We start from the raw sequence: 576,716 nt of genomic DNA, 5'->3' as shown, positions 1-576,716 counted from the left end.
TATATCGTTGCTTAATTTCAAAATAAGTGTTCATATTTACAGATGAATTTTTATTACTGGCTTCCTCTAATTGATGGTTCTTAATATTATGATTAGGGGAAATGGTTATTTTATTCTGTTTCCACACATTTTTTTAAGTGGCAAAGTTGCATATGTTGATTTGTGTTGTTTTTTTCCCCAGGACGGAACTTCTTATTGTTGTTATTCATAAACATTGTTGGTTTCCAGAATGGTTTAGAAGTCAAAATATAGTTCCATACTGTATCTTGCAATATTCTTTATTAAATAAAGCCTTGATTATTTCTTTTATCATAGCTTCTAATGAAATACATCCACTTCCTTCTGGAACCAGAATCTTTGATGCTCCAAAAAGTCCATTGACAGAACTTGGTAATTATTTTGTTTGTAATTTGAGCAAACTTCTGTGTAAAATTATCTGAGTTTATTATTTTTTTTTAACACTTCAACTGCAATAATATTTTGTATGTAAATCATTGCAGCCATTAGTTTTTTTCCCAAAAATTGCAGGTCACATCCTTCATTCTCAGTCTATTTTTGTTATAGTGATAGGTTGCTCTGGATTCATGATTCTTAAAGAGTAAAAGGATATATGAGCTACCTTTTGTAACTTTTATTTATGGTATGAGGATGGCAAATTATGCCTCGTTGAAGTATAAATCAACGACTGAACAAATAAGTACATCATAGTACTGCCCAAAGATAATAAAAAGAAAAAATATATATATGTGGTCACCTAGTCAATTGGAGAAGCTGTCACAGCTTAACAAAATTAAAGTAAACCTGTAGGCAGGTAAGGGAGAGTTTGGGTAGAGCCAACCTGACCGGTCTTAGTCCTGAACTCCATATAAAGCTTATGGCCTGCTGCTAACAATGGCAGTACCATATTACAGGGCTGAACAGTTACACACGTGCCATTACAGATTGTGGTCTTTTCATTAGTTGACTGGAGTGACCTAGAGTCAGTATAAACTATTATTTCACTAAGCCCTGCATGAGAATTTATCATGTAATAGTGCTGATGTAAATAGACAATGTACATAGTGCACTGCCAAATTCTACAGTCGTTTCCAGGAAGAGCTCTTAATTTCTGGAAGTGCTTATTTGAACCAAACAGTACAATTTGAATGATCTTGAGAATTTGCTGTTGATTTGTTACAGTATTTGACAGCTCTTTTCCAAATGTGCTTGAGGGGATAGAGATTCATATTTATTTTCACTGTATAGAAGTAAGTTTGGCTAAATGTAGTCAGAGGTAGCATTAAAATTAAAAAGTCCTTTAACATTTTACAAACAAGTTCAACAGAATTGTAGTTGTTTAAAGCCTGAAAATTATAGCAGATAGTATTTTTGCTTACTAGAGAATAATCTAATCCTATCTTTGTATCAGTAGTTAAGGTAAAATTATAACAGTTGAGCCAAAATACATGTTAAATTTAAGTGTATATTCTGGTCTTGTTTTCATGTCTTCCATTTCTGCCACGTAGCAAAACCTGAGATTTAGTTAGGAGAGGTTGGATCCTGGCATTAGATCATGTGGAGCATCTGTGCTCCCAGTGAAGTCAGTGCTGAATTCTGAGATACTTTGTGAGAGCGACTGCAGGAGTCATATGTGGGAAGTTTCTCTGCACTGTGCCTCAGCATGTTGTGATCACCTCAGGTCATGAAATCAGTGGAAAAAAAAAAAAGAAAAGAAAATTTAGTTATTGAAGCTGAAGTGCATGACCTGTATTCTGTTGTAGTTCCTCAGAAGACGTTTTCCTTTATTTTTCTATCAAGATTGTACCAGAGGGAGATATCTCCCACTATTTTATAAAAATTCTGTGTGGTCAGTGTATTTTGAATTCAAACATTTCTGAAAAGATAGCTTTGTTAACACAGCTCCACTCTTCTGATGCCTCTGGGAGATCTCTCATAGCTCTTACTATATGTAAAAGAATCAAAGGAAGCTTTTGTTGACCAAAAGCTGTGAGTCATAAGGCTTGTTTGTATTGTTTTCTGCTCTATTGAAATCAGTACATAGTAACCAGAAATAATATTTATTAATATGATGTGTTGGTTAAAGGTAAATGAAAAAGCAGATTCAATATATGAAACAGAAGTCTATTCTTTTTTTTGTCATATATTCATATTGTCTGCATTCAGACTGAGCCCTACAACTTTTTATTTGAATACTTTTCTCAATCTCAGAAATTAGCTTTAAAATTCTTGTGTAACTACTTAAGAAAAAAAATCGTACTGATAAGGAGCAATTAAAAATGCAGATAGAATTTTTCTCTTTATACCTAAGTAGACATAAGAGGCAACTGCAAAAAAAATTTATTTTATTTTATTTTTTAATGGGAAGGAAGTGTTATTAAGGGCCTGTACACATGGTTTTATAGGATCTGTTTCTTATTTTTACCGTAAAACTCACACCTGATGTAAACTCACTCACGTCTGCCTTTAGGTAAGAATACCCAATTCCAGCTTGATTCCTTCTTTTCATTGAAGCACGCAGGCTTTCTTGAAACCACCTATATTTCTAAGTGAAATAACTTTAAGGTCTTGTAATACTATTCATTACATCACAACAAATTAAAGATCCTGTTTTCTCACTTTCATTGTTATTTCACTGACTTCATCTTACTTCTTACATCATTTCCAATTGCATCTTTCTTTTAAAATTATTCAGTGTAATATACTAGGAATCAGTTGATACATGCTTCCAAATGCTGCCTCAGGTGTGTTTGTTTGGATTATAGCTTCTTGGTAGTGTATAAGAATCTGATTAGATTTATGCTAAAGTTTGCATATGGTAAAAAAACAATTGTGAGAATGGAAGTTCAAACTAAATAAAACCTTAGTAGTTACAGCTAAAATTAAATTTCATGCTGCTTAGAAGGAGACTGTCTGCCTGGATATCTTAACTTTTTTCATGTTTGCTCTTAGCTACTCAGAGTCCAACCTTGAAATCTGTATCTCTACCTTCAGCAGATAACAGAGAGATGGAGATAGGTAATCTGTGGATTATTTCCATATTTTTCCATTATCTTTGTATCAATTAGATCTGCAAATGGTAATTTTAAGATCTGCTTTTGAATCTTGGCTACCAACGCTCACATCAAGCTGCTTTTGTCTGTGTAATCATCTGAAAAACACATTTGTGACCACATAAAGACGACGTTGTCATATCTTATTCTTTTCTCACTTCTTATTGTAAAGTTGCATCTGTCATCCACCCAAGTTTAATAATTTAAAATTTCATTCTTTTTGGCATGTGAAACTTGAATTGCAAGGCCTGATGAATGTATTGTGAGCCATCATCTCCTGTTGTCATTACACAGTTGTCTTGTGCCTCACTTTTTGTCCATAATGCTTTGCATTAGCATCATCTGGTATTTCACAGCCTTCACAAAGCTGCCTTATGCTAACACATTAAGTCACAGGTCTCTGCAGTTTAAGCTCAGATTCTTTTTTCAGCTTTTGATGAAATGCAGCCTATTTCGTCAAGATCCAAACCATCTGGTACCACAGAAGTGCAACCCACAAAATCTGGTAATGATTTCTCATCAGATTAATTCTCTTGACAGTCAGGAATTTTCAGAAAAGACATATTGTCTCTCATTAAACAGTTTGTTCAGTTTGACATGATGAAGAATAACTGCAGATATGGAAGTGCTACATCAAATTATAGGTTTCCTTATGACATTTTATATGAAATTATAACTGAAATACTGTTTCACAGATGAGTATTGTTCTTTATTTGGTTGGTTTGAAAGCATTGGCCTTCTTTTAGCCTTCATATATGAATATAGACATGCCAACACCCAGATCTCAAGACTGGAACTATAAAAACATGTTACTGAAGACATTCATTCAATTATAGAATGCCTTGGGTTGGAAGGGACCATAAAGATTGTCTAGCTCCAAGCCCCTGCACCTGGGCAGGGCTGCCACCCACCAGCTTAGGCTGCCCAGGGCCCCATCCAGCCTGGCTTTGAACAGTTCCAGGGATGGGGCATCCACAACTTCTCTGAGCAGCCTGTGCCAGGATCTCACCACACTCTTGAGTAGATTGGCTACTTGATGTATAGAAAATATCTCCAAATATACTACTCCTATTTTAAAGATGAGGAAATTTGGGTGTAAGAATAGGGTTTTTGTTTGTTTGTTTGTTTTGTTTTTTTTGTTTGTTTGTTTTATTTTGTATTGTTTTTTTATGTGGGGCCACTGCCAGTTATCCAAAAGAAACAAAGGTATAAAGAGCCAGCTGGAAAGATTTCATTTCACTAACGTGCCAACAGTGTAATGCCAGATGCATATGTTTTGGGGGGAAATCCATTACTAAAGGGAAGATCAACTGGAAATGTCAGCCATTCGCCTTGCCTGACAAAAGGCAGTTCCTATGGTTCATGCTTGCTCTGTAATCTTTTCTTTTTCCTTCTCCAGTTTCAGCACCGGGACATCCTCCTGCTTGATCCTTGAAATTCTAGACAAAGCTTCTATGCTGTACCAATCTTCTAATTTTTATTCATAATTTGTTCTCTTTCTTCTTTGAGCTGTTCTTCTCCATATAAACTCAGAAATTCTTGACTGATTCTGATGACAAAGTGATCATCAGTAGCATTATACATCTGTGCATTAATGATAATAATTTTGGAAATAAATGCAATTGCTTGGTAAGTCATAGTTGATTGTAGTACATTTGAGTCTACCTTTTTGGAAGACATAATGTGTCAAATACTAACAAAAAGTTTCTTCAGCTCATTAAAGATGGCGCTGCTGCAGATAGTTTTTATTATTTTAAAATAATGCGACGTGATTTGTGTTCTTATTTTCCAGCTTCAAATGGCTTTCTTCATGTTACTTCTACCCCTCAAACTTTTACAGCTTCAGAAGTGACAGACTCTGGTAAATGACACTAATATTATTTTAGAAGCATAATCTTTTTTGTGTATTTTTTTGTGCTGAAAGTTATTAGTGATTTTAGATAGTTATTCTATACTACCTGCGTTGGATGTTGCAGTATGTGTTAATTATTCAAATCGTATAACAGTGTCTTAATTTCTGGGACCAAGCACAACCCAGATGAAAAGCAAGACTGCAACTAGCACTCAGCTGAATAGAGCAGTATTGATCTAATAAATTCATCAAAAGATATAAATTTTGTAAGGTGGAAGATTGTTACTGTCAACTAAGATATATTTTCCAATGATAAACCTGTTTTCTTTCTCACTTTCTGTCTGTACATTTTACTGTACACATTTTGCTGTGTTTACTCCTGCATGTAAACACATTTCAGTCCAGACCTCTCTAATTACCTATACTGTGGACTACAGCTGTAGGGGTGGTTTGTTTTACCTCCCTGGAGCTTTTGGTATGTGATGACACTCAGTATTTTTAGGCTTTGTTTGAACATGAGCATATATATGCATGAGAAGTAAAGCAATGAGTAACAGATAGAAGGAGGTGAGGGGAAAAGAAGCAATTCATTGCTGCAGACTTAAAGTAATAAAGTTGTAGTTTAAGTTCTTTGCTGTATAATGAACTGGATTCTGGCACCCCAATACAGTTTTGGGGAGTTCAGATTTGTTTCAAAATATTATAAAGCCTCCTAGTCCCAGGTAATGATTTTAAATCAAATTAGTTAATTCTTTTATAAGGAGCACGTGGGGGCAAGTTGAATTGAACAGAAATTGAGAAACCTTATAGAGATAAGTGCCTTAATGAAGTGGAGTTAACTCCTGAACCTACAGTTTTTTTCCTAGAGTTTATGAAGATTTCTTACCTTTGTAGAAAGATATAGTATAAATTGTGGGCCCATCCATTTTTTTAAGTTTTTTTTTCAGATGCTGTTTAAGGCATATATATGTATATATAATTTTATATAGATAGATAGATTTTTCATCTCCTTAGAAGATATTCTCACAGACAGGAAAATATGAAAATGCCTTCAGCCATGTAGTTAGTTAAGGTATACTTAGACAAAAACAAGGTTCATTAAAAACAAACAGACAAAAACATTTTGACTCCTAGACAGCGGTGAAAGTTGAAATGTCTCTTTTCCTTAGTTCTACCCCCATAATTTATTTACATGCAGCTGTTTCTCAGATGTATTTGCATTTATTTTTTTTTTTTCTGCAGCTGAATTTACTGATGATTTGGAGATAACCGTGCCTGTAATTACCACAGAACCCTATTTGTTAGAAACAGCACTAGGTAAAATTAATAAGTTGACTTGCTTTAGCTTTAATGACTTTCCATTTTTATCCTTACTGCTGTTTTTGGAACATTTCCCTTGCTTTAGTTGTCACCGTCCCAGTAATTCATATCATTTATTGTTGTAGTTAACCAGATTCTCATCTGCACTTGTCAATTGTCTTTACAGATGGGGGTTAGTCTTTGAGATGGGTTTTAGTTGGATGGTTTTGGTTTTCTCATTATTGAGGTTGCCAGCTGCAGGCCTACCTTTCTCAGTGTTTTTCTGTTCTTTTTTTCCTATGCTAAGAGCACTTAACTGTGGAAGGTAATGAGTGGCTTAACATACATTTCTGTGTAATATTTCTGTGAAAAGGTTGTTATGACTGGCTTTATATTAGCTGGCACACTGTCTGCCTTCTGGATCAAAAGGTGTTATCTTACTACCTGCAAATCTTAATACATGTTTTAAGATTCTTAAACAATAATAAGAATTATTGCTAAAATGAATAAAGTGATATTTTTTCTATGCTGTCACACTCACTAACCAACAGTTCATAAGACATTGTCATTCCTGACTAGCTTGCAAGCAAATTTCTTTCTACTTCCATTTTAGCAAGATTTTATAACCAGAACTCCTATTTTGAATGGTTGAATGCATCCTAGAAGGTCAAATCTATTCCTTTTAACATGCATATATTGAAAACTCTGTTCTGGCACTGCTTTGAAGAAAATTGTTCGTCTCTAGAATCTGAAGGCAGTTCTCTGGTTTGATCTTAGCTACTCAGAGGCCAAAGGTGAAACCTATTTACTTCCATAAGACGGAAGCCAAAAGAAGAAGTGAGGTAATGAAAAGTTTTTTCTCTTTTTTGATCTTTCTTTTCCCCCCTTCCATCAATCAACAATCAATTTTGACCTGTCTTGATGCAAGCGCCAATGGTTGTCTTTTTCTGGTTTAAACAGACCTCTTTATTCATTCGAATGGTTGAACCGTACATTGCGCTGTTAGCATTGTGCAAATCCCTAACTTCTCGTTTTCTTATTGAGGGCCCAGTTCCTTCTTTTGCATTATGCAACATTCCCTTGTCCCACCCCTGTTCAGCGTGAAAAAAAGATGCATATAGATAACATCTTAACTATCCCACAAAAGTTTTAAACTCGATCGGTGCTCATATATGTTCTAAATTAGCGGAATTTTTTCAGCTGATTTAGTTAATGTCGGGCCCCCCTTTGTCTGCTGTTACGGTTTAGCTGATTACGGGCCACAAAAGCTGAACATTTTTCCCTAAGAAGGCTTTAATGCATTAAGGAACCTGAAACGCCAACAGAATTATTTGGTTCAATCTAAAAACCGTAGGAATGTCTAAAATTCCAGAGAAATCGCTATTATCAAGCAATTTATTCAGGTTTTCTGCAGAAGCTTTAGGAAAGCGTTTCAATAACAGTCTTTCAGTGACTTATACATGTCTAAATAAGGCCTCCCACAATATATGCAACAGAGGTGCAATACACAGAGGAGAAGATATTTCGTCTATCACTCGTTTAATTACGTTAGAGATTTGATGGTCTTATGTGGTTTTTCTGTGCAAAATTAGAATGAAGTTATAGTACAAGATATCCACTTTAAGTCAGATTATCCTTCAGTGCGAGGCTAGGTTCCTGTCAGGTGCACTATATGAGGTATTGTGTTACCAGTTATGAGGGGGAATGAATCTCCTATGAACAGTCCCTGGTATATGCAGTTCTTCGTGGTGTTTTTGAATCTTAGCTACTCAGAAAGGCCAGATTGGTGACAACCCCCTATTCTCTCATAATGCAACGCGACAGCCAAAAGAAGAGATGGAGTGGTAAAATGCAAGGTTTTTCTTTGGAATTTTGTCTTTTGGTTCTCACTTCCATTGTCTTAACACATAGATTAATTCATCTGCTTTGAGCAAGCCGAGCCAATGGTTATAATATTGGGGCTTCCAACGTTGTTTCTCTTGCAGAATTTTATACACACGTCTCGGTGTCACGACTTAGTCTGAGCGGCATGGCATTTACTGTATTGTCCCTACAAACCCATCGCTTTTGACACATACACCTGAAGACCATTATTTACTGAGCTGGCAGCGACTGTGGCCATAAAAGAATCCATCACGCTCATGCTTTGCCTTCTCTGTGATGTGCTCTCCCCATGCTTTTTGGTCTGTCATACTCATTTGCTCTGACAACCTTTCCTAGAAATGAAATACTACGCAATAGTCTCTGCGTCTTGAACTATGTTTGGATAGGTGTCCCAGAACTTCCTTACAGGAACAATCAGTCGCATTCTGTTTACGGCGCTGTCGTTTTGTTATACACTTGTATGTTGACATCCTCTAGGTTAGTACTCAGTAGGCGTTGAACCTCATGGGGCTTAAGGGAGGCAAATCCAGAAGGAACTAACTGGCGATTATTCAGGTGTAAATAGGGGAATGGTGAGGCTTTCTGTTGTGAAATTGTTTTTGGGGAAGATGAATTGTGGACCGTAGTTGTAGTGATCTGAAAGATCATGTCCCTGTCTGATCATAGTGACACAGAGATGGGGCCTGGACCTCCACCTCAACTACTTCACCCGATAAGCCACACGAGGACTAGGAAGCGGTAAATAACCTCTGCATTCCCTTCCTGCTTCTGCATCAACTTGTGCAATTGCTCTTTTATTCTGCAGAAGATGGAGCCCTGTTCACGAATGCTTACTGTCCTGAACATAGTGTAGGCCTGTGATCCCAACTAGGTCTCCTTATGCTCCTGCCCTTAGACATTGCTGCCCATTTTCCTAATCTTCTGATCCTTCTGCGGAGCTTGCCTTCCGGCCCTCTAGTGCCCTCATGCATTCTTAGGCAGTTTACACTATCTCAAACAACTTCGGCGTAGTGGACCCACTTCAGAAAGAGATGGGGTCCTGTAATGTACGAGGGGAAAGGATCGCATGTGACAAATGTGCATCCTACCTCACGCCCTGCTTGGTATCCCAAGGAGGTATGGCTGCAATTCTTGATATCATTCCGAACATGACGACGTCCCTGGTGCTGAGGACCTGAAGGTGGGTTTCTCTGGTTGTGATGCGTCTAAGAGCTGAGCACCCGGTAACTACCTGAGTGCGCCTCTTTAAAAAGCACAATCCACCTCCTCCTCCTCGCTGACTCGTGACCCAAGCAAACTGTGACTGGTAAAACTAGCAAACATCCTCACTTTATCACCAGTGTTCATTTCCTCACTGTCTTCTCTCGCTCACCCATTTACAGCGCCAATGGCCAAACACACCTCAACAGGTATTCCATCTTCTCATTTCAATGCTACTTCTTGGAGCAGTCTGAAGATTAGCTGCGGATAGTGAGGCCAAACAAGGTCTTTGCAGATGATACGAGCGCAACACACACTTGATTTAGCGAGCAGTTGCACCGTTTGATCTCATGCTTTAATCCATTGCTTGCAAGCGCCATCTGTGGCAAACCGAATGACAAGCTTGCTTTAGAGGATGCATTACTGTACCTTGCTTTCAATACCATTTCACTGCTCCCTTTCATCAAGGAAACAACCTTCCCTAATGAGCTGCACTCAAATGATACATCGCTGCTCAGAAACCACTTCCTTCTGTAGCAGTCCAGGCCAGTGCAGTACAGCAGCACTGCAGTTCTGCTGCCTCTTGAGGTTTCCCTTTCCAAGGGTGCAGCTGGCAGGTTCTTCACCACTGACTTTCCAGGTGGTTTGCTGTCAGCTGTGCATGCAAAGATGTTGTTACCACGTGCAAAGGAATGCTCTGCTGTTCTGCCCAGGTTGAGTTCACTGTAGGACTTGAGGCATGTTGCCTCTTCTCACCTTTTGGACAAGCACTGCATATGGCTTCAGGCTTAGCGAGACTTGGTGGAGATGTTGGCCTTGTCTGGTCATGGTTCTTGCCAGTCTGTTAGTGGTGCAAAATGGATTTTTTTTCCCCAAAAGATGTTGTGCTTTTCAGGGGAACTTATTTTTCTTGAGCCTACTTTTTGTGATGCATCCATGCAGAGCTGTAACTGCCATATGTGTAAATCAGTGTTTGCTTAAGGGCTTGGCTGTGTCATTTGGTGATTGTGTGGGTGTAGCTCATGGAGGCAGCTTCTCTAATATTGTAATGTGTCAAGGGCTGGCCATGTGCCCTGACAGTCTTTTGACCCATGGGGTAATTAAGCATATTTTAGGCAGTATGAATGCTAGAAATTTGACATTGATTTTAGGGTAAATAAATTTGAAATTGTAAAATGTATTTGTTTTCCTCTGCTGACTGTATTTGTTTCTATACATTTTTTACTCACTATTGTTTTTTATGTTATTCTGCTTGTTTTGTAGACTATTTTTTTGTTTGTTTGTTTTTTTAATGTTTCCTCGGTTCCTTTATTCTCGGACATTATACCACCATGTCCACATGATGCCATGCTGTGATGGCTCATGTCGTTTGAATAATATGACTCACTTTTTTTTTTTTTTTCTCCCTGCCTCACTTGGCTTTTAAAGAGGCAATTTTTAAAGAGATTTGGTGGCTGAACACTGGTTTCCTCTAGATTTTTTTTTATAACTTTTAAAAGTAGTGTCTTGACAAAGTGCTATTTGGAAGACTGCTGTAGTACAGTTCTTTGGTATTAAAAGTATCTTTATGGTGGTTTCTTCTATTAATTTTTCTCTGTTTTTTTTTAAAGGATCTTATTCTATAGGCAGAATTGCGTACTTCTGTAGATTGCTCTAAAAGCAATTTCTCCAGAGCACAGTAGCATTATTTGGTTGAACAAATTCTCATTTACAAAACATCATTTTTCAACATTGCCTTGACAGCTTGTCTTCCTTTACCAGATTCCTCACAATAGTCTTTGGAGAAGACTGTTTCCTTTGGACATGTTAGAACATTCTTAAGCCCAGATTTTTATTTCATCTTTTGATGAAATACAGCCTTTTCTTGACATTCAAGAATTCAGTACATTTAAAATGCCTGAGCTTCCAGAAATGCCATCTAGTAAGCGTTTAAATTTTATTTTCTTAGAAGTTGTGGGGTTGATTAGGCCTAGTTTATTCAACTTAGTATGAAACAGTTGAAGAACTGCAGAGAATAAAACTTTGAGTTGATGAGAATGCTCTTCATGAAGGTTTCAGGGTTTCATTTAGAATAATTTTGTGGTATGTTGAGTTTTTCATATCTTCTTGATATGTTTATAAGAGTATGCTCAATTATTTTAAGGGCAATTGCATTAACCCTACTGAATGCATTTTTTAATGTACTCTCTAATCCTTGTATGTCAAAGATATGCATCTTATGACCTGATTGAAATACACTTGTTTACAGATATGTTGAAAACATAAGTCATGGAGCAACCTATGTATTTGTGAGGGGCAATGTGATCTAAAATCCTAAGAAAATGACATATTTCTCTCTTACAGTAACTGTTCAAGCACCCTTTGTATCTGACAAGTGGAACTGAGTGAATGATCATTAGTATATATATTTTTTTCATCTTAGGGTTAGCTTATTGCTACATACATATGGTACTCAGGTTTTCTCTAGTCTTTGTTAAACTTCAATCAGTGTTCTTTTAGTTTCTTGACATCAGTAAATTTGGAAAAGCCTTCACTTCTGTGTGTTACAAAACTCATACTGAACACAAACATGATGCAGCTGTGTTAATAATACACCATGGGTGGTACTGACGGTTTTCCTGCCTCTGCATTAATGCAATGTTTTTGTTTCCTTTTCAAGTTGAGAACTGTATTCTATCCAAGGTCATTTCAGTCACATCAAGCTATCTTCATTAGATGGAAAAATTTCAGCATCTAGTCAGGTGTGGCTTTTTTGCTCTATGTGGTGTGTTTTGTCAGAACTACCACAGCATTATCCCTCAGTGTAAAGAATCAGACCGTTTAGGTCTCTTATTTTGTGTCATTTACCTTGAAGAGGTCGTGAGTGTTCCTAGCAACAAGCATCTACTTTTCAGTTTTTTATATACCGCTATCCATAGGAGTAGTCCGACCATCCATGTTTCTTTCATGCTGACTGCATATTTCCTACAAAAACTCAGATTAGAATCTGATTTTTTTTTTTATTTGTTTTTTCATTAAAATGCAGTCACAACAACTTAAATATGTTTTTAAGCCATTTTCCACCAAAGAATTATCTTTTTATATTAAATTAACTTTATGGCAACTGGGTGAAAATACCGTACCTGGTTTGGTTATGAATTTAACCATCAGCAAGATGGCAATCGTACTTTTGATACCTTATCTTCCAGAAACAACCTGCGTCAGTGTCTTTTCTCATTTGATGTTAGCTATCCAGAAACCAACTACAGAATTTATTCTTTTGTCTTTCATGACAAGGACAAGAACAATGCTGGCTTAATATAATAGATTCAATAATTATTTACATCACTTTGGCATCAGGCAGAGACTTACTTAAGTATACTGGCTGCCAAATGTCTGCAGCAAGCTTTTTATTAAACCTTTTATATCAACTTCTGTATAACTTCCTATACCATTGTTACAAACATATACAGTCATATATTTGCCAACAATTTCTGTAATTTCTTAAGCTACTGTTCTGATTGTAAAGATTTTAGAGGTGAGAAGAGAAACTGTAGGATAACATTTTTAATCACATGACAACTGCATAGTTGTGTGGGACCCAAGTCCTTTTATTAAAAAAATGTGTCATACTTTAGCTATTCTGAAGATAATATGCTGTCTAGCCTGCCTCATCATGAACTGCACACTGCTAGTAAGGCAGTGTAAACCATCTAGATTTATGAGCTTATGTGACTCCATGCCTATATTCTCTTTTCAGTTTTTGATTAAAGTGGATTTCATAGGAAAAGACCTAAGCCCAGTATTAGTCAATTATTTTCTCAGTGTACCAGCTGATAAAATGAAATCAGTGGTTGTTTGGCTGGTAAATGACAACAAGCTTGGAGGCATGGGAGGGTAGAATATGCTTCCTCAAGGACAATGCTTTGCCATATGCAGGACTAATCAATTGTATAACTGCATGATGAAAAACCACAATTATTCAGGAAAGGATCTTTTCATTTTAGTGAATCAAAAGTGTGGATGTGCAAAAAAATCTTTACTGATGATGATGTGTACCCACTATAGTGGTACGGAGGATTCCAGCAAGAGTAAATGAAAGTCCAGAGGATGCAGCAAATAAGAGAAGATAGAGTGAATTCTGGTTGCTTAGTTTGCTTGAATGAAAAAGGCATCAACATGCAGGTGTATATCAGATTTATTCATGTTTTTGCTGTACAGCTGTTAATAGTGTTGAATTGGAAATATTTGTTCCTCCAAAGTTCATACTATCGCATTTGTTGCAAATAACAGTTGGTAATGATTATATAGTCCCTTCTTTAATTGCTATTTGATTTGTACAAATTTTTGTTTACAAAATCTGAAATACTGCATTCCCCTACTGCCCCAAGTTACACTGGGTGTTTTTGATTCTGTGATAGAGTTTTAGGTTGATATTTCATGCTCGTACTGGGCAGTGAAGCTGGAATGATTTAAAAATGCAGGCTAACAGGATTTAATGTGCATTCCATATTGTGTCTGCTTTGGTGTACAAACAAAAATAATGCTTCCTGTATTTACTCTACCTCTTCGTCTAGGGGATATTTACAGGTTTTTCATTGGGCCAATTGTATAGGATTTCCAACTTGTGTGCTTGAAATGATGTTTTTAGGAGGAGTTTAGCCATGATTCATCATTTTATGCCTAATTCCTAATGTGAAGGCATGCTATATGAAATTTTACAATCATATGCAAACAGCTAGCTTTGCAGTAAATACATCAAAATTAGACTCACTGTATCATATATATATATATATATATATATATATATATATACACACACAAAGGACAGAGTAGGTTATCACAAAATATTGCATAGTACTGAGTATGCAAGATACCTAAAGTAAATACAAACTTCTGGCTTTGCTGATATGAGGACAAAGACTTCTTCATTTAAAGACTAACCTCATTTAAGTTTTCAGGATTGTTTTCATATTTGATCTTAGCTGCCCAGGGACCAGTCCTGAAACTCATCTCTCTTCTCTCCATGGAAACCAGAAAGCACACGATGTGTAAATACCATATAATTCTGTTAACTTCTCTATCCCTTGCCGTCTCACGGACAGTGCTAAGACTCAAACACATTGCTTTGAAGGCTACTTGATGTGATGCTTTTTTTTCTTCCCAACTAAGCCATTTCATTGTAATCAATTTTATTTCAGAGAATACTTACTCAAGTCCATTGAGAAGTATTCTGCCAAGCATGAGATGCTGAACTGACACTACTTTATTTCACGCTAGCTTCAGTACTTATGTAGCACTTTATTTCACAGATATCTTTAAGGCTGCTGGTACCTTGCTTGATCACATCAGCATTTAGAGCTGCTCCACAACTGCTCTGAAGTCTGTTTTATTTTTAACTCTAGATTTTTTTTCAGCATTTTATGACAAGCGGCCTATTGCTCCAATATATGAAACATCTACCATCCAAGAAATGCTGTCATCTGTACCTGGTAATACTTGAAAATATGATTTTAAAATGTCTAACTAGAAATTATGACAGATACTTTATCATACTTCTGATATATTATTAGTTAAAATGAATTAGAATAACTACAGTACTGTAGTATTTAATGTGTTCTGTCTTAGCTACCAGGCTAACTTAGGAAATTTTGTGTGATGCTTCAAAATAATAAATATTTTGCTTTGGTCTGCATTTGTACTGTATTGTACTATATTTGTACAAGATTGTATTGTTGTGCTTGATGATTATAGGCTTTGGCATTCTTATAACATACAGTAGTATTCTCTTTTTCATGTGCAATACTTCAGGTGTGTTATAGTGTAAGTTAATATAAATTATGTCAAAATCCATTATCAAAACTGTTATAATGGTTGAAATGATTGATTAAGTCCTGTTGAAATAATAGGATCAATAGCAAGCTGACAATGATTTGAGTGACGTAGCATCATGAATATTGTCAGACTAATGTAAACTTTTTGCATTGTTAGTAAGTTTTGGCCAATGTGACTAATTACCTTAATACAGCAGTCTTTGTTTGACAGAAGTGTTACTAAATCTGCAACATATTTATAGTACAACACAAAATGAAGCAAAGGAATATTTACTGATGATGATGCTGATCTGAAAAGATAAGAACAAGTACCCTAAATAAGATTGTGTGATTATCCAGTTCACATGGAGATGAGTAAATGTGAAGAATTTCATACACTGGAGAATGGATCCTTAAATCCTTTCGTTTGAATATTTTCAAAGTACTGATTTAAGCTAGACATTTTGTTTTGCTGCTAGTAAGTGAGACAGCATAAGCCTGAAGCTAATACAAGTTAAAATACTTAACATAGCATAGCTTGAGTACAACTTTTTAAACAACTGCATAGCACTGTAATTTAAAAAACAAACAAAAATAAACAAAAAACCAACGGTGTAACAAATTGATCTCAGGCTGATGCTTCTGTGCTGGATATGGTGTTATAAACCACTCTTAAAAGTCTGTTACACCACACTCCAGTAAGATTAGACTGATTAAGTAACTTACTTTCATTAATTCACAATAATTGATCTAAGTACGCGTAGTTTTCCTGTTCTTCCTTGCCGGCACTTATTCCATAGAATTCCTTTTCTCCCATGTTCAGAAAGTAAATAAAAGCTTATGAACGACACTGTTGTATCAGGGCTTGGGGTACTGCTGGTTTTAGTGTGTCTGTATGAAGAAATTTTCATTTCCTTTCAGTAATGACAGTCCCTTCCAAAGTCCATTCCACGCTGTTGCCAGAATTTTCTTGCATTAAGATGTGGACTAAATGTGCATTTTTTAGGAACCTTTTAGGAGTTGTTCAATTGCCTATAATTACAACCTAATAGCAAACCTAGTAGATTTGAACTGAAAATTCTTAAAATTATGAATTGGAGATCACTTAAGTTTTATGCACTTATTCTTCAAAGATATTAATTAGTATTTATTACTTAATATGACTTTCATACTGAGCAGTAACTTATGCTATAGTACTTAAACAGAGAGGTTAAGCAGTTATTTTCTATATATTGACAGAGTAACAGAGCCAAATTCAGCTCTTTTATTTTGTATGTTAGTCTATAAAGAAAATTACACTGTATTTTTTTTATAAACCAGATGGCAGATAGATTTTCAGCACTTAAAGTGTCTAGGAAAGTGGGTAAAATCATGTCTGGTCTAGTCTGATGTTCATCATTTTAATGAAACATGAATATTTCTGTGAAAAGTCCCTGATTTCAAGGAGAGTTGAAAATGTGATTAAGTATGATAGTAAAGATTGATTAACTTATAGTTCGTGATTACAATAATTAGTATATGCAGTTGTTTGTATTTGAAGTAACCTCACTAAGACCTAAATAACCTATTTTTTTTATTTCTTTTATATTCCCAGGCATGCAGTTCATTAGACAAAATGTCGAGATTTGTAAGGGTGATTGGGAATATAGAAGTCTAATTAATTGCTGTAGAGATTAAACAAACAGTGGTCACATACAAAACATGACAGTATATTTGAAGAGGGCAGAAATTAGAAATTCTTGCTATGTATTTATTGATGACATCTTTATTTATAGTTTTACTACATATTTGATAGTAGAAAAATAAATTTTAAGAAAAAAAAAATAAATTAAATGCTGTTTTCTTTGGTTGTGATTAAAATGATGTATTCCTATGTGCAAAAGGGATGCTTTAGCATTACAAGACAATTTCCATTTCTGACCTTAGCTCTCCCAAGCTCAGAACTGGATTCAACCTCTATTCCATCTCTGGAAACCACAAGAACTGTGATGGGTAAATAGAGATTCCATAAAAATATTTATCATTTTAGAAAAATATAAATATGAAGAGGATAATTTTAACTTTCTGCAAAACTTCTCCTCCTTAATGTATATTGCAGTACTGATTGTGTCATTGCTTTGGCCAGTCATTTGCTTATAATAAAAAGTAGACTAACATACTGTTAAGCTTCTCAGTTCCTCCATGTCTGTTCTCAGCTAGATATGCCTAGTTCACTAGAATGCTAACTGTTCATATTCTGCATTAACTCAGTTGGGCTACGCTAATTTAGAAGGGGAATAATACTGTAATGAGTGCATCAATTAATATAAAATAGCAGAACGTAATATGCCCTGCGTATATTGAAAACTCTGATCTGGCACTGCTTTGAAGAAAATTGTTCGTCTCTAGAATCTGAAGGCAGTTCTCTGGTTTGATCTTAGCTACTCAGAGGCCAAAGGTGAAACCTATTTCTCCATATGACGGAAGCCAAAGAAGAGTGGAGGGTAAATGCAGTTTTTTCTTTTTGATTTTCTTTTCCCCTTCCATCATCACATCATTTTGACCTGCTTTGAGCAACGCCAAGGTTTTTTTCTGGTTTTAAACAGACCTCTTATTTTGAATGGTTGAATACATCCTAGAATGTCAAATCTACTCCTTTTGTATATTGCATATGCAACATTCTTGTCCATCAGTGGAAAAAGCATTAGATACTCTTAATATCCCACAAAGTTTTAAACCATGGGAAAAAAACAATTACTGATTTGGTTAGTGGCTCACTGAACATTTCTAGAAGTTTATGCAGAAGGGACCTGAACTCAAACTTTCAATTCCTAAAGCCTAGGAATGTCTAAAATTCACAGAGAAATCGCTATTATCAGCAATTTATTCAGGTTTCTGCAAGCTTGGGAGCTTTCCATAACAGTCTTATGTGTCTTATAGATGTCTAATAAGGCCCACAACATAGCAAAGAGGTGCAATACACAGAGAGTAGATATTCCACTGGTTAACGTATGTTTATGTGTTTTTTCTGTGCAAAATTAGAATGAGAGTTACAGTACAAGGAATTCACTTAAGTCAGATTATCTTCAGTGGGCTGTCAGGTGACATATCGTACCAGTAGAGGGGAATGAATCTCTAGAATCTGAATGCAGTTCTCTGGTTTGATCTTAGCTACTCAGAGGCCAAAGGTGAAACCTATTTCTCCATATGACGGAAGCCAAAGAAGAGTGGAGGGTAAATGCAGTTTTTTCTTTTGGATTTTCTTTTTCCCTTCCATCGCTTCACATCATTTTCATCTGCTTTGAGCAACGCCAAGGTTTAATATTGTGCCCATTCTTGCAGAAACACTTGTCACGCTAGCTACATGATTCTGTTGTCTAAACCCATGCTTTTGCCATCACCTGGAAACCATTTTTCTGTGGGGACATTTGGCAAAAAGAATCCATCACGTCATGCCTTCCTTCTCTGTGTGTCTCTCCATGCTTTTTTTCTGTTAATTTGCTCAGAAACTTTCTAGAATGAAATATCCCAAGATGGTCTTGCTAATGTTATGGGATAGGTGTCCCAGAACTTCCTTACAGGACATCAGTCATTCTGTTTACCTTGTTTGTTTCAGTTGTTTGAATCCTCAGGTTGTATGAGTAGGCGTATCATTGGCTTAGGGAGGAATCCAAAGGATGAACTGGGATTTTCAAGGTGTAATAGGGGAATGGTGAGGCTTTCTGTGTGAATTGTTTGGGGAAGATTGTGAAGGTATCTGAAGATCATGTCCCTGTCTGATCATAGTGACACAGAGATGGGGCCTGGACTCCACCTCAACTACTTCACCGAAAGCCACGAGGACTATGAAGGGTAAATAACCTCTGATTCCCTTCCTGCTCTGCATAACTGTGCAATGCTTTTTATTTCTGCAGAGATGAGCCTGTTCAGATGCTTACCATCCTGAATAGGAGGCCTGTGATGCCACTGGTCTCTTATGGCTCATGCTTAGACATTGCTCCATTTCTAATCTTTCTGATCCCTTCTGGGAGCTTGCCTTCCCTGCAGGCCTCATGCATTCTTAGGTTTACTCTATTCTCTTGGGCGTATGTGTACCACTTGAAAGATGGGGTCATGTAATGTAGGGGGAAGGAACACTGTGAAATGGCATCCTGCCTCACGCCCTGCTTGGTATCCTTGTGTATGGCTGCATGTTGATATCATTCCTGTGACGACGTCTGGTGTGAGGACCTGAAGGTGGTTTCTCTGTTTGATCTTAGCTACCCGGAGACCGAGGCTGAAATCCACCACTCCTTCCTCCCTGACGACCCAGCAAACTGTGACTGGTAACTAGCAAACATCCTCCTTTTTCTGTTTTCTCCTGCTTCTCTCGCTCCCATTTACACTCCATGGCCCAAAACACCCAGCTTCATTCTCATCTTCTTGGACAGTCTGAAGATTTGCTGGTGAGACCTGGCTTGCAGAAACACCAGCCACACTTGTTACGCAGTTGCACTGTTTGATCTCATGCTTTATCCATTGCTTGCCAGCGCCATCTGTGGCAACCGAATGACAGCTTCTTTAGAGGATGCATTACTGTACCTTGCTTTCAATACCATTTCACTGCTCCCTTTCATCAAGGAAATAACCTTCCCTAATGAGCTGCACTCAAATGATACATCACTGCTCAGAAACCACTTCCTTCTGTAGCAGTCCAGGCCAGTGCAGTACAGCAGCACTGCTGTTCTGCTGTCTCTTGAGGTTTCTCTTTCCAAGGGTGCAGCTGGCAGGTTCTTCACCACTGACTTTCCAGATGGTTTGCTGTCAGCTGTGCATGCAAAGATGTTGTTACCACGTGCAAAGGAATGCTCTGCTGTTCTGCCCAGGTTGAGGTCACAGTAGGACTTGAGGCACGTTGTCTCTTCTCACCTTTTGGACAAGCACTGCATGTGCCTTAAGGTTTAGATACTTGGTGGTGATTCTGGCCTTGTCTGGTCATGGTTCTTGCCAGTCTGTTAGTGGTGCAAAATGGATATTTTTTTTTTTCCCAGTTGTTGTTTTGCTTTTTAGGGAACTTGTTTTTCTTGAGCCTACTTTTTGTGATGCATCCATGCTGAGGTGAAACTGCCATACTTGAAAAACGATGTTTAGTTTAAGGCTTGGCTGTGATGTTTGGTGACAGTGTGGGAGTTGCTCATGGTGGCAGCTTCTTTAATATTGTCAGGCACGGGTTATGCAGTATCCAGACCGATGGTCTGATGTATCATGCAAAGAGTGTGAAGTCTTCCAATTTATGGATGTGTACAGTATGAAAGGGTATGGAACATTAAACTTTCTAGACCTGTATGATGCATGTTTATAGGTTTCTAGATATTCTGTCTGTTTTTATTATCTAGCTCTTAATGGTTAGAAGTTAATCCTGAAATGGTGGGCGGTTATTTGGCAGCAGAGAAGTCTTTTTTTAATGTCTACTACGAAGAAACTTGGCTTGCAGTTGAGAATCTTGCCTGTCTTGTTCCTGGTCTTTCTTTTTCCTCTACTAAATGCTATTAAGAGCTTTTAGATGGATTTGCTTAAAATAGTCGTGACTAATAAACAAATAATTAAAAATACCTAAAGTTTAATAAAAATATTTATATTACATTTTTCTTTCAAGCTTAGTGGATATCTTAGAGCTTAATTATTATACTCTCAGGTAGATGCATATACATATCTTCTCCACTATTTTATTTATTTATTTATTTATTTATTTCTGCTTTTATATGAAGTCTCTTTCTTATAGTTTGGTTATTTTTTCAAATTTATTTTGTGCATTTTTCTCAGTGCCTGTGTCTGTATACAGAGTATGTACAAATGTTATACAGAATTAAAATTCACTGAGAGAATCTTGATAGAAAACAAAGCACTCAAAAGAATTAAGTCCTATTTAATTTTTATTGTTTTATGTTTATCCTGTGTGTGTGTGTGCTTTGTTCTGACAGCTCATTTACTAGAGAAAGTAAAATAAATATGCTTTCTGAATTGTATTCAGTTATGTGGACAAAACTGTATAGGATAATATAGCTTTGGTTGGCTGCCACCTTAGTCTCCATTCTCACTTTATCTACTAACTCCAGTTCCCACTTTAAATTAACACTGCTCCATTTTCAAGGTAAGGAATGCTTGTTGTGGGTGGACATCTGCGTTGCAGACTAGGTAAAAGAGAAAAATCTATGTATAGAAACAACAGTTATACATAAAATTATCTTGTTTGTTTGCCTTAATAGCTTTCTATGATATTCAGCCTGTACTTTCAAGCCCTGTGACACCTAGTAAGCCTGAAATAGCAGATACTGGACCAGGTACAACAATCAATGCCTAATTCTTATTAATCAGTAGCTCAGGCCATGATCTAGAACTCACTGAGATGACTGTACTGGTAATCCTTGTTTGGATTAGACCCTAACTCTTGAAATTTTAGTTTAGATTGCTGTTATTGTTGACATTGTTGCTTTCTCACACTTATATGTGGCAATTCATAGTCACTCGATATGCCTTTAGTATTTTGAAAAACATGCTGCAAGCATAGCTGAGAAAATAGGTTTTGTTGAGCAATGCAGTTGATGTAAATACTGGGATTTATGCTGTGCACTGTCTTCTGCTGCTGACATCTTGCTGAGAATATTAAGGAGAGTGTCTTTTTAGTGACATGAAATTGGGTAACAGTCATGGACACTTAGTGCTTTTGGACTGAAACCATAGTTGGATCACTTGTCAGCTCTGAAATCCAATTTTGTATAGTTCAGTTGTCTTGACTGATTGATAATTCAGTGTGTCCTCTTTGTTAAATTCCTGCATTTTACATCATACCATCTTCCTTACACATTGGACCAAACTCAAAATCCACAAATGCTCAACTTCAAAATCTTACTTGACAGTGATTAAGACCCGTATCAGTTGCAATAAAGGCTGGAAGAAAGGAACGTCCAGAATTTCTGCATGTCACAAATACAATGATTTATAGTCACTGAAGCTCTGTGCAGTTCAAAAGACTGTATTTTCCTCTAATACGTACTGAACTGATAATCTGAAAAATGTCCAAGCATTAGTGAAATGTTTATATCACTCTTATATAAACAAACTTGTTTTTGCTTATGAAGCAAGAGTTTCTTCCATTAGCTCTTTATTGTCTTATGACTGTCATCATTTCTTCCAACAGCAACAAGTGAATCCATTCTGGAATCTTTCACACCTAAACCTTCTCGTCCTTTTCAATGGCCAAGGGTAACATTAGGTAATGTTGTTATTTTCATCCACTGAAAAACTTTCAAGCCCATCCATCACATATGAATGCATTTCTTCCAGCATATCATTTCACATGCATAACCATTATTGTTTTTCATGGTTATCGTCTTGTTCTGCCATTGTCATTAGACTCTGCTTTCTCTTGATATTATATTTCTGTATGGGGACATAGTTCAGAACAGTTTTACTGTTGTCAGAGCAGTAAAAGTTGCCTCTCAGTAACTTGCATGAAAAATTCCAACATCCTTTTATCAGTAAGTTTTTTTCCATCTTTTTTCCATCCCATCACACATACGCATGTTCTGTCTTTCTCTCTGACGTGTAGAGCTTTCATTGAGAAATTCCAGTGGATTTGGAGACATACATTTCTGGTCAATGCACAGCATTTCTCTATCATCTCCATTCTGCACTTCAAACTCACATTTCATCAGATGGCTTTGATGTTCCATGCTGAGTTATCCATTTTTCAATATAAATTTGTGGCATGTGCTGTTTGTTGTGACAAACTCTTGTTAAACTGCAATTGCAAACTGAGCTCTTTCTTTCAGCTCCTAAAGAAATGCCACTTACTCCTTCTAAACTGAAACCGTCTGCTATCCCAGAAGTACAGCATGTGGTAACTGGTAACTGTGCACACCATTCTTATAAATCAGTATACAGAAGCATGTTAGCTAAAAATATTTCAGCCAGACTTCCTAAAATGGACAGGAAATATGCAGTTCATGAACATCTTGAGTAACTTCCATTCTGAAATTAATCATTTGATTTTGCGTAACAAAAGGAATGAGGGTTAAGTTCATCAGTTCGTTACACAGTTGGGTCCAATGACAGAAATTTAAATATGGCCTCTGGTTTTGTAATGTAGTTTAAATGAATGGTGGGGAAAAAAGTTCTATTATTCTGTTGACTCTCTTGCCAGTTTCTGTATCACACTTCCATGTAGACATGGCAAAGATGACATCTTTGCTAATCACAACAGTTGTTGATTTGGAATAATGTAGTTCTCATATGATTGGTAAGACCTCCCTCAAGGAACTCACTGAAAAGAATTGTGACTTCAGGGGAAGTAGGAAAGCTACCTCAAAATAGAAGGGAAAACTTCCGTATATGTGTGAGAAGATCAACCTTTGGCCATAGGGGCATTATAAGAGTGTGTTATCCCTTTCCCTTTTCTGCTTTTTGATTAAAATATATTTATATATATCCTTGTAGTCATTTTCTTCTGATTTGCGATTAAGGGATATGGGCTTTCCTTCTTGAGTAGTTTGGGTACAGGACCAATGAATACTATGGTGTGCATTGCTAGAGCTTTACATTGTTTCTGTTCTTTTATATAAACATGCAAAACACTAAAAGGCAAGAGTTGCCTTTGATGTCTTATGTATGTCTTGACTTCTAGTTCTGACTTAAGACTTTCAGCAAGATTTTGGCATTTTGAAGTTGCTTCTTCAATATAGATTTTCTGGTATTTTTTATGGAACAAGATCTTTTCTTTAGTCACAGCCTTAATCTGTTAATCTGTTCTTCCTACTTTTCTCCTATAACTTTTAAAGAAATATGTTTGGGCTTTTTTTTTTTTTTTTTTTTTTTTTTTTATTCAAGCAAGCAATGAGTTAAAAATACCCTGATAGCACAAATATGGGAAAGGAGCCTCAGAAGCAGATTCTTACACAAAACAGTGAGCGTACGGTGTGTAGTTTCATAGGAAACAGAACTACAGGGAGTGTAAGATCTTATACCTAAGATCAGGACTCACAAGTGCTTATCAGGTCTATTAAAATAAGAGAAAAAATTCAGCTATTGGGATTGAAACATTTTTGGTCTGTTCAATTTCACTTGATTTTTTTGTTTTCTAGCTCCAAAACACCCACTTTCGGAGACTAAAACTTCTAAGACTGTTGAACGACAAAAAGCAACCTTAGGTAATACATACTTGTGCAGCTGTTGGTCAGTCTTCTCTGCAGCCCAAGTCACAGCTTGAACTCATCTCATAGCTTGAACTTCATCTCATAGCTTGAACTTCATCTCATAGCTTCTTTCATTTGGAATCCATTTCTTTTAGAGAAGAAAAAAGTTGGGAAATAATCATTCTGAAATGCATCTTTTGAAACTTAAGAGAAAAAGTTACTTGAGGTTTTTTGTGACCTTACTAGTTCTATAGTACAGTAACATTTTTGGAGAGCAGAATAACTTCCATTTTGTTGGGAGTGTTGCTATTAGAGCAGCAATGTATTTTACCTTCAGAAAATCGTTAGAAATTCCTTAGAATCATTACTGAGAGGCTAAGTGTAAGGTCAGCATTATGACTGTTAATCCTAGAAATCTCAATGTATGATTTCAATGGCACTATGTAGATACGTTAATTCTACTTCTCTTTTATCAGTCCTTCATGAATGTTAGTTTGGCTTCAGAAATGCTTCTCAGTCACTTCACATTTCTTACTCTAGTCTGTTCGTTCTGTAATATATGCTTTTCTAGTGTGTCTACTACCCTGAAGCATTTGGAAACTTCTTTGAAAGGAATCCCATTGCACTCCTTTATGAAAATGAATTTATACATTACTATACTACCTGATACCCCCCTTAAGCTTTATTTGATGTCCGATTAATGGTCATTAGCTGATTATGCCTTCAGCTCACATAAGTTCAGGGAAAAGAATAATTCCAGATTTCTGTTTTTTATTTTTATTTTTTTATTTTTACATTTAGATGAAATTATTTCTATTTTATTAACAGAATGCAATGAATGCAGTTGTGGAGCAACTTCCTTTTATATCACTATTATATCACTATAACACTATTATATAGTGTTGAAAATTGAGACTATTTTTGCAGATTTTGTTTAGGTTTGTGCTTTGATGGTTTGAAATTGACCAAGAGGGTGAATTATTTTTTCTGCTACCTATCTGACAGAAATGAATTTGCTGTTTTAATGAGGGAAACATTTTGATGTAATTATAAGCTATAATTGCATCCTTTCAATTTAGATACTGACTTTTGCAGTGATGAACAAGGAGGTTTTAGGGGAAGATTTTGAGGAGCCTTTTTAGCAAATTAGATTTTGCCATTTGCTTTTGTTCCAGGTGACATTTATTCCTTCATTTCTGGCTTGGAAAATGTGATTCTTATGTGACATAGTAGAAAGAATAATCTTATAATCCAGTATATTTCTTTCAGCTCCCAAAGAAGCAAAACTCACACCTTCTGCATCTAAACCTAGACCACCTGGCAGACCCAAAAAGCCACAAACAAAACCTGGTAACTAGCTTCCATACAAAACATTTATTGTACCCTATCACTTAAATAGTTTTATATACTTTAGTTTAAATTCATTCTGTGTGAAGTGCAGCACTATAGATTTAGAAAAAATAGGCAGTGAGGGAAGCTGTGCTCTTTGAGGAGTACTGTTTTTGTATTTAATAACAGCAAAAAAAGATTGAAGCAAAGTCAAGAGACTTAGCTATAAACTTATATATCAAGTCACCAAGCTTCATGGCCTCCTGGAAACAAATTGTTTTGCTGTTTTTCATTTCAAAATGAAATGTTTTCTGAATTGGTTCGACACCAGATCTAGAAGATGCGCATTCTCTTTTGTTGTTGATGGATGTAGCATTTTATCTAGAACCATAGGATTTGTATTGATTCAATGATCATTAATTCATACATAGACCTGTCTGAAACTGTGGAAATAGGAGTGAAATGCTGTTCTGGAACTCAGTGAAGGCATATTTTATGGTGACAAATGAAACCAAAAGGTACATAATTCAAAGGCTGAAGAATAAGTGAATAGTTTTGGATGGTTTATGCTGAAGTTCAAAAAGTGTGTTGTGAGAATATGTTACATAATCATGGAAGATCTTAGTCAGCATTATATTTTTCCAGGTTCCAAGTAAATTAATCCCTCTTACTTTTGCTCATAAGAAGAATTGCTCTCTTCAGACCTAACAATTCCTTGTGAAACTTATTAAATGATACTTATGTCTTGGAAGTTTCTCAAATTAATACACCTACTTATTTTTTCATTGTGATTACATCTCCTACAACGTTTATAGTGGAGAAATTCAGTATTGTAATACTAGAATCATTAATTTCATGTCTGCCATAGATATCTATGCATATCTGAACATAGACATCTTTTCTTGAAATGACAAATAACTCCTTTGGAAACTGTTGAATAAAACTGTTTTACACCTTTGGGCCACCAACATAAACCTGGTATATTGATGTTTCTACATCAGTGGTTGATGTAGCTCTGAGCTAACGTGCCACTACAGAGAAGGCAGCATGTTTCTGTATTTGTACATATGCCTCTTGCCTGTCATTTCTTTGTTAGTGATCAAATTGTTCAATCCAGACAGAATCCTTAGAAACACTACTCTTTATTCACTTGTTTATTTTGGATGCTAAGGGTAGACCTCTACTCTCTACAGCTATCTGAAAGAAAATTGTAACAGGGAAAGCATCAGTCCATTTCCTCAGGTGATGAGAAATAGGATCAGAGGAAATTGCATCGGGAGAGGCTTAGATTGGATATCAGGAAGAATGTCTTCATGGAAAGGATGGCCAAGATTTGGAAGGGGCAGCCCAGAGATGCATGGTGAATTCCCCATGCCTAGAGGTGTTTAAGAGACAAGTGGACATGGCACTAAGGGACACTGATCAGTGATGCAATTTGGTAGGTCAGATTGATGGCTGGACATGATCTTGGAGGTTTTTTACAACCTAAATGATTCTATGGTTCTATTATCATAATTAAGCTTGTGTCTATCCTTCTGGGAGACAGTATTTGTTACTGTGGCAATTGATGATATTCAGAAATGATTATTTGAGGCATAAAATATGTAATGCATGGAGATTACGTGGTTTTTTTTTAGGTGACTTCCAACATTTAGTCATACCAGAGAACTAAGCCTTCTCTGGCTATGAAATTTTTCTGAAAACTTGGTGCATGTCTGCCATATTATTTTCTATCCCTCTAAGTTTCAGGTTACTTGGTTGCTCACTGCTTACAACCCAATAACCTGGTAAACAGTTTAATAATATTGAGGGTAACATGCCAAAGTCCTATTTCACTGCCTGTGAGTTTTCTTTAGATGTTCTGCTTTCAGAAAGGTCAGAGAAAATTAAGAGCATTAAATTTTCTTCAGTCTTATTCCCCCTTTCATCCTCCTGAGAAAAATCATCTCCCAACTCCGCCTTTTCTTTTTACCTAGTAAAATTTACATCAGATGTGAATTGTGTATCTAATATTGACTTTTTAAAAACTGCTGTAGAAGAGCGTCCAACTCTTTGTTTATCTCTTTTGTCAAGGGATAAATCCTGTGCTTGTTTTACCTATATCCAGTAATATCTCATATTAAACCCACTACTCCAATTTTCTCTGCTTATTCATTTAAATGACTGATGGTTATTTTCTAAACTTCATTTCTTCATTGATGAATGTGTATCTTTTATGGGATACCATTTACTTTCAGCTAAAATACTGATTTTTACAAACCTGTTTTTTTGTCTCCCAGTATCTGAAACCATGATCCAGTGCTTTAATAGGGTTTCCTGATTTCTATTGCATTCTTTCTATGCTTGTCATCAATTTTGTGCACTATTTCTTAATTGATCCTGTGTTATTAAAAAGCTTAATTGACCATAGTTGAAAAAATGTTGATTTGAAGATAGGCATTACTGTGGTGTCGTATCAGCAGCTGCTTTTACACTTATCAGTGGAGTAATTTTACATTTTTTGCAGTACATTCCACACTAAACTTGTCACAATATTTCTGTTTCAGTGGTGGAATCTTTTACACTTAGAGTTGAACCACCAGGGTCAACGATAGGTAATGGTACTTCTTTGGCAAGCTGTAGCTTTTGCTTTTTTCGTCACAGAAAGTGGGAACAAAGTTAATCATCTTATGCTTTAGGTTTGATTCATTAAACTTTATTTTTCTTCTAGGTATTTCTCATTTGGTATCCATGTCAGTTGGGCATATCACTTGGAATGCCTACTTTTTGAGTAAACGAGGCTTGCAGCTTTGAATGACTTTTGTCTTAATTATGTTTGTCTGTGTCAGTCTCAGCTTATTTTATTTAAAAAAACAAAAAGCTGGGCTTTTGTAATGTCCAAAATTTCTCTTTCTTGCTTATGCTGTTGTAAACACATGGGTATTATTATCAGACTTTCTTTGCTGTATCCTATTAAGAGAGTTCTCTGTTGCAGGTGTGAGCATTTTGTGTTTGCATGTTCAACTCGATATCAGATGCTGATCACTCTGTGTATTAACCAATGCATTACCCACCTTTTTTCTTCCAGCTCCAAAGGAGATTCCTCGTATTCCTTCTAAAACTAAACCTTCACCCAAACCTCATATTCCACAGCCTGAAGATGGTAAACTGCTTTGTGTGATTATTTCTAACACAGTGTATATTAGATTGAAATGTGTTTCTGTGCAGCTGCTTATTTATTTGAACAAGTTAAAACATAATCAGGTTCTGTTGTGCTGTCTATTCAATGGTGTGTTTGCAAATTTTAGGAATAGTAACAGATTTTTATTTCTAAATTCATACCATAGAGCTAAAGTGTGTGATAGCACAATACACAGTAATGCTTTTTAACAGCATCCAGAAAGCAAATGAGCGTTCTCCAATTCCAGTTTTGTGTATAAACAGCACTTGAAATACCACACAAAGTGGAGAATTTTCTATCCTTAAAAAGCCATTTTCTTGATAAGTTAATGACAGATATTTGGATATCTCACTACAACCAATTGGAGAACTAAGTTCACACTCCTCTTTCACTGCTTATTTTCTCAGTGACCTCATTTAATATAACAGCTTTTGTATGAGGCAGTGCATTACAGTAGAAACAATACTAACTGTAATAGAGTTAGTCTCTTAAATTTTCAGAACAGCTTTTATGTCTTGCTTTTCTTAATACAGCCCTGGAACCTGTAACATTTAGAACTGATCAACCAAAACCAACAATAGGTAACAATTCTACCTAAAGTGATCACCACATTTAGAATACATACTGTGGCTACTTGAGTACAGTACTCACCCACACTGCTTTGCATGGTTAGAACAAATGCTCAGTAGATGTCTAGCATCGCAGGTACATCTTCACTGTATTTCATCATCATAATTTTTACTGTTAAACTTCATCCTTCTGTAAGGTGATTTTTGTGTTTTTCTGTGATTTTACACTAACAATTCATATTCAGCTTGTTTGGTTTTCATCACACAAGTATGTTCTATAAAGGGGATGGCAGCACCACAATCTTGCTTTGACTGTGTTTCATTATATTCAGTTTGTGTTACTTTCTTCAACTTTTCTGCTAGTTTCAAAGCCAGACATCCATCCTGGCCTTGCTTCTCTTGATTCTGTTACAGAGATTCCCCACCAGCAGTATTTATTTGTGTACCAGGCATTCATACTTCTTCATTGCTTGTACAAGGCATGTGTTCAGGGTTTCCTTTGGTTTTGTGAGCTGTCAGTTTCTTGTTTGTTTGTTTGAAACATTCTGCCTTCTGACAGTCTTCTGTCAGGAAGATATTAATAGTTGTATTTGTTTTATTCCAGTTCCAAAAGAATCACATCGTATTCCTTCCAGACCTAGGATATCACCAAGCTCAGAGGTGCCACAGACCAAGCCTGGTTAGTACATTGTTTCTTTACTTTATCCTGGTGCATGTATCTTACAAATTCTACTGTGATCAGTGGAGTTTCAGATCCGTGTTTATCCCTTGGGTGTGTATGTCCGTGCATTCCTTGAAGGATAAAATCCAGTGTTGCACATCATAAGAAGTAGAACCTGTAAGCAACCTTGTAAGTTTAAGTTTTTTATCTTCAATTCTTTCTTACATTTTAAGTCACTGCAACATTGGGCATTTTCTTTACAGTCTTCAGTGAAAATAGCTTTTCTCTGTTTGAATTTGGAATGGTTTGGGGAAAGATGAAAAAGAAAGTGTCATTGCAAAGAGGAAGTGTTTTTTTTCTGTATTTCTCAAATTGTGTACATGTATTTTCTTTCTTAGGCACAGTCATTCTTTTATTCTTTTAAGTTAGTTTTGCAGAAGCTTTATTTTGTTTGCACTTTTAAGGATGCACAATACTTTCCATAATGGTGTTTACATAGTTTCATATAGAGTAATATATGACCATGGCCTAATTAAGGGTGGAAGAAGAAAGTTAAACAACTCAAGCTAGCAATTGCAGGAAGTACTGTGGTTAGTTGACCTTCCTCATTAGCTAAGTATCCACTAGTTTGCTCACCACTCTGACCCCCTGCAGGTTTGAGGAGAGAGCCAGAAAAAAAAAAAAAAAAAAAAAAAAAAAAGCAGTGATTCAACAAAAAATGTAAAAAATGAGGGGAAAAAAACAAAAACAGAAAAACAAGAGATGCAAACACACTTGGTCACAAACTGAGTGCCAGCCAATCAACAGCTAGCAAGTTCACAAGTGGCTCCTGTGGAAAGACTGCCCACCAATTTTATTGCTGACTGTGACATTATATGACATGACACAGTCCTTTGGTCAATTTGCCTAAAGTATCACAGCTGTGTCCCCTCCCAGCCTGTTGCCTAACCTCAGCCTATTTGTGTCGGGACTGTGTGAGAAACAGAGAAGTCTTTGACACTGTAGGAGTTATTTTTCAGGATCTGCTAAAATGTTGATTTGTTACTAACACTGGTTTGGTCACAAATTTAAAACAGAGCACCTCGGGGAATGCTATGAAGAAAATAAACTCCTTTCCAGCCAGACCTAGTACAAATATCCAAGGTATTCACAGCATTAGGTGGTGCAGTTGGGAAAATGGGCAGATGGATGAGGACTAAGATTCCTTTCTGCCCTGTTAAGTCTACACTTATTGTTTGAATTAAAATTAAAAGTAAGCAAGAAAAGTGCAAAGTTGAAGATGGAACTCCACCCACAATTTCTTTGTGATTATTACAGAATTTACAGTTTTATATTCAGAGCTCAGATCTGTATTAGAGTTATCACCCTGAAGGCAATTTTTGAGCTGCATGATACTGTTGTGTATTGAGTTTCAAGGAGAGTCCATCTCTCCCTAGCTGTAGGAGGAATGACATGATCTTTATGGAGTTGCTGACTGCAATGTTTTGATTGTTCTAAGAGGTTTTTTTGTTTGTTTGTTTTTGTCACACTAATGCAGCTCAGGAACCAATTACGTTTAGAACTGAAAAACCAAAGTCAACGTCAGGTAACAATACATTCTTATTTGTGTAGTCACATTGTTTTTCCTCTTCAACACAGATTGTTAAAAGTATACCTGCAAATAACTTTAATAAATTAATAGTAGATTAGATATTAGATTTAATAATTGAACAGTCAAGATTCTCTGTCTCAATTCATTTTTTCTTCAAAGCGTTTAAGAAGGATCCTTGTGCCTATCAAGTTTTTAAGCATATAGGATAGGATAATTTCCTTTGGAATTTAAAAGGGCTGAGGACAGATCAGGTCAGGATCCTAAATTACACAGTAATGCTGTAAAGGTGACACTGTTCTAGTAAGTCACATGAACTGAATAAGCAAAGATACATACTGTCAGTTTTCGTTCCTTGCTCTCCATCCCCTCCCCTTCTTATGAGTTCAGTCATTCACAGAATTCTAAAATATAATTCTGTTTCTCTTAATTAATAATTCCACTGTCAAAACAAAATCACTTCAGTAATCTTTGGGATATATGAGGCAGATCCACTTGACATTTTTATTTGCTTAAATATGATATTGAGAATTATTCTGGTACAATCCCATTGCAGTAAAGTGGTGTCTTTGTATTTCAAACTTCTTTTATTCAGTAAGTTTCCATTCTAAATAGAAATAAAAATTCTGTCATATGATTTCTTAATGGTATGTCGCTAAGAAGTATATTCCCTACAGCATGATTTTGTTCCAAAAAAAGCCTTCACTTCTTTTACGTTGTTTCCATACAAGTATCATCTGTTCAAATTTTTGCTGCATTTTTATTGGTTGCAATGGGTTGCAGTGAGCAATGTTGCTTTTGAAAACGTTAACATGGTTTAACCCAGTTTCTTTCAGTTCCCAGAGAGACACGTTATGGGCCTTCCAAACCTAAAACGTCACCCAGTGCACGTGTTCCTCCAACCAGAGCAAGTAAGCTACTCAGTATTTTGCATTTCAGTATATGAATGTTTTTGCAATTTGAAAATTATCAAAATAGATGAATTTTTATGAAAATACAAAAATCTTTATTGGATAGGTTGTGTTTTACTGTTGTGAAGTGTTGCTGTAAATCTGTCATAAAACAAGACAAATATCTGTGTGTCAGTAATTTGCAAGATGATTGGGGTGTGGGGATTAAGCACACTAATGTAAAGCCCCTGGAAGCTGGAAAACTTGGGTCTCAATTTCCTTAAGATATGAAAAAAGTACTTGTATTTTCTCATTTACAAGAACAAAATCACAGTACTTTCTTGTTCCCCAATCTTCCCTTTGAGGATAACTCCGCCCATTTGAAAGCTAGTGGTAATTTTTCATGTTTCTTCTGCTTTGACTACTTGATGTTTTTTAATGTAAGACTGATTTAAGCAAGCAACGGGTTTTTGGAAACACTTGAAGTGCAGCTAGGAAAACTGTTAGAATTGCAACAGTTTACTCTGTGGAACAATCTGTTTAAGATAACTGGGATGAGAGAAGGGTAAATCCAACAGTGCACTGTAAAAGTCACTTTGTCTGTAGTCTCAGCACTAATATTTCCTTCGCTGGTAGGTGGTTTCTGTGGTTACTTGCAAGTGGAAAAAGCACTTCCTAAAAAAATTTCTTTGCAGAAAATTAATGTCCTGTAAGGAATATCAAAAAGACTTATGATTAGTCATTATCTTCATTACTGTGTTTAAAAGTTTGCTATATTCACAGGTCCAAAGGATAGTCGACGAGCCACTTCCAAGCCCAGAACATCACCAAGTCCAGATTTACCACACACAAAACCTGGTAAATAGATAAATGTTTTATTGTACTTAAATATTTAGATTTTTTTTGGGTTGTCTTTTCTCAATTTTATCAAGTGTTGTTGCAAACATATAGATTTTCTAATGAGCACTAAATACGTGTTTAAGGAAAGAGAGAGCTGATTTACATATTTAATTGCTCAGTTTTGATGAGTTGTATATGCTTTTCAATCACATGACAGTTGTCATCAATGAATCATTTTCATAGAAGGTTAAGCAACATATAACCATTTTAAGAGTGTTCTTGGTGGAAATCTTCCCGATCTTCTTTTCTGATCAGATGTGCCCTGGTAATGGAATTAGATCCTTAAAAATATAACTAGTAGGGATTTATATGTCAGTGAACTGCCAAATCTCTTTAACATATAATGATTCTGAAGGTATCAGTTGAAACTTTATAGGGAATATATATTCACTATTATTTGTTTCAATTTAAAAATAATTTGGTTAGGAGAGTATTTTTACCCTTTTACTGGTATTTTCTGCTAACTTTGTGCACATTCTTGTTTTAATGAAGTACTGGCACATATTACACTTACAGCTGAGTAACCAAAGACAAACAGGCAACCTTGGGCTGTTCACTATTACATTTTTTCATTCCCTGCTGTTCATTGACCAAAGGTTACAAATTATTATTGTGTTTTTTTGCATTACTTGTTTGCAGTTTTGATTTGTTTACTTGTTGAACATAATACTATTCTATTCCAGGTATTTGAAGATTCCTAGCTGTGCTGTTGTCTTCACAAAACTATTCTCTCACTCTTCCACACGTTGCAGTTTCATGCTTGGCTATCGCAGTTGTCAGCTTTGTAATACAAATGGAAACACCTCACCTATAGTTGTCTCTGTTCTTTGTTCCTTGGGCTCCAGATGAGATTTTTCTTACTTTTTCACTTTTTCATGCTTATTTTCATTCGTTGTTGTCTCTTTAAGTTTCAGAATGTCTTATCTGTCAATTTTTCAGTTGCTCATGCAAAGACCTTGTTTTTCCTTGCAGGTATTGATTTCTAAAGAGCATACACCCTTAAAAGTGGTCTTTTCTTTCAGCTCCTAGAGGAACCCAACAACCTTTTTTTAAACCTAAACCAGCTCCCATTCCAGGTGCTTCACAACGCCAGCAGGGTAAATCATCTTCCCTTTTATCAAGCTATGGTCAATAACTGAACGCTGTCTTTTGGGTAGGGTGCTGGTGCTTAGCAGTACGTTTGCTGTTACCTTTGTACCATTCTAGGTTAAGAAACTTCTGCAGTACTGTGGTTAACTTATACCATTAATGGAAACAACAGCAGTTCCAGGGTTGAATTTTTTCATTGGTATTACATGGATATTACCAGAAGATATAGTAATGATCCATATATTGCAAAGATTGATACTAAGTTATTAACAGCTCGCATCTCAGCAACATTTCTGTTGTTTGTAGCATGTATTTTAAGCGCTTATGACATAAGCCTTTTGGGGCTGTTGCTTTCCCTTTAAATATTTAAGTGTTTTCATCCAGATGAGGCTAAGACTTCCCATCTGTTTTATTCCATTTAGGACATTCTCCATCATAAATCTGGCTAACTTGTGTAAGATAATCACTAATTTCACTAAAGGGTTGCAAAACAAAAACAAAAGTGGAATGCTTCATAACCAAAAATCTCTGAGAGAATGTCAGTTACATTGTAAAATGTTCCTTTCCTGCTGTATATAGCACAATACTGAAAGTTGTTTTTAAGGAGGTAGAGGGGGGAAGGGAAAGTATCTTCATTATTCTGAGCATTTATCCAAATTTTTTTCCAACAGAAATCATTCCATCCTTCCGTGAACCATATACTACTATGATTCCCCAAATGCCTGAAAGAATAAAACCAACACTGGGTAATTGTGTATTTCATAAATAATTACTCTATTTTCCATTTTTGCTGGATAAATGGTTGTGCTTTGTTATTGATAGTGGCAGTAGCACATGAACTAATTTTAAATTTACTTTTGAAGGTTCTTTTCCTCGTCTTCTAGCCATTCCAATCCAGAGGACATAATTCCTTCACTTGTTACATATTCTCCTGTAAAAGGGGAAATTATTTAATGAACAGATAGCGATTCCTGATTTTTTTGCATCTGAGGTACGATGCTGTTATCCTAAAATACTGCTCTGCTTTACTCCTCATTATCTACTTTTACAGAGAAAATTGCAAGAAAGTTTTAAGTGTCTACTACGGCATAACCTGTGCCAAAATGTACCAGCTACGTGACCCTCCAAGTCAGACACCAGTTCTTAAAACCATCTTCCCTTTTTACCTTCTAGTCATCCCTGTTGGAAAAACTTTCTTAAATATGTTTAATATGTATATTTAATATATTAATACATTTGTCTCATAATTATTTTTCTGTACTTGATAGATGTGAACCAAATAAGGGTGAATTAATCAAAGCAGGATTGGGCAGTAGGAGTACTGCTTCAGTAATCTTTTCTAATAATGAGTTCTCTGTCCCCACTTTCAGAGGAGATGTTGACCAAGATTTTCTGAGAATGCATCATTATTGAAGTACTAACAGCCATTCAATAATCTTTGAAGTTTTCCTCTTTGATGATAAGGAATTTAAAAATTCTTTTTGTCATGTTCAAATTTTAATATATATTCCCTATACACATTGATACTTGGATTAGTGTTCATTTGATATCTTTACATATTTTTATAAAGTTTATGCGCTTTTTTATACACACCTGGGGACACGTGATGCAGTCTTTATATGCAGAACACATGTGAAGAATGGAAAGGGTAAGGTAGATTTTTCTGAGGACTTCTCACATTGCTGTGGACCATAGACTTTCAAGTGTTTCCTGTAAGTGCTAAAATACTTTTTGCATTAAATGATTCTTGCACGACAAGAATTACTAGAATAGAGAAGTTCCTATTGGAAAGAAGCTATACAGGTTATTGATTCTAACTCCCTGATTGCTTCAGGGCTAACAAAAAGTTAGAGCACATATTATTAAGGGTATTTTATACAAATGCCTATTAAACATGGACAGACAGGATGCATCAATCACCCCCCTCCAAGAAGCTTCTTCTAGTGTCTGACTACCTTCTCAGCAAGGGCATTTTCCTGACATCTGATCTGAACTCCTCTCATGCTGTTTTGAACCATTCCCACATTGGATACTAAAGACAAAAGATGCCTCCATCTCCACTTCCCCTCCTTGGGAAGCTGTAGAGAGCAATCAGGTGAAAACAAGGAAGTTAACTTACAAATCATGCTTGACATAAAGAGCCAATGAAAAAGGGGTACTATCCTCAAGTACTCCTGTACATTATACATGGAAGAAGTAGGCTACCATTGTGTGTTTTCATCCTATTACTCTACTGTATGGTGATATGACCATATTCTTCACTGACACACACAAACTTACAAATACATATTTAATTACTGGGAAATCTGCTTGTATGAGTGGCTGTTTCCTTTCTTTTCTTTTCTTTGCAGAAATTCAAGCTGATAGATTTTCAGCTTTACACTTACTGTTTTCTATGATGTTCACTGTAAAAACAGTGGGGTTTTTTGTTTTGTTTCATGGTAGGGTTTTTTTGTTTGTTTGTTAGTTTTAAGAATATTTGATTTATTGTTTGGGGCGTTTCTTGTTTTTATTTTAATTTCAGCTGCAACTGAAAAACAATTCATTCCAACCAAACCAAAAACATCTGAAAAGCCAAGAGTGCCATACACCAGACCTGGTAATGGACTCATTCTTGTAATATTTCGTTGTTGTTGTTGTTTGTATTTAATCATTTTTTCCACTAGACTGAGTTTGTGTGCTTTTTTTAACAAAAATATTCATACATGTTTTTGTGCTTAATCAAATGGATTGCCTTTAAGTAAGTCACTTCAAAATGTCAAAACAACAAGTCAAGTCCAAGCTACACTGAAAACAATACTAGTATCTGTAGTCTAGCATTGGAAACATTTTTCCTGCTTTCTCTTATAATTATCTTATAATTAGAGAGGTTCTTTGTAGGCACATTTTGCTCCTTTGAAATGTGCCTATACATTCAGCAAGTGACAGGTTATACTAAAACAAAGTACTCACAAAATACCTGAGGTAGCCTTTGTCTCTTCCTGTTTTTGTTATGAAATCAATGTACAGGGGATCTTGATAGAAAAATACTGAGATCAGATGGATTTTAAGATATTCTGTTATTCTTTAGATTGGGATGTTTTTCGAGTTTTACAGATAGAGAAAATGCTAATTTATTTCTATTACAGTTTAATATTTTAAGCATCTTCACATTTTCTCCCTTAACAGCAGTGCATCAAACAACCCCACAACCAATTATCACAAAAACTTCCACTACCACTGGGCAGTCAAGGGCAACAATGGGTAAATAAATTTTCTTACACTTAAGATATTTATAATTTTTGAATTGAGAAATTTCTATAGAATGTGCTGTAGTGTGCTATTTTCTGTAACATCATGCCACTGTCCTTTATTCTGCTTACACATACACATTTCTTGATACAGATGAGTCTCACTTCTGTCCTAGTCAGAAGCCTTTATCAATTGCTCAATTAAATTCCATGGTCTAATTTATTTACTCTTTTTAGGGCAAGAATTTTAGCCATTGGCTCATCACGTCCTACAGCTCAAATCTAGAATTTTTCTGGGTTTTGGATAGCCATCTTGTTTCAGGTTCCAGGAACCCATGGAATTGTTATTGTCTCTTTTTCAGGCATTTGAGGCATGTACTTTTGGTGGGCAAAATATGGTACTGAATTGTGACTCCTAAAGAATACAATAATAATATTTTTCCTTTCTTTCAGCTCCAAAAGAAACAATGCTCATTCCTTCCAAAACTAAAACATCTGTTGAGACAGAAGTACCACAGACTAAACCTGGTAATTAAAAGTTTTTAACTTAGGAAGTGATACTGTTGTGCTGTCTTAGTTATAATTTTTGCTGCAATTCCTTGCTGCAGTGATATGACATGCACGATATTTAGAGAGAAATTGGTATCATTGTTCTCCTCGAAGTACATCAACGGATTACATCAAAAATAATGTCCCAAAATTGCATGATATACTTGGGAAGCACAAGTAAAGATGTATTTTCTAAAAGTTTCTTTTTTTTTTTGGATGATAGAAGCCATTTAAAATATGAGGAACTTGGTTAATTTGAGTGAGAGTATACTACTGTATGTGGCTTCACTGAGGTTTTTGGGGAGCTTATTATGGAAAATTAATGTGCTCTATTTTTGCAAATACTTTTGGTACTCAGGCTACAGAATCTTAGTCGAAGATAGTTAGTTAAGAGTATAAGTACTGTCTTCTGATCAGTGCAGTAATTACTATAAATTTAGAGATCCAGAGTTATAATGAACCATATATGGTATATCATCATCACCCTTTGTGAGAACCATTTCCATAAAATAACTTGGTAGAACAGTTGTAACAAAGAGAGAAAATAAGAGAAGGAGTGACAGCACGATCATAAATCTTAATTTTTCTTAATCCATAATTCTCAATCATCTCCAACTGGTAACACTTTTTTTTAGGTAAGTAAGTTAATGAACAGTTTTATCATTCCCCCTTTTTTCCCCTCTAAGTTCTTTTGTAGCTAGAAACATTTTAAGCAGATACCCCATTCATTAAAGAACAATACGTGTATTTTGTTGTGAAAATCAAATTGAACAGTCCAGCAAAAAGACTTATTTTCCAAAGGATTATTTTGAAAGACTCTCTGTGATTCTAAGTTTCAATTGAAACTGAGCTATCTCCAATCATGTAATATTTAACACGTATCACATTTTGGCACCACTGCAGTTTCATAAAAAAAAAAAATAAAAAAATAAAAAAAAAAAAATTTAGAAAACACAGCTTAAGGGTTTTTTTTTCTTCTAAAATTTAGATCACTTTAATGATCTTTATGCAAAATAAACTCTACTGTTATCATGAAAGCTGTTTAAAAAAAAAAAAAGGCACTATTTGGTCATCACTCTATAAGTATCACTAATAAGTAGGTTATTTTGCTGCTTCTGCATTTTAAGGTTATTTCTGAAAGAAGCAGAAACTCATAAGGGGTGTTTCTGCTTTCAGGTCTCTCCTTTTCAACCAATATTGCTGACAAAATTTTGTCATATCTGAATCAGAATCATAGAATCATATCATAGAGTCATAGAATGGCCTGGGTTGAAATGGACCACAACGTTCATCTAGTTTCAACCCCCTGCTATGTGCAGGATTGCCAGCCAGCAGACCAGGCTGCCCAGAGTGACATCCAGCCTGGCCTTGAATGCCTCCAGGGATGGGGCATCCACAGCCTCCTTGGGCAACCTGTTCCAGTGTACCACCTGCTTTTCACCATAAAAGAATGCCCTAAAGATATATATGTTAGGAAAGTGCAAGTTAGTGTCCTCCATTAGTGTATCTGTTCTGAACCTGATGAAGTCACAACAGAGTACTTGCAGCGTCTGGCTGTCAGCATGAAAATAGCTCCAGGCTAATCAGAGCACATGCCTGATTCCTGTCATTAAAAACAGTCTTAGCTGATGTGTACATAGACTTTCATGAAACACATGGATGCTTAAGTAAATCCAACATCGTTGATTTCATATCTCACAGAACAATGTTTTATTTCTCATAGCTCCAAAGACAACACACCTGGGATCAATTAACCTTATAACAGTCCATGTTGGTGATGGGTCCAAAATGACTTTGGGTAATGAAAATATTACATCAGATTATTATTTTTTTTAACTTTCCTTTCTCTGCTTTTCTATATGACGAATCTTACACTTTAATCAACAGAAATATCTTAAATATATCTTTGCCTTGTTCATTTGTTAATTTTACTCCACTGCATGTACAAAATGTAGATGTTTTTAGTTTTCCAGGAACTTCCCTAACACTTAGTTGATATTCCTTATAAAAATTAATGCTTCTCAAACATGAGGAGTCATATAAAAAGACATTAGCTGCTCATCTTTTCTTTTTCTACTGTCTTTTGACTTACTAATTGTTTATATCTTCCCAGTCTATAAGTCTTTGTACGAAACCCTGATTATCGGCCAGGTTTCTACCACTGACTTCTTTGCTTATGGTCTGCACTCAGTTTAAATTTCTCTTCTACCTCTGGTGATTTGATGTTTAAAGAAATCATTTGCATTTGATAAACAATAAAATCTCCTATTTCAGTTCCCAATGAAACATATCAGATTTCACCCAAACCCAAAACCGCTATCACAACTGAAATTCCATGGTTGTATACAGGTAATTCTTATTATTTTCTATGTCACACTTAAGTGCCTGTAGCTCTTAAGTAAAATTGATATGATTTAGGGTTCAGTGGCTTGTTCTAATTACCCTTAAAACCTCTTAGGTACTGTTAGTGTTTTGTCTCTAATCCTCCATTCAATTCTTTTGCAAACACAAATGTAACTGATCTTCACATTTTTCTTTTCCAAAATACTGGATCTAAATTTTTGAAAGATTTCCCAACAATTGTCAAAAATGAGTAATATGTTCCTTCCGCAATAAACGTTCTCTCAGATACTTCAAAGAAGTTAGAGTAAGTGATATTGATCAAATGTTTTTTAGACTCAAATATCAAATAGCTAGCTGTATTTATGTAAAAGACATTTACCTCAGAGTTACTCAGTCCATTATTTGGCATGAAATAAGAACTGCTTACATTTTTAGCTTTCAGTGAGATTCTCATACGTGCTGTAATAACTGAAGTGTCAAAACTATCGGACAAGTGAAATGTGGCAGTAGGAAAAGGCTGAAGACTTGTAATTTTAACCTTGATGATGATGCTATGTTTCTATAGCTCTGTATAGTGCCTGCATCAAATGCTTTCATTTGTCTTCACAGGAGTATTTTAATGTTTCTTGTCTTGATCTGAATATTTGATTTGGGGAGATTCAGTTTGGTGTTTTATTTTGAGGTTTTTTGTTTGTTTGTTTTTTACAGAACCTAATTAATGTCTTAAGGCCATGGATACCTTGCAGAGCTAACTCTGTATCCATATACAGTTGGGTAACTGGCTGTAAATATTTTATATCTTTTCCTAAACCTAAACATGAATGTAACTGGTCAGTCTGCATGACGGAGTAATCTGACCACTAAAGAAACTAGCATTTTCAGCGTGCATTTTGGATCGGAACTCATAGAATTCTCATTTGTCCATTCTGCTATATCACATTGGTGCATGGACCATTTTTTTTTCGTGGCAAATTACACTGCATTATTGATGTTGGTTTTATACACAGTGTCTAAACTGAGTCTTATTTCTTTTAGGAGGACATAAAACACGTCTTACTTCTTTAAGACCAAGGCCATCTGATAAATCACAGGCCAGACCTGGTAATAATCATTTATTTATCCATTCTTATGGGAATGAGGGAAAAAAAATAAAAAATAAAAAAGATTAATATTCACCTGTTCTAGAGGAATTTTACATATTGCTGGGAAAAAAAATACATGTTTTTCTTTCAGTTAATGAGTTTGCAGGTAAAGCTTTTCCAATGTTGGAAAATAAATTGTACATAGCATCACAGCAACTTATTCTTCTCTAATATGGAATTGTTGCCATCACAATAAGTCTGTTTGATTTTCTTATGGTTTTTTTTTTTTCTTTTTTCCTTCTTTTTCTTACTATGTTTTGTTTTTAATGTGTTTTTTTTTTTCAAACTTATTCTCAGCTCTGAGTAGAACTACAGTCGCACCAGCTAGAACAAGAGCGCCTGTCTTGCCCAAGTGGTTCATGCCAACAACAGGTAGAGCTATTTGTTGTTTTTTGTTGTTGTTGTTGTTAACATATTAGGAATGTTAATGAAATAATCTTGAACCCTGCAAAATATTTCATTACACTTGATTTGATGTTAATTCCTTAGAGTACAGTAGAGTATAATTGCTGGTGTTAAGAATTCTGTACTGTTCTTGCGTGTCACTGTGAGATTATATTGCAAATTATAGGAGTAGACTTACAGATTATTACATGCCTAGTTTGTCCAGAATAATTACTGGAAAATGTTGTGTCAAACAGTTAGCAGATTATTTAAGTCAGAAGAGCGGTTAAGAAAGCCTTGAACCCATCATCTTATTTGTTTTGCAAGTGATGTGATTGTGTGTTCAGCATTTTAATACTTCCAACACCAAGGAATCTCTGAGTTGATGAGTGCTAGAAGAGACTGAGACTATCTCATTGTTACACACACATATAGTTAGCATCCATCATTCATCACAAAGTCTTATTAAAAATAACGTTTTAGTAAGGGGAGAAAATATTTTCAAATTTTAATTTTACTTGATTTTTCCATTCAATCAAAATGACATCGTCAGTATTAATTCATACTAGTGATGGTACCTCAGCTCTTTTTTTTAGTTTTGCCAAGCATTAATTTGTTATGCCATTGGTTTTTACCACAGACATTTATTAATTAATTACAGATTTTGGTGATTCTTCATCAATTACACAGGGTTAAAGTAATAAATAATATAAGTTAAAGGAAAAATACATAAACATTAAACATATTCCATGCAAACTTTTGGCTGTTCATCCGCTACCACCTGTACCGTTGCCCCATAATATTATTCTGTTATTTACATATTTACAATTTACATATTCTAGCTATGTTAGGATAACCTGAGTAACATACTGTCTACTTTACCTTACATACCTTTACATACTTTACCTTACATACCTTACATACTTTACCTTTACATACCTTTTTTGTCTTTGTAATTTTTCTCTGCACTTATATTTCCAAAGAATCTTTGGGAACTTATTACTTGGTTTTGGCCTTAGAATGTCATGGGCCAGCCATTCTTGTAGAGTATTTTGAGAAGCAAACCATATTCTTACTCAGAAGATCTGGTCTTCTATTTAAATTGTATTTATGATAGCTTGAACATGCTATACCCCTTTCTATTAAATATAGAGTAGATGTCTTCATTGGAGGTATGCGTTCTTTGACCTTCTATATTCCTTCTGGGAAAGAAAAAGAAAATTATTTGGAGGTCTTTTCCAACCTTAATTATTCTATGATTGCATGTGTTCTAATTTTTTATATCAGTGGCACCTTTTCAACTTCCTTCCCTAAAATGTTGAACCCTTATAATGGCATTCCTGCTTTTCAAGATGTATTGGTTGGTTTCAAGGTGTTTCAGACCCATTGCATACTTTAAAAAATATATATTGTAACTTAAAGAAACATGGACACACATTCATCTAACAAAACTATTCTCATTTCTATTACAAGTTTGGATGACTGTGGTAGTTGAAACACTTATACTTTACCAGCTAACGTAGCTTGCTTAATGCAGATACTATGATAAACACAGAAAGCTGTATGACAGTGCAGATACTTTGTGTGGAAACAGACAAACTTAAGTGATTTTGAAAAGCATAAAAAAACACTCAAAGTGGAATTTTTGTCAAAAGGAGTGTGTTCTGATCAGCTAATAGCTTGATCAGCTATTTCCTTTCACTTATTTTTCACTACAGTTTTACAAACTTAATGGTAGTGCACGTTTCTGAACAAAATGTTTCTTCAGACATTTGGAATGTTTACAATACTTTTTTTTGTTGTTGCTGCTAGCTGATACAACTCAGAACTGATTGTGATTCTCAATTATATAGTAAAGAATAGAAGCAGGATTTCTGTAGACACAAGTGCAGAAGTAAGTTACACTTATAGTAGATAGTTGGGTTCTTGGGTGATTTTGTGAGATAAGGAAATGTGATGATATAGTTTGTTGAAGTATTTGTTGTGGGAAGAAGTTAAGAAGCCAACATACTTGCCTATGCTGTATAAGATTTCTTTTTCTTTTTAAAGCTAACACTGATGTTCTCATACTCCTTCCTCAAATGCCATTTACATGAAACATCAATTAGCGCTCTGGTGCTTTGTATACCTGAGGACCTAATTAACCACTACATGAAGGCAAAGTGCAATTACATCAAAATCACACAATGCATTTAGGATTTTCAGTCACAGGCACCAGGAGGCCCACATGCTGATACAAATTACTTCAAGTCTCATTATTTTAAGCTTTAATGAATCATTTCACATTTCCATACTACTAATTTACTCTGTGAGGAAAACTGAGACTCAGTCATACTTTTAGAGTGCACACTTTCCATCCGATTTTATTTTTACTGTGGATTTCTAAGATATACTTGATATGAATAGTGAAACAGTGAAATAAATATAAAAACTAGGTTCTTCATATGTTGAAATACTAGTGTAGTCCAGTAATGAGCTGAATACTGGATTATAAAACTCTAAACCTCTGTTGAAATGTTTAGGTTATATGGAAATAGGCTCTCCAATTTGATCATTAATCTCTTATTTATTTTCCTTTTGAATTTCAAGGTTTTCTCTCATGTCATGAGAAAGGGTAAATTTTTCACAAATGTGATGACCACGTCTTCTCGGTCTACCATATTAAGAGATTTTTATGAAATAAATAGGGAAGGTTATCCCATGAGTGTTAGCATGTGAAACAGTTGTTCTGTATTAGGAGTAGTCGTGTTGGTCTTTTTAATGTCTTTTACTTTATTTTTTTTTAAGCTTAATATTACTTTTAAGTAGGACATTCTTCTGTATACAAACTGAATTTTATAGTCACTTTGCCTTCAGTACACCAAATACAAATTATGGTTTTTTTCTGAATTCCTCTAGTTGTTCAATATAGACAACAACTAAGGACATTATTTTTTGAGGAGAAGAAGAATTTCTCCATTTACAAGAATCAACAGACATTTTATTTTGTGTGCTGAAAATTTGAAACATTCCTTATTCTCATCTTTCCACATATAATTTTGGTTTACATCATCAGTTTTCCTTTAGTCTTATTCTCTGTGTCTAAATATACCTTCATCAATGAATACTTAAAATTGTAAGCGTAGACTCTCTAGATCAAGACTATTTTCTACTTGCCTAAATGGGAATACAAAATAGATATAACGAAGTTATCACTAAAAATACTTTTTGTGTGTGTGTGTGTGTGTGTGTGTGTGTGTGTGTGTGTGCTTCATGTTTTCTAGAGTTTGAAAATATGCAATGTAGAACTGTTGCATAAGTCAGTGCTACCCTGTGGAACATTAATTCATTCCCTTTCCCTTCACAGATGACATATATACACCTGAGGATATTGCCAGACATATTGACATGGGTGTAAAAAAACCTTTGGAATATATTGACACCTGGGAGAAGCCATTCTCTGGTATGATTAACTAACAAAACATGATATGGAGATTTCTAATATCTATGATAAATCAAGACATTGTATTTCAGACACAGAGATTTTTTCATTTTTCTGCATTAAAGTAGTATAGGAAAACGTATCTCTGATAATCGTTCACTTTTTGCTACATCTTACACTCCAGTCTGAGGAATGGGTTTTATCAGTTAGAAAGTACAGAAGTACTTTCTAGAAGTCATGAATTTTGTGAGTAGGGTACTGAAGAAGTTTCCAGTTACATTCAGATGTTGTTTTCTGTGGGAAGTAGTATCCCATCGGCTGCCACAAAAAGAACGGTTGGCAGAAATGAGACCAACTACATATAAAATGAATCTTCAAAGCATTTGTACAAAATCCCAGAGGAGGTTAATTTTATCATTGTAAGCTTGATGTAAGATTTCATAACATACACTTTCCAAAGAACTCAAGGCTGAAAATACAACTGTATTTATTTTCTTGTTTCATCTCTTTGCTTTTGATACTAAATCAAACATACCAAACATGAAACAGAATTTCAAATGTCACAATATGACTTCTAGTGCATTTTTTTATTTTATTGAGTTGGAGGTTAAATAATTAATGACAATGTCCTGTAACGTCATTCAGCAACTCCATCACCTAGACCTCAGCACCCTCCTATACCTCATGTCAGGCCTACACCAATGCGAAGAAAGCCTCTGCCGCCAAACACTGTGACGGGTAAACCAGGAATTCCAGGTATCTCAACCTTTTCTGCATGAATATTTTATGTGTTACTTAACTGACACTGTATACAGAAGAATTTTATAGTGTCAGTTCTTTCTTAAATTAAATGTGATATCTATAAAAACCAGTTTTCTTGGAGACCATTGGGTGTTTTGTCTGAATATACTTCAAGGTTAAATATTTCTATATAGATATATTTAACCTTATTATGTAACTCATTCACAGTAAGGGAGATGAGAGCAAACCCGCATCAAATTAGTATAATACAAGTCATCCTTTAAATAGATCAACCATTAAAAAATTTCATGTCTACTAATAGCATTTGCAGTTATTTAATGTATGTATCAGATGGGAGATACCAGATATTATGCTTCAATACATACCCACAGCTGATAATTCATAAAAAATTCTGTCCTGTTTATCTGGCACATGCATTAACTGCTGCATATGCTAATAGGCTAATAGGCAGCCAAAACTAACTTAACTGGGAGGTATAGGAATACACGTAGTCACGTGTATGTGTTTAGCTTCATTTCTGTTTAACATTATTCTTGCTTCTCAGTATCGTTGTTAGAGCATGTGGAATCTTTTACATTTCCTATTTTACTTTAGTTTTATCGTGAAGCTAATACTCAGTATCGTTCCATATGTTCTCTCTCTGGATTTGTAATTAGAATCCAAAGGTGAATGTTAATTCATCTCATTCTGCCTAGCATCATGAGTAATACTCTCCTCTTCACATTACTCCCTTTACTTCATTGGAAATATGAAGGTCTCAGTTCTGCTTTATTAATCATTACAGTTTGTTTGTTTTTTATTTCATTTCGGGGATACGTGTGCTACTAAGACAAGAAAATTGTGCATTTTTTTCTCCATTATCTTGAAAGCAAAGACCATCTTTCTGTTTGGGTCTGTCAAGGAAGACTCTTGTCTTCTACATCCTTTGCTCATCTACAGAAACAAAGTTGATCCACTTCTGCTGACTTCGCTGTGAGAAAGCTTACCCCAGTGGCAGATGGTCATACTGGCAGATCTTCATGGTGGCAGGACTAAATAAATCGTTGATATTTTGTGCAGCAATTTAGAAGTGAAAAAAATCTCAAAGATGGTTGAAACAAGCTGTGTGTCTGCTCAACAGCAGAGCCAAGAAATGTTGTGTCTACAGTTCCTGTTGATTGGTGGTGTTTCCTTAGTAATAGCTAAAACAGAACATGTCAGTCAGTCTGAACATGTAGAAAAAAACAACAACAATTTGCCTTGGTGCATTTTCATTTGCTTGTAATGGGATCTATTCTTATTTTCTCCACTAAATTTCTAATTCATCTAACAGTATTTTGGAATTCCACCTTTTTTTCCATACACTAGAGGCCAGGTTATGTAGTAGTCAGCTGTTGTCATGTCTTCCTAGACATTCAAGGCAGAATAAATTGGTTAGTTGACCTGGACCTTCTTTGTGAGGCCAGTGGTAGATTTTCCTTTTTCTTTGTTTCATAGTGTTTATTCAGCTTAGTTTTAAACATCATATAAGTTTATTTCAGTTCCTTAGAGAGGTTGTTCCGCTTCATTAACAGGAAAATTTTGTTTCAATGTTCCTCTGGGATTTTCCCTGTCATAATTTTGTTCTGTTTCTCCTTATTAATGCTGTGATTAATTCCTGCTTGTGTCTTTCTTACTCATCCACTAGATGAATGTTATGAGAAACTCTATAAGCAGACATTAAACGTCTCTTAAATGTAAAAAAAAAAAAAAAGAAAAGAAAAGAAAAAAAAAGAAAAAGAAAAAAAAGTTCCAAAGCATTTGTGGAACTGCACTGAAGCGAGAAGTGAGAATCTGAAATTTTCATTTTTATCTTACCTTCCATTTTTTGAACTTAATTCATCAATATTCAGCCATCAGTCAACATGTTGTATGTTTTACTGTCAGTGAAGGTGACTACATTATGTAGTTTGTGGATTTTTGGAGCTGATATTTCCAAGTCATGATTGTGTGGGAGGATTCTGGATATCAGTTACTGACTTAGCTCTTTTGTCTTGTAAAGAAACATGCTCTTTTATTCAAGAAACAGAATGTTAATGTTGGTTATTTTACGAATTTTACCTGTCTGTGCTTTATAGCCCAGGTAGTGTTCTAGCTAACTGAAATTCTCAAAGACAGTCTCCAAATAGCAATGAATTTTATTACTATATTTCAAGGATAAGTTATATTGGCAATATGGACAACTCAGAATTTTCTTAAATCCAACTGAAAGCTATTGAGTAAGTTTTGAGGGGAATAGTTTTAGCGAAAGTATATACCCACGTTTCATGAAGTAGTCAACAGAAACTGGAATTCTGTTAAGAGAGTGAAATAGCTTTTTGATTTTCTAAATAGTAAAGGCCTTTTTGCCATAAGCTCCTCCTTCTGTCACTATAGCTAAACCAGCTGGACCAACAATGCCTGTGAAGACAGGAGTGCCATATAAGACTCCAACAGCTTATGCAACTCCAGAGTATTATGGTGAGTATAACACAGTTCTGGACACTTCTTTTCCTTTTCTTTTTCCTTTTCCTTTTCCTTTTCATTTCCTTTTCCTTTCCTTTTTTTCTAAAATGCACATAAATGTTTCCTTTTTTCCTTTTTTCTTTTTCTTTTTCTTTTTTTTTCTTTTTCTTGTTTCCTTTTCTTGAATTACACTGATCCATGATATATTTAATATAAGAAGTACTCTATCTGGGATGATTCTGAATTCAGTTTTGCCACTTTGACTTCTGTAACTTGGCTGAATTCATATGGGTGTCTTCTAATATACATCACTGTAAATGAGAACATGAACCCTTCTATACTGGTAGAAATCAATACATGCTAAGCAGGATTTCAGTACTATTCAGCATCTACTTTTAGTCTGTGAAATCGAATAGACAAGATGCTGCTTTTACTGGATATTTCATTTTGTATAGGATGTAAATTAACATTGTTACTTGACAGTGGCAAATAGCGCTCAACATGATTGTATCGTCCTACTACCTATGATTAATATGTTACTATCTAGATCAGGAAAATAAAAATAAAAATAATGCAATAGGATAAGCATAATAATATGTTGTGAATTAATATTTTATAAAGTTAGGAGGAACACTTCCAGGAATGTTTTAAAATGTCGGAACTGTGAGATTTGAGTTCTAACACTGAAACTTTGTATTTATTGCAAACTGAGTCATAAATGTGTCTCTTACAGTTGATGCAACTGTCTTCAGTTCAAGCCCTACATCAGAAACAGATTCTTCAGGCAAACCAAGGTACCTAGGTAGGATTTTAAAAGCTATGTCATTTCAATTTGGGGGAATATATGGAAACTGTCTTTAATCAAAATTGTCTTCTTTGATTATTTGAGGGCCAGAACCTCATTTGATTCTTTTCCACTTCAGTCAGATGAAAGGGCTCTATGGAAAGACAGGTTCACCAGCATATCCTTGGATACATTTTACACCTATTCTGCTTTCTTCCCTACTACAGCCTCCTACTTTGCAGAATAGCAAATTTGAATTTTAGAGATAATGTGTTTATAATTGTAAATTTCAGTAATTTTATTTTCCAAATTTTCATGCAGAATGCAAGATATTTGCCCAGGTTTGCTCCAAGGTTTAATCCTGTACTGCTGAAACTGTTTGAGATTTTGGCATTTTCTAGAATCTGCGAGTCAATGACTGAGTTACTCTCTACTAAACATTACTCTTGCTCATGGACTAATGGGCATTACGTCTGTATTATCATAGCACTCGAAATTTGCAAATGGAATTGTGGTGTCACTTTGCTGTAGAAAGAGCACAACCATTTGTACTCTTCAGAGAAGAATTTAATTACTTCAAATTGTTTAACAATGTGTATTACTCACTAGTGCCTGCAAAGTAACTTTTCATCAGTGGTGACTGTAGGAAGAGAGTGAAGAGAGTGCAGATTCCATACCTAAAACAACCAAATATGAAAATTTTAAAAATAAATGAATAAATAAATTGGAGCAGCTTAGAGGGAGTATTGAATATATAGTTTTAATTCTTAAACTTTTTGTGGTTGATTTTGACTTGTGCATATTTTTTTGCTATATTCCCTGAACTGGAAGTTGTATACTGGGTGAAACTGCACTGATATTTATTAAAATATCAGTGTTTGTACTCTGTACTGAATAATTCTATCTTATTGCTTTTAGCACCCCACGTCAAGTATATGAAGAAAGACGATGATGTGCCTTGCTCTATCACAAGCTCTCTTGAACATTTCCCTCAAGAAGAGGCTGGCATCAAAGAAGAACCTACTCGTCCTCCGCAAAATCCTCCAACCAACCTCACAGTTGTGACTGTTGAGGGCTGTCCAACATTCGTCATATTGGACTGGGAGAAACCAGACAATGATACTGTTACTGGTTGGTTTGATTTTTCACCTATTTTATCAGATTACAGTATTTCCAGCTTATTTTCACTTTGACAGAGGTTTTATGTAATTTAAGAAAATGCTTTTATCCAAGGGGATCTTTTGTTTCATGCTACTGTCTGTCAAGTACGTGTAAGAAAATGCTAATAGATTAGAACAAGATTTTCTCAACTGTATCACTGGAGTCTGTGATGACACAGTAAGAAATTAAGAAATAGGACTTAATTAATAGTCTTAATTAAAAGACTTAATAGACTTGATCATTAGCCATTCGCTTTAGAATATAAGTGAGATGTTTTCAGATGATGCTCTATATGCCTATCATGAGAGATTTCAGTGCAGAGATATCATGATGACTGTCATAATCTCTCGTTCCCAAATTAATCTTTCTTGTTCCTCTAGAAATGATTATTACGTTCAGCCTCCATTCTTTCTCGCTTTTTCCTCAGTTTAGGGAAATAATAAATGCAAATTGAATGGGACACACAAAACAAAAATTAGCCTTCATCTTCTCTTCAGAGAAACAGGAAAAAAGTTGCCTCTCCTGCTGAATGAAAAGGGGAAAAAATGCCTATAGGTTAATATAAAGTGTTAACAAGAGATAGGAATGGTTACCAAACTTGCTGTGTTGTGCTGGAAAAAAGGTGTGAACCTATTTGTAGCCTAAGCACAAGGCTGAGGTGAGGCTCTGTGAACAGTCCCCATTCTAAGTAGTACTGCAATGCCTCTTTTTGTTTTGCTTTGTTGTTTTTGTTGACATTCGGAGGCCTTCTCTACATACCTGACCTTAGTTTGTTCGGACCAGATATTCGCTTAGTCTTCATGTTTTCTTGGAAGCAGACCTGCTGTTTTTCTTGAACATGTCATACCCACTGCAGCACAACCAGTTCAATCACAGAAATATAAAAATATTTACATAATAGCTGGGAAAAATGTCAACATGCATCATGTTGTGATGAAAGCAAAGCTCGGTTACCATTTAAATACAGTCTTATTTCCTTTACTTTTCACATTTGTTGTGAAAACAGAGCAAGCAAGTCTTTGGGTAGAAGTGCTTTCTGTAATCAGTGCTTGCAAAAGTCAACTTTCTATGCGATTCTTATGGAAGACTATTCTCTGAGGCACCTGGCATCCCTCTCTGTTCTGAGAAGGAGACTAAAACTTTCTGCAGAACGTGTGAATAGTATTCATTTTGTTTCACTGAGATAAGCTTTAGTTCTCATTCTAGATAGATAGCCTAATTTGTAGAAGTAAAAACATTCCCATTAATACAATTTTGATTCTTTTAAAATTTAGTTTGTGTAGTACATAATGTTTGAATTCTGTGGTCTACAAAGACTCCCACTGAGACTGTCTCTTTCATTTTAACTTCAAAATAATAACTCCATTATTGACTCATCCAAGGACATTTTCTGTATTCAAGAGAAGGCAACGAATCCCATTTTCTCAAGAAGGTGATTATTTCATGTTGGCACAAAGATGATCTCACTTGTTCAGACAAACAAATCAAATTTTCTGTCATCTCTTTTTATTTTTGCATTTTTATACATGCTGTTTCAATTTGAGCATCAGATTTTACTTTTTTATTTTTTTATTTTTCCTTTTCAGATAGAGCTGTGGAAACAGTGGTGTAATTTTTTAAGCCTTTTTAAAGAAAGAATTGCTGCGGTTGACCTTTAGCTAAATAGCGTATTGCATGAGGATTTTCATCATTTTGGTTATTACTAAAAACAAAATTGTTCTTCAGTAATGGAAAGGTCTGACAAATACCAAAACAGTGACCAAGCTTACCTTGTTGTTTTCATAAAGGCTGCAAATGTCAGACTGCTCTGCCAGTCTGCTTGTGTTGCCTTAGTGACGTAGTGCAGCGTATTTTCTAATCCAGTGAGGTTCATTGTTAGTATATAGTAACAACCAGGTGCTGGATGCACTCCAGTAGTTCTTTGTATGTGTGCGTGCAGGCACATGCCTATGCAAACATTGTTTTATGTTTTATTTTCCAACTTGAATGTGTTAAAAGTTCAAACCACATAGTTTTTTGCATCTGAGCTATCCATTTCTGCAGGTCTCTGATTTTGTTTTTAACACGTACTGGTCTTTTGCTCTTCATGGGTATCTTTTAGGGGAGCACTTTTGGGCACGGAAAGTTTGAAGTCTTCAATATCAGCAGTAATTCTTTGTGCAGATATTCTAACATACTCTTAAACCTATTTTAAAGTTTAATTTTGCTCCACATATGCTCCAAAGAATTGAGACTATTTTAAGATACAATATACAAAGACCCTTCTGAAAATATTATGACAAGTGATCTAAAATCCACATGTGCATCACAGTCTTGGACTTAGCTATGGTTTGCTGAAGGGTTATCTTCTTCCCAAATACCTGGTGTTACTTCCCTACTCAGAGCATGACTTGCTCTTGGTGGTAAATAGCAGTGACAGAAAAAGAAAGTAATATGCCTCTGTAGGTAATATAAATACAGAAGTAAATTTAAATAAAATTATTTAATTCTAAAATGACATATTCCCTAAATGCACAACTAAAAGTAGTTTCCTGTGGAAATCTTAAGAACTTAGTTTTGTCAAGGTTTAAGCATTTAGAAACTATAATGTCATTTTTGATTCTTCTTTATTCAAATGAAAGAATATTTAAACTTCTTTGTGTTCAGAATTCTGTTAGTAGTGAACCTTTGGACAGAGGTAAGATGTTGAATATCCTCTGTCCTTTAACTGTATTATGAGGGGCTGGATACTCATCCATGTATAATTGGAACTCTTCAAGAGTTTTTCCTGCTGTTTTAGAATAGCGATCCCCAGACTTGTTCACATGAGAGATCCATGCAGTGGAAGATGAGAAAAAGATTAGAAAAGAGGGAGTGACAAAGAAACATGAGCTAGAGCTTTTATTTAAGTAAATTTCACTTTACTGTAATTTTTCAGAGTATGAGGTTGTGTCAACTGAAAATGGAGCAACTGATGGTGAAAAGGAGAAGTCGATTATCACTACAAATCAAACCCATTCTACTGTGGAAAACCTAAAACCTGATACAAGGTAATTAAATAAAACTATTTTCGAAGTTAATTCAACTAATTTAAACTGTCAACTATCTGCTCCTTCAAATGAAAATGTATTATATGTATAAACGAAAGAATAGTTACTTCAGATTATATATCCATATATATGCAATGTACAAGAGCAAATTTGTTTTAGTCGTGCTCTGATAGTAAAAGGTATATTTATATTTTGCTTTCTTTTAACAGATAAGACAGTTCTGAGGAATGTTTAGGAAATTTCCAATAAATTGGTCTGGAGAGAGGAGGAAAAAAATCAGTGTCCTGTACTTCTGTTGTTCATTTATTGCCTTGCAAAGTTAGTGGTTTCTCCTGTAACACTGTTTGACTATGGTAATCGTATTTTTCCATCACAAATAGACACCCCTTTTCTATTACTATCATTAAATCTGTAATGTAGCACAAAATTCTGTGCAGAACCAGCAATGAGACTTAACTTTGAGGTGACGGGCAATTAATCTGGCACAGTTTTATCTCACCTGCTTGTGACTAGCAGCTTCTAGAAGGAAGAGTAAGGAATTGTTGCAGAAAGTGGAGAAGAAAGGAAGTGGAAAAGAAACCCATCTAAAGATGGGTTAGAATGCCAGTAATAACAATTATCTCTGTTATTTCCAGAAGGAAATTATTCTGCTATGTCCTAAAGGCACATTGCTTGTGGAAGAGTGAATTGCCTATATGTTGTTCTGTCAGTTGTTATATGTTAGCAATACAACTGATGCTGGAGACCAAGCCTTAGTTTCCTCCATTTCATCAAGTGAGGAGGCTGAGATGAGACAGCAAAGCAAAAGATCTCTGGACTAGCAGCTGAAGAAAGACAGTGAGCACTGGTGTTTGTACTTTCACTTCTATTTTAAGCTCTACTTTGGAATAATGCAGTTCCATTGCATTATGGAAGACCATCTTTAGACAAATGTTGTTTTTTTTTTTTCAGAAAGGAAGCAAGGTGTAGGCAGGCAGAACTAGTTAGAACTCTTGGAAAGGTCATAAGGAGGACAGGAGCTGTGGGAAATAGATAAGCTGGTTTATTTAACTTTAATTTGTAACAATTCTGTCAGTACCTACGAGAAGACTTGGGGTTTGGGCACCAAGAGCAGACTGGAGACCATGGACACAAGCTGCCTTGTGTAGTGTGGATTTCATTGAAACAAGCTTGATATGAGATTAGCACCAACTGGCAGATGATGTTTTAGGATATAAAGGGGTACCTTCACCCTGATGAGGTGACAGCTATAATCCCCACTGTCCCACTCTCAGAAGGGAAAGGCAGTGAGTATTTCTGGGTTCACAAAGCCATCATCTGAGACTGAAAATATTTTACATGAATTGCAGTGTTGTACGTCCCTTCAGTCCCATAGGATTTCAAGGAGGTGAAGTCCTCAGTGCAGCTCTGATTAAATTCCAGTTTCAAAATGTGTGTTCCTTAATTTTGAAGACTCAGAAGGACAAGAAGTTATTACTGTTGCTGTTTGAATCCAAGCTTGTTGGCACACTGAGTTCAGGAAAAGTAAGAAAGTCATTGAAGACAACTGGCGTCATGTAGGCAGTGTCAGTGTTGCAAAGAAAAACACATGTCCACAACATAGGTTTCCTATCTGTCAGGAGCTGATTGCTCATTGATTATGTAAATGGTCTGGTGGGTAGAGGTGAATGAAAATAGAAGAGAAAGAAAGACACAGTGAAACACAGCTGAATAAATTAATTAACAGAGTCCCTGAAATGTCTGCAATTTCATCAAGTAATACATTAAATCCAGGAAGGAGATTTTTCCATAACTAGCCTCGAAAGAAAGAGCTGTAGAAGAGGTGGAATTGGAAAAGAAACTTGGAGGAGAAAAAGAAATCCGTCTTGCAAAGGACCAACATTTACAAAACTACCAGCAAGTATATGGAAAGAGATGCTCAGTAGCAGAAAGTGAATTAGCTAGGAAAGAACCTCTTGGCCCTGAAACACTTTGGAGAAGCTGACGAGCTGAATTTGAGATTCTAGTTTTTCCAACTTTCCTGAAGCCATCAGTGATGCTGTGTGAATCCCATATGCTGCTCTGAAGATTCAGTGCCTCCAGAGCTGAGGAAAGTTCAAGATTGATCCAGTCTGGGCAGATCTTAATGGTGGGTTTCCAAAAGGAATGACTGTGAATGTTGAATCTCAGTCTCAGTGAGTAAATTTTAAACAGAAACTTCCTATGGCAGCAGAATTACAGTTCAAGCCTGTAATTCTCCAGATGTTTAGTTTTGAGAAGCATTACATGACAAAGATGGTTTGCAGCCCCCCTTGTCCTGTTGAGGTAAATCAGATAGGATACGTTAATGCCTGGCCTGAAGCTAAAAAATTAATTGCCCACATCCAGGAGGAGTGAAGCAATGTGAACAAATCATCAGTGCAAAGGGGCAAAGCAGGCAGCTGTGAAAAACTGAGTGTATCTATGCCTGACAGATTATCCTGTTCCTTTTCTCTGTTGCATTCTTCTTTCAAATAGATCATACTGCTACACCTCTGGAAAGCTCTGCAGTAAGCCAGGCACCCCTCTTGAGAAAGACAGCTTTTGCAGATGAGTAGATAATGGCCAGACTTGGAGTATGTAAGAAATTTGGACTGTGTTAGGAAGACAGTTGCAATGAGAGACTGTCAGAGTCTCTCTTGAAGAATTGCTTGTGTGGTTGCAGCTGTCAGTAACTATAAACATGGAGGATAAGCAGGATACAAATTTCTTTGAGGATTATTATAATGGCTGTTTACCTGAAAGGTGGCTAGATCCAGAAAAAAATAGTTTTATCAAAAGAGAAACGGAGTTCTGGTTAGCTGTATAGTTATCAGCTACTTGTGTTTCAGACATTCATTCCATCTTAATATGAAAATGCAAATGAATCTTCAAGGACGTACAGCAACTTATGAGGGCTACCTTTAAAGAAATGAAGTTTCTGGCAGTTTTTCATATATCCTGTTTGTCTTGTTGTTACAAAACAACTTTATTCCTTCTTGGTGACTTGATGTCAACACATCTGGACTTGAGAGTAGAAGTTAAAAATCTGCCTGAATGTGAGGACATATACCCTCTAAATAAATCTGAGGCACATTCATTTGCTTCCTGCACAAGTGCTTATTAAAAAAAAGACTTCTACAAACTCCTCTACAGTTTGATTTCCTTGGAGCATTAAGATTCCTGCACCTTTTTTCCAGAAAAAAGGGGGTATTATGTCTATTCTGTTCTGATTAGTGAGGCATGCCTGGCCGAAGCATTTATTTAAAGAAGTTTTCCTTATAGTACAAGTATGTCTTTCTCACCTGGAGGTTTCCCAAACACAGTGCTTGAGGTATTTCACTATTGCATCTTAGAAAGCTGCTGTTAGTGTTAGCAACCTGGGAAGTATTCATTGTTGTATACATAATGTGGTTGGTCAGAGTTTTTGATATTGCTGCACCTCCTGGCACTAAGCTGTTCTCTGGCTCCAGATGCTCTGGATCTAGATTTCTGTTTAGTTTCATCAAATATTGTGCTTTTACCTGTAATATCTCAAAACATGCTGTATAGCTATATTATGCAAGACAAAGAACTATAGATAATTCTTACATAGAGAGTTATCATGGAATCATAAAATCATAGAATGGCTTGGGTTGGAAGGGACCTTTAAGATCATCTAGTTCCAACCCTCCTGCTATAGAATTAGAGGACACCTCCCTCTAGACCAGGTTGCTCAAAGTCCCATCCAGCCTGGCCTTGAATGCTTCCAGGGAAGGGGAATTCATAACCTCACTAAGCAACCTGTTTCAGGGCATCACCACCCTCACAATAAATAATTTCTTCCTAATATCTAGCCTAAATCTGCCCTCTTGCAGTTTAAAATCACTTCCCCTTGTCATGTCACTACCTGCTGTTATCAGAAGTCCCTCCCCAGCTTTCCTGCAGGCCCCCTTCATCTAAATGTGCTCAAAGGGGAATCTTTCTCTTGTTTTACGAATGTCTTCTGCTTAAGAATTCCTGTTACAGATGTGCTTCTGTGAGCTAATAATCGCATATACAACTTTTTACTGAAGTTAGCTTTTATTATCTTTCACACTATTATCATGAATTTCAGAGTAGATTCGGGTCACATTTCAGCCAGTCCTCTGTTCCTTGTCACTCATACCACACCAAATTTTCTGTAGCTTTTACTATCTTTATCCTTCAATTAGTCATTTTCGTTAAGCAAAGTGAAACAGCTCAACACCATTTATCCTCCTTTCTTCAATTTCATTCAAGCAGTGAGTATCTGTGAGCTTGTTTGTGAGTCTCTGAGCAACCTCATGTAGCTTTTATGTTGGCCCTGTAATGAAAAGAGGCCTGGATCAGATAGACCTTCTGACCTCCCTTGCAACCTGAATTATTGTATGATTTTTTTTCTCATGTGAGTAGTTTCTGATCTTGTTAATCTCAACTTTGCTCATATTCTTTGATGCAGGCTGAGATATTTTTTGTATGTTAAGGCAAATATCATTTATTTCTTAGCAACGAAAAAAGGGAAAATAATGTTCTAGTACGAACTACGTTGTCAGCTTAATATTTGCCCTCTGACTGTAAAATTCACAGTTTTTATGCTGAGAGCAGGTTTTTGAGAAGTGCACCATCTACTCTACTTGGAAAACGTCCAAAGCCAAACCACAAGATTAATCATTTTGGTCAAAACAATTACAGTCTATTTTCCTAGCAGTCACTTGAGGAGACCTGTAACATTCCATCTAACTTGTCATACAGATCTCATATACTTGAGTTTGTTTACAGGACTGCCTCCTCTAGAACTCTTATTTTCCCTGGCGTACCCAGAATCCCATTCTTCATGCTTTTTGTCTTTTCTTAGTTTTATACTGCCCTTAGACAAAGAAAGTACTGCAGTAATTTCTCCTATGATAATAGTCGAGCAAGGTCTGCCATGTGAGCATCTAGCAAAGTAAGCTAATTATCCAGTTTTTTCAGCATTTCCTTAATTGAGACACTTACTTGTAATAAGCCCAGAGAGTGGGCTTAATATGATTTTTGACTCCTTCATTTTGTCTCATGAGTAATAATGATGATGTTCTTCTCCATCCTCTTCATCACTAAAATCAGCTTCACTGTCCTGCAACTTTTTAATGGATCTTTCTTAAACTAAAATATTAAAAACAGATGTTGGGATTTTTGTTTGGGTTTTGGTTTGTTTGGGGATTTTTTTTCTTTCTTTTCTTTTGCTTCCAGATCTACTTTCCCATTTCCAAAGGAATTTTGACATTTTTTTTAATTAGTTTTCTAACTGTAAAATTGATCTAATTTTTCTAAGTCTCTCAGTCATCTAATCTGGTATCATTTTTATTTTGCTATTTCTGCTGGTTCTCCTGCCAAAATATGTTGGTTTTGTTTATATTTGCCCTATCTTAATATATATATATAATATATATATAATATATTTTTTTTAACTAAGGGTATGTTTTCTCTTCCATTCTGGTGGTTTGTTTAAGGGCAGCTAGGTTCATAGAATATGTCACTAGTGTCCAGGAAACTTTGCAGTGCTAATTACTATACAAGCTTCCAAAAAAGAGTCTGAATATTGTTGAAAACAAGTTCTCATGCATGTTTGGGTTGGCAGTAATTGGAAGGTAATAAAGGAAAATATGAAAACTGCAGTTCTGCTGTGTTAGTCAGAGATGTGCCAAAATAGCCCTAGGGAAATTCAGATAGTCATTAAAATAGGGGGTGTGTCCCCTCAGTCTACTGGTGGAAGCTTCTATTCCAAAACCAAAAAATATTATTAAAAAACAAAAAGGCTGTGATGCTTGCATTCCACAGGGAAAGTTTCTGATCTTTTACCTGGTTAAGTAGTTTGATAATTTCAAATACACTTTTCTCCTTTTTAAGTACGTTTGGAGGGGTCTTTTTGGACTTTTGGTTTAGATTGTATCCCTAGGAAAAGTAAAGTATGTTTCCAACCATAAGGTTTCTTGAGGAATATAAATAGCAGGAAATGTAAATGCAGAAAAAATCTAATAAAAATAAATGCACGTAAAAACACCAAAAAAAAAAAGAGAAATGAGAGAGAGAAAAAACTAAAATCTTAAAGTAAAGATAAAATGGGTAAGATATATATAGGATATACTGTTGGTTTGGGGTTTGTTTGTTTTGCTTTTTTCATGTTTAAAGGTATAAAACAAAAAAGAGTTTGTCATAATTTACTCAAAGGCCTTGCCAAGTATATATTCATACCTCTACTGGATAAGAGTCATAGAATGCTGTAGGTTATAAGGAATCCTAAAGACCATCTGGCTCCAGCCTCCCTGCTCTGAGCAGAGACATCTCCCACTGAACCAGGTTGCCCAAAGCCCCATCCAACCAGGTCTTGATCACTTCCAGGGATGACCCTTCTCTGAGCAACGTGATTCAGTCCTGCACCATTCTTCTTAATGTTAATCTCCATCTAGATAATGAATTTAAATCATAACCCTTTGTCCTGTCACTACGCTGTCTCACAACAATTCTTCCCCATGTTTTTCCCCCTTTAAATATTGGAAAGCCTCCTCATTGTAAGGTCTCCGTTATAATATTGAAAGACCTCCACTGTAAGAGAGGAGCTTTATCTTCTCTACACTAAGTAATCCCAACTGGAAGCCAGAACCTTTTTGAAAGTTTATAGTATTAATCCATACTCACCTGCTCATGTCATTATCATTATCTAGGTGGTGTTGCACTTAGCAAAAATGTGCTATCCGCATAGAAGAGAAAAATTTCCTGATGCATATAGATAAGATTTTGTTAACAGCAAGGGTCAAAAGATGAGAACTACACTGTAACCTTTTCTCTCAGCCCTTCTTGTAGCCTGATTAAAAGGGAGACTTCCCAAACAAGCTAAGCATAATTTGCTTAAGGAAATGTTTCCTTCTGTTAAACCTTGTTTTGTTTTCTATGTGTGGTGACACAGCAATTCAGGCACATTCTCCAGAGACAGAAAAGCTCAGTACGTTGAGACAGTCTTGCATGATTGTTATTTAACCACAGGCATCTCACAATCTGCTGACCTTATATCCCAGGACTGTACTCAACTCCTCCAGTCCTCAGCATTATGATGGAAACCTTTCTTCAGATATTTTCTGTTCTGCAGTCTTCCACCTTCTTCTTTTGCATGATTTGAAAAATGCAGGAACAGTTACATCTGCCAAGGTTCCATGTGGAATAGTGATTTCCTATGGTGGAAAAATGTGCTCTGCACAGTAATTACTGTTGAGTCAAGTCCATTTAATCTGTACAATGACTTTTATTGTCTTATGTAGTTTGGAAGGATTTGGGAGGCCTAGTCCTCTCCCAAGTGTGTAAGACATCAGTCTTAAAGTGGTTAGAGGCGCTAGATTGCTGCATATATTGGGTAGCAGAATATTTGGCATGACGGGTGCACAGATATAAAGATGAAATAAAGGCTGCAGTTTCTCATGACTATCAAATCTAGCTATGATGTAGGTATGGTATAATCATTATACAGCTTTCCTATTCCCCTTTCTTAACTTTGCCCTACATGCTTTCTTGAACCTCTAAGCAATTCTCCCCACACTTGTAGCTTGTGCTGAAATGCATAATATTGCAGCAAGTAAGCACTCATATTTTTACACATTTTTATATTCATAGAATCTTAGAATAGCTTAGTTTGGAAGGGACATTAAAAATTGTCTAGTTCCGATCCCTCTGCCATGGGCAGGGATGTCTCCCAGTAGACTGGATAGACAAGAGCCCCATTCAGCCTGGCCTTGAGCACCTCCAGGAATGAGGCATCCACAACTTCTCTGGGCAGTCAGTTCCAGTGCCACACCACCCTCTGAGTTAATAATTTCTTCCTGATATCTAATCTGGCTCTACCCTCTTTTTAGTTTAAACCATTACCCCTTTTCCTATCAGTTCATCCCTGATAACGAGTTCCTCTCTAACTTTTCAGATCTTCCACCTTATACACAAAAAGGGAGATTTCATTTGGTTTTCTATGAAGAGAGCCACACCGTAACTTTAAACTTACAGTCAGATCTGTGAACTCTATCACACCATAAGCTCAGTCCCAATTCTGGGATTCCTATTGTGTTGTGTGTTTAGTCTATTAGGGCTATTAGTCTATTAGGCTCACTGTGTCCCATGCATCTCTCTAGCTGATGAAGAAAATGTTATATATTAAAAGAAATTCACTATGCAAGCACCCAGAGCATATGAAAAATATTTGTAACTGACATGCACAGGGCAGATTACTACTTCTAACTGAAGGGGAGGCACGAGGAGGGTGTTGTTGGCTGATGTAGACACACATAGATCACAGTTCTTTGGCACAGAGCTCCTAGATGCAAGCACAGGCAGTGGGTGAGAAAGTGAGCTGCTGCTGAGCAGTGAGAAATCCCCTGGTGCTGCCAGCCTGCAGAGTGGTAAGATCGTAGCCATGACCAGTCTCCACGCTTGTAACCCTCTTTTCTGCCTCATCTGGCTGGTGTGTTCTGTGCATCGTTTTTAGGCTTGTAGCTAACTTTGAATTACTGTTTACCCACAGCATCTCACTGAATGTCAGCTGAATTGCTGAGTTAGCATTTGGTTAGTTCCCAGCGGAGCTATGTGGAAGACAAATCATGAGATATCTGCAGTATAGACTGGTGTTTCAAGATGGTACTATGAAAAGATAAGGTGGCGTTGCACAATATGTTCCTATTATTTCCTCTATTTGCTGTTGACACGTATTTAAGTGACTGGATCTTCACCTTGCATTTCAACAATGGCCTCATCTGTTGGTGGTGGTGAGACTGTGAGATACGACATTGGATTTGTGTTCTTAGAAATTAAAAATGTGCAAATATAGAGCAGCATGCTTTACTCAATATCTCCTTATCAGATTGTTTCTGACCTCACCTAAACTGCTCCTTTTGCCAGAACTGAAACTGCACACGCAAGAGGAGACTTTAACCAGTGGTGCATTAAATCAAACATTAATAATATTTGTGTAAAGAATTATGGAAAGGGTTGGTAAAATATGTGTTCAAAGTGGCTTTGAACAGTTAGGGCAAAGAGCATCTCAATGTTTTCAAAGCAAGAAACAACACCCATGGGTTCGTCTCTAAGAGTGAGAAGCACCAAGGTGTGTGTTGGCAGTTTGCATGGTCCAGACTCTGAGAAAATGGTTGGTTTGCAAAATTTTCATTCAGATGTTTTTTTTATTCTCCAGTTATGAATTCCACGTGAAACCCAGAAACCCCCTTGGTGAAGGTCCAAGTAGCAATGTTGTGGCTTTCAGTACTGAATCAGGTAAGTGCTTCCAAAGGTTTGACTGTAATTTGTTTATCCATGTTTGTGAACCAACTTTTATCCATTTGTTTAAGATATATGAAAGGTTCTCTTACTTCACTTTGTGGATTTGATCTTGCTCTTTCTGATCTCCAAATTGGCTTTTTACTACTCAGTATTAGTAGTGGCTGGAAGGTGAGGGCATAAGATGGTCATACTGAAGAGAAAAAGGCAGGGACACAGAGATCTCCTGTTGTTTCCTTTGGAGAAACGAACTTTAAAGAATCTTCAGTCTTTTAAGATCAATGTTCCTGGTATTTTTATACCTATCAAACTCATTAGTATGTTCTGATTGGGGGACATAAAGTTTCTCTTTGGGCTACTGTGTTTATACACAACTTGCTGCCTGCTTAAAATGCTGCTGTGTAATGAATAGTGATATCTTAAGGATGAAAAGGGGATCAAGCAATAGTAGTTGGAACAATTGGTGTCCTAGTATGTCTTCTTCCATCCTGTTTACTCTCTTGTGAAAATATTGAAGAAGTATATACAAGTCTATTTTGAACACTGGCTCGTTTACAAGCTTAACGCCTGTCTGACTCAAAGGTGAGAATCAGAGATAGCCTTACTCCCACTGAGGCTAACTCCAGTAGACAGTAAGTAACTGTACAAACTAGGTGTTGTCGTTTGTGTAGAAGTAGTTTTTGTTTGATAGTACTTAAGGACCATATAAATAAAAAGATGGGTTTAAGCTCTTTGAAAGGACTTTCTTAATCATTATTTTAAACCAGGTGTAACAGTATAATAGTCCTGATCTAATGCTCACTGATGGATGAGAGTTTCAGTTGAACAAGGGATTAGGCAGGGAGGAGCCCAGACTAAGCCACATGTATTTAAAACCATGAATGCACTCCTTGTAGTCCTAAATTGTCAAAACTGAATTAATGTTTATGCCAGGTGCAGTTTTCACAAATGACAAGGCTTATATTCTGTCTCCTATTGAGCTTGGCCAAATGAAGCATGACATTTTATTTTGTCTTAATTGCACGCATCCATTTCTCACTTTTGGGGTGATAATAGACAAGTCTTGAGTGGCAAGTGCAACAGGAGTGTTCTTTTTCTTTTATTTAAGTATAGGGACTGATAATAAAAATAATAATAATAATAATAATAATAATAATAATAATAATAATAATAATAATAATAAAGAAAGATAGGAAGAAAGAAACAAAGGAAAAGAAAAAAAGAAGCAGAGTAGAATTGAGTTTTCAGTAGAACCTGGTTTGAACGCAGAGTCCTGTGAGTAAAATGTTTAAAAGCACACTGATGCTGTAGTTTCACACAGTGACATTACTTTCTTTAAATTTAAAGTGTGATTAATTTGGATTAATTAATTTAATTTTTCTATTTCACAATATGCAGCCTGCATCAACTGTAGAAAATGACTTGACAATGCTTTTCCATTGGAATAATGGGAATCTTAATTTTACAGTGTCTGATTGACTGTTTGTTTTATTTCCACAGCGGACCCAAGAGTGAGTGAGCCTATTTCAAGTAAGCCTTGTATAAATTATTGTGTCTTCTGATCAGGCATTTTTTCAGAAATAGTGTAATTTTAAGGGGGATGGTGGTGGCAGCAGTCTGCACTGCACCAGTTAAGTGAGCTATGGAATCAAATAGCTGTTGTTCATGAATTAATTCTTTCCACCCGTATTCCTTGTCAGGAATATGTGCCAGGCTACTTGTTTACCTGAGCAGAATGCAATCAGTGTGATGTGATGCTCCCATGGCAGCTGGGATGGCTTCAAACCAATGTACGCAGATGAGCCAAAAGACAGACTCATATTTTCTCAGTTTTGTCATTAAATCAAAGGAAAGACTCTTCAAAATGAATCAGCTATTTCACACTTTTTAAGTGACTTAACAGAACACAACTTGGAGGATACTATTTATCTGCCGTTATGTTTTTTAAAAAGAAATATCTGCTTCTAAAGTACTCCACCTCTGCTTTACGACACTTGTGAGACTTGCTGTCTTCAGCAGGAGGTAGACTGAGCTTTGGAAGAACAGCAGAAAGACATTCACACAAATTGAGCACTCTTTGCATTTGTAATGGACAACACTTTGACAAAAACTGACACCATTTATTTCTGCGTGATTTGTGACACTTTTATGTGTTTTTAATCACACACGTTTTGCTGCAAGTTGACCTTCCTGTCTTGATTCCGCATAGAAACAATGACTGCATCACATACATTGTAAATGAACGTTTTGGCAACACATAGACATTGTTCCCCTAACAAGTGAGAGCTCCCAGCTTAGACAGCAGAAGCAGTTCACTGCATCGATCATAGCTGAGCCCTCAGTCCTTCCCCGAAATAGCTTTTATGCTCAAAATGCAGGTGACAGGTGCTACTAGTATATTTCAAAGCACATTCTGCTCCTTCAAGGTTTCTAATTCTATTTAGTAGAATATATTTGCTATACACAGTTTTATACAAACTGCCTTACCTTAGTGTCTTTCTTCCTCTCATGCAGTGGGAAAGGATGCTATCTGGACTGAAATCCCATTCAATTCTGACACTTACTCAGAATGCAAAGGGAAACAATACGTGAAAAGGACCTGGTATAAGAAGTTTGTAGGTGTGCAGCTGTGTAATTCTTTAAGATACAAGATATACCTCAGCGATTCACTTACAGGTAAGAGATACTCAAGTCAGTGTTGTTCACATCATACACTCTTCAAAAATATGAATACCTAAGAGGCTTAACAAGATGGGCACTGTTGAAGTGTAATTAAGAGCGATTAATGTAGTCCCTAGACAGATTAATCATAAATAATAGTCTGCTTGTGCTCAGTAGTCATTGTTTGATACTGAGTTTTCAGACTGCAGTGTTATTTCTCCACAATCATCGTCGGATTTACAGCACCTGTTGGTATCCTGGGGATCTTAGAGAAAACTGATAAATAACAGATGTCTGACAGTCAGTAGTTTATGCTATAATGGCACCAAATCTGTATTTGAATGGTAGCCTGGAACAGTTCTTAGTAGAGCATCAGGGCCTAATTTTAGGTCAAGTTTAGAGAGCAGTCATTCCCATTCAGTTTCCTAAACTTGTTATATTACTGTGGGTCTTAGAAATACATTCCTTCAACTCTAGTGGGCAATTTTTTCTCACCTCCTTTGACATTTTTGTTTTCACATTGCTCATTTTTGTTCTTTATCTCGTGCTGTCATCTTTCTTTTTCTTATGTTATGCTTTATTATTAATAACAGCAGTTACTTGTCCTTAGTTTCTCAGGATCTGTTCAGCATCCTGCAATCATTAGCAAATGAGGTAGTTAAGACCTGAATCAAGTGACATGTCCTGTGTCTGAGCTGGGGAAGAAGTCTGTAGAAGTGTTGGTTTTTGGTTAATTGATAGTTAAGCAGAACTTTGAATCTCATATAGATTGTAAAATGTATATCTGGAGATGTTTTAACTTATAATCCTTTCAGAGTTCCTGATTTCCTTCTGTATGAAGTCTTTTCTTGACATCTCCATTATGATGGCTTTAGTATAGCATTCAGAGCACAAAGAATGTAAAAAAAACAAACCATGTATGGGTAATGTCTTAGGGTGTAAGTTAGACAGTATGTATGTCCATCACACTGGATTGAGTTAACTAAGAGAGACTGAAAGAATCATCTTCCATAACCCAACACTGCCCCACTTCTGAGCTCAGCAACTCACAACAGCAGGGCTCAGAGGTCTCTGTGTGTGGTAACAGGGAGTGAAAAGGGAAACAGGGACCATAGGACAGCCTGTGCCAAAGTAACATTAAGCTGCCATCACTGTTCCCCCGTGTGCAGACAAGGAAGGAAAGTCCAGTCATTAATAGTAAGTACAATACCTCATGCGTAAGTAATACCTTGGCAATTATGTGAATAAAATGATGGTTTTGAACAGAGGTATCATTCATTCAGCTGTGACTGCACTAACCAGCTGTGATCAAATGACTGAAGCTGGCAATGAGGCGTAGCGTATCACACAACCAGCCAGTAGAGGAAATGGCAGTGCTAATTTAGCAGGACTACGCTGTAGCTCTAAATCAAGTGAATTAACACTGCAATGAAAGCTACTTCAATCTTAGAATAAAAGTGTAATATGTCAGAAGCCCAATTTCCTATTTTTGTTAGATTGGTTTTGTTCTTGCTGGAAGGGTGGTGATTTAACTTGGCTGGGGAAAGATCATGACAGCTGCATTGTATTCGTTATGCTTGCTGAAGTTGGTTCTTACACTTGAATTCTTACAAACAGTGCTGGCCACTTGTTGCAATATTTGAAGGAACTGAAATGTTTATGTAAGAGGAAAGCTGTTCTGTGATTTTTTCCCCACCTATCATCTCCTAAGTGAGGCTGTGATGACATGGGCCTCTGTATTACAGAGGGATAATTTCCAATTTGAAGCCAAACTCTGTTCTCCTGCATTTTACTGTCATACCTTGTCCTGTTGTGTTCCCTAGCCCAGTAGAGTTTTATTTGCTAGCACTGCCAGCTGTGCAGTGTGCCAGGAGCAAAAGGTCTTTATTTAACATTATGCTGAAAGTATCTCCCAAAGCTTTGCTGCTGAAGCAGCAAAATGATCTTGAAATCTGGTTGCATTGTGGACCTTGCTTGTTTTTAGCATGAATTTGTTCTTCTGTTTTTGCAGAAATCACGGTGTGTAAAGTAAAAATAGTATTTAATTTTCTTAAGAGCATCCATTAAAAAACTTTACCTTATGCCAGAATTACTATCCCCAGAAGAGGATGATAAATTCTGCGTGTGATGTTCAACAGCCATGGAAAGAAAAGGCAAAACAAGAAAAAGAACCATACAGTTTTAGGCAGCCTGAATGTTCTCAACTTCAGATCAAAAATATACCAAGAGGAACTCCCACTGACCAATTCCTGCATGGAAAAGAAATACGTTTGCAGCCAAAGCTAGACAGTAATAAATTATTTTCTAAACCTAGACTGTCAAGCGGAGGTGAGAATTTTTGGCAAAGTATTGATCAGACCGCAGAAACATGAGAAAGAGTGAATGTATTGGTAGGCTGCTATTTTATTAATTGAACTTTAGGGAGTAGTGTGAACTACCTCACCAGCTGTCACACAGCCAGGTGGGCACAGATTCAGGGCCACAGGAGACCCAGCATCTAATGAGAAACTGAACTTCATGCTTAGCTTATACCCAAGCACTGAGCCTTAGTTGTCACCTTTCCTTTCAAAGGCACAGCCTTGAGGTTGGATGTGTCAAGAAATGCTGTGAAAGGTCAGATAAAATGCTGATTTTATCTGGCAGTGTTTCCTGTCTAGGACTTGGAAGTGAAGATGACGCATTTTCTTCCATCTTTTTAACAGAATTGTGCTAATTTTCTTCTTGCAAATCATATCAATAAGTAAAAACCTCTGCAAAAACTCCTTCACTGGGAGTCCTCAACAGGTTAGGGACAGCCGGTAATGTCAGCACACACTGTTTGCTACTTGTGATGTTATTTTCTGCTCACAGTCAAGGGTCCCATTAAAGAGACCTACAAGGAACCGTATGGGCCCATTTCATGCTCTGGATAAGCAGTTAGTACACCAAGGTCATATATTAGTTAAAGGATATCACTTGCACATGCAAGCTGTAAAAATAAAATTTTTAGAACAGGGTTTGCGTTATGAGGTGGGCTATAAAGACTTCTTCAAATATTCTCAGGACTTCCCAACAGGGAACCAGGCCCACCTTCTATTAACATCGGTAGCAAAACTTACCTCATTTTTTTATACAATCAGAATGAGGTTGTAGGTAATAACAGGATTTTGCTTACTGTATGAAAGTTAAGGAGGGGAAAAAAACATCCAGGCATGGATTTTGGCAGAGTGGGGTGCTGCTGTCAGCAGCCATGAGCACTGTGCTTGCACTGTGCACTTAACACGCTAATTACAGCTGCAGATCCTGAGAGGTAAAGAATGGTTGCATTCACTTTAGCTTTCCCACAGAGCTAAGAGTATCGATCTCTGGTGGGTGGCTTCAGCCTTCACTAAATGGGATGTGGATTTTCAACTTTGCTTATTTCCTTTCAGGACAATTCTATAACATAGGAGACCAGAGGGGCCATGGAGAAGATCATTGCCAATTTGTAGACTCATTCTTAGATGGAAGGACAGGACAGCAAGACGATCTACCAGTCAAAGACGGTAATTCCTCAAGAATGTCACTGCAGCAGTCCTTGGCAATTCCTTTGTTTGTCTGTTTCTTTTCCCTGCCAGTGAATTGCGGGCCCACTGCCAGGGTGGGCAATGAACAAGGGCTGCCGGCTCTGCAGAAGGGAGAGATGAGAAATTGCTTAAGATGAAAATCATAGTTAAAAAACTTAACATGAGCCAGCAGCGTGCTCTTGCAGCCTCACAGTTGGCCTTAACTGTATCCTGGGCTGCATCAGAAAAGGGGTGACCAGCATGGTGAGGAAGGAGATTGTTCCTCACTCCTCTGTCCTCATGAGGCCCCAGCTGGAGTACTGCATCCAGGTCTGGGGCTCCAGGCACAAGAAAGATATGGAGCGTGTCCTGAGCTGGACCTCAAAGATGATCAGAAGGCTGTAGCACCTCTCCTGCAAAGACAGGCTGAGAGCTTGGCTTGTTCAGTCTGGGGAAAAGAATGCTTTGGGGAGACCTCATTGTGACCTCTCAGTACATAAAAGGAGCTTATCAGCAGGAGGTTAATCAACTTTTTACCTGGGTAGGACACAGGGGTATAGTTTTAAACTAAAATAGCAGAGATACAGATGTCATGGTGAAATATTTCATTGGGAGTGTGGTGAGGCCGTGGCACAGGCTGCCCTGAGAAGCTGTGGCTGCTCCATCCCTGGAGGCATTCAAGGCCTGGCTGAGCTGGTGGGTGGCAGCCCTGCCTACAGCAGGGAGGTTGGAACCGTGTGGGCTTTAAGGTCACTTCCAACCCAAGTTGTTCTGTGATTGTATGATTCTAAGATGAGCCATGTCTTACTTAATAAATACCATCGTAGCTCAGGTTCCGCGAGGTAGTAAACAGCCTCCCTCCTGTTTAAAACATTCCAACAGGTTATTCACATTTGGTATTGCATATTTAAATCCAACTGCAATTTTCAGTTTGCATAGCGGCATGAAGTGTTATGCTGAAACTAGCAAGGTTAATGTTGAGTGCCGTAAATCATCACTTGGGCATCAAACAGCTCCGTTTAGTGCTAACGAGAAACTAAGAAGTTATTACTGGAAAATATAGTTCATGCTGCAGTAATTCTGAACACAGGGATTCAAGGTGGGTGCCCAAAATGCTGGTCTGGTCTAAGGGGATGGGGTGTGGATGTCCTACAGGCGACCGTGACCGCCCTGCCTATTTTTTCACATATTCCCCAGGCTCAAGTGAAAGCGGGTTCTGTCAGCTGAGCCTCCGCCTTGCTTGTTTGCAGCATTACCGCTACAGTGCGTTCCACCCTCTTGTAAGAACATCGCCTGTATTGATACAGGTGTGAGTGCCGAATGAGTAATGGAGTATTTTGATGAGAAAAAAAGGCAGAATAGTTTTCAATATGTTGACCAAACCTTTGTGTATGCAGTGCTTTGTTTGTAAAAACGTCTCGCCAAAGTGCATGAATGCACTGTGGTAGGTGTGGGTTAGGGTTAGCTTTAGGCTTTACTTCTTCCCCAGTCACTGTTCCACGCTTGTAAAGGAGTTTTTTTGTATAAGGAATTGCCTGAATCCTGCTCAGCATTGCCAGGACATCTGCCCTCTCAATTGTATCAGATCCACTTATTCAAGGTTTTATGAATCTGAAATAATCTAATATAAATCTGCCTATCTTGTAAGCTTGTGAGAAATGTAAAGCCAATTTGTTTCCAGCTGCTGGATTTAGCTGGCTGGATTCACAAGCTGCATTCATTTTTAGTTTGAAAACCTAAACAATCCACCAACAAAAAAAAAGAAAGCAAAAGACCAACCTGCTGCTCCTATTTGTTGTACATGGCAGGAACAGGGGAAAGAGCTGGCATACGTCGCTGCTCTGTTCCTCCCTGGTTGTGGTGTGGCAATTCAAAACAAGAGTTAATGGTACGAATGTTTGACCTGAAACGCAGGGAGGGAATGACGGCGTGTGGCATATTGTTAGCCATTAATGGGACCATACATACGCAAGCTCCATAGGGAACTCAAAGGTACTCTCCAATGGCTTCCTGCAAATAAACCCCCGTTCTCTGTTCTAGGATTTTTCAGGGCAGTTCGTCAGGAACCTGTCAAGTTTGGAAAAATAGGTGGGGAGACTCAGATCAACTATGTGCGCTGGTACGAGTGCGGAACATCAATTCCTGGGAAATGGTAGATGTGATGGGGACCTGGTGAAGAGACCCAACACCAAGCACCCTTGCGACTGCTCTGAGCAAGCTCCAAGATGGGAATGTATGGTATGCCTGTCACTTACACAAGTTTGCTGGCGTGTAAGGTTTATGCAAGTCTAATGCCAATACTGCATTAATTGTGTAATAGCGTAGGCTGCTTACTGTAGTTATCCAGTTTTACAGGTTTGTCTTTAGATTAAAGAAAAAACAACAACACAGGCTAGGGACACGGTGTAGGATAATGTATAGGGAAGCTGGCTCCCTATTCTTGAGGTATGGTTTCTAAGGTATTTTAAGAGATACGGTGTGTATATTATTTATCACAATGTTGTAATAAATGTTTAAGGCACGGTTATGGTAAAAGTTGGTCATGGAATGCAGTATGCGTTAGTTTTTAAATAGTCACTGGTCTTGTAAGTGCCATAAGCTGTCTGCCCAGGTAAATCTGCCCTGTTTTCCCTATTGTAAATTATAGAAAAGTCCCCACAGGTTTTAATGTCCTGCAACCAGGAAACTTGAAGTGCTTTCCCCCCACACGTGCCAACAGCCCATACTCCTGCCCAAACACTGAGTTTTATCATGTGTGGATCTTTGAATGATCGCGTTCGTGGTTGTTTTTTTCTGTATTTCTTTCCAAATGCAAGTTTCTCCTCCAGCAAAAACCTCCAGTATGGTCAGCCCGTGCCTATGGAGTTAAATTAGAAGTGCTGCCTGTTAGCAAGGCAATGGGTTTGTGTTCCTCTAATGAAAGCAGGCAGGTACGCACATACATGGAGAAGCAATGAAACTGGACTCTGTTGCTGTGGCCTTCAATAAAGGTGTCATTTTCAGAGACTGAGACTTGGTGGTTCAGAAATGAGATGTGTGTACATTGCAGGAGGGTTTGGGACTATAAGTGAGATCAGCGGTTGTAATGGCGTCATCAGTCAGGTTTGGTTTATTAAGAAAGAAGGAATGGTGTAAAACGTTGCTCATTGGGGAAAAAAAGGGGGAAATAGCGATAAATGAACTTTTAAAACTGCTTTACAGCAATTAAAACCTCTCCCAAAGCTACTTGTTGTACTGCTTGAACATTTATGAACTAAATAAAGAGATGTAGGTTTTTCTTTTTCTAGGAAAAAAAAAATAAAAAAGGTGTTATTCATTGCATTACTGATGTATTGAAAAATACGAACAGGACGCCCAGATATATATATAGTAGAAATAGTCATTTATAGAAAATGCCTTATAAAGTACATTGCAGGTACACTGTACTCCGAATAAAATATTTTTTAATCAAGCGTTTTCTCCTATCGTTTTACATGCCAACAAGTGCCAGTTCCTGTGCCAAGGGCTGCAGCACAAGGGGGTCCTCTGGAAGGAGGCCCCTTTCGAGTAGTTGTGTAACCAGCTGATGTTTTAGGGCTGAGGAGCAAGCAGCAGCAGTGACATTCCACAGCTTCCTGCTTGATGTATGGGTGCCTGATTAGGAGAGCAGTGACACTTAGGGATGTGGAAAGTAGGGATTTTTTCAGCTCCTGCTTTAATTCCTGCTCTATGCTGATGAGAGTTCAAGCAGCGTGCTGCTCCGTTTCATGACTTAATTCCCTCCTCTCAGTTTTATGTATTCCTAGAATCCATAAGACGGAAAATATTAACTGAAAGAGCATGTATTGCCCTTTGCTGTTTATATGGTTTATTGAATGCTTTTACAGATCTCAATCTGCTTTTTCTTGGCTCAGCATTGAGTCACTGGGATCACGCTCCCAGATTTTTCAGGGTGGCAAAGGACCTGTGTTATGTTGCTCCTCCTTAACAGTTCTTTATTAAAATACAGATTTGGCTTCATCTTTTAAGTAATGAACCCATTCTCCCCCTCCCCTTGTTCAAGCGTTTAATTCAAAGATGCTACATATTAGCTATAGCTATATTTAGGAGAAGTAACCTGACAATTAACAACAGCAGACAGTGCAAAACCACCTGTTGCTGTTTGGTGGCTCCAAGAGCTTTACACTGAGTTTGAAAGGGTAGGGAGAGATAACAAGGAGTGGGGAAGCACAGCCGAGTTAGAGGGATGAGGTGCTAGTGGGGGCCCTAACCCTTCTGCACACTTGAAACCTTATGAGCAGCCTTTCATTATCTAAAAGAGGGGCTTGTAAGAAAGGAGACATTCTTTATCATAGTCTGCTGTAATAGAACAAGAGGAAATGGTTTCAAATTAAAGGAAGGAAGATTTGGAATGGATATAAGGAAGACTTTTTTTTTTTAACAATAAGGATAGTGAGGCTCTGGCATAGGTTGCCTAGAGCTGCAGTGGACGTCCTGTCCCTGGAGATTTCAAAACAAAGCTGAACAGGGTTCCGCACAACCTGACCCAGCTGTAGGTATCCCTGTTCATTGCATGGGAGTTGGACCAGATGACCTTGAAATGTCCCTTCCAACTCAAATGAGGTTGTGATTCTATGTCTTGGGAACAGTTCTCCATTTAAACACATAGCTTTTTGCTTATGTAGTTTTCTTGTTCCATACTACCTACACTTTAAATTAAAGACCAGGCACATAATGGATTCAGGGCTTTTTTATTAGCTTTCCATGTGAGCATTACAATTTATAATACATCATATCTAGTTTTTACTTCCAAATTAATCTAATTTAGTAAATCATGTATGTTATTAGTGGGCTAAACTTCCAGCTAGCATTTTAATATCCTTCAAACGAGGCAAGCTAGGATGTCAATCGATCACTTGACAGACACATAGGTAGTGATCCCAAACCACCCCAGCCCCAAATTAAACTAGGAAGCGGATACAATTCAAAGCATGAACAGCTCAGTCGCTCCTTCCCTCCCCCCACAGAACTAATGAACACTTACGGTGACTCTTCTGCCTCGGGACAGCTCCGGATCTTGGTAGGGATGGCTGTCAGGCTGCAGCAGCCAGCACCGGGCACTCAACCCTTACCGGTATCCAGGCCCGGGCTGCGCGTAGCCCTGGGGCCCAAAAGGTGGCCGAGTGCGGGCATACGGGTTGGGCCCACTGGGTGGTGGCGTCATGGTGCTGCCGGGTGGTGGGGTGAAGCCAGGCCGTGGCTGGAATGTGCCGGGTGCTGCCTGGGCACCGGGTGGGCCGCTGTAGGGGGCTGGCTGCGAGGCCTGCGTGGTGTAGGGCTGCGGGGGGAAGCTGCCCGCCGGGTACTGCTGTGGCTGCTGCGCTGGCAGCTGCTGGGCCTGGCCCTGCCCTGGGAAAGCGGCTGCTGGGGCCGGTTGCTGGCTGTAGGCTGGGAACTGCTGCGCCGGCTGCGAGGCGGCCTGCTGTGGGCTGTAGCCGGCTGTGGGAGAAGAGATGTGGGGTAAGGCATGGCATGGCACCAAGTCGCACACAGAGTGACAGCGGTGACAGCAGAAGTAGAGCGGTAAGCACAGACAAGCAAACATAAGGAACTGCGAGTTTTCCTGCTGTCACATGTAAGCACGCAGCCTGGTATTCCCACAGCCAAGAAGAAATTTAAGACAGACAAACAGCATTTTACCATCACAACACATTAAAAGTAAGAAAAAAAAAATCTTCCTCCACAAACAAGGCAAAAAAGTAGCCTTTTCCCCCCAAAAAAATCAAGATCAAACTGTCATGGAAACACTGTTAGTGCTCAGTACTCTTAAGTCATTGTGCGAGTTAAATCGTAGATATTTTCAGTTCTTTAAAAGCAGAGTTAAGTAAGTTCAACAGAAATTGTGCAGAGCAGCATACTTGAGTACAAAACTCCCATTGAAACACGCCCCAACTTGGTGGTTCTACATAAAACCAGCTTCCAAAAGGATTTTTTCTTGTTGAATACTTTAAAATAGCGTTAATTCCCTTTATGAAGAAATAAATAGCTACTTTTATCCAGCACGAAACACACCTGCAGCTACTTGCAATGAAACCTCTCCATTGACTGGAATCCTGTCAGCATTAAACACCAGACACACAAGTTATTAAAAGTGCACAGCCCTGAATAGAGAGTAAGGATCGAAGAATGCACTGAAGTATATTTTGAACTCACCTTAAAACTGGGATCAAAATTTATGAGACAAACCTTAGTAGGCTGCATGTTCACTACCATGAGGAAATCTTCTTGTCTAGCAGAGCTACTGGGCAGAGTGGGGATGGATCACACTCTGGGGGATAGGGGTTCTGGAGGTAATCCTCGTGGGCACAACAGCAACAAGCAGATGAATAACTACTTCCAAGTAAAGCTCTTCAATGGCAGCTGTCAAAAGGCCCTCACAGTGAGACTGCTTGTGACAGATCTGATTACTCAGGAAATGGGTTTGGGGAAACACAAGGAGCTCCAGATCATTTCTGGTGATAACAGTGTCTTCTTGGAGACATTCTAAGAATTGGGGATGCAGAACTCATGTTGCGCTACAGATACTGCAGGAACTTCCGCAGTAAAAAAAACAGTTTAAGGCCATGGTGGAAAATGATTAGTACATAGATGGAAACTCCTTTTTTTCCTGCATTAGTTCCTTAAATCTACACAGAAAGACAGACAGACCGTTCTACTTCTTTAAGCCTAACTTCAGCAGAAGGAACTGGACTGGTGGCAGTCTGTCACAGATATCTACCTATACAGAGCACAGGAACAAGGGATAAGGCACAAACCCTCTATGTTCCAAGTGTTCTGCAATTCTTACCCAAGCCACACAACTATTCTCATCTATATCAAATCTGATGCACTTCCACTGTATACATTGTGGGGGGAAAGAAAGCAGTGGTACAGGCTGTTTTCTGAGGCACTTACCAGTATGGACGTCTTTGTTTGTTTTAAACGATCTAAACTGCAACATGACAAATGCTTTCTATCTTCCTCTAAAAACAATAAGCAATTGGAGATATACATCCATCCTTGTACTGTAACATAGCCTGCTTCTGCTGAAGTAAATAACTGGAAATTCTGAACTCGAGTTTATTTTGGAGACACACAAAACCCAGAGTTTCGTATTTGCAGACACACCACTAATGCACTAACATGGTCTCCTGTGAAAAGCAGTAGCTCCTTTAGTTGAAGCACCAGTAACTTTGCTAGAATGCCGTGATGCAGACCTCAACCCTGAAGACTGCTCATGCTTTATTTTACCTACTGTTTTTTTTTTTACCAGTGCATTCTTCTGACAGATGGGTAGAAACGAGATACCAGAAGTCCAACTTTAGTAGCAACAAACACTGAAAGCATCTGCTAACTGGTCATTTTTGAATTGTGCCCATTTCCCTCAGAAGCGCAGGTGTTTGAGATGCTCAGCACCCTGAGCTGCCCCACGCATTCAGGATCCACAGCTCAGAGGGCTGGGCACCAATGGAGACATCCCCTAGCTACACCACAGTTTGCAGGAGCCGCTTACCTGGGTACTGCACGCCATACTGCTGCTGGGGCTGTGCCTGTGGCTGCTGGGCAGGGTAACCTGGCTGCTGGTACTGCTGGTACATCTGGCCTGGGGACAGAGAAATCAGTTGGCTGGGAGACAATACCTGACCTATATCAAAAAGATCAGACGCACAACATCCTAGTGGTTTGAGTTGCAGAAATAACACGTACAAGTTACAAGATTTTAGTCTCTGAACCATGCCATTCTGAAGACAGATCACACAGTCCTAATCTGACGGAGGGCCCACTATTCCAGTGGATGCCAAGAGCCATATACCTTACCTAGCACTACACTGGTGTGTAACAGAGCAGAAATCTTTACATGGCTTGCTAACTTCTCCAGAACTTACTGTAAATCAAAGTACTTCAGAAGTTAAATATGTCCTCAGATCGTCTGTTTATAATAGCTTTTAAGACTATTTCTGTACAAAGTACTGTAGCGGTGGTACATTATTTATTCTGACCACACTTTCTCAGCAAGTCCTCCATCTCTTAACATCTGACTTGCTGTAAGCCAGGTTTTCTTAAAGAGACCCAGGGGTACAGCCCCTAAAACTGAAATAAAACTGTACATTCTTAAGGTTGGGTGTTCAAATTCAGTGCTGATTTTTCCTGAATTTACTTTGTTCATTTTCTTGGCAAGCAGAGGCAGAATATTTGTTTTGACTTAACCGATGGGCCCTGCTTAGGATTTCTGCTTCTGCTGTTTCTCGTTTGAATAACACACACAAAGAACAAAACTATCTATCTGCCAAACCGAAGCTTAGCTGAACTGGAGCAGACTTGGAGACTTCACTACTATAAAGTGTTACTGTACGATCAGTCATTCTGCAAAGATCAACAGGCTGTATAAATAGAACTACAAATCGTATCATCTGAATTGCGCTAAGACAGTAAAGCGAGCTCTACTCCAAGTCCTCCCACGTCCCCGTACGTGCTGCTTCAGCAGGACGCTCCCTTTCCTTTTAACTCTGGTGTTAATTACAGCTCATAGCAAAGGTGTTTGACATTCCCACTAACCTTTCAAAACTTTATTTGGTATGTAACTCTTATGACACAAAAAAAGAGTGCTGAGCAGAAGGGCTGAATGGAATGCAAAGCACACAGGCACTTTGTTGTGCTGATTAAATTCTAACTGGTGAATGCCTGAAACTTTTGATCGGGGGCAGTCAAGCCATTCAGAAGTATCTGCAAAGAGGTCTAATGACCTTGCATTCACAAAGAAAAATAACTAATAACCAATAATAATATCATACCTAATGCCATTTTTTAACAATCCTGGGTTTTAAGAAGATCTTTTTAGATAAATCAGACACTGAATCGTTATTATAGCTTTAAGCCAGAAAGATGAGTCTTCTTTCCCATTTATATCCCTTTAATAGTATAAGAGAAATAAGCAAAAAAGACTGAAAGCAGCAAAAACAAGCATTTTCATAATGCTCCACTTCAACCAACAGCTTTCATGCACAGATCTAACTGCAGGTTGCTTAAATACTCTGCTCAGTCACAGCACTACTGCTAACCACCAGGAAGGGATTTCAATTGACTTTGGACACTGTGGTCACTGTCACCAATGTCTCTTATGCCTGTCTGTTAGATCAGTAAAGAAAGTAGCAGAGAGTTTTAACAGTTTTCTGCATCAAAATACAGGAACGTCTTAATAACATACTTGGTATGGAGGTACAATCAGCAGAGCGAGTCATACCACAGCTGTGTCTAGAACTATGCGGGTCTGAAGGCTCAGTGCTTTTGGAAAACACAACAAAACACTGAAACTCCCCAAGTTACATCGCTACCCTTTTAAATGGAGCTACTGCTCCACCTGCCGATCGCATGTTGAATGACACATGGGAAAAAAACATTCTGCCTGGTGGGACAGATGAATTTAGAGCTGTGTATTGGCTTTGGGCCTGCTACTTACAAGCCAAAGGTACAGAGCACACAGATTCAGGCAGCAGCACTCATGCCCAACAGCACAGAACAGTTTCTCACCTTCTACTTGCTGACCTGTCTGCGGCTGTGCTCCCGGGTACGGTGCCTGCTGGGGCTGCACACCAGGGGGGTGGGCTGCAGAAGAGGAAGAAGCGATGCTGTCTGGTGTTCCTGATCGTTCTTCTGCGGGGGCACTCGGTGGGCCTAAAGGAGAGAGAACAAAATGCGCTGAACAAAATGAAGAGGGAGTTTAAATAACAAGTCCACTCCCATGCAGAGTTTTTAATACTTCTTCCAGTTTTCTGTAGGTTTGCCTTCGGAAGTATGTATTTGCACATCTCAAGTCTATCTTAAAAATCTATGAGGGGGAGGGGGGGAAATTTCCCACCTGTCTCAGGTCAAATTCACTCAAATTTCATGTCCTTCTGCTCTGTGGATAAAGCCTTTCATAACAACACTGTTTCTGCAGCTTCAGGCACTCACCCTGCACACATGCTCCAAAAGTGCACTGCTGCATTTGGAGAGAACATACACCTAACACACCTCCTTGTTCTTCTGCACCCAGAACAAAGGTGCAAAACTGCAGGAATTTATTCAAATACTGTCATGTTTTACTGTGGCTCATACGAGCACAGGCAGTGAAGTGTTTTGCCAACAGACACACTGCATGTGAACAGAAAACCTCTAAGGGATGTCTTAGATTAGCAGACCAACACAGGGTATGGCACATGTCAGTCTGAAAGCAATTGTTTGAGAATTGTGAAAGTATCCCAGCTACTGAGCAGCACCCAAAGAAAGCATGGGAGACAGAGAATTCAGTTTTTATTTAAGTTAATGAGAAGGTGTGCAATAGGCATGTGAAGAGGTATGGCATGCTACAGTTAAAGTCAAAACACTTTGTTAGAAACAATGGAACTTAAACCCAAACCTTTCCAGCTCTTAGGTTTATGAGTACAACGTATGATAAACTACTTTCAAACACATGCATAGAGTTAAGCAGGATTACTGGACTTTCTGCAAATTCTCTACTGTAAGATAATTGTATTTACACAAGCAACAAGCATATAATTGCATTTTCACATTACCCTTAATAGGGGGAAAGTGAATCAAAGCTGCCCACTTCTGATTTTGGCTTTAAAGCTATAATCCTGCAGTTACACATATAGGAATGTGATATCTCATATCCTGCTTAAATGGTCGTTTATGAAGTCCTTTGTGCATTCAAAGCATAGTCAAGTCAGTTCACTCTATCAAAGGAATTATGGAGATAGTATCACTGATGCTATGATGAAAGCATTAACTGACAGTGAAGCTTTGTACCCAAAGAGCAAACCATTCCTGTAAAAATTAGCTCAAATTTTCAACCAGTTGTACTTCACAGCCTAAGGTAACAGCTGATCACTGAGAAGTAGTTCACTGCAAGTTTTCAAGTACCAAGTGTGTGAAATAGCCATGCTGTGACATACCCAAAACACTACATGCAGGAAGAGATTGATCAAGACCATGTGAAATCATATGAAGACCACATTGGTCTAAAGTGAACATGGCAAATCCTGTTAATAGCAGGTTTTCAGGGAACAATGTTATATTAAATTTTGTCAGATTCAAGAAAACCCAGTGTAAAGTCATTTCTCTATATTCTGCATCACATTGCCCATTCAGCTATCTTGTCTAAAGCTGACAGTATTCAGTTTAGTGTAAACTGCATTTAAACGTTTCGCATTCTCCTACTTGTCATACTAGTACTAATACCCATGCAGTTCTGCAAGAACAATTATCATTCTGACAAGTAGGCAACTCCTTTCTACTGAGATTAAAAAACGTTGTCACTGTTTATTTTTGATATGCAGAACAGAAAATATGGGGTTATACAAATGTTCTGACTGACCCAAGGAGCAGAACACAAGCTGAGAACCTAAGCTGAACTGCAAGATAATCCTTAAGGCCAAACAGGGCGTCCTGTCCTTCCATAACTGTCAGTTATAACTAATGTACAGTAACTTAATTATTTTAGTACTAGCTTTAATTAGTTGAAACAAAAATAACGAACTATTTTGACTCCAAGCTAAAACATCAAGCTACAACCAACAGCAACATTTTGGCACTTTGTACACAGAACTTAACAAGTCCATTTACAATACCTTGATGTGTCGCATATTTTAGAGTTCTGAAAAGGAATAGTCAATACAAAATGCCGCTTAATACATCTAAAAAACAAATGCTCTGTTGCAAATCAAGCTTTAGGTAATCATTTATTAACAGGTTTTGCTTTCTTTTTTGTAAGACATATGCTTACCTGACACCTGATCATCTGTCAAGCCAAATGCTGACATGACATTCTTGCTGATCTCATCCTGGTTCTTTAGTGGATCGAACGCAGACATGCTTGCTGCTATAACTTGAGTGGATGGCTTAACATTAGAGTCAGCAGCAGCAGGCTTTTCTTCCCTACCATCCACAGCATCTACAAAACAAAATGCCTTGGTTTTAATTCTCAAAATCTCAAAAAAACAACCTGCTGAAATGCTTATTTTAGAACAATGTGATTAATCAATGCAGTATCTGAAAATGTGATGAAGTGCAAAGCTGAGGTCTCATTGCATAGTTAAGGATACACTGACACTGCAGCATCAGAGCTCTTCAGTTCAAAGGTTCAACAAGTTGTTTTGGCATGATTTCCCAACTGAGAATTCTAAATTAAGAACACTTATAGGACAGCTTCCAATTTATTATATTGTTTCCTAAACTGGAGTTCTTGTTCTGTTCCATCCCCACCTCCCCTCCCCATGCTGATGGATGAAGCTCATCTCCCTGCAGAACTGGTTCTATCTGAAGCCCCTTGTCTTCCATGGGGCTCCATTTTCACTGAGAAACAAACAAGTGCAGGTAGAGTTTAAAGCAGCCGTTTGTACTCTATGACCATCATTGCTAACTTCCTTCCAAACAGCTTACAGCCCAAATTCCCATTATTCCACCAAAACTAGCCACTGCTTATATTGTAGAACAGAGACTGGATTTTTGAAGGTTTTCCTGTTAAAGCAACAATAGCAATATTTCTTAGAAGAAAGGCTGGAGCTGCTAGTTCACCTCTTTACTTGGAACACTGTATTTCATTATTCTTCTGTGCTAGGAGATCACTGTCTCAAAACTGGGAGAATGAGTTCCTCCCCCACTTCACCCCCTCCCCCATAATCCTTTCCCACCCCTATTCTGCACCCTTGTTCTGCTTACCCTGAGACAGCTCTGATGCTGGTCTGAGCTCAAAATGTCTGGATTCAATTTCCTAACCTGGCAAAAGAAGTGAATATAATTTTTGCTGAATTAGCCTTTTACTGTTCTAGTGACTCAAACCTGCTTAGCAACAAGACAAGATAAGCACCAGAGCTAGCCCAAAGTAAGCAGTGGGAATGCTCAGCTGGGAGCAAGACCTTCTCTCTTCAGCAATAACATACTATTAATTTAGCTGAAAGCCCTGTCAAAAAGCTGTCCCAACTCACAAGCATTAGTTACAGCGTTTACATACGTGACAACAAAAGTCATACTTGGAGGTGTTATTTCTAAGTTAACTTACTGCTTTACTTCAAATAACCTGACGCAGATTCTACCTCTGAAATAACTGAAGCATTACAAACTGAGCAACGATCAAGAATGATCACAACCAGTACTCAAGACCTCATCTTTCACTCTGTTAAACAGCACACAACCATGCAAACCAAACCCCAAAGTCTTTGCCAGGCTGCCTACCACTTTCAGGCAGGTTGGTGGACACCCCTGGTTCAGCAGGTGGCTCTAAGCAGTCCAGTAAGCGATTAACTTTATTGCGAAGTTCTATCAGCTCTCGACGCAGGTATTTCACCTGATTGGATTCTAGGGGTCTCGGCTGTCCGTTAACTGCAAAACAATAATTACATACATTTATGATTGTAATAATGTGCTGATATTCAGTTTAAAACTGAAAGAAAATCAACCCAGTGTTTCCAACTCCAGAAGCATCCTACTTTGTGATGACTGGAGTGACACACAGTGAGTAAACTCACTCTAGAGTTTACTGTTCCTTTACATCATCTCATTTTAGCCTGACACTACTAAGAACCAGAACTGCAGAGTAAATCTTGCTGCAAGTTTCTGCACTGTTAACTCAATTTCCATGACCATACCCTGAACAATACAAACACCATATTTGGTTGTGAAAATCTGTCCCATTAGACTGTGCCTTTAGAACTAAGGCAGCATATGCAGCTCTTACACCTCAAGAAAAAGGTGAGACTCCTGGTTAAAATCTGCCTGTTGTTCTGTGGAACTATGCAAAATTACCAAGAGCAACCTGAAAATAAAGAATTATTTTATCTAAAGCAGAAGGATAAACATTAAAATCTCTTATACTAGAAGCATTTGATGTTATTTTTAATAGTGTCCAAGTGACAATGCAAGTTTATCATTAAATTAAATTTTCTCACATGCCTGTGAAGAAAACCCCCCTACACTGAGGCTAGAGTGGAAAATAACATGGAAAATAATATTGCAGTGTAACAACTGACCCTATTTTTGTATGGCAGTTAATGTAAGCCACCTTATAAAAACTGAGACAGTTTCTGTTTCTTCAAATTCAGATATCATGTGAAAGCGCAAGAGAGAAAAAACAGATGTCACATATTATTCTACTGTTTGTAATCTACTACTTTCATTCTTCCAATGTGATATAAACCAAAAATCATAGAATTACAGAATGGCCTGGGTTGAAAAGGACCACAATGGTCACATAGTTCCAGCCCCCCATCTATATGGAGGGTCACCAACCACCAGCCCAGGCTGCCCAGAGCCACATCCAGCCTGGCCTCAAATGCCTCCAGAGATGGGGCATCCACAGCCTCCTTGGGCAACCTGTTCCAGTGCATCACCACCCTCTGTGTGAAAAATTTCCTCCTAATATCTAACCTGAACCTCCCCTGTCTCAGTTTAAAAATACTCTGCCTGAATTTTAATAAACGTTATTTTAAAAAGGTATGAAACATCTTATACACTTACCAAACAACGTCAGCTTGAGTATCCTGCTGCACTGAATTGCAAAGGAAAGATCTGAGCTATCAAAAATTGTTATAAGATCTCCATCTGAAAAGAATATTTCAAAAGTTACATTAAAGCGAGGCCTATTCACTACCAAACTCCATATGAGGGCAGAAGTGTTACTTTATTTCTAAATACTGACATTCCCTATTTGATTCCAAAGCTACCAGAAGAGAGGTTACCAATTAACATTATCACTCACCACATCCCATTATGTGTACGGGGGGAAAACTGAAGACACAGAAGCAAAAAACAAAGGTTTTGCTCTGTGGTTACTAAGCAAGACTTAGCTCTGTGTTTCCCTGAGCTACAACCAATAAGAAACACTTTCTGTTGATTCAAAAGGCATCTGCAGTAAGTTGGGTAGAAACATCTGTGTGTGTGTGTGTGTGTGTGTATATACATACATATATATGTATACATGTATATACACACACACACATTCCAATCCATTTCATGACTGAAGCAGACTTAAACAACGACCTTAGCCTAGCTGAAACAAAGGGAAGAATACCATTGACCTCACACAGCAACCAAACTGTACCCCATTCTACTAACTTTTCCCTTAAACGTTGCTCATTAAAACGTATAGCTTTTAGTGGTGACTATGTCAAAACATAGTGTTTTGTAGCTGAGATCAGCATCAGCAAAAGAATCAACTTTCAGATCGCTGATATTCCAGAAATACTGGCAGAAATACTATGGTCAGACAGCATAACCACAAAAGACAGATTCTACTGATTGAATAAAATCCTTTAAAGAGAAATCATCCACATTTGCCAAGTTATTTTGGACAGCTTTGTAAAAGTGAGTTGTACAGTTTCTGTTCTGTGTAATTTCTGAATAAATGGTATCAGAGCAACAGTATTAATTACTGCTGTTGCAGTTTAATTACACCTTACCTTCATCTTTATATTTTATTGTGACTTCATCGTTGCTCAGAAGTTTCCCTCTAAAAACTCTTTGCATCATTAACACTAACTCATCATAGGTGATATCCTCATTATGGATAGGAATTCTCCTAATGTCTTCACCAAGCTGAGCTTTTATAATCAGCTTCCCACTTAAGTCCAGCTGCCCATTCATGGTGGATTCCTTGTCACCTCCAGGCCTGTTAACAAGAAAAATATTAAAAACATACCTTAAAGAACTGAATTGCTAACAGCTTAAATGTGACTGACAGCAGTTCAGATGCTTTCCATACTCTAAATAAGAAAACCTCTAGTACCACCTAAAAGTTTTCTCAAACACATCCTACAGTGCACCAGTTGCCCAAACAGTGAAGAAGATCATACACTTTCTAAGCAGGCAGGCCAGCTGATCCAACATGGCCAAAGGGATGTATGTCCCACACTACATGGCACTGTACTCAGGAAAGGGGTATGTTTGGAGGGAAGGAATTTGTCTTCCCAAGAAACCTTTACATGGGACAAGCCCAGCTCTCCTACAATTAGGTAAGCTTAGCCATTAGGTTATTTGAACGCTGACCTGCCTGCTGACGGGAGGTAAGAAATTAATTCGTTGTTTGCTTTGCTCACAACTTATGAGGTTTCACACTTTCACCTTTCTGATTCTCTCCCCCTACCCACTTGGGGAGGATAAGCAAGTGGCTATGTGGTACTTAGCTGCCTCTCATGAGTCTTCTTGAGACCCAGCCTGGGTAACAAAGGGTTCCACAACAGATGAGTGTGATGAGTGTATTAGACTAAATTTCTAGATATTACAGCTATTTAGCTGCTAAGTGACAGGCTCCCGTGCTTTTCATAGGGCTAACTGTATTTCAGAGTCCAGCACTTCTTAATGGTTGCTTTTGCTTCTGACATCTGGTGTACTCCTTATCTTTCTTTACTGCATCTGGGAACATATGCCTTCAAACTACTGAAACCCATTATGTGCAGTAAAGGAAGTTCTATAGACAAAATAACACAAACAAGATGATAAGCCTCACAAGAAGCAATATATTCTGCTCAGTGATGTCTTAGTGTGGGAAAGCATCAAATGTGGAAGGCAGCTGTGTGGAGTCCTGTGCAATAGGTCACAGAAATTGCTGAAGAAGTTGTTGAATTAATATATAGAAGTGAAGATCATCTAGCTAGCTTTAGCTATCACTGAGTGACAAAAGTGGTCTGTATTCTACCTTCATACTGACTCATGGATGGTGGCAAATAACCTGTGGGGATGGTTACAGCAATGGAAGCAGAACAACTGGCAGCACAGAGGCAAACCCATCTGGGCTGCTGCAATGTGGAAAGATATTGCTGCTCAGGTAGAGAACATGGTTGTAAAAATATCACACAGGTGCCCACGTACCTAAGAGTCGTGAAGAAAACCAATCAGCAGGCTGCTAGGATTGAAGTAGCCACAACAAGTGTCATGTGCTTACAATGGTGGAAGCAACCACTGGATGGCTGGAAACATATCCTGTGCCCCATGCCACTGCCCAAAACACTATCCTGGGCCTCAAAAAGCAAGTTTTGTGGCAACATGGCACTCCAGAAAGAACTAAGACAGCAGGACTCATCTCCAAAACCACCTCACAGACACCTGAACCAAAGAGCATGGCACTGAATGGGTATGTATCACACCCCCTACCTTGCACCAGCCTCCATGAAAATCAAATGATATAATGGACTATTAAAAACTGCACCAAGAACAATGGGTGCTGGCATACTCAAACACCAAAGCACACATTTAGCAAAAGGGATCTGGCCAATCAAGCTTACCCTTCTCAGTTAAAACTCTCACATACTGGATAAGGAGATGAAGTCCTTCTAGTGCACATGAAAACCACACTGGCCAGATAGCTACAGTTACTCCTGCCTCAAGGGCAAGCCCATTCATAGGACTGCTTTTGATCAAGACTCTGAGTGCACTTAGTGGGTAATATAGAAGGATGGGGATGTTTGGTGTATACCTCAAGGAGAATCTTGAGGGTGTTGGGTGAGAACAGATAATAATTCAAAATGCACGATGTTACTTGCCACATAATCCTGAACATGGCAAGCGTCACCAAGATTAATAAATTTTGATAGAACTGAGTAAAGTGCAGTGGTGATAGAGCTGGATAAGCACAGTCATAACTGGCTCCAGTGATAGAGCTGGATAAGCACAGTGATAACTGGCTCCAGCATCCACCACCATACACTCTCCTGCCCTGAAAGACTGTTATGTCAGATGGAGACTAAAGTCATGGACAAAAGGAACACAGGGTACACATGGATGGCTCACAGACTAAGGGAACAATATGTGTGTATATATTAAAATACAGGAAAGGCGGTAGTGATTAACTGGGACACGTTGCCAAGTATGTGACCAGAGCACAGCATAGTTGGTACAGAATAAAGGGAAAATACTGTCCTTGTTTCAGATGGAATAGTTAATTTTCTTCATAGTAGCAGATATACTGTTTTGGATTTAGGATGAGAACACCACTGAAAGCAAACCAGTGTTTTAGGAGTTTGCTTTGGACAGTCAACCCAACCTGGCCAAAAGGGATGTTGTGCTCAGCAAAAAAAAGCTGAGAGAAAGGAATAAAGCTGAGGGGAGACATCTGAAATGATGGCATTTGTATTCCCAATTGTTACATGTGATGAGCCCTGCTTTCCTTGAGGTGGCTGAACACCTGCCTGCTAATGAAGCAGGAAGTAGAAAATACATTTCTTGCTTTGCTTTGGTTGTGTGTATGGCTTTTGCTTTACCTAGCAGAATGTCTTCATCTCAAACCACGAGTCCACGGGATTTTTCCTTTCTGATTCTCTCCCCACTCCCATCTTCAGAGTGTAACTTAGCAGCTGTGAGGTGCTGAGCTGCCTGACAGGGTTAAACTACAGCAAAGACAAACACCCACCGAGCAAAACTCATTCTCTTAAAAGAACAAGAGGTAGGTGGATAAAGAGAAATTCAGTCTAACTGCAGAGAAAAAGGACCTGTTATTCACACATCAAGGTAGCTGCAGAGGCACTGATGAAATGGTGAAGCTCATAACAGTGTTAATGCCGGTTAATGTACTATATGCATTTCACAAGTCTTGACTACAGGAACATCAACTGTTTCAGTTCTACTTTGATTCAGCAGAAGTTGGTTTTAAAAGGTTTCTCTGCAGGAGGCTTTTTAGAACAACATTAGCATAAAAAATTAAACGGCATCCATACATGGGTCTTCTTTCAATGTTTTCACTAAACATTTAGCACTATGTTACCTTGTCTGTCTTATTGATGTTGGTTATTGGTCAAGTTTCCTTGTTGTCCTCACTTCAGAACAGTGTCAGGATAAGCCGCCATGCACTAACAGTGGCAGAAAACAGGAAGCTGCATCAGAAAAAAGAAATTAAAAAGCTTTATTTACTGTCAAACTTCTTTAAACACTCTAAAACATTTAAACAAATGTACCTAGTTACAAAAAGCCATTATTTTATCGTATGTAATAATCACGTTTACACTTCTGAGTGCAGTGCAGTTTGAGGTTCAGCTAAATCAGATCCTGAACAAGAGTTTTGATTTCATAATTGAGGAAAGAATGGTGTTCATTTTTCTAAGTTTTTTAAATGCATGTAGGAGCAATATGTTCCTTTGCAGGAGGACAGTGATCTACCCCAGCAGTCTTAAAACGCTCACGCACATGGCCTCCAACTTAAAACCCCAGGTGAAGCTGTATTAATTAATTAAATCTAAGTTAAACTTAGACTGATTCTGCACTATAAAAACCTAGAAATCCATTTCTGGAGTAGAATTAAGCAGTGCATCCTCCAGATAGCACCAGGACACATTACCAGGAGTAACAGAACATTCCCACAAGCAGAAACACTGAACCAGGCAATTTTACACTACAGTCAGAAACACACAATGTTTAAAAATACCATCTGACCCCACTTCAGCTTAGAAGTCTGTTTTTCCTACTGAAAAGAGAGCAGTGATCTGCCTGACATTTATGCAGTCCACCTGCTTGTTACACATGCTCATCATCCACACAGAATCACAATTAGCAGGACAAGGGGAAATGGTTTAAAGTTGAAAGAGGGAAGATTTAGGTTGGATGTTAGGGGGAAGTTCTTCACTAGGAGAGTGGTTAGGTCCTGGAACAGGCTGCCCAGGGAGGTTGTGGGTGCCCCGTCCTTGGAGGTGTTCAAGACCAGGTTGGATGGGGCCCTGGGCAACCTGATCTAGTAAATGTGTATGTTTGGTGGCCCTGCCAGGCAGGGGGGTTGGAACTACATGATCCTTGAGGTCCCTTCCAACCCGGGTCATTCTGTGATTCTGTGACTGCTCCCCTCCCTCTTTCTTCCCTAGCATGAAACACCCACCTCTTCCAAGGGCTGAGCTCACTGCTAACAGGGCGAGGGTAAGGCTGTGTTGACACACTACACAGGTGAACCATGACATGACAACACTGCTTTTCTGACTCCTCACACACACCTTGTGAAATGAGTGACACACAGAGATGGGGCTACTCTTGCTGATCTTACTACAGCTCCGAGTACAATTTAACGTGCTGAACGAGTACAGAAAATGCATCTACAAGTGGATTAAAAGAGTTCATTTAACTTGCACCTCACATGGTTTAAACATCACAGCTGGACACTGGTTTGGCTTCTTTAGCATTACAGTGCAGTTTGCTTTGAAACAACAACTAAAAACAGCACCTCATCAGTCATTGTGCTGCCACATTTCAGGGGACACACCTGAGCAGCTGTAGCCTTTGGAACGCATCACTTGTATCTTTGTGCAAGGAAACTAGCTTGCTGCTGTAACATACTTACATAATTACATTGTCTTACTCACCAACATCACTCACATTAATACACTGCACGTCTAGCAAAGAGTAAGAAAAGATAACAGAAAAACACTGGAACGCACTATTTTTTTTTCTTCTTTTCTGTTTGTTATTTTTTTTGCCCAAGCATCCTCCGCTTGGCTTGGGTTAGAAGAGACTCCCAACGCTACACCTGCTCGCAGCCGTCGCATAAAACAACCCGCAAGGTTTCAAAGCACAAAATCGCACAGCATTCCGGCTTCCCCTCCCCACAACGTGACACAGCTGGATGGATCACGGCGAGGCAGGCCCGGTGCACGGAGCGGGGCCCGCTGACCAAGGCCCGCCAGCCAACGCGGTTCAACGCGGCCCGGAGCCTCCCTGAGGCGAGGCCGGTTGAACGCGAGGGGTCTCCCAGCCCCGGAGCCCCCCGGCCCAACGCCCCAGCCGCCGCCCTCACCCGCCCCGCAGCGCCTGACCCCGAGGCGAGGGTGGGCCCGTTGTCTTACTCTGGCTCCCGCGTGGTCCTGCCGGCGGAGGCCCAGGCGCTTTCCGAGCCTGGACACAACCACCGCCACCCGTACGTGGCACAAGAGAGAAGGGGCGGCCGGAACGCTGCCGCTGCCGGGCCTGCGCGCTGCGGCCGCATGCGCACTGCGGACACCGGACCGCCGCCACGCGGGGAGGGGGGAGGAGGCGGTGGCTCGTCTGTTTCACACAGGGAGTGGTGACGCACTGGAACAGGCTGCCCAAGGAGGCTGTGGATGCCCCATCCCTGCAGGCATTCAAGGCCAGGCTGGATGTGGCTCTGGGCAGCCTGGGCTGCTGGTTGGTGACCCTGAACGTAGCAGAGGGTTGGAACTACATGAGCATTGTAATCCTTTTCAGCCCAGGCCATTCTTTACAAGTCTTTGCTGACAGAAGGAAAACTGCCAGCGAAACTTCAACCTTGGATGTGGGGAGAACAAATTTGAGGCTGCTGAGGGATCTAGCTGGCAGGATTCCATGGGAAAATGAATCTGAAGTTAATGGGTCCATCATACAAGAAGTCTGGTAGATAAGTATGAGAACATAATTAGAAATAATTAGTCCATTTTCAATGTAAAGAAATATGTATCATCTCTTCAGTTTTAGTAACATAGGGAAGAGGTCTGGAAGACAGGACCTTTGTGTCCATTACAAGTACAAGCTGTCATTTTTCATACCTTTGAATAGACAATTCATAGAATCATAGAATCATAGAAAGAATCATAGAATCATAGAATCATAGAATGGCCTGGGTTGAAAAGGACCACAATGGTCATGTAGTTCCAACCCCCTGCTATGTGCAGGGTCACCAACCACCAGACCAGGCTGCCCAGAGCCACATCCAGCCTGACCTCGAATGCCTCCAGGGATGGAGCATCCACAGCCTCCTTGGGCAACCTGTTCCAGTGCGTCACCACCCTCTGCTTGAAAAACTTCCTCCTAATATCAAACCTAAACCTCCCCTGTCTCAGTTTAAAACCATTCTCCCTTGTCCAAATCAATCTTCCTCCATAATATTTCTTTATCAAAGGAGCTTTTTCCCTGTGTTAACAAGGAGAAACTTCCTGAACTTAAAGCACACATATCACAAAGAATGCCAAAGTTCACTACATTATTAAGATTAGTATATTCCACGTGTATAGATAAGAGTTGAACTATTGAGCCTACAAGAATTAAGCATATAACCGGAAAAGGCTAAATTTTGCTTTGCTTCAATTCTATAATTAAGATCACTTGGAAAAGGGGAAAAAAGAAAAAAAATAGAAAAAAAAACATAAAAATTATAATTTTCAATATTTTTTATGCTGGAAGTTTTTTCTTTTAGTTCTGACATCCTTGGTACTTGCTCTAAAGTGTTTTGCTAGTATCTAAAAGCATTCAAAACAGTGTGTTTGATGTGATTAGTTAAAAGTCAACATTTTGCAATCCAGTATTATATATACTTTGGTTGTAGTTTTTGTGTGTGCATGTTTGGGTTTTTTGTTTTTGCGTTTTTGGTATAATATGGGAATAATGTATTTATTAAGCTTTTAAAAAGATCTGTATTCAAAATTAAATGGGATTTGGAGAACAAGAAAGTGCTATTATTCTTTGAAGGAGCCACCCTCACAATATCATAGCTGTTTTTGACAGCATGATCGTCCTTCCTAAACCACATAATAATTGCTAAAGCTAAAGGAGTCAGCAAAGACAGGTGTTACAAATTGGATTTACACATATTTATTATGCAACCTGAAACATACATAACCTGTCAAAAAAAAAAAAAAAAAAAAAAAGCCATAAAAGTATCGATTACCTTTCCTAGATAAGTTTTACTGACCTTTGCCTTTCTGGAGCAATAGTGATGAACTTCAGCCTTGTGTCTGATAGCCGGCTCTTTTGGAGGCTTATTAATGGGGGAGGCTGGCCACGCTTCTTAAAGCAGGTTATGAAAAACTCAGCATGGTGATAGTATTTGTTTTGTAAACCAGAGACAGCAAGGCATACAAATGCATTTGAAAAAAAAGATAATGTTTTTTCAAATTGCCTGTCCACGTTTCTCAGGCTTTTTTTTCTTCACACAGAGAATGAGATGTGTCAGAATATTTACTCCCATTTGGTAGACAACAGCCCTCTACAGTGGGCCTTAGAACTTTGCTCAAGGTCACAAAGGGCAAAGAGCTGCTTGTTCCTCTGCCAAGCTCTCCATAACACCAAAGGATGGAGAAATAGAAAGAAAGGTGCAGCCAAAGGCCAAAATGTGGCCAAATGCTGGTTAAAGTACCCCAGCTGGTATCTGGCAGCACCTGTGTACTTCCAAAAGGGAATAGACATCCTAAAGGTGAATGCTGGGGTGATGTGAATAGTACCTAGGTTATCTATTTATAAGACAGTCAAAACCCAACATTTTATGGAGGTAGTACATATAGTTTGGACTCAGAACCAGCAAAAACTGTACATTTGATTTACCTTCTGGTTTCTTATTAAATTAAAATTGTTCTTGCAAAAGGGAGAGAAGAGCTACATTACACAGTCTAGGTAAATGTGTTAAACTGGCCTGAGTGATGAAAAAGGCATGAACAGAGCAACTTCATATGTCTGTACTGTAACACAAATCTATAATAGCCTCCTTTCAAAGACCTTTCTCCGTTGCCTGCAGTGCAAGTGGTATCAAGATGTACCATTGTGTTACCTCTGCACAATCACACACATGCAGTTCTACTTTTTACTCCTGCTGTTCTTGTCTTAAAATCTATTCCAGGCTACCTGCAGTTGGAACAGTATGTCCATCATTCAAGATACCAGTGAGGTCTACATAAAGCAAACCATGAAAAAAACATTCAGGATTATATTTAATATATTTACAGGTTTCTAACAGCCGTGAGGGAGAGTGGACAAGGAAATATTTTCCGTAGAAGTCTCAGATAATCTGAAAATTCCCTGGGAATGCTTTGAAGGCTGTGATTTTGAAACATGGTAAATTTCTGAGGGCAGATAAAATTGTATCCCTGGTACCCTCAAAACAGAAAACACTTCAGAAGCTTTTTTCTTGAAGATTGGGGATCTGAAAGTGTACAGAATACAAATCTGAAGTCCCTATGGAAAAAAAACCAAAAGCACAGCATTAATGTTTCATTGATAAAAGTAGAAGAGATTAGTTAGTATTATTTGACCTGAAAAAAAGAAAACTATAAGATAGTTTTCAGCAACCACTAACAATGACTTTAACACTTTGAAATACATGAAATTGCAGCTATAGTTACCTCATTTGCACACTGTAGTGAATTAGTTAATATGTCTTCTAATGAATAGGACGAATGTAAGACTTGCTTGACTCTTAAGCAATAAACATAACTGGTGTACCCTATCATTATTTTCAGCTGACATATATGGAGGTAAAGCAGGACTGAAAAAGTTCTGAGTTCTCATTTAAAACGTTAATTGAGAGAATCCTGAAGGGAAAGGAAGAAAAGAAAAAAAAAATAAGAAGAAAAAAAAATAAAAAAGGAAAAAACCCTAATTCTTTGAAACAGATTTGTATTCTGTCTCTGTTCATTATTTTAGTTTTAAATCACAGAATCATTTAATCATAGAGTCATAGAATGGTTTGGATTTGAAGGGACCTCAAGGGTCATCGATTTCCAACTCACCTGACAAGGAAGTTTTTTTTCCTGATATTCACTCTGAATATCATATTGCTTTGGAGAAAAGCAGTTGTGTTTTTTTGTTTGTTTGTTTTTGTTTTTTTTTCTGTCTTCAGTGGCAAAGCTCTCCCTCAGGAATCCCAGACCCTGGAGGCTAGTGAGAGGGTCTGGGGAATAGAAGACTTCCCTTTAGTCAGGGATAAGGTGGCCTGTGAGCACCTAGACAACCCCACTGTTCATGTATCCATGGGACCTAGTGGGGTGCATCCACGAGTGCTGAGGGAGCTGGCAGAGGTGATTGCTGAACCCCTCTCTATCATCTTTGAGAGGTCTTGGAGAATGGGGGAGGTGCCTGAAGACTGGAAGATAGACAATGTCACTTTGGTCTTCAAAAAGGGCAGGAAGCAAGATCTGGGTAATTACAGGCCAGTCAGCCTCACCTCTGCCCCTGGAAAGGTGATGAAACAGCTTGAGCTGGATGCCATCTCCAGACAATTGGAAGAAAAGGAGGTTATCAGGAGTAGTCAGCATGGGTTCACCAAGGGGAGGTCATGCTTGACCAACCTGGTAGCCTTCTATGACATTGTCACTGGCTGGGTGGATGGGGGGAGAGCAGCGGATGTAGTCTACCTTGAATTCAGCAGGGCATTTGATACTGTCTCTCATGACATTCTTATAACAAAGCTGAGGAAGTATGGGACAGATGAGTGGACAGTGAGGTGTGTTGAGAACTGGCTGACTGGCAGAGCACAGAGGGTCATCATTGGCGGTTCAGAGTTCGGTTGGAGACCTGTAACTAGCGGTGTTCCCCAGGGGTCGGTGCTGGGTCCGGTCTTGTTCAACATCTTCATCAGTGACCTTGACAAGGGGATAGTGGCCACCCTCAGCAAGTCTGATGATGATACAAACTTGGGAGGATTGGCTGACACACCTGAAGGCTGTGCTGCCATTCAGCGAGACCTGGACAGGCTGGAGAGCTGGGCAGTAAGAAACCAGATGAGGTTTAACAAAAGCAAGTGTAGAGTCTTGCACCTAGGGAGGAATAATTGCATGCACCAGTACAGGCTGGAGGAAGACCTGCTGGAGAGGAGCTCTGCTGAGAGGAACCTGAGGGTCCTGGTGGACAACAGGTTGGCCATGAGCCAGCAGTGTGCCCTTGTAGCCAAAAAAGCCAATGGCATACTGGAGTGTATTAAAAAGAGCATGTCCAGCAGGTCGAGGGAGGTGATCCTCCCCATCTACTCTGCCCTGGTAAGGCCTCATCTGGAGTACCATGCCCTGTTCTGGGCTTCCCAGTACAAAAAAGACAGGGATCTCTTGGAAAGAGTCCAGTGGAGGGCCACGAAGATGGTTAAGGGCCTGGAGCATCTCCCCTATGAAGAAAGGCTGAGTGAACTGGGTCTGTTTAGCCTTGGGAAAAGAAGACTGAAAGGGGACCTGATCCAGGTCTATAAATATCTGAGGTGTGGGGGCAAAGTGGCAAGGCCAGACTTTTTTCAGCAGTGTGTGGAGACAGGACAAGGGGAAACGGCCAGAAACCGGAGCACAGGAAGTTCCACACGAATATGTGCAAGAATTTCTTTATGGTGAGGGTGATGGAGCACTGGAACAGGCTGCCCAGGGGGGTTCTGGAGTCTCCTTCTCTGGAGATATTCAAGACCCGCCTGGACACCTACCTGTGTGACCTGGTGTAGGGAACCTGCTTTGGCAGGAGAGTTGGACTCGATGATCTCTGGAGGTCCATTCCAACCCCTACAATTCTGTGATTCTGTGAGTGATTCTGTGACCAGAAGGACAGCATCCCTGTCTGAAAAAATTCTGTATCTGCATTCAGGTCTTCCACTCTACCACCGTTCATTCAACAAATGGATCAGGCATATATGCGTTTTTTTCCATTGTCTAAATTGTTGGTCTCAGAATTGCTAGATACTTTACCTGTGTGGCATTAAAAATGCAGAACACGTAGCTGAAAAAAAGATTTGTTTCCTCATGACTTATTAGCATGAGATAGCCAATCGTCCAAGTGATTCCAAGCACTACAACTATGGAGATAGTGGCAGTCATCTTTTTCATGAGTGAATCCTTTTTATTCCTAGAAAAAAACAAACACACACAAAAATCCTTCTCTGTCATTTAATCTCTTTTTGAGTTTAAACTTTTTTTTTTTTTACTTACTAAGGGCTATATTGCAAATATCTGTTACACAGATGAACTGAGAACATATATCTTACTGCATTTGTTTGGGGTATCACCTGGGAAATGAATTGAAAAAAAGAAATCTGCCCAAGCATGTACGAATACTTCGTCTCTGGAATATCTAGTGTGGTTGTATATTTCTTTGATTGAAATGTGATGTTTACCAAGGCAACATGAAACACTGGAAATCAGCATGTTTGCTATGATAAGCTTTTTGGAATAACTTCAATCCTAATGTTCACAGTGGTCAGTACAAGAATTAGCTGCTATTGAAATCTGGATATCCAGTTTTTCTTAAGCACAGAAGGAGTCAGAGATACAGTATTTCAGTCTGCTCTAACTATTAAAATTGTATGTAAAAGGATTGAAGTGCAAAGCTTTGTTGAATAGATTAGTTCTTTGGCATTAGTAAACAGTAAAGCAAAACTTTCATTGAAGCCAAGTTGTAACATGGCAACCAAAACCAGAGTGATGGTTGTTAGTGGGGGAAGCCTGCAATGTGCTCATTTCTGTAAATGAGAAAATCCTGACCCCTTACAGCAGTGGAAATTATTCTCTGACTGCTTTAAGTGTGCATTACTTTACAACAAAAGATTTTCTCAAAAATCTGAGTTTCTAACAAGGAAGTCGGAGCTCTTAACAAGAGATTTGAGGAATATACATTCTGAAAGATCTCAGCAATTCTATGCCACCTCACCTTGTCAGGTTTTTGTTCTCCTTCCATATCACGGAAACAATGATCTCGACAAAGATGATGATGTTAAAGAGGAGTATGAATGCTACTGGCAAAAGGAAGGACCAGAACATGGGCTTTTTCATGCTGAAATTCTGATTGTGATCCAGGGCTGCAAGCCAGCAACTTTTAATATAAAAAGAGATAAATTCGAAAGATTTGTTAGGCATGTTGTTCAATATGGCGAAACAAAACCTAACAATTTGCTATTTGTCATCCTGAAGGACCTCCTAGGGCTTTCTAGCCCTAGCCTGTCTCTGAAAGGCAATCATTCCTCAACAACAGAGCTTTCAATTGTATTTCTTTGGCGAATGCCATTAATTTATCAAATAAAATGCAGAGGTAAATATTACAAAGGGGCATATAGCTAACCGAATAGGTATCTGTCTGCCATATACAAGTTTAGAGTAAATATTGGAATAAATCTGAAGAGCAAAAGGAAAACCTTTACAGATAAAGGTTGAAACAAAAGCAGAAGCAGCTTCAGGAGGGTGAGGTTCCCCTGCAATCATATTTACCTCCTTTTTTTTTGTTGATAATAAAGTGAAAGTTAAGTTTGAGTGAAGAAAGTTGTTGTTGTTCCTTTTTTAATACAGACACTTAAATATACAAAATAATATACTAAAACTAAACCTGGAATGGTATTAATAATAAGCCATCACGTGAGGTATATGATAGCAAGTATTGAAATGATACACAAACTTACAATTCTTCCTGTCGGTAGTTTAAAGCTTTCCCTTCTCTGTAAGTAGCTCCGAGTGTTATTGCAACTACTACAGCAGGGACCCCTAATTAATAAGAGAGACATTGGCTTGTTATTGTTCAGTTACACAGAAATGACTTATCTCCATTCTATGTAAATATCCTCTTGCTTATTTCCTCCTTCAGCCCTACTGTAGATCTTCCAGACTGCCAACTATTGGCTGTGCTCTCAAAGTCTGAGAAGCAGTGAGTCAGAAATCTAAGTTGCTTGGTAGATGCCATTAGAAACAACATACCACACATGCTGAATACACAACATGGAAAGGGCAGGTAGTCTTGTCTACTGTATCAGAATGGTGTCTTGAAGGAGGCTGGGATTTTTACTTCACCTACCGAGCATTTAACTGCGTTCTTCAGTCCTCTATCATATAGTTTCCTTTCAGCCTGCAGTGTTGCTGCAGTGTTACTGTTTTAAGAATGCACTCTAATTAATATCATTACATAACATTATATTATTACATAATATTACTTAATATTATTATTAATTATTAATAGTAATTAATATAATCTCGTAATATTAATATTCTTATTACATAATAATAATAATGCATTATATATAACAAATTATGTAAGTCAGCCCATGCTTTTGGATGCATGCAAGGCTCTGGTGGAGGTCATGACACATCTCAGAGAGAGCTCAATATATATATAGATATATATATATAGACTTTGAGTCTATATATGCAATCACTGTATCTGAAAAAAATAAAATCCTGTAGTTGACAGAAAGTGATTGTTGAATGCCTCAGTTTGTGTAAAGATTTGTCCTACATGCAATAGATGTGTGTTGCTGTGCTGGTGAATGAGCTCTTGGTTTCAGTGCTGTGTCGAGAAAGTGAAAACAAGCTTAGCTTATACCAGTTGAGTAAACTGTAACAGGGGATTATTTATTATTTATTGCCTAAAGCAGAGAGAGAGATAGATTACAGTTCCTCACTACTGATCTGCTATTTTATACCTCTCTCTGACTGTACTATGTACTGATATTTTGTTAAGAGTTGGAAATACATACAGCTTTAAATCTTACCCCATCCGATTGCTGACATGATTAGAACGAAGTGTCCAGGAAAGGGTTTCATGGTCCTAAGCAGCAGTAAGTACAGCTGTGCAGAATTGAGTGCTGTCCACATAAATGTTGCCAACAAAAAGTAGTGCAGCAGAACAGCCACAACCATGCACCAGGCATCTGCAGGAGGATCTACCACATCAGATGTGAGTATGGTATTAGTGGTGGTGTAAGTATTGAATTGCTGGTTATTTCCACTGGTATCACTACTGGCTTTCCTGGCATTTTGGTTTTCAATTCCAGAGATGAAGATGATGTTAAAAATTAGCATGGAAAAACAGAGACTCACTAACATCCACGTTATAGATGACTTTCGTGTTTTCCTATTTGTAGGAATATATTTAGGGGGGAAAAAAAAGGGAAAGCAAAATAAAAGAGATTATAAAACACTTATTCATTCGAGTTGATATCAAAAGCAAGGTAGAGTGTGCAGAGAAAAAATCTTAAAAACATTGACCTTGATGGAATTACTCCAAATTTACATTCATTCAAGCAAGATGAGAGAGTTCTTAATGCATAATAGCTACAGCTCTGTTGGCATGACTTTGCTCCTTGCTCAAGGAGGAATCACAAAACACCATTAAACCCAGACAAATCCATCTAGAAAATCTACAATAATTGTATCTGAATGTAATAATTCATTATAAAACTGTAACACAAGAAGCATACTTAATCTGCATTGCTATATATCATGATGCTTTGAAATCATCTGTTTCCTACAGACATTTTATAAACATGAGACAACAAAGTATATAAACTATCAAACAGTAAGCAACAGAAAGCAGAGAAATGCGTAAATGGGACAGAAAGAGGAGAAACTTAGGAGTGATTTATATTTTTCCACATGACTAAAAATCAAAGGGAAAAAAGTGAGGACTGAAATGACTAGCAGTAAATGAAGTAAATGAAGATATAAATGTAACAGACATATTCGTAACTACTGAGAAGAAAGATAACTGATTAGAAATTGTATGTAGTAGCCAGACATGGGATATACGGGAACATAAGAAATGGGCCATACTGATGATGAAAGATTATTTCACATTTTTTAGGTAATTAATGAGAACAAAGAAGCAAATGCCTCATTGTGTGGTGTGGATCAATATAGCAATAATACAGCTGAGGGTCTGTATTGACAAATGACTGACCCAGACATCAGAGAGTCAAGGAACATACTGTTATTACACAACAGAACACCACTACCCCCATGGAGACTGAGCAAATATCATGCTAATACATAACTCAGAGATCACATTTGTAGTCATGATTGTGGGAGACGATGCCAAAAAGGATAAACCCTTGAGTTGGTCCTCAGTAGCACACAGTGCTTGCTTTATTATCTCATAGCTGGTGAGCTGCCCTGTAGCAGCACCCCTACCCATTCTTAGATTGAACATTTGTGTTGGAAAAAACAGAAAACAAACCATCCACCACAGCAAGGTGGCATGCCATAGCTTCTTGTATATAGACATCTCATAACTTCAGCAACAAGTAAGACACCTTCCTAAACTATGCAAAACAATTAGATAGTTTTTTAATACTGTCTGCTGATCAGTGATATTGCCATATGCTGCAATCTGGATTCTATCTATGTTTTCCCCCAAACTAAATACAGAGCAAAACATTGTAGCTTGGCACAAAATACAGTTTTACATCTTACCTAGTAAATATTTGAAACAAAATGGTAATGACGAGACCAGCAATGGACAATCCAACACCAACGTAAGAGATATACTCCAAAGGCTTAGCGTATTTATATTTGATCTGAAAGGCCTAGAAAACAATTTGCATCAGTTGTAAGATAAAAAGATATCATTTTCTTTGTAAAATTTGTTTCTATTTGCACACGGAAATGAAAATATTTTAGTAAAGTTATGACTGATGCTAGGTACTGCCAAAACTTCCAGATCACATAAAATTATCCCTGACATCAAATCAAGAGAGGCTTGTGAAGAACTGCAAAAGAAGACTTAAGAAAGCCAATCAGATGTTCAGCAAAATAGCAATTGAATTATTCATAAAGAGATGTAAATCAACTTAGACTGAAAAGAACAGCTTTAACTTTTCATATTCTAAATTTTGACTTCTGAGGTCAAGGTCTAAGAGAAGATGTTGTGAGGAATTCTAAATCAGAACCAGCCTTTGTATAGTGTCAATGAAGCAGTGAGCAAAATGTAAATGCAGTCAGAGAAACAGAAAATAACTATGCTTAAATGAATGGAAATCTTCTCTTATAATATAGTTGTTTTATGCAAATAAGGGCATGCAGTTAAAGGGAAACAAGTAAATATTATAAATATGGAAATGCTGTTCTTTGAAGGCAAAGTAAAAAGAAACTGAAATCCTTACACTCAGAAAGTGAGTGACCTGATGCCACCCAGAGAGTGCTTTGCTCAGAGAATCCAAAACCAATGCTGGCAGAATAATGAAGGATGGAGACAGTCATACCCAAATAGTTTTGTAAGAATAAGAAGGCATTATATAAAAATAAATGGTAGTAGGTTTAATATTTGCAGATGAATTGTTGCTTGTTAACATATAAGCAAAGTGCCAAGTGCTTTGAGTTGTCTGCTCAACACAAGGTAGTACCACAGCTAACACGGATCCCAAGGTACTATGTTGTTAGTGTCAGGCTACCTTAGGTTCCAGACATTTAACAGTCAGCTGCAGCAGCTCAGGTGCAGAGCTGGGGGCTACCACAGCAAGAAGGGAGCCACCACTTCCTTGCAGCTTAGGTGCAAAGTCAGGTGGACGTGGCCAGGGTTTATGCCAGAGTAAGCCAGGATGCACCCATACCTTTGGCCTTCCATCATCCCGGGGAAAATATGCCCCAGTTTGCCAAAACTGCCAAAGATCAGAGAAAAATGGGTACACCTTCAGCTGCTGCTTGTTCTAGCTCAGGACCCTCCAAGCCAGGGTACTGCACCCAAGCCCTTGTAAGTCAGAGATCAATTGAAAACCAATAATAAAAGAACTACTGCACCAGACTTTGCCCATTTGGGAAAAATTAATGCCCTACCATCAAAACAGCAAAATTAGTAGTGTGATTGCACTTGCATCTCAAGAATTGGTCTCTTCCTTTTGTACAGCCTGCGGTGCTCCAGTCGTTGATAGCGTAGTCCCAAAAGACACAGGCATGATCATGCAGTTGAAGTTCGGATGTATTGTACTATGAAATGGGGTTACAAGAAGAAAAATGAGCTAGAAAAACAAAAACAGGTATGCACTGGTGTACAGACAGTTATCTTTTGAAAAGAGAGCTGACAGCTACTACGAGATTTCCAGGTTTTCCAGTAAGCTTTATGAAGGATATCAGTAATAGTTGGCTTTTCAAACTCTCAACATCCTTTCTCAGTCAAGACTGCCAATGAAGTTTTTATTAATTATTAATTATTCAGGTAATTACAGTTCAGATAAACATCCACAAAGCATTAAATAAAATTCCAAGAAAGCCTGTACAGGCCAAACAACACTTTTCATACATTAGAAATCTTAAATTACTGCCACTTGATAACTGCTGAATCTACACTGTAAAAGGAATACAATATAAATTCTGCAAACCATCCCCTGCCCTCGGCACATGGCTTGCTGACAGCTTGCTTCTCTTCTGCAAGCTGAAGAAGCCCAGCTCCCTCAACCTTTCCCATAGGAGCCCTTTTATCATCTTCACGGCCCTCCTCTGGACCTGCTTCAACAGTTCCACATCTATCTTGTGATTGGGGCCCTAGACTTCATTGCAGTACTCCAGCTGGAGCCTCACAAGGGTGGAGAAGAGGGGGACAATCACCTCCTTCTCCCTGCTGGCCGTGTCTTTTTTTATGCAGCCCAAGATACAGATGGCCTTTTGGGCTGCAAGAACATGCTGCTGGCTTGCATCAACCTGAAAGCCCAAATCAGAATCCAGCACTCTCTCAACTACTTACTGCCACAAATAAAGGTGGTATGCCATAAAAACAAATAACAACAACAAAAACACACCATCCTCCCTCCCACAAAATAAAGAAGCAAGAAAAAACAACCAAACAAAAAAAATCTCTACTTATATCTCTTTCTGAAAAGATTACTGAAGACAGGTAGTTGGACAAGGACAGCCTCTTGTCAAACTGAACATGGCATTTCAAAGAAGCTTACCTTGGGATTGAAGGCTATCTCAACACCACTGGCTCTTCCGCCATCAATATTGCCAGAAACAATTCGTTTAGATAAATTATTGTTACTCTTATAAATCCTTGACTTGAAGAGTTTGTCATTTTGATAAAGGACAAAGCCAACTCTGCCATCATTTGACGAACCTTCGCTAGGCAAACAGCAAAGAAAATATAGATATCAGAGAAGCCGGTGCCTTAGAAGAAGCCTATTCTATGCTGCTTCACGTATCCGCTATTTACAGCAGATTTTTGTCAAGATATGTAGGTAGAATCTGTTTAAGCTGTAGAGAAGAATGTCCTTTCCTATGAATCTCAAAAGATTCATCTTCAATTTTTGCTTCAGTGGAGTGTGAAAATAATTTCCTTTCTCTTAATGCCATTTCTGAGGAAAAACATCGACAATGAGGATAATATCCTAAATCCAGATATATATACACACTCAAAATGTCCAGGCTTTTGGTATTACTAAGTAATAAACAGTAACAACACGGACATTTACAACTGGTAGGAAGTCATAAAATAAAATAGATTGGCTGCTCTTCTCACTTCAGCCCATTTTTGGACTCTCTTGATTTAAATTACAAGTCTTAATTTCTGCTGAAGTAAAAAAGCAAAAATTGTGGTTTATATAACTGATTTCATTCCTAGATTTTTACTTTTTCTTTTATCATGAAAGAGTAACATGATTTTATAGGTATGTCACAATTGTGCATTTAATACTGAATTATATATATATATATATATTTAATAAGCTATGAATTCAGTTGAATCCTCTTGAGAGAAGTGTTACAGGCAATATGATAAAGACTTCACATGATCACACTGGTTTTCCACAGGATCATTGTCAGCTTCAGTGTACTGGCTGACACCTGACAGTAGCAAGAATTTTCACTGAAATGGCTGATGACTTTGGATTTCAGGCAAGGTAGATATGTACATATGGATTACAATATGGATTTTGATCTTTATGTCTACAGAGATTTGGTCAAAGATTCATTATATTCTGAATTTTTAAAGAACAGAACAAGTGAAAAACAAAACATAAAAAGCTTTCTAGCCATTACAGGCACATCTGCATTAACCTGTATATAAGATTATGTGTCTTGTTTGACATGTGTGGTTTTGTGCCATTGTGTTTGGTACCAACATGCATTAAAAACGTTCTTATAAAAAAGTTTACATTCAGGTTCCATTTTTTTAAAGTTATTTCCAAAGCACGTTTTTAAGGAATATTCATTCAAAATGTTCCCAGGTTCAGGTTTCAGTAGGTGAAAGAACTTACTGTTACTTTTAATATCAAGCAGTATCTGGACTTCAGTACTCAGTTCACTAGTAAGCCCAGGGACGTTTTCCTGTATTTCTAGTTTTGTTGATGGAAAATATCCCAGGGTTGTTGTTGCCTTGTGTAAGGTAACCTAAAGAACTACGTCCATCATTGAAAATGTGCATCTGACGGCCCCATGACCAAGTTACACGCTGATCACACCAATATGGTGAGCTGTAAAATGGCGTTTAATGAACCGTGTGAGACCCTTATATAGGGCTCCAATTTCGCCTCATACATATACATTACCGAGCACGGGGAGCCTATCGCGTTACATCCGTAGTTCGTGGCCGCCTAATACATCATTTCCCCCTCTCCATGCTCGATAAAGTATGCCCCGTTACATCCCGAACGCTAATCCTTAATCCTAATATAAAAATGTTAGTCTCTATAATTTAAACTTAATAAGTTATCTAAAAAGTGAGGTAGACAAGCTACAGAGGTAGGTAGTGCAATATCTAATAACATCAGTAGTTTTCTAATGATTATATCCAAGGCATCTTGGGTTTATACAGTTCCTTCTTCTTCTCAAAGTTTATCATATACCCGTTGGTACTCCATTTTTTCATTAAACATTCTTTCTATCATACGCTGTAAACAACCCTGGACACACTGAAACAAACAAGGTAAGCAAATCATTAAAGCTAAAAAGAATAAAATACCTATGATTAATACTTTGAGAAACTGCTTAAGCCATGGGCCCAGATTACCAAACAGTCCCTCCAACCAGCTTCCGAATGCATCATCTATTGCGATCTTCTTCGTGTGTTCTTGCATCCATTCCAACTTCCTATGTATCGAATCGCTGTGGTCGCTCAGATTGAAACAACACATCCCTTCAAAGTCCTTGCACCCGTGCCCTTGAGCAAGCAGCAGAAAGTCAATTGCAGCTCTATTTTGAAGAACAGCGTGTCTGATGTTGTTAACGTCCATCAGGAGTTCCGACAGGACTGCTGTGGTGACATTAGCTTGCTTCACGGACCAGCATGCCAATCTCTCAATTTCTCTTAGGGCCTGGGCTGAAGCTACTCCCGGAGCTAAGACGGATGCAAAGATTCTAGCTGTGGGACCCCACAGCTGAACCTCATCACTACAATCCTGGTCCAATGTTTTTATTGACCTTTTCTGGCGTCGAGCTCGATCGATCTTTTTCATAACACTTATCATTGCAGTGTGATTGGGAGCCAACAATGTCAGCTTTCCCAAATAACACGGCCCCCCAACTGGATTCTTTGGTATCCCTTGCCAAGCTCTATCCCCACATATCAAAAATATGTCCTTAGGAAGGGCCTTGGCTGTACCATTGCAGTTTATTCCTTCCCCAGCTAAAGGTTCTTTTCGAGAACAACAACCAGAACATGCCAGATCGTCAGGGCCCCAGTAGCATGAGAGATTATAGGTGGACCCGTTAGGATGACGTACCACATACTTCTGATTGTAAGAGAGCCACCTCCCACCCTGCTTTATGCATTGGTCTGCAAAATCCATTCTTGGAGCCATCCCCGGAGCAGGGATGGGAGAATCCCTCCACCCTTTCAGCTGAGAAACCACAATATGCCCCTGACAAGCTATATGTGTCAAATTTGAATGGGGTTAAGTAAAGTAAAGGGTTCCGACCCAGTTGTTCCCGAGAATGGTGCCCCATTCCCGAGTAGGCCTTCCCATACCCTGCGATTGGACAGTTGACCCGGTGTCCTAAAACCCGAAAAATACAAACATCTAACCGGGCGTTCCCACTTTTTGAGAGTTTCTTATTCCATGTTACGTTACCAACCGATTGGGATCCAAGAAGCTGCAACTCTGGTGGATCCCAGGGCAAGGAGTGTTCAAGGATCTAATAAAACATGCAGACATTCTGGCCCAGTCAGTGAATTTAGACTCAAATGCTTTCATAAAGAAAACTTTGTCCACTGCATCTCTCTTGCAGTGTTCTTATGCACATATCCGTTGAACTCCTTTGGGTCCCACCTGGGTACACCTATAAGGCATGTTCTAAACGGTGATGTGGCTGACTGCAGGCTAAGGCAGAAATCTTTCTGCCCAGTTCGATTAGACCATGTAACCCAAATATTTTCTGGTTGTGATGTTAAGTGAGTACCCTCTCCCCCGGTAATGAATGCAATTACACAAAGACACACAGCAAGTGATACAACAGATGTCCTTCTCGTTGGTACTAGCAGCAGTTCTTTATCTGTTCTTTTTCCTTTTTCTGAAGAGTCACTTCGCGGTTGCGGCTGGCGGGTTCCCATCAACCATGCCTGAAAAGAAAGTACTCAGCTTTTCTATTAGTTTTCTGTTTCTCCCAGAACATCCTTTTGGGTGATCGCTGTATCAGGTTTTATTTTTCTCGATGGAACCCATAAAATTCTCCCCGATTCTCTGTCTTTTACAGCAGCATAACCTCTGCCCCAAACTAAAACAGACCACCCTGATTCCCAGGTACCATCATCCCTTTTTATCTTTACCGGTGGCCCCTCATCAATGATTGTTGGTCTCCAGTGTCTCTGTATTGGGGTGTGCTTACTCTCTCCTCGCTCAAAATGGTTGACTGCATAAAGTGCTCGTGCCAATACTTCAGCCTGCTGAGCTAGTGGGATCCTGCCTTTGTGACCATCCCCCTCCCCAAGGACACGTATCTTGTCCTTCAAGAGACGGTTGGCCCTCTCCACAATTGCTTGTCCCTGGGAATTCCCAGGGATGCCTGTAGAGTGAGATATTCCCCACCGTTCAAGCCAATCTTGTGTAGACCGCGAGATGAAACACGAGCCATTATCAGTCTTGATGTGTTGTGGCAAACCGAGGGCCGCAATGGCAGTGGCCCAGTGTTGCTGAGCTGCAGGAGAGTTAGCACGCGCATGCTGGGTGGCTATGATGATTGTCGATGATGTGTCAATTGTGACCGCCAACCATTGCTTTGGTGCCATGCGTTGTTCGAAAGTGAAGTCAGTCTGCCAAATATCTAGAGGAGAGAGCCCCCGAGGGTTAACTCCCGCCCCCAACACAGGTGCTGAATTACAATGCGGACACGTTTGAACCACGTCTCGGGCTGCAGATAAAGGAATGGAGCATGTTCGTGACAAAGCTCGTGCTCCAATGTGCAGAGTGGAGTGTAAGTCACGTGCTTTCTGAAGGGTGAACACCTGTCCACCAGCAACCCGGTCAGCCATCGCATTCCCAGTTGTAAAGAACCCCGGTACCTCCGAATGACTGCGGACATGAAGAATAGCCACAGGTGCAGATCGGAAGGCCAGAGCCTCCTCCAACAGAAAAGCAATCTCAGTGCTAGGCACACCCTCATTGCCCATGCGAAGCAACAACTTTGCCACAAAGGCTGAATCGGTGACCACATTACATGGAATTTCTGGCCACAAGCGTAAGGCTATTGCTACAGCCCTGGCTTCAAGCACCTGAACACTGACCGTTTTATCTGTTATCAGCTTGTGCTCCCATTTTTTAGATGAATTCTGCCAAACCACTGCTCCCTGGCCTGTGGCAGAAGAAGCGTCTGTAAATACAGTTGGTCCCTTCATCGGTTTGTCAAATACCCTGAGTTTTAATGAAATCTGAAGGGGTTTTGCAAGATCATAGATTGGCAGTGAGTCTGAGTAGAAGATTTTACCACCGAAACCTTGCAAAGCAAGTAGAATGGCATCAGGTAAAGGGTTAACATTTCTAAAGGCACTTGGTATGTATATAACATCTGGCTCTTTTCCCAATGCCCTCACAGCAGCGAGCCTGATTTTTTGAAGCAAAGAGGATAGCTGCTCAAGCCAGGAGGTGAATGCTCTCGCTGGCTGTACAGAGAACAGCCACCAGAGCGGACGTGGCCGGGAACCCAGAGTATGTCCGAGAATCCCCACCGCCCCATCTTGGCACTTGGTAACTGCCCCCTCCAGGGGTTGATCAGGGCTCCATCGAGCAAGAGCATTGGAGGAGCAAGCCTGCAAGATTTCCTGCCAGGCCGAGTCCATCTCTTGTGTCCACGCTCTCTCCTCTCTGGGGTCCGATCCTTTCAGCTGGTCATAAAATGGTTTCATAATACGCGGAGGTATGCCAAGGGCATTGCGCACCCACTGGATAGCCCCCACCAGCTTCTGGACATCCCACAAAGTCCTAATGTGGGGTTTAATATCCAAGCCTTGGGGTGCTACCATTGTGGGTCCAAAACGGTAACCCAAAAATTCAATCCCTGGCCCCTTTTGAATCTTTTCTTGGGAAATAGTAAAACCCGCCGTGGTGAGAGCTTCAACCACCCGCCTTTCCAAGTCGTGTAATTGAACCTCACTAGGAGCCGCAAGCAACAGGTCATCCATATAGTGAGCAACTCGACAAGCAGGTAGCATTGCTCGGACTGGCTCAATTAGCTTGCCCACAACAAGTTGGCAAATTGTGGGGGAGCATGCCATACCCTGAGGGAGTACCTTCCAATGGTACCTCTCAGCAGGCCCTTGGTTATTAACGGTGGGTACAGTAAAGGCAAAGGCCTCTCGATCCTGGACTGCCAAAGGAATGGAAAAGAAACAATCTTTAAGATCGATAACCACCAAAGGCCAACCCTCAGGTACAGCTGATAGTAGAGGGCTGCCCTGCTGCACCGGACCAAAGAGGATGAGCTGAGCGTTAACCATGCGGAGGTCATGTAACAGCCGAAATGAGCCTGATGATTTTCGAATGACAAAAACAGGAGTGTTCCAAGAACTAAGAGAGGGTTCCAAATGACCTAAAAGGAGTTCTCGTGAAACCAACTCCTTGAGCGCTGTTAATTTTTTATAAGGAAGAGGCCACTGATCTACCCAAACAGGACGAGCATCCTGCTTCCAGCGCAAAGGAATGGCGTGTTTTATTGCCAATTGGTAGACAGTGGCCCTTACCATAAATTTGTCATGCGAACCCCTAAGGCGTCAAGGAAGTCTCGGCCCAAAATTGTGCCTGGAACAGACCCAATCATAGGTTCGATCAGTACAGGTTTGTCTATGGAGTCATCCCTATTGACAAGGGCGATTTCCACCTGTTCCGCTGACTCGCCAGCTGACACTGTACCTCCAACCCCAGAGATGGAATTCGTCAAGGCAAGAACTGGCCAAGCTGGTGGCCAGTCCCTTTCTGCTATTACCGTAACATCCGCTCCGGAATCAAGCAGGGCGGTGATAAGGATGGAGCGAGGAATCTTTTTGTAAGGCAATTGTCCCATATATGTCAAGATTATCTTGACTATGGGGCGCTTGCTGAGGTCCATAGTTAGCGCCACTGTGGGCGAGAGGTCTGGCCTCTCCCCCTGAACGAATTCGATGGGATGGTAGGCCCAACTGCTTGATTGTGGGAGGGACCCAGGGCCTGAGGTGCCCTCCCAAAATCGTTTCCCTGCGGCATGATAACATATTTCCGGCACTGTCGGGCCTCATGACCCAGCTTGCCACAGGCCTGGCACTTTTCTCTACTCCTATGCCCCTCTTCTTTAGCTGTACACTGCGTCTTGTAATGGCCAGTCTGGCCACACTTAAAGCAAGGGCCATTTTTTCGATCATTTTGTATGGCCATAACAGAAAGCCATGCGCTTGCTAGCCCTTCACTGGACAACGGCGTTGTTTGTTGTTTGTCCAGTACATACTTAATAATTTCACCAGGAGTCTCAAGATCTTCAGGAGCCGCTCGAATGATATCCTTAATCTCTTTATGAGCCTTTTGCTTCAGGCAATCCTTTATAACAGAAGTCAGCGCTTCCTTAGGCAGTTCCGATCCTTCTACTGCCCGTATCAATCGATTGGCAAACTCAGAGAATGACTCTGAGGGACCCTGCATAATCTCTGACCACGGGGCTACAGGCTCTGCTTTTCTTATAAAGTGTATAAAAGCAGAGGTAGCCGCCCCCGTGGTGGCAAGCAGCTCTCCTGGGCGGAGGTCCCTAAGCTGCCTCTCTGCAGATCCAGCCAAATCCGCAGATGAACCTGAAAGCCTCATTAAATCAGTTTTTGGATCTCCCTCCTTCCCATTTGCTGGATGCTGTGGATCGCGCGCAGCCTGTGCTAAAACAGCTTTGAGTTGTATTATCCACTCCTCCTTCCACACAGTAAACTGTACTGGTTCGAGGGCTACTCTCATAAGGCTTTCAATATCATATGGGAGTAGGGGACCTGGGGCTACGAGAGCCTCAAAGGCACTCATTGTCATCGGGGATCTCAATCCCTTTTTGTCAATCGCCTCTATAAACCGAGCAACTGCTTTTGCTTCCAAAGGTACCCAAACCGGTCCCTCCTGTTTGACTACAATTGGGAACACCGCCCAGTCCCGCTCCTTGAGCCCCACCTCTCGCATTGTATCGCAAATGTCAGTCCATCATGTGGCTTACGCGATATCTCTCGCTCCTCCCACTTCTCCCCCCTCCTCCGGGGAACCACGACCGACTGGGTGGGGACAGGCAATTCCTTCCGTTCCTCCCCTTTCTCCTCCCCCTTCGCGGGAGACGAAACCGACGGGGTGAAGGCAGACAGTACCTTTTGTTCCTCCCCTTTCTCCTCCCCCTCCTCGGGAGGCGAAACCAAAGGGGTAGGGGCAGGCAGTACCTTTCGTTCCTCCCCTTTCGCGGGATGAGGTCCCTCCTCCGGGGGCGGGTCTAGGGGTGGCTTAACGCCTCCACGGCGCGCCTCCCCCCATGACTCTCCCTCCCTCGGACAGGACCCACCCCCCTCAGGTGAACGAAAGCTCTGCAAACAGGGGTATAGGCGGGGATAATATGGCGGCGCCTCCCCAGATGAGGCAACTTCCGCCATCCCTTCCGGAGTTGTTTCGGGCGCCGCCATGGCCATTGTGAAAACGGCCGGCGTGGTCGGCGCCATCTTGGGTACGGAGTCGCCGCAAGGGAGCGGTTCCTCCGCACCCTCCGGGACCCCAGACGTCCCGGAACCCACCCCAAAAACCCCATTCGCGACTGCCTGGATCTTTTTCTCCTCCTTAGCCGCTTTAAGCGCACCCAGGACCAAAACCCAGGTTTTTAACTCCTCCGCCTTATAATCGTTTGTTGCTCTTAGGAGCAGGGCAGCGGTGAAAGATTCCCACCGCTCCGAATCGAGCAAATTACAAGGGGAGGGTGAAAGCTCCGCTTCCTGCAAAAAAGTAATAACGGCAACAATCTCCTTCTTAGAAGGAGCATTCCTACCGCAGTGGGTTTTACAACCCGTAATAGTACCTTTGTGACGGAATCCATGTTTTTTCTGGTGCTCGACACCGTACGTCCTCGCACCCTTTGTATATATACCCGGGCCCAAAGTCCCACGGTCTTCCACGGTCTTACCGCAGGATAATCAGTAGCTGCAGTCAATATATCGCCCCTCCGGCGCTTCCACGGGATCTAACCGTAGGATTCGCGTCCGTCTCGCGGTTAGCCGTCGCACACTCACTCTCAGGACGTCCTCACACGGGGCACCAATTGTTGCCTTGTGTAAGGTAACCTAAAGAACTACGTCCATCATTGAGAATGTGCATCTGACGGCCCCGACCAAGTCACAGCTGTTTGTTACACCATTATGGTGAGCTGTAAAATGGCGTTTAATGAACCGTGTGAGACCCTTATATAGGGCTCCAATTTCAGCCTCATACATATACATTACCGAGCACGGGGAGGCCTATCGCGTTACATCCCGTGAGTTCGTGCCGCCTAATACATCAGGTTGTATCTAGAAAAATTAAAAACATCTGCATTAGAATTTATGGTGCATACCTCCCTGTGCTTGTAAATCCAACAGCATGTGCCAGCTTACCTCTCTGTGCCAAAAACAGAACTGTAGAGGAGCTGAGTTTCAGTGGAGCAGACTGGACTGCCACGTTGGGCTGAGTGACATTGCCCGTCAAAGAAAATTCTTCCATTGTTTTCGTGAGGCTGCAATAAAATAATGAATGGGAAAGAAGACACCTTTAGTTGTCACAAACAGCCATAGGCTCAGCTCCCTCTCTGATTTGATTCTCTGGCACATCAGGTAGAATGAAGAGGCTGTCCATGTTCTCTCTAAGAACAGGGGAAATTCTGCTACTTTTGAAGTCAACAGAAGCGTTGCTTTCTAACATCAGGAGAAGCAGGATTTAGTCATACATGGACCTGGGAATGGGGACAGTGTGAAATCTAGCATACAGTCAAGCATGAAACAGCTTGTTAGGTAAGTCAGAAATTTCTAACAAACATAGGAAGTTGCTCCTTTGTGGAGAGAGTGTTGGTAGCTTTCCCTTTCCACATGCTATGAATTACAATAGTACTTCAGACTTCTGGGAAGTGAAGTGAAATAAAATGGAAATGGTTTTAAGTGGCAGAATACCAGCTAGTAGGTTAGTCCATCATGTAAACCCCTACCTATCCGCAGACAGCACTGTGAAACGTGAACTGCTGATGACAACCAACAACCATACTGGAAAATTCCAAATGTCCCTACTTATTCCCTGCCCACGTTCTTTATCCAAAACAGAAAAAAATCAGTCAAAATGGAGTAAATTTACTGAACAAATCAAATGCACATTGAACACTAAAGAAGTTTTCATATGTTCGTGATGATTTTCATTAAGAAACACAAGGGAAAATGCAGTTTGCTAGATCTAATTTAAAGGGCAATGGCTGACATTACCTTGCTGTAACATTGACAAGATTATTGTCATTGAATTCTGTTTCATTGGCATCCAAGAGCTGACTCACTGTAGTTAGAACTGCCACAGATGCCTGAGTCAAGAAGAAAAAAAATAAGTACTGTTCGAAAGCAGTTAAACTTAAGAATCCCTTGTTCTACAGTGAGTGTCCAACCTTTTTTGCTTGTGTGAAACATACTGAATAGGGAGCAATTATCTTGGGCCACATATAATATATATTAATGTATATACGTATCAAAACTTTTTGTTTAATTTATATTCTTTATTAAAACATTAAAAAAAAAGCAACAAGAACATAAAAGTAGGGGGTCAGATGTGTGTAATCTACATAGTGCACTGGCAAAGTAAGAATGCAGAAGTCATCTCTTGAAAACATACGCTGTGGAGTAAACAAAATATAGGGTGTAATTAGAGAGAATATAAGCTTAGAGCCAATGGTTCACATGTACCAGATCCTATTAACTTAAGGAATATTAAATGATGACTTTAAACATCAAATGATGCTAGTATTAGAATTTCAGATATGGGCAAGTCCATACAACCGATAAACCCAAATTTACATTTGGCTTTGGGAATTAAAGCAGCAGTGAATCCACAAAAATGCACTCAGAGCCACTGGATCATTAAATGGCAAAATTGATGCATTTGATTGTGTTGTTATGTAAAGTTAATCAGAAGCACACTGGAGAAAGTATTCCTCGTGCTGATGGAGGGAAGACAGAATCCATATCCCAAGTATTAAGCCATAAAAACTTTCTTCTGTCCTATTAATACTCACCTGAGAGTCTTCTGAAACATTTGGTTTTCTTAGAATCTGCACTGCAATATTTGCAGCAGCAGAGATGTTCTGCGTTGTCAGTCGACTGGGAATGGAGGTAAGGATCTGAGTATTACTTGCAATTGCTGAAACATTGCTGGTGTCTGCAGTTCCCACCTATCAGGGAAATGCCATTCAGCAAAAAGAAAATAAGAAAAGGAAAAAAAGAGACATCATTTTCAGAACTTTCTTACATGAAATCGAATTATACATGTAGCAAAAAAAGGAGTTTGACCATGTCTTTCTCCACTTCTTCCTAGCAGGTGGCTGCAGGCAGTAATAAGGCCTCCTTGAGCTTCTGAGTTTGCAAACTTCTGTCTGCCTTTCACTATTCCTTGAATAACCAGAACTGGATTTTTTGAAAAGCCATCTGAAGAACTAAGAAATGTCATTCAGAAAAGCAGTGCTTCTTAGCGCAGCGCTCATAAGCTGGACTGAGAACGCTGTCCTCTCTTTTGCACATTGTAGGGCATCAAATTGAAATAAATATAGAAAAGGAGAAAATGTTCCAGTGCTGGGGATAATAATAAGAGTTTTTAGAAGCTCTGGATGGATCCAGATGGAATCAGTTACCACTTAATGTGCATAAACACCTGTAATATCTTAAGCATGCAAACATAGATACAAAATAAGGCATTATCTGTACATTACATGAAAGCATAGCTAGGTAACAGTAAGATTTAAGGGTGTGCTAATCATCAGAAGAATATTTTTCATAGGTCATAGAGATTGACTGAACGGTGCACCAAGTAATCTCTTTTCTAAACCATTACGCTATCAAAATCAAGTTTAATTAAATCTCACAAATTTGAGGAGTTCCTACAGCTCAGAGTAGTAGGAAATAAAGGTTAGTGTGCTGCATAGGGAAGAAAGAGTTTTCTATCTATAATCACCAGATACCTACTATTTGATTTGATAGCATCAGGATGTGCACCATGTGAACACCATGTCACTGTTCTGACTTGCAGCATCACTTTGTATTCATAGTAAATATTTGCACTGACAGGCATAAAACCCTTTTAAATCTGGCCTGTGGATCACTAGGATAAACATCTCTTTGTACTCTCAGCTTGCACCTTCAGAACCTGGGCTGGCCTAGGTTCACTAGATGGCAGCACAACATAAAAAAAATCATAACAAAACTCAAAATCTGGCAGCAGAATAACTTTACTTTGCAACCAAATACATACCTGTGGTATCTTATTAGTATTATAAACAGCTGCTACCAATATACATATATATGTTGCTGCCCAAAGAGATTGTGGAGTCTCCTCTATAGATATTCAAGAAGCTTTCCTGTGTGACCTGCTGTAGGGTTTAGGAGGGCATTGGACTCGATGATCTCTAGAAGTCCCTACAGTTCTGTGGTTCTATGATTCCATGTTTCTGTGATATTATTACAGAGAAGATTTTACTTGTGATCCATTTAATGAAAGTTATACACTGGGAAATTATCTTAGTCTCAAGGATTCAAGCAAAATAAATAAATAAATAAATAAATAAAATGAATAATCAGCTCTCCTAGAGGAACTGTATCTGGTTTCTTTTTCCTTTTTTCATTTGGAACTAGTAATAGGGAATATGGAAGTAGAAGCAGAAGAGGAGCAGTTGCTGTTTGTAGCATGCATAATGGTGTTCAACGACCCATGTTTTGGGGGTATGATAGAGCTAAGCCTTAAAGCAAAGCATAAGGGCTTATGGTTTTATCAGGAGCAGCTTGTCATTCAGAAAGTTTTTGAGGGACAAGAGTGTTTCATCCATGCTCATCTTATCATGGGATTGAATGGAGAGGCATTGCTCTTAATCCTTCCTAACGGTGTTAGTACCACTGTGTTCTTTCCCACTGGTCTTCTCCAAATCCCTTCCAGTTTCTCCTTAATTCAATATCCTGGGTCAGCACTGCTTCTACTCTGAGGTGTTTGCTGTGAAATGGGAACCTGAGGCAGGAACTTCCAGGCCGGCTGGGCAATATAAAATGGGATGCTGCGTTCAGGCAAAAACAAGCAATGTGAAATAAACACAGTTGGAAAAAGGCCATTTGCAAAACAGACACATCCCAGTAATTCCTCTGCAAATATGTTCATGGTTTGTTTTTCTTTCTGTAGAGTTTTAAGAAATGCAACACAACTACACACTTTGTGCCTTAAGTACCTATTGCATTTCTTTTAATGTGATGCTGCAGAATCTCTGCCGCTCTTTAAAGAGCATGTTAAGATATAATTGAAGATTACCTGTAATGCTAGAGAGTCCAGATTTTCATTACAATTCAGAATACTGGGAGGCTCTAAAACAGGAATGATTCCCTTTCTGGAACACAGCCGGACTGCAATTGAAGAGTTACCTGTAATATTGTAAAAAACATTAAGGTATGCATTTAGTACAGTAGTACATGCACATGACTTCATTGGGAATTGAAACTGTACAGTGGGTGTGACTATCTATCTGGTCTTATTTGCTGTTTGCATATAATATAATATATATATATATATATATATATATATCATATAATTCTTCTATCAAACACTTGTTCATTAGTGACATAAACTGACTCTCAGCCAGGTTCTGAACAGGCATATATATGTGTATCATATCAAATACGTTTGAGGCAGAAGACTGTGTGGATAGATTTATGCTCCTGCTGCTTGAGTTCTGCTTTAAGCAGAGAGCTCTGATCTCCTGCTCTAATGAGCCTGTATCTTTCACAAACCTTACACTTGCCTTTGGGAAGCAGAAGTGAAAGAAACACATACCATTCACAGTGTTAGGTTCACACTTCTCTTTGGAGCTGCTGTATTTACCCACTACAATCCTTCCAAAAGTAAGGTTTTTAATAACGTTTTCAGAAACGTTCACTGTGTAAACACTGTCTTCACAGAAGTTAACTGTACAGAAAGAAGAAAACATATTTTGATCAAGCGTTTTTAATTGATGGAACAATTTTCACAAATAAAATGTTAGTGAGACAGTAGAAACTCATTGAATCTTTTGCTTTAAATTAAATAAATGCCTGTTAAAGCAGTTGGGTAAATCTTACCTAAAACCAAACTGCTGTAAGAGATGTTTACAAGGTCGCCAAAGACATAAAAGCCCATAACTTTTAATATCTGCACTATTTTCACTGCCTCAGCCCTCGTATATTTGAAGTTGATAAAGCTTCACACTCAGAATCTCGTTACCCAGGTATTAATTATATTTGTACCTTAATGCCACAGAACACAGCAGAGGGGGGACAAAAATCCAGATTTGATGCAAATGAGACTCCAGTAATTAATGGTGGACAGTATTTGGCGATCGAAACATGATGTGGTTGCTGGAATGGGAGATGGTGGCACAAGAAGGCCCCCTCATGCTACCCCAAACACCACACCTTTGCCAAACACTTCATATTGACTGTGTCTATGGGCAGGATGGTGAACTTAGTGACCTGTGGTCTGACCCAGTATGGCAGCCTATTGCATTCTCATGTCATGCCACACCGCTACAACAATGCAGATTCACCTTTCAAATGCTTGAAAATATACCACAGCATGGACTTAGGATTTGCAGCATCTTGTACTTGCTAACTATTGTCAATTAAGACCACATTTCAGGTGATTGTGTCCCATTGGCAGGCATTAGACAAAGAATATTTATTGTCCTGATAGGGTTCAGGAGATTTGGAGCCCCTCTCTATGTCCTGACACTGACTTCCTTGCTTAGACACATAACTTTCTGTGGATCTTATTTTCTATAGGTTCTATATTTCCTCAACCAGCAGTCTCCTTGTCTATACCCATGTCCCAAATGCAGATATCAGCATTTGCCTTTGCTGGCTATTGTGAGGTTTCCACTGGACTGATCCCCAGATTTCTCGAGGCTCTTGTTTATTGAGGTGAGAGCTAATGGCCTTAATTTGCACCAACGGAGGTTCAGATTGGGTATTAGGAAAAATTTCCTTTTAGAAGGAGTGGTGAGGTACTGGAACAGGCTGCCCAGGTAGGTGGTGGAATCACCATCCCTAGAGGGAAGGAGTTAATTTCAACCCAGCTAATGGTCCATTCACCCAGATTGTATGTTATCAATCACTCACCAAATGAGAACGCTGAGGTAGACAATAACAGAGGTATCTTACATCTGTCACTCTCCTGTTGTTTACAAAACCAGCCATTTCCTACAGAAGGCAGTCAGGTTGCTCAAGCTTGAATTGCCATTTGTAAAATCATACTGACTGCTCCTAATTATTCTCTTGTCTTTCACATGCATGAAAATAGACTCCAAGAGAATGTAGTCCAGCATCTTCTAGGGTCAGTGGTGAAATTAACTGGCTTATGGCTTCCCCAGTTCTCTTCCTTTAAGGATGGGCATAATGTTGGTCTTTTTTCAGTTCTCTGTAGCCTCTCCTTATCACCATGGTTTTTCACAGGTGACAGACTGCAGCCACAGTGACATTAGCTAGGTCTTGCAGCACCGTTGCATGAATCCTGTCTATATCGATGTACTTTAATACTTCTGTGGTGATGCTGCCTTTCTTCTGACATTGAAACCCAGGAATGAGTACCTAGCCCCATCACTCCTTTTTTCAACTTCCTGAACAACCTTTGTGCTGTTTGTCCACACTCTCAATGCTCCATTGGGCCCTAACCCCTCACCTTTATGTCCTACATTCATGTTTTTATTCCCAATACATGATATACGCATCTTTATTTTGTTAGTTCTTAGAGAGGAGGCAATGTCATGGATAGTTGGGAGTGGCTAGGAAGGACAGATATAGCCCATTAGCAAGTTGAATTTGTCAGGAAAGGATAATAATGGACAGATGGGCACCATAAACTTTTACAATTGACAGCAAATCCAATACAGAATACCCAGAGGAGAGAACATAGGAAATTAGAATTAACATGATTTGTTTCCAGTGCTCAAATTGCGGCCGATTCCTCTGAACTATTTTGCTCAAGTGTTCCAATACATCATGAACTCATCCAACCTGTCATTGTTTGCTGGCTGCTGTGCCCAGCCCATCACAAGAAAGCAGTACAGCAGACCTGAAGTTTCCATCTACTTAGCATCCTCACCAAGAATATTTTCCTGGATAAGCTGCAGACCTTGCAGCATCCATCTGAAAAATAGAGTTCATTTGACAAAGGTGCAGCTGCACAGCTAACCACATGGCAGCCTATCTGCATGTCAGAGTGGCCACAGTGAAGGATGCTACCTCCAAAAGTGTGTGCTGGGTGGTCTTACCAGCCTTGGTGAACAACTGGGAGCACCCCCTCTATTTACACCAGTGCAAAGATGCTGTGCTGTGGCAGAGGAGCCTGAAATGGAAGGCAGCCAGGCCAGTGCTACACCAGGTGTCAGAAATCTGACTCACCCAAAACTTGTGGCTGCGGTAGCAGGAACTGAGGATACTGCAGTCCCCTCAGTCGTGCAGAGTACTGAGCTGAATAGTGCCCTCTTGGCACTGGCAGATCCAGAGAGAGCAATACTGGCCCCTGACATCCGACTCAGATTTTCAAGTCACTGTGATGTTCAAACAGAGGAATTCAAACAAAGGCCAAACTGGCTAGAAACAGACCACAGACAGCTGAAACCTCTAATATCTTCCCCAGATATATTACTCATTCAAAAGAATGACAGAAGTGGGTGAAAGATAGAGCCTCAGCAAGCAAGATGAACCACATCACTGCTTGCACATATGACCCTGCTGAGCAGGGCTGAAGAGACAGGAGAGAAGCCAGCAGCCTCCCAAAGCAGAGGGGACCACAGACATAGCACCAATTGCTGGTGCTACCTTGCTTTTACTGACCTATATCACAAAATGGTCCTGCCCATTCGCTGGGGCACACGCAGGTAGAATCCTGGCAGAGTCCACCATTGAGGCAGAAGCAAGGAGGTACCACAGGTCCTGTAGTTTCTGCATAAATAAATTATCAAGATGTCGATACATATAAATAAACATGTAAAATATACATGCAGATGAATAATTTGATGAGGGGAAGAAACAAATATGATGCTGATTTATTTGGATCTTCATCTAAAAAATATTTCATTCTGTGATCCACAGGCTGGCACATACTCAGCCACTAGTTCATCCTTATCCCCAGTAATAATGCTGGGGATACACCTGTGACAGTAGAGTAAAAGCTTTCAGAAATGAATCTGCATTTTCCCACAAAGACATAGGCAGAAACTGTTCTGTGTAGCTGCCAAAAGAGCAGGAGCAGTGATGGTGTGGGCCTCCAGTCTGCAAGAAGCTCAAGCTGTTGAATATGTGAAAAGCACAAATTGCTTCTGCAGGGTTTCACAGGAACAAGGGGGCAAAAGAGGGCCACAGATTCCCCAGACCCAAACTGGTAACGAGCAGATGGATAATCAGACATCCAAGAATCACAGAGAGATATTCTGATTTAAGCCAGGAACTATGGTATGACACAGATAAAAACCCATGTCCTGGTCTCAGCCACAGCTTCTATTCACACTCCAGGACAGGTGCCAATTTTCATTCTGTCTTTTGGCGAGAATAGAGGGCTTTGTCTGAAGTAGTCATTGCACAGGCTGCAGCAGCTTTGGGAAACAAAAAAGCAGAATATATGCAATAGCAGTGAAATTGCTGATCCCAGAAACTTCTGAATATGCCACGATATTGGCATTTGAGAAATGGCTTGAAGACATGGGGAATTCCCCACAAACCAAGACTTCCTCTCAGTTTATCTCACTCAGTCCAAAAGTGGAGGGTGGAGTTTGGAGTCCATCTGTGACATTCACAGTAAACATTGTGCTCTGAGTGCACTTTATTCCTTGGAATTACACAGAAAGATGAGACTGAAGCCTACAGATGGATATGACATTTTAGTGTCTGTGTTTTGAGATGCTGGCAAAGGGAATAAAGCCAGGCTATGTAAAAGTTAACAGTGCTGTCAGGAGCATGTGTGCTATTGTGTATTCCTCATGTTCTCACTAAGACTGCTTAATTTCTTACATTTTAATGGGATTCATATAATTGGAAGATTATTGCCAAATAGAGGGAGTCTGCCACGTAGCTGGGGTAATTCAATTCTTGGAAAGCATTGCTCAACTCTTGCTCATGTTGCTGCTATTTAGTATTTGTATTTCAGTCTGCCTCAGCTATGTTTCAGCCAGATGTCTATGATGCTAGTGGAATAACATCAATGGGCAGCTAGGTAATGTCTCCATTTGCCATCAGTTGTCCAAAATGCATGGTTTCTCTGCTGGAAATCTTACAAAAAAAAGTAAGGGAAACTCATAAAATAATTGAGAGCTTGATGCATCAGATTTTGAGCTGCCTACAGGAGAGTAGGGGAAGGCAAGCAACCAGGGCAGCCTTGGGCTGGAAGCATTGATGGTGGTACTTCTACAGCTGAGAAGGCTGTTGGGATCTAACTTTCACGATTACCCTCCACGTAGTAAAACTCTTAGGCCTAAATAATAGTGGCATGGGCTTAAAAACATAGGGTTCTTCTGTTTTTATTTTAAGTTTCAGAAAACATATTCCCTTTTATTTGTCTTTGGCTTTTAAGTTTTGCAGAAACTAACCATCTCAAGAATCACATTGATTTTGACTATATATATATATTTAATCAAAACTAAGATTGTTGTATCATGCTGTGTCATCAAGAACTTTTTATTTTGTCATGTTTTGTTCTTAAACCAAATATCCTGGGAACTGCTAAGGCTGATACTTGCAGTTCAGGTTTGGAAAAAGAAGAAACACTGCACCATCTATGCAGTGTGCTGCATCATGTGGGCATGAAGATATCCTCCATCCTTGAAGCAACTGCAATTTACAAGTTAAGCAATTACTATTTACTTCTGTGTCATTTTGTGTGTTTAGATTTGCTCCCTCCCTGCAAACATCTGATAAATCACCTGAAGCAAATATAGCCTAATGAATCCAAATGTAAACTTTTCTCTGTTCTTCCTCTTAGCCCCTAGTTACATCTGACTTTTTGCTGAGCAAGCAGCAAGGAATAGCTGATTCTTTCTATGAACTTTATTTCTATACAAGTCCATGCATGAATTTATATCGTACCAATTTATTGAGTATTCTACTGAAAGGAAACCCTGGCAAATTTTCTGCTTCAAGTTCATACAAGGAACTGCTTTCAGAGGGCACTGTGACCTGATTTTCAGGTATAGAGTATACAAATCAGTGTCTCCTACACCCTTCCGCAAAATTTTCTGTAATGCAAATTGTAATAAAGTCATGGACAAGTGCTATACAGCACGTTTTGTTTATATGGTGTTCCTTATCTTAAAAAGCTAGATAGTAACTCCTCAAAGCACAATTTACCAGCCTAGCAAGAGAACTGTTTCTATATTTTGAAAGGTAAATCAGATTTCTACCAAAAGAGTAAGAAACATTCAAGACAATTCGCCAAAGCCATGTCAGAGAGTTAATTAAAGACAGTCATTTCCACCTAAAAAGCCCAGGGCAGAGATGAAGCTAACAGTAATCATGTTTAAGCACTTCAGAAATGGCAGAAGAACACAAAGAGCTTGAATACAGCAGAACTGTATTTCTTACCTTTGTGAAACCTGACAACAAGCTGCCAAATGCACAGGGAACAGAGAGTCACAGTCACTGCACAGCAGGCAATCCCAAGCAACACTCTCTTCCAGTGGAGTGAAGGCATGTTGCGGTGCCAAATGTCTGCTCTGCTATAAAATTATATTATACATCCATAACCTCGTGATGGATAAACCATTAACTGCCACTCGCCTACCGCTAGAACTTTAACCTTTTCAGTTCCATTTAGGAAAATAAGCACAAAAATACATATATTTGTAGAGAAGTAGCACATAATTATTTCAAACATTTTTCACCCCACAAAATATCTCACTTATCAAGATACTCTGTCTCAAGTATTCTTGTTGCTTGGAGCAGGCACCCAGCTATGCTTGTAGGAACAAGGCCAGAGCCCACTTGCTGTGTGTGTCAGGCCTACAGCCATGCTGGTGGACCACTCCTCCCACCCAGCACAACACCCCAGTGCACATCAACATAGCCTCTGGTCCCCAAACCAGACCTGTCCATGGTCCCAGGACACTGTCTGGCATGGTTCTACCCTTGCTGGGCAGGGTGTTAACACCAGAGGCCTGTCGGGGCCACTACCAGAGTGTTTATAGCGGGGAAGCCAAGGTTCCAAGGGGGGAGGCTGGAGAGGGAGAAGAGGTCTTTCCCATGAGTGGTAACAGAGATGGAAACGCTGACTTTGTTAGGGCTGGCCAACAGCAGGCCTTGGTGCTTAATTTCAGGAGTGTAAATGGCACCTCCACACTATGTAATTGGGACAGGAGGTGAAGCAGGGACTACTCAGCAGCTGCTGCTACCTCTGCCCAGGCTGGTAGCTGCAGCTACTGCAAAGGGCCTGTGCCCATCTGACAGGGAGTGAGGCCCTGGCACACATGGTGCAACCACCAACAGCTAAATAAGAGGGCTATAGAATCATAAAATGTTTTGAATTGGAAGAGACTATTAGTGGTCATTAGTACAACTCCCCTGCAAGGAGCAGGGACACCTACAGCTGGAGCAGGTTGCTCAGAGCCCTGTCTAGACTGGACTTGAGTGTCTTCAGTGATGGGGCATCTATCACTTCTCAGACTGAAAGAAAACCATATTCCTTGCAAGTCTGTATGTGACACAGCTGTGGGAAGACAGAACTGTTCTTGAGTGACTAGATGTGTTTCTTCTGCTTCTCTCCATTTCCTCTGAGACTTAATTGAAGCCAGATGTTTCTTATTTCCTTTCTATTTTTTTTGTTTTCAAGCCCAAATAAAGTGCAGTGCCAGCAGTAAACACCACCTTTGACATTTTTTCACGTGTCAACTACATCTGGTTGAATCATGGTTACAAACAAGTAAAACTCCAGCAAAGCAGTGCAGGATTTCATTCATCCTGTCATTCACTTGTGGAGCAGGAGCTCAGTATCATTGCTTTTGGGGCTTGTACCTTAAAAACCTACACTGGAAGTAGACTGGAACACCATATGCCATAAATGCAGCTTGCCCATCCCTTTAGTCCTTGAGCTAGGAGTGATTTCTAGCTGCTCAATTGCTAAAGAATATCACATGGATCTTCTTTAGGAATGCAGCCTGTTTCACTTTTTTTCTTTCTCCCTTTTAGAGATGCAACAATCTGCAGTCATAACCATTTCATTTCATGCCCTTGCAGTGATGCTGACCCCTTGGCTAACATCCATTGCAGAATTTCTTATTAAAATGCAGTAGCCCTTACACAAGTACTTTTATTTCCAAATAAAACTCCAAACCATGATCTTCTAATTATGCTTTTTCAACTATTTTTAAAGTATATTTTTATTCTAAGTGTATTCAGTGTCTTATAGAAATCCATGAGCTGCAACAATTTCACATCAAGTTGCTAGAAATTACTGTTCCAAAAATCATTTAAAGACTAGTTATGCCATGTTTGACAAATATTAGGCTTTTTTCCCATATATTTGACCTAGAACAGATTCTAAAGGCAAGTGCCCAGCAGTTTTCCAGTCATCCACCTCCCTTTTAATGGATGTGAAGTTGTTGTGCAGCCCTTGAGAGTCCTTGAAATTCAGCCTTTATTCCACTATTGCACATGCTACGGGTCTTTTTGAATAAATAACTATAATGTTTTCTTCCATTAACTTTTGTACTAGCCCTAACCCAGCTGCCATAGACCACCAAAGCCAAACCATATAGTACATTAAAGTACCAGATTTACCAAAGCTTTTTGTTACCTCGGTATGTAGGATGAAATCCTCTGCACTGCGAAATTTACTCTACGTGGGCTGTCAGAGTAATGTGTCTATCCATCCTATCCTGCCTCATAATGATTACTTGTCCCCTGGAAACATGACAGACATCTTAGATGAATAAACTGATTTTATTTAAATAAAATTACAGGCATATCTTGTCTATTATACACTACCATATCGTTTTTAAAAGGCACCAATATTTAACAATAATTTAAATTCTCTTGAGAGCAGCTACCTTTTCTGAGTGGTGTTTGCAAACTTGTCACACTTGCCTCCACTCATTCAATTCCAGCAAAATCAGATGCTAGTGAAATGCCAACAGTTGTATGCTTTCCACCATACAGGCACCCTCCCGTTCTTGGACATCTGTTTTAAATAATACTTGAAAAGACTGAGTCAGATGTTCTGCGTAATGAAAACCCACCCCTGAAACGTTTCTGTCCTTTGTGATACATTATGCATAGAATCCCACCATAACACCCTACATATTGAAAAAAAAAAAAAAACAATAATCCAAGAGACTGCTCTTTCCTTAAGACTTCAGGACCTGTTTTACTTGCATTTCTTCAAGTCTGGTAATACAATGCCGCCTTCTCTTACAGAAAGAGAGGTTTCAGAGGCAGTGCATCCTGCAGTTCTTGTTAATAGCACTCACCTCCACTTCAGGCTTCTTTAGAGTCACCTTTGCTAAGCAAAGCAGCACCACAACCAGCAGGTGTGTCTGGTGGTCTCTAATCATTTACAGGGAATTCACCACAGGGGAACATGGGGAGATCCAGGAGATACCTCAGCAGGCTGAGTTCTGCTAAGGCTCTCTCACAAGAAAACAGACAGAAAAACACTGCTGAAATAACATCCAGACATGGATAGGGACAGAGCTGAACTCATGAGGCTGAGGTGGTCCCATGAGAAAAAGTGGCAGCTGGTGGCTCTTCTGGTCATTAAGTCCAAGTACTGGTACTTTCTGCTTCTGAAAAAGCAGTATTTTGCTAAGCAACTGCCATATTCCCAGCACGCTCAGGTGACTGAATCCCATGAGGGCCTGTCACTTGGCCAACTGATGCTGGCTCATTGAGATAGACTTTTGTAACATTCCCCTGGTTCTCTTCAATAAGTAACCAGCTTCTCCATTTCCCAGCACTTTGGAAGTTTTACACCCCAGCCATGTAGTGCAATGAGTGAGTACTGGGTTACAATTGGGTGGAGTGATACACTGCATTTGGCTTAGGTACCCCGATGCTATTAACAGATGAGCTCCTCAGCAAACTGAAGGATCCTTCTCCTTACACCCACAGAAAATTTGATTTTAATGGAACTGCAGTAATCAAATTCAAGTCCTAGATTTTCAGAGGGAATTAAATATCCGTCCCTTCAGAGTTTACAGTAAAACTGCCACCAAAGTGAGAGCTGCAAAAATGCCATACTGATATCTACTCTACAATGATGTCCTGAGACACACTTTGTTAAAGCTTGCCAAAATTTCCGAGGCACTTCAGAGAAAGATAGTAAAGAGGAGCAAACGATAAGAAAAATGGTGATATCAGACCACCTATTTGCAGTTTCCCAGTTTACATTTGTAAACATAGAAATGTCTGGGAGCCGGCTAGTTTTACATCCTGATGTAGATTCAAATAGGTAATCTGACACTACTTTCAAGAGTCATAACACTTGGTAAAGAAAGAGCTAAAATGATTTAGAAAAGGACCAACTGAACTCTTCCTAAGAAGGCACGTCAAAAGTCAGCCATGTCAACTTTCCTTCTTAGGTTTTCACTTCAGTTTAGAGATACCGCACCTTACTATTTGTACAGTATTAAACAGGCTTGCTGAGAAAAGCACCAAAGAAACTTGCACTGCTTCTGTCAATGAGAAGAAAAGTTCTTTCTGAAGATCTCCTTCAAAATAAATGACCCCGCTTATTTTAGAAAGGCACTGGTAAGCCTGATGTTCTAAAATTCAGCATTAACACCATATGCATCTAAGGAAAATACTCTTTGGAAGAGAGGAGACAAAAGGGAAAATCCTATAAATGAAGTAAAATAGCTTTAGAAAAAGCCTTTAGTGCTATTTTTTTTCTGATCCCCTTGAGCTAAAAACTATGTTTTCCTCATCTTTTTAAGCAATCAGCTTACCACAATTAGTAATTTTATGTTACTCATTCTTCTGGTGAAACTGGAAACTGGAGAGGCCTGACTCTATAACTCTTTCTTCCAGAGCCTGGTTCTGCATTCCCTCAGGAGAATATGGAAATAGCAGAATAACAGAAGAAACACTTCTGTAGCACCAAACCCAGTATTATTTGAACAGAACTCCTGCATCAGCAACTAGAAAATAGTATTTTTAGGTGGAATGTTCTAAATGCTAGAAGCTATTTTCCAGAATAACCACCTCACTACAGCTGACTGTGCATCATCAGCCATGACCGTCAGCACATCTCCTGTCATCAGACCCCTGGAAAACTGAGCATATGCTGCCCTGCTGCTGAAGCCAGGTTTTGTAAGATACTGGGAGAGAAAGAGCCAGGCTGCAGGAGTTAGCCCCACGGGGGCAGTGTGCTTAAACACTCACTTTTCTGCTGCCTTCTGCCACGTATCAGTTATTTTGCTATTGCAACTGTTGAGGTTGGAGTACATCCCAAGTGAGACTGAGTGCTGGAGAGGGCACCCAGGGCCTGGCTGCAGCTTTTCCAGTGGGGGAAAAAAAAAAAAAAAAAAAGGATTTTTAAATTATTATTATTATACAGTGCAGTGGCCAGCTGGGCACAGAACCTCTGCCCCTGCACTGATCACTGTTTTGCATTGTATAGACTGCTCAGCATTTGTGGGAAGAGGTGCAAATCCACCTCATCCACCTCTCACAGTTCAGTATCACCTAGTCCTAATCCAGCTGCTGTGTATAGATGTATGTCTGCCCCCAAGCCTTGTTGAAACTGCACCAAATCCCACCTAAGGGAAGGAAACAGACTGGGGAAAGGAGCTGCCTTTTCAGCTAGGGGCTGACACAAGACGACTTTACTGGAAAAGAAGGTTCTCTGTGTGCTGGGGAGAAACAGAGTCAATTCACTGCCTTTCAAAGCCAAATGATAGCAAAGAGGCACAACTATCTAGGCAAAGGAAGGAACTGTGGTGGTTTGCATTTACTGTACACCCCCATGGTCCTCCTACAGAACTTTAGGAGTGAACACACAGCACACTGTTGAAGGAAATGCTGTGAGTAGTTCTTTCCGTTTAACATAAAGCCACAAGCAAAGATGTGAATTTGTTATAAAAGACAGCTGCAAGGCTGTGATTTTGTATGTTGTTCTACTCTCTTCCAGGTCTGCAGATTTGTTTATGCGCTGTGCTGTTTGCAGTTCAACAAACGCACATATTTGGACACCCTAATTGTGGAAACAAAGCCATTCGTTCAGCAGCAGATGGAAAACATTTTGCTTAGCTTTTAATGAGTCTAACACACAGGCTTGGTAATGCCACCTCGCTCAAGTTTGAGCATGTCTAATATTAGTCTGTTTTTCACTGAGGCATGTGATAAGCAAGGTACTAGTGGCACCAACACGAATCAGTACCAAGCTTACCCTCCACAAATAAAGAACTAACTGTGGAGATGTAGACAGTCCTTAGGTTATGATATTTCCATTGCAAGCTGTAGTAAAGAGCAAATAAGACGGTAAACAATTCAAGAAATGAGGTATCAGTTAGCCGAATGGTAGAGCGGGCAAACTAGTTGAGCCATATTCATACTAAATTTCATCTTCTGACTCCTGATCTCGTTCGGATGTTTTCAGTAATCCCATTTCCATGGATTGAGACTGCTTTGTCTTTGACCGAACTGCCCTGGAGAAAAAAAAAGAAAGGTTTGTCATAACTATTAGGAATCAGACAGCGACTCAACGACAAACATGGCCACTTTTAGAAGGTAAAAAACTATTCAACTCTTGCATCTAACCAGGGCTTTCAGATGATTGATTTATGAAGACCTGTAACAGGCCACTGCTGAAGACACTGTGAAGAGGATCAGGATCATCTTTACAGCAAAGTTTACACAGCAGTCATAATTCTGTCACGATTAGCACTGTGAAGCAAGGAAAAGGGCTGTCTTTAGAAATCAGATGATGAAACCAGCTAGTTAAAAAAAATCAGGTCAAGTCAAAGGAAAGTAGTAGCAGTGAAACCTGTCCAATAATCTTCAAGTCATTAAGCGTGTTGTTAAATCCAGTTGGGATTAGTAAGGACAACCACTGAAAAGAGGGGAAAAGGTCTCCCCAACTTCTAACTCACTGCAAGTTATGCAGTTACACATGTGGAAGACTATCAATGCTTGAAGCATTATTCTATCCAAACTGTATTTGATTAATGTTTTTCTCCTTTCTACTGAAGCAACTGGTCATGTTTTCCTCACTGATTAGCTATAGCTAATTTTATTTTACCTTCCAAGACAATTAATTACTTTGTGGAAACTGTCTGATTTGCCGAATAAGTGTCACGGGTTACTTAGATTTACCTATGCCCGTGACAGGGGAAGCCACCCCGTGGGCCCCCCTCCCGGGGCCCGGAAAGGAGGGGGAAAAAGGGAGTGGGATAAAACAGCGACAATCTAAGGAGGAAAAACTTATTTTACTAAATATGATGCCGCCCGAAATACAAGATTAACACAATATAATATAATTGAGGCTAACAAATTGAACGAAACGAGGAGAGAGAGTCCCCGAAAAACGACAGAGGCCTACTGTGAGCTCTAGGCGACACGGCTGGAACGCTTCCCACTCTCCGAGAAGTTCGAGAGAAGAAGGAGGGACTCCAGCCTGGGAACGAGATTATACAGCGTCCTGGTCCCGTGACTTTCATTTAACCCTGTTGTTCTCTGGATATGTAGTCTTCTTCTGTGGACTGCACATTCAATAGAAGTATCCATACTTTACATGATGTTTATGATGTGGAATACTGATACTGATAGCAAATTACAAAACCATGTACATTCCACCCCTTATTCTAATTATTACATCATGGTTAAAATATATATACATATATATACACGTATGTAAAATTATGATAGCTAAACAGTAGAATTACATGTAACATAACTAAATGTACAACTATAATACTATAATAACTAAAATACACTACACATGCAAACATATATACATATAAATACATAAAATTATTGACTGCACTCCCTCAGCATCAAATTCCCTTGTGGTACACACTGAACATCCCCATCCTTCTGCATTACCCACCAAGTGCACCCAGGTCCCTGGGCAAGACAGTCCACGGATAGGTTTGCCCTTTCCAGAAGCTGGAAGGACCCAAACAGCTTTTCCCAACATGTTTCTTTACATGTACAACAGGGACCTTATCTCCTTCTACAGTGGGTAGGGGGCTAGATTGACTAGGACCATCACGATTGACAGATCCTCTAGTATTCACCAACCAAGTGGCTTCTGCTAGATTCTTCTCCCAGTGCTTAAATGTTCCGCCACCCATTGCTTTCAACATAGTTTTCAACAACCCATTATATGTTCAATTTTACCAGAAGCTGGTGCATGGTAGGAATATGATAAATCCACTCAATGCCATGATCTTTGGGCCCAAGTATTTATAAGGGAATTTTTTAAAATGTGTCCCATTATTCAGATTCAATTCTTTCTGGGGTGCCATGTCGCCACAGGACTTGTTCTTCAAGACCTAATATGGTGTTTCGGAGCAGTTGCATGGGTACTGCGTATGTTTTCAAGCCACCCAGTGGTTGCCTCTACCATGGTGAGTACATAACACTTACCACTGCGAGATCGTGGCAAGGTGATATAATCAACCTGCCACGCCTCCCCATATTTATACTTTTGCCACCGCCTTCCTCCCAGAGAGGTTTCATCCTTTGCTTGTTTAATTATGGCACATGTTTCACAATCATGAATAATCTGCGCAATAGCGTCCATGGTTAAGTCCACCCCTCGGTCTCTGGCCCACATTTGTACTGTCGCGCTCTTCTTCCTTGATGACCTGAGGTCCTATGAGGCCCATCGAGCTAGAAATAATTCACCCTTATTCTGCCAGTCCAAGTCAATTTGAGCCACTTCAATTTTTGCAGCCTTTATCTACCTGATGGTTGTTTTTGTTGTTTCTTCAGTAGCCCGACTTTTGGGCACATGTGCATCCACATGACGCACCTTTACAACCATATATATCTTTGTTCGGGCAGCAATGTCCTTCCATAATTCAGCGGCCCAAACAGATTTACCCTTCCGTTGCCAGTTGTTTTGTTCCCACCTCTGTAACCACCCCCATTAAGGCATTGCCACCATCCATGAGTCAGTTATAAAGATACAGCATTGGCCACCTCTCCCGTTCAGCAACATCTAAGGCCAGCTGGACAGCTTTTACCTCTGCAAACTGACTTGATTCTCCCTTACCTTCGGTGGCCTCTGCAACCTGTCGTGTGGGGCTCCACACAGCAGCTTTCCATTTGCGATGCTTCCCTACAATGCGACATGATCCGTCTGTGAATAGGGCATATTTCTTTTCATTTTCTGGTAATTCTTGATTGGTGGGCCTCTTTAGCACGTGATACCTTTCTGCTGGTGATGTTCCAAACCTTTTATCTTCAGGCCAGTCCATGATTACCTCTAGGATTCCTGGACGATTGAGGTTTCCCATTCGCGGCTCGCTGTGTAATCAGCGTAATCCACTTGCTCAGGTGACATCGGTAGCATGATGAGTGGAGGGAACCTGTCCTTTGAACATCCAGTTCAGCACTGGCAGTCGAGGTGGTGCCAAAAGGAGCTGGTTTCAGTCCCGACTACTTCCGGAAGCAGCCCGAACCCCCTCATACGCGGCATAAGATCTCCTTTCTCAGTTGGAGTGTAGCAACTCTTCAGACCCCTTATATGATCGACTCCAGAATCCCCAGGGGTCGGCCTCGGGTCTCTCCTGAGGCTCTTTGCCACAAACTCCAAGTGGGGCCTTTTCTCTCCAGCAAGCAAGTATAGAGGATGTTCTTTACATCCTGTCCAGTCCGTACTGGCCCAGTGCTAACAGCTCGGGCTATCTCTTGTTTAATCTGTTCAAAAGCCTGCTGCTGCTCAAGGGCCCCATGCAAAATCGTTCTTCTTCTCGCGTCACCTGATAAAGGGGCTTACAATGAGGCTGTAGTTTGGAATGTGCATCCTCCAAAAGCCTACTGCACCCAGGAAAGATTGTGTCTCTTTCTTGCTAGTGGTGGAGACATGGCAGTGATTTTGTCGATCACATCTGTTGGGAGTGACGACGTCCATCCTGCCACCTTTATACCTAAGAACTGAATTTCCTGGGCAGGTCCTTTTACTTTGCTTCGCTTAATAGCAAAGCCGGCTTGTAGAAGAATTTGGAATGATCTGCTTCTCCTTTTGTGTGAAAACCTCTTCTGCTGTATCACCCCACACAACAATGTCATCAATGTACTGCAGGTGTTCAGGAGCACCACCTTGTTCCAGTACAGTTTGGACCAACCCATGGCAAATGGTTGGGCTGTGTTTCCACCCCTGGGGCAACAGGTTCCCAAGTATACTGAATGCCCCTCCAGGTGAAGGCAAACTGTGGCTTACATTCTGCAGCCAAAGGAATAGAGAAGAAGGCATTGGCAATGTCAATGGTGGCATACCCATTTGGCTGCTTTTGACTCCAGCTCGTACTGAGGTTCCAAATGTCCGGCACAGCAGCGCTCAATGGGGGTGTGACCTCATTCAGGCCACGGTAGTCTACTGTCAGCCTCCATTCTCACTGGCTTTACGCACTGGCCATATGGGGACTGTTAAAAGGTGAGTGAGTTTACTGATCACTCCCTGATTCTCCAACTGGCGAATCAAATCATGAATGGGGAGCAAGGAAATCCCTGTTGGTGCATACTGCGTCTGTGCACTGTCTTTGTAGCAATCGGTACCTGCTGTCTCTTTTACTCGTAGCGCCCCACAACAGACGGGTCCTCTGACAGCCAGGCAAAACAGGACAGTCTGCTTAATGTTTGTCCATATCTACAGCAGCTATCCCAAAGGCCATCGATACCCCTTAGGATCCTTGAAATGCCCCCTTCTGAGTAATCAATACCCAGTATACATGGAGCCCCTGGGCCAGTCACAATAGGATGTTTTTTGCCAGTCTTTGCCAGTGAGGCTTATTTCAGCCTCCAGCACAGTCAATTCTTTGAGAGCCCCAGTCACTCCAGAAATATGGATTGATTCTGTCCCTTCATGACTTGGAGGGCATTAGGGTGGCACTGTGCACCGGTATCCACCAGCGCCTTATATTCCTGTGGTTCTGATGTGCCAGGCCATCGACTCCACCACAGTCCAATAAACTCTATTATCCTTTCCCTCCCTGACTGAGGGCAGGCCCCTCTATTGGTTACCTGTGATGACTGGAGGCAACTCACTGGTGGTTGGTATGTCTAGTAGTTCTTTCACCCGTGCTCGTAGTGCAGAAGTGTGCGTGATCATGCCACTTCCTCATGCTTCTCCACGGTCACGTAGGTAGCGCCACATGGAAACACGCGGTGCAATCGTACTGTTGTTCTTTGCTCGAGCTGGGAGATGCGTGCTCGTTTAACACGCTGAGACTTTTGAATGATGCAGGTGAGGAGTAGGACTGGAATACTTTGATCAGATCCTCTCTAGACCTGGTGGCCCGTACCGAGGATTGACCTTCATCAGTTGTTTCTGATACTATTACGGGATCATCATTATGATTAGTTGATGGAAACAATTTCTTGCACATTTCATCTACTCGGTTTTCTAGCCGTGAGATGGCGAAACGCGCGGCATGCAGTTGAGGGAGCTGCTGATCAGTGGTTTGAAGCATTATAATCAGCTCAACAACTCGGGGCCAATCTGTCCACGAACCCTTTTAGAAACCTTGTTACCAATGACTGTTGCAATTCTCTCTGGTGCTGTACTTGTGTTTTCTGCCACATGTTCAGGATCGGCCCTCACTCTTCAGGGTCAAGTTCACTTGGATCAGGGCTGTACAACATTTTCGCCCATGGCCAATTCCCTCAGGCGCTGAATACCTTTTTGGACGGTATTCCAACTATCAAATTTAGGCTTCAAAGCATCCCTATAGTAGGGTACCTTTCTCTCACGGCTTCTCTAACAGCCGCAACCCAGACGAGTAGGCGCTCCCATCCAAACATCTGCTAATCCCTCTGTGCGATACCTGCATCTTGGGCAATGTTTCCTAGTTGGCGAGCTTCATTACCATCTGAGACAAGCTGTTGGCCCGTTGTCCACAGCGAGCGAAGCAACCAAGCAAGGATACCTCATTCCTTGACGCCGTGTGAACTCCTTTCTTGAGCCTTGGATTTCAGTCAGCTTCAGAGGTCGACAATAGGTGATTTCTCCTCATCATCAGTCTCTTTCTTCATGCTTTAGGTTTTTGCCTCTTGCTTTTTTACGCGGTATCTTTGGACTGCTCACTGCCCGGCACCTGGTCTTCTGCTAGCCCCCCCTGTGCTTCTCCTTCTTTTCGTTCTAGACGCGGTGGACACCCGTTTCCATTTCTTGCCTTCACAGGGGCAACTGATATATTGCATACTGATGCCTCCTGTGACGTTGATCAGAATATTAACTTGGGCTTTGAATCTCAGATCGGAAACTCTCTCTCTCCAGAGAATAGGTATTGATACAAAGCACGGTTATGCATTAAGCCAAACCCCACATTAAGGTTTACTTCACTTTTAGATCTCTGACCCCAAAGTATCTCACTTAATTTCTTAGCGGTCCCTTAGGTGGTATCAAGATGTGAATATGACCCATGACGACTGCGCGGTCCCCTATGCTTCAATGAGGACTTTTCCTAATTTGCAATACTTCCGCTTAGAGTCTCGAGTCATCGCTATTTCTGTGTTTCTGGAGATCGGGAGACTTTTCCGATCACTATGGATACGAATGCTAGGTAAAGCATGTATATTGCTTTACTATTAATAGGGATAACATTGGAATTAGCGAAGTTATGATTTTATTCTCAGTTATTGGAAAGGTGGTGGAAATCTGAGGTACAACCTAAAATTAATAAGGGTTTTTTTTAGCCTTGTACAATGAATTAAACATGGTGTGTGTTTGTAAAATTGCCTGTTCCATCTGGGATGCAAGTACTTGGTAAGATCGCCATTCCATCTGGGATGGCAAGTGTATTTTGTAAGATTCACAATTCCATCTGGGATGTAAGGTGCCAAAATTCTTACCATACCACACGCATAAAAAGTAACCAGTGGCAAGGTGTCTCATTCAGTATCCACCTTATTAGGCTATATTACCTGCCACAATTCCACAACACCAAATTATGGGTTAATAGATTGACCAATACTTTAGAGTCAATATATTGCCTTTCAATCCGCTGTAAACAGAACAACTGGGATGAAGAGTGGGATTCATAGCTGGCAGGCTCGTGTAAAAGTCAGAGCTAGCTAGCTTTGCTCTAAGGGAGAAAGAAATCCCTTTGTTTTCTAACACAAAAGTTAGATTACGGCAGTTGCTTAGGAATGATAAACAGCAGCCCTTAATGATTGACAATTTGTCAATTGAGTATTCAAGGTCACGATTCTCCAGTTAGGAGCAGCTACGAAAAGATTAAACACTCCACCTAACGAGCTCTTTAGAGTAAAGATAGAGTTGTTCTAAAAGGCTTAAAAAGCTCAGAGTAACATAAAAGATTACTAATGTATGCCCGATTCCTCCACCAAAAAAAGATCTGTGCACGGGTTACTGAGATTTACCTATGCCCGTGACAGGGGAAGCTCATCCACCGTGAGGGCGCCCCTCCTCCGGGGGCCCGGAAGTGTGAGGTGGGAAAAAGGGAGTGGATTAAAACAGCGACAAATGCTTAAGGAGGAAAACTTATTTTTACTAAATTGAGGCCGAATACAAGATAACACAAATATAATTATAATTGAGGCTAACAAATTGATCGAAACAGAGATTGCTAAAAAAAAGAGAGAGTGTTCCTCCACGAAAAACCAGAGAGGCTTACATGTGAGCTCTAGGCGGACACGGCCTGGGAACGCTTCCCACTCTCCGAAGAAGTTCGAAGAGAAGAAGGAGGGCACTCCAGCCTGGGAACGAGATTATACAGCGTCCTGGTCCCGTGACTTATCATTAACCCTGTTGTTCTCTGGGATATGTAGTCTTCTTCTGTGGACTGCACATTCAATAGAAGTATCCATACTTTACATGATGTTATGATGTGGAATACTGATACTGATAGCAAAATTACAAAACCATGACAATAAGTCTTCCAAAAATAAAGCTCCTGGTAAACAAACAGGTCTCCATAGTTATAGACAGTTGTCAGTTAACTTACCAGCTGACAATTGTGTAGTTCACTGCAAGTATAAGAAAAGCAAAAGCATAATGCCAGCAGTAGCACATGGTCAGGAACATCATATTGGTATGATCCATTTGATTCCACTCTGGGCTCCCATTTGGAGGATAAAGAACAAAGCCAATCTGCAACAAAATAAAAGATACTTAGCAGACATCCTGTGATGCGTATGCTGTGCCGTATCATATATTATGCTATCCATCATACAGCAGACATTCCATTTGCTTATAGTGCTGATTATTACAAACAGATTTGTAGTCACACTCAGATGGGATGGATAATTTCGCAGAGCTTTGTGCAGAAATGCCTTTGAAGACACAGAGCCAGTTTCAGAATCCCTCTGTTCTTGTTCAGAGAGTGACTGAGTGGTCCAACAAGACTAAGAACAACCAGAACCACTTGTAGTAGGGAAAGGGGTTGATTCTCAGCCACATGTTTTACAAACTGCAAACTCATCACTGCAAAAAACCCTCACAGCCACTCACATGTATTCACTTCTTCTCAACATTGTCCAAGAATGTGTTAAACAATTCAGAAGATGAATAATAAATCAATAAAGGCAAGCCCTAGATCTGCTTCCATCCAGGAAAATCATCAGGTTTTGTAATAAAGTAAAAATGCAGCTTTCTTACCCAAGGCTACAAACTTGTGAGAAATATATAGCTGATTTGCTTAGTCAGAGCTGGGGAAGACCAAATTCAAATCCTTCTATAAGCTAGAATATTAGTAACCCCATGGCTGGTGAGGAGTCAGACCCAACCAGCGCCACTCCTCTCTGCACTGTATGACACTCTTCAAAGCTCAGCCATTTAGTTGAGGATTTGGGAGCTGGGAAAAGGGGGAAAGGAAGAAGGAGGGGAGGAGAGCATTTTGCATTTACACGCTGAGAATTCAATGAATGAAGGTGTTGATGATGCAGAAAGAAAGCTCCTTTACCTTCTACAGATTTGTCATGCTGAAGCCAGTATGTGGTTTTTAGTCACGCATACAGTTCAAGTCTAGTGTGGGTGTGAAAAAAAAAGTGCACTTCAATCTCTTGTATTTTTAGTTCTTCAGCCTTTTCTTTGAAACAAAAAACACATTGTCTCTGGAGCTGATGAAATAACTTGTTTTAAAGTTTGACTAGATAGACAACAAAGAATAAAAGAGTGGAACCTATTCCTCTTTTCTAAAGCTTCTTAAATCAGTGAAGAAATGTTTACAAAAAAGAAAATAAAACAATGAGTGCCGCAGCATCGGGCTCTTGGGTTCACTTATAGAAAAATACTACCGTTTAGGAGGTCTGTCTTCCTGCCAAAGCAAGTATTTAAATGTTTGATTTGCTGCTGACTGTCCAGTTCTCCTAAGGAACAGCAAACATTTTTATTCATCGTGTCTGGCCAGCATATAAAAATGAGAAGGCAGTCTAGACATGCCGGAAAGAAAAATCACTGTAGTGACCTCAGTTCTCCACTATAAGATCAAACACAGGGAGTTACCAGCACTCCTGTTGCTGTTATAAGTTTGTAGCAGTTTATGAGATTCTCTCTAACAGCAAAGGGATGCTATGAAATATCCATTAATTCTACAGAATCCCACATAAGCCAACACTTGGCAGCTACATTCTGAGTCCTTTCTGGACAAGTCCAAAATGCACTTAGACTGAGATGTATGTAAACGTACTTAGGCCTAGACTGTTACTTCCCCTGCTCACGTGCTGGAACATTGAAGAAGTTAAACTGTACAGTACCCAATTAATGGGAATTGGGAGTTTAAATACCTTTTGAATGTAGGTTACCACTGCTGAAATGTTTTCAGAATGTAGAAAGAGGCAACCTGCCTCAGTGCATGAAAAATCATTTGTGCCTTCATTCTTCTTCATGGCCGGGCAATGGAGCTGATTGCCTCCCCTTTACCATTCTCCCCTGGGCACTGACCCCCTGTTCCCACAGCAGCAAACATTGCAGGGTTGTAAAATAGCTGCCATTTGGCTTGCAGATTTGGATAGGATGTTACAGAGATCAGAGGGGACGCTTAATTATTATAGCAAGGAAGAGCTCAACAAAACCACATTGTTTTTTGTACTGATTCAGATAAAAGACAACAGAAGTGGCCTATTGTCTGTAAAACACCTCTTTAAAGGCACATTAATGATGTGCTGTTTTCTATGAGTCCTTTGAGCTGTTATATCAGCTTTCAAACACCTGCGAAGGGGTAAATGACTAATGTTGGTGAAGGAAGACATTCCCAAGGCAAAACAGTGACCCACCTGCCAGAACCAGCTGCCTTGTAAGATGCAGAGGCTTGTACGGAGCATCTCGAGTACAATACTGCCACGGAAGAAAACTTCCAGAAATATGCATATAGCACCTCCGAAGATAGCATACAGTAATAACTGATGAACGTGAATATCCAGCATGGCTCTCCCATGAAGGTGGTAACAAAAAAGGAAACCTGGAATAAATTGAGTAGTTTAAGTAAGAAGTGTAACGAGAGGGATATCATGTGCTCACAGAAAGTAAAAATTGAGTATGTCTGTACTGTAGTTCCAGTGTGTGACAGCTGTGCAGGTAGAAGCACGCATGTTGGCAGCATACCCTCTCGGTACATAGACTGAAGCAAATGCCTGAGCTACTGAGCATTTAATTAAAACATTCTCACAACATTCATGTTACTATCTTAGCAGCTTAGGAAAGCAAAGGTGAACCTGTGTATTGCAGGTCCATGCTCTTTGGCTACAGCATGGACAAATCCTTAGCAGGAATGCTTGTTTTTTTTTGAAGGTTTCAGAGTGTCTAATGCTCAGCTCTCGTATTGCTCATTCTCTAAGGCTAATTTGAGAATCCTAGTCAAAGGGCTTATGTCTGTGTGCCAGTTTCACAGGCACCTCTGCAGTGAAAGGTAAAGTGGGAAGGTGAGTACCTTCAATAAAAACTGCTAAGGAAAGCATCATCCTGTCCATGGCCACCGGCAATGTGTTAGTCCCATGAGCCACAATGTCAACCAAGCCTGAAATGCCGTAAAAGAGATACATGGTGGCATGCTGCCAGTTCATCAAGTGATCCCAGTGCTTTTCCTCGTAATTATACAACTTCAGGTGAGGTCCATCCGGAACAAACTGCTCAGCCACCATTCCTGCACGTGAAATGAGAAATATTACTATTTATCCCAGTGCTTAGGATAGAGACTGATGAGAAAGCTTTTACAAACAATGGAGGCAGCAATATACACCAATACAGCAACACAATGTCAGACATCTGAGTCCAGTTTCCAGAAATCTGCTCCATGTGATTACTTTGTTTTGCTCTCTTCTTCCCAGTTCAATCATTCCCAGTAGTTTCTAAGCTGTAGTGCAAATTCAGATGGAGGCACAGAGGCCTCAAAGACATTAATATTCTATACATTTTGAGGAAAAAAAGGCAGTGGGTGGAATAGAGGCGAAGTAAATTTATTTGCTGAGGGAAAGACCACAGAGCGAGCTCAAGCATATATTAAGCATCAGACAATCCAGAAAGGAGAAAGCCAGAGGAAGCCAGGCTTGAACTCCACTCCTGATGGGATTATGTTCATCCTGCAGTTCCCACTAGTGAAAATGGACGCGGCCATTATGTGCTTTTTCTTCTTCTCCTTTTTATTTTTAAACAATTGCTACTGAGTAAAAAATTCAGCTGTCTTTCCCAGTGTTTCAAACATGGGTTTAACACATGCTGAAGTTCTCAAAAGAAAGACTTCCCATTTCAGTCTCCTGCAATATGCAGGATGGCAGAGTTCAAACTCTTAGTTCAAGGGAGATCTTTATGATAGAACCATAAAAGGAAATCCTTCCGCTGTGCAGAGCTATTAAAGGTCCCATGAGGACATATAAAGAGTTTATAATTCTACTCCATCATTTTCCCTACCTTGGTGTCTTGTTATCTTGCTAACTGAACAGTGTTCTAGAAAAAGGAAAGCTGCTTTAGGACACTTTGTATTGTCAATTAAGTTTGTGAAGGGTTTGGCATACATCATGCTTTTCAGTCATTACAGTTATATGTGTTGTTTAATACAGCATGTGCCAGCCTCCCTCTCTGTAAGGAGATATATTACAAAACTAATGCAGACTTTTTCACCTTTCTCTTGAATTTTCCTAACACAGAAGCAGCAGTTTTCATTCCTTCCGCTGCTTTAAATGTTCATCCTTGCCAAACTTTCTCATCCACGTTTTTTACTGGAATTGAAATTACTACAAGTTAAGCTGATAGCTTTTCTTTCCACTGGATTTGTGTTTTAGTTGCCTGTCTTCCTCTAGACACTGACTGGGGCATTTGTAGGAAAGATGCCCTTACCCACACCTCAAAGTGAACATTATTATTCAGGTTTTGATAACTTTTTAAAAGCATATTATCCAACTTACCAATCAGAGCAAAGACAGCCTTGATGATGCCCTCAACAAATTCCAGGCGCTGAAATCCTGCCCTGGAGCCCAGGTAGCAAGCGCTCTTGTTCTTTCGACAGACATACTTCAGGGGATATTTCACTGACCACCACAGGCCAAAAAGAAGGAAAAAGCTTCCAGGGAGTGCGTGGCCTTTGAAATTGCCCATGGTTTTCTACTGTGCAATACCTGAGGGTATAAAAAAGAAAGAAGCAGACATTATTGGAATTGTAGGAGAATTCTGTGGGTTATCATTTTAACTGATCTTTCTGCCTCGATCAAAAGAGTGTTACTGAAATAAGCACTCACACGATCCAGCCAGTCTCCTAAGTTTTGCAGCTTTGCAGATCAGGAGTAAGTGACCCAGCTGCAAGGGTGCTGACCTGAAGTGCATTGTATTGAAGAATATTCAAAATTTGGCTCCTTCACCTTCACAGCATTATTCTGTTTCTCTGTTCCACAGATCAAGATAATACCTGACAGAGGGGAAAATGTACTGTGTACAGATCTTATGGGCAACCACTTACTAATACGTTATTTTGTATTTCAATCCAAATGCCTTGTGAGGATTTGCAAGCATCGAACCATTCTCAGTGTTTGATAAATGAATTGCGTACCATCATCTCGCCATGTTTTGCCCCATCAAGTACACTGAGCTGAATTATAAGGTTATGCTTCATCAGTGTTTAATAGCAGCATCGTTAAAGGACCTAATAATTGGGGGCATCATCCCAACTTCCAGGAGAGTTAACTTGGCTCCAGCAGCTTCTTCATGAAAATTACAGATCTAAGATCAGACTGCATTTTTTCTTTAAGCTTTTATAAGCCAAGTTGCCGTGCATCATGACTCAAAGGCACACAAAATCTCTGCATAGACAACATGTAATCAAGTATAACCACTTAAAGAGAATTAGCAAAATGCACTTTCTGTTATTATTGTTGCTTCCTTAAAAATCTCACCATCGCACTACACTGGAGCCATCTGGGCATTAACAAAATACAGAGGCTTTGTTTGTTTGATTTTTTTTTTCTTTTCAGTAAGTATTTCCTATGGTCAGTTCTGCATAAGTTTTAAACTGTGGCTTGCAGGCCACAGAGTGCTTGCAGATGGTTCACGTAATGCTGCCTAGTCACGTAGTGTGAACCCACTCCTATTTCTGGAGGCTACATTCCACTTAAAGCATTATTTTTCTATTTGTTATTTTTAGGAAGGGAAAACTTTTCCACATACACAGGTCATACAGTTGCCATAAAACTACTGTGTGGTTGCAGGAAGAGAAGTGACCTATACAGCCACGAAGGAGAAGGGAAAAAAACAACGTGAGTATGCCACTCTCTGCTCACTGAGAAGAAAAGTGATGGCCATGGAAACATCCATTCCCACTCATAAAATTCTGACTTGGGCTCTAAACCCCCCAGTGCTTAGCACCGATGATAAACCAGCTGCTGGGTTTTTTATTTGCTTGTTTTATTGGGATTTCTGCAGGAGGGGACAGCTCTGTTGCTCTATTTTGTTCTTCTAAAACAAGCTGGCCCAAATGGCATTGATGTCTTTTCAGACAGGTTAGTTTTTTTCCTTATTTGAATTAATGTGAGAAGAGAGGCGAATGAAGTGGCTTTTCCCCACAATATGTCTGCTCTCAATGAACACCCTTCATTAAAAAGGTTTGTTCATTAGATATTTCATTATTCATCACAGGTGTGTATCATTCAAAAACTGTATTCTGCTCCACTCATCAAAGCAAGATACTGCATTACAAAGCTAAATGAAATCTATGGAAATCCAACCTCCGGAAGATCACAGCTGCAGTAAGGTTCAAAGAAATAACCGTGCATTAGTGTCATTTGTAGTGCACAGTATATGAAATGTCAAAGGTAAATCTCAGTCTGTAGACTGTGTTAGTAAATAACCTGAGTCATTTAGAGCTCTAATACTGCAAGGTTTTCTGCCATAAATCTGGGTTATCCATCAAGATATTCTGTTCAAAACTATTCAAAACAAGGAAAGGAAGAAAATAGGGAAATATATATTTTTATATCCAAAAAAAAACAAAACAGAACCAGAAAAAGAATGATTACTGTATGCAGTAAAATTGATTATTACTAGTTTAAGGGAGTGAACCCTCCAGTCTGAGTTCATTTGGAGACATGGGGACTTTTTTGTATAGTTTATTCAGAAAGATGCACATCAGTTCTGTCAGCTGCACACTGTGGGCTTTCTATAATGCCAAGGGCACTGTGAGGACCCACAGAACCTGGCAGGATGAGAAGCATACGGCCATGGCAGGCTGCTGCCTTCCCCGCTGTGGGGAGCAGAGGGAATTCAGCAACTCTCTGTGCAGCCCATCCCAGTAATCAGTCTGAGACTTTATTTTCACACAGTCTTATCCGATAAGCTAACAGATAAACCACAGGAGAGCTGATGTTGTGGGGCGTGCACATCCCAGAACTTCTTCCATCCTTATTGTTGCCAGGGCCAGAGTTGCTGGCATAGCCCCCTCTTTCTAAGAGCTACAGCCACAGTTTCATCTGCCAACCCTTCTATAGAGCTCAGCACCGGCCAGGGATGCAAGCAGAGAAAATGCCAAGGCTGTTCTTGTCCTGGCTGCATCAAAGGAGAGTTGGCCAGCAGGTTGAGGGAGGGGATTGTCTACCTCTGTTCTGCCCTTGTGAGGCCCCATCTGGAGTACTGAGTCCAGGCCTGGGGCCCCCAGCACAAGAAAGACATGGAGCTGTTGGAGTGGGTCCAAAGGAGGGCCACAAAGATGATCAAAGGGCTGGAGCACCTCTCCTATGAGGAAAGGGTAAGAGAATTGGTCTTGCTCAGCTTGGAGGAGATAAGGCTCCGAGGAGACCTCACTGCAGCCTGCCAATATTTGAAGGGAACTTATAATAAGCAGGAGGGGGACCAACTGTTTACAGAGTCTACTAGGGATTAGGATAAGGGAAAATGGCTTTAAACTAAAAGAATGGAAATTTAGGTTAGATGCTAGAAAGAAATTCTTTACTCAGAGGGTGGTGAGGCACAGGCTGCCCAGAGAGGTTGTGGATACACCATCTTTGGAGGCATTCAAGGCTGGGTTGGGTGGGGCAGCCCGAGCTGGTGGGTGGCAGCCCTGCCCATTGCATAGGGTTGGAGCTTGATGATCTTTAAGATTCCCTTGATTTTATGATTCTATGAGTCTCACCCAGGACCCAGTGGTCCTGTGGTGTCAGGAGAAGAGGAGGAAAAGATAACTAATCACAAGACAATAGAACAGCTGTCTAGGTAGCTTTCAAATACTGAGCACTAGGCAATGTTTCTGCAGCTGACTGGAATAAGTAATGAGAATAATTTACAGCTACTTGTGACTGTGAGACACATATTTTTCCTTGCACATGTGAGCTCAAAGTATCATTTTTCTTGCAGTAATCTCAGAAAGTTTTGCATGATTTAAGCCTTTCCAGAAATTACATGCTGGGTGGTATTGCAGAAGTATTTTTACACTCAAGCTTTGCCAAGCAAATACAGGTTGTCGGTGGCAGCCCACAGATTCCGCTTGTAACTATAAAAGCTTTGTGTACCCTGGGTATTCATTCCCCAGCTCAGACTGCACCTTTCTCCCTGAGGTCAGAAGGGAATGTGGGGATCAAGAGGGAAGGGAGGGAATGATCAAGCCAAGCATGCAAGAAATGGTATGCATTTTCCTGGGTACTGAAAGCTGCCTTTCTAGCCTGAAAATCATCTCACTTATGCTAGTAGAGAAATGAAAGGAAGGTGAGAAACAGAACTAAAAAAAAAGATTCAAACATCCTCTGACTTTTTTTGAGAGGAAAGCTTCATAACTTTTACAGGTTTCAGTCAAGATCTCTTAAGGACGCAATGTGGGGACTGAAGCATAACTTGGAAGCTGTATGGAAAAGTAAGCAGCATCACCTAGCTCCTGCTGCTCAGTCACTTGCTAGAGAAGTAGACAGATGTGCTTTTCTTCCCTTCTCCATTTCAAAATCCAGAGCCTGGGGCAGGATAGCCTAAGATGGACGAGGCTGCACGCACCCACTCAGTCAGAACCAGCAGCACAGCACACAGCTTCCCTGCCTGCACATTCTTCTGTCACATCAGCATGCCCTGTAATTTCCTGTGTTTATCAGGCCCTGGAGGATGTTGAAGAGGACAGTCAACCAGAAACAATTTTTTTCCCCCCAAATGACAGGAGTTACGAGTCCACAAACTCACTCTTCTGCAATGCTGCAGAACTGTGTGATAACAGAAGTTAAAACAGAATATGAAATGTTAGCAAAGTTACTGCAATGGTGAAAATAAAGTGTTATTTTTCTGCCACAGATTAGGAAATAGACATTGTGGCATTTAAAATATTTGAAACAGTGTTTATTCATCCACAGTGCCCACGGTAATCAATCATTACGTCAGTATAAATAATGCACACTGATAAGAGGAGGAAGTAACACATTGCTAGATACTTTCTAGTGAATGCACAATTCATGATCCCACATCTTCCAGTGAAAACTGAAATCCAGCACATTCTAATGCATCTGAGGTGAACAAAATTCCAGACAAATTTACTTGAAAGCAAGGATGCATCCACAATTCAAGTGCCTTTTACCCTGCAGACATTAAACTGTGAACATCACAAAGGGTCATGCTGATCTGGAAGTATCTGTAATTATTTTGTTTGCTGTTTACAATACTAATTTCATGTCAAAATAAAAGTGTTTCAACAGCTACAGCCCCAAGTTCCCAGGTGGGATTGCTCATGGCTACCACAAAATTAAACTTTTGCTAAGCACTGCATATGTGAAAGCAGCACATGAGACTTCTTGAGATGTTTCAAAAAACAGCTGTACAACCCTGATAGATTTGATTTAAGGAGGTGGAAGATAAAGAATTTTAGGTCAAAAGAAATGTTATGAGTAAGGTATCTCTGAAATCCACAAGAGAATTTACACCTTGCTTGAATTATCAGGCTGACAAGAAGACAGGGATGAAAACCAAAAGTCCCAAAGCTTTAATGATCAGAAGTCCATATACTGGCCTAAGACTGGAGGAACTCTAAGCTAGAATCCCTCACAGGGCTGGGCTGGGCCCGCAATCAAAACTACTGTGTTTCTTTTAGTACCCCCTGTTCAAGAGCAGCTCCTCCTTCCACAACGTTCGTCCCTCTCAGCCTGAGTGCTCCATGCTGTGTTTTTTCACTTCTCGTGACCCTCCATTTTTTGGCTTTCTTTTTCTTCCTCTGCATGTCTGCTCACTCCGTTTCTGCTCCCATACTCAAGCAGTTCATCTCAGGGGTTACCCGGGGACAATAAACATGCTGTAACTATCTTACCATTGGCTCTCCACATCAGAGCAGCTACTTCTCTGGGGATATGAAACTTTTAGAAGTTTCCAAGACTTCCAATCTGATCACACATAGTCCATTATTTCCTATCACTGCTTGCAGTTAAGTGTAAAACAGCACAAGTAGATACTTCCCTGCCTTCCCCTCCCTCAACTCTGCTCCAATGCACAGATCCTCCTGGGGCATCAGACTCAAACCATGCTAAAGAGATTGCTCCTGGGTTCCATGAATAAAAGACATCCCACCAACATCTGCCTCTGATGTGGGCCAACATCAGAAAATAGGAGGCTCACAAATGTACGTACTGCCAAAAGCGATGACATGGATAAAGCACTACTGAAGCGAGGAATATCTTTCTCTGGTAAGAGAATGCTTATAAAAGTCCAGTAGAAAGACACTGTCAAGCTTTTGAGTTGAATGCCTGATTCCATTTGAAAATTTGCGGATAATATAGTTATGCTGACTAAAATGGAATTGCAAATATACCAAAAAAGGGAGGACTTTTTCAGCACTCTTGAAACCTATTCTTAAGTCCCTTTATGACAACAAAAGGCACGTCTGCACATTATTTGCTGTCCATGGGGCTGTTCAGCCAGCGTACCAAAATGCATAACATTATTTGCCACCACTTGGATCAGCACTGCATGACCCGATGTCCTATTTTCAGCCCAGACAGTGCCAGTCGCACAGTGCTGTGTGTTTGCTGTGAGCAATGAATACATGCCCAGGGCCAGGCCAGGCCATTCAGTGAGGCAAAGTCACCACCATGATGATGTGGGGCAGGGAGCAGCTGCAGAGTGGGATGGGCCAGGCCACATGAGGCCCATGGGCTGCTGGTTGGACATGTCTGCTATAACTCCTGGCTTCTTGTAGTTCCAGGTGTGTTTACCTACATTCTTGCTTCTTCCTGCTAGATGTGCTAGAAAAATATCAGGAGATCAAAAGTTTGTTGGATCAGCTGGAGATTTAGAACTGAAAGCCCAGCTCTGGAGAGGAAATGTAATAAGGCAAGATTTGGTTTATATTAGCATTCCTTCTATGGAACTGCTCTTAAAGCATCTTAACAATAGAAAACTGATCAAAATGTAGGTCTTGAGTGTTCCAAGAAGGTATTTTCCACCTGCAAATATGCCAGGTCTGAAAGAAGTGAGGAAATCTTTGGAGAAGAACAGATTTTCAGGTATCAAAGACAGGGCTCAGTATGAGCTATTATCCTTTAGTTACAGGGGTTGTGGCAAGCAGTTACTGGAGGAAAAAGGTATTAAGGTAGCACTTCATCCTGCAGTACTAGTTGCTAGGGTGACCAAGGCCTTTGAATGAGAAAGCAGAAGTATATTACTAAGAATACTCTGTTTTAAAGAATGACCAAACATGAACAAGTGTCACGTATTGCAAATGCTGGTAAGCTTTCACTTGAAGGACAGTACCAAGCTAACAAAAATGGGATGGAGCTGACATCAATACATGCAAGAGTACTAACAAGTTCTTGACAGTGTGCACAGGTGAGACTCAGTTTTCATACCAAAACCCCACAGCCCAGCTCAGCCAGGCTCTGCAGTGCTCATCATAGCTCCTGACTGGGCACCAAGCAGATGGCGCCTCCAAGAGTAGAGCTCCTCCCGTACCCTGTGAGGGAGGAGACTGGAGCACAGCAGCATGTGTGTTCTGTGTGCTGGCTTCTCATGGAAACTGCTGACTCCTGTGAGACACAGCCTCTTTTTCCTGAATGTATGATTTCTGAAGGTATTTCATTACGCGATTCCTCACCCCCCGCCATCCTGCCTGCCTGTGGTGTATGGGCCCCTGCATGAGCCCCCAAGTGCTTCAGCAGGAAAAGGCAAACAAAGTGATTTCAAATATGTGTTCAAATCTCAAGGATTTGGACTCTGTAACCAATGATAGAGGACAGGGCTTACAGAGTTGTGTTATGATATGAACGGAAAAAAAAAAGACTAAAAGCTTTCTTGTGAGTAATTCTTATAAAGCAAGCAACAGAGCTGAAGGTGGGATTTGCATCAAGAGCTTTGCCTTGGCAGACTTGCCTTTGTACCTGGAAGTTTTTTCTCTGTAAGCCATGGAGAGATGTACTGTCTGTCACAAGGGCAAACAAATGCACTGCCTCTACCCACTACTGCTTGGGAGAAACAGGCTTTCAACAGCAGAAGGGTGGATGCAAAATAAAAACACTAATGAATGAGTGCTGGCAAGGTAGTCAATATAATATCTCTCCAAAGTATCCCAGCTAGAAAAATTAAAACACCCCACAGAAGCAGGTACGGGTCGTCATTACAAGATCACTTTCATTCGATGGATGTGAATCAGCCAGAGCTAATGCAACATCATCAGGGAATGTGATGAGTACTCCATAATGCAAAGCTACAGCAGCAGCAGCCCCTGCTGTCCCTCAGCTGGCAGTGGAAATGGTTCAAGCAGGGACATTGTTGCTGATCAGGAGCTTTGGGATCCCAACAGGCCTGCAACTCATCTAAAACCACTGGTATTTCAGATTCTACACTCTTAGAAATGGCTCAAGTGTCATCAGTCATGCAAAGAGGTTTTAAGAATTTTGCTAATAGAGCACTAAAATGTTAGAGCAGGTCCTAGTTCAGGCATAGTTGGATGAGAAGGGACTTAGGGCACCTTCTTGTCATCCAAGGCACAACGCTGTGCCAGCACTCAAGGTCTGGCTCATGCTGCACAATAAGAAAGGAATGCGACAGTGTTGTGCTACTCACTTCTAAAACACAGATATTTTAAAAAGCAGTGTTATTTACAATGCCTGGTGTTAGGAGCTTGCCTGACTCGTGTCAAATTAGAGAAGATCAAAGTGATCGCCAATCCCCACCACTGTAGTGTGTGAGTGCATCCAGCTACACCTTGAAGTAGAGCACGAGCCAGCTGACAAGAGTTCTGGCATCAAGAAGAGCTGACCCAGGTTACCAAGAGAAGCTGTGGTGCCACATCCTTGGAGGCAATCAAGGCCAGGTTGAATAGGGCAGCTGAGCTAGTGGGGGCAGCCCTGCTCATGGGAAGTGGGTGGGCTTTGAGGTCCCTTCCAACCCAACCATTCTGTGATTCAATTATTTCTGTCTTAAGCCTGAAAAGCACAAGTCTCAATTTTGTGCTGCCACGCTGGCTTGTCTGCAACATCATAAGATGGTATTTCCTGGCAGATTCACTATGTGAGAGCAAACAGAGATTGGTTCAACCAAACACTGGCATAATTATTTACGCTGCCCCTTGAAATTCATCTGGCTTCTCTGCCCCTGTAGATATTTCTATCCATGCTCTTCACAACTGAGATAAATTTGTTTGATTTACCCAACCATGTTTGTAAAGAGAAAGATACAGGAAACATCTGCATAAACAACACTGAAAAGTGGCAAAAAAAAACTTCTGAGCAAACTTTGGAAAGGTAACAGCTGTCAGTGATGAGTTTTGATATCAAATTGATGCTGAATACCTTCCTTTTGCAAATGGCAAAGTACTTACAGTGATGTATGGAACAGCACAAGCTGTAACTCAAAGAGGATGACAAAAATAGCACTATAAGGCAAAGAAAACAAAGTTGCACACACTGGAGAAATCACAAGTCTGAGCTACGTACGTGCATAGCAATCCTCAAAGAATCCGTTCGAAATAGGGGAAAAAGCACACTTTTTCAAGTAGTTCTACAATCAGTTCCTGAGCTCTGACATCTCCAAAAGCCATTTCCAAGAAGGACAACGCACCCCTTGGATACCCAGTCAGCATTAAGCGCTGTTGGGCGAGCGGAACGCGATCCATCGCTGTAAAACCGAAACGAAACGCAACAGACGCAGAGGCTGGAAAAGTTTTCCCGAGCTTTGCTCCGTTTCGAAAAGGAACCGAGAGGCTGCGAGAGCCGAAGAGCGGAGCACCGCTCCCTTACCTGCTCCGCCGGTTCCTCCGCTGCCCCTCGGCGCCGCCGCTGCCGGCCCGGGCTGCCCCGCGGGAGGGCGCCCTGCAGCTGCCCCTGGAGCCGGCGGCCGCGGGGGGGCGGGCGGGCTCCTCCCCGCAGTCCTCGCCCAGCGCCGGGGGCTTCGAGGAAAGAGGGAAGGGGCGGCCCTGGAAGCGGCGGGCACGGGGCTGGGATAGGGACGGCCACTCCTCTCTCGTTTTCCTTCTTCCCTGGAGATCGTGGTTTTCTCCGCGGAAATAGTCACCCGTCGCTGTAGTCTCTGTAATTACACAGGAATGTATAGCAGAGCCCTAAATCCGAAAGAAGAATGTCCAAAAATACTGAAAGGGTGATGCCACAGCTTGTTTACAAATGTCTTGCCATCGTAAACGGTGTTGCTGACAATGCTGGATCAATTACATCACTTTGATGCAGCTCTTGCACCAACAACTCAGTCCTCAAATCTTACAAACAGAAAAATCCTCCATCGAGATATTTGCCAGGAGGCTGTGACAAACGTGAGGGTGACGGAGCACTGGAACAGGCTGCCCAGGGAGGTGGTGGAGTCTCCTTCTCTGAAGATATTCAAGACCCAACTGGACACCTACCTGTGTGACATGGTGTAGGGAGCCTGCTTTGGCAGGGGGGTTGGACTCGACGATCTCTAGAGGTCCTTTCCAACCCCTACAATTCTGTGATTCTGTGAAACAGGTCTGATCAGCCTTCTTGACCATCCCCACCCATGCCAGCATCAAGATCCTGTGATGGCAATATCTGTGGCACCTGGAATGGCCAAGCAAAAGTGTTCCCCCTGCAGCTGGGACTAAACCCTGAGGCTCTGACAAGTTCCCTGAATTTCTGCCATGCGCCACGTGAAAGCTTTCTGCCTGGAGGAAATAATGGATGAAATTAACCCCGTGTTAAGATTAAAGTAGATTAAGAGTGTGTTCCTGTTTGATGCCAATCATAGAATGATTTGGCTTAGAAGGGACCTCAAAGATCATTTAGTTCCAATCCCCACCTCTCACCCCCATCCCTTAATTTGCACTTGATCTTCTCAACCAGCTCTACCCATGTTTGTCTCTTTAGTATCTAGTTACACTTTCACTCTCAGATAAATAGTACTACAGCAAATACCCTTCAGCATCTGGCAAGCAGATGTCTTTGCAAGTTGGGTGATGTCACCAGTACAGAGAAAGAGCCAATGAATATTTTCCAGGAGGACCACCTCTCTCCAAACAAAGCTGAAGAATCCACCTTCTTTGGCAGCTGCTCCTCTTTCCTGGTATGAGCAACTTCTCTTGCAATATGTTTTTATTATTTCTGACAGCAGAATGCATCTCACATAATGGTGTTAATTCCTATCTAATGGATACTCTTCTGTTGCAAAGGAGTTTCCAGTTGGACTGAACTAAATCAGCAAATGAAACTCATAATCACAATTATCTCTTTGCCCTAGGTTTGATGTGTTTGTCTCAGAGGTGGAGAAAAATCACTTCCTGGGATTCCTCATTTCCATCCATTATTTAAATGACACAAAAGTGATTCTAAGTAACAATTAGTATCTCCAGTACCAAAAACTCCAATTACAAAACTCTAACTGGAAGGAAGCCCTACAGGGATTCTACACGTCTACAAGGATGACTGCGATGTGCATCAAGGTAACCACGGAGAAGTAAGTGTGCAGTGCTGTTAGTGACTACAGAAGCAACAGAGCATTTGTCAGAGCTTTTTAGAAAAGACCAATCAACAAGAAATCAAGGATTGGGATGCTGAATCATTGTACCTGTTCCAAATGCATGACGCAAGCTTGGCACAACTGTGCTCTCCTCCAGCTGACGGAATAAGAGCATCTACTCATTTCTGAAAGGGTTATGTCCCAAATGTTTGTTGGTAAAATGAGACAGGAACATTTGCCTTGCTCATAGTAGATTCTGAGGACCAATACAAGGGCAATCTCCTTAAGGAAAGCTCAAATATGTAAAAATGGAGTAAAGCAAGTGAAAAGGACTGGTTTGGTTCATACTCTTTTCCTGTCTGTTCAGAATTGTTTCTGCAATAAATCTGTAAAAGACAAACAAAATTACTAATAGATACAGTTTACTAGCTTGTACTAATAAGCTATTGAATCCATTCTACTTCTCTTCCTTTCCATCTGTCTATAAGCAAATGAACACTGCCTTCACATGCTTAACATTGTATTATAAGTTAGGTCTGTGCTATGAGAAAGCTATGAGAGATGACCACTCACTGCTTGAATAGTGTGTTTTTGATGCAATTTACATAGCTTTTGTTCTCTGGTAAAATGACTTCATAATCATAGAATCATAGAGTGGCCTGAATTGAAAAGGAGCACAGTGCTCATCTAGTTCCAACCCCCTGCACTGTGCAGGGTTGCCAGCTACCAGACCACACTGCCCAGAGCCACATCCAGCCTGGCCTTGAATGCCTCCAGAGATGGGGCATCCACAACCTCCTTGGGCAACCTGTTCCAGTGCGTCACCACCCACTGTGTGAAAAACTTCCCCTTAATATCTAACCTAAATCTCCCATCTCACTTTAAAACCGTTCCCCCTTGTCCTATTACTATTCACTCTCTTAAACAGTTATACCCCCTCTTGTTTATACGCTCCCTTCAAATATTGGAAGGCCACAATGATGCCTCCCCAGAGCCCAGTTCCTTCAATCTTTCTTCATAGGAGAGGTGCCATGATTCCTCTCCAACATGGTTAAGTTCTATTAACTTGGTAAGAAGAAGATATCAAATAAAAACAAATGAAAACTATGGCTTCTAAAATGGAAAAGCAAAATTCTTTGACCAACTCAACCCAGGTGCATCCTGTATGTCTGCCCATCTGACAAACTCATTATTTCCATATGCCCTTGTGTCCTCCTGTTTTTGATTGGAAAATTCCTTCATAATTGTGATCCCTCTTTTCTATCTAGTTAAAAGAAAAAGCATCCACACAAAATGGTAAGAAACAAACTTCAAATAATTATCCATTGGCCTTAAGTCCCTAAAATGCTTGGCAGAGTAGACTTTCTCATGGCTGATTGGTTGGTTGTTTGCTGCTGATACTGAGCACTGCCCCTGAAGCATGTCATAAAACATTTCTTCAAGACTAAGTGCTATGGTAGGAATTTACAATTAGTGCCTGAATAACTTTTCAGAGAAGTTACCTGAAGAAAGCATTGCAAATTCACATCTGTGGCTTTGAGACACGCAGGTCTATTACAATGCTCTTGGTGCTGTGCCTGGTTTTATGCTTCATCAGAGTTATCAGAGATATCAGGCACTTATATCCACCACAGCAAGAACTCTCCTCTGTACTTTGCCATTTGCTCACTGCCACACATCTGTGCCTCAGTCCAAATGCATTAGAGACAAATTAGAGTTACATATGTTCTAGGATTACTTTCACACTGTAGTTTGACCAAGAAGGCTCTTAAAGGCATCAGAGCCAGTTTCAGCCTGGTCACTTGAGGCACTGCAAAGCACGCAGTTGAATAAAGAGCAAGTGCATACATTGGCTATGCCTTAAGAAAAGCAAACATCGACGTTCTCTTTTCATTACAACTTGTTGCAAGCAAAATAAATGAGAACTGAATACAAAGACCCATTTTATAACAGCCCAATTTTCAGAGGTCTGCTAGGGATATTTGCTCTTGTAGGAATTGAGAAGACACAGATTTAAGTCTGCAAAGTTTTAAAAGGTTTCTGGGCTTAATTCTGCCATCAGTAAAACATGTGGTTATATTATACGCAGCATTTTAAAAGTATTGGCTTTAATTGTTATTAATTATGTTGTTGTTAAATAATTATGTAATTACGTATGTTATGTCCTTTTCCTTTTTACACGTTGCTCGTAAAATTCTGTAATGAATTTTTGTTTTATTTTCAAGTTTACGTGCTCTCTTGGCATTAACAAGCAACTTGCCAAGCTCACTCTTACCATATATAAATGCATACCCCCTTATGAAAGCCTTCCACATAGAATATCATGCAAAAATAACTACGGAGAGAAAAAAAAAGTAGAAAGAGGAACCCTTACATGCATTAATAGAAGAGCTGCAGGTGAAGTATCTGAAAAAATCCATAGGTCGTGTAATTGGCACTGTTTCAAAGTGCTTGTAGTCCTTTGAGCTGATCTAACAATTTGGCATATGCAGTTTAGTGCAGTAAAGCCAGAAATGCCAAACATACTAACAGTAAGAATGTTCTGTATGGACTTCTCCACTTCCATATATTGAAGACTCAGAATGGAGGAACCTGGGGAAAGCAGAAGCACCATAAGAGAACATTTTGTACAACATGAGTATTTTACTTCTCATAATCTCAGTTCTTGAATATTTGTGTTGATGCTGTGAGCTGTGCAGGTGTGTTCTTCTACAAAATGAACATGTATGCAAACAGTGATCCTTATCTGAACTTCACAAATAAAACATCTTTGCTTTTCTTGTCAAAGCCCGTTAAATGAGAGCAAACATGATTTCTAAGGCTGCAGAAATATGAAAATCAGCTCTAAGAAGAATATTTCTGATTGGATGTGGCTTGCTCAAGTAGCTGAACTACACTCCCTGTAAGCAAAATACCTGTATGTGGAACTATCATGGCAGTCCCAGTGTCAGTTCCGCAAACTCATGTCATGGTTTTAGACTAAGACAGGGGAGGTTTAGGTTAGATATTAGAAGGAAGTTTTTCACACAGAGGGTGGTGACACACTGGAACAGGTTGCCCAAGGAGGCTGTGGATGCCCCATCCCTGGAGGAATTCAGGGCCAGGCTGGATGTGGCTCTGGGCAGCCTGGTCTGCTGGTTGGTGACCCTGCACATAGCAGGGGGTTGGAACTAGATGAGCACTGTGCTCCTTTTCAACTCAGGCCATTCTATGATTCTATGATTTCACTGCACTTCAGCTTGCAAAGCAGGTTATAACTCAAAGGTAATGTCAGACAAGGGAGATCTCATCTATTGTGCTCAGTCAGGGTCAAATACCAGGCAAAGCCAAAGTTTATCAGTTGCTGCAAAAGCTGGGATGTAGAAATATGAGACAAAGGACTTTCAGAAAACATGAGACATTCTGTCTTCTAATGAAAGAAACTAAGGCTATGGAGAACTAGAAACTGTCCCAACCACTGTTAGATTCCTTCAGTAAAGGCACCCAAGAAAATCTTATGAAGAAACCAGCAGTTCTGAATGCCACACAATTCTCAGGTTGTATGGTGGTAAATAGAGCCTGTCATCAGACACAGAAATTTGGCAAGGAAGTGCAGAGACCAGCTCCATTCCCAAACGCTGTCCTTCATTTACACTAAATGAGGCGCTGGCCCTGTGGGAAAAGTAGTATGCAGTCAAATGATTAAATCATGTCACATAACACATGTTTCAATGGGGGAAGATGAGAGGGGGTCGAGCTAAGCTTTCAGTGGCAGCAGATTTTTCTTGTTCTTCACAGTTTAACATGTTGAGCCCAATGGTGCTCCTTTGACATTTTTTATGATGCATTTTTGTCTTCCTCATTGTTTTGCTAATTTCTGTTCCTTCTGTCTCTGACTCATGTGCTGTTCTCTGCACGTAGATCGGGTGAGTCAGGAGGGAGGGCTAGCAAGTGGGGAGCATATCGGGGTGAGCAACACTCTGGACAGAGACACTAAGCAGGAGCAACAAGAGGAGAAAACCTGCCAGCTGAACAGCAATATGAAAAGCACCAGCTGCAGTCCAAGCTGCAGGGAGAGAGAGAGAAATGCTTTTACTGGGGAAGGAGGAAAAGTGAGAAGAATAATATGGGGTGGGAGGCTTTGTGGAGGAGGTACGGGCTGGAAGATCAGAACTGTGTGTCACCATGAAGATGTTGCCTCCTGTGATATGTCCTTAGCTTGTCTAGCTTGCCTTCAGGCTCCTTTGTGGCTGTTACATGTCAAACTTTTGCCCTCCCAAAACACCTCATTTTTTGCCCAGATCCTTGTCTACCAACCCAAAACTTGCAAACCAGAGCCCGCTCTGCACTCTCTCCACCATGCTCCTCCACAGCGATGTCCTATTCAGAAGGTCCCATTCAATCCACCAGCTCCAGCTCCTTACTCCTGGCCTCACTGGCTCTACTTTCCCAGGAGCTACAAAGCAGCAGCTGTATAGCATCAGTCAGCTCTCCTTTATCTCTGCTGGAATCCATGTGTCCTGTTAGTGCTGATGAGGGTGCAGGCCCACCTCCACCTCCCTGCTGTAGTTTCAAGATGTCCGTCTGTCTGTCTGTTAATAGTTGTGCGATAAGCATCTGACTGTGCATTGGAACTTACAGGGAAATGTCAGGCAGCTAGGCATCTTTTTAGGAAAAGAGGTGGTAGGGAAGGAGGACAGTGAGAATGAGAAGGCTGTTTGGAGGAAGAAAGCTCAGGGAATGCAGAGGTGAGGTAGTAGAAAGGAAGAATATAAACTCAGCCTGCAGCACATTGCTCATGAAAGGTGCTTGAGCACAAACTTCTGGTGTATGTCTGTATATATATATCAGCTATGTATTTATGCAGCACACATACAAACATAGTCAGTATGGATCAGAACGTGATGGAGATATCTTGAAATATGTTCCTAAACTTCCTTATTTTCAATTATATTGTATATAAAAGGTGCCTTTAATGTTTATTTTTATTGGGTGGAGGAATGCAAATTAAAGCTGTGTGACAAGTAAAGAAGAGCCATGAAATTATTTGTATAAAGCTGCATAGACCTTCTTAATGTAACTTACACGTTCTGGACACAGTTGATCTGCCAGTATAAAGGCCAAATAGTTCATGTCCTGAGGCAAGAATTTCCCAAAAGTGAGTATTAGAAGAGAGCTTCCCAAAAACTTTTGTGTATTTAACAGTGAGAATACAGACAGTAAAACTGACCGCTGTGAGCACAGGTGACAGACATTTTGGCCTAGAGAAGCAGCTCTTCTCATCCCTGGAGATGGGCGTGCATTGATCCCAAGGAAAGCAGGACCTCTTTCCTTTTGCAGGGGCCCTTTTCACCCGAGCCTTCAGAGTGTATGTTGGTGGGAGCACCCAGGGTGCACACCATCAGTAGCTCCCAGAAAAATGAAGGTGAACTGTGTGCTGGAACACACATTCATGGTGTAAACTGCAGCACATCTGCTCAATTGGCTCCCTCTACTGGGAAATTGCTTTTTATGCTGTCTAGCCATAAAATGTTTTTTAAACGATGTGTTTTCTATTTTTTTATTTTTTATTTACAACTGTCCATAGAATTGTAAAAATATTTCACCTTCTTCCCTAAACACTGACATGTTTCCATAACATGCATTGGGGTTGAAGGGGTTGGGTGTTGGTTTTTATCTTTAGAGTTGGTGTCTGAAGTGTATAAAAAGCCGCAAAACATAGAGAAACCTTGTAATGGATGACTTTGCTGAGTGAGGTTTTGCTTTTTTTTTTTTTTCTTTTGTAGCTGGAATCAAAACTTGACTATTCCTCTCTGTAGTCCTAAAGGATCATTTGTTCTTGGCTCTTTCATCACAGATGAAAGGAGTCTGTGACTGACATTGCTCAAACACATGGACACAAACTGTCGAACAGGTTGATTTCCTTAGCAGACACTTAGAATTACACCATTAAAAGCAAGTGGAAAAGAGTGCTAGCAAATAGGGTCTTAAGTGTTATATTAGCAAAGTTATTTGCCAGGAAATTTTATATGCGCATCCATAAGAAATTAAAATTCTTGGTCTAAAAAATGTACTGAGTCAATGATACTAAGGAAGCAAGGGTACTGTTATTAGATGAAGCCAAAATCTAGTCCTGGAGACCAGAGAGAAGTAAGTATCAAAAGCCATCATCAGAATGTGCTATGCAAGATCCAGAATACACAAAATTTGATTTTTTTTTCCTCAGGAATGTGCTCTATTCAGTACTTTCTCCTTCAGTTTCTTTGATACCAGACCAACAAATATTGAAATTAAGGTTCTGTGTCTGAAGTATGGCTATCATCAAGGACACCATCTAAACCACCTAGTTTATCTCTATGGAAAGTGGTGAACCCTCTTACACCAGAAATTAAATTGTTGTGTCAGTTTAGAACCATAGACATGTGAACACTCAGATGCATACAGCTCCTTTGGAGCATTGGTATCTCCCTTATCTACTAATTCAGTCATAAAAAGAATGACACACAGTAGCTAGAGCAGTGACTCCAGCATGGCCAATCATCTTTACCCTTGGTCTTTGCATAAGTGCAAAAATACCTAAAAACAACTAATGGTCATACTGAGGAGTCCTCTGCTTTCTACAGAGCTTCTGATAATGAAGGATAGGTGATGTGTCTCCAACGAACATGAACATCACTTTCAGCCACCATCATTCAAGGTCTGGAGAAACTCATACGTAAAATCCTTCTACTCTCCACATAGCAAGTTAAAGAAAAAAAGGGGCCCTTGGATTTTGTCACAATACTTCTTTGTGAAAACTGTACATACAGCGAAGTTCTATGTTGCTGTCAGTTCTCCAGTGATCATGGCAAATAACACATAGATGCAAATCTTTCTCCTTTAACAAAGGAAAAAAATTCATCAAACATGAATGATCTCAGCTCAGAATAACTTTTTGTTAAGTAATCAAGTTGCTGAGTAACCTAAATGAGCAATGAATATTAAGAATGATGCTTGGTATCTGGATTATAATAGAATCATAGAATTATTTGGGTTGGAAGGGACATTTAAGATAGTCTAGTTCCAACTCCCTGCTATAGGCAGGGACACCTCCCTCTAGACCGGGTTGCTCAAAGGCCCATCCAGCCTGGCCTTGAATGCCTTTAGGGTGAGGCATCCACAACCCAACTGGGCAACCTGTTCCAGTGTCTCATCAGCCTCACAGTAAAAAACAGGAATATTATGTCAGTTCCATGTAAAATAACAGAGTAAAGGAAAATCAACCCCCTACTATGCTATATGCTATGATGAGGAAGCATATTATAGCATTTGCTTGTTGACAGCTATCTTAACCTCTGGTACAGCAGGTAGGGAAGTATCTATGAAGTTTGTGTGATTTTGGTACTTCTCTCTGGTCTCCAGGGCTGGATTTTGGCTGCATTATCCTTCTGAACTTAGTTCAAGACATGCTCTTTTTTTCAGTGTTTTTGGCAGATGGCTCTAGAAGTTCAAGGTCTCATGATTATAAATTATTTCTTGATCAGTAATTCTGAACATCAGATTTGATTATACTTGTATTTAATCTTATATTTTTCACGTGTACAGTGAGTGCATTCAGAGCCAGGGATTTGCCTTGAAGATGCCCACCTAGGAGATCAGGTAATCACACTAGAAGATCTCTTCTTACCCCTCTTAGAAAATACTGTGATGTAACTGGATCTTGCTGCTGAAATGCTTGTACATACCCAAGCCCTAACATCCCACAGGAGCACTTACAAGGTAGCTGAAAGCAGTGGGAAAGATCTACAAAGGTTTACCAAAGCTTTGTCTCCCACCTTGAACCACAGCAAATTAAAAATGTATTTCATGGACCTTTGAGACAGGTCAGTTTTCAATGACAGCCCACAGAATAAGTGAGCAGCCTGCTTCTGCTGCCTTCTATTCCACTCTGTTCTAAAACTATTGTATGTGTTCTATGTTATCTGTTACTGAATATTCTGGAAAAGACATTTTTGATCCTTCTGTCTTTGCTGCCTGCTAACTCATCTTCTTTGTATCCAAGGTTTGGATATTGATGGCCATCCCACTCTTGAAAAGAGAAAAAAAACCCAATATCTGGGAATGAAAACCCTCTAGAGTTCTTTTGATTACTTGTACATCCCAGTTCCATTTTCAGTTAAAATAGAAATATCAGTCATGCTATCCCAATCAGAGCTCTCTTTGATTACCTTCCTTCTCAAATGCCTGATTAGTTATGGAATAATTGCTGATATCTGTGGAGAATGATTTTATTCCACTACGCAAGTTTAACTCTATAAGTAATGCTGCTTGCGTAAGCTACATGGGACTACACTGGAAAGTGCTGTTATGTGGTACAACAGAAAACATCTGAAACATTCTGTCTCCAGAGCTACACCACAGGGCTGATGGCAGGGCAAAAAAGAACAAAAGCACTGAAAAACTCTCCCATTTGAAAGATGGAATTCAGTGATAAATATGGGAGCTGCTTTCAGAGAGCTGATACAGTGAGAGGCAGACCTGCTAGACTGCCTAGGGGGCAATGGGTCTTGCCTGTGCCTTCATGAGGTAGTCAATAGCAAATCAGAGCCAGTACTCATTAAGGTCCCTTCCAACCAAGCCATTCTATGATTCCATCCAGGTTTATTGTAATGCAGTCTTCAAATCAGGACTATAGGAGGAAAGTTATCTGCATGAAAGTTTTGGCTGATGGAAGAATTTAATGAAAATCCAGTCTGGACTGGGGTGGACAGGAACATGCATAAGAATAAATATTTTTTCAGTCAGATTTATTATTTTGTAATATATGTTGCCAGGCAATAAACAGCTTACAAGCATTAGCAAGGGTTCAGCCACTTTCTTTTATACCCTCAGAGTCTTATATAAAGCAAAACCAATCCCAAAATGAAGATAAGTGTTATAAAGTTTTGAGGATGCCCTAAGCTCTTAGAAGGTTGAACATTCAAAATTAAGGCTCTAAAGTAAAGTAATAAAACCTTTGTTAATTACAGAAAATCCTGAGAAGAATACACTGTGGATTTTGATTCTGGCTCATAAATCCATCAGTCTTCAATATCCTCTATTACCAAAGCAGGCTTTCTTCATACTAGGCCTGGAGAAATTATTCCCAGTGACAGGGATTTTCTCTGAAGGGAAGACTCACATATCAAAAAGCTGTTTCTGAGCATATGGAAATTGTATTCCTCTGCAAGGAAGGAAATCTTACTTAGACATGATGAGATTTACAGTTGAGTTTAGGAGATCTTCAGCCAGAGAGAAAAAAAACAGAAACCCAAGACATGCTTATCCCTGGTGGCGGAGCCACTTCCCAATTCCTTTGTTTGGCCTTAGCTCATGAAGAAAGGAAAAAATGAGAAGGATCCATCACCCTGAATTTGTGGCAAGTATAATCAGCCCCTTGAAGATACTATATAGAAGTACAGGAGGCTGATCATCTCTGCTTTTACCAGAGGTTTGAGTAAGGCTCAAATTTTGATGAGGCAGGACTAGAGTTGTGGCAAAAGAGACTTATAGCTACGAGTCGCAGCTACAAAACAGAAAACGGAGGGAGGAAAGGCCACAACAGAGGAAAAGCTGGCAGAAAAACTAGTTATGTGACTTTGGAAATGAGACTGAGGACATGGGAGAGAAAAGAAAGACATCAGAGAAACGAGAGTTGCATTGCAGGGACAGTGATAACAGCAGTGTGTGGAGGAGAGTGTGAGGGCTTGTTTTCTGTCACCTCCACAAATTTGGAGTTGGGAGATGGTCAAAGATAAGAGACCCCTGTTTCCAAACCAAATCTAAGTCAGTGTCAGGGCCAAGTGATGGATAACAGTTTACGTGTATGTTTTCTTTCCCAAACTTTCTGTTTGCAATTAAAGGAGAAATATAAAGGTTTCAATGTCTTTGCACTGCTCTGTAATACATAGATGTTCTCCTCAAACAAACAAACCCACTATTGTCCTACTGTAATGCTAAATCTGCCTGAAACCCTCTACAGGTGTGGTTCACTGCCCCATATCTCTGAGTGGGGTCACATTCCTAGTGGAAAAAGAAAAGACAGGAATGTAGTAAAATGGTATCCATTATGCAGTTGAATTTTAGTTTCATTTTACAGCTTTGGATTTGCTCTAGCTAATAAGCTTCTTCTAGCCAAAACAAGAATGCTCCCTCTGTTCATCAGAGATAGTGCTAAAATTCATTAGCCCAAGACATTCTAGCTGCCTGTGCATCAATATCCTTTCTCAGTGCTTGCTTGTGATGGGAACTGTTCCTTGTGTTTTGCAGGTATAGCTTCTGAGCGCTCTTCTTCCTGTGCTCGCCCTGGTCCTGATTTCTCTCCCATTCTCTTGTGAGACTTGCTCTTCCTCAGATGCAGTCTCTCTCTTCTCTCCTTCATGCCTTCAGGTTGCTAAAAGGCAGGAGAAAAATAGAAGAGAATTTAGTGACTCTTACATGATCAACAAAATCTGATAAAGATATTTCAGTAGTAATGTGTAGTGAAATACTATATTTACCAACCTCAGCTTTAACACAATGAGCTCAAATTCATGGCCCCAGCCAGAAACCCTAATACTCAGCAAGGGGCAACTCTTTTGATGATACCATGTGGGAGGTAGGAGGATCATCTGCCTGGAGAGCAAGCTTGGGAGAGGAGATATGAGGGAAAAAAAGGTAGCTCTGAAATTTTATCTCAGGCTCCTTTCTTTTCTTATTTCATGTGATCCATGTTTCTTCTGGTCTGTAAAGTCATATATAGGGCAGTTTGAACAATACCCATAGGGTTCCAAAAGCTTAACTCTTCATATTCCTAGAGGACTGAGCACGCAGGGACTGTGACCATGGGGACTGATCATGTAATTATGCCATTTATTGAAGAGAGATTCTTGTTTCCTCTCTTATTGCTAAATGGAAGGTCTGCATAGAGGGATGAAGTTTACTTCTCCATTTGAAACTATCAGTGTCAAAAAAACCTGAAAAAATAAAGGATACTTCCCTTTGTTGTTATTTGAGGATAATGTCAAGTGTTATTCAAGCACAGCTTTTCAGTGGGGTGACTGAATTTGACATTGTTCTTCCAATATTAAAAGGGACTTACTGTTCAATACCCACCCCTCCACTGTGTGATACAACAGATAGGATGTATCATTATGGTAAATGTGTTAAATTGTCATAGATAAAGGTCATTATTGGGTACTCTTTCAATGCAAACCATGCAGAGTCATGCCTCAGGAGAGACTGACAAGGAGAAGAATGAAATAGGAAAAGGATCCACACTGTCTGCATGCACTAACAGTGAAAATATAGCAATGGCAGCTGCTGCAGTTGTGCAATGACACTGCAGTACCAAGGAGTAAAGAGAAATCCCCAAAACACCAGGATGCCTGGCAGTCTTACAGATAAAATGGCCTGTGGTTAAACCAGATCAACTGCAATGAGAAAAAGACCTGGATATCACAGCAAAAGTGAAGCAGATCTGTTTTTGTTTTGCCTTGTTGCCACAGAGAGTGCAGTGTCTCATTCTGAAGATACACACTTCAGAACAAGTCTAGATGGTGACACTACATCCAAAATGCTCATACTAATGACATTAGCAGATGTTCTTGAACTACAGTAAGGATCACATCATTCAAGAAATTCTAATTGAAGCTTATTTCTGCTCCTCCCCAAGCAAAGACACAAAGATTATACAAAGGATAAGGCTGGCCTGATTTATTTATTCTATTTTATTTATTTATTTGTTTCTGAAGTCTTCGTAAGGTTGCTGCTAGTTGTTACCTACCAAAGAAACTGAGCGTTTGCTTTTGAAATGCAATTGCTTCTCAAAGGACTCCGCAAATTCCTGCATGGAGTTTGATCTTGTCTCTGGGCCCGAGCTATCTCCTGAAGGTGTTCTGCTTGCCTTCTTGTGGCGATGGTATTTGACATCTTGGTCTTCTTGAAATTCCTTGGAGCCTTTGAGATGACCTGAAGATGAGCCTTTGGCAGAGGCATGAAGTCTTGATGTATGGAGGGAGGAAAGCCTGGCCTGCAAAAGAAGAGGTCTTTGCTGAGTACTGAATACTAAAAGCAAAGCACGCAGGATAGATTCTACTGCAGAGTACTTTCCAAGCAGTATTGCAGAACAAATAACCTTGCCCAGACTTCTGTAACTTTCCTTATCTGTGCAGAAGAATCACACTGTCAAAGAGCTTGCTTCCTTCGGGCAGCAGCAGAAGTTACTCATTCCCATTTTTGAGTATCTAAGTTTTGGCACCCAAAATAAGCATTTGAAATGTGAGGTGTGCCCACTGTCATTGAAAAGAACTGGGACACATCATAATCCCAAAGACCCGGCTGTCCCCTCTGGGAAAGGGTTCTAGGCAGGGCTTTCAAACAGCAGGGACCCAGCCCTTTTGTGGCCAGATGAGTTTGACCAACGGGTGCTCTAGGTCTTAATAGAGATTTGAGGTCATCTGAGTGTGACAGAGACCATCCCTTATTGTATCTGCTGCCTGGCCTAAATGCAGACAAGGTAGTCTACTGTACAGGTTTTTTAGTGGTTTCTTGGGCATATTTACCCTGACCTCATGAGAGATTTTCAGGGCACTAAGGGACACATCCTTAATAAAGAAGTGATAGAATCTTAAAATCATAGAATTGATAAGGTTGGAAAAAACAGAAACAGTGGCTTGATGAGAGATGTTAAATCACCAGTAAACCTACTTCTGTTGCATCTTCCATCTAGCCAAAATCTCCAAATCTACCATATAGGTAGATTTGCCTCCCTCATTATGAATTCCTGCATGCAGCTGTTAGCAATAACTGAGGGATTATATATCCTGCTGCTTGTTAATTTATAATTCCCATTTTCACAGACATCTGAAACTCTTTTTATTGTTGTTGTTGTTTGGGTTTTTTTGCTTGTTTGTTTTTGTTTTTATAGAAGTCTTCTACCTTCTAGATGTACTTAACGCCTAAGGGTCACCAGCTCATATAGTGCAAGTTCAACTTCATTTCCAGACATAAGCTTACTCTAGCAACTAGTATTATAGACTGCTGCTGAGAGTGGTAATGATTCCTGCTATGCTATTTTTACTTTGAGGCATACTGGTACAACAGTAGTCAATATGGCTGTGATTTCTGTAAGGTCATATCGTATTGTCATTTGGAAAAGCATCAAAGCAATCAGATTGTTCTTGAGGGACTGGAGTACACATGCCACATCAAGTCTGTACAAGCTGATAATCTTCTATGCCATTTTAATGGTATCAATGTATATTGTTTCCTGGAAGCACACATTCAGGTGAAATTATAGTGAAGCCCTTAACAAAAAGGCTGTAGTTCAAATACTAACATAGACACTATGGTTCAGAAGATGGACAGGCCTTCCTCTGAAATACGGATTTGTCTCAGTGAACCTAGGGTACAGCTACACATATGACAAGGGGAAATGGCTTTAAACTGGAAAAGAGCAGATTTAGACTAAACATTAGGAAGGAATTCTTTACTGTAAAGTTGGTGAGACACTGGAACAGGTTGCCCAGAGAAGTTAAGAATGCCCCCTTCCTGGAAGTATTCAGTGCCATGCTGGATGGAGCTTTGAGCAACCTGGTCTAGTGGGTGATATCCCTGCCTATTAGCAGGGGGTTGGAACTAGGTGATCTTAAAGGTCCCTTCCAACCCAAACCATTCTATGATATTTTGATCTTGTAATCACGTTATAGTGGCCATGCTTCTTCCCGCAGTGCACACACACATTAGCATGTTACTGTCTTATGAACACAACCTGACAGAGGACATAGGCCTTAATACAACTGCTAAGAATGAACATTTCATGGCTTATTAGTACAAAACAGTTGTCTTCTTTTATTTAAGATAAATTCTGGCAGTGAGTTTACATAAGATCCATACGGCTTTCTTACCGTTTCTTAGATATAATACATGTGTTTAATATACAGATTTGGTGCCAAATGGATTCATGGTACCACTGTAAATAAGAACAGGCCTGAGACATCTTTAACTTATGCTTCCCTTCCTGATGTCTCAGCAGCTGCTGGAAACAGAGATTCCCTCTTTATCCACGCTCCCTTGTCCACTCACCACTGCTGCCTTCCCTTGCCAAAAGTCTCTGAGCATTGCTCCAGTGTCTGCTCCCATCCTTGCCCTACTAGTTGCCTCGTGTTTACATGTGGTGCCTCTTTAACAAGCTTCCATCATCTCTGGCTTCTAGGATCTGCCCTTGAGTAGTTCTTAAACTGGAGAAATTGAGAGGAGGTGAAGCAAGGAAAAAGGCATGGGAAGGAAGAATGGTACCTGTTCTTTGGTATCAAAATAGGGAATTTTTGAGAACTCTCAATGCTTGTTTCTCACTTCCTTTAGTAATCCCCTTTTCTGTATGAGCCTTTGGATGATGCCAGTCATGCTTAGTGTCTGTTTACATAATAGGCAGCAGATTGTTTGCTAACACAGAAAAAGCACAGAAACAAAAAATCCTCAAGAACTTGGTGCCAATATCGTTTGTCTATTCTCTTGCTCAGTTTCTGTTGGAGACAAGATAATTTCTTCCATCTTTTGGCTTTGATCTGAGAACTCACACAGCTGTCAGTGAGACAGTTAATCTTCAGAGTGTCTGTACTGCATTCATTGTTTGCTCAAGTTTACATAATGACCCCAGTTCTCTAGGAATATTTTGGAAAATCTGACATTCCAATTCTGTCCAATAGCATTCTTTCCTCCCCAGAAGCTTATAGCCAAGCATGAATTCCTTAACAATGTTTCAGCCTAGGCTTCCACTGTTCTACAGTAATGATATTGCAATAGATGTTTAGTCTGATTTTAGTTTAGAATAATTGTCATTACCTTCAACTGTAGTCAGAAATTCTGCTCTTACCCTTGGCTGTTTCTTATCTGCTTTTCTGTCATGAGCAGCAATGTCTACTTCAGTGTGCTCCCATATGTAGGGTTGTAAAACTCTAACCAGTGCTCCTCTGCATGCAATGCTTTCCCCACAACAAAATGCCTGGGAAGTAGGAAACAGTCCTGAGTTAAAATGATAGAGGACAACTAGAATGTATCAAGCAAAGTCAACAGCTTCAAAAAGAGAATTACTTACTGTATCTAAAATCTGCAGCATGCAGTAAGTTAATTAAAGCAGTTGAAAGCAGATGACTTAGTTCTCCTCAGGCTGTTTCCATATTCACTGCAGGCCAGTGCACTTTCCAGGGGAGTGGAGGTAAGTGTTTTAATGGAGGATTCTGGACTTATTGTTTTAGCCTGTTTTGGCATGAGGATTCCTGAGGCCAGTTACACGCTCTGCCAGTGTCCCAATGAGGGATGAATATAAGTTCTGATCATGGGAATGATCAGTCACAGTCTTCTCTCTCTAAGCTAACTTCAGTAAAGTTCTAGCTGATTCAGGGATACAATTATCATTAGCAAAAGCATTGAAATAGCTTTTGATCAAATTGAATTTAAGAACATGCTTCAAATTAAAAGTATGTGTACGCACACAAATATGTGATGAAGCTGCATTCAGCAACTTGCTGAATAGGATGCAATTTAAAGTACATTCTGATGCTTTGATCTGTATTAGGTGTAAAGAAATCATGTATGTGTAATTCTCTGAAGAACAAAATTAGAATACAGTATAATTAATAAACAAATAAACGTTAATAAAGTTTGGTTTTAGGCATTCTGATGGAATCCATTAGCAAAACTCTGCCTCAGAGTCTGTTTTTCAACCTGCGACCAAAGTATATATAATTACACTATACTAATATTTAGTAGATGTTGCTGATCAGTTTAAATGAATGGATTATGATTACCTTTCCAACCTATTCATGCATTTAAAGATTAAGGAGGTAGATTTGTTCCGCTTTGCTCCTCTTAAGCATAATTTTTGAGAAAAGAAAAAAATTTTCCTGGAGGTGTTCAAGAAACGTGTAGATGTGACACTGTGGGATGTGGTTGAATGGACATAGTGGTGATGGGCAGATGGATGGTTGGAATGGTGGTCTGTTTCTCCCTTAAAATCTTACTTCATAACACAATGAGCTTTGTTATATATTGGGTCCTTATTTTCAGGTTCAGATACTTTAAACAAGGATGGACCATACCCTCTAGCTTTAATTCAGTTACACCGGCAAGCAGCTAAATCCCAGAGAGTAAAGCACACATCTTCCTTGAGAAGAGTGGTTGTAGAATTAGGTCAAAATCCAATGAATGTATATAGGCTTATGTGGTTTTACGTGTGAGAAAATACTCATTTAAGACAAGTTTGTGCATGCCAGATATCTGAAGTGTTTTTATCTCTGTCAGGTCATGCTTACCAGACAGAAAATCATAATGCACAGCTACGATTCCAGCAGTTATTACAGCCTTCTTCTTCCATGTTTTGGTCCCATCTTTCCTCATCTTGAAGTTTGCTTATCTTCCTCTGTCCCAAAGCTATCTGAGGATTCTGGCATGGAGCTGAGTTCAAGAAGCAACTGATTTCTGCCAGTAGGAACTGAATGTAGTTGACAAGGTAAGTGAGGCATTCTCATCCCAGCGTTATCTCCAGGGTTAACTTTTGGGATGTTTGCACTTAAGATCATATGTAAGCCACATGCACATGCACACAGAAAACTGCACACAGCTCTTACCGGAAGGGAGGCTCTCCTTTCACTAAGGGATCGTGTTTGACGTTTCTTGTGGCCTCTTCCCTCTTTCTCATTCTCATCAAGCAAGCTGTGGCCCCAGAAACTGCTCATCCATCTTGCAAAGGAAATATCATCATCCTCTTCATATTCCATGTACAGACAATCCAAACTTGCAGCAGTCTCCCAGCCAGACAAAGGAAAAGCAATACTGAAGGATCCCAATAAGCCAATAGCCTCACACTGTTCTGTCAACGAGAGGAAGAGGAGATGCAGTTTCAGCCACTCTTTCTGCACTTCATCCCCCAAAGCCCAACCCACTGCAGCCCTAGGCACTGTCTAAACATAAAGTCAATCCTTTCTCATCTATTTTCAACAAGGTTTCTTTTAATCTTTCCATTGCAGAGATGTTCAATATGACAGTGCCGCAGGGAGCTGATAGGAAGGGAAATATGTGCTCCATATACATTGCAGCTGAGTGCACCAGCTGTCAATCCCAATGGAGAATTGCCCACAGTAACATGCCTGGGAGGCATGTACTCTAACCCAAAGCAGGCTTGTGATTTTGAGAAGCAGAACTGACATATTGACAGTGGTCAGAAACTGGCACATCTGCCTGCAGAGGCCTAACTGACTTTGTGGAAGGCAGGACAAATAGTCCTCCTCATGCTGCCCTCCCTCCTGATCTGTGTTGACTCTACGCTTTCTTTTGGTGTTCAGGAAACATGGTCTCTCCAGGGAGAAGGCTCTCCTGAGAAATTAACTTTTGGGTTATGGCATGATGCATGAGCATGCACCGTCTGCTTTTCACCAAAGTCAATTCATCTGCCATATCAGGTTTATGGTGGGCCTGGCTTCAGCTCATTGAACACAGGGCAGGAATAAGTCTGACCGCAGTCTTTGTAACCAAGCACTGGGTTTGGGATGTCTTGGCCATGTCTACACTCTAAAACAGAACAGGGCAGGGGGCTGTTCCTCACTCCTGAGTCCAAGTGGCTAAACTGGACTTCTTCACACTACACTACATTTCTGTGCTGTCGGTATCTTGTTACAACGTTTGTGGCTTTTATTTTAAATTTCAAAATAGCTGATGCTGCCTGAGAACGCTGTTGTAGCACATTAGAATGTTGTTTGTAAAGCATGAAACTGAAGAATGTTGCACTACATGTGCTTATAGCTCTCTTCAAATACCTGGAAGGTGCTTACAGCGAGAGTGGGGTTGGTCTCTTCTCGCTGGTGACAGGTGACAGGACGAGGAAGGAAGGGATGCCATTCAGAAGGACCATGACAGGCTGGAAAGCTGGGCTCGGGTGAACCTAATGAGGTTCAACACAGCAAAGTGCAAGGGGCCGGAAGAACCCCAGGCACCTGTACAGGCTGGGAGGAGTGGTCCTTGAGAGCAGCTTGGCAGAGAAGGACCTGGGGGTCCTGATGGACGAAAGACTCAGCATGAGCCAGAAGTGCGCTCTGGCAGCCCGGAAAGCAAATGGGATCCTGGGCTCCATCAGGAAAGGGGTGGTCAGCAGGGATAGGGAGGTGATTGTCCCTCTCTACTCTGCTCTTGTGAGGCCCCATCTGGAGTACTGTGTCCAGGTGTGGAGCCCTCAGTACAAAAAAGACATGGAGATTTTGGAAAGGGTCCAGAGGAGGGCCACAAAGATGATCAGGGGGCTGGAGCACCTCCCCTATGAGGACAGGCTGAGGGAGTTGGGTTTGTTCAGCCTAGAGAAGAGAAGGTTACGGGGTGACCTCATTGCAGCCTTTCAGTACCTGAAGGGAACTTACTCCCAGGAGGGGAGTAAACTCTTTGAAAGGGCTGATAATAGCAGGACACGGGGAAATGGTCTGAAGTTAAAAGAGGGAAGATTTAGGTTGGATGTTAGGGGGAAGTTCTTCACTAGGAGAGTTAGTAGGTTAGGCCCTGGAACAGGCTGCCCAGGGAGGTTGTGGATGCCCCGTCCTTGGAGGTGTTCAAGGCCAGGTTGGACGGGGCCCTGGGCAACCTGATCTAGTAAATGTGTATGTTTGGTGGCCCTGCCAGGCAGGGGGGTTGGAACTACATGATCCTTGAGGTCCCTTCCAACCCAGGTCATTCTGTGATTCTGTGATTCTGAGGGGAAATGGCCTCAATTTGCACCAGGCTATGTTTAGGTTGGATATCAGGGAAAACTTCTTTACAGAAAGGGTTGTTATGCACTGGAATATGCTCCCCAGGGAGGTGGTTGAGGTCTCTTCAAGGTCCCTTCCAACCCAAACCGCACTATAATTCTGTTCAGTCTATGATCGCTCTGCACAGTGTCTGCAGTCCTCCACTCCTGCAGGCGGCGCTGCAGGCAGGGTTCTACCGGAAGTTCCCGCCTGCCCAGCGCTCTCCCGGCCTCCCCTCGTGTCCGGTGACCCCGTCCCTCCCCTCTCTCAGGCGGCGGTGTGAGCGCGTCATGGCCGCCTCGAAGCCCGTGGAGGTGCCGGGCGGCGGCGGCGGCCCCGGTACGGGTCTGTCCCGCTGGCAGCTGGCGTTGGTGCTGGGGGCTCCCATCCTACTGGGTGCCGGCGCTGTCTACCTGTGGGGGCGGCGAACGGCCCGCCGCGGCGGGAAGGGCGCGAGCGAGCGGAAGACCCCAGAGGGGCGGGCGAGCCCCGGCCCATACGGGAGCGGAGCGCAGCCCGATGGGCCCGGCCATGAGGACATGGTGAGCGTGTGCCGCCCCCGGAGCGAGGCCCATCCTGCTACGGGGCCGTTGGGGCGGGGGGAGGGGACGGGAGTCGCGCCTAACGGCCGGGCCGGGGTCAGTGTTAATAGAGATGCTGGTAGAGCTTGCGTTTATCCCGCTGTGAATGACTTGGCTGAGGGTTTCCAGGTAAAATTGCCCTAGAGTTGAAGGGCGACTTGGAAATCAAAGTCCAAATCAGATGCGTGGCTCCCTTGCATAGCTGTGGAAGGTATTTCTGTCGTGTGCTTTCAGATGTGCTGTGACACTCGTGTTGTGCTGAGGGGAAGTTGTGAGTGCTAAACACACCTACAGTGTTGGATTTGGAGTCTGCTGGAGTAGGAGAGTAATCAGTGCTTTTATTTTTACTTGTGTTGAAGTTCTTGTTTGCATGCAGGAGCTGGTTTTAAACTCGGCTGACTGGAGCTAGCTTAGAGCCACACTGACATTGTGAAGTAAATCCCATTATGGTATTCCTGTGGCTTTTTTTTCCCCCTCTCCTTCTTGTATATGTCCCACAGACTATCGTCTGTGCTGATCGGTGTGAAAACTGTTGAGGAGGTATGAAGAGGTAATTTTTAACCCTTAGCACTTCAGTGATAACGTTATGCAAGTGATGGACGGACAGTGATGGAACACAGAGCAGTGGTGGAGAAGGTGAGAGCTTTGCGGATAGGTCATGATAGAACTGCAGGGAGCTGTAAAACCTTTTCTGGACCTGGAGGCGGTCACTTAGATGTAAGGATTTGTTCAGAGCAAGCGATGCACAGGGGACTTTCTGTTGGACTCCGTGCATCTGAGAGTGAGTATATGGTTGAACGGTGCGACCCAGAGTTCCTTGATGAGTGTCATTGAGTAGTGCAACAAAATGATGACAGTTACTTAGGAAAGCAGAAGATGGTATCAGATTTGCCTGATTATTTATGACAGTGCTGGTCTAAATATGGCTGCTGCAGAACAATTAATGTGGCAGCTGCTTCCCTCTGTGTGTGGGAAGGGTTGCCTTCCTGTTCATCACATCCAAAGACATGATGTCACGTAGATGTCATGTTTCCATACACATTTTCTTAGTTAGAGATACTATGCAGCTGAAGCTTTTGTTTTACCTGCTGCAGAAGCCTCACATTTTTCTCCGGGTTGTGTCTGTGTTACAGGAACCTCCTGGCATAGATGTAGTGGCCAATTGTGACTGGCATCGTGTTGACAGAAGCCCTTAGCACAGGTGCTATACTGAGAAAAGCTCCAAGACTCCTGACATTGCTTCTTTTATAAGCTTAGCTCCTCAACAGTACAGTGAGCTGGTATGCTCCTATCACTTAAACACTGGTGATAAAAATGTATCTATGGATGTTCTGATAAAGGTCGGAAAACCAAAGTTGTCATTGAGACTCATAGTTTGGGTGGAACGTGTTGTAACTACTCAGTGACAGTCATTGATTTTTAGATGCTCCGCTTTGTGGGGAAATAGCACACGGGGAAATGCTTTTAAGTTGAAAGAGGAAAGATTTAGGTTGGATGTTAGGGGGAAGTTCTTCACTAGGAGAGTGGTTAGGCCCTGGAACAGGCTGCCCAGGGAGGTTGTGGATGCCCCGTCCTTGGAGGTTGTCAAGACCCAGTGGACGGGCCCTGGGCAACCTGATCTAGTAAGGTGTATGTTTGGTGGCCCTGCCAGGCAGGGGGTTGGAACTACATGAATCCTTGAGGTCCCTTCCAACCCGGGTTCATTCTGTGATTCTGTGAAATTGGCATGACTTAAAGTTGTTGGAGAAGAACTACACTTTGCATTTATTGCATTGGTTCATAGTCAGTAGATCTGTGTTCTTTACTTATTCTGTGGTAACTTCTTAACAAGTTTGTCCTTCCTGTGTGAGAGCAGTGCAGGCTGGTTAGTCAGAGGGTAACGTGTTGGATGTTTCAGTATCTTTTTTTTCCATCTAAGTTGAAATAATTTCTATAACAAATCTGTGATGGACCGTATCTCACCCATTCACTGTTTCATCAGGTTTGTAGACTAACCTTATGCTTGAGGTGAGATTCTTGAGCTGTTCCATCTGTTTCTGCGGCATTGTGTGCCCCGGTGGCTCAGTGGTAGCAATGCCGCGTTGCAACACCGGGGCCTGAGTTCGAATCCCCTGTGGTGCAAGTGGTAGAAGTGCCGCTCTGCTAACACAGGAGCTCGATCCCAGGGGTTGGACTCGATGATACATAAGGTCCTTCCAACCCGCACGAGACTATTACTTATTACCTATATTGTCTGTAGCAGGCAGAGCTGTTTCTGTCCACAGCTGGACTTTGCTGTTATGCACGTTTTTGCTCAACGTTTTCCTCTGAGCTGGCTGTGCTCAGTGCTGGGTGAACGTGTCCAAGCTCGTTGGCTTGTGTGATGCCACATATCAGGATCAACAGCCAGAAAGTATGGCTCCTTTCCAGGATCTATTTTAATAACCCTTGATGAATGTTACCTGTCTCAGCGCTGAAACGTTAAAATCACTGTAGGAAAGAATATCAGCCTTTGTCTAGATGTATTTATTTGGTACTTTTTCAGAATTAATCTAAGCAAAAAGTGCAAGAAGTCCTGTCTGTTGTATTGTGCACCTATTGTATCAAAGGTCTTATCAACCTATTGTAAGTCCGGTGTTTCGTGGCAGCTGTAGGAGACAGGTGTAGGAAATCCAAATGTGTGTGTGAAGAGCAGTGGAGCATTTGCGCTGGACTCCTGGCAGCTCGGGCAGCTCTTATTCATGGTAGGCGTTGCACGACACTCATTTAAAAGGAAGGTGACAGATGAAGAGCATTGAACAGGCTGCCAGGGGGGTTGTGGAGTCTCTTCTCTGGAGAATATTTCAAAACCCACCTGAACACCTACCTGTGTGACGTGGTGTAGGGAGCTGCTTTGGCAGGGGGGTTGGACTCCATGATCTCTAGAGGTCCTTCCAACCCCTACAATTCTGTGATTCTGTGACCAATTGTGCTGTAAGTTTGAACTTGATTGTTTGTAATACGTCCTAGTTAGGGCTCTGAATTTGTAGCTTAAGTTTATGGGATGATTGTTCTCCTATAGTTTTTATTGCTAAGAAAAGTTTTAAAACCATTTATGCTCAGTTAAAACCTTTCAGTGTGGTTCTGAGATAAGACTTGGAGTGAAACATCAGTAAAAAAACAAAGAGGTTTGGGGGGGGGAAGAAAGATGGGTATTGAGTAGTAGTGACAACAATGCTTTTTTGCTGCCTGATTGTATCAAAAGGACCCTCTTGCTTGGAGAGGAGAAAGAAGTGTATTTACCACGGTTTCTTTGGAGCCGGTGAATTGAGATGGGTGGCTGGAGTATTAGGCCCCTTTTTCCATGTTGTCTGTTAGCTCATACAAATCATACAAATCCTTTTCAGCCAAAAGAAATATACTGAAACACGCCACTGTAAACTCCTGCCATAAATTGGCTGGCAGCAAGTTTCTCATCCCGCTTTAAAAAACAATGTCCCTCCAACCTAACCAAACTTGTGATTCATTTGTATCAGCATTGCTGGACGTTGCTGTGCTTCCCTCGTGCATCTGCCTGTTGCCATGAGGTGGCTGCTGTTTGCATGGCAGATTCCGAACAGTTTGAGGAGAGCACGTTTGCTGAGTTCAGAGTAATAGTTAACAGACATTGGCCTATGATGCCTGGTCTTTAGAAAGCTCGGAATATGCTTATTTAGTTAGCTAGATAACCGATCGTTTCTCAAATACACCAGTGTCCTTTGACTTGAAGTCTTGGTTTTAAGACTTGTAGTGAACAGCTTCTGCAAGCAGACCTCAATATACAGAGATGGGGTTGGTTTTTTGTTTTTTTTTATCAAGTAACTTCAGAGTTTTATTGTGAATTTGTATTGTGTATTTGTACTCCAGAGGAGATGCGTTAGCAAAAGTTACTGTAATTGCTGCCTTTATTTTGGCATCTGTGGGCGCTGTCCTTTGGCTCTGTGCTGAGAACACCCAGGAAACTCCTACATTCTCTATGTCTGCACCGTGAGTGTCAACCTGGGATCTCTTTGCTGATGTAATAGTATTATCTAATGTCTTTTGATGGGATCGAGTGTCACAGGTGAGAATGAGATAAAGTTCCCTTCTTGTTAAGTTGGGAGTAGAAGGAAGCCTTGTGGTTTATAAGCTCTGGGGCTTTGAGACATAAATGCATCGTTTTTTAAAATGTTATTGCATATTTTGTATGATGTGTGTATGGGATTTGTTTTACAGACTCACAGAATGACCCGGGTTGGAAGGGACCTCAAGGATCATGTAGTTCCAACCCCCTGCCTGGCAGGGCCACCAAACATACACCTTTACTAGATAGGTTGCCCAGGGCCCCGTCCAACCTGGCCTTGAACACCTCCAAGGACGGGGCATCCACAACCTCCCTGGGCAGCCTGTTCCAGGGCCTAACCACTCTCCTAGGGAAGAACTTCCCCCTAACATCCATCTAAATCTCCCCTCTTTTTAACTTCAAATCACTTCCCCTAGTCCTGCTATTGTCAGCCCTTTCGAGAGTTTACGCCCCTCCTGGGAGTAAGTTCCCTTCAGGTATTGAAAGGCTGCAATGAGGTCACCCCGGCAACTTTCTCTTCTCCAGGCTGAACAAACCCAACTCCCTCAGCCTGTCCTCATAGGGGAGGTGCTCCAAGCCCCCTGATCATTCTTCGTGGCCCTCCTCTGGACCCTTTCCAAAATCTCCATGTCTTTTTTTGTACTGAGGGCTCCACACCTGGACACAGTACTCCAGATGGGGCCTCACAAGAGCAGAGTAGAGTGGGACAATCACCTCGCTATCCCTGCTGACCACCCCCTCCCTGATGGAGCCCAGGATCCCATTTGCTTTCCGGGCTGCCAGAGTGCACTGCTGGCTTTTTCGTGGGTATGGGATGTTTAACAACTGTTTTTCATATAAATCCCTATCAGATTTATTCATCACGCAGAGCTGTATCAGCTCTAACATGGCGACTCTTTGGGAACGGTACACTGTGTGCATAGAGAGGGCTATGGCAGAATAACGTGACAAAGGTTGCAGAGATGCAGCCATTCATGAGTTAGGAATCACGCTTCAGGCAGTACAAGAAGAAAGTTTGTTTCCTTCTTGCGTGGGCATTATTAGTTACTATTACACGGCAGTATGTTGTTCTCTGACTCAGGCCCCTCCACCGCCAAATTACTTGCCTCATTTAATGCATGGGGTGGTGAGTGGTCACTGAGTTGGCATTTCCTTGTGGCTTACTGTATGTTCTTTGGCTTTACTGATAATAAGCAAGCCTTGTTCTGGTCACAGCTACTGTTTTTGAAGGGGTTTCCCTTTGGCATCATGCCCATATTCTCCAAGTTCCCCCATCCCTTGGTACAACAAAGACATGGAGATTTTGGAAAGGGTCCAGAGGAGGGCCACAAAGATGATCAGGGGGCTGGAGCACTCCCCTATGAGGACAGGCTGAGGAAGTTGGGCTTGTTCAGCCTAGAGAAGAGAAGGTTGCGGGGTGACCTCATTGCAGCCTTTCAATACCTGAAGGGAACTTACTCCAAGGAGGGGAGTAAACTCTTCGAAAGGGCTGACAATAGCAGGACACGGGGAAATGGATCCAAGTGAAAGAGGGAGATTTAGGTTGGATGTTAGGGGGAAGTTCTTCACTAGGAGAGTGGTTAGGCCTGGAACAGGCTGCCCAGGGAGGTTGTGGATGCCCCGTCCTTGGAGGTGTTCAAGACCAGGTTGGACAGGGGCCCTGGGCAACCTGATCTAGTAAAGGTGTAACATCGTGACTTTGGTGGCCCTGCCAGGCAGGGGGGTTGGAACTACATGATCCTTGAGGTCCCTTCCAACCTGGGTCATTCTGTGAAGAGAAGGAAGAGTTGTAGAAAGAGCCATACTTGGAATGTACATGAAATAAGTATAACCTTCCCTCCAGGTTTAGGTCTTATCTTAGAAGTAAAAATTGATCATTAATACAGTTCTTTGGTTTCTGTAGAAATATTTGCACTCCGATTCTAGTTTGTGTATCCACACAGATGAATCCACACAGGTGAAAGCAATGAGTGGAAAGGGGTACAATCAGTCATCTTTTACCAACTGGAATTTAAATCACTAAAAACTTAGAGAAATGCAGATTCTTTTGTTCCGTGAGCAGTGGAGATGGCACAGATGGCATTCCTGTAAGCCTAGTGACTGGTGAGGTGTTACTGAAGAGCATTGCTGGCAGTAGGGATATTGAAGAGATACTCTTCCTTATATGGTTTCACTGGTAAGTCTCTTCAGGAGTATATCCTGGGTATAGTTGGTGATGCTGGCAGTGAATGAGGGTCACGATGAGAGACAAGTATGGTCAAAGAAGTACGACATTTATGGTTGCCAGCAGGCCCTAAATGATCTTTTCAGTGTGTATGATTCAGCGAGTGAGAACTAGTAGATCCTGCAGCTGTTGTTTAAGGCATTACTGTCCTTGGTTTTGTATACTTTACCCTCTTCCTCAGAGGGGTTGATCAAATGGCATGTGTGCTCAAACATCTGTTCCAGTCTGGTAGGCCAGCCTGAACTGACCCACTGTACTTACTACTGAAGGTAGGCCAGGGAAGGGAAGTCTAGATGAGCATTAGGATCTTTTGCAGCTCTGTATGTCTTGAATATGAGTCATAGCCCTTTGATTAAAGGGGAGCTTTTTACGTATTATTCATTGTAAACTATGTTTATGATAACCAGTCTGTAAATCTGGGATTTACATGTGCAGGTAGCAGTGCTTGTTTCCTCGCAAATGCAGGTGATAAACAGGCTGCACACAACTTAGAGATTCATTTAGCAAGGTCTGGATAGCCCAAAGTTTTCCATCATCTGCTAAGAATGACAGAACTGTGATGGTTCAGCACTTTCTATTAGTGGATGGATGAGCAGGTTGTGTAAGGCTGTGAAGTTAATTAACCCAGTGGAAGAGAAACAAAGCAGTTGAGTTTTTCCAGAAAGTGTTTTTCTTAGTTTGAGCGAGCTGGGATTATTCAGCCTGGAGAAGAGGAGGCTCAGGGGAGACCTTATAGCTCTCTATAACTTCCTGAAGGGGGGTTGTAGTGAGCTGGGGGTTGGCCTCTTCTCTTGTGTAATCAGTGATAGAACTAGAGGGAATGGTTTTAAGCTGCGCCAGGGGAGATTCAGGCTGGACATTAGGAANTGCGCCAGGGGAGATTCAGGCTGGACATTAGGAAGTATTACTTCTTGGAAAGGGTAGTCAGGCATTGGAATGCACTGCCCAGGGAGGTGGTGGAGTCACTGACCATGGGAGTGTTCAAGAAACGTTTGGATGTTGTGTTGATGAATATGATTTAGCTGGGAAGTATTGGGAATGGTTGGACTAGATGATCTTCTAGGTCTTTTCCAGCCTTGATAATTCTGTGATTCTGTAGTTCATGTTCTACTGAGTCAACTCAGATCTCAGGCTGTATGTATTTCAGTAGAAAACTTTTCTTATTTGAGTTGCTTTGAGAGCTTTGTGGTTTTCACACACTTGTCTTTGGAGAAATATCTCTCAATTTCAACAGGAAATCTCATTGGTTCTTCTGATCACCAGTCACAGGAGATTAAAACTCATCTAGCTTTCCAAAGAGAAATCACTGTATTGTTAAATACCGTTGTAGTGAATTTTCTTAGAAGCTTGTCTACTGTTTCACATGGTTGCACCTGAAATATTATGTTTTTTTTTTCCCAATGAAACAGAAGGGAGGTTTTCAGAAGTCCAGGCTACAATTCAACACTGGCCTCCATTTTATATATCTGAAGATAAGCCTTTAAGCATCTTGCTTGTGAGGAGCAAAGCTTTCCTTACTCAAATTGACCAATCAATTTGTTTTTCCTTTTTTTTCTTTTAGAGCCCTCTTGATAGAGCCCAAGCAGCCAAGAACAAAGGAAACAAGTATTTTAAAGCTGGAAGATATGAGCAAGCCATTCAGTGTTATACTGAGGCTATCAGCCTGTGTCCTCCTGAGAGAAATCTTGATCTTTCTACCTTCTACCAAAATAGAGCTGCTGCCTATGAACAGCTGGTAAGAAAGTAGTGAATTATATGTTTATTCTGAAAAGTTGAATTTTAAATTACGTGTATTGTCACTTTTGTCCACTGAAAGATCCCAAGTGCTGATACGGGCTGTGTTCACAAGATGCCATTGCTTGTAGCTGTTTTTCTTTTGTTCGTCATACTTTTCCACATACAACTAAAAATATGTTCTCTTAACTGGAGTCTGTCTTAGGTGATCCTTAAGTATCCCTCTCTTATAAGACAGGGTTTTAATTTCTTACCCTCTGGAATAACTTCCTCATTTACTTGTTACTTTTGTTTCTCTTCACAAGACCGTTGCTTTAGCTGTTGAGTGAAAGGCCAGATATTTCAGAGGATGCCACTTCAAAAATGAAATATCACAGAGCATCTACTGAAGCCCAAGCTCTTAATTTTGCACTCGTGAAAGTAATGACTTGGTAGCTGTGTGTATGTGATATTAGTTTTTAGAAATCAGCTAGCATTTATTTATTTTTTTAATTATGATCTCAGTAGATTTGCTTCTAAGGTCGTGTTGGTAAACTGTATAAAGGAATGGGAAAATTGGCTATGTGTGATCTGGAGTATCAAGTTAGAGACTGAATGATTTAAGAAATCAAGCCTCCCTGGGCTTGAAGCCATGTCCCTTGTTCTCTTGCCACAGATCCTGCTAAAAAGTCTGCTCAGGGAGGCTAGATTTAGGTCAGATAAAAGGGAAAAATCTTTTACAGTGGGGGTGATGAGGCATTGAAACAAGTTGTCTAGTGATGTGATTGATGCCCCATCCCTGGAGACATTCAAGGCGAGGCTGGATCAGCCCCTGAACAACCTGATGTAGGTGTGCATGTTCAATGCAGGGGAGCTGGACTAGATGGCCCTCTCCTTCTGACTTGTAAGGATTCTCTGATAGAGAATGGATACAACTGTTCTTGTTTAATGGAGTACCACTTATAATGCTAATTCATGCCATAATTAATGATTGACTAAAAAATATATGTGGTTCTTTTTCAGTCATTAGAAAAGCCTCTTTTGACCATTAATTTTGAATCATAGAATGGTTTCGGTTGGAGGGGCCCTTTAAGATCTCCTAGTTCCAGCCCTCTGCTATAGGCAGGGACACCTCCCTCTAGACCAGGTTGCTCAAAGCCCCATCCAGCCTGGCCTTCAATGCTTCCAGGGAGGGGGGGCGTTCATAACCTCACAGAAGATGTGTGTTTTTAGTTTTTAATAGTCATAGCCAGTTCTACATACACACTTATCATTCCTTTATAGTAAGTGTCATGAATTGCAATATCAAATAAAAAGCAAACAAACAAAACCTAAAATTGAGTGAAGACACCCAAAAACTAACAGTTTTAGTACTTTGTTAAACTTGTCTGGTGATTTTCATCGTGTTTTCACCTTTTTTCTTCTCTTGTTTGTGTACCAGTCTTTCAGTCCCAGTGTCACTTCCCACAAGTATCTGCATCAAGTCATTATCTTCTTCCATATGCTTTGTACAAAATCTGTCTGGTTTCATTTTTCTGTAGGAATTCCTTTTCAGTTTTGTGGCTCTTCTGGTGCAGGTGGCTTCCAGTGGCGCCTGGCAATTTCTTACTGAGAAACTTGCAGAAATAGAAGCAAGCAGGTAGAACCAGAGCCCTGGGAACTGCAGCTACTGTTAGGTGGGCATGACCCTGGAGCTGGTAGCAGAAAGCTAATATCATGCAGCTGAGTAGGGCTTCTTTCATCATGTTTTTCTGCCCCACAGCAAAAATGGTCAGAAGTGGCCCAAGATTGTACAAAGGCTGTGGAGCTTAATCCTAAATATGTAAAAGCTCTCTTCAGACGTGCAAAGGCTCATGAGAAGCTAGACAATAAGAAGGAGTGTTTAGAAGGTGAGTGTCTCTTGATATGTATATGTAACGGTGCTCAGACACTTTGGAGATCATTAAACTTACATAATTATTATTATTTTTTAAAATTATTGTAACTACAGTAGCCCCTAACTATTTTTAAATGTCATTTATAGTTACAACAAGTGCATTTTGTTCTCTTTTAAGAAGAAACATTTAGGTCTGAAATAGCTCCTGCAAAATGGATCTTACTGTAGCCGCTTGGGGTATTCTCTGTCCAGGAAGCTCCCTACTTGTTGAAACAGAATTCATATAATGTGTTGTGTAGGTAACGCAGACAAGGATCATTCTAATTCTGTGCGGTAATAAGGTTTCTTCCTTTTTAGAGAAACTGTACTGGTCCAGAAACAAGGTGTTTTCACACATAGAGGTGCTTAGCCATAGACAGGTGTTACAGCTGTTTAAATGCTTGTGGCAGGTGTAAAAGGCAAAACAGTTTCAGTAGCATTTCTGTCCTGATACGTAAGAGGTAGGCACATTAGAACAGATAAGAATAAAAATCCTTTTTTTATGTTAATGATGTGCATTTGGCAGAATCTGCTTTTTCCAGTTTAACTGGAAAATAAATAGGAAGAATCAATAGTAGCATTGCATTAATTAGAAGAAATAAAGATAATGTACCTTAAGAGTGCGTTTCACAATGCTGAACATTATTCAGGCAGCAATGGGTTAACATTCTCAGAAGCTCTGTGTGAATGAAAGTGATATGAGTTAGCACTTCAAATGTGCTAGCAAGATGCTTCTTGTAAAGCTGTTTCTTTCCCATGGCACAGAGGTAGGCAGAAAAAGATGGAAATATAATACAGGAAGATATCTTAAGAGCTGAGAAAGGAATGAGGTATGATTGAACAAAAAGTGAAGTTTAAAAGCAGAAATTTATGTAGAGAATGGTGACCAGTCCCAGAAGACAAGCTGTTTTGATTCTTTTAAGATGCACAAGTTATTAACTTAATTTTCTTCATTTGCTGTTATTACAGGACATGTGTTAGTTTGTGAGTAACTCATTGTATTAGTGGCACATTTTAGTGTTTTGTAACTATCAGAATTGGTCAATAATCTCTATTTTTATATTATTTCCTAGATGTCACTGCAGTCTGCATTTTAGAAGCCTTTCAAAACCAGCAGAGTATGTTATTAGCTGATAAAGTTCTCAAACTCCTTGGAAAAGAAAAGGCCAAAGAGAAATACAAGGTAAGGCTTGTGATGCTGCTGACAAATGCTGATTTCTGACTGTTGAAATGTTGTTTGTTGGCATTCTGATAACAGTTGCAAGTTGGTCGCTGCCTTCACAAAGCTAATATGTTACCATTGTTGTTTTCTGGGTTCTGACCAAACAGCTTGAAACCTTTGTGGGGAAGAAGGGCTTATTTCTAACAATCAGGTTGTTTCCTTGTAATGTTCAAAATTATGATGGTGTTCAAGAGACAATCCTAAGCTGATGTGCTGCCTTACTTGGGTTTTTCTGGGCTTGGAAGATAACGGATGTTAGAACAACAGCAGTCAAATGTTCAGTTGCACATCAGGTATTAGGAAAGTTTATGAACAATAAATAAAAACAAATACAAAACTTTGATATGTAGCGACTAGCTTAAAATGAGAAGGATGATAATAGAGGAGGTTTTACTCCTAGGTTGTTGTTCTTGGCTTTGTAGATAGAAATTAAATGCAGGAAGGATTAGGTCAACCATGGAATTTCTGGGGTTTAGAAAGTGGCTAAATAATATTGTTGGGTTTGGTTTTGTTCTTAAAAAAGCCAAAAAACATTGCTGAAAAGAAATGATGTAGAGCAAAATCTCACCTTTATATTCATGGTCAGACTTGCTGATTCTGACTTAAGAAATATGATTCCATCTCCCACAGGTTATTTGTAACAGTCCCTGTTCTTCTGAGTCAGTTATGTAAATGGATGCTTATGCTTGTACTTTTCTGTTTGGACACAGATTTCTTTGCATGAATGTTTGGAAACTGCAGCAACAAGAACTGTGGAAGTATAGAGTTAGCCAGGAAGAGTCATTTTAAGTGGCCTTAGGTTGGGACATGCATTAAATTATGCTGGCTTGTTTGTGACTGCAGTTTACCTACTGAAATCCACACTGACTTAGAGATGCTGAATTTCTTTTCTGTAGAAGCTCACATAATTGTGTGACATCGAGGTAACAAAAAATAAATGGTACCTGTAGTAGAATAGTGGTAGCATCATAAAATGGATGTTCTCTCTGTCAGGATTATTATGACTGAACTTAATAGAGAAACAGAGAAGAGTGTATTCAGACTTCACCTGCAGGAGGGATCGAACTGTAATTCTCTTTTGCAAACTTCTTATGGCTGTACAAAGGATTTTGCGTCCAAGGTGTTATTTCTCATGATTCAGATAAAATAGTTGATGTCTGGGCCAAGCCCCAAGTAAGAATTAGGATATTACCATCTGATTTTACAGTCTAGTGAATTAACCTTGTATTTGTGTTTCAGAATCGTGAGCCTCTGATGCCCTCGCCACAGTTCATTAAATCCTATTTCAGTTCTTTTACGGATGATATCATCTCCCAACCTTTGCTTAAGGGTGAGAAATCCGATGAGGATAAGGATAAGGAGGGAGAAGCTTCTGAAGTAAAAGAAAAGTGAGTGTACAGTACAGTTGGAAATTGTTTGCTGTTAAAATTATTTTTAGTGGTATTGGTGTTCTTTTCAGTTTAAGTTGCTGTTATGTTATAGTACCTGAGATCTGTGATAACAAAATAAACCTATGAAGTAAAATCAGTGTTAAAAAGGAAACTTTGGAGGGCTGTCTGACTAATTCCAAACTGTAAATGTCTTTGATCCCTTAAACAAAGAAAGTGCAAAATGGGGAAGACAAACTAAATTTTTTCTAAAATACTGTGGTAGAGAGTAAGAAAGAAGTAGAAAGTGCTGAAAGAAAGGAATAATTACATTATGCTAAAGGAGAATTCTGAAGGGAAAGAGCAAATCATCCTTTGATTGAAAGGGAGAAGACGAGCTCAGAAAAAAAGCTGTCTATTGGTGAGAACTGAATAACAGCAACTGAGGCTGAAAGGATATTTATCTTTTTAGAATCAAATCGCTCATAAGCAAGTTTTGTTCTGACAAAGAAAAGCATTAGTGCTTTTGCACTTGTTTGTTTTCTGAGTGAAGTTTGAGCGCTAAGTAAATGGGCCTTTGACTTATTGTGCTGCTTTCCAGTTGGTGTTCTGGAGGATAATCACTGCTATCAATATGGAGGCCATCGCAAACAGCACAATGAATCTTTTAAATCAGGGTAGAATGGCCTGATATACAGGCAGATTCAGTGAATCCAGGGCATGGAGCTGAGAACAAAGCAGTATTTACTGTAATTTTTTAAATCTGAAATCCATTCTTCTGCATATAAACTGCACATTGCTAGGTTCACTGTTCATTTTTCTGACCTGGTGTACCATATTAGCCCTTCTGTTTTGAAGTAGAGATTCACATTGTCCTTAATGTGAAAAACATTCAAGGGACAAATGAAGCAAGTAGGTGGGAAAAAAAACACTTCATTTCTTTCTTTCTGATGTTACTGTGGCATTTTATGTCTAAATTGTTTTGGATCTGTGGTGGTTCTGTCCAGGAATATTTGTTACTTTTAATGCTGGTGTTATTACTTAGTACAGCAGAAATTAGTGTGTAAGTTTTAAAGAAAAGTCTGAATTGAAATTGCAGTGTTCAGTGAATACAACTGTTCTTACATCATTTACAGCTCTGGCTATTTGAGAGCAAAACAATATATGGAAGAGGAGAACTATGACAAAATTATCAGTGAGTGCACAAAAGAAATTGAAGCAAAGGGAAAATACATGGCAGAAGCTTTGCTTCTGCGAGCTACTTTCTACTTACTTATTGGCAATGCAAATGCTGCCAAACCAGACCTAGATCAGGTCATCAGCATGGAAGATGCAAATGTGAAGGTAAGAAACTGTCACAGCTGGATTGAAGTTTGGGTTGAGAAAACATGTCATGGATAATAAACTTGAAGTATAGCTCAGATTTTTCTTTATGTTTTCCAAGTTTTGAAGTGCTTTAATAGAAATGTTTTAGTGTCTCTTACTGTTCTGTCTTTTTTTTTCCCTTAGCATCTGTGCTAAGTGATAGAAACAAAAGAACAAAGGAAGCTGAATTAATTAGAGGCATACATAATCTGAAAATTAAGTTAATAAATAAGAAGACATTAATTACAGTTGTGTATTGAACTACTAAAAATGCTAGTTTATCTGTATGCATATGGAAATTATCTTTGAATTAATTTTTTGGGGGATGAAAATCAAATGAGGCGGAAGCATAGGGTGATATATTTGAAACTAGGCAAAGGAATTCAGTTGTTTTAGACTCAACGTGAAATTTATTCCTTCTTTAGTGTGAATGTTATCTGTCTGTAGGAGAAAGCAGTCACTTGACAGCTTTAGTGTAATTGTAATGAAGTTCTAAACCGGGAGGAATGTTGGAGTGTTTAATACTTCTTGGAACTTGTTTTACAGCTCCGAGCTAATGCTCTGATCAAACGAGGAAGTATGTATATGCAGCAGCAGCAACCTGCACTGTCCACTCAAGACTTTAACATGGCTGCTGATATTGATCCTCAAAATGCAGATGTTTACCACCATCGAGGACAAGTAAGAATCATTAGAGATTTTTGTCCCAGTACTCAAGTGTTTCTGTGTGTACTAAAAGAATAGTAAAAAGCAGTACATAGGCACAGGCTGTGTATAGACAGTCTGAAATGTTTATGGTAGAAAAAGATGAAGTCCTAATTTGGAACCATTGCACAGTAAACGTGCATTCAGATCTGCAGGTTGAGGTTAGGAAGAAGCAGCTAATTGGTATAGGAGAAATGCAGAGCAACAGAAGTTCAGCCATCTGTCAATACCAACTCTGACTTGAAACTATCAGAGTTTATATACACTTGAAACTATCAGAGCTTATATAAACTACTGTGTGAAGGGGCCCGATATGTCAGAGCAGTAGCTACACGGGGAAACTTTGTTAGAGCAGATGTAACCACCTGTTTCTGCTAACTCAGAGTCTGCCCTGGTACACAAAAGGCTTGCATCTGTTCATTTCAAACTTACTCACTTGACACTGCTGGGAGGACTACAACTGTGCTGATTGCTGTTGTAGGGGAAAAAAAAATCATGCAGCCAAAGCTCAATTAGAGTTAAAACAGACCAGTATCATGTGGGACAGCAAAAAGGGATTGTTTTAAAATAAGCTGGCAGCAAAAGGAGGACCGGAGATAATGTTGGTCTGTTACTTGGTGAGGGCGGTTGTCTCACAGATAGGGGCACAATTAAAGCATATGCGTTCAGTGGTTTCTTTGCTGATGTTTTTAATACTGATGATGGTTTCTGGGACCCCGAAGCCCTGAGTTGGAGGTCCTTGACTGCAGTAATTCCAAGCCAACCCCAAACTTGTGTGCAGGGTTTGCTGTTCCAGCTGGGTGCATAGGATTCTGTGGGGCCCGATTAGGTTCACCCCAGGGTATTCCAAGAGCTGGGTGATGTCATCATGAGACCTCTCTGAATTCTGTTTCAATGGTCTTGGACTTTGGAGAGATCCTGGTCAACTTGAAGCTGGTAGACTTTGCCCCAGTCTTTAAAAAGGCAAGAAAGAAGACCCTGGTAATTACAGGCCTATCAGTTTCACTTTGGTGCTTGTCAAAGTAGTGGAGATTATTCTGGGAGTTACTGGAAACAGCTGTAAGAGAGTGCAGTCATTGGTCACAGCCGACATGGGTACTTGAGGGAAAGCCTTGTTTCTTGAGCTGAATCTCATAACGAAGTTACTCACTTAGCTGACCAGGGGAAGCCAGTAGGTGTGATCTTGTTGGATTTCAGCTAAGCTTTTTATACTGTTACTTGCTCACAGCTCATATTCAAAGGGTTGCAGTAAATATGATTATTAGATCAGGTTGATGGCCAGTCTCTAGTTGAGGTCCACAGGATGGTTTGGATACAGAACTAAGAGGTATACTTAGTTTGTGAACAACACTAAAATTGACTCCCTTGAGAGTAGAGTGGCCATGCAGATCTTAACAAACTAGAGGATTAGGCAGTTGTGGAGTTTAACAAGAGCAAGTGCTGGATTCCACACCTGGGGATGCAGCAGCCCCAGATCTGTGTACAGACTGGGAAACGAGAAGCTGGAGAAACAGCCTCACAGAAAGGGCTCTTGGGGGTTCTGGCTGTCAGCATGTTGAATGTGATTCAGCAGCGTGCCCTGGCAGCCCAAAGGGCCAACCGTACCCTTGGGTGCATCACACCCAGCTCTGCCACCAGCTCTGCTCTGTGCTGTGTGGCCTCTTGTGGAGGAATCAGAATATTAAAACACCAGTTGGGAAAGTCAAAATGTTTTGACATCCAGATAGTTCACAGGCATTAATTACAGTGACGTAAAGTAACTTGAGAAAATATGGAAGAGTTTTGGAGACTGGACATTAAGCTCAAGCAATATTGGCAATACACCAGTCTAAAATGAAGGTGTTCTCAGTCTCTACACATGAACGTTGCCTTTTTATGTATGAAGTCAGTGTTTCATTGGTGGCTTTATTGTTTTATGACAGTAATTTATTTATTTTTTCTACTCATGGTTTTTGTAAATTTCTAGATCTAGAACTGAACTGTGGACAATATGAATAGCTGATGCTAATTGAATTATCACTTAAATGTACGAAGCACAGATTAAATACAGAAATAGGATTTTCTTTTATTCTGGCTAGCTGAAAATTCTGCTTGACCAAATTGAAGAGGCTGTGGAAGACTTTGATGAATGTATCCGATTGCGACCGGATTCTGCCTTGGCTCAAGCACAGAAATGTTTTGCTCTGGTAGGTAATGCACTGGTGTTACCTGGGTGCTTTTAAAGATTTCTTTTAAACATAACTTTGTTTCTCTGCTTTCTTCCAATTTTATGGAAATATATATATATATATATATTCTAATAATAAGGCAAGAAAATAACAATCTTTTAGTTGGGATAAGGATTTACTATTATTTCACAATGTTCACTATTTAACAGTAGGTTGTCTTGCCTGTATTGTGATCGAGGAGCAGAAATTTGCACTCTATCACGCAAAGCTTTATTTAAGTCAGTGTTACGTAAAATGTTGATCTGCAAGAAATTGGAAACAGTATTTCAAGCTGCGTGCAGAAATCTCCAGGGGACAGCTTTGCGTGGTGTGAGAAAAGAACAGTACTAAGCTTGTAATTTCTAGGCTTTTGAAGTAGAGGGAGACTTTTGGCAACTATTGAGTCTTGTGTATTCTTCCTCTCACCCTTTCTTCTGTTGTAGTCCATTCTGCTGGGGGCTCAGAAACATGGTAGATTCCTAAAAAGCAGGTTTGGTAGGGTGTCGCCTCCTAGAACTTGGAATTGTCATGACGCGTGCATCTCTTGGGGAAGTGAGTAGGTCTGATGAGCTGTATTTTTCTTATTTTTTCTCTTTTTCCTATTTCCTTGAATAGTATCGCCAAGCGTATACAGGGAATAATCCTTTGCCTCTGCAAGTAGCTATGAAAGGCTTTGAAGATGTCATTAAAAAGTTCCCAAAGTGTGCTGAAGGCTACGCTCTTTATGCTCAGGTACATTTCACTCTTTCCTTTATAAAAACAGGTGCATTTTTGAGTGCCTTTTGTCTGAGATAACATACAGTTCTTGAAATAAAGATCTTTGAAAGTAAGTTCTGAGGTAATAAACAATGCTTGAATTTATGGGTGTGGGTGTGCTGGGATGGAGGAAGTAGGCAGAATTGATACAGTCAGATGGTAAACAGTGAGAGTCAGAGGTGGTTATTAGGACGGAAAGGTCTGGAGAATATTTCCTATTGAATTCCTGCATGTATATGATAACTTATTTGATTAATGGCAGGGATTCTGTCTTTAATTTAGGAGTCATATGTGTACTAAGGTAGCAGAATAAAACTGCTACAAATTATCTACTCTGTTTGATCAAGGAGAATAAACTATCTATGTTTAAAGTATATTTGTAACAGAGAATGCAATTTATTCTTTAAGAAAACATGCTGCTGATTGTGGTAGTATCAGATGTTTTGTTTTAAAGCAGGGGGGTGCTATGGAAGCATATATTTTTGATTCCTTTTTACCAGTTCAAAGAAATAACTGAAGGAGAAATACATTTAAAAAGGAAGAAGTTGAGATGTGCATTTACGGACTTCTAAAATGACTTTTATTACTATCTTTACTTGCAGTACTCTTAACATGTTGCTTGGGGGGGATCTCCCATTACAGATGGTACTGCAATCAGTAACTTCTGCACGTGAAAACTAGCAGCTTTCTTCTAAAAAGACTCTGTTTTGAAACTTAGTTGTGGTAACTGGTGTGCTTGGCCTGTTCTCTGATAAGAGAACTATATCCAATCTACTATTAGAATTAGTTTCTCTGAGGGGGCATGTTTTGATGATGTATTGATACATTGGTTTCTCTTTTGTTGCAGGCTCTAACTGATCAACAGCAGTTTGGCAAGGCTGATGAAATGTATGATAAATGCATTGACCTTGAACCAGACAATGCTACTACGTATGTTCATAAAGGGTATGTGTGAAGTTAGCAGTCCTTTGGGTCGGGGCAGTTGGCATATTTAGTGTAATCAATCCAAACTGAAGGTAGATGCTGAGAAGTTTAGCCAGAAGTGGCTTTGCAAAAACAACTTAGTGCTGTTGTTTCTACAGTCTCTCTTGACTGAACTGGAAATGAGATGGAAGTTTCAGTGAAGTTTCATTAATAGTCATTCAATTGAGTATCTGCTTGAGGTGTATCTGACTGTCACTTTTAACTCCGTCTTAACGTCTGCCATGTTCCACCCTTAAATGTGATCTGCGTTACCGAGAATATGTGAAGTTCTAAATTTTCTCTTTTCTTTTCAGTTTACTCCAGCTTCAGTGGAAGCAAGATTTAGACAAAGGCTTAGAACTCATAAGCAAGGCCATTGAAATTGATAACAAATGTGATTTTGCATATGAAACCATGGGAACGATTGAAGTACAAAGGTAATAATGAAGCACAGTGTTAAAAATTCCAAGTTATCTTTTGAAATTACAGCAGTCCTTTAGCTTTTCCCCCAACCTTTCTTAAGATCATCTCCCAGTGCAGTGAGAGGCCAGTTCTTAACTGTTGTCCCAACTACTGTTCTGTAACTCATGGGCAAAGCCTTGCTTATATTTGTGGCATAATTTTGGTTTATGGTCTGGACAATTTCGTACTTACTGGATAACATGTAGATGAGTCTGTGTGTTTAAATACATCCCTTCTGCATTTAAAATTACTTCATTCATCCTCATTATGCTTCCTACATATCTAATATAGTCCTTAAACATACCTTAATGGACTATTTGTATATGGGAGTCCTGACCTATACACCCAAACCTGACCGTTCGGGCTCAGAAAAGGTGCTGCAGGGATGCCAAAATTAATTTACCAGTCTTAATTGGATGATGTTTGGGTTTATTTCAGAGGTAATCTAGATAAAGCCATTGAAATGTTCAACAAAGCTATCAACCTGGCCAAATCTGAAATGGAGATGGCCCACCTCTACTCGCTCTGCGATGCTGCCTACGCCCAGACAGAAGTTGCAAAGAAGTACGGATTGAAACCACCAACACTGTAAAGACAAACACAAAGCAAACAAGAGGAGGAAATGACTTCACTTTAGAAGTTGCCCACTTCAGCCAGCCCTAGAGACGCTGTTGCAAACCATGTTGAATGGTGGAACTTAGTTTTTTCCCGTTCGTGGTGTTGTCATTTGCTACATCTGTTAAATGTTTAGGTGTTGTGGGAGTGGTTGTTCAAGAGAGTACGCAGTGTTGCATCTTGTTACTTCTGCAGCAAGAACCTTAAAGAGTTTTAAGGGGGAAAAAAAGTTGCGGAGGAACAAATGGACGATACTTAGGCCATGCAAATAAAAACTTTATACTGGTTCATTTTGAGTGATTACGTTATGGGTGATTTTTGCTTTACTAAACAATATTACAGCATGTTTTTGTTTCTCCCCTGTTGATTTTAAAGGTAATACTAGTCAGTGCTGTAAAATAGGGTTCTCTTTTATATGCGATTAATCCTTGAGGGTTGATTTTAATTTTGCAAAAAGGAAAAAAAAAACCAATTTACAAACTGTTTATTAACTGAGATTATTTTTTTTTTTAAGCCAGTAGCTGTGAAGAGAACTGTGTAAATATATGCAAGCATGAACCATCTTCCCTTCAAGCCCTTCCCGCCCTCTGCATTACAACTTAAAAATAGTCCTATGGCAGCTATTAGGGAATTCATTTGATAGTCCTTATCCTCACCCTAGAAAGCCCAGGTGTACTGTGTAGGAGAGCTGGTACAAAGGTTTCTCGGGGGAAGAGGTTAGGTAACACTATTTTAATGCAGATTTTCCTGGAAGAGACGCCGTGTTCCTGTGCAGCAATCTTTACTTGAATATGACGAGAAATTGTTCTGTAGGGTTCTGAGAGACTTTCAAGGATTGAAAGCACTGCTGGGAGTGCAGCTGCCAAGGTACGGTCATGCTTGCCTATGATCTTGTAATCTCTCTCTGTTGCCGAAACTTAACAGTTAATACAACTGTCTAAATTCTCTTCTTTGGTCCCTAGAGAATTCTGTGTTCTGCTCTATACCTTGTGATAGCCCTCTGCAGGAGTGAGTGAGATAAAGAACAAGGCATAGACTAAAACCTCAAATCATGGATGTAGAACCTTTGCTATTTTCCTTGTTCTTCAGGCCCTTTTTTGTTTAAGATTACAGATACTGAACAAAAGAAGCAACTGTTTGGCAAATAGCACATTGGCAAGTTACTACTAGTATAAACACTTGTCCTCTAACTATGAACTTCACTGAGGGGTTCTCTGTTTCTTTGGGTTGATCACTCTGATGCCACAGTCAGTCTGTGGTGCCTCTCCCCAGGTTGATGTGGCTGGATAAAACTCATGAAAATAATTGATGCCACCTAGTTTATCATGCATTGATCTGGGCTTCTTCCCATCCTAAAATCATAATTTGCTTGTGCTGAATTTTCTAGTGTATTTCACCTCCTAAAGAAATGAAACAAACTGCCATCAAACTGTCCTGTTCTCTCCTTGTGACACTCCATAGCAGCAGCTTGTGTTTTCAACCTGACTTACCTTTCTCCCAGCAAAAAACAATTGAAATAGTGAACTGGAGATGCGGAGAGTCAATCTTTGTATTTTAGTTAGCTTACTAACGTGATCTGAAATCATAGTGTTGGCTTAGAATTGAAGGCACTGGAAGGTACCTGCAGCTGCTAAGGGCATTGCGTGCAACATCTTCCAGAACTTGGTATCTCTGCATCAGTTCCTGCATTTGTTCCTGAGAACAAAACTATGCCAGTCTGACCGAGTCGTCCTGTTCTCCCGAGGAGTTTCTATTTGCATGGCCTTATTTACATTGGCATTTTCACCTCTCCACCCTACCTTTACCCCGTTCCTGTCCCCACCAAACCAATTAAGGGAAAAAAGCATGTGCTGTCAAATACTAGCATTCCAAATCATCACAGACTCTTGCCTGTTCTTGAACTAGTTTGAAACTGCACTGAAAAGGATGCATTGTCTGTAATTCTTTTTGTAAATGACGTATCACCTGTAAACCAGAAAGAAAAATAAATATTACCTTCGAGTATCACTCTCTGACATGAATAAGAGCAGGTTTTGATGAAAGTTTTCTCTGCAGTGGTGTTATCTGTGCTTATTTCGTGTCATTCCACATCTAGGAAGAATTAATAACTGACCTCATCTCTCACCTGAACTTTGAAGAAAAGATAAGGAGACACGGAATGAAGGAACCTTATCTCTGATTGCTACCTGCAGAGGTATGATCTGGAGGGCTGAAGATTACAGGGAGACAGGAGAACTGGGAATCTTGAGTAGCTGACACCCTCAGGCTCCTCCTGTCTATGGAAAAGGAATTCATTTCTTTAATGGCTGGGGCTGGTCTCTTCTCGGTGGTGACAGGACAAGGTGGAAATGGCCTCAAGTTGTGCCAGGGTAGTTTTAGGTTGGATATCAAGAACTTCTTTACAGAAAGGGTTGTTAAGCACTGGAATAGGCTCCACAGGGAGGTGGTTGAGTCACCATCCCTGGATGCGTTTAGAAACCATTTGGATGTGGTGCTCAGGGACATGATTTGGCAGAGGGTTGTTAGAGTTAGGGTACTATGGGTAGGTTGCTGTTGGATTGGATGATCTTTAAGGTCTTTTCCAACCTGAGCAATTCTATGATGTAAGTGTGAGGTTTTGCTTTATGACGGGAATACATGTGAAACCACCTTGAAATGCTTTTTTGTTTGTTTTTTTTTTAATAGAGGTCAAGGGCTGCTGTTGGAACAATTATTGCTGTTACTTAAAAAACAAAAACAGCAGTGAAATTATGTAGGAAGTTAGTACCGAAGGTCTGGATTGACTCTGCATATCATAGAGCCTGTGGAAAGTTGCTTCTATGCATAGTTGTTATGCATCTTAATTCTGATCACATACAATTCCTGCTGTTTGTGTTAAGACGCAGAGGCTAGTTTGCCAAAATGGAGGTGATTAAAAGCTGTGCCTTGATTTACTAGGATCTACTTTCACAGCCACTTCAGAGCTGGTTTTATGTATTTAACAGAATATTGGTGCACATGCATAAAGTGGAGCATTTCTTTAATCCTCCAAAGATAAGTGTTCCGTTTTGCTGTATATTAGTACAGAGTTGGGGTGGTGGGGAAGATGTGGTATATGAGAAGAAATGGATATATAATAGCTGGTGTGGTTTAGGAGTCAGACCCCTGTGATGGCCTTTTAATTAATGATGATTGTTATGTATGTGGCAGGCACCAATTTAATGCAGTAGCTTTGACTCAATGTCAATTTTTCTATATTTATTTTTCAACAAATAAATTTTCATTTCACCTTACGCTTCATGGCGTGTTTCTTAAGAGTTCCAGTACGGTGTGCATATATAATGCTGAGAAAGCACAGACACAAAAGGCTGCTGGAATAGATAATACCACTAAGTGGAATGATGGGACCTGGCTTTTAGGTGAACGACTTCTTAGCGTTTAACTTAATGTAACCACTCATTCCCTTATAGGTGGCTGGGGCCTCTGAACAATGCAGCTGACTAACCCCAGAGAAGTCAAAGAACATCACAAAAAGAAGATAGCTGTGGGAGAAGGAGGATGGCTGAAGAAGGAACAGGTAAGGTAGTTTAGGGAAAAAGTGGCTAGATAGAACAAGACAAAAGCTTTCAGCTGACCTCTCTTGTAATGTGAAGTATTTTGCCTGTAGATCACCCCTTGTGCTGGTGAAAACTAAAAGCACAGAGGTAGAGAGTGAATAGTCATATGTGCTTTTTGCTTCCCACTTAAGGAAATAAATTGCTGTTTGCAAATACAATACTTAGCTTTTTCATTAGAAGTGGAACTGCTAAGGTGCCCTCCTGCTAAGAAAAAATCTCTTTAAGTTCTTTAAAGCCACCTTTAACCAGTTTTCTGATCTCTTCAGCAAGAGCAGTGCAATGGGGCACTTGTTCCATGCAGCTGGAAGGAGCTGGCCTCTAATACAGATATTCCAGACAGGATCTGTTAACAGATTCTTGCATAGTAACAATTCTGTTTGACTGCTTCTTGCATGATCTTTGAGTAGTTCAGACTGGAATTTGGCCTATGTTGCTTAGTATGTTAAACTTTAAGCTTGCCTGGTTTGAAGTCAGGCATTTAAGAAACTCAGAGTTATTTAGGTACAGATGTGGAAGGGTCATACTTGTAGAGCACCTGATAATTCATTGAAAAGTTCATGATACTGAAGCTGTCTTCAGAGGATTTCCAGAGAGAATGTGATTCCCACCTCAGAAACTTAAGAGCAAAACAAAAATATTTAAATGCAGTAAAGACTGAAAAGATTAACCGCTACTTCACTAATTACACCTCCAGCTTTATCCTGTCTGTTTAATAATGTAAATTAAAGTTGTGCTTCAATCAATTTTAGAATGATACCAGTAAGTCATTTTGTTCCTAATTCATTATCGCAGTAGCCTGTGGAGCAACCAGTGAGGGAATCCTGAAGATGGAAGCAGCGGCTACTGTGCCACTATAACCTTTCCTGTTCACCCAGCTTCACTTTTTCATCTCTATGCCATAGAGATCATAACGTTTCTGGCTTAAAATAGGAATTTGTTGACGGACTTCTGCAAGTTTCTTCAAATCTGGAGGGGAAAGAAAGAGCTATTAGAACAGTGGTCAAAAAGGACTTGCTGACACGAGGCAGGAAGAGAGCAGTTTTCACAGCGATTGAGTCTGTAGGGCACAGCAACTGGGCAACCAGGAAGGAAGCTTCAGCTCTGCTCTTTCCTAAGGTGGCAGCTTCCTCACAGTAAAGAAGCATGAACAGTCCAGTTCTGCTGCTGCTTGTTCTTTCCTCTAATAAAGGTTGAGAAGGGGTGGGAACACTGCTCCATCTGGAACAGGATGAATGAGGACACAGAAAAAAACAAAGAAGCCTGTCTCTTTAGTCTTATGCATTGTACTCATGAAAGCAGGACAAAAACCTTTGCTTACCGATATCTGTGTAGATAACTGTTTCCTCAGGCCCAGCTTTGGCTATGACTTCACCCCTGCAACACGAAGCACATTTGTTCACAGCATTAAGGCAGTCTCAAGGCATCAGATCAGCTGCTGCTGTTTGTATAAAAGGGTGTTTCTACCCTTGATGTCCACAGCTGTAGCCACAGGGCTGTCCTCAAAATAGCATCATAACTCTGTGATAGAAACAGCTTCCGTGCTTTACAAGTGGCACGTTTTAAGCCCTGTGGCATATACACATACTTAACATAAGCATGTTTCCAAAGATTAAAAATAGGAGTGCCAATGAGAGCCAGCGTGTGAACATGGAATGTACCTCAATGAGAAGGAAGCAATTTCAGCAGGAAGAACAGCAAAGAAGTTTTTTGTTTTTTTTTTTTTAGGAGTAACTGGAAATATGGGACTGAAGTTAGACTCGCATAGAACATTTAACAATTGTTTTGTGGGTATTTTTTCCTGAACTCACCATGGATTTACTACAGTGCTGTGTCCCCAGGCAACGTAGGATGCTTTTTCATCTCTAGCAGGAGATACAGCAGCTACATAGACTTGATTATCGACAGCTCTGTGTTCACAAAAAGAGGGAAGAAAATGAGTAGGCTTCTCCCCTTTCCTCCTCCCCCAGTACCACCAATTAACCAAGCAGGTAACAGAACTCCTGCCAAAGAATGTGCTGTCCAGCCTCCTGAAGGCCTTCCAAAAATCATAAAGGACATGAGGGTTAGAGGCAGAAGGTGGAAGGAGTCTCTACCACCTGCCCCAGAGTTAGTGGACAGAAAGAATTACATGTTAGTTTAGCATGCAGTAAAACTGATGGAAGCAGACCTGGTGATTAATACCGCCTAATTTGGAGTCTCAGGATCTATTTCTGTCTGCATTTAAAACAGTTCTCACATCACTGTTGCTGTCTGTTGGCCGTTCTATGTAGGAAGTAGTCTACTTCATTCTTACCGTCCCCTTTGTAGCAATTCCCAATGAGCCGGTCCTGTTGTCATATTAAAAGCCCCTGGATATATCAGCAGCTGGCAACCTTTATTAAAGAAAAGCAGAAGCCAGCCATCACTAAGGAGAAGAGGGTTTACCCTATAGTGACTGCACATAGAAGCTCTAGGTTAGCTTTCCTTTTCCCCTGACTTTTGTCAGGAAATAAAGTGAGCCCACCCATGCATCACACGGATGATTATGCCAACAGAGTGCTATGATACATTGCAATGTGTGGGGCCACGTACATCTCCACGTAGCAGAAAATGACTTACTTTACTCAAGCAGAGTAGATATTCATTTCAATAAGAAAACCCCGTCCATAAGCTGCATTTTGTGTTAATGGACAAGGATAAGAGCTCCTGAACACACAGGGAATTCTCCATAGATATTACACACAGCCCCCTTTAGTTCAGGCCTTAGGGCAAAGCATGACCCAGCCTTACCTTTCTGTCCATAGATTTGAGCCAGCTCAGCAAATCTGATGTCATAGCAGATGCCCAGGCCCACTTTACAGTACGCTGTTCTCAAAACACCAGAAATAACAACCGTATTACTGTCACAAGCACAGAAGAGAAAGACAGGTATTCCCTGCATGGACCAAAGCTTCAGTTGCATACTTTCTTAGGGCATGCACATTACCAGGAGGAGAAAGTGAGCGTGAGTCAAAACTCTTAGGAGAGCTCAGTTAAGGGGCTGTGTTAGTTTCTGGAGATGGGATGTGGGTAGCTGTATTGTTTGAATCTGATGTAGTTGATTCAAGAGCATTGGGATAGGATCTTATAGTTATTCCCTCTGTTACAATACCATCCTCACATGAAACAATGTGCCAGCTGTTGGCTACATGTATTTCTTTTCCACATCATGTTTTATAGATATTGCTTTAAAAATGTAACCTCTATTAAGAGACAGTAACTTCTCTTCAACAAATCATTAGGCCAGCTATGCTTCATCCCCTTCTACTCCGTCCTTTTCCAATCACATTGCCTATCTTAAAACGTTCAGAACTAACCCCCACACTTGGAATATATTTGCTATTGTTGCCAAATGGCGAATATAAACCTGACAGTCTAAAAATCCATTCCTGGGGAGAAATGAGAGGGAAGAGAGCAGTGCAATGACAGCAGGAAAGAAGGTTTGTCTTATACTCACGAGTGTCAAACATGGAGAAACTATCCCCTGGACTCAGCGTTTCAGACTCCTTGAACTGTATCTTCCCAGGAACATTAATGTCAAACAAATGAATCTGCAATTACAATATCATCAATAACAATTTCTCCACGTGGTGTTGGAGCCTTTTCCTATTTGGCACACGTATGCTAGTCACTGCAGTCTGGATGAATCTTTGGCCAAGATCCCAACTAAATATTGCTTAAGATTACAAGAGCTTTTAAAGATGATCTAAAGCAGTTTTCTTCTTTACAGAAACACACCCGTCTAAAGTTATTTGGGGAAAACAACGGCAACAACAACGACAACTGAGCACACAAACCCTGTAACCCAAGCAATGCGCCTATCAAATGTCATTTTCATAACCTCTGCCAATACTGGCCATGTGGATGAGGAACATAACAACAGCACTTTACCATCTTACCTTCCTGTGCTTTGCCAATATAGTGCCGTCAGGCCCAAAGACAGTACACGTATTATACAGCTTTCCACCATCCTCTTCTGGAATGGATCCTTTATAATGTAGATAACAAAGATTTATCCACCCTGCTGCATTCTAAGGAGTGTTGATTCAGTTGCATCAGCAGACATTTGCCCATTCACCCCCCAATAGAAGCATTCACTAGGAATACACTACCTCCAATGAGATAAATGCTGCACTCCTTCGCAACTTCCGAGAGCTTCTGCGTCGATTCTCCAGGGATCTTCTCTGCGTATTCCTTAAAGTATTGGGTTCCGTATGGAGAGTTAAAGCATTCCTAGAATGATACAAGAATTAAGTTAAAATCTCAAAGCCGTGGAATCCTTGTGCTCGTCACCACAGCATGTTTTCTTCATTTTTAAAAGGCATGTAATACTTTTAAAGATGACAGTACAAACTGTCAGTACAAACTTTACTTTCCCAAGCAGAAGAAAACAGGCTTTTGCTTGAGAGGTTTTACTCTAAGAGCAGAAATTACCATTTGTTTGTACACACAACAAAAGCAGCAAGTAATAGATAATGTAGGAGGCCCAGACAGAACAATCAAAGGTCATTTTTGCAATAGAAGAGCTGTGTTAGTGCAAAGAAGAAGGGAAGGTTGCTTAATGTTTTGCCTGTGAGAGTGGGAGGAAAAACATTCTTTGTGTAAAGCATTCAGACCAAAAGTTCACCCAGAACAGAACTTTGCACTCCCAAGTCAGATGCTGTAGAGCACAGCACATGTATGGCCAGGTATTGGGAAGATCACCTCACTGACATACAGAGAAACAGATGAAGTCCAAAAAGTAAATCATAAGTGATCAAAAATGCTGTCATTGAGTTTCCACACAAAGATGTTTTTCTCTGTTCTGGAGCCTCATACAGCATCCATGCATAGAATCATACAATGGCCTGGACTGAAAAGGACCACAGTGATCATGTAGTTCCAACCCCCTGCTATGTGCAGGGTCACCAACCAGCAGACCAGGCTGCCCAGAGCCACATCCAGCCTGGCCTTGAATGCCTCCAGGGATGGGGCATCCACAGCCTCCTTGGGCAACCTGTTCCAGTGCGTCACCACCCTCTGTGTGAAAAGCTTCCTACTAATATCTAACCTAAACCTCCTCTGTCTCAGTTAAAAATCATCCAAGCACATCCAGGGAGAAACAGGAATAGGCAATGCCTGGATAACAGTAGACAGAGTTTTGCCAAGAGTTTCAAGTACAGGCGTTTTGAATCACAATGCAAAATTAGATTAAAACACTTATTTAATAAATTATGTAAACGATGATCTTTACTCACGGGCAGAGCCACAACTTTTGCTCCTTTGGCTGATGCTTCCCTTATCAGCCTGCAGGCTCGCTGAAGGTTATCCGATTTAACAGCAGATACATGAAGCTGAATAAGTGCCAGGCGGAAGTCTAATGGCAGAAAAGAAGAAATTACCCAGCGAAATTCCCCCAGGTTAAAAACTTCACAACCTTAATTCACGAACGAGCGTGTAACGGAGTCTGTGTAATGACCACAGTGATCACGTAGTTCCAACCCCCGCTATGTGCAGGGCCGCCAGCCAGCAGACCAGGCTGCCCAGAGCCACATACAGCCTGGCCTTGAATGCCTCCACGCTTCCATTCCAGCATGTGGCAGCAGCAGAAGAGCTGCTCGCAGCCCGGCCTGCAAGACAGCCCCCCCGCCCAGCTGTGGCCAACTAGGAGCGGGTGAGGCTGCAGGCCCGAGCCGCCCATTACAACAGCCATTAGCAGGGCACACCCTGCGTGAGGTCCTGCGTGAGGACCCTCCGCTTGACCAGCCGGGCCGCCACTCACTGGCCATGGCTCCGTGCACCGCCTGCATCGCCGCGCACCGCCCCGACACGGCCGGCCGCATGCGCGGGGCCAAAGCAGTCCCGGAGCGTGGCTACGGCCCGGGGCGGAGCAACCGCGCACCAATAGAGAAGGGACCGAGCGGAAGGGCGGCACGGGTACCGGCGAGGATGGATGGCGTGCAGTGATGCGTAACATAGTGTAATATCACAGCATCACAGAGTTGTACGGGTTGGAAGGGACCTCTAGAGATCATCGAGTCCAACCCCCCTGCCAAAGCAGGCTCCCTACACCATGTCACACAGGAAGGCGTCCAGGCGGGTCTTAAATATCTCCAGAGAAGGAGACTCCACCACCTCCCTGGGCAGCCTGTTCCAGTGCTCCGTCACCCTCACTGTAAAGAAGTTCTTGTGCACATTAGTACGGAACTTCCTATGCTCCAGTTTCTGGCCATTTCCCCTTGTCCTGTCTTCATGTACCACTGAGAAGAGCCCAGCTTCACCACTTTGCCCCCACACCTCAGATTTATAGACCTGGATCAAATCCCCTCTCAGTCTTCTTTTCTCAAGGCTAAACAGACCCAGTTCACTTAGCCTTTCTTCACTGGGGAAGCCAGGCCCTTCACCATCTTTGTAGCCCTCTGCTTGACACTTTCCAAGAGATCCCTGTCTTTTTAGTACTGGGGAGCATATAAGCATATGAGATGGCTGGAATTTACAGATACCTCCTCTGTGATCTGCTCAAAAGCTCATCCTGCCCTTTTGGGAAAGCTGAGCACAGTTCACCCAAAATTATGTAATACAACAGTCAAAATTCCAGTATACTTACATTCATGCGCTACTGACAGCAGCTCCCCATGATCCATCACCAGCTGCCTCTTCTGCAAACAACAAGCTGAATTCCACTTATAACTCCCATTTGCAACATGCCTTTAAGAAAACCCGCTCATAGATTCAGTGAATCCCACACTATGCTGTCAGAAGTTATGTTCAAATTGTACTGGTTTATTTACATCCGTCGTTTTATAAACAGTAACACAAACATCTTTACATGAAAAAAATCTCATTGCTGAAGTAGGCACGGAGTCAGAGACTCTTCAGGGTATTTTCAGAAGGGAGTAAGAAGAAGAAAACGTAATACAACAGTTGCTGGGCAGAACTAGAAATACACGGGAGTTGGCCCAGGTGCAATTTCATGCAAATATCTTTAACCGTTCATGTTCTAATGGTATTTACTCAGATAGTAAGAGAAAAATAAACAAACAAGGAATTAGTTCCAGAATTAAGGTGCCCTAGCTTGATTCCTAGTAAAATAACTTAGGATAACTGGCTTTTATAAAGGTCAGTTTATTTTTCTCCCGATGATGTACCGGTTCAGAGGTTTTGACTCAAATACTCAATACAGCAGAACTAATCCCTAACATTTTAACTTCACAATTTTTGGTAATGTCCACAAAGATGTCTACAAAGATGCTACGCCTCGGCCATAAGGACGTTCCTGTACTGGGCCTTCTAGCATGAGATCCGTTCTTGTACCACGTACAAGGCCAGAAACACACTATTACACATCTGCCTTCTCTCAAACATTCACTAGCTTACAGGTAGTTATTAAAGGAGTATAAACAAATGTTGAACCAATCAAGGCGGCCTTTATTGCAAGCATACTGCACTGGAAATCTCTTCACTTTATTTGTATTCATTAATTTTCCAGCCACACCTTCAATCTTCAACACTCCTTCAGTCAACATAAACTCAATTCTGCGCTGAACTGAAGGCTTTTAAAAGTCTAACTTATATTTTAGACATTTTGCTTCACAGGATCCAGATGACTGGTATTCAATTGCCATACGCATCTCAGTGCGTGTACTCATCCTCACATGAGAAGCAATTTCAACCTATCAAATGTTAAGTTTAGCATAATTAATGAAATCACAACCCTGTAGTAAAGGTTTATTGCGCATGGTTCCTTTTGGTATTTAAAGATACCCTCGTAATCAGTTCCAATTATTTACCTTTGTAGTGGAGAGGACTGCTAAAACATTAGCTTTCCAAACTGTTTGCATTTCTCCCCCTTCGTATCTGCAGCCCAAGCTGCACTTACCCATTGCTGACTGGAAGGAAGCGCTGTTCCTAACATTTTATCCGCTCTGCTTACAAAGCTTGTTTTAACAGTTCAAGTTACTACCCAGTAGGCAAAACTAAAATTTATAGACTGTAGGCTATGGAGGTATTTTAATTTCAAATCTCAGTCGTTTAAAGCCATTCTGTCTTCAACTGCTTCTCCGCTTTGCCTCATTCTTTTGATATACTTGTAGGAACCCAGCAGCACGCTCCCCTATAAATACGCACATCACTCATTGAAGGTGCATCGCAATAAAACAAACTGACCTTTATAATATGTACTTCTACAAAAGAAAGGAAATTAAAAGTCCTGTTCAGAAATTGGTAATAATTTACCCTATCTTAAGCCTGCTATCCAGGCACTGCCATCAGTAAATTGAAAAAAACACAAAGTTAGTATTCGGTTGGGAAACCATCAGCTCATGTTCACATACAGTATCTTCGTCACTTCTCCTTTATAAACTCTTCTCTACAATGTCTTTAGTTATTAACTCTCCAAGGCATCCAATACTTTCATGATCTGTTGTTTTATGGCTTTGGTTGCATCACCTGCGTTTGGAATCAGATACCTTAAAAAGAAAAAAAAGCCATCATTAATTCACTACAAAACTTTCAAGCGTCAACTGAAATTCTTGCTTTCGTGTTTCTTTCTTGCACAGATAAAGGGGAAAGAGAAGGGAAAGCTATTAAAACAAAGACCTACTGAGGGACTAACATCTATTTTTCACGTAACGTTTTCTGTCTGTGAAACTGTATCCGCTGAGGAGGATTTCACAAACCATTCTAGAAAGGGAAGATCCTTCATTAGTTACCGGTGGCAGAGACTGCTACCGGTACCAATGTCTGACGTACGTATAGCGGCCCTTGGTTTTCTTTTTGTTTTTTATTCCGATGGATATCTCCAGGTAATTTAAGTTACCAGTGTCTCTTTTGTATTCACTCCACTCAATAAGGTGAGGAAGTAATCCAACAAGCAGCGTAGCTCTCTGCAATATGTTGAACTTACCTGTGTTGGACATAATAGCAAACTCATTTTACTCTAAGCAGCCAACAGCTATAGAGAAACTTTCCTATTGAAGCTAGGAAGCTCATATCTGAGTATCTGCTCCTAAATAAAAACTGTTACGTTTCAACTCGATTTTGGGAATTACAGCACACATCTGATTTCCAGTTGACAGCATCCTGTATATCATTGCTACTGATACTGGTGCTACTAAGAGGGCTTACCTTTCAACGGCCAAAATTTCTATGCCTGAAGTATTGCTATTTCCGTATTTAAAGGTGATCAGTTCCGGGTGCTTCTTCTTGGATGTGATTTTGACTACAGAGTTGAGTGCCTGTCGAGACTGTATGTAAGCCAGTCCCTTTCGCGACGGGATCTCCCTCAAACAATACATATGGGTTGCCGTTACTAGGAGATGACTTGAAGGGAAAGAAAGAAGGCAATTACACTTCTTATTTCACTAACTATCAGCTACTTAAAAAGCTAAATTTGACAAACAAGTTACACAGAGAACTAGATAAAACAGTCAGCAAATCTAAGGAGTGGTTTCTTGCTTCTGTAAATTAGGCATGTTTACAAAACACTTCCATTGTTCCCAGTTTACTGCATCATAACCATTTTTTAAACAAGCACTGCAGCCTCATCAGCACACATAATGAGTGAGCAGTTTGCATCATCACATATGCTATGAGCGCTATCAAAGATCAAAACCCCCTGGAACAAGCCTGGCCATAGAGTGCAGGGAAAATATCTCCATCCTATGTCTTCCGTCCTTCAATCATAACCCAATGCCATCTCTTCATCTACAGTATTGCAACTCTATGTGTTGAGCATCAGACCTGAGCCATGAGTGACTGCCTGTCACTATACAAGCACTAATGTGGAACTGCTCGCTTGGCCACTCAGTTCAAGACCCACTTTTGGCTTCCTGTGCTCTGGGCGCTGGCCTCACTGCCATCTGAGTAAAGAATTTCTGCCTAACATCTAATCTAGATCTCCCCTGAAGCATCATGTCCTGCACTTGCAGGTTTAGCAAGGTCAATGAATCTTAGGGGTAAGATGAGCAAACAGTACAAGGCAGGGAGCTAGATAAGAACAAACTGAAGCAATAGGTACTTGGGTCTACAGACATTGCTACAGAATACAGACATTTTAATTATGTTTAGAACTAATTCCAGTACCTGGGAAACATATGTCCATTTTCTTTTACTTCATTACAGGGGAAGTTATACTTCACATCAGGTTTATTTATCCATGTTTGGATGTTGACAACCTCTTTTCGATCATCATCAGACATCGAAGAACTGTCAATTTCATCTATGTTAAGAAAAGGTGGTGGTTACAAGGAAAAAAGATTATTACATGTCAGACAACTTTTCAATTCACTTGAAACAACAGAAGCTACGCTATTTTAAACCAAGGTCACTGATGTGAGAATCACTGATGTGAGCAGAACACTGCAGTGATTCTTCTTACTCAGGCCTAGTAGTGCTTTTAAGAGCAAATGTGAATAAAAACCAGCTAAAAACATTACAGTAGGCATATCCTAGGCAATTAATCTTCTAGGACCTGGTTTTCTGAAACCATAGAAACTCTGAGCATCCATAATATTTTGTGATAAAGAATGGCACAAACTTAAACTTTACTACATGGGACTTGGAGAAGTATCTTGTTAAAGCTCGCTTCATTTTGCTCCTTCTCAATTCTTATAGAAGAAAACAAGTGATCACTTAAACAACTCCAGATATTATAAATCTCTTTTCTTAATCTTCCTAAATCATTTCATTTTCAAGTCAACAATTCCTAGTCTACACATCTGTTTGGACACAGGATGGCTACTTGTGCTGTGTGTTCCAGTTTCGCCTGTAATTTTTCAAGTGGATGAAACACTAAAATCACCACTAACAGCCCTGATCAATGATAATACTTGGAAAAATGCCCTACTGTAAGACAAAGATGTGAAATATGCACTTATGATTTACGCACACTTAATGTCTATGTACGTTTATCTAAGCAAGAGGAAAATCATCTGCTTTACCAGTGTCATATTCTTCTTCATCTCCAATGCTGAATACAGGTTTCACACCACGGTAAGGTTTTCCTACTCTGTCACTGCTGCTGACATGTCTGCTGGCAATGAAAAGGAAAGAAGGGGCATTGGATGGATGGCAAGAAGACAAATAACTTTCAAACTGATGATATGAATCCTATCAAAACGTACTAGCAAAATATGAATGCAACCGTGCAATTGAAAAAGAGAGATTTCCATAAAGCTGCCTATAAGGAAGCTGGGGCTGACCCATCAAGCATTCTGGTTAGTGAAAGCGTGTATTTCAGTTATCTGGCAAGGCTCAGTACTGTAACAAAGTAAAAGGAACGCTTAGAAAGAGCTTCTGATCACCTTCTCAAGTGACAAGATACATTAAGAGACTGGAAGACTGAAGACATGCTATGAAGTTTCAAGCATGAAGATCTCGAGTTCTATCTGAAGTATTTCTGAACATCAAGGATGGGTTTCTAAAATACAGTACCAGACTGGCGTGGAGGAAAAGACAAAGACTCTTAATTACCAAATCTAGAAGTTCTTTTTCTAGTAAACAGGTCACTCCTCAGAAAGATAAAATACCTTAAACATCTCAGAGAGGGGGTATTATAGACCATTCACTGTAGTGTGAATTCTGAGTTCCTGTCAGGATTGCTTCCTCCATTATGAGTCCAGTCCTGTAATCTTTAGACAAGCAATTTGTACTGCTAACCTCAGCATCACTGGGATTTCTGCACAGATACTGACTGCAAAATCACATTCAAATCTGCTTCTAGATAATGTTAAATGACACAAGCAAACATAACTGAGTCTTAATGTTTAATATGTCTTCAGTTACCAACTGAGACAGCTTAAAGGTCCAGCTCAGAGTACTGTGAAGATAGTCACAGCTGCCATGTTAAAGGCTCTGCAGATCAACTGCAGGGAAATACTTGAAGCAAATACGAGAAGACCTCGGGTGTTCAGAAAGCCTCCAAATATGCAAGTGCTGAAGAACAAACAAAAGCAATACCAAAACAACAGTGCCCAAAAGTTCATGATTTTCACCTTTATAATGGGCAACATGTAACAGTTCAAAACAAAATCCATCACCCCAAAACACACCTGTACCTTTCTCCCATTGCAATTTCTATAACATTTTCTCCTCCACAACATCTACTCATGTTTCCTATCAACTACAAGACCCAGTTCCTGTTCTAAGTATGTTCACACACTTGTTTACGTGATACCGTAGAACCAAGTTACAGAGGCCACCTCTCCACTAGTACAGAAACAAATGCTAATGCAAGTGATAGACCTGTATGTACCTATCCGAAAGCAAATTTGAAAGCTTAAAGAAGCAATCTGCATTTTCTGTGACTAAAACTTATTAATGAAGATGAAACGAGGAAATGTTTAACAGGAAAAAATGCATTCTACAAAAACAAAACCCCAACAAAAAATGAACATATAGAAACATGCTAATTAGTGCTTTAGACAATAAGCATCAATGACACTGACAATTCAGGAGGGCAGTGTTTCTTTAGGTAGATTGTTGTAAGTATGGAATTGTTTTAGGAATACGTAACCAATTGAGTCAGAAGAAACACATTCAAATCACGTTGACTTGAATTACACAGGGAGGATTTAAGGGAAGGTCTTACTGGTGTTTAAAGAGCAAAGTTAGTCAAGATGAGAAATGAAAGAGCCACTTCAAAAAAAAATGGTCATGTCTTAAACTAGAAAATAACTTCCTATGGAAGTTATAATTACATAATTACTCTGGTAAAAAATGAATGCAATTCCCTTCTGTGGCAAACCTGCACAATGAACTACGTTGGTGATAAAAACAAATGTGGATCCAATTAAAAGGGTGAGGAAACGTTTTTTCAGAGTTGCATTTTAAAGAGGGGTTTTTGTGTGAGTTTAGTGTGAGTTTCTTATGGCGTCTGCCTCATAAGGAACATCAGCACTGTGAGTGAGAGCAAGTAAAATAACCCAGGTAGAATCTCACTACATCAAACCTTCTTTGTTTCAAAAACAAATATAACTGTGTGTACCAATGTCATAACATGTTTTAGTTGAAATTTTGGCACATTTTAAAGCATTCAAAAAATGGATCAACAAACTGGGTGTAAAAATTTCCACAGTATTTGGGATTTCTAAATTATGAAAATCTATCAGCTACTGGGACAGCTGCACTTTTTACATTATTTTTTTCAAGGACCCTGGTTAGCGTCATTATTGGTTTTGCCTACAGGCAAATATTGTTTTCAAGCATGTGCAAACAGCTTGGAAAGCAGGGGATCAAAATCCTTGAAAGCTCACAAAGCACGTTAATTCTCCGTTAATCCCAGCAGCAGTCTTGGTGCTTTTCAGTCCACGAGGGTAAAAAGCTGTAACACAGTGCTCCCAACGTATAAGCAAAGTTCTAAAGTGATTATGCAGGATTGTGGAAGCATGTACAGGTGTGGAAGGTCCTTTGCTTATCACAAAGCCACACTATTGGTTTGTGAAATAATGATGAGGTAATATACCTGACACAAATGTGAGGGCACTCCACACCTCCGTGAGATGCAGCAGTTACGGGAATAAGGTGAGGGAAAGTTCAAGGCACGTTCACCTTATTACCTCAGCATTTTTCTTTTCCCAGTAATGAGTACCTCCGGTTCTATCAGTGTATTCTATCAGTGTATGCAAAGCAGCACATAAATTCCAGATTTACAGACAGAATTTCAGAATGGGTTCCTTACAGAGTATTCCACCCCCTTATGTTCTGACACTATATGAATAGTTCAAAGCAAGTCCTTTTTGTAGGCTCTACAAGGCCACAACTCCTTCAGTAACTGCTCCTGGCGTCTCACTAGTACAAGTCATTTAAAAAATATAATCATTAGAATTAAACAGAAAAAGAATTGTTCTGCAGAAAGTCACCATGAGGAAGAAAACAGGAGTAACAGAGCAGAGCCCAAGAGAAGAAAGCACTTCCAATGCATTCTTTTCTTCCTCTAGTCCCGAGTAGTACTAGTTACTTAGCTTTAACAGATTAAAACTCACTGAATTAACATGAAAATATCTGAGCAATTTTGTCAGTGTAACCAATGCTTACAAATATTGCGATGCCATGCTAAGTACGACAAGGGTGATTTTAGTCAGACTGCTGAATTCTCAAGCTTACCGCTCCAGGCTTGCTCTGTCTGGCCACGGAATATTGAAAGGTATTCTATAGCAAATTGGGGCAGAACAAAAGAATTACCAAAAAAAAGAAGAAAAGGGAAAAACCCAGAGAAGCAATGGAAATGTACTGGCAACGTGTCTCTCTCAAAGAGATCGCTTGTAAAGAAACTTAGCAATGCCCTGGGACAGCTTGCCATGAGATAGAGAAATCTGTAAAAATGTTATCAACGACGTATTGTTTAATGCTATCTGTGGCTTACATATATATATATGTCCTACTTGAACTCCTCACAAGACAAAAGGTGCTATCAAATGTGACTTAAGAGTTTTTTGCTTCCTGTTCTGAATAGTTAAAAGAATATTATTCTAACACACCAGCACCAATCTGTACATTTGATTAGATACAACATTACTTAAAAACTGCTGTTGGTTTGACCTATGTCTTAATTCCTGCTATCATGCAAACACTACCGCTGTGACATTCTGGAATGCTAATGCCACATTATATGTGAAATCTAAAGGCTGAAAATGTAAGGTAACTTTTGTCTTCACATTTATAAAATAGCCACCTGAAATAGGTGGCATTCCTCATTGTTAACCATAGTGAGGTATAAATGACCCACCTGTCTACTGGAGTGGATGTATTTTCAATGAAACTAATTACTTTTTCTTTCACATTCACAGATTTAGTCTTCAAAGCAACTGTCATTTTATTCATCAAGGACTTGACTCCTTTTCCATCACTTGAACCATTAGGAGAATCACCCTGTAAAAGTAACTCTTCTCAGGATTAATCATTAAAAAAAAAATCAGGCAATTTAATTAGGGGTCCTGTTTCTTTAAAAGACAAAACAGATTACAAGATATTAAACTCAACAGAACATTAATTACAGCATTACACATTCTGAATTCTATCAAATGACAGCGGCAATGTGGGTGTGAACTAAAAATCTGAAAAAGCAAGCTAACAAACCTTACTAATCAGCTCTCTGTGTGAAAGATAGAGAAGGAATTCCATTTGTGCCAAACTGGATCCAAATTAAAAGCCAAGTTCTAGGTATAACACATTAGTTGTAGAGAAAAGACAACTGTGAGCTGTCCCATGAAACCCTATGCCACCTTTGGAGTATCTCATCCCCAGAGTAAAAAAAGGAGCCACAAACGCACTGTCTATTATTATACTCTGATGGAGCATGACTGCTTATACTCTGTTGAACTCTTGGAGAGTTCTTTTCTATAGGTAGGCTCTTCCTTTCCAGAGGATAAGAACCAACCAGAGGCTGAATGAAGTCTGAAACTGAACACAACTAAGAACAATTGTGACTTGCAGTAATGCACTTCACATGTGAAAAGGAGGAACATGAAGAAAAAGTTGGGTACATCTGGGGCTCTGAAACCACTGAATCACTTGACCTTAATGTTCACTTACATCGACAGAGGAATTTATGCTACTTCTGGAGCCTGAGGTGCTAGCAATCCAGTGACCGTATCCATTTTCTGGTCCTTCCACGTTGATATCTGCTAAGTGCTGCTGAAGGGCTGTTAAAAGGCCGTTAAAATGTTCAGAACTACAGTGGCATTAATCTGTAGATAAAAATACTGTATAACCAAGACTAATCTGAAACAATTTTTGCTCCGCCTGAATGACTAAAGCTGATATATTCAGATAGTGCTATAACTGGTTTCTTTTTGTGTTGCTCTTTTGAGTAATAAAAGGCATTAGCACAGTTTTTATTTAAAAACAAAAAGGTTGAATACAGCAGTTGCAAAAAAGAAGTCATTGCTTTGACCCTACAGGTAGTGGCACATATTGACTAGCAATACTTCTGTACTTCTGAACTGTACAGACATCTCCACTGCTGTAGAGTTGTAAGTTGCTGGTTGATTCCAGCAACCAACTGTGAAATGATGAATTAACAGCTTACAAAAACACAATAATTATTAAGCAGCATCGTTGCATGGATCTGCAGTGTACACAGACCAAACACAAGGAATGAACACTTAGAAGGATGAGAAAATTTCCCCTGCTTCCTACACTGATTTTTCACCAATCAGAAATGCAGGCATGCTGTAACAGTTAGCCACGCTTAAATGCAGATCCGAGCAAAACAAAATTGTGGCAAATGAAACATATTTGCCATTAATTTAAGCAATTTATAGCCAAAGCCTAACAAAAATATCAACAACGTTAAGATACCGTGTTTTTTTAAGACAATATGAATACTAAAGTTGTTATCATTAAACTTACCCATAAATCCTCCTTTGGCTATGCTTACGTACTCCTTATTTTTCTGCAACAGAAAACATAATTCTGGCTGAAGAAAACATCCTTGGATTGAGTTTTGCAAGCATGGCAATCAGATGCAGGTTTGTTTTAAAACAAAAATCAACACAAAATCTGAATAATGATAAAACAGTTCATATTTGAAAGGGAAAAATAGTTTGTCATTAAGTATCAATCATACATACAGACAGACTTTATTTCAACTATTAAAATCAACAGTAATTTAGTTGTACCTGTAAGAAGTGTGCCAGCACCATGTTCATATACATATCTTCTTCTTCCCTGCCACTCCCCATGAAGCAGAGATGTTCTCCACCAGCAATAGAGCCAGACTCAATAGACTGTTTTTGTGCTTCTAATAGGGATTTCACAGACTGTGCAAACTCTGATGGATTTTGAAGCATCTGTGGAATGCATTAAAAAGTCTGTTTGACACTAACATAATGCAACAGAACTACTCCCCAAGAAAGAAATACAACTTCAGTTTCTCAACTTATTAGCAGATACTAAATAATGATGGGAATACGACAGAGAGACCAGACTTCCTTTAATTCTATATGACGAAATACAAGGAGATACATGGAGTTCTTAGTACTCTCAAAAAGTTAAGGCTGTGGTCTCCTGAAGACCTATCATGCATGCAAAATCAATGAGCTGCTACAAAAAAGAGATGGAGAAACACGGACATTTTAGATTCATCTGAAATTTCTGCCTGCTATAGTAAAGAAGGCAATCAATTAAATCAGTGAAGTAATGCTGATCTGTAACTGGATTTACAGGGGAAAAAATAACCATTACCTAGCTTTTACACTGGATTAAATGAAGAATTACAAAGCACACGGGGTAGCCATCAGTACATTTGCCTGAATTTTAACTAGGGTTTCCTAGAACCAAGTGCTGGTGCTTTATTACTGCGAGCATGCAGTAAAATTCAGCCCCTATCTAAGGCTGCCAGTTAGCCAGGGAGTGTTTTTCCAGGTGTTTTTGCCCGTCAACTTTCCCTAAAGCAAACTGTATTTTCTTTGCATATAGAACCATAGAATCATAGAATTGCTCAGGTTGGAAAAGACCTTAAAGATCATCAAGTCCAACAGCAACCTAACCATAATAGCTCAACTTTAACAACCCTCTGCTAAATCACATCCCTGAGCACCGCATCTAAATACAATATATACAAATACACTAAAAGCACTGAATTTCCACTAATGGCTTTTTGTCACAAAGATTATTTTCTGTAATTTGTTCCTCACACTGTATTTCCAATAATATAAGTGAGTCTGGCAACATTTGTGCGGCATGACTTGCAATGGATCTTTAATACATCAACTGATGCACAATGCTACAAAGTAACTTAAATATGTAATAACTAATAACATCCAATTTAAAAATTACTTTTGTGGACATATTCCCCCATATACTAACAAGCTTTATTAACAGTTTATGATGCTTATTTTTACTTTATTGAATCTGGTATTCAATGAAGTCTAGAAAAAAACACTCTCGTGTACTACTGGGAAAGTTCTTCCTAAATAATGTTTTATCTAAGTTAAAACCCCAAACACTAAACATTTATACCTGTGCAAATCATACTTAATAATAAAGTATCTTAACTACAGAGATTAAGATACTAGAGGCAGGATTGTGTTTCTTAACTGAGAAAGGTAGAAAAGCTTGCTATGCCATATGTAAAGAGAAGTTAATTCAGAGCGTTTATGGGAGCAGTATGGAATGAAACAGCAGAGGGTTAAAATAGAAATGAAGCACAGGTGACTTGGGGAAAAATGACAGAAGTCTGACTGAATGTTCAATTAGAAATTCATAATCAAACGGAAATTACAGCAAAATTTTTAATAAAGTAATTAGTCTATAATACATCCCAGTCCCAAGATTAATGCACTTCCTTCTCTCCTGCTATGTAGCCAGCATTTTAAAGGAGCAACCACACAGTTCAGGACGTGTGCTCCTTACCACCAGGCTACCGTAGAGCCAAAAAGAGATGACTTCTCCAACAACGTCTAGATTTTTGCCTTTAGTTTTGAATCCTTGTAATGTAGCTAGACTACAGCTGTCCAGACAAGCTGTTCTTTCAGGACAAACATTCCTCTTTCCTTCTACTTAACACAGGATTCAAAAATCAGTTGAGAAACAAAAAGCATACGAACCAAATCTGAGTCTAAATGAAAGGCTGTTGATAAGTGCCCAGCATTGTACTGCTCTGCAGGACGACAATCCACTACGAAGAACCTCACCCCGTCCTGAAAGAGAAAGATTTTACCTATTAAAAAAATGTTTAAATCACGTTGTTTGTGATAGGAATGTACATAATCCAACTATATTTTAGTAGTAGTTCCAAAGCTTCAGGAACCTCCCTCAGATGGGCCAATAGCTATCGGAAAACTGAAATTTAAGTACTCCATACTATTATCAGATCACCAGCAGTGTTTTAGTAGTGACTTCTCATTGATATACATGCATAACTTTATTTGGACTAGGAAAAGAAATGCATGCATTCTCCAGTGGAGGCCTATAAACTGCTACATAAAACCAGCAGTGAAGAAACACTGTAATCTAGCTACAGCATTATCCATGTATTGGTTTTAAATATTGCAAGCATTGTATCAAGATATCTTACATACTGTTCCCTGCATCAAAGTATGTCTGCAGTGAACTACCATGGAAATAGCTTGAATCCATTTTTCGTGTGTTTAAGCAGCTCACTGACCAAAGACCATTATTTCAGAACATCATTTTTCTCAAAGGTGGTGGGTTTAAAATTTTTTTCTCTAGTAGCTACATCTGGAAAGGAATTCAAATTAATGAATTACTTCAAGCATCCACCCCTCAGGTCTAGATCGTCTGTATTAAGTTCCCCTTTGCTGTAGCTCTAGTTGCTACAGTACTACACTACTAATAGTGCAGTCAACACATTTACAATGGGAAACAACTTCAGTACAAGAATACTTTCCCGTGAAATAGCAAATATTTATTTGTGTGTTTGCACTCAGAAATAGAAGTCAGGGATTCCTCTATTTTTCTTAAAACTGGAGAAAAGTAATTCAGCATACTGACTCCTTGCTGCTGATTTGCTTGGAGAATCTCAGACACTGAAACCGCTAGACAGAGAGCCTGGCTCAAGTCTGTGTCATCATCTTTGAGGCCCAGTAAGCTGCTGCCAAAAAGACTGTGATTGTCCTGTAAAGGCAAGAGGGGATAAAAAGGTTAACCGAAGCCACTGTCTTTAAATGTGAAGGCACAAAGTAAAAATACGTTTGCAATATAAAAAATATTAAGCACAATATATGCATATTTTGTCCGCATAGTCAAATCTGTTTCATGAATTCACTCAAGTCAGATTTCTTAGAGTAAGGAAGGGCTGCAGGAGCAGAGCATGTGATGACAGCTTTACTTCAGCTAAGTGTCTTGTTTTCTGCTTGCTGTTACAAGTACAGCGAGAACTGCTGTGCCGTCTGCTACCAAACAACAGAGTCAGCATGGAATTTGTACTTCATTTGTTCTTAAAAGAACCTGGTTTGCAAAACAAGGTCACCAGTAATGAAGCAGCAATACTGCAGGGAAGCTTCTTGCCAACACATTCTGCTTAAACTTCTTACCTTTCCAAGATTCTCAAAGTAAATGCTGCCAAGAGTAGTAATACGAAAACGATGCCTAAAACATCACGATTAAATAATGTGATACCATCAGCAGAAGTTTTCAGTCACCAAAAAGAAGAAGATTTCAAAATTACTTTATTACCTTCCTGAAAGAAGCTGGAGTTTTGCTACAGTAATATTGTGCCAAAGAGAAGAGATCCTCTATATCCTCTACTTCGAGATTGGCTGGTGAAGTTTCTAGAAACTCTGGTACATATAGAAACAACATAAATGCATCATTATTTCAGACAGAGAAGAAACAATGTGCCATATTTTAAGTTATTTCTAACTTTTTAATGAATTTGAATACCTTTTCAACTTTTTATTAACAAAGCACGACATGAATGTTGATTCGTTCTCTAAAGGAAACTACTCCTCATTCTAAGGAAGCCAGTGCTATCTGACACAAATTCAAGGCTTTGATGCAGAGTAGTTCAATTTTACCACACTTGAATCTCTCCACAGTTTTAATTTTCAGTTGTAATATTAACTCAGATGTAGCACAGCAAAAGTACAAGAAGAAAGGAATTAGTAGGTGAGGGAATGTATTGATGAGAAAAATCAGTGGGTAAAACAGTTCAATGATATTCAGTTATTTAGTAATAAACATAAACAAAGAGGATTGTGCTATATGGTGAATATTTCACTAGGAGATGTATAAGTGAAGTACTTACTTAGCATTTCTTCTTTCTCTGATTCTTGTGCTAAGATAACATCCCTGAAAACAGTAAAGTCACAGGCAAAGATTAAGACAGTAAAACCAAAATGAACCCAAAATAAATTGCAAATGTCAGCAAGGAAAGCTTCAAAGAATGAAATGTACACTTACTTTGCATTGACAAGGATGATCAACATTAAAAAATAAATAAAGAATGGATCTGCTTGTTGTAGATAACCATCCCATATTGCCTGAGTTACTTCAGTTGAACAGTAATAGGAGAAAAGGCTTCCAAGCTAAAAATTTAGAGAATATAGTGAGCAAGAGATATACATAGGAACAGTCTTATCTGAACAAGATTTTTAAGAGATATTAATCAGCTTAAATAAAAAAATGAACAAAAACATGCAAAAATATACCTTTTTGCTACATATTGAAAGCCAGTTATAACCTAAAAAACTAAGCAATAGGAAACTAATAAAAGAATACACTTAGTCAAGTAGCTCAGCAAACAAGAATTAAAGGATTCAACTAAGAGGCTAATTGAATATTGTTGTACATTAGTTCGATGATGTTATTTAATATTATATTGTAATTAGTTTAGGCTGACTGAACGTTTGCAAGCAAAAGAAAATTTTCATTACCATTTAACAAACTGGCTGTTCCCACATTCCCATTTAAAAATACACTATATGAAATGCAACATTCAAAGTGGATAGAGGAAAGGGTAGAAATTCCCTTTTATGCATCCCAGATAAAATTTGTAATCTCAACTAATTTAAATGTACAGCAGCTGGCTCCATTGGCATCTTACTGAGCTTTCTGATGCATTTAAATTTGTATCAACAAAATAACAGCTTTCAAAAGTCAGGATGTCTCTGACCAGTGACACAACAGGTCTCTGAATATTGCATATGAATTTCTACACTAGAAAGTCCTATATAAGATAAGTTGGTAATGAGTTTCAATGTAATCTCATAATATGAGATTTATGATTGTTCTCTAAACTTGTACATCAGAGAGCATGACACTGAGTCAGACAGCAACATTAGCTCATTTCCCTACATCCTTTCAAACAGAAGAATTTTTTTCCTAATAAATCACTATACTTTTAATAAACAACTTTAAAGAAGTTTCTGTTTACTAGGGAAAAATATACAAAAGCAGGTATGTAGTAAAAAAGACTCAGTTCCTCTATTGAAGATCTATGACTGGCCAAGGGCCAGAGAATACAAAATTATTCCTGGATACATTTTCACATTAAAACTGGTAACAACCTAAAAAGTCTTTCTAAACACAATCGAGCATAACACTAACCTTATAGTTTAATACATTGTTTTAGCATTCTTTAACTTACATAGGGAATGGAGTTACAAAAAACATTGCAAAGCCAAAGACAGAAGACTATGGAAGAGCTTATGAGATGGTAATGAAGCCTTCTTTCAATTTATGTTCTTCAAGCGCTGTATCATGTCATTTTATTGTTGATACAAAGACCCACTGCAACATGAGAGCTTGGCTGCTTCAATAGTCCTGCTATGTAAACTTTACCAAAAACCTTTTTGATGTAAGCATCTTCAGAACTATCCGCAATCAAGGCAGTTTCAAAGCTAATAGGAGAAAACAAATGATTCTTGAAGGCCTGAGCTCTAGCAGGCGTAACAGCTGTGTGCTGTAGCACTCTACTAGGTAGTAAAATTCATCCACTGGATAACTGGATATTGTTATCTCAAAACAATTAGAAAGCTTATTCAGAAAGACCTGTGTTGATGTTTCTCCACAGATCTACAAGCATTCAACAGCCCACTTTAAAAACTAATGTCAAACATTATGGTTGCTTAATATTTTGACTATGTTGGTTGCTATCATTCCTAGTTATTCCACATAGTTCCTGATATAAACAGCTCTATCAACATATAGTACAAAAAAAATGTCATGTTTACAAGATTTTACACCTTGCATCACACAACTGAAGACAAAGAAGCCCACATTATGCCATGTAATTTATTTCAATTTACAAAGCTGTAGTCTCTTGTACTGTTCTTTCCTAAACTGGCAATGTAAAATTCAGCGTAAGATAAATTTAGTTTTCATTATGTTTCCCTACTTTCACTTTATTACCCAGTTGAGTGCATATGAATCCGGTGTCATCTTCTTAGTATCAAGAAAGGAGCAGAGTTCAGGCTCATGGTACTGAAGAAGCAGCCTGAATAAGTGAAATGGTCTTCCCTTCAGAAAACAATCCCTGAAAACAAGCAGTGAAAATAATCACGAACCTCTCCAATAAAATTTCAGTCGTCAGACTTAAAGTAGCAATTCTTTATCAGCTGTGATAATGTAATTTCCAACATAGTTCTTATAATTCACAAGCGCTAATCTTGAAACCAAAATACCTCAGAAAATTTAGAAAAACCGGACCTACAAACACCAAAAAAACTCCACTATGCTGATAAGACCGAGAAAGAATTTAATACTTCTATATTTGCAGTTTTGCAAATATATATTGCAATATTCTCAAATATTTGCAGTATTAAAAGTATTTAAATATCAAAACAAGCCTTACAAATTAACTCAATGTTATGAGCTCAAAATAATATTATTCTAATACAGCAGCCAATGGAATTTTAAAGGGTGGTAATTTTGCACACAATTAACAGTTAAATGTCAATTCAACAGGCAGGAATTAAAGTAGTATTTAGAATGAAGAAAATGGTTATTGATAAGGCAATAAGAACAGATCTCAAGTGTTTAAAAAGTCAAGTAAGCTTATGTGAAATGTGATGCACTGATCTCCATAGAGTTATCAACCTCACTTTCTTAAACAAAAGTACATCTACGTTAGTGAAAGGAAATTATTCATAGCAAATTACATGTGGAGATTCTTTCTGGAAAGTATCAAGCAATCTCTAATTTCCCATTAAGTTAACGGGACAAAAAAATGTGAAAAGAATAATGTTCTATTACTGAATTTAGCATAATATTCTAGACTTCCATGTCATTTTCTTTGAATGGCTAATATGGTCAATTATTCAAGTCAGTCAGTAATTCCTTACCACATTTAAACAATAGGAATGGATATATATCCAAAAATAACTCCAAAAAGAACCTTCCAACATTTCTACTGACAGCAAAGCAGCCCTGTTTAGACATTTTTCTCAACCATTTTTTCAGTTTCTTTTTCCCTTTGGTATCTTCTGCAGTAATCAACTCTGAGCAGCACACCCAGCTTGGAAAAAAAGAAAAACCAAGCCACCTCATCAAGAATTTATAGCCAATAGGCATTGAAAAGTGGTTAAATTTATCAACATATCAGGGAATCCGACAACACTGCTAAAAAGAAAGCTCCTGTAGCCTATACCAACGTAACACTGCTTCACAAAATACTTCTAATGCCCTTTAAAACAGCATACAGACAGAAGAAAGCATTTTACCTTGGAATGTATTTATTCATGATAGCGTAAAAGCAGTTGTACAAATCACTGCGTGGCAATCGGAGGTGAACCAGAGGTCTGAGGAGATGTATCCAACCAAGGCAAGAACTGTATTTAACATTGCGTGATTTACAGTAAAAAGTAATAACAGACTCAATGTCCAAAAGCAATACTGACTTCTCGTCTTCTGGCACTGACAACCGGTCTGAAATAAGCACAGACATATAAACCATGTTAAAAGCTTTTCAAAGAGAGTGAATAAGTTTAGTTCATAGCGCAACTGTACCACTATGGAATTCTGTATGCTTGGGAAAATTAAGAGAACAGCAAAAAAGCCCCAAAATTGGCAGCACAAATTAAATACTAACAGAAATACCTCTTAAAATGCATTGAAATACGAGTGACTTTTTCAGCCTCTGTAGATTGAAATGTTTAATATCACAACAAAACAAAATGTGAGAAGTTAGGATTTACTGGAACCTAAATGAAACAAAAAGTTAGAGCCTTTAATTCTTCTATTTCTATTTGATATGCTCAGCAAATAACTTATGCTCAACTCCACAGCATTTGAATTTCAGTACTGATCAATTCATAATGCATACTTTGCAGTTCCTCAAAAGCCCACTGATGCGCTGATTCATGAATATCAGTAGTTTGGTATCAGCAAGGATTGGAGACTTAAATTCTAGTCTTTATGTATAAATCACATTTTAATATCTACTCTTACTTTTGTAAAAGGTGTTTAAATTTGAGTTTCTTGGGTAACTATAAAAAGAAAACAATTTGCTTACAAACAGGTTTTAGATTAGGGTTAGCACTGTTGCTAATCTGAAAATACACCATGAACATATGCTCTTTTATATAGTGCAGTTCGTTGTTCAACTTCTTATAAGTGTTGTGAGGAACTGGAAAGTTAAGATGTCCCCTATTTACTGACAGACTAATTCTGAACCCATCAAATAGAACAACATTTTGGGATAAAAGCAGTTTGGTAATTGAAGTAGTAAGGCAAACAATTCTTAAATATAATCATGGCTGAGCCGGATACTTACACAAAGCTTCAGCTTTCATTACTTACAAAGCGTCTTTCTGCATAGACTCTCACTTAAAAAGCTGGCAACACTTCAGAAAAATTACTGGCACCTCCCTCAGTGGAGACAGTGGTTATATGCACTTTTGTGCTATGGCAGCTTTTCATATTAAATACTGACAATTAGGCAGTTAAAAACTTGATGGACACCACTGGAAGTTTAAAAGATAGAGCTTGGAAAAAAAGATACTTGTTCTATTTATTTTTTTTTTACCTCCTGGAGTTTTCATCCTACTGGACTGTGTCCACATTTGCTATCACTTATGAGTCATTACTTTAAAATTCCATGACATCTGCCCTCTCAGGGTTTGAGCAGATACTTAATTTCTTACAATGTTTCTGACTTTCTGCGTGTTGCTTCTCATCTTCCTCATCTCTTCCTCCAAAATGTAAACATTATTTAGGTTATTTAATTCAAATAACAAATCCCTAATACAACAGAGAACAGTTTTCACATAGGGGATCTAAACGCGACTGAACTTACCAATTAGCTCTTGGCAATCCTTGTGAATTATATTCTGTTCTGGTAGATCTAAACAGCCATCCCAGGATGCGAGGCTGTCCCCCTTTCCTACAACATTAAGTGCAATCTGGAAAGAAGAATACAAAAAAATATATTCTGAATATTTTAGTGCCCTCAAAAATTGAACTCACTAAAGAACATCCTAAACCTGAATCAATGTACACACATTAAAGTTCACAGAATCACAGAATTGCAGGGGTTGGAAGGGACCTCTAGAGATCATTGAGTCCAACCCCCCTGCCAAAGCAGGCTCCCTACACCATGTCACACAGGTAGGCGTCCAGTCGGGTCTTGAATATCTCCAGTGAAGGAGACTCCACCACCTCCCTGGGCAGAACATGGAAACATTCCAGTACACGGAAACAAGTTGGCTTGTTTGTGAAGATACCCAATAATTAAATCATTCACCTCTAATCACACATAACCTCTTCAGGTATTTCCTGCTTTTTAAGATTGTATTTACCTTCCAAACGTTGGCCCTCAGTTCAGCAGGTAACTGCCTTCCTTGAATGATGTTTCTTACAGTTTCAAGATCACAGCCTCCTTCTTCTAGAGCTTCAGCGAGATCTTTTTCCCTGTAATAACAATACATACTGTGTGTATTGAAAAAATAACTAAAACAAAACAAAAACCATAGAACAATGCAATACTTTTAATTCTGCATAGACAAGAGGCTACTACCAAGCAAAAAGACACACATATGTAAAGGTATAAGACAATTGCCCAGTTACCGAAACAATGACGACAAAAAGGTGAAACTATTCACTCCTTTGCTCTTAAGGCTGTTTGTTCAATTCCTCATTCTATTCTATTTACATGAGAGAAAAAAGTAAGTTCAGATCAGTTTTTTTTTGTGTATGTTTGGTGGCCCTGCCAGGCAGGGGGGTTGGAACTACATGATCCTTGAGGTCCCTTCCAACCCGGGTCATTCTGTGATTTCAGCAGTCCCAGTGCTGTCGGTAATGAGACAACCACAGCTGATGACTGGAGGAATTTCAGGATCATGTAGCAGAGCAGTGACAAAAGATCTGGTTGACTGGAAAAACAGCAATGGCAAAGATATATGCGTCCCATAGGCAAAGCTTCTCCCTCCCTGGATCCTCTTCGCTGTTCTCTTGGAGCTCTGACACATGCCTTAAGAATGACTGCGTCACCCACCTGACTAACCAAACACACACCCAGAGGTTTATAGCCACAGCAAAACACAGAATATGGCTGTTTATTCAGGACGGATAGTGAAGTATAAAGATTCATTCCTTGTAACAACACACGTACTTATTATACACAAGGGATATCAGACATTAAGGTGATCTCAGCACCACTCTCCACTATCCCAGATGTTAAGTGCTATTAATGCAATCTATTCCAAATACCTGTGGAAAAGAGTGTGAGGTTTTGAGTTTGCTCTACTTCTTTAATTTGCATGCATCCCCAACTAGCTAAATTCCTCACTACAAACCTTGACACTGTGTGTTAAATACCTAAATTCCATCAGTACCTCTGATCTTGACAAATTGATTTAAACCTCAATCCTATGCAAGTATAAGCATATATATCACAAGCAGCTACCATCACTTAAGACTTCTCAAAGAATTCATAAGGTTGAAGAGTAGACGCTTTCCTAGCAACACACCAGAGTTTCTTTTCCAGCACTTTTTGGCATCGCTTTGTATTTCCAGCATACAGTGGGGCACAGCCAGCAGCCTGTTTCTTTGGGTACCTTTGCTAACTTAAAGTGCAGCTTACAATAATTTCCTTGTATTTCAGTACTGAATATAATATCCCAGAGCTCACAGACCTACAGACTGCAAGGGAAAATATCCACTCACTGACAGAATAATGAGGGGTAAAAACACACGAGCACACTTGCACATCATCTCCTATCTTGTTGTCTAACTGTGTATGTAACAATCAGTGCTGGAGAAATTAAACCACCAAATTGGTTCATCCTGAATATGAATGAAGGATTTCCAGGACATGTACATAAAAGACCTGGTGCTCTGCAGAACTGGATGAACTGATGGGTGATCTAACGGCAGTAAAAGCCACCATCAGACATAAGCTGAAGGGAGACAGATCTACCACGGCTGCAGTCTATTTCAAGAAGCCATCTTAGCTTTGATTAAGACACGGACAATCCCGTTCTATACATAAGCCATGACCTGAAAGGTTAATTCCCACAAGGGATGTGGCTCTAAATGTTATAAATCACAGTAATGCTATTAATGTTTCTGGAGTAAATTTCCACACTACAAAGGATCACTGAAATACAAGCCAGAGGCCAATGATCTTCAGGAATAGTGTGCCCAGGGGGACAGGAAGGACAGCAGCATCCCGACTGGTATCAGAAATAGTGCAGCCAGCAGGAGCACAGGGGAGATCTGCCCTCTGTACTGGGCACTGGTGAGGCCCAACCTTGAGTACTGTGTTCAGTTTGGGGCTCCTCAATACACAGAAGACACTGAGGCTCTGGAGCGTGTCAAGAGAAAGGCAGATAAACTGGTGAGGGGTCTGGAACAGAAGCTTTATAGGGAGTGGCTGAGGGAGCTGGGATTGTTCAGTCTGGAGAAGAGGAGGCTCAGGGGTGGCCTTATCACTCTCTACAACTACCAGAAAGAGGTTGTGGCAAGATGGGGATCAGCCTCTTCTCACACTTAACAGCAAAAAGACTATAGAGAATGGCCTCAAGCTGGGCAAGGAGAGATTCAGGTTGGATATCAAGAAAAAATTCTTCTCTGAAAGAGTATTAAGGTGCTGGAATGGGCTTCCCAGGGATGTGGTGGAGTCCCCGTCCCTGGAGGTATTCAAGAACTGTGTAGATGCGGCACTGAAGGTTGTGTTTAGTGGGCAGTACTGGTAGCGATGAGCTGACTGTTGGACTAGATCTTAGTGGTCTTTTCCAATCATAATGTATATCAACTGTATCAACTGTAAGAGGAGGACAAAGGGAAATCTCTTCTCTCGTGTAATCAGTGATAGAACTAAAGGGAATGGTTTTAAGCTGCGCCAGGGGAGATTCAAGCTGAACATTAGGAAGTATTACTTCTTCGAACGGGTAGTCAGGCATTGGAATGCACTGCCCAGAGAAGTGGTGGAGTCACTGACCATGGGAGTGTTCAAGAAACGTTTGGATGTTGTGCTGAGGAATATGATTTAGCTGGGAAGTATTGGTGATGGTTGGACTAGATGATCTTCTACGTCTTTTCCAACCTTGATAATTCTGTGAATCTGTGTTCTAGAACATCAAACACATCCAGTTTGCATGCTACAGTTATTGGGAATGCATGAAAAGAGAACGCTAGGCACACACAGAGCAGTGATGCCATCACAACTACTAGCACAGACAGCAGGTATCAAATGTTGGTGCCACGTTGGATTATTTTATTCCCCTAATAAATTCTTGTGACAAGGAAGGAAGAGCTAAACTGCATTTTAAGCAGATGACTTTACTTTGAAGAAGCTCACAACAGCCTATGGTTTTATAACACATTCTAATTACACGCGTGGTTTACTTAAAAGAAAACCGGGGAAGTGACAAATGCCTATGAACATTTCCCATGTCAATGGCTAATATCAATGTATTTTTACAGCCATCTTTTACCTTCCCGACACAGGAAACCATCTACATAAAGTCTACCATTTTCCCCAGAAATTTACTTTATATTTAGTAGCTGTGGTTACTGAGTTTAGTTTACGATCCTCCTGACCACTGAAAAAAAGCCTCAACAAGAGCCGTATTAAATCAAAAGTAAAGAAGACTGTCCATTCATAGAATAAACCACAGAATCACAGAATGGCCTGGGCTGAAAAGGACCACAATGATCACGTAGTTCCAACCCCCTGCTATGTGCAGGGTCACCAACCAGCAGACCAGGCTGCCCAGAGCCACATCCAGCCTGGCCTTGAATGCCTCCAGGGATGGGGCATCCACAGCCTCCTTGGGCAACCCGTTCCAGTGCATCACCAGACTCTACTTGAAAAACAGAGGGAATAAAATGGTTCTAGGCACTAATAAGACACATTATGAGAAGAGAAAAAACAACAACTAAACCCAGCACTGTCACACTGTTATCTGAAACAATTCAGATTGTATTTTGGGACCCACATAATGAATAATTCCAATGTAAAGTGAAGGAAAAAATTCTAGGAAATTTTGGCAGAAATAATTATCTCCATATTTAGATCCATATTTAATCAGTTCAGGTCTTAGCTGTGAAAATACAGATATTAAAATAAAAATACTACTTGATTAAGTTCCCAAAACACTGAGTATTAAACAAGCATCTGCCTCAAAGCTTAACAAGCTTATTCATTACTGTGTATGTCCTTACCTGAGATTGTGAAGAAGAAAAATTAAATCTATATCATTTATTTCCTTCTGAAACGAGGGGGAAATTATTATCTTACTTATAGTTACAATAATTGTCTGCATTACAGGTGATGTCTCAGCCTCTGGAGATAGAATTGCATTTGTCTTTGAATCCCTCTAAGGAACTGAATATAGGACAAGGAAACAGAGCTGGTCTTTTCAGTCCCAGAGTTCAGACGTACAGGTGCATCATTTTATGCTTCATTAGTTTTCTTTTTAAATGTGAAATGTTAGTGCACAACATCATATGTAGACTTCAACACTGTGATAATACAGTACCAAATCTGCTGTAACTACTTTTTAACTAGGACTAGTCAGAATAGTAGTATTGCAGTATTAGGTCAAGAACCAGCCCTTGCATTTCATACCTAACAGGAACTTTATCAGCTTGTTGCAGTCTGAAAGACTAATACTCTTTCATCTTTGGTAATGAACAAGGTTTGAAGTATGTTTTTTCACAGATATTTCAACATTATTCCCTTATTCTACGTCCAAGGTTATATTTCAAAGTGTCAAAACTGAACAGTCAATGACTCCATCCCTAATTTTGTAACTATATATACCAACTGTCAGGACTATTTAGAAATAATGGTACCAGACACTGTACTTGTAAAAACACTTCATAAACACCGAAGTTGTAACAAAAACCTAAACAAGAAAACAAAAACGAAACTCCAGTTCATTCCCCTTTGCTACTAAATGACACTGGGTTGTTTCATCCCCAACAGCTGTATCTGCAGAACCAACGCAGACAAAGAACAGACACCAGCTACATCTGCATGCTTGTCAGCTCTGGTTGTTTTCATAGAGAGACAACAAAGCACAAAGAAGCCTGGGCACAGTGAGCATCTGACTTTGAATCCTCCACATTAAAGTACAGAAGCAAATCAAGACTGGGAAGGAGCAGCTCCACAACGCACTGTTTGCACAGTGCCTATGTGGAAGGGACAAAGAGCAAGGCAATAGCACAGCAATACACGCAATGCAGAAGCACAAAGAGAAGAATAAAAGGAAGATACGGAGGTGGAGAAGTGTGGGGTGCAGTAAAAACAACTTCAGTGTTGAACGCCCCGTCCTTGGAGGTGTTCAAGACCAGGTTGGACGGGGCCCTGGGCAACCTGATCTAGTAAAGGTGTATGTTTGGTGGCCCTGCCAGGCAGGGGGTGGAACTACATGATCCTTGAGGTCCCTTCCAACCCGGGTCATTCTGTAGATTCTGTGATTAAATTCAGCCTCAGACACAGACGTGTGTGATACTGAGACCCCATCAGCACTGTTACCGCTGAAGTGACGCTACACACACACAAGAAAGAGACTGGTGGACTAAGGATACAACACAAAATGCATTATAAGTAATAGCTGCGCTGGGGGAGGCCGAAAAGCAGAACTATTCTATAAGCAGCCCAGTACTTGGCAGACTTGCAGGGAAACCCAGCAAAGCCACCAAGTGCCCGCACCATGAGGCTCCCGGCCCGCCCAAAGCCACGGCCCGGGCCCTGGGGCAGCCCCCATCCCTGCGCTCTGAGGGCAGCGCTTCCCCCTCCAGCACCCACCAAGGGTTGGGATGGGATGGGATGGGATGGGATGCGCTCGCCCCACTCTAGGGCCTACGGGCCCGGAGGGAGGGTGGCACCGAGAGGGCTGCGAGCACGGGGCCATCTCTTTCTCCCTCTCCACAGCCTCCCCCTCTGTTCCCCGGCCCCGCTCTGAGGTGGAGAGGGAGGGAAGGGACACCCAACTCACCAGCTGCTCGGCGGCGTCCCGTCCCCTTCCGCCATAGCTGTTGACGTGCCGCCCCGCTCGGCCGTAAAGCACCTCCGGGGAGTTGGTATGTTGTTGTTTCTTTCTGCGACAACCTCTCTGCCCTGCCGTCTACGAAGCTGTCGCAAAGCGAAGGGCCGACCGCCAAGCGCGGAAGCCGGGCAGGGAGGAAGGCGAACCCGCGTGGCGCTGGCAGCATGGGGGACGAGCTGGACGAGCCGTGGTGGGAGGCGGCGAAGGGGGAAGGCGGCGGCACAGGTACGCCGCGATCGGAGCGAGCTCTGAACCCTCCTTTCCCTGCCCGCTGGCTTCCCAGTTCCCGTTTGCCCCCCTCCCAGTCTCAGCTTTTAACGTCCCGCTTTAAGTTTTCCTCTTTTTCTCGCCACCCGGCAAAAATTCGCTTTACGTGGCTTTAAATGCAGAGGGGTGGGAGTGGAGGAAGGCGGCACGCTGTGAGCTCTGAGGGCGGCTGCCCCATGAGGATACTTAGTCTGTACAGCGCTGCGTTCCCATTCGTGTTTAGCTGATGATAGAACCACACAGCATCCCGAGCTGGGACGGACACACAAGGATCACCGAGTCCACCTGGTGGCTCTAGGAAGGAGCACTCCAAACCCAAGCCCTGTGTCTCGGTGCCGCGTCCAAATGCTCCTTCAATTCCTGCAACTCGGGGCCTTGTGAAAGGGTGTTGCTTAATGTGGGCTGATGGTCGTTATCATGAGTGCATTTATGGTTCTGTGAGGCTTTGGGAATCCTAAACCCAAAGAAGAGTCTCTGGAGGGAGAAGTACCTGTGGTACCTGAGTGCATCACCCATGTGCTCAGCGGGTGGACTCACCACCCTAATGATGTGCTGTGAAAGGACAAGAGCCGAATGGCTTCTTCTTCCCCTCTTTGAACACAGTGTTAAGGGTAATTTGTCTCTCTTCCCAATGGTGATGATATCTGGCTCTTACACTTGGTGTCTTGTAGAATCGCAGAATGGTTTGGGTTTGTAAGGGACCTTATATATTACTGTTTCCATTTCGTGCCTTGGGTAGGGCTGCCACCCACCAGTTCAGGCTACTCAGGGCCTCATCCAGCCTGGCCTTGATGGCCTCTAGGGATGTGATATCACAGCTTCTCTGGGCAGCCTCTGCCAGACAATTTCCTTTGAAAAGGCACTTGGAAAATCTATTGAGAGAAATTGTACAGAGGGAGAGAAACATATTGTAAGGAGGGGGTCATGAGCCTTAATGAGGCTGCTGAACATTTCATTTTAATTCTCAGTCTCATCTGTGTTCTACAAACACTTCCTATTCCCATGGCAAATGTTCTTCTCAAGGTATTTAGGACTCTTCAAGCCCCTGTGCGCACCCTGCCAACTAGAAGTTACCTTTATTGTGGCTGGTAAACTGCTTTTTATTTAATATTGACAGCTTTCCTTTAGAAACTCAGAATGTTTCAGGAAAATGTTTATTCCCTTGGATGATAAACTCTTGGCATAATGGATAAACCACAGAATCACACAGAATGACCCAGGTTGGAAGGGACCTCAAGGATCATTGTTAGTTCCAACCCCCCTGCCTGCAGGGCCACCAAACATACACCTTTACTAGATCAGGTTTGCCCAGGGGCCCCGTCCAACCTGGCCTTGAACACCTCCAAGGGACGGGGCATCCACAACCTCCCTGGGCAGCCTGTTCCAGGGCCTAACCACTCTCCTAGTGAAGAACTTCCCCCTAACATCCAACCTAAATCTTCCCTCTTTTAACTTAAAACCATTTCCCTTAAATCATCTGACTTTGAGCTGAGGATCCCAAGCTCTCAGTTACACACAGCCCTGCTGCGATTTGTTGCCAAGTTGTAGGGTTGCTAAGATGTCTCATACACCCCTGTGCTAAAAGCACTATATGTAGCAAACTCCTAAAATACTGTATGAATGTTTTACTACTTAAATTGCAGGTGAATGTTGTGCACACCACTTATGTGTTCTGATCTCCGTATCCCACCTTTGCAAATTTGTTGACAGGTTCTTTATGTGGAGCCTGCTGTTGTATTATGTTGTCACAAGCCATCAGTTAAATAAAAATACTGTCCATACATTTTTATTGTGTGTTGCTGCTCCTCACATACAGCAGATGTGAAATCAGTTGTTAGTTTTTACCACGTCTTGTGGACACCATAAAGTGCATTAAGATCAAGTGGCTAGAAATAGGAAGTCAGGGTTTGTAATGTATGGTGCAAGCAAAAATACAAGAATATATTTTCCCACTAGAGCTTTTGACAGATTTGATCACGTTTATTTCTGTACACATAGTTTGTTTAAAAAACTATCCGACTTCAATTGCTGACCTATTTTAAAAAGCATCTCCGCCACAATGATGGGTAGAAAGCAGGAAAAAAAATAAACTATATTCTTTAAATACCTACCTTGTGCCAAGTTCCTTACAACTAGCACTAGAATATAAACTGACCAATGAAATATTCATCCCGATATCTCAGCCCTCCTAAGTGTCTTCCATTTTAGTAACTTGTACTCGGAAGACACTACTTTTAAGAAACAGTCTATGAAAAGTGTTCAGACTCACAAAAAGAGGATGAAGGTACAGAACACGTATCTTAATAGATGGATGTATGAGTAATCCCTAGTCTGATTTTGACCACATCATTAGAAACCATTTGTTTAGAGTCTGTATTAAAAATTGAAGGTAGTTACTCTCACTTTTGGAACATAAATGTTTGCATGAAGGGATTAGCCATCTATTTACCTTGCCACATGACACAAACTAAAGTATCTTGCCCAGTAACTTCTTCAACATACTTTTTGCTTTCTGAGATGTGTAGAAGGTCTTTAGTGTCTCGAGTCATATAACTTCAAGGCTTCCTTCCTTCCTTCCATTTTACCAGTTCATGCCACAATGATGTGCAGTACCAAATACCATTTTTGTGTTCTATTCAGAACTGGAAGGAGAGATGTAGGAATACTGAGGAGTTTGTTTAGTGCTGGGGTAAGACACCAGCTGTTTCCTTGTCTCTCCATGAACAGAGCTCTTCTAACAGCATTACAATGTCTCTCTTGCCTATTAGGGGTGCGCTGTATCTCCCGGCAGGCTGAGGGAGGGGGACAGGCTTTTATTTTCCAGAAATTCTTCCAGTTGCCTCTTTTTTTCTGCTGCCTCTCCTTGTCTTTCATTCTCTGTGCTTTCCTTGTCTTCCTTTATCCCGTAAGACTGTAGTATCTGTCCTTGTCAGTCCTTTTACATCCTTAAGGAAAAAAGCTGTATGGATCTTGTCCCTTGTAAGTTGAAACGAATTGTATCATCCCATGTCAAAGCAAAAGACATGGAAACTCTTTTGCGCCAGTAGTAAAAACAGGTATGGAGTATAATATTGTACTGTGAATGATGATCTGACAGTGCTACCATTTGTATGCTCTAAATCAAAGGATGTTGTGGGAATTCATTTTTTTTTTACCCATAAGTTTTTATGTTCTGTTTGTAGGCTGGTAACAAATGGTGCCAAGTGGCATCAGTTTGTTATGTGGGCTTTGCAGTTACTGAGAAGTGGGCTGTTCATCGTAGCTCAATTATTGAGAGATTTGTTGCGTGATCAGAGCTGGGATCTGTTGGTGATCAGGCCTGTGTACGGAGAGTTTTCTCTCTTTCCTTTGGCTCATCCATCAGCTGCTGTCCTTTCTGATGAAAGCTGTTACTGTGCTGATGCTCCTCTTCTCATCTGTCTGATGAGCATGTCAGGCTGTCAGCTGCTATTTGGAAATCACTGTACTTCTTTGCATCACACACGCTTGTTCCGCATCTTACAGAACATATCACGGAGTGCTTCAATGAGCTTTATTCGGACCAGAGCATATGCCACGTGTAGCTTCAGAACCTTATTGTTAGCTGTAGATTTAGTGAATTAAATTGGAGTGCTTCTCTTTTTAATGTAGAAGAGGCTTTTCTTGATTTCTGTTCTTTGCCAAAATGTGTCTTGTAAGGCACATGCTGAAATAAGGTTTTGGTAGGCCGATCTTTTGAAACCTTCACTTTTTTTAACTACCCATAGAGAATTTCTTGTGAGGCTGTTGAGGGAGCCATAGGTTTCTGTTGTGGGTTTGTAAAAATAGTCCCGCAGGAGTGCTAATGTGTTGTACTGGCTCAGTGGCTAAGTTAAACTTTTAGCTGTGAAATAAAAGGGAAACAAATTGGGTAACCGAACACATCAAAAGCTCTCTTTGCTTCAGCAAAACGGTCCCAATTCTGGCTGTGATGTTGCGATCACCACCAGCTTTTGCTTTATTTAGGGATTAGGATTTGGCAGTTCTTAAAGAAAGACCTATGTGAAAGGAGCTTTCCCACAAATTATCAGTTGAGCCATTTAGACTGTTGGAATGCACTCTGTTAGGGGAAGAAGAATGAGGGAGACATTAATACCAGGGAAATAAATTAAGTCTTATATTCTAAAACAGTAACTCGGGTTAGCTGGTATTATGGAATTCCTGCGGTAGAGTTACTTGCAGTAATAGTACCTTGTTAGTTTTAACTTTCGACAATAAAACAGTCAGGAATTTTCTTGTTAGGACACCAATTGCTATTTTGCAGATAACTAAAAACTAGGAACAAACGTGGAGCCTCTTTTAGCATTTGATTTTTTTGTTTGTCTTGGCTGGCGGGAAATTTGAGTGAATTTTAAGTCTTTAAAAGAAGTTGTACCTCAATTATTTCATGGGTAAGCAAGAACTACTTGTGCAAAGAATTGATTTGGCTTAAATAAACTTCACTAGAAGATATGACTGTAACTGTCCTTTTTCCATGCTAGTGGGCAATTGAAAGGGAGGGGCAGAATTGCATAGGACCGAAATAACACAGTTGCACTTCTTTACAGTCACAAGTATTGTTATACTTGACGCAAATTTTGATCAGTTTCAACCAATACTGTTTAAGTGAACTGAAATCTAAATACTGTATTCCAGATAAAATGATGACAGCTAAAATAACTAATACAAGCAATGTCAATCTCAGATTTGCAACTGTTCTCTAAAGGTAGTGTCTACACTAACACAAGTGGGGCAAATCAACTCACTGAGGAGAGAATTGTTTGTCTTCAGGTTATGTTTCTAAAGTGATGTTTGGCACAGCAAGGAACTTAAAACTTCTTGAAGCTCTATGCATTATAAAAGAGTCAATTTTTTCCATCCCTCTCCATTTTTTCTTTGCTTCCTAACATAAAACACCCAGATTGAAGCACTTCTTTACTAGACTGACTGAAAATGAAACGTTCCCTTGTTCAACCCTGTTTCATGTAGTTTGTTGCATGAATCTGTAGAGGCAAAATTGGTGTTGCTGTTTGTGGAACGTGTCAAAACTGATTGGTATCTCATTTGTTTCTTGTCTGCAAGGGCCATGATCTGGAATTATAATAATAATTTCTGTACACCTATACATCTGTAATTGGTGATCATTAACCAACTGACCATGTGGATGATTTCAGACTTCACCCCGATGGAAATAAAGGTTCAATTGCTTAAACCCGCATCATAGATGATAGAAAACAATTTACCTTCTCCCTCCGCTGTGAAGGCAGGTTTTAGACACAGTCCTTATAATATGTAGCTTTCCAGAACTGCTGTCTTGAAGTGGCTTGTTGAGATGTCCAGAAGGGATTCTGACAGGTAGTTTAGTTGCATTTGTTGGCTTTGGTTTGGGAATCCGAGTTGGAGCTGGTTGACGGAAAGCATCAGTAATCTTGAAGTAAACGAACAAACAAAAGGTCATGTTAGGAGGAGACGTTGGTTGTACGCTTAGCACTTTACTGTTCTTTTCCACTTCATATAATTAAACATGTTGCTCTCACTTAGAACTGTCTGCCTGAACTTCCTTACCCTCATTGGTAATGAGAATGTAACACTGTTTCCCTTATTCATGATCCACGTAAAGGAAAATAGATTCACAGAACCATTGTGGTTGCAAAAGACCTCTGAGATCATTTAGTCCAACCATCAACCCACCCCCACCATGCCCACTAACCACGTCCCTCAGTGCCACAGCTACATGACTCTTTAACACCTCCAGGGACGGTGACTCCACCACCTCCCTGGGCAGCCTGAGCCATTGCCTCACCACTCATTCTGACATCTTTCCTAACATCCAACCTGATATCCAACCTCAGAAAGGAACTGGAATTCTGAGGTCTGAACCAATGCTAGGTCTAACAGTGTAACTTGCTTCATATTTTTATTTTTGAAATCAGAAAGTATTAATTTGTAGCTTTAATCTATACACTGAGAAGGGAGACTGTTTGGCCTTGAAAATGAGAAAGATAATGTGTTTTTCTTTTCTTTGTGGTCTTTGCAAGATTTTACCTCTCGGTGGCAGCAAAGTTTGCGGGTTTGTGATGCATCGTTATTTAACTATAGCCGAACTGAAACTTTTAATTAAATGCTGAATTGAAAAAGGAGATGCGTTTGAAAACGAATTTTGCATGTAATCACTCAGATTGTTATCACGAAAGGGAAAAAAACACAATTTCTTTTCCCCGTGCAAATTATTTATACCAATGATAAGTGTCTATGTTAGGATGACTAAATGTGCACATCTGCAATTGGACTGTATTTGACTGTATCTCCGTGATTTCTGTTATAGGCAGGGATCTAAGAAACCATCCACCTAGCTCTCTCCCTCCTTTTTCATCTCTTAAAAACTGTGGTTTTTTCATCATTCCTAATACAAATTATAGAGAGAAAGGGGTGAATAACTTAAATTTAAGGCAAACACTTAGGCTGATATTTAAGTTGTTGACTTTTATTATGTGTATAGCTAGATCAGTGAGATTCAACTTTATTTTTCTTAAGCTTGCTACTTGACTTAGTGACTCTGCTGTGAGTTGCAAGAATATTTGGGGGCAGTTGACTAGAGAAGTGCTTAAGCTGCTGTGACTGTACCTGTAAAGAGGGGGTGGCGTTATGTGAAATTTGTTTGGAAAGTACTTGGAAACTACTTTATATCAAAGACTTCACTTATTTCGTTGCATAGTGAAGATTTTTGAACAGTCCTCTTAGTGCTTTCCCTACTATGTGGTCTAAAGGCCTGTATGCAGGTACAGTAGACATGACATGCTCATATTTTTTTACGGAGAACTATGTGACTAAAAAACTGTATGAAGATATTGGTGGCCTTTTCAGTTTGTTATTTAGCTCTTAGCTATTTATGGGTAGTCTGTGCACACCAAGAATGTCCTCAGATTTTTTCAATCCTTTTTACCAATCCATTTCTTCCATCAAGAGGAATGGTTTTCTGTCTACCCCATTCTTCATTGCCATCTACTTGTTTCCTCAAATTTCCAGCTCCGTGTTCATAATTGGTGTTAAGTTACAGCTCCTTGAGTTCTCATTTGGAAGACACTTCTATTTGCTTCCTTTCTAAGTGATGGAAGAGGAAATACGACATTGATCCTTCAAAAACCAGGTTGAACTGCCTTTCCTACTCCTCTTTGCCATTTCCATCAGTGCTCTCAGAACACTGTTTCTGACTACCTGGATAAGATTTTAGCAGTTGTATGTTTTTTCTTTATTTCAGTATCTGTAGATGCACTTATGCAAATATAGGCAAATAATTACAGCAACAGTAAAGCAAAGACATTAAACTAGTCATGCTTTTGAAATTATTAGGTTATGGAGCATGTCTATCTGTAAGAGTAACATTATTTTACTAATTTGAGGGTGGATTAAATAAGTAGGTAAAGAAATGATCTAAGGTACGAGAAAACTGCTGTTTCATAAAGGTTTTTTAACTTCTTCAATTTTAAATTGGCTTCTATTGTTGCTGTCAATCACCTGAAGTAGGAGCAGGAGAGAGAAAGGGCATTACCCTGAGAACTTGTATGGGGTGCAGGTGTTTGTTATCCCACAGTGGATGGCAGTGAGTATTTCAGGGATCGGAACAAACACTTCACAGGTGTATGTTTGGTGGCCCTGCCAGGCAGGGGGGTTGGAACTACATGATCCTTGAGGTCCCTTCCAACCCAGGTCATTCTGTGATTCTGTGTGATTCTGTGACAGCTGTCAGATTTTCACACACAACTGTGAAAATGCCCTTTTGTAACTTCAGGAAGTTGGCTGAGAAGGTTTGCTCTGACATAACAGGACTTACATTCCATGTACCCTTCATTCTTTCCCAAGGACAGAGGCAACTTATCAGTTACAGACACGGGCCATCAGGAGTTCTGCCACAATGCAGTGCTGGTTTTCTGGGGAGGGGCTAAGACAGGTGTGCATGTGGATATACACCTGTTTATGTGCTGCTCAAGTAGTTGTGCCTTTGGTCCTAATCTCATTTTGCTCTGGAAATGCGGTACATGCTTTGCTTCCTGTTTGAACTGTATTTGTTTGAATAGAAGGGAAGATGTCACGCTTCAGCAGTAGGCTTTCTCACTTATCTTTCTGGTGTTGTTGTAGAACTGTGTCTAGGAGAAGTAACTTCAGATCCAATTCTCTCTCACTCCTTAGATTTTTTAGTTTAACAAATTTGAGCAGTAGAAAGAATCATATGCAGCTTTAATGAAAGCGGCCAGGGGATGGTGCTGAAAAGCCCTTACACAGAAACCCAGATGTCTGCACGTGCAAGAGCGAGCTGCTTGCCAGACTGCAGCTTATTCCTGGATGACTGAATGCAGACAGAACCTAAGCCAGGTCTGCAAGTGAGGATGAGTTAAGATGGAGTGGCAAAACTAAATATTCCCTTTGGTGTCTATGCAAGATGTTTTAGGCTGAAATTTTCACTTGGGCCCCTTGAGCTGCACAGGGCATTTGACTATTTCCTTTTCTTTCACTATGTCCTGGCATCCATCTTCTTGGAATCCAGTGGGAAATTTCTCAGTTGCTCTGTATTTCCTTTTATGCGACTGGATTGTGTGCATGACTATATTCAGATGTGTAAGAAGGAGCAGGGTCAGTAGTCCTTATTAATACTGGTTAGACCTCAGCCAGAGTACTGTCTAGCTTGGGGCATTGCACTTTTAGAAATAACACACCATTATAAATAGCTGTGCAGTGGGGAAATAATTAGTGATCTGTATAGTTGCAGTGCTTGAGCTATTAGGTGGGAAAGCGACTGGGTTTGTTTAACCTGGAGAAAACAGAAGTGAAGAAAGATATGTTAATTGCTTTCTAATATGTGAAAGGCTGCTGCTGAGAAAGTAGTTCTCCAATTCCAATGGGAGGACAGGAAACAAAAACTGGATATCAAGTTCAGCAAAGGGAATTCAGTTTACAAATTAGCAAGTCTTTTAGTGGCAAGAAAGCTTCAGCCCCATTACAGATTCCTGGGGTTACTGAGAAATTATCATTGCAGAAGTTTTAGAACAGGAGGGGCCAAGAATGGTTTAGGTCAAAGTGTAACAGGAAAATGGGCAGAAAAATGTCCTGAGGTCCCTTCTGTGCTCAGTTTCCTATGATTTCTACTGTTTTGCTGACAGTAGGCCCATTACAGTACCCGTGATTTCAACATGAAGTATCTGACAGAAAGACTTACATTAAGATTAGAAATAACTAACATATACTTGATGAGTCGTGCTCATATGCCACCATGGTGTTGTTTGCTGAACACCCAAGCTTACATCTACTTTCTGATGGTGGGGTAAAGAAAAAGTGTTGGACAGAGTCAGGGACAAAATTGGAATTCCTAATTACTAAAGTTCTGCCATGGGACATCCTCACTGGGAAATGCGGTAATCTTGAAACGTAAGGTAGTTATAGGCTCATTTTGTAATAGACAGATGACAAGACACATGGAAAGGTGAGTTTGTGTTGGGGGTCCTAGGATTTCTCCTAGGGGAAGGACTGACCTGGACTCACAGGGCAGTGCAGCCTGCCCTTTACTGAGATGGAATGCCTCTTGAATTGAGAGGGTCTCTTAGGTGCCCTATTAGGGTATTGACCATCGCCAAGATGAAACAGTGCGTCGTTTTTGGTGTACCGAGCACCATGCAATATTAATTCTGTCCATGGGAGGGCAGCGCTGACACTTAAATGTTTCTGCTGGTGCTTAAAAGTTTGTGTAGCTCTACAATGCATTATTTTACATATGTTTATGAGATCATCAATTCTCTCAGTCTAAATCACTGCTGCCATTCGTGGAGTAGAAGTCTTGACATTGAGTCTCATTCTGTATGGATTATGTGGGCATCTAGGGAGGGATGTGCTTGTATGTTTGTAAATATCCACCTCTCAAAGGTGTGTAGAACTGAACTGATACCTACAGGCAATTTTTAACATGAAAGCATTCTCAGTATTAAAATCATCAGCTCAAAAGCTCTGTGAAAATATATTTTCTCATATAAATTATGATATATGTTGAAGAAGTTTACGGAGGTAACCAGGTTGTGTCCAAGAATACTCTGCATGGAGGAGGAAAAAGAACCCTGTGCTTTTATCATCAGGGCCTTTTTTCTGTGTGGGAACAGGCTGCTGTGGAGGTCACATTTAATGGTGTGTTAATGAGAGTCCCATTTTTACATGGAGACGTATATTTTTCTACGCAATTAATATATATGTAATTATATTATTAAACTAGCTACATATTTTAAACATAGACAAGTCTTTATATATACTACACACATAAAAAAACACCTCTGTGTTTGTCCCCGTTTGTCCGTTTGTTGATGCTTTTGTGGCATAAAGCACCACCTATAAAAGCTTCAGTGTGAGACAGTCAAAGATAAGAAATTCTGGATTTTAGTTAACTTCTCCCATTTTTTTTCTCCTCTCAGCTGTGAAGTGAGAGTCAGTTCTTAGTACCCCAGAAGGCTGTTAGGCTGTTAGTAGGACTGTTGAATGGTGGTTGTACATTTGGAGTGCTCTGTGATGTATTTATGTGCTAGATTGCATCTCTGCAGACAGTCCTGGTGGTAACTAAGGTAAGACCAGTGCTTTGGCAGCAATTCCAGTATAAAGAGGTCTCATCTTTTGTTGCTTGTCCCAGCGGTTTTACTGACATAGCTGCTTGTTTGAGCCATGCTATGAAATAAACCCTTATTTTTGTTCGAGTCCAGGTTAGTTTCTTGATCTGATTCTCAGTGCTACTTCATGAGCAGTAATATCAGCATAACTGAATGGACAGTACCCTGTGGTAGGGGTAAGAGGGGAAGTAGCTTCTCTTGCCTATCCTTGTATGAAGACCCTGCTATGTCAGGCCAGTGCCTGCAGGGCAGAGTCCCTGATTGAAACAGGCTTATCCTGCTGCACTCAAAATGTGCTTTCCATGAGTGCTTACCTTATTAGTCTGGGGACAGTCAAGTGCAATTGGCAGCTCTGAAAGTTGAGACTTTTTGGATGCCCATACAATAGATGGGAGATTTGCTGAGGGGCTGTCAACCAGAATTTGGCTCCATCAGGGGGCCACTGGCTGCAGGTTTGTGGAAACACTTCATTTGTTTTAAACTTTTAAGGAAAGCCTTTTTCTTGAGCAGTTTCCCACTTAGATTGCTTGGTGCTTATTTTGAAATGTATTTTCGCACCAACTCCTGCTGTATCTGAACCATAAGATTTTTTTCTCTTCTATTTCTTGTTAACATAATGTTTGGTAGTCTTCACTTAAGCCTGGAGATTAGGCAGTTGCCAGTTATTGTTTTGCCTGTCTCAGTAGCTGTTCTTAGGGGCAAAGCCCTTGGGAAAATGGGTACTCCATTTCTATCACCAGACCCTGCAGAATCCACTCAGCCTTAATCAGAAAGTAATACTTTATAATTCTGCTTTTTATTATTTTTTCCTTAATGTGGGAAGTATGCTTTTTAAGCCTTTATGAGATCCATACATAGAGATCTTTTTTCTTCTTACAGCCTTGCATTCAGTCCCCAGGTACCACGTTGATGTTATCTGCTGTGCTTTGAATTAGGAAGTGTAGCTGGCTAGTCCTGTATTTGTTTGTCAATTATATTCATGAATTAGCAACTTGAGGGTGGGATTCATTTCTTAAACCTGAGATACCTTTCAGCTGATGGATGGGCACTCTACTCTCAGTACTATTATTAGCTCTTAGTCTCTTTTCCTTCCTTCCTTCACCTCCCTTCCCTCATCTGTCATTTTTTGTGACAAAAAATATATATATAAATATTTCAAAGGAAATATTTTATTGCATAAAGACTCAGAAATGCTGAGTACTGAATTGTTGCCTTTACACTACCTTTACTTGCATTCCTTTGCTTGCTTACAGAACTAAAACTGAAAAGAGAAAGCAGGCTGATAACTTCTGCCATTTCCTTTATCATTTAATTTTTCCTTTCTGTTTCTGGGGACTTAACATTACACTTAGCGGAGAGAGCGGGTTTGTAGATCTGAGAGCAGGTGTCTGCACGCTGTTTTGGAAAAGGGATGGCTTGATACTGTGATCTGCTGAAAACTGTTCTTATGCTCTGTTTCACTGTTTAATCCCTCAGGTATACCCTACTTAGTGCTTTGGGTTATTTTTTCTTTGCAACTGTATTTCCCATTAATATTTATTTATATCGCTGTTGTAAGTATCTGTCAAATTTTAGGCTATTGGGCAAACACTGAAGTCTCATCTTCCAATATTAGAACAGCAGTACTTACCACTCGGTGTGCATCTGAGTCCTGGAAAAATCTGCCTTGGTTGGTTGAAATGTAATACAGTTATACTTGGTGTTTATGTTCAGTGTTTAAATCATTTTTCAGACATGTCATTTAATTTTTCTCTTGCTCTGTTCTTTCTTTGCCTGCTAAGCAAGTAGGTGAATATTCCCCCTCAGTATAAAGAAATAATCTGAAATATGGAGCGCTGATCTGAGCAGCTTGAAGTAAACTTGTAAACACTTGCAGTTTCACTCTCTAAGCTATGCTTTCTCATGATAAAAATAGAGCTAGCTTGTTTTTATTCAGACAGCTGTGTAAGTTTCTGCTCTCAACAAGTACATTCGAGCAAATGTTCTTCTCTGCTACATATTTTGAAACAGGTATTGGGAATTTGAATGGGATGAACAGGTTCTATTTTGCAAGTAAAATTATTAGGCAAGATAATAACTGTATTTTTCATGTGTTGAAAATCTATGACAAAAATTCCCGTGTGAAGTCAGTTAAGGTGGATTATTTAATTAATGGGGGGATATAATTGTACCTTAATCAAGGCTTGTTTTTTAGGAAATGTAGCAAGTTTACTTACATGTAATATTGGTACATCTTATTTGAGGATTAATGGTAATGTGTGACTAATTCCTTTGTGTTTTGTTAATTGGACAGTTCCTGGTAAACCACCAGCAGAAGTACTGAGACAGGAGCAGAAGTTCTGTCCTGTTTAATGATTAAACTTAAAAGCGTTGTGAACTTTGGCCTAGGCTTTGTATTGAAAACTTAACTTTAGATTGTCAAGTCCTTATTCATAGTATCTTGGGAACTGTCCAAAAGTCTAAATGCGCTTTTTGCTATTATGTCCTGTTTTGTGATGTCTTTCAAAGACATTGTCATAGATGGGCAGGTAGTTAATAACACATTTCTGTACATTTTGAACACGGCTATAAAGTGAAATATTTTTCCCACAAGGCTTTAAAGTCTGATTGAAGAAAATGGTAGCGTTTCTGAAGGACAGTTGTTTATCCTTTAATTTGTAGAGAATCTGGCATCCATTAGTACACTGTCAAGTATGCACTTCAGGCACAGTTACTCAGTACCATGCTTATAACATGCCCCTGCAGAGATCTTGGGTATCAATCAACAGAACATGCAGTATTCCAGATTCTAGACGTGCAGAGAATGAGTTCTGAATGGACTGCTTCTGCTTTTCAATTTTGGATGAGCCTTTCAGTTAATAATGTGTAAACTGAACGTAAGAAAGTTACCTGTTCATATAATTGGCACGGTTATGGTAAATTTATTATAAGAATCAAGTTATCATCTTGACTTGCCTGAGTGCTTGCTACTGTCTATATCAGCAGCCTCTGCTGAAGTTGGTGGGCGCCAACTTGCAATGTCCTGCAGGATGAGACCGTTCATTTCTTCTGACCCATAGAATCACAGAATCATTTCAAGTCAGCGATGATAAACTGAAACAAATCTAGTGTGAAGGACCTCTTCTGAAGCTTGATAACCCGATACAGCAGTTCTTGAAGCTATTCATGACATTAAGCTAGACTTACACCATCCCACATTTTGACTTTAAAGTTTCTGCTGCTCAGCTGTAGTATCACAGAGTCATAGAATGGCTTAAGCTGGAAGGGACCTCAAGGATCATCAGGGGACCTCCAAGTACATTTGCTACATTGAGTTCTAATCACAAAATCTGTAACTTCATAATTTTTCTTCCTATCACTGATTTAACCTAGAAGAAGTGTGTGTGGGTGGTGGGCTTTGCTTTTCAATAGAAGCTATTCCTTCAAATATCAGCTATTACCTACGGTTGTAACCATTTGGATTCCTGTTCAATAAAAGTTCCTTTGTTATGTTAAAGTGTGTGCCAAAGTCCTTTGCCGAATCAGCTGCTAAATTATACTGCAGATAGGATTTTTTTTTAAACTCCAGATAATGTAAGCAGAATAATGATACAGGTTTAGTGAAGAAATGAATAGGAACTTTGTCCTTACATGCAAACTTCCTTGTCGATAAGATTTTATATTAATTCCAGTCCTTCCACCCCTGAACATAAGTTACTTAGGCACTTCTTTAGAATTAGAGGCTGCCTTTCCAAATTCACATTTTTTTTCAAGACAGCTTTTGTGATCTGAAAGTGCATTTCAGATCTTTTGGCTTGATTTACATTCAGTGTGAAGCTGGTCTACTACTTGCAATATTTACTAGGAGGTTACAGTTTGCTTTTTGGCCCATGTGTAAACTGAGACAGCACTGTTTATGTTTCTGTCCTTTTCTTATGCACTAATACCATGTCCATCACTGAAATATCTTAACCTTTTTTTGGCTGTACTTTGTATGGTACTGCAATTTTCCCTAGTACTAGAGGTCTATGTGTTCAGAGAGGTGGTCTAGTGCTACTTCTTACTACTTCAGTCGAGCTTCCTCTGCCTATTATGTGAAAAATATGACGGTGGGTCACAGTTGCTAATCTTGTTTCTCCTTCAGTGTACTTATATAGCATGTTGGAGTGATAATGAAGAGCTTAGATGAAATTCGAGTGTTGTATGTGAATGCATTCCCTTTACCATTACCTCTTAGAAATGTATTTCTGTTAATTCTTTTACAGTGTACTTAAATGATAGTAATTTTTCTGTTGTATTGGGAAAAAAAAAACACAAACATTTGCCTTATTGGGAGGGAATTAGGGTTTACATGAAGTTATAAAAAGAGATTTTATAAAAGGATGGGGATAAAAAGTGGTTGTCTTGGTCTGGAGCATATCGTTTATGCATCATAAATCTGACACAAGATACAATACATGTTATTTTGATTGTGTGTGTGATATAATGATAATTATCTGAAATGAGAGCGCTAGGAGGGATTTGGAAGAAACGGAAAGTAACAAGTTAAGTCTTTTCTGACGTTAGCAGGCAATATTATGGCTTAATTCAAATTGTTCCATACATGCAAAATAAAATAAAATAAAAATACAAACACACACACACACACAAAGGAACCAAAAATGTTCTGCAAGCAATGATAAAAATAATCAATTATTTACTGTTTTTGTAATGTTAAAATATTTCACCAAGGCAAGTTGCAGTCAAAAGTAATGTGAGTTATTCTGAAAATGGAAATACATAAAGATGCATTTATACAAGTGCAAGACTAGATATTTTACATAACTGTATTTCAATTAGAAGATATACAGTAAGTGCACACTTGATAACACTAAGCAGGCAAAACTTAACGTTAGTTTCGTATACTGTTGTAAAGTTCATGCACAGATCTCTCCCATAGGACAAGGGCCGTTCCAAATAATTCTTGCTGGGATGAAAAACAGGATGGATTGCTGGTAAGGGTGTCAGCATGGATGAGGGTCAGTTATAGACATTACTTACTGTAATTTGTGATTGCCGTGGGAGAGGAGTGGCTGTTGGTGTGATAGTAATACTGCTGGTGATTTTATTGGTGGGCTTAGTGGGTATTCCATTAGCTAGTGCTGGAGTTCTGTTATCTTGCACTGGGGTACAAGGGCTGATGGTCTTGGAACCGGTGAGAGCTTGGACATAAGGACTTCCTAAGTGGATGTGGATTTTGTTATCCTCAGTAGTTATTACACTTGATCCCGTGCTGTTAGATCTCTGAAACTGCCATGACGACTGCCTGTCAGGGGATACTCTGAAAACGGCATGCTTGGCTCCCATTTCCAAAGGCTCTGAGGAGAGCATTTGTTCCTGAGAACTTGAGCCTGGTAAAGCCAAAGGGGACATTGTTCTTTCAGGCGTTAAGGAACCACATGAGTCAGGAGTTTGAGATCTTGCAAAAGCAGCCATAGTAATGGGAGAAATGGCTTGCTCTGGGCTCATGTAACCTTCTGATACTTTTGACTTTACAGGAGCGAAGGAGGCATTTTGAATAATAGTTATTCTTTGTTTGGGAGTGCCACAGTTAGGTATAACTGCTGTGCTTGTATAGGAGTGAGGACTTTCAGTGTTAGGACTTGTTATTTCGAGTGTTGCTGTGTTCTGTCCATGGTCCGGAGTTACTTTTATGTGCAGAGGTTGGCCAGGTGTATGGCTTAGCACTAGGTCACCAGCCTGTGCACAGTTTCCATTTTGCTTTGTATGAATCTTTCCATTTTGGTGGTGGCTTTCTTTGGACTTCATCCAAGGGATCCATAATTTCTTGTGCCTGGCATTCCCGATGGATGAGTTGCTTCTGAAAGACACCGACTGCTCCTCCTCATTGCTGTCTTTGTCCTCATTGTCACTGTCTTCATACAGCTGCCCATTTATGACTGCTCGCTCTAAAGGCATGAGTGTTTTGTAATCGGGCGGTTCATTGTCAGCAGGATCTGTCTGGACTTCTTTAGAGAAAACTTGCAAGTCAGAAATCCGTCTTCCATTAACACCGGCTCTGTGGCTCTTACTGAAACGTCTGTACCTCTCCAACTCTTTGGTGAGGCTTTCCATTTCTCTTGCTAACTCCCTGTTCTTGTTTTCTTGCTGGGTGAGTTTCTTCTGTAAGACTGTATGATCACCTCGGAGGTGACAGAGTAGGTCTTCTGTTGCCATGTATTCATGCATTTTCTCTTTCAGTGCATCTACTTCTCTGGAAAGGTGACTTGATTTCGCTTCTTCTTCTTTGAGCTTCTTAAAAAGACGCTGCTCTTGATTGGACTCTGCCTTTTCTGTTAGTTTATACCTAGCTACTTCCATTTTGACAGCCTCCAGCTCTTCTGACAGGAGCTTGGCTTTGTCCCGTTCATTGACGTATCTTCTTTCTAGAGACTCAAATTCATCTTCGGTTTTCATAAGATCATCTTCTATGGCCTTCATTTCTTTCAGCTTCTGCTTAAGCCCCTCGACTTCTTGAGAAAGCTCTTTGATTTTGTTGTTCTCCTGCTGCAGGGAAGTGCTGGATTTAGTAGTCTCTTTAAGCTTATTTTTAAGAAATTCTTTTTCAACAGCTTCCAGTGACTGAAGTCTTTTTCTTAGAATATTTACTTTGGAAGCAAGATCGCTTCCTTTCTCCTCTTCTGCTTTGAGTTTGTTTCTCAGTTCATCTCTTTCTTTTGTGACACTGGACACTTTTTCCTCTGCATCAGATTTTGATTTCAGTGCCTTTTTACTTTCCTCAATTAGTTTTTCTGTAATGGACATCACTTTATTTTTTTCCACCTGGAGCTGAGAAGTTGCAGCTTCCAGCTTTTCTTCTGTTTGCTTTATTTTTTCACTCATAGTTTTTCTTTCATCCACAAGCATCACTGTTAGAGTCTTCAGCTTTGTTAAATCTTCTTTAAGCGTGGACTCGGTTTTTTCTAACTTGCTTTCAATTGCTTCGAGCTCTCCAACTCTAGCTTTTAAGCCTTCCAGCTCAAGGGACAGCTGTTTAGTTACCATTTTTTCTCTTTCTAGGTTGCATTTCAGGGAGTAGCATTCCTGTTTGCTTTTGCTGAAAGCATCCTCTAATTTCTCCAGCTCCATAATTCTTTTGTTGAGTTTGTCAACTTCCCCTTTAAGGTTCTTGCTCTGCGATGCTTCTTTTTCTAACTTTTTATTAAGTTCTCTGCACTGATCTTCCATTTTTATGAGCTCTTCATCTTTTCCTTCCATCTCCAGCAGCCGTTTCCTTAACTCCTCCACTTCAGACATAAGAGTGGAGTTCCCATATTCTCCCTTATTTATCTTATCCCTTAGGTCTTGCAGTTCATCTTCTGCTTTTCTTAAAGATTTATTGGTCTCTTCCAGCTCATCAATTTGCCGGCTGAGTGCATTCAGTTTTAACCGGAGCTGACGATTCTGGCTGTCTTCATTGGTTAGTTTGGCCATCATCGCTTCTTGATCTTGGGAAACCTTACTGCTTTGAACTTGAAGTTCAGCCTCCAGCCTGCTGGCTTTCTGTTCTTGCTCTTGAGCTTTTGCTTCAGCAAAAGCGAGTTTCTCATGTGCTTGGTCTGCAGAAGTGGTTAACTCTTGAATTTTTTGACTTTGTTGATTCAATTGCTCAGTGAGTCTTTGCTGTTCATCCACAACCATTAAAGCAAAGGATTTCAGTTTAGTCAATTCTTCTTTCAGTTTAGCTATTTTCTTGTTGTTTTCCTTCTCTTTTTTTTCTTGATATGCTGTTTCTTGTTCAAGAAGCTTTTTCAGTCTAGGGAGAGGAAATAAAAGAATATTTTAAAGCCATTTCAACAGGCATTTAAAAACACACTTGAAATATTATGACATCTGCCAGATGTGCTTGAACATTCACTTGTAACTAGAAGCAGACCTCTCCTTGTAGTGTCATAAGGAAGATCCTATAGGTCCTAGCTTTTCTACTCAGATTTCCTTTATAGTGGACACTTGAATAATTATCATTAACACTTAAAAACTTCCACAGTTATGCATCTGTAATTACATTTTTAGCTTTTGACAGGTATCAGTGCAATGCAGCTGTTTGATGTTCTGCTCTGGAACAATGCTGATTTTGGCTGTCTCCTGAGACTAGGTGTGTATGTGCAGGTTATTTTGATAATCATAGTGGTTGAGAAATTATATCAGTGCAGCCCTCAAGGGCAGGTATACGTTACAGCTTTATAAACCTAATACCTTTGAGCTACTTATAAACCATCCTGATCTTTTATGATGTTTATCATTAAACCTTACAGGTGTTAAAGTACATGAAGGAAGTGTACCCACACTAGGCTGTTAGATGCACTGACTAATGCTGCTTTCTAAACAGTGCATCAAAGCAAAAACCAAACAATGTCTCTCAGTCTGTCTTCTGAGATACAGATCCTATTACGCTGTATCACACCAAAAATCTTCTGTCAAGAGATAAACAGGGGTTTAGGTTGTGAATGTAAGAAGGCCAAACTTTCTTGCTCCCCGCTGGATTCAGATTTGGTCCCATATTAAAACTTCGAAGATGCACTGAAGAGCATCCGTACCTTATAGGACTCTTGAAACTTTTCACAATGATTTCCCCAAATCATTGCTTACAAATTTACACTAGCTCTCAGTCTTAGCCAAGATGCAACACACTTCAATGGTTCAAGGCCTGTGATGAGGTTGCACATTTGTTCATGTAAAATTCTAAGAAGCCTCCAAAAATCTCAAATAATAACAAAGTTCTTTTGCAGATTTTTTTGTTGGGGAGGTGCTTTTACATTGCATGAGTTAAGATTACATTTGGCAGCACACCTTCCTCCTTTCAATTAGATTTTTTCCACAGCTGATCTATACATTAAGTATGTTCTGATATTCAGTAAATTACTTAAAACCCTACATTGAAATAATGAAGTATTAGAATTTTTTTATGCTTCACTGTTGTTCATATATATATTATGTGTATTTAGTTGCATAGAGTGGCAATGGGGAGAAGGAATTGCCTTTCAAGAGTGTTCTTCCTTTTTCTGAGGTATGATAAGGACTTTCCAGGAGTAAGTAATGATGCATAAGGTTCGCGTTCTGCATTTGTCCCTGGTGAGCATTGTGATGTCCAAGCAGGGAGTCTTTACAGCTTTCCACTGACAAGTTCCTGTTGCAGCCCTTCTTTTTGTTCAGGACAAGCTTAGATAATGGCCTCCTTTGCGCAGCTCTTTATTAGCTGTTGACTGACTGGAGGCATGTATTTATGGGGCTTTAATAGGCTGCCTCAGCAACATCTTCTTTGGCTGCATGGTAGATTTTGTGCATGTAGAGAGGAAGCCCCTGCCATTCTGCAGCTGTCTGTCAGACTTGTCTGGTTTAATCACAGAATCATAGAATTGCTCAGGTTGGAAAAGACCTTAAAGATCATCAAGTCCAACCACAACCTAACCATACTACCCTAACTCTAACCACTCTCCACTAAATCATGACCCTGAGCACCACATCCAGATGGTTTTTAAACACATCCAGGGATGTTGACGCAACCACCTCCCTGGGGAGCCCATTCCAGTGCTTCACAATCCTTTCTGTAAAGAAGTTCTCCCTGATATCCAACCTAAACTTATCCTGGTGCAACTTGAGGCCATTTCCCCTCGTCCTGTCACCAGTGAGAAGAGACCAACCCCACTCTCCCTGCAATCACCTTTTAGGCATTGGAAGAACCTGCCCTCAGCCTCCTCTTCCCAGACAAAACAGCCCCAGTTCCTTCACTCTCTCCTCATAACGCATATTCTCCAAGCCTTTCACAAGGCTTGTTGCCCTTCTTTGGACCTGCTCCAGGATGAGGATACTAGATAGAAATCTATGACTATTAAATTTCTTAACACCTTCACCGCCACCCCCACAGCTTTTATTTTAGTGCAGCAGTTCTCTACGTTCAGTGTAATGAAATGCTTGCTGTGAAAAATTGGTGGAATGGGAAAAAAACAGTAAACTGAGTTGATCTCAAAGATGTCAAGCAGCTCCAAAGCCTTTACAACAGTAGATTAGTATAATGGAGAAAATAGACATGAAAAGGTGTAAGGAGAGAGGCAGTGGTTTGGGAAGCGAGCTCAGAAGAATGTTGCTGGCTGACAGAACAAGAGGACTACACCATCTTCAAAGGCTGCTTTTTACTGTGCTGTCAGTGCATAAGCTTGGGTCATCTTTTTAATGTCAGCTAGCTTGATTTCATTTTAGCATAAAAAAATCACTCTCCCCTCCCCACCCTTGTCTCTGAATGCTTTAGTAGTGAAGTTCAATCGATGATTTACTGTTGCCATAGATATAAAAACCATAACAGAAGCACAACTAACAATTTTGTTTGGAACAGACTCATTTTTTTGTGTGTGTGCGTGAAGTTAAGACATATTAACGTGGATAAAACAGACTTGAGCTATTATCATGTATTTTATTTTAGCTTGCTTTTTGTAAGGCAAATTTAGCTATAGTGATTAATATCTAAATTAATCTTTCTCAACACTTCTTTATTAACTAGTTGATGTCTTTCTGGCCAAACAAAACTATAACATTCCAATGACTGATGCTCCTTTAACTGCTTTAGAAAGAAGACTCTTGAGCCATACATTAACCAACAATTTTAATTTTCATAGGGATGCTGTGTAATGTTTTATGGTGCAACTAAGAATACTGTTCATAAATAAATCAGTAAAGTTGGTTGGCAGATATTTGAGTGAATAATCCCACAAGTCCTTCCAGTGAGCATTACATACAAGTACAGTTTGTGTTATTTTCCCATTTTCATTTTCATTTTTTGTTCTATATCTTCATTTCCCAAGTTTTGATTCAGCAAAATGTGAGACTCCAGCCCAAAGTGAGCGCTTATCTGAGGGAGTCTAACCCAAACTGTGATCAGTAACCACGTATTCCCATAGTTGATTGAACAGAAGTGCTTAAACTATTAGTAACTGAACTGGATTGCTGTATAAGCTGATAAGAATTTCCAAGAGATTTTGTTTCCTTGGTTATTCCAAAACACTGTCGGGTAGGTGAAAGTGTTTCTTTGATTGAAAACATAAAGTGCAATTTTAACATTCAAGCATACATTGAAAGAAAATACTTCTAACCCCTTAAATCTATAACATGACTTCAGTGAAGTCAAATTATGGAACATAGTTAGAAGCTGTTAAATGATTTTAATGTTTTTCTAAATAGAAGAAAAGGGGTGTATTATTATTACTTTTATGTATGTAATTAAATATGCTTTTGCACTTGCTTTTGGTAACTGTGGGACTGCAAAATGGAAACTGAATACTTGCTGGACTTTCTCCTGAGCCAATGTTAAGTCTGGCTTCTCTTGTCTTCTGTTATAAAGTCTGGCCACATAAGCAGAAGAAAAGTAAAAGTGAAGATGTGACTTTGGACCTGCTGTGTTTTTAGCTTTAAACATACGGTTTAAAGCTGCCAGGTCTATTCGAACAACCCAAGTATGTTGGATTTGAAGGAACAATTTCACCAATAGCATTAGCCTGCAAAGGTCAGAGAAAAGGTGGCTTTTAAAAAAAAAAAAAAAAAGAAAGAAAAAAGGTAGAAATGAAATGAATGGACACCCCCTATCCCATAAAATATTTTAGCTTTTTCATTTCCAGTTGAATTTCGTGATCAAGTGATTTCATTTTAGACAAAGGAAGGTATATCATTTAGACAAAGCATGCACAGATAATTCCAGGGAGTTGACTTCATAGGACTACAGGAACCCTTTCTGAATCCAAGCCAGCAAAAACAGGCACTGGAAACTGCTTTTATGAACATGAATGTTAGGTAGTTAAACAGAGTCGGACCAGTGTCTTATTACTCTTACTATGCAGCTTCTGTTATGAATTATTGTTTTATTGTGTCTTACTATCCTACCTGTTTGCAATACTGGTCTTTATAGCTAAAAGAAAAACACTGTCATTGTAAACTCTCCTCTGTTCACTGTAATTGCTTTTCTCCACCCTCATCCTATAGCTTCTTGTCCTTGATATCATGTATTCAATTGAGTTGTCTTGGGCTGTACAACATTACACTTAGCAGCACGTGGCCCTTACCTTTTAAGCTTTTTAGTTTGTTCTAGAATTAATTGTTACTCTTAGGATCATCATCATCATTTCTAAATGCATTTTTTCTTAAGCAGTCGCAGAATAAATTCTCTAAGGATGCTAGTGAAGTAGGTGTTGGCTTTTGAAGCTGGACTTTTATCATCTCTTTTGCCAAACTATGGAGGAGATTTCAGTATGTCTGTGATGAGTATCAATGTTTTGATTTGTATCAGCAGAAAAGACTGAGATTTTGAATGTCAGTAGTGCTTTTTTGCTAAGTTTTCAATGCACCTATTTTTTATCAAGCTCGTGCTATCTCCCCACTTAAATACAAGGCTTACCAGAGGTTCTACAGGTTATAACATGAGGGAAACTTGCTTCTAAGGTTTTTGGGGCATGTACTTGAATTTCCCCCTTTACAATGCAAATAAAAATGCTAAGCTGAAAGCTTTTAAATGTAGATGAAGTCATGCCTCTTCATCTGAGGCATTCTTCCCAGTTAGCAACAGGCCACGGTCTGGCTTTTAATAAGAGAAGAAATGCGCTTCATCATTTCTGGTAAATCATACAAGTTGGTGTAATTTTTGACACCAATATAGCTAAGTATTTCTTTTCGGCAGAAAGCCAGTCTGTCTGTGCCTTCCGCACTTTGTGGCAATAAAATCTGGGTTTGCTGAACTGGGTTTCTGGCCCTGGGGTGGCTACGCGTTTCTTTTCTTTGCCTGCAGTCCTACTTTCTGATGTGTAGCTTTTATGAAGACATATGTTTTGGCTACTTTTATAGCTCTCTTTATTATCTTTATTGATGCTTCTTTCCCCCCCCCCCCACCCCCACCCCCTCGTCATAAAGAAAGTCAAAAGCCTTTGAAATCACAGCGGCAACAACATACCATAGCTGTTGTGTAATCTGTTGCCTTTATCTGAATCAGTCAGCACTTCCCAACAGAATGCTAGCACTTACTTTCATATTTTTTTTTTCCCAGCATGTTATTTATGTATAGATATTTTAAATCATTAGTTTATATTAGGATGCAAATCTCCACAAAGGGTGTCTCAGCAGCAAGAGGCTGTTTGTAAGGCAGATCTCCTGATAAGGAAATTTATTAAATGAGGACTTTTAATGAGGGGAGTGTGAGTTCTGCTTATTACTCCACAGACTACCGCAGAGAGGTAATCACTGTTTTATCTGATGCTTAAAATGCTGACTTGCTTTGAAAGGCTTAATAAAAGTCATATATGATGAATGGCGTTGCCAGGTCTGAGTTAGCTTGGGCAAAATTTTAAATGGATAACCAGATATACTTAGCTGTGATGCTGAGTAAATGTAAACAGGATTATTTGGTCTTTGAAAACCTAATTAATCTGTAGGAACAACACTGATTGTGACCATGATTTCACAACTACTGGGCTGCTGAAAAATCATCCTGGGGGATAGGGATATAGATATTAGGACTCTGGTTGGAGTCATTTTAATCCAGCACTAGAATTCAGTTTTATTTTATCATAAATTTTATCTTCAACCTCAGTTTAAGAAAAGTCTATTTTGAATTATGTCCTTTCCATATCTGGAAGTTTGTGTAAATCATCTATCGGGTTATCAGTCTTCCATAAATTAACTTCGTGTCATTAACTGCTCATATTTGCAAGTTATGATGAGTTCTTAATTCTGGCCATTGATTTTTAGTCTTGTAATGCTAGCCCTGAGATTTGCAACACCTGAGATTTACAAGAAGGTGCGGGATTCTTAGACAGGAGTGAAGATGTTGCCATCCTATTCACTTGCAGGCAGTTTAGGTTTTTTTTCTTGACTGCATATCCTGAGAAACATAATTGTAATGAGCTCTGTCTGAGCGCAGTAGTATTAAGCTTTACTTGGGGTTTGCCTTAATAAGTCTCACAGAGTTCAGCTACTGGAAAGCACGGCACAATGAGCTGTGGTCTGTGTTCCGGTGCGTTACATTTTGGAGATGTGTGTCACTTTCTTCCTTCCCTCTTTCTATTAACAGCTATTTCAGGTTATTTAATTATTCTTCGAAGTTAGTATCTGTTTCTCTTGGCATTTCAGTGGCATGCAAGTGCTAATCCTCTTCTGTTCTGAATCTAAATGGATGAATAATTTCACAGGCTCACAGGAATACGACTTGGGTTTTGCTGGTTAATAGTGACAGGGATTTTATCATATTACCATAGCACATTCTCTCCTTCCCCCCCCAGCAAACTGCCTGTAAAGTCAGAAATAAAGCAAGTAATTTCAGAATTTGGAACTCTTCAATTTTGCGTCAGCCAGGAAATTATAGTTTTGCAGATGGAAAGCTTTCTGAAGGAAATGGAAAGATGAACCACAAGAGATGTGGTTTAGGGGTCAAAGCAACAAGACTGAGGCAGATCTTCTCAGTTACTAATCCAGGTCCTGCTTTTTTGCTTTTCAGCTTAAAAGAGTAAAATTTTGTTCCTTAACTTCGGATTTATTAAAATGGAAAAGCAGTGTTGACCTACTGTAACAGGCTACTTTGAGAATTAATTCAAAGAGGTCTTAATGGTACTGTTGCTAGACAAAATAAGCCAACTAATGCTTTGTGTGACTTGTGAATTTTAAATGACAGCGTCACTGTGATTTCATTTTGAACAAATTAAATTAGTAGGAGAGATCGTGTGTCTTTATGAACCTGAGCTTTGTATTTAATGTTTAACTATTTAATCATTGCTGGTAGAGCGTTACTGCTCGACCACATGTTGTTGAACTGTTCTTAGAATCACCAGTGATATAAAGCACTTGGTACCGCACGGGTAACCAGGATAGTGCGTTCCCATCACTTTTACTCATTTTTATTCCCCATTGGCAGATGTATGTGTTTGCATTCTCTGTACAGAGTATCTGTACCGTTAATTCTTACCACTGCTGACTTCTACCTAGTATTACACTGCATGTAACGCACTGTATGCTGTGTTTCCTGTTCATACAAGTGCCAACAGTTTGAGGGTTGGCTTTTTTTCTTAGATATCTAATCTCCATCATTCAAGTAACTGATGAGTTTGCAGAAGTTTTGAATCCCTAAATGTGTCAGTCGCTTCAGCTCTAAATAAGTGTGTAACACTTAAGCCTTCTTTTTGAACCTTTCGGTTGAATAATCATACTGCTACTAGATTAAGACAACAGTCTGAAATTTGTTATCTTTAAGCAATTTCAATAGCTAACTCCTGCCTATAAATAGATTTGATTTCCTATCCCTCTCTCCCCTTGGTATATAACAATTTAGTATGTAGATTCAAGGTGGACCTCCACTTTACCAATGCTCTTCTGGAGGCAGCTGGGTAAACAGAGATGCTTTCCTGCTACCTGATTTACCTGGAGTTGTGCTTTTGTCTTGACCAGAACTGAGCACGACTGTGCAAGTATCCAATTCATACAAACTTTTTTTCAACTTTAATTAGTTAATATTTTTGGTATGACAGAAGATGGAATTTAGCCAACAAAAACACATCGTGTTTCTCAGAGGAGACTGGTTAGTCATAAATGTCATTTTCCCATAACATTTACAGGAATTGGATGTTCTCTAAAACAATTTTAACACACGTTTAATATAGAAGTAAATGTCTGGGGCCACATTTTCATCCATGGGCAGAATAGGCATTATACCTCACTCTTATGCCGCCCTAGCCTTATTTGTATGTTACTGATCAGCAACAATGCTAACATTTAGAATTTTCCATGCTCCCATGCATGCTTCGGTTGAACTGAAAGGTTGAACTTCCAGCTGCCACCAATCCTGGGTAGGCTTGTAAGTCATATAGTGGCTCCTTGCTCTAAGGTGGAATCTGGCTGCAAACAGGGACGCATTCTTCATGTGCTCAGTGAACATGGCAACAATGTATGTGCTTAAAGTGTAATAAGATCATTTAAATTACATATTATAAGATAGGTGATCAAGGTACTTTAGTCCAGAATGGGATTTTCTGGGAAGACTTTGAGTTCTCCATCATTTTGAGGAAAGGGAGATACATAAAAACAATCAGACAGACATTCCTCAGACATGATGGCGGTATCAACACTCCTGTGTGGGAGGACAAAACTACGTGACTTCTTGAGGTCCTGCTCATATCCATAGTTTTCATTATATACATACATACTAGGACAAAAATAAGCCATTTTTGGTGTGCTTTGCTTCTGAAGTAGCTCTGTGTATAATAAACTCTGGGTGCTTGAAGACTGGGGTGGGGTAGCACCCCATTCCATTTTCTTGGGGCAGAAAACACGAACCTCAATTGTTACTGAAAATTTAGACTGAGATAGTTAAATTTTCTGTGATGCAGAGATGCATAAAGCAGTGCTGTTGAGGCTTTCCAAAAAAGCAAAGGATTTTAATAAAATCAGGTTTCTTGATATGGCTGCAGTTTTTTCTAGTAGCTAAGACTGGAAGCAATAACAGCAGTAATAACACTTATATAAAGCAGAGATTTCCCATTGAAGCTAAACATACATAGTTTTTCTTGTAGACCTGATAATATGGAGGTATCTGCTTTCTCTAAAATGGACTTTTCCAGCACTTCACCTTGGAGGACATAAGTGAAAAGGAGACTGTAGGAATGTATTACAGTGCAGCCCACTGGCTAAAGATGGCTTTGAAGTTAAAAGTGATGAAGGATGCTGTTAGTTTCCACATTTGCAGTATGGTTCCCTCCGAAATTGTATTAAAACTATCCGTATATATTACAAATCAGTTCTCAGCACAATTTTATGTATTGAAGCTCCAATTCTGCTGACATCACCGCCTGGGAAATAACTCAGTTCTTTGCCATCTGTCCCAATCCTCTAAAATGTTTTGCTTTACATCTCCTACATCTGAATGTGTTGAGACTTGAAGTGTGAGATGCTCGGTTGTTGTGTTTTCTCTTGTTTCAGTAGGACACCAGTCCACCTTGTCCTGGGAATATTCAGTGAATCATCTAAAGGTGCAAAGCCAACACATTTAAAGCATTTTAATCCTTAACATTGATGCTCTTGTTGGGGATTTACACTGACATTACTGATCCTCTTCAGGAGGACTAGTCCATTGTTTTAGAATGCAGGATGGAAAGCTACAGTTGAGAGCTATTAATGAAAGTCTGAGAATTTTCTTTTAGTTCTTTTAGTAAAGAGGACGGTCATGTGAATTTCTATTTCCCTTGCCCCTTCAAATAAAGACTTTTGCATTCCAGGTATTCCCTGATCTTCAAACAACTGTTAATTCAGTCACGCAATCACTACCTCATGGTTGTACCCCAGACTGATTTATAACTGAATATCATTATGTGACTAAAGGGCATTTGGCTACATGCCCTATTTGATCTCTTCTCTTGCCTCTTGGCTGACGATCTGTGATGTTTAGGTTATATTTTCCTATTTTCAGATGTCACTATAAATGAAGGACCTGTAGCATGCTTTCATGTACAGTATGCTTCTGATGTAATACATTTTAGCTTTTATCATTAATTTAAAAAGTTATTTCAAATGTTGAAAATAAAAAGACACCATTATCTCTAGACAGAACTTACTAGTTGTTTGGTTAACTAGAAATATGCAAGGGTCATATACAGGTTATAAAAAGTTGCATTGTCAAATTCTGATGTTTCTTCCCCTCAGTTAATTTTGATTGAAACAGGAGAATTCTGCCATTTACAAAGATTCTCAAGCAGAGAATGGGAACAAGCAGACACTTTCCAAAGGTCTCCTTTGGCAGTTATTAAGCTGCTTCTGAGAGATCTCTAAGCCTTCTAACCTATTGTTTCTTCTAACTTCAGTGCAATTGTCGTGTTCTTTCCCAGGCCTTTGGAAGCCTGTAAAGGACAATGAAATTTGGTTCATGTATTGTTTTACTTCTCTGAAATGTATGCAAGATTAATCCACCAGCCCACGTTTAAAAAGAAATAATGGTAAGGCTTTTCAAGGTCTCAATGTTGATTGCGTTGGATATTGTATAAACATGAAAACTGAATGTTGTTTGTCCTGTTGGGTGTGAATGCTGCTGGCCAGAACATCTGGCAAGATTAGCAGAAAGGTTTTTTGTAAACTAGAAATGGTCCTATTGTGGAACTGTGCAAAGATCAAAACACCTCTGATAGCTTGGTATTTTTTTCCTTGTCAGAAGTATTTCAGTTTACTCTTAGCATCTGCATTCTCAGTCCTGTTCTTCAGAGCTTTGTGTACTCAGCCTGTTCTGTCACTGTCTGTAGAAGCCTGAGCTCAGGGTTATGGTAAACTCTGCAAATAGGCAATATGATGAATTCTGCTTCATTACCATGGCAGTCACTCTCTGGTGGTCAACAACAGGTCTTGCACATAGCTCAAGGCTGAAGAAAAGTGTGTGCACATGATGTGCACAATGAGCTGTAGCAGAAGAGGTGACTTCTGCAACAGAAAAAAATAGGTGTGTTTATCAACCTGGATGACGATGTGTTGTTTTGAAGTGTTGCCTAACAAGGTTGGTCTGAACTCTCACCCTCAAGCTTTTTGTTTTATAATCAAGGGAGGGTTACGTGGGGTGCTGGTGCTGTGTGTTCACTTGTCTTGTATAACCTAGCACTCGCTTACTGCAGGAATGTTCCTCCGCTCTATCACCTCAGTTCTGTCACTGTGCTGAGCCAGCAGTGCTTTGGGTGGGACTGGCTTTACACTGTCTAACCAGGAGGCTATGCTGTGCTACTGAAATTCCTCAAATAGCATGTCCTTGAATTCCCGAATGCTCGAGGATGGTGGGCTGTAAGAGCTGAGCATGCTCCATCAGTCAGGCAGCAAGGTGCTGTTCTGACCTCCTGGAGACCAGATGGTGCCCCAGAGCTGCAGTTAGCGTGGTTCTTCTCTCACTGACAGGAAACACAGCAAACCTCAAAGTCAGCGGTACAGGCTGAGAGGTGTTAGGACTCAGAATGCCCATTACCTCACTTAAAGCACAAGGCTTATATGTACTTACTTAGAGTATTTCAGCAATGTCTCCTACCCTCCTAGAGGGCATAAGTGAGTGACTGAACTAACCAAGACTTCAGCCACACCGAGAAAGCTCTTCGTGGATATCCAATTATGAGGAATCCATTTATGAGAAAGACAAACCTAAGCAATGAAAGTTGATCTTCTTAAAGTGGTAAGGCATGGTTTCTAATTTACATCAATCTGATGACAGGCTGAAGTATTAAAGGGAACTATTAATGAGTCAGAATTAAATTTTATGGGTTAGTTTTTAAAGGCAAGTCTTCCTACATTATAACCTCCTTAGTACGCTCTGACTTAGGTATTTTATAGGGTATTTTAATTGAGTCTATAACGAGCTGTGTTCTGGTGATACCACACCTAGGATCTGAGAGAAGCTGTGTGCAGGAGAGCTCCCAAGCAGTGATGGCTGTGCACTTTCCCATGCCGGCCTACCCCTGGGTAAAGGACTTCTCCTGAAGAAAAGTGCCAGCTTTTAAGAACTGACACGAAATGCAAACTGTCGCTGCAAGTAGAATCAGGCTGTTGGGTTTTCTTTTGTTGTATTTTTTTACCCTCCCATGACAATGACAAATGTGATAAATCATTCCAGCATTAGGTAAATAACACAGGGGTGATGTTATTAAGCCAAATCAAGCAATGACTTGTTTATACCGGTACTGGTGGGGAAAATAAAATAAGGACAAGTTAGATTCGTTGATCTATGAGATCAATCTCTAAAAATTCCCGTCAGCATTTATGCGACATCGGTCAGTGGAAGGAAGGGAGTTGACAGGGAAAGAACAGAGGGTCAGTGCAGTTAGATAGGGAGCTGACCCTCATTTCTGCTTGTTCCTAAAGCACTTTCCCTTTACATTGTTTGTTGTAAAAAAACTTAAGAGAGATACTTAAGAAAGTTAAGAGAAGAAATCCAGGTGCCAAAGAGCAAATTACATGATTATTCTTTCCCCTTACTGTTCTCTTTCCTTTTAGTGCTAAGTGATATCAGCTAAAGTTTTGTTTACTTAAAGCTTGATAGTTTTGAGACGTACTAGGAAATCTATGACAAGACAAAGGCATGTAATGCTGTGTGTGTGTGTGTGGGGGGAATAAAACTGCAAAAGATGTTAATCGTTATACCTGAGTCTAATTATTTTGGACTTCTACCAGTAGAAATGAGATCAAAATTAGTCTTAGAGGTATAAGGCAAATAATATTTTCCTTTTAGGTGTACAGAAGACAGACCATGGGAAATAAAGTAGTTTTGTTTTTTAACAGATACCAGGATTTGCATTAGACAGGTAGTATTCGCAGCACAGATGGTATATGGATATTATCAAAGCAGTAGCTAATGATTCACATTGCCCTCATTCTGTTTTGGATTTGGAAGAGCTAAAGTAGTCTCTTACATACGGATAGGCTTTTTTCTGTTTCTAGTTACAACCTTCATAAAATATACTCATTGCATTTGTAGTACTCCTGCAAATGCTTTTTACTTTATCATATTGTAGTCCTTTGAGTTCACTTTCTCCTTTTCCTTCAGATCTACGTGAAAGGCTGCTTTTAAATTCTGCCTTTAAACACATCTTCTCATTATGTAGCTAACATTTCCACTTCAGAACTTGCCAGGGCATTTTTAAAGTATTAAATTGACCGAATTTATGATGTATAGGAAACAACATTTATCAGGGAAGAGAAGTAGGTCACTAATCCGCAGATACAACAGAATAGGAAGCAGAAGGCTTTGGAAGGGTTTAGGATACTGACCAGGGGTGTTAGTTATCTACTATAAACTTCCATTTGTTCAGCTTTCTGGGGTTTGTTTCATTCCATATATACTATATACACTGCCCCTGAGATTAGGTAGTCCAGCGGACTGATAGCATCAACAGAAGTGTAAATTTTGCTCATTCCAAGTAAAACTACCTTAGAAAAGTGACATCTATTTAAATGCCAGGGTTCTAATATAGAAACACCTGAGTTATCTTTGAAATGAAGTGTACATACATATATATGTAATGGTTTTTAGAGTCATGTGGAAAACAACTACTTGAATATTATGATATATACGATAGCTCAGCATTGCATACGGCTGTATAGCAGCTTAGACTTTTCTGAACAAGGATTCTGAAGGATTTTAAAGCACTGAACGAAGCCAAAAAGAAAGAAAGAAATAAATACACACCTCCTCAACTTTCTGCTGTCTGTGCTAGCGTTTCATAGCCGTGTAGCTCTGATATTAAGGAAAACGAAAAGAATACAACAAAACCCGGTTTTTCCTTTTGAGTTTGCCCGAATTTAAGGGTCTCGCGGCAACACTTCAAAGTGCACATCAGCCTGAATGGGCAGGTAGGACAGTGCAGCTGACCTGAGCGCGGTTGTTCCTACGAGCGGAGATGTGACGGGACAGCCGCGTGTCCCCGAAGACTCCAGCTAAGAGCCGTAGGCTGCAGACGAGCCCGCCCGATGCCCTTCCTGCCCTGCAGCGGCTTCTCTCCTTCGAGAATCGTTTGCTCGGTGACCGGGATTTCAGGTTTCCTCCTCACCCATCGCCTGACAGCTCGGCGCTGCTGTGACTTGACACTTGCACACAAGACACGGAAGAGGGAAGCAGCGTGTAGGAGTTGGGGAGTTTTGTCAGTCTCGGAGCTGATCGCAGCTTCTTGCTTCAGACGGAGCACAGCTCCACGGCACAACTGCGATATCGGCACCGTGAACTACAGCAGAAGTTGCTCAGAAGTCTGAGCACATGCTCGGAGATATCACAGAATCAGAATCACAGAATCACAGAATGACCTGGGTTAGAAGGGACCTCAAGGATCATGTAGTTCCAACCCCCCTGCCTGGCAGGGCCACCAAACATACACATTTACTAGATCAGGTTGCCCAGGGCCCCGTCCAACCTGGTCTTGAACACCTCCAAGGACGGGGCATCCACAACCTCCCTGGGCAGCCTGTTCCAGGACCTCACCACTCTCCTAGTGAAGAACTTCCCCCTAACATCCAACCTATATCCGTGTGCTGCATCCGTGCGGGTCAGAGCAGCACAGAGGGGCAGCAGTTCTCACGCAGCTGTAACGCAGCCGCGATGTTACCCGGCTACGGGGAAGCTCCCGCATCCCTACCTCCGTCCTTTCTCACCGCTGAGTTCGCTTGCTCCGCAGCACTCCAGCTACGCCAGGTTACACGGTAACAGGATGCTGTGCCAGCAGTGTGCAACCTAGGGACTTTCACCCTCATCCCTCAACGCCCTTCCCTAAGCAGGGTCCCCGCAGTCCGTCCCCTCCCTCCCTCTCTTACCTGCCGCTCCCGGAGCCGCTCGGGAAGCTCCGGCTCGTTGTGGCTGCTCGCCTCCCGCCGCCGCTCCGCCGGCAGCACTGCGGGACGGGCGCCGGGCGGCCCGAGCCTAGGCGGCATGACGTCAGGGCCGCGCCATATAAGGCGGCGCGGCTCTAAGGGGAGCCGTGCCCCCCGGCCCTACACGTCGGGTCGTGGCCCTGGGACCGCGGGGACGGTCCGGGCTAAGGCAGGTCACTTCTAAGACAGGCAACCGAGCTGCTGGCTGATCAGCTGTAATGCTTTGCAGTTAGGTTGAAACTTGAGACAAGAAGGGGGTATATTATATGCGAGAGCATCTCCCTTAGTAACTTGTCCTGAAAGTCTTAGTTGGGTTCGTTTGTTTGAATTATATTTTGTTTTTTCCCCTTGCTTTCTTTTTACCATGACAAAAAACATGAGTTCAGCTCAGCTCTTCAGAGCTGATAGGAACTTAAGCCTTTTTTTACCTCCCCCCCCCCCCCCTTTCTGTAGGGGTCTGCAGAGGATAGTATTTTATTTCCTGATGATGTAACTACCAAACAATTCTGCGAGTGATGATGGGAAGGCCAGATGAAATCTCTCTTTTATTTTTACTTCTTTTTTTTCTTCTTCTTTTTTTTTTTTTTTTTTCTTTTTTTCCCCTTGTCTGCTGTGTGTTTTTCCTGCAGAGTCCTTTCCTTCTCACATGTTTGTGTTCCAGCTCACACAATTAAGCGGCCCGACCGGCCTATTTTTAGTAAGGCCTTAGAGAAATGAGTCGTTTGTTTTAATGTTTAGGAAAAAGGCAGAAAGCCGAAAAGAAAGGTTTAGATGGAGGAGCTTAAAGCGTATCTCTTGTATTCCGTGTCCTTCAGTGTACGCCCTGAATAAACATGGAGAACACAAGGGATAAATACCCGAAATAACAGTAAGATCTGTTGTGGAAATTCCACTAAGCTACTGAAATAAAGTCTTTTGGTGCTGATGAGTAAATAAGGCCATGCAGAGAGCACTCGGTTCTGTTTCGTGCAGCTCTGTTCATGTTAGATGCCACCACAACATTTGAATTTTAGTCTTCACATAAACTTTTGTCTGACCTACTCGTTGTATGACCTACCTAACCCGACCATCAGCCCATCCCCACCATGCCCACTAACCACATCCCTCAGTGCCACATCTACACAGCTCTTGAACACCTCCAGGGATGGTGAGTCCACCACCTCCCTGTGCAGTCTGTGCCAGTGCCTCAGTACATAACACAGTTCAGTTATTTTGGGGTGCTGTCCACGTGTTTGAAGACAAACAGTGATTAAAGTATTTGTATTTCATAAAAAAAAAGATATCTCCTTGCTACTTGCACTTACCCTGCACATAGTCTTAAAAATGCATTTGTTTTTCAGGTGGATTTCTTTAGCCAAGCCTTTGCATTGTGCCTGAATAAGCTAGGGCTTATTTAGAAGTGTGTTGCTAGTGTGCATGGAGGATACTGCTGTCCCCTTGTAAGTGCTTGAGGAAGTTCATGCTGGTGTGATCAAAACCTTCCAAATCTCTTTAATAGTGAGATACCTCTGTGTTGATGCTTTAAAAATCTATTTTTTATATATTTTCTTTTTTATTTAATGATTTGTTCTTTCCTTCTCTATTACTTTTTCACTTGCATCTTGCCCTTTTCATGCACATCCCCTATCTCTCTGGTCTTCATTGTATGAAAATTTCCTGCATATTTGTCCTGCCACATGAAAGAGTTGTTGTCACAGAATCACAGAATGACCCGGGTTGGAAGGGACCTTAAGGATCATGTAGTTCCAACCCCCCTGCCTGGCAGGGCCACCAAACATACACCTTTACTAGATCAGGTTGCCCAGGGCCCCGTCCAACCTGGTCTTGAACACCTCCAAGGACGGGGCATCCAACATTATTGTCGCCTAGGAACAGCTTTGAAGAAGACTTCCCAAAAGCGGGTAAACAAAAGAGCATCCTTATGTTCAGTTCTGTTTTAGAGCTGCTAGGAACAGAGGTCAGGTAGTGCTGGTGATAAGTGTATTGACAGTCTGGGAGCAGGATAGAGCAGGGAACAGGGAAAGCAAGTCCTCCTGTTTAGAAGTCTGTTTACATCTGGGAATGGCTGAAATATGAACTTTAAGTTTCTTAATTAATTTTCCTCTGTAATACAAAAGTGCACATCTGTGACCTTCTGCAAAACCGCTTTGTCAAAGAACATCAGCTGAGTGTGCAATGACCTGACTTCCTTCTTTTGCATTGTCACCACTTCATAAAAGACAGACTACAGCACAGTTTCAAACATTGTTAAGGAGATGCATGATTAAAAATTCCAGCTCTTGGATTCCTGTAACATAAAAAGCTTGTATTAGAGGCTGAGAAGCATCTTCCACTATCTCTAGGTGCAGATCTGTCCCTAGTGAAGGAGGGAAAGAATTGCTCCATGTGAACCAATCTGGTTTCCTTAGTTACTAGTCAGAGTTGTTCAGAACTGGTGTATTTGCAGGTACTGTGACAGCAAAAGGAACTGGATCTGTAGAACTTAAAGACGAAATGAAAAACTTATTTGCTGCATTCCCTGACAACGTGGGGCTACTTCCTGCAGCCTGTTTGCAGTATCTTCTTTCTAGTCTCTGTTCTCTCTCTGCTTATCATTGTGCTTTATTATTTGCAACCGCACTGTCTTAGGATTGGACTTGAAAAATTTGAAGCTGAAAAGATGGTAGGTTATCAGGCAGGGAAGAGATGGGGCAAGTAAGCTAAATGACTTTGAGGCTCTTGTTTAGGCTCTATCTTAAAATATCTCATTTCCTCCAGTTATTTCCATTGTTAAAACTATTACTCTTTCTTCCCATGGCAGCTCATGGCGGCCGTTTCAGTGTCCTGAAACCCACAACCTATCTATTGCAGCATTTGACCCCCTTCCTGTAGCCATTTTGTATCTAAGATAAATAAAGGAAATTAGAACTTGGGCCTCGGTTCAACAAAGCACTTAAACATAGTCCTGTGTATTTTTGTTGAAAAAAGTAAGGACTTCAGCATAAGCCTGATTTTAATGATATACTGGAATTCTTGGCTGGATTGGGCTCTTAGTCACGTTTCCTCCGTGTAGATATTGCTGAAGTTCAGTCTTCAAAGTTCCCTGTGGGATCTAAGTCTTTTGGTTACTTTCATATTCCAAAAATAGACATCTACAGAAGTACAGATACTGTCAAGGCATTTGTTAGGATCCTACATTACTTAAAACTATTTGCTTTTTTGGATGGAGTTCTGCTGAAGCTTTGCAAGGGATACTGGAGTATTGAAATGCATACAATATTGACAAGTCTAATTTAGTGGGTTGTATAAATGGGATCTGATGTTTAATGTTTTAATAGCTCATGTGATTTCAAGGATTTTTATCCAATGTATACTCAGCATTTTCTCTGAAGTCTATGGGAGTTTTACCATTAAGTCATTGGAAGAGGGCTCACTTTCTGAGTGTTTTCCTGGATTGATAACATCTTTTTCAATTTCCCTGTTCAATTTCTTTTTATTACTTTCCCTACCATCGTGGTTGACAATCTCTTAGATTTCATCAGTAAAGACTGTTTTAGTGTTTTATATCCCACTACATGTATTGTTTTCTGAATATTATGGGAAGAAATATGAAGGCCATTGTGGCTAAATGATAGTCTGAAACGCAGTGACTATTGATAAATTGCATGTAGAAGGCAAGGGGGAGAAGCAAGGGAAAGTTGTAAAGATAACATTCTTAAGATTCATGTGTCTGGACTATGGACTGTGGACAGAAAGAGATTCGTATCTTCATTACTATGTGTTTTTAATTTTTTTGGCAGCAGGAAGAAATATTTTCCCAAACTCCCCTATTGTTTGCAGATTCCATTATTCTCCTTATTTTGTCAGATACAAACAAAATTCCTAGCCAAATACTAGGGATAATTTGATCACTTTTTGTTGAGTTCTGCCATGAGAAGTGTATGACCGCATCTTTCCATGTCATCACTAATGACTTCTCTCCTAAGAGAAACTGGCAAATGTTCCAAGATAAATCTTTATGAAAAAAGACATTTTTTGTGTGGGACAGAGCTTGCCATGAGTGGACACCAACTGAATTTAATTCGTATGCCTTCTTGTATAAATCTTATGTGACCAAGTAAATTTTCTGTGTAATGAATAGAGACAACTTCTTATGGTCTATGAAAACCCTGCACAATAGTCTATTTTACCAAGCAGTTTGGGCTCAGAAGTTTTAATTAGTGCTGTTTTGCATTGATTTCTTTTAATAATTTTTGATTTTAGTTCTGCAAATATGCCTGTCTTTTCAGTCTCTTTCTGGATGCATGGCAGTCATTTCGCTATTAATGAGGTAGCACAAGGAAGCTGTGATCATGGGAAGACTATTGTCCTGCTTGGAGGGAGCTAAGTTGTGTGTGCTCAAACACATTTGGAAGTAGAACATATTTTCAGTGTCTTTCTTTGGTCATTGGAACCCAGCAAAATAAATAAATAAATAAGCAACACTGTATATTCAGTTGCTTACTTTTCTTCCTCTATGTCCTTTTAAAGGCAGCCAAAGCAGTAGAACTATACAGAAATAGTGACTGAAACATTTTAAACTCTAAATCAGAATCCGTGTCTCAGGATTCTTTTTCCTGTGTGTTAAGCTGTGAGTCCAGTCATTATATTAAACGGAACAAATCTTTCTGAGCAGTTTACCTAACCTGCTGCATAGACATGACCTAAGCACGGTGTCAGTGATGGTTGTTCTTTTCAAGGCTTTGATGCAGACGAAGCAAAGATGTAGATCAAGTTGTCCCTTTAGTTCCTCCATATCACCAAACTAATGCTTTTCCCTTTGTGTCTGTTGTTTCTTTACTTGTTACTGAGTGATGCTGATCCACAGGTGCCTTGGACTGCTAAAAATACATTTTAAAATGTTTCCCTTATTCTCTGAAATTTCAGTAGTCATCCAGTAGACTTTAAGTTATCAGTGATTCAAGGAATCTATACTGAAATAACACAGAGGCAAGTCTATCCCATACAGGGCGTTTTAGATGGTGGATTCCCAGGGATGTAGTGTACCTTGAAAAACTTCAATCCCTTTGGGATTCAGAATTGCGGATCTATCTGATAGATTAATAGCTTAAAAATGTGACTTCATTTTGTGGTTCAATTCTGTAGTCTGGAAAAGCATTTAGAGAGTTTCTTGATCTCCTCGCATGTTGTCTCGTGTAGTTCTTTGTATTAGTATTGCCCACAGCAGGTACTGTTCAAGGAGTCTCTTGGGCATGGGGAAATGTATTTAGCAGACTCTGACTCTCCGTAGCTTTAGAGTCTGCAACAAAAATTTCACAAAACCCTTGAGTGAGGAAGGAGAATAAATGCAAAAAGGTATTAATTTGGCTATTTTTGTTGTTTTTATGGCAGCCTGCAAGAAAGATGTCAACACTAAGACCTATTACCTTAAGCTCAGCAATGTTAAATTTGTGCCTGTATCTGGGAACATTTTTATTGATCTCATGTCTTTGGAAGTTGTGTCAACAGGACGGACTGTTACTAAGAAGGTCATACAGGAGATGAAGTAAATGCTTGAATAACCCACAGATTGCTTCATTCTTGAATGCTGTACTGGAGCACAAAGAAATGACTTAAGGCGATTCTATTTTAGCACCTGAAGCAAAGGCAAACAATTATTGTTAGTCTCTACAATTCTGTGCTCTTTTAACAGTCTTCCCTGCAACCTTCCCTGTGCTTTCTTGTCTCCTTTATCTTGTGTTGTTTTGGTTGTTCTGTTGGTTTCTTTGTTTTGTTTTGTTGTTTGGTAGCTTATTTTTAATCTATTTTTTTAACAATTACCTATATTTAAGTTTTGTATAAGGGCAGAGTTTCTGTTCTTTTCCTTTGAATGTTGTTTCCCCCTGATAACTTGGTTGGATGCATTCTTACAGGGCATTGTTTCTGTTTGCTCCAGCCATTGAACTCAGAAGCTCCCAGTATAAAGATCAGTATTTGTTAGATGAATGACAGTTACAACTCGGATCAGTTTGTGTGTATGTTATGAGTGTGATGATGTGATGTACTGTGTAGAACTGATTAAAGGTAGAGATGCATTGGATTCTCTCATGTAGTAATGCAGTTTTGTATAAAAGAAATCCAAAGTGATTCCTTTTGCTACCAGATCCATTGGTATGTTTGATAATCATTAAGCAAGCTGACTTCTTAAATGAACACATAGTTTCAAGTTGTAATCTTCCTTATCTTTTTAATCTAAGTTGTTTTTACCAGTGAGGGTAATACAATGGAATAGTACAGGCTTTAGTACTCTCAGGTAATCCTTGAAATACGAAGATTTGAGCATGGTAAATTTCTTAATCTTTTTTTTTTTTTTCCCCTCCAAAAGTAAATCCATAAATGTATCTATAGGTAAATATATATGCATAACTCTCGCCAGTAGCAAAGGCAGAAGGAGGAAATCAGTTCTAGTTACTGTAATACAATGCTTACGATACTGCTTGCAACCTTTTTGTGAAGAAATGACAACATTCATGAGTTACTTAAACTTTCAAAGCGATACCTAAAGAAGTGTCTGGATTCTGCATATGAAGAACAGAGGCCTAGCACTGGCAATTGCAAAAGAACATGTATTTTCCAAATTCCTAAGATATATTGTGTTGGCTAAATAAGACCCAGTTGTGGATGACCTGATAAAAATTGATTAAAGTTGGCTTTCCCTAAGATGTCTGCATTTGTGATGCTTGAATTTTTTTGTTCTTTGATGCATTTTTGTTTTACCCTGATCATCTGGTTTTATTTATTTCAGAATCCCCATAGTAGATGAGCAAAGGCTATTCTTACATAGTAAAAAAAAAAGTCTTTTTGATATTCCTGCTGAGTAAAGAGGAGAATACATGCATCCAACTCTACTGAAATAGAAGAGATTGTTTTACTAGAAGTCTAAATTGTGTCCAGAGTGACATACGGTTATACGGAGCTTAACAAGAATAAACACTTTTATTTGGGAGTTATAAAAATGTCTTTGACCTTGGAGCTGGAGTATGTATGGTGGAGTATGTATGGTGGAGATATCCACGTGTATCTAAATCAGTGCAAGTCATGTCTGAATGCTGCTATGTAGTTTGCTCCGTGGTCAATGTGGTGAGTGAGCAGAGTTCTTGGAGCAGTTTTGGTGCGATAGAAACCTGTGTAGCAGAAACATGCATGTCTCAGAGGCTTGTTGAAACCCTTACTGGTGGTTTTGCTTAGGTAGAGCAAGGTCTGAGTGGTGGTGAAATCTGAAATCCCTCCTGACCTTTAGGGAATTGCTCTGAAAAGTTTGCCTGTGTAAATGTACACAAAATAATTGTAGATACTGCAGAGCTTTTATGGGTGATGGTTGCAAAGGCTTTTGATTTATTCAGTGTGTTATTCTTTAGAAATGTGTCTGAGAGCTGTTTATGATACTCTTAGCTTTAGATGCCATACCACTATGTTTTCCACATGTATTGATGTCACAATTTGGATCGTTTAAATGAACTTTTACCATTATTTTTGCTTCAGTGTTGTGGGAAATGATTTCTTGGAAGGATCTTCTCTATTTTAGGTATATCATAAAAGCAGGAAAGCTATCCATTTTTGGCAGTGAATTCCTACAGGCTTCAGGGAATAGCATTAATAACTTAAGTAATACAAACGGAAGATGGAAATAATGTTTGAGGATCCTTTTACAAGTATAGTAATTTATTTGCTTTAAGAGCTGCAGGAGAAACAGGTAGGTACAACCATCCTGATATTTTTATTTTTATTTTCAACTACTTCACCAGATGTTAATATGAATTTTGCTGTTCTCCTCTTGTGCTGTTCTGTGCTCATCTTAGATACTTAAGGGCATGCAGGAGCCAAAAGCTGTAAAAGAGGCAAACACTTTCAGGTGGAATTCTAGTCTGCCTGTGGGATATTGAAGAAATTCAATGTGTAGGTTATTGGAAGGTGTGGGAAGGACCATGTGAAGGTACTGATGCCCACTAAAGTGACTGGAAAGAAATGACTGAGACACTTCTAGCATTTGTGCTTGAATGAAGGGAGGCTTATGATCAAACTTGGGTTCCTTTAGGAATGTCATTGGACAAGAGAAGAGTACCAGAATAACAAAGTGGTCCTCAGAGAGTTTCAAACTCCATTTAGCCTTAATCTGAGTTAAGAAAGAATTTTACTGTGGTGATAATAGAATTTTGTTTTAACACTGCATGATTCTTCTAGTAAATGTCAGAATGTTTTAATTCTTGTAAGCTGTTTTCTTTTTTTCAGGGCTTCTTCATTGTCCTGTAATAGTAGCTTATATATGTGTGTGTGTATATATATATATGTATATATATATACAAATCTGGTTTGATATCAAAACCTTTAAGAGCTAAAGAGGCAAAGAAATCAAAAAGGGAAAGAACTCCTGATGTTGAATAGTTCAGACTGAAATGTACTTTGGCTTTTGAAATGTGTGGTTGTTACTGGACATGCTCATATGTTTCATTACAGTGCAGTCACTTCCAGAGTAACATTACATCATCTTATTTGCAAAGTCACTATGCTGTAGTTGTCTTTACATCCAAAAGAGCTCTCAAGTGGGATATCAAATTATAAAGCATTACGTAATCAGAACAATGCCCTTATTGGTTGATTGTACCCTTAGGGTGGGATGCTGAATGGTAGTTGCATATGGAAGACGTAATCTTTCAGAATTAACCATTTCCTAACCATCCTATCAACAACTATGGTGTTAAACAATTGATTGGAGATACAATTAGTGTAGGAAGGGTGTAATTGAAGAAGAGATTTTAAAATCGATACAGGGTTCACTTTACTTTTGTAAACAAACAGAAGGAGCCAGAAGAGTTTTACAGACGTGTTTATAGACCAGTTTGCTGAAATTTCATGTGGTGTAATTCCTGTTGTTAATGAATTCAAAGGAGGCAGGCCAGTTTCCACTAAGTCTGTAGTTTTGATTTATTGGAAGATGATACTCTTAAAAATGTTGGAAAGAAACTCTTTGGTTATGGGATATTAAATTTGTCTTTCAAAGCTAATTGAAGCTCTTTTTAGAATTATTCACTTGTTGAGGACAGTATGTGCACAATTGCTGCTATGTGTCTGGCAACTTTAGTCAGCCTAGTCTAGAACTGATCTGATTTTACTAAGAGCCTTTCTTTTATTTTTTTAAATGAAAGACTGCATGTAGGGTTTATAGCCCTCAAGGTATATATGAAAGTGATACAGAGTTTGGTCTTTTATTGCTTGTCCTGACATTTTGTGTGATCTAAGCCTTGTTTTCATGAAGCTGGACTTCAGAGATCTTAGCTTTAATAAAATAAATAGGTAGGTCCTTGCTTGATGGAAAAGGAGACCATATTTAAAATAATAATAATAATAATAATAATAAAAATAACACTTAAAATCCTAAGCTTGCTGTTATGATGATCTATAGATGATTTCCTGTGTTGTTGTAATATACTTTTAATGTGTGCTTTAAGAGTAAAATTGCATTGAACTTTTAAAGTAAGACTGCTCAATAGCCTTTGGACATGTTTATCTTTTAGACCATGGACTGTTTCTCAGTGAAAACTCCAGCTCAATCCAAGGCTATGAGTTGAGCTCATAATATTCCTCTTAAATAAAATATTCATCTTGGTACTTCAAAGAAAACTAGGACATGTGTGCAATAACAGTTAAATTTAAAAAACAGGTAAAAAAACCCCAGGTATTTCCAGGAGAGGTCACTTAGTAACAAAACACAGTGCAAAAGCAAACTGTGTTTGATAGTACTTAGCACCAGTACATCTTTTATTTTGTAAGGAAGATGTTAATCACTTAAAAAAAAACAAAAAAAATGGGTTTCATGCAGTGCATTTTCATTGATTTCATTATTTTCTTGTGGATTTAAATGGAGGAAATAGGTAATTCTTCATTCTCTGATCATGTAGTTTTCTAGCATTAAATTTGTGATTCCAGTTTCCTTTGAAAACTGCCTGTATGTCCTCACATAGAGAAAACAAAACAAAACAAACAATCTCAGAGCAACCCAGACCAAAAAGCCCACCATGATGTGGAAGTACAAAGTGGCATTTTTTATTCTGACATTCATTATAAGAGCATCAGATAAGAAAATAGCGAAGGCATTCGTTTTCAGTAGAATTCATTTTAGTTTGATAACATTTTTTGGAATTGTAGAATGACTGAATGGCTTGGGCTGGAAGGCACCTTGAAGCCTATCCAGTTCCAATCCCATACACCTGGGCCTTGAATGCTTCCAGGGATGGGGCATCTACAGCTCTTCTGGGCAGCCTGTTCCAACACCTCACCGCCCTCTGAGTGGAAAATGTCAGCCTAACATCTATATCTCCCCTCTTTTAATTTAAAACCATTTCCCCTTTGATCTCTTATTATTAGACAATGTAAAAAGTTGTTCTCCCATCTGATTATAAGCTCCTTTTAAATACAGGAAGGCTGCAAGGATGTCTCCCCAGAGCCTTCTCTTCTCCATGCTGACCAAGCCCAGTTCCCTCAGCCTTTCCTCATAAGAAAGGCACTCCAGCCCTCTGATTATCTTCATGGCCTTCCTCGGGACCCTCTCCTTTTATGTCATGAAGAGTTTCTTGGGGGTAGATAAGTTCTCTTGAAACTATCCGACACATCTTACTTTTGTGCTGCATTTGTCATTGAGCAGCTCCTGGAAGCATTTGGTTATTTTTTAACCTGCTTTTGAAAACGTTTCCTGATGGATGAACTTCCGGTAACCCCTCTTTAATGTTAGCTAGGTTGAAAGGTAGCTGCTGGCATCCATTTTAACCAATAGATTTTTTCTTCCAAATTATTAGAATGCTTGAGATAATCTGTCCCCATGGGCACATGTTCAGCCAGGTTTTCAAGGTGCCAGAATAACCACCTTCAGGAGAATGGATTCTTTAACACTGGGGGATTCTTTAGCATTTAAATCATCAAGCGGACTTGCTTTTTCTGTTGTTTATGCCTCCTATTTTTTTTTTCCTACATTGATCTTTTCTCCTATTTTTTTATTGATCTTTTACTGGATTTCTTTTCCTCTTTGAATAATTATGTTAATGACTTTATCTTTTTGTGGTCTTTTCTTGAGGGGAAAAACAAGAGCATAGATACAGCTATGCGTGTTTTTAGAGGCCCACTGATCTGAAATGGTGAAGTGTGCATCTAGGCTGACCCTGGGGAAGTAGAAGTTCCAGGGACAGAGCTTGCAAACCACTGGTAAACTGAGCAATGAGTATACAGGAAAAGAATGTTGGATCACCAGTGTTGATGCTTTGGTAAGCAATTCACAAAAGAATCCTCCATCTGGAAACTGAAAGGAGAAAAGGTTTATTTAAGGTGGCCTTAAAAAAAAAAAAAAAAAAAAGAAAAAAAATACTTGTCCAGTGCATGGCTACAGCTATATATTTTGTAGCATGACTCATGGATGGCTTTATAGTTACACGTCCCCTTGCATAGGAGGAATAAACTTTGGAGAAGAGGAAGTTAAGAGAAAACAGAAGTGTGAATAACTGCTAATGGTGCTCTCTCTGGCTCCATTCAGTCTGCCATTTCATCATACATGAAGGGGGTAATTCAGAGATTCCTTTCTTGGCACATAAGTGGCAACATATGTTTGAAACAGTGAGTGGAAACTGTAGGAAAAAAATGACAGGCATATGGCAATAGGAAGGCAAGGGAAAATTTGTTGCCCTAATGTTAGCCACATAATTGGTACACTTAACTTCTGAGGGACTGATTTATTTAAAGACAAAAATGCATGCTCCGTTTATTCAGGTTTTCTGTATGTAGCCCATATCTTACAGTTTCTTCATAATGTCTGTCCAGAGAGCTCTCCAAGGGAATGGAAGGTGATGTGCGAGATACAGAGTGTCTTTGCCAAGGAATAGAGGGAAAATCTGGATGCAAAACATAACCCTGCCTTCAAACATATTCCCATTTTTAAAGGAGGAAAAAATGAAAACTTCATATATTTTCATATTGTTTGCTCTTTTTTTTTTTCTTCCTCTTTTTCTCTTACCACATTAAGTTAGCAAGAATGTTTATGGCTTAATGCAACTTAAGATTTAGTACTTACTGAGAAGAAGAGCTGTCCTGGAAACTGACATCACCCAAAATAGTGTTTCCAGTGTGAAGTACATGCTGAGGTAACCCACTAACTTTAGTCAAAGGAGCATTGCTAGCCTGAGCAAACATCTGTGTACAATTGTAAGCAAAATGCAACCTCCCCAACTGTATGTGGCGTGCAGGAAACGTGCAGCTCTTTCTGTTTTGGTTAATTTTGTGTATTGAGTTAAATAATCAGTTGCAAGTGGAAGCATCATTGAGAGGGTCAAAGTCAAAACTGGTCTTAAAGGCCTTTTGTTGACATATTTAAAGTGTTCACGGACATCGTTCAGCCTGCAACTGAGAACTCTTCAGTCCAGAGGATGTTTTCTCAAAGCAAAACAAAACGAAAGGCATAGGAGGAAAGCAGTGTGTTTTCTTTCTATTGAAAAATGATTGGGTGAACCTGAAGGAGAATGCCCCTCACTGTATTTGCCTTTGGGAATATGGCCTCTGTCTTTCTAGAGGGTGCCGTGGCCCTTGGAAAGCTGTAACTGAGCAACTGTATGCAGCTTGATCAGTTGTGTTATGGCTTGTGCTCCTCAGAGATCTTAAACCCTTCCATAGGAAAGGAAAATGACACTTTTTATTTGTTCACTCTTCATTGTGACCTCTTCTGGCTCTGGGGTTCTATGGTCTAGTGGTTTAATTTTGAAATGCTGAGTGCTACATGATCATAAAGTAATGTTCATTTATGAGATGGTTGTGTTAGAGCAGCAGGTGAGCTGGGGTGAAGGTTGGAGGTTCTATTGTTCCAGCTTAGGCTGGTAATGGAGAAGAGTAGCACACAGTATTTAGGAACAGATCAACAACTAACTCTAGATTTTTTTCTAGCAGCTCCCTAATTCGTACTCTGTGTTAGCAGCTGGCACACTGAAGACTTGAGAAATCTGAGCTGTGGGTTCCTTTCATTTCTTTACCAGAGTAAATGACATCACAACAAATACTATAGTGAAAAAGAATGAAAACAAATGTTGCAAAAGGAAACCAATTTACGTTATTTTGGTTGTCACCCATTCTAACTAAGCACTGGGAGAATGTATTTGGTATTTGTAGGAATCTGTGGAGCTGGTTAGGTTTTTAAATATACTTCTGTATTACTTGTTTAGTAAAACAATTCATTTGTCCCCTCGTTTGTTGGGTTTTTTTAGTAAGTTGACTTTGGTGAAGTCAGTTACATGCATATAGAATCCTGAAAGTCACTACGTGGACTGGTGTGATGTGGGTCAAATAGGATAATGGCTTAGAGCTCTGGTCCCTGATTAAGAGTCAGTTTTGCAGGGTGCATTTAAGGAAATGCTGTCATTCTGATGTTCTGTTTGGGTTTCAGTTTATGAGAAAATTATTGTGAAGAAGAAAGCTACATTTTGTACCCCTGTTTTGAGTTCTTGCATGAACTGGCTGTTGCATGGGCCTGACTTGCTCTTATGACTTGCCTTGGTTAACGCAGAGCTTGTTGCTTCAGTATATTTGTTAAAATTATATCAACCAATATTCACTGTCAGGTGACAGAAGAGAGTTAACTGACAGCATTTACATCATGGTGTTCCACAACCATGAAACCGTGACATTTTTATGGTGTGAGAAACTCCGCATGATTTGTATTACCTTTTTAAGCAAGAGGGTTGCAGCTTGTCTGTGTGCCATGGCTGGCAACAGTCCTGCAGAAGAGCAAATTTCAAACAGACGTGCAGGCTGCCTGCTGGGCATGGAGAACATGTGCACGTGTCTCCATTTCTTGTGTAATGCTAACGTTTTCAGCACGAATGAACTCATCCCTTTTCTTTCTTCCTTCCTTTTCTCATGTCCAGTGCTGACTCTACTGCTCCCTGTTATCCCTGTCCCCATCCAAGGGATGCTGGATGAGAACCAGCTACTGCTGCAGCTCCTTCCTGATTGAAGACTAAAATGCCTGAAAGGTCTTTTATGCCACCAGAAGTCTTGCTTTTTTTTCTATTGGAGCAAAATACACCTCTCAAGATCAGCTGAGCTTTAGGAACTACTTCTTTCCGTAAGACCTGGCAATTAGTTGCCCTATAAATAGTTTCTCTTTTTTAGGAGCCATTGGTTGCTTAAAGCACATCTTCAGAGCTTTGATGCGTGTATGTGTGCAGCTCTGAAGTTCTGGAAACTTGCCCAATTTCCATCTATTTTGTAGAGAATTCAGGTAGAAAATCATGTCAAGTATCAGTGGGCTGCTGCTCATAGTCAAGATCTGCAAATGCATCAGTCTTTGAGAAGAGAAGGACCTAATTCAAGAACTAATTCAAGAGGTGCTTTGAGTATTTGTGGCAAGAGTTGGTCAGTGGGTTTGGAAGGGGTCTGTTTTCCATTGCCTGAGTTAAAACCCATCTAGTGCTCCATTTTCAATAGTCTGTTGTATTTTAGGCTCAACTATTGATGGAGATGGAACTGAACTCCATTATATACTGTCGTATTTGTTGGCTTGCCATCAGGGCTTTGGGAGAAACGTCTTTTGATCCCAGTCTACCCTTGACTTCTTGGTGCTAGAATTACAGAGCATTGATCAGAAGTCAGTTTCCTCCAGCTACAGACATTGTACTTGCTGCTCTGAAATCCCATTCAATTTGCCACTCGGGATGTGTACTGAGCACTCTCATCACGCGTCTCTCCTTGCCTTCTTTACCAAAACCTTGTTCTTCATTCACTTAAGGTATCTTTCTAAGGGATGCAGGAAGATGTCTGAAGTTCTGACGTTGTATGGATGACCAACACTACTACTACTACTACTAGCACTACTGAGTGGCACAACTCATCAGTGCAAGGCTGCCTTCTCTCTGTCATAGCTGTGCTGTTACGCAGCAGTGGGTACTGGTTATAGTGAGGCTTTGGAAATCACTGCCATATTTGGGTACAGCCTGAGAAAGTGCCAATATTCTTTAAACTAAGGCTTTTAACCTGGGTAGATATACACCTCTTTGCGATATAGATCCCTTGAAATAATTTCCTCCTTTTGTCCAGCATCACCAAAGTAATTTTTTCAGGATTTGATGTGGGCTGTGTTGATTTGTTCCACTGGGATGAGTTTCTGCTGTGGCTCTTGGGGCTCAGTTTTCTTGTTTACTTCCCCAGCCTGCCCACATTGCTGTTGTTCTCGTGGATTCTTTTTTATGTTGTAATTCTACTCAGAGATGATTAAGAATTGCATTCTCTCGGTAAACTAACAGACAGCAAATCTAGTGCTTTTAGGACTTTATTGCAAATGATAATGCAAAGTTTGTAAATATTATAAGAAAAGGATGTAACATGATTAGAGTAGAGATCCTCTGTAAATATTTGTTTTTTAAAGCCTAGAATGTCATCTGATGCTATTTTATACTGTTTCCCTTTAAGGATACTGTTTGTATGTTTTTCAATGACGTAAAATCCTTCAATATTAGCTGATTAGTGTGGAGAAATTAAAGTGTATTGAAAAAGCTTCCATGTAGGCTAATAAATAAAGTATTTCCATAATATAAATGGATGACAGTAATTGAAATATAGGTATCTACCTTTTGAGATTACGGTCACCATGTCAGGGTTTTTACATTTACGGTTGAATATGTTCTTATCTCCTTTAATGGAATAAACATTGCAAATTCCTTTCCCCTTGTTCCCTTCCCCTCCAAGGAAGCCAAAACATCCTAGTTTTATTTTTACACATTTGTTTATTTAAGTTTAGGGTACCACCAAGCACAGTCATTGTCATTTCATCATGACTTGGTAGTAGGGAATAAAAAGATTGTCTAAACTAAGTTTTACAAAATTTACTACGGTCTTTCCTACTTGTGGTTGTTTTGGTTTTCTTTCTTTCTAAATTATAGATAATTTCTGCCTTTTCCAAATGTTGCTAAAGAAACTGCAAATGGAGGTATGTGGTGTAATATTGTTTTTGAGAGAAATGCAATACATATTGCAATACATATTGCTGTGCACTACCATGTAGAGAGGCTGAAGCTTTCCTTACTTGACAGACATATTTGGAGATGAAGTTTTATTGGATCCTTTTTCTTATGGTAAGAATTCCTGTTGATCAAACATCAAAATGTAAAGGTTTCAAGCTTGTGCAATTTGACTCACTTTAGTAACCTGCAGCAATGCTAAATGTCACAACACAAAAAACAGCTGAGGAACATAGCATGTAATCCTGTGTGGATTTTGTTGATACTGTGAAAGACAAACTATAAACACGAAACTTAGAAAAATCTAATCTTGTTTAATCTGCAGAATCACTTCTACAAATTTCTGAATTTCATTCTAAAGTATATTTTGGTGAGAAATGATGGGTCAAACTTTCTCATATCCTTTGTGAGAGGGGCAAGCATTGTATGGCACAAGTACCCAAAGCTGGCACGGAGCCCTGGTTGTCTCGCTGTTCCTGCCATTTCAGTAAGTACTTAGGCAGTGCATTGCCATTACTGCTTGTAAGAACTACAGATAAACTACAAGCTTGCAGGGCATGTATTTTGTACACCATAATCTGTAACTCTGTGCCAGACCTCATCCCAAGTTTGTGCATTTAGGATAACTTGAGGTTTTAGTTGATAACTGCTTTTTCCCAACTTCTTTTTCCGAAACCTTATTTTTGATCAGGAGAGCCATTCTGTGACCCATGGGTTGGGCACAGTTTGCCAGTACACATCACCAGGCTTTTTCTCCTTTTATCATCTTTCCCTGGGGCTCTTCCATCCCTTTAACAAAACTTGTAGTTGGAGGCCACAAGGCCTTTTCTGCTCTCTATTTAACTGGTGGCTGAGATGCTGTTAGAGTTGCAACTGAGCAGGTTCCATGTCAGAGATTGGAAATTGTGTGGCATGTGCCCATGTTTAGAGTGGAACTAGTGTGAATGGGCTGTCTCAAGGATGAGAACAGCAATGCAATGTAGGGTGTTCACCACTGTAGGGTGAACCCATCAGCCTGTGCGCCTTTCCTCTGCACAACTGGCCAAATGCTGTTTTAAGAAGCATCGGTATTGTTTGCTCTTTACAGCTTGTGTAGCGTTCTGAATTTCTTAAGATATACAGTAAAAGAAAACACGTACAGTGAGCAGTCATGGTATATTCTAAAATACTGGTCCTGAATAAATCTTAAAAATAATGATATCCTTTGAAATCAGAGCCTTTGTATTGCTATGTTAGGGCACTTTGTCAAACATACTGTGAGGACTCTTTAACAGTGAATGACCTCGGATGACCAATGAACCAAACTGCAGGGTAAGCAGAGACAGGATAATTTCTTTGGTGATAATGTCTCATTTTGATTTCTAATAAGTGATACATTTGATCTCTGAAGAATCTTTTTCTTTTCTTTTTCTTGCTTGTCCCTGAATCCTCAAAAATTGCAGTAACTGTTATCTATTTCAATGCCCTTGCTTTGCATGTAAAAGCGCAGTAGATTTTCCTTAATTCTTTGGTTGAGAAACTTCAGGTGGAAGTGAGTGTCATCATCTGTTTACCAATAACAGAAAGAAAAAACTTTTGGATATAATTTTAGTTTTGGAGTTTACATGTTTCTATGTAATTAGAAGCCCTCTTTTCTCATATAATAACACATAGACTGAAAAGCAGTTCCTGAGCAGCCTTCCCTATATTCATCATACATTGTATGTGTGATGCATTTGATTATCCTCTCTCTTCGTATATAAAACAAGAAATCCAGCAGAAAGAGTAGATGGAAGAATTAATGTATAAATAGGTATAGAAATTTTACTGACTGAACATTTCATTTTGAAGACGGAATGTTAATATAGAACCTCAGATTTTCAAAACAATAAAATATATCTTCATGTACATATGTACAAAAATGTATGCATGTATGTATGCATGTGCATGCGTGTATATATATAAACAGACTTTAGTTCATCTAATGCATTAATGTTGAATTCCCAAAAAGGTGGTGATGAAAGAGGACTGTTTTAGCTCATGTCAAGACAATATGCTTTAGTAATTTCACCATCCCTCGAGAGCTTATTAAGCACTAAACAAAATGCCTCAGAATGTAACTGATTGAGTGTTTTAAATTATTCACTTTTGGTTGGCCCATGGCCAGCTTCTCCTTGCAATAGCTTGTGGCAAACAAGACTTGTAATTTACACTGACAATGATAATACACAGTTTACTCTGCTAGCTTCTCAACTTGAATGTTTTTGTAAACATTCAAACAAAGCTCAGGTTCTTGATGTAGATACATTTTATAACACTAAACCTAGTCAAACAGTTGAAATTGAAACAGTGATTGTACCTTTTCCTCTTTCCATGATAAAATGCTGATACGTTTTTCCTTTCCTTTGCTAATAAATAGGAATACGCAACTTGAATAAAGAGAAGAGGTAGCGCTAACCTAGGAACTTTTCCTTTTTTCAGTCTCACATTTCCTTTTTAGCTCTGTGGCTTTAGCACTAATTTCCTATCTGTCTTATCCTCTACTGCCAAATGTGTCCTTGTGAGACTTGACAAAACTCCCATACATGGTGTATCTGCTAGCCAAGTTCCACTTGCTCCACATGCAGAGTGCAGAACAGAAGTTACTGGGCTTCTATGAAATCTGTACTTTCTGGATATTTCTGGGACTTCCATCTCTTGAATTTTTCTTCAAAAGATGGTGGTCCATCCTTCTTAAGAACTGGAATGAGGACTCTAATTGTGTGTAAAGAGGTGGAACAGAATGAAATCTCAATAGGCTACAGAAGCATATCAGGGATTTACTAGATCAAGTCAAAGGAGTATAATTTGATCATACAACTTTATATACGTGAATTCGTTTCACAGATGGATTTCGTAGCACTTCACAGATGTTTGAGGTATGGACATAACTAAGAGTGTGAACCATGTCACATGTCACAGATTTTATTATGTTAGATCCAGTAGTAGGCACCTTGGAGGTTTGTTTTTTTAAACACACTATTCTGGGCCTTGGAAAGCAAGTCTTATGGTGACATGGCACTCCAGCAAGAATTGTATCAGACAACAGGGCTCATTTCTGAAACAACTTCATACAACAACTTGGGCCAAAGAGCATGGCACTGAATAGGTATGTCATATCCCCTATCATGCACCATCCCCTATCTAGAAACATACACATAACACTGTATTTGTGAACATAAACACCCTGCAGAAAAAAGAGAGAAACAAATGCACAGTGCGAGCTGATAAACTGAGAAAGTGAGGTGTTGCTTCCTAGATGCCAGGCAAGATTAAATCAAAAGTTGCCTGGTGAGCCAGCTGTAGAGACTGAGGGGACGATAAATGTAAGGAGAATTAGAGCTGAGAGAAGATCAAAGACACAGCAGATGTGAACCTGCTAAGCTGGGTCAGATTCAATGGTCTGTGCTAGCATATGAGAGAGAGGACTAAGATACTCTGATATTAATGACCGTATTATAAATGCAATTAATAGCCCAGTGAAGATTTGTCTTTCAAATTGCCTATGAAAACAGATGACACAGAAAGCAGCAGTGAACCTGAGATCTTAACAGCTGCCACTTCTGGAATGGGATTTTACTCCACACAAAGACACCTGTTCAGTCAACTGAACAGGCCATCGTGACCGTCGTGGAAATCCATGGGCAGCAATGTGAGCTCAGCTGCATGCCACACAGTAGAGACATATGTATGGGAGCTATGAGGAAGTGCTACGGTATTCCTTTTTTTTTTTTTTTCCTACATTCATGTTTTCATTATCTTCTTGTGCTCGAATCCAAGTCCACCTATATCATCAGTACTGAACATACTACAGTGTCTTAAAAAATCATTATGCACATTCTATGCACTGGAGTCAAACTGGTATCTTGGGCTTAATGTCCTGAATGCTGAAGGATGACCATTGTCAGGAACCCAGCAGGCATTCCATAGTTTAGAGATCTCTGCTTCTTTCTTACATTTTTTCTGAAATTTGCTGATGGATGACAAAACAGAATGACGATGGAGAGGCACACAGCCATAAGAAACTTAATTTTAAAACTGGCCTTTATAAACATCTATTTCAAACAATTCCAAGCAGCTTGACAGACCCTTGAATTTTATTTTTTGGCGTGTCAGAGTTTAAGTGCTTGAAAAACATATTGATGCTGGGATAGGGATGAATGAACTGCTGTGAGCTCAGTTAGTCTTGCTTCACTTGCAAATACCAGGGTTAATGGGGGGATAGAAGGGCAAAGCATTACTCAATTGAAGGACTGATGAGAATGGAGAGCAGACTCTTGGCACACAATTCTGCTTTCCTCTCAACTGGCTGGAATATATATCTTTTTGTATTTGCCTGATATCTGTTAGCTCTATTCTTTCATTTCCTTTAATTAGTTGTCAAATCAGTTGAGTAAGTCTTCAGTTCTACTTGTGTTATTCCTAGAATCTCCAATTAAAAATGAATACTGTCTCCCAATTCTCTGGCTTTTCTAGGGGAGGAGTTAGCCATCAGCTAATAGCTCACCACTGCTCATGCAAACTCTTTAATACCATTCAGTCCTGCTTGTTGTTTTGTGTTTGCCCAAATCAGATTTAAAACTTTTCCTATTACCAGTTCAGCTTTAGCTTGCTTTGTGAATTCATACTCCATAAAGAGACTCATGTGAACACTTCCTTGATTTCACCTTCTTTACAAAGGTGGACAGTGATAGGACAAAGGGAAATGGACTTAAACTGAGACAGGGGAAGTTTAGGTTAGATTTTAGGAGGAAGTTTTTCACTCAGAGGATGAAAACTGGAACATGTTGCCCAAGGAGGCTGTGGATGCCCCATCCCTGGAGGCATTCAAGGCCAGGCTGGATGTTCCTCTGGGCAGCCTGGTCTGCTGGTTGGTGACCCTGCACACAGCTTTTCTTTTGAGCAGCATTTCTATTTCTGATCTGTCATCCTGGTTTGAACAATTTCCCTTCTTATGATGTCTTGATGCCTACTTTATTTTACTCATTTTAAACTGTGTAGCGTGCTCTAAGGAGAATATTTTAGTTCCTTTTGATTTGCTGGTATGAATTTATATCGAATCTGTTTTGTTACAGTAGTTGTTTCCATGGTGCCTTCAAGCAGTTTTAGTCGTTTAGGTGCTGCATTTAATTAGGTTCCATCAGTATTATGTACCTATCTCACCTAGAGCTAATGTTTTTTTTGTTTTGTTTTCTTTTTACTTTTCCTTTGCCCCTCTTAGAACTAACAGGTTGAATTTGAGAACTTACTCATCCCCGGCTTTTTATTATGTACACTGAGGACTAGTTCCTTGCTCTAGCAGAAGCCAAAACCATAATTTGCTCCACCTCTTACAATTCATGATTTGATGTTTTACAGAAGTTAGACTATTTAAACAGCTGTTCTCTGTTGTACTCTACCGTGATGCTTATGCAGCATGTGAAAATAACTGCAGACTCCCCTTACGCCTCCACTTTCTACCTCTGATCACTCTGTGGTTAGTGTTGTTATTTTAGACTGATGGCCAGCAGTCTAGCATTCATATGATCATCTGTTTCTATAGGGAATTCGGCTCACAGTCTTTCACAGGATTACATTTACCTGGTTTCACTCTGCTTTTCTTAAATACTGTTTTGTTAGACAGAACGTAGTGCAACCTGTAGAGGTCTCATCTCTTCCCAAAGCCCTTCCACAGTCTAGTAAAACTAAGCCATTTGTTTCTGCAGTGTTTTTGCAACTTTGTATTGAAATGCAACTTCACAGCCAGAACTGGCACTTCAGTACCTTCTCAGGGATGCAGTGATAGAGATGGGCTTTTAGTCAGGTGGTTAAAATGCTAAATTTGCCTCTGAGCACTTTTCAGATTCCTTCACATGTTGATATTTTTATCCTTCTCAGTTTTCTCCAAGAAATGCTCTGGATGCCTCCTGGGTGTCATAAAAACAGCTATCTATGCATTTAGAAATCAGAATACTCAATAGCAAGATTGCGTTATGAAGTTTTAGGACTCACATCTTTACATAAGAGTTGAACTACGCGTTAAATGAAATGCTGGCAGTGAAATCAGAAACATTACGAAGTTGGCTTAGTCATAGGATTGGTTACAGACAAGAAATTTACAGCAGAGGAATCCTAGAATTTGTTAACACTTTAAAGCTTGTACAGAAAACAAAGCCTGATTAAAAGAATGAACATATTTTAAATGTTTTACATGTTCAACTAGCAAAAGCTCTGTTGTGTGACTTCTTATTGTGCATCTGAAGTTAATATGGGAAAATGGGAATTCATAGATGTCAGGATCTTGAATCTGTAAGATGCGTACATTAATAAGACTCTACTGAGCCGCCATACTGTGCTGTTGGATTTGCGTTACTGCAAGAAATGATGATTTAAAAGTGGTATCTTAGATCTCCTTTCTTTCTAGTAAACTGAGAGCTTATGAAGCTAAATCAGCTAAGTATTTCTGTCTTTCTGTAGGTTCACTGCAGTGTATTTTGTTAAGTTCTAGTCGAGGTCTTATAGTCAGGGAGATAGATGTAAAGTGCACATAGACTGTAGCAGTGGTCTTCACTGTCTTTTCAATGGAGTTGAACTGTGCAAGCCCTGGTTTTATTCATTGCTCCTTCAGTCAGAGCTGCAGCATGTGCTGTTACGCTGTGCTCAGAGACCATAAGAGAGCTGGGTTCTGAACCAAAGATGATGTATGCGGGGCTGATATTTCAATAAAGATTGTGGATGACTTAGCAATTAATAACATGGATTTAGTGCTGTGGCACCATTTAACAATGGCGAGGCTTTGACAAGCATGTTTATGAGGTCCTTTGAGTTTTAATATAGTGGTTTTCATTACATTTATTTATAACCTATACTTTTCATTGGCTGTACTTAAATCTAGTCTATAAGAATTTTGAAGCTTTATAGCAAACTTAAAGTGATATAAGAAGGTAAGTAACTTTATCCAGAGAGTGTGTTTATCCAAATATGTCATTAAACTTCTCAATTTCCTTTTTAGAAGGCCAGTTAGGGACAGACTGACTCATGCTCCCGTCTGACAGAATGCAAAGACATCCAGAGTTTAGCTGGCAAGACTATTGAAAAAAAAAAAAGGAAACTTTTAGGATTTCAGGGAGTGTGTCTTGCTTCTCAGTCCCCCAGCTGGACGCAAGATAAAGTGTTCGAATGAGAAACATGTGAAATCTTGTCTAAACATCCCAATAAATGTTGTCCAAATTTCTTGATTACTTAAAAGAAACTGGAGGATCTGAACATCCCTAAATGTCAGTTTAGCAGTCATATGTGTATACATCAGAATGTGGCTTTCTGATGTTCCTAAAATTATTAGCGTGTAAATTGAGAGGAGGGTGTAGCGTTTCCATTTCGGCTATGTTTTATTTTTGTTTCTGCAAGATCATCTGCTTTTGTCTTTTGTCTTTTTTTAAAATTATTATTATTATTTTTGCCCCCAGGTTATGAAGAAGAATGTGCAAGTGAGCTGGTAGTGATTATACTTGACTGAAGTGAGAGGATAATTCAAGAGAGCCCATTTTTTGTCACTTGTAATGTCTGGTGGCCATGTCTATTTAGGTTTCATTCTCTTTACTTGGAGCTGCCTTTTTATTGTCTCAGTTCAGACAACTTATATATATATAACAACAATTATAACTTAGAATAAAATAATACAAAATCCATCCTGTCTTTTCAGTCTATATTAGTAAGACATGGATTTTTATTTATTTATTTATTTATTTTCACTTAACTAGTATCATTTTGATACATCCATTTATACCTATGTTTATCAAATCCCTCTAAATAGACTGAAAAGATTGGATGGATTTTGTATGCAACTTACTAATAAGACTTCATTTTGTAAATAAATGTTCAACCTTAGCATTTTTCTCATGTAAAACAGTCCTGATTTTAACATGAGTGTACTTCTGGTCTTGGTGGGAGATAGAAAATTCCAATAGAATTCTGGATGGGATTTGAGAGTAATCAACATCTTTCTGGATGCAGTACCATGACTACCTTCCCTTGTTTTCTCCAATGACTTGGTGATGCTGTAAATCAAAATGATATGGCTAAGGAGCTCTGTGGTAGGCAGTAAAAAGTAAGATTCCTTATAAGTGGATTTAAGAACTCTGTTCAAGTTGCAGGTTTTTAAAGTCAGTTCTCAGGTTTTCAACCAAAAATTGGAACTTGAAATGTACTGGCAAGCAAGTAAATATAACATTGTTACAAAGAGTTGTTTCAATGATTTTCTTTTGTAGTTTAATAACCTGATGTTCTCTCCACTGAAGTTGCTAGGAGCATCTTGAGCAGGTCTGTGCAAGGCATATCTAGTCAAGCTCATATGCACATTTGAGAACAACCATGTTTCTTTGTTCAGTGAGTTTCCCTTCTCCACAGTTCTTGGCAAAGGTAGGGCCTGGGAGAAGACAACTGATGTTAGGCCAAATTTGGCAGACACAAATCAGTTAGCTGTCTGGGTATTTTCAGTGTGACTGTCCCTTTGGCACTTTCAACTTCCTGCTTTGGGGGCAAATAAAAGTTTTCTATGGCATAATACCTCTTCTTTCCTCTTCCATTCGTCTGACATCACAACTGTTCCTTAATTTTCAGGCAGGAAAAAATAAAGTTGTCGACGATCAAATGATGGTTTGAGATCCTTTAGTACTGGAGCCTTGTGCTGTCAGTATGTCTGTACATTCTCTGGCTTTTACCACTAGTGTTCCCCAGCCCTAGTTTATCTGTGTGAGGGTAAAGGGATTGGCAAAGTCTCTGTGCTTGCTCGGCCTTTGGAATTCCTTCAAACCATGCCTCACAGAAGCTGCTATATCAGTTTCTCTCCCAAGGGGTATGTTTTGAACCCCAGTAAAGAGGACTTTCCAGTTCTCCATTCAAATGCCCCTTAGGTAGCAGACTGGCTGCAAGCCACTCAAGCACCAGTCTCGGGGTTTTTCTGCTATAGATCTTAGACAGACCTGTATCTATCACCTCTCTGGTCCAGATTATTTCTGTATTTATGTGCTTTCTCTGGCTTTGTCCTGATCTTCACAGCTAAAAGGCTAAAATGTTCAACATGCTTTTTCAGCGTGTTCAGACTGCGCTCGGTCTTCAGATGCTAAGTAGGTTGCCTGTTTCTTTGTCCACATATGTGTTTTTTCTCATTGAAGTTTATATAGCATGCATTTCAGGTTCAAGAAACAAACAAACAAACAAAAAATGTACTTAAGCAAAAAGCAAAATTATCACATATGATAATTTTGTTTTCTTTTAAATGAGTTGGTTCTTTTTATAGTAATCCTTGTTCTCATTAGATTCAGTGCTACTGATTTTCCTCTTAAAATTACTATCTTAAGCCCAGCATTTCACTTAAAGTGCTTCAACTCCCATGTAAGCTTCTTTCACTGATACTACAAGGTAACTACAATTGAATGTAAATCTGTGCTTACTCTGAACAGGTTCTTCTATACATACATATGCATATACATATATATGTGTATATACAAAAGTATATATATATATAACTAATGCTCAGTGATTTGTAGTGAGGCATAAATGCAGTGAAGTTGATAATATGCCATGGGAAACTTGGTTGTGAATTTTGACCATGGGTCCTGATAACTGGTGCATGACCTGCATCTCCTGTTCTCATGGCCATTTTTCTCTGGCCTGTCCTTAAGATATGAAGCTAATAATAGCACATAGAGGTCGTTTAAATTGTTCCATCACGAGAAAGATCTTAACTTCATTTGGATTTCTCCTCCACACTGAAAAAGGAGTGTAGTTTTTCCTACAGCAATGATTTGTTCTGAAAAATTATGATGGCATCAAACTTTTCTGCTATCTCAGAGAACAGTTTACCGATTCTTCTCTCTGTCTAATGCCAGGTGTTTTCCTTTAAAACTGGTTGCAAAATCTTGTGCCAGTTTCTGCCCTTTTCCCTGCCCCACCCTGCAGTGAATCAGAAGGGCACTGTGTCTTTTTTTGGTCACAGGTCTCAGTGCAGTCATCTGTTTCTATTGTTGCTTGCGATGAGGCAAGTTATGCTGTGCTGTATGTAGAGCAGTGCACTGCGTCTTATTTGGAAATTTAAATCAGTGAGTGGAGCAAGTGCCTGATTACTAAGTGTAGCATCTCACTATGATTATATTTTGCCAGTCCTTCATCACCCATGCTGGTCACTGGTTAGGTTGCAAATAGAATATATGGAGTTGGTGTTGATTTACAAGAGCCATAAATATTGTGGCACTTGCCAACTTTCAAAGATCATCTTTCCCTTTGAGCTGTGACACCACCATTAGAAGTGCTGACTAAAGCTACCACCAAGGTGATTTTCCATGCTCATCCCTCTCAGAAGAATTTCTTCCCTTTTGCTGTGAGGGCATATGATGATGCCCATTGGTTTCCCCATCTAGGAGGGAAGATAAACTAGTAGGGTAGAAGGGTGTTTGACTAAGATTTTTCATCGTGTCCTTTTGTGCCTCAAAGAACCCAAAGACAGTATGGATTTGTAGTCATGACAGTGCCTTTGGCAGTGGACAGTTATCTCCTGTACTCAAAGTTTTCCATGAATGTTGGTAGAGTTGCATGAGAAATGGGTATCACCAGATCTTGTACCTGCTGGCTGATTTGCCCTAGGTGGAATAATTGAAAATTGCACCACAGATCCAAAAAAATGTCTCAGTTGTATTAACACTGAGTGGAAAGCACTGATTCTGTTTGTCTATCTCTTTACTCTTTTCTTTTAAGTAAACGTAATTTGACCTTACTGAACAGTTTTGAGTGTTTTAATTTCCTTTGCTAACCTGATTTTATTCATTTATTTTTAAAAATGAAGTATTTTACCCTTCATCGTTCACAGAAACTGTTGCATAAATCTCTGAATCCTTGAATTTTGACAAGAGTTTAATTTCGCAACATCTGTTGAACGTTATGTAGTATAATGGTACGGAGTACTTCACGTACAAGCATGAGGTAATTAATGTGCATACATCACTTCCTTGTGTCTTGTCATTGTGCCTCGGTGGTATTTATTATTAGTGGAACTGTTCCATTGGGATGCAGTGCAGAATAAGAATGCTAATGTTTTGTTTGTGGTGGGTCTCCCTTGCTCACCTACAGAACACTGGATACCCATGAAAAAGGTCAAATGTACAGAGATCTGGCATCGATTTCACAACTTGCAAGACATAGTCTCAGGCATATGTAATATATATAACTCATTGCCAGAAAGCTAACAGGAAATGATTGCATTTGAGTACAATGCAATCTATAACAATAGTTTAGTGTGCATGAAATTAAAAACTGCTGCTAACATGTAGAATAAATAAGTTGACAGTGTTTATTTTTACTGCAGCTTTCTGTAAAGATAAGATCCTGCTTCTTATAGTATTTAATTGGTTTCATTAATAAAATCAACAAATATTAATTATACCCATGGTTACGGAATATTGAATTTTCCAGCACTGAACATACAATATACTGTTATCCCAACGTGTGAATGTGTCAGAATTCAAGTACATCAGTGTTACTCTGACAACATACTAACTAACTTCACGTCTGAGATCAGGTTAGTTCTTTTCTTGATGCGTTGTACTGGTTTTCCAGCATTGCTTACTTGACCTTCTACATGTAGCATGTAGCGTCATCTGTCACTTAAAAAAGAACTCTAACCCTAAGTGCACAGTTATCTAAAACCACACATTTTACCTACCTGTAGTACAGTTATATTGTGATGGAGGGTTTGGGCCATGTAGTTCAAGGAGAGGATAGGGATGTGTTATAAAGGTACACAAGAGGAAATACATAACCTTAATGTGGTAATGATCATGCATCCATAGGGAGTTGAATGGAGAAGGATGAAGTAGCTAATGTGGAAACGATAAAAGATGTCTTTGAATGAAAGAACAGAAAAGTGCTGGCAGTTTGTAATCTTCTTTGTGTTTCTTCTTTCTTTTTCTTGGAGGTGTGAAGAAGAACTTGTGAGACTTAAAGATAGAAAGGTTTAGAGAGAAAATGGACCTTTATGTGATAAACTGAGTGACAAACAGAATGACTTCGTTAACGTTGTCTTATGAAATGAAGTGTTAGAGAACCTTAAGGATCAAACCACGGGCAGGGGATAAAAGATTGACTTCCCTTCTGGTTAGATAAAGTTCTCAGGTTCCTCACAAAAGGTGAGATTTTTGTGGTTCTGGTGGTTGGAGTAAACCTGAGAATCTTCAGCATAGAGGTGGCAGCTGATTTTGAGATTCTGTGAAAGTAAGCACAGAAAAAGAGGAAGACCTAAAGAATAAGACGTATGGAGTCCTATAGACAGAGAAGAGGTGAACAAAATGGAGTTTGCAATGCAGGGTACCGTTGTGCAGAAGCTTTTAGAGAAGTAAGGGGATTTCAACTGATTAACTAACTCTGTGCAGGTGAGATATCAAGGAAGCGTGGAAAATTCATTTGTGTCCAAGGTAGCTAAAAGAGAAGAGATGATGATAATGCTTTAGGTTGAGAGTTTGCTAGAAAGTAGGTTGCTGAGCTTGTAATAATAGATGTTTCACGGCAGAAACGAGAGCAGGCTGATGCCTACAATGAACCTGAAAGAAAGGGTCTCCAGGCAAGGATGGCAAAGAATGTAGGAGGAGCCTATAGGTTGGCAACAGAATCACTGTCCCTTGGAGTTCTTCACAAGTCAGCTGGAAAAGGGTCTGAGCAACATTCATGTAGTGAATTTGAAGATGGAGGACTTCTATTCACTGAGAGATTTCTTCCTTTCCTGCAGTCTAAGCATTCAGGTGTGCTGTGAGCAGACGGGGGTTACTTCCACTCATACCTTCATGTCCTTTTAGTATTCAAAAAACAGAAAATAACTGTGCTCACATAATATTTAAAATTCTTTGATATTTGCAGAGGAAAAGGATGTGTAAGTGCTTATCATTTTACTCTTTGTGTTTCTTTTCTTAGGCATTTCATTTTGTTTTGTGAGGTGGAGAATAATACGTCAATATATGAACATTTGCATGCATATATCGTGTTTTCAAACTAGAAGCATATCTATCTTGTAAACTGTCTAGTTTCTTATTTTATCTTTGTAAATTATGTCCTAAAGTAACTTGTATTACTTAATTGTACTCCAAGAGCATGGAATATATATAAACGTATCTGGACAAGTAGGTACATCCTCAGTAAAAATACAGTAGAACCTATATTTGAATCTGTATTTTAAAAATTGTTGTGTATTTTCAGGATTGGTTTTGTTTATCCTTTTGTTTATTAACCACGCTTTCTGATAAACTGGTGGGAAAGGAAGGAAAGGGAACAGTGGTCCAGAATGTACTTACATTCTTTGTAGCTGCCTTTGAGAATAAAGAGGAGAGGGGCAAAAATGGGAGTCTCAGGAAAGGGTGCATGCTTCTAGGGGGCATGAAATGCTCTTCCTGGCATATTTTTTTCTTTCCAGCTTCCGTAATTGAACACTGAATTACATTAATTGGTTGCAGACATTTAAACTTGGAATAGATTCTTGTTTGAGATACTGCAGTGCTTTCATTGTTGCTAGCACAGGACTTGCAGTTAATGTGAAGTAAAAAGGTAAAAGTGAGGTGCGAGTAAAACAAGACATGAAAATGATAAAATGGGAGGGACCAAGGAATAGGTCAGGAAGAAAAGATTACATGGTGCCAAACATTAGCTCTGTTTATTTGAGAGAGGCAAAGGAAGTATTCTTCCTAGTCCTCAATCCTGTCTTCAACCCTGCTCACCTGCCATGAAATGCAACAGCTGAACAAGTTCAGTGGCTTCTATGCAATGGTTCTTCAGGTGCATCTCATGTGTCTAGTATCTGGAGAATCATGTAAACTCTTGAAATGATATATTTGGGGGCTGCTACAGTAGGGTTTTCCTCTATGGACTAGATTGGAGTAGCTCTAGGTCACTACATTGCATGTACAATTGGTCTGTTTCTATCTTATTTCTACACACAAAGAGTTCAACTCTTGATGAAGTGTAGGAAAGACCAACACAGTCATTGCCCACCGGCCTCCTCTTTTCCATAAAACTGTTTTTTATTCAATAGAAATTTGTCGTTACACTTTCAAACCATATACAACTAGTAAGTGTCTATTGCTTAGCAAATAAATGCTATTGAAATGATCCTTCTCCCCCTTCCAAACTTGGAGAAGTTAATTCCCTTTTAGGTTGAACCTGTGAAGATTGAGACTTTCCAGCCTGGAAGATCCATTTTCATTTCTACAGGAAGACTATGGAAAACTATCGTTTAACTTTCTAATGAGAACTGTCATGTGTATAGAGGGAGTAATGCAGCAGAAAGACACTATGGTGGAGGCTTGCCTGGTTTTGTAAAACATAAGATCATCTAATAAAGTAGTTTATGACTCAAGTTTTCATTTACGAATTCAACAGCTTTACTCTTCCTGAGAACATACCTAAGAAAGAGGAAATGCTTTCCCTCCTCCTTATCTGATAATAGCTTTAATTTTATGTAAGAATTGGATCTGACTCTCAGTTTCTTTATTCTGGATGAGAAGCTATGAGATCTGGTTTAGTGGCTTGTAACAGAAGTAACGGGAGGACGGTTGGACTAGATGATCTTGTAGGTCCTTTCCAACCTTGTGATTCTATTTCTGTTATAAACAGTAGTTTTCAGTCCTTCAGCAACACCACCCCATAACATCTAAGTCTTTTCGTGTTGATCATATAATCATGTATTACTCAGATACACTGTTTGACTTGCATGCATTCTGTACTCTTGGAAGTTATCTTACAGCACATACTGTAGCCTTGCTCTTTCAAAAAAATAAAACTCTTTTTTGACTAACTGAATGGAAATTCAGGATTTTGCTTCAAAACTGAAATCCTGTTACACTGTGAACCTTTCCACACTGGTAAAGGAATACTGCTTCTTGCTGAAAAAGGAAGAAAGTTCTTCAACAAATGCTTATGGCTTTTCTGTATAGTTTGTTCTTAAATGGAATTTCAGCAGGGGGAACCAAAATTCATTGTCACTGTTTATGTATGAAACTTCTCACAGAGTTTTATTTGTTCACATAAGCCAAGAGCAAAATTTACATCCTGTGAAGATTTACAATGAGACTAAGATTTTTGACATGAAAGAAAAGGTCACTTTACTGTGTATGGGTATGTATTATGAACATCAAGTTGTGCAGGCTAACATAGAAGGAGATGTGCGTTAACTTGCTGAGCGCTTTTTGTTTGTTTGTCTTTTTTTTCCTTTTTATTTCTTTCTTTTTATTATGGCAGGCAATTGCGTGGAGATCTTGATGGCGACATGACTTGGCAAACATTTTGGAATCGGCTCAATACGTGACATCACACCCCCTTACGGTTTTCCACATAAAACAAGTCCTCCAAAGAAAATAGAAAAATTGAGACTTAATCTGAAATCTATTATTACATTCTCTAAGGTCTCATTAAGCACCTCACTACTTTCTTTTTCTTTTCTCTTTCTTTTTCATTTTTCCAGGCAGATAGACTAAATGTTGCAGATCACAGTGGTAAATATTTTATGGGGAGAGGTGCAAGGAACGGAGTTTTATTCCCATGTCTACCTTGTTTTCACAAGGATAAAATCCCACAAAAATCGTGATGCTTAGTCTCTCCTCCTGAGCAGCTTTTCAGGCTGTGCGAGCACATGTGTCTGATGTAACGTTTAGCAATTGTGGTTGTTTAGCTCTGTCTCTAAGAGATAGATGAGTGACTCCTAGTATATGGGGAAAGGACAACACAGATGAAAGCCTCTGCTCAGCTCAGACTGTCAGTTCTCAATACATTGATGTTTCACAAATGCAATTTTTAGAGAAAAACATCCATTCTGCCCTTTGCAGGGGGACTGTATGTACCTTTCTGTGTGTGCTTGTGGTAGCTTGCATTAGTACTCTTTTTTTTTTCTTTATTTCTGATATGCAAATTACTTTTTTTCCCCAGCTTCTTTAAGTGCAGCATGTAAATATGGCTGTGTACTTGGTGGGAAGCATATGTGCTATCACTGATAGACATGAAGGAGAGAGGTGTAGTGGAAAGGGTGAAAGTAGTAAATGCTGCCAAAATACATGGAACATGATGTTACACAGGCGAAGCAGAGGAAGAATTATCTATGCATAATGTGAGTTTAGAATAAGCTTGACATTCTCACACCCAAACATTTCCATCTGGAAGCTGTTCTGAAGCAAAAGGAAACAGAGACAATATACTCCTATCTTCTGGAGTAGTTATCCACAGAATAGGAAATGTTCTTCCGTTTTTATTTTTTTTTCCTTAGAATGTGTTCAGTTTTGCAGCAGATTCAGAAAAGTTGTCTTTTGAAATTTTAAAGACAGTAAATGGCATTAAATTCTTCTGTATCCTTCTGGAAATTGGTGTCAAAACCCTCACATTATGCTTAAACAAGCTGTTGCGATTTTCAGTTATGGTTTTTATACCAGTCCTGGTGCAGGAACTTATTTTCAAAGCTTTCTACAAACTCTGCCTTTGTGTCCTCATTCTGTGCTTCGATTTGTCCAAACACTTTCTGTTTTTCCTCATGTCTTTCTCTTGCCATTGTAGCCTGCATGGTGGATTTCATATTCTCTTACTTACATCCCACTGTGCACATGGAACATCTCAAACACACTGAAAGACCAACCTGCTTTATGTTGTTGTAACTTAAAACACACCTGTGCACCTCCCTGGGCTCCCTGTATTGTAACACACTTGTTGCTCTCTAATGGAGCTGATGAATCTACCAACATGCTGACCTACACCACTCTTACTTAGGTATAATTCATTATGCTTTTATAGCTGAACTCTTAAAATATGACTTCACAAATATTCCTATAGTAGATGCAGAAAGTGGACAGATCCGTACACATTATATTAAATTATAGTTATTTCTCGGTACTGTGGCAAGTGGTAACCTTACCTTTCACGTTCCTTTTCCAGTAAGCTTATAAACTCATCACTTTTCTCCATGTATTCACTGTGCTTCCTCTTCTCTTCCTCTAGTTCATACAGTGTCTGTCTGTGTGACTTTTCTACCATTAGAAGTTGCTCCAGCATTCGTCTGTGAGTTTCCTTCTGTTTCTCTACAACTTTATCAAGCTGGGGGGAAAAAGCAAAAGAAGTCCTGAAATCTTTCAAAATTCTTAATCACTTAGACTTCCATCGATAAAACATTATAGGATAAGCTTACTTACATAAAGTATGTTTAATAGCCTTATGGCTCTGTTACCTTTTTGGAAAAATGGACTTAATTTCATCAGTCTGAATCTAACAAAGTAGTAAAATTAGTTAAGGTACTGCTTTGTGGGAACATCGGTCACCTTCTGTGCCTCCTCCTGCCATCACTGGGCTTTTGTCATTGATAATTCTGATACAGAAACAGGCACCTTGGTAGAAGTAGCCTCTACTTCACACAGAAGTAGACCCTATTTTTGACTGAATAGAAGTAGGAATCTTGTTTGTAGCTGTGTAGAAAATGAGAGCATTGAGTTAAGGCTGACAGATCATAAAGCGGTTTTCTGCTGGTTTCCCAGCAAATGTCTGATATAACCAAGAATGGAAAACAATCCTGTCTCCTTTGCTTACTGCATACAGGAATCTGTTTCTGGAACAAGTAAGTGCTAATGTTGTTAATGGATGGGAGTGTTTTCAATGAACAGTAGGATTGCTTTGAAGAAATTGCATATACTTCTTAGAAATAATAGCCCAATACCAGAAGTAGGGAAGTAAATAGGGGGCATTTCCCATTTATCCCCTCAAATTTCATGTTGTGAATGCGTTTGCCTTGACTTGTAGCGCACTTTGAAAATCTAAATCCTTCCCCTTTTTATTTTTCTAAACTATTTTTTTCTAAAAATAGAGATAATTACATGACTGTTAAAATTATGAAGAAAATTATATCTATGAATGGAGATAAAACTGTCATGTTGAGGATTCCATTATAATGTTGAATTCAGTACGTGACCAAGTTATGCAAACATCTGTATGAAACAAGAAGGGATCTTCCTCCTTAGACATTACTCATCTAGCTGAAGTTTGAGGAGGGATCCCTGGAAGCCATCTAGAGACCTGAGGAGAATTTGTATTTGTGGACATCTTAGTTCATTGCTCATTCATCCTCCTCTGAGGAGGCTGTCTTCCTGATTAGGTCAACAAGAGAATCCTCAAATCTCTTTTGGAGAAGATAAATTTTCAATGCAAAGCCAGAGCCAGCTACTTCTAACCACAGAATATTCTAGTAGTTGAGCTGCTTTGCAGTAGCTACTCTATTAATAGGAAAGAATTCACGAATGGGCAGTGTGGGAAGCAAGACTGGTTCTGGTTCTCCAGCATTTCCCCCACTAGGAATTTCACATCCCGCAAGGCATGTTGGGCCTCAGATTCTTAGAGTCACTGCTTATTTTAGGCAGTATAATTCAGAGAACAATAATAAATTATCTTCTCTTCATGCTTATTGACAATTTGGCTGATAGAGGCTATGTCAGGAATTACAATATCTGAACATGAGTTTCTGGAATGACTGAGAAAATCCTCTACTTTTACATGGGCTCCTCTGCTTACTCCAGCTTCTTTCTGAGCATATATTCTCTTGTTTTTCTTGTCATTTTAACTTTTTTTGTTGATGATGATATGAATAAGGAAATAAGGTCTAGAGACAAAACTTTGATGATGACTTGAATCTAAAACGTTCCATCAGAAATTATGGATCACTTTGAAAATGGTCTGTTCTTTCTGCTTATGGCATCGATGTCCTTACTGTTGCAATGCGCCTGAGTTAATTTCATCCATGACCTAAAAATACATAGAAAGTGATGGCTGTCCTTGTCAGCTGCTTTATGGTGCTATTGCAGTAGGTTGTTAAGACTTGCTCCATCCCATTCCCCGTCATTAGTGTACTTTTACTTCTACAAGGTCAATGGGAATTATGAATCTGAAGTAGGATCTCTCTTGGGATAACATTTCTTATCGAAACCCTTGCATACTCAAGCTTTCTCAGGAAACAAGTGTCACCTCTTCCAAACCCCTTGGCTGTATTTTCCATGTATTTTACAGGGGTTGAAAACTGAATTGCCTTAAAAGGTCAGATTGAAAAAAATCTGGCTATATTTAATTTCTCCACATTCTTCTTCCACCAGAAATGAGGATTTCAAAATTTTAAATCTTTTGCTGTAGATTTGGCAGAAAGAGAGAAAACTTTCACTGTATTTTATCAGTCTTCTTCTCTGTCCAGGATTTCACAGGGGGGTTTTGTTGCAGCTATGGCACAGATGCAGGAAGCCTGAGTTGTGATCCTTGTGGTCTTGTCTTAGACCGTGCCTTAATTAAGGTGACTGTATGCTGTCCTCTGAAAGCAACCAGCATTGATAAAGTTGTGTTGTGGTGCTGTTTGTGGCTATGGCCCTGTCTTGCTTAAATTGATACAAACTGGGCCTCAGCCTTGCATGATCACATTTGCTGGTCTCAGCCCTCACTGTGAGGTTAGGTGAGGAAGAAAGTGAATGTGTGAAACTCTTACTTATTGTGGCCGTAAGCCTGTATGGATAGAGTTAAGAAAATGAAAGAATACATTTACAGTGATACAAACACTGCTTCAAAAGCACATGCAAGAATGTGAGAGGATGCAAAAATCATTATTATAAGGAAACAAAGTGAAATTTCTAGCTAAAAGCTGATCGTAAATCAAATGACTCGTGTATTCCAACATATAAATGACTGATGGAGATGAGAGTTACTTAAACTAATGAATGCAAACAACATGAATCAAACAGAAATATTTCTACTTCTGCATAGTTGGGTATGAAGGATGTGGGACCTGCAGTGGTGTTTTATGGGTTTGTTTGCTGCAGAGTATTTGCAAGGGACCAAGAAGAGAGCACAGTTATGATGCTCTATTGCTGTTTGGAAGCTCTGTTCTGTCCATGCAGGAGAAAAGGGTTCAACCTTGGGGAGCAAGTTTGCCTCCAGCATTTTCTTGTCATGACTTGCCCATACCAGCAGAGAGGAGGGAGAAGCCCTGTGAGCCTCTGATAGCATGAGATACTCTCAAAAGAGTGTTTTCCAGCAGCTGTTTCTTCCTCGTGTTACCCTGTCCAAATGCTAGATGTGCACATATGAAGATGTCCATTTATACGTACACACAGTGTTTACTCAGCCTATACAGTTCTTGGCTGAAAACCCCAAAGAAGACTAATAAGCGGCAATATAAATGTCTTCTGTGGAAAATTAAAGTGATAAAATCTTGATTAAGTGTTTTGTTGTTTTGTACTTGCTAACCATATGGGCTTTTTGCTAGAATTAATAGTTGAACATAGTGTACAATAAAAGTGGAAAAAAGAGGCATGAAGTTACGTAACCATGAATAGTTTAGCGCATTAAAAATTCACAGGCATCTAATTGTTTTGCCACCAATTTGTGTTTGAAGTCAAATTAAGATGGTGCATCTCGTATTCATTATGTTAGAACTGAACTTATTGTCTTTCTCTTTAGCCTGCTTTGTGTTTGGCACAGAACCAGAATACGATCCAAGCTAGTTACATTTATTTATCCAAAATTTAGTGAAATGCTAGTCCTGCTAATAATACCTTCATGGTCATTGTGTGGGTGTAAATGTATAATCCCAAGCTGAGGATATCTGGAGACGGTGGGAGCAGTTCTTCCCTTGTGTTTTTCAACCCTGGCTGTATCAGAATTTCATGCAGATATATTGATCTTCTTTTCCTGAATGCCGTGTTATCAGCATCTCTTCCTGTGAGTGTAACTATTTGGTTTCCTACAGCTGCCTTCCCTTGAAAGCTGTGAGGATACAGTCAGTTATACTTTGTTAAAAGGCTCATTCCTCAAGTTGATTGGTTCTGGGATTTTTAAAACGGGCTCCACTTTTAATTATCCCTGACTTAATGCAGAATCTAGGTTTTTGTCTAACATCACTGCTTCTCAAGCTCTTAAAGTGTAAAGAGATCCTGTTCATTGAGTTTCAACCAGTGAGGTCTCCAAGTTTTTATCTTTGTCTATCTAATTTGAAACTGGGGGCAGTTATAAACCAGAACTGGCTTTCTAATTCCATGAAGGTTTGAAACTTGAGACAAGACAACATTAATTCTGCAGTATCGTTCTCTTTGTCTTCCCTCTGTCTCTTACTACATCACCTTGTCTGAGTTGATTTTTGTTTTTAATGTTATTATTTGGATGATTTAGGGTTTTTATTTGAAACTGTTAAAGTGGTTCTTTTGCAGTATTTACTATAATGTTGAATACCATTTGCATTCTATTCCAGAGAAGTGGCAATTGATCTAAAGCCAGAGTTTTTCATGAATATCTGACTCAATCATCTCAATTTATAAACCATGCAAAGATGGAAAGCCTTTTCAGAACTTGATGTGTTATACAGGAGCAAAAACAAAGAAAGTCTATTTTCCTTTCTTTAAGCTCCTTTAAACATTAAGCATCTTATTGTATTTTGAACTGTAAGTAATGAGAAAACTTATTCAGCTGTTTAGTTGCAGAAAGGAATAACTGTAGAGCAAATTTAGCTGAAAAACCCTCTGCTTAAAATAAAATAAAATAAAATAAAATAAAATAAAATAAAATAAAAGTATATATATAATAGCCAAGTAAGATATGATTTTGATGTATCACAATCCTCATCATTTTTGCAAAGGAAATCTATTACTACCAATTTCTGTTTTGCCAGACTTCATGTGAATCCTGTTCCTAGTGACTAAAGCTATTTGGTCACCAAATTTTAGCACACTATTCTTAACCAAATTCACCAAGAAACTTCATGAAGTTTAAGTGAGATGAGTAAGTTGTGAGAGGATGCTAAAAAGTTTGTATTCATAGATGCACTCTGAATTTCACTGTTTTCAGTTGTGAACATCCTCTGTGTTCAAGGTCACAAAGCTGAAATGATGTGCTCTAGAGAGACTGAACCAGCAGGAATTTTGTGGGCAGAGAAGAAGATTCATTGCTGTGGTGGCATGGGGGATTATAATAAATATAATTGGAAATGATAATTATAATTATAATAAATAATTATTTTTATATATATATATATATATATATATATATATATATATATATATATATATATAATATTATAATTATAATTATAATAAATATAATTGGAAAATAATAATTGGAAATGATCTAATGGTCATTTCCAACCCCCCTTTTGTGCCAAGTTTTCCTTCTCCTCTCTCCCTGCCACCCCCCTTTTTTTTTTAATATCTGAAAAAAAATGGAAGCAAAACCAAAACAGATCTTAGACTTAACTGGAGCTATGAAGATGTGAAATACCTGACAGTTATGGCATCCTTTGGTTTATGAAGACATATAAAATGCTAGGGGTCTTTCTACCCTTTCAGTTGCTCTTAGGATGTTTACTTTTGCCTCTTGGAATTGCCAAATCAAGTGGTGTTAGAAATCCTTTCTCTGCCATTAAGTGTAAGAGGGAAAAATCGTGTATAAACTTATGTAAAGTAACAGACTGAACTTATGTTTTCAAACCCTTTCGGACTTCTCTTCAAATCATTTCCATTTGTGCTCAAAGTTTCTGTGACATAATGCCACAGCGGGCTAAAATAAATTAACCTCCGGAGTTGAACTTTATCTGTTTCAGATTATAGTCAGAGATTTTAACCTCTGAGCCTCTGAAATGAGTGCTGACCTTTTGCCTGACAATCTTCTCTGAAATAAGCTCCGTATTCTTAGCTATGACTTTCTTCAGTAAGTTTGGAAAATGCTCAGTAGAAGAATTTTGTTCATAATTTCTGTTTTTCTTTTTAAGATAACTATAATAAGCAGAACATTAAAGAAATGTTGATCTGACCCAGCAGGAGACATTGGGAATTCTTCTTTGGGAAACAAAAAATGTTACTGATATGAAGGACATTTAATATACAGTGACTTGCATTTCAGGACAGAAATGGAATCCGTGTTGCTTGTTTAGAAAGTATGATTCCTGCTACAGAGTAATTCAGCTAAATATTACTTATATGTAGTGTGAAAAGATTAGATTTCTGCTTGGATTAAGTAATGACAGTTCATTATTCAGATCATTCACATATACCCATGATTCTCATAGAATTAGTGTGAATTGGAATATGTAGGGGTAGATGGCCATGACTTGAATGCTGTGGCATGACCTCACTGAGGCTAATGGAGAGGTATCAGGCTACAGGAGCTCTGAATTAGTATAACAAGAGAAAAAAATGCAGTTTTAAGTGTTAAATTCAAAAGGCTGATTATCAGAGTTGGAGGTAGTTATAAACAGTCTCTCCACAGTCATGTAAGTGAAAAACATTAACTGCCTGCTTTTATCACTGGACCCGTTTCTATGTTAGATTTTAGACCTAGAGCACGCTTGCTTTCTTTCCCTGGAGTCAGTGAGATCTTTACTGTTGATTTCTGTGAGATCTATGGTTAGCTGTCAGTAGTACAATTCATACCTCTCCCATAGGCTTTTCATAGATGTCTTCTTGCCATTGCTCAGCTTTTGTTTGAATAGCATCTCGCTGGAGGGCTTCCAACACCTTCTTGGGAGTAACAAAGCCATACTGTGCTTCAAGCAAAGCCAAGTCAATTTTTTCAGCCTTAAGTATTCCTATAACTTCATCTTGAGCCTGCAGAAAGACAATGTAAGTTTTCATTTTGTTATAACCTCATTTGTGTATTTACAGGTTAGTTGAATGCTTTTTACTTTTGGCTTTAAGGAAACAGAAGAACTTTTTGAAGAAAGCAACATCTATATAATGCCCCAAGGTAGTAACATGGGGACAGTTAAAGCACAAGGGAAGCACTGGTGTTTTTAGTTTGTGAATCGTGCTTAAATAACAGGATTTTCAGAGTCTTCACTGGTGCTTATTTAATTCATTAGCAGTGAGGTTGAAATGCCATGTTGGGAGCAGCTTGTACTGGAAGAACTGACTCGTGGCATTAGAAGCTGATTTTTACTTTTTTATTTTTAGTGAGTTATTAACATGGTTCTGGAAGCCTAGATGTGTGTGGATGGTTTGGGTACGGTGGTAGCTTTTGTAGTTAAAGCCAGCCTAGAGTAGTCTGCTTTTGTCATTGCGCTGAGAGTGTTTGAGCGCTGAGTGTGGGGAAGTATATGGTGCAGGGGATGTGACCTTTCACAAAACGCATTCCAAAACCATGCTATAATGGCAGTTCTTTAAAACAAGATTGATTGCCTGCAAAGCTGGCAGTTGGGGCCTTAATGCATGGATATGTACGTATGCATGCATACATGTATGAGATGGTGCCTTCTATACTTAGAGATATATAGATGTGCACACACTTGTGCATGTGCCCTCAACCAACTTTGCCACATCGTTTCTTGTAAGTAATTGCTTTAGTGGCATTCTCAATTTGCAAATGCATGCTAAAGAAAGAAAGCACTTTAAAAGGTGAAGTTTAACATTAAGTTGTGTTATCTGGTGCCCCCAGATTGTGTCATTTTAAAATGTATAACCTGAAAATGTGCCCTGTACTTTTCCTTTTTTAATGTCATTTTTTTCTTAATCTGACAAAATATCTGATGGCATGCTGTTCCCAAAGAACAGACTCAGTGTGCAGGTGCATTCTCAGTATGTTATTCCATGTATGTATTTCAGAACTGGTTTTAGATGCAGGCAAATGCACGTAACATATTCCTGTTTCACAGCATTGCTCTAAGTCCATGCTGGATTGTATGCCTGCAGTGTTTGAAATGGTCTGTAGACACTCTGCTCTTTAACAACAAAACACTTCTCTGTTCTGAAGTCACGAACTGAGAGATGTGAAGTTGGAGGAGACAGAATATCTCCTGTATATATTGTACTGATCGTCTGGAAGTCTCGCTACCAGTGATTGTGTTGTTTCACGGCGATATCTGCTTATCTGAATGTTTCCTCTGCAGGACAAAGTGGCTCAGGTGACTGCCTGCCCCAGGCTGTGCTCAGCTGCTTCTCGTGGAAAGATATTGTCCCCCTCCTCCGTAACAATGGCACAACCACATCATTGTCTCAAACATCACTTGCAACACCTCAGCTAAAAGCAAAACTAAGGACATGCTAATCCTAGAAGGGAGGGAATTGGAAAAGAGCGGTGTGTTAGGATCAGTAACAATTTTGCTCTGACTGCTGTTGGAAAGAACACTCCTATTTCCCTATTTGTGTCTGTGTTTAAAAGAAAAAGAGGAAAAAATCCATTTCTAATCTGTGTCACAGCAGAAAAAAAGCCAAGAGCGATCTTTGTGAACCTTAAATGGTCTGGAATGAGAAGGTTATGGCACTCAACTTTAAAACTTAATTTTATGTCTGGATTGTCAGCTGATCTTTAGAGATTTGACTTGGCATTATTGGAGGTGGAAAATCAGGGATAAAAAATGACTTCCTTCTTCTTTTTCATTGGTAACACTTTCTTTAGAATGTCGGACGCAATTGGAAATTTTCCTATCAGGCTCAATTGTTTTCCAGTTTCTCATTTCATTTTGTTCCGTTTTTAAATCTTCTGAGTTGAATTGAATGCGGGTAATATAAATAAATAATGTGTATGTATGGATGGGTATGTATTTCTCTTGTGGAAAAAGAGGGCTCTTTTGGAGGAGCGTATGACATCTGAATTTTAATCTAAATTTAGGCAGGGTAAGTGAGCACCCCCAGAGACTGGTGTGTCTATCAAAAAGGACTCACGTAGCATGTGTGTTCCATTAAACATTTCTATTAGCATGTATTATGTAAATACACCTGCATACGTTAAGGAGGAAACTACCAAGGTGCTATTAAGGCAGTAAACTGAAACAATGTGCTACAGCCATGGAAGCTACTATGGATGCTTGCTTATCTCTCTACTTGTAAGCTGTTTAAAGTGGCTGTCACTCTTTCTTTGCAGTTGTCCATTGTAGAAGTATCTCCTCTTTTCTCACTGGAAATCTGGTTCCCAGTTCCTGAAGTTATATTTGGCTTCCTGGCATCATTGGCTGCTTGGCAGCTGACTTTTTCCAGATAGAAAAAATCACTTTCTTCACAATCTGGTATGTTGCAGGTTAACTGCGTGTTCTGCCTATGATGGGAAATGAAAGGGATATTTTGGTTTGCTAACAAAGTTAGAAAGCTGTTGTGTGAGTTACTTCTGGTGAGTCGGCGTGTGCCAATTGTTTTGTAATAATGCTCATGACTTCATAGGAGAAGGAAGACAATAAGTAATTAAGTAACATACCTTAAAGATCTCTGCAATTTCCTCCATACAGTTTTTATGGTACAAACATTTTGTAGTCAAAATACTTACATCAGGGCAGCATAATAGGAAAGTTCTGCAAGTTCTCTGCTTTGAGAGTTACACAACTGTATACAGTGGATCATGCGTGTTTTAGTGTTATACAAACACACTGTGAATAAATTTTATTTGCACTTAGGAGAATGACATCTTTTCATGTTGATAACTGTTCAACTATTCTGAATATCTGGATAATCTATAGTTTTCCATGCTTTGTAGTTTATATTAGTCCTACTCCAGTGAAATAGGTAGAATGTTTCCTTAATAAGAAAGCTTCATGTGTTTGCGGTGAAGTGCGGGGGGGGGGGGGGGGGGGGGGGGGGGGGGGGGGAGGAAGGATTTTTTTAGCTTGCAATACAAAATAAGACAATAAGTCACCTGTAATTCACCCTCAAGGACGCTAAGAAGAAATAGCAGATCATCACGAGAGAGGTCCTCTCTTTTCTTGAAAGAACTTCTTTGCTTTTTCTCAGCTTTAGGGCTTCTTATGATGGTGCTGGCTTGGGGCACATCATCTTTCTCCTTTGACCTTCTTTGCACATTCCCTTTCCCACTGTAACCTGTCTCTTCTTTATGGTGGCCTTTTGGCCTTTGTTGGCACGGCTTTGGTCTGGTTGGGCTTTCTGCACTGTTACTTCTGGAGCGCATGGTTTCTCCGTCTGAAGCTGAAGGAAAGGAGGGAATAAAATAAAAGTTTTAACTGACAGAGAATATAACAATCTTATGCTATTTTATGGTGGTGTCCTTCCCTCCTGACTGGTAGTTTCTCCTCCCACACTGAGCTCCTTGTCTTTTGAAAGGAGCTGACAGCCTCGCAGGAACCAACAGGACTGAACTGTCATCCTTACTGGGTGTCGAGTGGCAGTGAAGGGAGACTTACCTAGTCCTGTACATCTGGAAAAATCTCTTGGCTAACACTTGCAAAGGCAGCACCCTTAGTAGCAATACTGCAAGCAACACTGCAGAACAGATTTCCCATCTGAGAGACAGTGTATGCTGTCAGCCTTTCAGGTGAGTCCTTCTGTGATAGGGCAAACTAAGCTTTAGAAGGTTTTCATTAGGAAGATCTTTCTGTCGTATTTCCCTTATTTGATATCAGAGTTTTCTTTTTCATTCTCTTTCCAAGGAAGAACTCAAAAGCGATCCTCTGCTACTTTGAGTTGTGTTCCTCCTAGTTTATGAAGCATAGAGGTTAGTATGTCCAGACTGTTAGGCATGAGCCTCACCATACCCCTCATTCCCTAGTGATCACAGTGCCTCCCTGTTAACCATACAGTGTGAAGTCTCACTGCTTCTTTGCTGCTACACTCTGAGGCCATCACACAGGTGTTAGCACTTCACCACCAAGGGAAGCTTAGCCTAGCTTGTCCCTTTTGAAGTGCCCCTGTTACATAAATACACTGTAATGCCTGTGCAGACAAATTACTAATGCTGTATAAATATTGACCTCAGAAACTCTGTTTTGCTTATGATTGCTACAATGAAGGTATGAATGGATTATAATCCACCTCTACAGAAATACTGTGTTGTGGTCATGGATACAGTTTAGCAGACAAAAGCCCAATCATGTGATTGGAAGGGGAAATTATGTACATTCCAAATACAAATAAAGCACATTCTTTTCATATTAAAGTATGAAGCCAATTGCTGGAAGTTGTATTGGTGAAAGCTTATTGGTCATTACTTTGCAAAAGAACAAGGAAAGAAAGGCTTGAGCTCAACAGCAGCTGTTTGACTTGAAGTGATGATTGTCACCATAAAATTGTTATGACCCATGGGGGGCAGGAAATTATTGTGCTGCTTTTTGGCCATACAGCTCTGTGGCTGATAAAGTTCTTTCAGAGCTCCCCCTTCAGCAGGGTTCTGAATCTAAGTCTTGAACAACACTCTACAGCCATGCTCTTTAACCATGGTAATTTTCCACGGACTCCTATAAGCACATCCTTTTGCAAGAACAGAGGAAGGGGAAACACATTTTGTTTGGTATGAATGGTGGTTGAAATCTTGCAAACCACATTTGTCTACACAACTAGCACTAACATTCAGTGCTTCAGTACCACGGCAAAAATGGTCACATTTGTTTCTAAAACAGCAGTTCAGCCAAAACCCCTTGGCTGAATACATAGAATATTTTTAGAATATTTTGGGAAATTACAGTGTCAATGCATCTGAAGTGATGGGAGAAATGAAGGTTTTGTCTTTCCTAAAGATCTCTTCCCATCAAAATTTTATGATTTAGTTTACTGTCACTTCTTTCACTGAGGTCTGCTTATTTGGCTTGCTCATTTTTTGTATCTTGCTTACAGAATGTTGCTACTTTGGAAAGTGACTGTTGATTTGCTTTCAGCTTCAAGTGCTGCATGTCTGCTTGGTTTTCGTATGTGGGTTAATGGCCAGTGGTTGTAGCATCAGAGCCGTGAGCTGTGAGTTAAATCAGATAACCTGAACTCACTTTAGGCTCGTCCATGCTCTTTGATGATGCAGGCACAGGATGCAATGAAACGTGTAAATAGCCCACAAAGTCCTTCCATTTTTTCCCCTCATGTACCAGGTGCAGCAGCACGCTTGATTGGATATCAGGCTGTCAGACTTGTGACCAGTGTCAACATAGCATTCTTCACTGAATGGAAGTGGAACAGATGCATAACAAAGAGATTCTTGCTTTTCCAAGTTACTTTTCTTGGTTGACTGCACTAGAAACAGAATTCTGAACTTGAAAGGGCACAAGTCTCAGCAATACTGATAAGATGGACATCTGCCGCCTGCTATTTTCTTACATTATATACATTCTCTTGGCTTCAAAGCCACATTCTATGCACAGTTTTCACAGCTGAGGAGGGCTTGTGATGACTTCTGAGCCTGTTGTGCCTGCTTCTTGATCTGGTAGGTCAGTCCTTATTACACTGACAAAAGGCACTCGGTGCCTGAGAAGGTCAGCCCGCCTGCTGATTAGTTCACCCTCCTACTGAGTTGGTGCCTTTGCAGAATCCCAAAGGGGATTTTACTTTTCTCATTGAGCAGCCATTACCTACACTTCATTTGCATTTTGTTCTGGCATTTCTGAATGCTGGGGTCTACTATTAAACCTGCTAATGCCAATGGTTATCAGATTCAGCAATGAACACAAATGATTAAAGAGTGAAGTGGCATACTAAGTGTATGCTTTAAGCACTTCTTTTATTGGCAAAAGAGACACAATCTGGTATTAGTAGGCTGCTTTACTGCTATGCTCCTTATTTATTCATTCATTTAGTCTTTCTTATTACCTGTACGTTACCTGGCATTCTTACTGTCTGTTGTGCTGCATGCTTACATAATAATGATAGTACTAATAATGTGTTCGAAGGATGCAGATATGACAGACTTGGAGTAGGGTGGAATGTTTCTTTTTTGCTCAATGGATACTTAATAATTTGAACTTATGTTTGAATTAAAATGAAGGTATCAAATATCCATTTATTTTTTTTTTTTCCCAGTTCTGAATTAGAAGCTATTGTACTTGAAGCTGTCTGCATGTGGTCTGATGCTATTGCATCAAGATTGAAAGGGACCATCCTGATCACAAAGTCACACCTCCTGATATCACAAACCATCATGTGCTGGGTATTTAATTCAGATGAATCACTGGACAGGACCTCAGAACTGTGCTCTTGTACTCTCTTTGCCACAGGATGCTCTAACAAACCAACTTTTAGCTGTGTTTTTTTAACTTTACTACCCGTGAGTGTGCTGACGTTAATATTCTGCAGTACTGTTCTTTGAGTCCTGATACAGGCTGTCTATTCTACTGAAGAGTTTGCAGCAGTATCTTGCTTGATATCACAAGGTGATGATTTCCAGGCCTGGTAGATTCAATGCAGCTTGGTAGATTGGTCCCAGTTTCAAAAATGGAGCAAGGGTGATGCTTACATTGAAACATTCTGGTAAGCCAAACTATTGCAAGCAACATTCTCAGCAAAATTTGAATCTATTCTTAGCATTCATGTTTTTGTTCTTTTTATAGTTTGTTTCTCATTCTGTATTCTAAAGAGCTTGCTCATCTCTGAATGTCTATGCTGCCTTCCTGCATATAAAGGAAACATTTTCTCTTAGAGATGTGTATGTAATCTGAGGGATCAAAATATACTTTCCTGAAGAGCCAGATGATTAAATGACCAAATGTTTCTATGATGTTAACTTGGTCTCCACCCTCTCAATCATATTCTGAAGGAGATGAAACTGCGTTTGTCTCTTTGGCAGCAGCGAACAAGCAGGTGGTTCAGAAATCCTTCCACTTTTGTGGGAAAAACTGAAACATCCGTCAGAGATGACTTCATCACAGACACCAAAGGGTTTTAAGAGGCATCCATTATTTTTCCATCTATTTTTCCCTTTACTATTTTCTCTTTAGGTAGTGACTGACTTATGAGCTAAGAAAATCCGTCACAGGACCAAATCTTCTCTTAATCCCAGGGTAAGGATCCTGAATAGCAGAGAAATTTCTTTTTCTTCCAGAAATCCATGACTAAGCAAGGAATCAGTCTCTGTTTTTTAACATCTCTTAAAGTGATATAATAATGCTTTTGATTTGCTGAAATATATAAGGACTCTACCAATTCTACCAAACCTTTGGGACTGAAGAGATTATTGCTCAGTGTGTCAGTGTTATGGGAGAGCACAAAAGCACATCTTCTCTTTCAAAAAGAGACATGGAACCTTCTTTTCACCACTATGAATGTGCTTTTAAGTACTCGCCTTATTTGTTACAGGGCATTTCTTGCATGACCATGTAGAAAAGCTGCTGTGAAGCATCGTGCTCAGCTTGGAGTGCCATGTAACTGTCTGAGGACAAATTAATCTTCTGTCCCAGTTCTCTTGCCTTCTTGAGTGGCCATGTGCCAGGTATTGTGCAGGCAGAGGAAGGGGCTTTTGGCAAGTGGCCACATCCTGTGTTCTGCCAGAGAAAGCAGTAGGTTTGTCTTGTTCTCTTTCTGTAGTTCTGGTGTGGCCTGTGGGCAAACTATTGAACCATGCTGAGCAACAAGAAGAAATGAAAACTTCATCTTATTAATTGGAATCCCAGGATCTGGCCATTTTGTGGCATCATGGAGCCTTTTCTGAAGCTGATACTTTCTGACAGAATGCGTTTCTTAGTTATTGGGACTTTCAAGTGGAGAATGCAGAGCTTTGTGGTAGTTTGGCACTACTTCCAAAGATACAGCCCTTCCTTTTGGGCAGACTGTTTTAGCATTTTCCTTGAAAACCATTTGCAGTGGCATCTATCCAGAATCTTGTTCTCTTGTAGCAAGGCTGATTACCTCATTGGGACTGTGCTCTTATTCATAGTAGATTCTTGTGCTGTTTTGGTGCATGTGCTGGGCAGTAAATGAGAAGAGCCTTCTTTCCTGTAATGGGTTCTTCACCCAAGGACTCTGGAATAAATACACTTTTCCATCTTGGCATGGAAATTGCAAGATTAAACTGCTTTTCTGGGAAAACTGATGAGGGAGTGCTTACCTGCTTAGCCTGATCCATCTGTTGGCATGTGGAGTCACAGGGAGTCAAGTGGGAGGAAGACAGAATAGATTAGAAGTCTGCTTTCCTCTCATGGAATCTTTTCAAATCTTGGTCTTTGAAGCCCTCAGGAGTCCTGAAGGAACAGTGCTGTCATTGTTCAGAAGAGGAATTACTCAGATGGGAAGAAAATCTGGATTCAACAGAGGATGTAAACACTCCTGGACAGGAAAAGTGCATGGGTGAAAGCTGGATGTCATTTTTCTGTTCATCATGACTTATGTTCTCTTGACTATGTGACAGGTTTCTCATCCCCTGTAGTTAGGAAGCCTATTCTGAGGAGGTGAAATGCTGTTTTGGAGAATGTTAGAGAACTGTCACATTAGTTACTTCGCTGATGGCAAAGGTGTTGTACAACTTCCACTATCTCTTGTCTCCCATTCCAGTGATTTGGCATTTTGCACATATACAGTGATTGGACTCCCTGTTGTATTACGTAAAACTTCTTTGACAAAAATGGAGTGGTTGCTTTGAAACCACAAAGACTTGGATTCCACACAGGTTCCAGTTTGGAGAACAGTTTTGTTTTCTGACAGGGGCTGAACTCCATTTGTCATTGAACTCCATTCGCCCAGTGTAGCTAATGGGCAAAGGCACTCCCATCACTTTCTCCTCTTGCTAAACCCTCAGTCTCTCTCTTCCACAGGCTCTTTGTGAATCCAGTTCTCCTAGTTTGATGTCCGACATATTGGCAAAGTTGATGGTAGCCTTGGAAAACCACAGTATTTGTATCACTTTATATGTAGGCAGTTTTTGTAGAAATGGGTCAGACACAGTGGATTTTTTGGAGCTGATTTATCTTCTCAGTGAGGGACTACACATGCCACAAGGGCAGAATGCACAGATTGGGTTTTAGTTTTAGTGGAAGAATGACTGTGGAGATGTGGACCCTGAACATGCTGCTGCAGTGAAACAGCACTAGTACAATTCCATTTTCATGTGTTCAGAAGTTTGAAGAGGAATCAAGAATAAAAGTAAAAGAGCTCGATTTTCTTCAGTGTTCTACTTTTGGGAATTGAGAGTTGTGTGGAATTTTGTGCAATTACACTGAAGTACTCCTGATTGATTAACATGGGGGACTTTTTCTCTGTTTGTTTGCTTGGGTTTCATTATTCTTTTTTTGTAAAGTGAAATGTTCAACATTTGTCTTTTAATTAGACTCTGTTTCGGAGGGCATGTGTAAAAAATGTTACTATAACATCAATTCAGAGTGTTCAATATGGGAAACTACAATTCTGTGTTATGTGTTTGTCAGTAAAAAAGTTAACCTTGCAGTTGTCTGTATGACAAAGCTTTGGTAGTAAATTACACTGAAATCAAATTCGGCAGTTTCAATTTCAACAAAATGAATTTACTCTCCAAACATGCAATTTTCTTATGTTTTATGAGCATAAAAACCAGTTAACATTATTTAATGCAGTGATTGTGGTTTAATACTTAATATTCTGCTGCTGTAATTTCGGCTTCAGTGCATAATTATTCTATAGTTACAGCATTATCCGAAGTGAATAATAGTGCTGCATGGGAAGAAAATGTTAGTATCTTAGATACTATTTACTTAAATTCAGGTGTTTTTTTTCCTGCATATCCCGAGATTATCTGAACTGCAGATATTTACATAGCAAGAAAATTCAGCTCCAATTTAAGTACTACAGTGCACATAATGAAATTTATTAAAAAGAAAAGAGAACAAAGAGAAAGAAGAAAGAGAAGGTTTTCTACTGACCTGTCTTTGGTTGTCTACACATCCTAAGTGATATTAGACCCACTCTCCTTCTTCATTCCCTTTGCCTTTCCCACAGCTCCTCCCGTTTCCTCTGCAACCACCAGAACAGCCCCACATTCCTAATGCATCTTCAGCATTCTCCTCTCTGCCATTCACAAACCCGCTGCTCTCTGCACAGCTTCCAGGAGGGCACTAAGGCAAAGGCAGCAGCTTCTGTGGCTGGGGCTGAAACCAACGTTTCAGTTTTTGCTCACTGTGGCAGTCTCTTATCTCTTTCTTCTGGCTCCAGTCTTCCTGGACTTTTTGTGTCATCAAATTTTATATATATATATATGCACTTTTTATATAGTTGCCTCTCCCCAAAACCTCTCATTTTCCTCCAAGTTGGACAGTCATAGAATCATAGAATTACCCAGGTTGGAAAAGACCTTGAAGATCATCCAGTCCAATCACAGTCTAACCTAACCATAGTACCCTAACTCTAACAACCTTCTGCTAAATCGTATCCTTGAGCACCACATCCAAACAGCTCTTAAACACATCCAGGGCCGGCCACTCAACCACCTCCCTGGGGAGGTTACACTGGAATAGGTTACTACACTTGCTACATGGTCTTGAACACCTCCAGGGATGGAGCATCCGCAACCTCTCTGGGCAAAAGGAGAAGCCATCTTCAGTTCCATTTTAGTCATTTTTGATCTTGGTATTTGCATGGAACCCATGCAATGGGCTCTAGATAACACAGTGAGTACTACCAGGACTATACCTCCAAAGTCAGTATATGTTAATTTTCTTTTAGTGTGTTTCTGACAATCATAGCTTTGTTGAGACAGTTCTTTGTGTGGGTGGGTTCTTGCAGTATTGCTGTTCTCCACACATGAAAATAAGCCACAGGCTTTTAAATATCCTGAGAAAAGTTCCTTCAAAGAAAGATCAAAAGTCTTTATGAATGTCTGAGGAAGCTGCAAGGATGCCTCTCTTGTGAACTCATGTCTGTGGGGTGATGACTGAGACCATCAGTTCCATTATTCCATGGACATGATCATTTGCAACCTATTATGAGTGCAGAAGTATTGCTTGAAGAAGGAGCAGGCAGGGGAATCTACAAAATGCCTTCTGACTTTACCAAGATATAAATTAAAAAAAAAACCAAAAAACAATAAACCAAACTCTGCTGCTTTTGTCATTGTATTGTGTGCAACGATCGAGTTCAAACAGTTGTCTTTGACACAACATGTTCACTAATTCAGTATAAGTGCTAATGGATTGACGTTTTTAATACAGAATTTTATCTGCTTTTGTGCCTATTGCGATTATGTGAACTGTCCAGATGTGGCTTTCAAGGCTTCAAAGAAATGGTGTACTTGATTATTTTGGGGTTTTGTTTGTATTAAGTTTGGTTTGCCCTAATTTTTCATTGTCTGTTTCCACACCTAAGTGATACAGAATTTATATTAACCAGACTTTGAAATTTTGTGTACCTCTTGCTTATCTGGAATTTCCCACCTTTAGACAGCTTTCAGGGCAACAATTTGACTTTTGTTCTTCCCATACTACATTTAGACGATTGGACTGGATGATCTTTTAGGTCATTTTCAACCTTGGTGATTCTATGATTTCCTTACTTTTTTTTTTTTTTTTTTTTTTTTTTTTTTTTTTTGTAATACCTGCTTGACTTCCTAAACTGCATCTTCTCTACATCAGAGCAATGCTTTGTGTGCTATCTGGTAGTGGAAAATACTTAGAGAAACTGTTGCTTTGTCAGTAGCTCCAGTTCTCTTCTTGCCTCGGGGCTAGAAACACTAATGAACAGTGCCCCATATCTCTGCCACCCTGTCCCACTGCTACTCTCTTGTGCCGTCACTGAGCTTGTGAGGACTGATGGCACGTTGTGACTTTCATGAGCACTCCAAGGCTGCAGGCTACTGTAGCTCTTGACAAGTTTTGAGAATGCTTTTGTTGCTAGAATTAACTTAAAGATGAACCTGCTGCTGTGTTGATCTTTTGAATCAAGTATCTCTTTATAACTAGAATTTGGATTTGTGTTTTTAGTTGTTTTGGAGGCTTTTTTTCTTTTGTTTTGGTTGACTTTTACTGGGTTTTTGTTGTTGTTTTTATTCTGGTTCATTCTGGTCCAATCTGCTCATTTTGTGGCAGCAGGATTCTCTTAATAATCTGCACGCAACTGAAAGCAAAGGAAACGTGAGCTGCCAGGTAGATTCTCAAGTCGGCTTTGTAGTTGGTTTTATGTTTTTGAAGAACGTTTCATTGAGTTTGATATTGCCTGAAGTAAGCCAAAGTAAAATTATGACTTTGAGTGATGGCTTATATATATATATTTTTATTGTTCTTATTAATTGGTGACTGCGGCTATGTGCATTTGCCAGGAAAAAGTGAAAAGGAGAGAGTTTGAAAAGTAAGTGAACGGAGTGAAATTGATTTTTGTATGTGTTCAGATTACAGATTTTACTAGCCATGACATTCATTATTGTAACGGCTTACGGTTTGGGACATTCAGCTCCCATAGGAATATACTCTACTCTGATGACGCAACCTTGGAAAATGCAATAAAAATGCACTGGAAACCACAGCTTTCTAATAGGAAGTTTCTTAAAAGTTATAAAGTTAAATTGCCTCCACATAGAAAAAAGGAATTGGAATGAAGTTCAGTAAGTGAAGTAGATGGACCTCCTGTGTGTCCCTAACTACCTTCTTTTTCCCCTCCTTGCTTGAAATTTTGTCCTGAGGCCATATGCTGTGCTTTGGCATGGAGCAGATGGAGAAAATATGTATATTCTTCTCATTGCTCCGTAAGGACGCCACAGTTCCACTGCACGAGCTTCATGCTCAAAAGCAGCTGCTTTCTGTCCACAGCTGGGACTTCTCCTGGGTTTGGTTATACCGTGAGCCCTCTGGAGCAGGGCCAGAGCAGGGCAGGCTGGAGAGGTGTCACAGAGCACATGCTGTCCTTTGTTCCTTTCTTTGTTTTTCCACTTGTTCAAATCAAATAAGGCTCTGGCCAGCTTCTGGGCCAGTTTTCAATGGGAACTGAGGAAAGGGATTTTCCAGGCGTGAAGGGATGTGTGGGCATTTTAAAAGGTTGTGATGTTTGCAGAAGGTCTAAGGGCGGTCTGCAGCCTAGGTGCAGGAGGAGACGCCATACCCCCGTATAGGCCACTCTGCATACCTGCTTATCTATTTGAAATTATGGTAATCAAATCTACCATAAAAACAAAATCTTGATATCCCAGTCTTCATAGACCAAGCCTTGACAACCCCCAGCACCAGTTGCCATCTGCTCAGCTGGAGGTAATTTCCCTGGCTGCTGGCACCAGAGGGACTCACAGGGAGCTCACCAGCCTGTTCACCATGATGGTGACAGGCTGTGATGGAACAGGATGCAGGCAAGGTAAGAAGCAAGTGCTGCAAAAGAAGCCTTTCTGCTGATGGTGTTCAGCATTGCAGTGATCACAGGAAGATTTTGGAAGGAAGCACTGCCTGAGCAGCATGCACCATCAGTGAGGTGATCTGTCAGTGAGCAGCTTGTTTTGGTCTCATCTGCAGCCACGTTAGGTTCTCCTAGTGGTATCTTCTTGGCAGCGGTGGCCAGGTATGCAATTTCTTAGGTGTGCTGAGAAAGGCATGAGCATGTAACTATCAATATTTGCATTTACATGCAAGTCCTTCCTAGCAAAGTAGTGAGTCATATCCTGCGGGCACACACAGGGCCTCCTTAGAGCTGCTGTTTAGTAAGGCTTCTCTGGCATTATTTTATCTGAAGCTAATATTTAGCTCCTGGGAGTACTGTGCCTCTTCTACATGTCAACAGTGCTAATTTGTTATAAGTCATGTCAGGAAATTAATGCCACTTATGAAAATAGCTGTGTACCACATCTGAACATATCCTCCAAACTCAGCGTTACACAAGAACACGTCTCTCTGATAAGCATATATGAAAAAAATACACTTCCTATTCAAACTTCATATATATAAGTTTGTTTGTGAACGTTTGCTTAGCAATCAAAAAAATAAAATAATAATAATAATTCCAGAGTAGCCCCATATGATTTCTGAATCGCTGTTGATTGGTTGTAAAGGTGTTCCTTCTTACCCACAGTGAGTGTGGGCCTCATGATCACACATTCCTATGCATTAATAGTATTTATGTTCTTACTCTACGAGGATAATTTTTTCTTATCACTTTATTCCAAACAATTCCATTTTGAGTAAATGAACAAGTATCTCGAAGTGTTAACAATGGAGCGGATTCACCCTGATTAAAACAGTACACAGGCCTTCAACAGTAAGTTGTGCCTATATGTGCCAACAGCTCTGGTTGATTGATGATCACAGATTCTAAGATTGCTCTGACAGTGAAACTTTATGTTTCCAGCTCACATTTGTGGAGTTGAAATGAAGAGAAGGCTATTAAATGAAAGACTGGAGAACCTGTACTGCATCATTTCATACCAAACAACCATCATCACAGTGTGAATTTCTGCAAGCTGCCCTCTTGCAACTTGGCCTGTTAAAGGCTGTGGAGCTGCATGTGTAAAATTGGATTACAGGATTGAGGACTGTGTTTTTGTGACCCTTATTTCTAGTATAAATCTGAGTAAATGTATTTTCCATTAAGCATTAGTACAAGCGTAGTTGTTAATGAAGGAAACAACTCTAGTGACAGTAAGATATTTTCACCTTACTTTAAGCGTTAGTCATTTCCTTGCTGGATATCTAGAAAAAAAGAAAACAACATTTAACATCCACCCTAAAAATCAGTGGAATGGGAGAGGGGGAGGTATTTTCATGATGCGTGAGAAGTAATACTGACTGTCCAGATTGGCTTATAGGGTATCAGAGCTGAAGGGTGGGGAGAAGAAAAATGCTTACATATGATAAAAAGTAAAGTAAATCATGGCTCATAACAGTGTTAGTAATAATGACAGTAAAACTGTTCTATCTTATACACTGATCTTTATTTTCTTACCTTATGTATGTCTTAGGTAGACTATATACATTAATACTCAAGGATTTTCATGGGTGATATTGTTTTTGTCATAATTTCTGGGAGTTTTCTTTTTTTGCAGTTCAGGGATGCAGACCTGAAACTTACTCAGCTATTTAAGATTGTTTATTTACTTACATATAATTATAGAATCATAGAATTGCTCCGGTTGGAAAAGACCTTAAAGATCATCAAGTCCAACCACAACCTAACCATACTACCCTAACTCTAACAACCCACCACTGAATCAATAGAATGCGTATGGCTGCAAGCAAATGCTCTAGCAGTAAATAACAGGGCTTAAGCATCAGAATTTGTTTCAGGAAATGTAATTAAAATGGAATAGTTTTAAGTTGCCTTTCTACTCTCCAAGAAAGTTAAATAAAATCTTCAGTCTTTTTTGAGCAAAATGAAAACAGGTTTTTGGAAATGCATATTCCAATTCTAATGTTGTTTTATCAGTACTTGAAGGATGATACATATTAGATCCTAGACTTAGTTCTTAAATGCCTCTAAACAAATTGACAAGAGTGATTGCTTCATTCAGAAATCTGGTCATCTTTACCTCAAAGCATCTGCATTCTGCAGTTCAGAATGAGATTGTTGCTGTGAGAGCATTGCAGTGCACCGTGTCTCTTCAGGGTCTGAATGATGAAAAAGCCTTGTGGCAAATTCTTGTGGTGTTCTTCATATAGCCATAAAACCAACAGTATCCCAGCTGATGTCCTTTATGTTCTGTGATCAGCAGGATTTGTCAGAGATGTGGGGTTTTAAGGATCTGGACTAGATATAATTCAGTTTAGCAAGTTGAACTTGATGCTAAATGCTTACTATTGTTCAGGGCCCGTAAAAATAGTTTGGGGGCTTAGTCAGAACTACAGTAATAAATATAGTGTGCAAGCTTTGAAAAAAAATAAGAAGAAGAACAGGATCCTGTGAAGTTATACAGGCCACCTGTGCAAGACATAACCCTGAGGAGATTTAAGGCCGTCTTCCCTAGGGGCTAGTACAATACTTGTCAGAAAGAGTTTTGTTGAATTTGCATCTGCCTCACTAAATGTGGACCCTGGTCATCCCCTCCCCTGCTTGTCAGGTGTAGCAGAGGCAGCACTGGGGCTGTTGTCTCATGCCTGGAGCAGTAATGCCTGTCAGTCTGGCTCCTGAGGGATCCCCAGCCGCTGGCAGTGTCCCCTGTGGGATGGACAGTCCTGGCTGGGCACATGCTCACCACTGTGTGCTGGAGCACATCTCTGCACCATGAGGGAGTGGGGCTGCCCAGCAGAGAAGCTGGAGGATGGAGGATATGCCAGGAAGGGGCCTTGGTGAGATGTGTATAGCAGCTTTGGGAAGTGGCCACTATTAGTGGCATTTAATCTTTATTTTACAGAAGCTGTACATGTTGGTATTTTAGGATGAACAACATCAAGTGTCTGGAAGCCTGAGAGTAATGCTGCATCTTATATATTTACATGTATAAATAAAAATATGCTTATGAACACTTACTGTCAGGGAAAATGGTGAGGACTGAGACCATGACACTTTGTAGGACACTGAATTCAGAGGCTGGCTGGTAAAGTCCCTAAGCACAGAACTGAGAGAACTCCAATTCACTTGGATTACCAGTGCTTTGTCTGCTGGGACTACCAGACCATGACTGTTGAAATAGGAAAGAAAATGGAGATGTGGCACCTGATTTAGGGCTCAGAAATCCTGAATGACACACAAAGTATATGGAAATAAACATTTTCTCATGGTGTGATAGTCAGGAGACACTCCATGACTTGATTTGACACCATTCAAACAGTCACAAGACTAAAACAAAGTCAAGTACTTCCTTGCGCAGCACACATTCATACTATAGTAGTGCAGTGGGATAACACAAAGGCCAGAAGCAGTAAGTTCAGTAAGAAGATTCGTGGAGGATCGGTTCAGTTGTGATTGCTTAGCAGGTTGCTCTGGAGACAGCTTAAATCATAGCTGAGGGCAGGCTAGGAGGAAGATCACTCTGATGATGTTCTCTTTTTCTCCTTGGCCAAGCATCTGTCTTGGCCCCTGGCAGGAAGGTTTTGGAGTTCAACTGCTGGATTTTTTTCTGTGTTTATTCTTTGGTAGAGGTGAGGCTACTTCTTCTCTAGTACCTTTTAAAACCGGATAGTGAAATACATTTTGTTGCACTGATTATTTACAGCAGGGAGTCAGGCTAACTTTGCCTTGCGATATTGTATGTAATCATCAGTTACAGCTGTCACAAGTCATTATTTCCATGAAGAACAGTGATTCATCTTTCCATGAGTCGTCAAGAGATCTCACTGTGGGAGTGAAATTTTAACTCATGTCACCATTCTGGAAGGGGAAATACTTGAGTTACAAATGGAGACAAGACATGATGTTTGGGTACATGTGTTTTCAGTTGAACGGGGTTGTCTTTAAGAACTTCTGTCTCTTTCCAAAGTGTTTTGAGTGAATTTAGTGTTTGTTCACTGCTAGCATCAGCATAGTTATTGCACAGGAAGAAAGCTTGCTGTGGTGCGCTCTGCCATGTGAAGGCCCATGAATGCTGGAAATCTTGGAAAGAGCAGGTATTTGGAAAAGAGAATGTAGGGATCTAGCCCTTAATAAATCCAGTGTATCACAAGTTACTTCGCACTTTGGTTATGCCCCTGTGTTGATTTTGTTGCTTTTGTTTTCTTTTGCCTCGGTTGTCTTTTTCATACCCATTATACAAAGACTGCAGGGGAGTTGGAATGGAATTTGGAAATATCTGAAATCCAAATGTCACAGTTTTATAAAAAGAATAAATATGTTAACAAAGAGCATCTGTATCAACTTGGGGTAACATTGTGCATATTTTGAAGTATTGTATTTCTCAGGAAGAGGTATCTTTTATGTGAATGTCAGTTCCAGCTCTGAATCAAAGGACAGTATTCTGAGAGGTCTTTGAATCCCTACCATAATAGGACGTAATGCTTAGACCTGCCCTCTAAGAGCTTAATTTTGTTCAGTATTTCTCCCATATTCTAGCTTTTGTAGCTAGGAAGTCCCTGAAGTGATTCTTCACAGCATAAGCCCTTTTGCTGAAGAGTCTTTTTACAGACTTGGGGTTCACGAGCTTTGTGAAGCCACATGGGTGATGACAGTCAGAGAAGCACTGTGAGAATGTTTTCAATCTACTTTATCTTTTGGTGTTTCTGGCAGCACTCTATAGCTTAGGCAATGGTTGTGGTAAGAGGCAATTAAATTGATGTTAAGACCAAGTTGATTTGACATGTTTTTTAACCAAGTGTTTATTAGTTGAAATAATCTTGGGCGTTTTTTGGCATAATTTATGTTTGAGTGGGAACTTGACTCATTCTCAGAAGTCTGTGTGTATTTGAGCACGTTAAGCTGGTGTTACCAAGTGGAACGGTGGGAGGCTTTGGCTTATGTTTAAGGAGTATGAACCAAAGCTCCTACCTTGCTGCCTCCAGAGCTACAAAAATATTAATAGAAATCAGAGATGCAAGAAAAAATGTATTCCATATAGCCTGTCAACTTGCCAGTTCTGGCTTTTTCCTCAGGCTACTTTCCACTGTTTTGTTCCATCTGGTTTTAAGGATCACAAGGGATGAGACTTCCTCTGCATTACTTTGGAAATTATTTTGCAGTCCTCATAAGATTTGGTGAAGTTTTTCCCCCGAAGCCTCTTTTATATTTCCCAGTCCTTAGATTTCTGTGACAGAACCTGCACCCGGACTGTCAGGGGTTGCCTGCCTGTTAGCTTTGGCAAAATGATTCGTGCTCCGCTCTTGCTGCTCTTTCTGGTTTTGTTTAACAGTTTGAAATGGTGAACATTTACATGCTTCAAATTACAAGTGTTTTAAGGTGGGCATTGGGTTGCTTTCTGCAGAAGGGTGCTGTGAACATTTTAAGCCAACCTGCGTGGTTAAGTGAAATAGCTGTAGCTGCTAGGATGTCTTTTCCACATTCTTTTTTGTTTCCCTCAGACCTATTCCCTGCATAGAGCTGGTGTCTCTTACATCTTCCAGTGTTGTTTCCTTCATTTTTCTATACCTGATGCCTCTTTTCTTTACTGTTGAGGTGCTTTTGCATAAACTCTGTGATAGCCCCATGAAAAGGTCCATTATAGCCTACAGAATTATTCAGACACTTTAAGCTATATTAAATAAAGTCTCTGATTCAACAGTGGAAGGAAAAAAACCATAATTTAAGCTGCTGATTGGACAGTTTTTCTCCATTTCATCAAAGAGAATTTGTCCCTGAAGAATGAGTTGAAAGTATCTCAAGAGGTAGGGGCCAGTGCATACAGAACACAAGACAACATTGATTTGTACTGTTTGAAGAGCCTTCAAGAGTATTGTAGTTCTTGTCATTGGTTCAAAACCCCAAATGTTTCTGGTCTGTTATCATGGAATTAGTCTCCTCTATTTCATATATATACATGTATATATATATACACACATATCCTCTAATCAGTATAGCTATGGAAAAAAATAGGGGATTGAGGCAACTGAGAAACAAATGTAAATAACAGTATACATGTTTTCAGTTTTGGCTTTGGGAGGTTACATATTTTCTTGATTCCTAAGAATTAGTAAGTCTTGTTTGCTCTATAAAGAGGGATGTAGGCTAATAGAAACCACAAGGCATGAGCTTTATGCAGGGGTCTCTTATGCTGAAACAGCACAGATAGAATTACCAGTGAATGTACAGTTCTCAAATGCTTCTAGATTTCTGGAGCTAGAAAGGCAGGAAGATTTTGACCTTCTAAAACAGTTGCTTCCTAAATGAATTTGTAATACCTGTTCAGGGGTCTTGGCAAGGAAATGATGTTTGACAACTTCAAAATTCTTTACAGGAGCTGTTGGAATCCTGAGCTGTGTCCTGATACCTGCAGGCACTTCCAGGTTGTCTGTGGGCCTTACTCCTTCATAATCTGATTTGCAATATCACTCTCAGTTTAGAGGAGAGGAGTTGGACAAAGTCTACAAAACATGGCAATTTTGCCCATTTAGCTAGAAATATCATTTTTTCCTGGTTCTTAGCTCAGTTGTCTTAACTCACGTAGCTTCTTGTGGCAGAGATGCCAAACCAGGTGAGATGCCAGAAATGGCCAAATACAGGGTTCCTTATGTATTTAATAACTAAGTGATTTGCAGATCCTTTGTTAGGATCAACAGCTTTGCCTTACTTGAGTCCATCTGTCTCTTCCCAGCACTAAATTATTTTAGAGACTATCCAAAAAGTAAAGAAAACAACAAAGCAACACATAAAAACATACCACTCCTGTTACTGTGGTGCTACATGATAATTATCAGCTTAAATGAAGCATGTCTTAGCCATCTCACTAATTGTCAGTGTGCCCTTAGCTCATTAAGAATAGTTTATGCTGCATTCATCCTGATGATTTTGTTCAAGGCTTGGGAGAAATCAAGCCAAACTTGACTCATCCAACTTCTGTTACACTGAGTTGGACTTTCAGGCCACTTCTGTCAGTTGTCCATAACTGTGTGGTAACCACAGAATCATGGGGTTTTATAAAGGAACTCCCTTTTTTGGTCAGAAAGAGGGGAAATGGACCCAGAGTTCTTCTGCCTGCAGTATTGATCCGAGGTTGTGACGAACAATCTGTTTAGTTGAGAGCAGCATAATGTTTATTGCAAGACAACTTCACACAACATTAGGAGGCTGTCATTTGACTCTTGAACCCAGTGAAATCTGGAAATCTCTAACATTCTCATTTGTTACTGTATTTTGTTTGCTTTTCCTGGGGGTACAATTGAGTTAATTTCTTCTGTGTTGGCTCCCTTCTCGTATCAGCCTTTAGCTTTCTATGTACAATAAGGTGCACTGTGGCAGCTGCCTTTTGAAAAGCTGCTGTTTGGAAAGGAGCAGAGAGGGCAGCCCTGCAGACCTGCACACACATGCACTGCGTCTGTATACGCCCTAGCCCAGGTGGGGACAGAAGCAGCCAAAGGCATTTGAGTGCTTTTGCAAGACAAGATGACTTTGGGGAAAGACTTTTTTTTCCTTTCTTCTTTCTTTCTTTTTTTTTTTTTTTTTTTTTCCCAAGGTGAGTTTGTAAATGCCTTGTTGGATCTGGTCTGCACCCTGAAGTGTTGCAGTGCAATAATAGATTAACTGAGTTGCTGGCTGCCAAACCCTTGTGAAGTATGAATGGTACACAGCCTGAGGAGGAACACCTCTCTGTTAGAACTCTTCCAACCCTAATATTGTAAGCAAATAATGATTTAAATCACAGATGCATCATAGTATCCTTGAAATAAGTTGTATACGAGGTCTGCTTGACAAAAACTTAGAAGATGAACATGACTCACATGAAGGCATTGTGATAAAGGGAAGTAAGGAGATGTGGAAATCACGTTACCAGAACACTGGTGCAGCATAATCATGCTGTTTGTTTCTCATCAGTCTCATAGCAGGCTTATTAAAACATCTTCACACTCTGTGGTGCTGCTCTCTTTCTGCCTTTGTCCTACCACAGTAAATGTGGTAGGACAAAGTGGTAACCTGAACATTCTTTCTTGCTGATTTAATGAAAATATGGGCATGTTTGATACAAGTCAATCTCATACATTGAAAGATTCATTCATTCACTCAGCTATTGCTAGCGATTATGGGACCACCATTTCATGAACAAGTTAAAATGCTTCATAACGGCCCTCCTGACTTGAGAAAGCCTGTTTTAAAACTACGGGAGGTTTTGTGATGCTGTTTGGGATGGAAGTTATAAGCACATTATCTCTAAGCTCTGCTTTAACTCAGAGTATGTTTTCCCACTAAAACAGGTTTAGTTGAGCTTTACTGGTCATGTTGACCAGCTGTACAATTTCATTTGCTGAGAGCTAGCCAAGTGGATCTCAGTGGAATGATGCTGATAAACCTTACTGCTTTAAACCCATCTCTCTCTCTCTCTGCTGTTCTCAATGTAATGTCTAATGATACCTACAAAGGTGGTATCACTTCTCCATTTTATGTAATGAGGCTTGTTCATGTTCTTTTCCATTTTTGCTTACCTGAAAAGCTCGGTCTTTTATTTCCCTCAGTTAAGCACCTGGAGATTGTTCTATGGAAGGCATCTCATGCACCCTGAAATGTCATTGCTACTGTGGTGTTCCTGTAAGACTGTGAAGTCTGTTCTGATGAGGAAGTGAATGAGTTAAGGACTTTGGAGTCCCAAACAAATGCTGTCAAGTATCCCTACAATTCTAGCTTACCTCACTCTTGTCAAACAACAGTGATAATATCCAAAAACAGGTGCAAGACGGGAGGTGTTGCAGGAAGCTGTGTTTCATACAAAGGCATCAGAAATGTGCGCTCTCAAAGGGCCACTTATAGTAAGATCCATATTAATTCAAAGAGAACAGTATAATTCCGGAATGTGTTTTCAGAAACATTTTTTTCTGTCCAAAATAACACTGTTTGTTTTTCTAGTGTACAAATGGCAAAAGCAGACAAGTTATCCACTCTCTGTTTTTAAAGTAATGAGATAGCTGCCTATGCAAGCTTACTTTTTTAAACATGAGGAAGATTTGGTTACAAGATATTAATAGTCTACAAAATTACCTGGGAAAAGTACCCAGTTTTCCAGATTATTTTCATCTTATCTAAAAACTAACATGAGAAATTAGCTTTTTTTTTTTTTTTTTCCCAACCCTCATTGCGCCCACTTAAAAACGTGCATAAGTAAATGAATAAATAAATAAGTCCTACCAGTACAGATCTCTTTGTCTTGATAGTTAGGGATATTTCCCTAAATTTCCTTTGATGTGTCCAGAATCGTCTCTTTTGTAATATGAATCTGTAATGAAATGTAGAAGTCAATGTAATTATTATTATTATTTTTTAAAGCGTAAGTAAATATTGCTTTTATCAAACATAAGTAAATAGATGAGATCCAGTAAGGATACTGCCAAGGTTATGCACTTATAGTATGCTCTTCTGACTTAGTTCTTTGAAGGCTGACGCATGCCTGTAATAATAGTAATATCAATTGCTGCTATTTAATCTCTGACTTTTGTTAATTCAAAGACTTGTTCCCTCAATGCTTGCTTCTGTTTTCTTCTTTAGTTTCAAAAATATTTCTTTACTGTGACAGGGAGAGAACAAATTGTTGACTTAAGTTCTACGCATTTGGGAGTTCAGTGATCATGGAGTTAGGTCACTGTTGTAGCCATCTTTAGCAGAGTCTATCCCATAGCCAGGCAGAAACAGGAGTGGAAAGAATACCACAGTATTGATGTTGAATTATATGCAAGTAACCATCTTATTCATGGAGATGTGGCCGTGTAACTCAGTTAAAGCACAATATGAACTGAAGGCAGGCCCCGGAAAGACCTCAGTGAAACTGAACTTGATTCTGTTGTATGCTGAAGAGTAGAATGAATGTAATCTGCATTTATAGATGATGTTCCAAGGACTTAACAGAAGAGAAAAGGAAGGAAAGTGGGAGTACTTGGAGACAGGAAGCCAATTTTTTTTTCTGTTTGCTAGTAACAGCTCACTTAACATAAGCTCAAGACTTGTTTCAAACTGGATTATGCTTTATATTTACTCACTGTTTTTGAAAGTTAATGCCAAGAGTGAAAGCCACTTAATGTATTTCTAGTATTAAATCATCTGATGGGTAATGATAGAGTAGACAGAGAAGGTACCAGTTAATCTGCATTAGCTCATGAGTTCTGGATAACTTCTTGAACTCTTAGATTTCTGAAGTTCTACCAGGCTGTGTCAGTTTTTCTCTGCTTTACTGATGTGATGAACTGTTTCCTCTACTGTGTCAATGTCAGGTCATTTCCAGTAATATCTTTATATTGTTTTCCAGATAATATGCCATTTAATCACTTTTCTGTAAAGCTGTAAAGGAAGAAGTACCGTATAAGGCAACAAGTACCATAACAGTTTTAATAATAGCATTCAGGAGTTTTTTTAGATTATAGACGTATCATATTCTTACTTCAGTTTTATGCATTTTTCCTTTGTAACTTTACAGATGCAAGACTTTACATCTGTGATGGCATTATGGTTTAAGCTCATTAACTTCTGAACCACAGAAGTGAGGCTGTAAAGTCAACCAGGGCAAACATTTTGAGGAGCCTTTATTGCTGAGTGGTTACTGAAGAAATTACAGGAGAGAGATAAAAAAAAGATAAAAGCTGACACATCCCTTTTTTATGAACTGTTGGTGAAAATAATGCTACTAAGAAAGCTTCTGTGAAGGGCTGTATAAATATACACCTTGCAAAGGCATCCAGCAGTGTAAAGTATGGGAAAGGATGTCAGTTCATCAGCCTTTCTCCATGACTTCAGGTTTTTTGATTGCATGTTTTCTTTTGACTAACAACAATATGAATATAAGGAAATTCCTTGTGTCTGCTTTGAAGAAGAAAAGAAAAAATTCGACTTGTCAGTACAGTACTGTTAGATATTTTATGAGATATTTTCGTCTTTAGCCAGAGCAAGCAGTGTAAGGCAGTATTAGACACAAATCGCTGTACTTGTTAAGAAGGAAGAAAGGAAACTTTCTCACATAGCTTTCACAGATATTTAGGTCATAATATGATAATATAATGTCACTTGATGCACTGTCATATAACTTGATTATTAATTCAAACAATCAAATAGCTTTTAACAATGTTAAGTCACTCTTTGAGTAATGGCTTGCCACAAGTTTATTTTTTGGCTTTGTGGTGTTGTCTGGCAACTGCAGAGAGGTTTGTTCCATGTCCCAATCCCTTCCAAGATGTGATGAGTTTTTCTCTTCCATTCATAATTCTCACCAGGTCTGTGACTATCCATTTTTGATGTCACAGTATTCTAATCTTCAGCATCTTTAGGCACCCACCTGGAGCATTACTGTAGGAATTTCTCGCCTTATCCAATGTATAGAATACTTGACACCTGAGTTCATCATCTGTGAATGAAATCTAGGAATCTAGAATGAACTGTTGCTGCTATACCTCTAAGAGGCCCCATGGTGTGCATGCAGTGTACAGGAGGACAACATCTTGCTGCTCTACTTGAAAAATCTGCGTATTTGTCACCAAAGAGAGTAGAACTTTGGTTTATTTTTTAATCATTTAAACTGTCAAATTAAGATTTTTATTCAATCCATGTTTTAACCTTTGCTGTTAGTGGGGAAATGAAGATAAGTGAAAGAAGGCCTGGCATAGATGGCTTGGAAGCAACAATTTAGTGTGTAAAATGATATGTGAATGTGGAAATGCTCAAAATGTCAAAATATCAACACACTGCTGTCACTAGCATACTTGGAATACGAGCTACATACATATAGTAAAAAGCTCAAGTACTGAAGTATATGGGGCCTGTGCAAGTCCCACTTCCTCGTTGCAGCTGAAGTAAGGCAATGTTTTGAAGGAACGAGGCTGTATTTAAGATATTTAGACACACCTTCCCTTAAATGATTGCAATCAAATACCGAAGTCATTCCGGTGTTGGCTCATCTTTGCACATTATAGGCTGTGTGCCCTTTTCGTAATGCATGCTCTGATGCCAGAAGTCAGGCAGGAGTGTGTGTCCAGTGTTAAGTGGGTTGTGCTCATTCCTCCTACATGCCTTTCTAGAGCCTGTGCTAGTGAAGTGCATGTGAATGCCCATGAGAGTCTATCATGCAAGCAAACAAATGCTACATCTAAGCTGTAAGTCAAATTCTGAGACCCCATGTTGAGACGTGGTTGTGGAAGGAAGCAGTGCCACAGAGAAGGAAAAGGCCTGGAAGGACCATGTGTGAGACACTCAAGAATGTGAAAAGCTCTCTTCACCCTTCTGAGTGTGCATAGAGGCACACACAGCCTCGCCCCATGGGACAGATAAATTATGCATTGGAGAGAAGTTCTGGGAGCTCTGTCTTTCTGCACAGTGTATGGGTCATTTGGAGCAGACTAATGACTTCCTCGAAGGGGGCAGAGGTCAGTTTAAAATTCTTAGGTGTAGTACGTAATGCAAATTATTGGCAGGTTTGGAAGATATCATTAAAGCCTTCATTAGGGAAGGACTTTGTTGTTACTGAAGATAAGGCTTTGGATGTAGGGTGGGAAGGGGTCTGTTTGCTAGATGTGTCTGAAATGGGTTTGTTTTGAAAGGCACCTCTAGATTAGGCTTAACAAATTCTGATCCTGGTTTATATTCTGCAGGGCACCTGAAAATGAAAATCGTGGTTTATCAGAGGGCAGGTTTCCCCAGAGCGCTCATAGACTAGAACGTATGTACAGTGCATATTCCATAGAATGTGCATTAAGCTGTTGGCATTGTCTCCCTTAATCTTTTTCTTCATTCCGGTAAGTCTTAAATTAAGAAAGAATGAAGCAGTCGCACACACCCCTACCCAAATCCTGTCTTGTGAAACCGTTCTTAACACCTTTGCTGAATGAGGCACAAACATGACGCTCACCAACCTACGGTTTCTGGCACACCCTGTTTATCTACGCAGGGACTCTTCCGAGCGATTTTTCACTGTTTGTTGCCTACATAGTCTTAAACCGTCCTTCAAAAAACTGTTGAGAAAGGGAATAGCTATGAAACAGACCACTGCCTATTTCAGATTGAAGATTACTGGCATTTTTCTTCACATGATATCGAACAGCTATCAGGAGCAAAACAGTTGTGTGCTTGTCTCAACATTGACTTGAAAGATATATAGAAAGATATATAGAAAGATAATGTTGACTTGGAAAGGGATATATCCATTTATGTACATTGAGAAAACCTTCAGAACATCTTGATTTCAGTTTTAAGATAGATTGAGTCCTACAGTCATGGCACAAGAGAGAGGCTTTCCATATTGTGTAGCATGTTGTATTTTCTTTGATGTTATCTCATATTCCACTAATATTTTGATGAATTGTTTTAATATCTGAGCAATAAAATTAGTATTTTTGTATTACTTTTAATATTGAGAAAGAGATGCCATGAATAATCAGCAAGAACAAAATAGTTATCCATTTTAAAATGAGCTGATGTGTGTAGGTATCAATAGCTCCAATGCAGCCAATGAAGTAAGTCAAAGACTAAGGAGAAAAGTGGGAGATAGATAAATTATTTATTTCCTGACTCTGCTTTTCTATTTCCAAAACTTTGCTTTTGATGAAAAGTAGACCTACAACTCTACGGTTTGAAGTCATAAAGCTAAAATCAATTTAGCAAATCACAAGTTTGACATGAGATAGAATGAGAGGAAAGTGAAAGAGAAGGGATTGTTCTCTGGGGAGGAAATGGTGAGAAAATGGGCAGCCTACTCTAGGAAGACTTGGAAGCAGATGAAATCATGAGAACCTGAACAAAAGTTCATGAGCACTGAGGTTTCCATTTGGTTAGAGAGACTTCAGTAAACATTCTTGCTGTGAGTGCTCTCAAGAAACCTAAGGATAATTAGATTCTGTTTTTAATGCAATCTATAGTACTTTTTATTTGTTCCAGACCGAATGAATGTATCTGCAGCTTCTTAAAATGATCATTACCCTTTTGAGGCAATTAAATTGAATAACCACATACACATCTTAAACAAGCACCGTGCTTCTTAAAGTGACTACTATCAATCCGGACTGAGAAATAATTTAAGAAAGATATTCCAAAGCTTTTCCTTTTTTTCTTGTTGCAGTGTTTCCTCGTCCTTCTTGTTTCAGTGGAGTAGACAAAGTAACAGACTGGGATATAAATCTTTTCTAGCGGCACATTTTGTGTGTGCTTACTGTAAACTGATTCACAACAGTTTGCTATGAAGGATGTTCAAAACCATTTAGGCTAATGTGAAAATTATGTAACTGCTGTGGAAACTTCAAAAGAAAGCTTTTTTTTCTTTCTTTCTCCTTGCCTTGTTTGGATGCATGTTCAGGCTGGTTCTCTATCTGTGTGCTCTTGCGCGTCCTTTTTATTTGTGCTTTCAATAACTCGTTCATCAGGAACTTTTAACCAAGCATGCAATCTCGCTGTGAGAAGATAACTTTTTTTGTTTTGGGTTTTTCTTTTTCCTAATTTTCTCGTTCTTCTAGGGTGTGGTTAGAGCTAAAATGAAATTTGGGTTGGTCTTTCCTTTTTTGACCTGCCAATGTGTTTGTTCTGTTAGCGTCGCTCTGCTCCCTGTAAATCAGACATTCTTCTCGGCTTGCATCAGGTTGCTAATGACATGATTAATGCAGGAAGGGTAGAGAGGGATGACGTAGTGGCTCAGGCAAAGTTTACCTGAGAATTATCTCTAGCTCTCTACTGTTTAGTGTCTGTGTGAGTCATGGCCTGAAGCCCTGCCATTCCCTGTTCTTCAGCTGGGCAAGATCACACTTACCTCATTCTATGTATGCATTTCTCCCTTTCCTGCCAGATCTGATTAGAAGCGCTTTTGTTTTAAACTCTAGTTTTATGAAACATTAAATGCCCTTTTAAAGATAGCTTCGCATAATGCTAAATGGAAAGAACCACAAATATATGTGGTCTAAGGAGCTTTGCAAACTTTCTCTGTCCTTATGTGAATTCTGATTTTATCAACACTAAGTCTTTTTCATGTTTAGCAATGGTAGTGTTATGGCATTAGTGAGCTTTAACCATGATTCGGCTGCTGTTGATAAAGCGTCCTGTCCCTTTTTGTGCGTATGCACATATATGAACTTACAAAATACAAATGGCAAGTTTGTACTGCAACTTCCAGCCTTGGAAACTTCCTTTGACTTCAGATACAGCTGTTCTGCTCACATTTGTTCCAGTCATTGATTCCTTAAGAAAGTAGTAAGGAAATTCAACTGATCTTACTGATCAAGAATAAGATGAGCACATTCTCTGATACACTTTCAAGGCTTTAAAATTCCCATAGTGTGAGCTAAACTGGAGGAATCACACCTCTCTTGTACATAAGAATCAGTATTTGTTCTACTCTGTGTATGTTTTCTTCAGTTATAAGTTCCTGAAAGAGTATCTGCGTTATTCTCCCACTAAATTTCCTGGAAAGTGTGCTGTTGTGCTCTCAGGCCTCTCTTAAGGGATTGGCATGAAGACAGTTTGCAAGAAATGCTGATTATTTTTCAAGGTTGCTGTTACTTCTCTGTAAAACTATCATGAAGTCTTTGACATCCTTCAGACTTTAGTTTTCTGAACTAAAAGTATCAGCTTTTCTCTGTATGTGCTGCTCAGTCTGAATTACCTTGCACAAAATGTGTTTAATGTTTAACAGTAGAAGACTGTGCTGAAAACAAGCTGTCCTTTCCCAGCTGGCACATACCTTTCAACCTGCCAAAGTCTATATCAGGAACGTGATATGTGGGAAAAAAGTTCCGAAATGATAGACAGAAAAGCATCTTGTGGGAAACCTAAAATGCCATGAGACTCAGCCTCTTGATATGGAATGTTATTACAAGTACAGCATCATCATCATCTCCCTTGATTTTTGATATTTTCAAAACTGAGAGCCTGAGAATGTAACATTGCGTAGAACGTAAACAACCTTGATACTAAGATAAGTGAGACTTCTTGGAAATAACATTCACTTGAGGGATGAAGAATGGTCAAAGTGAACAATTAGCCAAAGAAGATACTTCTATGAAGCATAGCTGTTAACTACTCCTAAGAAAGGCTGTAAGAATGCCTTAGATAAAATTTTAGATGTTCTTGCTGATACATTTTGCAAATAATCTGCTGGCTGCAGAAAGTGCACCAGATGAGTAAATATTGAATGTAAACATATTAGCAGTTTAAAAAAAACCCTCAGTTCTTTAATGCAACATGCTGCAAACTTTGCGTATACTAAAGCTAATGCAGTTGTTGATTGTAATTGTGTAGATGCCCAAATGTGGATGGCAGAAGTTTATGTCCAGCTTAAAGCTGTCTGCACTTTGTTTTGCTGATTGTAAAGGAACTGTTTACATGCCAGAGTAGCACAGATTTAGTTCAGTTGAGTCAGTGTTGAAGTAAAAAATCAAGCATGTTGTTTGATGTGTGCCATTGTGTAAGCTGTGTGACTAGAATCTATCTTTTAGCCTGAGCAGTGACATGGTATTTCTGGGTTTTGTTTTCTTCTTTCTGAACAGCCTTTGCACTGGCTGTGGAATGGATTTGTAGCTGTTCATCTGAACTGCTGTTCTTTTGCTCTTTCAATGAGAAAAGGAACCAAATGAGATTCACAAGTTTGATTTTCAACACTGAAATGTACTGAACAAAGTAGAAGAGGAGGGTGAGGAGGGGGAAAAGAACTGTCCTTAAATAACTTATGTTAAGCCCTCAGCCCCTCACTTGTCCCTCTATGAGGCAGGACGTTGCCTGTCTCACAGTTACTGTCAAGCACCTTGGTGCTTGAAGCAGCAGCCCAGCAGTGGGAAGGGATCTTTGTCCGGTTTCTGGGCTGGGTCCAGCCCCAGGCCAGTGGAAGTCCTGGTTGCGGAAGGGCCCAAAAAGCAGGAAGCAGATGTGAACAACAGGGGCCTGGCTCAGGTAACCTAATAACAAGTGTTCCAAGCCAAAATAAGTAAGTCAGTCGAAAGGCCAGAACTATATAGTTCATTGTCTTATTTATTGGATTACCTAAATCTGTATTTATGTGAGGATTGATGTGCCTTTTGCACATGCCTTTCTTTGTTTGGGGTTTGTAGTCAGTGTTCAGGCAGCTTTCCCAATGCTGGTGCATGTCACCATCACTGGGTATTTTTCCACATTACCTCAGGTTTATTTGTGTGCGCGTTCTTCAAATGTTTTGTGTTGTCTTTTTGTTATCTTGGTAGTTTTTATCTTACACATTGCCAGAGATTAACATATATAAAGAGGCCAACATTAGAGCCCTACATATTCAGAAAAGGCCCTATGAATTCACCAAAAGAGCAGAGACTTGTTGTTTTATTCTTCTTCTCCCTGCCTTTCTTGCTATTGCTTTCTGATGCAAAAGTGACTTTGGCTCAAGCATTGGAAGGGGCTGCCACTCTACCAGTGGTAGAGTACCCATCTCTTCAGGTGTTTAAGAGATGTGTAGACATGACATTTAGGGACATGGTTTAGTGGAACTCAGTAGGTCATGTTGGTGAATGTACTTGACCATCTTAAAAATCTTTTGCAAACTAGATGGTTCTGTGAGCTGTATCAGAACCGTGGAACATCTACCTATAGCTTCTTAAACTGGATGTTTGCGCCTTATCTTCTTTCAGTCTGCTTATGGATTACATTCATGGTATCCATTCATCATTTGAGAAATCTTTCATTACAGCACCCAAAAAGCATATGGAGCTCCTCCGAGTTAAAAAGAAACAAGGACTAAAGCAAGTGGAATTGAAGAAAATGATACTTTTAGGGGATAGGCATGATGGTCAATCAGTATGGCAAGTAGGCCTCACATGCCATAGGAAGATGGCTCATGCTGATGACTTGGTGGAAGAGTAACACAGAGAGGGATCCATGCTGTGAGGCTTTCCTTTGCTTCACTCTTGTTTTTGAGGAGTGCTCAGGTATGGTCTCTCCCTTAGGATTTTTTGAAATGTTTGAGATTCTGCCTCTGCCAGGCCTCTACCTCTGCCTTCATTTCAGGCTTGCGGTTCTCCTGTACCTTAAAATGTCCCTTAGCGGGTTGTTGCTGGCCATTGGAGCTTTCTTCACTTGCCAAGTTGGATGGTAGGCAACTGCAGGGTGATGCAAAGGGTTTCCAAATGTGTTGTTACTCTTTGGTTTAACAGTGTGAGAAGAGCACATCATTTAACCATCAGCGATCTTTCTGACAGTAACATCTTTGTTTTTTCCCTTATTTTCCCCCTGGGAGATGTGGGAATTTTGTTATTTTTTTGATAGGCCTGACTTTCCCTCTTCTTTCACGGTAGCTGCTGCACCATTTTTCCATTTAGAAGGTGTTTCCAAAGGTAATCTCTTATTAGGCTTCCTGCATGTAACTCTGTGACATTCTTAGTTTGTACATGTTATTTTCTGCCATTTGTCCTGCTTTGGAAATTTCCATTTCCCAAATCCATTTAGAGGAGAGAGGAAAAACTCACTTTGTGATGGTGATGCAGCAGAGGAGGGTGTATTTGTGTTTCATAACTCGGTAACAAATGTTTTCCATTTCCTCCTTCACCAAAATCTTCTTGTCGGTAAGTATTGGGATTTGCTGACTGCGGATCTATTTTAGCATTTTATAAAGATGTTTCTCTTTTGGTAATCCTCGTAAACATGTGTGAAAGATAACATCAAGTCACAAATCTAAACACTGCTAATAATATTAAGATGGTTCACAGAGCAAGGAAGTGTTTTTTTGTAGTCAAATACCACTTTGTGAAAGCTGATCAGAAGAATTCCGTCCCAGATCTGTTAGTTCTCTCAATTAGCTTGTTCTTATAGGGAAAAAAGGCTTTTATCTGTCTGTATGCCAGTAATTCCTAGTAACCTCTGGACCAGTTGAGAAAGACATTTTGATGATGTTAAGTGTCAGTGAGTTTCATGGCTGTGGCTTTCCAGTTACAAAAGAGAGATCTTGGAGCTCCATTGTTCAGAATTCTACAACATAAGCTTGCAAGCCTCCTGAAGGTTTTAGAGTCCCTATAGGATGCAGGTTATCAGGAAGCCAAACCATGCTGGTTCCATTGCTCACAGAGCTGATTGCTGTATTGTGCCTTGTTTTGGTTTTGTTTGTTTCCTGTTTTATTTAAAAATCAAATGATGATTGCCTTTGCTAAACTTTTGTTGTGTTGCTAGCTTTTCTATTTATGTTATTGTTGCCAAATACTAGAAACCACAAAGAGAAACAGTGTGATAAACAAGAACAAATAAGGACAATATCTGAAACACTGTTACTTGCACATAGTCGACTTAATAACATCTGAAATGAAAAATCGTTCCATTTTTAGTGTTTATTTTAGTTACAGCTTTTCTTATGCCCCTACGAACTTTTCTCCTACTGGAATATTAATAAATAGAGGAGGGCTACTGCTCTGTTGCAAGTATTTAAGAACCACAGACCAAAAAAAAAAAAAAAAAAAAAAAAAAAAAAAAAAAAAAGAGAGATTGAAATTAATGCTTCAGGTTTAAGGAGCAGTTCTGGTGTCATAAATACTGATTTAAACTCTAAAAGTGTGAGCTACCTTCAATTCTGTATGTATGTTTGTCCTGAGAAAGCACTGAAGTCGCCTTGTTCTGATAGTTGCTGATTTTTCACATTTTCTTATTTCTGATTCACATTTCTTAAGGTGATAAAATAGTCACCAAGACAACTAGTTTAGCTATAGTTCTTTAAAATGACAAGTATTGGGCATCAAAAGCTGAAGTTATAAAAGCAGTTCAACCTGTTAGTAAAGGCCGGTGATCCTTCAGATTCCTCCAAATGAGATTTGATTCACTTTAGATGGAAGTCCTCTATTTAAAGGCTGCTGAGTCTCTGTAGGCGGTGCTGCCTCCTCTTTAAAAATTTGAAAATTAAAATTTGATGGCTTTGTCTGCATGGTTCTCACTGCAGAATTGTTCACATTTTCTTGAGAAACTCATCTCTTCAGGCAAACTCGTTTTCTATTCCCTCATCGCGGTGCTTTAAGACAGGTTTCCCTGTGGTAAAACAGTTTCCTTTATTACTTGTTTGTTTACATTAGTCGCGGTTTCCTTCTTAAGGTTAATTATTGTTTCAAAGAAATTGCAATTTCCTGTTCTGGTGCAGCTTGTTTGCTTTAGATTTGTTCCACGGCTGTCATGATGTCTGTAAAATATTGTTCTGGAATTCTTTGTGTTGTGAAGGTGCAATGTTCCAACTGATGATTATTCATCTTAGTTGTTTTTTTTTTCTCTCTCTCTTTTTTTTCTTCTAGGTAAGAACAACTTTTGCAGTGATCTTTGCTTTCAAAGAAATTCTCCTGTGGTAAAGTATTAATCAAATTTTCTGTCTTCCTTTAGTAACGGTATTATTTTTCTATGTATTAAAGTGGGGGGAGGAGAAGGAAAAAATAATCCCTGTCTGAGTGCTGTAACCTTTTGAATATGCTTCTATGATTGCTGGAAGAGCATTTTAAAGCTTGGAATGGGAATTTGGATTTTCACTTAGTAATTTTCTGTATGCAAGGTGACAGTACAAGCACAGAAGCATGTTGCTGACTATCACCTGCAGTACCCTGAACAAGTTTGAAATAGACTTTCCTTTAGCAAAGAATGCTTCAGATTTTTTGTTCTATATCTACATGTTCTAAGGCCCTGCCCAGGTTTCTACTTGAGCTTATGTAGTAGTAATTACTTTACCTACTTTACACCAAAAGAATTTGAAGCTAGATAACTAAAGTAACATATCAAGTAGCTAAGTTAAACATGTACTGTAAGTTAAATCATGATTCAGTGGAGTAATTAACAAGACTTGCAATGGCAGGATTCCAGAGCTGTTTTATAAAACACGAGTCTGGTATGTCTAAATTTACTGTCTAGTAATACTTCAGGGTCTGTGTTCTACTGGGTTTTTCTCTCTACAGTCACTCCTAACTGTGGATTTAGAAGCTCCCTGTTAAAAAGATCTTTCATTTAGCAGGCCTAGAGACAACTTCTGATTTCCAGAGAATTGGTATATTGTGGAAAGTAATGGAACTATAAATACAACTTCCTGTGCATTAGACATGTTTGCCAGTTGCTGGAAGCTTGAAAAAGGAGATCTTGTCTGACTACAATTCACAATCAACCTATGGAAACGAGCTGAGAACAGCAATCCATTTCTTTCATCGGGGACGCTGTTGGTTCATTTCATTGCAGTTCTGCTTTTTTGTTCTTTTTCCTTTGCGTATCCAGTTTTAATTAATCAGTGAGAGGCCCAGGCATGAGGTAATGCTGGAAATCAACATCTTGAATCCTGTGATTCTTAATAGATTTAATGGAAACAGAGGTACTGCTATCTCCTCGGTCAAAACTTTGTGTCATTTGGACAGTATCTGAAGACAGGCACTGGGCTGCTGTGTGCATAAATTCCTTTGGGATTTGTATGTTTTTGGAAGACCAAAATTAAAACAAGAAATACTGTAATTCACACTGGGAAATAGACCTCCTAATCTTTGAAATTCACTGGCATCTGTATTGTCACAATTTGAAGTGAGAAGGGCCCTCCACAGTCATCTTGTCTGATCCTTCCTACTACACAAGGCCAAAATATCTTGCTTATTATTGAAACAGATTTTATGTGGGCTAATAAAGTCAGTGGAAGTTGCATGAATTTTAATTTTCTCAAGGCTTAAATATGCTTTCTCATTGCTGTTCCATCTGAAAGGCAGTAAGGGATGTTCTCAAGTAAACTCTGGAGTATGAGATGCTTTGTGCCAAGAAGCAGAGCTTGTAGCTTCCCAGAAATGTGTGGGTGGCATTCAGCCTCAGCCTAACTGCTCCCACACCACTGGTTCCCAGCTGGCGAGGAGGAAGAGGTGAGAAGCAATGTGACAAGGAGATGGGAGTAGAGAGGCAGTGATACAGATGGCATGAGGGAGGAGGAGTAAGGAAAAGGTACAAAAAAGCTGGCATCAACGAGTCTCTGCTTCAGTGAAATAAGAAAAAATTGGCATATGAGATAAAAGATATGATCCTGCCAGGTGTTCTCTCTCTATTGGTTTGACCAGTGTTCTTCTAAGAGTCAACAGGCTTTGAAGAGACTGAGGCCCTTAGGAAGTGGTTGTTAGTTTATGGCAGGAATGAGCAACATGCATGTAGTCGGTCTCCTGCACACACTGTTGTACCCTTGCTCGTGTGCTCTTTCTCTCTGACTTGCTCAGTCTTTTCTTTCCTCTCAATCTCTTTTGTTGGTTAAAGATTTATCACATTTGAATCTTAGAGGCAGAACAAAGCTTTACTAATCAAGAGTGCTATGTTAGTTTCCGTATGTCGGCTACACTCCTCCATAGGCTATTCCTATTACTCTTGAAAACATGATGCAGTGTTATGTACTCCTCAAAGGACCACAAACTCTAGCACTTGCTTTGGACAATAAAAATGTAGAAGAGGCATTTTACATCAGCATACAGTTCATGTATGTATAGCACACACATGAGCAAGCCCAGGCTGTCTGGAATGGTCTTGCTGCATGCAATTTTCTCCTCACTCCTCATTCTCTCCCTCTTTTATTAATATATACATATATTTTCCTCTAAAGACAGTAGTCTGGCAGCAGGGAGGAGAGAATAATCAGGTCTGAAGAAACCATAGGTCTCACTAATTTGAGAAGACTTTTTGCTTTGGTTGAAAAGGAAGTCTTTATGCCTATGTCTTGCATGCTGGCAGCAACATTACTTTCTTTTATATGGATTCTGTCCTGTGACATAAAAGACCCGTGTTTCTACAGAAAAACAATCATTTCTTCTGAAGATTTTTGTGATCACAAGGCTCATTATCTGGGAATTAATTCGAAGTCCAAATCATTTAGTTTAAAATATAAACTGAACTGCAAATATTGTGTTGTTTGTTTTGCTTTGTTTTGCTTCCCCTGCCTTTGATTTTCCTATCCTTTCCAGAGTTTTACTCTTTAAAAGCAAAACAAAAAAGAAGTAGAAATGAGTTAAATATAGATGTAGATGACATCACTTGGTCTGTAGTACTTATATTTTCTAGAAAGATACGAGTTTACTGCCAAAGTATGACTCAAAGGATCAATAGCAAACAATCTGTGCAAGTTTACACAAGAGAACTGAAGTATTTCATTCCATAAGAATTGTGCCTTAAAAGCACACGCTGCAAAAATAGATACTTCTTTGGGAACGTTTGTTTTTTAATTTTCACTGTTGCTTTCAGAAGTACGTCCAAATAGTTGCTACGGAGATATGTTTTTTTTTTTTTTTCCCCTGAGAAATCTGTTGCTGCACACTGAGAACATAGGGGAATTCAAATGGCTGTGGCTTCCAATGCTTGCATTTAACAGAGGTCAGTCATAATATTTCCATCCACATAAGCAGTGTTAAATTTAAAAGATCATTTGTAATTTACAAGCATCTAATTGTAAGAAGGAATTCAAATAGGGATCAGAAAGACATGTTCCCTGCTGCTCACAGTGGCTATGGCTGATGAAGTTGCATTCGCCATGTCTTTACAAACATTGCCATGCCGTGCATGTGATGTTTAATATTGTTTGATTATTTTAAAATCTTCTGGAGTGACTTATCTAAAATCTATGTAAGCAATGAGAATAAAATGATACCCTTTCCATGTCTGCGCATGGATGACATTATGAAGAAGAAAATTATTTGGACAGAGTAACGCTGAAATAATAGACACAACTTTTCCTATATACTTTTTGTGTAGCCCTATTTTGAGGACTTAATCACTTTGCTCTTCTGTCATTGTCTTAACAGTGCCTCTAATCCTTCTGATGTTGAACCATTTAGCATTTCAAGTGTCAGAAGGGAAATGAAGGAGAGCTCCCCACTCTTCCACTTCATTATCAAGACTGAAAAAATAGATACAAACTATGTAGGATCAGGCTAATGAAGAATCTCATCCCTTTTGCTTGCCTCTTGCTTTTAGTTACTCTTTTTCTTTTGATGTAACATTATCCACATAGTAAATAATTAGTTAAAGTCTCCACAGTACTTCTAGCAGTTCCACAGGAGTCTTGACCATGTACAGACTGTAATGTCTGATAGCAGTGGCAGCTTTTGGGCTTCAAATGGTTGAGTGTCACAGCTTCTATGTTTGAGAAGAAGCACAAAATTTAGAAAACTGAGAGGGATAAAGTAGAAGTTATAGAACTAAAAACTTGGGGTGAGAAGGAGATGCTTTCAGCTTTGGGTTTGTTTCTGCATGTCCCTTAAATTTGGCACGTGTCTGTTGAGATTGCTGGAACAACTTTCATTATTCTTAGCAGTTTACCCACCGCAAAGTTTTGTTCTCCATTTACAGAAGACTTGTCAAAATGCTATGACAACTGGCTGGTTTTAGACAAACAGAACCTGGCTCTAAAAAGACAGTGAGTCTGTAAGTCAAACATGGAGGGCAGCCATTGGCACTGGAAGAAGCAAGAAACCACAGATTGTTTTCTCATTGGATGAAGAGCTTAGAGCAACGTAAAGTTAATTGAAGAATTCCTTGAAAGTGAAGTCAGACTGAAATAAAAGCTTAGGGGTCTATAATTTACTAAATGTGAAAGCTTTGTAAGCAGTAGTGAAGCTAAAAGTTTGAGAAGAACATATTTTAGTAAACATATCTGGCTTGTGTTACAGACTATCCTGTTTTAATTATTTGTCCAAATAATGCAGATTTTCAGTAGGATCTCTAATTAGGCACAGTTTGATTTATTGAGCTGGCCCCATATAAACCATGATGTCATGCTGTACTGCTTGAAATTACAGCTCTGCTCATGCAGTTTCAAGATGATTATTTTTAACTTCGGAATGTTTCAGTTTTGTGCATCTTGGCTTTTGGCTTTGTGAACTTAAGATGTTCTCTGCTCCTCTCCTCCTCCCTCCCCCAGATCAAAGCATTTCGCTGCAATGTAACAAGAATAAAAGCCATTCAAATGGACTTCTAAACACTCTTCTGTTTAAGTGCTGTTGGTAAATAAGAAGAGAGGCAAGGACACTCATGCTTGCACTAACGGGGTTGAGAAATAGATACAGTCAGTATTGAACAGTGTGTTTTGCCAGGTGTCCAGATGTTGATGCCATTCCGGAGCAGAAATGCTTCATTTCTGTCTTTAAAAGATCTTAATTTTCTTTTGATGCTGCAATTGAAGCAAAAGGGGAGGGGGGAAAGGGGGAATCTGCACTGCTTGTTCCTGCAGGTAATAAGTACTTACTAGGAACAAAAACCCTTAGACATATTCAGTTTTACCCGAATGTGTTGCATTTTCTGCTTGTGTCCCATTTGAACAGGGAAGTTTGCCTGTAGTTCAAACTACATCCATTCCAAATGCAAAGGGAAGGCTTTTCACAGGAGAGTTTCTGAGCTTCTGTGTAGGGGAGGTCTCACTTCACCAGAAGCGAGCAGCTCCTTGTCCTGCCAGCATCCTGATTTGGCACAGCGGGCTGCAGAGGAACAGAGGTCTGGGAGTGAGGTCAAGGTCTGGTCTGTCCTTCCAACCTCTTCTGGCGCAGTAAAGAGACCAAGGTGCGGGGGGGGGAGGGAGTCTTTCTGTGGAGTTGTCCAGGCAGCTCTTGTCTAGGATAGTGCTTGTCAGCAAACCAGGAAGGGAATGAGAAGTGAAAGAGCTGAGGTGTCATGCTTGGGCTGGAGATGCTTAATTACCCATAGCTGGCATGGAGTGGAGCAGCATCTGGGAGGCAGTAGCTGTGGCAGGGAAGGACAGGCTCCATTTTCTCCTACAGCCATAAGGAACATTTCTGAGTGGGAGGGGAAGGTGAAAATGTCTTCCTGTGGGTTTTAGTGGAGAGGCTTGGTGAGCTGCCCTAGGTGATGACTGCAGCATTTCAGGCTTGTGTAGGTGGAGAATAATGCATTTCGAGTCACCGCGAAGCTGTGCTTCTCAGGAGGAGCCTTCATTACATAAAAGCTAACTTTGTTTCTATGCCTTTAATTGTGTATATAAACTGGATTGCAGCTGAAAAGACTCATAAACAGCCATGGGATTTCTTGGTGGTGTTGTTTTTCTTTTTGAAGGTTATTTACAATAAGTATCACATTTTTAATACTATCAGCTGTTGACTAACATTTTTAAATGTGTAACTGCTTTTAGTTGTCTTGTCACTCATCACAGCGTAGCTATAGAAGACTGGGGAGAGGGCTGCTCAGAGGGGAAAGGGGAAAGGAGTTCATGCTCTCCCTGTGCTTGGTGCCAGTGGAAGTAAATGGTAGGAAAGTATGTGCGAGTTTGCTAACAAATGGTATTTGTAGTGGAAAGATTTGATATCTGAACCCAGCTTTAAAAAAATACATATTCATTTGCTTGTTTTGACCTGGCAAGGTTGCCAATTGAAAACAAATTTAACCATTTAGAATAAGGTGGGAGACTTGAGTATTCAGGTCTCTAGTTTCCAGTAACAGGGTCCTATAATGTCTTAGTTGTAACATAAACTCAACAGAAATGGTATGTAGCTCAATAATCAACAAGTTTCCACTTCCCATTGATTGTAACCCTCTGAGAAGCTTTTCACAGTAGCTGGAATCCAGTGATAAGCAGACCACCTGTCTTGTTTAGATTTGCTGAACTGAAGCTAAGTAGTAGATTTCAGATGATTTGAAGATGAGCTGCTCGTGTTTTATCTTGCCTTAACAACACAGACATGCCTTTTTTTCATATCAATCACAAAATCTCAATATAGTCTCTTTTGCAGATAGTAATTAGCAGATAGGTGAAATGGATCCTGCTGTGAGATTTCTGTGGACTGACCAATTATCAGACGCTTGGTGTGAGTCTGTGTGCATGCATGCACATGCACTGCCTTTGTCCTCATTTTCTTTAATAGGTCTGGCAATATGCTAGGTACCAAAACAGAAGCAGACCTTGAGAAGCATATGACTGACAGCAGTTTAATTCTTTTCTGTATAATAACTGACTGATGTAGGTTTAATTATCTTTTTTTTTTTTTTTTTTTTTTTTTTTTTTTCCTGGCATCTCTTACATGACATTTACTTGCTGAAACAGGTGTTGGAACTTACAAGAACAGTTTGCCTCTGAGAGACAAGTATAACAGGTACATCACCACATCAGAGATGTGGTAGAAGCCCTGTCCCTGGAGACATTCATGGGCAGTCTGATCTAGCTGTGGGTGCCCCTTTTCATTGTAAGGGAGCTGGACTAGATGACCTTTAAAGGTCCATTCAAACTCTAAGGGTTCTATGATTCTGTGATCACTGTACGTCTTGTCATTAAAGCTGGACATTCACCCACAAGCAGTCTCACAACACAGAGAGAAGCTATGGGTCTGAAATTGCTCAGTGAGGATCTGTAGCCTGCAGTATAGAATGAAGCTATCATACTTGCCAGACAAGACAAATAGGTTCTAATGACTGTAATGAGAAACTGAACAGGAAGGTGGAAGGGAGCATGTTTGCTGTGAGTCCTGGAGTTGCCAGGGGTCACCAGATGGACAGCAATGGTATTTTCCAGCTCATAGTACTTTCAGTAGCTTCCTTTTCTTTTTTCTCTTATAATGTAAAGCTGTTAATCATCATGTAAAAAATAATCGTTTCAATAACATGTGCTTGAATATTTTTTCTTCATATCAGTGCCAAAAATCAAGAGGAACAGCACTGCACAAAAATGCTAGAACAGAGAGATGGTTACATCTGTCTGCTGGGTCACAGCTCAATGACTTGAGTGTGGTTAGCAAAGAAGCCACGATGCCACAGGTCAGTGTGCAGGCTGTGTTAAACTTAACAAAATAAGTGTTTGCTCATTTAAAGGCAGATTGCTGCAATTGTTGGCAGAAATTAAAAATAGAACAGCTTTGATCCTGGTCTTTTGCAAGACTGCTTCTGACCGATGTAGTGGAAGGAATGCTTTTCCTCAAATATAGCTACAGTTTTACTTGAGTAAAACTTCATCTGATTCTTGGTTATATCTTGAATTTAGGAGTCAATACTAAGATGATTCTTATATCTTATACTACGATGATTCACATCCCTTACTTAAACCTCCAACAGCATCCCAGGAGGCAAGTTTAGAGATGAAGAAATAGAATTGACTGGCCTAAAGGAGCAGGGACTCTGGAAATTCCTGAATTACTCAGGTTTGATGTAAACACTGTCCAATTACAGCACTGTCTTTTAGAGTAATTTATAAATCTGTGTCTGTAGCGAATATGATTTACATAAACCACATCCATTCACAATAAAAGAACTGCTATTAAGTTATTAAGTAATAACAAGATCACACCATTAGTGATATGGTTAAACTGTCCAAGAACCAAGAAAGACTGTCACTTCTTCATATCTGACTTCTCCTAAGCGCTGAAGAACAGCCGTGTTGTATCAGGCTGGTGACCATCAAGTTTTGTATCTTGTCTCCAGCTGTAGCCCTTAGTCACACTCTGATCACAGGATCAAGGCATACAGTCATGCTCTCTTTGCCACATCTTGCCGTTTTCGGTAACATTCTGCTCAAATTCTCTTCTGAAATCTATGCTCAGTATTAAATTCTGGTTTTGTTGAAAACTGTGCATCCTTATGGCAGCAAATCCATAGCGAGCTGCCTTTTCTTGTGAACTGTATGACTAAGCGCACCCGGGCCTCCCTCAGACATGTTATCATCACCATCTGCTAGTGGCTTCTTGTCATCTCTACTTGCATATGAGACATTTCTTTCACAGCAGGATAAATTCATCTGCCCACCATAGACTATAATGCTGCAGAAATGTGGTGAGACCAAGTGGTTTCTTCTCTTATGCATTTTGTAGCAGCAGTAGTGGTTATGGGAACTATTGAGAGGCACTTTTGTGTAGGGGTATGAAGAGAAATCACAGCATCACACAGTATCACAGTCTCGTGCGGGTTGGAAGGGACCTTAGAGATCATCAAGTCCAACCCCCAGGATTCGAGCCTCTGTGTAGCAGAGCGGCACTTCTACCACTTGTGCCACAGGGGGGATTCGAAAGAAGGCCCTTATAAAATGTGGAAGAGGTTATAGTGCTTTGTGTTTTCTTCCTGCAGCTCTGGAGCTGCCCCTGTGCTCAGGGTAGGCCTATCACTAATGTTAGCGTCAAGTCACATGCTTGCAGTGAATGGGTTTTGTATCAGTTAGAGGACATCTGATGTGCAGTCTCTGATAACACCCTGCAATGACTTTGTATTCCTTCTGTGAGCATTTTCAAGAAAAAGAACACCTTTAAATGGTGTTATTAAAATTGGAAAGAGCGGTTAATACATTTTAAGAAGGCATTTTGTAGAATGTTAGCTATGCTTTATTATGTATGTCTGATTCAAGTAGTTTTAGATGTTAATGGAACAAGGGAATTCAGAAGAGCAAATTTCCCCTAAATTTCACTGTGGGGTACACAGGTTAAACACCAAGCACGTTGTTCTCAGAAGAAACAGTTTCATTTTTCCTAATGGGGACATGCAGTACTAAAGCTTGCTGGTTTGATGACTGAGTGGTACTAAAATTCTGATTATTATCAGTCTTTTCAAACCTGAATCATGTTATTTAACACAGATTTTCTTTTAAACTACTGCTAAATGTGCAGTATGGATGAGCACTTGGAGAATCCAATGGGTGACAGGAATTCTGATGTTCTTAATTGTTCAGATTAATCAGGAGTTTCACACCTGGAGGGAAAATGTTTATTTCTGTTCTCTAGGTTTACATGTTCAATGAAAAGTGCAGCTGGATTAAAGAAAAATGCTGTAAGATAATGATGGGAAGTATAGTAGCCCTTTTCTTTGCTTGTGCTGTGCTTTTGAGAGCAATACTTGTTTAATTCATTTCATTCGGTGCCTTTGTAATCAGTTAACTTACTTTGTCCTTTTTGGGTGTGTTTCTTTCATGCAGAACAAGGCAAGGAAAAGAGCACAAACAAGAATAATCATTTATAGTAATCATTATAATAATAATCCATTTTCTTTTCTTTTCTTCACCTGCTTGCTTGGTCTCAAGGATAAGAATCACTATAAAAAGCAATCCTTTAAAGTACAGTCTCCGGATATTTCCTTAGCACCCTGTGGAAAACCTGAGTATACCTACTTTATGTAGATGTTAAAGGCAGCACTGTGACTAGTACGGTTCTCTGTTATTTTCTACACAGTGGCTAATCATGCTGTCACTTTTTTTCTACCATATGCTTGTTGTAGCTCACATAACTCATTGCAGTAATTAATTACTGGCAGTAATGCTGGCCAGTGTATGCTATAAAACAGGATTTGCTTTTATCAATAAATTGTCGGATGCTTACAGTTCGAGCCTTGATTAGCATTAAAGCTCTTGTCCCTGTTGCTGAGTCTTGGCACTTGGAACTAAGACACTGCAGAAGAAGCTAATGCAAACTCCAACGCTGCTGTCTCCATGGAGAGCAATAATTTAGATGGAATGAGCATTATGCTAGGAAGTAGAGTGGCATTTGATTTCTTTGCATGTTCATCTGAAGCTTATGAACCAACCAAAGCAGGAGCAGAGCAAAAGAGTTGGACTAGATGATCTTAATGGGTTTCTCCGACCTTAATGTTTCTATGACTCTACAGATATATCTACTGTGTTCTTTCGAGGAGAGAATTCCTGTTCCCACAAACTGACAGCAACATCTCAAATTAAAGACAAGGGACCCTCGTTTCATCTGCCAGAACTAGAGCTTGTACCTGCTTGGTTGCAGTCACCTCTATTGTTAGTGGTTTTCAAATGGAGCACATGGAAAAGAGTTGATGAGGATGAAAACAAATCTGACATTTTTTTTTCCTTGTTTTTCTTCTTTAGAAGAAATTAGAGTGCTTACTGACCAGCCTGTGGTGTCCTATCTTCATGGATTGTTACTCAACTTAAATCAGGCACTCTTACACATGACATAAGCATGTCACTGGGTAGAGGAACTCCTTTCTACCTATCCTTATCCCTGTGATGTCCAAACCCCTCTCATTTTCTGTGTCAGGCCCTTTTCTGGCCCAGCTGCTTTTCTCCCTTCCTGTGTACAATAGAGAGCTCAGATATTTTAGTGGTGGTGTTGATTGCAGGATATTCCCCTAGACATGCAACATAATTTATTAGATGAGTATTTAAATTGTAGCCTCTCACACAATTGTGTGTAACAATGAGGCTGTTCTGACATTTGCTGAGTTTTTCTAATGACTTGAGAGAAGCTTGAGGAGAATATTTATTTCCTGCTCCATTTGCATAACCTGTCGCTGAATTTAGCATGTTAAATTTATTGAGCTTTTCAGATTTTAATAGAGATGTGGCACTTGGTAGGCTTATAAATGATATATTAATGTTTCTCCCTGGGGTAAACAATGTATGGTTCCAGTTAATAACATTGGTGTTCAGTAAGGAACAGAACAGATGTGATAGTGGTTTGGGAGGCAGCTGAGGTAACATTGTCGAACATCTGGTGCAAGTTTCCCCAGCAGCTCAAGTAACTATACAGATGCTAAGTGTTTTTTCCCATATTCTGCCTGACATACTTGAACGTTCATCACTAGAATGGACACCCTCCAGTATATGGCTTGCATTTTAATCAGTGAAAGTTTGCCTAGGAAGCGGAAAAGAATAATTTGGAAGAGTTTGGAAATGCTTTACTCTGAAACGCATCAATGTAAAAAGAAAGCTCTCAGTCATTTCCCTTCTATGTACAGTAATGGTTGTATGTATTAAAATCCTCTATATTTTCTCCTAGGTCACAGGTGTTGATTTATTCATTTACAGCCATCTCAGGACCACCAAGCAGTATATGTAGAGACTCATAGATTTGGAGCTGAAGTGTTTATTTTCATAGACACTTCTCTGTGTGGAAGTTTGAAGAGCATTTTGCATTTAAGAATGGGTTTGGGTAGCTATTAGTTGCTGAGACCAGAAAGTTGAAATGAACAAATGAATTGACAATCGCATCCTCTCTCTTTGTAATCAAAATGATGTACTTTGAGGAGAATGCAACTTCATTAAATTTGTGACCAGAACAAGAAGTGTGATTGCATATTAATTTTCAGTAACGTAACAAGTATGTTTTAAGACCTTATATCTCAGTTGTGATGTTAACTCCCTTCATTGTAGCAACAAACAAGCCTACAAGTTTCAGAGCAGCTGTTGTGCTCTCTGGGGTGCAGACAGTATGGTGGTAGATCCCAGTCTGTGTCATGGTTAGAGCAGCAACGGAGCTCATTACTACATGCTACATTGCCTGTGGTTGGCCTAATGAAAAATGATTGTTGGTGGAAGATAAACAGGTGAGATAGAGTGGGATGCCCTCTGTCTCAACTGCACCAGTGACCATAATGGTGTTCTTACTTGAGAAATCCTTTACAGAATTTTTCCAAGAATGCATGATTTCAAGTTTGTGCCGCCATGTCTCTTGGTAATCCCGCTTAATGTTTGGAAGATGGACATGAAGGTCAGTTCTTTTTAATTAGGCTTAGCCTGTATGAGTCATGAATGTGCCACTTCTTACTTTGGCAGGTGCTAGGAGGCCTCATCTGTTTCTGAATACTGTGGGGGTTTCTTGCAGACTGAGTGGATTGAAGAGCTTTTGTTTCATTTATTAAATGATGTTTTAAGACAAGTCAGGGTACTTCATAAATGTGTTCGGTTTCAGTTCTTTCTATGAAAACACATCTAATTTTTCTCTTTGCACTAAGTACAAAATGTCAACCTCTGTAGCATGTGTTTTCAGCTTAGCATGTCTGAGCAATTTTGGCTTATACTTTCTGTGTTGCCCCTAAATGGAGAAGAAAGGGGGACTAAGAAGTCCTTCATCTTGCTGATTACAGTTAGAAAGGTTATGCTACCCTATGCAATATCTCATCTAATGGATGAATGATTTGGTGCTCTTGGTCCCTTTCTGCTTTCTTTTGGTTTACCTTTGTCTGCTTTTTGTTTTCTGACTACTAATTACAAGATGTTTTTGAAACTAATACGGACAGACAGTAATTAAAAGAAAAAGACTGAACTTTGATAGATGCCAAGTTTCGCTTGCCAACAACTTCGGCCACATGACCAACTTTGGGAGGGGGAGAAGGAAAGCGTTCCTCCCCCCAGTGAATTCTTAATTATGATAAATGAGTTGTTGCATTATTATGAACATAACCTAATGGCCTTACAGCTAAATATTTACTTGATAGTTTATTTAGTACAGCTTGCTTTCTTTTTAAGCTACAGATTTCTTCACTGTTTCTTTCCTTCAACTGCGTGGTCTTCCTAAATTCATAATCTTAGTATCTGTGATGTTGAAGAAACCAGAGTGTGAGGTCAAAATTTCCATTACATAGCCAGAGAGGAATTTCAAGGAACAATGCCAGAATCACTTAAAAAAGTAAATTTACAGGAAAGATGACTCATCAATCAACAATTGCAGTTCTAGAAAATAGAATTAGTTGTATATGTTCTGAATACAGAGAGAGACAAAATGCACCCGGCCTGACAGGCAGGGGGTAAATCAGAGTGATTTTGTTTGTTTCCAGAGATTTTTACCTTGACCTGTGCTTCATTTTCACTCTAAAAGGAGGGATCCAAGTAATGTACAACCTAATGTTGCAGAAATCATGCCTTCTTAGAGCTACAGAAAGCAGGAGTTCTGGCTTGTTGCGGCCTGCCTTTATCAGCCAGGCACAAGGACCAAGGGAGCAATCTCCTCTGCTAAACATCTCTCCTAGCTGCAAGAAATTTAACATGAGGCCACCTAGAAGTGCAAAATATAGCATTTTATGCTTGGTGGAGGTGATGGGCTTCTGCTTTAGCGTGCAGTAACTTGAGTCTGGGAGAGGTGATAAAGGGCATTTTCCTTCCTTCTTAAATACTAAGTAAACAACACTCAGGAGTGGAAGTACTTCTGAGAAGGAAGCCTCTTGAGCTGTGCAGAGCCCGTCAGAAGCCTGGAGCTGGCCTGTTCTTTGTGGCATTCTGCTTTATGCCCAGCTTTTGGTGGAGAAGGCTTCTCATCTTTCTTCCTGCCTCAAGCTGCACAGTCTTTCTGCTGGGTTAAGATTACATGAGAAAAAAGTAATGAGCAGTGGGACCTTAAGGGGATGGTGCTGGAGATGAATATGCCACATCCCCTGATGATTTGTTGTTTCTGTAAGCCTATGCACTTTCTCATCTTAAAAGGTGGAACGGAAAGGGAAGAAAGTGGAAGAAATGGTATAACCACTCACTGTACCTGTCACAACTGGTAGAATGGAGTGACTTTAAGTCTGAGTGTCCCTCCCTGGCACTGAGAACAGTAGTTCTGTCAAGCTTTCCTTCTCATTAGGAGCTTCAGCTGAGCAGCTACTGACTGCATCTCTCTTCAGCCTTAGAATTAATTCAGCTGAGGAAGTAATTGTTTGTAAGCAGAAAGCACTCTCTTGTAATCCCCAAACTATGTGTTGTTTTGCACGTGCACGTGCAACCTTGCAGTACCTGCCTTTGGAAAGGAAATCCTGTCTGCCACATGTGTTCTACTGCATTTCAACCCGATCCTTCAATATATTACGCATCTCCTGTTGTTACAGAATATTTTGATCTTAGTTCATGTAATGATGCAGATCACGTTCATGAGTGTGTACAAGACTGGATCATCTCTTCTAGAGCTTAAACCTGGCAGGGGCATGGGGACATTTCCTCTGCCACTATTGACAGGGAGGGAGCCTGTGTGTTAGGTGAAGAGCTGGAACTCTCAAACTCTGTAATTTTTAAAATACTTCTGAGGAACTGCAGAGACTTCTGGGTAGAGGCCCTGTTGTCCAGCTGTTCCCCAGTTCCAGCTGTTCCTGCAGCCACATTTCCAACATGAGGCCAGGGGCTCAGTGGGGGTAGCTCTGTGCTATGGCTGGGCCTAAGACCTGGCCCACAGCAGAGGAACAGTGCACATTAGGCTGAGGTAAATGGGGCAGCAGTGATGGAACTGAAGAGTCCTTTTGAGAGTTAAATCGGAGTGCTGAAGAAAGCAGTACATTCCTTCATCTGCTTTCCTTGTGTTTAGTTCTGTCCCTCCACAGCTTGGATTTCTGCTTTTTTATGTGAGCGATAGTGCAGAGAATTAGGTCATGGATGACACATTTGAGTGATGGCCACTATACTTCCAGCGTTCAGAGCACAACCCGAGGCCCATCTCTCATCTTTGCCATGCCCTCGAGGGTGATAAGAAGACCAAAACAGTTTCTCCCCTTTTTACTCAAGATGCATTCCCTTTTATCATTCAAGGTTGGGAAGCCTAGCAACTATCTGTGTGTTTTATTTTCCTTAAGATGCTGTGATACCATGGTGATGAGTTATTAATAAAACTCCAGGCAGATGGAGAGAGCTTTTAACTGAGTAACTTCTTGGGTATTTTTTTTTTCTTTTTTTTTTCCCTTTTTTCTTTCCATGCATCTAAGAATAACCATATATGAGCAAATGTCATGATTTGGTCTGTGGGGTGAAAAGGAACTGAGCCTTTAGCACAAAAATACAACTTAATCTGCAAATTAATCAGAGCAGACTTTTTGCTTAAATGTCAAAATACCAACGATGTTTATGGAAGAACAAATAATTGTAAAGCACTGCATGCATTATTTTAAATATATAAACATAATGAATTAGGTCTGAGATTTTTATGTTATTTTATTTTCTGATTTGTTGCATTTCTGAGTATTCTAAGAGCTATTGTAAGTGCAGTAAGAGTTTCCCATACAGCACTGTGCTCTGTTTCAGTGGCATCGAGTCAAGATTCTGTAGTAAGTCTTTATACTAATGTGTGGTAATCTTTATAACAGTGACAATAATCCCCTCTACTAATATGGAATTTGAATTTTAAGATCTGTTAAATGTAGCTTTAAAGGAGCTTTTGGGACTTATTAATTTGAAAACCCTTCATCGGTTGTCCATGCAGATGCGAATATCTTTATAAAAGCAGAGCAAAGAGGTAGTCACATATAGGAAAAGCTGTGCAGCCTTGAGAGGTTTTTTTTCTTATTTATTCTTTATTGTAAGTGTTAACAGCAAAAGTTGCATAACACACACACACAGAGGTTGGTTAACAAATGGTTATATTGTCCTATCCAAAATACTCACACTGACTGCCTCTAATTTAATGCACTGTGTTCATCAGTAGACAGTTCTCAGCGCACCTAAACCACTGTAGAAGGTTTGGGTTGATAATATCTTACATGGCAGCACTGCAAAGCTTCTGATTGATCAGTTGATCAGATGCCAGTGGGAAAAAAGCAGATGCCACCACAGATGCTGAGAGCTGGACAGAAAATTTATCTTTAATATTTGATATATTAATTTTGGCCGAAATAGTGGCTATTAAAAGAATAGGTCTTTTAAAGTCTCTAAAGGCCTTGACTTGAGTGAAGTTTCTTTCCTTATTTTGTGGCCTTGGCCAGGAATTGAACTCTGTGGTAGTGAAGCTCCCTGGGTGAATGAGTAAAATGGAAGACAAACCATGATGTCCATTGGGGATGTCTGCAGCACATGATGCCTTAGATAATTCTGTGTCCCAATATATTAAGCACAAAGCACAACACCAAGAAGGATTATCTGTGGCTAGTAAAGGCTTGGTGAGAAGTCTGTAACGAATGTTTCAGGGGCTTTCCAGGCATCTAACTAGCTGGCACAAGGGACAGCATCTGGATGATACAGGCTTCTCAGTCCCATTGAAGGTCCATGGGAATTACATGTGTAACTCATGTAGGAAATTCTGAAAATGCTACAGATGATGTATAACCTTATTTCTTCCCTTTACTCTCCAGTATATACAATAATCCACGTCTTTTAAATGAAATCGGTTTTCCTCCATAATCTGAAAATTGCCTTAAAAATAATAATGATCAAAGCACGCTGAAGAACTGACTGCAAAATTTACGTGGCATTTTGACTGAGATATTTGTAAGATATAGGTGAAGTGCTGTGACATTTTATTACACATGGGGATGTAAGTGATTTTATAAAGAATTCCAGCAGAGTGAAACAACCAACAATCTTTCTGCTGTGTGCGTGAGGTACTTCATTTGTTTTTCTGCCAAGAATGCTTCCAAGGGGAAATTATTTTATTTTTTGTCATTTTGGGGTTGTTGATGGCTGGGGTTTTTAAGCAAACAAACAAAGGAGCAAAACAAGATGTTCCATCTGGAAAATGTGCTGTTATTCTCCAAAGAAGCCTTTGTAGTAGAGAAATGTTGGAAAAGGGACATTCTTGGTGAAGCAACGGTCAAGGAAGCTGGAGGAAGAAGTGTTATTAAAATAAAATGTTTTACTTTCCTTTAGACCAGTGGTTCTCTTCTGCTTTTGAGGTTTCATCTACTCACAGGATAAAATATTTCTGACTTAGCAAACCAACTCTCCATGAAGAACATCGGACTGGTCTTTGTCCCTTGTGCAATAGGCTCCTGTGTAACTGTTCTGCTGGGACTGGGACCCCTTTGTGTTGTATTGCAGAGAACCACACAGTCGCCTTGTTTTGCCATAGGGAAGGATAACCCATATCTCACAGTGGCCAAAGAAGTGTACTCATGGTTTTTAGTAATATAGAAGAGGGTCTGTTGCTACTGTTTATTTTTATTTGAACAGTGTCTGAGAGGCCTCTCTTATGAACCATGATGATAAACAGGGTGCAATACATAAGCAGTGGAATGACGGTTTCTTCTTTTGAGAGCCTGACTCCATAATGCCCTGCACAAGTGTGCAGAAATACCTCACCTGGTTTTGAACGAGCTTCCTGCAAGACTGAGAATGTAAGTGTGCTAGCACTCTCCTTTGGTATCTTTGCTTGTGTGCTGCATATGCATAGGCATGCTACAAACAAATTCAGAGGTTTACAGTGGTGTATTGGGCTGGGCAGATACCCTCAAAGAATAGAGATGACAGAAGGGTGCCAGCTGCTGGGGGATTTATAGGAGCAGCAAGGGGTAAAACAAGCTGTGGTTAGGGTTGAGGCAGTGATATTTCCTATGGATTTCGGCTTAGGATTTTTCTTCCCCCAAAGTGAATGGCTGGAAAAACAGGAAGTAAAGAATGACTTGAAGAGATCAAGAATCAAAGGACTGAACTGAATGTGGTGTGGCTGAGGAGTTCTTTCTGCACATCTTAATGACATGAATTTGGTGTACAGGTAGAGGCAGAAACCCTTTGGAATAACATTTTGGCAATAACCATTGGAATATTTTTTCCTACAGCTCGTTATTTCTCCAGTTTACAAATTGGTTTACCATATTTGGGGTCCTAGACATATCCCCTGATAAGGAGAAGTTGTTACTATTTATAATTTGGGGTTTTATTACTCAGAGTGCTGTAAGTACTTAGAAGGCATGTATTATAGAAGGTAGTATAAGCTCTAAACCTAGTGAGAGAATTGCAGTATGTACAAGCATGATGTGTACTTTGCAGGTTGTATATTTTTTTAAATTTCTGTTAAAGTAACAAGAAAATCACTGACTGGTTAGTAGGAAGTGGATTACAATGCTGATGCTAATGCTAATGCAAACACACAAACTCCTAAGATTATCAAGCAAGTAGTGCATTCACTGGTCTGATAGAAATATTAGTCAGCTTTCTTAAAAGTGCCTCGTGCACTTTGAACTGAACTGGACTGAAGTTAATTGAATATAGGCCGGGTTAAGGATATTTTTGTTTCCTCGCCACCTCTTCCATCACTTACTGCAATGTTTGTAAAAGCTGTGTGATCCCTTCTTCTACTGCTATTGGCTTATTTTACAAAGAGCAGAAGCTGCAATCCCTTCACCTTTTACATTGTACTGGCAGCAAGTGAATTCCACATTCAAAGCTTTATTTAATTTTGGCCAATATGACATAAACGGACATTGCACATAAAAGAAAGAGCCGTTGCATATGGCTCCTGGTACAAAGAGTATTACAGTAACAGAAATGCCCTGATCATAAATTGATGTAAATGGTAACCATGTGTTTCTGAATGCCTCCTGTTTCTCATTCGAGTTAAACGTTACCCTATCAGTGCTTGCCAGATCTCTTGCACTCTCATGTCTTTGCAATATTTTTAAGCCTTTTGATGCCTTGCAGTTTTTGAAGTAGTCATATTATTTTTAAGATCCTTAAATTCGGTCATAACAAAAATATTTCTATTTATCTAATCCATTTCCCTGCTCTCACAGACCACTTGGTGTACTGTAGCATGTAATAAAGTAAAGAGGTTTAAATGGCTTACTTCAGTATGAGAGGAAAATGTTATGAAAATCACAAGTTTCCTTCAAGAGCTGAAGCCTTCTCAACTGACTGAGATATGATAGGAGTGGTTGAGAATGATTAAAGCTCCTTGCAGGGGGGAGGATTTGTAGGATACAGAGCTCACGAGTCACTAGTTCAATTTCTTTGACAAAATTAAAAAAAGGAGAAGAAAGGAAAAAAGAGGCAGTCAGTCATTTCTATAGCTGGTGAGTGCCGTGTCTTGGGTGAAGTAAGTGTTGTGCTCCAGTATCAGTTTTCCAGGTGCTTTTGTGCACTCTGGGTTGGAATCCTAAAGCCGTTCAGTTGTCACCACTCATGGAGTGAACGCATGGGTTCTGTAGTTTTCGTAATCACCCAGATTGTCAATGTAAGAGGTATGAGTTATCCACTAGGTCAAAAACTGGAGGCTCCAGTCACTCTGATGGCACAGCACAGAATCCAGATACAGGCTTCTGGAGGTGTGCTTTGTCACTGTCACATCACCTGCATATTAGCCATTTAGCTCATAACTTAACTCATAACAACTCATAACTTAACTCATAACGCCTAAATACTTCTGACTTCTCTCTCATGTTGTTTTCACTCAGTGCAGTGGGTAGATTGGAGCCTACTGTTCCTAAATAAAGATCTTGTAAGGAGGCAGTGGACTGATGAAGCATTTTGTCTGCATCCTGCTTATTTCAGAATAAGCAGTGCTTTATCAAACAAAGCCTGACTGTACCGTACATCTATGAAAAGCACTCAGTAGTCTCACCAAGAAAAAAATGTCTGTTGGAATCACGTAATCTTCTGAAATGTCTCAAAACTATTCAAGCACTGGCAGCCAGCATAAAGCCTTTGCCTGATCCTAATCTCCAGAATGCAGCAGGCATAATTGCCCAGCTATTTGCAGTCAGTTCTGCACACACGTCTAAAACTAGAATACAGCTATTACCGCTCTTTCCAACCCAAACTGCTGCAATGGCCCATCCTCCTGTCTTTTTTCTTTTTTTTTGTAATCCCCCTTTGGATATTTAGAATAATCAATCCATTTGTTGAGGTTTTTGTTTGTTTTTGTTTTATTTATTTTTGATTTGTTTTTAAGGTTGCAACACTCTTTTCTGGAGAAACCTGCTCTTATCCTTGTGGTTGGCAGGCATTTGACTCCTGCCTGTCCTGATGTCTTGCTTAAATAAGCAATTGCATCAATGAAGTATCTATTCATATTCATAATTCTCATATGTATCTGTCAAGTTTTCAGAACAAAACAAACATGTTCTGGAAACTTTTGTGGGATTTAATCCTGGAATTGGTGATTTCCTCTTGGCTATACAGCCCAGTATTTACATATGTCTCTGTGTCCCCAGTTTATTTTCCTTCCTTGTTTTTCTCAGTCCTCCAAATTTCCAATTTAGCCAGTCTGTACACGTATCTTCATTGCTTTGTGGTGGGTTGTCAATGGCGGCTGTTGTTTGTCCCATGGCTCTAATCAGGATCTAACATACAGTGAGCTGATATCCCTGACACTACTCTCTCTCTCTCTCTCACGTTAAAGTTTGCTATACAGTAGTAGAAAACAGGATAACATGTAGTTGGAAGCTGCCTTCCATAAGTCTTCCTGACTTTCTGAGTCTTTCCATGAGTCTCTCCCTATCCTGCCCCTGTACTGTAAATGGAAACGGAGAAAGGGAGCTCAGTCTGTGGTGGACAGAATTCACAAAAGCTGAATTTGGTGGGATACACTGAGAAAAAGAAATCAGCCGTCCTGTGCACGTCTTCTTCATTGCCATTAGTTCTTCCCTCAGATTCCTTCAAGATACTTTTTTGGTGCTTTTAGATGAAGATTTGGTCTCATCTTTTTTCTTTTTTAATCTGACAGTCTTTAATATAGTCCACAGAATCAAAACACTCTTGAATTGATGCTTCATCCACGTGGTTCAAATTAGGACTTCTGTATCACTTAAATAGATTCTTACTATAATAACATTTGAATGCGTATAAAATATCTTTTTCATTGGCTAATTGTTTAAATGTGCGTTTAGACAATTGTTAAAATGAACACTATTTGAATGATGTAACTGCATAAACCACAGCTGTGCTATAGTCTTTTCTGTAATTAAGAAACAAATAGAATAAAGTCCATTGCTTAACAACAAACTTGCAAAAATGACTTCATGATGTATGTTGGATGTTTGAGTTGCTTTGTAGCAGCTTGGGATCAAGCTACAGAGATACCTTTATCCCTTTTAAAACTACTATAAATGTCTGTGTAGGAGTTAAATATGTATCTTCTACCAGTCTAACTCATTGTGGGGGTCAACTTCAAGGATTAATCCTTATTTTTATTGCTGCATTTGTAACATGACTGCAGCATGTAGTCCTCCAAAGGTAGAGCATTGCAGAAGTTCTTTGGCACTTCTTCAGCTGCCATATAAAGGTATAGAATGTCTCTCATACATAATTAAATTGCTCTTTAAAATATTTAGGGTTGGAGTCTGAATTGCTATACAGACCAAGCTTTTACATAGGAAAATAAGACTCACCAATATGCTTCATGTTTGACTGTGGACCACATCATCCACAGTATAAAATAATTGTTTTTTAATTCGCTTCAGTTCAACATTTTAATTATACGTTAAAACAGAAATAGCTACAGGCCCAAATAATTCCCCTTGAGTACCGCTGTGTTTTTTCTTCCTTTTTAGTTGATGGAAACTGCCTAGAGTGTTGGGACAATGAAAAGATGCAAGGCTTAATCTACAAAAGTCGCTGAAGAAATACTTGAGTTTGCCCTCCAGCTGATTATTTCATTCCCTCCCTTTCTCCCTTGCAGAACACTTGGTGCATCTCAGACCATGCTCTGACTGAACACAGAATCAGTTGAAGTATCTTGTGTTCTGATACAGTTTTGCTTTTTTGCTAGGTTGCATAGATTGGAGAAGAGTTGTGTTACGGTATCCATAGGGGGTAAAATTGAGGCCATTGTTCAGTTTGCTGTTAGTCGTGCTGCACTGTTTATTTATTTGAGGGTCGTGATTAATTCTTCTCAATTTTGTCTTCCAATAGCTCAGAGGATGGCTATGTAATTGCTCAGAGCATGGGCACAATGTTCATTAAAGTGTTTTTCACACATAAAAGCCTGTGCAAAACCACAGAAAGCCTGACCAATCAATTCTTTCTGGGCTTCCATGGCACTAATTATATCCATATCGTGTGGTGGTCCTAGCTCTTCAGCTCTCCTGTTACATGTTTTTGTCTCCAGAAGTCTTAAACAGCATTTGATCTCTTCTTGTTCTTATGGTATCTAAACAGAGTCTGAATTAACCCAGACTACAGTACAGTGTATCAGTACTAGGCTGACTGCATTATTTTAGGTTGTAACATAGATGGGATGCAAACTGCATTTTATGCACAGGCATAATTTGCCCAGATGCCAAATCCCATATACTCATTTCTTATATTTATTACAGCAGTTGGCCATGGAGAGACATGAATCATGACCTTCATATAAAGACAGATATTTCCTGCCTTTGTTGGAGTTGACATTCATCCTGAATTTGCTGAAGTAGTTACTGTTGTGTAAAGCCTGGCTCTTGTACCAGAGGTGAAGCTGGTTGTTCTGTGACAAATTCCTGTTGTGTGGCTTTCCATGCCACCAAACTCACTTTATTTAGCATTGTGTATGTGTTTGGAGAAACATACGACCTTGCTACTGAGGTGTACTGAATCTGAAGTGGTGCTAATCTGCTATTAAATCAGAATCCTGTTTTAATGCCTGGGCAAATGTAATGTTTACCATAGAAAAAATAGAGGTTGCAGGAATTACGATAAGATGCAGGCCTGAGGTCTAATTGGCTCCTGAGATGAGAAAAATCAGGGAGTGATTTTGTAGCTCAAAGTTGCTGCATTCCTTGTATTCAGCAGCTTCAAAATCCATTGCAGCCACTGTTTTTGTTTGTTTGCTTGGTTTTATAATCTTTGTATATTTAGAGGTCACTTAATGCAAACCTCCGTTTATAGCTTGTCCTTCATATGTGTTGTCTTTGTGTCTCTGTAGACTGAGGGGAAGAGGTGCAGTTTTTTTATTCTTCCTGTCTTGGGGCTGTTGCTGCTTAAAAACAACAACTGCAACAACTACAACAAAAAAACACTTCATGGGGGTGGGGAGTTGCAATGATCCCTCACAGCATTAGGTTCATCATACTCTTACAATATTTTTTGCTGCAACGAGAGAGTTACTGTTGCCAGACTAGGATTACTAACAAGATTCATAGGTTATAGGCTAGTAAACCTGCACTGTATTCCTGCAGTCCTTGCTGGGCTGCTCCCATACTTGACCTTTACGGATTTAATAATGCTATTGCAGTGTCTAGTTTAAACATGTTTGGACACCCACGTTAGTTGTCTACGTGCAGTGGGATCTCTGCGTTCTCATTCCTTACTCTTGCAACAGCTCCAGCTTTTTCCTCCTTTTCAGCTTCTCTGATTATGTTTGAGGACAGAATTTTGTCCTTTTATCCTGCGTGATCACTAAATACTGGCTGACGGACAGTATGTTTCCTTTGCATTTCCTGCCTTACACAGTGATTTTGCATGTTTTCAAGGGACGTCAACCATTGTCAAAGCTAAGATAATGGCAGTTCCATCATTTCACCAAGTTTTTCCTCTTAGCTTGATTACTTTTCTGTTCGAGTTGAGAGCAATAGCAAGTTTTCCCGTTTTGCTTTCACTGCTCAGCTTGATGCTAATCTGCCAGTGTTTCTTTTTCTGATCTCTTATTGCCTGGCCAGCCTCAGTCCTGCTTCTTTTATTCTTGTAGCTGTTCCACATTCTTCTTTTATGTCCTTCTCATATTTGTTTCTGTGTCATCTTTGTTGCTGCCTTTAATGTTTGAAGTGAACCTCACTGAGATCTCTGGTTGAAGGTGCTGCCTTTCTAGTGGCCCAGAAGGCAGTGAAGATGCAAACCAAGGAGAGGAGTCATAGCATCACACAGAATGACAGGGGTTGGAAAGGACCTCTGGAGATCATTGAGTACAACCCCGTGCTAAAGTATGTTCTATATAGTAGGCTACACAGGCAAGTGTCCAGGCAGGTCTTGAGTATCTCCAGAGAACAACACTCCACAACTTCTCTGGGAAGCCTGTTCAAGTGCTCTGTCACCCTCATAGTGAAAAGGCTTTTATCGTGTTCATATGGAACTTTTTTTGTCCCAGTTTGTACTCATTGCCCCATGTCCTGTAGCTGGGCACCACTGAAAAGAACCTGGCTCCATCCACTTGACAACCACCCTTTAGTTACTTATGTTGTTAAGATCCCCTCTCAGCCTTCTCCATCACAGGACTCTCAGCCTTTCCTCATAGCAGAGATACTCCAGGCCCCTAATAATCTTTGCAACTCCCCTCCCAGATTTCTTTAGAAGTTCCCTGCCAATTTTGTACTAAGAAGTTCAGAGTTGGATAAAGTATTTCAGATGTGGCCTCACAAGAGCAGTACAGAGGGGGAAGATTCCCTCCCTTGACCTTCTGGCCATATTCTTTTTAATGCACTCCAGGATACCATTGACCTTCTCGGCCACCAGGGCACACTGCTGGCTCATTTTCAACCTGTTGCCCACCCGTCATGTGGAACCAATGAGCACATGGACCTGCTATGACCAAACAGATTTCCTTCTAGGTAGTATCCTTATCCCCAAAGTGTGGGACATAATGCAACTTTCAGTTTCTCCTTGCAGTCTACACCTTGCATGCTATTTATGCTTTTGCATGGTCAAAAAGTGACCACGTACCAAAATGGACTGGGGCTCTTAGTTTCTTTTGGTATATGTAGTTGGTGGAATTTTATTTTTTTTCTATCATACAATAAAGTTGTTCTTTAAGGACAAACATACTTGAGCTGCCTTTCCCAAACTTTGCAAGATGCAAATATTTTATTCCCCAAAATAAGAAGTATTATATTTTAAAATACAGTGTTTTTAGATCAACTGTGGTGATTTCATCTTGGAATTACAGAGGTTCCAAGACTATGTTTTGCCCAGAGAGGTTAGAATGGCATTTCTTCATTGTGGTATTTCAAAGAAGTGATAGGCAGAGTTCTACATGCAATTCAGAAGTACATAATGAATTTAAAGTATTTGGCCAGGAAATAGGCTTATGAACGAACTAGTAGAGTAAGTGTACAGCCAGCTGCTTTGAAGTAGTGCTCACTTCTTTAATTTCACATTAATTTTTAATAATAAATCAAACCTGTTTAGTCTATTAAAGTTCCAGTTGGTGTGGATTCTTAGACCTCCGTGGTCTCTCAGTGACACAAGGGATTTTGAGACATTAAGCTGTTTACTTTCTGAACTTTCGTTTGCATTGCACTCAATTCTTTTTAATAATTAAATGAGCATTTAATACAATTACGGTATCTGAGGTTGGGATTGGAAGCAATTCTTTTTCATCTGTTTCTCATCGTCAGTGAAGTAATGTGGCACTTACGTGCATTGAAGTTTCTCAGAAGAAAGGAAATAAGATCTGAGTAACCTAAACTATCCAAATTAGTGAACTTTCTCCTGGTGACAAATAGCCCCGTGGAAGGTATCGGTTAATTCAGCTCAAATCTTTAAGAGGTAATTTTGACAGGATTCTGTAAATGCAGAAAGTTAAACAGAGTAACCAGAGAAAGGTTCCTAATGAAATCTTAGCTTTGGTGGTGAAAAAGTCTGTCTAGTTTTAATAAAAGCTTGATTAGGCTGCATTCATGAGGGTTTCTGCAAGTCTGCCCTGATGTCATATAAACTTCAAATTCGGCATAGTCAATAAAAGGCCACTTAATATGGCTTCATGTTTTGAGAGGTTTCCCAGTGATTACCCAGGTTAGTTAGTCTGTTTTCTAACCAACTTGGAATCTGCATGTGATGAAAGACATCATCCTGTGGAAGGCGGTACTTGTACAGTGCATGATGGTGGGTAGTGAACTGGTTGAGACCTGCCCCCTCTCCTTCACCTCCTTATTTCGTGACCTTTCACAAGTGAGGAGACTGCAGCTTGTCTCCCGGCAGCTGGTTTCTAAATTGGGTCTGAAAAATGTAAGTGTGATAGGTGAGCCTAGCAGATCTGATCAGAACATACTGATTTAACAGCCACCAAAAGATACAAAAGAGCATAAGGAAAAACAATCAAGTATTGTCTCTTTATCATTGTATCAAATTGCTTTGCGTGGTCCCTAGTGAAAGCCTTTACTGATGGCTTTCAGCTATGTATCATTATAATACATACAATAAGCATTACATAATATGAAAAATATGCCACATTGAGCAATGAAACTAGTCTTAGCCAATCCTGTGGCCCCTATCAAAATGCTCTCACTAGCATTCACTGTAACAACACTTCCTCAGATGCAGTAGGTTACAGCATATCGTCAGCTTAACATTCATACATCTGCCTTAATGGTTTTTGCATGTTACAAGCAATGGCTGCCATTTCTTGTGAAAACAATACTTTTTTTTTTTCTCTTTATATTATGGTATAGGCATTCTTCAGGCATATCATCTTCCACTACTGTATTTGCTTGGCTAGGTGGGCAAATCCTGCATGTATGTCTGTCAGGCAGTAAGGAAAGGAGAGAACACCAATTAACAGACAAAGAGAAATACGGTAATGATAAAACCAGAAGGATTAACAAGAAGACATTTAGTAGTGCTTAGCTGCTTTTCATTGTTGTGTCTCATTATAAATAGCTGAGTAGATTGCAAGTTGTGCCCATTTAATGGGGCAGTTTTATAGCAAGGAATTTGCAACATAAGTACATCTGAGGTGCATTTACCAGGATGGCAGATGCTTATTTCAGGAGTTCAGATGCGAGGAGCTTTGAAAGGGTTCTTCTCCCTTAATATATATTGATGTAGCACTAAATAGTTGGGCTGGAAATACAAAGACAGCACTGGAAGTCAGACCTGCTGTCTTGAAACATCAGAGCTTCAGTCTAAGACAAGTCATGAGCTCATGTACTTAAGGCAGGGATCTCATGCCCAACTCCTGTTAGGAAACTGCTCTTAAATGTGTGAGTTCTTCTGGAGTTACAGTACTGTATTCACTAAGGTACCAACTGCAGAAAATGTCCCATAGCAGTTACCTGGCATCTTTATGAGGGTGATTCATCCCTGAGATTACTTTCTCTGTGGGATTGAAATTTTGTAGCTCTCTACAGTTTGCAGATTCTCACTTGTCATTTTGAACAGTTGTGAAGTGTTCAGCAGTGATTGGTTTTGTTTTGTTTTGTTTTGTTGAAGTATTAGATAAATACATTGAGAAAGTAAATTGGCTCAATGAAGTCAGTTACTAAAGGTTATCACAGAGGATCCTGCAGTGACAATTGGCATCCATCTAGCATTCAGACACTGAAGAAAAACACAAAGTTGTGCTTGAAGCTTGGTGCTTTGTTTCCTGAATGGGAACGATTCATTTCAGCTCCTGAGAATCTCAGCCTCTGCTCAGAGATCCATCATCCTGCCCAGGACTTGCTCTGCTCTCACTTGACATGCAGTAGGTAAAAGAGCACACTGGATGCGTATGCGCACACAACAGTGGCTGCTGTAAACATATATGTTTTCTTCAGCCTGCATATTAGGATTCAGTGGGAAACCTATACTGTAATGCTTGGCAATGGTTGTGTGTTATAAGGATGGTGCCGTGAGAAATAGTATGCCCACATCGTAGCTTGTTCAAACAGTTTGTCAACGATTTACAGCCATGCTCAACACCATGGTATGCAATTGCTTACCAAGCCCTCACAGCTGTAGTGGAAAGGGCTGGAAAGGCACTCAGCATTATCTATTAAAGTATCAACTTCAAATGCCTTTTGCTTTATACCTTGGAAGAATTTTCCCTGATATCAGTGGCAGTTTTGCCTGTTGCCTGAGGTCTGAGGTAAAATTGCTCAACCATCCTAAAAGTTGCCAGGAAAGTGACCTTGATGAAATTTGCATCAGGCATGACACTGGGGATTAATGTGTGGATCTGAAACTCCTGAAGTGGATCTTGAAATCCTGAAGTGGAAATAAGGTGAGGGCAATATACAAAACAACTTATCCATCTAGTGTTAGATGCATTTGTTGGGCACAGCTTCTTCCTTTCCCAAGTCTGACATACAAGATTTAGAAAACCAACCATAAACAGTTGTTTTGCTTCTGTTTTTCATGCAGGTTATGCTTCTGTTAATATAGTGGGGAGGATGTCTGCATAACCTGTGTCCCACTCCCATTGCTACATGACCATTGCATTAGACCCCATGACCATCCATTTCACCCTCTGTGCACCAGACCTTGCCCTACAGTCACACAAAATGACATCTTTCATCCTTCATCACAGATAGAAACATACGTGTTGTGACACCACAGTAAGCAGGCCATCATTTATTTCTATAGCCTTTGTCTAGCTGTGTGTCAAGCTTACAGCTTATCTGTTAATTTCAGCAGAAAGCTGGGATGTTTGGAAGTCTAGATAGCACTTCACAAAGTTGTCTGGGACAGCATGACTTACACAGATGGTAAGATGCACCATGACTGTGACTTTTACTCACAGATTTCCAATATGAGAATTATGAACTTACCCTGGAAGCTTCCAGGCTCTTTCTTTCCTCATGGTGCCCTGTGACCTCTCAGCCCCAGGGTTTAGCACCCATCCTGTTATGTGCTTTCTTATCTCTGTCCTGCTTTTCCTCCTCAAGCTTTAGGCCTGCGTCAGTGCAGTTGCTCCCTGCCTATCAGTGATAGATATGGCAGTGTACAGGCTTGTGGTAGTGGATAACTGCTAAATCTTCACAGAGGAGCAAAGCATGCACATTTAAGATATGAGTAGCCTTCCCAGTGAGTACCATAACAGAACAGATTTCTACTTCTGTTCTTATTAGCTCCTCTAGCAATTGATTTAATAATGTTTCCTTTCTGGGGTTAGTTTGGCTCCCCAGTACAAAAAAGACAGGGATCTCTTGGAAAGAGTCCAGCGGAGGGCCACTAAGATGGTGAAGGGCCTGGAGCATCTCCCCTATGAGGAGAGACTTAGGGAACTGGGTCTGTTTAGCCTTGAGAAAAGAAGGCTGAGAGGGGACTTGATCCAGGTTTATAAATACCTGAGGTGTGGGAGCCATAGTGGTGAGTCTGGTCTCTTTTCAGTAGTGCGTGGGGATAGGACTAGGGGTAATGGGATGAAAGTACAGCATAGGAAGTTCCGCACAAATGTGCGGAAGAACTTCTTTACAGTGAGGGTGACGGAGCACTGGAACAGGCTGCCCGGGAGGTGGTGGAGTCTCCTTCTCTGGAGATATTTAAGACCCGCCTGGACGCCTACCTGTGTGACATGGTGTAGGGAGCCTGCTTTGGCAGGGGGGTTGGACTCGATGATCTCTAGAGGTCCCTTCCAACCCCTACAATTCTGTAATTCTGTGATTCTGTTTGTTTGTTTACATATTCAAAACTCCTGTGTTGCATAAACATTTCAGGTAGAAATATTCAACCTGCAAAATTAAACATGTATATCAGCTATCAGTGGAGGTGCTGGATTTTCTTTGAGGTGTGGGGAGTTTGGTTTTACATGACCCAGGCTTTTGGGCTTGTGTACAATGGAGAGGGGACTCATTTCTCCCTCTAACATGTTCTGTCCATCAAGTTGATAGTCTGATTTTCATTAGGGCATTTAGATGCAACAGGAATACAGCTAATGAGAAAATGATGAGTTGGTGAGTAGTTGTTTGCGGTGCTATCCCCTAACAAGTTGTTGGAATACTGGAGTTGTCAGTTCAAGAGGTTAACAGCTCAGCGGTATTCTCCTGGAGAGGTAGTGGTAGAGCCTGGTGCTTTTACAAGTGAAGATGGAGGGTGATGTATCCAGAATAAGAGAAAAGGTAAATTTCCAGTCTGTTCTGCCTCTTGAACTTAACTGTTCTGTGCAGCAAATAGTCCTATTGCCGCAATTAACTATCAGCCAATTTACCATATTTGGATTCCAGAAACAAAATACAGTGTTTAGTCCAGCTTTGAATGGCAAGCAATTCCTTATGGAGCTTAATTGTTTTGTTTACATGTAGTTAGTTACTTACCATGTGGTAAGAACAATGGACTGACTGGATTTTTTGACTTGTGATCAGAATGAGATAAAACACGGGAAACAGTGAGGCTGGATTTCTTAAACAGACCTCACATCAAATCTAGACTATACAGCTGGTTGCTGCATAGAAAACTTGCTGCATGGTGTGCTCTTTGTCACATTTGTGACACTCTGTGGTACATTTCAGTCTCTGAAAGGTCTTTTAAGAGACCTTGAATCTGTGACCAGACCTGTCAGACTGCGTGCAGTAAACATGAGGCCATCAGGAGAGGCTTTGGCCTGGATTTCTGTCATGTTGCAGCAAAGACAGCTGCTTTTCCTCCTCAGTAAGGAGGCATGGTAGGTACTTGAGGGAAAACTAGCCTTGATTTCTTGACTATCCACAACTCTTGTGGGATCAGGGAGCAAAACAGAAGATGCTCCACTTGAGTGAGATCTCCGCCAGCTAGTCATGCCTGCTGCTGAAAGGAGCCCTTTTAAAAAGGGTGCTCCAACCATACCACCACGCTCATGGTCATCTACTCTTCTAACTCAGATACTGCTTTGTGATCCAACATGACAGGAGTACATGACCCAACACGTTTTCCTGCTTATAACTTGAGATGTCCATTGGCAGAACTGTCAGAACAGCAGAGTCAAAGGGATTTTTTTTGCTTAGAACTCATGCTCTGATGGAGTCCCCAGCATCTCAGGGGAGCATGGAGTTGGTGCCAGGTTTCCCAGTGTAGCAGAGTGCTGTGAGGACGTTCCAAAGATTTTTATCTGTTTGCTTCTTCATTTCACTGATGGCTTTTCCCTTCAAAACATCTGAACCAGAAGTCCAAAAAATGTTTGCTGAGAAAGACTTAGTTTTTATACTTCAGGTGGTTTCTGTAGGTGGAATGGGAACGTTCTGTTATACCTACTTATACTTAAGGACTAGAGTGGGTGTTTTCTGTTAATTTACCTAAAGTTGAGTAAGCTGCACCCTTGTTAATATGAGCATAAGTGGAACAAGCCTTCTTGCCAATGCTACAAAACAGAGAACAGGATTCTAAAGCCTTTCATTTTGTGAATCTGCATACAGTTGGGAATAAAAATAGAAGTGTGGAGAAGTGCTTGTACTACAGACCAGTGGTGGCTAAAATCATATTTAACCTACTGTTTCATGACTGAATTGTCATCTGATGGGTATAGCAGTGTGCTCAAATCCTAGATGTGGTTTATGATTGCCACCCCAACTTGAAGAGATGTGAATAAATCTTTGTATGTTATAGAGGAGTGTATCTCAGCAGATGTAGGGTAGGGCAGAAATCTTTCATTTGTCTGTGTTTGTGGCACAGAGAAACCATGTAATGTAAGTATCTCAATGAGACCATAATGAGAGTGGTATGCTAGAGAACACCGAGAGTTATCATTTATATCATTATATCCTCAAACTGTCAGACTATGAAAGAAACCTTAAGATCTACTGAAGATTAAGTAGTAAGAGCCCCATTCCTTCCACCACTGCCCAGATACTTTGTGAGCTACTTCAAAAGCTTGAGGCTTTTTCAATAAGGACTACTGCTTGTTATGAGTTTACTAGCATTTACAAGCATGTTATAAATTGAAAGGCTATCATGTCTGCTCTTGCTTTGTAAGTCTTGTCTTTGTGTAACAGATACCAGTAGTCATCAATACATCCAAACACCAAAAACAAATAAACAAAAAACCTTTAGAAATGTATCTTTGAAGAGGAAAAAAAACTCACAAGGATCCGTTCTATTTCTCACAATAATTCAACATCTGAGTTGGGGCTTTTTGGAGGCTGATTTGGAAAGTTTCCAAATATGACCCTCATAGGAGTTTTCAAATTGTGGCTGTTCTGCACTGTCCTACAGATTGATTTTTGTTATACGGCCCTTAGCCTGATGTCTCACCTATTAAGTTGCCCTCTGTGGACAAAACTCTGGGAACCCCTATGTTAAGTAATCGTCCAAGAAAATCTTTATTTTGGAAGACAGACTGAAAAAGATAATCTGTTTTGTCGAGTATTACCACACCTCTCCAAACATACAGTCTCCTCGTCTAGATGATCTCATGCATATATCTGTCAAAGTTTTTGCTTTGCTTTGAAACAGCAATTGCAGCAAAACAGTAATATATGTAATATATAAAAAGTTCTTGGGTGAGATCCAGTACAAACATCTCATGGTGAAATCATTCTTAATATTATTTAACAGGTACCTGGTGTTTGGTCCAGAGAAACCGGTCACAAGTGTGTGTTCCTTAAGTGAATGGAAGATATGAGCTTGGACATTCTGTGAATGTAGGGCAAGGAGACAAGGATCATAATCTGTCTCTCACCAAGACTTGTCAAGTACATTCCTCCTCCGTTATTGGCAGTGAATTGTTGGTACTGTCATAGCTGCTAAACAAGTAGGAACTCTTCGGTACTCCTTACCAAAGTAACCTCATTTAAAAACTCTCTCTGTGCTCTTTGGGAGGAAAGTGAAGCAGTATTGCAAATCTCCATCTCAAAGCAAAACATTTGGTATTATAGAAGTTAAGTGAAGGTCAACTAACCTGCTGAAGCATCACAGGCTGGAAACCTGAATGTTCTGGCAGATGTCTTCATTTTGGGAACTGAGCAGGTAGCAGTCCTGCCAAGTTGCCATGGTCTTTCTCACACTGTGGGAAGTAGCGCCGCTGCCCGGAATCACAAACATCCTAGGTGAAAAAGTGAACAAGGTAAGAAGTGACTCCATAAAAGTAAATACCTGGTTAAAAAAACCAACCAACCAACAAAACAAAAAAGCATCTTGAATACAGTAGATTTTTTGCTACCTTGGGGGAAAGGTCTAGGTGTTTCCAGTGAAAGGGATAATAATGCCTACCTATGATTAAATCTAAAAGAAAAGCAAACAAACAAATAAACCCAGCAGTCTTACACAATTATTGTTTTTCAGCTTTCAAAACTCTTGTCCTTGGGAGTTTTTGCAAATGGTTGCTCCAAAACCCAGGCTGATCAAACACCCAATCTGCCTCTGGTTGCTTGGAAACAGGGAATGCCTGCTGTTAAAACTGATCCTGGAGGATCTTGGATGGAAGTTCACACATAAAATAGACATTTTTCTTATTTTTCCATCACTCAGAGCAGCAATATGAGGGAGTCCACAGTAAGGTCCATACATCCAATCACACGCATAGTATAACAGGTACCCTGAGGTATTTTATGACAAATTACGCTTTATTGTAAATGTATATTGGCACTGGGGTTGCTGTGTCTGAACTGCTATAAATAGGGGGGGAAAAAAATATCAAAACTCTGTAAAGGATAGCATGCCCCCATTGCTCCTTATTTTCTCCAGCCAGTTTATTGTGGGCTGTAGTAACTATGTTGTGTGCCTGTTTTTGTTTGTGCCGTGAGAGTTAGTGAGTAACACCAGTAGATATTTTGACAGAATATGATAGGAGTGGTTTTCAGATCCTTTTGCCTTTGTTCTGTTCTCCATTCAGCCTACTTATATGGCTGTTTTCTGTATAGGCGAGTCTTACAATTTTCAAGAGTTTTTTGTTTATTTGTTTGGCACATCCATAAAGGATCCCTGGAAAATGTGGTGTTCTACCTTGTATTCCCAGAGCATTTTTTTTTCCTTCAGAACATCTGTCTGCATCCGCCCATATATGTCATCTTATTTCTTTGTCTGCAATCTGTCTTAGATATCTTCAGGCAACCAAGAGATTGGCCTTTGATCTATCTATCTTGAGCTCTTGAGTATTACTCAACAACTGTGTAAAGCTTTTTTCTTCTCCTTCAGTGAAGATAGCACAAAGCTGGGAGTGTGTAATGGTTGGGCTTTTCACTTTTGCCAGGGGCTGTGATCTTACAGGTCTGAAGGTGGAGAGGAGTGTTCCTCACTTCATTCAGCACAGGTGCCTAAGAGTCCTTTGCTCCTTCAGCTGTCCCAGCTATCCAGCCTGTCCAGATCCCTCTGGGAGTAGTGAGGCCAGAGGGATCTGGACAGGCTAGAAAGCTGGGCTGAGGCCAGTGGGATGAGGTTCAACAAGACCAAATGATGGGTCCTGCACTTTGGCTACAGCAACCCCAGGCAGCTCTTCATGCTTGGGGCAGAGTGGCTGGAAGACTGTGTAGAAGAAGTGGACCTGGGGGTATTGCTTGATGCTTGTCTGAACATGAGCCAGCAGCGTGCCCAGGTGGCCAAGAAGGCCAATGGCATACTGGCTTTCATCAGAAACAATGTTGCCAGCGGAACAGGGAAGTGATTGTCCCCCTGTACACAGCTGTGGTGAGGTCGCACCTGGAGTACTGTGTCCAGTTTTGGGCCCCTCACTGCAAGAAAGACATTGAGGCCCTGGAGCGTCTTCAGAGGAGGGCAACAAAGCTGGTGAGGGGTCTGAAGCACAGGCCGTATGAGGAGCGGCTGAGGGAGCTGGGATTGTTCAGCCTGGAGAAGAGGAGGCTCAGGAGAGACCTCATTGCTCTCTATAACTACCTGAAGGGAGGTTGTAGTGAGCTGGCGGTTGGCCTCTTCTCTCGTGAAACTGGAGGTAGGACTAGAGGGAATGGCTTCAAGCTGCACCAGGGGTGATTCAGGAAGGATATTAGAAAATACTGTTTCTCTGAAAGAGTGGTCAGTCAATGGAATGGGCTGCCCAGGGAGATGGTGTAGTCACTGACCCTGGAGGTGTTCAAGGAATGTTTAGACATTATGTTGAGGAACGTGTTTTAGTGAGAACTATTGGTGATGGGTGGATGGTTGGACTGGATGATCTTGTAGGTCTTTTCCAACCTTGGTGATTCTGTGATTCAGGCCTTTTAGGATTCCCATTAGGGACTTTCTTCCCCAGCTTTCCCTCTGCTGTGTGACCAGGTAGGCATTGTAAGATATACAGGGCCAGTATGGACAGTAGTCCTAAAAGATAGTGAAACGAAATGGACCTAACACACTGTCTGTTTTCTTGCTCCTTGGTCAGAGGCTGTTGTGGATCTGAATAAAAAGTTAGCCCTTCTATCCTGGTTCTTCACTGAACATCTCCTGTAGAAATGCCAGGCTTAATGACTTAGTTCAGTATCATAACCTCAGCACTTGTGATTGCGCTGAGGTTGGGTTTATTCTATAGCTTGATGTTCAGTTCTCTTGAAAATTAAGCTGTGACGAATGAAATATTTACATCAGTGCTTTCTTTCCAAGATGCACAGGTTGGTTTTGATGATAAATGCTTGCCACTTGGGCAGACAATGTGCTAGGCTTAAGTTCACTTAAGAACATTTTTTTTTTTTTTTTCTTGGAGTGGCTCGTGTAACTTCTTAGCATACAAGAAATTATTAAGCTTTCACTTCCTCCACTCCCATTTCCTGTTTGGATGTTGAAAGGAAGCCCTAATTGCTAATTTGTGATTAGCCAGCAACCCAGAGCAAACTTATTCCCATGGGTTCACACGGTGCTTGCCCATACACATACTGCCTCTCTCCAGAGCTGGCAGCTGAGTCTCATGTTTCACGGTGGGAGCTGTAAACAACCTGCTTTTCTTCTCGGGAATTCATTGCTTATGTTCCTGCGAGCAGAGGTGAAGGAAACGTGGAAATATTGGACGCTGTGAGAGTGGAGGCAGGAGTTTCTTCAGTCTTGCTTGCCCAGGAGATGGCGCTGTGCAATAGTGGGATTTTTACCTATGGTGTGGCGCTGTGGTAGGGTGGTGGTGCTTTGAGATGCGACAAATAAGCAGGATTCTTGCCTTGGTGTCAGCATGATGACTTTTACTTCTCTTAGGAGGCCAAAGCACTCAACTGGGTTGAAATTTGCTTTGCACTCCCGTTTTAGGAAAAGAAGTATGTATGTATGTATGTATGTATGGTACATGCCTGAAAACAACAAGGATCTTTAGAACCACTATAGGATCCTTCTTTCTTTTCTGGATGTAGCAGGGTATGTTTCTGTTCATCTACCAGTTGTTTTGGTTTAGTGCTTGTAAATGAAGCACACAGAGCTTTCTTAAAGCATCTATGACCACACCTGCAAATGCCTGAGCTGATTCACGCTGCCAAATGCAGGCCAGCACAGCTGAGCTAAATCAAGAAAATCCACCTCCTCTTCCTTTTTGTGATGTTGATAAGCTTGAGACCGTTTCCTTTTCTCCCTCCAGTAAGAACCTGAGACTGAGGGAGCGTAAAAATCTGAGGTGGGTTTCTGATCTTGGAGAGGAATTATTGCTTTATAAGATCTGAGTTAAAACCTTTCAGTTTTAATTTTGAGTAAGGTAAAAATGGGGTAGTTCTTTCTTGCCACGCAGGAGTGTTTTGTTACAAATGAGTTCCTAATGTACTTAAAGCTAGAAATACAATGTGAATGTTAAATATTTTTGTTACTGTTAATTGAATCTTAAGCGGCCTATAGGTCTGTAACAAAGGCTTCTTAGCAAACACATGCCCTTTGAAATAGCCTGACCCTTTCCACTTTTTCAATCATTAATGGTTTCCTGGCTCTGTGTTTTAGGAAATGTCGTCATAGTCTGGAGGAACCAATAAAAACATAAGTCACCTATTTTGTCTGATCATTTTATGCCAGGATATTTGAGGCTGGAAGCTGTGGAGGGGCAGGAGGGGGCTAATTTATGTGGATGGAAGATGTAAAAGTTTTAATACCATTTTAGTATCACTTTGCATATTAATCCTCTAGCGCTGTGTGAGCAATAGTGTTTTTGGAGTTTGCAGGTAGGGATTCAAAATAGTTTTAGCAACCAGTTAACTAGCTTCTCTCCTTCATAAACTTGCATTGCTTCAGTGCTTGAGGAAATGGACGTCATATGAGCATTTGCTCATTTTGGACTTATGTTGTTTTCTACTAAAGAAAGGGAGCTCTTAAATATATATAAATACCTATATGTATGTATGGCAGCGCCTTAAAACAAAAGATGTTGGTAAAAGATTGTGGAAAAAATGCTTGGACAGTGTCTTGTTGGATGTGGTCAGTGCAGATTGTTTCCCACTATATGGGAAATGTGATTATTTGAATTAAGGGCCTACTGTATAAAGATCTCAATATAAAGTATTATAACATGACATTATGAAAGCCATGCTATGTTTGTAGCATGCATGCAGTGATGTTGTGCTCTATTACAAATGCTGCTATTTGCAGTGGGTCATATCCCACCATCCTTAAATAGTTTTGATTCTTTCCTTACCAAGTCAAAGCCTCCAGCAGGTGAGTCCTGATTATGATCTTTTGGGTCTGCAAAGCAGCTGTGCAGGGTAATTTTTCCCTCATGAGTTTCAAACTACCCCTCGGAGGATAGGTGAGCTATGTCTTTCCTAACTTCTTATGTGTGGTTGCACAGAGCTGCCAGTCCACATCCATCCTCCACCTCATTCTAGAGTTCCTTCAGATAGAACCAAAGTTTATGCCTGTTTTTGGGAGGTAGCGCGCTGTAGTTTCTCTTCTGTATTCCATCAACATTGGAGACGAGTCTAATGTTAGTCAGCAATCTAGAGAAACTGAAGGATAACACTTACTTCATCCTCTGCAGCTATTTTTTTGGAGATTAGCTGCAACACTGAGACAAACATCTACCACTGGTGCACACTGTACCGTAATGTCTTACACAGCCTTTCCCCTCCTTATTCAGCTTTCTGACTAGCAAAAGTAAATACAGTCTTTTCCCCTTTTTGCTGTAGCCTCAAATGGAGCTGATGTGCAGTTGTCAGTTCACTAAGAACTCCAGTTGTGTATAGCCTGCAGTTCAGGCACTGCAGGCCCATGTTCAAAATTCCTTGAGGATTTCTGAAATGTACAAAAAGGGGTCATGGTTCCTGAGTTAACTTGAGATCAGAGTCCAGTCCAAAGGGGAATTACTACTGAACTACTACTTTTATATATTGTGAATCAAACAAGGTGTTACCACAAGAGCTATGCAGTAGGCTAATGCCCCTCAGTGAGATTTGATGTTAATTCTTGCCAGACGTCTGTCCCACTTAGTTTTAGGAGGCTTTTTTTTCTCCTCCTTCAAACTTCATGTGCCATATACTGGTTCTTGTTCCTTCTCTCACCCAGTGTGTGTGTGAATCAGCTCCATGGTAGAGGCCCTCTACTTGCAGTTGTTATTTGGAGATACTGCTTTTAGATTAGCAGCAGTGACTCCCTCACTTTGTGCTTGGCAAGATTGATTATCCTTTTATTCTTATGTACGTTTTGTCAGGTCAGGCCTAGGTTTGTCATTTTGTACTTTACTGTGAGAGACCCCTTTCAAATACCCTCTTGTACTGGAGCAACATGCATGGGAATCCCCATGGGAGTCAGGATCTCTGTGACATCAGGGTTATTTCTCAGTCTCCAGAACCTTTAAATATCTTAGGAGAAACCGAGGTGAGGCCTGTTTCTTTCCTAGAGTAACACCACTGATGCCCTTAACAACCATATGCGTTGAGCAGGACACAGGTGAAGGGAAAAGTACAACATTGTTTTTGTTGCTGGTCCCCCAAATCAAATTAAGAAAGAAGTTCCCGTGGCAGGTGTTTCTACCAGCTGTCTTGGGCTAGTTAAGAGTGCAAGATTCCTTGTCCTCTTGCAGCCTGCCATGCCCTGATTTCATATCCATTGAGTGGCTGTGGGCTTCAGGGAAGTGGAGAAATTGGGCTTTTTCCTCTTATTCCTACTCCTTGGATTGTTGGGGCTTGAGGAAGGAGGGGAGAGCTGCTCTGTTACATAGTTCATTTATCTGCAAAAATAGGAGCATTCTGATTTGTACTGACTGCAATTAAACTGTCACAAGCCATGTAATGTACCTGTGCTTTTAAAATAAATATCTTATTCTTTCATCTAACATAATAAAATGTGATCTACACAAGAACCAGATTTAAAAACAGCATTAATAATTTTTAGTTCCCAGCTTGCCCTCTATTCCCCTCAGGGTACTGCTGATAGCCGGAATTTCCTCACTTACTGTAGATACTTTGTTTAAAAGACAAGCAAACAACAACAGCGACAAAAAAACAACCCACAAAAACAAACAATAGAACTCTCCCAAACTAAAAACTATTCAATCCCACCCAATGAGACTGGTGAAATTGAAACTGGAGAGGAGATGAAGGCAAGCTATTCCCTTACATTGTATTCATATTCTTGTGTCCTAATATGCGACTTGGCTATAGCAGCTGTGTGAAAATGAGTCTGACCTCTTCTGTTAAGCTGAATACCAATACCCTGTGGTCTCAGTGTTTACATCAGATACAAGGAAGAGGCCTTGTCTTCATATGTGTCTGTGCAGGGCCTAGAACACTTTTGGCTCTACATAACTAATAATAATAAGGCCAAAACTTCTCCGCCAGCTAGTGAAATGAGAATGCTGTACTTCACAGCTATGTCATTGGAGAATTATATTTCATTAGAGCCGATATTAAAAACCTGATGTCAGTTGTGAAATGTGGCTGACTTCAAATTTGCAAAGCGCATAGGAATTTCTTTTGTGATGTGTTGTCACTTCAGAAGTCTGGCAGTCCTTTAGGTTCACTCATAAAACTTTAAGCTTTCAAAAGGGGAAAACCCCACAGCTATTTCCCCCAAACTTTAAAAGCTTTACTCCTTCTGCAAGCACTGCTTTTATAATACATGTGCAAGTAATGTTCTGGATGCTTCAAACAGCAGCAGTTATTGGGGCCTGTAGTATGGAGAATGGAATTGAATAGTCATAAGAAACAAGGTATTCCAGAGGTTTAAATGACAGCTTTTTAGAAGTTGGTGAGCAAGGTAGGCAATAGTAGTCTCAATTGTTACTGGTTCTTAAATGCAGAAATCTATTCCTTTGCCTGTTTTTCTTCCCAATTGGTGGCCTACTGGCATGCTTTATTGGGAATGAATATGTGCATAGCAGTCACTTTGAATTGGTTTCAGTGGGTCAATAAGCTGCATATGCTTCTATGCTAATCTTGTTTTCACAAAACTCTGAAATTCCTTTAAATCATACTTGTATGTTTTAGTCATGGTGAAGATGTGCGGTACCCACTTGTCAGCTTCTCAAAGTTTCACAGTGTGAAACTCGTTTAAAAGGGAAAAATTCTAATTCCCTCTTACATTTGCTTGCTAGTTAATTAAATTTCTGATGCAGTTCATGAGTAAGATTACTTCTGTGGCAGTTAGATTTATTGTAGGAAATTGTAAGTAGTACATCACTCTGGATGGGTTTTTCTAGTCTGTGTTTTTTGATCAGGTATAGAAAACTTGTGAACATACATACACTGTAATTTAATAGAAAATTATGTTATGGTTAAATGAGTAAATTGAAGTTGTTTGTTGGCTGATGATGTAATAATAACAATAATGGTTAGTTTCCTACTGATTTGTGTCCTTTTCTGCTTGGTTACTTATACTTCCCCACTGACCCAAGCTTCACTGTGCTCGCTGTCAAACATTCCACCAGACCATTGTGTCTAGCCAGAAGCAATGCTGGTGTTGTGTCACCAGACAAGATGTGCAATAGCAGAGTTTGCCTATTTTTTCTTCTATACGTGCTCTGATCATAAACTTCTTTCATTGTCTGCTTTGACTTCTCACGAGAATTTTAGTAACTTTGTGTCTTTGGGACTTCTCTCTCCCTTTTGGAATTGGCCAACAGTGAGTGATAAGGGACAACGTCTGATAGAGCACTGTAAAACATGCAGCGCAGAGCTTACTTCTTTAGGAACCAGTATAGAATCAACCTTGTAAATCTGTTCTTACAGGTCTATCTAATGGTTCATGGTGTTTCTTATAAATTCATTGCATTTCATGGAGTTGAAGCAGTGAGTCACCGTACTGTGAAGGCTGTTCAGCAGGCAGACAGTGGTGAAATGCAAGGTAATCCCTGACCGGGCAGATTTAGCTGTTTCATTTTGAATTTGTCAGCTGATTTGTATGAGCAGGCTGTCTCCAGGGTGAGGGCAAGGAGCCGGATGCCTGTGTGAGGGTTAGGTCAGCCTATGGGATCGGGGCCTAGGTAAGGGAGTTTGTGTTAGGGTTATCAACTCTAAGGTGGGTGGAAATGAGACAGGTTGGATTTGGAAATGTTCCTGAGGTGTGCATCTGTTCAGCTTGTTAACTTTGTGCACTTAGGGACTGTAAAACAAGGGACAAACACTTTGTTTTTCTTCTCTTTTTTTCCTTTTTTTTTTTTTTTTTTCTTCTAATAAAGGCATTAAAGCACTCTCTGGAAGCAAAAAACATTCTCAGCTTTTATGGATATGTGGTCAGCCAGCTCTTGCTTGTTCCCTTTATAAGCAATGTTACTTAATTGGATGAAGTTGCTTCTCTTTGATGTCAGTGTGTGTGTTTGCTCTTGCAGTTGCCATGGCACTAGTAAGACAGATATGTTCTGTGGATGTGTTTGTGCTCTTATAAGATGTGAGGTTTTATTTTCAGCGCTGCGTTTGTAGCATGATACTGGTTCCATGTTTTGCATACCTCACCTTATTGATGTTTCTGTTCTATTATTTCTCATTAGCCATATGTTGGTCTGTTGTACATGCCCATGCTTGCTTGCATACATGAGAGTTTGTATCTCTTAGGGCCTCTGTATTTTTGGCTATTTTATAGATTAGTAGATACTTACAGTTAGAGACATTATGTCATGGTTGCAATCTTATATAAACATAAACCCCGGAGTCTAATCTCACATTTCTTTATACAACTCAATAAACTTGGCTGAGCTACAGCTTATCTTCTAAGGAGGTGCCCAATATTGATTTAAAGGCTTCAGGTGATGGAGGAACTAACGTATATTCCCTGTACAAGTCATTAGCTATAACTCATTACTGAACTTTGTCACTGTTAAAAAATAAAAATGCAGCTTTTCTTAAAATAAAGATGAACAAAACAACAGCAGCAGCAACCATGGCCAATATCAACAATTTCACTCTTTTCCCCCTATAGTGAGATTTTCATTGTGCCAATTTAAATCGAGTAACTTAGTTTTGCTTTTTGCTACAATAGAAATAACTTCTCGGCAGCCTAAAAGTTTTTACAAGTAACTTTCACAATCGCCAATGTATTGGAGTTTCTAGTCATTTGTGGAGTGGCCTGAGACACACTGTCACCAGTGTTGACTTTCAGCTTTGCATATCCATTATTTTAATGAGACCTATAGCTAAATTCAGTGAGAATGCAGTTTTACAGTCTTATGTTAGTCTGTTTACCACAGAAGAAACTGTATGTTCTGTCTGGGGTTTCAGGAAGAAACCCAGTCACGTTCTACATGCAGAATTCAGGTATAAGGTATTGAAGGAAGCGAGAATTTTATAGCAGTCCTTTAAAGTAGGACTTTCAGTGTTGCTTTTTGCTGCTTTTCTTTTCTGTCTGTCTGTTTTTCTTTCAAAGTAGCATTCTTAAGAGTCTAAAGCCACAGCTTTGAAGGAAACAGTGAGTTGAGAGAAGTCCACAGCTACCAAAGCAGTCATAGCTGTTGCAAGGTTAGCAGAGTCTTGTAGAGACTCTCAAAGTTTTTGGCAGTGTATATAAGAAAAATGCAGCAGTATTATGTGCCATTGCAGGATGCAGAATATCAGAAATCACGTTTTTGAGTTTCAGCGAAGACAAGCACAGAGGCTGGATAGAGCGTGGCAGCGATCGGCTGTCCTTTATATGGGATTTCTACAATTTAACCTAAAAGGTGGATTGAAAGGACAGAAGAAACTCAGCTCTCTGTTTACTTTAAAGTTTGTACTTGCTGGAAAATCTTTAGGGGCCTCTGAGTTAAAAGTAGTTACAAATGAAACTGCTACTCTCAACTGTTTCCTTAACCCTCCTAACCTGAAGTCATCCTTTGGTATTTGCACAGGCAGAGAACTCTGCAATAACTTCTTTAAACTTTGCCAAGTGAGGCTATTTAAGGAAGAAGGAGCTAGTGATTTGTGTCATGCCTCTTCACGTTGGTATGTTCTCATGGCTTGTTTCTTTTTTGCATGTTACCATGAGATGAAGAGACTGTTTTTCCCTGTATAATTATACAACATTTGTTTCTAGACTGTTTTTCTGACTGTAAGTATGCTCGAGTGTCATTCAAGTTGGCAGAAACTTGAGTGGGTAAGAGTCAACCCAATCTTGGTCATGGCTGTGGCAGGTGGGCTTGTTGGCATCTTTTCCTTGTGTAACCCATTTCCTATTGCAGATATAATCTGAAGACTATTGCTGTTATTTTGTTCTTAATTCCCATGCAGTTTATAAGCCAGTTCTTGTATTTGTTATGAACATGTGTTCTTGGACCATCTGTAAGTTTTGGGTTCTTTTAGGATTTGGTGTTTATTCCTGCTACAAAAGGCTTTCATAGCAGCCTTTCTTGTGTTGATTTTTCTGCACTTATTTATTATTTTGAAATTTGTCTGCATCACTGCTATTTCCTAACTATGAAATGGACTTTCCAGTAATCAGTATGTTGATTGGGGGGGGGGGGAATTGTTACTGTTTGTAAAGGAGAGATTCTTTTCAATCTCCCCTTTTTTCTTGTTTTGCTGGTGTGTGTATATATATATATATATTATACATATATATATATATATACATATACATATATATTAAGTGACAGACCATTATATTAAGGGATAAAGAAATCCAGAAACTTTCCAGTTTAGTTCACTTCTTCGGGGGGTATGCTATGAACAGTCTCCACTTGTAAAAGAGGAGGACTATATACTGTCAACGAAGAGGAGATACATTTCCCATTTAAGAAACAAAGTGAAAAGACTGAGTTTGTTGGAAGGCACTTGAGGCTGCCTCCTTCCAGGAGTCCTAGGCCAAGCAAGGTGAAGCACGGGCACGCACATAAACCAGGCATCAGAGTACCTGAGGCCTGCAAGGCCCAATGCAGGATAATGCTGTTATTTGCATACATAGGACTCTTGTTATCCCTGAATTTCCAAATCCTGTCTTCTGAACTATACTTTAAACACAATGCTTTGACTATTCCTAATGAAATTATTTGTTAGCATTTAGAAATGAAAAGCATCAGACTGAAAGATGTGTTGGCTCTTTAAAGTTAAAGAAATAGGAACATCAGCTCAATTGAGGTCCCAGATTCACATCTGGCAAAAGAATGATCAAATAAATATTTTTCCCCATGTTTGGAAAGAGTTGGCCCCTGAAATTTCATCAGGCTGCTCTGTGCAGGCCTCATTCAGCCTTATGTACCCAAAAGGTCCAGTGCCTGTCTTGTCTTCTCTTGATGTGATGTGTTGGATCAGTTGAAATGTTCCTTTGTGTCAGATTTGACTCATTAAGTATTGCTTGGGCCAGGCTGGAGATTGAAAGAGTAGACATTAAATTAAATATTGAATTCTTCAACCGTTAATAAACTCAAAGTTGGTGACTGCAGGAAAATGCCTAATGCATTCTCCTCTAAAAAGAAGGATGTTGGAATTCATAAAATCTGTTTTCTGAAAATTTATTTTCATGCTTTCTGTGAGGATTGTTTGGTCTGATCCCGGTTCCTCTGTTTGTGTTTCTGATACAAATGCCTTTCATTCTTCCTCTAAATTATACCAAATGCTCAATAGGAAGAGCAGATGTTTTCCAATTATAAAAGAAAATATATTGAAAAAGGAAATAAAGCTAGGAGGAGGTTTTGGTTGTCAGGTCACTCTTGCACAAGGAATGTCTGTTAGGTTATGTGAGCACAAAGGTAAATGGGGGAAACCAATGAGTACATTGCCCTAGGGCCTCCCAGGCCAGCAGAACAGGAGCCATCAGCCCACCAGAGGCCCAGCTCCACAAGCCCAGAGGAGCACAAGGGCACAATGGCAGGCAGAAGCCCAAATTAAGGACTCCAAGGAAGGGACATCTGGTCTGGGCCCTTCCCAGGGCTGCCGTAAGTGTAAACTCCATCCAGATGAGCTGATGCCAGAGTACATTTTAGACAGAAAGGGTTTGCTGCTGAGGTCCTTGGGTCACAAGTTGGCATGCAGAGCAAGCGTATATGAAGATTACACAGGATTTCTTATAGTATGTCAGGAGAAGAACCAAAGGCAGATAAAGGGTAAAAATCTCTTAATGAAAAATGGTAGACTGGAATTCATGTATGTTTCTAAGTTTTGCACAATGCCAGGTGAGCAACAAGAACTTGAGTTAGTAGTGTTAATATTAAAGCAGCGGAAAAAGGTGAAGTGACCAAACTGACGTTTTTTAGAATTGACAGTTAAGCAGTGACATCCCATTGTGTTCTTTAAGTCACTAACGTACTTTCCATCCTCCCTGTACCCTGTTAAGTTTTGGCTATTCCACATAAGGCTGTAATCAGACTCCAGAATACTCCAATAGCAGAATTAAGCACAATTTCTATCTCCTGATGGACATGCTTGTAGCAATTATTTGCAGAAATGCAAATAAATATGTCTATGAATTCCAAATATTGTTAAAATAACACATGCAGCTTATTTTGCAGCTGCGTGCAACCACCCATTTCCTTGATCATTAGCCAGTTTAGCTTGTTAGAATTTGCCCAGTGGCTAGTTTCTATTCATCACCACTCTTGTAAAAGCATCTATTAATCATGGTTACTTTCCTTTGAATTTTAAAATCTTGATAGAGTGAATGACCCATTTTTTAAAGTTACAAATAAAAGCAGCTTCTTTGCTTCTTGCCTCTTGTTTTTTGTGGGGCCATGCTTGCATCAGCATAGAAAGATGAACGTTGGCTGATTCTGTTTAGATCAAAAAGACTTCAGGATGAAGCATGGCTCTGTATAAAACCATTGTCCAGTAGTGACAGGAGAGCATGTTGTCTACGGTTTTACTGAGGTTGATGACATGCTCAGCAGACATTTCTTTTTCCCATTTATTTGGTGTCGGCTAAAGAAAAAGAAACTACTCTTCGGGCTTCTTGCAGCTTATCTAAGTCACCTAAAAGTCAAATTGCTTCTTATGGGGTGTTGCTTCCCTGGTTCCCTTCTGTCCTGCCTGGAGTTTATTGAGGCCAATAGCCTGGCAAGGGCATAAGGATTTACCAGATGAGTACACCTGGGTTTTAGGAGGATGGGAACTGGGCGGAGGGCTGGCTCTTGGCTCAAGGCTGCTGCAGGGTCTGTGCAGCAATTGCAGTGTGTATGCTTCAGAAGCACATTGCTCCTCACCTGTGTAGTCAGACCCATGTTCCTTTCACATCTCTCAGGATCAAAATTTCCTTGTCATTAAAAGTAACTGCAGCATATGCATCTATTCAGTCCCACTCAGTTTATTACATGGCTCAATCTGTGGGATGAAAATCATAGCATGAGCAGAGAAATGCTGCCGTTGGAGACATTTTTCATAGCTGGGAGATGGTTCTTGTTGGTGGTCATATATCAGCTAGGAGGTCACATTGTGAGTTAAAGATGTGGCTACTTTTATTTCCCTTTACCTGAAGAATGAGAGGCAACAGGCAGTATTCAACTGCACTGAATGAACAGTTTCTGGGCTTGAAAAGGAAGCCAGGAACCCTGCTAACAAATGAGTTAGCTCTGTTTTGTTATCTCTGTCCTAGGTGAATGCAGATCACAAATCCCCTTTATGTTCAGTGCTTCTGCTGTGTTACTTGGGGTACCAGCTTCACAGCTACTGCTTCTCTTACAGAGAGATCTAAAAACCTGTCCCACACAGATGACGTGGAGTTACCATCAGTCTTGATAATGTATGTTTTTCTGCTGTTTTCTCCTTGATGGAAGGCACACTGAGATGGTTGTTTTGTTTGGGTTTTTTTGTTTTGTTTTTTTACAATAGACCATTTGGTATAAAATGTTCATCGGGAATTAAAAGGGCCTTGAGTAATGCCTCTGCCAGTCAAACACTGTAGGAGTCAATAAATTAATGCCTGTACTTAAAAATTAGTCTTTTGTGAGATTAAATCCAGATCTTACATGTGCTGCCATCTGTCACATAGTAACAACATGTAAGGGAGTATTGGTAGGAAGGTTCTGCCTCTTCTCCCATACCGCCTACATCCACCTCTGATGCTGTGGGCCAATGTCATAAAATAGGAGGCATTACTTTTAGAGCATCCCTTCTGGCTGTTCAAAATACTTTTGAGTCAGTTTGGTCTCAGATTCTTTTTTCTGATTTTTAATGGAGAAGTTTCAGTAACAGGGAATTAAACTTTGGTCCCTATGGAATCAATAGGAAGTTTGCCATTTAATGCAATGTGACTTAGATTTGACTTATGGTATTTATGATCCTTGGCCTGGATTCTTCTCTGAGTTAAACCGATGAAGCTTGAAAATGGTTTGCTGGCTATTGACAGTAGTCTGCAGTGGGTGGGTTACTATAAATAAAAAGTTCTCCGAAGAGATTTAGTATTTGTTGAGGAAAGCTTTGGGAGGATTGTCTCTGCTGATCCCACTTCTCAGGCACGTTAGAAGAGGAAGGATGAGGCATTCCTCATGCAGTTGGGATGCAGATACAGAGAACTTTGTACCTCAAGCTTACTGAGCTTTACGTAAGCATCATCTGAGCAGGAATATGAAGTATGCTTCCATTTTGATTGCTCCATCTGTGGAAATCAGTGATGAGATATTATTTGACACATCTCTAGAAAGATAAATCTTTGTCTTGGATGTTCTTGCAAGTCTGTTCTGGCTGTTCAAGCACATCATTGTGGATGGGATTGCAGGAGGATTCTGGCTTCTGTTACTGATGATATTCTAGAAATGGGTCAAACATTCTCCCATTGTGGCATTCAAAGCAAGCAAGTAGTTAATGCTTCAGCCCTTCCAGCTGTTTTGGCATTAATGAAGAGAAGCGGAATTGATAAACATGTTAATTATTCTGTTACAGTTTTTCCCCTAAAGTAAAATTCCCAAGTTACAGGAAGGTTATGGAAGTATTGCAACAATGCTCTTTAATGAGAAATCTCAGGAGCAAGAGGATGAAGATGACTATCTGTAATGGGAATGCATGACTTACTACCAAACATCAAGAAATATCCATAATAGGAATTGTGTTTTATAGCCTTTTTAATATGAAGCCAACAGATCTAACAATCCTGTTACACAACATACTTATGCACTTCACTAAGTTTTGATTACTAGACTCCCCAAGGAGTCTAAAAGAAAGGAAATAAAAAGCCCCTGACACTCGTGTTGCTGACCTCCTTCCAACCTGCCAGCAGTTCTTGTGACATTTTTATTGTTGGGGGAGCAAAACACAAAAAACTGTCTGCAAGGACGGCAGATGTCAGCTATTCTGCACTCTGCCATTGCTGGAGGCTGTGAAATTTGCACTTCAGTTTTGGAATGCAGTGTCAGACACTGGCCAGGGAAATACTTTTAAAATGTTCTTTACCTAGAATTACAGGCGAATCCCACAAGGCTTTTTAGTAACTTATCTTATAGCGTCACTGTGGTTACACATGAGAACCATTAGTAATGCCATGTTCTATCTCCTGCATGATGACAGAGCTTGAGACACACAGTACTTTGGAAAGTCACATTAAATATTTTTCCATGCTTTGCTTGACTGTAAGTCTTGTTATTCATTTACTTTTAAAACACAATACAAAAGAACTTGTTAGTCACTGGAATGAAATGTAATTGATCTAACTGCTGTGTTGGTTCATTTTTTTGCTTTATTCTGTTTAGCCATAAATGTGTGTAATGGCTTTAGAATTTCCTTGTGCTAAGAGAAAAATCCCTATGTAAGTCAGAGGTATAGTGAGGAACCCCAGCAGAGCTCATCACCTCGATGTGTTAGAGGGGTGTGAACAGCTGGGTCTAGCTAAAGGATGGAAAGAGTTGGCATGTTCGGGTGAGAGGCTATGAAGGAAGTCCAATCAGTTTTAATAGAGATTACAGAGAGATTCAGAGTGGTACAGTTGCAGGACTGAGCAGATTGATTTGCTTGCAATCTGTGCTCAGCATGTCGTTATGAAGACTCATCCTTTACTACTTCTGTGGGTGCAATGTAGAAATAAAGCAATTCACGTAAGGGTTTTTCTCCCCACCTCATTTTTATGTGGCTGACAGTGGTGGGTTTCTGCAGCTGTCCCTGGGTGTGCTCAGAGAATGCCACTGGGAGCCAGCTTTGAAGGGTTTTACCTAGTTTATGTTCTAGGTGGGAATCAGCTCAAGTCTATCTGCAAACTCTGCTACCCTTTTTATGGTAGAGGCATCTAAGCAAGTAAAAGGCAGAGTGAAACAGCTTATGCAGGAATCTATGTGTTTCCCAATTTGTGCTTTGAGTGAAACATATATGAAAACGCAGCACAGCCTTGTAATCAAGTATGTGAGCCATCTAAATGTACATCATTGGCTTATATAGGGCAAACATTCATTTTTCTGTTGTTTCGTTGCTGTTTGCTTTTGTTAAGGCTATTTTTTGCACTGTTTGCTATATTTACTTCTTCTGGGTTTGGATTTGGTTTGGAGTAAGTTCTTCAGATTGAAGGAATACCTTAATCTGAATTATGCATAATAATACAAATTTGTGTCATTTGGTGCTGGTAATGGATGGATGCTTCATTTCTATGTAACTTGCTTCCTCTGTCAGTGGCTATACTTAGTCCATCCATTTTCCTTCTGTTCCCCTGATGTCTCGTATCCATAATGACTGCATGATCTGCAACTCTCCTCATTTTTTCCTGCCTCTTATAAAAGTAAAGTATAGTAGTCTAGGATAAAACTACTGCTTGCTAACAGTTCTTTGAACATGCCTTCACAGATCAAAATGCCTGGAGGAATTCTTTAGAGAATCACAGCTAGCATTACAGCTAGCATTTCTTGAATTTTCTAATTAATATCACTTCTTTTAAGAACTATAACTTTTAAGTCTTTGTAGCATTTCATTTCTGTTCCACTGGGATAGCCCAGTTTCCAACCACCCATTTTTTTATGTAGCTTAGCTGTGTAGCTACATGCAAGCTCTGAGAACTCTGTTCCTTTCTGAGAAGATGCACCTCCTTGTCTGCTGGGTGAGGATCATAATCTGCTTACATGTGGTATGTCAGAGTTTGGAGCCCAAGGCCAGAGTGCAATGCCAAGAGAAAATCCAAAGCTTCCTTCTCAGCAGGTTGTTTTCCTCTTTTTTGACACAGTAGTGGTCAGAACAAGCATCTTCACTCACAAATGAAAACGCAGGATGATGACAGTAGCTGATAGTATCTTTCTTGTGGCAGAGGATTGCTTCACGTCTCTCAGTCTTGAAGAAATCTGTTTCATCGCTGTGGTTTGGCCATCCACAGAAAGTACCTCTGCTTCATAGCAAACTGTGGTGACTAATGAGGGATTCCCCACTGAGGCCAATTAGAACCTTGTAGTAGCTCCTTGCTCGGAAAGAATAGAATGAAAGCAGCGTTTCTCCACCATGGAGACTCACTGGAAGGGAATAAAGTAGTATTTTTAAAGCAACTGCTACACTCCCTGTAGGTGATCTTGCATACCTGCATCTCACTGCATACCATCGTCCATCCAGTGAAAGTCCATCATGCCCTAGTTTTACAGGACTTGTTTTCCATGTGCCTAGTGGAGCCTCGCCTGTCAGCTCAACCATTTTCTGTGACTCCTCTGACCCAACTTTCTGTGCAGTTCTTGTGGGAATCAGCTGTCTGCAGTCCTAAAGAAACCCTGCTCTTGGTAAGCCATGCTCCCACAGCATGATTTAAATTCCTGTTCTCGGCAAGTCTTGTTCAGTGGCTTCAGGGCAACGAGCTGGCACATTCCTGGGGACCCTACAAGGTGCACTGGTTAAGCCTGGCGTGGTGGTTTTCCATATTTCCCACAGTCAGGTTCCTGTCAGCCAAATATTCCAGGTTCATAACTAGGATTTTAAAATGTGCATCTTTAGTCTGGGAAAGTTCATTGTTTTTGTCATTTCAGTTCAGTCCCACATCTATACAGAGATTTGCTTCTCTGAATCTGAGTTACACAGTCAGTTTCTAGGCTAATACATATGTAGAAATGCATCATCTTTGCCTCTAACTACAGATTATACTTCAGTTTCTGCATAATCTAGTGACACTTCTGAGAGAAACAGGATAAATATGCATTACCTTTATTGAGTATTGGAAGTTCTCACAAGAAAATGGATGTGTGGTTGCCTGCTCCTTTCTGTTCTGAAGAGGATTCAATTTTTGAGGGAGGCTTGTTTCTGTTTAAAGGAGAAATCTGAAGAGGTTGATTCTGACCTGCTGTCTGTGCATGTCCCCATTACACAGCCATTTTCCCACATACAACTTTTCTCCTGAGCTAACTGCCTTTAAAAGTGTGTTAAGTTCCATGTCATGTAAGGAAATGACGCTGGTTTCCCTTGCTCCCTGCTCTCTAGCACTAATATCCTTGCCTTAAGATCTTCCCCTCTGCAGGTAGGTGTGTATTTTGTAGCTACCCACAACAGGTTTAAGCTGTGGGAGTGTACATTGCTTTGTATTTCCATGCTAAAAAGGCCCACATACCCATAGTGCAGAAGATGGTCTGAGGACGTTGCTATTGGTGCTGGAAGTCCTGGAAGGAATGTGGCTTGTATGACTTCCTACATGGAGCTATGGCATGATAAATAACACGGTCCAAGCAATCCTTAGTTACTGACCACTAACTTCTTCAGTTTAAAAACATGATGATGACAAAACCCCCAACAACCTGAAAAGCTTCTTCTTTAGATCCTAACTCAGATAAATCAAACTACGGTTTGAATTAGCAGACTACTGTGGAAGATTGGCTTGACCTGTAGTGGTGTTGCTGGTTAGTGCATGTCAGCTTCTTGCTTTCCTCTGGCAAAACAAGCCTTTTTATATAGCCACCTTTGTGGTATTATTTTCTGCACTTCTTTGTATTACAAAATATGTGTAGTCTCTTTTATTTTGTTAGCATAATCTTAAGAAAGAGAGAAGGAAAAAAGAAAAACAAACAAAAAAAAACCAGTACATTTGATCCCAGTCTTATGACTACGCTATTTTCTTTCTTTCAATTATTAAGCTCTGACACCAGGAGAGTATATGAAGCTCAGTGCTGGCATCATGTAGTGTTCTAAACCTTGCATAGCAGTGTTGTAAATGATACTATAGAAAACATAGAGACTAATTGCTCAATTTTATTTCCAGAAGTGGGGATAACAGTGTTTTCTTAGTTTCTAAGATTGGCTGTGTTCACTAATGCTCGGTGATTAAATTCAGTAGGGACTAGACGGTAGAGGGGCCTTTGGATCCTGCTCTGAAAATGCAGTCTTGAGCTATTTTGCATCTGGAAGGCAAAAAGTTCCAAATTTTGAGGTCAACCATATTAACAAACCTCTGCAAATATATTTTTAGTTCACTGAGTGAAAGTCAGATTTGGCTGGTGAAGGCTGGGTTTCCTTCTGTTAAGTGTGTTAGCTGGTAATTTATTACAAAATGAGGTGTTGTGTTTCCCATTTTTCTTGCAACTGGCAAGGCGCAAAACTTCCAGTTTGCACTTGGCCTCAGAGAAGACTTCTCCCTGCTTCCTCTCAAATTCTTGTCTGTAGCTTGTCAGTAACTTTATGGTAGTGGGGAAAAGTCAGAGAGATGTCACTGTTCTCAAGAAAAAAAAAGAAATGAGAAAGTTGCTAGTTCTTGTATAGATTTGAAGTTGCAGATGTTAGCCATTGTCTTCTCAAGAATGAAATTTAATTGTTATATGCTACTAAGACTTTAAGATAGTCGTGGGAATATTATCTCACTGTAAAAATAATTGAAACCTCCTTTCAGGATAATGCACATGTGGCTAATATAGACATTGGCCACAGAAGTTGCATCTGGGGATTTTAAGATTTAAGGTATTTTTTTGAACACTGTGTTGTGTTTTCATGTGAGTGGATATAAATCCTTGGACTTTGGTTTAATTTGTTCTTTTTTCGTATGTGAGATCACAATCCCTAAAATCTAATTGCTAATATATATGTATATTTTTTTTTCATGTTTTTTATTTGCCTCTTAAGACATCAGAACATATTATTAGAACAACTTTTTAGTATGCTGAATTTTCAATCCCCTGCTTTGAGCTGGGATTATTTCAATTCTGTTTAGGACTGTAAAGCCAGGGAGGTGGAACAACAGATTGGCTTTAGGATATGCTTGGGCTGGTCGTCTCTTCTTCTGCAGATCCTAGTGGGAATGTTTAAGTTTTGTAATGTTTGCATTCAGAGCTGAGAGGTTCTCAGAGCCCTGGTGGGGTAGGCGCTACCTGAGCATTTATGTTCCATCAGCTTTTTCTCTGAATTCCAGATTTTTCTTAAATCAAGTGGTCCAGGCGCCAGCATAATATCCAGGTCTCGGTGTAGTGCAGCTTGGCTACAAGAAGGGGGGACACCCTAGAAGTAATTTATTTTTGGTTACTGAAAAAAGAACCAAAAAATTTTTGCCCAAAAGGTGGTACGTTCTGTGGGAGACGTGAAGTCACTGCAAGTCCAGTGCTATGGATTTGAGGTTGGTAAATGCATTAAAAATACATCGTAGCTCTTTGAGTTCTACTGACAGAAGACACCATATAAACAGACTATTGTACTTCTCCTTTGGTAGTTAGTGTGTCTCTAAGGAGAAAAACACAAACAAATGGAGCTCAGAATACTAGATGAGTATTCAGTCTTCCTTGCTGCTTTGAGCAACATGTGCCTTAGTAAATATATATCTATATATGTGGGGGCACCCTAACCCAGCTTAACTCAAGCAAAGGAGAAAAGTAAATATTTCCCTTGGCATACTCACTTTGATGTTCTGCTGGTTCAGTATTGTTCTCTGATTTTACCTCATTTTAAGACTGGCTGTTAAGGCAGTGAAAAACAAGAGTGATGATCCATTATTTGAGCTCTAGTTAGTGTGAAATCAGTGGGGTTTGCCAGCAATCAAAATGGCAAGGGCCCAGTACAGGACCCATATTGTCTCTGAATTGTTAGTGTGGTCCATATAAGCTTGTGATGCAGCATGCAAAATGAGAATTATGCCAAACACCTCCAACCTTGGATTCTAATGTTGCAGCTGAGGTGATAGTGTTTTAGAGACCAGAGTACTTGACCTTGAAGTTAGTGCAGCAGGAAAAAATGTGAAGAAGTTTCAGTATATGATCATGACTTTCTGCTGTAATAGGAAGCAAATTCTGGACCGCTCACATCTATCTTCTGTATTGCTGATGTTTATCAACACTTTTGTTATCCAGCAAGTTACCCTTTAAAGACTGCAGCAAGTTAGAAGGATAATAATCAGTATTACTATGTGTTTAATGGGCATACTTGAAATATAGAGTAGATTTCTTCCATGTACAAAGGGGAAACTTAGGAATGAGACTTGTCTGTGTGGGACCCCAAAGCAGACAAAAGCCAAAATGCTCAACCAATCACTTTGCTTATTCTCTGCAGGGTATTTTAGTAGGATGGGAAGATATTCACAAGTACTTATTGATTTTTTTACCCACTGAAGTGGGTTGTTTGTTTCAAAGGTTTATTGGAGGGTTTTGTGTTGTTGTTTTTTTCCTGCTAAATCCTCTGAGAGTGGATCTCAATGTCTCTTGTGTGCTTCAGTAATTCTTATTTTTCTAATGCAGTGACCATGTTTCTTGAGTGTCAGAGAACTGTGCCTTTAGTTCTGTAAACAATCACAAGTATGCACATGTACGTCAGCTACATGGGTGGCTTTTGCCATGACTTGCTCCTGCTGCATTCCTGTATTGGGTCTAAGCACTACTTTAACCCCAGCCTGATCTGTATGTGTTTTCTGTGTTTTAAATTTCTTTGACTAACAAGTGTGTTTAATTCCTGCTAAACATTGTTTACTTCCTGCCTATGAATGGCAAAACCTCAAATGTCTGTTTTTCATATAAAGTTTCCAGGAACCTCATGCAATCCCAATGGTATGCCCTAGGGAATGGCTTATGAGGTCAGCCCTGCTGCTTACTTATCTTGGGATTCAGCCCTTCCGTACTTGTTCTTCAATAGTAAAATTCTTGGTTCAAAGCCACTATTGAAAGATGGAGATTGCGTGGAGAGCCCATATAGTTCACCTGGAGCTGATGGTATTGCAAAATGTGGCATTCCAGAGGGGCAGTCATCCTGCTCTGGAGCATTTGGTAGCTTTTTACACTCTGTAATAACGGTGAGGAATTTCTTTCTTTGATGAGGATCTTCCAAACACCTCTGGCAGGTTGTGTAGTAACGTGTATCTCAGTCCTCAATCAGTAGCATCTTAACACAGCTAGAGGGTAAGAGACGCAGTACTTGAAAGAGCATAATGGCTGAGCAAGTTGCAAATGAAGAGGAGACTCCCATTAACACGCAAGTTCTACCTTGCTTTTTCTTACAGGCACCTTCTAAAAATCCTTCACATGTGCTGACTTCACTGTTCTCTGTTGTACATCTCAACTGTATTTTAAAAGAACTTGAGCTGATGCCAGCAACAACATGTCTGAACAGCTTTGATGCAACTTAGGTAACTTTTTAGGATTGAGGTCATTTGAGAAATGTTGCTTTGGGGACTAAAGTCTTAAATATTATCCCGTTAGGAGATTCCTTAGACAGTTCATAAATGCCGTACGATTCTCTAGAGTTGAATGCGATAGCATTTATGTTATCTGTTTTAAAAGCTCAGGAATTAAATATAGTGTTTATTTTAAAACATACTGGAGGTAGGACAGGAGAGTGAACTGAGATGGAGGTTAAGGTTTTGCAATATGTTGATTTGACATAATACTGAATAGTAGACTACTTAAATTACATTGTCACTAAGAGAATGTGTTCTAACTCCATTTGCATGTAAAAATAGTAACAGTAAAGAAAACCTACTTATTTTCTAGCTAATCCCCATGTTTGTGCTCCCTTTATTTTTCCCCACTTGAATAACTTTTTATTGCTACTGACAACTTTTGAATACCGGTTGGAATTACTGAGCTTCTTTTAGAAATGAAACTGAGCGATGTCTTGAGTTGAGATAATCATATCCTTCAGTGCTGGCAGATGTACTAGCTTATTGGCATGCCCAACAGGAACAGTCATCCCTCCAAAGCTTTGCTTTTAAATGAAGTGGTTAAAAGACTTCTATTGCTAATCTAGTTGGCTGAGGAGAGGAGCTGACTCCCTCTGTTAAGCCAGCTGTAAATTCAAGGGGTACTTCTCAAAGTGCCTGGCTTTTCTGGATGGAGAAGTCAAATGATTTATTCTTTTTTGCCATCTTGGCTGCAAATGTTGCTATGCCACGCTGCTTAGGGGGCCTCACTTCACCCTGGACCTGAGGTCCTTGAGCTTGTTTTTCATTCCCCTCACCCACTGGAGATGTGAAAAATGTGATGCTGTTCAGTTTTGAGCATTCAAGAACGCAGCATTTCTTCTGAGCAGGTGCTATAATACATAGCTGGTGCTATAGTCCTACAACATCAGTATGTAATGCTCTAAGTTCTTTGTGGTCGATACGACCAAAGCTCTGATGAATTAAGCTGTTTATGCTGTCAGATACTTTAGAATATGTAAGATACAAGGGGAGACAATCAGAAGACATGAGGAAAATTGTTCTTTAGGAGAGGAGTAATAATGGAAAAGCTGTCGGCTTCTTTTGTTCTTCTGTACTTCTGAAGTTCTACTTCAGAAAGAAAAGAAAAAAAAGAAGAAGCCCTGGGAAGCTTAAGCACAATAGTTAATTTTTAAAAGGGATCAGAAAGTCTATTGTGCCGTGAAAAAGGATTCCAGGGTACGGAAAATATCTAACTTGACGTTCCCACAAAGTTTTTTGTGTAGTCCACACCGCTAGTGGAATGATTTCATCACCCACGTGTTCCTGTCCCTTCAGCTTGTTAACGTCTGTTGCACAGTGGGATAAGATGGAGACTGTGGAGTGTTTGGGCTGACTGTGGTAATGAAAAACATGTCCCGAACACTTCTTTTAAAGTGGCACTGTTATGTTGTGCTTGGCCGCTGGCAAGTTTGCTCATCAGAGTCAGGTAATGTGTAAATGACATCAACTCCTGAGGCATTTTTCCCTGATGGGAGCGTCCAAAACTCTCAGGCAGCCATGACGGCGGCGGCCCGGCTCCATGTTAGCTCTGACGAGGCCCTGTTCAGAGGAGGCTGGCAGGTTGCAGGCAACATCATTAGGTAAAAAATGATCACTGCCCCAGAGAAGTACAAGCACAGTAGACTCGGCTCTTTAAGCCAAAATCCATCGCTGTCTGTGCTGATACATGATGGGAGCTGAGATGGAATATCAATGAGGGTTTAGTGCGCCTAGCACGTTTCAAGGTTGTGGTTAAGTGCTTCTGCCCCTTGGCCTGACCACAACATGAAACTACAGTGAGTGTTGAGTTGCTAATGTCTCCTCGGGTTACTTGCTGTGGGTTTGTGTGCAAGCAGAACAAGGTGGCTGATGGGCAGGCTTGCTTAATATCAAGGGATGTTAGAGTATTTCCGAAGAGTGGGCCTGTAATATCACCTCACATTGCCTCACTGACAGGAGCAGTCATGCAAGGTGTTACTGAGCAGGGAACACTAGCCTGGGTTGAAATGAATGTTTTAAATATCCTTTACTGCTATATATATTTTTCCTACATAGATTCCTGCATTCTGGTGACCTAACCTAGTTGTCCTGGCAAGCAAAAGCTGAAGTGTTCTGTTGAGCAGCCCACTTGGGATTCCCACATTACTATGCAGGAATACATGAATAGAGGAGGATAACTAGAGAAAAAAGAAGTTGTAGTCCATGCATTTCTCTATGCCCTAGTCCAGCCTTTTCCAATTCTTGCTAATACTGGGGAGATGTGTGGATTTTGTCAGGCATGGCATGAAGCCTGTTCATCACTGGTAAAAATGTACAGCTAATAGTAGCAGCTGCATTGAAAAAATAGCGTTTTATCACTGAGTATTATCTCTGTCAAACAGTGTTAGTGTTCTCTTTTTAGCTGCTGTAGTTTCCATGGAAATAAGAAGGCATTATTTTCAGAGCAACCTATTTCTATTCATCCAGAAATCCTAAACAGAGAAATGGCTATCCACTTTAGGATTGCAATTGCAAATGAAGTACAGGGCAAAAATATTAAACTGAGGTCTTTTTTCTGATTGCCTATTACAGGTTTTGGAGCTGTTGTTACATGGTCCATTCTGTAAACCTGGCACGCCAGATATTTTCCTTCTTGCAGGCTAGTTGGAAATGAATGCAAGTCGTTCAGACTGAGTAACCAGATCAGTCTAGGAGCTTGTGGTGTGAAGTGGTGATCTGTTCCTAAAACTCTTTTTTTTTTTTTAAATTCTTAAGTCTATGAGGAGGGAAGTATATATTTGTGTTAGTGCATTATCAAGTATCTAAAACTCCCTCTTGCTATTGCTGGCTCGCAAACAGATTGTTATTGCCAATTCACTGACCTCTCCTATGCTGATTATGCAAGACCAAGTTGAAGGTCTGTCATGTCATCACCTGGGAAACTAGAAAATAAATTGAATAAATCCCATTAAAGTATTTATAGAGATTGAGTCATGGAGGGTTGGAGTACACAGATATTTTTAGTGCTATCGCTTACACTGATAATAGCTGGTTTGCTTTTTGGCAAAGTTGACATCTTCTATTGCTGGCAAGAGACTGTTTAGAGAGAAAAAAAAAAAACAAAAATCCTCAAAAAAAAAAAAAAAAAAAAAAACAAAAAAAGAGTAATGCAAGAATTATATCAATGTTGGTAATTAGTTGTTGTGAAAAACAATGTTCAAAGTGTCACCAGGGGGAAGAAGAGAAGATATATGGGGGTGGAGAAAGGGCAGTGGTATTGGGTACCCAGACATGATGCAAGTGAGGTATGTGGAAAGCTTTGGATGGAGTCTGCAACTCTCCTGTCATACTGTCTCTTCAGTTTCTTGGAGGTTAAAGGTTAAAAAGAAAGTGTGGCAAGTCTCAGCTCCTGCTTGCCACTGAGATCTTCTGCACAGCACAACAATGTGCCTTTGTTTCATGCTGTCTATATCCCACGTGCTTTCTGTGCTGTTAAATACCTGGTTAAAGAGTGCTGCTCTGGAGGGAGACCTGACATATGGATGGCTGAGTCGGAACTCCTCAAGGCACAAAGAAGCATGCATTCAGTGGTTTTGTCACTGCTCTTCCAGCCTGGAAGAGTAATACATCCTTTAGTACTAAGTACGGCCTCATACAGAAAACTTCTGGTGGGAAATAGGCTGCCCTTTCATTATTATGCCAGTTGGAAAGTTTTCTGTTTCATGATAAGGTTTGTTTAAGCATGGTCCTTCTGCAGTGCTTAAGCTGGCTGAAGAGGTCACTGCCTGCTTCCCACAAGAGTCTGCAGATTTGCCAGGTGAGTGTTTACTCTGCAACTGCTTTGAATTAAAAGGAGCAAGGTTAGTGGTAAACAGCACAAGTTATGGGGCATTGCCGGACTGGTTCATTGGGGCTGCAAAGGACAACTAAGAGGTAGGGGTATTGTTGAGGTCAGCCTGCTCCTTTCTTACTTTCCTTGAACAGCCACAGTCAATGCTGGGTGATGAAATCACATATACAGACCTTGAGAAAACAGGCTACCTATCTTTTCAGAAGGTATGTTTTTTCTGTGTTTTGAAAGCATGTAGATGCAAAGTGTTTGGAAAATGGAAAAAAAAAAAGGGGGGGGGAGGAGGGGAGCTAGCTTAGGAACAAATATAATCTCTTGCCACACCTTTTCACAAGCTTTTTTTCTTCTTGACTTAGAAAATACAATGCCTGCTTTTATAAAGTTACTCATTGTATTAGCAAATTTGTTTGCCATCCATCATCTTGCTATGTCCTCTTCTAGTGCTGGGGAGGATTTCTTAGAGGAGAGAAAGGAATAAATAATAAATAAATGAACCATCCTGTGCTCTGGCATACCTGCTTATGGTAGATTATGGACATCCTCTGAAAACTCACTCTACTTGTATAGCAGTTCCTTTCTAATACGTTTCTTAGTTGTTTTTGTTTGTTTGTTTTATGAGAACTATGGAAGGCGCTGGGAGAAGAGCTGCAATTTGCAGCATTAAGCTACAGCTTGAGTGTCCTGGATTTTATGAGATTTCTCAATCTCAACCTTAAACCCAAACTGAAGTACTAAGGTTTTAATGCTTTCCATTTGAATAGATGAACTGGAATGCCAAATGAACATTTCAACTAGGCCTGAGAAAGCACACAAAAGCCAGGCATGGAGGTGCATGGTGGCATTTCTCAGAGATGGGCTGAACTCCAGCACAGTGGTCCCTGTCCCTTTCCTAGGATGCTACAGCTCAGAGACTGAAACAGCTCACAACTACAGCAGGGCCTGAGGTGACGTTCACCTCAAGCTGGGGTCTGCTTTTGTGGGCAATATTCAAGTGTCTGGCAGTTTTAACAAGAGAGGTGTGTGGGTTGGTGATAAATTATTCTGCTGTTTACTGACAGGCTAACCTTTTGTGTAAATGAACTTGAAAGAGACCCATATGCTCCTGTTAGCAACTGCTCTAGCTGAGAGTAAGTGATAGTGTCCTTTCCCACATCTTCAGCTGCTCCAAAGTTCTTGTGAAAAATTACACTTTGGAGGCTGAAATTTCCCTACATATACAGCATTTATTTATTTTTGGCTGTTCTGAGAATAGAAAAGTTCAACCGCACTTCAGTAATGAGAGAAGAATGAAACAAGATTTTCTTTGTCCCCAGAAATGTTAGTTTTAAACATCCTTTCAACTGAGCGGCTGAAATTTGAAAATCAAGATGTGACAGTAGTGCTTCAGAAAAATCCCAAGGGGCCTTTGTGTTTGACTTCATGGTGTCATGCAGTTTTTGTGTCAGACACGGAGCCTATGAAGTAGACTTTTCCAGTTCATTTTTCTGAAGCACACAGCTGAGGAGAGATTTGCTTCAGAAGCAGCTGTGGCTAATTTAGTAGAGTAGCACAAGGAAGTATATTGCTGTACATTGGTGCAGAGATCTGCAGCAGTTGTTGGATAGGTAGGGGAAGGCTGACTGCCTGGCCTTCAAAGACAAAAGGAATCCCTTCCGCTCTTGTTGAAATGCAGTACAGAGAGTATTTCATAAAGAGTTGTTGTGTAGGCTGAGATGGAAGATTGTCTCTCAAAGGCAAGGCTTCACCCCTTCCAGTAGCACAGCTGATTTACCTTCACCTGTGCTCCTGCAGCTGGCTCATTGCTTGCCTCAGGTGGTCAATCACAGCTTCAGGCTGTGATCTACAGTTTCCCATACACCAATAGGGTCGTTCCTTCCTTTCTTCTAGGTCATGTTTGAGTAGTGGGATTTGACCACTCCTGCATTACTCTGTCTCATTTCACAGCCCTCAGTTCCTCACATGTCTCTGCTTAATTTTGGTCACATCTAAAAATAAAAATTAAAAAATGATGGCACTGCATGGGCAAAAGGATGTCTGGAGGATCACATCATTCAGGCTACACAATGCCTGGATCCAAGCCATTCTTTGAGTTCATTGCTTACATGACCTCTAAATATTTATTTTTGAAATGGGTTTACAAATTGCTCTGGTTGATTAAAAGACTCCTGAAAGATATGTATTCTACCAAACATGTGCTGAATGTTGGTTGGTTTTAACAAAACAAAGCAACAAAAAAAAACCAAAACAAAACAAAAAATAAAAGCAAACAACTTGTCTAGTTTTACGTGTAGTAACAGTTCTATACAAAACTAAATGTTATTTTATTCTTAAGTCTTGTGACCAGTGTCTGAACAGCCAATACAAATTCAGGATGACAATAGCTTTGGCAGCAATTCTCAAGTCTTTTTATCAGCATTTCTGCCATGAAAGTCGTGACCATGATTTTCTTTCAGTGTTCCAATTTTTCTGTTGTTGTGGGTTTTTTTTTGTCTTTTTAAGCGTATTCCCCTTGAGCTTTTACTTGGACAAATGCTGTGTCCAGTGTAATTAAAATCAAACTCTCTCCATTTGCTGTATACTTGAATTCCTTTTCCTGCATATATGAGCAGATCTTGTCTCCAACTGTGTACACTAGTATGCAAGACATCAGACTGGTAATACTGGTGGACAATTGGAAACCAGGTAGTGGAGTAAATTTCTAGTCATTACCTTGTGATGAAAGCTTAGTGGATGTGTCTTAAGGACATATAGAGAAGACTCTGAGGGTCAGACCCAGGTAGGGCTGTGGGGAAGCCTTCAGGCTTTAGCTAAACAAGTATGTTATATGTGTTTATCTAGTCTTGCTTTGCTACTGTGATAAACAGGATAATGTCAGCTCCAGTCAAGCAAAATTGCATGTACTTGCCAGGTAAATATAAATGAGTAGGTTTATCTTGGGGTTGAGTAGTTTGGCCTTGTAAAATTTGAGTGTGGAAGTGTAATATTTTTTATCATTCTACTTTAAAATCTTTATTTTTTTCAAGTACTTTATACTAGAATTAACCCGTGGACTTCATGCTATGAAACCATCAGCCTACTTGCATCATGAAGTACAAAGAGACTGTAAAACAGCTTTGAAGCAAGCATAGATTCAAGACAGTTTTTATTTGAATGTCTGAAGTTATGTGGTAAAAATGGCAATGTAAAAAGTGTGTCTGGGGAGACAAATGGATTGGCCTACTAATCTTGCTTTCTAAACAGTACCTGAGAGAACAGTTGACTTGCATTGCCAACAATGAGCTTTAGAAAATAATGATGTCATTTTTTTTTTTTATTTTAATTATGGGAGGGGTGAAGATAATACTATTCAGATATAGTGCTTCACTATAATTATCAATTAAAAATAATAATAATAATCTTGTGAGCATGTTACACTGACGCACTTCAAATTCAGCTTTCATAGGAGAGGCCAGCCGTGTAAAATGAGCTATACCTTTGAAGTTAATATTCATTTACCACACAGTGCCTCCCCACACAAAGGCTATAACATCTGTATTATGGGGGCATTTCTGTTGCTTTAATCACCACCTACAGCACTCATACTGGTAGTCAGTCATTAATTCTAGCAGTTAATGACAGAAATCTGGATATATTAGTGCTATAAACCTGTGGGAAACAGTGAGTAGAATTAGTATTTTTTCCATAATACTGAATAATGTGTTTTCATTAGATGTGAACACGGTGTGTTGATTCCTGCAGTAAAATGACTGCATGTTAGCCATTCAGATCTTACTTATCTTTCATCAGCTTGCCTGAAGCATTTCAAATTGTAGAACACTTCCTCGCTTACTACGAAAGCCTTGGTCCCTGGTTTAGGGGATTGAAAACTGGAAATCATTTGACCTTATAGTGGAGGATTTCTGTTTTAAAATATCTCTCGCTTATAATGCTGTCACCACTGAAATCTCTGCCTTCTTTGGGAGGATGGGGTGTGCATATGTGTCTTGGTGTCACTGCTGGGACTGAATCCTGAAATTTAAAGATGGGGCCAAGAAACAAGTTCATAGTGCAGAATTAGCTACAGAGCTTAGTGTTCTTTGATTTTTGAAGTGTTTAATCTGCATGCTAAGCCATGTATTTGTATTGCTGTCATGGCTTTATGGTTATCAGTGTTCCACATCATAGCATCATGTAGTTTGTTGGGGCATTAACACTTTAATTCCCAGTACTGCTACATGATGTTATGATGTGGTGTACTGATGACCATAAAACCATGACAATTGCATCAGTCAATCCAATGTCTACATAGCTCTTCAGCCTTCTGTGAGATTGTCAGAGGCTTTGAAAGGTCTGTAAGTTACTAAAGATTGTTTGTTTTTTTCCCTGGTCTTGGGGGGGTCATTTGCTGTCCAGTTGTTTATGACCACGAATGAGTACAAGTGTTATCCAGTACCTATTATGGGCCATTTCTTAAGTTCATTGTAAAAAGTTCTTCCTTAGGTTGGTTTTCTTTCAGTGGAATTTGAAATCTGTACTCATGATGCTGGGAGCCATGTGGTATGTATTGGTTATAACGCTCCAAGGCCCATACAAACAAATGAACAAAAACCAACCGACCAAAAAAAAAAGAAGCCCTGACCATGGAAGTTACCAAGTCTTGGAACCAATCCACTGAAGGATAACTAAGGAATAGAAACTAAGGAATTATGTTGTGTAGTTTTCTTTACAGTTCCATTTATAGGCTTTGGGAGGTGTAATGTTATGTTTTCTACCACCTGCATAATATTCTGCTGTTGATCTGATAAAGACGGTCTTGCATCCTGAAAATCAAGAGGATGACCAGGTTGGGGTCAGGTCTTTGTCTGATGGGAAATGGGACAGATATAAATACAAAAGGGAGTGTTTTGCACCTGTAGATGCAGTGACAACAGAACTGGATATGAATCGCAGGCAGTTGCTTTGGTAGTGCATAGGAAAAGAAAGCGGGAGACAATTCTGAATCCTCTGAAGTTTTAAGAAATATCTTGTGATACTCGCACACATTCTCTCCGTTTACTTGGGCTGAGTTTGAGACAGCTGATATTCTTCCAGACACTGAGGAAGCTGGGCGTCAGCACTGTCTGCTTCAGATAAGATTAATAATGTATAGGTTCATGGGGAATGGAGCCTAATCTGCTGGGATGCCATGGAAGGCACTCCTAGTGAGGAGGAGCAGCTGCCTGCCTTGAGCCTTCTGGTAGGAATGAGATGAACCATCTGAGACAGTCTCAGATCGACTCCTGTTGGGTTCTGAAGGCAAGTTGCTTGCACCTTGTAGTTGAGTGTGTTGAAAGCAGCAGACAGTACAAGGATACTTTGAGCTTCCTGAAGTACATGCCAGCAGCAGTCCTGACTAACAAACCAGAAAAGAAGCTGTTATTGGAATGAAAATCTTTTGCAGTTACTTCTACTTCCCATCTTGAATTTAGAGGTGAAAAATGTTTGACCTGTTGGAGGCTTCCTGTGTTGAGCACAGGTTGGAGAATCTGGGTCTTCCTCTCGTGCACCTCATGCATTACTGTCCTGCCCATGCTGGTGATGAAGCCACAATCTTCATCTAAATGCTGGATGTAAAAAGTAATTTCCCTCTTCAAAGTTTCTTCCTTCCTTATGCAGTGTTAAAAAAGGACAGAAACTCTCCAGTCCTGTCAAAAAAAAATCCAAGCTTTGACTGAGATGTTTTCCGTCTTGGTGCCCTGTACTTTTCTGTATTCTTCTTCACCATAAAAAATGACTGGAATGTCTGGATGGCTTTTTTCCAGTGTCACTGCAGGAGGCACTGCTGCATGGAGGCAGTCTGAAGACTCTTGCACTTCCACTTCCCCTTCAGCCCTGCAAGTATTGCTTGGTGGATTCATTCAGATGTGATTCAGTCTTTTCCAAAGCACATTCTCCACTCCAAATACATGCATGAAGAGTTTAAGGAAGAGAATATATGCCTAATTTTCTAGATAGATATCTATAGATATCTGCTTCTAGATAGATACCTGGTTTCTAGATGTTGTGTTTTCTAGCAACACAACATTCCTGTGGTAAAAGCAATGCTTGCTTATCTTCGCTTTCTTAATTGCTGCCATGTAGAAAGGTGCTGGGACATTAACAGCTCTTGATATTGTTGAGGAGGTTGGTTAGCAGCCAGTGGGGCTCAGAGCTGTGGGAGTGATAAGGCTCTGTAGGCTCCAGCTCTTTAGGACTCCCTTCAGCCCAAGCATGCTCTTCTGAAGCAGCTACTAAAGTCAGCCTCAGGTAAAGCCTTCTGCATTGTTTACCTGTGTTCATCTTTGGAAGCAGTTAAAAGACAGAGTCAAGAACAGAGAATTAGGAGGGAAATTCTAGATCCCTCAAGGCTGCAAAGTGGGAGCGCTGGTGTTTCATGTGCCCCTGGAATTTCCCTCTCCAAGTGCTTAACCTGAGGCAGGGAGATGAATAATGTCTGTTCCGTTCCTTGTGATCTGAACAGTGCTGAGTGTTAGTGTACGCAGCAGGTATGATATGCATCACTTGAGCTCTTCTGAAACCTCAACTAAGTGCTCCGTTGGTCTCTCAGTGTGGGCTTGCAAATCTGTGCAGAAATTGACACTCCACACTGTGTTCCACTCTATGCAGAACTATTTCACCTTTGGAAACTAATCTAAATTGATGTTTTATCTTATTTTGGTTTGGCTTTTTATGGTTGTTCTATGGATACAGGGGAGTAAGAAACAACATGAAGCTGTCTTGCCCCAGTCTTTTTCAGGGAAGAGCCGCAATTACAGCACCTTCTCAAAAGATCTTGGTCAGAGTTGGGCTGCATTTGCCCAAGTGATGCAGCATTTAGGGGCTCAACACCCCTCAGCAGGTTGAGGCACTGCTGGGAACAAGTCTATTTCTACTCCAGCCCTTCATGTTTTTCCCTAGTTTGGAACTTTTACTCTTTTTTTAATAACCATCTTGGAGGAAGATCCAGTTTCTACTGCTGTTGCTGTAGGTCAGTACAGCACACAGCCACCTGTTCAGGTCTCACTGTGCTAGAGGTAGGGAATGCAGTGTCTCAGAGTAGTTCTGGATAATTTGCTGTTCTTGTTTCCACACGGTAGCAAAATACTGGTGAATTTAGGACACAGAGGAGAATGCAGAGGAAAATTTCAGTGCTTTGTGAATCCAAAGATATAAATCACATTGTTCCCGCTGAGTCTTGTGATGTATCAGTATGCAACTTGCTTATTTGGAGATCCAGTTCTTTATTTGCCACATGTTTCTCAGACTGAATGTGTTTTGTCAGTTCTTAAGCTTTGGGTCATTTAGGCGTAGGTCACACAGATAATGTAGGCACTGCCCTGTTTGTTAAACTCTGAACATCCTGCTTCTCTGTTGTCACTGATGATTTATGCACTTCTCCAGTAGCAAATGATACCTAGTATTATTTTTCTTCACCTCTGCTGAACATTTTAACTAAATGTTACTGCCGCTTGCCTTTCTGGATAACTATTGAAAATGTTTTGTCGACAAAAAATCACTTTTTATTTTATATTTAGAAAATTCTTGGTGCTTTTTAATATTACAAGACTTGAGGAATTTGTTTTCTGAGCCTATTTTTGGCATTTCAGAAGCACGCCGTTTTAGTTATGTTTAGTTGAAGTACCTGTTGGAAGCCTCCATAATAAAAATAAAGAAGAATTGGATTACCTCTGAGATTTGGAAATACTGTTTAGTAATTTATTAGAGCAAGATTAGAATATGCGCTAAGCCAAGTCATGTTAGTCTGTGGGGTGAAAGGGGGTACCTGGGAATTCAGTGTTGTGCTACTCCAATAATTAAAGTGTAGTCAGCTGAAACCTCCCTTTATAATCACAATTGTTCCCTGGAACTTAACCTTCATTACTGTCCTGGTGCAGCCTTCCAAAAGTGACCATTGCTGAGGTAAGTGATCAGTCAGAAAAAAATAAACAAAAGGATTAAATTATCGTGACAGATTTGGGCTTTTTTCTTGCTATGCCAGTCTTTGATAATACGAATTGTATATGAACATAACATCTGCTGCTAAAGACAAGCAATGAAACACAACATATCTGATTTGAAGGCTGTTCTGCTTTTTGTGTTGTCAGACTTGGATTATTACACGGTTTCTGTTTTCTGTAGCAGTGGCTTGAACTAGGACGCTGATCTCTCCTCTGCAGTTGCAGTGCCTATCTCATCTCTGTTGTGCTCTGTTGCACTGGGGGTAGTGTTCTGCTACAGGATGGTTTCCTTATCAGTAATTTTGCAGTAAATCAAGTAGGAGGAAGACTATGCTTTCCAGCAAGGTCTAGAATGAGGGATTCATAGCATGTGAATTCCTATAGGATACTGGAGGAAATTTGCCTTAAGAGTCTATCACCAGAGCTGAGACCTTCAAGGCCTAGATAAAGCACTGCTTCTGTCTCTCCCACACCAAATATATTCTGACCCCTGTTTTACATAATCTGTCATCAGTTTTTCTTTGAGCTGGATTCAGTAGTGAAACCCGTTAGATACGGATAACCTTTATCATTCCTTTGTTTCATGTCAGGGCATTCTTCCAGAAGCCTGTGAAAAACAGCTATGACAAAGAAACCTTTGAATGTGGCTATCAATACAGAGACCAGAGAACTGTAATTTCAAATTAAAAAGGATTCTTTTGAGCCTTGTCTTTTGGACAGAGGAAACCTCATGTTTGTTTTTCATCCTAGTGATCTGAATGCAAGTGGTTTGTATTCTCTAAAACGTTAAAAAGTAATTATTTATACTTTTATGATGGCTGCTCTCTGAAGTATATCAAACAACAATTATTTTACTATACTATAGCATTTTCTTCAAGGATCCCACAGCACTTTAACTGTGTTATTGAAGCTCCAGAATACCCCACTGTCATTTATGTCAGTAAGATGAATTGAGATGGAAGAAGTGCCAGCTAAATTGTAAATGCTAAGCAATTACAATCAGATCTAGAAATGCTGACTCTGCAACTTCTTAACAATGCATTTACATGCACCTGTCTTCTATCCAAATAAATCATCTAGGACTCCTCTGACCACGTGTTGTGTGTACTCAAAATGTGAAGAAAACACAGCGTATTAACTAATGGATGCAGTATGTCCTGAACAATTGTAAAATAGGAAACTGCTGACCTTGCACTGTTGTTTTGCATTATTTACAGTAAAAATGTCTTCAGCATGAACAGCTCTTCTTAAATGCCATGTCATGGGAGAATACAATAAAGAAGTAACTTATTCAGTAGTCACTCAATACTTTGCCTTTCTTCATCAAACCTGGCATTTCTTTCTTTTGTTGTTTCACTGGTGGGAGGCAAGCTGAATGGGGGTCCCGTCTTACATGCTTGTGGTGTAGCAGAATGGTTTAAAATGGAAAACAACCTCTGCTTTTAAAGATCTGTGAGATTCCTAAGATGCTCTGCCCACGTGAGGGGAAGAATCAAGAAACCTATAATTAGCCCACACCTTGTCCTCCACAGACAGCTGAAGGTCAGATGAAAGTTGGCGTGAGGGGGAGTGAATGCTCTGTTTCCCCTCTTCAAGAGTCTCAAGTTCCCTGTTGCACAAGGGGTAAGAGAGGTCATGCTATTTCTGTCTTTTGATGTCTGCTTGTCTGTATCAAGAAACTCCAACATGGAGTGAGCTGCCTCAGCTCCTATGTGGGCTGGGGCTGGATGTTACATGGATTTACAGTGGGGAATGTGCAGCTTGTTGGCTGGACTGAAGGAGAAGCATGGCAAAACAGCACTGAGCACTAAGAAGTACAAATCTTGATGTGATTTCAATTCTTCCTTTTTCTTGTATTTTATCAAGCTAATCTCATTTTCTTCTCAAGTGGGATTTCCTTTTGTTGTCTTCTCACTCCTTTGGTTCCTACTGTAGGAGTGGACATACCATGAGTTGCATCAGTTTGTATTAGATGACATCTCTAACCATTATATCAACAGAGTAAAATGTAGCAACAGGAAGAAGTTTGTTGCTTGTTTTGTTTAAGTGTATATTCTTCAAGACACTCAAGACTTGTATGAAATGCCTGATTTTGACTGCATTTTGTGCATAATTATGTTGTCCCCCTAGAGGGAGTATTTAAAACATCTATTGTTTATTGGGGATTATCTTAAATTCTTTTCATCCTGTTCTGTGTTCTTATGCAGCATTAAAAAAACTGTCTACTACAACCATGTTGTAAATACTAATATTTTTAATAATGGATATTCTGTTCAGTTTTGGGCACCTCAGTACAGGAAGGACATTGAGGTGCTGTAGCAGGTCCAAAGAAGGGCAACAAGGCTTGTGAAGGGCTTGAAGATTATGCTCAGTAAGGAGCAACTGAAGGAACTGGGGCTGCTTATTCTGGGGAAGAGGAGGCTGAGGGGAGACCTTATTGTTCTCTTCCAATACCTGAAAGGTGCTTACACAAGAGTGGGGTTCATCTCTTCTCACTGGTGACAGGTGACAGGACGAGGGGAAATGGCCTCAAGTTGTGCAAGGGCAAGTTTAGGTTGGAAATCAGGAAAAACTTCTTTACATAAAAAGGGTTGTTAAGCACTGGAATAGGCTCCCCAGGGAGGTGGTTGAGTCACCATCCCTGCATGTGTTTAAAAACCATTTGGATGTGGTGCTCAGGGACAGGATTTAGCAGAGAGTTGTTCGAGTTAGGGTACTATGGTTAGGTTGTGGTTGGACTTGATGATCTTTAAGGTCTTTTCCAACCTGAGCAATTCTGTGATTCTATGATCTCTAGAAATTGGATGCTGATATCATGTTTAAAGAGAATGCTTGAAGAAAAGACTGGTTCACTAAAGAGCTGCTTGTGAGTGGGAAAAAAAGGGGAGTGGGGTGGGGGTGAAGTTGACCTCCAAGGATTTATTTTAATAGAACTATGTTTAGTCCAAGTTTTATTTTATGTAAAAATACAATTTACAGCTCTGCAGCTGTGTGTATGCATTTTCACTCTATGATTTTTGAGACAAAAGAATTCAGTGTTGTATTTCTTTCTTTGACTTTGGAGCCCCAGCAGAGATCACTGTAAATTTTCTGAGGCTGAAAGAATTCAGTATTATGTAATGGATGATTAGATATTTGTGTTAGAGATTTTAATGTAGTACCAGTTTGAACCATCTCTTCCTGTGTGACTGTGCCACGCTGTGTAGGTGGAATTTTTACTGCAACTTGTTTTAAACTTAATGATATTCATGTTAAAATGGAGTGCAATGGTACCGTCTAGTATTGCTTATAATCCTTTTCCTTGTCAGATGTCACAGAGCAGCAGAAAGGCACGCAGACAATATTCTTAGAGAGACTGCTCTATTAAAGCACAGCTTTTGCTGTGTTTTGTTAGGTTCCCAGATCCTCACAAGCTCCCTGCAGAGATCTTTCTGATCAGTGTGCCATGTGCCTACACTACACCTGTACAAATGTGCACCCCAATGGAGCCCTCTGTTTTCGGTTTACTTCTGTACTGTCAGTAAGCTGGGAGCTGGGGACTACTCTATGAAAATGAAAAAATAACCCATGCAGGTAACCAGCTGCACATCCTTAATTTTTACATACTCTTGAAAGCATATTTTCAAGTAGAGACAAACATTCCTGGGTGTATGTTCTCTCATACCACTGCACCCTTTCATGATATTGCAGGTGAACTGCTTCCAGTTGCTTATTTTCAATCTCATTGCTGCTTCTAAGTAAAATTGTCATAGTTGCTCTTCATTTCGTCTAGCCAAACCGGGATTTCATATAAAATAACTACATTTTTTGAAAGAGGTGCTTCATTTTAGCCCACCATAATATGTTTTGCTCTTAATGGGCAGGAAGTGGGTCTCCACCTCATACAGCTTCATCATCTGTCTTTGCACAGCTGTGTTATGTATATGCATGTATATTTCTGTGACTGCGGGAAAGATGCAGGCATGATCAGAGGAAAATTAGCTGCATCTGCTGTGTCCTTAGCTGCACCCATGAAGGTCTGCTCTGGCCATTCCTGCACCTTCCCCCTCTCTCTCAAAGAGAGAGAAATAGAGTCAGGGACCCATAGAGGGGTTTTAGTGTTGTTTTCCCCCCCACTCCCTTCTTGTACTTGGGGGGAGCCTTGTGAAAGCAAGTGAGACAAAGACTGGGGCTATTGACTTTGACTTTTTCCCCCCTTCCCTGTTACCAGTCAACCTTGGGAAAACACTCGTCAGCACAACAGCTGGAATTATTTAATTAACAATTTGCTTCACACCAGCTTTGTTATTTTTTTTTTTTTTCCTGCACATAATTATCTCTTTCCTGTAAAGCACATATTGAGACATCCTCCTCTGCCTCTCTCTTCCTAGACTGATACAGTCACCACAATTTGGGAGCCATGACACCTCAGGAGTCATGAGAGTATTTATGAGAGGTTTTGAAAGAGAATTTGTCTGCAGGTGTTGAGGTGCAGCTCCTTCTGCAGCTGTAGCAATTCATTTGCCCATCAAACACAGTATCCTCTCCTCACACAGGCATATGCCCAGAGAACTGTACCCACGTATCTTGGACTGTCGCTCTAGGTGTCACCTTCACCCTTCTTGCTGTCTATTCCATACTCTTTGAGGTAACCCTGTCTAGATGTTGGCTGCAGCACCAACTATGCAGTGATGGCAGTGGATAGAGGTGGGCTCAAGTCCCGGTGTCCAACTCTGGAGCTGTGTGCCAGGTAGGCTGCAGTATCTGGCAGGGTCTCTCTGCCCACTGGCTTAAGGTATTTTTTTCAGGATGAGCTGAGAAACACTTAAGACTTCCCTCCCAACCCCAGCTTGCTTCTGTCACTGTGGTTTGGCCAAGGGACAGGGGGGAAGGAGGAAAATCCCAGAACCATTTGCTGTTTGGTTGCGCCAGAAGGAAGCCGCCAAAGCAGGCTTGTAAGTATTACAGTAGTAGGGATCTACAGGGAATTTCTCGCATCCCTGGCACTGTTTGGATTTACCCGCCTGGCTCAGGTTCAGGGTACACCTGTCAGCAGAGGGTAACAGCACCAGTACCAGCAGTCCACAACTGTTGCCTTGGAGCTTTGCCTGGTCAGCTGGTAGTGTATATCACGAGCCAGACCTCCTCCTCCACAACTATAAGCAGGAGGTTGTGGCGATGCCCTCCCACCCACAGTGAGTATCAGCCCCATCTGAGGCCTTTGCTTCATAAGTAGAAACAAAGGGTTTCAGACTTGCTTTCCAATGGAGGGGAAAGATGAGGAAGAGGAGGATGCTATAGGGTGGGATTGGTCCCAACATGAAGGAGATTAGAGGCAGATTGAAGTTTGTCCACAGTAGAACAATGAATCTTGCTCACTCAGGTGGACTCCTTTCCTACTTCTTCCACTAATGTCTGACTCATATTTATCATGACAATGATATTACCATTTTCCATTGCTCTCACCTTGTCATCCACATGCAAACAAATCATCCAACAGTTTGTGTGACAGGAAAATAACGTTTTCTCACACAAAAACAGAGAACGGGTGCCGCAGATTGTTGTAAAACTTAAATGGATTCAATTAAGCAACAACTTCAGAAAAAACTGACTGTTTAGAAATTTATAAAGCTGCATTTGCTTCCTCTCTTTTCTGTCAGAGATGACAGCTTATTACTGAAGACTTTTACCAATCTTAGCACTCATTGCTTTTATACTATGAAGCCTCTCGATTACTGATGAGCTTCATGAATGCATTCACACTGCATCTATGGTCCACGTGTAAGAGCCTCCTCTTCAAATTCTTGCAATGGAAACCTTCTGGATGAGTCTGGACTGTCACATGCCACACAGTTCAACTCAATTCCTTGATGTGTTCCCCTAATTATTGTATGCTAAAGAGTCTAGAAGGAAATTTATGCAAAATAGATAGTCTTTATAATAACATCCAAATAAACTTAATGCTGATACTGAGCATAAATTACCAAATAAAAATCAGAAGTGCAGGAATGTCCTATGGTCCTATACAGAGTTGAGAGTAACCAGAGTTAGGTGTTTCTTCAGCAGGTGATATTTTTGCAGTGATGTGAGCTTTTACTTATTCAGCCTGATGTAAGACATGTATAATAAGCAGTTATTTTAATGAAAGAAGACTGACCTAAGTGCAGGAATACATTCAGTTATGATTTAGGTGAACTCTCAAGTGACTCTGTGGCTCCTTTTGCCATTTTCTTACTGTTGGTGTGGAACCCATCTGCCTCTTCAGGTGTTTCTTCTGAGATTTCTGCATGGTGCTTTTGTAACAAAAAGCTTTTTGGTGCGATGGTGCCTTTGTTTGGACCTGTTGGTCCAGTGGACCTTTCAGCCTTGTTTCTTCACCATTCCTGTGTGTTTGCCTTGAAGGACTCTATGGTGGTTTTGTGTGTGGATGTGTGTGTGTGATTGCTGGAGTGCACCATGGCTCCAGACTGTCTTTATGTAACAACAGTCCAACATGAGGAGACTACACACCACTGAATCATGGTGTCCATATGACCTGAAATGTGTTAGGATCTCCCTACAGTCAAGCATGCTGTGTTGTATTCTTTCCTGGTGGCTGGGATTGTTGTTGTTTTGGGTTGTTTTTTTTGCTTTCATTTGAGTGTCACAACGGTTTAAAACAGTGCTAAGGAAAGCTGTTTAGCCATATATGCTTTTAAAAGGAGAAGCAATGCAGCACTCATTTAAAGTATTCTGTGAAAAGGAGACTAAATAGAACGTGATCTTCAGTCTTGTCTGTAGTAGGGCTGAAGTTGGGCAACTTCTTTGGGTTTGTGAAGGAATTTGAGCATGTGTTCATCTATACATTATTTTTTAAACTGTGCTATTTGCCTAAAGCCCTGTATTTGCGATCATAGATTGAAGCCATATATGCTCGTATTGTACAAAATTAGGCATATGAAACATCAATCAACACATCTGAATGCACACTTGCATATAGAATTATCATGCATGTAGGCAGTTATCTCCTCTGTTAGTTTCAGAATTATATAGTCTGCTTGCTTGACTACGTACTTTTTAAATGAAATGGGTAAAATCATACTATATATTCTGTTGCACGTGCTAATATCCTCTTTTCTCATTTCCTTTAAACAGTGATAATGAAAAATGGTGTTATGAAATTGAGATGTTTATTATCTCCCCCTTCCCCCACCCCCCGGAAAAAAAAAAAAAAAAAAAAAAAAGGTTGACGTGCAGAACTAGTCTAGCAGAGAAAGCATATTTGGTCCAAGTCATCCTCAGTTGTTTTCTAATTACAGTGACAGTACAAAAATAAAGCAAGCTTACCTCAGCTCTGGAGGCTTACTTCTGCTGTATACCAGGCAGTTCACTCTGCTTATTCACTTGAAAAGGGAAAATCCACTTGAATAAAGAAAAGAAGGCTCTAAATAATAAGAGAGCAAGAGATTCAAGGAATTCTCTTCTGAGCTCCTGATCCACTTGTTCTACTGAACTGCAAAAACCCAGCTCCGGTAGGTAGTAGCTCTGAATGGTTTTTCTCCCTTCGTATATTCTGTGGGCTGAGACTCTACAGGAATAAACCTGAGACAGTGCTGCATGGGAGAGACAGCGGGGGGACCTTGGCGCGGAGTTGGACCAAACTCTAAATATAGCCCAGCCCACTTTCCGTGTAGTTCTCTTCATGCACTGAAGGCAGATGACCTTGTCAGAAAACTGACCTCACAGCATGCCTCTTTCTACAAAGAGAGGATCTAAACGAACAGGGCTGCAGTGTGAGAGGACAGAAAGGCAATCAGCCATCTGCTTGCAGTACATGAATATAGGTATGAGCTCTATTTTTATGGCAGTTGCAACTGATCGAGTTGTAATGCGCTTTATTTGACCATTTGGACACGTGTGCTGCATGCTAGTTCACAAAAGACTTTTACAGATGAGAAACTGCATTGTAATTTCTAGTCTTGAATAGTGAGTATGGGCAGAGATGAATAGCCTGTCGCCTTTCCTCCTTTGAAAAATGTTAATTCAGCAAAGTGGATAGTACTTCTCTTTTATATTCCATTAATCTTCATTCATATGAAAGAGGTTTCTGTCTGTTAGAAGATGTTTTCTCTCGCTTGCACTTACAGTGAGATTTTTGGGAAGATGTTATTTAAATCCACAAATGTGTATTCCAGTACTATATAAATTAGAGATGCCAGGGTAGCTTGAAAGGGCAATGTAAAATTGCAGTATCTGACACCAAACGGCTGAGAAACATTTAGGACATGCAAAGGAGGAAGCAGGAGAATAAGAGGTTTAGAAATATAGCCACTGGGCCTTGGATCTTAACAGATGGTTTCATCTGCAGTGAGTCTGCCACTTTATGTGGCAACTTGTTCAGGGTATTTTGTTCTTAACTTGAAGGAAAGTTTAATTTTATATGAGTTAATGTGATGCTCTTTCGAATGGACTTGATGTTGCAATATCACATGGAGACCTCTGAATATAGAAAGGATGCAGAAATCTGAACAACTAAAAATGCTTTCTTTTACACCTTGTAGTGGACTTACATTGGGATAAAAGCTTGTTTGGAGTACTATTCTGTAATGACATATATTTTGTGCTAGTGACACATAGCTAAGTATGTGCTACATTTTATACGTACACGCTGTTTTTAATGTTCAGAGAAAACCTGGGGAAATGTCAGGTCTGTGATAACCTTATACCATAGGGTTATATATCTGCAAAACATGTATGAGCCAAAAAGGCATCAGTGAGATCAGTGATCAGTAAAATATCAACGTGAATATATGAAAAATAATGTAATATGTGCAGTTAAGTTTTTACAACATGTGCTATATATTTTTTATGGAAGCCTACTGTTTTTGGCAAGTTTTGGTATGTAATTTTATCATGATCTATCAGCTTAAAGTCCACGGAGTCAGCCAGACTCTGTGTGTTACCTTCACAACAAGAACTACAGCTGTGAAGCCACAGCTGCTTCCCAAGACAGTGAGAAGACAGTAGGAAATATGAGTCTCCCGCAGTACTAAGGGAGACATCACATCTGGGCTGCACTGCATTCCTGGACAAAACTTAATCATGGTCAGATCGAGGCTAGCACCTACCGTTGAAGTAGTTTTATGGATTTCTCCCAAGTTTTGCTCCCTAGATTTGCTCCCAATTTACCTATTTCCTTACAATTAACAGCAACAAATGTTTCTAGGAGAAAATATTAAAACTAACGAAGGATGATGGTTGGGTTTGTTTTTTTCCGGAGAAGTTGTGGCTTTCTTTTAGAATGGCTTTTATATCTGTTTCTTCATATGCCTCTGTTAGGATTGACAGCTGCTTCAAACCACATTTTTGGGATTCTCCTTCTAACAATCATACATTCTGTAAGGAATACTTGTCAATTGATTCTTTAATTGATTAAACCCGAATTCCAAGGCATTTGTAGTTGTTCAAAGATCCCATGGGATGTTTTGCAAGGAAAAATGTGTGAATCACAATGTATAATATGATCAACTGTGTTCTGATGCCTTTTTTCCCCTATTTCCCAGATTTTTAAAGTTAGATAGAACTCTACTGTTAGATAGAAATCTTAATGTTGCTCAGCATTGCTGGCATCTTTTGACTTGTTTCTAAAGTGCCTGTAAGGTGTACAAGGCCTGGCATCTGTCAAGAGAAGTCCTTTTTACAAGGTTAAGTATTTAGTTATTTAGTAACATTGATCCAGTAAAATTCTAAACAACCCAAAAGCCATGCTAATTCTAAACAAGCTAAGCAAAATCATCTCCTGCTTCCCGTCACTCTAAGATCATGTTTTTAAGCTGAAATGGAGATTTAAAGAGATTCTCAGAAGGGTAGTTTTGGAAGAACAGAAGTAAGAGTAATGAGGAGGCTGCAGTGACTTACAGATGCCATCTGAGCCTTTGCTCTTGGTGTCATTGGCTTTGGGGTACTAGAGCAGACAGCAGACGTGCTGTGCACTCTGTGCTGATGTGTTTCTGTATCTTCAGGCTCCAGGTGCTTGTTTGACAGGCCAGTCGTGAAGAAATTAAGTTGGATGGCAAACAGTCAGTCTGTCACTTTCCTCACATGTGAAATCTTATGGTTTGCCCTTCATCTACCATGGGTTTTAAAACTAATGTGACTGAAAATGAATGTGAAGTCCTCCCTCCTTACCTCAGTGGTGACATGATTTCTTGTGTAAGATAGGAATGGGATGTCATATTCAGCCCACATCGTGTGGGAGTGTAAGTAGCTTTTACCGGAGTAAAGGTGACCTACTACTTCTAAACTTGACCAGTTTCTTTCTGTTTTTTGAATGCGTTTCTGTTTTATAAGGCAATATGTGATAATGAGAAGGTCAAATTATGAATAGGCTGGATTGTAGTTGTATTGCAAACTAAGCCTAGCCTTGGTCATATGAGGTAGATTCTTCTTCTGTGCTTACTTGTATGCAACAGGATTTCCTCTGACCTTGACCCCAGACATGCCCTTCATTTTGTATTTTGATTCACTGAGAGTCAGAAAGTCAAAAACCATCTAGGAAGTACCAGTTTTGAATGTGAAAGTGTTAAAAATTAGGTAAAGGGAGAAATAACCTGTGGGAGACTTTTCTTGGCACAGTCTGACAGGGGATTGCTTCTGTGTGCTAAATGACTCCCCTCTTTCAGTGTGAGAAAGAGAAGCCCCAGCTGAATGTCTTCTCCTGTAGTTTATCTGTGGTAGATTTCTCAGTTGACCAGGGATAGTGTTTACACACGTGAACGTGTTGTCTTTATAATACCAGCTATTGTCACTATTTTTAAGATTATACATACTAGTCCTGCAGACAGTTCACAGTAAGTTCTACTTTGACACAGGCCTAATGAAGTCCTTTTCAGTCTTCTTTAGTACCATGTCTCTTCCTGCTCTGTTGCACATTGTATGCCCTTATGTGTGCTTCACAAATGCACTGTAAAATACACTTGTTTTAAAGTGCATTAGCAGGCCAAGTCTGCATTTCAAGGTCGGCTCACAAGTGTGAGGACTTACTGTTGTGCTGTATCAGGCCTGTTGTAGAGGAAGAGTTCATTCAGACAGAAGGGGAATACAGTGCTTAGACCTTGGGGGACGGGGGCTGCTTTGGGGTAATGACATCATGTCTGGTTATCATGGAGTCTGCCTCCGTGTTGGGCTGAGATAACTTTGTTCTCTGTTGCAGTGGGTGGTAAAAGCTGTCAAAATGATGGTATCCAACTGCTAGACACCTGCACCTGAACTTCATCGCTTTTTAACTAATTGGCTTGATAACCATCTCCTCATCCCTCTCCTTTTGTCATAGAAGAAGCAATATTTTGAATATTTCAAAATATTCAAAATGTCAAACCCTTTTTCTTATGTGACCATCCCCCTGTCAGTTCTTTCATTGAAAAACTTCACCTGTTTCTTTAGGTGTTGGTGGATGTGGTGACTGGGACCACCTGAGCTTTGTGTTCCCTCAGCCTTGTGTGATGACTCTGGAGTGATCTGTTTAGATACTGTCATTGTCGCTTTCAGGCCAGCTGTGGTGGTCAGCACAACAGTGCTGTTTGATTGACCAATAAATAAAAACATAACCTGCAAAGCAACCTGAAATTATTTTGTCATAGCATGCCCAAATTGAATGAACCATGCTCACCTACAGAGGAATGTCAAGGACATGTTTTCCTGCAGCATGCTTGAAACTAGAAAGAGAGCATAGCAAATACAAAACCTATTTCTGCAACATTCTTGATGTTTTGTTAGAAAATGAAAACATGGGTCCTACTTTAAGTTTAGTTTTAGATATAAGGCAATTTTAGAGCAGTCAGAGGAGGAAGGAAGTCAAAGGTGGTAAAAGGGGGGAGGAATGAAGTTTGTAAAAATAAATTATATACAAGCTTTGTTTTTCTATATGCAATTCTGGATTAGCGTTGATATATAACACTGGTGGGAGCAAAAGGGAGAATGCAGGAAATTCTGTAGCAGTTTAGACATGTGGGCTCTTGTAGCCCAGAATCCATCTCTGGCTGTGGACAGTGCCAGATACTTCAAATAAAAATTGAAGGAGTCTCCCTCATAGATGCAGTTTCCCTCCAAATTCTAGGGTAGAGATAAGTGTAACTTGAAGGCTTGAAGTGAACTTTTCCTATAGTGCCTTGTTTCGCTGGAGGTCTTCTGGATGCCAAAGAAATGTCTGACCTCACTGAGCTTCCAGGTTTAAAAAAAGAAACATCTCAAACTAATAGAAAGTATTCTCTCAGGTGTCTTTAGGTAGATAAGCAAAATAATATATACATAGATTTTTTCCAGTAAGTTAAACTTAGTCCTTAAAAGAACGAGTTATTTATATTTGTGGTCACTTTAACTCCTGTATTCACCACTTCATACTAGCAGAATGGCATTGTGGAAGGTGAAAGTGTCAGTAATGATGAGATACCAAGTATAAACTGTATGTGCTAGCGAATATGAGCAAAATTACATTCTCATAAAAGCATGTATTGTTACCTCCTGTATCATTAAAGCTTTCTCTGCTTTTAAAATAGTGGAGTAAAGGACAACACAAATATGCATTTTTGCGCAGATGATTGTTAATAAAGTAGATATTTAAAGGGAATCTATTAAATTATCAAAATGTGTAAGTGCCTCTTTATGTACATGTATACATTTGTCTACGTGCTTCTGCATTAATGCACGTGTACATATACATTCAGTATACCCACTGATGCACTGAGACATAGGTACATGTATTGAATTTGTAAGGATTTAAAAATCCTTACACTGAATCAATTTAAATATTGTGATCATTATCATAAATGAGGAAGTCTGTTCATGGCAAGGGGGCGTTAAGTGTTAATGTTTTTTTCCATCTCAGCATGGTTCAAGGTAAAATATAACTACCTAATGACTGGGAAGCCAGTTAGCATGTGCAGTAGTGCTGATGGATAGCATGAATGAGAAACATGAATTCCAGAGCTCTTCACCTTTTTATTTATATCGAGAGCATTACACAATCATTTATACTTTGATGACCTTGTGGTTTCATAATGCCTGCCCATCGCAGGAAAGCAGATGCAAGAGATTGCTGAGCTGAATAGCATTGCCCCTTCAGCAGTGTGTTCCAGGAGTGCCTGCCCGCTTGTTTGCACAGGAGAGATGAAAGTCAATATTGTATTAATCAATTAGGTTCTGCCTTTGTGTCAACCGATTATTAATGAAGCATTTGTCCTTCCTTCTTTTTGGATATGGAAGAGTCTCCCGGGTAGCTTCATACCTCAGAGCTGGGCAAGCAGTGCTTCTTATGTGGGCATGTTTGAAATCTGTGAGCTGGATACCTCTACTTCCATTCGCATTGAGTTATGATTTATTTTGTGGATAACCTCACTGATTTCAAGGTAACTGCTTAACGTGAGTAAGAATGGCATGGTCTGGCCTGTGGGACTTGAATGTCTAGAACAAAACCCTTCTGTCACACAGGAGTTGTCACAGTGTCACAGACTATCACAGACTGAAGCTTGCTACCACCTCAGGTAGGACGTCAGTGACTGTCAATGAAACAGACAAAAAATCCTACCGTTGTGTGAAGTAAAATATTCAAGTTCCGCAGGAAGATACACAAACTGGAGCCACTTTTGTGGTTGTTTTGTTGAGTTTGGGGCTGGACATTGGTTTCCTCTTCTTTTGTTTCCAGCTGATAGTGGAGGAGGACGTTGCATCACAAAGTGCAGCCCATAACTCAGATGGGCAGTGAACAGGTGGTACATTGTTTGTCAGGCTATTTCATATCATGGAAACCATTTGTCCAGTTTTAGATTGCTATTACCAGCAGTGTATCTTTTAGTTATGAGAAAGAGAAGAGGTTATTTAAAACGTAGGCTGCCCCCGTTTGCCTTTCAGAACATGCCAAGTGGGTTTTAAAAAGGAATGCCTAAAGATCCCAGACATTTTTCCATAGGTTGTTTAATGCTACTCTCATTTATTTCCAGTGTGGAGTGAATAGGTTAAGAAAGAGCTGGCTCAGCAGTTCAGTTCAGTGAGGTGCTTATATTTAGAAATGGTGCTTGAGTCTCAAGTGGGAATGAGCAAGGACAAAGAGGAGGACTAGTTCTGATCTCCTGGGTGTTCTTCATTTTTATTGTCTATATACAGCCTGCTTGGATGTATAGCCAGGACCTGAAGGCTGTGGAGCTATTATGTGTAAAAAGTGGCATCTCTCAAGCATCTCTTCAAGTCACATTAAGAGACAGAGGAATTATATATGAAAGTCTCCAATGGAGAATTTGCTGGGGAAAGGGTAATATAGAAGTAGGCTTTGGAATGCTTTCTCCTTTTGAATTGTAGTGGCTAATAAACTCTTATTCCTTCAGCTGATGTATGATGGACACTCTTGGAACAGAAACAGCCATGTTTCAGCAGTAGTGTGGCAGTAGTGCTACTGGGGAGAGGCAGTCATTCTTCTTGCTCATGGTCTAAATGGCAGCTCAGTAATTGAGTCAATCTGACTCTGTTTCTTCCTTCAGAGGACAGGACTTAGCAGCTGCATAAGGGACGTCTTGATGCTACAGCTAGCCTGTGGCAGGGGCCGACATGAGGAACATCCTCGTTATTCCTCTGCCACCAACAACTTGCCTCATGTGGGATCTTGTACTTTTGTGCTCATAGACTGCTCACATTTTTTTTTTTCTCTGATGCTACTGTCTTTTTAAACCTATTGCAGTTTGCCAAGAATCTAATCTATATCAAATGAGATCTCATGATAAATGACCTGCTAAAATATTCACTGATTTTCTCTGATTGCTAGCTTTAAGTTCTCAAACTTTTAAGAACTCTTAAAAGCTGTCATAACTCCATTTTAGGATGCTGACTGTGATTCAAGCTTTTCAAAGTGTGATAAGGACTGCCAGTTACAAGGCAGTATTTTCTAGGCAAGTTTATATACAGAGTTTGTTAGCACTATGGATTTTAGAAACTATGGCCGTAGCTGATTTTATGTCATTCATGTCCTCTGGCTTTCTCTTTATTCTGCTTACTGCTAATGATTGCATAGACATTATGTAATAACCAGTAGTCAGATCTTCCATACTTTGTGTGATGCTTATGGAATTTTGCTGTTCCTATTTAAAATAAATAACTTCTATCTTTGAACCGTCAGCTTCCAACTTCAGCATATGGGGTCTGAAGAATCACTATATCTAGCAAAAGGGAAGGAAAAGTTCAAATAGTTCAGATAAAGGAATTCTAATTATTTAGTTAAGTAGATGATGTGTCTCTGTGTATAGATTTCTTCCCCAAAGTACTCTGTAGGTAAAACAGGTGAATAAGAGCATGAATGGAGACACTTTAATTTAGATAGTTTTGTTCATTACAGTAGAATTTCTTGTAGTTGTGGACATTTTGCTTAAACTGTGGGAATGGTGCCTTTACCTTAAGACGTGCTAACAGACAATGTTCATATATTTTTAAACAGGAGATTGTTCTGATCTTACTTAGACTTCTTCCTCTTACAGGTGATTGTCAGCGAGGCATTCTGAACTTCTAGTTGGAGGTTGGGGTGTTTTCTGTGTTGTGTGTGTGTGTGTACTGGTGAGAGGTGCTTTTTTCTTTCTCTATCCGCAAGACTTCTCCTTGTAGAAGGAGATGACTTACTCCAAAAGGAATATAAGCGCATTTAATGGGAATCGTATGTTCTTCTCAGTGATCCAACAGTCTGCGGAGCTGTTTGCCTTTGGTAGCAGAACTGTTGCTCATTTTGTTGTCTAATGATTTGTTGTGATAGGTCTGTAACTACATAAGTACAGTAGTATGGATCCAAAATCGTATATAACTTGTTCAGAAATAACACAGAGAGATGTCATGGAGTTTGAGGTGCTGGAGCTCTCTAGAAGCATCTTCTTTCAATGTTCACTGCATAGCTTATTTCACATGCGTTTATGGATAAATTAGACATTTCTGCCTGTGATGCTGCAGATGGCACTGACTGTGCAGCATGCCAGAAAGATACAGAAATATCCCCTGCAACATCGAGTGTTTTGAAGAGGAAGCAAAAACTGGGACTTCTCCTAAAATACATTTCAAATACTAGTTTTCTGAAATGATAAAAATTAACATTCCAGCTGTACTTACTGCTAATCTTAAGGTTATATGATTTTGACAAGATTGCAGTTGAAGATCTTACTTCTATTTTTGAATGCAATGTTAATGAAAGAAATATATATATTTTTTTTTCCTTGTCAGATGCTTCAGATGATGAAGCAATTGAGAAACCAAGTGATGAGACAGCAACACATCAAGGTCTGGATTCCAAACCTGCTGTGACAAAGAAAAAAAAGAAGGTATGTAAGTTTAGCAGTTGTGTAGAGAATAGAGATGATATCACGTAGTAAAGTGTAATCCCCACTGATTCACTATAAAAGGATGATTTTCTTCACTTTTTGCCTTATCTGATCATATAATAGGAATTTTATATATTTTTGAATTATTTTTGCATTATTTAGAAGTGGTCTTCAGTGCATTTTGATAATAGCACTTGTTTAGTGCTACACTTGTCTCCAAGTAAGTGAATGCCTAGTGATAAATGCCTGAGTGGTGCTACCTTGTCGTTTTCCCTCAGCTTTTCCTCTTCCTGCACACAGAAGGTCCTGAAAGCTATGTCTTAAATGTTGTTCAGCTTTACATAGAATATACCCAGGAAATGGCAGCAAGGTCTTTGGCAGTTGGCATCACTGTAGCAGGAAAGAATCATGTAGACCATAGCTGATTTCAAGGAGTCTCTTGTTTGAAAGTTAATTTCTTCTGCTTTCCTTATATCATACATGAGAACAGACTGAATGGCTGTCAAGTTGCTAAAATGACGTAGGAGACTATTTCTCCTTGAAGGTATGAATGTTAATTTAGATCCTAGGTCAGTAGTAAAATCACTGTATGATGCCTAGCCAACAGCCCATGTGAAAATCCTTTGTAAAGCTGTTCTTTGTTTAGTAACAGAGAAGTATAAGCAATACAGTAGTACTTACCATGCTCTTGGTGTCTTTCCAAGGGGACCAAAGGTGAAATGAGTCAAATGTCTTAACTGATTCCACATTTTGATCGGGAAAGAGAAAACTAAGTAACATAGGAGAAAGTTGTATTGCCTTTGTACATGCCGTCTCTGAACATCAAATGCAAGGAATTCAACTCAGTGAGGATGCCTATGGAGCTGGTTGCGTTGTTTTGTTTTGTGTTAAACAACTATACAACTATATTCAATTATGTATTTAGAACAAAGTTAAGATGTTGTTGTTGGTTTTTTGTTTTTTTTGTTTTTTGTTTTTTTGGAGGAGTTGCTTTACCCATTCTATGAGAACATTAGAAAGGATATCTGACACAGGTTGCCCTGCTGAGGAGGTCTGCTCAGCTGCAGTAGGCCTCTTGCCACAACTCTTTTGGTAATATAAAGAACATCAGTCTGTATTTTTGGAACATGGTAAATTGGTGTTTAACCACGAAACTCCTGGAGGCAATGGTTTGTGGGAGCTCAGTTGCCTGTGTTGTTGCATATCTTTTAGAGCAAAACTCTTGTGAAGTTAAATCTACTAGCTCTACTAGCTTTCTCTAAAGAAAACTAGTAGTTCTGTAGTTCCAGTGCGTGCAACACTCTATCCTACTCACTCATTTCTGCCTTATTCATGGGCTGGAATCTATTCAGCAGTGGTCTTGGCATGTTAAAGCCAGTCAGGAGACAAGCAACCAGAATTATGAACATTTATGTTTCCAGTCTGCAGACTGTCCACAGAGTTGCAATGAGATGAATAATTTGTCTCCAATCTGAATGGAGCATTGATGTGTTTACTTTGTCACAAGCTCCAAAAGTCAGAGTACATGGCTGACCTAGAATGTAAACTTTCACACACACACAAGAATGTTTTCACTTTACATTTGAATTTCCAGTAACTTGGCAACTTGTTAAGAAAAAAGTTGTGTTAGAAATATAATACAGGAAATATTTTATGTTCTGCCTATGATTAACAAACAAGGAATTTATAACATTTTAGTTCATAAATCAGCGGTCTCAGCATAAATTTCCTGTTTTCTGCATTTTAAGAACTTCCATATAAAAATAGCATAAAAACACAGAGCACAGGGGAGCCATGTCAAAAACCAGCAGGTTGTCTGCTTTGTGTCTTGCATAAGAAAAACATGTAAATGATTTTTTCCTAAGGGTGCTGTGCAAACAACTATTGCATGAGTAGGTAGGCAGCTAATATTTATCTAAGGGTCAGAAGTTCAGTTAGATCAGATACTTAAATATTTTAGACTGCAGATCATCAAAGACACGTAGATTTACAGCCATTCACCACCATGAAGTTTATTTTTCTCCTATGCCATTATTTTTAATGTCTGAATAGGACTTGCTAACAGCGTGCCATGCCTAAATACCTATATATGCTACTGTAAATAAGGGCTTTTTGACTCCTAACATGGTTTTCAGAGGAAGTAAGACTTACCCTGCAAGCCTGCTGTGTGCTTCAGTTGCAGTTGAAAGAGAGGGCTGTACACTGTCTTCAGAGAAGAAACTGTGACATTCCATGATACTTCTAAGCATTTGAATGGAAGGTTTCCAGTGAGGAAATTTTGTTTCTCTTAGAAATCATTTTTCAGCTCTGTTACTTTTATACCTTCTTTACATATAATCTGTTTGGGAGCATGCGTGGAGTTCTGGAGATGTGTATAAAACAGTTCACACAACACGTGATGGAAGAAATGGGCTCAAAATGAACAAGACTGTTTTCTTTATACTGAAAGGGTCATTAATAGTGATGATTCTATCTAGCATAAGGATCCATCGTATTCTATGGGAAGAAAGAGATTCAGGTTCAACCTCTTTTAGCTTTTTGGTTTCTTGGTAGTATCTCATGACTAAATCAATCCAAAGGCTTGTTCTCTGCATAAAAGCTAATGTCAAACATGGAATTTATGATAGTAACACCTGGCAAGTGGTCTTCAAGGGTCTGTGGACAGCTGGAATATGTAAGGATAGATCAGGAACTGAAGGCAGAAGGTAGCTCTGTTTCAGTCTCAGTGTCTGGGAATGCTAACAGCAGGGATAGGAACAAAGAAATGTATGGTGTTCTTCTTAGAAGCACTAGAATCTGAGACAGGACAGAGCTTTTTAAATGTATATAAATGTATGATATTTAAATGTATATATAAATAAAACACAAAACTTACGTTAACCCTGAAACGCTTTTCAGAGATGAAGTGAGTTTGTGCTTGCAGTCAGTTCTTTGATTATTCCTGACAAATCTTTACTTGTTATGGCAAGATATAGTCCCTGTTACAAGTTCTTATTGATCCAGGCTGTGTTATGTTGCAGTCCTAGCTGTCAAGTGCTTTGCTGGCTCCGTTTAGTCCCCAGCCACATCTGCTATGGTAGTTCCTAAGTATCATTTGAAGCCTCAGACAGTTTCAGAGCTGTTTTTATACATAACTACTGCTTTAGCAAGTTCATAACTTTATCACACGGCACAGAAAACAGGAGCAATCAATAGGTCATTTGTTTGTGAGTAGCATGGTGGTTCCCTGTTTGCTATATCTGAATTATCAGGGGAAGCAGGGGAGATAGGAAAGTGAGTATGGAGAGGCACAGACATGCTGGCCAGGCTCATGTAGAACAAGTGATCATGAAGGGCTGTCCTGCTGCGAGAGCAGCACAGGAAGCATTCAGAGGGGCTCAGCTCTTCTGAGCCTCTATTAATTTTTCTCTGGCCCTGCTGAAGGTGCCCTAAAAAGGGTATGAAGGAGTAGCTTCTCTGGCTTCTGATAAGACCCTCTTTCCTGCTCATTCTCTTCCTCCAAGCCCACCCCTGGGAGCACCGTTGCACCCTGAGTTTTTAATGTTCCTTGTGATGAGTCTTCTCCACTATTTCTTACAAGAGCAGATTTTTTCAGCTGAATGCATCCTAGTATCAGGGATTTCTTTCTTGAAGCTCATTTTCCCCTTGCACTTTGACAAATCACCTATTAGTTATAAAGTTTTTATATGTACACTCGTTTGTGTTACCAGAAAGTAAACATCCCTCAGAAGGAAAGAGAGAATTGCTGTCTTTAAAAACCTGTGCCTTACTCCCTCTGGTTTGTCTTTTATATAAATCCTAACCTTGGTTTATGTGAGCAGGGACTCTTACAAATGGATCACTTCAGCCTGCTTGCTCAGGTGCAAAAGTAGGTTAATAATTGCAGCATGTGTTGGATGAAGATTATTCTGAAATGCAACATGTTTTTTTGACCCTGCATATTTGACCCTGTCTGCTATGAGGAGGCAAATACGGAATGGAGCAGAACAAATTTGAAACATGTTTTCCTGAATTTTGCCTTACAAATGTCAAAGGAAATTCAGAGCATTGATATTTTCCCTTTATTGTCTCTCAGTTCCGTGATATCTTGCACCATCTGGATGCTCACGTTAGACTGGTTGTTTTAAGGTGTTATTGGCAACGTTTAGAAAAACGATCATGTGCAATAATAGCAATTAAATATATATAGTTGTTGAACTGTTTTCTTCATGTTTGCCCTTTTTTTTCCCCCCCGTAATTTATCAAAACCTTCTTTCCACCATTTTATGGAAGCTTGACTACAACCTGTGTGTTTCAGTATCCTTTCATTCTTCTCTTGGTTACAACAACATAAACCTCAATTCCAAAATTACTCCAGACTCAAGGCACTGTAAGAAATTGACTCTTTCTACAGGTAGGAAGGTTTGGTTTTGTTTCTTTTTTCCCCTTGCCTAGCATTATATTTCCTGTATTTCCTCTTGCCTCCCTGTGGCGATGTTTTTTATCCCAGATGATCAGGTATGTAATGCTGAATCTTTATCACTTCTTATTAAAATGTGTTTTGCAGCCTACCGAGTGTTTTCTCAGTCAGCCTGAAGAAACTCCAGAGATCACTGTAAAAGCAAAGAAGCGAAAGAAGGTATGAATGCCCTGTTATGTACCTGGGGACTGAGCAGTGGGTGTGCCTGCTGTTGTGAGATTCCAAATTGGGGTAACCTTGTTGCTGTGTGAAGCTACAGAGTTTTTTGGCCTTTATTTTAGAGAAGAATAAAATTTCCTACTCTTATGACTTCACTCAGATTATCCATTCATTACATGAACTGAACTGCAGAATTGTGCCTATGCTCTTCTCAAGAGTTGTGCGTTATTTATACCCAGCTTGCAGGAAAATGGAACTATCAAAGAAAGATGGCAGTTCAGTTTCTGCAGAATCTGCCCTGATTCAGCTGTGTGAACAGGCTCCAGCATCCTTTGCACCAAGAACTGCCCTTGTTCCCTCTTCTCCTGGCATAAGTATATAAATAAATCCTTTGGGCTGACCATCTGGCTGCGCTCCATCCTCACTCAACAACAAACACAGTCTGCTGTCTAGATGGAAATAATATGGCACTAGGCAAGTTAATTGTCTTCTGGGACAGCCTGTGTTAAGTACTTGGCTCCCTCACAAGGCAGAGGTGGCTTTTTCATGTTATGTCAGGCCTCTTAATCAGCTAGTGAATGGGTAGAGGGGTAGAGTTGAATTTGGCTTTAAAAGCAGCTCTGGCAGAAGTGGCCATGGAGCTTGTTCCACTTTTGCTGAGTGAAAGCAACCCACAGCAGAGAGTGGTGCACCAGCCCTAGGGAAAAGACTCCCTTCCTAGGCAAACAACAAGCATTTGGTTACACCTTTAGCTTCACTAAGTCCAGGCCTCTGAAATGATGTACACAGCCTCTTAGCGAATGTGTCAGGAAGTATTTATCAGATTGATCCATTGTTTCCAAGCAAACTCCTCTCATGAAATAGGAGGGGAGGGGGAACAACAGCAACAACAACAAAAGAAACACACAAAAAACACCTCTGCTTTTAAGCATGTGGAACAAATTGAAAGAAAAATAATAAAACTTCCTGTATCTGGGCCATTTCCCCGTAGCTCTCCTCAAAGGAAGAGAGTTTGTTCAGGTGTCCTTACTCTTATGGGCTTTCTCATTAGTATCAGGCTTCTCCTCTCAAGAGTGCCATAATTTTTTTGGAGGAATCAAGTGGTCCAGTGAATGACATAATGGTCCTGAGGAATGACAGCTTACACTGAGTTACCAAGTGAAATGAGCCCAACACTTCTGTGTTATTGTCTGCTAAACCAATTATTCCCAAATGCAGGTCACTGAAGAAGCTGGAGCTGGAGAAGAGTGTTTCCCCTTAGGGCCCTGCCTTTTATATTGGCTAGGAATAAGAAAGGAGTTTGTTTGTGGACCTTGCAATAGCTGCGTGTTCTGTAGGTGGCCTGTGGCCCTGCAATTGTTGACAGGCAGAAAAATGTGACAGTGTCAAATGGCATTGAAGCTTGGGAAGGAATACTGCAGATTCAGGTATTACAGAAGCCTATCAGCCATAAGTCCACTTCCAGTGAGTCTTCCAGTGACCACAGAGGGCTTTGGGCCACGCCAAAGACAGACCTAGAGGAACATATAAGTCCCGCAGTTACCTACCACCCCTCTGCAGCTGCTATAAGTGGTTCCAGGCCCGTTTTGTCTCTCTACAGGCTCACTTTTCCTCACAGATGCTCTGTTGTAACCATGCTGCCCTTCTGCTCTTCACTTCCAGGCTTATACTGCCACTCATCTGTATGGCAGCAAGTTCAGCTTAGCTTTTACAGCCAAGAAACTGCAAGCAGCCCCTTCACAAATGACTTATTTCTCAGTGAGAATAAGAAAGGCTTCAGATCCATTCTGTTCTTTCCAGAATGTATCTAGCCTTGAAAATCTGCTGTATTCTTAAATGCTGGCAGATAATTCAGATAATGGGAAGCCTGGGCTGTTGTCACTCAATCATCCATTTTAATTATGTGAGGAAAATATCGTAGCATTATCTTTTCAGTGAAAATTCAAACCTGTTACTTGCTAACATTCCTAGGGTGTACAACATAATCATTATCAACTCTTCTCCAACCTCAAAAAAAAAATAGTTAGGTTAGAAAAAATAAGACATTTTGGAAGAGCAATACAGCTGCTAAACTTTTTCTGCTTGATTTCTGATTTGGTGAGCTTCAAACTCAATTTTATCCCTGGTTCTATGATAATGTATATTGTGAATCTAGCTGACCATCTTCTCTTCCCAAAGAGATGGATAGTTACCCTTTTTAACTTAAAATGTAGCAGTCTTACAGTATCATTTGATTCCTGTTACTAATGCTTTAAGAACAACAAATTAAAACAAATGGTGAGAAAAGTCAGCTTTTGAGCTGCTACAGCAGTAAAACCCACAAAAGTGCCTCTCAGTTACATTTTTGTTACAGAAGCGTTTCAGGTAAGTGAACAGGACTTCCTGTCTTCAGGGCCACAGGCCATTGTGTCAAAGTATCTGAGCTTGATTCAGAAGTCTGCATTACTACTAAAGACAATGGGAATCTTGTCCTGTTTGAAGACCTTTTTCTATTCAAGCTTTTGTTAATGCAATTAACAAAATTTAATTTTGTTAATTTTAATTTGTGTGCCCCGGTGGCGCAGTGGTTAAAGACGCCGCCTTGCAACACTGGGGCCCGGAGTTCGAATCCCCCCTGTGGCGCAAGTGGTAGAAGTGCCGCTCTGCTACACAGAGGCTCGAATTCCGGGGGCTGGACTTGATGATCTCTAAGGTCCCTTCCAACCCGCACGAAACTATGAAACTATGAAACTATGAAATGCAATTTGCTGTATAAAGTTGTGGAAGAATGTTTATTTATAATGATGTTATCTATGCTAAGAGCAGATATGATAGAAATAACATACTTACACCATTACTTGTCTTTTTAGAAGAAAATTTCTGATGTTCTGGAAAAGTCTCCTCCAAAACCTGGTGTCCCTGAGGATCTACAGAATCTGCTTAGTCAACACTTCGGTACAAAACGTTCAGTGATTGAAATAGAGGAATTAAAACTGCCAGGTAACTTGTCCTATATTATATATATTTATTTATATATAATAATATATTTATTTATAATATATTTATTTATTTATATTTATATTTATATATTCTATTATTATTATTGTTATCATGACACTAGTAAGTTCTTTTTCTGTATTTCTGGGACAGGCCTTGTGAGTTGCACTATTTGCTTGAATATTTGTTTCTACCATGAATTACTTCACTGCTAAGAAGAGGTGTTAATTTCTTTGAAACAAATACAAGTATTTCTTCATGTATTAGATGTGAAAAAGGAAAAAAAACAACATGTAAAGAATGTGGGTTTTTTTTATAATAAGGTATTAATTTTAGGAGGTTGCTTTTCTATTAGAAATTGTATGATTCCTAATTAGGATGTTCCTTGATGCTGGCTGAGAAAGGCTTTGAAAATATACTTCATTTCTAGGATTATCCTCATCTACTTAAATGTGTAATAGGAAGACTGAGAGGAGTAGACAAAGAAATAGCGAGATGTGATTCTGGTATGGTTATGAAATGTTGAACACAATGGATTTTCAGGGAGTGGCATGAAAAAAGATGGTAGTTTTGGTCCAAGTTGAAAATGAACAAGTTTTAACCATGACTAAGACCCTCTTGGTTTTATTTACTGCCTCCAGTTCAAAGTTAATGATAGAAAAGCCAAAACAGGAGAGAGCAGGGGTAGTTTCTGTCTGTCAGCTTGAGAGTGTATTAGAGATTAAGGCAATGTTCTCTGCCTCTTTAGAGATGAAAAGACACTGTCATTTTCTAGGCATTATTCCATTATTTGTTGAGAGTGCATATGAAGAAGAAACTGTCTGGTGACAAACCTGCATATATTAATACTTCTTGAACTGTAGGTGACCTATCCCATATCTTCTAGCCCAGCAATGCTTTTTTATTGTTTAAGCCCGGCTTTCTAATAAATATGCTTCTCTTTAGGATCATGAGTTGACCATTCCTTTTTCTTTGGGCCAGGTTCAGCTTTCTTATTGAATCAAAAAAACTAGAAAAGACCTGTGTAGAATGCTTTCAAAAGCTTATGTTAAATATTTCTAGGCATGTAGGGATTTAGCAAATAATAAATTGCTTTGGTTTCTTTCTTATTGAAAGAGGTGTTTAGGTTAGTGAAGTGATCCATTTCCACATGGCTCTAGGGTTGGATGGGGATTTTTAATCTTTCTTTTTGTGCTGGGAGTTGGAGGCTGAGAAGCCAAGCAGTTCACTAAACTTCTACCGCTGTCAAGTCATTCACGTCAAAGCATTGAGCAAATAAGCAACTACTTAGAGTTGTGTGTTCTTGTTAACTGACACAGTGCAGAAGGTCGCATTTGTAGTCAGCATGATCTCTTGCTGCATGCTGAGGCTGTGTGGGTTTTCTCCCCCTTTCTGAAACTTTGAATAAAAGTTGTTATTACTAAGTTTTGCTGGAGTGTTGATGAAAAGTCGTTAACTGATGCTTGTATGCTTTAGAAAACACCTTCTGAATGGTTTAGTCAGTGATGCAACTCAGTGTACTCAGAACAGCAAAACCACAGCTAATGTATTTTGCCACTGAGGAATAGAGTTCTCCTACAACCAAAGGTGTATGGTACTTTACCAGTCTCTGCCCTTCCCCACCAGCATCACACACATCTTTTAAATGTAATTTTAAAATTAAATCAGCTGTTGATATTTCAGTTGTACACATTCAACTCCTTTTGGAGCTGGAGCCCCAATAAATGTCAATCTCTGGTTTTAATGGAAAGGACTGGGGCAAAATAGAAGTTTTTGGCAAGGCAACACCAATTAAATGAAGGATATAGTGACAGAGAGTGGCTGTTCCCAAGAAACTATACAGGCGGGCTCCATCTACAAACCAAGTTTGTCACACTGTCTGCTCTGGTAGAAACCATGGACTGACACCATCCATGTGTGCCATCCATGTGAACATAAGTAGTATGTGTAGGGAGACCTCTTGAATTTAGTTAAAACATGTCAGCTAACATCTCATTCCAGAGAGAGACACCCTGAGGTGCAGTGCTTCGTGCAAAATGGCAGCAAATATGTGATTTCCTGAGTACAAGGTCGTTAATGCTGTGAGGGAGAGTACTGTTCCATTAGGTAAAAGACCTATAACAGCTATGGCAAGTTTTCAAGCCATCTAATTTGAATCAACATTTTTAAGAACCTCCTTTTTTCTATAAAGGCACTACAGAAAAGAACTTTTCTGTCTACCTTAGTTGGGATGTTGTCTTTCTTCCTAGCCCATATAATGGGCCTTAAAGGCAAATAGCATGTCATCTATGGTCCTTTTCAGATTCACTTCCTAATAACATAGGTGAAAGACAGGCAGTCAGTAGGAAATGAAAACAGGTGTACCAGTGCAGTATAGGTGCTACTGTTAGGGCTAGTATTCATAGGTAAATTGCCACAATATGCAAGGCCAGAAAGTAAAGCCAGCTCACTGATGGGTGAGTGACCAGTATCTCATTTATTGGTAGATTCTTGTATTTACACTTTTGGCTAAAGCCTTTGCTTGACTGCGGTAAAAATATATGGAAACTTGTTTTAAACCATGTGATCACTCTTGCGTTCAGAGTTTAATGGTCGGATAAAATGGAGGAATTGTAAATGGATGGTGAAGTGTTACCTTCATTGATTTATCCAATTTAAAGCCTCAGTTACATGAGATGTTCTTGAGTCTTTTTTCACATGAAGTAATGTATTGATGATGGATTTTAACACCCATATGATTTCATCAGTGTAACTGACCAATGACTGCGCCGCAAGCATTTAAGCTCTTTTTTTCCGTTGTTAAAAATACATCAACAAAAATATTTTCTCCTTTGTATTTCCAGATTCTTGCTTTTTGCCAGCCAATGATCTCACCCACAGTTTTTCTTCATACCTGAAGGAAAGTAAGTTAAAATGTCGGCCTGGATGAGATGAAAGTTGTGTGAAAAGCATTATTTACGTGCTATTATTATAGCTTTTATCTTCACTCTCAATTATTTTTAACTATGAAATTATTTGTTTGCTTACTTGTTTTGTGAGAGCTGTTTTATTTTTGTTTTTTGGACCTAAATGTTTTAGAGTTTCTTGAAACTGCTTGGGTTTATTTGTCATAAGTTGTTTGTCGTGGCTTCTTGAATAGATATGTATTATCTTACAGTAATAGTTTTGCCACTGCCTCCTGACATGAATCAAGAGAATTATTGTTCTCTTTTACCTATTTGTGTGAACACCTGGTCTGGTAAATGTTTCAATTGGTTTTACCTGGTACAAATTACCATATGTGACAAATTGAAGACAGTGGGCTTGTTGCCTTCCCAAACATTTATTTTTAATGTTATCTAATTTGTTCAGCATTATAATATTTTATCTATCTTGGGTATTTCATTTTCCAGTTTCTCAGCCATGACTAAATGTGAAAGTGCTGCCAGAGATCCAGACCTCATAGGAGTCAGCATGTGTGTTCTTGTTACTGGCTGCCATTCATCATGTACTCTTGTAATTTAAAGTTGTGGCATGTATATAAGTAGTACTTTCTCTGAGTGTGTATGTGGGTTTTTTCATTGCAGTTTGTCCTAAGTGGGCAAAATTCCGGAAGAACCACAAGGAGAAGAAGTCGTTGGTGATGCTGGTTATCTGCAGTTCTGCCCTTCGTTCCTTGGAACTCATCAAGTATGTTGATAGCAAACATTATGCTGAGATTGGCTGTCAGTCAGAGGTTTTGTCTTGGAACCACAGACATAAAGGCAAAACTGGGACACTGTCCTCTGCTAGCCAACAAATTTGCTGACTGAAACTGATGCAATATCCCTTGCTGCTTTAAACTGTGGGAGTGCGGTGTTTGGTTTTAGCCTAAAGTGACACTTAGTAGTTCAGTTGCATGGAAGCACTATTTCTGTTGAAAAACAAAACTGAAGTGTAACCAATCTGGGAATAACATGCAACGTGTTATACGTGGGAACAGAGTAAACCCATAAAGCATCCTAATCCACAGTAGAAGTCACGACTGTAGGGTTATGATGGTGATAGCACCAAAAGCAATGATACAAAGCATTGCATAGCCTCAAATGACAATGTCTATGTCTGGCCTGAGTTCCTTCAAATCTGTGTCCATGTCTTCCTTTTTCCTCTCTCTCCTTCCCTGTGTCATTCCAAAAGACTTGATGAATTAATGTATACCTTGGAGATTTCATGGTTGTCAACTGTGTCTTGACCCCGCTCCCTAAGATTTGCTCATATGCTGTACAGAAAGATAGAGTTGGGAAGTTTATGCCACACTTATAAGCATAGACATTGCAGGTGTGACTGTAGTGCTTAGCTCCTGTATGCAGATATTACCATCTGTGTGGTTTATCTGTATACCTGTATATAAACCTCTAGACTAGTGCAAGAGAAGTTTGAAAACATGGCTCACTACAAAAAGTATACAGAGAATGTCTTAAATGAAATTCCTTAAGTACTAACTATATAGTCTCCTGCTTGACTAATACAGAACGCAGAGATCTTAGTGCGTACTCAAATAGACCATCAAAAGAATAAGTCAGGTTTTCAGATGAATGAGTTTTGCTCCTCTGGAACTTGGACAGTCTGAGCAGGAAAACATGTGGCAGGCCAGGCTTTCCCAGCAGCCATGCTGCAGGAAGATTTTGCAAAATGTACATTCATCCATACACAGCTCTTTCCTTTGCCTGCATGCACATGTTCATTGATGCCTATATGTCAGTACCAGAGTATTTTTTTAATTAGAATTTGATGATTAGTAGGTTTTGAAACTGTTGGCTGTGGAAGAACAAGCTGGAACTGTTCAACTTTATCTGAGAAGCTATCTAAGCAATATTGCCATCTACTGATACCTGCTGTTGTATTTGTCCAGTTGTTTATCACTGCAAGTAGTGAAGGGAGGCTGTACGTAGTGTTCGGAGTACTAGCGTGGGCCACTGGGAAACTGTGTGTCTCAAGTATGTTGAGAAATCCTGGCTAGTTTTGTTTTCCTCCTGTGTGGTCCTATTCTCAGCCCTGATACTTGCATTTCCTTCTTCATTTTTTTTTTTTAATTTATTTCTAGGTCAATGACAGCATTTAAAGGTGACTGCAGAGTTCTGAAACTGTTTGCAAAGCACATAAAGGTAAGAAAGCTGCAAAGGTGATAGAAGAGCTAAACAACTAACTAGTGTTAGTTAGTTGGTTAATTAGGTTATCCAGTATTCATACATGCTAGAGAGCACAAGTTGTGGGAATATGGGAATTAATAAGGTGGAAATTTAGCCTTTGATATAAATACTGTCAAACACAAATGTCACTTGCTTTGTTTCATTTTTTCCCAGTGTCATCATCTTGAGGGAGTTTTGAGCTGACTCAAATTAGTTGGTTTTCCAAATATTTACAGAGAATTTGTTTAAATACTAAAGAAAACCTACTGTTCTCACTTCCAGAAATAGTTGGTGCAGTTGCAGGTATTCAAAGCTGAAAATAATTCTAGAGAAGCGTGATGCCCAGCTGACTGTTATGCTCTCCCCAGATAGATCGGCTTAACAGCTTGATAGATGAATAGCGTTTGTTACTAGATAGTAGTCTAGAAAGAGATACTGTGTAATCTTGAATTTATTTCCAGCCTGGATATGCTCTTTGAGAAGAAATCTGAAACAATTGTGGCTTCACTGTGGTTTGTCTTTCTTTGAATCAGATAAAAGAACAGATGAATATGTTGGAGAAAGGTGTGTTCCACATTGGAGTTGGAACTCCTGGGAGGATTAAAGCACTGGTGGAGCAAGGTAGGAGAAAAAGGAGGATTTTTTCAACGCTTGATCTCTCACAGCAAGTAAGACTTTGAAGGACTTAGGTTGGTGTGAGTCCATGGATTTAGGAACTAAGCACTGCAGTTCTGCTTTTCCTCTTCTACTATGTCAGTCAGAATGAGGTCAAGATTATATAACAGTTGATTTAATGAGCACTTTAAGCTGGAATAAATTGGTGTTACAAGAGAAGGGCAAAGTTGCGCCTCCCCTACAATCAGTACCCACTTAGTCACTCCATCCTGTCTCTTGTTCTAGCACAAAGGTATGTTTGGAAGCTCAGTGACCTGATCTCAATTAGAACTGATCCCAATTAAAACAAAACCAGCATGCACATAAAATCAGGTAATGAACAGGCAAAGGTGGGGGACTTCCTCATTTGGCAGAAATATTGATTTATGCTGACTTGAAAATGATTGCAAAACCATGGTGTAAGATTTAAAGTTCCAGGAAACCAAACACTGCAAGTAAATCAAAAGCTAGTAATGGCAGAAGTCATTGTATCATGTGTCACTCTGAGCTCAGTGTAAATTTTTGTATGGGGTGGAGAAGATCTGCTTGCTGATTTTAGTTATGATTTGTGTATGATAAAATGAAATACATAAATGTCCTTTTCCCTTTCAAGTTTTACTCACTCAGTAGACACCATGTACACAAATTAAACAAAAATGACAAGGCAAGGCAGTTCTTTCCATTCCTCTTTCTAAGCACTGCCTTTCCCAAGCTATCATTTCTTGATATGAAAAACTGTGGACTTGATGTAGAAGACTGAGGGAAAATAGAAGAGCTGTTGGAGGGCAGGTTCAGAAAGGACCAGGATTTGTTAGGAGCATAAAGGAATCCTTCAGCAGCAGCACTGACCTGACTCACATTCGCGTAGCACTTGGTCCTGTAAATTCCTAAACGTTGTTGATTCACATTAATAAGATTTTTCAGGCTAAGGTCCTTGTAACTTACCAGCTCCTCGTAAGCTGTGGAAATTCAACTCTTGTGGTTTCATCAAGAGGAAGCTTGAGGAATTACGTGCTGGCAGGATGTTAGCTCCTGAGAAGCCTGGCAACAGTTCTGCTTTTGTGTTTATCTTCCAAAAAGGCATAGGATTATGTGGTTAAGGGAGTTTGCAGTGTCACTGCATTAGTTTTCCAAGCACAAATGTAGTGTTCAAAGATTTGTTTCCTTGAGAACAGACAGCAAAAGATGTAAAACACAAAAAATGATGTTGATAAGCACGTATTATATTGTCTTTTTTAGATGGCCTATGTTTGAACTCCACGAAATATATTATTCTGGATTGGAACTGGAGAGATCAGAAACTAAGGAGAATGATGGATATCCCTGAGGTATTGTATGAGCACCTGTATATATAATATTCTGTGTACTCAGTGCTTTTGATTCCAGCACCTTGGTCAGTAAGGATTTACTTCTGTAAAGCAGACTTGGCAGTCTAGAAACACAAAAACAAGTCAGTGTTTGAGTCGCAAGTCTTTACTCTCAGATCTCAAAATTACCTCTTGAGGAAGTTGGTTTCTTTTGTTATTGTTGTTGTTACAGGTCACAGCTGTGACTGATACAGCTGTGCTGTAAATTTCGGCTGTTTATGCTCGTTAGTTGTTCTGCCTGTTCCTGGGAAATTCTCAGTAAGGGGACTTCATGCAAAAACGTTTCCTCAAAAATTAAATACAGCCTTGAATGGCATTTATTGGTCTCTGAGAGTAACATAACTTTGTACAGTCAGTACCGTACAGTTAGTTTTTGGAAAGAGGTTGGTTACAAACTATGTAGAACCATCCATCATTTGTAGTCTCTTTTTAAAATAGCTCCCCGTGCTTTTTAATTCTGTAATCAAACTTCCACATTAACTGCTATGACAAGATACTTTTACCATATGCTGTGGGCCATCAGCTGGTATCCAGACAGCAGAAATAGGTGGATTCCTCTAGTAGTCCTTGCTAGAAAGCTTCCATTTGACTGCATGTTTTCACAGGCTGGTACATGTTCTACAGTGGGAAAAGACTTCCTTACATGTAGATAGGAAACTGTTTCACAAGTGAAAGAAATGGTCAGTCATTTCTCTGCACCTGCCTCCATCCTTGAATGTGCTGTATAGTCCCCCACACACAACAATGCAGCTTTCTAATAGTCTTTGATAAGGCACCCTGCAAAAAATACACTGCAGAAATGAAGCAGAGAAAAGAACAGCTATGCGTACAGAGGCAAGGAGGCTCCCTCTTGTGGTAAATGCTTGAGAATCTTTTGTACAGTGCTAGCACTGAACTGTAAGATTTTGAAGAGCAGAGAACCTGCATTCACAGGCATATTGTCTCAGGATAGTAGTACAAGTGCTGGTGGCAGTGGGACAGATATTTGCAAGTCAGCTCAAATAAATATATGCACAGTAGCCTATGGGTGACCCATTGAAAAAATAGATACAATATTGATAACATTTGATTTGGGGATACTGCAAACCAGAACCATCTTTTTCAGTTCTCTGTAGGTAGAATCACAGCACAAATACAGGTCAGAATTTTGACTTCGGCTCTATTTCATTAAGGGACAATGACCATTGGTGAACTTATAGAAGTAATACTCAGGGTTAGTTTTAGATAAAACTAAGTGAGAAAAAATTATATATATGTATGTATGTATATGTATATATATATCATATATAATGTTAATCTAAGGGTAGATCCTTTATATATGGTTACAGAATAATGAAAACTGTCAAATACTTGCTAATATTAGTCATGGGTTTTCTCAGAGAAGAGATGATTTTTAGTGCTGGTGGCACTATTTTTCCTGTATTAGTTGTGGAGGCAAAATTGTGCTTTAGAGATGGAAACAAGGCATAGAGACACATTTCCATTGCAAACATATCTTTGTCAATAATTTCTTTATATGTTTAAGGTGTTACAGTGCTAAATTTCCTTTTAGTTATAATAGTCTGTGTACTGAAATGTGCAGAAAACAGTAACAGCTGGAAGAATATGTACCTTGTCTACTCATGGGTAAATCCATCGCTTCATTTTAAAGGTGCAGACTAGCTGCTGTTCCTGTCCTCATCTCATCTTCAGTGGAGAATAATGTTCAATGTGGTGTAATCTGAAATGTGTGTGTGTTTATATATATACACATATGTATAGATATATATATATACACACACACACATATATATACATATGCATACATATATATACAATTAGAAGTACATGAATCCTTTCCCATGATGGTATTCTTTTGTATTCACTGAATGGATGATGGGTGCTTTTTTAGTTGCCTTTACATCTCATTCATTAATGCTGGTGGATTCTTCTTTCTGTTTTTCTGTCCTTCACTGCATTCACCTTAAGCAGTGGAGAGAAGTAAACTCACAAAGAAACCGAAGGTCAAATGAATGAGTTTATCAGGCTGCTTTTACAAGCTTGAATTACACTATAATGTAAAGGTTTACATAAAAATCGATCATGTAATTTCAGATCTGAGCAAAGGACAAACTTTTCTCTTTGGAATTTTTCTCTATAGAGGTTGATGACCTGTCTCAATTCTTCAAATTATTATTATTATTTTTGTAAGATTAACATACAGCTTTTCAAATATTTTGCTACACAGTTTATTATTTCCTTCTAGAAGCAATGTAAGCACTGAACAAGTTTCATGTTTTATTAAAGCAAAAGGGTTTGTAAGAAATATAGTCTAGTTAGACTTTCTTGCATTCTTGTGCACATAAGGGTATAAACCTGAGGAGAAGCCCAGAAATAAGTTATTCATGAGCAGGAAGAATGAAGCTATAAGGAAATTCTAGGCTTACCACAGTGAGAGAATCTTCTGTTCCTGCTAAAATATGTCATCAGTTCTTACCCTTGTTTACATTTGTCTTTGATCTTTAGATAAGCAGTAAGGTACAGTAATATCTGTGCTATAAACCGAAGTACTTTGCATGTGGCTTAGTTACACCTGACCTTCATGCTCACTTTTATTCAGTAGTCTCAACCCCAGACATTGTGTGGCTGCTATAGTGCAGGACTACCCTTGGTCTCATTGATACACTGTAAAGTTCTACAGAAATCTGGCAGCCCAGGATCAATCTCTTGCTGTGGCAAGTTTAATCAACTGTGCCAATTACTGTGTAGCTATGTTAGATGAGACTGCAACGAGCTGTAGTTGTACCTTAGGACTTCAGAGCAAATGTTAAAGCAGAGGCCCCATGGTGACCTGCAGCCCCTCACGAGGGGAGTGGAGGGGCAGTGCTGAGCTCTGCTCTCTATGACAGCAACAAGGCCCAAGGGAATGGCATGGAGCTGTGTCAAGGGAGGGGCAGATGGGTGTTAGGGACAGGGTCTGCACCACAGGGTGGCGGGCATGGAACGGGCTGCACAGGGCTGTGGGCACGGCACCAAGCTGCCAGAATTCTGAGAGCTTTTGGACACTGCTCTAAGACATAGGGTTTGGATTTTGAGTGGTGCTGTGTGGGGCCAGGAGCTGACTCTCAGTGATCCTTGTGGGTACCTTCCAAGTCAATATATTCTGTGAATCTGGGAAAATGGAACCCTTGTAGAGCTAGTGGCACTGTGAGGGAACTTCTCCTTTAATTTCTAGTTTGATTGTAAAATACCTGAGTAAGTAAATAAAATCATGGTGTTTAGATGAAGCTTTACCATTAACCTTTGATGCTTTCTTTGAATTTTGTTTTCCTCAGATAAAGAAAGAAACAATTGACCTACTGGAGATGAGGATTATAAAGCTGTGCAGAGAGGGATCTGTGAAGCTGGGACTCTTTTAATAGTTCTACCCACAAGGAAGTGGTTTACAGGTGGATTTTGCTTCTGTCCTGTCTGCAAGTAGTCAACAATGATTAAATTAAGAATTTTTAATTTTCAGATATGTTTGATGCAGAAAGAATGTGCTGTGTAAGTTTATTCTGAGGTTCCTTTTAATAATAAAGACAGAAGTGTTATTTGTACTTTTTTATTTGGAGTCTTTTATTGTACAGGCAGTGCAGCAGCAAAGTCAAATGTATGCTGCCTTCACCCACAAGATTTACTATTACGTGCCACTTTTAAGAGCAAAAGTGGGTGTGAAAGTCTTTGTACAACTCAGTTTACCTCTTTCTCTCACGGGACAGGTAAGCTAGCGCTTGCCTTAAAATATCTTTGAAAATGTATGAATTTTAGTTATGTGACAAAATATAGTATTTTTCTCTTATCTGTTGTCTAGCTGGCCAAATCCTATTTTTTGTTGTTGTTATTACATGATAAGTTATGTTTAAAATGTCTGTCCAGCAAACTGAGAGTTCATTGTGGTTAAACTATTGAAGTATTCAAAGAATATTCTACTTTTTGTCCATTGGAGTTGAAAAGAAATTGTCTATGGGTGATTCTTCTGTCTTGTGAGTAGAAGGGTGCTTGTTTTTTGCTTTTTTTTTTTTTGCCTTTTTTTGCATGGCAAGATCCAAATCAGACATTTTTAGAATTGATTACCTGATTGTGCTAAGCAATGCAAAGATTCTTAAGACTTGGAATTGCTTCTTTATCGACAGCAATGAGTGCAGGTTAAGAAAGTTTATTTGGTTTTACAAAATAGTGTTGTGTATCCAGTGCACTCAGCCCCTCCAGTCCTCCTCAGTGACATCCAGTGAACTGGAATAGATCTTTTGTTTTATCACGTTTGTTAGCTGGGCAGCTGTAGAAGTGAAGGGAGAAGAAATAATGAATCTGAGATTATCAGCTACACTAGAATCTATACAGTATCCGCACAAATGAATGAGACATAACAAATGCTTTTGAACTGTAGAACAGGAATAAGTATATAAGCTTTTTCAGGAAGCATGATCTGGGTGTACTGACCGAAGTACACAATCATCTGATTGGTACAAACTGATCGTGGCAATCCATACACAAATGTAGAAAAGGAGGAAGAGAGAGATCTGGTTAATAAGTAATTCCTCATCATAATGCAGATCTGAACAAGCAATACAGTTTCCCAACAGCAAAGACTGTATCTCAGCTTAAACACTGTCCAGCACAAGTGTTTTGTTCCTTCCTCTCACCAAGAAGAATATGAAGAATAAGAAGAGTTCTGCTCCACAAGAAGCAGAAACACGTGCTTCCAGGTGTCCAGATAACACTGCATTCAAACAACAGAAGCTACCGGCATGGAAGCCCCAGCTTACCATTGCATCTGTGCTCTCCACTTTCTTTCTCACTGGAGCATTTTGCCTTTCTGTGGGAGTCTCCCTCATAGTAGCTGCAAACAGCGTCAGAGAAATCCAGGTCTGTTTGAAGGGGGGTGTTTGGTATTATGATAAGAAAGAAATGGTCTGTATTTGGGGGAAGGGGGGGGGTAGGGAGGGGGAGAGCATTGAATTTGTGTGCTTGGATAGAGATGATAGCATTGGCTTTATGTCTTGCATGCATCCAGCAGCCAATATTCCTGTGAAAGTTCTCAGAAAGATGGTCACTGATGAGAGCCAAGCTCTGAGTGGGTAACTGAGAAATATCTGAAATATGGGCGGTAATTCTCATCACTGGGTGTTAATATCTAGGTGTCATTATTTCTTCCTTCTGGGTGTTTGGCACTAGGAGATAAATATTTGCTTGGGCAAAATATTAAAGTGCAGGGAGCCCTGATGGAAGCAGAATTGGTTAAACCTGCTGCTGTTAATGGACTCCTGGTTGGAGCCAACTCTCAGGCACTACACCCAGACTGTTCATGAGTGGTGAACCATAATTCATGTGGACTTTCATCAGGCGTTACTTGGTCAGCCAGACCAAGCTGCAGAGGTGCTTGTCTCTCAGCACTCCTTTGCCAAGGAGCAAATTTGGAGGATCTGCAACAATTGTCAAAAAACTCTTAAGCAGCTTTTAAATAGGGATTTATGAATGTTCAGTTGAGGCCAAGTCCTGATTCTCTATACCTCTGTTGATTTTAACAGTTTTGTTGGCAATCCAGAGTCACTTAGAACTGCTCTGAGAGGTCTTGTAGCTAAAACACTGATCTTCTCCTGCGTTCATGTCCTCTAATGCAATGTCTCTGCTTGTTCACTTCTCTGACAGATTGATTATTCAGATAAATGTTCAGATTGTTCAAAGCTTCGTGAAAATTCCTCTAATTGGAACATTGAATGCCTCTGTTCTGTTAATTTCACACTAGCAGAAGATATGCTGGTAAGTGGATATGAGAAAACAGCCAAGTTGCTCAGTACTTCCTGATAGTTTTGTCCATACATGATAAAATATGCTAAATTTGTTCTGTAGAACACCTGTCTGAATTTTCTTTTTACTTTTTAAGGATGTGAAATACTCAGAATGTTACTGTTTTGCATTTGCTGTTGGTTTGGGGCTTGTGTTTAAAAGTAATCCAGATCAGGCTGTCTCTTGCCCTTGGATGGGAGATATCCAAAGAGAAAGTGGGGATGAAGGGAGTGGTGTTTGCCTTCAGAGGTGATTTCTCTGAGTCAGTAGAGAACTCTAGCCCTTGGCCTGGAGTTGTTACTGTACTGCTTAACTCTTAAATGAGAAAGAAATATGAAACTTTGACCACTTGTCATAAGTAAACCATTGCAATCCTTTTTACGGGGATTACACTGTTGGTCTCCAGGGTCCTTGAAACAATTCAAGTCTAGCAGTGGCATTCTGCAGTTTCATTTGGGAGAAGTATCCTTCATTTCCTGTCTTGGACTGCTGGTTGTGTTGCCAAGGCTGCTATAACGCCTCATGTTCTTCAGAAGGGATCTTAACGCTTTGTACTGCGTAGATGAGCCCTTCAGATTATAGTGTGATTAAATTGTAAAGTTGCTTTGTGGTACTTCAGTATTAAAGGTGTTGTTAACGTGCTTTGAGTAACCCTTAAGATATAGTTACGTCTGAGATCAGAAGTTTATTTAACTGGATAATGACTTTTGAAGAGATTACTAAACCTCTTTGTTGCTCATATTTGCCTGCTTAACGTTCTCCATTTAATTACAGGACTGAGCTTTCCAAAGGACTTGGATAATTGAGGAGAGGCAGTCTTATTTTTCACAAAATCTGCAGGAATTAAAACTGATGGCTCTTTTTTGAAGTTGTTTCGGCATCTTCCTTTTGCAGCAAATGGGCGTCTGACTCCGTTCAATAATTCATACTCATTGCAGTTTCAGGACTAGTCATTACTGTCTTGAGTAAAATATTAATGATGCCTTTTCATTTTAGGTTTGATGTTGTGTTTTAAAGTATGTTTAATTTTGTGCCAAATACAAAAGCTTTCAACTAAAAGGGTACAGAATAGAAGTAATTAGTTAGAATGTAGTTACCAAGACACGAGTATGAATTATTCTCTCTTTCACACTCTTTTTTAGTAGTTAATAGGACTTTTTGTCTACTTGAACTCACCTTATTGAAGAGATGCATTCTTGAATTCCAGGGTGATGTCTTTATGTACTATGGTCTGCAAAACTTCTATCAAAATCACCGTCGTTACGTGCTATCAAGAAGTGATGAACAGTTGTTGGGCCGAAATGTAAAAGTAAGTTTTTATTCTTCGTATTATGAGAACAGTACTTTTTACCAGGTCTGTCTTTGACTATATGGAGATCTAACTAAGCATAACTGTAAATGTTTTAAGATGCCTCTGGGGGAATGATAGGAAGGTACAGATTTTTGGTGTTCAGTCTCCACTTTTATGATCGTTAAAAGCGAATAACAGAGGAAAGGTGAGTAGATAAACAGGGGGTCAGTCCAGTGTTGTAGTTTCCAAACCTGGTCTGTGTAGGGATAGTGATTAAACATGTTATCTCTTACAAATAAACTTAGAGAAAACATTTCCTTCTAGTCTTCCTTCTAGTTGTCTTAACCAAAAACCTTTTAATCTGTGGTTTTACTATAGGATTAGGGAATCAAGTTGTGCAGTCTTTCATTATGACACCTGGCTTTGGAGGTGGACAAGAAGCTGGAAAAGGTACATAGTGAAATAGGTCATCATGTAGCATTCTGCAAAATGCAATTTAGAAGTTTGTATAGGAGGCTAGATGGCATCTCTTGCGGTGGTGCGTGCACAAGGGAATTGGAGACTGAAATCATGTTAACAGAGGTTTTTTTTACTTATAAATAGAGAACGTGGGTTTTTTTGTGTTTTTTGTTTGTTTGTTTTTTGTGTTGTTTTTTTTTTTGCTTAGAAGTAGCATTTCCATGTACTATCCTGTCAGCAGATATGATGATTGTACCATAATAATCCGTTGTTTTTATTGAATACTTCTTATAACTCTCAAGACGTTCTCCATGTAACAGTTTCTCCAGGTGTCTGGTCAGCTTGTTTGCATTCAGGTGCAACAGCTTTTGGCTTTTGTACCAATCAATACACAGCATAACTGAGCCATTTGGAAATGTTTTTGTGCTATAACCGGAAGGCTTGCAGTTTCTCATGAGCTGGGGTAGAAAAGAGGCAATACGCTGGAGGTGGGTTTTTGGTTTTCCTGCTGTGTTTTCATACATTAAGATTTCCCCGTGCTGAAGGAATGTTGCTAACTCCATCTGCTGTTCTACATCACTGAAGCACTGCAGGTCAAGATTATGAAGAATGAAAAATAAGATATTGTAAGGTAAAGTCAGGACCACACTGGAACACATTAAGTTGAAGCTATATTACAACAGCAGATCCCCAAATGGCTTTTTGTGGTCTGAGGTTAGCAAGGCAGCAGTAAAATTTGGAGATTATATTAAGTTTGCTTAGTGTGATATGGAAGCTGTTCCTCCACTATAGACTCGTTCATCTGGATGTTACTTGAATGTGAGCAGAAGGTACCGGAGACCTAATTATTCAGTGTCCTTTCAGAAGGAGTGGGAGGAAACCACCAAAGGAAAATCCCCACAGTTTTTTTTGTCTGATTGTTCTGCAGGTTCAGAAGACCTACTGTGCACCCTTTGCCACTTACCAGAATGGAACACCAATGGCTCCTTGTGGTGCTATTGCCAACAGCATGTTCAATGGTAAGTACCTTCTACATCTGTTTTACTAATTTCCACTTTAAACCATGATGTTGTCCCAATCCAGATGAGTATTGCAAAATGTTGTCTTTCTCCCACAAGAAGTTTTGTGTGACATTGGTACTGTGGTGAATAAGGGCTCTGCTTCCTTCACTCTTCAGTGTGATTCTATAGCAGGCCTGAGGAACTGTGTCTTGATGAAACAGGGAACAATGCTATACACAATAGAAACAACATACTTCCCTGCTAAAAAACTGGGAGAACACACATTCTACCTTCCTGCAACAGTATGCTTTGAAGGAAGCAGTGTGCTCTTGACATCGGTTCAGACCTTTAGATCTGTATGTTTGCATTCTGTTCTTTGAATGCTGGAAGCATCCATGGTCTTATGTGAATTGGTTTGATCTTGTATACAGTTTCCCGGAGGATGTAATTTGCTGTTAATACATATAGACTGAAATCTAGAAGAGAGGTCCTAGCCACAGAGACTAGATTTCAGATTGGATTTCTTTGGAAAGAAGGAAGACAAAAACACTTCCATGCACTTCTTCCACTGATTCATCCCTTTTAATGTGTTCCCCCCATCTGTTTTTGGCAATGCAGCAGCTACCTGCAAGTAGCTGAACTGCCCACACCAGTGGACTTGTGAAGGGCAGATGTAGTAAATTCCAGATCCGTTTGATTTTCACCTGTGTGCACACCTGCTCCTGCTCCTCTGGAAATCTGATCTACTAGGCTGGGCTCAGACCTAGGCCTGCAGAGTTAACTCTCTGTAGTCCGCGTGGATCAGAGGTCCTGGCTTCTGGGACAGAATTCTGCAGAGAGTTAGGGATAATATGACATTAAAATGCTAAAGGGTAAATCTTCCAGCACCTGCCTTTATATCAGTCCTTAGTGCACAGCATGGTGCAAGTTGCTGGTGGTGTGGAGGAAGCATGTGATGTCTGAATTACCACTCTGATTGCTCAGTTCTATTCCTCTGCTGTGACAGAGGCTTATTTCCTGCCATAAGAACAGTTTTTAACTCAAACTAGCAGATAAGGGAAAAGCTGAGTGAACTGCAAGCCCTGCTAATAAACTAATAACAAACAGCTGGAGATGTAGTGAGAACAGGACGTTGGAACTAAATGATCTCTAAGGTCACTTCCAACTGAAAAGTCATTCTATGATTATTATTTTTTCTATTCATTTGAAAGGTGTTTCATTGTATTGGTTTTGTTAGTCATGCTGGCCATCGGATTGTCTGTCTTTAACTCATATGTGTTGCTTCTTGTATTCCCTGCAGATACTATTGATCTTTCTTACAATGTGAACTCGTCTGTTATTCAAGTGCCGCTGCTGAAGACTGGGAACAGTTGGTGGACAGATAAAAATGTGAAATTTCGCAATCCAGAGTCGCACAATCTCTCTGCTGCGTTTGCAGGTAAGAATGGCTCTGCTGGCATTCCTTATTTCTCAGTGGCCGTCACCTTCCCTCTCTCCCTCCCTATGTGCAGAGCTTTCCTGTTCTGAAAAGGGAATTGCCTCTGTGAGAAACAGCTGGTGGTAGAAGCAGCGTTAAAGGGTGAATGAGAGCAACAGCCAGATGTAGCCAAATTGTTCCTTTCTTTTCCCATTGACCATCAGAACTGGGAGAAAGCGGCTTTGTAAGAAACAGTTAATCTGTTTCTCTGTTAATCAGAGAAGGCAAGGATGCAGTCTCAATATTTTCTACTGAAAGTATCTAAGGAAAAGTGCACATCATGTTTCCCTTCTTCCTACCTTTGCAGATCTGTAGGTTAATTGTGAGCCAAGAAAGACCTATGTCTTGAGTAGCTATTTCCAACAATTGTTCGCTAGGTCTATTTCCTTGTTTAGATTAAACGATATTACAGGCTGCCCAGGGGGCTGTGGATTCTCCTCTGGAGATATTCAAGACCTGCCTGGACACCTACCTGTGCAGACTTACGTAGGGGGCCCTGCTTTGCAGGGGGTTGGACTCAGTGATCTCTGGAGGTCCCTTCTAGCTCATGTGATTCTGTGATATTGAAGTAGGACTAAAAGCACCATGTTCTGGATCAGGACATTGTTGTGCTGGATACAATAGGCACGATGCATCTCCCTGCTTCAGATGTTATCTAAGTAGTTTTCATGTGGCAGATTCTAAATATGTATGAAGGATCCTTATAATAAGAGAGCGGGCTGCTTGCTGAAGAGATGAAAACCCAGCGTATACAATATGTTCATTTCTGCAAGGCACTTGTTTCTTTTCCTGTATTTAAAGCTTCTAATACAGGCCAACCCCTGGGGGCTGTTAAATTGTTTATTCATGTTTGAGGTGAGTTGAGATCCAGGGATGCAAAGCGTTACCAGCGTATATAATTCTGTGGTACTGGACAGTCTTGCCTGTCTAACTTCTCTCATATTCTCTGTTGGTTGTGAGCAGGCAAAGAAGTTAGTAATTGGCCCCTGTTGTTCCTGACAATATGTCTTTCCTGTTTTCTTTTGTTTATCACTAGGAACAGCAAGACCTCCGTACTGGCATAAACCAGTGTATTTGTTAGATGAGGAAGATGAGAAGAATAATGGATACATAAATGATGACTTCATTATCTGGATGCGAGTATCAGCCTTTGCTACGTTTAGAAACCTTTATCGTCGTATCAGCCGGAAAGGGCAGTTTACTGATGGCCTCCCAGCAGGGAATTATACTTTCCATATTTCCTACAGTATCCTTTCATATTATCCGAGGCAATCCTTAACTACTAGATGGTTGCAATGTGATAGCAGTGGATGGGATTTGTATAGTAAAATGGCAAAGAAAACAAGCAAAACATTCAAAGCTAAATCATTGTGACCTGACTGTAAGGGTGATGACTGTTAGGGTGGAGTTTCTCTAGCCCAAGCAGATGGAATTAAGGCTTGTTAGACATGGCAGCACCCAGCTTTGGGTTTGATTTCTGCAGGGCAGTAGTAGGTTTTGCAGAAAGGATAAATCTGGAAGGTGGAAATTTGGGGAGGTGGCTAAGATATTCAATCTTGGCCTAGTCAGCTTTGCAGTTACCATGGCTGGGGCACAGAAGTGCCAGAGGTAACCCTGCCAGTGAGAGCTGTGCAGCATCCCTGTATCAGCAGAGCCCTCTGGTGGATTTCAGCCGTGGGCTGGTAGGAATTTTTGTGCTCGTGAAAAAGCACTCACCCACAGAAGTGTGAACTTTGCTGATTAAAGGCCTCGTTTTGTTAAGAGGAATTACATTGTGGTGACTATAAGTTTCTCCTCAGTTGGAACTAATGCAGTTCTCTCTGTGCCTTGGGAAGGATTTTGAGCCCTATGTTTTCTCCTGATGGAGGTAATGTGAACTTTGTTAGCGAATCCTTAACATCCTTCCGTCAGACTTCCCTGTTTCCATGTTCAAGGGGAAGAAGTACATGATCCTTTCAACCATGGTGTGGAGTGGAGGAAGTAACCCGTTCCTGGGAATTGCCTATTTGGTTTGTGGTGCAGCAGCAACCCTGACAGGTTTTATCATAACTGCCATCCACTTAAAGCTCAGAAAGAAGAAAACATACTTTCAGAGACACTGATGTTCCCTGGATTGCTCAGCGAAGGCAAATGTGTGCTGTGAATGAAGAACAGCCAGCACGGATCTTTCATTCTTTCCCCTGAGCTCTGGATTTGCTTTAGTAGCAGGTTTGGTGAATGTAAGCAAATTGAGGGACACTGCTCGTCCATCATCCAAACCCAAACTTAAGCAAGGCTGCATTATTACTAATGCATATATGATCCTAAATTTGTTTCCTAGGAAACCTGTATTGAGGGGAGCGACAAACAACGGATAGTGTAGTGGCTTGGAATTGCAATGGCAGCAAAACTAGGTGGTATTACTGTTCATCCAGAAGTCAAGGTCTGTACTCATTTCTTACTTAGCCCTTCATTGCTACAGTATTTCTATTGACTAAAATGCAGCTTTGGATGGGTAGAAAGTGAGATCTTGGTCCAACAAAGAGCTTGAGCTGATAGAACCTAATGCTAAAGCCCTCTTGTTGGTCGTGTGTGGGCTGACTGGCTTGGCACGGGTTGTACAAAGCTTTTTGAACTATCCTGGAAAAGCACACCATTTATTTGTGTATTAGTGTAGGATAATCATCATAGTTCAATACTTAGAATGCGGATCATGTTTCAGAAACACGGAGTGTGTTTAAATCCTGTGTTGTGTTGGTTTTATATGAGTACCAGGAATTGCCTGCAGAGCCAGATAGAGGATGTGAAAAAGTCAACTTATATTTTAAAAAATTATGGTTTAATGGCTCCTTCAGTGCTAACCGTGTCAGTAAAACCATCTAACTAATGCAACCTGCCTACTGCAGCCTTCTGTGCAAGACGCTGACTCTCAGTGACATGGAATGTCTGCTGCACACTCAGGTCCCTATTTCTATGGTGCAGAAACTCAATGTCATAGGGAAGCTGTGTGATATTATCAAGTCTGGTTTGCTGTTAAAGATGCCCAGGTCTGCCTTTAAAAATTTATTGTGCACTTTGGACATGGAACTGTGGCAGGCAGCCTCTGTGGAATCAGAATGCAATGTTTCTTTCAATGTCTGCCTCTTAATTGTGTCGTGGGCAGCAGAAAACATGCTGCTCAGGTTCACAGCCTGGCCTGTCATTACAAGCTTGTTCCACTGATGTCTTATGCTGATCTTCTGGGTTAACACACATCGTCTTCTGCTCATCCCGGTCAGGGCCAGTCCCTTCCATCAGAAAGCTGTGAAAACAGGGTTCCAGGATTTCAAACAACCACATCTAATCCTGCCAGGGGCTTGGGAGAGCCCTATCCCTGACTGGACTGGACAAGACAGGGCACGAAGCAGTGCATTTAGCAATGCTTAAGCTCATTATTCTCAATCACTTTTAACAATGAGACATGCTCCTGATCCTTCTCAGTGCTTTTGAAAATGTAATCCCATGCAGCCCGCTGGAAGGGCCCCGCTGGTGTTGCTGACAAAGCTGAATCAGGACTTGCAGCTCCAAACAGACCACAGGACTCTTCTTTTTTTCCTTCCTAATGCTTTCCCCCCCATTCTCTGTGTGCATGTGTGTGTGTTTTCTTATTCTTTTTTTTTTTTCCCCCCTTTCGTTGTTTCTTTTTGTTGTTGTTTTAATCCTGTGAGAAACTGACTTTCAGGAAATGATGTGTCATCTGGGTGCTTAGGCCACAGCACGGTTGCCATTAGTTCTGTTTCTTCATGGATTATCTAGTAAAAATGTTACTGAACGGAATGAGGAATGCATTCCAGTGATTTGGTGTCTGCAATAAAGAAGAAGGTATGTGGAAAGTGCAGTCTTGCAAGCAGTGTTAGCGATATGTCTGTTATCTCCCAGAGGTTGCTGCAAGAACCTGGCTCTTCTCTTGAAACACATGATGTTTTCCAAGTCCTCTGCAGGGAAAGCTGTCTTCAAACCAGTCTTCCTGTAACTGTTATTACCCAAGTCTTTGTTTTTAGGAACAAAAGCTCTTTTTCACCTTGCCACAACTTTAAATACGTCTTCCATCCTTATTGAAGGCCGCTGCTGTTATATGAACAGCTCTGCAGAGCGTCTTGTCATGTTGGATAGCGCTGCCTGGCCCACAGTGATGGTGGTGGCAGCTTTGATGAAGTGCTTGCAGGAGATATGTTTGCATGGGATCTGCTTTGCTCATAACGATAGAAAATAAAGTTTTAGCACCCTCCTTACGCTGCCTTTTGTGCAGCGCAACAAGTAAGCGGATCTTTTTCAGTTAGATGGTAGCACTTGTAATCTTACTGATTCAGTACATAAACATCCTGGTTTAAGGCTGCTGAATGAACCTAAGAGCTGTACCTGGTATGTGTAAATGAGCAGCAGCACCGTGAGTGCTCCATTGCTAAAGCCATTCAAGACTGCAATGTTCAGGCCTAGCAAAATCATTAAACTGTTTGAAGCCTTTTCCTACAGATGCCAGCACTTCAGAATACAGCGTGACACACAAGGTATGTAGATTTCTGCTTTCAAAGGAAAAGTCTTTGGGACTGGATTTCATGAAAGGTACCTGTATCCATAGAGGGAGGCGTTAAACAGAAGCAGCAATTACAGGATATTTCAGGAGTGCTTCAGATACAGAACGTTTCCAAGGCTTTCTAAGGGTTTACCATTTCACACCTATACATCCAGTGTCTGTTTGCCGTGGTTGGTTTTTCTCTGTTACACAAAGAGATTTGCTTCTTCCATCTGAAAATAAGGTAACCAAACTGGTGTCAGGGTAAAGTCAGGGAGAGAAGTTCAGGAAAGGGAGGGCTTGGAAAATCAGATAATATGCAGAGAGGACTGCATTTCAATTTGGATTTAAGATCTAAAATAGGAGAAAGCAGCTGCTTCGCTGATCAGGTGGTGCTGTATTCCTTGAGTTGAGAGCAGTATGGTGGGAGAAAGCTGATTTGAGAGAGAAGCTGAGCTGCTTCTGTGTGCTCTGTGTGCTGCTCCTCCACCCCAGGCTATGGGAAACCAGGCAAAGGAAGAGTCGGGGCTCATTTGGCTTCTGCTTAAATTTCATGAGTGTGAGAAAGTTGTGTTCCTTTGTCTTTTTCCCTAATGAGATTCCTGAGGAAGTAGCATCCAACCCTGCCCATAGCCCCGCTGGTCACAAGTTAGTTTGCCTTTGGGGGGTTACTGAGCTGCTGCCGCTGAGGTACGATGGGGCAGCTGCTACTTGGCAGCACAGAGAAACATCACAACAGCTCAGGACAATAATAAGAACATCTGCAGCTCATAACAGCCCTCCCTGGTGGGTGTGCCAAGGCATCCGGCACAGCAGCAGGGGACGGCCAGGATTTAGGGCTGGCGGTGCTTCATCCTGGTGGGTGGCGGGTGATGGGAGGAGGTGGCAGTCCTGCGTGGTCTGGCTTCTGCTGGCTGCTACTGGGCCGTAGGAGGAGGGGGAGGGCTGTTCAGAAGGCATTTGAGAGCCCCGAGGGGCATTATGCTGAACGCAGGGTGTGCTGCTGGGATGGCTGAGCAGCTTAGCATGCATCAGAGCCTGCTGGTGGCCTAAGTGGGATATAGAGATAAATCACAGAGTGGGAGAGAAGGTGAGGGTGCAGAACATGAGAAGACACGAGCCTGTTGGGCACATTTTGGGCTTTGTCAGGATGATTTTGATTGCAAATGGAATGTCCCACATGGCATAAGTAAATAGGCTGCATTTTGTTTGCCTCGAAACTTACCTGTCCTGTCAGGAATTCTCATATCCACCAAAACAGGTAATAGCAAATGTGACGGAGAAATTATGCATTAATGTGTCAGGTGTAATTTTAAGTGTTCTTAGTGTTCTGAGAGACTGTGCTTTGGGTATGACTTTTTGATTACTGAGTCACATTAATAGAGTAATAGTTAATAGAGTAATAGTTAATAGAGTAATAGTTATTGCAGAGAATATTCTTGGGACTATTTAATGCTAACTCACACACTTATATACGTACCTTATAAAAAGTCAGATTTGGAAATAAGGGCAAATGTTTAAGGTATGAAGATGGCTGTAGTTAATAGCGGCCTTTGAAGTGGATGCGGTGGGAACTGATTTTTGCAGGCAGCTTCACTCATACTGGGTATCACGCGGCTGCTGCTTTCATTATGGCGTGAGCTTCAAATCTGCTACAGATGCGAAAGTCATTAGAAGTTTGGAATAGCAAATAATGGTTTCAAGTCCCTCGATGCTGACAAATTTAGTATCTGCCACTGTTCTGTGCAGGAGCGCTGCCAGGGAAGGTGTAGATTTATGGAAGGGGTTTGGTTTGATCATCAGTGATTTTCCTCGCTTTATGCAGACAGGCAGCTCTTGGCGTACGTGGTTTCACCTTCCTCTACCGGGTTGAAATCCTCTACCGGCACGAATGCGATATTGAAACATTGCTGTCAGAACTGAAATTGAGTTGTTATGTTATTTTGTCTCCCCTTGACGCTCAAGTATTGGGTTTTGGTCCCACTTAATCTTCTTCCCTGCTGCCAAAATAGCGCTGTGTTGTGGTTTGCTCCCATGACCAAAGTGGGGTGTTGGGTTGGAACAGGAATGGAAATTCTCAGAGTCTGTGGAGCTGAAGGAAGATCTGAAGCCCCACCAACTTGTTGGAAGTTACAAGCGAGGTTCCCTGGGAGCGCACTGAGTGTTTGGCCCCTGCCAGTTTGGGCAGATCCTGAGATCTCATTATTCCAGTGGCGCACTCTGTGTTGCCCCACAAAACTGATATTGAAGCCATCTTATGTGAACCTACAGAACCGGGATCTGTGTTATGTCAGCATCTGGCTGTTGCTGGGGGAGAAGAATGTCCTCCTCATTTATGTCACTCATTAAGAGCCTTAGGAATTTTATAGATGGACCGTATGTGTAAGAGGATGGTTTTGCTTTCTGCGTGCACCTTCCTGTTTGACTGGAAGGCCGCCGCCTTAGAGGAGGAATCTCTGAAATACTTCTGTCCTATAATTTACCTGCCAGGATGGAACAGTGTATGAGATACGGTGTTCGCTGTGCCAGATATGACTTCAGACAGGATGCTGTGTAACGATGTGAGGGCCGTAATGTGAGGTCCACTTTCTGAAGGAAGACAACTTTCAAGGATGGTAGCAGAAAGCTCCAAACTGCACTGTGTTCTGGATACTGGGAAGGTATTATATACATTAACTAGAATTTGGACCAGGCATGAAACTGAGGCTGGGATACCTTTTGCAGTAGACAGATGATTGGGTGTTACTGATCAGTGCGAGTTTTTCCTTCCAGTTGCTCTGCGCTGTTGGGCAGGAGGTGCTGGGGTAAGTTACCTTGTGATATGGGCAGCTTAGGGATTTTCTCTGGGATATTTTTTCTTCCCCTGTTATGAGTTTCATTCTAAAATTATCCTCATAAAATCTGAAGAGAAAAGCAGATGCTTGTTTGATGGATCTTCTCTCTGTGTCTGAACAAGCTTCTTTTTATTCTGCAATTGCATCCCTAACTGAATTCCACATACATTCTATCATACCTGTGTCACACGTGCAAATGAGTCTGTGTTTTTGTATGTGTTATATGCTCTTATCTCTGAAATAGAGTACAAACTAGCAGCGAGATGGAGGTGAAAGTAAAGGCTGTTAAGCACAAACATACTGAGCGTAATAGGTATGTACAATTTATTTAAAATACTTTTGACCATACATTAAAAAACCTCACTATTTATACAGTCTAATTTCTAGCAACATATACAGATACTGAGCAACTACGCTACATGCTGAGGTAAGAACATACTCAAGCCAAAGAAGGCTGAAATACACTTTATATCCATATAGCTTCACGTGTAAAAATGAGACCCATTAATTGTACCTCTGCTTGCATTGTGCATTGGGGAACATCACTCTTAGGTCTGTCACACAATTTACATTTGAGAGTCGATGTTTAACAGCGTACACTTTAAACCCAACTATGAGAAATTCCAACTTAGCCCGAGCAGGTACAATGTAAATGTTGAAAGCAGTGAGGAAAGCAGCAGAGCAGGCTGTTTTCTGTCACAAAAAGGGCCTAACTCCATTCTTAACTATGACAGATGCTGCTGCTCAGATAATATAACAGCATCGTGGCTGCTTGAACATAACCCACTCTCTTACACTGCCTCAGCCTACTGTTACGGTCATTGTTACACTGTATCTGGCCTAATATAAAAATCAAATGCAGGTTTCCAACACTGTTAACTAATTTTACCGAATTACTTACATAAATCCATGTGATCCACACAGATATTTTTGTTTCAAAGCCTGAAACCTCAAAAGTTTCTTCAAGTGAATTGGGAATTGGGACACCTTGGTCACACCTCGGTGCAACCAACCAACCTTCCACCCCTTTCAAATAAAGCGCTGTAATGTCAAAGTTCTGACTGCTGCTTTGGGCAAGAGCGCATACCTGCCTGTTTAAGGAGAGCACAGAGGACTGTGAACTAGCTTTATCACACAGATAAAGTTGCAATTACATCAAGAATACAATTTATATGCAGGAAATTCTGCAGCTAGGCTTTGTATGCCACCCTCTGTTGCCTACTCAGATTTAGACCTAGGCTCTGAGTTCTATAAGACATTACCATTCTCATGATCAGAACAATGTAGAATTGAGTTTTAAGGCATCAGAGTTATATGCAGACACTCTGCAGAAAGACTTAAGTCCTCAGTCAGGGTGCTGTTGGTAGCTGTTCTCTTGTACATGACTTTGGCTTTGATGGGGATGGGAGCCACCTCGTGTCAGGCCCATGGGCAACACCAAAGCTGACTTAAATGAAGTTAGGGAAGCAAACAGTAACCATGACAGTCCATAAAACTGGGCTAACGTGTAGCTCGGGATTTTCACATTTATAAATTAACTCAGCATCCTCCCACCAGTGCTGTTACAATAAAAATAAAGCTATTTAAGAATCCTTATCTACTACTTAAAGAGAAAAAGCTGTGCTTTGTTTCTAACAAGATTTAAAGAAAGTAAGTGGCAAATAGGACACATCCAAATGGTTCTTGTTCTGGGATTACTGAGCTAAAACTAGGCTGGCCAGCCTCAAGCAGAAGACTGGAACATTCAGAAGATAACAATTCAATTAATTAAATGCTTCTCAAATGGACGTTCTTTGGGACAGCAATTGTTCTCAGTAAAAAGCACAAAAGATTCCCAAATCTTTAATAAGGACAATCATAAGCAAAGCCCTCGGCCCAAGGGATTTCCAATTGTGCTACAAGTACCATCCGTGCTAAATGCATGTATGTATTAACACAAAACTACGCACCGTTACAATATTTGTGTGCTTCTTCAAGCACTCGCACAAGTATGTACATATCTTTCTTTCAATGTGCTCACCTCTTAACCTACAACAATAGATACTGCTGTGGGAGAGGGAACATCTCACAACTCGCTTCAGTCACCTTGAATGCCTGCATGCTTCTTGCAGAAGTTTAATTCAAGGCAGACACCAGTCAGAGCAGCCTTCTAGTAGCAGGGAATAAAGTGAAAGCATTGGCAATGTAATCTGCTTGTAAGACTTCAGACTGTACCTGCCGTATCCCCCCCCGATCAGGGCACAAAGGCTGACTGGCTTAAGGCATGAGGCAGAACAGAAAGTGGGTTGTACAGACAGCAGATCCTAGTTTCAGAAGCCTGACCAAAATGATTGATAGGAAACTTCTAAGGAACATGTAGCTCATGATTCCCCATCCTGTGAACAAAAGCCAAAATGAACATAATTTACAATCACAACCATTTTTAAGCTGTGAAGTTAATGGAATTTCCAGAGTTCAACACTGTTCGTGCATTTTATAGGGTACAATGAAATTCAGAAGCTGTAGCACCTACGTATCATAGAACAATAGAATTATCTGAGTTGGAAGGGATCCTTATCAGTGATCTGGTCCAACTCCCTGCAATGAACAGGAACAGCTACAGCTCCATCAGGTTGCTCAGAGCCCCTCTAACCCGACCTTAAATGTCTCCAGGGATGGGGCATCCACCACCTCTCTGGGCAACTCATGCCTGTGCCTATAGATTTTAGAACATCAGAAGTTTTGATTGTGGGCTATTATTTTTCCTTAGAAATAGTACCATTAGCAAAAAAAAACCAAAAAAAAAAACAACAAAAAAAAAACGTCTTTCATACTTTCAACAGTTGTTTCTCCAAATTCACCATTCACATCTATGAATTATTGAAGCTAATCTTGAAGAGATCTTCTCTCACGTCTGACTGATAATTGTACAGTAGTGAAAAAAACACACACCAACAGAGCTCACGGTTATAAATGCAGCTGAAGAAAAGGCAGAATGACTGGTTTCCCAGATTTCCAATAATACATCTTTTGGCTCAACACTGTATTATTACTTAAGACTAACAGTATCAAAACAGTGTGATTAAAAAATGAAATCTGTCAGCTTTATGAAACCGGCTTTTAAAAACAAGCCACGTTTGCCATCGTCCTACCTTACATATGAGCTAACTTGGTTCATCTTTACTGCTGATGGAATGGGCCGTGCTCTGTGGTACCTGGTACACCAACTCGTCAGCAGTGCCCGGCCCCAGCTGTCCCTTTGGTGTGTCATACAGTGCCTGTGCTGAGGATGCGCTGTCTGTCCTGGACAAGAGCTTATTGTAAGTTCCCACCAGTGAAGGAGCTTGATTCCCTGCTGCTTTGAAGGTGGAAATAGAAGGAACACTGAGAGGTGTGTTGGGATGACTGGACATGTCCATGACTATTGGAGTCGCGTATTCTGGTCCAGTTATAGGCAGTGGTTCAGCATAGGCATGATAAACTTCTTGTACAGGCGAATTGTAAGGGTCCAAATCAGCATAACTTGCTTCTTTTCCTTCCTCTGGTTTGAAGGTTGATCTCTGATGAAGCGTGCCGACAATCCCGCCTACCAGAGGCTGAGCATACTCTGCATTGCAAACCCCAACAGAACAAAATTAAAATGCACTTAATGGATATTTTTCTTACAGCAGCAACACATTAAACACATCCTGTCAACAGCATCATGGAAAATATTATCCTGGATCAAAGTATTGGCTGGTTTCTGTCTGTTGTATCGAGGTGTTTGTGAGGGGGGGAAAAAAGTAACCTTGGCCCAATAGAGCTATCCTACAGCACCCTGATAGCTCAGGTTTATCATTCTTCCCTTGTGAGCTACTGCTTCTTGTGTTGTAGATCTGTTTAGAACTAAGTGTTTTGAAACATGCTTCCCTGAAAGCTTAAATGTAAATGGAATCATCCTGTCTGGTACATGTGTAAACATGGCTAAAGAAGCAGTGCGCTCTTTATGGCATTTAAAACAAGCAGCTTCCAGTTATTGCTCTAACCTGGGGAAGTGTCCACCCCCAGCACAACAGCAGTCAATGAATGCGTACTTGCATGGGACTCACTGAGAGAACAGATCAGAAAAGGGCAGCGTTTTAAGAAATGTGCTTATCAGCACATTTCGTTTCTATTCATTTCCCCTTCACCTCCCCCAAGCAAACATGAAATAATGAAATGCAGTCACATTTCTGCCATTTTTTGTCATTTTGTATATAGCACATAGGCCAGGAAAACAACAACAAAGTACCTGCAGATTCTGTTTGCAGCATTGTCGGGACTTCTCTTGGTCTGAGGTGACCGATTTCACTGCTGCTGTAGCGTACAGGAGTTTCTTCATGTTCTGCTGCTTTGGTAGGGAGAAACTGCTTCATTCCTTTCCACCACCCTTCACATAGTTAAAAACAAGTAAATAAAAATGACAAGCAAGGATACTGATTCACTGTTAAGCTATTTACATGTTTTACGCCACATCTTAACTGTCTGCCCCCACTGTGGTCATTAGGTGCTGCTGCAGTGCTGGGGCAGTGCAATGACTTCCCCCCATGTGTCCCTTAATCACAGTGCTGCTCTTACCCAGCACATGAGCAAGCTTACAGAATGCAAGAGAAAAAATGCTGTAAAGTCATGTAGGAGGCCAATTTATAAATCAAATATTTACACAACATTATAACCCAGGAGTACATGAATGAATGGGCTGTTAGAATGTCTCATTCATTTTGGTTCAGAGAAGCACATTGGTGAATATTTGCAAAAAACTCAGAGACTGTTTTTAACTTCAGAGGGCCTGTAAGGAGTGACTGTGGTCATGGAAGTTCTCTTGGGAGAGAGGTTTGCCTTTGTTATACTCATTCCTCTCCCTGAGTAGCCAAAGCCCTTTTGGTTATGCTGTCCATGAATGCAATTTATTTAAGCTGTAAGAAACCATCTTGTAGGCAAAGAAGCCCAAGAACAAGCAGACTTAAAACCACAGAACAGTGTTTAACTAAGTATGAGGTAGCCTGTGGGGAGAGCATAAGCAGAGGTCCCACAGAGAACTGCAGCAACATCTTTGTACTACTGCATTCTGCCCAATGTCAGCATTCCTTTTATAACAGCCCCATGAACATTTAAACCAGCAAGGAAAAAAAAATTAGTGTATCCATCATAAGCATTTAAATACAGGAGATTTTGACACTTAACGTTCTAAAGCAATTATGCTGTGACCTGTCAGAAAACAGACACATAATAGAGATAAATGAGGTCATTTAACAGGTTTCTTTTCTAATGAATAAGGCTGTATGTGAAACTGTCAGAGAACAAAGACATGGATGTGGCTGTTTTGTAGCATAAGGTCAGAAAAATGAAGCACAGTCAGTCATGCCGACAGTGAAAGCTTCGTGCTGCACCAGCTCTTTATGCTGCAGCACCGGAGTTTGTGGGACTTCTTCAAAGAGCTGCTCTGTGGAATTGCCTGACCTGAAGTTAATGGGGCACAAGATGGGGAAGACAGAAAACATAACAGGGAATACAAGGGGGATACTCAGGATCTGAGTAATCCCACATTGTTAATAGGACAATGGAGAAAGAGAAACTTGACAGGCTTCATACACCAAGATGAAATGGTTTGTTTTTTTCCAGCACAAAACAAGTACCAGAAATGAAAGACTATGACATGCACCAAAAGTTTCCTCGTAAATGACTTTTCCCCTCCTCATGCAATTAAGAAGCTCTAAACATGTTTCATTTAAAAAAAGAAGACTGATGCTGTAAGTTGGAACTGGAGATATTTTCCATTTCTTCAGAAAACACAGAGAACAAAAAAGCCAAGTCTCATCAGCAGGCAAAAACATGACTACAGTTTGAAAACATGACACTAAGATTGCCAAGTAAATGATTTCATAAGCTCAACTGTTACCTGCGCGATCCCAGTAAGGTAGATCATATGTGCCCTCAGTTTTTTTCTTGCTGTGAGAAAAGGACAGAGTATTTTAGCCGGCCTGCCTACCAGAAGTATGTATATATATATCCATGCTCAGCAACCCATCACCTTGGCTGTAGCTGCTTCTCAAGCTCACAGCCCAAGCCCCAGCAACCCGGCCTGCTGCTACTGGAGAAATCAGCTTTCAGTAAAAGCTCTTGAAAGGAAACTATTAGCAACAAGCACTTCCGTTGTGCGTTGCTCTTCAAATGAACATTTTCTCATAAAGAGAAAATCATACTGAAAAACAGCCCTTCCAGAAGTGCGGATCATGTAGTTCCCACAGCAACGCATGCAGAGTGCTTCATTCCCACACACCACACCAACATTCTACTCAGGTACTTTCATTAATCCGTTCATTTACCGGTTTCTCCAATGCCACGCACAAACTAAGATAAGAATCAGAGTAGTGAAGACCATCACCAGCACTGGAACCAGAACTGCTGCCAACGCCACATCTGAAAGCCATTAAATTAAGTGGTGTCAGACAGAAGAGCTTCTCATAAATCAGTTCTTATTTTGAAAATTACTTGGGTAAAGCATGCAGTTTTCAGGTACAGCATCTATCACACTGGGTTCCCCTGCCAAGCTACCCTGCTGGATGCTCACACGGTTTGAACAGCCATTACTGTCTTCTCTCTTTTACATGTACACACAGACAGTATTTCTGCAAGCTTTCCCAACACAACAGATAGCTTTGTTTCACTACACATACATTGTTCTCTTAGCAAAATGGTATTTTATCATTAACATGGAATGTTGAGAGCCCGGGAGCATGCAACCACTGAAGTCTGAACCTCTTATAAGAAGTAAATAGCACAATATCCTAACAATCACAACTCGTCTATGCTGAGTTTATGTGTCACATGAAGGCGTGTTCTGTCCTCTACTACCCAAAGGACACTTCAGCAGTGCCTACATCTGCAGTGATCTTGCTCTCTTTCTAACAGCTTTTTAAATAAACAACAGGAATACTGGTTTTGTTACCACATGCTGATCGATGTTTTGTTATAGCATAGAAAAACTGACAAGCAAACTTAAATTCAGCAAGCACATTTAATATACTGCAAAGTACTGTAAGCAGTTCCCCAGTTTCTACTGCTTAAGCACAGATACCTTTGGTTACGCTTGGAGTCACTGTGGTGTTTTTTATTTCAGGTGTGAAAGTTGTTTTATCTGTCTGCAATGAAGTCTTCACTGAGTGGATGAAGTCCTCGCTGATGTCATCGACCTTGTTGGTGTTGTCCTGAGGCGGTGGTGGAGGCAGCATGGAGATTTTAGGGGCACGGACTTGAAGAGAAAAGTATTTACAAATGAGGTTGGCTTATTTTTGTGAAGTGCTATAGCTTTACTTGTTTCCTTGTTAAGAAAAGACCTGGAACACTTTGCTGTAAAATTTCCGTTCATTTTATATAGTGAAAAAAAAAAGCTATGAATTAATAACATGGAAAGCAAGTGACTGGTGCCTCTCCAAACACTTTTTAATCACTCTGTTTACACACAGAATAGTTTTCAGTTGCCTTACCTATACTGAATTGACATCCCAGCAGTTCTACTTTCATTGCAATTTTCTGGTGCCATTTCAAGGGGTTAATCCTAACAAATCGTGCAATAATTGGTGGGATGAAATTGTTGCGAACTTCCTGGTACAATTCAGTGTTCCCCTGAAATATCTAGGGAAGAAAAAAGGAAACAAAACCAACAACAAATACTCTGTCACACAGATGTAATAGTAACAACTGAGTCATTAAAACCAATTTTGATATTTCAAACAGCAAAAATAACCAGTGGGGAATGCTGAGTATATTTCATACCCAGAAGAGTGCTGCTGCCTGACCATTCCCATTCACTCTGCCTTATGCTGAAGAAAAGAATGGAGTGTGTGTGTATGTGGACCAATGGGAATATTGGCTTTGTTCCTGCATGCAGTGTGTGACTGATAGTCGGTACCCTCTGCCTTCCTCTAAGCAGAAGTACTGTGCAACACTGTACTGATGTGACCCTGCTGCTACACAAATACTGTGTTTACATGGCAATGAGAATAATTTTAGCTTAGTTCTTTCTAGATGTTTTGCACTTCCTCTTCAAATACAGCACACAGTTGTGATAATGTGAAAGTATTATCAGAGTCTTCACACCGCGTAATAGTTGAGGAACGTTCTGTCCTGTGAATGGATATGGCCTCTATTAGGAAGAACTAGTCTAGTATGTAATCACACTGTCCTCTAGTGGTTGCTGTCTACAATGACTTGGCTGCAAGCAAAATAAAGCAACTTATATTAAGAACTTGAAATCTCTGGGTCAAAATCTCTTTGATAATACAAGAGAAGAGAGCAGAAATTGCCTAAAGAATGAGCTAAAGCTGATCCTTCGCTCTGGTTCTCTCACACAAAGAACTCAGCAAATCTGCTAAAAATCACAAGAGAGAGGACAGTAACAGAGCAGAGTGTATTTTCAAAGCATTGATACTGATGCTTTGAGTTGTCTCGGATATAATTCAGAAGTCAGTTATGGCACTTACTAGCACAAGTATGAAAAATAAATGCTATGGAGATGTAGAATCTTTCTGCTGGCTCACACTACTAGGTAAACACAATCCAAATTGTATAGAAGCACCAAGGCGCTCCAGTGTTTCGTACTCCATATACAAAAAGACACTGCAGGATAATCATAGAATCATAGAATGGTTTGGGTTGGAAGGGACCCTTTAAGATCACCTAGTTCCAACCCCTTGCTATACACAGGGACTCCTCCCTCTAGACCAGGCTGCTCAGAGCCCCATCCACCCTGGCCTTGAATGATCCAAGGGAGGGGACATTCACAACCTCACTGGGCAAAACCTGTTCTAGTGTCTCAACACCCACACAAGCATTTTTCTTATTTTTCTTATTTTGTATATAGAGATGTTAGAAAGTCTTTTCTTGAGCACCCCTAGAAGTTCTTTTCATAGAGGGACACAAAAAGTCTTGGAGTCATGGAAAACTTTCTAGTCTCCTGAGCAGGATTTTCAGACAACAAAAACCAACTGGTCAAACTGGTCATATTTACAATTGCAGAATCTCCATAGAATATTCCCAGCAAGTATACGGTAATTTTACCTTATCTTTATCAATGCCGGGTTCTCTGTATACTGTCCACTTTTGTGCATCGTCACTGTATAAGATTCTGTAGGCTGAGACATAATAGTAGTACTCTGCTAAGGTTGATCCAGTAGTTATAATACCTGGAAAAATGGAGGTCTCCAGTTATACAAAAACTGTTCACAATTTGTAAAAAAAAAAAAGTTTTTTTATACAGATTTTCATAATTAGAATTTCCACTGATCCAGTTACACTTAGGAAAAGTTTATCCAAGCTGTCAGGGTCTGAAACTCTGACAGTGACTAAAATTTCATCACCATTTTACTTACTTTTTTATATCTTAATCTTCTCTGTCATTTCTTTATAAAAATGGCCTGTCCAGGCCCACTTCTGCCTGTAGGTGCCGAGGTAGCATCTCTCTTCCATGCTTTTGTATTGCCAAGCTAAAAGCACCACTGAAAGAACTGCAGGTTCCTCAAGCAGTCACTGCAGTGCTGTGGGGAGACTCCCCCAGCAAAGCTGTTTTACAGAAGGTCATGAGCCCAGGAATGAGAGGAGCCCAGGTGCCGATAGCACAGCAAGGTATGCAGCTGCATTCACAGAGACCAACTCAAGCACTGAGAGAGAGACAAACCCAAGCTGATCAAAGGGGATGTCTCAGGGAAGTCCTAAAGCCCAGGATTCGAAAAGGTACTTTATTTTTGACTTAAGACAGGTTGCAAAGATGCCCTTTGAACAACAGCAATTACCTCTGAACAAGCAACTGTGAATCACAGTCTAAGCACCACTGCATGAAGGGAGGTTGAAAGGGAGGCTGCCAGCTGCTTACTGCAGAGCATGGCAACAGCTCCCACCTGTGCTGCTGGATTTGCTGTGGCTGTGGAGGGCAGCAGGGGAAACCTGGAAATCTAATACACCCATATCAGACTGAGCTGCCTGGATATGGACTTGGACTCTCAATAAAACAATCAGCAGGATTTCTTTGATACTTGCCTGTTAAACACAGGGAACACTTTAATAAATTCTGATCTAGGAGGTGTTTTTTACTATGAAACTACCTGTTCATTTTTAGGCCCTTCAGTGCTTTTGGTAGGACACAGAACCAGACTTGTTGTAACGGTATTAAATAACATCCAGATTTTACCTGAGACTAAACACTGGAAGAAACAATCTTAGTCACCAAACTTTCTGGAAGCTGCTTAAAAGCCAAATCCTATTAACTTACCTGTAATTCTCTTTTCTTTATTCAAGTCTATCTGCAGCCACTGACGTTCATCACTGTCCAAAGCAGCCCAAGGAGGCCCACGCCTTTTCAGTCTGGCATTTTCAGGTTTCCAAGTATTCACTCGCCCTGTTTGGTCTGGCCACTCAAGAATAGATGATGCCGTAATCTGGGAATCAGAGATTACCCCAGATTCCATTCCCAGTGTCCCATAGCAACCTGAGCAAAGGGAAAGGTGAGGAAAAATCCAAGCCACACAATGATTTTACTTGCCATGAAAATATTACACTGTCATCTACATTTATTCTGTAATAATGCTACTAAAAAAACCACAGTGTCTTCTGCATTCTTCCAGTCAGGCTGGAACCAAACTCCTCATCTTCAGTATTAAAAGATTTACACTTGCGCTTCTTGCTTCTCAACCACCTTCCACATGGAGCACAAGGGAAGCTCTAAGGGAACTGTGGTGGTTTAAGAGTTTATCACGTGGTTGGTGCAGTAAAAGGAAAGAGATTACTCAAGTCACTCACTCCATTTGGAGCCTATTTAACTTTTAGTTTTCAAACCTACCTCAGTAAATCACAACATTAACTCAAAGAAAACACCAAAGGACGTAGGAAGCAATGTGCCGATCCTGCCCGAGTTCAAACACATCCTTGAAGTTAACTGCGTGTTTTGTTACTGTTCCTACTAGAAGTTCCTTCCTATCACATACTTATGGCTTTAAAAAAAAAAATGTTTTAAAAAATAATCCTTGTGGCTAGCTGATATTCATTGGCTCATTTGTTGCCTCTGCTGGATGCACATCACCTGCTACAGCACAAGATCACATCAGCACTTATTTAAACTCGAATTCTTTCCTTCATCTGTCACTGCAACCTAAGAAGCTGTCAATGTGAAGCAGAAATACAGCAGAGTCTATGCACTGACACACTGTACGTGCTCTGTGGTTCTTCACTTAACTTCTGTTACTCAAATCACCAAGGTAGCCAGGTCTTCACGTACAGTGGTTCCATTTTCCTCTGCACATCTCTAGTATTAACACACACCACGATTTTGTCCCAAGTCATGACATCAACTGCTGCGAAAGAACCACACTAATAATGCTACCATAACCAGATAAATGTCATTCCAGCACACTACAAAATCCTCTTTTTCCTTCAGCCAATTCCAAGGCCATTCAGCTCCATATATTTTAATCTACGTCAGCCTCTTGCTTGTTCAATAAGTTGTTAAATGCTTCCCTAAAATTCCATGTTTTGTCCAGATCAGCACTACGCATGACAAAAAGCCAGCAATCAAAAGAAGATGTTAACCTGCACAACCTGCTTTGTGGTAAAGCCAGGTGTCCCATGTGGTAAAGCCATTTTGTCCCATCTCTTCACATTCCCAGCCCACTGAATTACTTTCATGCAACCCATCAGATCACACTTTGAAGGACAAAAAAGCCCAACAAATGCTGCCCTGAGCACTGTGTTTCATTGTATTGTATCCCTACTGTCTTCATGGTATTTCCACCACTCATCCAAAGATGGCACATGAAGTGACTTCTGTTTAGAAAACTGTAGCTGTTCTGTTTGCAAAAGAGGCAATTGGCAGAAAGTAAAAAATATACGAAGCAAAAAGCTTTAAAATGGGGCAACGCCTGTTAAACCAATCATCAACATGGAACATGTTTACAGGAACAAATGAATGGCAGCCAAGGTGGAACACAGCATACACACAGAGCAAAGGACAAGAGATGTCTTTCTAGAGCACAGGAGAAAAGTAATTTATCACACAGCATTTAGTTGCAAGAATTTAGGGGAAAGAAAAAAAAATTAAAAAGCAAGGGAGAAAACTGAGTCATCATTTTGAAATTTATGCTAAGTTTCTTAGGAGGCAACAAGAAAGCTGCACAGACTAAACATGGAACAAAATCCTATAGTGCAGTTAGTTGTTATAAATAAAGAGTAACTAACCAGTGCCAAACACTGCTTTAAGCAGGGCATTTGAAGTGTGGGAGTCAAGTCACTTTAAAGCAGATTATACCAGAGGAACAAAACATGAAATACTCTCTTCCTGCAGATAAGCAGAGCTTCCCAAGGAATGATTTTAAATATATTTTACGACAAATAAGTACAGACTGTCAGGACTGAGAAAGCAGGTTTTCGAATGTCTGCACTACTGAGGAAGCCAGTCAAAATACTGAACTAACCAGAACAAAAACTAAGATATCAACTGGAAAGAATTTATATGACAGGAGCAATTTATATGAAAGTATTATGTAATAAAATTAACGGTGCTTACCGCTGGTCTTAAATGTGAAGAGACTTGTAGATAACGGTCCCCTGCAGAGAACAAAAAGATAGGGTTTGTGGTAGTAAGGAAAACTGATAGAAACTGCCTTCTATTTATTTTTCTCATCTGACTGCTTGCCTCTGAAATCTATGTACATGTGCCTGAACACAGGAAATTCACGACAACAGGAATATTTCTGTCACCAAGTTGTACTGCAAACCTGAAAGCTTGTCCAAGGATTCTACTGGTGTAACAGGCTTTCAAAGAGCCATCTACCCAGCAAGATGCAAGTGCTTCATTAAAATACTTCCCACTTAAATGAACTTTGTAATAGTAACAAGAATCAGCCTCCTCTGATCGGTTAATTCTTGGGATGGCCCACACATGCTCATGGGCCATTCCTCACACTGACTGAGCTCTCTGACCCAACCTCTGACGTCTTGGGACAAACCAGTAGTTGCCTTCACTTCATAAAGATAACCAAGGGAAGTGACCTTCCTCTATAGGTTTCAAACACTGACATCACTACCAAAACAAACCAGTTATTATTTACTGGATTTTTTCCCCCCAAGGTTTTGTAAAAAAAAAAAAAAAAAAAAAGACAGGTTTATTCCACTGAACACATTATTCCTCGATTTCAGATTGAACTAAATAAACAATCACACCATAGAATTATGAGAACTTCACAGACGCAGCTCCACTCGCTGAGAATACTCCTGGGATGAGGCATCGCCAAAGCTTAAGGTGCTAAAGATAAGGAGGATGTAAAAAGGAACACTTACACTTTCGAGGTGACATTGTTAGCCAGGGAGCCTTCATAGTATGGAATGCCTTTGCTGATTACAACGTTAATTTGGCCACCCAAGGTATTTGACACGACGCCTGCATGAACGCCAGCCATGCAGAGTGATGATGACTTGTAGGGAAGAAAAAAACAACATTACTACCACATTGTAAACAAATTAAATATTACACTTTTTACTACAAACGCTGCATTGCCAAGTCATGTTCTTTGTTGCTATTGTTACATTAAGAAACTTTTTATTTAGCATTATCTCTGTTTTTTAGAAATCCTTAATCTTTGTTTTAATAGTCTTATGCAGAGCTATTCACAGGCATCTGCCACACGAAGCACTGTAGCATGCAGAGAATCACTCATCAACTCTGCAGCCCCTTGCCCTCATTGAGTGATGGATGTGGGATCAACCTGAATTTTAGAACATCAAGGCGGACCAAGCTATCTTTGAAAGATCACCTTAGTACATCTCCAGGTACATTCCACAAACCATATTTAGCTTTTTATTATCAGTGTAGCATTGCAGCATGGCTTTGCCTGAGCCAATAAACAACAGACAACAACTGCAGATTTTTATTTAATACTTGTTCTCCAAATCAATGCTGCTGGGTGTTACTACTAAATGAAGTTGTTGGACTTTTCTGCCAACCATTCCTCTGGGTGCTATTAATCCTCACAACAATTATCCTAAAACAAATCAGCGGATCTTTTCTAGAAAGAGAAACTTCACAGAACCACAGTATAACACGAGCTGGTAGGGACCACAAGGATCATGGAGTCCAGCCCCATATCTGACGTGTGGGGAGCAAAGTGGCGAGGCCAGGCTCATTTCAGCAGTGTGTGGAGACAGGACAAGGGGAAACAGCCAGAAACTGGAGCGTACAAAGTTCTGCATGAATGTGCACAAGAACTTCTTTACGGTGAGGGTGACAGAGCACTGGAACAGGCTGCCCAGGGTGGCTGTGGAGTCTCCTTCTCTGGAGATATTCAAGACCCACCTGAACACCTACCTGTGCAACCTGGTGTAGGTAACCTGCTTTGGCAGGGGGGTTGGACTCAGTGATCTCTGGAGGTCCCTTCCAACCCCTACAATTCTGTGATTCTGTGATTCTTATTCCCTACCTAACAGACATCCTCAAAACCTTCTAAATAAATGTAATTATGCCTGACTTAAACACCTGGTTTCCCACTGCCTTCCTTCTTATCTCCTCCCCTTGGAAGTACAAGTATGGGGATTCTGTAGTAAACAAAACTGTCTCCTCCCTGTTCACCAGAAGATGTCAGCAATGAGTGCTCCAAGTCCTCAAAGGGATTATGCAAAATAATCAAGATTTAGGGTATTCTTTAAAACAGCATACAGCTAAGATCTTTAGGAAGGGATGCAAGCTAAATGTCTACCTGAAACTTTGTCTTAAGTGCTTTACTAGGAAATTCTCTGCCCTTTATATGGAGCACTAAGGTATACCAAAAGAAAGTCACGAGGGATTTATTTGCTGAATTTTTTTTTTTCTCCATAGAAAAGCTTTCCCTGATTTTGACCAAAAAAAAAACCAAGCCCAACAAGCTACGCTCCTATAAATGCTGCAAAAATGAGAGGCAGAGAAACAACTCCATCTTAAAACTGGGCACAAAAATTATCCTGCAGCTATTTAGCAAGGACTCACTCCAGAACATAATACATAACTGCTACACTGTGGTGAGTTCTTTTTTTTAACATATGAATAGTTATTTAAGCAGGTAGGCTCGGATTTACAGGTATTTGAGAAATGAAAGTGATGGAGCGGCACATTTTAGTTTTGTATTTAATATTAAAGATCATTTTACATTTTTTGTAGTATTCGAGGTAAACTACATTACTAGGTTTCAATTTCCAGTTAATAAAACTATTAATGCTACAGTATAAACTGTTTTGCAACTGTTTTCATAGCTGTTCAGTGTAAACAGTATAAGTCATTGAAGGTCTGTTTAAAATATCATAGTATTAAGAGCAAGATGACTTCATAAAAAAAAATAAAAATGGTTCTCTCTATAAAACTGAAATTCACAATTTGAAAAAGCCAACAAAAACAAAGCAGGAAACATCAGGGTATTTTGGTTGATCCATCTTTTCCTCAGAAGGCCTTGCAAGCAAGTCTCTATTACACTACATCACTTCTTGGAGATGGCAACCTGGATTCACTGAATGGAAGGACCACCTAGTCCAACTCTGCTGCCAGCAGCAGAGACACGAAGTTGCCCAAATCCCCATCCAACCTGGCTCTGAACACTTCCTAAGGACGGGGCATCCACAGCTTCTTTGGGTGACCTGTTCTAATGCTTAATCCCCCCAGTGGCAGAAAAATCCTTTCTAAAAATTTGCCTAAATCCAGTCTCTTTCAATTAGAAGCCATTACACCTTGTCTATCACTACAAGCCTGCACTAAAAGGCTTTTGTCACCATAAAACCTTCAAGCATTACCAAAACGCCACAAGGTTTCCCTGAAGCTGCCTCCCCTCGAGGCTGAACAAGTCCAGCTTCTGAAATCTCTCTTCATAAGAGAGCACCAGCCCAGCCATGCAAAAAAACACGAGTAGCATGCCATTTAGTTTAGGAGGTACAACTTCCAGAACCCAGAAAGCAGTGATAATACAATTAACTATAAATGAGTTTTAATCAAGTATTTTACCACAATTAATGTACGCTCACAGTATGAAGTTTACTTACATCTCTGTATCCATGGGGAATAGTGCCTGAAATATCAGCAAAAGGAATCACACATCCAGCTGGGCAATACTTGCTGGAAGAAAAAATAATAATAAGGATTCAAGTCAAGGCATTGCATGTAGCTACAACTCTTTCAAAGCATTACAAAGGAGATACTTTATTTATTTATAATGCACTGTTATCACAATGTAAGGATACATCCTAATCAAAGACATAAGAAAACAGACAAAAACATAGAACTGTCTCAGCTGTCATTCAGGTCTAGTCTAAATTATAATAAAATTGATATAAATACTACATGGTTTCCATGAATTGAAAGTCTCATAGGTAGCAGTATTTATACATTATGTTTTATACACTAGAGGCCTGCATATCTATTGGTTTTGTACCTTTAAATTCTATATCTGAAAAGTAGTGCTACTTTGCAATGGCTCCTGGCCAATCTTTGATCATTAAAAAAGGAAGAACAAGTCAAATATTAAGCTAGCATCACTAGCTCAGGGAAAGAAACGAAAGACACCTGCACATCTGATGCAAGCCCATGTTTTAGCCAAGATTTAACAACCAACTTGGGTACAATATCAATTCAACGAAAGCTGAAGCAATTTTGCAGGCACCATGAAAACAATGAGATTTGGAGACCTAGGCACATAGTGAATAAGACTACAGCCTATTTTGGAACCTGGGAAAATGAATGAGGAATGCAAGTTTCACAATTTCAGTGCTTACAATGTCCAAAAGGTAAACTCACATTCTTCACGATCATCTACCACTTTTAATGCTATTGTTGCTTTACACAGAAATGGAGGACAAAGTAGAGAAATCGTGTGTTTCCTCCATCAGAAAAGTATTTTGTATCTCTACAAAAGCTCGTTAATTCACACCAAGCTGTTAAATGGGTTTGTAATTTTTCACCTATTTCAGAGTTTAGTGTTCCTCTGACAACTTTAATGTGAATTCCAGTATTTAAAGTGTATATGTCCTGTAATATATATTTATAGATGTGGTATATTTTTTCTATGGGAATGCAATATTAGCTTATATGTGTTAGCACAAATTCATGAGGTTCTTCTGCGTATGGTATGTAAGATTAAAAAAACAGGAGAGAGGACGAAGAACAAATGCAAATATCGCTCAGGTCTCTCCTCAGTCTCTTCATTTCTCAAGACCTCAATCTCCAGTTTCAAGCTGTATCAGGTGTAAGTTATACAGTGAAATAGATACGCCAAAGTGACTTCAGTAAAGAGAAAGGGAGAAGAAGGGGTAAAAGCAATCTTACTTGAATTCTGGTTCAGAAAAATGACTTGCATTGTCTAAACAGGTAATTAGGTCTGGAAAGAAAAAATGTTGGGTCAAGAGGGTGATACAGACATCTGGTTTGAGCATGCTTTTTAAAGTGCACATAATTTTCTTCCAGTCAGTCTTATGCTATAGCAGGACCTTGCAATCTGTCTTGAACTGGAAATACACTGAGATTTACAGAGACATGAAGAGAAGCACTACAAACATATGACTTTTCTGGATTTGTTTTTTTGCTTTTGTTTTTCTTGCATTTTAATTTGTAGCTATGCTTCAGAGAATCTACACAGGAGACATACATGAATAAGCCAGATAAACAGGTCTGTGTTTTCAGCATGTAACAGCCCAACAACACTGAACCCAGGCAGTACACAGAATATTACAGTGACATGCTACTGGCAACTATGACTTCTTTCAAATGTTATGTTTCTGTGCAATATGTGAGCACAAACAATCCAAAACAGAGAAAAGCATCAGAATATCCACAAAATAAACGATTTTTAAAATGTTTTTAAAACTTCCTCATCTGTTCTTTTTAGAAGTACATCTATAAAGTATCTTCTTGAGCTTTGCGCCTTGCAAAGCAGTTCCTGGTACTTCTTGTGTCCTTATGGACAATGTATGTCACTCACCTCCACAGTGAGCGGAAGCAGATGTAAAACACAGCAGCCTCTTTTTGAGGCTAGAGAAAAAACAAGAGAATAAAAACACAGGGAAAAACTAAACAAAGAAAAACAAACCAGCAAGAGAAAACAAGACAAAAAAAAAACCCACGCTGAAAACTACTTAGCAATCACAGAGAGACTATGGAGTTGAGGAAGTAAAGGAAATTATGACTCAAATTTTTCCATGAGGTGGGCGTGCACAGCATATATACAGTTAGATAAGAAAACATTTCAAAGTTATCTGTGATTTTGATTGTGGCCTGAAAAAATGCATTTCGTCCTTTATCTGGGGTAGTTATTTCATTCTTAACAGATAACTGTGATCCTTGCTTTACTGAGGGTAGGCTTTGATAACTTTTTTTTCCTTCTCCTTTTTAAACTACAGTAACTTAAACAATATCAGTTTAATTTCCTATGCAGAAATATCAGGAGGACTGTAACGTAAGTCATCGCTTTTAGGTGTCAGTTTATGAGAATGTGGGTAATAAAACCGTTCTGCATTTTTATCAGACAAGTCCAACTTTACCAGCATAGAAAAATTCCGAGAATCTTACAAATACCTGATTTGTCAGTGGTGGAGTAAGCTGCAAGAAATCCACGTCCCGAAGTGTGTACTCCACTCATGAACTGCACTGTGACTTCATTACTTCTTGAAGTTATTAGACCATCCATTTGAAAGCCAAATCCACAGTACTTTCCTAGGGAAAAAAGGGGGGAAGACTCATGGACCCAAACCAACTTCAGTAACAAGTATCTTTCATTCCCAGTATAAGTTCACATTGCTTCTGGTGTATATTCAAAACCAAATACAGGCAGCTGATAGGAATGAATGTGGTCAGAGTCCACTTAAAGCAAACGCCGAAGTATATGTACCATATTTACTTAGACACTGCCAATAGATGAGAGTCAGTGGTATCTCTAACACTTGCACATAAATACAACCACATCCCATTCACCTCCAGCCACACACATCCAGTCAGTTCTTCCAAGATGAGAAAGATGGGGCAACAGGAATCTTTAAAGAAACTCTACTAAACTACTGACCAGTTACGGAAATCTTCTGCTCCATAGGCTCTCTTAACCAATCAATATTATAAGCCAGCCATGATCCTATTTAATACTCTATGTGGACAAAACCAACATCAGACGGCTCTGTGTGTTTCAATTTACCATTCTCTTGCTTTCATTATTACCATTACAACTCTATCATCTTGTAAAACAGCAAAAACACTGCCTTGCAGAAACAGTTCTTGACTAATATCATTCAAAATGAATACAAAAACGTGTGCCAAATTCCTTTTAAAAAGTGATCTGCACTCTCAAACACTATTAAAAATTAGAAATGCTAATTCCTATCATTCATCAAATGTATCTTTATTCAGATATTTCTCTAATACAAAGCATAAGTATTTTTGGACAAAAACAGAAAATAGTTTTTACAATACTTTAATGAAATCTATGAAATTATCTAGGTATAACCTTGTTTTAATTCTTATTATTTAAGCTGGCCAACAGCAGAAGAAGTTATGAAAAAATAAGTTCCCTTTTAGCAAGGCTCCACACAGACCCTATACTATACCCACAATCGAGCTTCATTCGTTAACTAAATTCATGATGATGACAAGCATTAAACTCCTCTCAGAGTAGGTCAGACTATCCTCAACATACCATTTAACCTCATATTTGGGCAAGTACATGAAGGAGGACACATAAATATACCTTGGATAAATTATCTGGTGCTGTATCATGGAGATACAGCCTATGACAAACTGTAGATAGATGTACCTTATGATCCATTGCAAGACATACTTTTGAGACTCTAAAATCATTTTCCTAGCTCTTCATTGGCCTCATTCCAGATTTTTAGCAAAGTATTTGCTAGAAATGGACAGAACACAACCACAGTGATGACTGTCAATTCTACGTACAGAAAATTACCCATCTATCTGCATATCCTGAAGGAACCAAAGCACTTTTGAATAGCAATGCTACAGCAGGAGGTGAATCTGCACAGTAGCTTACATTCTTGGTGCCAATAGATCTGGCCTTACATCAAATACATTATATTTTTGTCCATGAATGTCTATTAGCTGGAATGCAATGAAATCTAATACAAAACACCTCTAGATCTTATTTGAACTAGAGATGAATTTAACATTGAGGATTCAAAGCTCCTTTTGATTTACTGATAAATATTCAAAAGGCTTGGAGCGAGAACTAATGTTTAAGAGCTTCATAAGAAGCCTTCTCTGTTTATCAATGAACTAACCCAGTAACAATTCAATTTGGAATCTAATCAGCCAACTTTTAAAGCAATTTGGAGTTAAAGTAGGTGAAATCACTGAATTCCAGATTTTATGCACTACAACTGTTTCAGTATTAGAACACAGCAGCAACGCTGAATGAAAAAATATTAGGACGAATTCAGAAGATAATTCCTTCCAAACAAATTCACATCGCTGTTTAATCTCACTATTTGCTGCTTCAGATACAAACAGTTAAGAAATAGCACCATCTGTATCTGCCACTGTTAAGATCACTGTTTGTTCCGCAATTTAATTTATTAGGAGCAGAACACCACACACATTTGCTCAACATACTTTGCTACTACACCAGCTGGAAACAGCTGAAAGGCAAGAGAAACAAATGAAGTAGAAAATTTACTCCAACCCATTAAGTCACTTGTACAAGTGAGTAATAGACTTATCAGAACTGGACGTTCCTTGCCATTTAAGGACTTCAGTGCTTTCTATTTCAGACCAAGTCTGGCTCAGCAGCTCCAAGCACGTACTTATTTTCACACATGCTTAACTAGGTAAAGAGGGTTAACAAAGCTAACATTCCCCGAGCTTCCTTATAAAAAGACTCAACACAGGTTGCACTAAAGCAATCTTGGTGAAGTAAATCTCTGGATAAAGGAGGGAAAAGAAAATGAATCTGCACAAGAACAACCAGTGTTAGTAAAAGAGAAATGATCATTTGAGTTTTATGAAGAATAACCACAAGGGTCTTAAAATCCTCCAAACACCTTCATGTGGGTAATAATTTCACACGGCTATCTGAAAAATAACTGCTTTACAACCATGAAATCATAAAATGTTCAAAGTAAACCACAGATTCCGTACCAGCAGAAAGCGGAAGATATTTAAATTGTAAATTATTGCAGCCTGACATTTTTTTAACACCACCAGGATGAAAAGCTCAAAAAAGAACTACTTCAGTACAAGAAGGCAGGCATTTCAGGTAACATATATGTGTATGTATATATATACATATGTATATGTGTGTGTGTATATATATATATATACACACTTCACTTTGCCTTCTGTTTTTCTTTTTAAAAACAACACTCAGAATTTTACAGTTCCCTCTTCACTGCTTACAACAGTCTCACAGAGTGTCTTGCTATTCTGCAAGCTACTGGGAAATGTAAAGGAAAATTATAATGGAGTTTCCTTCAAGAGTCTGAAGATCACAAAGTACCAAAGGCATCTAATAGTATGCATGAACAAAACATAACATGCTCTGCTATAGTGGAAATTCATCATGTTTTCTGGGTATTCTTAGTATCTATGAACAGGACAGACATATACATGCACTTTAGTAATACAGTAAACAAAATGTGACCACTTCAGAATGGTTAAGAATTCTCTGGCATTCCAGAAACCTCATCTGCTGAGCAACAATGGTAAGCATTTGTGAAACAAGCATGTCACCAGAGATGGTGGTAAAGTTGGTGAGGTACAGACAGCGCTCCATTATGCTCTGCAGAGTTTTCTTGGCATGAAGCTCAGGAAAAACACAATTTTAACTACAGAATTTATAAAATTCCTCCCTTTGCCTTCTTTGAGATTCTTGTACATAACAAACACGTCCTTCTTTTCACCACTTCTCCTAAGTGTCAATATCTGCACTGTACAAAGTGTTGTATGCACGTATCAGGCAAGATCTCATCAATGTCCAATAACCAACTGAAGTATAACAGCTTTCAAGGGCTGTAGAAATAACTGAAATACCATAAAACTTGCTGTTATTCTATGCACAGCACAGGCTAGGAAGATGAAATTAAGAGTTACTTAAAGTACGAGAACCATCTTCCAAGTGCTATACAAGACAACAGCTTTCCAATACTGTAAGAAAACTTACCTATCTCTGTCCTGGTTGGGCCAATCCCATTGTGAACTCTCAAGTAACTGGAATGACAAGAATCTGAGTCATCAATATCTAAATCACCAAATTTGAGCTGAATTCGCTGCCCAGGCTTTACACGGATTTCCCATTCGCAGACTGTGCTATTGGGAGAGGTCTGTGGGTAGTTTATCGAAGCAAGAGTTCCACTTTCAGGGCCAAGAACAGTGTGTCCACATCCATCACCTACGGAAGAATAAAAATGAGTTAGCTATGTCATACTAGATACAACTAGATAAAAGTTTATCCTTAATGATGTTAAAAATGGCCTTAATGGTACAGAAAATGTCCTTGTTATTTCATGTTCCCACAACACCTATATACAGAAGAAAACTGGTTCTAAAAATGGAGGGAGAAACCCATCAGTAAAACTAGAGCGTGGAATTCAACTGTTATTACATTCATAACACAATGAGAAAGAACAGAAGGGACAGCAAACACTACTGAAAATTACAGCAGTCTGAACATCATCCAGGAGTTACTGCATTGTTTCCTACTGCAAAACAAGTTAAATGCTGTTAAATTAACTCTTGAAGGAATTCAGTTTGCTTCACACACATTTCCATGTCAGATACCATTTTATCAGAGTGCCCCTCTGCTGCACAGCAGACAGGGAATATCAGCAAGGAGGTTCCATCTCTACTGCCATCATAACCATCAGCCACTACCAGCATGGGCCAACAGAACTGTCATAGCAGCAATCAACACCCTTTGTGTTGCTTCGTAGATAAAAGTGACAGGCAGAAACTGATTCTTTTTACACATTTCCTCTCCTATGAGGAAAGGTTGAGGGAAGCAGGCTTGTTTAGTTTGGAGAAGGCTCCAGAGAGACCTCATTGTGGCTTTCCAGTACTTGAAGGGAGCTTATAAACAGGAGGGGGAATGGCTGTTTCCAAGAGTGGACAGCAATAGGACGAGGGGGAATGGTTTTAAACTGAGACAGGGGAGGTTCAGGTTAGAGATACCAGGAGGAAGCTTTTCACACAGAGGGTGGTGACGCACTGGAACAAGTTGCCCAAGGAGGCTGTGGATGCCCCATCCCTGGAGGCATTCAAGGCCAGGCTGGATGTGGCTCTGGGCAGCCTGGTCTGCTGGTTGGTGACCCTGCACATAGCTGGTGGGTTGAAACTACATGATCACTGTGGACCTTTTCAACCCAGGCCATTCTATTTTTCTATGATTTCCGCTTCCTTCCTAAATCTAAAAACGTAAGCCATGTTTCAGGGACAAAGAATGTGCAGATAGTGAAGATTCTTAAAGAAATTTAAGAATCCTTTGCATAAAAGGATTTCATGCCAGACTGAACAGAATGGCAGGACCCATGCACTGAAGCAGCATGGGGAAAAAAACCAATTCAGTTGAACTTAACTTTGATTAATCTGCTCCCAAAAGCACAACATTCTCAGTGACAAAATGGTGTTTTTGTTCATAATCTGAGCACTTGAAGAGATAGCTGTATGATCCAAAATCTAAAGTGCTACAGTTACATGCAGAATTACAAACAGATGGAAGCTTTCTTGCCAACAGTCCTGAATTGGAATGATGCATCTTCTTTTTGAAAAGGTAAATGGACTATCTGCTTCAGTAAAATCTAAAGTTCTATCTGTAGAGCTGTTTCTTAGCCATGTTTTTCTCAAGTCTTCAGCAGGGTGTTATAAAGGACTTTGTTCCACCTCATGACACTGCTCCCATTTGGGTAGTTGATAAACTACATTCTACTTCATTTACATTTCCCTTTAGGAGAGCAAACAAACAACACATCTGTATTTTACTTTCCTAAACTGCTATTATTTTAATAAATGAGGACACAATTGTTCCAGAGGTAGCTGAAACACTAGTTGTCATTTATCATTTAATCCTGGTTTCTTTCTAAAGGCACGTTGTAGACTGAGAATATTATTGAGCTATCCCAATGAAGTCAGCTTTCAAACAAGAAATCACGGTAGCAATCCGAGTGCAGCTAAAACACTGCAAGTTTTAAACAACATTGAGAATTATCTTTTAAAGACACATCTGTCAGAAGTGTCAGCTGGGTATTTTAGACCTGGTAAGTGTTTCACTTTGGTAAGCAAGAGCAGGAGTGTCACACACTTTGTGCCTGAGAAGTTAAAGATTATCAGTGCATGTCTGGTATGCAATACACAGCACACCAAGGGCAGATTCATCATTCAGGAGCTATATGAAAATCCCTATATATTAACTCCTGGTGAAATAGTGAAACAATGAAGCCTCTCCTTATTTTACTAGTTCTAGAAGGGTAGTTCTTGAGCTCCTCTATACAAGTGGTGCTTCATCGCTTCTACTGCAGTTGTATAAACAGTACCAATCATCCCCAGAGACACCATTCATCTTTTGTCATGGAACAAACTGGCAACACTTAGCAGTTTCTCTAAGAATAAGAGAAAGCACAATTGTCTGCAATACAGCCACATATACAGTAGCGTTAGATAGTTAATTCACGTAAAAGGCATTAATTAAGTACCACAGAATCTTTTGCTTCTGTTATCTTGTGTGTGGAACATTTGAATACACATAAGAGACAGATGTCAAGTCCTAAATCAATTACTCTTGCATGAGATGACAAATTCTGTCATTAGTTTGCAGTACACAGCTGAATGAGTCCTTTCTTTCAGCCCTGTCCATCACGAAACAGACACAGCATAGTCACAGAACTAAGCAAGCTCCTCACTACATCACTTGTGCATACACATTCCACCTGACACTTGCTGGAAGGTCAGCACACGTGCATCGATTCTGTGTGCCCCAAGGAGCAGGTTCACAGCAAAGACAAATAACCTGAGTTCTTTGCTGAGCAGGATCAGAAACACAGGCGCCTCTTCTTGAGCTGGTAGAGGAAAGCAGACCGATGTCGTCAGCAGAACCATTCGTCTCTTCCAGAGGTGCCTCCAAATGCAGTCTGAATGAATTACCCTGATGGATTACAGATGACCCCTGGGCTATGCACGCCGATGTCTGATGCAATCATGCAGCTGATTTAACATAATTTCTCATGTCCAAGTTCTTTATATCAACAAAACAGAGAATTTCAACCAACATAAGCATACCAGAGTGCATTTGATAAGAAGAAAATGTAAGATTTAATAAAACGAGAGGATTATCACACATGCAGAAGTGGGTGCTAAGTACTCTATTAATATCCACTAAAGAGATTAAATGACTTCAACAACTATGAAAACAATTATTAAGAAGTTTTTTTTCCCCTGAGATCGGCTGCTGCTAACAACCGCTAATCTTGTTTCTCATTATCAAAACATGTTAAAAATGAATCTTATGACCTCGGGAATGTTTTCCCACTCCTTACTTGGGGAAGAGGGAAGGATAAAATAAAGACATCGGACAGTTTACGATTAAAGAATAACTGATCAAAACAGCAATCTCAATTTTTAGCGCATGACACAGCCACTTGTACAGAAGACAAGGGGAAGTGGTTTTAAACTGGAAGAGGGCACTCAGACTAAGTATTAGGAAGAAAGTCTTTACTGTGAGGATGGTGATGCACTGGAACAGGTTGCCCAGAGAGGCTGTGGATGCCCCCTCCCTGCAAGCATCGAAGGCCAGGCTGGATGGGGCATTGAGTAACCTGGTCTAGTAGGAGGTGTCCCTGCCTATAGCAGGGGGTTGGAACTAGGTGATCTTAAAGGGCCTTTCCAAACCAAACCATTCTATAACTGGGATCTAACCACTGTGTTTCCTGAGCAAATCCTGCCTAAGTAAGCTATGACTTTCTGTAGGCTTACAGCTACATACAAGGTGTAATTAAATCTTTCTTAACTAAGTAATGGTAGAAATTCATTACATAAGCAAAAATATATATTTACATCATTCGCTTTAGCTCCAAATATGCAACTCTCCCTACTTCAGTCCTCAGTGTGCTCATCTCTTCAGTTTAGCTCCTGCGCACCACATTTCCTTGCTCATTAGCAGCAGCATTGACATATAATCTACTTTTTGCCTTCCTCAGTGCAGACAAGGAACGTTAAAGAATTAAGTGCCTCAAATTCTGAATAGCTTTTTAAGGTATTTTTAAATACCTGCTTCCACCACAATCCACAGAAGTCTGTTCTTCAAGAGGGAATCTGCTCCTATGTCAGATTTAATTTTCTTAACAAGCCAACAAGTACACAGCCCACTTTCATCTTTATGACACTGATTTGCCTCAGTAACATACTGTTGGAGCACTGCAGATGTTTCACAACATAAAACGCCCCACACCTCTGCAACGAGGCTATCGCTCAGTCACACTTGAAGGCACTTAAATTGGTGCAGCTGTGAACAAAAGGGAGCCTTGTCTGTCCAATGCTCTGGGCCACTTGTTCTCACACCCTTTCTGGTTCAGGAGGTAAACACTTCTGCAGCTACACTGTAAACCAGACTAGGGACTAGGAAACAAAACTAGACTAGAAAAGAGTTGTTAGTTTTAACCTAGAGTAATCACTCAATTTAATTTATGGCACAAATGCAGCGGTGCCTTCTCTGACAGAAGCTGCCTTCTCTGACAGAAGGATGGCTCAGTGTGAGGGTAGAGAAACATCAGCAATTGCTTCTTGGATTGCTATGGATTTGAAGGATGGACTGTTTGACAGGTTAAGAATCAACTGATCAGAGGGCTGGAGCACCTCTCCTACAAAGGAAGGTTGAGGGAACTGGGCTTGTTTAGCTTGGAGAAGAGAAGGCTCCAGGGAGAGCTCATTGTGGCCTTCCAGTACTTGAAGGGAACATATAAACTGGAGGAGGGACAGCTGTTTACAAGGGTGGATAGGACAAGGGGGAATGGTTTTAAACTAAGACTTAGGTTAGATATTAGGAGGAAGCAAAAGCAAAAGCAGCTGAAAAAGGCAGGCTAGCTATGGTGAAAAGCGATTTACAGGAGGATTCCATCAATGCTCTGTGTTCAAGGATACATACAACAGAAGCCCTTTAGGATCTGCTGCCCATACTGAATAACAATGACAGTTCATGTTGTGTGTTGTCTTTTGTCTGGCACATGCAGCTTGCCTGCTTCCCAAGACGTATCATTTACTCAGCAATCTGCACCAACACGCTTGTAAAAATAAACACTGTTGTGCTTCAATGCTCTGAGTGCTACACAGCAAAACACAGCTGATCAAGGAAATGAAAAGGAACACGCAGAAGGTCACACAAAACCGGATCATCACAAGCAGTAGGCAAGGTCAGAGAAAGCCCCAAATCACTTTTAAGGTATTCAAAATGCCTCATCCAGTCTGGTCCAAACAGAATTTCAGAAGTTTTCAATACTTCAACAAAGAAGTAGGAAAGTCCAGACTCACACTAGCAATACAGATACTAAATTATCACTACAGTCACTTTTTCCTCTCTTCCATTATCAGACCACGAGCACACAGCCTGCACTGCAGGTCCACAGTGGCACAATCTAAAAGCCAATGGCTGCAGCACCACCTTGGCCTCTTCAAACAGCAGCAGCTTCACAGCTCATGCCTCGCTGGCGCTCACTGTATCCCTGCTAAGCTGTACTACACTCAGGTTACAACCCTAGTTGTCCTTTCCTGAGCATGGGCACACATATGGGTCAACAGGTGTCTGACAATCATGGTAGCAAGCACAATTGAAACGATGGGAGCTAGAACAAGGAGGGGAAAACCAGTTTGACCAACAGAAGATGGCAGGAAGGAAGCTGATGGTTTGAATCCTTGAACAAAGAACAGGGGAGCATCCAGAAAACACACAGGAAAAGTTGGAATTATTTGTGCCCAGCAACTGCACCAAGAGCAATGGCTTTAAATACCAACCTCCAATGCTCATTAAAGTTCATACTCCAACTGCTGAAACAACAGCAGTCTACATCTCACCTCTAGCATCCCCTTCTGCCTCGGAAGGTGACATACAGCATTGCTTTAATTTATATCACACATTTTCAACGTCAGTTTCAAGATTACAATGAGAATTGTTTAGGGCCTCCCTGTCATGAACAACTCCATCTAAGCATCACGATACATAATACACAATTTGTTCTAAAATGTAACTCAGTCTTAATTTTGACTTGTACCTGTTGAACGAAAAAGAAGATATTTCCATTCCTGTGATGGTCTACGAATACAATCAATCAAATAGATATTGATGTACTATCAAATAATAAGATGATTAATTAGGAAGAAGACAGTAAGTCTACTTAGACGTTTCTTAGACTTTGCTGTATCTGAATTGAGTTTTTATATTATAAAGACAGCATGGATGTTAATATACACCTAAACTTTTATTAGAGGTCACTTTATAGAAAGGTGGATCCACAGCATTGTGGACCAAAAGGGCCCTTTTAAACAGGATTTCTTGTATGGCATAACTACATACACCTGGGTTGGTGCGACTTTAAACTGAGAGAAATCAGAATGCTGCATAAAATATAACTTTCCAAATAGTTTTCAGACTTGATTTTGATTTAAAAGCGTCTTGAGAAGGAAAAATCTTTACTGTTTCCGAGACTACTATGCGGACAGAAAAAGACAAACAAGCATTTTCTAACTTAAATAATACACCTACTTTACAACATATGGGTGAATTCTCTATTATTCAGTACTGGAATTGCCAAGAATGACAAAACTAAGTGCATAAACTTTGTTCAGCTTCCACAAAAACATTTACTAATGCAACAGCTATGTATGCTATCATAGCAGTGGCACAGAACTGGAACTTCCCTAACTCTGCTACCCTTCAAAACAAACAAGATACGTGAGATTTATGTTAACAAAAGCTCATTTCAGCAAAAACCTGCAGTTTATTTTTTTCAGTGGGATGTTAAGAGCAGCAGCTCTCAACAATTCTAAGAAAATAGTGTTGTAGGAGGGAAAATTTCCAATCACCCATCATACAATTGTTAAAACAATTCCCAATAGCTGTTAAGAACTCCTAAAGGCTTGAAAGACTCGCACACACTATGATATTTTATGCTCTTTTTTGTGACCGTATTACAATTGTTTTGTATCCACTAAAATCATAGCTGCAGTACAAGTGCATAAGGAAATATTTAAGAGTGTAAGTTGCTATGTATGGCCCGTGCTTGATTTTCATGATGCAACTGGTCTCACCCAAGTCTAAGGATAACCAGAGACTGAGTTTCAGCACATGTCACCTGTTTGCTGGCCTTACCGAATGAAAGCCTGTGGTCACTTTAATTCCAGTCCCTGCATTGAGGAAAATAATCTGTCTAACTCAAACAGAACTAACAATTAGAAAAGTAGAGATTTGGTAGGAAATGCCAACAAGCATCCACCTGCCAGAAACTCCCATAACTCCAAGATCTCCGTGCTGAACTAAGTGAAACACAAGTAGCCAGATGAGGTATGAACTGAGTCTGCCTTAAATCGATTTTTGAAGAGTTTAACAGCCATAAAGAAAAGCATGAAGATACCAGAAATCTGGCTTCTCAAAGCCATCCCATTAATGACCAGCCTTCACAGCCAGTAACCCATTACTGTGTAAAAGCCTGAGCTGACAATTTTACAGATCTAATTTTATGCTGGTCACTATGTGGCCTTTAAAGTTAATACTACTGCTACCTGTCCATCCCCATAACGTCAGCTCAATAGCAACTCTACAGCCTATGCTTTGCAGAATGGTTTCAACTATTCCAATGTTAAATAATAATAATAATAATTGATTGAGTAAATTAATCTAAAAGAAGCTCATCATTAGGTAATGCGGGAGGAGAGAAAAAGCCTTTGGCTACAGAACCAATTCTTGGTAATCCTTACTAAGCTCTTCCCCACCGTGAAGCACACAGTTGCAAGGATGGGGATGACAGGCAACAGCTTATTCAAAAACCTTTTAAAATATAGAAAAGCAACCAACAGAGAAACATTTGTCAATAAGGTGAGCAGCAGCTCCAACAAGAATCACATGTGTACTGATGATTACCTGAGTTAAGCGGATTCATGCTAGGCAACACTTCCCTAGTTGATGACTAGTTGATAAAGGAAAGCAGCAATCAGATTAAAAACCTTACGCTTCACTTCTCAGAGCAAAAAGCAGGTGGGAGAGCCACTGAAAAGGAAGCAATTTATTTTTCTCTTATGCAAGTAACATAAGACAATATTTCACCCTATCTCAAACTCCATCTCCTTTCAGTAGCACAAACATAGCTTTCATGAAGATGTACTACTCTGTCAGAGGGCCAGTGGCTTAAGATGCCCAATGTAACAGCCCACAGACTTCTAAATGAATATTCATTTACATTACTGCTTTAACACTAACTCACATGCTCATTTTTTTCAAGTCCTGTACACACACTATGCGCACCGTGCTGCTTGAATCCAAAGCAACATGCAATATGTTCTGGGATGCAGTACGAGAAGCCTAAGAGCTTGGACACAAAATGGTGCTGCCAGCACACTCTCAGGAGGAGCAGTATCTCAGCAGGCTCCTGGACATCAGCACTGCATGGCAACCTCCCAGACAGCATGGGTCTGCACAACACATGTATGTACCTTCTGCCCACCACATCCACTTAACCACATCAAAGGAGGCTCAGCAATCAGAGGAGGAAAAATAGTTTTGCTGATATTCTTGTTTTCAAGTGGGAAGAAGTAATCACCATCTTTAGGTTTGTACTTTCAATAGCAGCTCACTCCTCTCCTGCTAATGTCCACGCTGCAATGCTGAGAAGCAAAAGAGAACATCAGCAAACTCAAGGCAGCAGACACAGCAGCTATAGGTCTGGCAGAACTTCATGCTTCAGTCTTGAAAACCTCTTCTGTGCGCCTTGTCACGAGGACAAAGGGGATGTGCTTCAGCACTCCTGCCTACATGGCACCAATCCTGAATCCTCTAGAGTCAGCATTCTGCACAGTAACATCTGCACAATGCTGCATTCTTAAGTGAAACTGTAACATTAGCGAACAGTGAATAGTTCAACAGAGCGCTGCTCTCCTCATCATAAAAGACCTACTCTAATGTTTATTTGACAGGTGATAAATCTTTCATCCAACGAGCTTGGAGGGGGTGTCTTTTTAATCAAAATAATTCCTTAGGGTTTGGCTGCGATCCTCTTCTTCCCAAATGAGCCAAGCCAAGGACTACGGACATGAAGAGCAAAGAGATACTACCCAGCAGAATACAGCAAGAGGAGAAAATGGCACTGCTAAGAAAGGTAGCACAGGACAATTGTCACACAACAGATAGTCACGTGGTAGAGCTTCATACTGACACGCCAGGAGCTCTTTACAAAAACCTGGGGTGCATTATTACTCCCTTTCAGCTGGAAGGTTTTCCTAGTCCCCGAAAGGGATGGACATCTATTTCCAACTCCACACTGACCACAGTAAAAGCCACAGCTGCCGGCTGCCTTGCTAGCTGGTGGTCCAAATGTGAGGCAGGGGCACTGCAGAGAAGGGGAGGGTAGATGAAGGAGCTCCAGAGAACAGCCACTGGATCCAGGAACGCTGATACTCCATTGCAAGACAGGAGGCTGTGGATAACTTACACTAGGCTCCATGCACACAGTCATTAACTCTTTCTCCCAGTGTTTCAGATCACAACAACTCAGCACTATACGTTCAAAAGGGATTTTTTTTTCCTGCTGTGCTGTAGCGAATGTTTTTTAAGCTACGATGATGAATCACATTCTTGTAGGAGGCTTGATTGTGCAATAACATTCTCTTAGATTGGCAAAACATGGCAATCACATTCAAAAACAAGCACTGCAAAGTCTAATCTTTTAAAGAGGAAGTGGTAAACAAATCTGCTTCAAATCACTTGGCTATCAACTTCAGCACTGAAAGTTTATTTGATGCTTAAGGCCTTACATGCAAATCCATATTCACTAGGAAACCCATCAGATAATTACCAAACATGATAAAGTTCTTGTTCCCTACAACCTTTGTACCTTCAGAATAACTGACATCACTTACCTTCAATTTGGGTGCAAGACAAGCAAGCAACCATTTCTCTCTAAGCCGTTTTACAACATGTCTCTACACCCTCAGAAAAGTTAACTAATAAACATGTCACACAGGATTTATGGCGCTAGTTGGACATCTGTTAGGAGCGCTGCTTCTCTAAATGCAATCTGCAAAGAGCAGGAAGCCTCTATAGGGCTGGCCTGCTTTCCCTCAGCTACTTAATTATATGGAAAACAACTAAAATGCTTTGTGTTCCTTTCTATTATCCAATTCCTAGCAGCAAAATAGCTGTTTGCTGAGAGGATCAGCCTCCCTAATGCACCGAGCCAGCCCGGGCTCCTATGTAACACGTAGGAACTCACTGTATTTCTTCTAAAAGAGATTAAAGGCAACTTGGAACTGTGGAATTTCCTAAGCCTTGGGTGCTTTTTTCCTGGTAATCCAAATATTCTCTTACAATTCCATGCACATATTTCATGCGCTCATTTAGTTTTGTGCAGATTCTTCTTGAAAAAGGTGCCGGTTTCATTTCTCTGTCTACTCTTTAACCAAATTAGAACTATGCCAATATTGAAGACACAGGCTCCTCAGCCTGTAGCAGGATAAATGAAAATACATGAGGAAGCGGTCTCTCACAAGCACAGTTTTCTCTGAATTTCCAACATTTTCTCACTATAAAGACCACTGTATCCAACAGCGCAAGAGATCTTAACCTTTGGTTACCAAACAAAATGAAGCTTGTCAATGAGCAGCTTTCCCTCCCTCATTGAAGCGAATCTTCTGAGCAAACTGCAAGCATTAAGCAGATGGACCCTTTAAAGTGAAATTCTGGGTTGGAGTCCATCAGCAGTTTCTCAGAGCACCAAAGGAACAACACGAACAGCACACCTGGAAATCCAGTATCCATGCACTCCCACTTCTTGCTATGGTGGTGCCAACCCTTTTGCACACAGCTGACCACTCAATGAGCTGATTCAGCTCCCTGAGCTGAAGGAAAACTACGCCTCTTTCCCCCTGGTTATTTCAGTTTTCTCCTAGAATAACAAACACAGTCTGCTCACCAAAAGGTCAGACAAGTGTCAGGTCAGCACAAGCATTTGGAGCACACGTCCAGGAGTGCGATGCTTCAACAGCATGATCCAACACCTCACTGCTGCCGGACTCATCAGAAACAACTTTCAAAAGACGGAATGCTCCAACTGCCCTATTTCTTCTCATAAAACAAATGGCTCTTCTCCTCCTCTGTTAACAACAACAAAATCACGCCAAACGCTTGCTGGTGTCAGCTTCTTATGTGTATAGGTGGAAATAAGATAACAAGATAAGACAATAGAGTAGTTTATGACACTTTTCCAGGCAAGAAATTCATTAAGATGTGCTTATCAGTAGACTGCATGTCTTTTCTGATCACCTTTGTGCCTTTAACTAGTGTTTGTGGCATTCAGCTCATTTCCACCTCTCCCTTCACACGTGCAGAAAATGACTTGAAGTGATTGAGCTGGGTTCCCAACCCAAAGCCAGGGCAGCGCCAAAGCAAGGGGAACTGAACACTGCAGCATTTCTCAAGCCCTGTATTCGCAGAAGGGCGAGCTTCAAGCTGCTGTCAAAACACTCACTCCCACCGCTCTCTCCCGAGGCTGTGATCAAAGTGACAGTTCCTGTGGCATCCTCTGATCTGCTGCCACAGAGTGACCACATCTCACCCTGTCATTTTCAAGCCGTCGAGGCCTGATCATTAATTCCACTCAAGGACAAACCTCACCGACTTCTCGAAACCAAAAACAAAAAACACCACCAAAAACCACCAACAACAAAAACCCCCAAAAAACGAAGAAAAAAACAAAACAGCCCGCATCAAACCACAGCGACCAACCCACCCTAACCACAGATTCCTCACTTCTTCCCCTAGATCCGCTCCCGCACGTTGTGGGGAGCGCTCAGTGTATCTCCGCATCCAGCACGGCATCCCCTCGCTCTACCCCCGCCTCACACCGCTCCACAAGCCCCCGCGGAGCTGAAGCGCAGCCGTGCCCGCCGCCCGGGGAAGGCCTGCAGCCTCGGCCGGCCCCAGCGCGTCGGGAGAGGGAGGAAGGAATGGGACTCTGCCCCCGCGAAGTGGCTCTTCTGTGTCTTCTGCACAGGTGGGAGCCCGCTCCCCACCGCGCAGCCACGTAGGGCCGGTTTCTCCCGCCCGCTCGCTCACCTTTCTGCGCCTCTGAGCCCCGCAGCAGCGGCGGCAGGAGGAGAAGGCCGAGGCGGAGTAGCGAGGCCGCCTGCCGTGTCCCCGCGGGGAGCGGCCGCCCCGGGCTCACCATGCCCCGCGGCGTGGCCGGCGGTCAGAGCGCATCGCGGGCTGCGGGGCTGCCGGGCCGGCCCGGGCCGCTTACTCTGCCCTGAGCCCCGCGGCCGCCGACGGACCGAGCTCACGCCCCCAACCGCCGCCAGGCGCCCCCTGCCAGCGGCCCAAGCGCTTCCGGGTGCGCGCCGCGGCCCCCGGCGGCTGAGGGGCTGCCCCGCTTCCTGCCGCCCCCGCGGCCCGCCCCCGGTACGACGGAGCCTCGGCTTCGGGAGGGCTCCTGAGGGGCGGGGCGGGACGTTCGCCCCGCGGGGGATGGCTCCGCGATGAGCTTAGCCGCCCCTCTTTGTGCCTCCTCGGTTCTCCTTGGCGATCTCACCGAGAGCGATTCGGTGGAGACACGAGTTTCGCTGTTGCAAATAGAAAAGAATAAACTGGTGTCGCCAGTCTGTGCTTATAAACACTATTTCGGCTTTAAGAAAGTGAGAGAACAGCCAAGAGGGCTCAGGGCAATGCAATTCTGGCTATTCCTCACCTAGCTCTAGAACGCCCAATGTGTGCTCAGAGGCTGGTTATAGAGGGCTTTGCTGCTGTGTGAGGAACAGATATTACATCTTTCATGTATTTCAACAAGAAAGCAAAATTGTGCTTCTGGGGAGGCTTGGATTAGCTGGTCTTGCACTGAATTAGTTGCCCAAGGCAACCACGAAAGCCTGCTTGGGGGGTAGCAAGCACTCAAAAGCATTCTCCACATCCTTCAGCAGTTCTGTGAGGCAGATGTTGCTTTCCCGACCGGTGGTTTCTGCACCTACTGCACCGCCATGGCAGGAAGGGCACCTCAGAAGTCCTCCCCAGCCACACAGCTGTGCAGTGGACTGTTTACATGGCATACACTGACTGCTTTAAGATTACTGTTGCTAGTCAAGATGTTGAGAATAGACAGACGGCCAAGTCGATGCTCAGTGTTTGCTGAGGATTTTTTTCACATAGAAACATGCAGGGCGCTATGAAGCATTCCCTAATGCAAGTTTACTACGTTTTATGCTTTTCTTCAGTTGATAAGTTTTTAGCAACACCTCAATGAAAGCAGTCAATGAAGGCTATCGGACGTGAGCCCATTTTAAATCAGCTTGCAGGATGCAACAGTCACTGAGACATCCCACAGCACATAATGGAAGATGGGCTGAAAGGAATCTATATGCTCTCCTTTGTCTCCCATTCAGCAGAGGCAGAGGTTCATACCGCAGGTCACGTGAAGTGGTTATATCACTGCAATAACATCCCTTCTGCACTATAGAGACCACATTCCTAGGGTCACTAATCATTAGCGGTATTTGTTGTGTACTGGAAAAATCACTCCTTGAATAATTTGTGGCTTAATAGTGTCGTGCATTAACAGGAACATCCTACACATAAATCAGCGGTGTTCCCTGGTGGACTCGGAAAGGTTTCCTCCCGCATTATTTTTTTGTTGTAAAGACTGTGTATGGTATTTTCCAAGCTCGATTCAACTGTTCTGAAGGTTTTTATTTGCTCGTGTGAAAAGAGAACTGGATCTGGGAGAGGGCTGATTTCTACAAGGGGTGTGAGAACTTGCAGTGATTCCTAAAGCTGCCAGAGGCTGAATTTGCTCCATCTATCTTACAAGTTTGTCCTGGAGCCACATTCCCTAACCACAAATGGCTCATGCGGAGCCCTAGGATACATACTTTGCAAAGGGAACGCCATCCTGATGGAAGTGGTGACAAACTATGACAGTTTATCCACTCTAAAAGCCTTAAAGATTTATGGAATCTACAGAGCCAAAGAATGAGGAATATCATTCCATTAGCAATGCAACTGTTTGGATGGCTTGTCTTAATACACACTTGTAATGCAGAAGAAGAGGAAAAAAAAAAGAAGAGGAATTAGATAAATCCAGATGGTCTTCCTGGCTTTCAGAATCTTCCTCCTCCTAAGAAGAGTGCAGCACAAAATGAGTTTAAGTAGACCATCTGCAGAGTGCTGCACATTTCAGTTTGTGAGAGTTCCCAGGCAACTCCTCTGGGGGAAACAGGACTGTATGTAAAGGCTCCATTTTAGATTGTGACTTAAAACTGCCCCTGTCATCAAATCAAAACAGATACATAACTAAAATGTTATGGGAAACAACTACAGTATCATGCAATAGTGATACCATAAAGCAAGGTACCAACAAATACCATGAAATCAGCACAAATCCTTTTTTTCAAGAGGATAGGTCCAAAGATCAAACTAACTTCTTAGTGCCAACAGAAAAATGCTTAGGCAAGCGAGCATTTCTATAATGCTTCTTTCCCATTACAAGTAACTTTTAGAGGTAAATGAAGCTATCTAATCCCCATCTGGCCCTCTTCTCCTGAGAGGCTTCTGATGTTTCTTTCCCACTATGGTTCTCTAGCTTTTCCATTTGCTTATTATATCTCAAAAGCTAAATTCAGATGGAGGGCAGGGCTGCTACTCAGAGGGACCTCTGTGATCTACAGTAACAAGATGACACAAACCTCCCACACCCCCAAAAAGCATGTGCAAGCTCTTGTATCTGAAAGGAATTGCCCATTGCAACTATATATTCTGGAGGATATTCATAAGCTGGTCTGCAGAAAAAGAAACTGGAGTTTCTAAGTGGACAAGCAGCATGTCACAGTGAAGAAAGCCAGTGGCATCCTGGACTATATTAGCAAGAGGTCCGGGGGCCAGCGGGGCTACGGAAGTGATCCTTCAACTCTATCTGGCACTTGTGAGTCTGTGTCTGAGTGCTGTATCCAGTTTTGGGCTCCCCAGTACAAGAACAATATTGATCTGCTAGATGGAGTCAATTCAGGAGGTCTCCAGTATGATCAGAGGCTGAAAAACACAATACATATGATAGGGCTAAGAGAGGTGGACATCTTTAGCTTCGACAAGAGAAGGCAAAGGGGAGATCTCGTTGCTGCCTGATAACTATGTACCCACAGGACAGGACTGGAAGATGGGGCTGGCCTGTTCTCAGAGGTGCACAATGATAGGAATAGGCATAAGTTGCAACAAGGAAAACTCCATATCCAGATAGAAGAGGAAAAAATACCATGGAAGTGTTCAAACACTGGCACTGGTTGTCTGGAGAAGTTGTAGAATCTCTAATCTTTGCAGGTTAGTAGCTCTTCTACCTAAAAAAGACCTTCTGCCAAAAGAGATCCAGTGTCCTCCTGATGCCTGCCCATGAATGACTGGATCCACATAATCTCTGAAACCATTCAAGCTCCATTTATGTACTACAGAGCAGTATATTCACTGAAATATGGCTTTGTAATTTAACAGCCATAACAACACTGGAACAAAAACTCACCCTTTGCAGATAATTTTTAGATGTTAAATTATTTGAATTAAGACAGTAGCAAAGCCATTATTGAAATGGTTATTGTTCTCCTTTGCCGTAATTCTGCTTTTAGGAAACACTCTTTGATAAATGATTCCCATGATCTTTTTAATTAAAAATCCAAAGAGGAGCAATGAAGAATTGTGAATAACTTTAACCTATAGTGAGTTCTACCCACTGAAAATACATCTGGATTTTCAGAAAGTTATGTGACATTTCATGTTACTCCATTTGCTGCAGTTACCTTCTACTGTTTTCATCTTTTTCTTTGTTCCCATTTTAACTGCCTGTTATACTGATTTTTCCGGGACAACAACAAAGTCCCAGTTGCAGAATGGGTTTGATTTCAACCTTTTAGAAAGGAAAATGGGTATTGATCGTATATTATTCACAGCAATGAAGGTAATTAATCTCGTCCCCAGAAACACATTTACAGAACCAACATGATATATCTACCTAAGATTAATTTTTAATCAACCTCAGATAAGAGCTTTATGACTGTATATAAAGCACATTTATTTGACAGTCTCTAGTTTTGTGCTTTTAAAAGAGAAAAACCACTTAAAATTTTGTTTCACATTATTTTGGTGGGAAACATCTGTTAATTTTACTGGGCCTAGAAGTCATTATCAGGGAAAAAATTAGTACCATAAATTCCAAAAACGATTTTCTATCACATTTTTACTGCATTGTGTATGTGATGCAATTTAGGTTTACTGGGAACAACAACAACAACAAGCTACTTTTTGTTTATTTCAACATAGTAACATAGGGAAGGGAAATTTTATGGAGGATTTCAAACTGTCTTCTACCCTTGGAGTAGTTCCTGATCAATGCCAAGTCCTATTAAAACCCTTCAAGTAAAAATGGTCAGTAAAATGTTAAAGAGAAATTGTGTTTTGTAAGTATTGGTTTCGTGCTCTTAAATAAGAGCAGTTTTCTGAAGTGGTGTGCAGTCTGAATTCCCCAGATGAAGTGAATCCTGCAGTTTAGTGACAGCTAAAGGACAAGACTATGGTCATTATGCCATTAATTTAGCACATAAGAACAGGCAGGATACTAAGCATGGGTTCAGCCTCTGTGGGATTGAAAAGCACATTTAAAATTCAATCTGTTTTTTGTTGAATCTGCTGCCTCTATTATTTGCACCCATATGATCTCTGATTCATATTTACCCTATTACTCCCCTTTTCAGTATTTTATTCTTTTGCGAGGACCTCAGTTTCTTTTCTTAGCTTCACTTCTTTTATGCAAACCCTAGTTTGAAATGGGCTTTCATGATCTGTGCATCTCATTCTGTATCTTACCTATCATTTTGAGTCCTTTTCTCCACCTACATCTTTATCTTCTGCCATTCTTGCCTCTGAATCACTTCAGCCATTGTAATGGGCTGATTCATAGGTTAATCTTACATTATTCGATTATTATATACGATTATTATATTATCGATATTATACGATATTATATACGATTCCTGCTTCCAATCTCACTGACTGGTGGCAACTACAGAAATATCAGACATCTGGCTCCCCAAAAGATGAAGCTCTGCAGTGATGCATTTATGAGATCAAGAAAATATAACCAACAACCTCATAAAGGTGAAAGAAAGCAATTAAGTGCTGCATGTTTCAGGTCAGAGAACAACATAACGTACTAATTTTATGCCTAAAGTTTGTCTTCAGGAGAGCCTCAGATGTAAGAACAAACTTGAGATGAGATTATAATGTTAAAATCTGATACCTGTAAAAACATTGTTGGGAAGCTAAGAACAAAAAGGCTGAACTTCAAGTAAGATTTTCCGTTCCAGAAATAGAGTCATTCTTCTGTTATTGCAGATGATGTTAGTAATCTCTGTAGCAAAGGAGCTTCAAGAGGTTGTATTGTGTCTGCTCTTAAAATTGTGCAGTAGACCATGAACATACTGGTATCAGCTCTGTCTGTAACAGATAAAGAATCTGGACAGCAGTCTGTTTTCTTTGCCTGATTGATTGTAGTCCCACCAAATCAAATTGGTCTGATCTGGGTTGCTACCACATCAGTACCATGATAAGTAAAATGGCTTTTAGTGAAAAGAAGAGAATCAAAATTCACAAAAAAGTGAAAATGTACTCTAGAAACAACAGAATGGTGTCGAAAGCTGGTTATGCCTTTTGTATAGATGTAAGTAATGTGCTGCTGCGGACAGCCCTAACTGTTCGGTGCTGATGAAATACAGAGCTACAACTGCAGGCAAAAGCAACTCAGCTTCGAGAAAATTGGTGCTGCATTTAACTGAAATAACAGAGAATTATAATTTTAAGTGGGAGGGAGTCTGAAAATATTTAAAGCTTCAAAAGAAATACTGCGCTATGCTAATAAAGACATACATGAAAATGACAGCATATGATCAAATTTAAAGAAGAAAAAGGGCTGTTTTATATGAAATCCAAGCTTTACGTGCAGGGCTAACGCTTCTCCCTGGAGAACAGCTTTGCCAGTTACTATAAAACCCAGGAAATTTGTGTTGTTTTGTGTTGTTGCCAGCACTTAGATGCTGGCAAGCGATGATCGTACATGAGTTTCAAGAATAAAAACCCAAAGTAAAAAAAAACAAAACAAAAAGAGGGTGGGAAGGGGAGACATGGAGAGAGAGAAAGATGTTAGAAAAGAGTAAGTTTTTGGCCAGTATGACTGTTGAAAGGATTTTAAAATATGGCCCAAATTAACCTGTAAGTACGATAAAGCCAAAAGGAAGAAGAAAGCTCTGCTCTTTTTAACTGACGACTGATATCGTTGTTTTCTATCCTGGAGTTGTTTTTTAAAGTTTATGACTGGCAATACTCCGTTCCTCAGACCCTTTCTCTTTTCAGATGCATGAGGCAAATCCAATGTCTTAGAACACTGTAGAACAGATCTGTTCCTAATGAAAAGATTTTGTGCTTAAAATAAGGCATTAAGTACAGGGTTATATATGAATATAAGCAGAAATCTCCCATCCCACAGTTACATTCAGTCACAGAGAGTGTCAGAAATGAGGATGCTTTCGGCCGCATGTTCTCTTCTGAAATATGAAGTCCAGTGCCCAAAGCCAGTCACTTAAACAATTTTAAAGTGATGGGAGAAGGGATATTTACTGAAGGAAACACTTCTTTGACCAAAGACTGTCAAATCATAGAATCATAGAATGGCCTGGGTTGAAAAGAACCATAATGCTCATCTACTTTCAACCCCCTGCTACGTGCAGGGTCACCAACCAGCAGACCAGGCTGCCCAGAGCCACATCCAGCCTGGCCTTGAATGCCTCCAGGGATGGGGCATCCACAGCCTCCTTGGGCAACTTGTTCCAGTGCGTCACCACCCTCTGTATGAAAAACTTCCTCCTAATGTCTAACCTGAACCTCCACTGTCTCAGTTTAAAACCATTCCCCCTTGTCCTATCGCTGTTCACCCTTGTAAACAGCTGTTCCCCCTCCTGTTTATAAGTTCCCTTCAAGTACTGGAAGGCCACAATGAGGTCTCCCGGGAGCCTTCTCCAAGCTAAAATCCTATAGCCTCTCACACAGGTTGTAACAATGACTGCCAATTAGCAACACTAATATTTTTCTTCTGTCGCCTCCAGTTTCCTTAGGCAGCACCAGGTCCTTCATTTGCATGCCAGTGTGGAGAGAGTTCACTGGGACGTATTTTACATTTCAGTAACTGATTTACATTCAGTCTGCTATAATAAAGGCCAGATGATCACCTCTATTATGCAAATGAATGCATGGAAACAGCGAGGAAGTCAGTAACTTAATGTGGCAGAAGGAACAAGTGCCATTCTGTTCTTCTCTCTGTCCTTTGACCTTTCAATAGCTTTCTTGCTTGCAATTTTGAATTCAAGGGGAAGGGTACAGCCGGCCAACTGGAAAGTGATGAATTAAGTTAAAAATCATTTTATGCCACAGCTGACACTCAGCTTACACAGGGAAAGGTACACTGGAGATATAAAAGGTGTTCAATAAATAGAAGCCTTGTTACATTTGGACTGTAGTGCACATAAACTCTCAGTAGTTTAAACAATTTAAAATAATGTTGGTTGTTAAGACATTGAAAGGCTTATTTTAATGAAATGCTTAGGGAGAGAAATATAAACAATGTACATGTCACTAACAGGAAAATATACTTAAAACAGCAGATTACCTACTTACATTTATATCTTTTGTTGGTTTATGTTTGTCCTTTTAGATATATTTGACCACTGAAATAATTTGATATTTTCTTTTCTCTTCACAAAAAATGTCTTCATTCATCTGAAAATGTACTGTGTTAGGCACCAACATGTCCAGAAATTACATCATAGGGTTCCAGAAATGAATTGTAGAATCATAGAATCATAGAATTACGAAGTTGGAAAGGACCTTCAAGATCATCTAGTCCAACTGTCCTCCCATTACCATAGCTATAGCAAACCACTAAACCATCTCTTGTAACTCTTCATCCAGATGCCTCTTGAACACTGCCAGGGACGGCAACTCCACCACCTCCCTGGGCAGCCATTCCAGTGCCTGACCGCTTTCTGAGAAAAGAAGTTCCTTCTTATGTCTAGTCTAAACTTCATCTGATACAGCTTGCGAACATTTGCTTGGGTCCTGTTGGTTGCCTGGGAGAAGAGGCCAAGCCCCATCTCATCATCCTCATCACAGCCTCCCTTCAGGAAGTTATAGAGTGCAATGAGGTCTCCCTGAGCCTCCTCTTCTCCAGGCTAAACAATCTCAGCTCCCTCAGACACTCCTATTAAGACTGGTGCTCCAGACCCCTCACCGGTTTCGTTGCCCTTCTCTGGTCAGGTTCCAGAGCTTCAATGTCTTTCTTTCAGTGAAGGGCCCAAAACTGAACACAGTACTCGAGATGTGGCCTCACCAGAGCTGAGTACAGGGAGATGATTACCTCTCTGCTCCTGCTGGCATACACACTATTTCTTATATAGGATGCCATTGGCCTTCTTGGCCACCTGGGCAACTGTTGGCTTATGTTCAGCTGAGAGTCGACGAACGCACCCAGGTCCCTTTCCTCTTCACAGTCATCCAGCCACTCAACTGCAAGTCTATAGTGCTGCATGGGGTTATTGTGGCCAAAGTGCAGGATCCAGCACCTGGCATTGTTGAACCTCATCCCATTATTAACTAATTCCACTCACATAAGTTAAATAACCAAGTCACCAAGAATCTGAGGAACAATTACAGTCATAAAGGAAGAGGTTTTTCTGACCAGCAGATTTGTCAGTATTATTTTGCCATTCTAGCTGCAATAGCTTACATTACCTTTGATAAAATACATATATATATATCATCATAATTGTGATATGTAATTATCCTAAATATTCAAAGTTACTTTATAAAATGTCATTTGAAGGGTGAAAACAGGAGTTGAAAGAGATTCACTTGGTAGCTGGTCTCAGAGCTTTACAGGTAACCAATGTGTTATGAACATTCTTATCTTGCCTAAAAATAAATAAATAGAATAAGTTTTACCTATGTGGGATTAATGTGTAGTTTTTCTAATTTGTTTCATTTTGCCTATAGGGATCTCACTCTTTTTTTCTTTTCTTTTTTTTTTTTTTTTTAAGGAAAACAGCCCACAATGGAAGTAACAGATTAATCTATCATTAATTTCACATCTCTTTATGTAGTGATTTAATACATTAGTATTATCATTCTATTTCTGTCTGGAAGGGCAGTACACTCAAATAGTAGTCCCAGAATAGGGCCTAATGGCCTTGGATTTGAGGACTTTCTGAACTTTGGGAAACTTCATGTGTGAGTCAAATTTTGTATCAGAGGTCCATTTCTAAAACTGCCATCAATGCTCTTGATTCTCTTCTACCAGTGTCAGACTTCAGTGGGTTGTCTATTTCAGTGGGTTCGTGTCTGAAGCTTAGCCCTTGCTATTGGCAAATGAGTATGTATAGTTTATAATCTCTTCTTTTGCTAAGAGTTCTTTCTTTCTTTTTTTCCCCTAGAATTGCTTATCCAGATTTCTTGTAAGAACTGTTCCCATCTCACTATTTATGGAGCTTGAGATTTGTGGTTTCCACCTCAGACTATAAGGACCTGTGCTCCTGAAACATTCTTTTGTTATATCTCATCAACTTGATGAGAAGATGCTGCCTCTCCTTACAGACCCTGTCTGCACAACTACTGAGAGAAAAAATATGAGATATAAGGACAGTAACTCACAAATGGTTTAACCCAGAAGCCCTCATGGAAAAAAACTGCCCTTGCAATCAGATCAAGTTTTGCCTGGTCAGTTTTTGACGCTAGATTTCTAACATAAAGCCCCTCCTGGAAGATCTGAATTGAAATACCTAAGTTTAATCAGTATCAGATGTATGTATAAAACAGAACAAGGGACACAACTTGACCTTTTGGTGACTGACCTACTAACAAAAGCAAGGTCTTTCGGGATTTACCTCTTCATGCTTATAGTGTGGGGCAACAAGCCAGTATAACATCTGCTTAGTATTAATTGCAAAGCAAATGTACAATGCTGACACCATTAATCAGTTTGTCCAAGTGAATAAAATGTCAAAAACTGATGTAAGAAAGCTTGGCTTTAAAAGCAAACATTTCATACAGATCTGCATGGGTCCATCTAATGATGGATAAGTTAACCCTGGAGAATGAAGAATGACTCCAGCCTAATGTTAGAGGTGGAATGCATGTACATCTAGCTAAGTACAGAAATACAGTAAAAAAAATTAGAGGTATGGGAACTAGTTCTAAAAAATCAATCACCTGCTCTCCGTGCCACAAATATCAGTGTGATATGTTAAACAGAATGAATCACAACATTTTGTTTTAAGCCCTACCTGCAAGTTGCAAGCTGTGCCCTTAAGACTAAGTACTGTACCTTCACAGAACCCCTAAAAAGTCGCAAGCTTCCCCTTTCCCTGCCTGTGCTGGGCCACAGGCAGGAATAGTACCTAAAGGACAGGCATTTGTTAGAATTAGTCAGGTTGGTACAAAACAGGGCAGCAGAAATTGAAATCTGGACTTAAATTACGGATGAAAACTGAGGATCAGTCAGTAAAGGGTGCTATTATTCCCTTATGTAATGAGGAGTAGAACATCTGTCAGGGAAGGAGGAGGTAGAGAACACAAACACATGGAAGATAGAGATGGAAAAAATCTCAGCTAGCCAGCTTTAAAATGTAGGACTAATTCTATTGCTTCGTCAAATCTGGCTTAAAATTTTTAAGGCTTTTGTGCTTCCAAGATTCCCTTTGGGATATGTTTCTGGACTGCAATGTGTTTGAGTTTCAGTATATTTTTTCCTGATGCGCTATTTTTTTTTTTTAAACCTGAATTTCTTCCTACACAATTACCAGCACACCCCTTCATAACACAGTAAAAATCCACTTCCCTCATAAACTCTGTAGCATTCACTACAGCACTGCCTTTCTTTTAGGGTCAGATTCTGTTATATCTTCTCAGAATTCTGTGCCTTGTACTGTAAATTTTCCGCACTGGAAATCATCAGAATTATTCAAGGGTAGGGCTCTAGTCTTAAAAAATAAAATGGACACTGCTGGAATAAGCACAATATATCTTGAAAGTATGAGACAACCATTGTTTTTTCATTGGGAAGAAAAGTCTGTGTATTAAACCAGCCTCTTCATTGCTATAAATCAGCAGCTTGGTAAGGAGAGTTTCCATCATGTAAGCTGAAAGGACTGTACATGATGTACTGTTCCAACAGAAGCAATGCATATTTTGTTGTTGTTTCTCATTTACCTAGGGAAAATTCTTTACAATTTACTCTAAGTTGCCACTGAGGAAGGAAGCACATTCTTTGCTTCACCTGAAAGGAAGAAGAGCAGCATAAAATCATTTATGGTTCAATAATCATAAGTTAGATCATATCAACACAAATGAAATTAATTAGAAAAAGAAGAAACTTTATGAAGCCAAGAAAACCATTTGGTGAAGCTAGACTGAAGAGCTTCAAGTCCTGAATGGTCAGAAAATCTGGGAGATTTTCTCTGGTTGGAAAAGCAAAAATTCCTTATAACTTGAATCCCAAGTAAAGAAAAACACATCTAGAGGATCACTGTGCAGCAGAAAGTAATGATTATCTGCCTAAGACCACAAAACCAAATCAGTACTTTTTTTTTTCTTTCCATCATGTATAGTGAACACTACTTCTGTACTTAACAATACAGAAGGAAGATGATGATGCACTTTCAGACTTCAATAGTATACAAAGCTTTAGTACATGCTCTAATGGAAAACTAGTGCAAGGCAGAAAGGTAATAAAAAATAGGGCAAAATGCAGTCTGGGTTTACAGAAGATGGACTGTAACAGATTCATCTGGCTTTTTTTTTCACAACTATCAACTATTTTTTAGGGAAAGAAAATGTAGTGAATCTATCATGACTTCTATAAAGCTTTCTCATACAGTCCATTAAATAAAGCTGAGAAGATACTGAATAGTATAATAATTACTTCTACATGTGAATACAAATGAACATGTCAGCAGCAAGATGGTTTTGGGAAAGAGCTGAGTGAGGGAGGCAGGGAACAGGGGCTTATTACTGAGCATTCAAGGAGGCATCTTCCAAGACTGCTTATGGAATTCAGTATTATAAAATTTTCTCATGAACTGCCTTGGCAGAAAGACTAATGTAGTCTGTTGATGACACAGTTGGAGGCATTTTCAGTACGGTGGCTAAATACTGTATGCAGAGAAGGAAAAGGAAAAGAACATCACACAAAAATGATGATCAGTTCTGAAGTCAAGAGTGATAGAAATGTGATGGAAATGCAAAGACTTGTAAGATTTCCTGGTTTAAGTTGGCACTTTATCAACCAGAGGTGTACAAGGACAATGACGCATGTATTAGGTTGATGGCCCACCCATGACATGTAACTGACATGAAGCTATAAAAAAGACAAAGATGATCCTCATCTGAAATATATTTTAACAGAGGTAATTATTAACTCCGATTTGCAAGAAATAATTCAGCCTCCCCAAGGATGTCGCGTTTTAGTTATCACTATTTAAAAAATTAATTAGACCTGGATCAGGTTCACAGAACACATTCAGCAACTGGATGCTAGGCTGGTCAATAGGCTGGATACAAGGTTCATGAAGAGCCTGTCTTGCTAAGGCATCTAAATAGCTGAGGTTGCTGAAATGAGCAATTAGATAAGCAGTGATGTGATTGCTCCCCGTGAACACATCAGGGAATACATATGGAAGAGGAATTTGCTCTTCATTCCAAAAGAGCATCCTGGCACAATGACAGCTAAAATAAGGTTTCTAAAGAGCAGAGCAGGGAGTCACTAAAACAGCCCATTGAGAGACATAATAGGAGCAAGAAGACTGATTATATTTTAAAAGGATTGCCAATAGTTTGTGAGTAGGTTTTTATGATATGATGGTTCATCTTAACAGGAGATTGCTTTTTGTAGATTTCTGGGCATTTTTGCAGGCCATCAAGTCCCTATTTCCCCACTTTCTCCCAAAGAAGAAGAAAAAGCACCAAAGGGAAAAAGACAAAGTTGCCACTGTCATTTAGGACTGAGGAATCCGCTTTAACAGAAGTAGTTTGGAAAACTCTCAGCTGGTGTCTGAAAATTTGTTAGTGTTTAGATCACCCTCAGACTCTAGTGGATTCCTTACTCATTCTTTGACTCCTGACTCTCCTTTGACTCTCTGTTTCATTCTATGGAACTCCTGCTCAGATAGCTCTCAGACTAGACTGTGTTTGGACACAACCCTGAAAGACTTCAGAAACCCTGCAGCAAGATATCTGATCATGCTTCATCTGTATCTGATCATGGTCTGCCCATGAAATCAGACACAACTGGCTTGTCACCTTCCCAAGTTTATTTGCTGCCCTGTCTCGGCTTTCTCAACTCAACTCTATTCACTTCAGTTGTCAGGAGGCCTCCATAAACACTCCAGCTCAGTTATATGAGGACAGATACTTACCTGTCCATCTAGAGTTGTGCCAGTTCAGAACCTTATAGTCAGACCTGGATTCATAAAATTACAGTTAGAAGAATATGTGTATGGCAGAGGCATACCTACATGTTCACTTTCTACACACCTCAGAACAACTCTCAGAAAAGCTTCAATGCAGATTGGCAAAGTAACCTTCAGAAATACCTTTGAAATTGGCATACATCAAGCACAGGCAATGCAAAAGATAACTGACAGACATGTCAAACTGAAATAGAGAAAGGAATGGTCTGACTGTCTGTTAGTATCATAAAACATCATTTGCAGTGAATGAGTCTTCAGGAGAACTGTTCTCTGGCAGCTGCAATTTGAATTTTACATTACAGCTATTTAAAGAAGCTGAATATAAATTGAACAAAAAATCTGAACCACTATTAAACTGAAGATAATGCTTTGTTGGGCAATTACATACCAAATTACTATGCGGTATCACAATACTTACGTATAGGATTATAGGAATTGCGTAGTGCTTAGCTTTCATGACCATGCGACTGACCTCACAGCCGTATGAAGGGCTGCAGATGTGTATCTAGGACTGTAGTACAGCATATGTATAATGTATATTTTTCACAATGTTTTGTGAAAAAAAAATATATATATTAAGTATCTCTTTTTTTTTCTCAGGTAAAATGCCATCAGAGCACAGGCTGGCCTACACTCAGGATTCTGGGATGTGACCTTCCAGTGCTCAAAGGGAACTTATATACAGGAAGGTGGCCAATTTTTATATGGTTTGATAGTAATATGTCACAGTCTGTCAAGGGGGGATGGTTTTAAACTAAAAAAGGGGAGATTTAGATTAGATATTAGGAGGAAATTCTTTATTCAGAGGGTGGTGAGGCACTGGCACAGGCTGCCCAGGGAGCTGTGGATGCCCCAGTCCTGAAGGCTTTCAGGGCCAGTTTGGATGGGGCCCTGGGCAGCCTGAGCTGGTGAGCAGCAACACTGCCAGAGGCAGGAGGTTGGAACTAGGTGATCTTTAAGATCCCTTCCAACCCAAGCCAATCTATGGTTCTATGTCATCAGACTTAAGTTATGTTACTAATATTGGTATCCACGATTAGTCAAAATCGTAATATTTATGTTTTGTGTTTCTATGAACTCAGGTTTGAAGATGTTCTGGAAAAGCACATGAGATGTATCACAGCTGTGTCATTCATATTTTTAAAAATAAGAGTTTCTAAAAAATATATTTTAGGCATTAACTCAGTTAAAAGACAGTCTTCAGTTTCAAACACATTAAACATTCATTTACCTTCTCCATAATTCTTCATGTTCAGCTATAGGCAGTGACATTTCCACTTGCATGGCAAAAGCTGGAAATTCTGGCAACTCAGCAAAGAGCAGAGGAGTCATTTCAGATCTGTTACAGTAGGGAAGGCAGTCTGGGACTGTGAGATGAATATGGATGGAAGGCAGAATTAAAGAATTGCTCTGAAGTGATATGGTTAATCATATTGCTTATAAACAAACATTTTTCCTTTCCAGACTGACCTTCCCTCACCTCCAGATGATGAGGAGCTCATCCTTCTTACAGGTAATATTAAAAGCATAGTTCAGTATGCTGGTGTTATTGGCTAGAATTGTGAAACACCCAGACAGATAGACTAGAAACAAATCCACGTTATAAGCAGAAACAAATCCACTTTATAAGCAGCCCCCCTCCATTTTTTTTTATTTTTATTTTTATTTTAGTCCTGCCTATTGCAAGTTGGGATTCACACTTTCTGCTGCATCTTCCCATTGTGTAACCTGTGCTCATTTAGGGACAGGACTGTCCTTTGTTAGATGTCTGCAAAATGCTCACTGCAGAGCCTTCCCTCAGGACTTTAGAAATCCTTCTCACACCCTTTCATATAGTATCTAATAATAAGCAAGAGTCAAGACCACAATTATTCAGCAAATTCCATTGCTATGGAATCACGATATACACAAGACCCTGATAATATCTCTGTATTTTGTACATAACTTTGTTCCTAGACAACTGCACATAGGGTCAAGTGCTTTGGGAGTTTAGATCATAGTTGTTTCCTATGCATTATCTAAGTGAGGAATTGCAAGCAGGCACAGAGTGCCTCCTACATTATCAGGAAACATCTGGTAATTTGACCTACAGTTGCAAATGAAATTCTCTCCTTTGAGTTTCAGATGTAAAAGTCCTGCTTGTTTACAATATCTAAAGCCTTATTATTAGGTCTACACTTTATCATCTTTTAAGATGCTACTGAGCTTTTCCTTTTACATTTTTTACACACCTGTGTAATCTCCACTCTTTCAAACCTATTTAGCTGCATGGATAATTGCTCTGAAAGTAAGTAATGAAAGTCACCTTTATTTTGCACCAGACTTAATAGTATCCACAAAGGTGGACTCATGTTACAATGCAACAGTGACTGACTTCCCGTCCATCATGAAGGCTCTCCTGAAGTTGCTGGTAATACATTCTATTTCATAAACTATTTCTTTGTCCTCTGTTTTTGTTTCTCCCCATAACAGCATTAACATGTAGCAGCATTGCTATGGCTAAAATAAGTTCCAATACATCCAGCTGGTCATTTCATCAATTCAAATATTCACCTTTAAATTCCTAGAAAATATTTGTTTGGGAGAAAGCAGGACGTGCTTTGTGTTTAACAGGAACAGGCTGCCTTGTGGAACGTGTATCGCTGTGAGTAAGAACCCTGGAACGAGAAGCTGAATCTTTCCTCAAAAGCCTGATGGATTGCTTTCCTTTTGTTTTGGCTCAAGGAGGATTCTGACACCATTTGTTCAGCTCTCCACACAGTTGCTGAGCCCTGCATTTCTGAGAAAGAAAGAAAGAAATCCTGCAATACAGCAGAATATGTCCCTTCAAGTAGGAGGAGGCAGTAATGGGACCAGCAGGTCGTATAAAGAAATATTGCATTATAAAATGTTTGTTGCTCACAACATTTGAACCTGTAATTTTGAGAATATTGTTTCCTGTTCTTCTGTGAAATTTCAAAAGGAAACATTCCCAGGGCTGTAAGATCAGGGCCAGATAATTATCATACATGCATTTGGGAAAGTAACAGTCCTGTGTATCAATGTACGGTGTTTTTCTCAATGAAACCGTGACTTCAGTAGTCTGCATAAAGGAGACGACTGCTTCATTTGCTCCCAACAGCCTATTTCCTTACAGAGCAGTAGACTTCATAGAAACTTATCAGTTCACAGGCCACTTTTAGATAGGATTGATCTTCCCAGTGCTTTGTAGGCTGAGATTGCAATCTTGCCGAAAAATAGTCAGGAAGCCACAGAAACAATAAAATCTTTGGAAGGAAAGGGATAACCCAGAGCGGATGGCAAGTTGAGTCAGTTCCTTGTGGCTGCTCTTCCTAATTCAGGAGTTGACTCAAATATTTCTCCTGTTTCACAACTTGACTTTTTCCCCACTGCTGGCCAGCAGCCAGCATTCCTGTCAGGCACAAGCAGTGGGTCACAGCCCTTCCATGGACAAAAAAGGTGCTGTGAAGATAAAATCTTAACTGCTTTCTGGCCAAGATGAGGCTGCAGCCATCATTTACTCATTCCTTGTCTTTCATGCTGTTGCAGCTGGGTTCGTACATCTGAAAGATGGGAGATAATAACATGTGAAGACTAAATGAACTTTTCTATACTGAAAACAATAGGGAAGAAGCTTTGGGAGCAGATACAGCAAAACCGGTTGTGGAAAAACTACCTTATGCAAAAGTGCATGGAATTCTCATGATTCAATTTTTACAGCACTTTTTCTTTTTGAAGACACTTTTGAAGTGTTGCAAACATTTTATTCACGTTACTGCCACTGGAAGTAAGAAAGTAGCATTATTCTAATATTATATATTGTAATATTGAGAAAGAGACTGTCAAGCTACAGAAAAACAGTGATTGAATTAGGACTGCATACTCAGAATATCAAGGGATCAACTCTCGCCCACAGCTTATAGTTACATTTTTTGCTGAACTAGGCCGTGCAGGTTCTCAAATAGACTCCAGGAACTGACCACCTCTGTAAAAACACAAAAGCAAAGTGATCCCTGCCTGATCGATAGGGAATTGAAGTTCGAATATATTTTGTCACACAGGAAGTTCAAGGAAAAGGCAGGAACTGAACCAGATGTTTGAAGGTCTGGCCCAATGCCTTAAGCACAAAATAATGCTTTTACCTCATAAAAGTGCTCTAGACTAAAACCGATCTCTCTCACCTTTTACAATCTGTTTCAGTAAAGAGAATAGAGAGATATCTAGAAGTATGCTATTAACCCAAAGACTACTCCGTGATAAGAGAACATCCTTTGATGACTGTGGAATGTTATATAGCTTTTACTTACAACATTAAAAAAAAAGAGAGAGAGAGAAAAAAAGTGTCTGTTTTGTGGAGACAATTTCCAGACTTGGATCTGCTTTCCTCTTTTCCCTCCCTAAACTTGTTTTTTGGGGGGGGATTTTTTTGTTTTTGTTCTTAATACGTTTCTAACAAGATTACTCAGGATTGACTGACATGGATATGGATGGCACTGAATAAGCTGGACAACATAAGTACTTTCTTATACACTATGAATTTTTTTGTGACAACTTGGTAGGGAGAATGCACGGCTCCATTATCCACACTTCCACACTCTTGTGCTGTCATGTCTCCATCCCTGTGGATGCAACCTGGCCTCGATAATTAGCCTTGGCTCCTGTGGGAACAGAAATGTGCTGACTAAACGACTGTTCCTGTTATCTGGGTTCCCTACTGTGCTGTGAGTTCTTTGCTTTAATTTCATTAAATGCCTTAAAGTTCAGTTGTGTGCAAAATGTCTTTTTTTCCTCTTCTTCTCTCCCCCCTCCCCCCCAACAAAATCTGCATTAAGGTAAATGCAATTGCTTAATGGCCAAATCAGCAGGGTGAAGCAAACAAAGAGCTGCACTTCATGTTCCTATGTGAGTGAATGCCAATTCAAATCTACTTAACTTCTGTAAATTGATTTGAAGGCAGCACCAGATGTGCCCCTAGATTTCCATTTATTCCTCACAAAAAGTCAATGAAATACATGTCATCTGGAAATTGTCCCAGGGAAGCAGATGCGATATGTTTATTGAGGCTTTGACAGAAGACCAATTCTTGGAGTTTCAGATTGGTGTTCAGGGTGAAAAGCAGCTCTCAGGAGACTTCCAGCATAGTGGTAGTCCACAGTGTAAGTAGAATCTGCTTTGTGTAATAAAACAGAGATTGAAAAGGTCTTCCGAGTAGATGGAAAACTAAGATCAAATCAGATATTTATACCATAATATCCTTCTCTACCTAACTAAAATTAGAGTACTTTGCTTCAATGATCATCGTGGTAATTCAGTTCAATTGTCTTTTCTATTGAAAAGTTCATTTCCTGTGGCCATTTTCTAAGATTTCAGTATTTACAGGAAACCAAACCCACTAACACATCCCAGTTGGAGGGGGTTTCCACTGCTCAGAGAAAGGTACTGAGAGGTACAAAAGTTCAAACGTACTCAGCTGCAGATGAGCTCACCCTCACCCGTTCTCTGCAGCTGATTATAATAAAAACATCACCTCCCATGTGACCAGCTCTCACCATTGGAAAGCAATAATGTCATCTCCAGTGGGATCCTGGATGATATACAACTAGTATTAAAACACAGATATTTCTCCAGATTTCCCTGCAGCCTGTAATTTCCTTTAGTGAAAAGGACTGGCTGATGGAGCAGAGTTTGGAGAGGATAAAGGAATAAATACTCTATCAATATTAAAGAGCAAGAAGAAAAGATGATCACCTCAGTAAAACAGATTGTAGCTTGGCAGTTGGGGTAAACACATGGGACTGTTTTGACAGTAAGAGTTGATTTTTGTTTGTTTGCTTTGTTGTATGTCATAAAGAGAAGTACACAGCATTAAACAAAATAAGTTGCTATTAGCATTTACTCCTTCAAGCAAAAGCGTTCTTTCAGGTTTGATCAAATAGTCCATGGAAAGATTAGTTTCATGAGGCCTCTGAGCAAGTCAGTAAAGCATTTAGACAGAAAAAAGTGTAATGCAAGAAATTTGCTTTTCCATGCAAGACTGCTGTTTCCAAGAAATATCACAGACTTCTAAAGCATGCTGTGCCTGATGGCCTCAAGGAAAAGCAGAGACATTCCTATAAAAAGAATAAAGGGGAGAATACTTGCTGAGTAACTGTCCTTACTCAATATAGATGTGCAATTACTTGCCTAATATTTAATTTGCAGCATTCTTTTCTTCCTTTCTGGAGAAGAAGGACCGTTATATTATGCATGCCTGTCATGAAAGAGGAGATTACTCACAAACAAAGGAATTCAGATATCCTGAGGAACATCAGATAAGCATTACAATATGCCCCAGAGTTTGCTTGAGACAACATCGCTATGGGGAGGCTATATAATTTCTAGACACTCCTCTCAGCAAGATTCCATTACTGAACAGGGAGGTGTGCGATAAAAAAAACTCAATGTTGTTCCTCATGGCTTTTAAGAACCTATCTCCTATCTCTCTGTGTAGACAATATTTACACGAAGCCAAGGAAAGAAATATCCGCCCAACCAAAGTGTCTCTGGGAAGACCGAATGCAATAAATATTGTTGGTAAATTTTCTTATTGGGACATATTCTTTATCTACAGGGAAAAGAGATCTTCAAAATAAAAGACACTGTTATTTTGACAGAACAAATAGAACTGCTAGCACTGCAGACTGACTAATCAGTGCACTGGAAATTGCTGAATACTTACGGCTTTATCTTCACAAAAGCCAAACAGACCTAAGAATGTGTATTAACTGCTGACATCTTCAATAACTTATATGAAACCATTTTTAGCTCATCCCAGTCTTCATTATTTCTCTGAAGAGAAATTGCTGGACTAAGTGGGCTAGAGAAGATGCATAACTTGCACCATACAATCTATTTTCTTGTCTTAGGGTTACTTTCAAGAGGCTTCATAAAGTGTGAGATGGGTCTATGCTTGACAAAGCTCAAAATGTGAGGAGGAGAGATGGGGCTCCTCGAGGTATGTTAGTGCTGTGATGCTGAAGCAACACTACCAGAGTGCTTTAGTGATGCACAGGGCTCTGACAATTAGCCATCATTGGCAACAGCTTGAAAGACAAGATAGAGAAACCAAGGTTTGTCAGTCATGGAGTCTCAGAACAGCAGGGGTTGGAATGGACCTCTAGAGATCATTGAGTCCAACTGCCTTGTTGAAGTAGGTTCCGTACAGCAGGTCACACAGGTTGTTATTGAGGCAGGTCTTGAATATCTCCAGAGAAGGAGATTACACAACATCTACGGGCAGTTTTTGTTGAATCTCATCAGGTTCCTCCCTGCCCAGTCTGGTCTCTAGTCTGCCCAGGTCTTGTTGAATGGCAGCACAGCCTTCTGGTATGTCAGCCACTCCTCCCAGCTTTGTACCATCAGCAAACTTGCTGAGGGTGGACTCTATCCCTTCATCCAGGTCACTGATGAAGATGTTGAACAAGACCAGACCCAGCATTGGCCCCTGGGGAATACCGCTAATTACAGGCCTCCAACCGGACTCTGTGCCATCGATGAGAGCCCTCCGAGCTCTGCCAGTCAGATGCTTCTCAATCCACCTCACTGTCCACTCTTCCAGGCTCTTCTCAGTGATGTATAGAGATAGGACAATGAGTAATGGCCTAAAACTTCAACATAGGAAGTTCAGTACTAACATGCAGAACTCCTTTATGATAAGGGTGATGGAGCACTGGAACAGGTTGCCCAGAGAGGATGCGGAGTCTCCTTCTATGGAAATATCCAAGGCCTGTCTGGATGCCCACCTATGTGACCTATTGTAGAGTACCTGCTTTAGCATGGGGGTTGGACTCAATAATCTCCTGAGGTCCATTACAACCCCTATAATTCTGTGATTCTGTGAAACCTTATTTATTTGTACACGAGGTGACTAACTCACTAAAGTATGTATTCTGTGGTAAATAGTCGTGAGTTTAGATTTTATATAGTTCCTAATTTATTCTCTGGTACTCTTTAGAAGAAAAATAGCTGGCATGTATGTACAGAAACAATTTGGTATGGTTTCCAAAATGGTTTGGCTTTGGTCTAACTTACTCTGCCTGAAAACCCCACCTGCCATCAGTTATTTTTGTTCTTTCCTGCTTATGAAAGAAGCGTGTAGGCTGAGGAAGAGGAAAGCTAGCAAAAGATGTGTGGAGGTACAGTGATGTAGATTAGAGCATAGAAGTTAAAATGACATACTTCTTAGCAAAAAAATTACTCATCTGACACACTTCTCTTTCATGTTCTTATGTATAGCTAGCTGCTAAAGCAGCGGTGTTAAGGCTTCTAAACCAGAAAAGCTGTCCTATCCATAACTAGGTGTTGACTTGGCTAGGTTTTGACTACAGTGTTGAATTTCTGGGTATGAAAAAGTGTGAGTAGACATTTTTGGACAGCAAGAATGATTTGAAAAACAATCATTCCATTAAAGCAGCCTGACTCAGAAAAGATTTTGTCACTCATTCCTCTAAAAAAATCCCCAAACTTAAACAAGTAAGGTTCATGCAAGATAGTACTACCCAGCCTATTGTAAAAAGGAAAGCTTAAATAATTATCTGCATCATTTTTTCTGCAGATTCTTAGCTCTTGGTTTGCACTGAGTTAGTGAGTATCAGAGTACAACAAGGGCCAGCTGTTCCCTAAGGGTAAGGGAGCTGTTGAGGGGCCAAGCATGACAACAAGGACAGTAGGGCAGAGGCCCTAATTACCAGACAGAATCCAGATCCAAAGTAGTCAAGCAAGGAGAGCAGAGCCAGACTGGAGATAGGAGTCAGGGTCATCCCAGAATCCACATCGTGCTTGGTAATGAGGCACATTTGAGGAACACAAGTCAGAATCAGTGCAAAAGCTGAAATAATGAAGTGTTCAGAGCAATTCACTGCATCTTATGAAGACAGCAGAATGCAAGCTCTGCTGGAGAATCCTTAGGTAGAAAGGAAGTACAAATCACCTCCAGTGATTATCCTCTGTGAATGTAACAGAGAATCTGCAGCACATCACCTTTACACTATCACCTCTCCCTGCCTGCACAGGTCATGTTTGTTTAAGTCAAGATAAAATATCTTCTAGGACAAGGGCCTCACTGCTTCATTTCTTCAATTCCCACCTTGGTCAGCCCTTGGAAAAGCAACATTCTGTACTGCTAATGTCTCTGAGAAATGTTAGACATGCTCTGGAAGGAAGAAAACAGGCAAAGCAGCGGCTTCATAAGTAGGGGAGATTATTAGAAAGTATAGGTAGAGAGAACAGGGTGGAATCATTAGAGAGTTCTGCTAGCAATAAGGCATATGCTTAAATTTTATTTCAGTGAAAAACATTCGCAATCAGACAAGGCATTCCACTTGACAAAGGCAGGGAGAAATCTCACTTTGGGTTTAGCTGTTGGGACGAGAGAGGAAAAAAATAGGAGCAACTTCTGCAATTGAATCAATGGTTGGGACAGTGCTGCTCTCTACTGGTGAGAAGCACACATTGCTCTAGCAGCGCACTCATGCCTGGGTGTGCATGTAGGCAATGCTTGAAAAGGTATGTGAGCTATTTTAGCAATTTTAAATAAAAGCTGTAATATCTATACAAATTCATACCTTCTCACTATTAAAATTAAATACTTTTTACATTTTTTGAGTGTCTAAAAGCTTCGTTTCTTCTTCAGACTCCGTTGCTTCAAAGTAAATCCAGCAGTTTAATACAAACATGATAACATTGTTCTACGGTCAAGAAAATGTTTCCAACTTACTTTTAATTCTTTCTTACCTCCTTATTTATTTATTTATTTAAAATGGAAAAATCATGGATTTTCATTGAAATGGGAATTTGAACTGTCTGAATAATTTAGAGGGTGTTTGAAAATGAGTTTTAGAGTTTTACTCTAAGAGTTAAAAAAACAATATCCACTTGCTTGTAAAACAAGTAAACAAAGGCGGTGCTCTGTTGATAGAACAACACAGGTACTTTCAAATAATGATGGATATTCACAAAGAACTCATAGTTTCAGATCATAGAGATTCAGACTCACATAAGATGAAGATAAGAGGTTAAACATAATACTCGGAATTGAATCGTGGCTAAAATAATGAGTGAGTTTGTGTCTCACAGACACAAGGCTGAATGAAATGGTAGGCAATTATTTGGATGTGGCAACTTTTGCAGGTTGGACCAGAGATGATTCTTGGAGAGACTCTCTCTGGATTCTCCCTGTGCACTTCTTCATCTGGATGATAATGAGACTCCAGAATGGAGATCAATTGCCAAGAGAGCATGGCACCTTCCTTTCATAGAATGATAGAATCATAGAATCACCAAGGTTGGAAAAGAACTACAAGATCAACCAGTCCAACCATCCACCCATCACCAATAGTTCTCACTAAACCATGTCCATCAGCACAACATCCAAACATTCTTTGAATGCCTCCAGGGTCAGTGTCTCCACCACCTCCCTGGGCAGCCCATTCTGCTGCCTGACCACTCTTTCAGAGAAGCAGTATTTCCTAACATCCAGCCTGAACTTCCCCTGGCACAGCTTGAAACCATAAGCTTAAAGCTTTACTGAAAGAGATATTCCATTTTGACTAGATGTGCCCATGGTTTTATCATCTGGTTCTCTTTAGGCATACTCAGATCTTAACAACTTGCCTCATCACACCCACATGATACATGCCTATGACAGGTCTTCTAAGCATCAGCAGCAGCATTCCCTGTGGCCTTTTCTCACACTACTTTCACTTAAAAGTCTCACTACAAAACACTGTCCACCTTAAGTAAAACAGAACTGCAAGGCACTGAAGTATCTAGACAAACAAGCATCACTTTCTTGTGTAAAATCACTGAACATGGAAAAATATTAAGATACACCAATTTGCTCATTTTCTTTTGTTCTATGTCTCTCCTTTGCCTGGGGGACTGTCAGTTACAGACATGGTTCTCATGTGGTCTATAGATAGTCTTGTCTTGCAAATGGTTGTCAGTGTGAAGGTTATTCTGAAGTAATTGAGCCACATCTTGAAGTCTTCCCCTTCTCTCAGGAGTGGTGTAGGCAGCTTCTGTTCCAGCAGGCAGCAGGCAACCCGATGGACAGTATTTAACTGAGCAGAGATAGTTGCATCAGTCTTCCAGGAAAGGCTGACACTGCATTCTCCACAGGCATGGACTGTCTTTGTGTGGTCCTTCCTCTCACTCCACTTCAGTAACAAAATGAACAGTGAAGCACCAATTCTAATGGTGTTTGCACGGTAACCCAGCTAAGGGCCTCTGTGCAAAAAGGTAACAATGGTGCTATACATTCATGTAGAATGACAAACAAGTCTCCAAAAGACATTAGGAAGCATCCTGCAGTGCCTTGTTTAACTACAGGAGCAAACTGCAGATGAGACAGAATGCCACGGCACACAGGGAGCATTCATCACAAACAGATTGCTCATTGTTTTACACATAAAGTAAGATCTGGAAAGCTATAATGTTGCCCTATCTCCTGGAAGGCTTGTTGTGGGACTGTGTAAACAGCCAAAGAATTTATGGCTAGAGTCTCAAGCACAGTGGCCTTGGTGGTCAATTGCTGAATATGTGTGATAATTTATTTATTTTTTTAATGTTGATGAGTGGCTATGATACAATATTAGTACTTTATTCCACTGTTTTTCTTTTTCTGGCAGCTCTGTTACTTGCCATCCTCAGGAAGGGATTCACAGTGATTATGAGTGGAATCTCAGCCTCTTCTCTGGTAGTCATAGCAGCATACCCGGTCTGATGAGGAACTGCAAGACTCCAAGAAAGAATTGCCCTACCAAGATGCCATATAAAATTATCAGCTGTTTTTTCCTACTTGCAGGGAAGTTTTTGAGCTATGCTGCTGACCATGAGCAGCTGTAAATGTGCACCAGTAAGGGACAATTTGGCTCTAGGTTAATCTGGAGGGTACACAATAAGACATAAAGCCCCATATCCCCAAGCTGAGTTTGCTCTGAATATAATTATACCCCAAGGACAGAAATGGAGCTGATGAAAATGTCATCTTTGTTGTGTTTGTTTTCTGAGAAAAGAAAACCCACTGGAGGTTATCAGGAGAACCATTTTATTTTTAGAACACCCTTGTTCCCATGGAACTCAAGAGAATTTGTGTCTTTTACTTGAATGGGAACAAAACACTGCCCTTGGGGAATGACTTCTTACATTACCAAAAAAGAAATATGATTAGGAAAACCCGCGGAGTATATTTTTTCTAGTAATTTGCTCTCGAAGAAATGCATCTACGGAAATATACTTTCTATAGAAACTGTTTATTGTTCATCCTGAGACATTATTTTGTCATGCTGTTAGTTTCATAGGGTAGTGTTTTGGATTTTTTTTCAATGCTTATTGATATTAATATGAATCACAGGTTTTTATTAAGCTCTGGATTAGAGGATTGAGTCTCTTAGCAGAATTCTACTAAGAAAAAAAGAGAATACAATTTTACTCAGCTATTTGATGCTTTTGCGATAAACTAAAGTATGTTCTAGCATGTACAAATGTAGAGGAAAGGCAAAGGTAAAAATCCCATCTCTATACTTAGATCTGAAGAAGAAAAGTTTTCCTTGTGTGGAAAAAACTTTTAAGTCTCCCTTTCTTTTTCAAACAATCCAGCAGTTGTCTGTTGGTTCAGGGATTGTTAAAGCACCAACAAGCTACCCTAAAACTAAAATCTGCCGGTCAAAACAAAATGCGGTTGAAACTGACATGGGATACCTTTTAAACCATGTATGTTTTCAAGCAATGATTGGAAGATAAATTCTCCTCAATTGGCACTTTGCTATTCTGTAATTCTAAACTCAGTTTGTCCTTCTAGCAAAAAACAGATTCAACTAGGTGAATATGTTCCTGGTAGAGAGAAGTGACTGGTTACAGTTAAAGGTTGCAGTGATGAGATTAAAGTCAGTGCTTTGGAGGGCAGGGGTGTTGTGTGTCTATAGGTCAGGCTAGGGTTCAGAAAAGGATGAGTTTCACACATAAATTTACTGCAAGATCTTATAAACGTGGTGGGTCTAGCAAAAGAGCTAGTGATGGCAAGGATTTACGCCTTCTGGCTAGTTGCAATGGAAACTGGTGGCAGCAACTTTACTGTTAAAGGTAGTATAAATGCATAGTTTGGTAGATTGAATGCATGGTTTGGATTTAGGAGAGCAGTCTGTAGAATTACATATCTCACTACATCACAGCAGCCCTACAGTCCTTATTTCAGAGGCATAGGAGATCTGACGATGCTTCCTAGAGGCAACAGGAGTGACTAACTGTAGTGCAGGTCACTGTCATACTTGTCCCTGTGGAATCCTGACCTAACTGCAAAAGGGAAACTTGCATTTAATGTGTGCTTCAGTTGAGGTAGAATTGGGGCTCGTGTCTGAAAGGATGTCTGGCTCTGATATGGAAGCTGGCAATTCTGTAATGGTTAAAGAAAGGGGTCAAAAAAGGAGAGGAAAGTGGAGATTACTAACAAATCCAGTCCATCAGAGTGAGGCAGGAAAGGAAGAGTACAGTCTATATGCTATAGTACTGAATGGAGGACTTTAAGATATCATTATGTTATATTATATGTAATATTATATCCTGCTTATATGCTCCCTTCAAGTACTGGAAGGACACAGTGAGGTCTGAACTATCAGCAATTAAGGTGTGATAGGACTATAGATAACACATGTAGCACTTATGCAGATAGAGTTCAGGGAAGAAGAGGGCACAGACCTGAATTTGCTGTAGTTCCCATAGTCTTTGAAGAGACAGTTAGGGCTAATGCAAGGAAACTGCTTTACTCAGCATTAAGTTTGAAGTTCAAGACATATGCTAGTCTTCGCAGAAGGCTATCCTTCTGTGAAAGAGAAGATGGAGAGCTAAATCCAATGTTGGATCTTACCAGCTGTTAAAGAATAACTGAGGTAAGGGTTGATGCTTGTGGATGTCAACAACATCTTCATAGTATTGACTTAGGATAGGGTGAGTAAGGTTACCCACAAGTGAAGGGCCAAAGTGGATATCTGGTTTCCATTTGGAAAGCAGAGCTTGGAGGGTTGCCTTTGTTCCTGGATCCTGCCAGGCCTCAGGTTCCAGTTTCTGAACTGGCTATCCTCACAATAAAGATTGTGTAATTCATCCTACAACAGAAAAGAATAAATGAACTAAGGATGAGACAAATGGTAGAGTGGCTTAGGATCACAGGTCTGGTAGAAGATGATCATGGTCTTGGTGTTACGTACGTCAGTTCCTTAACAAGCTAAGGAAGAAAAGCTGAATTTGGAGTTAGGGATCTGTGCAGCAAAGGTCACAGATAAAATATTAGTGTAGTTTCCTGCAGGGAATGGATGCCTACAGCAATAAGTAATTCTACCAAGAAAGTAGAACTTAAGAACTTCCAGAACTTAAGAAGAAATTCAGACTCAGTGTTGGAATTGCAATTCAGGAAACCAGAAGATGCAGAGATCAGCTTATTGCTGGAGTCTTAGTTCTGTAGTGCAGGATGAAGGCTACTGTGAGGAAGGGACTGTGCTTTCTGCATGGGCCAGTAAGGTTTTCACTGAGAGCAGAGCAATGGTTGGTGCTACATTTTAGGTAAACTATGCTTGAGAGGCTTGTTCTGTTGCTGTGTTCTCTGAGACCTGTAATACCCATTTCACTGTTGATCTTTGTAATAGAGAACAGCAGGCATTTGACAGAAACTACAGTATACATAAGATTCTAGACAAGCAATTTGCTTTGGATTTGCAGTAGTTGTTCCATCTTCAACACAAGCCTTTATAGAACTGCTTTTTCAAATAAACGCAAAGTTTCAACATTCAGAGTTGTCCTTCTGGCATGTTTTATGAACGTTAAATATTCATGTATGAAATCTGTTCAGATCAAACCTTGGAATAATTCTGACTTTGTTCACGACCAATTAAAATGCCATATAAATTTCAGATTCTGCCATCTGAGTAGCTTGAATGCAGAGAATGAAGGACAATATCCTGTACTCCTAATTTAATTTTCCCATCAGTGTTTGTTTGAACTCTGTCTGTGGGTCAGGACAATGAATGTCTGTGTAAATACTTTCTACTTACACCAGCCAGGACTATGTGTGCATAATTCCAGATGAAATTTCAACAACAGATTATAGTCAGTTAAGCTGTCTTTTCCCACATAGAAAATAACACTTTCAGATTGAAACCTTAATTAACGGGCTATATCTGTCACTTGCCCATGGCAGAGCTTTGATTTTATGCAAACTGATCCCCCCTCTGGCTCCAGATCTTGTCTGGAGTTCGAGGAATCTTATAACCTTCAGAAAATAAAATGTTATTGAACTTGGAACAGTCCCACGAGCATCAGAGATTTGCTGCGCACACAGAGAAAACAGAAGATAAGTAAATGGCAGAAGAATGCAGTGACTCACTTAACCTGAAGAAAGAAGGTAAAACTTGTGGAAGAAGACACTAGCAGGTAGAGGCCGCAGTTCCCCTTTGGGTCAGCTTGAAGTGTTTTTCCACTCACTTCTAATTTTTTGCTTTGCGAGTCCAAGTGTCAACAGCCTTGAACTTGGCAGTGACACAGAGGTAGAAAGAGGTGGAAAGGGCACTTCCATGCTTGTCAGCTTGGAAAAACAATGAGGGAACATCCGCCAAAAAAATCTCTGGTTGCTCTGGAATTTCTTGAAAGTCCCAAATATTGTTATTTCCTCTGGTTTTGTGTGCACTATCTGAACAAGATTGAGTTGTAAGTGTTCCCATGGTCTTTGCATGCACAAAGACAAATGAGATGATTTCAAACAATTACATTTATTTCACAGTGATGGAACAAGGGAGCCATGCAGCTTCCAAGAGGGTGTTTCCTCAGCATGACCCTGAAGAGAGTTTGAGAACAGGCTGGGTGCTCCTTCTGGGCACAGTCAGAGCTCCTGGAAACTTCAAATGGCCTAATACCAGCAGAAGAGACACGGCTGGCTGCTTATGGCTGAGACTTTATTTCTCTCTTCAAATACCTGAAAGGTGATTGCAGTGAGAGCGGGGTTGGTCTCTTCTCACTGGTGACAGGTGACAGGATGAGGGGAAAGTTGCCTCAAGTTGAACCAGAGGAGGTTAAGGTTGGATTTTAAGAAGAACTTTACAGAAAGGGTTGTTAAGCACTGGAATAGGCTCCCTAGAGAGGTGGTTGAGTCACCATCCCTGGATGTGTTTAAAACTGTTTGGATGTGGTGCTCAGGGACATGATTGAGTGGAGTGTTGTTAGAGTCACAGTAGTATGGGTAGGATGTGGTTGAACTCAATGATCTTTAAGGTCTTTTCCAATCTGAGCAATTCTATGATTCTGTGGGCAACATCATGCAGCAAAATTCAGATTTAACACAGGAATGTCCTCTAAGCAGGAACGGCAGGAGACAGGATTTAGGTGTGGATCACTATGAGACCCACTGTAGAGACAGGCCCATTTGCAAAAGCTGAGTGCATAGTCAGATATGAGATGCTCAAAAAATATTCAGAATTGGGCAGGGATTAGGCCCTCTGGAACACAGCATTAAGCGTTGCTACATTTTTTTTACTGCCAGTACACTGTACAGAACAAATGTGAAATAAGTTCAGCTAACTCATATTACGAAAGAGAAAACTCCTTTCCCACACTGTGTTTCTCATACCCAGACCGCTATGAACACTGAGTTCTCCTTCAAACCACCACCTGGCTCGGCTCCCCCAAAAATTAGTCAGGAACAAATAGCTGCAGATTTTCACTGATTGAAAAAGTACCATCCAGAGTAGCTGGCAAAACTTCTGATGCTTTCCAAATGAAAGCCTGATGTAAAGATCATGATGGCTACATTTTATCCACTGCAGAGTAAAGCATGAAGAAAATGTATGGTACTTCAGAGAAAGATGCTATTTAAACTCAGTGGCCATTGTCAGGTCTCCTCCTTCCAGTGTTTCAAAGTTTCTCCATGGCTAAGATCCCATTTCCAAGGAATCCAGAATCTTCTAATCCCTGTCTGCAACACCAGTTTACGGCGCCTTTCACAACAATTCCACTCTTCCCATGTTGCAGAATGATGGATGGAGCTTCTCACAGTCATGATTTTCTTTAGGATAGAAACCAAGGGGTGAGGGAATTAAGAGGCGAATGGAAAAATAGTAAATCTGAAGTTTTGGAAGAGACAATAATAAAGAAATCCTACAATTTAAATGTTACATTTTGGCAGAACCAAAACAAAATGATCCTGATTGCAGATTTGAAGGTGGTTGTTGCTGGTACCTTTGGCACTTCTGTTCTCAAAGCCATTCAGATAGCAAATGTGATCTGGAGCTGTCACTCAGAAAATGAGGTCTCCCAGGTGAGGTTTTCTCACTGAGTAAATGTGTCCAAAATCCAGGCACAGCACCACAGGAGGCTTATATTGGAAGCATTTTAGTGTACTGATGAATCCCCAGATCCCCCTAAGGATACACTAGGTTGATAGCCGTGATGATATAAGCTCTTCCTGGTCAGTTCTCCTCTGCCTCTGCTCAGTGACCTTCAGACAAACACCATGAAAGCTGACCATCACATTCCATGAACATTACTTAAAACACGCTTTGGTGACTTCAGCTACAAACATTTCCTCCCATTTTTCTTCTTGTTGTAATCACTGCATGACTTCAGTAGCTTTAAATACTCACTATCACAATTGTTTTAACCTATCTGTTTTATACTGGCCAACCTATCTGCTTCTAATTTCTTTTTGCTATCAAAACAAGCTTATGTAACGACCAAAGATGGATTTTTGTAATTTCAGATCATTCCAAACAAGAAATCTAGATTACTATGGAGTACAATTGTTTATAGATACCATGGAACTATCTTTAAATCAAATTCTGTTATGACAGCAGCGCGGTGGAGAAACGAGGGTTAAGTGAAGGGGCTGCAGAGCAATGCTTGGGGCATTCCAGACAGAAGAGGACTGGCATCAATACTTACGCATTTGGAAGCACATGCCTTATTTTAGTTTATTTTCTTAGTATTTCTGATTGGCTGCGAGCTTCTCAATCTGGCTTTAGCAGTGCCACAATTAAAATGCAGCTGAATTCCTGTCATGAAGAAAGGAGAAGAAACAGCAGCATCTACCATGCCATTTTTAGCAGCTGACACCTTTTAAAAGTTACTGAGCTCTCTCCTTACCTAGAAAAGTATTTATCTTTTCACTGCCACAGGCATTTGATTTTCCTTTTCTCTATTCACTTCAGCTTTCATCCTTACCTTATTACTCCATGTGTCTGTCAACACAGTCTTTACTGTATTATTTTCCCAGATACTGAATGCAGAACTTTGTAAAGAATTCTTAAAACAATTGTCAAGCTTGAAATGAATTCAAGATTAGAAATATCTGTATCTCAAGAGTTCCATATCTCTAAGATCTTTGGAAGCATTTCATGACAGTTGCCAAAATAGGTAAAGCAAGTAAAATATTATGTTCTGGAATTGGAACAGTTGAGACTAATCCTCTTCAGTGCTTTAACTCAGAAATACATACTTCTAATGATTATTTTTATCTCAGTCTTGGGGTTCCCTGTATTTGGACATGATTTCCATCAGACAGTTAAAAGCTTTAGATTAACCTTCAACTTATTAAAGCACTAACACCTTTCAATTGAGAAGCACAAGTTCCCCTAACAGTGAGAAAGAATACAGTTCTTGGCTCGTTCTTAGATATATTTTACATTTTATAAGTGAGAAAATGGAGACAACGAAGTTTCATAGCCAGCAAGTAGCTGCGGCGATTACAGATCCCAAAGATCCTCACTCCCCACTCATATGTTGCCCCTGAACTGGCAGCACTACAGGCATTTGCATGTTCTCACTTTGTTCTGAAACAAAATGGATTGAAAAGATAACTACGAGGAGAAAAACCTTGTAGGAACTTGCATGTTTTAATTAACTTTACCAATATTCTGCAAGTAATTTTCTTTTTTTTTTTTTCTTTTTTTTTTTTTTTTTTTTTATGTTTATCTCACCACACTACCAAACAGAAATGAAATACATTGATTGTGCCCAGAATTGGATGGGACAAATAAAATACAACATTTATTTTCCTTGGATAAACCAAGCTTGATGATTCTCATTTTCTCTTTTGTTTTTGTACACAATCCTATAACTGTGAAAAATTAAATGATGAATGGAAACCTCTCTTTGGTGTTCAGCTGCAATGAATGCAAAAAGCTTTCCACTTATTTGCAAGCCAGATGCAGAAATGATACTTAGACCTTAAATACAGTAGGGACAAATGATAGATTTTTTTGGAGGTAATATTTCTCCCCTTTGATCCAAGATAAATTTTAATTCAATTTTGAAACATAAACAAAACATGAAAGTCTTTGGAGTACTGCCATCAACACAGAGTCTTTCATTAATTGTATCTCATTAGAGCTAAAGAGAGATTCCCTACAATATACTTGGAATAATATCTTACCACTTCTGTCTGAAGCATAGATCTGTTTACATAACTAGGTTGATCAGAGACAGTTTCTAGCCAAGCAAATGTTCAAGAAGATTAATGATGAACACATGTTCTATTTTATTATCTAAAACAACACCCAAATTCTTGACTGAAATCTAGGTTATGTGATGACATAGAGAGTTGGTTAGGGGTATTTCCTGTTTCCAGAGTGTTAACCCACTATGTCCACTTCAGTTGTTCTTTGGAGAACCCAGCTAGTTACATTTCTGTAGGATTTCACTTCATTACTTGGGAAACAGTGATTTTTTGTTTCTGCTGTTGAGCTGAGAAATGTAGGGCTGAGAGGTAGCCCAATAGTGCATGCAGAGAACAACCACAAGGACAAGAAGATTACGAGGAAGGGTGGCTCCTCTCTCATTTCAAGATTTCCTTGTTATCCTAATCCTAAGTTATTAGGATGCCATTAAAATGTATGGCACAGCACAAGGCTTGGCATTATCCAGGTTCACCAGAGAATAAGTAACTTGTTTCTGCTTCTCGTTGCTCATGGTGGTTACACAAGGATCCAGTCTGCTAACCTGGTGAACAGCTTGGAGGCCTTCTAGGTCTTTAGTGCTTGTAGATAATTAAATAGTGTTGATTTTAACAGTTCATGCAATTCAACAGTGCTGAGCATGTTATTCTATGTATTATATAGAAAAATCCAAGCAATTGCATCTAGATAGCTAAAGAAAACTGCAGCTAGAAATGGTCATTACTGTGGAGCTAGACATCAGATACTAGATCTGGGTGTCCTGATGGACAACAAGTTGAAAATAAGCCAGCAATATGTTTTTGCTGCAAAGGCAGCCAACTGTTTCTGTGGACAAGTAAGAAAGAGCATGGCCTGGCAGGCAAGAGAGGTAATTTTTCTCTACACAGCCCAGGGGAGGCCACATCTCAAGTGCTACATCCAGTGCTGGGTTCCCCAGTTGAAGAAAGATATGAAGACATGGGAGCCAGTCCAGTGAAAGGTCACAATGATAACTGGTGGACTGCAGCATACGACATGAGGAGAAGCTAAGAGCTGGGATTCCCTACCCTTGGGAAGAGATGTATCAGAGAGAAAACTTATCAACAGATATGAATACCTGATTTGGTGGATATTAAGAAAATAATGCTGAGCTTTTCTCAGTCATATCCAGAACATGAGGCAAGGGCCCCAAACTTGAAATAGAAGAAGTTCAGTTTAAACATCAGAAAAAAAATTCTGAGGGTGATTCATAACTGAAGCAGGTTGCCCAGAGAGGCTGTGTGTCTTCACCCTTGGAGATATTCAAAACCCAGCTGGGTATGGCTCTGAGTCATCTGTTCTTCTTGGACCTGCTTTGAGTAGAGGGGCTAGAACAGACGATCTCCAGATATGCCCTCTGACCTTTATTATTCTGTAACTCAGTGATTGTAGCCTTATTTATGCAATTCAGTCTGATACTTTAGGGACTCACTATTCATATCACCTCCACATTCAGTACAGATTCTAGTTCAAAAAAGCACATCCTAGCTGAGTATTCAAAATCCTGCGCAAAATGGTTTCTTAGGGCCTAGGCTGTGACACTTTGGTATTGTCTTTGACATCTACTTTATGCTTCACAACTCTTGTTGTGTTCTGTCAGTCAGTAAGGGAATATAGCAAATGCTGCTGCCCTGCATAAGGATGACCAAACACCTCATTGTTGCTGGATCTACAGCCCAAAGTCACTTCCATTTAGCATCCCAAATCCTTCATCTCACAAGCTAGAATGGCCATACTAAGTATTGTGCAAGTTTCCTCCACTTATAAAGCTGCTCTCTCCCTTAGAGAGAGACTAGGAGACACTTATTTTGGTTTGTGACTGTTCAGAGGCTGCTTGAATCCTATGCTATCAATGGCAAATACAAAATGGAAAACCTCTGGCCCCCAAGCATTTAGCTGGACCTGTTTTGCCACACATTGCAGTCTTTCTGTCCAGGACTGCATTAAGTTGTTTTATGTTGTAGGGCTGTGAAAATCAGTGTTGCTTTTCCATTTCACATTGCTTCTCTTCAGCAGTGGCAGTGGCATAACTATCAGCAAAGACTGAAGTACTCCCAACTGTTGGCCCACATCAATCACCCTCAGACAAACCTGCCATGATTAAGCTGATGACCGTCTTCACTTTACAGAGAAAAAAGACAGAGTAAAGCATAAACCTGTGGGTTGCAACTTATAATTGCAAGTGTTTCTAGCAGTAACAGTTGAAAAGGGCACTTAACCTCAGCCTCACAGCTGTGAAGAAGTCAAGAGTGTGATCTGGGATGACTGTGGCTAGTAGCTTCCTAAGCCACTACAGTTAGGCATAACTATGTCAGAGCAGCATGGCAAACATGTGGAAGGAGAACCCAAGGCTTACATTTGTTGGATCTGATCTCCACTTGATGTTTTCTCCAACAATACATCCAGTCCTCGCCAACTAATTCTAAATGATTCATTTTGTTACTGGATAGTCATATTTTGTGGGTAGCCACCAGTCAGTTTGAGTTATTCACTTCTACCAAATACTTCCTCTAGAAAGTACTGTAAACAGAATTAATTTTTAAATAGTTTGGGTTGTTTGAAAGCCATGAGCAATGGTTATTAATATTGGCACAGCATAGGTCACATGCTAATGATTCAAAGGATGGAAACTGGAACATTTTGGACAGAGATTATGTTTTTACATTCACTTGCCTTACATCCAGACACTCTGGTGGCAGAAGCGTTAATTATACCCAGGACTGCAGACTGGGGAACTTACAGGTACTAAATACATGTGGACGTGGTAAAATAAATCTTTAAATGAAGAAAATCATGTATATTCAAGCAATATATTTTCCATTTGTTGGCTACAACATGGAACTCTATCATACATCTATTCTGAAAGATGAGGGGAAACAAGTTTGTCATGCTGAAGGCAATGGAAAGTATGCTTGATATAGCATGCACAAATATGGACATGAAACTGGAAGACTGCACTGCTGACAACTCTTACAGATGCAAAGAAGCACGCACCCAGATTCCCAAACAGCGTACTGTGATGTTTTGACTTGAAATCTCTTGCACTGAAACTAATTCTTGTGATAAAAAAATGGCCGGTCCTCAACCAGCAGGCTCAAGAAGCTTTACACGTGGTGACTGCAGCCTAGTTACCATTAGGAGAACTCAACACTATTCTGCTTCTCTAAAAAAAATAAAAACCTCCAATGCTTGCCACTGTTTGGAAAGAAGCTCTAGTTTTGGTTCTTGGTTTGGTTTTGTTGGCTTTTTTTTTTCACTTTTATTTTTTTGCACATGTCTAGACTGGTTTACTGCTTTTCAGCGCAACTTCTTGTCATGGTATCACAGCCAGTATGAGCTTTTTGACTGCTGTTGGCCAAGGCAGACTCTAAGTAGTCTTCAAAAGCAAAAGAATTTGCCAGCAACTGAGTCAGATTTTGCTGCCTGCCAGGACTTCGCTGCATGCCATACAATACAGTCTTGAGTCACCTTCTAAAAACAGACTTGATTAATATGTTCTTAACAAGAGAAAAAAGACTGAAATTCCCATTTGGTCTTATGCCAAGACTCTACCATGCTCCCTTCTTCTCCAAAGTCAAAGCACTTACTTAGCTTGATTTCAGTATAAATGGCCATTCAAAACATCGCGTTTAGTGAGGAACATAACTGGGCACTGACTGCATGCTGGGCCTTACTGAACACAGCCTTCTGTGGAGAGGAGCAGGAGTCATATGCAACAAAACACAAACACTGCATTGGATTCTAAGAGTGGCTGCCTGGATGTTCACATTCATGAAGGTGATGCCCACATCTCTCACACTGCAATATGAATGAGAACAACATGACGATGGAAAAAAACTGCGAGTTCTTTAGGAAACTGCAGTTCTTGTCGTGTATCTCACCACTAGGTGTCACGACTTCTTCATTTTTAAGCAAACTGCTGAGTTTTTCTATGCCTTGGGGGAAAAAAACAACCCTGGGTGAAGCCAGCACGTTAGCCAAATATTCAAGCTGGCTCCAAACTAAATTCTTTTCAGTGAAGTGAGGTTGGTAGATAGCACATTCAGAGAAAAATGAGAAGTCATTTCCATCAATTTTGCAGACCGCTGTCATGACCGACCATATTTAAAACACTGAAAATGTCATGAGCACAGGTAGCTGTAGAGCTCAGCATTCATAGTGCCCTGCAGAGCTTCCCTATATTTGTCTGCTTTAATCTGTCAAAAATCTGCCCCGCACTCAGTAGACTTACGGGTATATTAAGCTGAAAATAATTTTCCCCACTCCTATGAAATTACTCTTTCAGCGTGTCTCAGAAGAGCTGATTTTGTGAAGTCAGTTACTACTAACAAACAGAGCAATTTTGATAGCTTTGGAGATATATAAATACAGAGAAACAGACGTAGGCATACATTTCAGCATGTATTGACAGGAAAAGTGCATGTCAGGAAAAATGTCAGTACAACTTAGTACTGCCCCTCTCTATGCAATGTATTTCCATGCTGCCGTGCTCTCCGGGGAAGTTTCACCACCTTCTGCTTTTCTGGCTTTTCCATTGGGACTGAATTCAGTGGAAGTGTGCTGGGTTTACACTCTCCAGAGAACTGTGAATCCTATCTCCTCTCTTGCAGATAGACCACTGTCATCACAAAGGGCTAGAGCATACCTGATCTTTGATCCCATGCGTTAGATGTAAACCAGCAAAGGAGTGAGAAGCTTTCCCTCCTTCTCAAGGCTTCCACAGTGGGATTAAAAATGTGAGGTGTAGACTTGTCAGAAGAAAGCCAAGCAGCAACTTCTGAGAAGAACATGAATCTACCAGCCCAGGATGAGGAAAAGACCTGGTACATCACACTATGTACTTCTGGGCACTTCTTAGGAACTTGGCAGCAAGTTCTAAGCAATTCATTATTTACTTAATTAATTAAAACCAAGTCTGAAGAGGCTGCCCTGTATGGGCAGATGGTTTTTTGTCTGACCCCCATGTAGAGAGCACATTTGCTGGATGATTTACAGCTTGCTCTGGGAGCCAAAGGAAAAATCCAAACATTGCTGGCTGCAGTTTGATTTTATTTGATCTCATAAGTATTTTAACATGGTACTGGTCTTCTTTCCCCATTTTAGGTTTCTCCCTTCCAGAACAGCAGAATGAATTTGGTGATGCAATTTCTAAACCACCTACATAATGCCCTGGGCTAGAAAAAGTGTAATAATTGTCTTTAAGAGCTCTTCTGTTTCTGTTTGGGGACATCCACAGCGGCACAGGGAAACCCAGAAGGGAACCTCGTGAGTGACTTCTCTTCTTAGGTGCGATGTTTTTATTGTAATGTACTTTGACTTTCCATCTTCCCATTTTATTATTTAAGAATTTGAGAATCAGCACTTGCACGAGAATTTAAAGCTACACAGTTTCCTCCATCCTTCAAAGTAAAGCCATGTCACTGGGTGGTCTTGGCACTGAGCAATCATATGGGGCTAATAAAGGTGATTTTTCTCAGCACAGAACCTGAGATATCTGATTCATTCTGCAAATGTGTGATTAACCTACTGCACAAATTAAGACTGATTCACACTCTATATTCTATGTTGAAGCAACGGGAAAAGATTCCGCTCATTGAGATGCAGTGGACATTTTGGAAATTTGTTTCTAATGGGACTGCATTCTGCCTTTTTTACTTCTTTGTCAGAATTCCTTCAGCGTTTCCTATTGCTCTTTTAAGATTCCCTTTGCTCTTACAGAGAATTGTATATCTTTCTCATTTTTCTTCAGTTTTTTTTTTTTTTGTTTTTTTGTTTGTTTTTTTTTTTTACCTTGGGCATTTTGAATCTAATCTTCGCTTCTATTAAAATTGGAAAACGTAGTGAAAAATCCATTGAAAAGCAGGGGAATACAATAGCAGGTGCTATGAATAAAATATTTTCCACTAGTTTTTGAAATAAATTGAGTGATTTTCAGATTTTCAGAGTCTTTAATTTATAGCTGTAGTTAATTGATAACCATACCAAAGAAATATAGGATAACCTGAACAGTGGGATATTATTTATCTCCTGTTATAGGGAACTAGAGTATGATACTTACATTTCTTTTCTAAACCCTGATGCCCAACTACCAAAGCACTGACACAATTAATGGTGCCTCCCAGATCTTTCCACATCTCTACAATTGTATGCTCAGTGTCTTCCAAGTGTATTCTATCCATGTCTTCTCTGGTACAGATGGTGAGCCATCTAGCTCCCAAAAAACTCTTGCCTCATATAAGGACAGACTGTATAGGACAGATAAATCAGTAGGATCATTACCCTATGGAAAGTAATGTCTGATAGGAAGCTAACTAGATATGTCTTTAGAGACCCAGATATTCTGCTTTAGCCAAAAATTATGTGTGGGCATCAAGAGAGATAAATTTTTTCAAGAATTCCAGATAAACCACACAAACTGCTGACAAACACTTAGAGACCTGTTAAGGCTCCTACAGTGGTGAACTACAACACTACAACTACTACAACACTACAAACTGACTTGGCATGAAATATATACATTTTACTAAAACCAGCTCACAGATGATACCTGAATGGCATAGTAGCAGAAAGTTGGGGTAGGACATACTGGAGCCATCTGATTAAACTCTTGATTAGCAGATTTAGGGGTGAATGAGCCTTGTTGGAACAGAAATTGTCCTGAGCATATGCAGAAACACAACTCTTGGGAGGCTCTTTCTAGGAAAAGCTGGAGGATGTGAATGCTTCACAAAGTAGGATTCTACACATGGACTTATCACCTAAACTCCATTTAGATCTCACATTAGGGCTGAAAAATAAACATTATGACTTTGATCTGTACTCTTTTCCTTTCATCTTCTCAAAAACAGGGAGATGGATATGAAATAGTTTTTTTAGTGTTACTCTGGAGCTACTCAGCTGTTCTTCTCTTGTATTTATACTTAGGTGCTGACTGAAGATGTACATCTCTTGATGAGAGATGGCTGCAAACTAGGAGATCTCTCTGGCTTGTACAAATTTGGCTAATGATGTTCACTTGCTGCTGTGTTTTGGTTTTTGGCAAGCAGATCAATATGTGACTATGAATATGATTAATTATAATACCTCTGAAAATCAAAGAAACCTAGTCAGGGCTACATTGCTAGAAAACTATCCTCTGCCTGTATGGGTAAAGTCTCTTCTGAAGCAAAAGAATGTGACTAGAGGCTAAAACCATCATAAAGGGTCTCACTCAGGGAGCTAAAAGGAAACTACTACAGTAATTTCAGCGACCCTTGTAACAGGCAGTCATAGCTATGTCTTGGAGGCCCAACTTAACCCTGGAATAAGTCACAGGCATCTGCTTCAAAAATGCATGTCATCAAAGAGGCTGCAGAGATGAAATTGCAACTAATAGCCAAACACGTGCTTCATAAAAAATGCACTCACAGAATAAAATCCACACCAAAAAAAGCTGTTTTCACCATTGTTCCATAACGTTCCTTAAACAGCAGATGGCAAAGATAGCTGCATGCACTTCTTGATGAATGAAATCCAAACAGCTATCTTCAAGCTGTTTAAAGAGTGCCATTCACCAGTGGGTCATTCACCAGCGATGCTGTTTAATTTACTGGTCTCTTTTTTTCCAGATCTGTGTGCCTAGAGCACTCATTTATGACACTGGCTTGATTTTCACGGCAACTGTTCCCATATGCTCTCACCGGAATTGTAGTTTCCAGAGTCTCTAAAATAAGTCTGCTTTTCTGAGTGGTTAAAGATGGCTTTTAGTTGTGTAACTTTTGGGCCTCCAATATCATAGAGTTTAGGCCAAACGGAGAAAGTTAAAGCAGATCTCAGGCAGCTGGTAAGTACTGCCAAACCCCAGGGGATGGTTTATTTATCAGATTTTATAAACTAAAGATGGTGTCACTTTGCTATCTGGGAGTTGCACAGTCAGTCAGAAAGCTAGTCAGGTGTGAACGCTACAAACAGCATTGAAAATGAATTCTTTTGTAAAATGGCATGTCTCCAGCCAGCTGGACCAAACATGTTCAGCAGCCCTCATGTAGACTAGTCCTACCTTCCTGATGACCACAGAAGTTGCTGATACCCAAGCAAAACATGACTTGGGCACTGCAAAGAAATGACCTCCTGAATAAACACCCTGCTGACCACTGCAAGTACTAAACAACTTGGCCTTGACTGATAATTTGCCAGTTAGTGTTAACTGGTCAAACTTGAGTTCTGGTTCATCTGGGGCATGATTTTCTTGTTTTGATTTGATATCTTGGCTTTGCAGTGGTGTCTTGGAACACAGGTGGGGAATTCAGGTGTATTCACATTATTATATGGCAAAGAGGCATAAATTTCAACCTGCTTGTCTTGTTCCTTTCCAAAGTTCAGGAATTTCTCTCCGCACTTTACTTCTCCTTCTTTTGTCAAAGAGAGATGTGCCAGTATCTGCATCTTAAGAACAGCCAACTGCATCTGATTGGTCTTACTGGGATCAAGTTGTCAAGGTAATTGAGTGCATTATCTTGATCCATTCAGGAGTACAAAATGAAGATGGGGCTTAGTTTACTGCTACATATATATATATATATATATATATTTTTTTTTTTGTGGAACATGTGGTTGCCAACGTGTGATGATTTATGAACACGATTGTACAAGAAATAGCTTTTATATAGCCTATGAGAAATAATATCTTTTAAGTAACTTTTTTAATTTATTGGGCCATTTAAGGCATACTCTAAAAGACATTGCTTTGCTGCTGGTGTCAAAGTTTGGAGATACAAGTTCCTGTTACTGCCAATTAGACACTAATGGGATAATCTTGCTGCTGTTTTTGCTATAATGCTGTTCTATCACTGTCAGTACAGGTGAGGGCTTATTAAAGCTATTTTTTTTCTGGGCTGAGCAATAATAGTTTCAATAAGCCACCAAAATCTAGCACACAATTTCCCTACTTTCTGGAACAAGATCCAAAATGTTGGTAGCTCTGCTTCATATTTTTGACAGAAATCATGAGTTCTGACTCTTCAACTAACACTGAGCAATTCATTACATGTTTTTGATTGCTCAGCCTCAACTTCAGAGCTGCCCCTAGATACAGGCAATGGAAGAAGTTGCCTGGGTCAATGAAGTGTTGGGATATGATGAGGCAGCCATGGACCTCTGTGTGACTATGTTGGCTGATGAAATACACACAGTTGCAGCTTATGCTGTGCTTTGAGTGTTCTGCATATCTAAACTTCCATCTCTATCCATTCTTCTTCTATGTCAACAGTGATAGAGCAGTAAACTGTATTCTAGATCCTCTAGATCCTAGATTCTCACCATGTTCCCTGCAGTCAGAAGAAGCCATCTTCAGGCAGGGTGACAATTTTCAGCATTGCCTCTGGATCAAGATTACACAATTACCAGGCCACAACACAGAGACTACACCATCTCTGCAAACATCCATTAAAACACAGCAGTGGCACTCATCCATTAGCTAGTTATCACAAGAATGATCTGCCTTTTCTCTACTGACAAATGGTGAGCAAATATCCTTCCCTGGCTTTTTCTCTCAGAGGAATCACAGAATCATAGAATCATAGAATGACAAGATTGGAAAGGACCTACAAGATCATCTAGTCCAACCATCCTCCCATTACTGTTCCTACAAGCCACTAAACCATCTCTTGTAGCTCCTCATCCAGATGCCTCTTGAACACTGCCAGGGATGGCGACTCCACCACCTCCCTGGGCAGCCATTCCAGTGCCTGACCGCTCTCAGAGAGAAAAAGCTTTTTCTTATGTCTAATCTAAACCTCTTCTGGTACAAATAATGATGCTATACAAACATGTCCCAACTAGATCTGCAAACTGAACTGCTTTCTTGCACAGGTACTTGTGGCTTTGGGGAAATAAATCTCTTCAGATGATTTTGTGGAATTTCAGAAGATGACAAACCATGAGAAAAGTGTTTTGTTTGGAAATGGGGACACCAAAGGGTGCACAGAAATGCAAGGACTTTACAGTTTCCCTTCTTTATTAAAATGAAGTCAAAGAGATACAGTGTCAGTGAAGAAGAGCAGAAGCTCTCTTGAATCCACTGGGGTAGCATCCGCTGCCAGCAATGATTCAAATCCCAAACATTTCATTATTTTTAGCAGACTGGAGTTCCTTACAACATCTGACAGTATTGTTATGGATAAATGCCTAGTGTTAAAATACAGAGAGTGATAGTATTCAAGAAAGAGGATGTATAGGAAGTACTACATGCTTTCCTTATAATTTACCTGCACTACACTCTGATGATTAGGCATCCTTGCTCTGAGTGCCAACTGGGTCATATAAGGCAAAGCATCAATTGAGCAAATCTTCCTTGCCAGACATTGGCAGCAAGAATTGCATTTGACATCTCTGACTAGACATCAGTTTCTGGCTCTTTGGCTCTGGTTTACAAATGTCATTGCCAAGATGCTTTGGCACTCTCTTATAACAGTATTATTCAGAGTTTTAATTTATTTGAGCTCCTGTACTCTTTTTGCCCTGACTGAAATAAAATAAAATCCAGAAATGCCACATCTCTGTTTATGACCAAGAAAAAATAGTATCAATGTAAAGAGGTAGAGGAGACAGAAGGCTTTCAAATAAAAAGAGAAAGTTATAGGAAATTAAATTGATGAAAATAATTAGGGAGATTACTTCATAGTCTAAGTGAACACAGGATAACTTTTGAAAATGTCACTGTGCAATAAGGTGAGTCATACTCCAGAAAGGGAAGGATAAATGTTGTGTTAAAAATAAAAAATGACATTAATTTATTAATAATGAAATAGCTTTCCTTTTAAAACCTTCATTTGAACTTATTTTATAGTCAATGCCATTAAGGGATTTTGTATGCAAATTGATATGTGATGGTTTATTGGAAATGTGTTCCAGCACAGATTAGTTCCATGCTAATAAAAAAACCCCTCAAGATCCAGTCCTCATTAACTTTGGCCTTCAGTGAATAGAGATTTAATATTCCAAAAAATCATTTTTTCAATGACTTTGGAGATTAGTAAATGTTATTCTAATTTTCATTCTAGAGGTGTCATTTCAAAGATTTGACATTAGTTACCTTGGTTACTCAATATCCCATTGGACCTGTGGTATAGATAAATGAGATAAAGAGGTCTACTTGCATTTGTGTCAGGTATTTTAAAGCATTGCCTGCTACAGTCACCAAAGACAGTTCTTTGAACCCAAGGTACCCGCATTTTAGCCAAAACACATCGAGTACCATAATCATTTTGTCAGTATATTCAAAAATATTTTGAGGGCACTGTTTCCAAAATATGTGATCTTCTTGCACATAGGAGGTCTGTGTGCTGTTCTGCATGGTACATCATAACAAGAAAACTTTTCAGAACATTAGATTATTTCAGGTCGGAATACATGGCGTGGGAAGGCAACAAAGTTTTGATGGAACATTTTTAGTATCAAGATGGATTTATTTCTGTCAGGAGCAGCTAAGAGAAGAGCAGAGTAGAGTAGAGCAGAACAGAGTAGATTCATCTTGCCCTTGAAAAGGGGTCCTCTATTTTTTTATGAGTGCAGAATTGCAATTGTTCTTCCAAATCGCATCTACATATTGTAGTTCAATCTTTTGGTTTTAGAGCCAGGTTAGAAAATAATGTCCTGTAACTCTAGGAAGTGGTGATAATCCAGTTTTCTAGACATCTGTACCTACATTTGAGAAGTCCTTCACCAGATACTAAATGTTTTAAATGACTCTATTGTCATGGATGAAATAAGACAGACATTGATTGGACAGGTCAGAACATTGCTATTAATCTAGCTACTCTGAGCCAGGCTACTGATGAGTATTCAAAAGCAAGAATTACCTATGTAACTATTTAATTACAGAAGAATTTCATAGACTAACAACAACAACGTGCTATTAATGACCAGTCTTTGATAAGACCAAATCATCCAAAGTTAGAGGGATACTGGTAAAGTTCACACACCAAAACAAGAATGATGCTTAATAAAAGATTCCAGAGTACCATCTATAGATCTTCACTTTGACATACTTTCTGTTTACACAAACAATATGGAACATGTAAAATTCACCAGTGCTACTCACACAACCGTTAGCAGGTCCATGGGTTTATACATGTTCTACTTGTTCTATAACTTCTTCAGAAGAGAGGAACAACTAAGCTTATTACTGCATTTTGAATGTGTGTCCTGCCTTCATAGAAATGTAGAGGAACCTTGCTGAAGTTAATTGTGCATGACAGGATTAAATTTGGTGCAAAATCAAGCTTTCACCTAGCGTCTGTACTAAAAATATTACTGCAGAGGGAAAAATAGGAATGTTTTTAACAACATTTATTGGACAAGTAGAAGTATGAAAAGGAATGGAAAATGGCAAACATCTTTCATAAAATAAGAATTGTCCCTCCTTCACAGGCCTGGATAGTTTGCATGTGTGGTAGAAAAATGTGTAATGGAAACCTAGGAAACAAAGAAGGCTTTTCAGACTGAGCATTCCAGCTGTTAGCAGACTGTGGAAGTGAAAACAAACTTTATTCAGAGTCTGCAGATGCTTCCAAACTTTCACAGTTCTAAAACATAAATTAATTTACCTAATCAATATTAAGTATCTAAGGGAATACGTATTGCCCATTGGATACAGTTTAGGCAGTGAAGGAAACAAAGGACTTAAACATTTTCAAGCAGAAGGAGCTGGTGGCTGAGAGGCAGCAGCAGATGAAAACAATGACTGGAGACAGTCCATGTTGTAATGATAAATGAACATTCATTTCTAAGTTGCACTGATGCAATTCCACTGGCTTTACTGGAGTGCAGTGTAGCTCAAACGTAATTCACCTACTAGGCCTGATCACCTCTCAACAAGGATAAATTCTTTTCATTGTCACATGCTTCTGAAATAATGCTAAGTCAGAGGAGAAGGGGTTTTGGAGCCACAAGAATTTCCACAAGAGGAACTCTAGGAAAAGGTACTGGTGGGGACAACATAAGGCTGCACCACAGGAGAAGCTGAGTAAGGAGCAGTGGGTGCGGAAGTGTATTTGTGTTGTGAAGACTATTCTTTGCTATTTCAAAACCCCATATAAATTGTTATTTGTTGCTGCCAAGGCCCCATCTTTAAACAAATGACCTTTAGACTTTGACTTTGGTGGGGTCAGGATAGAATCATGCATCTACAGGCCTCATAGCTGACAAAACACTATCAAGAATATGTATTAAAATTATTTGGAAAACAATTGTATATGAAGCCTGAAACTGAAGCACATGGATTTTCTGCTGTTCTTGCAGACAGGCAGAGACTGTCATTTTACAGACAATAACTTCGCATTATCAGACAGAACCAAAAATACGAACTGTAATAATAATTAAATAATATAATTATTATTTTTTTTTTTTTTGCTTTTTGTTTGCACCAAAACCAGTGTGCTGTGTGCTCATAAGCGAGGCTTCTGTCATCAAATCAGCATCTTCCGATAATGAGCATGCCAACACATAGCCAACTCTCAACCCCCAGATCCTTAGTTCCAGAATCACATCAGTCCCAGACCTCTTCACACAGTGTGTGCATGCGATACTCTCTATATAATAAAAGTTACACTCATCATTGAACTCATGAAATCTTTCAGTTCTGATTTTTTTTAAACAACAATCGACAAGCGAACAACAGCAACAAATCCCCTGTCCTTCTGTTCATGTGACCTGCAGTACAAATGACTGAATAACCCCTATCCTGCCATCAGTAACATCTGATGTGAACCTCTTTTCACTATAATGGGATCATTTTGATGAAGATGGCCAGGAGCTGAAAATCCTGCTACAGTTAAGACAGCAATATACTTTGCTCATTTTACCCGTCCAGATGCTGATTTGTTTCTCACCTCAAATGGCCCTAAGAACATCTCATCTTCTCACAGTCTCCAATTCCTATGCATTTTTTGGTCATTATTTAATATCTTTTTAGAGTGTTACTAGCTCAAAACCCTTCCTTCCTCACAAGTCTAAATTTTCTTAATGCTTCACTGTCCAGAGTTGGCACAATTATATCAAATGATCTACTTTTCAGATGATTCCCAGATCATTCCCAGACTGTGAGACAGCCTGTTTATGTGATGGAAAGTACCAGAGGTAACTTTACACTGATATGTTAATTGTTTGTGTGGGTGACAAAAGAAAATAAATTTGACTTTAATGCTCTGCATTTACCCATGCTTCTGTCTGATTGTATCACCCTTGGCTTCCCTCACTCTTTCAGAAGCGCCATCACTTTGCTCATCTCTCAAGTTCACTTCTTTGTTCCAGTAGAAGGCCACCATACCTTCCTGAAGGCTGCCAGGACTGTAATGTAAGAGCTAAGTAGATGGCATACTTGTAGTCAAGACACGACAACTGTAAGGAAGGAATGGAGTGATGACACTGAATGGAGAGTGAATTAATGCCAGCAAAAATGAGGGAAGAGAACCATACACTTAGAAGCAATAAGCCACCATTATCCAGCAGCCAGACACTTAACAGTACTTGTAACTGCCTGTGCCCTGGTCCCTTTGTTCTATATTGCAACTTGCTCACTCATCCTTTCCTTCCAAGTCTGTTAAGGTCTGCGAGACAAGAACAATTTATCAACTTGTGAAAAGCACCTTTTGAGACTGTTGCGATGTTTTGTCCTGGACAGGCCCTGGAACTATTCCTTTTGAAGTGAATGGGGATTGTCCCACAGCTTTTTTGCTGAACATTTTGTTATTGGGTGTCTGAAGAAAATGTTTTCCCAGTTCTCCTATGTGGTTTTGACAGGCACACTTCACCCTTCACTTGGAACTGTTTGTTCCTCCTTTTACTTGCTATTATTTTCAAGGCTAAATTTACTTTCCTCTGCTATTTCTTTTCAGAGACTTCAGTGACTAATAGATAGTCTCTACTTAGTCTGTAACTCGTTGTTTATGGAGGTGGTAAGGAGTAGCAAAGCAAGGTACTGCATTAGAGTATCACAAAGACATGAGAAAGGTAAGAAATATACAGTGGAAACAGGGAAACTCATCCTGATGTGCAGCAAAATTTCTATCAGTAGAATTTCTGTATTGAATGTGTCTTTCTGGGAATCATTAAAACAAAACAAAACAAAAAAATGGAATTGCTAGAACCTGGACTCTTCTATAGAGCAAATTAGGACACTTCTAGGAGCTTGCCCATGAACACTGCTGACATTCATTTAAATGTATTTCTCTGTGGACTCCGACACCAGAAATCTTCCTTTGGTTTGTATTTTAGCTCTTATTTCTTTCCAGCACTCAGATCTTTTTAGTCTTTCTCTCTTTTCCAGCGCAGAGGCAATGTTTTAGAAATTGTTTTCTAAAAGATAATGTTAGGAATCAAAGCAATGTTCGCTTGGTTGAGTGCTTTTACCTCCCACTGAGCTGTTTTGTTTTACTCCAGCCTTGCTGATGATACCCTATTACAGAGAAACAAAAGCCTAAGAGAAAAGACAGTCAGAGGCTACCTGAGAGAATAAACTAAACCATGAAATAACTGGCTAAATGAAAACAGACAAATCTATTTCTGGATATATGCTTTCTGGACCACCTCTGAAATGTGCTCATTTTTGAGAACACACAGCTCCTCGCACGGAGAGAGAAGAAGAAATTGAATTTAGTTTGCAGTGGGGGGGCCAAAGTCAAGTTACCAGTGGAGGAAATTCTTCACAGAAATACTTGGGGAACAGAATAACCAGCTGCTATAAGCCAAATTGAAGGAAAAAAAAGCCTCAAAGTAAGGAGAACAAAACAAAACAAAACAAAAACCAACCAATTCACAAGGAAATAAATAAATAAATAAAGAGTAAATAAATAAAGAGCAGCAGACCAAGAATTCTTTCTTCAGGTCAATTTTGGATGAAAGCACTGTCAGAAATGGTCAGTGACTTAACTAGCTTTCTCAACTTCCCTGATACAAGTGTTACGACCAAGATGTTATGACACAAAATAAGGCCCAACGGTAGTCCTCTGTATGTGGCACTGAGAAAGCTCTGCCCTCCTAGGCTTGTAAATCTGGCAATGCAGACAAACACATGCTTAGATATTTAGCAGCAGCAATGCACCTTTTTTGACATCAGCTTTCACTGGAAGATGTTAGAAGAATGAGTTTCAGTGCTCCATTTAAATGTGCCCGAGCTAAGATCGCATTTTTATTGGAAGCCATGAGTAGGAAGCAGCATGTACAATGCTCTCACAGCAAGGGCTGTCTGGCGATCTTTTTGCTCTTCATAAGCAATAATCACAGGCTGTCCCTTGAAATTCAGTAAGCACTGTGATATTCAAAAGAAAAACAGAAAACTGGGCAATGAGTGAGTCTCATTTTCTAATTCTCAATAGCCAGGAGAAGGGCTGAAATATTTAGGTTCCAGTTACTGCAGAGGAAGGTTAAAATCCTTTCCCTTCCAGAACTGAAACAATAATAATCCTTGGTTTTAATATATGGAAATAATTACCCCAATTTTATTTTCATCAAGCCTAATTTTAAGAAGTGTGGTGCTGGAATGGGACTTAAGAATTAGTCTGCACTGTGCAGGGCTGTGATAATACACTTGTATCTATGTGAGGCCATGACTAGACTTGGGTGTGTCTGAAGCTAGGCTCATAAATCCATACTTAGACTATTAAATAAGTAAGTGGCCTGATTTTCTAAAATGCTTATGACCCAGCTTCTCCAGCTGATTTCAATAAAACGTGTGCGTATGCCTGCGTGCATGTGTGCGTATTCAGTACTTCAGAAAGCAAACCACATATTTAGATGCTTAAATCTAGGCATCTAAAGTTTGAACATGTTGCCAGTCATAATTCTCCTGGCTTCAATACCGCGACAGTACACAGAGTGGATTCTAAATACAGGTGCTTTCACAAGAGAATAAGCTCTGTGAGCAGAGAGACCTGATGTAACTATTGCTTTTTTTTCAGTTCTTTCCAAAACAGTTCGGGAACTGCATTCTTGAAACATCAGTGCTTCCTTACCTACACCTGAGCAAACAGCCCATGGGAAAGCTATCACAGAGATTTCCCTGGATCCCTGGCTGATCCTCCTGATCAGCGCTTAATAAAAGCAATCATAACACATTGCTTTACATGAATAATATGCAACAACAAGAAATCGTTCCCTTAAACTGTTTTTTTGATAATCACGTTTGAAGGGAACAACCCTCAAAAAATGCACCTATTCATACAGCCCTACCTTCTTCAGTTTCAAGTAGAAATAGCAGGTTTCCATTTTCAGTAAGGCTACATGTTTTAATAAAAATTCACAGACTGCAAGCTATACTTCTGCGGAATGTCTGTCTTTCTGTTCTTTTGGAATAGAATTCAGCTGTAACCCAAATCTCAAAGCCATCTTTGAGCTGGCTGGTAAAACTTAAATGTACTCAACAACCATTAGTTACTAGTAAAGTCTACCTGAGTGTTTTGGAACAATTTACAACTGAAGTGAGGAACACGTCTGTTTGTTAGAGATAAAAAAGAAAGTGGTGAACTCAGTAATCCTTTCACACTACTTCTCTGTGTATAAAATGACCTGCTCATTTCTCTGAGTCACTTGAGCTTAAGGATAATGGAAAACATTGTTCTTCAGGTTAGAAGCCTGTTGTGTCGAAGAAGTTTCCTCAGCAGAACTTGCCAAACATTGATCAGCTCCTCATCACAGCCTTTGCATTTCAAGGTAATTTCAGCTTAAAAAAATAATAAATAGCAGGACTGTATAGAACAATTGTAGTTATGTTACAGTTAGAAAACTTCTAGTTTTATTATTAGAAAAAAGTCTTCCAAGAAAAATAACAAACATTTTAATATACTTACAGAATTATTCCATTGGAAAAAATTATGTGAAATCCAAGCACAGGTATCCAACAACAGCTGGAATCAAACTTACCACAGAAAGCATTTAAACTAAGAGACCGGTGTCTGGAAAGCTCATGTTTCTTTGATTTCCTCTAGGGAGAATGATGCTGGTGAGATGTAGGCCAACATTCACCTCACCTCCAACTTACTTCTTGTTCCCCTTACAATCTCTTCTCTATGATACATTTTCTGACTACATCCACTTACAAAAGAGAGAGGGATGTGTCTGCTGGAGTGTGCACAGACAACTGCCATGGTAAGGTGAGGATCCAACTTTCTGCCAGCAGCACTGTCACAAGTACTTAGCTCTTGAGAAGCACTGGGCACCCTGTGGTTAGTACAGTCTTTAAGAGACATTCAGAATATTACCATAGGGAAGATACCACTGTCTCCACTCCTTTCACAAATGCATAGGGGAACTGACATGTAGTGCTAAGAGACATTCTGCTGAAGGCCATACATAAGTGGCAAATCAGATGCTGGATGTGGTAACTCTGGCCATATGTCCTTGTTCTCACTCTGTACGAGTCTAGTCAAACTAGTACAACAGGGCTGCACAGCTTCTCCCAGTGTAAGCAATACATCTTAATTGAAAAGAAAAACAACGTGCAAAGCAGCCACGAAAGTAATGAGTAATATCTAGAAGGTACTTATGAAAACAGTCTTTTTGAAATCAAAGCACTTGAATGAGTACAGAAAGAATAATTGTATTTGTGTTTTTAACATTTTCAGTTGCTGGCAGGGCATTTGTCTTCCTGAACCATAAGCAGCAAGAAGTCTGTAACTCATTCTTAGGGAGCCAAATGGCTGGGCAGGCTGGAAGGGTCCCTGTGGCAGGGAAAACAGTATCCTCTAGGAGCTGCAGTAGCTGACACTGGAGAGAGTGGGAGCATGAGATTTGTCACATCTGCATGTGATGGTCTTGCTACGCTCTGTTTCACTGTAGTGCTACAGAGTAGGGGTTGTACAAAGCACAGTAAGGCAGGAGACCAAAGACCTTTGTTAATACCAGAGGATGTCTCAGGACCTCTTGTTGCCCTGAAGTATTAAGACATTCTGACATGGACATTTTTACTTTTCATATCCTGGGCCATGTGTCTCAGGAGGTGCAACAAAGGAATATACAAGAATTCAAATTGCACTGTAAATGACACTCACTGCGTGGACACACATAAAAGAAATTTTCACATTGCAAACTGATGAGAAAGTTACATGTGCATTTTGCATGTAGACTAAAGCCTGACACAAGACTTTAATCCTTCCACACTTACAGATGTGTCTCACCTTATAAATGAGAGTAATTTCCTGAAAGTCAACTGGAACAAATGAAATCAATACAATTTTTTTGGTAGGACTGGTCCTTGTTCAGTAAGTTCTTTAAGTAAATGGAGTGAGATGTTACTCCTATGGTTGTATACTGAATGGAGTTTTTCCTGCAAGAAATGCCACTTATCTACTGAGACTGTTTAGACAGGAGATATACTTTTTTTTCTGCCACAACTAGACCCTGGTTTTGGACAGGTACATTAGGAAGTTAATTAAATAGCACATTATGTACTTTAACATACTGTCCCAATTTTCGTGGGTTAGTTGTTCAGCTACTTGGAGAAGCAGCTGCAGATCTTCTTAAAAAGAAAACAAAAAAGGAGGAACCCATCTGGTACGCCAGACAATAGTACATCACTAGCAAAACATGTCATGTTTTTCTGAAAACAAAACCTGAACATACTAGCAGGAAATTACAACAAAGGGGAGGTGTTTGTTTACTGTTAGGAACTAGGTGGGTTTTTATGTCTGTTGTTTGTTTGTTTTCAAGAGGTGTTTGTAAAGTTTTAAACATGAAACTGGCAGAATTTTACTTCAGCATCTTTTGGAAACAATGCTAGCAGACAGACTTGGTAAAAGGGAAAATACTTCTGAGCTAGGTGACATCAGATTAGAAAAATTCTTCATGCTGTAATAAAAATTCTCTCTAGTGTCCAAGTAGCAAGAATGGACTTTCTGAAACATAATTCATAAATTACATGAACTGCAGAAAGAAATCCGTGAAATAAATAGAAAGCAATGCAGTATCAAACAAATGAATGTACTGGTCATTTGAATGCACAAGACCTAGACTCAATGTCTCCTCTCCTGATGTTTCCTTTTCCCCGACAGAACTTAAACACAATATCATCCTGCTGCAGATAGTTTCTGTGTTGTAGGTTTCTGGAAAACATGACTATGCTGGCAACATATTAAGTATAAGCTTGCCCCATTCTGATGCTCTTCTCTAGGCATCTGGTTTTGGTCACTTTTTGGGTGCAGGATCCTGGGCTAGCTAAAGTATGACTCAATCCAATCTGATACAGCCATTTTTCTCCCCATATATAATTAGCTCCAAAATGCAAGACGTTGTTAGAAAGGTGAAAAAGAAAACAACAAAAGAAAAAACCACAACTACCTTTTAAGGCTGAAAAAAAAGACTGCAACTGTTCAAATGTCAGTGAAAAAATGGTGGCAGAGGAAGGGATACATTGGACATTGTTGACACAAGAGATGTTTGAGAGCTTTAATGTTCTTCCCCTCTCTAGTAGTTTTAAATCGGATGGTTGGTAGTGCACTGAGGCTCTGGTCTCCCTGTATTAATGAAGGTTCAGACTACTCTGAAGTCTTCAGGAAAACTCTAGGCACTCTGAAATTAACCTTCTGCCCTTTCAGAGGCAGAATAGTAACCATGTGAGCCAAATATTGACTGATTATGTACACAGGAAAAACTATAACTATAAAAAGACCATAATTTGCTGGTACAATAGACCTGGTGTATTGCCTAAGTTTGAAGACCCTGAAAGTCTTCAGAGCAGCTATTTCATCTCAAAGTGGAATTTAGAAAGGATTTTCAACTGTAAAGATGTAACCACATGTCTATTCAGAGTGCCTTCATTATAGGTATTACTTCATGAAAGAGTGGTCTATAATTCAGGTTCTCCTGAAACCAGCAGTAGAACTGTGGCTTTTTGGAGGGAGAGAAGAGTGGCTCTCCAGAATGTAACACATCATTCTGTACTCTTACCTGTTAAAGTCAGTGTACTCACAGGGGCAGCGCGGCTTCCTTCTCTCTGCTCATGAGTCTCAAATTCTGATTACTGTTAGTGCTCATTGTGTTTCTTTGCATGTAGTTTAGAATCAGTACCTCAGTTATTCCATCTGTAAAAAGGAGATGAGAGACTCAACTTGTGAAACATTCAGAGATCAGTTCATAAAAGGTTCCAGGTCCCAAATAAGAAATATATTTATATATATATATTAAATAAATAACATTAACTTTGGGTCCATGAGAATAGCATACTGCTGCAATACAGAGCCTCTTTATCTCCAGAATGATGCAATCTAATTAATTCTTTCAAAGTTTTCTTTAATGATACTTCTGACAAACTTTTTAGGAGTTAAGCTTTCCTGGTGCCCTGATATACTGAAAACACAATGCAAAGGCCTGAATGGTTTTCTTTTCTCCTTCTACCCCTTCCCTCTGCCCTCTCACCCCTCCTGACCTCCTGTTTTGCTAAAAAAACTATATACTGGATTAGGAGAGGTGTTACATTTGGTGTTCCAGAAGGAGAGATATTTCTCTCCATGCTACAACCAGACTTTGCACAACAGATTAAAGTTCACAGTGGAAATGTTTTCAATGGAGAGAAAATCCAATTTGACAAGGAACAAGCCAGCTCATTTCTAAAGATGGAACAGAGGCTGACTGGGACAATACAGCTGATCTTATCTCTTGAAATATTTTAGGCAATTGTAATGGTAGATGTTTAACCCAGCAAAGAGCCAGGTGCTGCAATAAGCAGTAAGTTTCTAACGTCGCCAATGCTCACTATGTTTTCAAGTTCAATATCTCTGTGTAAGATCTCTTTTTCATCACTATACCGATTTCTGGTCATTCTTTCTGTTGCACTAATGAGATTAAAACTAGGCGGGCCTTTCCAGAGCCAAGCTGGATGTCCTTTTGATGACAGGAAATTGAAGAACCTAGCACTGATCTCAGTGGTTTTATCCCAGACAACCTCTGATTGGGGATTCAGAGCAGGGAATGAGAGGGGAAAATGACCTGCTGTATTCAGTGAGCTAGGCTGAGATTGCTAGAATTTACTAAAGTATAATCTTAGTACCACCCTTATAGTCAGTATCAAACGATATTTAACCTGACCACATTACTCAGCAGAACTCATCCTTTCCCTCTGACCTCTCAGATAACTTTTATTTTAAAAGATCTATGGAATATGCAATGTTAACTATCTCTAAGATAACACAGTCCCTCTGTCTCATATCTCTTGGTACTGCATGGAAAAATACACCGTGGGAAGTGTATTGAACTAAGGAAAAAACATCAAGATAGCTGCCTACTTTAGATTGTCTATGAATATTTACAAGTGGCCTCCACCAGAATAAAAATACCAATTTTTAAATATATTTTATAAAATAAAATAGAAAAGTAAGGCCCCTGACAGCGTCCATGTCCTGTATGTGTGGATGCTGGAGCACAGAGTGGACTTAGAGGTGGCACTGGTGAGGACTGGCCCTGATCTTTGGTGACTGTGGGAAGGGCTCAAGCAGGGCTGACCCATCTGTGGGGCCATGGACCAAGACCCAGGACCAGAGGCTGACAACAAAGGACACATTTGGTGAGCGCTGGCCACATCTGATACTGCTTACCCTCACGAGGCCTGATTCTGACCCTGTTTCACTGGCTCACATTCCTAGCTTGGGCCTGGACCTGCTTTAACAACACACCGTGCCCCATGCCCCAGACTGGGGCTGCCCTATGGCCTATCCCACTCTCCAACAAGGAGCAGTAGGATGGACCCTGGCCAAAGGGATCCATTCCTGACAGCCCCGCCTTTATGAAGAAGTTATGCATTGCTGTTCCACAACAATGAATTGCAGATATTTCACTTTCCTCTGGAAAGAGGACAAAGACAGTTAAATAAACCACCAAAAAACAACTAACATCCTATGGGAAAATCCTGCTTTGATCAGATCAATATCTTTGGATCTTTTCTTTTTGCCAAAATTATCACAAGTAATTAAAAACAGCCCCTTAATAAAACCTAGTGAGTACTTTCAGATTACAGTTTCACAAATATGGGTTCATTCCCATCCATTTCAGTAACTAGGATTCCCCTTTTTTTGCATCACAAAGATATTAGGGCAAGATCCAGGTAAGACATCAGTATCTTTTCACTTGCTATTTAAGTATTATGTGTCTGAATTACATAGCTAAAGAACAGCTGACAGTATTCAACAGGCATAAGACAAAAGACAGGTGGAAATCAGGGGCTGATAAGAAAAAACATTTGAAGGTAATTTGGTATACATTTAAATGGGAATCTGCATCTCATGACAAATAGGTTCATTTACAATATCCAATGGTGCCCTCCCTTTCCCCAAACTGGGACACAGTACCAGCAGATGTTTTTCTAAACACCTTCCTGAAAGTATTTTCTGTTGCATGGTCCAGTTGTGCTGGTTTAGATCTCTGGCACATCCCTAGAAAATCTGTCAGTTTTCTGGGCTTTTAATTTGTCAGTAATGCCAGATGAGGCAAAAAAGACTGCAACCAGTTTCCCCACTGATAGGAAACTATTTTGCTATCACTGCATAAAGGACAAGCAGAAAAGCCAGCATGAGCCTTGCTGGAAAACACAAGAAGACAGGGCAGAATCCACAGACAAGCTAAAGGGAAAATCTATGGTGTTCCAAAGAAATGCCCAAATACAAAAATCCATTATTCTTTTAACTTTAGTTGGGCAAACTGGAATATATCGGAAACATTGACCAACTCTTAAGCGCTGCTGTACTCATAACTATGAAATGAAAAAACAACTAACTCTTTATAAAATGATTAAGGTCGTTCTTTGCAGGAATAGTAGATGCCAAAGAAAAACAGTCAGAAAGGTTGACTTCCAGAAACACTAGCAAAAAGATATCATATTTAGAAGCTGGTCTCTGTTAAAAAGTTGGAAATAAAAGTACTGTTTTGAACTGAGTACAGCTTTTCTCAAGCTTTTGACAGACGTGACTGGCTTATTGCTGCAACACAACTATTATTTAGAGGCTTAATAAAGGAGACTTTATCTAACAGATTCTACAGCTGAGTTTCACAATAATCAGAAGCAGATACAGACAGGTCTCTAAATGACAAACAGTGCATTCAGTGTACCTTAGGTCAGATTCTGTGTGGTAACAGCCCCCAGGGAACGGGCTGAATATTTATCTGTGTGCAAGGCTGCCTGCATGTCCCACCACAACTGAAGTAGAAATGTAGATGCACAGCTCTTTTGCCTGTGGGGGGATTACTGCCAGAGACTGATCAATTGTCAGTTAACAGAGGGTCCCTGACTTGTCCTGATGTAGTGAAGGGAGAGCTTTGCTGGCACACTGGCCTTCCTCTGCGATGATTCAGACTCACATCTTCACATTGGTGGGCAAACCTCCCATGCTTCTGTTCTGAGTTTAGAGATCCATCAGATTATTTTGAATTAGTGAACTTTTTCTTCTTGCAATTTAAACATGTTTGTTCACTTTTCCCTCAGGGGAAGTTCAATGTGAAATAGAACATGTTCTTTTTCTAGCTAAACAAAAACATATTCCTGGTAGCACTGAATGACTAACATAACTAAAAGATAAGCAGGTACAAATGGTCTTGGGCACCTAGAGTCTGCATACACACATACTGACACACTCTCAGGCCTCCTCAGGTTTGGACACAGACATAGAGAGAAGACTGGAAAGAGGAGAGGGAATGAGAATTAGGATAGCTGTTAGTTATCATGTGAACATTAAGTTGGAGAGCTATCTGGTGTGTTTACATTGGGGAATTACCATTCCCCAGCCTGCTCCATCCTTCTCTCTTCTATCATTGAGTTTAGTTCTCTTCTCCCTTCTCCTGCTTGTTTGCTCAACATACTTAAGTATTTCTCATTGTATCTCATGTCTGTCTAGATGATCTTGCAGTACTCAATATGAGTTAAGAGCTGCATGAAAATCTCTCTACAGTTCATGTTTCATACTGCATGCAGGTAGTATCTATTAATATTCTTAACATGTTGAAAGGAAAGCTACACTGGTGGCACACCCCATGGTTTGTCTGGTTTCACTGCATACAAAACATTTCACTACGTTTATCCTGTGTTTCTGTCTTTCCAGTGAGAAACGTGAACCCAGTAATTTTAACAACTACTCAGAAAGGTCATTCCTGACATCCTCATAGCACACCAACACCCTGGGTATATTCCACTGTGATGCTGTAATGCTGGAAGAGCCCTGATGGTGACAGTGGCTGACAAATTTCTACAGCTGAGCTGCAATATAAGATCAGTAAAATAAAGTTAAATGCATTTTTGCCCTGTTTTTGCAGAGGTACCTCATCACAGAGCAAGAGAACAATAACCTAAATTCTTCTAGGCACAGGCTTGGAAAGTTCTGTTCAGTTCCAAATGCCCAACACTTCAGAGCTGCAAGAATTTCCTCTCAGTGTTGCAAAGAGCAACACTGAGAGGAAAATGAGCACTATCACATATAATCTGCTAAAAGAATGAGATGAACCATGGTCTAGAAGTGGATTCAATATTTAAACATCAAAGAATGAGACAAGAATATTAATACAATATGTGAGATACAAATAGGAGTAACAGGAAAGAGATATTAGGAAAAAACTTAGATTGACATTAAGGAAAAGAAACAGAGAGTACACCCTCATGAAGTTAATGATTAGACTGGAAAATACAGTAGAGTAAATCTTGTCATTTGGGAGACTTAAAATGGGACGAGGAAAAGCACTAGCAGCAAGTAGTGGTGAGGGTTCTTCCTTTGCTTGGTGGTGGGATGATTCATTCACTGGGTTTTCCATCCAGGCTATTTTTTAACTGGTGAAGTGGAAAGCAGAGGCCGATGCTTTATTTTCAGCAGAAAATAAAAGAAGTCGGGCCCATAAGCCAGGGGTTGACAGCAGTGACCTTTGAGGTACCAATGGTAACTAATTTAGCCTGTGGTAAAATACTTCATGTCACTGCAAAGAATATTCAGAGGGGAAATTTCACTAATCTTATTGCTAGCCTTTAAAATTTCACTTTTTATAAGCCTTTGTAAAATTATCACTTTCCTTGCAAAGTATTGACACAAGAGCAGAATATTCTCAGAATTTGAGCATGATTTAGTTTGGAAACGACCTCTGGAGGTCATCTAGTCCAAGTCCCCACTAAAAGCACATCAGTCTTTGAAGTTAGAACAGGTTCCTCCGAATCATATCCTGCCAAATCTAGAATACTTCCAAGGACGGAGATTTTAATACTTCTTTGGGCATCTTGTTCCAGTGTTTGATCTTCACTGCACATTTTTTCTCCAGCATCTAAACATATTTTCTGTTGCTATCCCTATTCTCTCATGCCACTATGCTGCCCCTGAAATAAAAAAACTTTAGGAATTATAAAGTAAATTACTGAAGAACAACAAAGTAAAAGTTGCAATAACATGATGATAGACAAAGAAGGCATACTTTAAAATCAGCAAGTCTTTATGGGAATTTGCTTTCTCCCAAGGTCTTTTAGCAATTCTAAGAGTGGAAATTAGAATAAAAAAAAACGTTTTTCTAGAATGAAATCCACTTTCTGTCTGACTATAGATCTGTAGCCTTGTGTGATACCTATCTCTTTACGACTTTCTCTGACACCAAACATAAAACAGTGAATTAAAAACCCAAAGTAATAAACCAATGATCAGATCTTCAAACATTATTCACTTAGTAATGCGTACATTAACACTAAATGAACACAAATGAAGAAAATACTGTGTATTTAATGTCGCTGAGAAGGCAGATCAGTAGAGCGTGGTGATATGCAGGCAACAGCGTGCATCAATTTTCAAGCTACATTGACAGCAATTGAAAAACTGAAATGAGACGAAGTATGCACTAAAGAGTGGTAATGATTATGAAATTTCCTACTGAGACAAGTCCTATTTCTTGGCAGTGTAGCCTCAGTTAAATTGGTCTGTGGACAACCTAAACAATGAGAAGCACCCAGACGAATGTCAATATTTGAAGTGAGGGAGCAACAGGCATTTTGGACAGCAGGCACATTTTCTTTGGATCACCCACCTTTTCAGCTTAATATTGTCCTGGAAGAAATTTCAGCAATGTATGTTTTAAGGGAGTGTGTACGTGTCAGGATAGCAGCACAGGTCTGTTGGAAGGACCATCCAGCAGTTTAGAACAACTCCTGTATCTTTTCTATAGTCTGAAAACAGAGACATCCTAAAAATCAAGCTCTTCTTTTGTTTATTTTTCTGTGCTTCTTTCATGGTTGTCCTGCCAAGTTTGTATTGAAATACTATGTTGATTCTTTCTAAGCTGTCCCATCAGATTTCTCTGTGAATGTAATACTGAAGGTTTTGAAAGCCTTGATGTAGCCTTACTCTGATTAAAAATACATTAAATTGTACGTTTTCCTCCTGCACCCACATTCATGCTGCGAGCCTTTTCATGGACAAAGCTCATGTATTATTGCTCCCTTTTTCTTCACTTTAGTTTGAAGAGAGACGATTGAGATTGTTGCAGGGGCCTTTACACGGATGCTCACAGAGAACAGTCATGGAGTAAATATAGAAATCACACTGGAAAAGTCTTTCATTTTAATAAGGACTAAATTCATATAAATCTCTGTACTGACTTTCCCCAGACTCTGAAAGGAACAAAAATAGATGCCTTAAGCGATCAAATTCAGTCTCTGTTATTATCAGTCTGGGGATTAAATAAAACTTTCACTGCCTAATGACTCTGCATGTAGTCAAGCATGGGCACTGTGCTATATAGAATTCCTCATATAGTCTTCTGCTGGTTCATATTATCGTCACATCTATCAGCCTGAACACCTGCTGGTTGGGGAAACAACTGCCAGTTCTGACATCTGAATACAATCCGGAAAATTATAACCATGCATCACTCAAAACATCCTTTTCAAAGATACAGTCCAAGCATCATAATTTCCTTGGTTAGTTGCCTGTTAGGATCCTTTTTACTAACATTTTGAAGATAAGTAGAAGAAGCTTCCAGATGCACAGCCATATATTGTAACTATCAGATCATATAGAAAACCATTACAATTAAAAGAAAGACAAATTATCAATTTATTTTTGGAGCTCTTGTAGGATTAAAGAAGAAAGACTGAGAAAGTCTTGCTTTATCGCAGAGTTTGTCTGTGTGTTGGTTAGAATAAGGTAGGCAAACATCCCTACTGCTTTTGTATTAAAGCATCAGACCAACGTGTTGAATGAAAAGTCACAAACAGAACACTTTCAGGAACACAAGAAATCTGCTCTGGTTTGCATGGAAGTAAGAGAAAATACTCAAGGTTTTGTTTATAGCTTAAAAAAAATAATAAAAAGATGAAGAAATTTCAAGGTCTGCATTTCTATTTTATTTTTCTTGCTTTTGAAGACCACCTGCAGATATTTTGGTAAATGCTTAAATTAAGACAGTGTAGGTATGTAATCCATATTGACAGCTGGAGCTGGCAGCACGAATTTTCTCAGTGGGGATAGTAAGAAATCTTTGGGCAGACTCTTTAAATGTGGCTCATGCTCCTCCATCATGTGACACTGTGAGCAACACAGTGGAATGGCTTTGTCTTTCAGCCCAACAGAACAGTACTTTTGCCTGTAAATTTTCCTTGTCTGTAAATTTTCCTGCCCTGTCTGAAAATTTTCTCTGTGCCACAAAGTCTACATGTCTCTACTAATTAAATTAATAAGGAAGACAGTTTTGTACAATGACAAGGGGGTTGATGTTTAGGAGGATCAAAGTTTTAGGGCAACAAGATAGAACTGTCTTAATTGTAAGCACAGAAGGCAAAAGCTCATGTTCTCAGTCCTGCCTGTTCTTATAACATAGACAAGTCTTTGTAAACAGAGAAATCATCCACCTTGGTTGAAGTTCTGAAGTAATTTCATGCTCATTTTAAGACCTCATTGTTTTTAGTTGTTGCAGTTCTGCCCAACTTGTTAAGTATAGACTTAAATGTTGCTGAAGCATTTGTCAGCTCTTGCATCACAGCAAAGAGAACTTGAATGAATGAAGAGCAGAAGGAAGGCTATCAATGGTTCCAGTTTTGGGTCTCTAGTCCCAAAGTCACTACTGAATACACAACTCAGCATTACAGCAACCTACGCAGCTGAAGATCCTTCTTTTTCATAAGCTCCTACATCACAGAAATGTACTAAACAAGGAGTCTGCTCTCCTTCAGTTCTCTTGGGAGAAAAGTTGGAAAGCTCATATGAGAAACTCCTAATCTTTGGTACTGTTGGTCATCACAAGCATAAAATACAAAGATGCGCTGTGGATGAAGATAGACAAATGAGGTCTGATTCATTGGGTGCCCAGTATGTAGTTGTGTACTCTGGTAATATTGGCATTGAGTTAATCTACCTTAAGTGATCAATAACCAAAATAACAACCCAACAACCTTGCCTAGTGACTAGTCTTAAATTTTCTGCTTCCTGGACAAATTGAACATCAATGTTATTCTCCTGAAATTAATGGCACCTCTTATTTGGGGCAGCAGCTGGCCCGGTAATTTAGCTGGATTTGATCTGAAATGTCTGTGAAAATGAAATTCTCAGAAAGCATTTATTTTAAGATAGACATCATTATGTCACCTAGTAAAACTAAAAAAATAGCACCCACACAGCTCTGCAATAAATAACAATGCAATCTTCTTTTCAAACCTCTTAACTGTATGAAAAGACTCCAGCCAGGAAAGGCATGAAATACTTGACCAAAAAGATACATCTTGCACTGAAGTCTGGGAGCCTCTTTCCAAGTAGAATCAATTCCACTGCTTAAACTCTTCAGCTACACAGGAGTGAATATTTAAGCTAAATCATCAAAAGTGAGCAAAGTCAATTTAACATCTACTGTAATAAGTAATAATCACCAACTGCTATGAATAATTCAATTCAGAAGGCTTTTATGCAATCTATAATGTCTCCCAGCTGCTCGTTACACTGAATCCTCTCCAGCACTTAACAAAAGAATGTTTCCTTGCATCCATATTGAATAAAATTCCCTACAATTAAGAAAAAAAAAATCTTCTGAAAATATTCTGCCAGAAAGATGATTCTTTGCATAAACCGCGTGTTTCACAGAAGGTAAGTCCAGAGCAATAATTTCCCACCTCTCTTTACCAAAAGTACTGTAAATTTTTTGTTCTTTCACTGAGACTAGAAGGACACAGGTTTATTCTCTTTTTCAAACATTGCATAAAAAGAAAATCCAGAACAGGTTAAATGTAGGTTCTCAAACAGAAGAGAAACAAGATAATAAAATACCTCAGACTAAACATTTACACACTGTCTGCTTGGGCTGGAGTCTATGGACATTTGAGTTCTTCGGATTTCTGATGGAGTCTTAAGCTATAGCAAAGTGTTTGGCTGAACTGCCAACAGCACCAGTTTACCCAAGGAGGTTGCAGGCATCTTTCCATCATTTCAAGATTCAGATTGTCTGAACAAACAGAAAAAAATGTGAAAAAGAAGCTGAAGAATGTCAACGCAGCAGAGAAAGAACTAAGTTGGCCTTGTGCTAGCTGGACACCAACACAGCATATTTCCCATCACACCTGCTACACTGACCAAGCAACATGCTTTTCCCGTGAAATGCATGTTCAACTGCTAAATAATCTGGTTTGAGATATACGATTTTGGAGGTTATTACGGCTATCAAAGGGGTCTAATATGTGTCAAATAGCTAGATTGCTTCCTCATATTTCAGCTGGACTAAAAGCAAAATAACTTTAACAGGATGGAGTATCCATCTGGATTTCAGGCTACAAACTAAGCCAGCTTTTTCAGGAGAGTTAAAGAAAATCAGGGACTTAAAAAGCCATAAAACGGTATTGTTTACTGAAAGCTAGTTCCAGGCTTCCCAGCAATGTATGCAAAATCAATTTTTGTTGTCCTTAAGCTTGTGGGGGGGGGGGGGGGGGGTAATGAGAAGGAGAAGCAGAGCAATAAATTCCCATTTTGTCCTCAGCCTAGGTATGGCAAAATTAACTTTGCAGTAAAGTGGCTCCCCTTCATATTCTTCCTCCCCAGCCAGCTTTGGAGGCACTCCTCCCATTTCCAGGGCCATAGCCAGCCCAGGGGACAGCAGAAGGAGAGAGATCAACCACAGGAATTGCTTATATTTCCCTCAGAGAGTGTCAAATGGTCTCCTCCAACAGCAGAGGTAGGTGGGGTGTGGAATGGGAGACAGGTCCCTCTGCTTGGTCTTGCCCATGGATATGCCTCCACTCAGGCTTAGTGCACTGAGCTGTTCAGATGCAGTAGAGCTTATCACCTGCATTTGCAGTAGACTGAACAGCTATGCTTCTCAGTTTAACATACAGTAACTCTCTATCTGCTCTGTTTGAAGTAGGCCTATGCTCAAGAGTGAGGGTCAATTCAACTCATGACAAAATAGGCAAAAATGACTCATGGCAAAATAGGAGTAATTTGAAAAAAGCAAATGCATATAGTCTCACCACCAACAGTTTTTGAAGTTCAGGCACTACTGATATCACTTTTCCTCCACATCCCAAACAGAATCAGATCAAGCACTTGGCACCTGCAAGGTGCTAGATAACCTATTGAAGGAAGATCCTCGAAAGAATACTATGAGCATCATTAGAATACTAAATAAATGTCTTGCACTAAAGATTTACCTTTCATAAATCTCTTGGAAATTACAAGAGCAGAAGAAATATCCACTTCTTGCACAAGGCCATCCTCACCTTCAGTTCTATCCTAACCCACTTTGAAATGTTACTCTGCTATTTTAGAGCTGCTGTGTTTCACTTCAGTACAGACTGCATTACAGATGTGTTTGATCATCCCATCTCATTTATCAATTTCTGAAGCACCACAGGAAGAAAAGTGTTAAATAAAAATAACTGTTGTAATTTCTGCTTAACAGAGCTTTCACAATATTTGAAATAGAACCCGCGATAAAGAAGACCAAAAAATTTAAAAGCAGTATTAAATTCATTCAGTTTCTCTCCACACTGAAAAGAATGAAAACATTCATTTCACGAGAATGTTTGCTGTCTCTGTACACCAGGCCCAGGAGGTAAGCAGTTGCAGCTAAGAAAGGTGTTGGCTACTGAAGAACAAGTCAGATCTTTATAACCTGACACCACTGTTGGACTTTTGCCTTAACTGTTTGAATCTTCAGCTGCACCAGCAATTCAAATGTATGCAATATGTAACCGCAAAAGAGTAATGTCAAAGAAGTCAAGGCTTAAGAAAAATGAGTCGAATTCAGTGCAGAAAAGCTGAAAAGGTTTGGCAAAAATCATGTACTTTCCACATGTCCCTGCAGTTAAAATGTTCATCCTGTGCTCTGCTTCCTTCAGACTGCAGCAAAGACCATTTTCACAGAGTTTGGCAGTATTGCCCTGAAGAGGTACCTGGAGAAAGCTTAGATAGATAGCACACTAATTGGTGAATTCTTGATAAATTCCAAACTACTGCCACTGGAAAGCCACCCCCTTCACTCTACGAACAGTAATTCCCTTTGCACCTCCAACTAACTTAACTGTTTAAATTCCCACCTGCTTTGCATCCTATTTGGTGTTAAGAGCAAGGGTATTTTCATACTAAACACATGGTCTGCTCCAGCTACCCAGCTGACAGATCCGTTTGTCACTGGCAACAAAAAGTACTTCAACAGTCTGAAAGCCTAGGTTTTGTTAGGTAGTGCTAAGGAGGTACATGAAGTCAACTGGTCTGGACCTATTACCTATTAAAAATCCTTTCTAAATTATTAGGTAAGCCTGTGCTTATGCAAGCTTGAATCTAGCACCCCATTATGCCTCCAAACCATCAGTAAAAGATTCTTCATCTCATTGGAAACATATGGACTTTTGCTTTATGGCTGGCAACTTGCAGCACACAATCAGCTGGCAGTAACAGCAAACAACAGCAGCATGAATGAATAGGAGCTGCTCTAACAGATGCCACTGGTTTCTTAATCTGCAGTTACAGTGATGCGATTTTGATGGTAACTGCTTCACAGGATCACGGAATCATAGAATGGCTTGGGTTGGAAGGAACCCCAAGGTTCATCAAGTTCCAACCCCCCTGCCACAGGCAGGGCTACCGACCTCCAGATCTGGTTCTAGTCAGGCTTCATCCAACTTGTTCTTGAACACCTCCAGGGATGAGCATCCACAGCCTCTCTGGGCAGCCTGTTCCAACACCTCACCACTCTCTCTGTGAAGACATTCCCCCTGACATCCAAACTAAACCTTCCCTCCTTGAGAAACCTTCCCTCCTGCTTCTTCCTTGTCACAAGCCTTTAAATCTAAACTTCAGAATAAGCTGACAAATTTTGGTTGGCAGGCTAATTTTTCCTTATTTGCATTCCTGTTTCCCAAGAGACACAAGACAAGTAATTTAGTAAACAGAGACCTGGAGGATTTGGTGAAATGATTAACTTTTACAAACCAATAAGGAAATACCATCAGTCTTAGTACATTTTACAGAATGTAACAGGAGGGTTTCAAATAAACTGCATGTGAACTCAAAATTTCAAGACCATTTCTTTTGGAGACTGGATACCTTTCTGAACCTGTCCAAACTTTCAGGCCTGCAAAAAAAGTAAGAGCCCAGTGCAGCTCAGAAGCTCTGGATGCAGTCACCAGAACTCAGAAGAGAACACAGAAGAGTCTTTGAGGACATCAGTTTGCTAGTCTGGAGTATCAGTCTCACTGTCTATACAAATTACATTGATGAACAAGTCTTAAAATGTCTTCCTGCCTGAATAATTTGTGTTCTTACTATATGTTTCCTGAACAGCATGGGTAAGCTTTTCTTTAGGAGTTAATTCACTCACACAAGCTTCACCATTTTTTTGTCAAAAAATCCAGTTTTCACCTCAGAGCTGTCATTCTTAAGCTGCCAGTCCCTCCTTTGCTCTGATTTTTTAGGCAAGAAAATTTGAAATGAAAAGAGACATGACTGTGAAAAGGACATTCATGTGGTCAGCATTATAATGTCAGAGACCAGGGTAAATAAGACCACTTTGTATACACAAAGATGTCAAGCCATCCTTTCACCTGGAAACATCTGGAGCTTAATTATATTTTCTTCTTGAAAGCCCAGAAAATGACAAAACTTGATTCTTTCACCAGATTTTGTGAGGAAATAAGACTTGTACAGAAATGTTGTCTGTGAGTTTGTCCACTCAGCTGAATCACTTGAATACGGCAATCAATTGCAATCAGGTTTGAAAGAGAGGGAGATAAAGGAGCTATGAAAACTGGTGTCAAACTCTGTTGGGTAGAAGAGAAAGTCTGAGGGAATGCAGAACTCAGCCCTTGCAAATACAATTTGCAGCAACCTTGCAAAAGAGTATACATGTATGTGTAGCCCTACAGTGCTCACAGCACGGAGTTTTCTTTCCAGTGGAAATATCAGAGATAATATGGGCAGAGCTGAGGTTAATTGTCAGGAATTTTACATGATGAAGAATCCAAAGGCATAGAAATGCTTTTCATGAAACAGCTGTTAATTATGAGGTCCTTATTAAGGAAGTAGCTCACAGATGTAATATCAGCATCTGCATGTGGTCCAAGATACTTTTCTCTTACTGAAGTGCCAGGCACTTCAGTTCTGATTTTGGATCATTAAGGACACCACGTTGCTTTGGATCAGAGAAATACATGTGGAGAATCAATGTACACAGCCTCTGCCAAAACACCTACCATTTTACCACTCCTATCAGTTTTAGTACTTCTGTCTGCTGAAGAAAGAACAGCAGGGCTTTAACACTATGTAAATACCATTTGCAAATGTACATGCATCTTTATGAATGCGACATGAGGCTGTCAGCAAAGAAAGTGCAGCCATAAGCATGAGGTGACACTATGTGATACAGCCCACAAGTCTGCACTGATGCAACTTCATCAGGTCATCTGCTGTCCTCTGCTCATTTACAATCTTCAAGCAGCTTTCAAAGACCTCAGTTCAAAAGTAACTTAAATGCAATTTGATATGAAATTTTGCCTCTTCTTTCTCCTCCTTTGTCTTCATGAGAAAGAAACATACTTATTCAAGGAGAAAAAGAATAGTAACTCCTAGATATCTGGTAAATTAAACATCCATTACTAGACAGACATTAATTTCCTACTCAAAAAAAATCTGCATACTAAAAATTCCTGGCAAGTTGGCCCAAAATGAACGGGACGCTTCTAAATTACTGTGAAAAGCAAATTACAATTTGCTTTAAAATTCAGATTTTAAAAAGGTATTTTCTAGAATATTACTGGTTGTACTTAAGCTTACTGACTGTGTCTTGTGCCTTCTTATCTGTGTGACTGTTTATTAATGCAAATGTGCCTGATGGGCTTCTTGTGCCCTGAAGCCTTCTGAAAAAGGAAAATCTCCATCCTTTGACTTCTTTGCTTCCAGTAATGGATATGACTAATTACATTCAGTGTGAAAATTCTAAGCTGATTATGGAGATTCCTATTTAAACTACAGAAGAATAATCCTCTGTCTTTGGAGGTACATAGAACTGGACTGGGAGAAGCCATTAGCAAATTGAAATAACTTGAAAACAGGCTGAGTTGGGCTCAGACAGCATGACCTCCAGAGGTCCCTCCTAACCCAAAATTATTCACCGATTCTTTGTATCTTTTACATAGACATACACAAAACTGCAAACTTGAGAGAAGGAGGCTCCTCTATGAAACTAACTCTTCAGTTCATAGAATTATGGAAACCACTACCATTGTGTGAGACAACAGCATGTTTATTTTTCTGTTTCACTCAGGATAACTTCAGTGGAAAAAATAGTTCAGATGCACATATTCATGTACATGCAGAAAATCAGATCACCTTTCTATCCACAACCCACAGAAGCAGCTGTGCTCCACTGAGACTAAACATGAAGAGAAAGACATATTTTTTTCTTTTAGACAGTGCTAGGGGAGAATAGAACTACTGGCTATGGAGTTCTTTATGGGAGATCACACCAAGCAATGAGCTGATGTAGGTCAAAGAAACAGAAAGGCCAATTCTTTAGCAGTTTTCTTTAAAAAGAAAACACAACAAAACTGTCCTTTTGCCTCCCATATATCAGATGGCCATCTCTACTATCTACAAAGGGAAAAAGTATTGCTTGTAGCACTTTACATATATAAAAACACTTCGAAAACACTAAAAACACTGACTAAAAACAGTGGCACTCAAACATAAGCATTCACTCATTGCAAATCATAAGCTCTGTCTTTTTTTTTTTTTTTTTTTTGTAATCTAGAATTCTTTTCCTTGAAGAGTTGTTAGCAGTTCTAATTGTCATAATATATTTACAATGCCTTGCTATACTTGTTTATTGACACATTAAAAAACATGTACATGCCAGAACTAATGAAAAATCCAACAGAAGCATAAGCAGAAAATGCAGTTTCCAGAAACTCTTCCATTATTTATAGAAAATACTTCTGCATGCATGTGGTCAGACACAGACTGCGCTGGTGGTCTTGGACTCCCCATCACCTACCTCAAAGTACAAATAATAACAACAGAGACCGATAAGCACCTATTCACAAAGAAATGGCTCAAAACCAAACAGTTGTGGCAGATGGCTTACACATTTCAGAAGAAGCACGATGTGTGATTGCAGTTTAGAAGGTCTTGCATAGGAATGGATAAGTATGATGTGCGCGAAGTGGGAGGGGAAGGGATTGAAACAAAATCACATTATCTCCAACTTCCCTGATGGTAGTAGTATGTGTGTGGTATTCTGTAGAACATCAGCAACCAGTCTGGGCCACAAAGCTTCATGATGCCCTAAAGCAGTGCTTTGTAAATCCCAGGAAGGTTTCTTCATGTATCAGGTTTGTCACAGGATTCAGTTATATTTGCCATACCTGTGGACAACAGTAATTTTCATTCTAGATTGTTTACTGCCTAAATGTGAAGGAGATCTTCTGTTAGACATTACTCGGGGCAGTTTTCTAAATGTTTCCAGTCAAACCTTCTGCCTGTCCTGACATCTGAATATTTTAGTTTCTGTTTTAGGTTTTAAATGTTTCAATTACATTGCTTACAACATCATTATCATTACCACAGGAGCACTTCTCCAACAGAAAACACAACTTCTGTTCCAAAGTAAAGAGTGGGAGGTGATGAATTCGATCACAGGTCTCCACTTCCCATGCCTTCTATGCGCTTCTGTCTTATTACTTCAAAAAGTTAAAAGACTCAACATACACAAACAATTGATGCAAAATAGAAGACAGAAAATGTTTTCCATGAAGCATTACTGGGGTCTGGAACTTCAGGTCAATGTTTATGAAGATAGATGAGCTTTTATAATTTGTATTAGACATTCCTCATCAAGAGCTAAGAAAGCTTCTTCTCTTGCCTTTGCTTCTTTTTCTTCTTTGCCTTTACTCTGTTATTCCCCCAGTATGACTCCTTGTGAACTGTGGCTCAGACCTGTCTAGATCACAGGATGCATAATATAGAAGAGCCAACGTAACTGAAACATGCTGAGACTTCTTCTGTCCTGCATGCTCCGTAACAGTACATAAATGTTGAATGCTTAAGACCAAATTTATTTCCTTCTTCCTTCCACCAAGTATCTCCCATGGGATACGTTATCTTTCATAATAATTTTATGTTTTCCTCTTTAAGTATCTGACAGCATGCTGGAAGCTGGGTGACCAGCTCAGTGTGCTGCCAGCCTGAATGAAGGAGAATAATGCAGTGTAAACCCAGAGAATGAGAGTTTGAGAGGGTAGTCCTGCGAGTGAACACAGCTTCACAAAAATTTAGTTTAGAAAACAAATACATCTGAATTTTAAAATCCTGAAGAGATTGGCTCATTTCACAAATTAGACGCTGAATATCTGAGTGATTTGGAGTGAATTATATAGGCATTGCCATGTTTGGGAAAAGGGATGCTTTTATGTCACAACTGGCATTCACTCTACTAGTTTATTCAGACTCGCCAACAAGCAGGAATACTGCAGGCTTTCTTGACCACACTGGAGGTTTACAAGACAAATGGTCATAAGATCCTGCCCTTAGTTTGATTTACAACAATATTTTACACATTTCCTGAATGAAGGGTTATCTTTGAGAGTTGTCTGTCCAATTCAAGATTAGTCAAATATGCTGCCAAATTTAAATGCTAATAAAAACTAAGGTGTTTATACTTCCATGTTCTCTTTCCCCACTAGATGAAAAATACTGTTTCCTCTGCCTGTTATCTCTTACAACTGAGACTGTGCTTCATTACACATATTGCTGAACTCAATGCAAGAAAGCCATTAGCATGGTTTGATATGTGAGATGGTGTGACAAAGAGAAAGAAAGCAAAACTATAAAAGAAAGGCAATTCCTTTTAAAAGATATATTGACCTATTAAGTGATCATAATATAACTTGTGCTCTGAATTCCCATCTGTCAACCAACACCAAACCTCTCTGCTGCTGCAAGGTGCCTTCTCTTCCTCAGGCACCGCTGAGCACAGGAGGTCATGGTTAAGGCCAGACCTTCTCAACCTCCTCATCTCTGCCCTGTTACAAACAATGAATTCCCTTCACTTTGGTTCTGTGGGGTGGGGAGGGATTTGCCTTGAATCTACAGCCACCTCTTCAGAGCTCTCTGTCTGACACTGCATTAGCTCAAAGGAGGCTGTTAAATGGAGTTCAATGTTTCTCTCTGTCATAAGGACACATAGCGGCGTGCATTTGGGAGAAGGCACTGAGGACAATAATAAGCATTTAAATCAAGTTCAGTGAAAAGGGGCAAGCAGGTAACTCACAAGGGGAAAAGCAAAGGGAAAGTGGAATACTGAGCTGCACAGTGGTAGCCTCAAGCAAATCGTTATCTGAGCTGAAAAATCAATGGAGCAACCACCACCTCAGATCGGTCACTTGTGTGTTTAAAAGAAAGGCCAAATCTGTTTTTTGTGTGAAGGCCTTCCACTGGAGCAGTGATGCTTCTCTACATAATTCCCAAGAACAGTGGAGAAATTTATTGTATATTTCCTGGTTAAATAAAAAAAGGTGGGGAAATGGATACAATAAATTGCCCACCAAACTGTACACGTGAAGAAAATAAAAAAGACTGTGTGAACAGCTGGAATTTAGAATTTATATTACCAAGTTATTTATTTTAATAAACGAACAGCTATAATTAAGTTCAAAATGATCACGCAAGCAGGAAGAGAAGCAATCATGTTATTACAGATTCCAAGAAGTTGCAGCCTGCAACAGGGTTTGTAGTGGGCCTGTGTTATTGGTAACTTTGAGAGAAACGAAAGTGTTTTTACCACAGCCATTTGAAAGCTATGAGCTGCTGTCCCATCTAGTGAGAACTGAGTGAAGAGAGGGCTGAGCTCAACCCATCTGCTTTTATATTTACTGCCTTGATATATTTTTCAAAGTACGGCTTCAATGGTGAAATAAGAACAACGATGATCTGTGCAGTAGCTACAAAAGCGTTAAGGAATCAACCTCATGATAGCATATATTTTGTTATATACATGCACATATTTGTTTGCTACTGTATTTGTTTATGGCTAGATGGTACCTTAAAATCTAAGTGAGAAAATGCTTTCTTCAGCCTTTCAATTACAAAACAATTTGCTCTGCTACGAAAATTGTCCTGGTTTTCACCTGGTTAGAAAATCCTTATGGAGGGGACACATAAGAGAAAACCCTCAGCAACTGTAACATTCTTGCAGGAGGGATACAAGCATTCACCAGAGCTACCCAAAGTAGTTTCATCAGTAAATAAACCGGATCCAATGTAAAGTTTTCTGCATTCAAGTTCAACTTAGCCAGTGCTGCTGGAATGTGGCAAGTAAAGGGAAGCTCCCCATTTTTTGAAGATATCCTCCAGAGGTGACAAAATGTTTATGCGGACCTCATGCGAGAACCACAGAAATTAGTGAGGGCAGGATTTCAACCTTGAAGTCATTTTTGAAGGCCAGAGAAGTAAAAAGAAAGGCTGCCACTGATTTTTATAGGTTTCGAACGCACTTGTTATTCACTCTTGGGAATCAGAGCAGAGTTTCATAAACCCGATTTGAGCACCAAGATTCTGTCCTTTTTGTAGGTATTTTCCCACACCCAAAACCTTCCCACATTTCAGTAAGATTAGCCCTTGCTGTTCATGATAGGCCCAGGTTTGTGGAGAAGTTCCAACCAGAAAAAAGTATCCAGGAGAGAAAGCTATACATTTTGCAATCGTATTTCATCATTTATGCCACGATATGCATTTTTTTCTAAATAATATTTAATTGCTTTCTTCTGAGGAACTCCTTTTCAAGCCACATTTTCCTAAATAAATCCAGAAGTTTCTACATCTCAGATGAATGACATATCCTGCATCTAGTCTGATTCCAAATAATTCCCTACAAAAACAAGCTTGCTCATTTCATTACAAAAGTAAAACAAAGTTAATCAGACTGGAGGAAAAGAAAAACACTAAAAAGTTATTATTGTTTCTCAGTTCTTTTTTTGATTTTCTGTTTTAAAAAAGTACATGAAGCATTCAAAACCACATCTTATGGAAAGAGGTGAGGAAGATGGCACCATGCACACATGTTTAATAAAGGCTCAAGACAGGGCTCATCGATGTAATTTCAGATAATTCAGTCAGATCCTTTAAGTCATCAGTTGGAGCAGGTCCCCTGTGTATGCTGAAGTGCTGTGGATTTGCTCAAACAAAGCCGGGAAATGGAGAAACATAAATGAAGATGAAGTAATTCAAGCAACTGTTACAATGAACCTAATGCATTGAAGCATACAGTACCTGTACGAGCAAGTTTCCAGAATCTGGCAATAAAATGGTTTTCCTGGCAGGAATTTGGATGGGGTTATTTTGAATATAGAGGAATATTATTATTATTATTTTCAGTGAGTGGCAGAAGAAATGGAATTCTGGAGGCAATGAAAGAGCCCACAAATTTTTTATCAAGATCAACTGAAAGAATTATAAACACTGAAAGGTTATTACTTCAGGTCTCTTAGTATGAAATGCTTGACTAACAAGAGCTGGAGTGGTTTGCTTTGACATTTCTACTTCTGATTTTAAGATGCCATTTCTCCATTAGGAAGACATATATTACAAGAAAGGAAGAACAAAAATCTTGTTAAGCAAAACAAATGAAAACAGATTATTTTTTCCCCTCAGAGTGAACGAAGCATTTGGAGTGATCCAAAAACATCTATCTGTTGTTTCTATTTTCCCAGGCCCTCTAAACTCATATTCTTGTTCAGCTTTTTCCATTCAGGCATAGAGCTAAAAATCCATTATTCTCTCAAGGCAAGTTATCAGACCTTACTTGAGTTATGGGAATTATCTTCAACAGGTATAGCTAAAAATCTTTACAACTTATCAGGCCAATGATAAAGTATTCTGTATGTTAGAACAGAGGTTGCTGTGCACTATAAAGGAAACTATACTGCAAGTACAATGAGAATTCTTAATTTTCTTATGTACCTACCTACAGCTACAATAGAACTCCAAAAGAGATAGAATTTGCAGTTCTCTATTCAGAAACTTCAAATAAATCTGAATAGTGTTCCTTTACTTGTAATGTTCCTTATGTTCTTAGAGATTTCAAGGTAACACGAAGTACCTCACAAAGATCTGGGAGGCTTCTGTGTTCAGCTCTGATGAGACACTGCATCTTAAATCTTTGTTTGTTTAACACCTCAGGTGAGTGCGATTTAGAGCAAATGAACATAAAGCAAATTTCCTGGGTTTATATAATTGAAATAATAGGTCCATAATTAAAAGAACTAAAAGAACTAAAAGAATTAAAAGTAAAGGTCTCTGCATTTAGAAAACTAGAAATGATCCTTGAGGGAGACTGAGAGACTAAGGCAGTCAAAATATAAAACGATATTTAACTTCAATATATAGACATTACTTTTAAGCATTCACAATGTTTGTAACTTTTATGTCCTGTCAAGTACACTGTTCTTCAGATTCCATAATCTGAATGAAAAGAGTTCCAGAGGTTAAAACAACTTTCTCCTATTGTACAAAACTTACCAAAATGACAGGTCTTTGGTATGGCAGGGTACGATGGCATTTTCCGTGCAGAACCCAAAAAGCAAAGGGCTGCTCACAGCAGATACACCACAGCTTCATCATTCCTTTCAACAAGCTTTTAAGAGGACCTCAGGCACTACCAGTCCAGGGAGAGTACGCCAGATATTTCCCATATTCTCTGTGCCACAAGTATACTTCAACAGTAACAAAACACCACTGCAGCTGCCAATGAAAAAGACAACTTCAGCTGTATCCTGTTTTTTCAGTCCTTAATAAAGGTAGTGAGGAGAATGCTGGCATCTTGATCTCTGGCCCCAACTAGAAACAAAAAGCAAGTGCATATGTGTATACATTCATTGTGTATAAGTGTGTATGCATGCATGGAACTGGCACATTTGCTCACAGAAGTCATTATCTACATCAAGTATGCCCCATGGTCCTGATACACGAACTGTTCAGCATAGTGACCTGGCTGAAGCATGGCATTGACCCCTTAGGCCCATGGTTATATTCCTAACAAGAAGGAGTGCCAGTCTGTATCCCCAGGGGACAAGATGCAGTCAGATTATGTACCCATGACCTGGAAAGTTATCCTTGATCTGATTGATCAGAAAGAGCTAACAGAAACACTCCACAATGCTAAACCTTAAAGTAAAATTGATTATCTCAGTTTTACATCAGTAGATTTCATGTAGAGTTATGGCTACTAGCCCAAATCCATGGACAAGAAAAATGGAGTGAGCAGTGAAGGACAGGAACTGCAGCAACATTCCTCCTATCTCCCAACAGGTTACTAGCAGAGCTAGAAAGAGATCTTGCATGCAGTCAGCATAAAAGCTTGATGGATCCCTGACAGAAATTAAGTTGGCAGGGCTCTGATTCAATGATTAGAAATGAAGCACTGAAAACTGAATATTGAAATATTGATCAATGACCAGGAAGATCTGCCACTATTTAGCTAATTAATGAGTTATCATATGCCAACCTAATCTATTCACTTTCTGATTTGGTGATGATTATGTATGCAGCAAATTATTATTAATTACTGTTCAGTTCCTTCCCCCATCATACCCAGAAATACAAAGGACATGTAGCTGTAAGCCAGCAGATGGCTACTTACAAAGCTAAGCTCAATTACACTTCGTTGTAGTTGAAGTCTGTAAAGATAAATTAATGCTCATCAGCTGAAGGATCTGGTCTCTTTTCTTTCCTTCTGAAGGAGATTCATGCATGAGTTTGTTGAGTTACTGCTTCTAAATGAAGAGTTTTTCCTCTATTTTGAACTGTGGCAATCCCATCCACTCCTTTTGGCTTATCTGTCTTGGTGTGACTCCATGAGTGAGCTGCAGCTCTTTTTGTTCTGGGCAGAGCACTTAAAAATTGCTGCAAGTACTACATGAAGGGATAAACACCCTTTGGATGTTGCAGATAATAAAATTTCACACGAGTTCAAGAAAGACTGGAATTTCATAGAAGAGATATCACAGAAATCATAGAACATCCTGAGTTGGAAGTGACACACAGCAGGGAGTCCAACTCTGGGTTTCACACAGGACCAGCCAAAATTCAAATCATACTTTTGAGAGTGCTGTTCAAAATCCAGCAGATCTGTCCCTCACCCCCAGATGTCCCTTTCCTGACACAGCTCCATGCTGTTCGCTCGGGTCCTGTTGCTGTCACACAGAGCAGAGCTCAGCGCTTCCCCTCCACTCCCTGTGAGGAGCTGCAGCCACCATCAGGCCTCCTATCAGCTCATCTGCTTGGGGCTGCACAAAACAAGACCTCAGCCATTCCTCATACACCTTGCCCTCCTGGCACTTCCCCAACTTTGCTGCCCTCCTTTGAATGCACTTGCACAGTTTCACACCCTCCTTACATTGCAGCACCCACCCAAAACTGCAGTGCTTGAGGTGAGGCAGCAGAGTGAGACGATCCCTTCTCTCGACTGGCTGAGGTATTGCTCACCGAGGGATGCTAAATTCAACAATATCTATCTCAAAGCTCATGAGTTGCAACTGCCTGGAAGCAGAAAGGATATCTGGGGAAAATACTGTGTGTGTCTGCTTTCTCCATACACTTGTAGACCTGCGTACAGAGATAATAGGAACACTGGCCTGACCCAAAATGATTGCTTACATATTGCACTAGTTAAATGCTTATGCCCTTCATGGAGACAACCTGTGTGCAATTAGTCAATTTGTCACTTCCTGACTAGTCTAAAAACTACAGCAAACAGGAGCTGATTTGATGACAGGAGCTCGACTCAATGATCCCTTCTAACTCAGAATATTCTACGAGCCATTCTACTCTGTTTCCTTCCTTCCTCCAAACCTGCATGAATTCACAGTGCATGCTCCCACTTTGGTGGCAATATTGCTTAAACTGGCATCTGTGGCTTGTGCCCTCCCCTCTGTGGAGATGCTTGTTCCTACCCTGTGCTGCATCCTGCACGAAGCCAACAGGCACTTCTGTGTTTTGTGTCCGTACAATGAACTGGGCTTGAAAACTGATCTGATCGTGACAGAAAGCATGTTCGTCTGGTGGAGTGTTTCTTCAGCCAGGTCAGCCCCTTGATGTGGTTCCCTGTGTGGCTCCACAGACTTGTGCTGGAGCCAGGCAGAGGCTGGCATGTAGGACAGGAGCTGAAAGTCGGGAGGAAGGACAGGACAACTGCTCACACCAGCACTGCAGCCAAAGCAAAGCCAGTGGAACCACAGCGGGGGCTGCTAGTGATTAACACCACTTCTCCTACAACTTCCAGCCTACTCTTTGATCCTTTCTACAGACCCCAAGGGGACCACGACCTTCGCTTTGAAAAACACTCCTAGAGAACAATGAAGCTGAGAGGGGAAGTCCACTGACCCTACGCAGCTGTAAATCTAAGCTAAATAACAATTTACCCTGGATTTATGGCTGCCTGCCTTTCCTGGTGTACAGAGGCAAATGTGACCTAAGAACAACAGATATATATATCTTTAAATTAGCCTTTGACAGTAAAACCCAAGTGTAAGTGAAATCAAAAGGAACACCTCAGACTTTTAAAAGACTGTGAAAGAGAAGAGGCATACGCACACAAACTGTACTACAAGAAGCCATTTGTCTTCCTTAGGCAGACACAAGAACAAAGTTTAATTGTTTGATTAACCAGTGCTAGAAATCAAGATGATCCTTTTTGCTAACACTGAATTTGTTTTTTACATTTTCTTTTCTCTATGTAAAGGCCATGCTCATTTTCTCCAAGTGTATTTCCATAAATAAAATAGTGCACAGTCCTTAGTGATCAGTAATAATGACTGTGTGCAGGTAATGACTATGTAAGCCACCTGAAGCTCCTTGTAATTTTTTGCTACACAAGATAAAAGGCAATAAAAATGATACCACTTCTCCCCTCTCCAAAATAGATCAAGTTGAAATGACACAAAAATATTTCACAGAAAAGGCTGCTTTCCAGTATAGGGTAGAAGAAGCCAACACAGACTGATATGGAGAACGTACAGTCTTTTGTGAGAATGTGTCCAATTGTAAAAAAAAAAAAACAAAATAGAATCACAAAATAAATAAATCATCAGATAATTAAAACGTCTTGGCTGGGAAATGGATTGAAACACATTGTATCAAGTCTGGATAGGTCAGTAGCACATGGACCTAATGAAAACTAATCAGTTTTGTTTTTTTTTAAAGTCCTCCCCTTTGGTAAGAGGCTCTTGAACTTCACTGTCTCTCAGTTTTTTGGATCTTAGACAATGTAGGATTTACAGAGTCTGAGACATTTACCAGTGGCTTTCTGAAAACATATTTGCCATGTCTGTTGCCCAAACAGAAAGCTATCTGATACTACTTCATTAAATAAATGCATATATTTGCAAAAGGAAATCTTGGCAAGCGGGAAAATATGATGATGCATTCCACTGTTTCATGTTAAGGGGAAAAGTAACAAATTAAATTAAGCCTTTTGGGGAAAAGTATATTGGAGGACAAATGAAGATCAAACCTAGAGAAATATTCTCAGGGAACTAAATATAATTACATTCCTTTCTTTGGAATATGCTTTCCTACTCTTTTATCAGAATGTTCTGAATTTGGCATACCACAGAGCTCCAGCTTGCATAAAGACTTTCACACAGACAGTGTTGCCTAAAGGACTGTGCCCTGTGTGGACTGGGATGTATTCCTTTCTATTTCAGCAGAGAAAAAAAAACATTTTTTCTTATTGTTGTATGTTCTAACAGCTGCAAATGCTGACTGCTGCACTGGTGTCTATTTTGAGGCCCAGATGGATTTACAGCTGATTGCACATCTTTTTTTTTTTCCTATTAACAGATAAAATAATTACTTAGAATTTTGCAGAAAACCCATGGTACATGTTAAAGGATCAAACTTGGCTGACCAAATAGAGTGGTTGGAAGGGACCAGTCTGACCTGGTATGGCCTTAGAAACACAAATAAGTCTTCCAAGAAGAGGTGAGAAAGAAGGTGTACAATCGTCCCTGTTTTTTTTTATACTACTCAAGAACTGTCTCATAAGAAAGCCTACATGTCTCATTCGTACAGGTAATTTATTCCATATGAATCATCTGTGCTATGCGTTACTCCTGAACTTGCCAAGAGCAAGTCCCAGGTAACAAGGCAATTCAGTGTTTCTGGAAGGTTCTGGTCTGACAGCCCAGGGGACTAATAACCCTTTGTTAGCCACGGAGTGGGTACAGTGTGACTATAAATAGTTCTCCCATTTTTGTTGCCTGCACACTTTGCTCCTCAGAAGGAAAAACTAGCTTTAAATTGCTAAGTACAGAACTTTAACTGGAGCCTCTTGATCTTGGAGAACTTACTGGTTAATTTCTGCTCTGATGCAAAGTTCCATTTGGAGAAAGAAGAAAGTTAACTGACATGCATTAGACTAGATTACAAAAATATCAGACTTGAATGACAAAGCAAAAAGATACCCATGAAAAGAGTTGAATGTTTGAAAGCATTTTGCACTTACCACCACTTTGTGGCATTTCATATTATTCTTCTTACTGGAGTAAAGATGAGGTTAAATGTTATTAAACCTGTCACTACCATTTCTTATGATTGGAATAGAATATACTACGAAAACCAGACACTAAAGTGCTTCCTTGACTTCTCTACAACTCCTATTGCTTGCATGCCCTGCCTGTTACTACTTACTATTCACTTATATGCATGTATTTCTCCAGAGGTGTTATTCCTTCCCTAATCAACTCTCCACAGAAATACTGCATTCACTTCACCATTATCCAATTCTTATTAAAAGATTTTGACATTTCATGTTGTAAGAAACTGTTATAACTTAATTAAAATTTTACAAGTTCAGTTGAAATTTTCCATGCCTGGTGTTTGCTCCAGGCAGCTGTTTTTCATGTGTTTTTAAATTACAAGCATCATGCTTTCTGAAAGAAAGTTTCTGAAAAGAAAGTGAGGGGAAAAAAGTTTTGCCCACATAGAAAATAATTAGATCATCTCTTGTATGCAATTTGTTTCATGTACACAAACAAACAACAAAAAAAGCACACACAAAATCTGGCAAGGAAAGGGGCAATTCAGCCAGGAGACCTTTTTGCTGTCCCCATGAAAGCTTTTTTTTTTAAAAAAAAATGCATTTCACACATTCTTAGTAAAACTCTTCTTAATTTTCAAGTATCTGTGATCACTGGGGGGTTCTGGTACCACAGAATACAGTCAGACTGCTGCCATGACGTTGTGCTGTCATGGCAAGCTAGGCTTACCAGAGTGAGGACAGTAATGGCAACTTGAAATCAATCTATACTACATACAGGAACTGAAAACAGGGAAACTCTTTGTTAAAAGCATGATTGCCGGGAACCAGGAGAATGGAAGAAAAAAATGTGGTGAAGGAAATCCAGAAGGAATGTATGCTGAGCAGACTGGGAAGGAAGAGAATGGTTGAGAACAGCAAATCTAATGACAGAATGAAACCAGTACCATATGCTTGTAACTGAACAGACCGATTGGCTGAAGGGTGCATCTATGGGATCAAGTAAGAGGCAAAAAGGATGCAAGATTTTTTCCACGATCTTACTGTTGTACCTAAAACTGGAAAATGTCACACATAAACTGACATTTCATATTTACATTACTCCAAGTGTAACAACTTTGCTGATTTCAACTGGTGTTACTGGCACTCTTTGGTAGCATTACAAAGAGCAAAAACTGGATCCTTGAGTTGCACTGGAAAACTCATTGCTTTCCAAAAGCACCAGTAAGACAGATGACTTTGCATGTAACCACTACACATGTGCTTGGTTTTAGAATGGATCAAGTTCTCAAACACCACACTATACATGTGCAGCAAACCATGGGCTTTTAGCAAGAACAGTCAAGCAGGGCAGAAACATGTTACCATTCAGCAACTTTAAATCTTGTTCCAAGTGAATCATGATATATTTGGCTTGCTACATTCTTCTTTATACTGAAGACGCCGGCATAGTAGATGAAAAAAGAAGCAAGCTGGTTATTTATTTTATGGGTTAAGCAGTACAGAAATGTTTGATTTAGAAATGTCAAGAAAACACTGTCTTAGAAACTTTGTTTCGTTATGGATGGCATTAGTCTATTTAATCTTTGATGAGTGTTTGTATTTGCAGTCATATGAATAGAGCATGGATACCTCAAGGAAACAAACAAAACCTCCACATCTGGCCATAGTCTTAATAGTATATACAAAGTACTTGATGTGATGTAAAGTTCAGTTTGGGGTGGAGAAATAGAGTAGGAGCTGCAAGGGGCGTAAGGCCTCCAGGCCCTGCCTTGCAAAAACCCCACAGTCTGCTCATTAATATGGGTGGCAATCAAGCAGGTCTTGCCCATGGAACTGGAAGCTGAATAGATTATAGAGTTTAGACAGGCTCTATCAGCCTGTTTTACATTAACATCACTTTTCTCACTTGATTACCTGCATGGGAAAATGTTATGACTTCCCACAAAAGGGAGAACATAAAGCCTGAGACTTGCATCCCTCTTAAAGATTTAAGAAAACTAAACACCTGAATAAAACCATGTAAAGACAAATACAGTAAAATTTGCAAACATATGCTTGGCCAACTTCTGATCTCAGCTGAACTGAGGAACTGCTAAAACAGAGGGAGCTGGAAGAGATAAAGGAAGAGAACAGATGGCAGAAGCAGATGAAAACAAGAACAAATGTAGACAGTATGATTAACTTAGTTCAGAAAGGACAGAACCACTTATCCTTTACAGAACTACCCATAATGTAACACACACATTTTTCCATGTTCACAACACTTGAGTTGGTACAGAGACATTATGTGATTGTGAATGGGAGGGCTAGAGGGGATGAGACAGTCTCTCTGGCCCTAGATCAGAAAAGGATGAGCTTTGTCTTCTGTGGGCTTAAGAACATGCTGTAACATTTTCCTGAACTGGAATTTAGATCAAGAGATGCTTCATACTATGAAAATGTTGAGAATTATCTAGTTAGTAATCATGAGTACTTTGCACTAACAGCCAAATGATGTTGTGAAATTTTCTCTAAGTACTGCTTTATTGACCCTTAACATCAAAACCAAGATTTCTTATGCTGCTGAAATTCAGTGGAATGGGTTTAAACTAAAAGAGGCGTGGCACAGTCAATATGCAGAACTTTTGACTAGAGAAAGTATCCAGAAACAGCACTTGTGAGACTACAAAATAAAGCACTCAAATTTGAGGGGGTATCCGAATAAAGGGCTGCTTGATCAACAAGAACAAGGCTCTCCCACACAAATGCATTTTGGGGCATCCTTTAATCACAGAAAATCTATTAGGTTTTCCACACAGAAACTATGTTAAACAAACAAGCAATAAAAAACCAACACACTGAATTTCTGCCTTCACTGCCCAAGAGTGCAACGGCCTTACTCCTCAAATACCTCAGTTTCTCAGATCAGAGGACATGAATCTCTTAGCAAAGGACCACAAGGCCTGCTGACAAAAGCACTACGTAAAAGTTAGGTGTACTAATAGTAATTGCTTTATGACAAAGCTAGATGAAAAACAGAAAAGAATCAGAAATGTCTTTGCGATTTTACAAAGAATGCATTAATAACTGGATAGAAGCAGCTAGCAGTAGTGCAGAACACAGACTATTAGTCATATTCTGGAATTTGTGCATAATGGCACCAAGGCACAAGTCCTGCCCATGAGCACCATGCTTAGAATCATAGAATCACTTAATTGCTCAGGTTGGAAAAGACCTTAAAGACCATACTACCCTAACTCTAACAACCCTCTGCTAAATCATGTCCCTGAGCACCACATCCAAATGGTTTTTAAACACATCCAGGGATGGTGACTCAGCCACCTCTTTGGGAAACCTATTCCAGTGCTTAACCACCCAAGAAAGAAGTTCTTTCTGGTATCCAACCTAAACTTACTCTGGCACAACTTGAGGCCATTTCCCCTCATCCTGTCACCAGTGAGAAGAGACCAACCCTGCTCTCACTGTAAGAGTCTTTCAGGCACTGTAAGAGAGCAATAAGGTCTCCCCTCAGCCTCCTTTTCCCCAGACTGAACAGCCCCACTTCCTTCAGTTGCTCCTCATAGGGCAGATTCTCCAAGCCCTTCTCAAGCCTTCTTGTCCTTCTTTGGACCTGCTCCAGCACCTCCATGTCCTTTCTACATTGAGGTGCCCAAAACTGAAAACAGTACTGAAGGTGAGGCCTTACCAGTGCTAAGTACAGGGGCAGGATGACTTCCCTAGTCCTGCTCACCATACCATTCCTGATACAAGCCAGGATCCCATTGGTCTTCTTGGCCAACTGGGTGCAATGCTGTGTGCTGTCAGCCAACTGTCCATCAGTACACTAAAGTCCCTTTCGGTCAGGCAGCTTTCCAGCCACTCCTCCTCAAGGCTATAGAATTGCCTGAGGTTGTTGTGATCAAAATGCGGGACCTGATGCTTGGCCCTATTGAAACTCACACAGTTTACCTTGGCCCATCAATCCAGTCTATCCAGATGTCTCTGTAGTGCCCTTCTCCCCTCTGGCAGATCAACACTCCCTCTCAACTTGGTGTCACCAGCAAACTTACTGAGGGTGCACTGAGTCCCTTCATCAAGATCATTAATGATGCTTAGCTGATGTAAATTACCAGGCTATAACCATCATGCTATTCAACATCTTTCAAAAGAACGTCACATGAAAGGAATCTGTTGTTGCAATAATTAAGTTGTAATAATTAAGTTGTAATAAAACAACTTAAAGAAAGAGGAGCCTATGCAAATGACAGGAGTTTTGCATGAAAAGACTGATGTCTTCCTTTCCCTTTCAGTAAAACGGTATTTCAAGGATAGTGATTTTTGATAGCTGGTCTTAAGAGGATGGGTTACATCCTGCCAGACGTAGCTTTTTTGATCAGTCTGTTTCTATACACATTTGTAGCAGCAATAGAAACAGTGGTTCCAGTGGTAGATGTGATGTTATGTAAATACATTGTCTTGTATTCACAATACAGTCATTGTTGTAATCTCACAAAAGTGACAAAGTGTAAGAAGAAAACAATTTTTGTGGAAGCTATTAAGAGATAGATTGAGAAGTGGTGTTCTTGGAAGGAGCAAGAATAAAATAATTGCCATGGAAAGATTCTTTATTCCACAGTTAATTCGAGACATTAACATCATCATCACTTTCAGCTAGGTTACTTACTCTTATTACAAATACTCTCCCAATATTGGTGACCCTGCACATAGCAGGGGGCTTGAAACTAGACAATCATTATGGCCCATTTCAACCCAAGCCATTCTATGACTCTTTGATCTGCTTGGAGCAGCGATTTCCGGGCCACACTCTGTCTACTGAGTTTTAAAGTGTTCATTTATCAGCAAAGTGATCGGAAGAAGCCACCTACTGAAAGTACGTAAGATGTGTACAATAGAAGAGGTACAGCGTTGGCATGGGAATTGTTTAGTCTAGATTTTATTCCATTCTCAGCTTTTTCAATATCTTGTTTTGCAGAGACCCCTTATTCCTCATTTGTTCTTTGCGAATTTCAGCTTATTTTGCATGGGCACCTTATCCTTGTTTTAGTATCAGTTAACATATTTATGTGATTTAATTTGATCCTCTTCCTGGATAATCTCCTTGAAGTCCTCTTATCAGTCACAAGGTAAAACTCACATCAATATGAATAATGTATCAAATCATGACTGATTTTCTTTTGTTTTAAATTATCTGGATAAATCCAGATTTGTTACATATTTTTTCCTGTAGTCTGGCAATCATTTACAGGACATAAAAATGAATATAATAAATAACATGACTGTACAGAATGGAATCATAGAATCGTAGATTATTCTGAGTTGGAAGGGACCTGAGAGAATCATTGTTTTCAGCACCTGGCCCCATAAATGACCAGCCAAACTTCAAATTCTATGTCTGAGAGCATTGTCCAAACATTTCTTGAACTCCAGCAACTTGACCACTGCCCTAGAGAGCCTGGTTCCAGAGTCCAACCACCCCCTGGTAAAGAATCTTTTCTTTATTCCCATCCTGATTTTCCCCTGATGCAGCTCTGTGCTGTTCCCTTGGAAGATACTGCTGGTAACCAGAGATGAATTTCTTCTAAGTGAGCTCAGTGGTATGGCACACATTAAGAGTTTGGAGATTGATCTCACAGTGGCCAGGTTAAGCTGGGAATCATAACAACAGCAGACTACTGGAACACAGTAAGCATGACCAGAATCCCTAATAAAGAGAGCCTTTCTTCATTCCTGGAGTATTAAAAAGGAATCTTAGATGCAGAGGGGAAGGGGAGTAGAGCTCTGGACTTCTGTTGAATCAATTCAACTTCTTTATAATATAGTAAATCTTGTGCTCAACCAGAACCACCCCCTTCTTGAGATGTCTTTTAAGCGCTGGGGTAGATTCTATGAATTGCAAAAATAGCACAATTAAATGCTGCTGATGGTTACACTGAAAAGACATTGTGTATGTGTATGACCTAGCTGTCAGAGTAGTTTCTCAGAGCTGTCATTCTTTCTCTTTCAAGGCTGGAATAAATAACCAACTTGAAATAAATAACCAACATTTGGACTGTAGAAGGTCCTAGGAATTCAGTGCAGCATCTTACAGATAACAAAATTTGCAAAGTTCAAAAATGCAGTCTCAATCTAAAACACAAAGTCAATGAGCACCAGGGAACATGGACTGGAGATAATGCTGCAAAACCATTAACCTGAAATATTTTTGGAGAACTTTCTGTTCAGCTCAATGTCTGCAGTAATATATGTTTTGTCTTGAAGGAATGAGTGGAATTATTTGCTTTGCCTGGCTCTCAAATCTTTTTTGGCCCACTGGAAGAGAGTGCTTGTTTTTTTTTTATATTCTGATCAATAAATGCATGAGTTCCCCATTTCCTTAGATGTTCAGTCACGGCCCTACTTAGTGCAGACAAAGGTTATCTCTGGGCACTGTTCTAAAGGGAAAATACATTCTGCTTTTCCACATTTTTTCCCTGAAGAACATCTTTAAAACTCTAACATTGTTCATCAACTAAATATCACATTTTATGAGGAAGGCCGTTGGGATAGTTTCCAGTACTGTTAAGAGTCATGTTTTCATGGACTTGGTAAGAAAGAAACATTAAAGTATTGGCCAGATTCTATCATTTTTCTTGCAGTTTTGGGGAAAGTTAAAGCCATGGTGTTAGACTTACTGCAGCACCCAATATTCCTGTATACAGCTGATACAGAAAGAGAAGCAATGAATGGAGGCATATCAAGATAACACTCACTGTGTCCAGAAACTAGAGCCACTTCTGCACTAAGCCCAGTATGGATTAGAGATCTTTTTCTTAACTTGGAATGGTATCTGGAAGGTTTTCTGTATGTCAGGAGCCATGAGAATGCAGTAACTTTTTATCTATGCTTGATATATCAGCATCTTCCCTTGCTGCCTGCCTGAGAGCAGGAAAGGGATGTCAGTGGCTACTATGAGTTGATAGTATCCTTTTACTATATAAACTTTCTTTTATTTCACACTGATATGCAAGCTATGCAAAACTTGCTTATTTTACTTATTTCTGAAGTAAAATTGCACCAGTATTATACAGCACTTCTCAGTTTGGTTCTGACATGGAGCATCAACATGCTATATATGTCCAATAGCTGCCTTTTTGGGCTATACTAATGATTAAAACAAGAAATGAAACACCAGCAGTAACACCAAATCAATAAATAACAAATGGAAGTATCATAAGCTGTAAAAGAGTTCTGAAAATAAAATCCTAACAGCTGATAGGTTTAAGAGTATTACAGACATAAAAATAATCCCAGAATGTTCAAAGTTCAGTAGTAGTCACTGAGTATTTGAGAACTGATTTTAGATTTCCTTTTCTGTTCTCCAAAGGAATATCAGCAATGAGACCTGACTTCCAGTCCCCAAAGAATATAATATACTTACTCCTAAAAGTGCTTTTCAAAAAGGCTCTAATCCTAAAAATCCCTTCAAGGTGTGTAATTATATCATGAAATTATCACTCTGAGGCCTTCAGTCAAGATGGAAAATGTTGAGGCTTGCCACCAGAACTCCACAAAGGAGCAATCTCCAGATAGAGAAGATGGTCAACAAATGAAATCTAGGAGAGGTGGAGTCAAGCTCTACCCCTTCTGGGAGCACAGCAGAATTACCTTCACCTGTGCTCCCGCAGCTGACCCCACACTTGGCTCAGATGGTTTAATCAGAGGTTCACGCTGTGATTAACAGTTTCCCATACGAATGTTCTGCATGTGAAATTAATTACATTCTCCTCTCAAAATTAAACTCACTAAGACAAACAAACCAAACTCTTTTAATCTTCTCTCCTAAGACAGGTTCCTCACTTCCCATTTGATTTACCAGCCCTCTTCCACACATCTACCAGTATGAACTCAGCTTCCTGGAGTGCAGATGACTTTAACTCTTCATTGCTGTCTTGTGCAGTGGCATACAGAGACAGATGCTGTGCTGACAGGAAATGCTTCCAGTTTCATCCACGCATCAGTTTTTTATTACTCTTGGTGTGATGTCTATCTCCAGATTGGCAGGTTTGCCCTCCCCAGTCGTTCTGAACTAAAGAACTTATTGGCTATAGTAGGAATCACCTGTCAACCCCTGGGAATGGAACTGTAACACTTGACATTAAATCACTCAGCAATTAGGCATCTAGTCCACCTTATTTGTCAAGGTTTCCCCTACTGTTGGTGGTGGGAGTGAGGAACTGGAGTCAGTTTATCCCTTCCAAAGGGAAGGTATCAGGGATAACCAACAGGTGCTGCCTTTAGCAGAAGCCTCTGCCTCTCTTAAGTGATCACAGAGAGAACTTAAGGAAGCATGTCAGGCTACACACCTGTCTGTTCTGCAGATGGTGACCATTAGGTGTTAGGACTTCTGGCACAGGATCTCCTTTACAGGGGAATGTTACTGCCAGGACTTTTAGGCTCTGAGATATCAGAATGGGAATCCACAGACACAAGGAACAACTTAACCAAGCAAATGGTGAAAGTTATGTATGCAGGAATAAAAGAAATACAGCATGCTGAGTAAGAGCTGCATAAGCCAGATGAACAGAAATGATCAAAAAAGAGGATCAGCCACAGTCTCGTTGCTTACAAAATTACATGAGAACAGAAGAAATTTTATGATCTTAGATATGTGGTCAGTCTCTTTTGGCAACTGGAGTTGCTGCTATTGTTTTATTAGGGAAGAGAAGATGCCAGACAAAGGTGAGAACAAGTCTTTGTCTCCTATAGCAGTGCAAGAAGTGATCACAGGCACAGGAAGGACATATCCCATAGGTCTGGGTGACTTAGGCCCTCTCATCTGCCAAGGCTTCATTCTCATTCCTGATACCCTGCAATGTGGATACCAATGCTAAATGAAGCCATACAGGACTGGCAAAGCCAGAAAGTGGGTTGCTTTTTTTTTAACTATTTTAAATTTTTGCTTGTTTTAATTTTGCCAATGAAGACACACCCTGCTATGCTTCAGACCTGGGGCCTCAGCGCTTTTCTGGTTTTCAGCCCTAAGTAAGTTCCTCACTTGGTAAAAGTCTGAAGGATGTGATTCAGGCTTCCTTGCATTGCTGGGACTGCAGCTCCATTCCTAAATGTCTAATGGGCTGCCAGATTTTTAGAGGCAATGAACAAATTTACAGCCCCTGGGGAACTGAGTGGAAATCCCAGGTTGTTCCACACCTCTTAAAAATCAGACCCCTGTTTATTTTGATGCTTAAACACAGATTTAAATGTTTAGCTTCAGGCTGTGCACTTGAAAGCTCAGGTTTTAAAAATCCCTTTGAAATCCTTTGCTTGGTGGTTTAGGAAGGATCACCTGCACTCCGCTGGGCTGTCTGCAATGTTCAATTTCCCCCTCGGTTAATGAGCATTAGGTCTGAAGGCCGGCCCAAGTGCTGCACTGGGGCAAGGCCAGCAGCAGCAGCAGGGGTCTGGGGCAATGGCAGGGATGCAGGGCCAGACAGTCCCCAGCCAGGATGTAGAAAAGACAGCCTCTCCAATGATTTCAGAGTGGGAGTCCATCTGGGAAGCCCAGTTATTTTTACTTATGAAACATCTTTGTCAAGGAAATACAGGCCTCCTGAGATGCAGCAATACTAGCAGCTGCAAACCACTAGCACAGTGTAACAATCCCCCATAAAATTTGTTTTTTACTGGACTGCCTGATCCTGCCTGTGTTGGTTGGTCAAATGAGAAGGCTCAGACCTGGGGACTGGCCAGAACGGTAGCATAGCAAAACTTAAGTGCCATCACTGCTGCCTTGAACAGCAGCTGTGCCCAGGAGGGTACATGCTCACAGAAGCAGGGCAAAAGAATCAGTCCAAATAAGCACTGCTTCACTGACTAGAAAAAAGAGCTGGACAGACTGGAACTGCCTCAAAACTTTGCTTATACTTTACTTGTGTAATTTTGTGTCTGCTCACATTGCAGAAGTCAGTGGTGGCAGAAAAATGTAGACAGATGTACACAGGTTGTCCATCTCGCTATTGCCCTGAACACAGAGGGTGTTATGCTCTCTGGGCCATGTACTGGAAATAACTGCTTTTGGCATTTGAGGAGTTTTTGTTGTTGTTTTTGCTTTGTTTTGCAGTGAAATATCCTGATCTGATGGAGTTCAGGATTGAAGCTCTTTACCAAACAAAAAACATTTGCTGGGGTGACAGCCAGAGGTGGCACAGTCTCCTTCCGTTCCATGATGCACTAAATGGAGAGGCTGCCATACTAATAAAAACTGTACCTCAACCCAAAGAAAAATATCCGGTTCCCACCACTCAATAAATCTGTTCCAGGAGCCCTCATCTTGGGGGGAAACAACAACTAAGAGTTTTGGTCTTTTACTTGACCCAGAGTAGACTTTTCCCAGGGTATTTGGCTAACTGTCAACTAGGTAAGATTACAACTTTGTAGAGAGCAGGAGATGCTCGACTCATTGGATACAGCTTTAGAAAACAGCACATCAATTTGCAGGACTACTACATTGCCAATATCTCAAGTAACCTCTTGCAGGTAGGAATCCCCTTGTGCATGTAACAGGTGATTCAGCTGTATGTCAGTAAAGTTCTGCTGGGACTTCCAAGCCCAGTAAAACAATATTGATTAGGTGCTCACAGCACTACTTAGAAGAAAAGACTCAGATGGGACTATGTTATCATCAGCAATACTATAACACACTTTTCTCCTTTGTCAGTTTCACCAGCATTTGAAATTTTGCTATAGAATCCAAGGAAATCAAAATATGAGACCTTTGTTGAAATCTTTCTTTCTGACATGCATGTTTCTCAAAAAAAAACCAAACAAAAAACAAACAAAAAAAAACCCAAAAAACCAACAACAAAAAAAACAAAACCTGACTTGGAGCTCAGAGAATTGAGAAAATTGAAAATTATACACTGTGAAAATACCAAAAGTTGCTTTTTTTGCTTCAGAGACCTGGGCAGGTTCAGGGAAATGTCAGTCAGTGTAGCAACGCAATAACTCTCCTGACAAAGGCCTACTGGTTGATCTGTACTTTATCAGTGGTTTAAGAGCAACTGATCTCCTCTGGGCCTAATTTCTGGGTTGGAAATAAATAATACAGTTTTTTGGTGGTTTGTTTTTTTTTTTTTGTTTTTTTTTTGTAAGCAATTATGTCTAATACAGGCCAGACATCATCATCTGCATCTTTGTTAATATTTTGTTCTAGTGAGTAAAGTTTGGAAATTGAGCAATCGAATCACCAGTGTTCATGGGCTGTAATTTTCAGTTTTCTAAGGAAGATGCATGAAATGGAAATTGGCAAACCTGTGATTCCACTTCAGAGTGTCTGGTGAAAATATTTTGGATCAGTAACATATCTGAGAGAAGACTGGAGAATTGGCCAGACGTCCCGTATGAAACATGCCAGAAGAGCCAGAGAAGCATCCACTCAATTCAAAGGCTTTTTAAGGTTTTTACCAAGGTTTAATTAGAATAAGTATTCACTGTTTATGAAGTACGGCTTATATAACAGGGTTCTATATGAAAGCTGAAATTATCCATTAATTGATAGCTTCATCCTGGGGATGTTTTCTCCTGCAACATAAACATTTGTCTTGAGCATTTTTTCAAAATTACAGTAGACTAGGAGCTTGCCAAATATTTAGTGGTTTTGTGAAGTTGTTTGGTATTCACGTCTACTACAGTTCTACAAAAAACATTTCTAAGACCCACTGCTTTCACCATACGGCAATCCAGAGAGGGGCACAGGATCATAAACATTAAAGATGTAATAAAGAAAAATGTGACCTGAGCTGCTTTTAAAACAGTTGAAGAAAAAAAAAAAAGAAGACTGTGCAGAAGTTGGATTCATGTCCTGCCAATATTTATAACGACGTTTATCATTAGGACAATGAATCTGCACGCGTTCAGTCAGTTCCAAAAGACAATGCTGTAATGTTTTCGGCTCTTGGGCTTCCCGCCTTCCTGAGAGTAGATCAGCGGCTGGCGGAAGCTCTTCTCTTCCCCACCCTTGTTTACATCCCTGCTGTCCCTGCAGCACAACCGGCACAGTAAATGCCAGAGTTTCAGTGCTCTTTGGTTCCCCTCCAACCGTGTCTCACATGGTAGACAATTCAGCCCAGGCCTGGCCACTGAGGAATGTGAGGAGAAGACACAGGAGAGGTCTGTCCTGCGTTTTGCCCTGAGGTGAGAACATAAGCAAACAGCCATTTCTCCCTTCTCTTTCAGCCAAGTAGAGATTAGTCCCTTCCTAGTGCATGGTCTCCCAGCCTTTAGCTGAGCTGAGCCACCTTCTGTTCTAACCAAATAGGTGAATCAATCCACCTTATTCACTGCTTTTGTTCAGTCACCTTCAAGTTGGTCACAGCTACCAGCCAGCTACCATGAGACATTTAAAACATCAGCTTTCACCTGCGTTCTTCACCAGCAAGAATCTGTCCCTGGCTAAGCAGGACAGAGTATGCTGTGCTCCCACATCTGCACACTTTGCTCTAAGAAATCATTTCTTGATGTTCTGTGATTACTCCATTACCTTTTTATTTCATTTAGTACCAAAAATGTACATGGTGACAGACTCATCTGGCAGGCTCTGGTAAAATCATTTCTACCGTTTTGTGTGTAAAATTTAAAATTAGAAGCATCAAGGCAAAAACTGGGTTCTCAAATTAGCTGTTCTGTAATCTCAGCTCGGTTTCAGGAATGTCTGCTTGGGAAATCCTTCAGACCATTTGAGGGCAGCTTTCAGTAACTACACAGAACAAGAAAGAGTCTGGAAAACATACAGAGAAGTCCACAGAGACAGTGATATCTCAGGAAGAAGTACCAGCCCATAGGAAACAATACAATTCAGTACTATCAGCACAGTTTTGAGTTCCCTGAAGAGCTCAAAGGAAGGTTTCTGTTATGCTACTCTGATGAGTCTCACTCTATCAAGTATCTTGACTTACTATGGTCACAAATGAGCAAACTTGTTTCTCACTCCTAACATTTCAAAAATCAGGTGTTAAGTTTTTCATGTACATGCACTATAAACTCCGTCATGTGGAAAACACCCTTAGCCTTTTGTGCCAGGAATGAAGTGAGAACAGGCTTTGTCTATTTTTATCAAGTAGCAATGATACACTCAAGCAACTTTTCTATTTACAGGCCTGGCCTTTTGTTCTCACAGACTGTTTGGAAAGATTATAGAGAGAGATCAAACTGCAGGACAGACAATACTTCCTCCACTGCCTCTTCTGTTAAGGGACAAATTATCAGCTACTTACCAGAGAATCACCATCTGAATAATTGCTAGTTCACTTGAAGGCCTTAAGTGTTTGTCTTTATTTAATATTTACTTATACATTCAGACAAGCACATGAGAGTGGCCATAGAAAACAACTTTTATATTCACCATATTTGACATTTGGCAGATAAAAAACAACAACAGAACCAACACTGATTTTTGTCAGTGCCAGACAGTTGCTCACTATGCTCCCTCCGTGCCTGATTTCAGCTTTTGATACACTCATTATTGCTCGGCTTCTACTGTGTCCTCTCCTGCTCTGTCTCCCATCTCACTGCAGGAGCCAACATGGCAAATGGACTTCCATCTTGGCTTACAGAATTTAAAGGGCCAGACTGAGACCTCTGTCTCTAGTTTCCACCCTCCGCGAAACAGGCACCACACTAGTACATTTCCCTGGTATATACAGATTAATTATTTAAACAACAGTTTTCCATTTATTAGGTATTAAGCATACATATTTAATTCTCCCACTAGCAGAAGATTGCTAGGCTTTTCATTTGGATGACTGTTTTTAGTACTATGGTTTCAACCAGACATAATTGCCTCTATGAAAATCCATTTCTGTGCTGGGATCTCAGCAATTGGTTCCCAAAGGAAAAATACTCTACAGAATTAATTGTGAATTAACTGCTTAAAAGCTGGGCCACAACCAAAGGGTTTTCATCAACACCTAAACATGTTTCTTCAATTCCTAACAACCAGTTCTGTGCTACTCCCTTCCATTCTCCTAAAACTCTTTATGCTTGGTGCTCAGTTCATACTTCATGAGAGATTATTCTTGAAGACAAAAAGCCAGATCTGGATTCAGAAATCCTAACACCCTCTTGAGCTTCACTTCCTACTACAAACAAAAGAAATATTTGCTGTCTGTCAGATGCCCTTATTTGAGAGAACTTACATTAATATTTATGTTGGTGTAAGTCCACATCCTTGACTAGGAGTAGGATTAGATATGCAGAGAGCTTCCCTACTGGAGGTGTTCCAATATCTTGAGCAATATGTCCTAGCTATTATAAGTCACAGAATTACAATGTCACAGAACTGCAGGGGCTGGAAGGGACCTCTGGAGATCAACAGCCCAAATCCCCTGCTAAAGCAGGTTCCCTGCAGTAGGCTACACAGAAAAGCATCCAATTGGGTTTTGTGTATCTTCAGAGAAGGAGACTCCACATCCTCTCTGGGCAGCCTGTGCCAGTGCTCTGTAATCCCAAAACTACTACTTTCCTTACACATATACAACTTCCTATGTTCCAGTTTGTGCCCATTGCCCCTTGTTCTGTCACTGGGTATCACTGAAAAAAGCCTGGCCCCATTAATTCCCACCCATTAGATATTTATCAGCATTAAAACCATCTCAGTCTTTTCTCCTCCAGGTTGACCAGTCCCAGGTCTCTCACCCTTTCCTTGTAATTGAGATGTTCTAGGCCCTTAATCATATTTCCAGCCCTCTGGTGATCCCTCTCCAGTAGTGTTCTGTCTTTCTTGAACCAGAGGAGCCCAGAATTACGGCAGTGATATCATTTGTATCACATATATGGGATAAAAAGAGCATAGAGGATAAAACTTATGAATATTTCTTCTCTGTATCTCCATCACTGCAATTCAGCTAACACAAGACATTATATTAGAAAATGTAGAAGACTTAAAAAGAGTAATTGGCACCAACTCTGCTTTCTGTCCTTACAATCTTATATAATTCAACAAGAGGTGAAGACTGTGCTACACACGTGTAAATACTATTGTAAGAGGGCTGGTGTTTAAACTGCCTGATACTGGAGATACTGAGCATACCAGTGCAATTGACTTTCACACAGCTTTGAAGTGGGAATCCTGCTTGTCTTCATTAGAATGAAAGAGTTAGTTGCATGTTGACTAAGAGAAATGCTAGACAGCCAAGGCCTATCATAATGATCATAGAATCCTTAGAGTTGGAAGGGATCTTTGAGAGCCATCTA

General features: G+C 39.9%; 12 protein-coding genes and 2 long non-coding RNA genes across 59 annotated transcripts in view; 6 read left to right on the top strand and 8 right to left on the bottom strand.

The window, feature by feature from the left end:
- ABI3BP (ABI family member 3 binding protein) overlaps window positions 1-72,601 on the top strand; it is a 125,683-nt gene extending 53,082 nt beyond the window's left edge. For 3 of the 34 annotated variants that reach the window (XM_032447796.1, XM_032447774.1, XM_015876994.2), the window contains 41 exons: window positions 316-390; window positions 2,950-3,015; window positions 3,481-3,555; window positions 4,843-4,911; window positions 6,145-6,219; window positions 17,498-17,560; window positions 18,228-18,290; window positions 18,843-18,908; window positions 19,316-19,381; window positions 21,302-21,376; window positions 22,234-22,308; window positions 22,868-22,942; window positions 24,176-24,241; window positions 25,496-25,576; window positions 28,102-28,149; window positions 28,623-28,697; window positions 29,249-29,296; window positions 29,889-29,963; window positions 31,483-31,530; window positions 32,370-32,444; window positions 33,207-33,281; window positions 34,346-34,420; window positions 35,084-35,158; window positions 36,937-37,011; window positions 37,581-37,655; window positions 38,096-38,170; window positions 39,915-39,989; window positions 40,466-40,540; window positions 41,570-41,635; window positions 41,974-42,048; window positions 45,407-45,502; window positions 46,127-46,237; window positions 48,638-48,721; window positions 49,440-49,508; window positions 50,409-50,621; window positions 53,569-53,680; window positions 62,883-62,962; window positions 64,466-64,495; window positions 65,480-65,641; window positions 69,037-69,150; window positions 71,191-72,601. In XM_032447796.1, the coding sequence (XP_032303687.1) occupies window positions 316-390; window positions 2,950-3,015; window positions 3,481-3,555; window positions 4,843-4,911; window positions 6,145-6,219; window positions 17,498-17,560; window positions 18,228-18,290; window positions 18,843-18,908; window positions 19,316-19,381; window positions 21,302-21,376; window positions 22,234-22,308; window positions 22,868-22,942; window positions 24,176-24,241; window positions 25,496-25,576; window positions 28,102-28,149; window positions 28,623-28,697; window positions 29,249-29,296; window positions 29,889-29,963; window positions 31,483-31,530; window positions 32,370-32,444; window positions 33,207-33,281; window positions 34,346-34,420; window positions 35,084-35,158; window positions 36,937-37,011; window positions 37,581-37,655; window positions 38,096-38,170; window positions 39,915-39,989; window positions 40,466-40,540; window positions 41,570-41,635; window positions 41,974-42,048; window positions 45,407-45,502; window positions 46,127-46,237; window positions 48,638-48,721; window positions 49,440-49,508; window positions 50,409-50,621; window positions 53,569-53,680; window positions 62,883-62,962; window positions 64,466-64,495; window positions 65,480-65,641; window positions 69,037-69,150; window positions 71,191-71,306 (3,287 nt within the window). In that variant the 3' untranslated portion in view covers window positions 71,307-72,601. Of the gene's footprint in view, window positions 1-315; window positions 391-2,949; window positions 3,016-3,480; window positions 3,556-4,842; window positions 4,912-6,144; window positions 6,220-14,681; window positions 14,757-17,003; window positions 17,070-17,497; window positions 17,561-18,227; window positions 18,291-18,842; window positions 18,909-19,315; window positions 19,382-21,301; window positions 21,377-22,233; window positions 22,309-22,867; window positions 22,943-24,175; window positions 24,242-25,495; window positions 25,577-28,101; window positions 28,150-28,622; window positions 28,698-29,248; window positions 29,297-29,888; window positions 29,964-31,482; window positions 31,531-32,369; window positions 32,445-33,206; window positions 33,282-34,345; window positions 34,421-35,083; window positions 35,159-36,936; window positions 37,012-37,580; window positions 37,656-38,095; window positions 38,171-39,914; window positions 39,990-40,465; window positions 40,541-41,569; window positions 41,636-41,973; window positions 42,049-45,406; window positions 45,503-46,126; window positions 46,238-48,637; window positions 48,722-49,439; window positions 49,509-50,408; window positions 50,622-53,568; window positions 53,681-62,882; window positions 62,963-64,465; window positions 64,496-65,479; window positions 65,642-69,036; window positions 69,151-71,190 lie in introns of those variants that run through there. The other 31 variants (XM_032447803.1, XM_032447814.1, XM_032447789.1 and 28 more) reach the window with 30 other exon arrangements.
- A 1,260-nt stretch (window positions 72,602-73,861) lies between these two features.
- TFG (trafficking from ER to golgi regulator) lies at window positions 73,862-90,099 on the bottom strand. 2 transcript variants are annotated; one of them, XM_015877030.2, is made up of 9 exons: window positions 89,909-90,099; window positions 87,899-88,007; window positions 84,603-84,811; window positions 83,662-83,745; window positions 82,381-82,527; window positions 80,933-81,100; window positions 78,697-78,840; window positions 76,682-76,771; window positions 73,862-74,628 (listed from the first exon to the last, which is right to left on the bottom strand). In XM_015877030.2, the coding sequence occupies exons 3-9, from the start codon at window positions 84,784-84,786 to the stop codon at window positions 74,258-74,260; spliced, it is 1,188 nt and encodes a 395-aa protein (XP_015732516.1). In that variant the 5' UTR covers window positions 84,787-84,811; window positions 87,899-88,007; window positions 89,909-90,099; the 3' UTR covers window positions 73,862-74,257. The 2 variants fall into 2 exon arrangements, with proteins under 2 accessions (XP_015732516.1, XP_015732511.1); XM_015877025.2 differs by having other exon boundaries at window positions 89,958-90,099.
- Window positions 90,100-91,328: 1,229 nt separating this feature from the next.
- ADGRG7 (adhesion G protein-coupled receptor G7) lies at window positions 91,329-123,512 on the bottom strand. The gene is made up of 16 exons (XM_015876982.2): window positions 121,795-123,512; window positions 119,056-119,163; window positions 116,021-116,152; window positions 115,502-115,611; window positions 113,232-113,387; window positions 112,435-112,526; window positions 111,566-111,701; window positions 103,787-103,904; window positions 102,488-102,648; window positions 101,376-101,525; window positions 100,017-100,129; window positions 98,318-98,679; window positions 97,235-97,316; window positions 96,493-96,654; window positions 95,535-95,691; window positions 91,329-93,051 (listed from the first exon to the last, which is right to left on the bottom strand). Exons 1-16 carry the CDS (start codon window positions 121,901-121,903, stop codon window positions 92,827-92,829), a joined length of 2,373 nt encoding a protein of 790 aa, XP_015732468.1. The 5' UTR covers window positions 121,904-123,512; the 3' UTR covers window positions 91,329-92,826.
- Window positions 123,513-124,127: 615 nt separating this feature from the next.
- Window positions 124,128-149,270, bottom strand: TMEM45A (transmembrane protein 45A). 3 transcript variants are annotated; one of them, XM_015876943.2, is made up of 6 exons: window positions 149,002-149,270; window positions 139,732-139,941; window positions 138,261-138,473; window positions 137,608-137,792; window positions 135,339-135,484; window positions 124,128-127,850 (listed from the first exon to the last, which is right to left on the bottom strand). In XM_015876943.2, exons 2-6 carry the CDS (start codon window positions 139,919-139,921, stop codon window positions 127,757-127,759), a joined length of 828 nt encoding a protein of 275 aa, XP_015732429.1. In that variant the 5' UTR covers window positions 139,922-139,941; window positions 149,002-149,270; the 3' UTR covers window positions 124,128-127,756. The 3 variants fall into 3 exon arrangements, with proteins under 3 accessions (XP_015732429.1, XP_015732438.1, XP_015732447.1); XM_015876952.2 differs by lacking the exon at window positions 149,002-149,270 and adding an exon at window positions 148,699-148,963; XM_015876961.2 differs by lacking the exon at window positions 149,002-149,270 and adding an exon at window positions 140,062-140,190.
- Window positions 149,271-159,360: 10,090 nt separating this feature from the next.
- On the bottom strand, window positions 159,361-168,485 carry LNP1 (leukemia NUP98 fusion partner 1). Its single transcript, XM_015876931.2, has 3 exons — window positions 167,293-168,485; window positions 162,450-162,695; window positions 159,361-161,078 (listed from the first exon to the last, which is right to left on the bottom strand). Exons 1-3 carry the CDS (start codon window positions 167,440-167,442, stop codon window positions 160,899-160,901), a joined length of 576 nt encoding a protein of 191 aa, XP_015732417.1. The 5' UTR covers window positions 167,443-168,485; the 3' UTR covers window positions 159,361-160,898.
- Window positions 168,486-169,668: 1,183 nt separating this feature from the next.
- Window positions 169,669-191,610, top strand: TOMM70 (translocase of outer mitochondrial membrane 70). The gene is made up of 12 exons (XM_015876918.1): window positions 169,669-169,976; window positions 177,861-178,034; window positions 179,775-179,901; window positions 181,001-181,110; window positions 182,389-182,537; window positions 183,653-183,860; window positions 184,428-184,562; window positions 186,665-186,772; window positions 187,409-187,525; window positions 188,397-188,494; window positions 188,827-188,949; window positions 189,413-191,610. The coding sequence occupies exons 1-12, from the start codon at window positions 169,725-169,727 to the stop codon at window positions 189,564-189,566; spliced, it is 1,755 nt and encodes a 584-aa protein (XP_015732404.1). The 5' UTR covers window positions 169,669-169,724; the 3' UTR covers window positions 189,567-191,610.
- Window positions 191,611-192,805: 1,195 nt separating this feature from the next.
- On the bottom strand, window positions 192,806-199,075 carry NIT2 (nitrilase family member 2). The gene is made up of 10 exons (XM_015876904.2): window positions 198,965-199,075; window positions 198,441-198,559; window positions 197,316-197,436; window positions 197,103-197,191; window positions 196,661-196,754; window positions 195,955-196,029; window positions 195,479-195,557; window positions 194,994-195,092; window positions 194,504-194,559; window positions 192,806-194,151 (listed from the first exon to the last, which is right to left on the bottom strand). The coding sequence occupies exons 1-10, from the start codon at window positions 199,023-199,025 to the stop codon at window positions 194,063-194,065; spliced, it is 882 nt and encodes a 293-aa protein (XP_015732390.1). The 5' UTR covers window positions 199,026-199,075; the 3' UTR covers window positions 192,806-194,062.
- Window positions 199,076-199,944: 869 nt separating this feature from the next.
- TBC1D23 (TBC1 domain family member 23) lies at window positions 199,945-225,254 on the bottom strand. The gene is given in 20 exon segments (XM_015876794.2): window positions 199,945-201,650; window positions 202,309-202,503; window positions 203,266-203,401; window positions 204,123-204,211; window positions 207,286-207,330; window positions 207,908-208,050; window positions 208,714-208,823; window positions 209,533-209,575; window positions 209,802-209,972; window positions 211,731-211,823; window positions 212,638-212,760; window positions 213,322-213,425; window positions 213,893-213,936; window positions 214,048-214,172; window positions 215,998-216,121; window positions 217,308-217,512; window positions 218,882-218,987; window positions 219,384-219,495; window positions 225,033-225,186; window positions 225,189-225,254. Coding segments are annotated over 20 exon segments (2,265 nt in total). The 5' UTR covers window positions 225,250-225,254; the 3' UTR covers window positions 199,945-201,568.
- CMSS1 (cms1 ribosomal small subunit homolog) lies at window positions 225,217-433,431 on the top strand. 3 transcript variants are annotated; one of them, XM_015876868.1, is made up of 10 exons: window positions 225,217-225,308; window positions 414,994-415,091; window positions 419,638-419,709; window positions 422,559-422,688; window positions 425,529-425,588; window positions 426,252-426,354; window positions 427,748-427,808; window positions 428,366-428,453; window positions 429,726-429,814; window positions 433,168-433,431. In XM_015876868.1, exons 1-10 carry the CDS (start codon window positions 225,248-225,250, stop codon window positions 433,249-433,251), a joined length of 846 nt encoding a protein of 281 aa, XP_015732354.1. In that variant the 5' UTR covers window positions 225,217-225,247; the 3' UTR covers window positions 433,252-433,431. The 3 variants fall into 3 exon arrangements, with proteins under 3 accessions (XP_015732354.1, XP_015732362.2, XP_015732345.1); XM_015876876.2 differs by lacking the exon at window positions 225,217-225,308 and adding an exon at window positions 372,240-372,435; XM_015876859.2 differs by lacking the exon at window positions 225,217-225,308 and adding an exon at window positions 406,448-406,595.
- FILIP1L (filamin A interacting protein 1 like) lies at window positions 227,852-406,258 on the bottom strand. 7 transcript variants are annotated; one of them, XM_015876727.2, is made up of 8 exons: window positions 406,099-406,258; window positions 364,172-364,315; window positions 300,979-301,265; window positions 297,792-297,965; window positions 291,266-291,444; window positions 241,004-243,758; window positions 230,591-230,775; window positions 227,852-229,428 (listed from the first exon to the last, which is right to left on the bottom strand). In XM_015876727.2, the coding sequence occupies exons 2-8, from the start codon at window positions 364,221-364,223 to the stop codon at window positions 229,338-229,340; spliced, it is 3,723 nt and encodes a 1,240-aa protein (XP_015732213.1). In that variant the 5' UTR covers window positions 364,224-364,315; window positions 406,099-406,258; the 3' UTR covers window positions 227,852-229,337. The 7 variants fall into 7 exon arrangements, with proteins under 7 accessions (XP_015732213.1, XP_032303609.1, XP_032303613.1 ...); XM_032447718.1 differs by lacking the exon at window positions 406,099-406,258 and adding an exon at window positions 320,616-320,703 and having other exon boundaries at window positions 364,172-364,275; XM_032447722.1 differs by lacking the exon at window positions 406,099-406,258 and having other exon boundaries at window positions 227,852-229,212; window positions 364,172-364,311.
- A 275-nt stretch (window positions 433,432-433,706) lies between the features above and the next one.
- LOC107320698 (cell cycle control protein 50C-like) lies at window positions 433,707-448,387 on the top strand. Its single transcript, XM_015876846.2, has 7 exons — window positions 433,707-434,740; window positions 435,524-435,634; window positions 436,869-436,970; window positions 438,340-438,430; window positions 439,713-439,850; window positions 440,926-441,135; window positions 441,801-448,387. Exons 1-7 carry the CDS (start codon window positions 434,528-434,530, stop codon window positions 441,989-441,991), a joined length of 1,056 nt encoding a protein of 351 aa, XP_015732332.1. The 5' UTR covers window positions 433,707-434,527; the 3' UTR covers window positions 441,992-448,387.
- DCBLD2 (discoidin, CUB and LCCL domain containing 2) lies at window positions 447,553-496,286 on the bottom strand. 2 transcript variants are annotated; one of them, XM_015876825.1, is made up of 15 exons: window positions 496,253-496,286; window positions 469,406-469,633; window positions 465,820-465,957; window positions 464,575-464,626; window positions 463,296-463,368; window positions 460,578-460,711; window positions 459,805-459,845; window positions 457,519-457,734; window positions 456,312-456,436; window positions 454,739-454,886; window positions 454,330-454,503; window positions 453,578-453,671; window positions 453,151-453,200; window positions 451,504-451,641; window positions 447,553-450,840 (listed from the first exon to the last, which is right to left on the bottom strand). In XM_015876825.1, exons 1-15 carry the CDS (start codon window positions 496,269-496,271, stop codon window positions 450,398-450,400), a joined length of 2,073 nt encoding a protein of 690 aa, XP_015732311.1. In that variant the 5' UTR covers window positions 496,272-496,286; the 3' UTR covers window positions 447,553-450,397. The 2 variants fall into 2 exon arrangements, with proteins under 2 accessions (XP_015732311.1, XP_015732292.1); XM_015876806.2 differs by lacking the exon at window positions 496,253-496,286 and adding an exon at window positions 481,544-481,800.
- On the top strand, window positions 495,625-499,803 carry LOC107320715. The gene is made up of 4 exons (XR_001558357.2): window positions 495,625-495,710; window positions 496,486-496,534; window positions 497,343-497,431; window positions 497,635-499,803. It is a non-coding gene; the product is annotated as an uncharacterized LOC107320715 (long non-coding RNA).
- Window positions 499,804-573,349: 73,546 nt separating this feature from the next.
- LOC107320468 overlaps window positions 573,350-576,716 on the top strand; it is a 6,814-nt gene continuing 3,447 nt past the window's right edge. The window contains exon 1 of the long non-coding RNA XR_001558266.2: window positions 573,350-573,659. This is a non-coding gene — a long non-coding RNA (uncharacterized LOC107320468). The remainder of the gene's footprint in view (window positions 573,660-576,716) is intronic.

This window comes from Coturnix japonica, chromosome 1 (assembly GCF_001577835.2).
Source record: "Coturnix japonica isolate 7356 chromosome 1, Coturnix japonica 2.1, whole genome shotgun sequence".
In the NCBI taxonomy this organism is placed as follows: domain Eukaryota; kingdom Metazoa; phylum Chordata; class Aves; order Galliformes; family Phasianidae; genus Coturnix; species Coturnix japonica.
The sequence above is the reverse complement of the archived record's forward strand: the minus strand, read 5'-3'. Positions and strand labels throughout refer to the sequence as shown.

Bases quoted from the DNA above. Each gene is read 5' to 3' on its own strand.
- TOMM70 (XM_015876918.1), top strand. From the start codon at position 169,725: ATGGCCGCCTCGAAGCCCGTGGAGGTGCCGGGCGGCGGCGGCGGCCCC. The intron at 169,977-177,860 runs GTGAGCGTGTGC...TTTTTCTTTTAG, and splicing joins GGCCCGGCCATGAGGACATG to AGCCCTCTTGATAGAGCCCA. The intron at 184,563-186,664 runs GTAAGAATCATT...TATTCTGGCTAG, and splicing joins TTTACCACCATCGAGGACAA to CTGAAAATTCTGCTTGACCA.
- DCBLD2 (XM_015876806.2), bottom strand. From the start codon at position 481,655: ATGGTGAGCCCGGGGCGGCCGCTCCCCGCGGGGACACGGCAGGCGGCC. The intron at 457,735-459,804 runs GTAAGCACCGTT...CCCTTTGCTCAG, and splicing joins CTTCACATTTAAGACCAGCG to GTTGCTATGGGACACTGGGA. The intron at 453,672-454,329 runs GTATCTGTGCTT...AATGGCTTTCAG, and splicing joins GACTCCAAGCGTAACCAAAG to ATGTGGCGTTGGCAGCAGTT.
- TFG (XM_015877030.2), bottom strand. From the start codon at position 84,786: ATGAATGGGCAGCTGGACTTAAGTGGGAAGCTGATTATAAAAGCTCAG. The intron at 82,528-83,661 runs GTAAGTGTATAA...ATTGTTTTGCAG, and splicing joins ACTCAAGCTGACGTTGTTTG to TTAACGGACAGCCGAGACCC. The intron at 78,841-80,932 runs GTAAGCATATGT...TCTCTCCTTTAG, and splicing joins GACAGATGATCAGGTGTCAG to GCCCACCGAGTGCCCCCGCA.
- FILIP1L (XM_015876727.2), bottom strand. From the start codon at position 364,223: ATGAAGACATCTGCCAGAACATTCAGGTTTCCAGCCTGTGATGCTTCA. The intron at 297,966-300,978 runs GTGACTTATTGT...GTCTTTCTGCAG, and splicing joins TCCTTGAGGGTGAATTACAG to GCTCAAGATGAAGTTATAGG. The intron at 291,445-297,791 runs GTATGAATTGTA...TTTTCCCCCCAG, and splicing joins ATGAAAAGCCTATGGGAGAG to CTTGATAAAGTTGTAGAGAA.
- CMSS1 (XM_015876876.2), top strand. From the start codon at position 372,255: ATGCAGCGCAGAGCTTACTTCTTTAGGAACCAGTATAGAATCAACCTT. The intron at 415,092-419,637 runs GTATGTAAGTTT...TGTGTTTTGCAG, and splicing joins TGACAAAGAAAAAAAAGAAG to CCTACCGAGTGTTTTCTCAG. The intron at 429,815-433,167 runs GTATTGTATGAG...TGTTTTCCTCAG, and splicing joins GAATGATGGATATCCCTGAG to ATAAAGAAAGAAACAATTGA.
- LNP1 (XM_015876931.2), bottom strand. From the start codon at position 167,442: ATGGAATATGAAGAGGATGATGATATTTCCTTTGCAAGATGGATGAGC. The intron at 162,696-167,292 runs GTAAGAGCTGTG...CTTCTTTTGCAG, and splicing joins AAAGGAGAGCCTCCCTTCCG to GCCAGGCTTTCCTCCCTCCA. The intron at 161,079-162,449 runs GTAGGTAACAAC...CCTGCCTTTTAG, and splicing joins GCAAACGCTCAGTTTCTTTG to CAACCTGAAGGCATGAAGGA.
- ADGRG7 (XM_015876982.2), bottom strand. From the start codon at position 121,903: ATGCCTTCACTCCACTGGAAGAGAGTGTTGCTTGGGATTGCCTGCTGT. The intron at 102,649-103,786 runs GTAAGTTCTTTC...TGCCTAGCGAAG, and splicing joins GCTTGATATTAAAAGTAACA to GTTCGTCAAATGATGGCAGA. The intron at 93,052-95,534 runs GTAAAGTATCTA...TTTTTTCCATAG, and splicing joins GCATTTTTAATGCCACACAG to GGACTTCAGATTTGTATTCT.
- TMEM45A (XM_015876943.2), bottom strand. From the start codon at position 139,921: ATGGGCAATTTCAAAGGCCACGCACTCCCTGGAAGCTTTTTCCTTCTT. The intron at 138,474-139,731 runs GTAAGTTGGATA...TTTCACGTGCAG, and splicing joins GGCTGTCTTTGCTCTGATTG to GAATGGTGGCTGAGCAGTTT. The intron at 127,851-135,338 runs GTAAGTTAACTG...TTTTTTCTCCAG, and splicing joins AACTACACAATTGTCAGCTG to GGCAGTTCGGTCAAAGACAA.
- NIT2 (XM_015876904.2), bottom strand. From the start codon at position 199,025: ATGCGGCCGGCCGTGTCGGGGCGGTGCGCGGCGATGCAGGCGGTGCAC. The intron at 198,560-198,964 runs GTGAGTGGCGGC...TTCTGCCATTAG, and splicing joins GGTGCACGGAGCCATGGCCA to ACTTCCGCCTGGCACTTATT. The intron at 194,560-194,993 runs GTGAGTTCAGGA...TTCGTGTTGCAG, and splicing joins AGCACTGTAGTAAATCCATG to GGGTGAAGTCATAGCCAAAG.
- LOC107320698 (XM_015876846.2), top strand. From the start codon at position 434,528: ATGAAGAATAAGAAGAGTTCTGCTCCACAAGAAGCAGAAACACGTGCT. The intron at 436,971-438,339 runs GTAAGTTTTTAT...ATTGTTCTGCAG, and splicing joins TGTTGGGCCGAAATGTAAAA to GTTCAGAAGACCTACTGTGC. The intron at 438,431-439,712 runs GTAAGTACCTTC...TATTCCCTGCAG, and splicing joins TGCCAACAGCATGTTCAATG to ATACTATTGATCTTTCTTAC.